The 492,688-nt window shown below is 45.2% G+C and overlaps 8 protein-coding genes and 3 long non-coding RNA genes across 16 annotated transcripts; 8 read left to right on the top strand and 3 right to left on the bottom strand.

Annotated features, from left to right (window-relative positions):
- Window positions 1-8,477: 8,477 nt before the first annotated feature.
- Window positions 8,478-144,417, top strand: ROR1 (receptor tyrosine kinase like orphan receptor 1). Its single transcript, XM_079314063.1, has 9 exons — window positions 8,478-8,713; window positions 101,813-101,884; window positions 113,188-113,475; window positions 115,243-115,273; window positions 132,687-132,814; window positions 134,031-134,348; window positions 135,268-135,513; window positions 138,459-138,670; window positions 141,441-144,417. Exons 1-9 carry the CDS (start codon window positions 8,611-8,613, stop codon window positions 142,863-142,865), a joined length of 2,823 nt encoding a protein of 940 aa, XP_079170189.1. The 5' UTR covers window positions 8,478-8,610; the 3' UTR covers window positions 142,866-144,417.
- On the top strand, window positions 38,636-39,703 carry LOC306805711. Its single transcript, XR_013775274.1, has 2 exons — window positions 38,636-38,995; window positions 39,127-39,703. It is a non-coding gene; the product is annotated as an uncharacterized lncRNA (long non-coding RNA).
- A 35,913-nt stretch (window positions 144,418-180,330) lies between the features above and the next one.
- On the top strand, window positions 180,331-267,215 carry CACHD1 (cache domain containing 1; the record flags this gene model as incomplete). The annotated part of the gene is made up of 27 exons (XM_079314444.1): window positions 180,331-180,537; window positions 209,057-209,119; window positions 216,752-216,900; window positions 225,988-226,094; window positions 233,578-233,704; window positions 235,725-235,869; window positions 237,942-238,158; window positions 241,735-241,884; window positions 242,878-243,111; window positions 245,409-245,558; window positions 246,046-246,169; window positions 246,634-246,751; window positions 247,523-247,691; window positions 250,748-250,890; window positions 252,585-252,766; window positions 253,963-254,073; window positions 256,675-256,797; window positions 258,640-258,739; window positions 258,837-258,953; window positions 260,099-260,259; window positions 260,802-260,888; window positions 261,052-261,168; window positions 261,742-261,893; window positions 262,692-262,853; window positions 263,748-263,825; window positions 264,585-264,686; window positions 266,977-267,215. Exons 1-27 carry the CDS (start codon window positions 180,337-180,339, stop codon window positions 267,213-267,215), a joined length of 3,828 nt encoding a protein of 1,275 aa, XP_079170570.1. The 5' UTR covers window positions 180,331-180,336.
- A 95-nt stretch (window positions 267,216-267,310) lies between these two features.
- LOC306806077 lies at window positions 267,311-269,447 on the bottom strand. The gene is made up of 3 exons (XR_013775381.1): window positions 267,957-269,447; window positions 267,396-267,430; window positions 267,311-267,363 (listed from the first exon to the last, which is right to left on the bottom strand). It is a non-coding gene; the product is annotated as an uncharacterized lncRNA (long non-coding RNA).
- Window positions 269,448-276,779: 7,332 nt separating this feature from the next.
- On the top strand, window positions 276,780-303,062 carry RAVER2 (ribonucleoprotein, PTB binding 2; the record flags this gene model as incomplete). The annotated part of the gene is made up of 14 exons (XM_079314049.1): window positions 276,780-277,086; window positions 284,741-284,807; window positions 285,672-286,141; window positions 288,811-289,002; window positions 290,392-290,518; window positions 291,370-291,452; window positions 293,927-294,031; window positions 294,256-294,367; window positions 295,535-295,737; window positions 297,945-298,056; window positions 298,387-298,532; window positions 299,494-299,583; window positions 300,113-300,235; window positions 302,946-303,062. Exons 1-14 carry the CDS (start codon window positions 276,931-276,933, stop codon window positions 303,060-303,062), a joined length of 2,103 nt encoding a protein of 700 aa, XP_079170175.1. The 5' UTR covers window positions 276,780-276,930.
- A 1,363-nt stretch (window positions 303,063-304,425) lies between these two features.
- Window positions 304,426-369,812, bottom strand: JAK1 (Janus kinase 1). Of its 2 annotated transcripts, XM_079314446.1 has the most exons (26): window positions 369,722-369,812; window positions 368,581-368,872; window positions 331,992-332,068; window positions 331,014-331,212; window positions 329,793-329,916; window positions 325,149-325,299; window positions 323,733-323,896; window positions 323,318-323,651; window positions 321,900-322,073; window positions 318,106-318,263; window positions 317,410-317,533; window positions 316,100-316,286; window positions 314,597-314,703; window positions 313,584-313,730; window positions 313,321-313,408; window positions 311,854-311,981; window positions 311,550-311,685; window positions 311,103-311,254; window positions 310,253-310,403; window positions 309,877-309,971; window positions 309,236-309,428; window positions 308,894-309,018; window positions 308,349-308,521; window positions 307,932-308,049; window positions 307,599-307,709; window positions 304,426-305,667 (listed from the first exon to the last, which is right to left on the bottom strand). In XM_079314446.1, exons 3-26 carry the CDS (start codon window positions 331,995-331,997, stop codon window positions 305,566-305,568), a joined length of 3,447 nt encoding a protein of 1,148 aa, XP_079170572.1. In that variant the 5' UTR covers window positions 331,998-332,068; window positions 368,581-368,872; window positions 369,722-369,812; the 3' UTR covers window positions 304,426-305,565. The 2 variants fall into 2 exon arrangements, with proteins under 2 accessions (XP_079170572.1, XP_079170571.1); XM_079314445.1 differs by lacking the exons at window positions 368,581-368,872; window positions 369,722-369,812 and adding an exon at window positions 356,079-356,257.
- Window positions 369,813-370,947: 1,135 nt separating this feature from the next.
- On the top strand, window positions 370,948-382,692 carry AK4 (adenylate kinase 4). The gene is made up of 5 exons (XM_079314472.1): window positions 370,948-371,366; window positions 377,655-377,774; window positions 378,894-379,066; window positions 379,302-379,420; window positions 380,198-382,692. Exons 1-5 carry the CDS (start codon window positions 371,222-371,224, stop codon window positions 380,310-380,312), a joined length of 672 nt encoding a protein of 223 aa, XP_079170598.1. The 5' UTR covers window positions 370,948-371,221; the 3' UTR covers window positions 380,313-382,692.
- LOC306806078 lies at window positions 382,644-412,610 on the bottom strand. Of its 2 annotated transcripts, XR_013775382.1 has the most exons (4): window positions 412,493-412,610; window positions 394,871-394,995; window positions 385,489-385,594; window positions 382,644-382,773 (listed from the first exon to the last, which is right to left on the bottom strand). It is a non-coding gene; the product is annotated as an uncharacterized lncRNA (long non-coding RNA). The 2 variants fall into 2 exon arrangements; XR_013775383.1 differs by lacking the exon at window positions 382,644-382,773 and having other exon boundaries at window positions 385,346-385,594.
- Window positions 384,487-429,134, top strand: DNAJC6 (DnaJ heat shock protein family (Hsp40) member C6; the record flags this gene model as incomplete). 4 transcript variants are annotated; one of them, XM_079314451.1, is made up of 20 exons in its annotated part: window positions 384,516-384,638; window positions 394,298-394,421; window positions 405,781-405,931; window positions 406,946-406,995; window positions 407,083-407,231; window positions 410,531-410,653; window positions 412,524-412,657; window positions 413,654-413,848; window positions 414,856-414,973; window positions 415,695-415,774; window positions 415,938-416,131; window positions 416,218-416,298; window positions 416,879-417,295; window positions 420,480-420,632; window positions 421,369-421,437; window positions 422,049-422,183; window positions 423,957-424,211; window positions 424,692-424,837; window positions 425,812-425,988; window positions 426,856-429,134. In XM_079314451.1, the coding sequence occupies 19 exons, from the start codon at window positions 394,409-394,411 to the stop codon at window positions 426,955-426,957; spliced, it is 2,742 nt and encodes a 913-aa protein (XP_079170577.1). In that variant the 3' UTR covers window positions 426,958-429,134. The 4 variants fall into 4 exon arrangements, with proteins under 4 accessions (XP_079170575.1, XP_079170577.1, XP_079170576.1 ...); XM_079314450.1 differs by lacking the exon at window positions 384,516-384,638 and adding an exon at window positions 385,191-385,323; XM_079314449.1 differs by lacking the exon at window positions 394,298-394,421 and having other exon boundaries at window positions 384,487-384,638.
- Window positions 429,135-430,105: 971 nt separating this feature from the next.
- LEPROT (leptin receptor overlapping transcript) lies at window positions 430,106-433,154 on the top strand. The gene is made up of 4 exons (XM_079314477.1): window positions 430,106-430,211; window positions 430,385-430,460; window positions 431,181-431,367; window positions 432,522-433,154. Exons 1-4 carry the CDS (start codon window positions 430,196-430,198, stop codon window positions 432,636-432,638), a joined length of 396 nt encoding a protein of 131 aa, XP_079170603.1. The 5' UTR covers window positions 430,106-430,195; the 3' UTR covers window positions 432,639-433,154.
- An 11,875-nt stretch (window positions 433,155-445,029) lies between these two features.
- Window positions 445,030-476,492, top strand: LEPR (leptin receptor). Its single transcript, XM_079314447.1, has 19 exons — window positions 445,030-445,123; window positions 448,300-448,354; window positions 450,388-450,672; window positions 451,714-451,831; window positions 457,406-457,611; window positions 459,910-460,055; window positions 461,647-461,791; window positions 464,133-464,429; window positions 464,696-464,810; window positions 467,325-467,524; window positions 468,966-469,120; window positions 469,952-470,111; window positions 470,193-470,275; window positions 470,837-471,053; window positions 471,726-471,908; window positions 472,410-472,505; window positions 472,884-472,986; window positions 473,558-473,633; window positions 474,659-476,492. Exons 2-19 carry the CDS (start codon window positions 448,315-448,317, stop codon window positions 475,364-475,366), a joined length of 3,333 nt encoding a protein of 1,110 aa, XP_079170573.1. The 5' UTR covers window positions 445,030-445,123; window positions 448,300-448,314; the 3' UTR covers window positions 475,367-476,492.
- Window positions 476,493-492,688: the final 16,196 nt, after the last annotated feature.

Here is a 492,688-nt window from a genome sequence, read left to right as displayed (position 1 = left end):
CTTCCATCAGCACTGGGGCAGCAGCGCAGGGGGCTTTGCCTTCTCCTGCTGGCTGCAAAGCGCATCTGCAGGTAAAAAACCAAAAAACAGACGCTACAAATCCATCCTGTGCCAGTGCAGCCCCAAGATTAAAGTGTCAGAATGCTCTGTAATTACAGTCAGACTCAAAGAAGATGCTTTATGAGGGCATTAATCAGCTGCTCAGCTCCTACAAAAGGAAATAATGTGATTTTTAAACAGTGCTGGGGTTTAATTTGGCTCAGCAGCAGTTTAGAGGTGTTCCTCCCTTTGCAAGAAGCTCCAGCTGTTTGAGAGTTTGACCACTTGGATGAAAGAGGAAAAAATACATCTATATAAATTTAAATGTCCTGCCTAGTTTCAGCTACCTACAACAAGCACAGCCTTTTCCAAAGCAAAGTGACATCCTCAGTAATGTGCAGCTTAGGCTGATGAAGTTAATTAGTATGTAGGTGTTATTAAAATAGCTAAATGGGACTTTACTGAAATGCTAAAATGCATTTGGCCCAGTTCAGTGCCCTTTTCAGGAGTACCTGAGCTCCCTCCAGTTACAAGAGGTCAGAGCTTCCCCCACCCTTTTACTAGTTTTTAGCTTTCAGTGTTCTCCTGATTGAATGGTTGCTATTGTGAAAATTCGATATTTAGGTTGTATGGAGAGGAGAGAAATTGAATATAAAATGAAGCAATTAATTTTTAAATTTATTGCCAAGCAAGAGCATGTGTTAATTAGTGTCTCACTCCCAGCAGTGAGAAATATGAGTTAAATGATTAAACCTCAGCTTGTCCACTTGCATGGCACAGCCATGACCATGTGCATCTTCAAAAGATCTACTCCTGTGGGACTCAGCTCCCTCAAAACAATATTTAAAATGTCCTTCAAAGCCAAGTTGTCTTTGTTTTGACACCATTTTTTCCCCTTTAATAATGATTCCCATTATTTTAAGTCTCTGTAGAGTGGTGGACAAACACAGAAGGAGCTGATGCCAAATCCAGGGAGGATGGAGATGACACAGGGAGGCTCAGGATGCATTTCCTTTGAATTTTCTTAACAGCAAGAAACTTTGCTAAGAGTTATTTGATGGAATTTATGCTGGGACACCCTGGAAAAAGTTCTCTAATATTTATGCATTCAAAGCTCTGTAGATTTTTCACTTCAATTTGCTCTACAGAAAGTGATCTAAATGTAAAGAATGTTTCAATCAGCATCTTTTAGCATAAATGATACACTGGAAACATTACAAACCATGAAGTGTTCAGTTACATCCCAGGGTCCCATGGCTTTTATTCCTCATACAATGAAATGGATGAGGCCTGAGAGGTAAAGGGTAAATTATGGATATGTATTCAGCTTTTTGAGAAGCCTGAGGAGCTGTCAGGCCCTGCAGCCCCTGTGCCATGAAAGGCTTGTCAGCACGTGTTCCCTGAGCAGTGGGAGCCTGAGGAGCTGAGCAGAGTGGCAGCAGCTGAAAGGCTGCAGAAGAATAGAAGGAGCAGGGCTCTATAAACCCACTCTAACTCCTGTTTGTTCCTTTGCACTGCAAAACCACTCCAAAACAGAGGCCAACTGTTAACAGAGGCAAAGCCAACTTCATCTTTTGCAGGCTGACAAATGGTCATGTAAGTTACCAAATAACCCAAGACCTCGGGATTAAACTTCTCCAATTGTTTTCACATGATGCAACTTTAAATCTTTCTTTTGAACAGTATTAAATTTCCTTTCATTCCCATAAACTTCAGAAAAAGTTGACTGCTCTCACATTTCAGACTGTGACCCAGCTAACTTGCACTTTTCCCCTCTGCTAGTCTGGAGAACAGAATAATGAAATTCAGACAACAGTGACCAAATGTTGTTCCGTAGAACTTTCCTTTTACAAAACAGATGAATACTCCTGGGCTCCAAAACACTGCAGGGAAGAAAACTTTCAAACCTTGTGGAAATAAAATAGTAAGCCTGTGCAGTGACTTCATCTCCTTTATCAGATCAGAGCCATTTTCACTGGAACTGAAATGGATTTTTAAAAAGCCAGCTCTAAATGGAGGAAAAGAAGTAAAATATCCCATTGAAGCCATTATTGAAATACTACTTTATTTAAAAACCCCACACCCACTTAGCTGAGAGAAAGCTTAATTTCAGAGAGCTTTAGAGGGAGAAAATGTCTTCATCATCCTCAGAATTGACATAATTCTTTGTTGCAGATAGAAGTGAGCTTTCATAAGGGAGGAAAATAAACATTTTCGTGTTTGTGATTCACAAGGAGATAAGCAGCTGCACTGTGTGCTATGACTGGGACAAAGGGCCATAGAGAGGGACCAGGAACACCCCTGGGGCAGGAATTTGTCCCTGGAGGTGCTGAGCCCTCAGGGACACCCCAGCAGGTCGGTGCCCTCAGCATCCTGCCAGACAAACCCTGTATTGACACAAGGAATCCCCACTGTGCTGCAGCTCTGCTGCTGCTGGCAGTGGGATGGCAGTCACTTAAACCCACTGCAAATTCAGCCACCAGAGTCAAAATGAAAGGAGCCAAAATATATAAATCCAGGTTTATGGGGGAACTAAACCAAACATTGGCCATGAAGATTTAGTGCAGCTCAGTTGTTCTGAGTGAGTGGGGGACCTCAGCTCATGTTGGGGCACATCTCTGGTTTAGTGCTGTGCTAAACTCCTGCTGATAGCAATAAAAGTTTTACATGCAAAATGAGTGGAAAATAGGAGATGTTAGATAGGACAGTACAAGTCTATAAAGCTGATACCTAAACCCTGCTGGCAGGGCTTTGCCTGCCCCCTGATAACTTCCATGCAAATTCCACCTGTGGATCCCCAGTGTTTGTCTTAATTGGAAGCCTTAAAGGTGAATTGAAATGTTGTTGGAACAAAAACTTGTTTAAGACACCAAATCCCTGTGTAGACTTGCAAATAAATAAATGGTAAAGACTGACTAGAGGCCTTCTTATGAACTTGTCAAACCACCAGCCCTGGAATCTCTTTTTCTGCTGGAAAAATTGTGATGTTCTCCTTCCTCTTATGATTGAAGTGTTTTACTGCCTCACATGCCTGGCCACAAAAATGAGAATGTTTAGGAAGGAGATGCAATCTCCTTGTTCATCCTGAAGATGATGATCCTTCCTGGCAGGAAGGGCTGCAAGTGGTAGGAAGTGATATGGGGTGTAATATGGGCTCAGTTTTCCAAACTATCACCCTAATAAGCTTCTCTCTGAATCAGACTCTTTGAGGATTGGGTTGGTTGATTCCTTTTGGAAGAAGCAAACAAACTCTGCATAAATTACCTGAGATGTTTTCAAAAGGACAACTTGGTCATGTCCAAACTGAGCTGTAAATCCACATCCTTATTTTCCAGACTCCCTTCTGGAGCTAATGACAAAGACATAAAATAATTGTAATTTCCTTTAAGGATAACTCCAAAGCTCAGCACCTGAAGTGTGAATGCCCAGCCTGGGGGAGTGTTTGGAATTGTTGCTGTCACAAACCTCCCACTGACTGCACCACATCTGCTCCTGAAATGAACAATTCCAAAGTGCTCAGCACAATGGATGTCAAATGTGATGAAAGGCTGGGGTGCCAGTTCAAAAAATAAAGTCATAACAACAACAAAAATGATGTGTAATAAGTGTGCCAGTATTTGCATATGTTATTAATTAGTTGCTGGTGTTTGTGTCCCATTGTCACCCTCCTTTTCTCATTTCATTATATGGAAGTATGTATTTCAAGGATGTAAAGAACAGAGTCCTCCTGAGATATAAATATATGTATATTTATTTATACATATAAAATTCCAGTGTAATCCACACATGAAAGAATTGTGGTCTATTTCAAGGCTTTTCCTTTCATCTCTTCTGTAGTTTTCTGCCAATTTTCAAAGTGCTCCCAGACCAGAGAGTGAAGGAAAGGATCTGAGCAAGGCTGACCTGCAGCTCCTGATGCTCCCTGTGTCATTCCCCTGTTCCCTGAGCCCACAGTGCTCCCTGCCACATCCCCTGTGGCTGCTGAGCCTCAAAGCAAAGCAAAAACCCCACCTGAGACAGAGCTCTTGCAAAGACTGGCAAATGCAGCTCCTCCTCATTGGCCTGACCTGCTGCCTTCAGGATAAAACTATTTATTCTCATATCTCCCATCCCTTTTAAAGAAATATATTATTTATGCTGTACTTGTTCCTGAAACTTCACCGGAAAATAAAGCTGGCATCAAGTGGACAATGTTTTCAAATGAGTTAGACAGAATTCCTTTTCTAAAGAACTCAGTGTAAATTATGTCTAAATCTTCCACCTTAAAGACAACAGCAATTGTTGTTTTCCACCTTACAATTAAAAATCCATGGTGAAATCAGATTCACACTGGTTCTTTCCATGGATGCCCAAGTTCTGGGAATCCAGGGAAGTTCTACCCTCACTTCCAGCTTCTACTCTGGGAGCCTGAACACGCTGGTGTAATTCCAGTTGAATTTCAAGGGGGCAAAGCCTGATTGATATGGCCTCAAATAGTGGAATCAAAAATCTGGTATAGATTAATAGGAATATTAGTGAAAGCTGGAAAGGAAAACAAGGATTCTTTTCTAATGTGACATGATACTTAAGAACACATACTGTCAGTAACTACAAATGTGTAATGTTTCTCTTTTATTTTGTTGTACTTCTGACATGACTCTCTTACAATGCTTTGCTTATCATCCTCTTGTGAGGTTTATTGTACTTACAAATCATTGCCAGACAGCTTCTTTGCTGTCTTTTCATTAAAAGGAAAAAAAAAAAAAAAGAAAAAAAGAATAAGAAAGTTTTGTGGATAATACATTTTCCCTGCGGGAACTAATTCCACAAAGATATTGACTACAAGCCTGCCGTTGTTTTAAAATATGTGGCCATGTATCAAATGGTTGATTCTTCTCCCCAGAGTCACCTTCTGAAGCTTTGTGTGTGCACTTCATCTCCCTGAGACCACAGAGGAGAAACTCCAGTTTGTCCTCCCGAGCCAGTGCTTACCCCTACCTGGAATTCTTTTTGCCATCAGAGCACTCTGGATACTCTGTGCTATCCATACTGGGCTCTTTAATGCTGTGTCCACTCCAGTTCCTTTGTTAAATGTATTTTTAGCCCTTCCACTGTGGGATGACAGACTGCAGCCCGTTAAAGCAGGGAGAGTATTTGTATTGATTCCCAAATGCTGCAGATTGAGAGCAGATGTACCACGTATTCCCCAAACGTATGTTTTAACTTTCATTTATGTGCAGTGCTGAGCAGCCTGCGAGCCAGGAAGTGATTTATATCTGCTAATTGCATGCACTTTGGTAGATTTGCAGCTAAAAATAAGTGGTTTGTTTTTTAATTATAAATGATTTATCCTCTCACGCTGCATGGAGCTAAAACTTCGAAGCTAAATGAGAACTTGGAGAATCTGCATTTAGTTTCTACATCTGCCACAGACGTTTTTTTGTATCTTTAGTGGGTTATCCCTGTGCCCAGCTCAGAGGAATCTGGATCTCGTGGACATCTTACTCCAGAGAGATGAAGGGAACACTCCTGTGCTGCAGCTGAAGAGGTGTAGCAGCAGCTGCTGCCAAAAGCAGTGGTTCAGTGGAGAAGGGTCCCCCTCACCTTTGCTGGATCCAGCACTGGCAGCTGTGGGGAATGGGACCCAGCTGCTGGAACGTGGCTCCCCTGCTCTCTCACCAGAGAACTCACTGAATGGACTTGCCTGGGTGAACACAAGGAAACACAGGAGGTGCTTTCCTGCTGTTAGATCAGTCAGAAACAACCTGAAATGTCACTGCAGAGGGTCAGGGCAGGCAAGCCTGGGCTGGTGCAGCAGCGCTGCAGTCCCAGCTGGCACAGCCCCGGTATTCAGGTATTCCTGTCCCAGGAGAGGTGTCAGGCCCCTGAGGGCACTCAGTGCTCTTCATAAACCTCACCTTGCCTGGGGCTCTCTTTGAGCTCAGCCCTGGCCCCCTCAGAGTCAGGATCCCTGTGCCTGCCTGTGGACCCTCCTGATACACAGATTGACTTCCCTGCTTCCCCTCATCCCTGTCTGATCCCTGTTCACCTCATCCCTGTCTGATCCCTGTTCACCTCATCCCTGTCTGATCCCTGTTCACCTCAGTCCTGTCTGATCCCTGTTCCCCTCAGTCCTGTCCCATCCCTGTTCCCCTCAGCCCTGTCTGATCCCTGTTCCCTTCAGCCCTGTCCCATCCCTGTTCCCCTCATCCCTGTCTGATCCCTGTTCCCCTCAGTCCTGTCCCATCCCTGCTTCCCTTCATCCCTGTCCCATCCCTGTTCCCCTCATCCCTGTCCCATCCCTGTTCCCCTCAGCCCTGTCCCATCCCTGTTCCCCTCAGTCCTGTCCCATCCCTGTTCCCCTCAGCCCTGTCTGATCCCTGTTCACCTCATCCCTGTCTGATCCCTGTTCACCTCATCCCTGTCTGATCCCTGTTCACCTCATCCCTGTCCCATCCCTGCTTCCCCTCAGCCCTGTCTGATCCCTGTTCCCCTCAGCCCTGTCTGATCCCTGTTCCCCTCAGCCCTGTCCCATCCCTGTTCCCCTCAGACCTGTCCCATCCCTGTTCCCCTCATCCCTGTCCCATCCCTGTTCCCCTCAGCCCTGTCTGATCCCTGTTCCCCTCAGCTGTCTCATCCCTACAGATCTGCTGTGTCACAATTCCTAGAATGTCTGGTGTTGCTGGGATGGCTCCTGAGGAATGGCCCCTGAGCTCTTGTTGATTCTCAGCCTGACCACCATGAACTCACCTGATGGTCTTGGCTGGAGCTGGGCCTGCTTTGCTCACCTGGATTAGGGATGGTGCTAAAGCAGCAGAAACTCACTCAGGTCCCAGCAGCTGACAGTCCCTCCATGTGTCACAGCAGATCCCAAACCACAGCAGGCTTGGCTCGCCTTGTCCATTTCACCCATGTTTGTTTATCTGTCAGTTTTCCCAAGGAGGAGGAGGATAATCTCTTGTCCTTTTCCTGGCTGCTGGGAGCAGGTACAAGTGCGTGTTTGTATGTGTGAGGAGAAGGTGGTTCCAGACCTCAATCTCCTTCCCTAACACGCTGCCAGATGTTTATCTGGGTTTCTTCCTCCTCTTGAAACGCTATTAGTGTCTGACAAGAAATACAAGACTCATATGGCAGAAGAAAAGCCTAAGGGATCTGATCTAGCAGGAAGTGAGGAGGAAATTCCTTTAATCTTGTCCTTGTTTCCACTCTGTTTATGAGCTTTTTATTAAACGGTTGCTAACTTTTGAAATCCTAAACCTAATCTAAACATCCCAGGAATGTGATCATTCTCCTGGATGGAAAGTAGTTATCACTCCTAGGAGCTTCAGCCAGCTTTGGTAGTGTCCTCCAACTCCAGCAAAAATGTTATCCACGGTTGGCAGGAGGGAACTCCAAACCTCCTGCCCAAAATCTCAGTTTCTAATCTGGGAGAGGGAAAAGCATTTTTGGGATCTGGGCAGGTGGGGATTGATCACAGGTTGGACTTGATGGTCATGGAGTTCTTTTCCAAGCTCAACACGTCTGTGATTCTGTAAAGTGTGCCCCTCCAAGTGCAGGAATCCCACAGACTGCGGCCACTGGATGCAGGGCACAGCCTCGGGAAGTGATGGAAACCTTTCCAGCGTGGATGACCAAGCACTGAAATTGTCCAGAGAAGAGTGTGGAGTGTCTCTCACTGGAGATATTCCCTCTGGAGACAATCCCATGCCATGTGCTAGGGGGTGTTGGAGAATGGAGGCTGGACCAGATCAACCGCAGCGCTCCCTTCCAACTAATTCTGTGACTCTGTGCTCACAGGCTGGACCCGATAATCCCAGCAGGTGATTCTGTGAAAAGGAATCACGCAGGGAATTCCTGTGCCTCGGGCAGGGAAGGCGACATTCCCGCACCGCTGCCCTCACAGCCCAGGGATGGCGATATCCCCGCACCGCTGCCCTCACAGCCCAGGGATGGCGATATCCCCGCACCGCTGCCCTCACAGCCCAGGGAAGGAGATCTCCCCGCACCGCTGCCCTCACAGCCCAGGGATGGAGATCTCCCCGCACCGCTGCCCTCACAGCTCAGGGATGGAGATCTCCCCGCACCGCTGCCCTCACAGCTCAGGGATGGCGACATTCCCGCACCGCTGCCCTCACAGCTCAGGGATGGAGATCTCCCCGCACCGCTGCCCTCACAGCTCAGGGATGGAGATCTCCCCGCACCGCTGCCCTCACAGCTCAGGGATGGCGATATCCCCGCACCGCTGCCCTCACAGCCCAGGGAAGGAGATCTCCCCGCACCGCTGCCCTCACAGCTCAGGGAAGGAGATCTCCCCGCACCGCTGCCCTCACAGCTCCGCCGGACCCGCCGCGAGCAGCTCTGAGGGCGCTCGGCTCCTCCGCGGGGCGACAAAATGGCGGCGGCGGGTGGCGGCGGCCGCGCGGGGGCGCTGCGGGGCCGGGCACGGTGACAGCGGCAGCGCTGAGGGCTGAGCGCTGAGGGCGGCGGTCCCGGCCCCGCTCCCTCCCCGCCTTCCCCGCCCGCCCGCCGGCACAGCGCGGGACGGAGCAGCGGCGGCCCCGCGGTGGATGCGGGAGCAGCGCCGGCTCAGGAATGCAGCAGCCGGGCGGCGCGGACGGGAGCCTCCCGCTGCTGCTGCCGCTGCTGCTGCTGCTGCGCGCGGGCAGCCGAGCCGAGCCCGGGGACGCCACGCAAGGTAAGGGGGACGCGGCGGTCCGGCCGGCGTGAGGGGAGCCGGGCCGGGGCCAGGGGAGCCCGGCTGCCCCCGCGCCGCCTCCCGCGAGCCAGCTCGGCGGGTTATGGTCGGTGTGTGTTTAATTGCTTGGTTGAAAAGCTCTTTCCAAGTGTTGGGGTCGGGAAGGATTTCCAGAGTAACCATTCGCAGCGGTCCCGCTTTGCGGTCCGTGATTGATGGTGCCCGAGGTGTGCTGTCGCTCGTCCCTCGGATCCGGCTCTCAGGGATCCCACCCTCCTTGTGTCCCTCAAAAATGTTTGTTTGTTTAGCTATTTATTTATTTGCAACAAAAAGGAAGCGTCTCCGTTTTGCTTGTAGCGAGTGGTGTTTATCCCGCGATCCTTCTGCTTTATTGAGGTTCTGATTCCAGGCTTTTTTTGCGAGGGATTTATGTGTAAAACACAGCGCATAAAGGGACCTTGGAGTTGGGATAGCTGGAATTGGGCAAGGGCTGATTCCTCCAGGCCAAGTCAGTAAAAAGTGAGCAGTGTTTTTTGGACGGCTGTATGAGAATTTCACCGAGAGTTGGATGTTCGGCTCCTCCGGAGTGTTTTGTGCTGGTACTTCAGTCACAACCCACCTCTGAGGAGTGCTGGTTGATCATATGTATTTAATATATGTGATAATCTCTATTTAATCTTTAAAGACGTGGGAAAAAAAAAGCGAACGCTGAAGAGAGTAATTGATGAAAAAGCCAAAATTTAACCCAAACTGTAAATACTCTGATAAAAATGTGTTTGTAGCTAACTGTTGTCACATCCCAGTGCCGGGGTTTCTGTCCCAGGAGTCTCGTGGTGCAGATTCAATCGCTGCATGAGTTCTAGCTTGGGGTCGGAAATCTTCGTGACATCTCAATGGGAAAATTTTCAAAAGTTGTTTTCTACCGTCTCCAGGGAATGCTGTGTATGCTTAACAAATAGTTGTGTTTTTTAAAGGGGCAAAAAAAAAGCGATTTCCCCCTTGTTTTTTCACGTAATTTCAAAGCTTTAGGACAACACTGTTTATGTTTCAAAGAGCCTGGAGGAGAAAAATAAAACCCCATTAACATAAAGCAACTGACCACATTGGGTCTGAAACTGACCTCTTCTTATTTCCTGTGCATTCTGCTGGGGAGTACCAAGCAGAGTATGAATTCACCTTTATGTGAATATATTAATATAACCATTATTATACATTATGTATTAATGAAACAAGTACAGTACAGGTCATGTACTACAAGTTACACCAACAGGAGTATCAGCTCAAAATAAAAAAGTGGTTTTTAATAGTGAGAACAATAATTCACTGGAATGATTCCATCACCCAGGGATGTGGTGGAATCCCCATGGCTGGAGGTTTCCAGGATGAGACTGGATAATCTGAGCCAGGTTCCCTTTGCCACAAAAGGCTGGACCAGGTGATCCTTCCATTCCCTTCCAGCCTGGATTGTGATCTGTGATTATGTACACTTACTCTCCCCAGTGAAGTATTTCCTGTATTTTAAATAATATCTTTGGCAAATGCTTACAGCATGGATTCATGGGCAGATCAAGTGATTTATTTATTTTTTATAGAAATACATCTATCACAGTTCTAAGTTTTCCCCCAAACTAGGTTTTGGGAAAGAATAAGGGAACCTGAACATCCAACACCAATTAAAAAAAAAACAAGCAAAGGAACAAAAAAGTGTTACAGATTTCTTTAAGGTGACTGTAGTGATTGGGTAAATTGAATTTGCTCTATCAGAAACCCAGCCCAGACCTTCAGCCCTTTAACCCTGACATTTTCAGAAAGAGAATGTGGACCCTGTCTCCTGCTGCTGCCTTTTTGTCCATGACCTTTCCTCGTAGGGAGCAAAACAACCCCAAAAGCTTTTTACATTTTTTTACCTTCATTCTTTTAACTTGTGCTCACGGGCTGCCCCGAGTGTCCCCAAATAAAAGCACAAGGTGAATTTCGATTTAAGGAACAGCAACTCTCCAGCTTGGATACTTTTTTGCAGTATGTGTCTCTGACATTCCCAGTTCAGCTACATTATTGCTCTTCCAGATGATGTAACTTTGTGAGGAGTCGCAAGGAAAGAAGTGTGAATAACAGAAAAACATTTTAAAAGCGTGGAGTAAACCCACAGTTCTCTAGATTGTATTTTAGATTACAGGGGTACTGCTGATTTCCTTGCAAATTGTGAGATAAAGTTGCACAGCTCTTGATTAGTCCCTGTGGTTAATTGTTTCATCTCTGGGTCACAGGCTGCTGCTTCAGCCACTATCCAGGAATGAGTTTAAAAACAAACAAAATGCTTTTGTTGCCTTAAGCCTCTAAGAGGATGAGGGTAGATGTCACTGTTTGAGGTTGTAGCCTTGTATTTCTTGACAAAAGTGGCTTGAAGTAGAAGCAAATTATCTTCAGGACATCGTTTCTTTGTTTCTGTAATTAACTTTTACTGAAGCTGCTGTGTTAATTACGACCTCGCCGGGATTTAAAGTGTTGCAAATGAGAGGTAGGCAGGGGAGTATTTTAAAGCTTGTGGATGGATTCAAGTAGGCAAAGAGAGGAGGAAAAAAAGAGTTTCCCTGAGGTGTGACACTGGATCCTGCTCTTTGGAAACAGATGTAGAAATCCAGCAGTCTGCTGGGACTCCAAAGAGCACCTCGGAGTTGAAAACTCTTTTTAAAAAAATCTCTAACTAAATGCAGCTGCTTTACACACAGCGATTGTCTTGCAAGCCAGAAACGTGTAGAGAGAGTTAACTCAGACAAAAGAAAAAGTGTAAACCTTTCCTTCCCCAAGCCCTGGGAAAAGAAATAAAACAAAAACCAAAACCTCTCAGTCATCCTCAACTGCGAACTGGATGTTCACACGGTTGGTTGTGTGAAATGTTTTGTCTCAAGAAGTGTTTTTTTGGAGTCTGTTTGTGGTGTTTCCTGCTGTCTCACCTTGCCCTGGGTGTCCCGGGGATGCTGCTGCTGCTCCCAGGGGAAAATTGGGAAAATTGCTGCTCCCAGGGGAAATTGGCACAGCTGGAGAGTCTGACAGCCGGGCCAGAGGTGGAGGTGTGGCAGCGATCACCCAGCCTGCCTTCCGACACTCCTCCCCATAGAAACGCTTCGCAAATCCAGTGCTTTTACTGTCTTTGATCCGGGTTTCTGCTTTTAAAAATTAGCAAACCCCGTGTCTGGAAATGGACTCTCTAAAGTTGTGCTCGCAGAAATTCTGAGTTGGATAATGAAATGGCTTTGCAGGGCTTTTCTTGTTTCTTTTTCATTGTAATCAAGGAGATATTGAGAGTCAATGAATCTGCACATTTATAAATGGAGCAGCAGTGAAATGAGTAAATAAGAGCAGCTGTCAATGATTCTTTGTAAATAACAACAAAACGCTGGTGCTTGCTGAAGGATGCTGCTGGGGGTGGTGACTGCAGTTTTACATCCTTTATGATGAAGAGCTTTAAAATTCCTGAAATTCTACATTTGGTGTAAAGTTTCATTTGGTCAGGTGCTGCAGAGGAAGTTACAATTTTTTTTTTCTGTCTGTTTACAAGCAGAGTCACTGCTGTCCTTGCCAGGAGTGTGGCATGTGAGAGGCTTGGACATGTTTAATGTCATTTAATTGGGCTGGAACAACAGGGTAGCCAGGGGGGGCTCTGAATTTTGCCAAGGTGGAAAAACAGAACAATTTCAGCTTAAATATATATTACTAGTGTGTGATGTAATGATAAAGCTCTAAATATTACTATTATTTAATAGTAAAGTTCTTTGAAGTCCCCCAGGGAATATAATGTAAAATAAAAGAACTTGCCTATATTTGGACTCTAATGCAATGCAATATTGAAAATGGTGTTGTGCCAAAGTCAGGCAGCTTGGGGAAAAGAAGTAGCTTGAGAAAGGAACCCTTTAGTGAGGAAAGCAATAACCCAGGCTCCTCAGGCTGTTCCATGCCAGCATCCTGGCGTGAGGCAGATTGCTTTCCAGGATCTCCTCCTGAAGTGAGACAGTGCCACTGTTTCCAAGTAAATCTGCAGGGCTGCAGATGAAAGGAAGGGCCTGGTGGCTTGTGGAAAGATCCCATGGTCTGTGTTGGTGGGATGGACACAGATTTGGGGGATGATTGTCAGGTAGGATTCCTGAAAATGGTGCAGGGTGGTCACCAACAGGAGCAGGAGGCACAGCTCTGCCATGGAGGAGGGACTGGCAGGGATAAATAAATGGGCTGTGTGCACAGAGCTGCTCTTTCTCTGGTGTTTCTCAGCAGGTCATTACATGGAATTCACACCCAAGGAGAGCAGGAGAAAGCTCAGGTCAAGGCTGCTTTGAGTCTGTGGAGATTTTGTGTTTGATACCCTGTTCTAACCAACCCTTTGGAGAGCTGTGTGGAGTCTGGTGGATCAGAGGGTAAAGGATAACAAAAGATGCTCTTGCAGGGCATGTCCTGGGTCACTGGTGCTGGTGGGGGCTGGAATGGGCCAATTTGGGGGAGCTGGTCCAGGCCTGGCTTAACCCACCTGGGCCCTGCTGAGGTTTTCTGATCTCTTTGCTATTGGCACCAGTGACTCTGGGAAATGGCTGAGGCTGAGTCAGGGGAGGTGTAGGTTGGATATCTAGAAAGAGGTTCTTCCCCCAGAGGATGTTTAGACACTACACAGGTTCCTCAGGGAATGCCAGAGCTCCAGGAGGGTTTAGACAGGGCTCTCAGGAACAGGGTGGGATTGTTGGGGTGTCTGTGCAGGACCAGCAGTTACCCTGCATGATCCTTTGGGGTCCCTTCAGCTCAGGATTCTCTGATTCTGTGATGTCACATTGGAGACAGGGATCTTGGGTGTATTTATGGTGCCCTGGGAATGTTGAAGGTGAAGAAAATCTGTCAGAGAAAGGTTAAAAAAAATAACAAATAAGGCAAGTCCCCATGTGCACAGGCAGCCACTGTCCCCAGGAGCTGGAGCAGAAGTGCTGCGAACTTTGTGCAGATGTTCCATGGTCTCTACAAGCCCTGCTGATACTCTGGCTGTGCTTTCACTCACTCAGATATTTGGAACCAGCTTTAAGTTAGGACTTTGCCATCCCAATATGCACTGGGAAAGTTTCACAACTGGGTGAATTCTTGAGAAAAGTTCGTGCAGGCTTCGTGGGGGAAGCCTGCATTTTATTAAAAGCTTTTTTTTCAAGCTGCTCAGGTCAAATGCTGAAACTGATACAGCACAAGGGCTTCCTGTGACCTTCTGCTCCTTCCCTCCCAGGGCTGTCCCTGGTGTCCCCCTGTCCCATTCCCAGATGCTCTGTCTGCCTGCAGCACAGCCTTGAACATCTGTGCAGGCAGAGGCAGGAAGGAGCTGCAGTGGAGGAGCTGGGAGCAGGAGCACAGCAGCAGGCCATGGGAAATAGAGAGATCAGAGATAAGCCAGGGAAAAAGGCTCAGCAGCTTTGTCAGCTCCTCACACATCCCCTCAGAGACTGGGGATGGAGCAGGGGATGCTTTTCCTGCCCTGGGAACTCCAGGCTGGCTCTGGAGGGACGTGCACTTCCACAGTCACAGTGTCACTCTGCTCCTCTGCAGAGCTGCTCTGGTGGCCCCATCCCCCTGAAGATGCTCAGCTGAGCTTTAAAGGATGGAGGGGGTAATGTCCATGGTGTGGCTGGTCCATAGAGAGCACCATGGCTACTCCTGCACAGCAAGAACATGAGCTGGAGAAAAAGGCTTTGGGATCTGAGTGGCTTTAATTTCAAAATCCATGAGGGCCTTTAGCTCTTTCCACACCCACTCCTGTGGAACATTTAATGTGTTTTAATGAGGGGGTTTGACCTCTCTGAATTCAGTTTCAGTTGTTCTGTCCTCACAGATAAGTGTGACTGAACACACAGAGCTCTCCAGAAGACAGAAGCTTGGTCAGACAATAAAAAAATAAAATCAGTGTTAGAACTAAGATTTTATCTGGTTTTCCTCAGGTGAGGTCCCCTTTGCAAAACCACATTCAACCTTTCTCCTCATGGAGAGGAATCATCCTGCTGTACAGGGATTGTCTCACCTGTGACACCTTGGTGGAGTTAATGTGTATCTGAGCCCTGTGCAGGCTGCATTTCATTTACAGCATTGCCTCTCCCAGTTTTTCCTCTAAGGGGTCAGTTATCATGGGTGAGCATCTCTTCTCCAAAATTAACTTGGCTTCAAATGAAAGGAAGTGTCTTTATAATTGTTTTGTTTACTCTGAAGTACTTGATGTGCTGTATAAGTAACAAGCATTCTGTGCGTTTTCATTTTAAATTCTTTTTTGTATATGTTAATTATTCATTCCATATGTTTGGATTTTTCTTTATAAAACACATTATCTCTCAGTGAATTTAATGAAAATCTGTAGCATCTCTTTTTTCTCCAGAACGTGCTGAGAGGAGAGAGCAGCACGTTGAGCTCTGCTTTCAGTGAGTTTCACCTACAGTGACAAGAGGTCATTTAATTCCCAGCTGATTGTCAGGAAGATGGATTTATATCATTAAATGCTTTCAGGAGGCCAAGGAGGAGCTCGTGGTGGACCTTTGCTTCTGCCTGCTGGCATCTCTGAGGCTGAGACATCCCATGCTCACCAGAGGATGTTTCTGAATTGAGGGCCCCTGACTTTTACATTCACTTTTCTTGGCAGCCTGACAGAGCCCAAGTCTGGCAACCTTTGTAAGTGAGATGCAACAAGCCTCACTTATTTCAGCTATTGCTCTGTCACTGTGTTTTTAATTTACTGTAATTCAATAACTGACACAATGCTGGAGTAAATAAATGGGCTGTGAACATTCTCATAGACCTTGGGCATCCAGCTCAGGGCAAGATTTAGCTTTTAATTAACACTGTCCATGAGATTTATTGTTAAAATTGCATCCTTTTAAATAAGTCAATCTGAAGTTGATTAAGAGATGAATAATTGAAACCTGGTGTGGGATAACAGAATGCATTCTAGTGGAGCACCATTGGAGCTCCAGACCCCTTTTCTCCTGAGTTTTGGGTCATTCTCTTAAGCTGGATATTCCCATTATCTTTTCTGTGCAGGTTTTGTTGCTCTGTGTTGAACAAAAACAAGTGTTCTTCAGTATATTAAGAACAGTAGCATTTTGCCTCTTTATAAACTGCATTCTTAGTACAGCAAAGAGTTTTAGAAAGCACATCCTGGTAAAAACCCTTAAAGGGTTTTTGCTCCTTTCAGCCTCCTCTGCTACAGAAATTCTCCAAAAAGAGGCCCAGCAAGGGAAGAAGCTGTAAAGGCATCCTCTCACTGTAGGGGAATCTTATTAGCAAAATTATATTTCATCAGGGATTAAAAGAAAATACTGACCTGATTTTCTTGTGTTATATAGGGAGAGATGATATCTGATTTGTCCTTTTCTTTTTGCGAGCCTGTTTGTAGGATGTAATTTATGTTCTTGCATTCCCTGTTTGTGGTTGATCTTTTTTTAAATCCTAATGAGTATTTCTGACTCTATGTAGGGACCCCTGAGCAGCAGTAAAATGTTCACAAACTTGAGAGTATTTGATGTGCAGAAGTTGGACAATTTTCTCTTAAAATCTGTGGTCTCCTACTTTTCCCAGCAGCAAATATGGTCCTGATATGAGGAGCTGTGTGACCAACCCCTCTCATTTCAGGCTGAAAACCTCCAGGGAATGTCAACATCAATATTTTGGTGGTTGAGCTGTTCAGGGTGAGACAAATTAGGTTGGGCATGAAGTGAACTGGGCCATTCCTTCCTTCCTGAACTGGTTTCACTGGGGAGCCACATTTGGCACTGATCACACTTGTGGCTCTGCTTTCAACATTTCTGCAGGTCCTTCATGGTTCTGGGGAAATTCTTTAATCTGTCTTGAAAACTTCAGAAGTTGAGAGTTGGTACTGGGGGAAAGAGGAAAAGGTGGTGTCAGTGTTGATAGCAGGTACAGTGAATTTTGAGGGAATCCATTCAATAAAGGGGAGACCACCTGCAAACTGGCAGCTTTTCCTTGCATTGGTTGGTAACAATATGTCATGGTGGAGGTGACTCCTGTAAGCAGGGCACCTTTACATGGATTTTTGGGAATCAGAACATTTAAAGTTGCTCTGTTGTCATTTATGGGGTGTGTTCAGTTCTCTCATCCTAGAGAGAAGGCTCAGCCCTGCTCAGTTCTCTCATCCAAGGCCATGCTGAAGTCTCTGGGCTTGGAGCTCTGAAGCACTGGGTGAATTTTTTGGTCTCTCATATTTATTGTGGAGTACCTCTGGTACATCCAACTTTAAAAATCCACACTTAGCTCTAAGAGCAATCCTCTTTTTCACAAAGTTTTGCCAGAATGCAGCACCAAAGTCTTAGCTGGAGTTTTCTCTGCCAATAAATGTGTGAAGCTGTGGCCTCAGGCATCCCAGCCCATCCAGCAGGGTCACAGCAGGGACAGCAATGCTGGCACTGCCTTTGCTTTGGGAAAAATCAGAGTTCAGGCTCCTGCACAGGTTTGTACATCAGGTGTTGTTTATTTGGTTGTCAGCTCTACAGAAATCCCCTACCCAAAGCCTGTAATTGTCGGATGCTCTGTTATCCTATTCCCCCTGCCAGTTATTATCTCCTGAGATTATCAAGGGTAACTTCACCTGGACTAATTGTAATAACTGACAAGGCCTGAGGGGAAGAATTCTGTCTCAGCAGTGCAAGGAGGGATTAGGTGTGTGTATATCCCATGGAATTTGTGAGAGGTGTCTGTGTACAGATCTGTCAGGAGAACTGTAAAATCATTTGAAATGTTGCAAGGGATGGATGTGTGGTGATAGGAGGCTCAACTTTCTTCAGCTTTTGTTGCATTATCCCACTGAAGTGAATTTTATAGGCTTTTTTTCTGTCCTTGCCTGTGTAAGCTGGTGTCAGGCTCTTTGAGAAGGCACTTATGTTCTTGAAGGATTATTGTGCTAATTTAGCTTTCATTTCATCAGGTATCAAGGCTTGATATTATCCTGCTGTTTGTTGCTCTGTTCTTGCTGGGAATTACTGACACCAGAGATGTTGGGGATTACACTGAAGATGACTGAGGTGCAGCAGGGAAATACCTTTTGATCTCTCCTTGCTTTGCTGTCTTAAAGATCCTACAAGATCCTGAAGATCCTGGTTATGGCTCAGTCACTCAGCAGTGCTGATTAAGACAGTCAATCTGAGCAGCAGAGCCTGACAGATTTTCTGCCAGAATCCTGAAGAGGATGCATGTAATGAATCTTTTACTAACTTCAGTGGGCAGTTGCTTTCAGCCAGCTGAAATATTTCCTGTGTAAAGGAAGAAAGACCTTCCATGTGAAAGTCACCATGTGCCAACCCTGGTGTGGGATATTGTGGCCTTAAAAGAACCCCAAAGAATGAACTCAGCCCTGCTAATGATGGTACTTGTTACCAGCACACAAAGAAAGTACACTGAAAATGTATTTTGATATTTTCCTTATTTCAGACTCAAATCCACCTTTTTTTTTTTTTTATTTTTTTAAACCCTAGAAAATGCTTCTGCTGCTTTGTTTCCAGACACACTTCATCCAGCAGTGAACAAATGTAGGGTGTCCTGGAATATTTTATCCTGAAAACCAAGGAAGGGCAGTTCCTCTGATGGACTTTCTTGGACTCAAAATAAAAAGAAATAGGAGAAATATTTTGTTTTGCTGTGTATACTATAACTCCTGAGTGCTCCCCAACATCTCTGCTATCCAAATGGACCCTGCTACCACCAGGATGGTTTTTATCCTGTGGGATTTTGCCCTGGGCTTGTTCCAGTGCCCCTTTCCCAGAGGGAAGGGAATGTGTGAAACTTGAATACTTGGGATTTAATCTTGAAGCAGGATCCAGTGTTGCCTTTGCTTCCTGCAGCAAATGCCCCGGGACAGGGATGGTTTTGATCTGTGTGTGATGTGGGGCTGGCTCAGCTTGCAGGGATGAAAGACAAGTGTCACTTCCAGTGCTGGCTGTCCTGCCATGGCTGGCCCAGGCAAGGACAAAGCCAGGCCTTTGCAGACAGGAAAAAAAAAAGCTGCTCAAGGGGGAGATTGGGTTTCTCCAAACAAAATATTATCCAAAAATATTCACGGGGTTCAAACGAGCCAAATGCAAATGGTTGCACTTTTTGTTCCAATGTTCTCATGCTCTCTCCCAACCTTAATGATAATTTTTCCTCCAAAAATGTGCACAAAAGGCATCTCATTTATCTACCAATAAATAATACAGAATTCAGTTAAATCCTAATGAAAAGACACACTTTCTGTGAAAAATACTTCTCAGACTGAACGCGGGATTTGAAATAATTTCCAAATTTTAGCTCCATTTGTGTATCAGGAGAACATTTGCAGTACTTGGTGAAAGCTGTTGCAACTTGAGACAGTATTTGTTCTTGGAACCTGTATTTAATAATTTCTTGTGCAGTTCAAGGAGAGCAATAGTTCTCTGAGCAAGAACTTTTCACATTTTGGAAGAATATAAAGATAAAAAAGGAAATGTTTAATGCTGTGTATTTAAATTTTGACTGGGAAGCAACTCCTGTTCCAGGCTCTTACGTGGCTTTTTTGGCTTTGTTACTTTTCTCCTCACTGCACAGAGTTGTGAAATGAGTGATTTTTGTATATGTAGAGAAAGGATTTTATAATCTTCAGCATTTTTCCATTTTGCCTGAATCTATCAAACATTTGTTCAGATGAAGTGAAAGAGGAGGCAGCTTCAAGTGTTTCTTTCCTGTTGCACAGAGCTTGATCCTTTCTGGAGTTCTGCAGAATTTCCCAGTCTGAGCCAAACTAGGAAACATTTTAGATACTTTGTGCTCATTCATCTCTGACTTTTGGGATTTGGGTGGTTTATTTTGGACATCAGCCCAGGTGAAAATGTGCTGGAAAAAGGGGTGCACCTGGCAGGGGAGGGTCTGGCAGCCCTTTTCTGGCCTGCACCAACACCTTCTGCCCTGGGCCAGTTTTAATCCAACTTATTTCTGGGGGTTCCATCTCATTTCTGCATACTGGGATGTCTGGAGATGCAGGAGGTGAGCACAAAGACTAAATATTTGGAAATTCACTTTTGGTGCCTTCTGGCCAGGGTGGATTTTTTATTATTTTTTGTTATTTTCTAGTGTTTTAATGCCAAACTTGCCCTCTGAGGGACTGAGCTGCTGGAGTTTTGGGGGTAAACCATTGTGCACTGAGCTTTGGGCTTGGCTGTGTGTTTGGGGGAAGGCTTGCTCAGAAATGCTGGCAGGTTTGAAGGCTCCATCCCACAAAAAAAAAAGCAGCTGCTTTTCCACTCCCATTCCTGGGAGGAGCAGAGCACTCTGGGGTCTGTGCCTTTGAGCTGCATCATTTCTATGGACAACTCAAGGTCCTGGGGGTTGTTTGGGTTTCAGTGGATTTTTGTGCCAGCCAGTAACTGCTTCCATGTTTTCTATTAACATCCCTTTCATTTTGGGAATGTGCTTGGCTTAATTGGATCTTTAAAGCCACAGGAGGATATTTTAACCAAACCTTTTCTTCCCTTGCACTCAAGTAAATTCAGAATAAATGCATCCTGTACCTGATACTGGTAATGAATTGCTAAAGAGTCTGTGATAAATGCTCCACCACATACTTTGCATGCATTTTATTTTTTAAAAATCCTGTTTAAATGCATTTTTTGTACACATGGAACAGTTTGAGGTTTACCTGAAGCCCCTGATGTGCTGTTAGAGATGTGCTGTAGTTCAGCCCTTACATGCACATGATGAGCAGCAGAGAAACACAAGCCATGAAGTTCCTGCAGCAGTGCCAGCTCCTCAGTTGGTTTGTGTTTATTAACAGATGCTTCTTCTTTAATCTGGGGAGAGATTGGTGCATTCTCCACAGAGGGGCTGCTTTACCAAGAGATGCAATCAATTTGTTTCCAAGCACAGACATGTCTGGGCTAATACAACACAGGCACACCAATAACAATGCAGTTTTTAATGCTTTCTTTTTATTTTCTATTTTTTACTGACTGAGGTTATTAAAAAAAAGTCAGTCTGTACCACTTTAATTTTCAGAGCAGAAGGTACTGGGGAGCAGGATTACAGATGTTCACATGCCTAGAGCCTGTAGGGGAATTAATAAATGAAAAATCTGCAATATTATTTGCCATGGCAGCTACAATGATTGACTTGTTTTTTCTTTCAGAAACTTTGTTTATATTAGAAGCTTTATATCTCAAATAAAATTAGTTTTATGTGAATGGGAACTACGCTGGTGATGATTTAGTTTAGAAAATAATGTCAACACCTCGAAGGATTTCTGGTCTTTGATTTTTCCAGTGTCCAATGGAAGCCTTGGATAGGGGCTGAACAATGTCTGGTTCTGACTTCTGTTGCAGCACACAGAGAAGTGTCTTGACAGCTTCCAAACCAATAATATCTTACTTATGTTTCAATATATGAATAACAGCCCAGGCTTTCTAGAGATTATCTTGCTGTACTGCAGTCCTGTAACATGCTGCAGCCAGATGAATGGAAAGCCTTCAGCCTTTGGAAGAGCAGGAATATATCTCTTTTATAAATGTGTGTTGTAGCAGGGATGTGCACAGACATTGTTCCACTCAGCCACACTTGTGTTCTTTTAATTAAGAGGTGCAGTTAGCAGAGCACATGATACTCCTTCCTCCTGGAGCTGTTTCTTTCCTCTTTTCTAATCTCTGCTCCCCAGTGTGGTTTTTCTTCTTCACGGTCCTTGGGAGTCTTGTTTTTTCAAAGGGATCCCCTGCTGACTATTCCAAGGTCTGTTTAAGCAGTTTCTTCAGCTCTCATTTAAAAGAAGTTGTTCCCTTTGGCTGCAATCATTGCTCTGCTGTCTGTTGGTGTCTTTGGGGTGGCAGAGATGGGGAAGAGGCCAAAGAGCTGCTGGTGCTTCCCTGTCCATGTGCTGTGGTGATGCCTCATCCAGCTGGGTTGTCCTTGGGATCCCTGGGCTGTGACAGTGAGGCACGGGGACACTGGTGGGAGGCACTTCTGGGCAAACTGGTGCTGCAAAAGCTGGAAAAGGGCACTGCTGCTGATGCCTCTGGTGCTTCCCAGCAGGCAAATCCCGTGCCAGGGTCTGCTGTTTGTCAGCCACAGCAAGAAGTGAGAGCTCCTCCTGCTGATCTTCCTCCCCAGGCAGTGGCTGTGGGGAGGGAAAACACCTCAGGCTGTTACCTCCTCCTCAGGGCTGGTCTGTTCCCCCTTTCCTATCAACTCCCTTGGCCTTTTTTACTTCTTTTGCCAGCAAATAGTGCTAATTTATTCTTGTCTTGAGGAAATCTTTGAAAGCAGCAAGTCCCCTTTGCCTTTAATATCTGCTGGTTCCTAGATGGCTGTGGTGGCAGAATCTCAGCTCCAATTGGGGACATCTGTGTTTGTTCAAGGAACAACAGGGGATGCAGAGGATGGGAAAGAGATGAAGTTTGCTGAGGCACCAGGAACTGGCAGGATAACTTAAAGAAAGTGTTAAATAACAATCACTGCTCAAGGCCCCAGTCCAGCAGAGCACTTACCCATAGGTTGGAAGTGTAAACAGTGCAGTTGATTTAAGCTGGGCCCAGCTCTGTGTTTAACCTTAGGTCCTGCCTGAGTGCCTTCCTGGAGCCTCGCCTAAGGGAGTGAGACTTGGCCTTGTGTTCCATTTCCAGGAGGGACACTTGAAAGGGAGACCTGGCTGCTGCTGAGTGCTGTGCTGGGGCAGCCAAGAGCCTTTGTAGGGCTCTAGCCCTGCTTTTCCTGCCACTTGAACACGTGCTGCTTTTGCCTCTGCTTCTTTTCCTGCTCCCACGACTTCTGCAGAATGGGAATCTGAAAGATGCAGATGGTTCACTGCATGCCAGGGCAGTGGTGTCACTGCTGGCCTTTTCCAAGGGCCTCAGCCCAGCTTGTGTGTGGGAAGAGCAGGAAGGGAAGGAAAAATAACAGCAGTGATATAGATCTACTTTACTGGCACTAATAATGCCCAATTCTTAGTTTTACCTACATACACTAGAGGTGAGACTTGAAAATACAAATGTAGATAATCTATTTTTGTGACTCTTTAGTCCATTTTAGAAGAGTTACTTAAGGAAATGAGATTTTCCAAGCATTTCTGTCCATATGAGTTTGATTAGTGGGAGGAACTTTCTTAGTAGGTTGATGCCACAAACTTTTGCAAGTTGTCTTTACTCCAGAGGGCTGAGGGCTGGCTCCAGGGGAATCTGCCCTTCAGGGAATGATTCTGCTGCTGGTTTGCCACGGAGCTGCAACAATCCAACTGAAGCTGGATAATAATGTTTACCCACCTGTGTAATACAAATTCAGATCCTTGAATGAAAGGCCCTACTGTGCAGAAATACAAGGTAGCACTATAGGGGGAAGGGGGGCATTCTGTACCTGCAATTTCAGACTATTTATGGTGAATGCAAGGAAGGTTTCATCAATGAAAAGGTGAGGTGTGGCTGCTTTCCACTCATGCAAATAAATAATATTAAAGAACAACACTACAGTCATCAGTATCTTAGCATTGGCAATAATGTGAAGGATGATTTTCCTTTAAGTGTGGAAATTTTCCTGCTGATGTTCCTGTTGAATATTCATATTATTGGATACACATATTGAATATTCTGCCTGCCTCTTCCTCTCCTGGATTGTGTGTCCATGTGATTTCTGATTAAATGTCAACAGCAGGGAGATGAAGGGGAGGTGCCAGAGGAAAAAGGTTTCAACAACTGGATGATGAAGAGGAGTGAAGATGAGAGTCAAATTTGCTAATCAATAATGTTTCCAGAATAGAATATTTATTGTGTGTTGTACCTGTGGGGTCTGGACAAGGTTTGTGGCACAGTCCAGGCTGTACAAAGTCCTGGGAAGGAGCAGGCTCCTGTCTCTGGTGTAGATCTCAGTGGTGGTGATGGCACTGGTGAAACTCCAGGAATTTGCCTCTCCCTTCAATATACATCCAAAAAAGATGGAGAGAAACTTTTAACAAGGAGATTTAGTGACAGGACAAAAGGAATGGCTTCAAATTGAAGGAGAGGAGATTTGGGTTGATATTAAGAATAAATTCTTGGTGATCTAGAAAATGATGAAATAATCAGAGCCTCTGTTAATCTTCAGCCATGGGGGATGTGTGTGTGTGCAGCACTCACTAAAGGGCCAGAATTGTTCCTCAGGGCAGGAAATACACCTGACAGAGCTCTGATTTGGAGACCTGTGTAAAACACCTTTCCACAAGGCTTTGTTTCACATTGGCTTGGCTGAATCTTCTGACAAATTTTCCTCCAGTTTTACATGCACAAACTGTGGCGTTGTTTTGGAAAATGCAAGCCTGACCACTGTAAATGGGTTTATATTTCCAACAGGGCAGTTATTTAATTTCCTGTTGGAAGTCTGCAAATGTTGGCACTGTTCACTCTCTGGCAGGGAGCCAGAGGAGAGCACGGTATCATTAACTACAACCCAGTGGAGATTTCTTTTGGTTTCATCCAAACTTATAAGACTGGGCTATAACAAAATACAATTTTTGATTGAACTTCATAAAGCAGGCAGGGAGATCAGGGAAAAGGGGGTGACAGGATGTTGTCTGGGGTGAGAACAGCTTTTTGTCCTTCCTTGCCTACACTTGGGCTGGACTAATCCTTGTTTTGCTGCAGATTTAATCTTGCTGTGCAGTTTTTCACTAAAGCAGCTGAGAATAAGGCTGAGGGCTAATCCTGGAATTGGTTTTTTGGGTCCAAAGCCCTTCCCTGTGCAGTTTTCCTCCTTGGGATCCATGGCACAGCCCCTGTGGTAGTGACAGTGACATGGCTGAAAGTCCTGAAGCCACCCAGGTGCATTCCCCGAGGATCCCTCAGCATCCAGAGGCCTGAGCTGTCTGCAAAATGCCATCTCTAGAGGCAGCCACTTGGAAAGCAAAGTCCTGTAAACAAAAAAGGTATTTTTGTTCAGAGTTTGTTTTAAATACCCCGACTTAAGTCAGCAGAAATGAATCAGGCTGGTTTGCTGTGAAGACACATCATTTATTTTGGGTGTCTGGCACAGGCTCTCTGTACTTGATGATGCTTTTTATTATTTTTTTGAGACCCTTTCCCCACGTGGACCTTCTGGTGCCCCATTTCTGCTTCCCAGCTCTGTCCTGGAATTCTCCATTGCAGTGTGGTTTGAGTGGGGACAAACTCTTAAATCTCCAGCTCAAGGGAGCCAACTTCATTTTCTTCCATGAATTTTTCACTTTTGAAAGAAGCTATTTGTGGAAAACAAATCATCAAATGATGTGGGAGGATCTTCATCACTTGGGAGCTTTTAAATCAGGGCTGACTTGGGAACAATGTGCTCACAGCCACAGTGGGATGTGTGCAGAACCACTGGATAAAGGGAATTGTGGCATGTGTCATGCAGGGGATCAGATTTAGGATTATTGTGGTCTCTCCTAAATCTGCCATAAAGCAGCACTTGAGTGTAATCTGTTTGGATTTCCTTGAGTGTAATCTGTTTGGAGCAGCTGCTTTTTCTCAGGGATATGGGGATGGAAGAGGAGCTGGAGAAACAAATTCTATATTAGAGTTAATATTTGCACTCCCTTTGCCTGGCTTAGGAGGAACAGGGGTAAGAAGAGCTGGATGATGGAAAGCAGAAAAAGGATAAAAAGCAGGTTTTGACCACCTGTCATCCTTTGGTGTTGTTTCTTGAATGATATTCTTGGGCCTGGGCAGCTTAGGCCATTGATATGTGTTGAACCAGAATGGGAAGTACCCAAATAAATTTTGTGTGTCAGAATATTAAGTTGGTTTTTACCCTGAGTCCTGAGAAACATGAAGTGCAGCTAAAGGAAAAGGCACTTAAACCCAAAACATGTAAAAAATGATGTGCCCAGACTGATGCACTGCCAAGATGTACTTTCAGATTTTTGTGATAACTTATTTAATAAGATCTGGAGGTTTTCTTTTCATTCATTTTTAAACAGATGAATGCACTTATCTGTATTTACATCATCTCCAGGCAACCCAGAGTTTTCTTTCCATATGCTCATGGAGCTCACAGCAGTAATAAGTGCAGAGGGACAGGAGACCCTCTGGTCCTTTACAGTTTCTTCTGGGTGTTAAATTTCATGCAGAAAATATGGTTCTTATTGCAGCTTGGCAGGCAGCAGAAAAAAGCAAATCTTCTCAATGTTCCCTCAAGAAGAAATACTGTGCACTCTGTTTTTATTTCTCTGTGATAGTATCCAGGAGTTGCTGATTTTTTTTTAATAGTTGTTTTGATCAAGGATGATCAGAACTGTTTACAAACAATTTTTGAATTTTTCACTGTGGTTTGCTGTGTATTTTTTATTTTTCCTTTTAGATGCTTGTAGAGGAGCACAGTTAAATCTTGTATGAGATCCCCAAAAAAACACCCCATAACAGGTCTGGGAATAAAAACTGGGGATCTGTTCTTACACATGCCTCTTTTACCAAAATTCCAAGATCAAAGCATTTTTATTTATTTCTTTATTGGGACCTATCTAGATGTGCCATATGGAGCCATTCCACATAAATAAATCCTTATTCTTGAGCCCAAACTCCACCACTGCCTCCTATCCATGTCCTTCCCAATCCTGCAAAAACCTCCTGCCATTCCCAGCAGCCCAGGTTGGTGGATTTGGGGAGAGCAGTGGGATGTTGACAAGAAGAAATCATTATCAGTTTGGTTTTGGAGGTGGTAATTATTTCAAAACTTGTCATCTTCATCATATAAATTTTGTGGCATTTCTTGAAATTGCCCAATGTGGGGTTGAAATGCTCTTTTCTCAACTATAAAATGACAAAGTGCTCATAAATTTGCTATTGTGACTTTGGGAAGTATTTTAATGAACAACTTTGAATGATGGAGTTCAAATTCCTTAGGAAATAACAATGATATAAAAATCCTGTGATTTGTTGGACTAAAGTTCATATCTTATGGGAAGCAAATATGAAGAGAGAAAGTATTTAAGGGACTCTATAGTTACTTAAGGAGAACATTATTATACTTTTGATTTGGGAATGCTGAGTGTGAATAAAAAAGAGAGAGGCCCTGGATAGGAAAGTATTGTAAATCTGTGAATGAAATTGCCAGAGACCAGTACAAAAATTTAGGATAAACACAGCAACAAAGTCAGAAAAGCTGAGGCACAGAATGGGATTGAAGCAGGAGAAAATGCTGACTTGTGACTCAGTGCACAGGAAATGTTCTGGAGAATGAAAGCAAAGGCTGAAATCTTTAATGCTTTTTTTTTTGCACTGCTTTTGACCCTGCCCTGAAAAACCCAGCAGACACCAGGAATGCGAAGACATCAGCACTGCAATCTCAGCCTAGAATGAGAAAAAACTGTTAGGGAATACTTGGAAAAAATTAAATGTTTTAGGATTTCTCCTGTCAGTTCTTCAACCTCTGAGGAAGTTGCTCATCCTGGGTCAGGCTGAAGAGTGAGAGACCCTGTGTGCTGATGGGGGGGAAGCCTAAAAAATTGGGAATGAAGCAAAAAAATGAGTGTGAGGATTTCAACATCAATCTGCTGAGCAGCAGATAAAGTATTTGCAAGCAGCTGGGAGATAACAAGGAGATAAATAGGGAGCTAAAATGGTTTTGTCAGGGGCAAATCCTGTCACACCCACCTCCTTTCCCCTCAGAGCAGCTTATCAACCCTGGAGGGGACACTGGGGCTCAGTGAAACTCTGTAAAGGCAGGACTGGAAACATTTCCATGCAGGGAAAACAATATCTGGAAAGCCTTGGGCCTGGTGGTTTGGTTCTTCTGGGAACAAACTGGGAATGGGAGCAGCAGTTGTGCTGGAGGGAGGGATGGGACACAAATTAAAAGAAGAAATATGGTGATGGAATTAGTGGAAGGGATGAAAGTCCTGTGTAAATGACAGGACAGGAGCTGCTGGGGTTGCAGCTCTTTGGAAGGATTGGGGAGCTGTCCTGGAAGGGGAAGGGAGCCCAGCCAACAGAGCTGCAGTGTGAGGGGAAGGCAGAAGTTGTGTTTGGCTGTGCAGCAGCAGGGCACAAGAAGTCTCTGTCCCTCTGCTCAGCGTGGGACAGAGCTCAGCAGCAGGAAAAGAGCCTTGGAAGTGGCTCTGGAGAGAGGCAGGGACCAGCTGGAGAACTGCAAGAGAGGAAAAAACTCTCATTGAGAAGGATGGATGAGCTCTGGATGCATCACCAAAAAGGAGGAAAAAGGAAAAAAAAAGGATATATTGTGAGTTGTTTGGTTGTATCACCAAAAAGGAGCAAAAAGCAAAAAAAATATGGTATGTTGTGAGTTGTTTCTACATCAGCTGTTACAAGGATGAAGAGAACAGTTTATTCCCAATGGCAGTGATTGCTAAGACAAAAGATATTTGACTTAATTTAAAGCAGAATAGGCTTAATTTAGATATGAGAGAGAAAACTTGCCAGGGTGAGGAGAATCAAGCCTTTCATAGCCTTGGGAGGCTGTGAGGGCTGTGTTTTAACAAGAAATTAGATTTCCATCTGCCAGGACAGTTTGGGAGGGGCATGGCCAGAGGACTCTGCCCCATCTCTTTTACCCTGGGTATCTGGGTGACTCTAAAGGGATCCTAGAGAAACCAAAGCTTCCATTTAGTCTCTGTGGATATTTCCCTCACCTGTTTATTACAGATACACTCCTCAATTAAAGCAATAATGGTATCATACCTGAGTTTTTTCCCCTATCAGGCCTGATAGAGTATAAAATGCTTTTTGATATGAGCACTCACAGACAACAAACATGATTCAGACCTAAACTGTATTCCACAATCCTGGAACCTCCTCCTGTGCTCCTGGGAATTCCCATAAAAAAGGGAGTTCCTGCAGAGCACATCCCTGCTGCTGTGGGTGGCATTCATTCACCTGTGGTGTTTCTCTCAAAACCTATTTGTTTTTGCTCCTAGCAAAGTACATTTCTAGTTCTGTCCAAGGAGATGACAAATATATCTACTTTATGAATCACATGAGTCACTAGAGAACAGCAGAACATCAAACACTCTGCAAGGATTGAGCATGTCAGAATCTCCTGAATGTTTTTGCTGTATCTGTGTAACAGCCTTTGATTCACTTCTGCCTTCCCAAGTAGTTCAAGTCTGCCAAGAAGCCTCATCACTCCTCACCAGCCCACAGAGCTGAATAGACTTGGGTTCACTGTCGTTCTGAGTTAATGCATCAGTGATGAGCCCAGTCCAAGGGCAGAAAAAAATCTGTTTTCCAGGGTTGTGTGAGCCATTAAGAGGGGTAGCTCTGCTGGGACTAGTTTAGATGTAAGTTAAATACCAGATAGGAGGGGTTGTCTGTACTGAAAAATAAGTAGTCTGTTGTTCTACAGAAAACAGAGGCCTGTTTCTCTCTGGACATGTGTCTAACTCACAATTTGGGCCCCAAAGGATGTGTCTGTTGAAAAGAGAAGGCAGAGATTGCCAAGAAAAAAAGGCATGCCCTGCTCAAATAACGAGTATTACTTTCCCCTTTCTCCTTCCTCCTTCCCCCCAAAATACACAGAGACACATACAGCCCACCCCCTTTTTAATACTCAATTTTTTATTCAAATGGGCTGACCTGTAATCTCAGGAGCCTGAGACTCTGTTTAGCTTTTCCTCCTTCCATTACAAACCCCAGTTATTTTTTTGTTTTATTTTGTTTTGTTTTGTTTTTCTCCAATAATCTCCATCTGACATCACCCTGTTTATGAAATTTGCTGCTGTTCTGGAAATATCAAACTCAGCCTCTTAATATTTATTAATCAGACTTTAGGTAAGGAGGTTTGTGTCCTGTGTAATGGTGTCAGTCAGTTGTGCCAGAATCCTGCTGTTTTCCAGGATGCAGAATGCCTGAATTTTATAAATTGTGGAATCCTTCTAATGCTGCTCCAGGGAACTTGGGGTCACCTATTCCAACCTCTGCCTGTTTTCCCTTCTCTATGGTTCTGTCACAAAGGAAGGAAAAGGGGTTTAGGCAGCAATAAATGGATATTTGTTGGTAAAAGCATCCCCTAAACCTGATTTTTGCTATTTGGCTGAAAGGAACATGGAGATGAAGTGACACAGGAGCAGCAAGGTCAGGAGCTGTCACTGCACTGCCCTGGGAGCACATCTCCAATATCCTGCAAAAGTTTTCAACAAATTGGGCTGAAGCCCTGGAGGAAAAAGTCCAAAATCAATTCTGTGGTTTTTATTTTGTGGAAATGAAGACCTGTTGGAGTGAAGGGGATGATGTTTTATGCACACCTTGGTGCTACCAGCAGGGACAGCCAATGCAGACAAGGAAACCTCAGCTGAATTCCAGAGTTTCCTAGGAGTAAAATCTCTGTGCAAGGGAGGTTATTGAACCACAGTGCTGGAGATGTTTGAGTTGGACAGGGCAGAGCTAAGGGGGATTTTATTCCTGGCAGTGAGTCCTGCCTGGCACTGCCTTGGATGCACAGGTTGGTCCAGCCCTTGGGAGTCAATGGGATCCTTTGAGCTCCTGGATCAGCCTTTGCTGACTGAAGATGCCTCTGCTGTTTCTGGGATCAGGTTTGAACCTGGGGCAGATTTCCAGGTTTCCTCAGCTGGAGGAGGAATGAGTGATAGCACCAAATTTGCTGTCACTGTAGAATAATCTGAGTCTGCTGCCTTATCTGTTATATTTTATAATATATGGATAATAAACATTCCCCTTTTGACATGGGAATGTGTCTCTTTCCCTCTGGAGTATTCATAAACATATTTTTGACATGCATCTATTTCCTCAATACTGAAATGACAAGATTTGTCTGTGTTTTTTTGTTTCTCTGCTTAGTGCAAAGTCCCTGTAAGGAGAGCCTTGGTGGTCTGGAAAGAACCCCAAATATAGATTTGGTCGATAATGTGTAATGTAAATAAAATTAGTAGCATGTGCTTGCCTGTTTGTTTGTTTGTTTTACTAAGGGGAAAAGGTCTGCAGGAACATAATGCACACCAAACCCAGGCACAGGGAGGAACTGAGGGGCATCCTTAGGTTTGTTACCTCAGACTGTGGAGCTGCTCTTGGGCTTCACATTCCAGAGCAATAAAGAGCTGTATTTTTAGTCTCCCAGATTTAAATAACACAGTGTGATCCCCTGATATTGCTCAGTCTCTGTGGGAAAGAGCTGTGGCATATTGTGTTTTTCCTCCCTCATTTCCCTGCCATCTGTAGTTAATAGAGGAAGAGTGGGTGGGATGCTTGTGCCTGGAAGCAGCCAGCACACTGAGGGAAGTTTCAGGCCCTTTGGCTTTTCCAGTGCCCACATCTTAGCAAATCAGCTGCTTAAACAATGGAGCAAGTTCCTCCTGGATCCATGAATTCCTTCTGCTGGCATGTGGCACCTCCTGCCACTTGGTTTCTTGGCATAAAATTCTGGTCCTTAGGTAGTTAAAGCTCTTAATAGTCAGCTTTTGTTGGAGCTTATATAACTTCTTGGTATTACAGCTCTCTTTTATTTTTTTTTTCCATTAAGAAAAAATTAGTTAAATCTATAAAACCATATTTGTGTTCCTAGAATTGTTTGGGGAAAATAGCAACTAATTTTTTTTTTCTTTTGGTTCTGTTGGTTTCTTTGTCATCCTCTGAGCTTTGGCACCATTGACACTTTCCTACTTCTTTCTGTGGTAAGTGGGAAGAGATTTTTCAGTCCTTGCACAGCACGGGGCAGCTGCACAGAAAAGGAGACAGCCTGGACCCTTCTTCTTTCTGCCTTGCCCAAAATCCACAGGGCACATTTGTGGCCACCCTTTTGGATCCTCTGCTGAACATGAATTCTTTCCCACAGTTAAGCATTTCTAAATGTGTTGGGTTTTTTGTTTTTTGGTTTTTTTTCCCATTGGAAAGACACACTTGGGTATTAAACATGTGTTTGGAGTGTTGTCTTCACTGAGGAGAGAAGGTTTTAGCTGGGCACAGCAGACTCATTTCAGATCTTCCTGGGGCTCTGTGTGCACCCCCCTGGCTGGACTAGGGAAGCCAAAAGCTCTGCAGCTCTGAGCACTGGGCTGCCATGGTTTTACTGGAATGAGCCAAGGGAGGGCCAGTTCAGAGTTTCAGCACAGTTCAGGGCAGGTCTCTCTCTGTGCAGGTTTGATTGCTGACACCACAACAAGGGATGAAGTTTAGTATCCATCCATTTTATTAAATATTGCTGCTGAGCTGAACTTCACAGCACTGAGCAGTGGTTGCCACACTGATTTTTGGCTAAACCACCATTTTCTCCTATTTTCTGCTCCTCATAGTCCTCACTGTAAATACCCCAAAACCTTATGATCCTTGACATCATTTTCCTTATTATATTCCTCCTTAGGCAGGCAAAAAGTGCTATTCCCACTGCACAGCTGGGGAATGGATCCCTGGAGAGTGAAAAAACTCTGTGTAGGTGAAATGACTGTGTAGGCTGACACCTTGAACTCAGCAATGAGCAGAGGTTTTCCAGCTTGGGGAGTGCTGGATGAAGGAAAGGTTTTGCCTCCTGGTGAAATTTCTTCCTTCTGCTCTCCCCTTACTCCAAACTCTGCAAGGTCCAAAGAGCTCAATCCTATTCCCTTCCAGGGTGGTTCAAACTCTTGTTAGGAAATCCTCATTCACTTGCTTAGTTATTGCCTTATTTACCCTTAATAAATGTGATTTTAGTTGCAAACCTTGAATTTACAGCAACATTATTATTTGAAGTACTTTCAGCATGTACCTGCCCCAATACTGTTGTTAAAGTGCCAGCTTTGTGATTCAGCTTTTAAAGCTGACATGGCAAAAAATGTTGTTAGACCTGAGTTGGTGTTTATCAAATAATTTACCATGGGATGTGCTTGAAGCAGTTTTTTCATGTATTTTGGGTGGACTGTCCCTGTTTTGAGCACTTTGTGCTTTACATGCCTTGTTCTGCAATGAATTTTTCCAAGTTTTGCCAGCAGAGTGGAAATCCAGGTTGTGTTTTTATGCCAAAACTCCCACACTTTGTCCCTGTAACTGCACTGATAATGTCCTTTATCCAGATTCCATTTCAGAATGAATGATTCAGAAGATTCAGATTTCAGAAGCTGCAGATTAGCCCAGATTTTTGAATGATTGGCCTGTCCATATTGCAGAGTTTGGAATTTAGGTTTGGGAAGTTGTGTTTCTTCCTGGCACTGCTACTTGGGGACTTCCTGAGCAGCATGAACAGGGTTAATTCCAACCCTGCTGGAAGAGTCTCCAGGCTGGTGCTGAGGGAATTGACCTGCCCTGGCTGGAACAGCAGGGAATTAATAGAAGTTTTCTGCTCTATTCAGAGCAGGGGAGTGAAGCAGCTGAACTTCCCACCAAACTCTGTTTTCTATTGTACTTTTGATGCCAGATTTCTGTAGTGCTGGGCTCCAAAAGACAAATACCCTTCCAATTCCAACTATCTTGCATTTAGGCTTTAAAAATTCAAATAATCTGTAACAATACCAGTTTTATTTAAACAAGGTTGGGGGGAAGGAGCTTTGCAGCTTGCAACTAAGAACATTCAATATGTTTCAGAATAAGGTGTGTAAATAAATAGGGCACACTTATTCTTGTGTTACTCTTGTGCTGAGATAATCTGATCTTGACTTTTCTTGAGAGGTGAAGTTTTGATTGGGATGAATCATTTATCTCTCTCTTTAAAGCACCTCTGGTATTGTGGCTCTGTGCAAACAGCAAAGGCAGAGGAGCTGATTTCTGCTGTCAGCTTCTTGATGCTGCTGCTGTTCACTTTGAATATTTCACATTAACCTCCCAATAAAAAACAAATATTTGACTTTATATTAATGAAGTCCCATGCTCATTGTCCTATGTGGTGTTTCCCCTATTTTTTTTTTTTTTTCTCAGTAACTCTTTGCTTCTGAACATTTTTTTTTTTAAACAAAAGTACCCAAAGAAATCTGCTGTAGATTTTACACAGAGATGAAGATGAATTGTATAGATATTGGTAATACACTTGCTTAACTTTATACATGGCAAGAATTTTGCAGATCTGTGCCTGGATACAGAGCAGTGTGTGCAGCATGGAGGCTCAGGAGCAGGACAAGGAGACAGTCACTGCAGAAACCTGGATTGCATCTGGATCTGGGAATAACTCTTGACCCAGCCCAGACAAGTGATTGACACAATGAAGGGGGAGATCTGAGCTCAAATGCTTGGCAGGAACAAAACTGCCTTGTGCTGACTTTCTGTGATCCCTCAGCTGGAGTCTTTTGGAAAACCATAAGGATGGAGACCCTCTGTTGAAAGACTGTCTGGTAAGATATTGTTGAAAAGAGGCAGGGGAAGACAGTTTGTGAAGAATTTAGAGCCCTGTTCATCTACTCACCCCATTGAAGAAAGCAGCTGAAGCAGAAAGTCCCCAAAGGGTTAAGTGGAGGCAGGTGTTCAGTGGACATGATAAACTCTATCCCTTTGAGCTCTGCAGAAATATCCCATTTCTGCTGGGGGATGGAGAGAGCAATGGCTCTGTGCACCTCTTTATACCTAAATACTTTCTGAGGGCTGATTAAGTTTCCCTATTACCTGTTGTAAATATGCTCATTTGAAAAGAAAAAGAAGAAAGAAAAGAAAAAGCTCTCTCTTGAGGGCTGAGTGCTTACTGATTAGAGGGTGGGGATAGTCTTTTTAGTGTAAGGAGAAGTTAATTTGTTGGATAGCAGTGACCTTACATCCAGGACAAGCCTGTGTCCCTTCCACATGACACTATCAGAACACTGATTTGTGTGTGTTTGAATGCACTTCAACAGAAGGGCTTATTTTAGGCTGCAGAAAGTTTATCTTCAAGTAAGCATGATAAAAAATTATCTTTTTTTTTTTTTTTTTTCCCTCTAGAAAAGCTCAGAGCTTTTCTCCTGGAACAAGCTGCAGGATCTGTGCTACCTCACCCATCTGGGCTGCATTCCCTCCTTCTGTCTTGATTTTACATCCAACCTGGTTTTCTTTGTCTCCTTGTTCTCCTGCCTCTTTTCCAGGCATGGAAAGCTGAGGGAGCTGAATTCAGGTTTCTCCCCTGTCCTCCTCTGCCCACGTGTGTCTGAGGTTTATGACAAGTTTGCCACATGGCATCTGTGGAAATCTTGGTGAGGTTAATGGGATGTCAGGAGAAATATTAAAAATCCTGATTTATACTGGGACATCTGGCAAATCTTATTTCCACAACCTCTTTTGGTCTCTAGGTGAATCCTGGAAAAGCTTAAAACTTCCTAGGATCTGCTCTGTTCCCCTGCTCACAGCAGATATTTGGGTACCCAAATTTTGGTCTGAACTTCTTTGGACTTCATATGGCATGACATATTATTCTGTTTTCCTCTCCTGCATTTTTAGGGCTGGTGGCATTTAGCTTTCCTTTCTTATAGCAGGCCTGATAAAAAGAAGCAGAACATTTTAAACATTAAAAAAAAAAAAAAAAAGGGAAGGACTGACTGGCTCATTTTTTAAAAACTGGTTTTCTTTTTGTGTGTAATTTATATAAATTTGAAATATTACTGCACATGTTAACATGAAGGAAAGATCCCAGGAATTTTTCATTTACCAGAATGAATTAGAATTTATCAAAAGCTCCTGACATCTCCAGACAAGCACGATGCCTCCTTTGTGTTTGAGCCTCCTGCTGGCTCCTGGCCACGGGGCTGTGAAGGATCGTTTTCACCCGAGGCCTCTTGTACTTGCAGGAAATCAATCTTGTGTGATACAGAATTTCTGAGTGTCTGAGGCTTGTCCATCCTCAAAACTTCCAACTCATTCTCTTCCTTTCAGGGCTTTGGCTTGGAGGCAAAGGCTGAGCTCTCTCTCCCCTTATCCAAGAAAAATGAACAAGCCTTGTAAAGATGCTTTCTCCTCTCCCTGTCTATTGAGCAGGAGGATTGTGACTTCTCCCTGCAGTGGGGAAGATGTGGGTGGCCCTGGGCAGAGATGAGGCTGCAGAACAATGGGACCATTGTTGGGGCTGCTCGGGGAGGGAGCAGAGTGTGGCTCTAACGTGGTGGTTCTGTTGCTGGTGGGCTTTTTGTCTTGTAATTACAGCACTTGGAGCTGCAGTTTTGCCCCTGGCTGCTGCTGATCAGCGATGGCCATGGGATGGTGCTGAGCTCACTGTCCCTCCTCACTTGCTAGGGCAGGAATGGGGCAGAGAGGATGCAGGAACAGCAAATGTGTTTGCCTGGGAATGGCTTGGAGGTTTAAATGCTGTCTGGGTTGTGATTGAAATGGAGCAACAGCAGCAAAAATCACTGTGTGAGTGGCTGCTCCTTGTACTGGTGTCCCAGTGACCAGGGCACTCATTCACCTCAGGGGCTGGAGCACAGATTCCAAAGGATTTGCAGAGTGGATTGGCTCAGGCCTCTGGCTATGCCCTTTCCTCTCTTTTTAAAAATTACAACATGTTTAACTTGGGGAATGCTTTAATTTCTTGTGATTTCTAGTTGTGATGTTTCTGTGCTGTTGTTTGTTATGTTCTCTGCTCAGGGTGGGATTTTTGGGGTGCCCAGTGCAGGGGCAGGAGCTGGACTCTGATCCTGATGGGTCCCTTCCAGCTCAGCCTGTTCTCTGATAAGACACCTCACCAAATACCCCCATGGTGGAAGCTTTTACGTTTTTTTGTTGGAAAATCTGCACCTTGTTCTGTTTCCCCACAGCTGCCCTTTTGTAAAAAAAACTGCACTTCCTTACTGTTAAAAAGAGCAAATAAAAGCCGTTTTTGCTGGCTCACATGGAATTCTACTTTCTAAATCTGTTTGAAACACGTGAATCTGGACTGGTACTCACCCAGTGCAGAGCTGGAAGTCCATGAGAGGGGAGATCTGGATGCCCCTGACTGAGCACAGTGCCCAGGTATCCAGCAGCTCTGAGATTTCTCTCCCAAAATCTGCTCAGTGCTGAGTTTCTGGGGTGTTGGAGCAAGCTGCTTTTAGATTAAATTAAGTATTTTTAAATAGTTGCAATTAGATCAAGAAATACCCATGTAATTTTGATTCAGGTAGGTCTCAAAAAGATTAGGATTCTTTTCTCCACGTTTGTCCTGTGCATTTTTTTTTTGTTGGATCTGCTGACCATGTCTGTGGGGTAAATGTGTCATTTCTCTGCTTGGAGTGGGAAATCACTCAGCTGCAGCCTCATTTCTCTGCCTGCTCACTGAAGTGATCCTCCAAATTGTGCAGCAGAATTTGTGTCATAACATCTTCCCACCACAGCTTTTTCCTCTGCTGTTTATTTTCCAGAAGAAAGCAGTGGATATTTTGGATAACCCAACAAGAACATGAACATCAGCATTGATTTTCTTTTTCCTTGCCGTGCTTGTGTCAGGGAAGTTGGGCAAGATGTCACAGCCCTGGAATCTGTTCTTTTCTTGTTCCATGGCCTGACTGCAGTGCTGGTGTCAGAGCAGCAAATCCAGGGCTGGCCTGGTGAGGTTGCAGTTTTTAAAGCCTTCTGCAAACAGAAATTGAATCCCCTGCAGCCTCTGAGTGGTGGCTGAGCATTGGCCTCTTCTCTCCACAGCAGAAGCTGAGCAAGGACTTGGCCAAACAACAAAATCTGGGCAACAAAAGAAATTCTTGTGAGCAGCAGCTGCAGGGGCAGTGCCCAGAGCAGGCACAGGGCAGGATTCCCCAGCAAGCCCAGCTCTGGCACTCCCAGTGTCAGGCATAGATCATCATTAGTCTCACTCCAGCAGCCTTTGGATTTGCTTCCTTTATTTGCTGCCTGAAAGCTGCCAGTGGCTGCAGCAACTGCTGAGAATAAATCTGATTTTCCCCCAGTGAGTGCCCTGGCCAAAGCCCTGTGCAGCTCTTGCAGGGAGCAGGAGGGGCTGTGCTCCCTGCCCAGCTCTGGGATGAGCCACATTCCAAACATGATTTCCCAGTGATAAGATCTGGGAAGCTACTGGGACAGTCCTTGTTTGTTACTTGATTCATAACTCAATTTATCCCCAGGAGCTCTTTGAGCTGATCTGTTCTGTCAGGAGCACAGGGCTGTGGAAAGAATATAGAATTCAAATTGCTTTCCATAAAAATCAAGCCATGTGCTTCTTCAGGGATTTTCCCAGTACTTTTTCCAAAGGATATGAACTGTTAATTTCTAAGGGATAGCAAAGCTGTAGCTCCCTGCATGTCTATATGAAGGTGCAGATAAATGATATTAAATTAGATTATATTAAATGTCACACGCTGTGGCTTTTGCTGACGTTGTGTCAATGGGAAAGAAATAATCTGAAAGAATTTTAAAGCATTTTAAAATGGTGCTTCCAGTGAAAGGAATGACATTGTTTTGAATATTTTACCTTAATATTGCTACAAATAGTACTGAAGTACTACTGGTAGTGCTACCCTATGGTAGCAGGTGCTTTTTCTAATTTTTTTTCAATTAAGTAAATTTAAGAATTATGAAATCCACAGAATGATTTGGACATGCCTCTCTTTCTCAGCATAAATTAATCTGATGCTTTCAGATATGGAATTTTTCCTTACTTTATTCACACTGAGTTTTCAATGTCTAATGATGTGATTTTGTTCTATCAATTTGCTGTTTCAGATGCTTCTATTTAATTATTAACCATTACCTCAGGTTTGCTTGGAGGCTGTTTGTGTCAATAAGCATAACCCAATGCAGAGCTGATATTAATTACAGATAAAAGCTGTGTAACACACAGAGCAGTCACAAAATCTGAATTTGTTATGTTCAGCTGCATGGGGTTTTCCTCACTCAGAAGTTGTTTCTTTTCATTTATTTATAGAGAAAGGAAGATGGCTAAAGTCAGTTAATGCCCAACTTTTATGTTCAGGTTGAGTGACTTGCTGGAGATATTTTAAAGGGAATATTAAATATTGAGGGGATTTTTGATGCCAGAAAAATACCTCTTTATTGGAAAATAAGACATCATGGGAGGGAATGCTTCTGGATTTTTTAATAATTTGCACAATGGTGCAGAAATCATTGTTTAGGTTTCCTTTGAGGCCAGACAGTGGTGAGATCTTATTACTGATGGCAAAGAGGTATTTTCCTAAAAATAAACCAGATGAATCCCTGCTTTTGTGTTGCCTTTGAAAAGAGCTGTGCAATAGAAATGTCAAGGTCATGGTTTCCATTAATGTAATTTAGAGGTGTAGAGAGGATAAACTCAAATGTTGTGTTACTTGTATGCTTGTCTTTGCCATGCAGGAGACATTTCAGCTCAGCTGGAAGTTTCTGGCTAAAAGTTTCTTTTTTCTTCTCTCTGATGTTTTGAAAGTGATGATGTTCATTGTTGTGAACTGGGTGATCACTTGCTGCCCTGATCCTGCTTTCAGAGCCAGGAATCTCACAGTCATCAGCTTGGCTGAATTTCTTTAAGGTACAGGAGAGAAAAATTTGGAGGTGGTAGAAGATTTTTAAAAACATATTTCTGCTTTTTGTTGTTGGGATTTTTTTGTTGCCTTTCAAATATTTCTGGGTTTAAACCAAGAGTTAATAATCTGTGCACAGCTGGCAGTTCTGGGCCTTGGAGCACAAATTTCCTTCAGGAAGGATTGGCAGAACTCAGCTTTTCATCATGAGCAGCAGAGTGGTTGGAATAACTCAAGCTGAGCTCCTGGATGGGCTCATCCTGAATTTCCCTGCCACTGAATCCCAGCAGGAGCCTCTTAGGAATGTGCAATCCTGAGCTCAGTCTGACTGAAACATTTAAATGGTTTTTCCTGCATTTGTGGGAGTCTCTTGGGCACAACAATTGAATAAATATTTGACCTACCTTGGGGGGGTTTATTGTAGCTTAGACTGTCTTAACTCTGGGACTCAGGAGAGGCCAATCCAACAAGCTGATGATATTTTTAATTTAACCTTTTGAATTTCTATTGATGTGCTGAATGAAGCCAGCCTGAGTGGCTGCTCACCTCCTCCCTGGGCAGATCCCTTAATTGGGGTCAGTTCTGGATAGTTACAATTTATGATCTGCTGCTTGTGTTCATGAATGCTTTGGGAATGTGCTCTTTTCTTGCTCTGAGTTTGTCCAGATGTATCAATATTTTGGTTTGGATGATATAAAATAAATGGTGGAGATTAACTGCCTACGACATTGTCTTTTAACAATGAAGTAGAGCCATTTTTCACCTCGAGAGATGTCTTTAAAACAAATATTGAGGTTTGCAGAATGGTTAGAGCACCAGATTTCCAGCAGCCTTTGCTGCTCTGATAAAGGATTCAGGTCGTGTAAAGTGTGGAAAGATGGGAAGGATCTCCCCAGCTCTTGTTGGCCATGGGAGATGAGCTGGGAGCCAGTTTGGGGAGTTTGGTGCTGAAATCAGAAAAGCCACAATTTCATTTTAATTTCCTTAGCTGATCCAGGGAACAGGTCCGGCCCCCTGGAGCCACCTCCTGTCCTGCGGTTTGTGAATTCCCGGTGCAAAGCCAGGAGGTGTCAATGGGAACGGAGAGCCCATTTCCCCTTGGTGCCTCGGTCCTTGGCAGAGGTGTGAGCAGCGCCGCACACACCGCTGGGCTGGGAAAGGGCTGAAATCCCCTCGGGGGGACTCTGCGACAATGGCAGACACCCGGATCCACATGGGACAATTCCCTGGGGGGAATTCTGAGCCAGGAAAGCCCCAGAGTGTCCCTGCCCAGCTGGCCCAGGGGATGGATGGCTGGGACACCCACCTGGGAAACAGGATCCTCCCGAGCTCAGGTCATTCATTTCAGCATTGATGGAAGAGATCCTACAGGGATACAATGAACCTATTGTAGCAGATTTGGGGTGAAAAGGGGAAAGGGGTTCACTGGGGGACTGCAGGAGCCGTGGGCTTCCAGATCCATTCATTTAAAGTGATCCCAAGCAGGTAGGAAGGTTTTCTGAAGGAGGCTGGATTCCAGAGGGGATGTTTGACACAGCCTGGCTGGCGATCCTGGCCACGAGGTGATGTGGGTGTGACCCCAGCCAAATGCCCTACACTGGCTACTTGAGGGCTGGAAACACTTGGATTTTTCAAAGACAGAGCTGTTTCCACAGGATTAGGCCTTTGATATTTCTCAGTTGTTCTGTTTTTCCAAGCTTTGAGCGTGTAATACCTGCAGAGCCAATGTGGGAGCAATAAACCAGGAAACACTGCCTAGGGAACAACTCAGTTCCTTGGAATATTGCATGTTGTGCAGTTCCAGTAGGATGGAGGGAGTCCAAACTCTCACCCTGTCTCTCCTCTAATAATCAAAACTGATAAATAAACTCCTAAACTAGAGGGCAAAAAGGAGTTTTTGTTAAGAAATGTCTGTATCTTGCTCTGAACTCTGAGCTAGAAAAGGAATTTTTTCTAAAATTCAGTTTTACCTCTTTTATTACCTACACCTTTGGTGTTTTCCAATCTGTTGCTGGCAATGCAGTGTCTAAACCAGGAATATTTTATTACTTATTTAAAGAAAGTGTTGCTTGAGTTACTAAAGGTATGGCTGCAGTGAGAAGTTGTGCATTTCATTTGAAGCTGGTTACTTTAAAAATATTTGTCTAAGCTTTCATTTGGCTTCTCACTTATTCTATAGAAGTGACAGTAGTTTAATTGGAAACCCCAGTTTGTATTTATGGAAAGTTTTCACATGCTGTCTTTTCTGAAAGCTGAAGAATCCAAGAAGGAACACAATGTTTCCCACAAACTATACATCTCCACAATTCCACAGGCCCTCAGCAGCTGGATTAAAAAGGTTTTTAATCCAAGTTATGTGTTTAATTAGGGAAGGGAGCCTTGGCAGATCTTCTGACTTACAGTTCATTTTAAAGTCTTCCTGAAAGAAAAAAAAAAAAGAAAAAAAAAAGAAAAAAAATCGATTCAATTCAGTTTAATTGTCATAAATAAATTAAGAACTTGGTTTTTTCCACTTTGCAAAGCTATCTGCTGTGGCTCCTCCTGATGGATTGCAATCCAAATGAGACACGTGGGGCTGGAATTTGGGGCAGGAATTTGGGACTGGGATCTGGGACTGGGATTTTGGGGCTGGGATCTGGGGCTGGGATTTGGGGCTGGGATTTTGGGGCAGGAATTTGGGACTGGGATCTGGGGCTGGGATTTTGGGGCTGGGATTTGGGACTGGGATCTGGGGCTGGGATTTGAGGCTGGGATTTGGGGCTGGGATTTTGGGGCTGGGATTTGGGACTGGGGCTGGGATTTGGGACTGGGATCTGGGGCTGGGATTTGGGGCTGGGATTTGGGGCTGGGATTTGGGGCTAGGATTTGGGGCTAGGATTTGGGGCTGGAATTTGGGGCTGGAATTTGGGGCTGGGGCTGGGATTTTGGGCTGGGATTTAGGACTGGGATTTGGGACTGGGATTTGGGGCTGGAATTTGAGGCTGGAATTTGGGGCTGGAATTTGGGGCTGGGGCTGGGATTTTGGGCTGGGATTTAGGACTGGGATTTGGGACTGGAATCTGGCACAGTTCTCAGTAGCTCCCAATGCTCCCCAACCCAAACCTTGTCCCCTCCCCACCCTCCCCTGAGACACTGCCCAGCCCCCAGAGTGGGATCCTGCTCCCAAAATCCCCATCCCTCTGCAGAGGAGGGAAGGCAAAGCCCATCAGGAGATTCCCTCTCTGCCCTTCCCCAATCAGTTTGGGGCACAGAAATAATTCCCTTTGTGTGGGGGAGAGGATCAGTGTGACAAGATCAAACTGAGTGGCTTTAAACCACAACAATTTAATGCAAGACTACAAATTGCCCACCAGCTCCTTCTGCTAAGTTGAAGCTCTTGGTAACAAATCTGAGACAAATGGAGAGGAGAGAAGCTGCTCTGAGAGAATTGCTTCAAGCTGGCTGAAATGTTTGTCTTCAGGAGGAAACACAGAGGATTTGAGCTCCAGGGTTGTTACATGGCAGACTGGACTTAGAAATATCTGTATTTTTTTATCTATCTCCTAGCAGCCTTCATTCCCAGGATGCAGGGCTGGAAACAGCTAAGGATGGATGATTCTTTTTTTTTTTTTTTTAATTAAAATAGGAAATTCCCAGGACTTGTAGCCATAATTATTAACTTTTAAGCTGCCTTGCTGTCTCCTTCTCACCCTCAAGAAACCAAAATGTTGAGCTGGTGGAACTGAGTGGATGTGCAGAGAAATCCTTCATGTCTGGCCTGGATTCTGAGTAAATTTGGTGTGGATCTTGTGGGCTGGGGCAATGCTGGAAGCCATTAAAGGGCTGAACAAAAAGCTCCATTCAAGGCCTATCTCCTTCCTGCTGGGCTAATCCAAGTATCCAAAATTCAAAAATATGGGCTATGAGGCTGTGGCTGCCACAGAGCAGAACTTCTAAAGGTGTCCAGAACATCCACTCACTTGAAAATGTTACTTCAGTGGTGGAGGATTAATTTGAAAAATGCAGCAAAGCAGCCCAATATAACATACCCATATATATCCAATTAAATCAAATTGAGCACTTTTAATAAAGTGGAGTTGCAAGCTGGGAAAAATTTTCTCTTGTCACTCAAAGTTAGGCCAGGAAAACATTTTTCTTTTGCCTGGAAATAGCTGTATTTATTATATCTGACCTGCTCAATGTTGCTGGTTTTACTTAAGAACTAGAAAGCAACAAATGCTTTTCATCCCTTGATGCCTTTTTTTTTTTTTTTTTTTTTTGGTTTTTTTTTTTTGTAGCATGAAATTGTTTTCCCAAGAAAAAAAAACAAGGTAGAAATGGTTTCCAAAACACAGCCCAGAATAATCAGTCTTAAAAAAAAAAATTTAAAAAAAAGAATAAAAACCAAGCTGGTTAATCCTAATTGTTTGAATCTATTCTAAATTATTTACTTTCTGCCCAGCAGCTTGTTCTCATTTTTAAGCTTTGAAAACAGCTTTAGTTGGGATTTAATTTGCAGTAGTTCCTTCCTCCAAGGTGAAAATGCAGAGGGGATTCCTGAGTGCTCAGAAAAAAACCAGAAAATCTAAACTGGTTCAACTTCCACTGGGGTTTTCCTGGATTTTAGTTGTTTCCTAATGGAAAATGTCTGGACAGCAAGTGAGCCCCTGAAGTCCAGCCTGGGCTGGATTTACTTTCAGGAAATATTTTGGCCATATTTTAGTTAAATACAGAATTTTTGGGGGCTGTGCTGTACTGGATTTGCAGCTCCACTGGGCTGATCATCTCCAGCCATTCCCTGGATTCATTGATATTTATTATTATTATTATTATTTATTTATATTATTTATTTGTATTGTTTTATTATTGATCACATGAATATAATTTCTTGTTCTTGATTTCTATTATTTCTCTTCCATTTTGTTTTAACCATCTCCCATTGGCCTCTGGACTGTGCAGCTGGGCTGGGTGGGAAGCAGATTTTTCTCTCCTAAATGTGGGAAATATTTTTGGGATTTTTTTTTTTTTTTGGGCATGACACTTGGCAAACTTGTATTCTGTCAAAATCTTTATTTGCTACTTCTGTGACAGCAGAGTCAGAGGGAAGATTCCAATTCTAATTTAATCCCAGGAATTTTTAAGTTGAAAATTATAATGATTAATTTCCAAACTCTAGGCTAAAAATCTGAATGCTTTAATTGACAATTATAATAAATGAACAACACAATAATTGTGATAATTCAGTGTGTGACTGCAGGGAATCATTTTTCCCTTGGGATGAGCAGCACAATTTCTAGAACGTGACCCAGTCACTGGGTACTTTGTATGTGAACTGTGGTAATTGATTTAAATTGATTTTCTCCTTGTAATTCTTGGTTTTGCCAGTGTTTGCTTTGATAGGGCTACATTTGCTGCAGGTGTTAATTAGTGAATTTTTATGGCCTCCAGTACTCAGCACCTGGCTCCTCTATTTCTGCACAGCACACAGAATATTTTGGCAATTTTTGTTATTTTCAGGGTAGTGCTGAGGCAATGCTGAGGTTTGTGTTAGTTTTTACTCCCATCCATTGCAGAAATAATGAAAAAACAGGCACAGAAAGCACCATCCAGCTTAAGGGAAAGGTGGTTTTAATTTCTCAACAAGTTAATAATTGATTGCTTTGCTTGTGGCTGCAGGACTGAGATTGGAATGTGATGTAAAGATTCACCTGAGTGCCCAGAGAGAGCTGAGCTCTGCAACCCTGCCTGCCTTTAAACTCCAGCCCAGGCTCAGCAAAAATGGGCTTAAAGTGGAGCTCTGCTAATCCAGGGCTCAAACAAATTTCCAGATTTTGCTTCTCAAGGGATTCCAGGATTGCTCCATGCTTTTTCCATTTGGAAAGAAATATGTGTTTTCCTTGCTGGTTCTGGCCTCAGCTTTGATCATTTATCCATTTTAAATCCATAATGTGACTGGAAATCACAGAATCATGGCAAGGTTTGGATTGGAGGGGGCTGGAAAGCTCATCCAGTCCCACCCCCTGCCATGGGACACTTCCACTGTCCAGGATGCTCCAAGCCTGTCCAGCCTGGCTTTGGACACTTCCAGAGATCTCTGGAATTCCATCCCAGCCCCTCTGCAGCCTCCCAGCCAGGAATTCCTTCCCCATATCCCATCTAAATCCATTTTCTCTCAGCTCACAGCCATTCCCTGTGTCTGTCCCCCCATCCCTTGTCCCCAGCCCCTCTCCAGCTCTCCTGCAGCCCCTCCAGGCCCTGCCAGGGGCTCTGAGCTCTCCCTGGATCCTTCTCCTCTCCAGGTGAACATTCCCAGCCTGAGCCAAACAGAGATTCCAGCAAACAACAGAAAAATTGGTATTTTCCTATTGAAAATACAGACACTCCACCTTGCAGCACTGGAATGAAGTGTGACCTCACAAGCTGAGCCTGGCCCAAAATCTGTTGGGTCAGCATGAGGCTGGTACTGAATTTCAGTGGCTTTTGATCACAAACACTCCATTTATCAGGTGCTGCTCTCTTTGTCTCCTGTGAGATTCCCAGAGGATTCCCTTTGGAATTCTGTGCCACAGTCACGTGCAGGGGCAGCTCTGGCATAATGGAGAAGCTCCAGTGGAAATGTGGCTGCACTCTGGGCAAAAAGGGAAAAAAATTCCTGTGCTTTCACTGCCAGAGCTGCTGCTGTGCTGTCTTACTGCAAAATGAATAAAGGAAAGCTTGAGCTGTTGGTTGGGAAGTGAGGGAATTCTTATTAATGGATTTTGTGTCTTGTTTCAGGGTAACTTCCTCTAATTCTATTGAAAGTTTAAAAAAAAATTTAAATATCTTAAAATCTATTTATTCCTGGAAATAATAATAATATCATCTTCTTTTGGAGTGTTCAGGGAAGAGCTGCAATGTGGGGGTGTCATAAAGGTCAGGTGTGAGCTGGATGTCTATTAATATAAGGATCACATAGTATATAAATATTTTTTTTTTAAATATTAAAATATATAATATATGTCTATAAGTAACTCTTCCTGCAGAACTCCTCATGAGGAGGGATCCACAGGAGCTGTGTTGGCACACAAGGGAAAAGGCATTTTCCTCTTTCCAAGCTGGCAGCCTTTAGTCACTCACTTCAAAGGGAAAACCAAGTTTTTATTCCTGTATCCCAGTGCCTTTCATCCCTCTTGCTAATCCATAGGTTTGGGAGACTTATCCCATGGCTGAACCACAGAAACTGGGATATCATCTAGAAAAATGTAAAGGGTGGGGTGGTGAGAAACCCAGCAAAAGAAGAACTTGAAGGGCACAGTGCTTTAGGAGGATCTGATTTTATGACAAAGCTTTTTCTTATTTTGATTGAAGAGTGGAGATGGAAAACATCAGGGAAACTTCCTTTGCTGCAGATAACAGAGCCTTTGATCCCAGCTGTGCCTAGAGTTCAGCCCAGAGGGGTGAGGGACAAGGGAATGAATTCCTCACCCTTTTGGGGGGTCAGAAGATGGGCAGGAGCAGTTCCTGGCAGGGAGCAGCCCCCTCCTCACTCACCTTGTGCCTCATTTTGTGTCCAGACCCTGACAAGGTTTTCCTCCTTTCTGCTGCTTCCTCAGAGGGGTTTTCCCGAGGTTTTCTCAGGTTTTGTGGTTTTTTATTTGTTCTGCATCACTGTTTTTTGCACTGGGTTAGTTTTGTGGATGTTGGGCTCCATTTCCCTGAGTTTAGAACTCCCTCCTTGCTTTTGGAATAACCTCAAGTGGCTGAGCCCTGGTTCCTGCTCAGAACCACCCAAGTCACTCACTCTGCTGTTAATTTGCTTTTTCCACAAAGTCCTGAACCTCCCCAGCTGCTCCCAGTGCTGTGTCACCTTCAGGGAATCTCCAGCAACATTCCCAGGGGCACTCTGAGTTCTCCTGGAGGTCTCTGCCCTGATCTGACCTGTGTCACCTCCTCTGACCCAAGCACATCACAGCCTCAGGTGCTCCTATTGCAGAACACCTGTGCCATGCTTTGGGTTTCCTACTGGAAAAACAAAAAAACCAAAAAAACACTTGGCTGCTTTTTCCCCACTCTAATTCCATCTAAGCACCATATTTTCATCATTTCAGAGGTAATAATTGGAATTTATTTCAGGGTAGCAATCAGGATTTAATAAAGATTCACATGACAGAATTTATTGCCTCATCTTCCAGTATTTTTGGGATATTTTTGTAAGTCATGAGTGCTTAGAGAGGCACAAGACTTGTGTCTGTGTAAGGTCATGGCATGTTTTATCCTTGTTCCAACTTGTCAGGAAACTCAGGATTTTAAAACCTGCTTGGAAGTTGTTCTTGTTGTTCTTACCTCTTAATGTTTGCTGGCCAGTGGGAGATGATTATACCTAATAAAATATATTTTATATACATATATATATGGATGCAAGGCATAATTGCAAGGCATTATTAACTTTGACACCTTCTTTATAGTTCCACCAGCTTTTACCCTGTATTAAACCAAGTTAAACTGATGAGCAATATTTGGAAAATTTATTATTAAAGGTCTGTGATTTGCATCTCTTACATATTCAATGTCTTCAAAGATTTTTGAAGAATAAACATAAAATCACAGAGCAACTGAGGCTGAATCCCAGACTGGTTTGGGGTGGAATTTCCACCCAGGTACAATTTTCCCTATCCCAGGCTGCTCCAATCCCTGTCCAGCCTGGCCTTGGACACTTCCAGGGATGAGGATTCACTTTTGGATGCTCATAAGTTGAACACTTTCAGTCTTTGAGCTAAAATCCATTTGCTGGGTGACAATACTTGAGGTTAATAATAATTCCTGAACCCTTGGTACCCCAGAGCAAACCTTCTGGATGCCTCCCATGTTCCACTTGGAGCCCATATTGTCCCTAATCAGATTTCCATAATGCAGCTTTTTCTCCTGACAATGCATCAGGGAGAAAAGGCAGCTCCCCAGTGATTAAATGTCACTTATTCTGTGCTCTTTATTCAGCTCTTCCCCTTGCTGACAAAAGGTGCTTTCTCTGAATGCAGAGCAGCAAGCTGAGCTGGTAAAATACTGTAAATTCCTCATGCCTGGCAGATAAACTTGCCTGAAGCATTACATTCAGAGAAAACATCTACTTCTTTATTAAAAACAAAGTTTGGTAGGAAATGATACATTTTAAAGTGTTTTTTGGCCATTTTTCCTTTCAAGTTTGTAATTTTGGTTCTAAATTTTAATGAAGTACTGAAAACTATTTGGAAGCATTTCCATTTTTGCAGATTCCACATGGGAAGAAAAGCATTTCCTGCCCAGTTATGATTTAAACCTGCACTTCCCCAGTTCCCAGAGCTCATGTACCACTGTAGTCCCTGTTCCCTGAGGATTTCCCCAAAGAATTAAATGGATTTAATGAGGCATTTGCAAGCACAGGGATGTTTGCATTTTGTCCTGTGCACTCTTGGAACAGGAATTTTGGTGCATTTCAGGTGTATTTGGAAACTCTGCTGCTGTGATTTCCTTAGAGAGCTGTGGTTGGAGATAATATCAATATCTGTAATTAAAGACTTGCTGGGGAGCAAAGGGCACCCAGAAATTTCATCTCAGGCACAACTGGGCTGTGCCTGCCCACCCCCTGTTCCAGGTAGGGATTTATCTCCTCCTGTTCACAAAGGATGTGACAATTTTTCCTTCAGCCCTCATGTGCTTTTCATTCTGCTGTTCTCATGGTATCCTGGGATTTTTAGCAGGGAGAATTTAGTTTCCAACACTCTGTCAGCCTTGTGACCATAAATAATCCAGAGTGGAGCAGGGAATTGCATTTTCCTGGGAGCACTGAGTGCCTTTGCACTGGGCATCCACCCCCAACACTGCCTTTGGTGTTTGAGTGATTCCTATTTCCAGTTTATTTTAAGAAGTTGCAAACGGGCAACTTTTGCAATGGTTTGTTATTGTTAGTTAAGTTGATTCAGTATTTAGACTTTTGCATTTGTGCTTTCAAGGGACTGCAAATTAAAACCAGTTTGAGTGAGGAATGTGTGCTCACTGCAGCTTTGGAACATGTATGGAATCCCAAGTTTATGGCTTTGAAAGCACTTGCCCTCTTTCAAATGTTTCTAATAAGATAGAGGGTGGTGATTTACACCTCTGGAGATATTGAGCTGCTCTCCAAGAATGTTGTTTGGCTCCTAAAGAAAGCAAGCATTGGTGGGCCTGATTTTGGGGAAGGAGAAAAAAAAAAAAAAAAAAAGAAAAGCTGCTGTGGTTTCATTGAGATTTAAGCATTAAGAGAATTTAAGTTTAACACTTTGCCTGCACACAACGGTGCATTTGGGATCTGGGAGTGTCTGGAGAGGGCACAGGAGGCAGAGCCCTCACATGACCCCTAATGCTGCTGCTCCAAAGTTTCTGCTGCTGCTCCAAAGCTTCTGCTGCTCCAAAGTTCTCCTCCTGTTCCAAAGCTTCTCCTCTGCTCCAAAGCTTCTCCTCCTGCTCCAAAGCTTCTCCTTCTCCAAAGTTCTCCTCCTGATCCAAAGCTTCTCCTCTGCTCCAAAGCTTCTGCTGCTGCTCCAAAGCTTCTCTTTCTCCAAAGCTTCTCCTGTTCCAAAGCTTCTCCTCCAAAGCTTCTCCTCCTGCTCCAAAGCTTCTCCTTCTCCAAAGTTCTCCTCCTGATCCAAACCTTCTGCTGCTGCTCCAAAGCTTCTGCTGCTGCTCCAAAGCTTCTCTTGCTCCAAAGCTTCTCCTGTTCCAAAGCTTCTCCTCCAAAGCTTCTCCTCCTGCTCCAAAGCTTCTCCTCCTGTTCCAAAGCTTCTGCTGCTGCTCCAAAGCTTCTGCTGCTGCTCCAAAGCTTCTCCTGCTCCAAAACTGCTGCTGCTCCAAAGCTTCTTCTCCTGTTCCAAAGCCTCTCCTCCTGCTCCAAATCTTCTCCTCCAAAGCTTCTCCTCCTTCTCCAAAGCTTCTCCTCCTTCTCCAAAGCTTCTCCTGCTGCTCCAGAGCTCAGAGCAATCCCCAGCAGCTCCCAGACCTTTGGGAACACTGATCTGGGATTTTTTTAAAGTTGTTTCTCTCTTTAATGTAAGCCAGGGTGTGGAGCTCTGAAGTGCTCAAGGGTGTGTTTCAGCCTCACTGTAAAAATGAAGCCTGAGTAGGAAAAGGAAAAGGAGAGAGGGAGCAGGATGAAATCTCACTCACTGGAAGAGCAAAAAGTATTTTGAAAGAGCTTCTAGGGGTAAGGAACAGTGTCTTGGGGATCTGGGTGATGTTTCAAACACATGGTGATGTTTTAACCTTTTAATTAAGGTGTTTTTTTCTGAAATGAGATGGAGAATTGTGATCTTTGCACATGCCCTTGTCTGAGCCCATCCCTCTGGGCCAGCCCTGCTCCTGCCCAGCTCCCCCTGGCTCTCGTTAGAGGTTATTGAATTACATGTGCAGATCCTGAGCTGAGCTGCAAATGATGTGTTCCCATTTTCCTGTTCATCAGACTGGAAGAGGGGAGGGGAGGGGAGGCCAGAGGAGGTTCAGGTCTGTCCTGGTGAGTGTGGTTCAAGTTTTAATCAGTGTGGTATTTCCTCTTCCTGGGGCCACAGGAACACCTGTGTTTTTCTTGTAGTATTCCAAGGGACAGTTGATGGGTCCTGTCCTTTGAAGGGAATCTTGTTAAAGCCCATCTGCATCCATTGGCTTCAAAGGATGTGCACATCCTCTGGCTGATAATTTAAAACAAAAGCAGGGTGAGATCTCTTGATGGAGCTGTAGGGCTCCAGTTAAACTGCTTTAACAGAGCATCCATCTGGAGAGGAGACCTCAGGGCTCATCTGAAAGCTTTATGGGATGCAGTTATAAAGCTACTTCAGGGCTACTTTCTTGTTTTGAAGTTTTGTTTCATTTCAAAGGACAAACTATTTTTAATTTCATTCTTTGTTTCATACAAACCTGTGTTAGCTGCAAAACTACATCTGCTGTTTTCTCTGCTGGATCCTTTTCCATTTCTGAGAGCTCCAGTGGGAATTGCTGGAGTATCCCAACACCCTTGGGCAGGGTTCAGCAGCACAGGCAGTGCTGTGTCCACATCCTGGGAGCAGCTCCATGGGGCACAAAGGCAGGCAGGGAATCTCTGTAATCCCCAGAAGTGGGAGCTGCTGGCTCCTGCTCTCCCCCATGGATTAAGTTGTTTGTGTTTTTAAAGGATTGAAGTGTGAGTTGTGCTGATTTCCACCGAGGGAGGGCTGGAGCCTTGCAGAGCTGTGGGGTCGTTGGGGGCTGCAGGGGAAGCCAGAGCTGTGAAATTCCCTGCAAAGGGAACAGGGCCCTCACTTGGGGTGCAGAGCTGGGGCTCCTTCTGACACTCACAGCCCTGGGAATGAGCCTTCCAAGCTCTGGGCTGCCTTTTAATCTGCCAGCTGGGCTGAAGGGGAGCCAGGAACAGGGAGTCTCAGGAGCCAGGGCTCCAAAGTGTCTGGCTGAGCCAGGGCTGCAGCTCCGGATGGGGAGCCAGAGCCCTGCTTCCCAAAGCCCTGGGATCAGCCCTGCAGGGGCCATCTCAGACCTGGAGGCTCTCAGGAGCAGAAGGGCAAATCCCAGGGACCCCAAATCCCAGTGGTAATCCCAAATCCCAGGGACCCCAAATCCCAGTGGTGACCCCAAATCCCAGCTCCTCCAAATCCCAGCTCCTCCAAATCCCAGCTCTTCCAAATCCCAGGGACCCCAAATCCCAGTGGTGACCCCAAATCCCAGCTCCCCCAAATCCCAGCTCCCCCAAATCCCAGTGGTGACCCCAAATCCCAGCTCTTCCAAATCCCAGCTCCTCCAAATCCCAGTTACCCCAAATCCCAGCTCCCTCAAATCCCAGTGGTGACCCCAAATGCCAGCTCCCCCAAATGCCAGCTCCCCCAAATGCCAGCTCCCCCAAATCCCAGTGGTGACCCCAAATGCCAGCTGCCCCAAATGCCAGCTCCCCCAAATGCCAGCTCCCCTCACAGTGCTGTTGCTGGGGATTGGAGGCAGCAGGGAGGGTCTGCAGCAAATGTGTCAGTGCTGAACCCTCTCCAGGTGATGTTTGGATTGTGCAGCTTTGGCATTCTCCAGTGGAAACTCACTCTCTGAAAGAATTTCTGGTCAGCATTTCTAAAATCCAAGGATTTTTTTCCTTTTCAAACAAATTAATTCTGTTGATTAAAGCCTTGCTTTGGTAGCAGTTTAATCACCTGGGGTTTTTTTTCTTCCTTTGTGCTGTTGTTGCTGTTTGTTTTTTGGGATTTCTGGTTGGCTTTTTTTAGCAAATGTTCAGGAGGGTTTTAAATACATCTCTCCTACAACAAAGAATAAATCCCCTACAATCTGGGGAAAACCTGCTTCCCACAACAGTCAGGACAAATTTCAGAGAAATTACTTTAATAGGAATAGAATTTAATCACATCATCAAATTTCATGTAATGGAATTTAATCCTTTAAAATGTGATACAGAATGTGCATCCTCACTTGGAAGGTGTGTTGGCAGCACTGCTTGTCACCACCTGTCATTAGATCAAGAAATTGCACCTGAAGTGGGGAGAGCAAAACAAAACCAACCCCAAAACCAAAGAAACCCCAAGGAGCCAGGGCAAACAACCACCTTTGCAAACCTCTGTAAACTCTTATTCCAAGAGCTCCTGATTGTTTGCAGTTGTTGGATAAACACATTGCACAACAGCTGCACTGTTAGCAAAACACACAGACACATCCTTGCAGCATTTCTTGGAGCTGCTCATACCACAGGGGTGCTCACATCTTCCCAGCCAGTGCAGGAGTTGGGAAACTCCTGACACAGAATGTGTGTGCTCGTTTTTGGGACAGGCAGACTTCCCAAAGCTGCAGAGTTCCTTCCCCAGTGCCAGCATTCTGATCCTGCCTGTTTTTCTTCGTGTGTGGTTGTTGTGTCCTGAACAGCCCATCTCACATGTTCTCCTTTTCTCTTTTCCTGTCATGCTCTTCTAGTCCCCATCCTGATTTTTGCCTCCTCATAACCAAGCTCTAATTCCAACTTGTGCCCACCATAGAAGTTGGTGATTCTTCATGAAAATTATTGGTGCAGCCTCAGTTCTGGCCCTATGAAAGAAACTTTTTATTCCTCACAGTTCCTAAGAACCCTTTGCCTGCCCCAGGTAGGTAGGAATGTTTGCTGGATTTCTCTAAGTTTCTGTCCTCTGTGCTTTTTCCATTTTGGCACTCGTGGAGAACATGGAAAGGAGAAGGGAAATGGGATGTAGCAACCAAACAACTGGGAATCATCCCTGTGGGCAGGGAGATGAACAGGAAAATGGGTGTATCAGGGAACTGATATTAGACTGTGGAACAAGGGAAGTAAAGGGTTCTGGAAAGACCTCTGGAATTCTCTGCACAGCTGTGGTTTCTCATTCTGGAGCCCACCACAGATCTGGCCAGGCTCCTTGGTGAGGCTGCAGGTTGGGCTTGTTCAGTCAAGCCAAGGGAACGTTCCTGCTCTGTGAGTTTATCCTCAGAAACACCAGGAAGGCAGGGAGTGCAACTGAGGCACTCAGCAATGCTGATGCAAAGTTAAATTTGTCTAAACTGGCCATCAGTAGCTTTGAGTTGATGTTTTCCAAGTGGAAGAGCTCTGAGGCACTGGGATAGCTTTCCAGCAGGAGAAGTTTGGGCAAGAACCTTAATTAGCTCGATGATGGCACCGGTTCAGTTCATCAGCAGAGCCTGCAACGAGCAGACTGTGCTGAGCCATCCTCCAGCCTTCCCTCCTCCAGAGGTTATCCTGGCACATTCCAGCCTTCCACAGCATCCTGTCCATCCCTGCTGCCAGCAGCCCACCCATTCCCCAGCTCCTCAGTGAAAGGACATTCTGTGGGCTGATTCACGGCTGTGTTTTCCCTCGTTGCTCCTTTGTGCAATCCATGCTCATCCGAGCCAGCAGCTTCCCGTCAGAAGGTTTGCCAACAGCAATTGTGATCTTAATATTTCATGCCAGCTTCATCTCGCTGTCCTTGCAGGATAAATGAGGCTTATGTGCACTCCAGAGTGCAGCTTGCCTTTTGTGAGGCCACAGTTAATTGCAATTAAACAGTCAGCCTTTGTAAAATTAATATTATTGTTGCTGTGCTCTGCGTGTGCTGACACTTGGGGAATGGCTGACAAGTGTCAGGCAAATGCAAGTGTGGCCCTTTGCTCACTGGGATTTTTTTATGTATTTTAATCACCTGTTTGCCTTGGCAAAAAATGTATATTTTAGATATTCAAATCAGTGGGAAAATAAACTGGTAACTTTGTTTAAGGATAATCTGACATCTGTTCCTTTCTTCTTTTCTGTTCAGCTTCCTTCATTATGCTTTTCCAGAGCTCTCTTTGTTCTCAAATATGGTAATTCTTGGCTTCTTTATACAATACACCTAAAGTGTGGATGGTAAAGAGTTTTTGTAGAATTTAAAGTTGCTCTTATTATACCCAATCTCAATTCTACCACCACTTGAATGTGTACAAACAGAGTTTATGGACACATCTGATGAGACAGGGTCAACATCTGAGGGGACTTCCAGCAGCAGCTGGTTCTCCCCAGGCACCTCTCCCAGCATCTGTTGTTGTTGCTGTGTGGACCCAACTGATATTGGGGTAAAATCACAGAATTCTGGGATGGTTTGGGTTGAAAGGGACCTTAAAGCCCATCCAGTCCCACCCCAGGGGCAGCTTCCACCATCCCAGGCTGATCCAAGCCCCGTCCAACCCAGCCTTGGACACTTTCAGGAATGGGGAAATCCACAAACCTTGACCCCTAAAGGGCTTTCATATCCCTCTGAATTCCCCTCCTATCATTCCCCAAAGTTGGAAACCAGCCTTCCTTAGGAAGAAAAGGCAGGAACAGGGCTCTGAGTGCAGCCCTGGCCAGGCTGGGGTCACGGATGTGGGGCTGAAGGAGCAGGGAGGGCTCTTTGCCCAGCCTGGAGGCAGCAAGGATTTCAGTTCCTAATGCTCCACAAGCACACGTTTCTTTCAGAATTTCAGAGAGAAGAAAAACTGTGTTTGGAGTAAGGAATGCAATTCCCTCTCCCCGCAGAGATATTTATTCAGAAGCTGGAGCGGGTCCAGTCCCGGCGCTGAGCCCTGAGCCAGCACATGTTCCTCACCCTGCAGGTGCAGGGGGAGAGCGACTTTGGGCCCGAGCCCCCGTGAAATATGACTTTTACCTCCATGTTTGACATTTTCTTGCTCTTTTATAAGGAGTGATGGAAATGTGCGTTTTTCCTCCTTTCACAAGCGCGGCTCCTCGCTCGTTAAAGGCGCTGCATTGACCAGCCTGGAGCGCTGTGTTTACCCCCGGGGTAAGCGCAGCCTGCAAAAGCTTCCTTGGGGTGCTGCCTAAGCTCAGCCTTGCCCTGGGCAGGAATTCATCCATTCCCATCCCTGCTCCAGCTTTTCCATCCCGGCTCTGCTGGGAGGAGTCAGTCCCGGTGCCGCTGTTGCTCCTTTAAGAAATTTTTTGGATTTAAACAGACCACCCCAAAGCTGCCTCCGGAGCAGGAGGCAGAGCAACCTCATCATCTTCCCTCTCCCTTTGTACACACAAAACTGAGCGCAGCTTTGATGGACCCCAGGTGAAAATTCCGAGCTTGCCATGAAAAATAAGGAGCAGGAAAGGATGACTAAATGAGCACATCCAAGGAGAAAACCTCAAACTGACGCCTCGTTTTCCTCCTCTGCTCTTAATCACTGCTGGATTTGTCCTCCTCAATTAGGGAATGTCTGAATTTTTGGGTTATAATAAATAGGGGCTTTGCATTAAGTGAGCTCTGGGCTACACATCCCAGTAAAAGTGAAGGGTTAAGTGCAAAGATCTTTGCACTTCTCTCATTTTTCCAGCTAGAAAAAAAAGAAAAAAAAAATCAGACAATTTAACTTTGGAGAAATATATGACATAAACCTACTAGGTTGTCTCCAAATCTGGTTTGTAATGATTGTCCAACTTCCAAGAGGAGAGGTAGACAAACACTCCAATCCAACAAATCACTGAAGGATATAAATTCATGTGTAACATTGATACTGCTGACCTCAAAAACAGAACTTGCCAGCTAATCTTGCTGTAGACAACATTTTCATTACTGCCCTATCCTGTATCCCATTTTTATAAAATATTACTATTTCTGTGGAGAAATAAACTACAGTAAAGTCTCTTGTGATGAAACTGGCAGCAGTGAGATCATAGCATGATAAATAGCAGATTCCTTGAGCACAGATTGAGATAAAGTAATGCTAGAAATGATAAATTTTGGAGGTTTGGAATGAAGAGAGGGATGGCTGTGTGCTTTTTACACTCCATTTTTTTGGGATCACCCACTCTGCTGTGGGTCTCTGATTCCCTCAGTCCTACAATCCTCCTGGGAAAGGGACAACTGGGCTGGAAAAACAGATTTTCCCCACATTATCTTGGGCATTAAATGCTCTTGGGGAGAAGATTTGTGCCAATGGGATCCAGTTGAAGAGGAATCCAGGAGGATAATTTGCTTTTGAGAAAGGGTTAAAACATCAAAACTTCTACTTGAAGATGTAGAAAATGGTGAAATGTGGAGATGGTCTTCAGAATGGCTCAGGCTTTTAATACTGGGCAGAGCCTTGTGTTATTGGGGCAGGAATTCTCAGATAAAACTTCCAGATGTGAGTTCTGCTTTAAGGCTTGGCCAGAACCAACATTAAACAACCTCAAGTGCAAGTCTATTTTTAATTTTTTTTTATATCATCTTAATAGGTGGTGTTACTAATGTAGTTTTTAATTTCATGTCAGAGTAGAGATAAAACCCCTCTGGATAAGGATCACTGGAAAGTGCTGAGTTTGGTGGATTTTAGCTGTGTCACACTGGGAAAAGGGAAAAGCAATCAAGTGGGAGAGGGCTGGAACACTTCAGGGTTGTTACAGGTCCCATCTGGTGAGAAATCACTTTTTTGCCAATTTTCAGGAGATAATTTCACTCCATGTCTGTCACCACATCATCCAGTGTGGAGCCAGCACAGAGAATGTGAGATGGGAATTTAACTGCTGAATTCAGCAGGATGTGCAAATTACCTTTCATACACTTCCATTGAAATGTGGTTTTTTTTTTTTTTTTAATTGAAGGTAAATATTACTCACTTTCAAGAGACCTTTGGGTAACTGCTTGGGAAAAATGTATTTCTTTGTCTGGTTTTTGTAAGTTCATCTTTCATTGCTGGTTCATTCCCCTGAGAGCTCCCATGGAATAATGACACAGGCATTTCTTTTCTGTCACACCTGCTTGGTTTGCCTTTTTCTTCTACTTCAAATCCCTCAAATTCACCAAAACATTCACCACAGAAACTGCTCATGTTGCTGCTTATCAAGGAACAAGGAGGGTTGTCCTTTTAATTAGAAACCATAATAATTTCTGCTCTAAACCCCCCATTTTTTTTTTTAATTTTATTTTCATGCCAGTTTCCAGGGATAACATCCAGCAGTGTGGGATTGGGATGGCACCAGTGCTGCTTTCAGGAATTAATTAATTAGTACACATGAAGTTTAATTCTGGGTACAACTGTATCAGTTATTAAATCCAATTGGGAGGAATTCCCAGTAATCCCTGCTGGTACATCATGTCCTGGTAACTCTTGGTTTTTATGGGGTGATGCACAGAGATGCAACTCAATCCCACTCAGGATGTTCAATCCAAGTTGGATTCCCAAGGATGGGGCAATCCAGGGATTTTTCCAACAAACTTCAATTCATTCCAATGGCAAAATTCCTTGATCTGTCTTTCTTCACTCACCTTCTTTTACTGTGTTAGGATATTTAGCTTTAGTCATGCTATAATATTAAAGGTAAAAAAAAGCAAGAATGTGAATTTGAAGTTACAAAAATGGGATTTTTCCATTTCTCAATCTGTAGGGAAGCAGAACATCTACAATTTCTGCTCCCACCTGCTTTGTTTTATATCACCCATGGAATAAAATGCAGCATCAGTGTTTCCTGCTCTGCCCCAGCTTTAATTCTGAACCAGTTTGGCACCAATTCCCTCAGTGCAACTCTCCCAGCTGCACAAACTGTCCTGCCACTTCCTAGGGAACCTCAGGGTCAGATTTTGGACAAAAATGTCCAACAGAAAAACGAGAATTTTCTTTATAAAGCACCCAGCAACTGATGTGAGAAAGGAGGGTGTTTCCAGCTTCTCATACTTGCCTGGTAACTTCATTCAGGTTTGTTTTCTGCAAGTTTTAAACTCCACTTTTATGTTTTATCACTATGAGCTTCTTTCTTGGTCCTTCCTGTTCTTCCCAATCCATTTTTGGAGATAATTATTGGGAATTCTGCACTTGGAACAAGCTCACTAGGGAGGAAAGGAGTTCTTGGAGCACTGAACAGTCTGAGTCTTTGCATATTGATAATTCCTGCTCTGATTATATTTTAGATACCCTTTCCTTCATTATTATTCAGTTAAAAGATGTTGGAAACCAATGGCAAAATCAGAGTATCTGACTGATTTTTATACTTGTAAACCAGTTATTTCCCAGTTCTTTGCTGGTGGATGAATCCTTTTAATTTCTGGGGCAGGCTGTGATTTTAGCAGGGCCTTTGGAGCTGGGAGATCTTTGCTCCCTGGAGTCTGTTTAGGTACATTCTGACCTTTCCAAGAATTCCACAGGGCTCCTCTGCAGCTTTGCCCTGAAGTGCAAATCCATATGTTTAGGGGAGGGAAAGCAATCAACAGGTTGTACCCTTAATCTTAAATCCCATATCTGGGCCCAGACATTTTTATTGCACTGCTTCACTCTGTGTGTTCCTCTCCTACCAAGTGAGAATTTAAAAGCTTGATACAAAGGTGTGGGGTTTTTTTGTTTTTTTTTTTTTTTTTTAAGCTTGTTGATTGATATTTATTCCAGATGTAGGTTGGGCTTTATTTATTTATTTCATACCTTTCATAACTGAGAATCAGCACCCAGTTGGCTCTGCTGGGAGGGCTGAAACACATTTCAGTGGCAGTGGATGACAAGTGAAAGTGCCATTCCAGGCACAGATGCTCTCCAGCTTTTATTTACAATTATTTTATTTATTTTTTAAAATTATCCTGATGGTTCCTCTCTATTCCACCAACTGCAGCACTGTAGGAGCTATTTAGTGTCTAAAGAAAATACAGGATTTTCTCCAGCCAGGGATTTGGCTGTCTCTGAGGGAGAAGTGCCCTCTCTGTCCCTACTCAGAGTATTAGATCTTACAACTGATGGAAAGCAGTGGCATAAGCTGATTAATGGCAGGGCTCACCAGAGTTGACATTTGGGGTTACATTTTTTGAAAGACACTTCTGAAATTGAGCCTCTAATGTTATTTTACAGCCCGTTTTTTTTTTTTTTTTTTTATGCTTTGAAATTCCTCTAGCAATACAGAATGTTATTTTTCCTTTTTTATCAAATTTTAAGGGTATTTCAGCAATTAAACTTGGTGTGCTTCAGCCAAAAAACATAAGTGCAGTCAGCTTCTTTGGCTTGTTGGATAACAGTGCTTCCTGTGTTAGCAACAGAGTAAATATTGCTTTGTTTGGCACCTTGTGAAAAGAAAATTTCAGATGAAGATGGGAAAAATCTGCAAGTTTGGGACAGCATTTGACATGGAAGTGGGTGGTGAGCAGAAATTGTTGTGGTGCTGCTAAATTTAGCAGAGCAGTTGGTGAGAATCTGTCATGTGCTTCCAAATGGATCCTGGAAGAGAAATCCCAGATTAATTGTTAACCCTGGACTTGCAGATTTGTTGTTTATGATCAGAAAAAAAGGAAAAATGTGAGTAGAACCCACTTGTGCATGGGGAGCTCAAAAAAATTGTGTTTTTTCAGGAAAGGTTTTCCAGGCAGTTACTTTTGGATAACTTGTTGTGGGAAAACAACACGAGGCTGAGCTGTTCTCCTTGGTGCTGCCACATGACATTCCTGCTTTCCAGCAAACTTTGCATCAGGATTTGGGACCCTGAGTCCCAACAGCCAGACAGATGCTGGATTTAAAACTCCCAAAATACTCACCAGTGGGACAGACTGCAACTAGTTGCCTTTAGAACAACCCCTAACCCAGGTTTGCAATGGAGAATTTTGAATGTTAAATGCAATATGAGGAGATCCCTGCTCCTGCAGCTGGGCCAGCAGGGATTTTCCAGGTTAGGGCAGCCTGGGAAGGAGCCAGCTCCAAAGAGTCACTGCCTGGCCCTGTGTGCCTCACACTGAGAGGGAACAGCCCAGCAAGAGGAATAATCAATCAATCAATCAATCAATCAATCAATCAATCAATCAATCAATCCCTGGCTCCTCTCTCTGGACACCCAGCTCATCCTTTTTTTCCTTATCACAATTTTTCCATGAAGAAGATGCAGCAAAACTTCTTTGAAGCCCAGCTGAGCTTGGATCCAAATAATTCAAGGGCACAGCTGATCCATGCCCAACAAGGCAGAAACTCTACCTCTTTCTTTTCCAGCATTTTCCATGGAATCACATTCACTTAATCATGGTTTAAAATGTCAAGGTGTAAGAAAGGTTGAGCTTGTTGGAGCTGAACAAAACCACTGCAGAAATGGAGCTGGATTTTTTCATAGCTCCCCTGCTTGTTCACAGGGCTGCAGAATCAATTCCAGCTGCAGCACCGCCTCTGCAATTCCACAATTTTTTCCCTTTTTTGCATCCTCACGGGCAGGGAGAGGTTTGCTGTCACAGGGATGGAGGCAAGGTCAGGCAGGAAGGGAAGGTAAAGCCCATTCCTGGGGAATCCATGGCACAGTTTGAGCTCTGGAATTCTCTGGAGTCCTGCAGCAGTGCTCTAACACAGCATTTAATGTGGATTCCAAAGAGAATTTCCATGACTTGGTGTGTGCTCGTTAGCATGGTGCTTAGCTATAAATTCTGATCTCATTTCAAAGGCTCCATTTTATGTGGAACTCTTAAAAAGCCCCTGAATAATATTTTAAAAAGCTTTAAAATATTATTATTTTTAATCATCATGTTTCCATGCTATGCTCTGTAGGAATTATTGAGGATTTCACTCTATGTTTAAGAGTTAAAGGAAGTGTCCAGGTGAGCTTTCCAGAGGAATCACACCTTGGAGAAGCTGCCATGGGATTTTGGCAAGTGGCTGTTGAGTCTGAGCTGTCAGTGAGTCCCAATTCCTGTGGATGACTGATGACACATCTAAAGTGATTTTGAGGTTCTCTCAATTCCACATTTCCCTGTCCCAGCCCCACGTGGCACTGAGCATTTCCTTTGGGAAATGGAGCTGCCTTTCATCTTCCAGCCTTCCTGGGGAAAACTGAGGATCTTAATGGAGTAATACTTAACCAAGCTGAGCTGCTGCAACTTGTGCTTTTAATCTATCAGGGATAAAAATGGACTGAGCAGTTTCCCAGAATCAAACTTCATTAAAGAAAAAAAAAATAGTTTAGCTGTCTAGAAAACAACATGTGTATGTTGTTATATTAATATATATAGACTGTTATATAGAACATAAAAATATGGTACTTCAGTGCTTCACTGGGTATATGGACATTTATATCCCTGCTTTAATGGGATTTCAGCAGAAGGGATCATGAGTTCTACCTTAGAAATCCCACAAACAGAAGGGTTTAAGGATGAATTTGATATTTCCTGATCTATTTGGTGCTATAATGTCAAATTCAAAGGTGTCACATGTAGCATTTCAGGTAGAAATTCTGATTAATTGTCAGTGAGTCAGCAGAGAATGGCTTCCAGTGCTGTCCACAAATTAAACAGTTTACTCTTGTGAGTTTGTTTTACTTATTTATTTTTAATGTTGGTATTATTTGTAAGGTCAGGGCACAGTGAGAGCTTCCCTGAGGTTCTGTCCCCAGCACTGAGGGCAGGCAGAGCTCTGCACAACTCTCCATAAACAAACTGTCAGGACTGTTTGGATAAGAGCTGGGGAAGGACAATAATGAACCAAATGTACAAGACAGTTTGAAAAGCCAAGTTTTCCCAGACTGTTTATTTTTAACAGAATTCCACCACTAGAAGGTGCTTTTATTTGTGATGCAAATAAACACCATGAGTGTGCAGGTCTTCAGCCACTGCAGAGCCTTGGGAGTTGAGTTATTTGCAAAATATAATGAAACATTGGATATTCCTTCAGAAAAAATCCTGTCTGGCACAGGAGAAAATGATTTTTCCAGTCTCTGATTTAAAAGGTAAATGAAGTCTGTGAGTTTATTCCTGTGATTTCTTTGGGAAGTGCAGGCAAATCCAAGGCTGTGCAGGTGAAAAGGGGATGTGGCAGCACAAGGACATTGGCTGGGGCTGCAGCTGCCCCTTTCCCAAGGAGCAAAATCCCCTCCTAGATCAGGGGTTGCCAGGTCTGGCTTTTATCATTTTCCTGCCCAGACTAAATAAAAAGAAATCCCAGCTTAATGCCATGTTCATCAAACAAAGCAGTGAGGAGTTTGCTGGGTTGTTGGAGCCAGCCTTTCCCTTGTGCCAAATCCCAAAATCCTGCTGCTCTCAGGAGCCTCTCAGGGCACATCCCAGTGGTGCTGGCAATGCCCAGGGTGCCCTGAGCACATTTAGGCTCCCCTAAATCAGCAGAGCTGCTCTGGGGATCATCTCCAGAGGATCTGGTGGATCTCCACCCTTTGCTCAGTGGGGTTTGGGGTAAGGGCTGCTCCTGGAGCTGTCTGCATTCCTTGAATCCCTATTCTCTTTTCTCAGCTTATTTTTAAAAACACACTAAGTAAAACAATATTAATAAATGCCATCACAGAATTGTTAAGGTTGGAAAAGCCCTTTAAGGTCATCAAGTCCAACCATGAACCAGCAGCACCACCATGGTTAGCATTAAACTGTGGCCCCAGTTCCACATCCACAGGGATTTTAAATGACTCCATCACTGCCCTGGGCAGCTGTGCCAGGGCTGGACAGTCCTTTCCATGAAGAAATTTTCCCAAATATCAATTTAAGTCTCCTCTGGTGTGACTTGAGGCTGTTTCCTCTCCTTCTGTCCCTGTTCCCAGATCCCAAATTCCCCCAGTGTCCCCTCCTGGCAGGGAGTTGTGCAGAGCAGAAATTCCCCCTGAGCCTCCTTTTCTCCAGCCTGAGCCCCTTCCCATCCCCTCAGGGATTCTCCAGCCCCTTCCCAGCTCCTCAGGGATTCTCCAGCCCCTTCCCAGCCCCTCAGGGATTCTCCAGCTCCTTCCCAGCCCCTCAGGGATTCTCCAGCCCCTTCCCAGCCCCTCAGGGATTCTCCAGCTCCTTCCCAGCCCCTCAGGGATTCTCCAGCCCCTTCCCAGCTCCTCAGGGATTCTCCAGCCCCTTCCCAGCCCCTCAGGGATTCTCCAGCCCCTTCCCAGCTCCTCAGGGATTCTCCAGCTCCTTCCCAGCTCCTCAGGGATTCTCCAGCTCCTTCCCATCTCCCTCAGCCTCTCCTGGGGCTCCAGACTCTCCCCTGGCTGTGGCTCAGGTGCCATCACACAAATCCCAGTGATGAATCCCAGTGTTCCTCAAGTGCTGAATTTCCTGTCCCCACTCAACCCCAGCACAGGACATTCCTATATGGGCAGACTGTGCCAGGACAAGGCAATGGAAGAGAACAGGCTTAGATGGGATATTGGCAGAAATTCCTGGCTGGGAGGGTGAAGAGACCATGGAATAGAATTCCCAGAGCAGCTGTGGCTGCCCCTGGATCCCTGGCAGTGTCCCAGGCCAGGCTGGCAGCCAGTGGAAGGTCCCTCCATGACAGGGGTGGGTTGGGTGAGTTTTAAGGTCCCTTCCAAACCATTCTGTGACCCCAGGACTCTCTCCCTCTTCCCTCCATCCCTGTTCAATCCCTGTGGTGGCTCAGCTAAAGGATGCTGCACTGGGATGCAGCTACAATAACAAATCACTTGTGGAGTTTGAGGTTTGGATCTCAACTTGGATCCCTCATCTTGTTCTTTGAGCAAAGCACACAGCTGAGAGCTGGCATCTGGCAGCTTTTTTTGAGATGTGAAGCACTGAGGGTGGAACCAATGGAAAATGTAAAAATAATTTTTAAAACGCTGGAAAAAAGGATTCATTTTGACTCAGAGTATTTTATTAGAGAAAACCAAACCATCTTGCTGGGTTCTGCCTGTTTTAAGTTTTCAATTGTATTCAGCAATTTGAAATGAAAGGTCATTTCAGCTGAAATAATGACTCTTCCCTGAAGCCATCTAAAAAGGATTCACAATGGTATGAAGCTTTTGTTTTTACATAAACAATTCATTAAGATCAACATGAACCTGCAAAAAAAAAAAAAAAAGTGCCATCAATCAACATGTGTTTTTATTAAAAAAAAAAAAAAAAAATCCTGTTCAAACCAAACCAAGAGATGTGGGTTGATTATTTTGCACCAGCCCAGATTTATGGTTGGCTGTAAATCAGTTTCCCCCTCCCAAGTTGTAAAGCAGTGATAAAGCTGCTCTTGTTGAAATTCTGGGTTTAGAGAGCAAAGCTGGAGAGGGAGGGTGTCCTGCAGGAGGAGAGGGGCCAGCCTGGGGCTTGTGCCTCCCCTGGGTGACAGCAGAGATCACCCATCCCAAAGAGGATTTTTACAGGTTTTCAGCTTTATTGAATGAAAACAATCCAAACTGTGAGAAATGTGGGCTCTTCTGAGTCACTGCCTGAATTCATGAGTAACCCTTGGAGGTTGTTTTTGCAAGGCTGAAGGAGCAGGATCTGCTCTGCTCTGTCTGATGTCTGGGAGGGCTTGGAGGCCTTTCCCCCCTCTCAGCCCATCTGCTCCCTGGATGGGCTGCTCTGGGAGTGGGCTGCTCTTTGAAGTTTGTTTGGAGTCCTGTCTAGACTCCCAAAAAATTCCTTCCTCCTCAGCTTTGCTTTCCTATTAAGCAAAATGAAAAGTTTTTAAAAGCGTTGCCTTTGAAAAAGGTCATTTCTCTTGCCAGTCCTGACTAAACTTCTGTGAAAGACAAAAGAAATTCAAGTGGTGGCCCCTGAGCTGCTTTTCCCCTCCTGCTTTAATAAACCCACCCTGAAGGACTTTCTCTGCAGGGTGAATTAAAATCCCTATACCTGCTCTGGTTGAGTTGCATATCCAAGTCAGCAAGATGCCAAAGAAACACCAAATTGGAGAGTTTGGCTTGGTTTGGTTTCAGATAATGCTCATGGTTAATCATACCCACAGATACTGCAGGAAGAGACGTTTTATTGCTTTAAAATGGGCATGGAAACATGCTCTGTGTTATTTCTCATTGTTCCATTTCTTAATATTTGTTCACAGAGCCAAAGATATTTGTTGGTTTGTTTTTTTTTTTTTAATCATAATGACCTGGAGAATTCAGAGTGAACTGCAGGATTGTTTTATATCTCCTGTTTTATATCTCCTGTTGATCTTCCTCTGAATGTTTTTTAGCTTTTATATGCAGTCATTACTTCCTGGAGGTTGATGCTTCTGGTGTTTATTTGAGATTTATGCTTAATCTTCTTTTCAAAGAATCCTAAAAAATTATGAATACTTTTCATTCAACCCAGTGTTCATTCCTAGGTAAAATCTGTGGAGCTGCCCCACACTTGTGACAGTGCCCATCTTCTTTTAAAGGAGGTTTTATTAACAAACTCTGCACGTTCTACACTGACAGAATCTCAGGAACCATGGGAACTGTTCTGTAGCTTTTTATCAGACTGATCCAGATATTCCCAGAAGTTTGTGGTTTTTTGGAGCAGAAATCATAGTAAAATTTTGAAGCTCATTCTGTTTTATATCTATGAAAAAAAAAAAGCTGTGAACTTTTCCTGACCCTTCACATGGACTGTGCTTGAAGCTGGCACAAATTTCATCTCATAACTCTCAGAAGGGACTAAAATATCTTGATTTTTTTCCCCCTTTCCCTTCTTCTCCCCAGTCAAAACTTGTCAGAGCTCCAAGGACAATGTTGCTCCAGTGGAACAGAGGTTTAGGATGGAAGGTCCTGGCAGCCTAAAGCACGAGCAAGAGCAGTAGATCAGGGGAATTTTTGTGTCTAAAAGGCAGCAAAGGAACTGATTTTCATCAGAACATCCACAAGTGTGTGGTCACCTGAATTATTTGGAGACAACAAGTTTGGCTGTGGAAATCTGAGCACAGAATCCCAGAGTTATTTAAAGTTGGAGAAGCCCTCCAGGATCACCGAGCTGTGCCTGGTCCCCACCTTGTCCCCAGAGCTCTGAGCGTTCCTCAGACACCTCCAGGGATGGGGACTCCACCCCTGGGTGCTCCTGTCCTGCCTGAAAGGAGAATGGAGCTCACACCGTGCAGAGTGGGGAACCTTCCCAAATATTTCACACCTGACCTCCCTCCCCTTCCTGGGAATAAATCCTTACTTCAGCGTTTTCCAAACTTCCCTTCCAATTAAACTAATTTTATTTTCCCCACTTGACTTCTTATCTTTCCTCCAGCTCTCACAGACTTCCCAACTGGCCAAATCCGACTTTCCATTGGATTTGGGAGGTCAGAACCAACCCAAGGTGACTTTTCCTTCTGGTGGCTGACTCAGTAATTGGGGAGTTTGGCAGCTGGGGCTGGATTTGCCAAGGAGAAGCAGCAGAAGTTGGGGGTTTTTTTTTTGGGAAGGTGTTTTCAGGGCCAAGGAGAAGCAGCAGAAGTTGGGTTTTTTTGGGAAGGTGTTTTCAGGGCTGGGTGGGGCATGCAGAGCCCTGGCCAAGCATGGGAGGAGGAGTTTGGCTGCAGGGAAATCGGGATGTGCTCCCAAACTGGGATCCCAGCACAGCTCAGGGAGTGCAGAGCTGTCACCCCGGCAGCAGCAATTCCCATTCCTGCCTCCCCTGTTTGGGATTTCCTCTGCTGGAACCCCCTGTGTGTGCAGGGGGAAGCACCTGGGTCATCCTCTGTGCCAAAACCCTGAATGTCCTCAGGGACCTGCTGGGCTGGGCTCACTCCTGCTTGAGAAACTCCTTTTAGTGCTGAAAGATGTGTGGAAAAAGGGAACCTGGCAAAACCACAACAGAGCAGCCCAAGGGGAAAAAAAGGGTAGGATAAATCCCCACACCTAAGGATAAATAGTCACACTTTATTTTTACAAAATATGACCATTTAGAGTGTGTCTCCATCTGGAAAAAAATTCAAAAAGTGACTTTATGAGAAAAAAAATGATGCATTTTAGATTGTTTTGTAAATAAATTATATAGGTTTGTAGTCTATCTTTTTAAACCAGTCTGGCTGGTTTTAACTTGTAAAAAAATAAATGTACAACTATAATAGGTTTGTAGTTAAAACAACTGACTTATGTCTTGCTTGATATTCCAGATATCCTGCCACACTGCCAGGGCTCACTCGCTGAAAGGGAGTTTTAGAGATCCTTTCAGCTGAAAAGGTTTTCTACTGGAAGAGAGCTGTGAAATGGGGATGACACCTCCTGCATGAGCACACATCCCAAATCTGTGGTTGTGAGTGTGCCTGTGCCAGGGACTGTGCAGGGTCTGACCCCAAAAACAAACCCTGCTGCTGCTTTGGGAGGGTTAAGAAGTGACAGCGAGAGTGTTACACTGCTCAGGGACCTGTCTGTCACCCCAGCCTGGTCCTGTCTAACCTGTGCACCTTGATCCTGGAGAAAAAGAGGCTCAGGGGGCCCTTGTGGCTCTGCACAACTCCCTGACAGGAGGGGACAGCCGGGGGGGAGACAGGGAACAGGGACAGGACAAGAGGAAATGGCCCCAGGTTGTGTCAGGGGACAGTCAGGCTGGAATTTCTCCATGGAAAGGGAGCTCAGGCACTGGAAGTGCCCAGGGAGGGTTGGGGTGCCCACCCCTGGAGGTGTCCCAGGAATTCCTGGAGGTGGCACTGAGTGCTCTGGGCTGGGGACAAGGTGGGCACCAGGCACAGCTGGGACTGGATGATCTCGGAGGGTTTTTCCAACAGCAATCACTTCCTGATTCTGTGATTCTGTAATAAATGTGCAGAGAAGGCAGAAATCATGGGAAAATTCAGGAGAGGTCACCTCCCCATGCCTCTGTCAGGGCTGGCCTCAGAGGGGTCTCACCTGCAGCTGCTCCAGCCTCTGCACCCCAATTCCGTGCTCAGCCAGCCCTGTTCATCTGCCCAGGAAAAATTGACCTTTGGGATTCAGTGCTGACCACAGGGACTCCTCTCATTCCTCATGCAAACACTGCTGACCTGGGGAAGGGTCTCGATTTTCCTGCGCCTCTCTGGTGCATCTGCAAACCTGCTAATGACCCTTCATTCCCTTTTTTTGTACCGCCCATCAAGCTGCAAGCTTAGGAATTGTCTGTTAATGTGTTTCGACAGTGGCTAGGGCTTCGGCAGCGATCCTCAGGTACAGACTGATCCGAAGTGACAGCAACAAAGACAAAAAAAAGTTGTGCAAATATTTCGGAGATGAGCTGAAAATGCCCTGAGTTGTTCAGTGTCAAATACTTCAACTGCGTGTTCTGAACAGACCAAGCTGCTCCTGCTGCAGACATCAGAAATATTTTCCTTTTTTTTTTTTTTTTTTTTTTTTAAATATGGCAGAGCTTTTATGAAGCTTCATCTCATCATTATTAGGAGTGTTAATCCTTCTTATTTCCCCTTTCTAAGGAAAATGCGTTGGAAGGCGGTGTTGAGGCAAGAGGGGGAAAGATGCAGTCAGCCTCAGGTTATTGGGAATACAATGGTATGGAAGTGGTTTTCCTTTATATAGGGAACTGCTAATTGGGTGTTAGGGGCTGCTAACTTTATAGTCTTGTAAAACTGCACGGACTGGGGCTGACACTTGTGTAAAGCCTCCAGGGGAAAAGCCAACTTTTCCTGTCACTCCACGGAAAAATTGGGAAACCAAGGGGAAGAGCAGTTTGTGCTTCAGGAATTCACTGTTCTGTAATTCAAAAGCAAGATTTCAGATATCCTCGTGGTGTTTGCAAATTAATTGTAAATATTCGTTCTGAAAACAGCAGAACAAATTCCCATTCACATGGTTTTCAGAGAGTCAGGAAGGGAAAATACATCTATGAGTTGGTGCCAGCAGAACCCAGGCAGGGGAGCAGCCCAGAATTTGTATCTTGGGCACAAAAATGGGCAAATATAATTTTTGTCAGTATTTTGTTCACACAGAGGTGGAGAGAGTCTGTTGTTTTAAACACAGAGCACTCAGTTTGTACTTTAAACACAAAGAACTCTTTCCTTGCCTTAATAACAGGAATGACAGTGAACAGGTCTTGAGGATTTTCAGAAATCAAATCTTTCTGAGAAAAAAAAAAAAAAAAGAAAAGAAAAAAGAAAAGAAAAGAAAGGAAAGGAAAGCATCATTACCTTAACTTTTAAGATGTGTTAAGAGTGAATAAATCTGAGTATTGGGCCTTGAGGGACTGCAGTGCTGGGCTTGTGCAGGTGCACTCAGTAGTAAAGGCAATAAAACACCCAAATGCTCAGTGCTCTTGATTTATTCAGATCAATTACTGAGTTCTCCTGTATGGAAACTGCAGCAGCAGAGATGTCCCCTCTCCTTGGAAATGATGGAATGGGACAGATCCTGAAGGCTCAGGATGGTGAGGTTAGGGATAAACCAGCTCCAGGTTTCTTTTATTCTGGAATGGACCAGAATAAAATGAAAGTGTCAGTTTTGTAAATAGAGTATTGTTGTTAGAGGTGTGGAGTGCTTCCCTCCCACTCTGCTCCCTGGACACTGGAGGGGCCATGGTCAGCAGTGGTTTGGGATGGTGATTTATGGCCTTGAGCTGCCACAGCCACGTGTCTGTGCTCAGAAAGAGAGAAAATGGCAGCAGAAAGTGGGTGGGAGGTGACAAGTGTCCTTGTGGGACAAATATCTGTCTGTCCCTTTGCATTTGAGAAATGAGTATCAACTCATTGATGGTGGAAAAAAGCATTTTGTACATTTGGGGGAAAACCCCAAAGCTGTGATGTTTCTGGGCACTGCAAATCCTTGATTCTGGGCAGGGATAACCCCCACTCTGCAGCTGTGGAGATATGATGATATTGTATTTAATATCATATCACCAGCAGATATTATATTTATCAGGGTGTGTCCTTCCAGCACCTGACATCTGCCTGCCAGGTGTGCACCCCTGACTGGAACAGAGCAGGAGAGGCAGGGCCAGCCTGGACACCAAGACATGAACTGACATCCTTGTTCCCAGCAAAATTCCCTCTGGCAGGGGAAAGAGGGGTGAGGCTTCCAAAAAAATGTGCTTTTCCTCTGAATAGCCAAGATCTGCAAGGATTCAGATGAGGATTAGGATGAGCAGAGCCCTGGCTGGCTCTGCAGGGGCCATGCAGAGCTCCCAAAATCCCTCTGCAGCTGGAGGAAGCTGTGTCCCCATCACTCGTGCAGGGAGCAGCAATGCTCCCATCCCTGGGAGCTCCTGCAGCAGTGGCACTGCCTGGCTGTGTGCCAGCTGCCTGGGAGCAGGGAGGGGTAAACCCCAGCATTATTCTCAGTCAGGGAAGGAAATGAGTGATTAAGTGTACATGGGACTCACCAATGTCCAACTTATTATCAGTGCTGGCATTCCAGCTATGCACAGCACATGGATCAGGCAGAGGGAAAGTATTTCCTGATAGCTGCCTCTGCCTTTCTTCTGGCCTGATGCAGAGATAAGGCTCTGCCCTGATGGATCTGTGGTGGGAGATACTGAGATTGATTAGGTCTATTACTGAGGGAATAGGTCAGATCCTCACAGTACAAAGCTCAACTTCAACTTTGATAGCTCTCAGGCTGTGCTTTTATGTTTTTTTTATATCTACAAAGAGATGTTGGAACTCCTTGAGAAAAATCTGCTTGTATGGAGGAAAAAAACCCAGCACTGATGCTTTGCCTACAAATCTTCTTGGCTTTTGTAATGACATTAAGTCTGTGCTTGAATGTCAACTAAACCACCAAGGTGATGGGCATCTCACACAGACATTCTCTTTAATGCTGGATGACATCTTCCCTCTCTATTTTTATGTAGTTCAAACATTAAACAGAGTTTAAATTATTTAAATACATCTATCTATATCTATATTTTATATATATATGTCTATATATATCTATCTGTATCTATCTATATATCTATATCTATATCTATATCTATATATATCTATATCTAGTTGTAATTTAAAGGTTATTTCTGCTGCTCACTTTTAAAACTGATTTCAGTGAAGTTTGTGCCACACACCAGCAGAATTCACAGCTCCAAGCACAGGTTTGAATCCTCCAGTGCAAAACCCCTTCCAGCCCTGTCCAGGTGTGTCTGGTTGTACTTTTATAGATTTTCCAATCCAGAATCAAAGTGTTGAAGTTCTTTGTGGTTCCTCAGGACACAGCCTGTGGTGCCAATAGGAATGGCTGTCCCTGGTGCAACTCTCTGGCTTCATCTCCTAAAATTTGAAACCACTGTCAGGATTGACAGGAGCCTTTACTTGGATTTTTGGATGGATAGTTTTTAACAACTCATCAGCAAACCCTATTTGTAGTACAGAGGGAGCCTGTGAGGAATCAGGAATTCAGGAATCCTGTTGCTCTCACATCTGTCCACATAAAAGTTTGATGGAGAGAATCCAAGGAAGTAGCAACAAGGTTTGGAACCCACAGCTTTAAAAATATGGATTGAGTGATGGGAAATGTCTTCTGTGGACCAGCATGGCTGGAAACAAGGAAAATTACCTTCCCACTGAGAATAATTCACTGCTATGCTCTTCCTATAACATTGTGGAATATGAGGGAGAGGTCTCTGCTGTCCCTGAAGAGTCCCAAGGGATTTGGGCCATTTCTGGTGGATGGGGTTGGCATGGGGCTGCTAACACAGTGCTTTGGAGCAGTCACACCTCTAGCTGCAGTTCCCTTTGGAATACCTGTTCTGGCAACCTGGGAACACCTCCAGAGCTCCCCTTGGCACCCTTTGGTCTTTTGTGGTTTTGTTTGCTTTGCATCTCACGTGCCTGTTTGTTTCCCAGAGATGTGGAGTTGTTTATCTGGATCATCAGGGAATATCCAATCTGTTGACATGTAAATACAGCAGCTGTTATTTGTAGAGCTTTTGTGGTTGCTGATCTACAAATTATTCCCAGGTTGTTATCTTTGCTATTGTATTGCACTGCTCCATGTTGTAAAGTACATTTATGTGGTTTTAATGTGACCTGGATATCAAAAAAAAAGCAGGAGTGAATTGTAATCAGATGGTTCCTGGGATAGTGGAAGGTGTTCCTGCACATGGAAGGAGATGATCTTTAAAATCCCTTTAAAAGCCAAAGCATCCTGGGATTCTGTGATGCAAATGAACCCAGCTGATGACATCTCTGACACAAGGTGCTACCTGGGAAGGTGATTTTTGGGAATATGTTCATCCTTCTGCTGCGTAGGAGTGTTTGGGGAGCTGAACCCAAATCCTCAAGCCCAACTCACAGAATCTTCTGGAGTGCTGGCTGTGGCTCCACCTGCCTTCTGCAGGGAGATGTTTGGGAACAGGAAATCACTCTGAAGAACTGATGACCAGAATAGCCACATTTTGGTGTCCAGCAGCCATCTCTGAAAACATGGAAGCATTTGGAGCCCTGGAGTCTCAGCTGAGGTTGGGCATCACTTTTCAGCACTGCACAGCAAAGCCCCAAGTGCTGAATTGCACTGCTGGAGCCAAGTTTTGCTTGTTTGGAGTTTTTCCTCCCCATCCATTATCTTTACCCCAGAGAGGTGACTCACCAGGTGAGAGCTGCTGATGTGGATCAGCTTTGTGGGCCAGGCTCACTGCCCTGGCCTTTCCAGGCTGCAGCATCCCGGGATGGCTTCACCCTGCAGCCTCAAGCACCACGTTGTTACAACATGTTAAATTGCTTTAAACACCAGCAACCTCCCCATCAAGCTTGGGGTTGATCATTGCCATATTTGTAAAAGGAAAGCTGAAGACATTTTCTTGGCAGGGCCCAAACTCCACCACACAAACCCCGTAACGTGATCCGGGGCTGGAGGAGATTTTAGGACTTGTAGGGAAATGAACCCTGGGAGCCCCAGAGTGGGGATGCTGCTGTGCAGGAGGCTGAAAACCTCAGGGATGCAAGGACTTTTAAAGCAGCAATTCCACTTTGTTGAATTCTGTTTAGGCAGTTTTACTTCTAAGACCTTCCAGGTTCATTCTGGTTATTTCAGAGCCATGTGTGACACCCCCCAGATAACACAAGTGGCTCCTGTTTATTTTTGCTCTTAAAGTCTGCATTTCAAGAGAGCCTGGAGGTGTGCATTTGTTTTTATTAACACTTGGCATGGCCCAAAATGCACAGTCTTTATCAAGACAGGGTGGCTGAGGTGGTTTCTGCATTTGCTTTCCATCCATCCCTCACAGATCCTGCAAAGGGAGAGCTCCAGCTGGCTCAGGAAACTGTAAAAGAAAAGTTCTGAGGTGAATACACCAGATTATTGTACTCAAAAACCTCAAATCTCATTTGTCAGCTAAACAGCATTAGAATTAAAATACAAAAAATAGTGAAAGATAAATATTTCAACAATATCACTCCACTGAGGAGACTTTTCAAACCCCTGTGTTACTGAACACCACCACCACGTATTTATAATAAAATGTGGATTTAAACAATGCCTTCAGTCATTCAATGAGGAGCTTCTGGAATCCCATTGTTCCATGAAAGCCATGCCTTTATTTTGTAGGTAACTCTCAAGTTTCAAAGCTATTAAATGTTATTATTGAGCCACCTCTCCTGTCCCCCTGCCCTTCTCTCAGCAAGCCTGAGCCACCCCACAGCCCCTCTTGATTAGACTCTGTTGAGAAATGAGCAGGTGAATGAGCTTTTTGTGCTCTTGGCCACTGGGATTTGGGAAACCAGGAATGAAGGTTTCTATTGCCCCAGTGGGTTTTTAACTCTCTGAATTCCTGGCTCAGGACAAGGTGGGTTCAGCACACCCTTTGTGTTTGCCTCTGCATGGAAAGCTCTTTTCTGCTCCTGGGAGTTCTGTAGGAATCCTTCTGGCCACTTCAGCAGGAGAGTTTTGCATTCCAACCTTTCAATATTTTTTCCCCTCCTGAAACACTTCACATTTTAACATCCTGTATTTCTGCTGTCTTTTGGTGAGTTGCCAGGCCTTGATTTGGGAATTGGATTAGCAGGTAGGTGATCAGCACAGTACACCAAAATTACCAAGTTAAATTCTGGAGGAAGGAAGGAAAAAGGAGATTATATTGCAATCTTACTAATGCCTTTAGACATGCTCAAAAGAGAGACATGACCTATAAATAAACATGAGCTAATAGATTCCCATCATGCTGTCATGCTTGGGGGTGATACTATACTATAAATAAATGTCAACTATAAATAAATAATAGATATAAACAATAAACAAGCCCAAAGAACAGCTGGAGCCATGTCAGGGGAGGCTCAGGTTGGATTTTGGGAAAGGTTTTCCCTCAGAGGGTGCTGGGCACAGCCCTGAGGCTGCCAGAGCTCCAGGAGCATTTGGGCACTGCTCCCAGGGATGCCCAGGCTGGGATTTTGGGGAGTCCTGGGCAGGGCCAGAAGTTGGACTGGATGATCCTTGTGGATCCCTTCCAACTCATGATATTCTCTAATTCTACATGTCAAATATCCTAAAATTTGCTGAGAAAACATATTTTTCCTGTTTTTCCTTAAATTCACCCTGAAGACTTCCCAAATCCGTCTGGAAGATCTGAGAAACTCCTTTGAATGAAAGAAATTAATAAAATAAACCCCCCAAATCAAGACCTGTCCATCAGCCTCAAGGCCACACAGTTTTCCAGCACTCCAAGGACTTGGAGAGTGGGAGGGGATTTACAGGGATGTGTTACTTCACAATATATTTGTAATTATTATTATGATTTACCCTTTGCTAATGGTTACCACACAATGTCATTTCTGATGCCACGTTCTCTCCATGCTCAGCTCTGTAGGAAATGCTGATTCCCTTGAAGTGGGTGGTGTTGGATACGAAAGGGAAAAACCAAGGGGAGAGAGGAACTGTTTTAATGTAGTGCAAGGCAGAAACTGAGAAATGGAAAACACAAAGCAAGAGTCAGGAATGAAAAATCCTCATTCCAGGATTTGGTAACCTCGAGGATTAACTATAAAATTAAGTAATGGGAACTCTGTGCTTGGTTTAGCAGCAGCAACATGGAATAAACTTTTCAGAGTGCAGGAGGAAATAATTTTGCATAGGGAAGAGGCAGGAGTAGATGGAAATCTTGCTGATTTCCCAACAGAAGAGGAGAAAGTGAGACACTCAGACTGGTTCACTGAAGTTTCAACATGATTTCACTCCGTGCTTGTTGCCAGGTTAACCAGCAATTGTTGATTAAACAAACTGAAAAGCATTCTTCTGGCCAGGTCTGACCATGTCACCATTCCGGGGCTTTTTATAAGGTGTTAAATGAGATTCTGACATCCTTGGGCTGATGTGAGCCTCAGAGACCCCGAGGGTCTGACCTGCCTCACTGGGACTGCCAGGACAGCAAGCTCACACATTTTGGAAACTTTCTGATAATTCAAAAAGCACTCAGCCCAAATAATTAATCTGTCTGTCTGTCTCTTCCCCCTCCCCAAGATTCGAAGAGAAGGGAGCCAAGGAAAAATTTATTAGAGCACAGCATGCTCGTTCCTTTTTCTAATGTTAACTAGGAGTGTTGGGTTCAGTCAAAATCCAGAGTTAAATGGAGAGGGATTTAACCTCTTACTTGCCAGCAGTGAAGGATGAACACAATGCCTGTGCCAGGCACAGCTGATTTGTTGGGTTTTGTTGGTTTTAGGTGGAGTGGCTTCAGCCAGAACCATTCAAAAGCATTTGAGTTGAACTCTTTAGGCAGCAAAAACCAATCTTGGGGTCAAACTGTGGAGCAGGGGCTGCAGATCAAAGGCTGGTTTGAAGCCTTGCTCCAATCAAAAGTCAGCAGCTCCAGCCCAGCTCCTGCAAGGGCAGCACTCAGGGAATGGGGCAGGGGCTCTGGAACAGCATCTGCATTGTAGGGAAATGCAGCCAGCATCCATCTCCACGTGCTTTGATCCCAGAGTTTGGTCATTACCATCCTCAGGCACAGATGGACAGAGGGACATCTTCCAGCATTCCTCCCTTTGCTGGTAGACAGGAGTGCTCAAGCATCTCTGACCTGTAAAAATCTGTAAATACAGGAACAGAGGAGCTGTCACATGGAGGTTTGTGCTCCCCCTGATCTGCACAGGCTGATAGACAACATTGGAATTAATGGGGTCTAAAAAATAGCCCAAACCCCTCCATGTGCTCTCCAGGAAATCCTTGGCACCTGCAGGTATCAGTGATAAGGACACCAGGGTGGCCTCCTTTGGAGCCAGCATCCCCCAGCCCTTGCTGGGCTCCAGCTGCAGCCAGGGAATCACCAGGGCACACTGCTCTTCCCTTCTGGCCAGCTTTAACCATTCCCTCCCCCAGGAATTGTCCAGCTCGAGCAATGTGAAACAGAGCCCAGTGTGAGCCATGAGCTGCCTTTCCTAGGGATTTATTCCTTATGGCATCCACTGCAGCCTCAAGTGGAAAGCCCTTTTCACATCACATTAAAAAGCACTTTTTGTCTCTGTGGAGACTCTGGGGTGGTTGTCAGGGCTGAGCTCACAGTTCTGTCACAGCACGTGGAGGATTTCTCTCCTTTATCCACCCATTTGTATCAGCAGGCAGGAATTTCCTCATAAAACCCTTCTGCTCCTTGGGGAGTACAGAGCTAATCCAGAAGGGGTTAAATAGGGCTGGGATGCTGCAGAGGGGCAAAAATTAATTGTTCAGCCTCCATCCTCTCTGTGTGCTTTCCTCAGCTGCACCCAGGACAAGTTCTCTTCTCTCTCTTCTCTTCTCTTCTCTTCTCTTCTCTTCTCTTCTCTTCTCTTCTCTTCTCTTCTCTTCTCTTCTCTTCTCTTCTCTTCTCTTCTCTTCTCTTCTCTTCTCTTCTCTTCTCTTCTCTTCTCTTCTCTTCTCTTCTCTTCTCTTCTCCCTTTCCCTCTCAGATTTCCTGGGCTTTGCTGGCTCAGCCTTCATCATCTCCTCATTAAATTCCCAAACAAATGACTTTGTGTGTTCCCATCTCTCTCCCCTCATGCGTGGAGGGAGCTGCCCGTGTTCCAGAAATCCTCCCGACAGAACGAGCCTTGTTATCAGTGGGGTGGGGAGGGCTGAGCCACACTGATCCCACTGTTCCCGAATTCCCAAATTCCTGCTGAACCCTCCCCGGTTTGACAGGGCAGAGCTGCAGGGGATGGGGCGGATTTGCTCATCCTGGGGTGCTCCTGGAGGGCAGCGAGCACAGGGGATGAGTGGGGTGGGTCCCATTAATCCGGATAAAAAGGGGATTTAAGTCAGGTGATAAAGGAGCATTCAGCGTTCAAGGCGCTTCTTGGGGAAGTGGATCCAACCCTGCAGCTGAGTTTTCACAAGAAATCAGAAGCATTCACTTTTAACTGATTGAATCAACAAGATATTTAAAGAAATACACAAATATTTTAAGAAGCTACCCAGGAGTATGAACATCCAGCAAGACTGACTTCTCCAAACCCAAATCAAAACATTTCCCTGTGCAAAAGGGGCAAATTGTTCTCAATTGTTCTGATTTGTCCTTCTTGTTGCCTAGACTCCCTCAGCACTATATCCCTAAAATCCAGCATTTTGGAGCAGCCAGAGGAAGCAGCTGCAGGATAATTTTCACAATCCAGGAAACAAGTTCAAATAGTCCCGATATTTTTCAGTCAATGTCAGGATAAATTTATTGGCGAGTTGAACTTAAATTATGATAGATTCATTCCATACCTTTTGTTTCTCTTCCTGTGCTGTGTGCTTTTACTTTCCTGGAGGTATTAAATAGCTACATAAATCCTGGTAATCCTTCATTCATGGGATTTAAGGGGAAAAAAAAAAATATCCAGGAAAAAGGCTGTCAGGAGAATGGACAGTTATTTCCAAAGTGTGTGCTGCCAAAAAGCTCATTGTTGGAGTGTTAGAATGGCTTCTGTCACAAAAGGGAATTAGCTCAAGGAGGTGGTTTCTTGTAACAACTTTTGCTAAACTGTTTGACCACTTGATTCAGTCTCACAGCAAATCTTTATTTATTTATTTTAATATTTTTTTTTTTTTTTAAGATGGAAAAATAAGCATCCTCCTTAGTTCAAGAGGATTTTTTTCTCCCCTAAATATGAATTATTGTGCTGCTGGTGTGGGCAGCCTGGAAATCTCTTTTAGGGTGGGGATGAATTGCCTCACAAATTTTAGGGATTGTTGGCTGTTAAGAAAACGGTGCTGCTCCTTTTTCTGCAAGTCTTGCATGTGGCTGGGGACCCTGCAAATCTGGGAAGAACCTGGAATAATGAGGAATCACTGAGAGGGTGGAATTCCTGAGGATGCATCAATTAAACAAATCTCGGTAATTACAGAATGCCCATCGTGCACTTTAGGAGCTGAAAATCTCGGACTGGTTTGGGTTGGATGGAATTTAAAGCACATCCAGTTCCAATCCCAGCACCTTCCACTGTCCCAGGCTGCTCCAAGACACAGATTCTCTGGGAATTCCATCCCAGCTCCTCCCACCTTCACAGGGAGCAGTTCCTCCCCAATATCCCCTTTAACCCTCCTACTCAGTACCTTCACATTGCAGCCCAATTCATTAAAAATGTGATTTTTAGTTTAATCTGAATTATTTCTACTTTTACAGTTTTTCCCCACCCAGGTTTGTATCCCAAAGTTCAGCAATTTAGTAACAAGTCCTTTATTTCTGTAATTATTCTTCAAGAGTGCAGAGAAATTGGAGCCTGGTATTAAATTGAATTTTAAAAAGTTCCAGACAGTGCTTGAAAAGCCTGACCTATCATCTAAAGCTGAGCTAAGCTGTCCTTTTCCTTCTCTGGGACAATCTCAGTTCAAATAGATGCTATAAATAAATTATAGCTCAAAGCACTATAAAGTGTAAAATAATTCTTCTCATCTTCATCCTCTGCTCTGCACATTTAAGGATAAGATTTATTACTACCCAGGTTTTTCTGTGAATAAATCTTCATTTCCTAGAATGTTTGTTGGGTGTAACTCTTCAAAGCTCATGTATGAAATGTGAAGCAAGCCATGAATATAATCCCAAAACCAGTTTAGTGGAGGAGCTCAGAGCTGGAGCAATCCTGATCCAAAGCTAATCCATGGAAAAGCTCTGATGCCTTCAATGCATTTTGGATCTTGGCCCACAGTTCTGGCTTCCCACCTTGTTCCCAGCTGCTGAAGTGCCTTAAAAGAGGCTAAAAATACATCAAATAATTGTGGGACATTATTTTTTGTGTGTGTAAGAAACTGTTTTAGTTGCCCTGTTGGGCTGTGGGTGGTCCATGGCTGTCCCTGCTGCTCCCATGGGCTGTGCTTAGGGAAACTGGGAACCTCTGGAGTGGAAACTTCCCAGTTAGCAGCTGAGTTTGGAAGAGGAACTGGAAGAGAAAAATGAATAGTGAGTTTTGTGCTGCTGGGGATGTCTAAGGGATGGTGTGGAAAAGAAACAAAAAAAGTGTTTTATTCTGAAAATGTTCTTTTTTGAGGAGAGAAGGCACCTTGAGGAGGTGGGAATGTGGGCAGGTGTGATGGACTGAACACATCTGGGTGTGGGATGTCCCTGAGCTCTCTCATCCCCCATCCTTCCCTCCAGGGCTATTTCTCTTCCTGAATAATGAAATAGGGAGTGACACAAAGAATTTATTTCTCCCTCCTCGAATAAAAGATGTCAATGGAGTTTGAAAAATATGGATTTCAATTTCAAGGAATAAATTATTTATCTGTTGTCCTGAGGAGCTGTGGGTGCCCCTGGATCCCTGGAAGTGTCCAGGGCCAGGCTGGAAGGGGCTTGGGGCACCCTGGGACAGTGGAAGGGTTGGAACAGGATTATCTTTTAAGGTCTTTCCCAACCCAAATCAATCTGTGATTCTCCATTCTGTGGAATCAACAGAGAATTCTCTGAATTCAGCAGAACTTGGTAAGACTTCAAATTCTCTCCTGTTTTTGGGAAAGGTGCTCTTGGAGGGCTCAGCTCAGGAGGACTGAAGGGTGGGCACTGCTTTGAGATCCATGATTTTGCCTGATCACTGCTCCATCCATTCCCCTTCCTGGGGTTTCTTTATCCAGATCCTGGATTCTTTTAGGAGGGATGAATCCCTTTCAGTGCTCCCTCAGGCAGGCAATTCTGGTGGCAGATCACCAGGGATATTTTCTCCAGCCCTGTCTCAGGAAATGCTTGACAAAATGCAGCTGTAGCAGCTCCCAGCTCACAACATTTCTGAATGATTTCAGCCATGTATCAGAACAAAACCCAAAGATTTGGGATAACTCTGAGCTCTGGGAAAAGTTTGATTCTGCTCTAAACTTGAGCACTGGTGCTTTACTCTCTGGAATAAAAGCCATGCCCATGAGCATCTGTGAACTCTGCACAAGTTCAAAAAGCAGAACCAGACCCACACTTTGTGGCTTCAGCCCATCTTTCATTCATTAATTTCTAAAGTATTTTATGGCCTTGGTTATCTGGCTGCTTCCTGATGCCTTTAACAGCTTCCTCAGAGCAAGTGAAGGTAATAAATTTACAATCCCCATTCTTAGGGAAGCCTTAAGCAGAGTCACTTTCTTTAAAATAAAATTTAAAAAGGAGGGTGGGGGTTCATCGTTTGATCTCTGGATGTCTGGCAGCTGGTAAGGAAACAATGCAAGTAATGACTGTGACTGATGAAACAGAGAGGAAGAAAATCTGATAATTGGGCATGCAGGGAAATGTATGAAGTGGAAGATGCTGGGTCAGTGACTGGAGCTGGGCTTAGCAAGAATATTCCCTGCAGCATTCCCAGCTCGGGCCCTGGTGGCAGCACAACTTGTTAATCATCACACCATCAGCCTGGCCAGAGTGCAGCTCCATAACTCAGCCTTTTGTGTTGCTGTGGATGCTATCGAGGCATTCCTGGAACAGCCATTTCCTCCTCGACCTCCATGGAAACAGCCATAAAACAATTCTGAAAATGTCAGGAGAAACTGCATCTAATGGTGCAGCTTTGGCCAAAGAAAACATACTTCAGTTTTGAAGCTTTCCCACCAAAACACTGAAATCTTAAAGCTACTAATAGGCTGTGCATCAGTGCCTGAGCACTTCAGCGTGACATTTAATGAAATGTAATTCATATCCCAGCCCTGCTGAAGTCACAGCAGTCACTGAGGGACGCTGGAAACTTTCCAGGAGAGATCACACAAAGAGGGAAGGGTGAGGAGGAGGAGGAGGCAGAGAGGGACCAGCTGGATCCAGCGTGCCACCAACATCACAGGAAGGGTGTCAAAGGCTTCAAACCACCCCACACTCTGTGAATGCCCTGGGAAAGAGCAGGTTGGTAAATGTGAAAAATGTAAAATGCAAATGGTAGATGTAAAAAAAGCACATTTTGCAAGAAGGAAAATGTGACATCTCGGAGAGAGCCCGTGCTGGGCTGCCCATGAGGTTCATTCCTAGAATTTGGATTTTTTTTCTGATGCTGCTTCTTGGCAGCAGGGAAAAGGAGAAGATTCTTCATTATTTAAGTTGCCTCTTGCAAAGCAGGTCTCTGGATGGCACAATTCAAAGCTCCAGGTGAACAGGAGAAACTCATTTTTTGGCACAGGACAATTCTGTGCCTTGGAGTGTCCACAGTTCCTCACCCAATGAGGAGCCATAGGCAAGGGTTTGACAACCTGGGAATGCTACATGTGCCACAGAAATCCCAGTGAGAGCAAGATCATGGAATCATGGAATGGTTTGGGTTGGAAGGGACCTTAAACATCATCCCAGGGACACCTTCCACTAGCCCAGGCTGCTCCAAACCCCATCCAACCCAACCCTGGGCACTGCCAGGGATGGAATCACTCCCTGATGAAGCAGAAGATCTTCCAGACCTCTCCTTTCCCTCCTCCACTGAGGGCACCCACCATAAAGAACCTCCCCAAGGCCTTTTTTCCATCACCAAAGTCCCTTTTGATGCTCTTTCCCCCTAAATCAAACTCTGAGGGACACTCAGATCAATGAACCACATTTCAATGGAAGGAGAAACTTGGAATGGTTTGAGCTTTTCCATCCTTGGAACTCCTTAGAAATACTCAGAGGGTCAAAGGTTTTAAATAACTTTAGTAAAGTTAAGTTAAGTTGAGTTGAGACTTAAGTTTGTGATGAGATACTCAGCTGTAAGAGGGTCCATATTAAAAAGGGACTAGAACCACAAAAACCCAAAGAAATGCCAAGAACACCAGATGATCCCTAGTTCCTGAGCTTGAAAGGAAGAATTTTTGGAAATCCCTGTCCATTTTTATCTGTTTTATGAGCATCCCACAGTGTATTTGTTAGGTGAATGGAGCATGTTAATTGAAAATCCATGGATCTTCTCTGCTGTGACACACACAGTTCACAACTCTCTTCTGAAATGCTTCATATTTATAAATATGAGTTATTTCTAGGTTCTTGTTTATGTAAAAAAATATTGATTATAGGAGAACTTCAGACAGTTTGTCCCAGAAGTTCCTGTTTAAATTCCTTTTCCATTAACAACACAAATACCGCTTTTCCCTTTTTTTTTTTTTTTTTTTTTTTTTTTTGAGAAAGAGACCATGAATAACTAAAGCTTTTTTTTTTTTCACCATTTAATTAATACATCACCACCTTGAAAAGGCTCAAACTTTCCTTAAGGTGCATCAGCAAAAGCAGACAAAACATCCTGGAGTTATTTTTCCAGAGGATGGTTGGGATTGGTGTTGCAGTAAATCTCAAATGCCAGTGCAGCCCTGCTTATCCTCCTTCTCAAGGGAAGCCAGCTTGGAAACTTGGAAACCTTTTTGCTGGACAGCCCTTGCTCCAGCTGCTCCTTCCCCAAGCTTTGAAGGGAGGGATTATCAGAATGTGGACAGTGAATTTTTTTGCCTGGAAAAGCTGAGCTGGGACAGAGACTGGGCAGAGCAAAAGGAATAAAATAGGAATTTATTGAAAGGATTCACCTTGGGCAGTGCAAGAGCCTGGCCAGGGCTGCACCCAAATCTAATCCAGGATGGATCCTGCTTATCATTTTTACACTTTTATAAGTTTTGGTTCATATTGGGGTCAATTATCCAAGCACAGCCCCAGGCTATGAAGTCTCAGCCCCTGGTTTGCCCCTTCCCTTCACTGCTGTTTAATTGTCCTTGATTCTCCAGCTGGGAAGGAATTGTTTTGTCACTCCCCTGTGAAGAGAACTCACTAACACCCAATATGAACTTTCAGAGCAGAGATTCTGAAAAATATAAAAGTCAAGGCATCAAATTAATGGAATGATGGCACCAGCAAAAACAGCATCTTGGGCAGAAAAACAGCTTGGAAAAACTGAAGGGAAACAGCCCCATCCTGGAGCACAGAGCAGAAAAGTTCTTGGATTAAAAGAGGCTCCAAATAAAACCACAACTCTTAAAATGGGAAAAAGTGGGAGAAGTTTGATGTGAGGCCCCTCAGGATGTTGCTTTGGCTCATCCTTGGTAATTCTCCACAGGCCCTCTGGGACTTACTCCACAAATTCTGCAATTCTTTTCCTGCTCCTATCCTTTCATCAAGATGTTCAAATTTACAGGCTCATCAATTTTCCAATATGATTCCATCACTTCTATTTCTGCCACCCCAGCAAACAACCAGCAAAGTCCTTGGAATTGCACCACTCTCCAATTTATAATTAGAAATATTTTAATTGCTGTCTCTCATGGAGAGGAAGATAACTTATCTCTCCTAAAAATAAACAAATCCAAATGGAAAGAATTCATTCATAATTAAATCATTCTCTCCAGAAAACCTACAAGCAAGATGGATGATAGAAGGGAGAGATAAGAGGATTAGAAATATAATTTTAGAATTGTCTTAAGGGGGAAGTTTACACCCACAGGAGTTAAATGATACCCAGATCAGTTACAGAGAATTAGCTCAGCTCAGCCCCAATTAAACAAAGATATTAGCAGACTAAAACCAGAAAAATAAAATGATAGGCAGCTTCTTTCAAAGCTGTGGTGTGTTTCAAAGAGCAGAAAGGCTTGAGAAAGGAGAAATGAAATATTTGAGAAACTCAGCAGGTTTTAAAGTGGAGTTTAAGTATTATCTGAATAGGTTAATGTAGAATTTTTTAATCATCTCCACACATTGTAGAACAGGGCATGAAACTGGGTATTAAAATAAAATACTCCAGGTTGGAAAGTTGAAGATGATCTGGAGCAGCCAGGAACTGAATGAACTTGGGACAAATGCAGGAATCCACACAAGAGCCACTGAAAAACTGGGATGTGGGAGCTGGTTCTAATCAAGGAGAGGCACTTTTCCTAAAGAGAGGCACTTTTCCCAAAGAGAGGCACTTCCAACCTCACTTTTCCCAAGGAAAGGCACTCCCATGCCATTGATGGACTCAAACTTCAAGAGCAGCAGGATGACATTTTGCTGTTTGGATTTTCCACCAGCCCCTGCACAATACAATATTTTGTTTCAGATGGCTGAATTTTTTTTTTTTTTTTTTCCTTTTTCTCTGGGGCTTTCTTAAATATTGACATTAATCTGCTCAGTTGGAAGCAACCCAAGCTTCTGTATTTCTTATCCTCCCCCATCATCTGCACTTCAGATCTGTTTACCAAAAGGCCTGGATTGCATTCCCATAAATCCTGGGATTCAGCTTTGCTGTGATATTAATTTATTGGTGCATTTTCAACATCAATTACTCTCTATCTCAACAGACATAATTCTCTCTTCAAAGCACAGAGGAAACTCTGCAGCTCTTGGCTTTCCTCGTGCACTCCCTTCCCTCTTGGAGGAATGTGGGTCTGAAAGCAGCAGAGGCATCCCTGGGAAGGGATGTGCCCCCTGCTCCTGGGGTATTTTGGGTTTCCTGATGTTTTGCTGGAATGCTGGTGCAGAAGTTGACAGCAAACCCACATTTGTGTTTGTAGGAAGGAGCTTGGAATTGTGAATTTGAGCTCAAATTGAGCTTGGAAGCTCAAACATCTAAATGGGAGAGGAGACAGCAAAAACTTTCAAAATACCAAGATTTTAAACCAATTTTAAGTTGAAGGGAGACCATCAACTCTTTTTCTTTATTCTTTTAAACCCTCCCAGCAGGAATAAATACCTACAGATGTGCACATCTGCATTCCAACCAGGCATTGCCCATTAGAGGAAAACCATTCCAAGTCTTCTTCAAATGAAAAATGCCAAAAGACAATTCATGGAAAAAAAAAAAAAAATCTTCATCCCAGATCTATTCTCTGTGTCCTAATGCTGCAGGAAAAAGTAATGGGAGGGAAAAACTGCTTTAGTGAAAAAGAGTTAAGTGCCTTCATTTTCTTCCTTCCATTGGAATGTAAGTGGGGCCTTGGAAATGAAAAATAACTTTTTTTTTTTTAGTGACCTGTTTCAGACTGGAAGTGCTGCTGCAGTTTAAGAAATGCCTGTCAGCCCATCCCTGATGCAGAGAGGGGAAAATGAGAAGCACATGGGGCTTTGATCCCAAATGTGACACAGTTTTCCCCTCATCCCCTGCCCTTGGAGGTGCTCAGGGTCAGAGCTTTGCATCCTGTGCTTTCCCATCTGCTGGAAAAGTGGCAGCACTTCCCTGCAACTATTGGCCAGAATTAATTAAATTTGAATAAGAATGATAATTATTGCCCAGTGTTTTTTCACTCAACACCTCAGAATTTTTCAGTTCTTGGTTGTGCAATCAGAAAGTCCCAATTTTCCATTTTTTTTCCTAAAAATCCAAATCCCTTCCTCTCATGGGGAGTGAGACCTGCAAGGTCTGTGAGGGGATTTGAGAGGCAGAAAACCCCTAAAACTTTTCTCACTTTTTTTTTCCCCCCAGTTGCCCAATCAGCCCAACCAGAGCTGGATCCCATGAAATGATGGAAAATTCTTATTTTCAGCTCACCACCCCTTTGAGATTTATTCCTGTGCAGCTGGAATTCCAGCCTCCCTTTTAGTCTAATTTTCCCCTAATTTCCCCCTTATTCCTACATATATTTTCTCCCTATTTCTGTATATTCTATTTCTAGATCTCTTTCTCTATCACTCATTTAAATTCCCCTATTTTGTCCAACAGTTATTCTTTAGTAGGTTATTAATTCCAGTGGAAAGGGAGTGATTTTTCTGCAGTCACTTTCCATTGGGATACCTTTCCATCTTGCCCCACTAAACTGCAGCACAGATGTTAAGCACATTTCACTGTGCAGTCAGCTTGTGCATATTTTTAACATAACTTGTCTTGAAAATATTTATTCAAGCCAAGACAACAGAAAATTAGAGTAATTTGATTGCTCAGGCTTAAGGAATAGATTACTACTGTTCCAGATGTAAGGAACAACAGACTACTTGCTCTCTCCAGGCTGAAAAAAAAAAAAAAAAAGTCCCTTTGGCTCCTGATTCCAACCATATTTGCTATTATGTTCTCAGTAAATCTTTTAAAAATTGAACACTTCAACTAAATCTTTGTTTTTGTTTAGATCTGCAGTTATCACTCCAATTTTGGACTTGTGTTAATTTGGTTTTCCTCCTCTCTCTGTGTGACTTACCTGCAGTTACCATTTTTATGCTGATTATTTGTATCACTCACTGTGTTTCTGAACGTGCAGAAATGTGAATAGGAAAGCAAGATGGAAACACTGCTTTCCCTTCCCAGGATTTATATTTATTTTTTGCAGAGCTTGTGGTAGTGAGTGGTTGTACAATCAGATACCAGACCTGGGGCTGTGGAAGGATATTTTAAGGTGAATTTCTGTTCATGTGAGAGCTGCTGACACAAAACCAGGGTCACAACTCCTCAACACGGATATTTTGCTGAAATTACCATTTTGCTGTGGGTGTCATCTCCATTTCCCCCTAAATACCATTTTCCTTTATGTCTGGGGGTATTTGCCATTTTTATCACTCTCAAAGACAGAAAGTCAATAATTAATAAGGAATTAAGGTGGAAGGTCACATGTTGTTAAAGAAAGGATCATTCTCAGACTGTCTCTGGTGCTCCCTCCAAACTCTGTGCTGATCCCTTCTCCATAGGCTGCTCTGTTTATTTGGAAGATTATTTTTCAAGGATTAATTTTCTCTCTTTTTTTTTTTTTTTTTTTTCCTGACTTTTTTTAACAAAAAAAAGTCTGTGTAGGGTTTTCCAGAGCCTGCACCATGCAACTTAAAGCATTTTTCACTCCAGATCCCCCCTTTCTGTGCCACCAGCTGACTCTGCTCCAGCAGTGCATGGAAAAGAGACAGAAAAACCTTTGCTCCAGTGTCTGCTTTTACTTGAGGAATTTTCTCATTTAAAGGGAGGATGAGCACGAGGAAATACCCAATAATTGCTCTTGTACAACAATAATTGTTCTTTTACAGCAGCTCCCTGGGTTTAAATTATTTCCTTAAATGTTCTTTTCTGTATTCTGGTAAAGAATGCCAGATATTTCTGCAGTAATGGCAGATTTTTCTCCTGTCAGAGCTGAGTGAAGGGGTCAGTGAAGTAAATCCCCAATTCTGCTCCTTTTTGGACAAACCCTGGCTCTCCCTTAGCCTGGCTATAACCATGGGCATCCTTGGGATCCATACTTAAAGCCAGGTTTAGTGAAGAGCAGCCCTTGAAATCACAATCTGAGGCAATGAAAGCAGAATCTATAAATTGATAAATGAATTTGGGCTGCTGCAAGTCTGGTTGAGTTATCTGAAGGGAGAGCTCCTTTGTTCCTGTCCCTCCACATCCACCTTTTGAGGAATACAGATGTTTGTGTATAAAATGTCACTAGGGTCTGTTTCTTGCTGAAATCCCAGCACCTTGTGTCATTTTTCACACAATAACCAGGATGGAGCAGCAAGGGAACTCGAGCCTCACTGCTAAATGTGAACTGACAGCCCAGTGAAAACAAAAGTCTTAATTTTCCTCATTTGTCTGCTTTGCACCCAGCCAGAAACTGCTCTGAGTGCTCTTATTAGATGTGCAGGAGAAACCCTGGGATTCTAAAATTGCTGAGTACACAGGAGTGGTGCCAGGCTGTCCTTGCCCTGTGCCAAAGCAAATCCTGCAGCTGAGCAATCCTTGGTGCTTGTGAGAGCTGCAACCTGTGCTGGGGCTCAGCTGCTTGCAGGAGCTCACCAACTCTGCACTTTATCAAGGTGCCACCAGCAAACTTCATGGCCTTGGATTGAATTTCATTTAATTTCATTCCATTTAATTCCATTGCATTTAATTCCATTCCATTCTCCACAATGGCAATGTGGGGATCAGCCCCTGGGTGCTGCTGGAGTTTTGCTGTCCTGGTTCTTTTGTGTCTCAGATCACAGCAGGAGGTTCTTGATGTGCCAAATTCTCCAAAAAAAAAAAAAAAAAATTCCCAACCAAGCATCAGGTAAAATCGTGGTTCTTGCCCACACCACCAGCCCAGATCACTCCAAATTCCAGCAATCCTGGCCTTGTTTTATGCCCCAGGCTGCCAAACTCCAGTCCATAAAGCTCAGTGAGGTGGCTCTGGTGGCTGCCCAGCCCCTCTCCTGAGCTGTGTAAATAAACATTCCATTTAATTAAATCCTGGAGCCTGCTGAAGTGGCCTGCAGCAGATGAAAGGGGCTGCAGCCTGTCAGCCTGTGATGCCTTGGAAGGGCTTTCAAACATTTCTCTGCCTTTCTTTGCTTTTACTCTGCTGCCTTTATTTTCCTTGCTTGTAGCTTGTAGAGCAGTGGTGAGCTAATAGCTTTGTAAGGCACTTCTCCTGCACTTGAGCAGCTCTCAGCAGTGCTCAGCATTTCCTAATTCAGTGGCAGCTTTTCTGGAGCCCAAGTGCCTCTTGAAAAACCACACTGCTTTCCCTGGAGCTCTGTTTGACTCTTCACAAAATAAAGGCAGCAGCATCACTAGTGCTAATTGAAACAGTCCCAATTCCAGCACATTCCTCCATGTCTGTCTGATCCCAGTGCCACCAGACACTCCTTTCCATGGGCTGCACTCAGGGCAGGGGCCACACAAATATTAATTTGTTGTTAAGAGTTAATTGCTAAGGAGAAATCCCTGCTCAAATCAAACGTGTCCCTGGGAAAATTCCTCTTTTCTTTTGCTGTCTGTTGGTTTTTCTCCAAGTTTAATCACTCAGGGCAGGGAATCTCCTGGCCTCTCTCCAGCCTGGCTCTTTCCCATCACAGTGACACTTGGGACCACTGGGACTTCCTTCTGAACCCAGTACATGAGAAGCCAATCCCACCACACTGCTCTCTGCTGACTTCCAAGGGTTCTGAAGGATTTTTGTAGCTATTTATTTGAAATGTAAACCCACCTGCACTGTTTTTCATAAATACAAGCTGAGGTTGCCAGGATTCCTGTGTCTGCAGCTCAGTGTTTATCCATTGGAGCTGTGGTCAGGTTTTCTGGGTCTGGCACAAAGTCAGGGATAGTGGCACTCAGGGATAATGGCACTGAAAGCTTGGGGCATTCCTGGGTTTGTGTTCTGTGTTGTTCAGAGCTCCCCTGAGCACAGGGGGAGCCCTCCCAGAGCTGGGAAGAAGCACATGGACAGGGACAGGAACTCCAGGGGGAGAGCTGGTGGCTCTGCACCCAGGGCTGGCAAGGTGGCCCTGGCCCCAGCAGGTCACCTGTGCTCATCTCTGGAGGCTGGCCAGGAAAAGAAATCAGCTTTTTGTTCTGAGGAGCCAGCAGGGTCCTTGAGGTGCTGCTCTAGTGTGGAAATGTGAGTAGAGGGTGTTTCTTTTCCTCTGCCACAGTTAAAGAGCTTCAGATACAGGGAGAGCCTTGCAAGGGGCAGGTGGAGCTGGAAAATTTCCAGGTGCCTCATCCCATTCCCCACTTCCCATTGCTGGGAGGTAAGAATTCACCTTTGAGCTGACACAAAATGGGCAGGATATCTCTGATTCAATTTCTCAAAGTTTGTTTAAACACAGTAAAATGTTCAGAGGAGTTTGTGTTCTTCCTTGGAAGGTGAAACTGGGAAGGGCAGTGTCCAGGGCTCACAGGAGACTGGTTTGGCTGTCAGCTCATGTCACTCATTTCCAGATTGGTCTCTTGGATTCACACACCCCACTGCAAAAATGACTCCTCATTTACATCCCTGTGCTCAGCTTTGCATTAGTATAAATCTGCCCAAGTATGTTTAATAATTAATTCCATCCTAGAAGGGTGTAACAGAGATTCTGATCATTGTTGACAATAAATAACAATTACATTTACTGCTTTGGAAATGACACTGAAGGTGACTATAACTCCAGGCTGACAATGTCTTTGGAGGGCTCAGGTAGATTGGTGCAATAACTCCCTTTTTTAAAAAATAATTTTAGCTTGATGTGCTGTGGACCATCCCAGCGGGCCTGGATGTAGCAGGAATATTTGATCCCTGTATCCAGAATATTCCTCCCTGTGGAATCCAGTCCTGCTTTAATCACATCTTTTTGTGAATGTGGCTCCTGTTCCTTTGGCACAAATTGAGAATATTTCTGACAGATTGTGGACTTCTCATCCCTGGAAGCATCCAAAGGCAAGTTGGAACAACCTGGGATAGTGGAAAATGTCCCTGCCCATGGCAGGGAGTGAAAAAAATCAGAGAATCCCAAAGAGATTTGGGTTAAAAGGGACTTTAAAGTTCATCCTGTTCCACCCCCTGCCATGGCACACCTTATGCCTCTCTTATGCCTCTCCTGAGTCTTTAATAGCTAATTTTTTAAAAGATTACTGTAATGCTCCAATCTGCTGTCCCTGGCTTTATATAAACACTGTGGATAACAGCAGCACACAAACCCCCTGTCAGAGTTAATTAATTTGGGAATTTGGGTGAGAAAATACACAACTTGGCAGTTCTGTGCTTCAGAAGGATTAAAGGCATGCACAAACCTGAAACAGCATCCAAAATCATTAACTGATTTTCTAAGTATCTCAGTAAAATCTGGATTAAGTTCAAATATTCCTTGAACATCCATGTGTTAAAGAGTGGAAAGATTTTAGTCTTTTAATGCCACAGGGGAAGGAGTTTGGTTACTTCAGCACTTTAATTTAAATTAAACAGGTGTTAGATGGTGATATTTGACCAGAATCTTGAACGTGATAAGGGAGTTGCCAGAATAAAAAATGCATATTTCCAACATATTTCCCCTATCACTGATGGAGTGTTTAAACTTTGTGCAATCAGTGCTCTGTATCTCCCAGGCAGGAATCCTCCCCAAAATCCTCCCTCAAGAGATCAGAATTGCACTTGGGGAAGGTCTCTCTCCATCCTTCACCCATCAGGATTTTCTGTTTTGGTAAAATGGGGTCTTGCACATGGTGGTGAATGGGGCAAAGCAGAGGCTGAAGCTGCTGGGAATGAACTTTAGGAAACTGGAAAAGCAGCAGAAAAATCTGCTTGACCACAAAGAGAGGTTTGGGAATTTGTTACAGATGAGTGGAGAAAAGCTGGAGGAGCAGGCTGTAAATATTCCCTATGAAATGGGGGAGAATTCTCTGGGCCATTCCACCATCCCCATTTCCCAGTGTCATGTTTGCTCTGGAAGCTGTGCTTTCCTTGCCCTGTAAATAATCCCTACAGAATCTTCCTGGATGCTCCCAGTTCCGAGGGATGGGAATGAAGCAGCAGTGAAATTGAGCTCTGAAATGAGTGTGTGAGCATTTGATCTCAGCACCATCCCTAGGCCAGGCTTATTTTGGTAGCCACTCACTCTGATCACCTGCTGAGTTTGAGATTGCTGCTCTCCTTGGGGCTGGAGAACAGGGATGGGGAGCAGCCACTCAAATCCCTGAAACTGCTGTGGGTTTTGATCCTGGGAGAAAACAGGGGATCCCTGGAATTTCCTAATCCCTGGCACTGCTGGGGGTTTTGCTCCTCATGGGGAGAATGGGGTCCTTAGAGGTTCCTAAACCATGGCACTGGGCTTTGAGTTCCTGGGGGAGAGAACTGAGGATCCCTGGAATTTCCTAATCTCTTGCACTGCTCTGTTTTTTGCTCATGGGGAAAGAACAGGGGATCCCTTAGAACTCCACAAACTCAGGCACTGCTGTGGGTTTTGCTCCTGGGGGAGAACAGGGGATCCCTGGAATTTCCTAATCCCTGGCACTGCTGTGGGTTTTGCTCCTGGGGGAGAACAGGGGATCCCTGGAATTTCCTAATCCCTGGCAGTGCTGTAGGATTTGCTCCTCAGGGAGAGAATGGGGTGCCCTGAACTCCACAAACCCTGGCACCGCTCTGGGCTTTGCCCCTGGAGAAGGAACTGGGGTCCCCTGGAAGTTCCTCTGGATGTGCTCAGCCTGTTTATTTGGATTGCCTTTCCTTCCAGAGGGAGCCCATATCCATTTCCAGCCTAACGAGTTCCTTAAAGCACGGCAGTCGCCACGGCTTTGAAACCTAATCCCTGTGGCTCTGCAGTAGCACCACACCAAACGCCGAGCTTCTTGTTTGTTGAGCTAATAAAAAAATCATCAGTGGTTTATCCTTCCGTGAGGCTTCCCCGGCTGCTGGGGGAATTCGGGCTGGAGGAGCCGGCTCTGCCCTGCTCCCGGTGATCTCCCATTCTACAGGTTATTAACTTTTAGAGGCTGTGGGCTGGGGTTTTGTGGCAAAGCCATTACGGGGTCACCAAACCCACAGATTGCTGGGTGTAATTAAGGTGAAGGCTCGCCACGTCTTAATTGTGTTTTTTTAGAAGAGGTTCTTTTGTACCGGTGGAAACAGCCCTGGCTGAGCTTTGGGAAGTGCAGGATTGCTGTATAATGTCAGGTTAGGATATTGATTTGGTGGCTGTATTTAGGTTGCCAGTGCTGAGCTCTGCATGCCCAGGATGGGATGGGATTCCCTGGAATATCCTTGGAATATCCTTGGAATATCCTTGGAAATCATGGGGAGTACAAGACCATGCTCCAGCCACTGAGGAAACTTAAGATTCCCCCGAAAGCAGCAGTGAAAATAAATTTGGTTAAGTGTGGATTTAATTTTTCTTGATGTCTTTGAATCCAGAATCCTGCTGAACCTTGGATTTAGGAAACTTTCTTACAGCAAACAAGTTGTAACTGTGGCTGAATCAATTAACTCCTTCCATCAATGACAGGATTGAAAAGAAACCTCTGAAGCATTGATGTAAATCTTTTGTGCAGACTCATTACCTGCAGAATTGCTTTTGTTGGCTGCCTGGGTGAGAAGTGCCAGGAGGGCAGGACAAGGGGCAGGACAAGGACAGGCTGTGCTGTGATTGAAACCCAACCCAGAGCCAGGAGAAGAGTTCAATCTTCACCTCCCAGAGCCCCTGCCCTCTCTGGAGGCTGCTAATAAACACAAATTAGCTGGAGAGCCTTGGTTTGGTGTTGATCTCTGGGGGATGAGGGTCAAGATCCTGCCACTGCTTCACCTGAGCTGGGCCCAGCTCTCCACACACACATGGAGCAGCTCTTACAAGTGGCATCTGCTCGACTTGAAGCCAAATTTAAGAAAACAGACTTTTAGCAGAAGAAGTGAAGTTTTAAATCCACCTTCTTGTATCAGGCCTGTGTGGGTTTTAGGGTGTAAGCTCCTCCTGAACAATCAATGTAGCTCAGTCCCAGCTTGGCCAAAGCATCCAGCTCTGGCATCAGTTAAATATTTACATTCCCCCCTTTTTATATAAATTGTGCTCTATTAGCATAGGTTTCACAGTGTGGCCTTGTGTTCCAGCCTCTGGCTGCAGTTGGCAGTTTGTGCATTAATCATGTAAAATCCGAGGCATGAGGCTGCAGCCATCAAACAGGCAGCATTTACTGCTCCATCATGGGCAGCCAATAAGTCATGGGGCAAGGCTGCCCCATTCCACGAGGATCTGCAGGGAAAGGGAGAGTGTTTGCAGCAGGGACACTTCTGTGTGTTTAAGGAGTAATTGTTCCAGGCCCTCCCATTAATTCATCAGCTGACACGGGCCCGTTTTTCGTCGCCGCAACAAAAATAATTATCGGGCTCGAAAAAAGCAGGGGTGGATTTGCACATGGCAGCCTTCTGCTGGAGTTTTCTTCCCAGGTTATAAGGGTTTAATTGTGGCTTGCTGGTCTCCTTGTCCTCTGCAGTCAGCTGTGGCCCCCGGGCGCTGAGGTGCGAGGAGTTACGGCGTGCTGCGATTTATGGGCGATGTAAATGATTTCTTGTTTGCCCTCCCTGGGCTTGGCTGCCTTTGCCTTCTTTCCAGCCTTTGTGGTGGATTTAGTGCAGTGGCACTGATGGAAGCCAGGGACAGGTCAGCAGGTGCAGCTCAAAGCCCCATCCAGCCACTCCATCCTCCATCTGCAGACACGTCTGTGCAGAGCTCCTCCTGCCTGGGGAGGGAAATAAACGGGAACCTGTGCCAGGAGAGGGGCAGGACCCCCAAATTCCTCATGCATGGCATTGATGCCTTCAGGAAAGCAAATTCCATGAGTAAATGTGGGCTGTGGAGTCACAGGGATGTGAAGGCAAGGGAGGCTCTGGAGGGATCTCAGAACTTCTCAGGTTCTGAAACTTTTGGGAGGGAACGTTCATCTCACACAATCCAGGTGTTGCTGTGCCACAGTGTCACCTCCCAATGTTCCTCTCATCCCTCCCTGGACTCTTCCTCACCATTCCTGAAGAATCTTCACTTAATTGTGCCCCAGGACATCCTTCTCCATTCCCTCACGATATTCCAATGGGTTTTTGTGACTCCTCTGTTTCTTGTCACATCCACTCCTGGACCAGCCTCCTCCAGTCATTCCTTCCTGCTTTTCTCAGCTTTCTTCTCTTGCAGTCATCCCATTTCCACTTTCTCTTCTCTCTTTCTGCCAGTCTGAGATACCCAGAAGGGCTCAGAGCATGGGAAAAAATATCCAGCTAGGTTTGGAGAGATGGGAAATTTTCATTTATTATACAAATTCCCAGCCTTTGCAAGTTTGCCTGACTTGCAGCATTACAACTACCAAGGATCCACCAGGCTCTGGATCCATATCCATGAAAAGATCTTTTTTATGGGCAGGAAAACACCGTGTTCCTCCAATATCTTCCCTCCACACCCCTCATATTTCAGACTGTGCAGAAGACAAATAATAATTCTTACAAAAACTGGGAGATGCTGTGAGTTTGAGCAGTGCAGGATCATTCCTGGTCCATCTGAGCAGTGCCATCCCAGGAATTTGATGCTCCAGGTCTGCTTGAAGTGCCTTGAGGAGCCACGGTGGCCACATCCCTGCAGCTCAGAAGCACAAAGGCTGGACTGTGAGCTGAGAAATGCTGGCCCTCGGCCAAGTGGCCATTTCTTTTCTCCATTCCCTGTCATTAAAGCTGTGGCTTGCTCCAGGGCTCGGTGTTTTGCTCTTCTTAAGTGGAACTGTTAACGACCCAATTTGGAGTAATGCAGAGTGCACTCAGATTCCACAGTGACTTCTAAATCCATCTCACAGTAATGATAATCTGTAATTAATAGCTGCAATCAAAAGGACTTGTAGGGCGGTAATTAGAAATTTAGGATTAAGGTATTAGCATATAAAATGGGCCTCTTAAAAACCTCTTCTTCCTGAGAGATGGCTCCCATCTCGCGGAAGAAAACAATTTTTAACTGATACGACCTTAGCCAAAGATCAAGTTACTAAAAATACTGACTTGAGGAAGGCACCAGGCTGCTGCCAAAACATCTAAAGGTATTTGAAGAGTTTGCAGAGACTCGGATGTAGCAATCACGTCATTTTCTGATGACTTTGAGATTCAAGAACATGTCTTAAGAATTATGGTTTTGAGGAGTTTTAATCTCCCCAGCAGCCTTTTGGGGTGGGTTTTATTGCAATCCCCAGTGACTGCCCCCCTCTGGGCCAAAAGCTGGTGTATCCTCATGGGACAGAGCAGATCTGCAGCAAAAGGGAGGGCAGAGGGGTCAGGTGCATGAAGCACTTTTGGCTCCCTGCCCTGAAACCATAAATAGGGATTATTCCTGATGGTGCATCCTAAATGGGTAAATCTTTGCCTTTATCTCCAGCCCTGAAGATTTAGAAAGACTCCCAGGCAGAGAGGACCTGCTGATGAAAATCCAGTAGCAGTGGTGAGGTGCTCTGATAGATGGAAGGGATGGGATATAAATGAAGTTCCTAACAATTTCCAGTCCTGCACTAAATGAAATCAGCGCCCTACACGTCTCCCTTTTGAAGCTGGAAATTAATGTCTCGTGTATTTGAAATCCACAGAGCCTGAATTGTTCAGTGGTGTTGAAAATTTCCCTGTCTAATGCCAATTATTAACCTGCCCAGGGCTATCAATAATGATAACACTGCAGATTAAGAACAGGTAAATGTGCAGGAGTTTTACATTTTAAGGGCTAGAATAAAATTAACCATTTGATGGTTATTAACACTCCACAACTTCATCTCTGCCTTGGCTGCGTGGAGCAGCCTGGAGAACTCCAGAGGGTCCTTGGCCAGCAGAAAATGCAGTTTAGACATGGTGATGACAGTTTGGAACTCTGGAGAAATCATTTAAATCCTGTGGGGAGTGGCTGAGGAGCTGGAAAAGGGCTCAGGCTGGAGAAAATGAGGCTCAGAGGGACCTTGTGACTCTGCACAACTCCCAGGGACAGGATGGGGAACAGGGACAGGATGGGAATGGCCTCAAGCTGTGCCAGGGGAGGGTCAGGTTGATATAGGAAAGAATTTCTCTATGGGAAGGGTGGTCAGGATTGGAAGAACTGCCCAGGGAGGTTTGGAGTCCCCATCCCTGGAGATGCCCAAGGAATTCTTGGGTGTGGCACTCAGTTCTCTGGGCTGGGCACAAGGTGAGCATTGGGCACTAGGATGATCCTCCAAGGCATTTCCAGCCTCTGGGATTCTGGGATTCTCTGATTTTATAACAAACTTCTGTCCTCTGGATCTGCCCAAGCAAGGTTTTGGCAGAACCAGCTTTCTCTTTTCTTTTCCAGCCATGGAATAACCAGGTGGAGCACAAGTGACTGGGGAAATGCCATCATGCAGCATTTCACCCTCCTCACCAGGGACAGCTTTATAAGGTCTGGGACAGATTTTATTGTGTATAACTGGAGGCTCTTATCCTCCAAAATACCCAGAATAGCAGCTTCACCTGAGCATGGAAGGTGGAGGCATCTTGCAGGAATATATTTTTAACATGGACTGTTTTTTTAAATAATCCATGGAAGGTTTGTCCTGTGGGATGAGGATCAGTATCCACAGGGTTTGGCCTGTGGTGTCACATACTCTCTGTTTTTACTTTAAAAACAGAAATGCTCAACAATTCCCCATCTTCTTGCACTTTTCCCTCACTCAACTGATCAAAGTATTCACATTTCCCACCTCCTTTGGAAAGAGGAGAATTCTAATGCAGGCAGAGAGGTACTGATGGCCTGAAAATCCTTCCACATACTAAAGGTATAAGCAAAATTTGAGATAAAAGATAGAAATTTCAGGATGGTGCCAGCTTTCAAACAGACAAGAAAATTAGTAAATAATGTGTTGTATCCATTACATACTGTCTAAATTTCCTTCAGCAGCTCCAGGGTGGGCTGTGGAGAGGCTGGAAAGTGGCTGATTGCAAAATGGAATATCTGGGGAGATCAGATGGAAACGTGTGGGGAGCTCACAAAGCATCAGTGGAACAGAGAATGCAAAAGGCAGAAAAGGAAGATGAGGGAGATAGAAATGAGAGGAAAAACAGCCAGGAGGCAGATGTGTGGGAAGATCCTGGAAGGGATCAGTCAGGTAGGAACCAGACAGAGGGAAAGATGAAGTGTTGGTCTGGAATGTGCAGAAAAGCAGAAAATACTGAGCACTTAGGATAATTAGCTTTTCTCTAAGTCTGTATAACTTTATCTGCCATTCCTGTTTTCCTGAAGTTCTGTCCAAGTGGGAGAGCTGAGGAGTTTGTTTGCTGGAGATTTCATTCCCCTTTTTAAAGGGGATGTTGGTGTTCCTGGTAGATCTGCAGCTCTAAAATGTTCCTGGGTGATTTGGCCAAAAAGACCTGAGCCTGAATCCCCTGTGAAGTTGTCCTGGCCTGACCCTGCTGCCAGTGTGGGATAACTCCCCGTTGGTGTCTGCAGTCATGTCTTGCCTAATCTTGTTTTTAATGTCTGGGGAAATTGGGCTTTTATCACTTCCTAAGGCAAATTCCTTCTCAGGATAACAAAGCTCACTTGGGGAAGGATTTCTGCTCAGATCCAGGGACAGGCTTGCAAATGAAAAACTTTCTCTTATGTGAAACATGAATTCTGAACAGTTCATCTTATTTTTCAGAGTTCTAACTCCTTCTCAAACACCTAAGGAGTTCTTCTTGCTGTTTTGGGCATCCCACATTGCAATCACATTCATTTTCTACCAGAAATAATGAAATTATTCCTGATTATATAAATTATTGTGGAAATTTGGTATAGCTATAGGATATAGAATGAGCCCAAGGATGCCCAAGAAGAAGACACTGAATTTTTTGTTTGCATGTTTTAACAGGACTCATTTTGCACTTTGAAAAGGGGGTCCATGCCAGGCCCTGCTTCCACTGGGTGTGTTCCACTTTGCATCCCTGCATCCCTCCTGCTCTGCAGCCTGGCAAGCAGGATATCCTCAGTTCTAGACTCATTTTGCTCTCTCCTTTTTTCTGTACAACAGATTTACTCCCCATTAAAATTTTCAGTTATTTCTGGGCTTGATGTCATCTCAGTTATCTTCTTTTTATTTGACTTACAGTCTCTAGTTCATCTTACAAATGCAGGTACAGCTTTTTGTAAACCTTACTGAAGTTTATTTAATCACAGAGGCTTTACAAGGCCTGACCTGTGAAATTCACTCCACACTTGTGCAATGTGGTGATAAAATCTGATCTTGGCCAACTCCTCCGTGGGAAGTGTGTTTGAACACACTTTACTTGGCTTTTCACAGCCTGTTGTGACTTCTCATTAACTCAAACCCAATGTTTCTTAATAGGTTGGAACAGATAATTATCTTGCCAGTGTTAAGAAGAGTCATCATTCATCTGGAATGATTCCATGGATAAATACAACCTAAAGGGGATAATGGCTCTGTCTGCTGGTCACATTTCTCAGGCTGACTCTTCTTCCAAACAAATCTGATTGTTCAAGTTCAAGCTGGGCATTAAGGAAGTTTTAAGAAGTAAAAAATTAGTTTTTAAACTCCACATTCAAAGTTCAGCTGCGATATTGCCAGGACAAGAAGAAATGACCTCAAGCTGTGCCAGGGAAGGGTCAGATTGGATATTAGGAGGAATTTCCTCATGGAAATTCCATGGAATTCCAGGCCTTGGAAGGGGCTGCTGTCCCCATCCCTGGAGGTGTCAGGGCTGGAGGGAAGGTTGGGATCAGGCACAGCTTGGAATTGATGATCTTGGGGGGCTTTTCCAACCTCACTAATTCTGTGATCTTGTATTAGGCAGATTTTTTTCATCCTGTTTTGAAGAGGTGGCAGCAGATGGGCAAGTCTGTTCCAGTGCCCCAAATGCTGTGAGCAAATCCCTGACTCATCCCTTCCCAGGGCTGGCTGGGAACTCACCTGGAATTGTGCCAGAGCTTTTCCAAGGGGAGGTGGCACCACTCTCACTTTCATGCTCAGCAATCCTGAGTCATCTCAGGTAGAAATGGAATTCAGGGATGACACCTGGGCCTTTTTTTCTGGGATGTTTTATTTTCCTGCGTTGGGGTGGTTTGTTCCTTCAGGGTGTAGCTGCTCTGTGAGTTCCCTTCAATCAAATAAAGTATTTACTATGGGCACAGAGGTGCTTTGCCCTTCTTTGGAACTTGAATTGAGGAATATCAGCAAATCACCAACATGCAGAACTTCCACAAATAGGAAAATTTGGTCTTCTGATGTGGTTTCTCCTGTAATTGAGCTGATGGGTTCCTGCTCTGAGATTCATGGCCATGTTTTCAAAGCCTGGTTAAGAAAACACCAATATGAACTCTGTATTTTTAAATAACAGAATACTGCAAGTGGTCATATTGTTGTCAGTTGTGGGGTTTGAAATAACCATTTCTGCATGTGGTCACAGTGCTGTTAGTGCTTTCTGTTTAATTTTGGTTAATGTGTGTTACCTGCTGGCAGAATACAGTTGTTTTGTGGGCTCTTCATAATAAAATATTTCCAGGTGAGCCAAAGCAGTTGCAGAAAACCCACTGTGGAGTGTCAGAGTGTGACTGAGGGAACCATTGTCCCAAACCATTGTGGGTTTGAGCTGTGCCTGTGGACACAGGGATGAACCAGTTTGGTCCCAGCAGGAGCAACATCACTCAGATCCCAATCTTGGAAGGGTTTTAGCACAGGAATTGTCCCGTTTCTTGGATGGGAGAGCTGGGAGGGTGAGGAGGGAAAGGGAACCAGGCATCCCAACCTCACCCAGCAGCTCCTGGGCAGAGTTTGGACACTGGTCATTTGTCACCTATCCCCCATGATAGCAATATTAGCACTGGATCTGCTTTTCTGTCCTTAAACCCTGCAAGTTTAAGCCACGTGGTCCCAAAAATTTGGGTTAGAGAAGGGTTATGTGGGTTGGACAAGCTCAGCTTAACTAAAAGCAGGAATGAGAAGGGATGGACTCAGTGGGCCAAAATCTCAGCTGGTGCCACCTCTGGCTGTGCCACCTCCCTGTGCCCAGGGCCTGTCCCCAGCTGTGGGCTCTGCCCTGGCCAGGATGTGCTCCCAGGGCAGCTCCAATGCCTCCAGATTCCCTGATTGTCCTGGGAATCCTTGGCACAGACCTGGATAAGCAGGGCTGCCAGCTGGGCTTTTAAGCCAGGCTTTATTCCTAGGGAGGGCATTGGCTGTGTCTGAGCCAGGTGGGTTTGTGGGCACCTTTGTGAGTGTTCACAGTTCCTGGTCATTTTTTAATGAAACAGAAGAGTTGCCAACACATCAAATAAAGAACATCTTTGCATGTCCCATGTTTTATGAGTGAAATCAGGGAATAAACCAACTCCCAGCATCCCAACCCTGCCTTCCCTGAGCACCCCTGGGATCAGCCAGCCCTGGGAGTCCCTCCAGGCTGCAGGACTGGCCTGTGGATGTTCATTTCCAGTCAGTTTTTGCAGGACTGGCACCCTGAGCACCGTTTGATTTTATTTCACATCCCCTCTCCCACACTCAGTGCTGTCCAGCCCTTCTCTCCTGCTGCTCCAGGTCAGGTTTCTCAGGGCTGGGTGGACACAGGGAATGAGGAGCTGCAGTGTTTTCCCATGCCATGGAATGTGTGTGCACACCCCTCCTTCCCACCCTCCCACAACCCTCCTAAAGCTCATATAAAATCTATTTATCCCTGGAGGATGACTCCAAAACCCTCCCTGGTGTCTGAGCAGCCTCCCAGGCTGCAGGTGGATCTGCTGTTACAGTAAATCCTGGATGCTGGATGAAGTTTGGATACAGGGAATGTTCTGCTGTGACCTAGAGCTGAGGCAGGACATTCTGGCTTAACACCTGTGATTTGCTGTCTAAAATATCAGTACAGACTTAAATCTCCATTCAGCTTTTTCTTAAAGTGTAAAGAATTCTCCCAGCAATGAGCAGCTGCTGCTGGGGTTCAGATCACTCCTTCCAGCTCTGTTTTTATACAAGAAGCCCTGTTAACTTCAGTGTGCAAACCACATCCCTTCTTGAGCACATTAATTCAAATATCTTGTAAATATTAATAGATAACACATTCAGCAGCACTCTCTACCACCACAGAGTCATTCTACCTCTCTAAAACCCATGGGGAGATTTTAGGGTGGGTCAAGTCCATCCCAAAGATTAATTAATCTTTGTTGCTTAATTAGCAGGATGCCTCTCAGTGAACAGCATTGCAAAACAAACTCCAGCTCTGGCTCTCTGCCTTTCCCCCCTTGGCTGCTTCTGCTGCCCAGATGGCTCAGCCTGCCAGCACAGAGCATCAAATCATTTTATTCCTGTGACAGCAACTTGATTCCTGGTGATATAGAATCCATATATTAACAGCATCTCTTGTTTTTTCTCTTTTCCCCTTCCAGGAGTGAATTCCTCAGTTGTTGCTGATTTCATGCCCACGTCGTCATGGAACATCTCAAGTGAGTTAGATAAAGGTAAGCAGGCAGAAAAAAAACCTCCAAAACCACCTGAAATCAGATTTTAAAATCTCCATTTTTCTTGACTTTACCAAAGCAGCAAACAAAGGGGGTGAGGGAGTATTCAAGATAAACCTAATTTGCCTCAGGATCCTTTGATATTTAATTCCATGTGGTTCTGTGATTTCTGGAGATTGCTGTGTTCATTTCTTATACCAGGAAAATGTTCCACATGGCAAAAATATTTCAAGGTGTTCTGTCACGTGTTTTTTTTCTGGTGGATCTTGGGATTTGAACTCCAAATTCACAAGCATCAGACATTCAGTTTGCCCTGATGTGTTTTATTGCAAAATTTTGAGGCTTTAATAATACAAAATACATTTGCAGGTGGTAATTAGGTGTAATTTGGAGCTCTCCAAAGGGTATATATTGTAAAAAAAAAATAAGAAAAATATATATTTATAATTCTCCTTCATTTTGTAAATTAAACACTGCTAATTTAAGCAAATTGCTGAGATTCCCTCATTGCAAAGCAGTGGCTGCAGCTCCTGAGTCAAACTTGTGCATCTCTGAGGATGCTCTTAGGTACCCTCACTGTGCAATTTATCAACCTCTTTTCATTTCCAACCATTTACTGTTGAGATGGAAATTTCCCAAAGTGGAATTTAGCCCCAGATGGTTTTCCCAACTGTTTTTGTTAATGTTTTTTTGAACATGTGTTCATAATGTTTGATGTTTATGCATAAATATGTTTTCTGTGCTTAAGGATGAGGAGAATATGTAATTCTGGGTACTTTAGGTTGGTTCTTTCACATCTGCCTTCCCAGCAGGGAAGGAACAGGACTTGTGATCCAGGGCACAGTGGAGAAGATGAAAGTCAAAGGGCTGGTGCTTGCTGGTGGGAAAGGGAGAAAAGTTTGTGGTCATTCAGCAGAGAATTCCCAAATCCCAGCAAATTGCTGAGGGTGCTGACAGAATGGATTTGTTATCCCTCTGCAGGGATTCATCACGGCAGGTCAGGGCTGTGCTCATCCCAAAGCTGGGCAGAAGTGGAGGTGATGCTTCCCCCAGGCAAGATCATGGAATCCCAGAGTGGTTTGGGTTGGAAGGGACCCTAAAGTCCATCCAGTGCCACCCCAAGGACACATTCCACTGTCCCAGGTGCTCCAATGTCCAGCCTGGCCCTGGGCACTGCTGGGATCCAGGGACAGCCACAGCTGCTCTGGGCACCCGTGCCCACCCTCCCAGGGAAGGATTTCTTCCTGATGTCCCATTTAACCTGCTCTCCTTCCACATTTCTTCCTTGGTTTTTCAGAAAGCAAGAAATAATTAAGTGGCCTAGAAAATAAAAGTCCAAAAAGCCACAAATCCATTCCAAAGCTCAGAAATGTCAGAGAAAGGAAAACTTTGATTTGCAGAGCCCAAGCAGAGCTGCCACTCTGTGACTGAACCATGTCCCACCTTTCCTCCATGGCACCTGCTCCTGAGCTGGGGATATTGTCAGGAACAGGTAAAAAATGAAGTTGCCTGTTCCTAATCCATCAGGAATGTGGCAATTAGCAGCTCTTGGGCTGAATCCCGCATTCCTGGGGGATTACCCGGCCCCTTTGCTGGAGCTGATTAGCATTTCCAGCGCTGGCAGCTCCCACACCTGAGCACGGATTTACATCGGGGATTAAAAGGAGTTTGTGCCCGAAAAGCTTCGTCAGAGGGGCGGCTCCTGCCGGCAAAGACACGCAGGTTTTGTCTTGTCCCAGGCACCAACTGAGGCTTTCATGTGGGAGCTGCTGCTTCTCCTCAAAGCCTTGGAAACTCCACCTTGGATCCAGCCAAGCACACGCTGAGCGTGCTGTGGAAACCTCAGAGCAGAAAACCCATTTCTTTTTGCATCTCAAGGACTCAAACATCCACTTGTATTCCAGGAGGTCACGCCGGGCGTCCCAGTAAAAACTCATTTTAAAGCCTGTTAAATTCACCACATGAAAGTGGCTCCCAACCAGATTGCCCCATTAAATCCCTGCCCTGCTCTAAGTGGCTCCAACTCTACCTGCTGCCTTTTGGAAATGAGCATCTCCTCCTCCAGTGTGTGCCCTGTGTTGGGGAAGGAGGAACAGCTTGAGAATAATATTCTGCATTTTGAAATAATGACTTAATTTGGTGCTTTCCCTCGCTGGGTGAGTTCTGCAGTGATTATCTTACAACTGAGCCCTATTCAGGTTTCAATTTCTATTAAATAAGCTAAATCGACAGCATTAAACAGTTGCCTGTTTATTCTTTTTAGCAGGAAATGAATTTAAAAGAGACGCAGCCACCCGTGAAGAGCTGTTGAAAGCAACGATTGATGGGAGGGAGGAGGTGGTTTCTCACCAAAACCTTAAAAAAACAAACAAACTGAGCATAGAAAATAAAAAAATAATCACTTGTAAAACAGGGGAGATTTAGCTATGAGCATTTCTCTCTCTTTCCCTACTGGCAAACCATGGTGTGCAGAGGGAAAGCCACGAGGGAGAAAGAGAAATGAAAATATGATCCTGTAAATATTTAATTCTATAAGGAGAAATGAGTGAAGTTGGAGGGGAAAAAGGGGGCTCTGGTGGTGGGAAAAGCTCCATTCCAGAGGGTGGAAGCATGTGAAGCTTTTCATTCCCAAGTTTTTGGTTGAGATTCTCTTTGGCTGGGGGAGCCTGGAGCAGCCCCTGGCTGGGGATGGGGGTTCATTTATCCAAGGGCTGGGAAAAGCCTCATCCATGAGAGCTCCTCCACAGCTCCCTGGCACAGGGATTTCTGCTTGGATTTCTCCTTCCCTGCCTGCCCCCTCCCCTCACACACAGCTCTTGCTTCAGCTCTTTGGGAAAGTTCCCATTTCCCATCTTTTCCTCCTTTAGGAAGGTGAAGAGCCCTCCATTCAGCTGCTCCTCTCCCACAAAGCAGATGAGGGAAGGAGAGGCTTTTCCTTCTTCCTTCCATCCATATCAGTTTATTTACAAAGAAACAGGCCTGAATTGGAATGAGAGCCTCTTTACATCTGCTACACTGCAGGAATTGTTTGGGATCCCTTCATCCCATGGCAAAGATAATATTGGAGTCTTTGCCAGGAGACTCAGCTTTGGAACATTGTTTTCACTGTGAGCAGGATTCAGCTCCAGTGACTGTTCATTCTGCAAGGCTGGTAAGAGAATGATGCAGCTTCCCTGGAATGGGTCCTCCCAGTGTCCCCAGTTCCACCTCCAGAGGCACAGGGATGTGTCCTGGCTGTGGCTGAGCTGAGCTCAGGGCACTGGGGCAGGGCTGCAGCTCATTTCTTTTGCTGCTTCCTCCTCCCAGGATCTCTTCCTTTGGTCCTTCAGCTCCCAAAAAAAAACCATTACTGTGAGTTTTTGCCTATTTTCCTTTTCCTTTCATGGTCTTTCAGCTCTGGCAAACAAGTATAAAGCCTTGGAGCTTGAGAACCATTTCCATTTCCAGACATCCAGGATCCCAAGGCCAGGAGTTTGGGAATTATTTCCATTTCCAGACATCCAGGATCCCAAGGTCAGGAGTTTGGGAACCATTTCCATTTCCAGACATCCACAATCCCAAGGTCTGGCTTTGAGCTCTCCACAGCCTCTGTGGGGCCCAGCACTTCCCAGTCCCACTGTGCTCCCTGGAACAAACATTCCCTGGAGAGCTTGGCAGCAGGAGCCAGGATTTTACAGCTGAAGATTCAGCTGGGATTTATCCTTAGCACTCAGCATCTCAAGGGTCACCTCCAGCATCCCTCCCCTGGGAGGGAAAATGAGCACAAAATGACTGTGGAGGGTCCAAAGGGGTGGGAGAAGTGCAGTGTTTGTGTGTCCTGAACTCCCTGGAGATCCTGGAGTGGGCAGAACAACAGCTCCAGCACAGCAGGAGGAAAATGCAGACACTGGAAGGTCAGCAGGACATCCAGGGGTGTGCAGGAACATCCAGGGGTGCAGGAACATCCAGGAGTGTGCAGGAACATCCAGGGGTCTGCAGAACTTCCAGGGGTGTGCAGGAACATCCAGGGGTGTGCAGGACATCCAGGGGTGTGCAGGAACATCCAGGGGTGCAGGAACATCCAGGAGTGTGCAGGAACATCCAGGGGTGCAGGAACATCCAGGGGTGTGCAGGAACATCCAGGGTGTGCAGGAACATCCAGGAGTGTGCAGGAACATCCAGGGGTGTGCAGAACATCCAGGGGTCTGCAGAACTTCCAGGGGTGTGCAGGAACATCCAGGGGTGCAGGAACATCCAGGGTGTGCAGGACACCCAGGGGTGCAGCCAGGCTGCTCATGGAGCCCTTGGCTCACCCTCACTGACAAATCCAGGCTGAATCTGCCACCTTGGCTTGTCCTTCCAGGCAGGGAAAGGAGCTGGCTGGGAGCTCCTAGAGGGAAAACCTCAGTGATCCCCCATAAACAACAAAAACATCACCAAATGTGGGGAGAACCAGGTGGATGGAGACCTCCTGCCTTTGGCCCCAGTCCTTCAGAGATTCCAGATTCTCTTTGAAATCACTGGATGTGAATTTGATACGTGTGCTGAAAGGGGAAGAATTACAGCTTTCACATTCATGCACAATTTACCTTTTTATTTTCCTTTATTGTCTGGGGGATATGGGGTAAATCAGGCTCCCCTGATGGGGCTCAGGGTTCTGATTCCATTTGTGGGGTCCTGTTAGTAGCAGGGCAGTAAATTACTGCTACTTTGTTTGAAAATTTTTTTAGCCACAGTACATTAGCTCCTTTTGTTTGCTTTTCCACTGACGGAGTGCACGTTTTTATTTGAGAATTTGTGTTTCTTGAATGTCTCATTTATAAATAATACAGGGTGTGAAATTCAAAGGTCACAGAATGCAGCCTGAAAATGAAACCACCCTGAGTAACTTTGGGCTTTCATGGCAAAAATCTTCCACAAAAAGCTTCACTTACATTGGATTTTTTATATAATCTGAGTGTGTGCAGTGAATATTGACCATTATACATAAGGTAACTATATATAATAACCTTTTCCTGGCTCATCCAGCTATCTTTGTTTATTTGAAAGATTGATAGATCAGAGGGTCAAGGGACGTGTTTTATTGTAGATTTCTGTTCCAAATTTCCTGACATTTTTGGTTGAAAAAAAAAAAAAATAGACCTTTAAAAGGCACAGAAAGGGCTAATAAGAACCAGATCCTAAAGTGATGCTATGTCAAAATGTCAGAAATAACAGCTTTTCTTTGACTCCACAGCATTAATCTTGAGGCACATACCTTTCCATACACCCTCCTCTTAATGCTGGAGTTTTTCTTTGTGGCTCTTTACTGCAGAGCAGCTTCTAAAGTGACAACAAAATCCCTTGATGGTTTTCAGTAGTTGGCTTTATAGCTGGATGTGGACATTTGTTTACCTATTCCAAATCACTTTTTTTTTTTTGGTGATAAAGTTTTGAGGTTTCCTACTTGGGCTATAAAACTGGTTCCTGAGTAAAGAAAAGCTTAATTTCCCCTCCAAGTGACCTCTGAGACATCTGTCCTTAAACCTCAGAGTTGTCTGATGAAAGGAGGGGCAGAAGCAAGTCCCAAATGCATTCAGGAGTTCCTGGAGGGCAGTGAGTTGTCCAGTTCCCATCCAAAAGCAGTGGGATCCAGGTTCCAGATAATTTTTTGGAAGTCCACTTTTCCTCCACGAGCCCAGTGCTGTCTCTCAGCTGCCAATTATCAGAATGTAAAAATTAATCCTGATAGTCCCAGTGAGAGTGGAGATCTGAAAATCCATCAGGCCTGGAGCTGTGCCCTGTCTGGCTGAGCTCAGTGAGGTGTCCTGAACCCTCTGGATGGGGTCTGGGAAGGGAAAGCCCAGGACAGAACTTCCATGTGCATCCCAAATTATCTCCTGCACATCCCTGGGAAACCCATTGGGAGTAAATTGGGCAAGCTAAGGCAGCAGAAGTTTTCTTTTGTCCCAAGAGAGCAGACACTGGATATTTCCACATGATTGTCTGGACTTCTTTAACCCTGACATTCTTCAAGAGTGGCCAGATCATGACTTGCAGCATCTCTTCCCTCCCACTGTCATTCCTCTTGTTTATTCATTTAAAATGAGTGAAATTCCAGGTGGGAGTTTTCCTTTTACCCCTTTTAATAACAAGGTCTGGTGATCAGACCCACAGGGAATTGTCTTTCTCTGTGAGTCCTGGGCACATCCAGCAATCCATGGTGAATCCTCTTCCCAAGGGATGTGTGTGGCCACACTTCCATCAGAAATCCTGGTGTCCTCCTTGCCATGGAGCAGCCAGCAAACCCCCCCAGCACCCTCAGTCTGGGTGGGCTCTGTGTTGCTGACCTTCTCCAAATTCCATAGGGAAATTCCCAGGGCACTGAGCTCAGTGGATTTTTGTGACTATGGAGCCCATCCAGGTGTGGCACTCATGGATAATCCAGGGCTCTGAATTAATGAAAATGCAGCTTTCCCTGAGACACTTTTGGGCATTTTTCCAGTGCAGTGATGAAGAACCTGCCAAACCTTTCAGTTCACAAACAGAATTCCATGATCAACCTGGCCTAGTGGAAGCTGAACATTGAGGTCCCTCCCAACCCAAACCATTCCAGGATTCCATAAATGCAATAAGCACTGGAATATTGGTGTCTCAGTGCCTTGCTCCAGCCAGTCAGGTCCTGCTTTCTGTGCTGCTGTGCAGGTTTGAATCTTCAAATCCAGAATTAAACAGCTTCTCCAGGCCAGCAGCTGGAAAAGGTGTCCCCACAGCTGCTTGAGGAAAGGTCTGGAGATGTTTGCAGAGATCTGTGTTGTTCCCCACCTGCAATGGAAGGAACTTGGCTCAGCAGCCTCTCCTGTGCACCTGGATTAAAGCTGGTTTAGGCTTGAGCAAAGACTTTAATTTTAGCTTTGCTTTGAATATTCCAAAAGATCAGAAGGGCAGAAAGAGAAGGATAAATGAAACAACAACTCTTCTCAGAAAATGACCCTTCCAGGGTCTAATCCTGCATCCCCATCGTGCTTTAAACACCTTGTGAAATCAGAAACATGCAGCACACACAGTGCTGGGGGAAAGGTCTCCCTGTGGCCAGCAAAACCCTCCTGCAGGCCAGGAGGGTGTTTGAGCTCTAAGATGTGTCTTTGGTAATTTAAGATAGAGTAACCATGTGCTCCCAGAGCAGATTAACATTCCTTGGCCAGCCAGGGTGAGCTTTTATTTTGAAAGCCACCTGGGTTCCACTTTAAAGGAGCAGAATAGGGGAGGATTTATTAGGACTGGGCAGGCTCCTATTTAACAATGTCAAGGCAGAGCTGTGGAAACACAGACACTTCTCTTTTTTGGAGACACACAACACTCTGCATTTGGTCCTTGCACAGCTGTTGCTGTTCTGTAACATCTAACCAGCACAAAGTTTGGCCATGAAGGATACCTAATATTTGGGTTTTTATATGCAGTGTCTCCAATTTATGCACTCAGAATCATGAGGATGACTTATGATGTGTTGTGTTTGCCTTGGCAATGGCTCAAACCCAGAAATATATTTCAGGCTTGGCTTTCCAGATATTATCTCAAGTCATTTAAAAGTTCATTATAGGGCACCCGCTAGTGCTGCTCTAGTAAAGGGGCTGTCAGCATTTTTCAAGGGTTTATAACTCAGCCATTAAAAAAAAAACTCTCTGTGGGCTGAAACTTGGCATTCAGGGTCTAGGCCCAGCAGTAAATTGTTTTTACAAATTAAAAAAAAATCAGTTTGACTATTATTAAATTATAGGTGGGCTAAATTTTATTTAGAACTCTTTCAGGCTATTCTCCTGTACTCCTGTAAATTAAAACGTTTCCCAAATGTTTTTATTGAGTGCTACTCTAAAATATGGACAGGCTTTTGTTCAGTGCTTGAAATCCTGAGATTTAACTTAAAATGCAATAACAGTGCTTATCCCAGCATAGCACTTTTCACCTTCAAAGTGCTTTATGAGCATTATCTCATTAATGTACATAGCAGCCTCCCCATGATGTAAGAGGGATTATTATCCTCACTTTATGGCTGCAGACATCGAGCCAAAAGGTTTAAGGCTGTTTTTGAAAGGCCTTAGTTGCACAAATCCCATGTGAGCTTTGATTGGCTTTGGGTGTCTACTTCCCTTTGGCTCTTCTAAAAATCACAACTGAGCTGATTCACCCAAAGCTGCTCCGAGCCAGGATTAAACTCAGACTTTCCAAAGGCCAGTGCCACCAGACTGGATCATTCCCAGTACACCAAAACCATCCTTGTTTAAAAGAAATTGTTCTGTAGGTCAGAGGGAGCCAAATCCATCTGGAGAGCTCCTGGATGGCAGGAGAGGCTCAGATGAATTATGGTGAAATGCTTTGGATTGGAAGGGACATTAATGCTCACCCCATTCCACCCCTCCCAAGGATAAATCCACTGTCCCAGGCTGCTCCAGCCTGGCCTTGGGCACTTTCAGGGATCCAGGGGCAGCCACAGCTTCTCTGGGCACCCTGTGCCAGGAGCTCCCCATTCTCACAGGGAGGAATTTCTCTTTGATGGGCTTTGGGAGGTGAGAGACACAATAAAAATACAACTGGGCTGCTCTCCACACCAGGCAAGGGCAGCAATGGATGAGTTTGGTGCATGCCAGGGAAGGGGTGCTCATCCTTTTGCAAGGTTTTTGGGGAGTTCATTTTCAATTCCAAAACTGCTTTGTCTGTGAGAAACATCTCCCAGAGCCCCCAACAGCTTCAGACCCACCCTGTTTAAATCTCATCTCGTGTAAGCTGCTTGATCTGGTTTATGATTTGGTTGCTAAATTGATGGATTTGAGCACTAATTTAGGGTGAATTGAGCAGATTAATTTGTTTTAGTGCTTCTGCAGTAGCTCATGTAGGAAGGTGGAGAACAATGAGAGGAGTCAGCAGCTCCTGAGGCCACTTGAGTTGGCACTTACAGAGAAGTTGCAGCCACACTTTTCCTCTCACTTATGATTTCTACTGACACTTCAGAATCCTTTTCCAGCCTTTGGAAACCTGCCCTACATCCTCCCTCCTTTATTTGCCTCTGCTGTATTCCTCAGGACCTTTAAAACCTTCTGTTCACTGTGCTGTGTGCCAGCCAGCCCATCCCAGAGCTGCTTCTCTCCCTCTTGGGCTGGAGATGTCTGAAACAGCCTCGGGAACATTATCAGGAATTATATAAATGGCTGTGGTGCAGAAATGTTACATTGAGTAATTAACTGTGGTTCTCCAGTCCCAAGCTATTAGTGGGGCTTTATTAAACCCAGATTGTGCAGGGAGCCCAGGAATCCATGAGCTGGCTGCAGCTCTGCTTCCCAGAGAGGGTGTTGGGATGGCAGGGCAGAAACATTCCCTGGGATGGAGCTTGGAGAAATGGCCCTGTGGAGCTGAGGGGGCTGCCCTCTCAATCCCATCCACACATTTCCTAAATAAAGGGACCCATGGGAGTGGAGGAGCAGCTGTGTTTTCACAGAATCATGGAATATTCAGCTTGGAAAAGAGCTCCAAGATCACCAAGTCCAGCACCACCATCATTAAACCATGTCCCAAGTGCCACATCCATATTTTTTAAACAGTTGTAGGGATGGTGACTCCACCACTGCTCTCTTCAGCCTGTTTCAATGCTTTACAACTCTTGCCACAAAATTTTTATCCCTGATACCCCATCTAAACCTCCTCTGGTGCAATTTGAGGCTGTCCCCTCTCATCCTGTCCCTTGTTCCCTGAGAGAAGCACAGGTTCACACCTGCACATTAGAACTGAATGGAAAAAATGCACGTGGAAAAAAAAAAGGTATCTGTGGGCAGGACCTCAGTGCCAAATGTTTGTCCCAAATGGCTCCTGGGACCAGGTGAGGACAGGGACGCCTTGTTCAAAGTGCTGTGCAAACACAGGCTAAGTGGTGTGCTAAACAGATTAAAAACAAAGGCAAGAGATACTGCTCTCCACAAAGAATAATGAAGGGAGGAGCTGGGCAAGCCAAGATTACAGGCAATAATTAGGGAAGTGGCTTACTTAGGCAGGTTGGGTAGCTGAGCTGGTTTGGAACATGCTGGAGGGTTTTTTCACACTTTTAGGAAGGTTTTGTGCTGGAGGTAACTGCACATGGATTTGACAGTGATGGAGCACAAGCAGCACAGCAGCAGTTTGGGGATTCCCCATCCCTGGAAGTGTCCGAGGCCAGGCTGGGCAGGGCTTGGAGACACCTGGGATAGTGGAAGGTGTCCCTGCCCATGGCAGGGGATGGAGCTGGATGAACTCCAAGGTCCCTTCCAATCCAAATAATTCTGTGATTTCAAGTTCACTGTCTGATTCTGGCTTTTCTTGACCTCCCGGTTTGGCTCTGAGAGTTCAGGAGCCAGATCCAGTTGGAATTTCTCATTCCTTGGCCACCCTGCTGGGACAGCCAGCAGCTGATGATGGCTCTGAGCACTAATGGCCACTGTTAGGTTTGAACTCTGACATGGAGATGAAAACCTGAGGGTTCCATTTCCCATCCCCAATCCATCTCCCCCCCTGCCTTTAAAGGATTTAATGAAATGGTGAATACAGTGAACTGGGAATGGGCCTCTTGTGGAGGATGCCCTGTGAAACAGCCCCTGACAGAAGGCAGTGCTCAGGAATGGATTAGGAGAGATTCATCTTTGCAATTTTAATTTAATTTGATTTTTCAGTAATGAGACTTATTTCAGATTGTAGGTAATCTTCAGTGCTCATAGCCATGGAAATGCTGAGTGAGAATAAAGTCTCCTCTCCCAGATATGATCCTTATTCCTCATCTCTGCAGCTGATGCTTACAAAATCATGGATAACACACTATCTGCTCTGCCTGTGAGTCACTAAAAGAGACAGGAGACAGGATCACAGAATCCTGGAATGGTTTGGGTTGGAAGAGACCTTAAATCTCATCCCATCCCACCCCCTGCCATGGACAGGGACACCTCCCACTGCCCCAGGCTGCTCCCAGCCCCAGTGTCCAACCTGGCCTTGGGCACTGCCAGGGATCCAGGGGCTCCCTCAGCTTCTCTGGGTAACAGGATTGTCACTTCTGAATGATTCCTTTCATATATTCCTATATTTGGTGGATTCTGGCATGAGCAGAGGCAGGTCAGCAACAATAAGAACAACTGGAGCGCTGAGATGCTTTTCATGTTTATTGATTAGGAAAAAGAAAAGAGCAAAGAGCAGCATTGTTTTTTGTGAAAAAGAAGCCAAATAGGAGATGTTGAAACAGCAGAGGGAAGCCTGATACCCACCTGTGTGTCCCTTCCAAGGACAAGCAGCACATTCCTTGCTCTCAAACCATTCTTTCCTCCCCCCAACCCCAGATTATTTCCTGACGCTGGACGAACCCATGAACAACATCACCACCACCCTGGGCCAGACAGCAGAGCTGCACTGCAAAGTGTCTGGGAACCCTCCTCCCACAGTCAGGTGGCTGAAGAACGACGCCCCAGTGGTGCAGGAGCCACGCAGGATCTCCTTCCGAGCCACCCCCTACGGCTCCCGCCTGCGCATCCGCAACCTGGACACCACCGACACCGGCTACTTCCAGTGCGTGGCCACCAACGGCAGGAGGAGCGTCTCCACCACCGGGGTGCTCTTTGTCAAGTTTGGTGAGTTGTCTCCTCCTGAGCTCTTCCAGCTCTTGCTCAGGAAAAAATGTTTATCCAGGGGAAAGCGGCGCTGGCGGAGCAGAGCGCGCGTTGGAGAAAAATGACGGGAAAAAACACCAGCAAGGCAATCTGTTGCTTGGTGCAGAAAAGAGCAGTTTATTGAAAGGAACTGTTGTCTTAAATAAGGCAATTTGTGCAAAATAAAATGCAGAGATCATTGGTTAGAGAAGGAGACGCCTCTTCCCCCTGGGTTTCTCAGGGACCTTGCAGGTGTTTGTCTCTGTTATGATTCTTTGTCTTATGTTTACAATAAAGAAGAAACCTCTAGTTTGGGAAAAATCCTAGCTGAGGTTGAGAGAGTTTCATGGCCTGAGAAAAATACTTAGAACTTGAGGAAAAGGCCTAGCTAAAATGTGCCTAGCCCTTCAGCAGTGTCCACAGCCATGGAACTGTTCAGGTTGGAAACGCCAAATTTGTCACATTTATTGTTGAAGGTTATTTTTTAAAGTTGTTTGTTAAAGTTTTTTGTTAAACCCAGATTGTGCAGGCAGCCCAGGAATCCATGAGCTGGCTCCAGCTCTGCTTCCCAGAGAGGGTGTTGGGATGGCAGGGCAGAAACATTCCCTGGGATGGAGCTTGGAGAAATGGCCCTGTGGAGCTGAGGGGCTGGGGCACCCTGAGAGATGTCAGACCCTGCTGGGTGTCCTGCAGGGCTGGCATCTCTGCCCTCTCAACCCCATCCACACATTTCCTAAATAAAGGGACCCATGGGAGTGGAGGAGCAGCTGTGTTTTCACAGAATCATGGAATATTCAGCTTGGAAAAGAGCTCCAAGATCATCAAGTCCAGCACCACCATCATTAAACCATGTCCCAAGTGCCACATCCATGTGTTTCAAACAGTTGTAGGGATGGTGACTCCACCACAGCCTTGGGCAGACTGGTCCAACACTTTTGGAGGAGAAATTTTCCCAATATCCAATCTCAACCTCCCCTGGAGCAGCTTGAAGCTGTTTCCTCTCCTCCTGTCCCTGTTCCCTGGGAGCAGAGCCAGAAGGGCCCCCCTGAGCCTCCTGTTCTCCAGGCTGAGCCCCCATTAATGTGGTACCTGGGTAGATTCAGACCTGAGGAGAAAAACTCCTTTATTCTGAGTGACCTCTGTGTCTGGTGAGTGAGAAATTTCAGCTGGCACTGCAGGCTGAGGGCCTGAAATGAGACATATATATACCTGTCAGGGAAAATAAGCACTCATTCTTCCAAGTTTATATTGAGATAACTGCCTTCAAAGCTGATCTTAGCACTCAGAAGATTCCAAACAAGAAACAGGTTTTGTGTGTCTTCTCCTCCTCCATGGTCAGGGGGAAATAATTCACTGAGATGAAGATATTTGCAACAGTCCTGGTTAATCCTCTTTGGAACTGGACAAATAACACACAGGGGATGATGGATGTGATGAGTTTAATCTTTTTTTTTTTTATCCTAAATCTCCCTTGTTTTCTGATTTTGATAGCAAATTGATTATTAGATGTTCTAGGCAGTTTCAAGAGGAGGGTGAGTTGCTCACCTGTTTATTGTCCTCGTGTCATGTTCTGCAGCCAATTCAGGCTTGTCTTTGGTGCTGAGGGGCTGTCACTCCTCTGTCCAACCCCATAAACCACAGCCAACACCACAGACTGGTGCTTTTATCTTTTAAAAGGTTTTCAAAAAGCTTCCTGCTTGCTACCTCACTGTAACTCATCCTGCTGTTTTTCTTCTGTCACTTTTCCAGGTCCCCCGCCAACAGCAAGCCCAGGATCCTCGTAAGTCCTTTCATGTCTCTTCTGTGGCTTCATTAATCTTGCATTTCAGCAGTCAGAAGTTCATTTGTCATTCAGTGTGACAGGAGCACTTTTACATCCTGCTTTTTAAGTCAGAGAGGATGGTAATTTATTATAACTGAGTTATCTGTCTCGCAGTTGTATTTTCATGTTATCGTGTCAACTCCTATTTCTTACCCCAGACTTCTTAATTTCCATTATTATTACCTTTAGATCTTCTGGTGCCTTCAGTCTGTGAAGTGCTTTCAGTGCACCTACAGGTACTTCATCCATGTCACAGCCCAGTCTGGAAAATATTTATCACTACAAGCAGATTTTACTACCCAGGGGCTTCTTGCTGATTTTAAGGGTCGTAAACTGTGTCTGTGTGTCTGTACCTGAATTAATAAACTGTCTGAAACCTGAGGATTTAGAGACTGAGTAGGTGGGTGGGAGCAGAGGCTGTTTGTAGCACAGCTCTCTGTGTCCTGGAGCTCAGGTTTGGCTCCTGCTGCAGGGTCTGAGCATTTCCCACCCTGGATTTTGGCAGTGGAGATTCTGTCTTGAGCATTTTTTGAGAATATTCACTTCTATCTCTAATGTCAAAATATGTGATCAAACCTGCTCCCTTTTGCTGTTCCTCACTGTTCTCAAGTGTGATCTCCAGCTGTCCTGAGCTTTGGAATCAGTTTTGTGGTGCTGTGTCCACCTGGTTCACACCTCACATTGTGTAAAAATACTGAAAATCCACCTCTCCTGCTGAGGAGAGGGAAACACAGAACCAACTAATCCAGAAAATGAATCCATTAATGCAATTAATGCAATGACAAGGGATGCAAAAACCTGGGGATGTGAATGTTGCTGGCTCCTTGTGGAAGATCTTCCATGAATTACTGCAGAGGATATAAAAGAGGAGAAGCATCTGACCACAAAAGGATGTTGTAGGATGCCCTCTAATGGAATAGCCTAAAATGTGGTTTTATCTTCCCTTGTGAAGGTGCCTGATGTGGGATCCTGGGGTTTGTTTTGGAAGGGGAGCTCCTTGCTGGGATTTCAGCTCTGTTGGGTGATTGTGGGGATCTGGGGGGGAAGTTTCTGGTGCTGTGGGGTTTGGGGGCTGTCGGGCTCTCCAGCACTGTGGGGACTTAATGAATGAGGTGAGAAAATGGGGATTTTGTGCTGCTCCCACCTTGTTTGGGGTTTCTGAAATATGTGGGGTTACACAACACATCCTTGGAGGTCAGAACCCAAGGGGGAGCAGTGTGAGCACAGAGAGCTGGAATTTCACTGTCTAGGCACTCAGGATTGCCTCACTTTTGGAAACAAAATACATTTGGGAACTTTTTTCCCATTTTTTCTTTCTGGCAGGGTTTTGGTGGGGTTTTTTTCCCACTTAGGAAAAAAAAAAAAAAAAAAGGACCACAACTTTGGCAGCCAAAATACACACAGAGGATGTGAAAAGGTGAAAAGGTGAAAAAGTGAAAAGAAAAGGAGTTCTGCCTTATAGTTTTGTGACCAAAAAAAGATGTTTCATCCAGTTGCATTCTGTGAAATGCAGGAGGGAAATTACCTCAAAGTCTGGTTCTTTGTGTTTGCTGTTCCTTCCATGCAAAGAATATTCTGGGGATTGGATTGTGTGACTCACTCAGTGCAGCCTTCTCCTTGTACTTGTTGAAAAATGAATTTTTAGCTATAAAATTCATTTTTCTGCTCTTCTTTCCTCTGGAGACCAAGCCCATCTGTGCCAGTTTTGAAGCTCCAGGGTGAGAGATGAAGCACCTGGTTGATCTCCCTCATCATCCTCCCTCTGGGGAAACACTTTCCTTGGGAATAGTCTGGAAGTTGGGTCATAAAATTCAGAACCAAACTGATGGCAAGTTCCTGGGTCTGCTTTTCCCTTGTCTGTGTCAGTCACCCATGAGTGGAAAGTTCTGTTCATTTACAGATTTCATTTGAGGATTATGTTTTTACAAATATCCACACACTCAGCACTTTTCCTTCCATAATTTATAGGTGCAGAGCTGAGCCCTGATGTGATGGCAGGAAAACAGAAGTGTGAATGGCAATGTTGAATGATGATTTCTGTGAAAGGAGACAGGCAGGGATAGATAACACAATAATTCATGTGTGTTATTTTTGCTGCTGCTGAACAAGCTGTAAAACCCTGGAATCACCTTCCATGATCTTCTCTGACTCAGCTGGGAGAAGCTTCTTTTGTTAAAAAAACAAAACAAAACAAAACAACAAACAAGCCCTACTCATGCTTTGTGAATAAATCATTATTTTATCTGTGGGTGCTCCAGCAGCTCAGGGGATGTGGGGAGGGTGTGAATGCTGATGTTTGACATCTGGATGTGTCCCCAGGAGGCAGCTCCAGGCTCTGCAGCTGCTGGAATAGTTTCCAAAATGTGGATGGTGCCAAGGGCAGCTCCAGAGCAGGAAAAGGCCACCCTCAGCTGAAGCATCTCCTTCTCTTACCCATGAATTTGTGAATTCAAACACAAATTGGGTTGATTGAATAATTTTGGGGAGATCATTTTGATGGCTCACTCATGTATTATTGCTGTGTGTCTGTGCATTGTGCACACAAATGTATCACAGAATCCCAGAAGGGCTTGGGTTCACCTAAGATCACCTAATTCCAATGGACACCTTCCACTAAATCAGGAATTTTCACATTGCTTCTCAAAATATCCCCAAAACCCAGATTTTTAACATTATTTTTCAAGTTGCTGTGCTCCACATCCCTTTGAAACTCACTTTTTATCCATCATCCATGGCAAGGTTGGTCCCTTAAGGACCCAGAAATGTGTGTCTGCACCCCAGGAGTGGCTGCAGAGATCAGAACCAGAACAGAACGAGGTCAGAGCACAGCAGATTCCTGGAGATGAGAGAATTTCATGTAACAATAGAGAAGCTTTGGCCTGGAAATGGTTCTGTGCCCAATTTTTCATTCTTTTTGTCTCACTCTCCATTGTTCCCATTACCTGGAGCCTTGGCCTTGTGCTTATCCCAAACTTTTCCCACTGCAGCAGAAATCCTGGGCACAAATCACTGAAATTTGAGGTGGTGGAGCAAGAACTTCCACAAGACCTGTAGTGAGAACAAAAAGGAAAATGCCACTTTATGTGGGCTGGTGTAAAAATGAGCTGGAAAAACCCTGCTGGAGTGGAACCCAGTGGGAAGAATGCAGAAAATGCTCTGTATTTGTTATTTATTGTGCTGTGAGCATGTTCTGAAGGGCTTTAACCTGGATGTGTATGGCAGGGACATATTCCCAATGCAAAATGCACATGCTGGTGCCAATAGTCCTCTGGAACAGTCCTTTTGTTCTTCATGGAGCCTCTTCTATATATAAATCTCCTAAATATGGCATTGTTTTGTTCTTTATTTAACCACTGGGAACAAGGAGAGGGGAAAAGAGGAGACAAGAGGGCTGTAATTTTAAGGAGCATCTGATTCATAAAATGAAATGGGGTTTGTGATTCCCAGAAATAGCTTGCAAGGCTTGTGAAACCACAAACCCCCCTGGATTTTCCCATCTCTTTCAGTGATTGAGATTCTTTTTTTAATTTTTTTTTTTTTTTCTTTCAGTTAAACACATCTGGGTTTTTCAGTAAAACAGATCTTTTGTACAGTGGCTCTGTGTGCCAGCATGGTTCCTGCAGCAAGAAAATGTGTAAGCACTGGCCAGCATCCAGGTGAGGCTTGGCCAACTGTGTGTGTGTGATTGTGGATTTCAAAGAGGAGCACAGAGACTTTTTTGGCCAGAGAAGGTAAAATTTAGAGAAGAAAAATGCCAATGAAGAGGCCAGAATAGATTCAGAGCTGCAGCAGCATCCTGAGAGTGACACCCCTGCACCCTGAGTGCCAGGTTTGACTCTGGAATCTTGGAATTCCAGCCTGGCCCACACTTTGTGGCTGGCACAGAAACTCCCTCCTGCTGTTCAAGGATGGAAATTTGGAATGAGAACTGGACACAATTCCCAGGTGTGGGATCTTTTACAGTCCCACTGTGTGCTGGTGCAGCAGCTCCTTCCTACAGCCTGTGGGATCTGAGGCACAGCCCTGAAGTGGGATATTCCATACAGAGGCCAATATAAATATATTTTTTGGGGAAAAAAAAAAAAAAAAAAAAGCCTCACGTGGTACAAGGTTGATGCTGACACAAACCATGTCACATCCTGCTGCATGACTTCATCCCAGGGAAAATAATCCTCAGTTAGCAGGGGCTCAGGCAGGTTATCTGAGTGGGAATGTTCCCAGGAGAGCTGCCCTTGTCCTCTCCACGGGCTCTTTGATCTGCTGCACCCTTATCTCTCCTGCCACTGTCTCACCTTTTCTCTGCATTGTCCTGCTCTGGCACTGGGCACAATGAAGTGTCTGCTGAGGGTGCACAGGGATTTATTTTTATTTTTTTTTCTTGGATTTTCCTGAGCGAGCAAAAAGAGCTGGAAACTTGTGGGTGAATGTGATGCAGAATTTAGGAAGCCCCAGCTCTGTCTTGCATGAAGTGAATTGGCCACAGAGGCTGTTCCAGGGTGGTTTATCAACCTCAGGGTACTTAGGTAGCTAAATATACACTTTATCTGGGAAGCCCAGGGTCCTTTGCCTCTTTAGCTCCCCTTATCTCCAGACATGTGGGGAGCTGAGCCAAAGCAGGACTGAAGGTGTGTTTGAGGAGCCTGAGCTGCAGCTGCTGCACCTGGTCTGGGGGATCAGCCCAAACTATTGCAGAATGGCCTGAAACAGAAAACAGAATGGAATCACAGGCTGGGGTGGAAAAAACCTTAAAGTTCACCCAGTGCCATGGCAGGGACCCCTTCCACCATCCCAGGCTGCTCTAAACCCCGTCCTTGGCACTTCCAGGGAGCCAGGGGCACCCACAGCTCCTCTGGGCACCCTGTGCCAGGGCATCCCCACCCTCCAGCCAGGAATTCCTTCCCAAAATCCAAATGTTGCTGTCTGCTGTGGCCCTGCATCACCTGCCAGTTTTCATGTGAGCAGTGCTGCAAACAGCCACAGCCTTTTGCCATGAAGTGGCTCAAATTGTTTTTTGTTATGCTGTGACAAGCCTACAGAATAGAAATTGGCCTGGAGTTTGGTGAAAGATTGACCTTAGAAAGTGCTTCTGACTTTTAAAAGGGTGTCTGATAACAATTCCTGCAGATTTCAGCTGAAGTGTTCCCTTATCTGTGGGCAGTGCAAACACAAACCCCTCCTGCCCACACGTGGCAGGGGGAAAAGCCCAGCCCAGCCTGGAGACAGAGCTGAATTATCTGAAAACAAATTAATTACAGAGGTGTCAATATTTTTTTAAGCAGGGAGGGAGAAGGGAGTGAAGTGCTTTAGGACCTGGGCATGGGGAGCACAAAGGAAAGACAATGTGCTGGGTTTTCCTTCTGTGCAGCATCACCCAGAGCAGCTTCAGATGGGAACAAATATTTGGGGTGGAAATGGCCCTTGAGGAACACTTCAGCCAGGATTTGGGGAGTTTGGGATTGAAATTTCCATCAGACTTTCAGTATTTCATCAGTGTTCCCTGGCCTGGCATGTGGGATTTGTGGCCAGTTCCTGGAGACTGAGGGAGTTGAGAGTGAGGATAACACTGAAAGAGGCATTTATGCTGCCATCTTATCTTTATTGCCTTTATTTATGTATCAATGACTTTATTTATTTTCATACTTACATATATAGCAAGACCTTATTGCCTTTTTTAACCCTAGATCCAGGAAATTCTCAAATCCCTCCCAAGGTCCTGGTTCATTGGGCTCAATGATTTTTCCTAAACTTTATAAATTTATAAATGATTCCAAGGGGACTGATAAGTAAAGTACAGATATAGGACGAATTTTCCTTTCTCTAATTGAATATCTCAGTTATCAGTCTTTCTACAACATAAAGAAATCCTGTGATGACATAATTTGACCCTGAGTTCCAGACTCTCTGCCTGTTTTCCTGATTTATTTAAATAGCAGCAAAGTGAAGATCATTTTGAAGTTTTTGACAACAGAAAAGCAGAAAAATAAATCAGGAAAGGCTGGAAAGTTGCATGACTTCTGCTGATCATTTCCTCCAGGCCGTTGTATTTGTGGAGATATTCTTCAACTGTTGTAAAAAATAATAAATATCATTAAGCCCAGTTGGCAGTCTGGGTCTGCCTAATAATAAACCCAGCCTTGTGAGTTAAACCAAACAGTCAAACCTGCCAAATATTGTTCCCATTAATGCCTTAATGTCACCCAGAGGCCTTTTTCCCTTTTTCCCACTGCTGTCCCTGCAGAAATTGTCTGGCTTGGAGTTCATCCCCCCAGGACAGGGGACCTGTGCTCCTAAACTCCACTTTAAGTCTGCAGCTAAATCTGCTTGGAAACAAAACTATTGGATTTGATTAAAGATTCTGAGCTTCCAAACTTTGCTTTCATTGCCAGAGGCCATCAGGCATTTGTCTCAGAAAATAAAAATAAAAATTGCACAGCCCCTAAGCCAGCAGAGAGCAGGGAGATGCTGGCTGTGCTTCAGAGCAGAGGCATAATCTGCTTTTCCCATATTTCATGTGGTCATTCCAGGTAACAGCTCCTTTGAAGCCAACCCCAAAATCCCTGGTGGAGCTGCTAAAAGCTTGCAGCAGCACTTTGGACCAAACCAAAGTTTTTGTGAAGCATTTCCAGCGTTCAGGAGGTGCTGTTTGCTCTTTAAGACAGTTTTAATCAAAAAATTCTCCTTTAGCTCTAATCAGAAGGACATTTTAAGTGGTTTTAGAGGGATTTCTTTGAGCCTGGAGGCCGTGAGGAAAGATCTGACAATATTGCAGTGACAATGGATTTCAGCCATCCTGGCCTGGCTCAGGTTTCAGTCCTGGCTCAGCAAAGCCTGGCTTTGGAAGGACTTGGCCTGGATGTGTGTTGTGAGCTCAGAGAGGACAAATCAAAACTGATGTTTTAGAGAGTCTCTAATTCGTATGAGAGTAAACCTGATTTTTGTCATGCTTGAGGCAACACAGGAAAATCACTGATCTGTTGTTTTATTTTTGTGTAAATCCAACCCAGTTCCTTCTTCAGCAGCCTTTCACTGCAGTGTTGATAAAATAGAGGTGGGAAGTTGTTATTTTTGGGGACAAGGATTGTATTTTACAGTGGAAAATACACCTCAGCCCCAGGCTTTGGGAGCTTTCTGTTCTGTTTTGGGGGTTTGCTGATCTACCTTAAGCAGTTAAAAATTAAAATACAGCAAAAAGTTAAATTCTTTGAAAACAAGGTCCCTGATTTCCCTGCTGTGGTGGGTTCAGAGTCTCTCCAAGGAGTCAGTGCTGCAAGAGAACACATAATTTGGGTTTCTCTGCCTCTGTTGCCCAATGTTTTACTCCTGGGGAAGGGTGGAAGGGGCTGTAGGTGGAGGAGGGAAGAAGGGAAATAATTCTGCAACCTGTGTGTAAAATGGTTTCTGGCTGTCATGAGTTCAACATAACTGAGTCAGAAAACTGACAAATGAAATTGTGATTTAATTATGACTTTCTGAAAGAGAAAATGGAACGTGTCCCACATGGAACAAGTGGGTTTCCAAGTCCTTGTTTGACTTCAGACCCTGCAGGGTTTGGTGGCTGAATGCTGCTCCAGAACTTTCCTGGGCCTTGGGAGTGGCTGGGTGGAAAGGTGGGATAAAGAACAAATCACAGATTTCTGAACCCACTTGTAATATCTGAGGTCACCTCCAAGGTGCAGGAGGTTCCCCTGTGCCATAAGGCTTTTAATTAGGAGGGAAATTCAATTTAAAGGCCTCTAATGTTTCTGTGGTCACAGTAAAATCTCTCACACGAGCCAGCAGTAAAATCTCAGTGGGCAAATCTCAACCTCTGTCTCATTTTGTTCTTTTACTTCAGTGCCCACCTGCTGCTGATATTCCTTAACCAAATCTTTTCTGCTCTTTTTGTTTTGTGGTGATGGGGAACCAAGGAAAGGAGGGATCTGCTGAGGTTCCTCAGATCCAAAGCTCAGCTCTGGGCACAGCTTCAAGCAGGTTTTTGGTTTATCTGCCAGTGGGCTGGAAAATGAATGAAGATGAAACATTTTAAACATTGCAGTAGTGAAAGCTCCAGTTGCTCGTGGCAGGAATTATTCAAGAGAACAAGAAGTAGGAATAATAAGAATAATTCCAGCCTTGCAAGCACGGGGCCCTGGCAGAAGGAGAGGCAGTGTCTGTGGCTCTGTGGGATGGATTTGTTTCCTGTCCTTGGCATTCTTTCACCCACATGAAAAGCCAGCTCTGCCTGCCTGTAAATCCCTTTTTTCCGTGGGCAGTTTGGGATTCTCCTCCCCTTCAGCCAGACTCAGGGCTGAGCTTTGGCTTTTTTGCCTGGTGAGACATCCAGAGCTGGGTGCTTGAACCAGTGTTGGTGCAAGGGTTTATTCAGCCTAGTAAAATCATTAAAAATGGGAATAAATCTATGGTGACCTGAGGGGCCTTTGTGACTTCAGCAGGGTGTAAAACCTTGGGAATGAGTTTTCCTACAGGGATAACATCACTGCTCAGCCAGCCTGTAGTTACTGCTCACTCCTTTAGCTCCACCACCAGTGCAAGGGAGAAGATTATAAGGTGTTACATTATTTATCCTGATAATTAAAACCACTCCTGACGTTCCAGCTCTGGCTGCTCAAAGCAATAACCCCAGGCCACCTCAAATACTGTAAAAGGAGTTAATCATCCATTTCTGAGTGTGTCAAGTTTATTGATCTTGTTAACAGGAAAACATGTGTGGTTACCTGGGTGAGGAAGGAAAGCACTTATCATCTGAGCTGCTGTTTGGGTGCTGTTATTGGTGCCTGAGCCAGCCTGGAGCAGTGCTCAGCAAAAATGAATCACAGACCTTACCCTGCCACAGCTCTCCAGCCAAATTTCTCCTGTCGGCGAATTGACTTTCAACAAATAAATTTTCTCTCCCTCCTGATTTTGCTGCAGATGAATGGACACATTCTTTTGCCCTAAGAGCACTTTGCAAGCCAGTTCCCTTTCAAGGCTCACAGCTGGTTTAGAGATCTGGAGGGGCTGAAGTGAGAAGGGACCATTGCAGCCCCCACTGCTGTAGAGCTTCTCCCTCTGGGTATGGCTCAGCTCTGATTTTCAATTAACTGGGGCACATCTTTGAGGAGAAAAATGTGTCATGTTGATTTTACGTGTCTTTAACCTCTGAAGATGCTCGTGCATGGGGTCAGATGCCCCTTTAGGATCCTAAATGTTCCACCACTCTTTCCTTCACAGCCCAGCCCTTGGCTCTGCCAAAGTGACACTGAGACGTGTCTTCTCCATAAACTCCTGGGACCTGTCCCCAGCTCTGTCACCACCCCAAATCCTGGCCTGTTTGGGCTTCATTCCAGCCATTCCACTGTTCTGGCTTGGGTGCTGAATTTGGGGGCATTTGGGTTTTCCCAGGATGTGTGTGAGTAGGGACAGCACACAATGTCCTGCAGAGATCATGGGGAAGTTTCTTCTACAGTTCTGGGATGGAAATTGTCTCAACCTGCCTGTGTTTAAAAGATTTGGCTTTAGCAATTCCTCTCTAATGTCTTCTTTAGCTGCTTTTGGAACAGAAACTGTTTTATTGCATTTCAATGATAAATAAATGCCTTTAACCCTGCATTATTGGTGACAGTTCCACCATTTCCATCCTGTGACAAACAAATATGAATTACAGCAGAAACTCTTCATCTTGGACTTGAAAGCATCATGAAGCCTCTTTTGCACTGTTGACAAGATTTTGGAAATCTTGTCTGATTTTTGCTCCTCATGGTAATTTTTCAGCATTTATTTAAAATTTGGTGGTGTCAGTTTTTCCTCCACAACAGGTACCAATTAGCCCAGGAGTATCAGATGAGGATTTACCTTTCCAGGAGTGTTCCCATCTTTTGGAGACTGGAAAAGAGCAAGAAATAATAAGAGAAAATATTATTCCAGCAGTGCTAGATGTGAGGGAAGGCTCTGGGGAGTTTTGCTTTGCACTGGGAGCAGTTTGGGGATGATTCAGGGTCCAGGCTCAGCTCTGTGGGATAAACCAGGGAACTCCCTGGGATTCAACTGGGTTGTTTTTTTTTTTTCCATGTATAACACAGATTGTTACTCCATCCTTGGCACTGCAGACAAAACAGCCAATCGTGGTCTTGCCAAAATAAAGTTCCTTGGCTGGATCAAAGGAGCAGCAGGGTAGGAATATCAGGGTTTCTTTGATTTTCAACCCTAAATGGCTCTGCTGCCTGGATGGGGGTGTGCCTGCCTTTTAAATGATGTTTGGCTTAATCCTCGAATTTTTATGCAGTTGCAAAATCCATGTTTTATATTACAAGAGCACAATAAGAGTGAGTATTGATCTGAGAATTTCACCTAGTCCAAGATAAAACCCAGCTTTCAAATTTGATCCAGTGCAACTGCTGGGGTGTGCCAGAACAGATGTTTTTAAAACAAGGTTCTAGAAACAAGTCTGTTATCTTAAACAATATTTTTCTAGTGGGAGAATGCATTAATATCAGCCCTATCATACATTGGAGCTTATCAATATACCAATTAATTTCAGATTTGCAGCTGAATTGTTGGTGGCACAGGTAGGAAGTCTGGCAGACAGGCTTTAATTTGCATCAAAGCACCCCAATAATCATGTGAAAAATGCCTTAAAAAACTGTGATCCATTCCCAGTGGCACATTAACATAATTCCTTCTAATGCAAACCTCGAGGGGATTCGTGTTCTCAATTGCTGGCACGCTGGAATAATAAAATAAAACGACATAAAGCATTTGGGATTCTTTAATGTGTTGGGAAATATCAATAAATTCCATGTCCTAAAACTTAGGTCCAGAAAAATTTGCGTATTTGCAGCCACTCGAATTTAAAACGTGCTGGTTGTGGGGAATGAAAAGTGGATTTTTCACCTTGAATACCAATTATTGGCTGTTAAAAGGCTGTGAAGGGACAAAATTTTACATCTTTTCTACAGACTGGGCTTTTCCTTGAGTTGCTCAGAAAAACAATTTAAACTTGTAGAGTTTCAAACTGGTTGGACTTAAAAAATTAGATGTTTCAAAAAAAAAAAGAAAAAAAAAAATTTAGAATTTATTTTAAAATTATTTTAATGCTGCTGCCAGAAAACAGAATGGAAGGTGTGTTGGAACATATTCTATTTTTTGGGGCTAACATGAGGAAGGGGCAGTGACTGGCTGGGTTTTTTTTTCCTAGAAACTGAATTTTTGGGAGGGATTTGTCCCATTTTTGAGTAGAAACCTGCCATTTTTTCACAATTCTTTCCTCAAAACTGGATTTTCATAATTTAGCGCTGGGCATCCTTCTCAAGGCTGACCAAAATGTGAATAATTGGGGTCTAAATTCTGAATATTCCAACCCTCCCTCATGCAATATGAGTGCTTTGGGTGGTTCCTGGAGTGTGGCTGCTTCTCTCAGGTCTGTGCAGCCCCCGGAGAGGGAGAAAATGTTTTTAAGGAAAACAAACAGATTCTGTCTGTGCCTTATCCCATTTCCATGAGGGCACAGAGGGACAGCTCTGCCTTTCCACCGGAGCCGATTTTCCCCGGTGTTTGTTGTTTTAAGGAGGAGTTTCCTTATCTCCAGGAGGATCTTTTCCAGTTTGGTATCCCTGGGGATGCCCTTTCAAGCCCTGGCAATTCCCAGCTGAGGAATTTCTGGGGCTGGGATTTATGGTGGAGCTGCAGTTTTTTTGTGAGCTTCCAAATGTTTTCACAGTTATTGTGAGGCTTGAGCAAGTAATTCAGCGAGGCCAAAATTGGGTTTGGATTCACCCCCAGCTCAGGTTTGTGATGCTCCCAAACCCAACAACCCCAAACTGCTGAGGAAAGCTCTGAGTTCCCACCTGGGCTCAGCTCCTGGGAAGATTCTTGAGGAAAATCTGCCTTTTCTCGAAGTTTCTTTAAATTTCTTCAATTTTCTGGAGTTTCTTAGAGCCAGAGGATTGTTTAGCTTGGAAAAGCCATGTGAGATCAAATCCAACCACCCCCAAGGCCACCACTGCCCATGTCCCCAAGTGCCACATCCACAGGGATTTTGAATCCCTGCAGGGATGGGGATTCCACCCTGGCCCCAGTTCCAGTGCCTGATCACCCTTTCCATAAAAAAAAAAATCCCAATATCCAAATTAAACCTCTCCTGGCACAACTTGAAGCTGTTTCCTCTCCTCCTGTTCTCTGGGAGACTGATCCCCCCTGCCTGCCCCCTCCTATCAAGGAGATCTTTTTATCTGTGAAATAAAGAGAAATAAACCAGCCAAATTTGGTAACTTGGAGCTTGCTGTTATTTCTGTACCAACAGTGGACTCCCTTTATTGATGGGTGCAAATTTCTGGTCAAATAATAGCTTAAACAAGCTAAACTTATAGGTATTATTTTTAATTAACTTGTGCTGAGGCATGTGTTTCACTTTTAATTCAAGTGTCAGGTTTGTGAAGTCTGTTTCTCATCATGCTTAAGGTTAAAATATTAGGTCACCAGAAGAAAGAACTATTTGAGGCACAGAAGACAAATTAAATGTGGGGAGGAAGGAGAAGGGAGGGAGGAGCAGAAATAAAGCTGTAACTCCAGAAAATAAGGGAAAGCAGGAAAGAGTTAGGGAGAGATAAAATGATCTGAAAGTCTTTTTGTGACTCTGAAGCTGAATCTCAGGGCTGATTTATTGATTTTTTGATCAATATTTAGTTTTTATTTGTGGCCCTAATGTGGTCTCAGCCTGGTCTGGGCTCTCTGGTGCCATCCCACTGCAAATCCATTCAACCAGCATCCCAAACCCACAAGAATTTTGGATTTTTTATCCATATCTGGATTGGAGGCATCGTGACAAAGCAGTCATTAGTGAATGGTGAGGTAATGACTAAGTAAAGCAATTCCTTAGGTAGATCTTTTTTAGTTTTTGGTATTTTTTTAGTCACTAGAATGGTTTGGGTTGGGGAGGACATTAAAGATCATCTTATTCCAGAAGCAGGGACACCTTCCACTATCCCAGGTTGTACTATTATTATTATTTTTCAGAGGTGCTATGGGACTCTATAATGATGTCAAAGCACAGCATAAATATTTTTTTCCTTTCTGCCTCTGCTTTCCCACTCCATCCCTGGCTGCCCTGTGCCTTTAAAGGGGTGTGAAACTGCAGCAGTTTTTATTCCCCAGATATTTTCTCTAAATTACTCAGTGACGTGGAAGTCTGGGCAGTTCTCTCCTTTTTGCAAAGTGAAAAGCAGAAATTTGCTGAAATATTATCATGAAACAGAGCCAACGTGTTCCCATTTTCCAAACAAGGCACAAGTAACTGGGCTTTACTCTTTGGAAAGTATGAGAGAATTTTATTCATCTGTTTGCTTTAAGGGAGATCTGCCAAGTCAAAACCTTTTCATTTCATCCTGTGTGAAGCTGGAACACAAGGAGGGAACAAAATATAATTTATTTAACGATGTACAAATAATTTATACAGAGAAGGGGCACTGGGTGTACGTAACCATAAAAATAATTGTAATTAATGGTAAGACTGGAGCCTCACATCAGGAGCAGCTGAGATAAAGAGATGGAATCAGAGAATGGCCTGGGCTGGAAGGGATTTTAAAGAAGTTTTGGCTGTGGACACCCTTCAAAGCTGTTCCTCCTCAGGGTTTTCTGTGAACTTTGAGCAATCAGAGACACCTGAGCACGGTGTGAATGAATCCTTGGTGCTATTATTGCACCAAGCCAGAGGTGTTGTCACAGGGGGATCCAAAAGCAATGGGCAAGCTCCAAAATAAACATCCAGGCTGGAAACATAGAGTGAAACAGAAAACAGAGAGGAAACCAAATCTGAAAAGAAATAATCTCCAAGCCCTATGGTGCTACATCATCTGCTGGGCATTAAAATCCAGCACCTTGTGCTGTGCAGCTCCCGTGCCTTTGTGGGGTGAGGCAGTGCAAGCAGCAGGGATCAGCTATGGGGCAGCCCCCAGACCCCAAATCCTGTGCCGTGCTTGGGAATTGTTCCTGCCGTCCCTGTTTGCTGCTGTCCCTGCTTCCACCTGCTGGCTGCTGTCCTCCCCACCGAGCCAGAATTTGCACAAATCATTAAAATCCATCCACAATCAGAAACGCCTCCAGGCTTGGACTGACTTCCAGTTCGTTAGGACCTAATAATGAGGATTTAAGCTGGTCTGTAAATGTTAACACACTAATTGCTGGATCAGGTCTAATTTCCATCCTGCTGGAGCTAAAAGGGCCTTTCCTTGTGCGGGATCAGGATCAAGAAGCAGAAACATCTGAGCAGGGATGCGGTGATTCCTTGCACAGAGCAGGTGAGGGATGCCAAGCACGGGCTGTGGGAAAGGAATGCGGGCTCAGCCTTGATCCCAAGAAACCGAGAGCTCTGTTTAAAGCCAAAACCTGATAATAGCTGTGTTTAAAGCCAAAACCTGATAGGTGTGTTTAAAACCAAAAACCGATGGCTGTGTTTAAAGCCAAAAACTGATAGGTGGTGTGTTTAAAACCAAAAAACCGATTGCTGTGTTTAAAGCCAAAAACTGATAGGTGTGTTTAAAGCCAAACCTGATAATAGCAGTGTTTAAAGCCAAAAACTGATCGGTGCGTTTAAAATCAAAAAGCGATCGCTGTGTTTAAAACAAAAAAGCGACTGCTGTGTTGAAAGCCAAAACCCGATGCTGTGTTTAAAGCCAAACCTGGAAATAGCTGTTTTTAAAGCCAAAGCGCTGCCAGGGGGCAGCAGGAGGTGGGGAATGAGTTCAAGCTGCGGGAACCCTTTGTGGGTTCCGTGTCGGGCTCCGGCTCTGGGTTTGGATGGTTTGTTTTTGGATGAATGTCTGGAAAGCAAAAGATGGTCACCTCCGTGGGAAGGGGTTTGGGAGAGCTGTGGCTGCTCCCAAAAACTGCTCAGGGAGCTGCTTTTCAATAGAGGAACCTCGCAGCCCTTTTCTTGTCCCCATCGCCCCCGGAGCGGAGTCCAGGGGACCACGGAGACTCGGGGTCCCTCTGTCACACCCGGTGCTCCTGTTCCTTTCTTTGTTTTACCTTTCTGCTCCATTATGCAGCTGATTTCCAAAACAATCCTAAGTAGTTCCTGCTCCTCACGAGCTACTAATCTGGAGTTTTCCCAGTGTGAATTCCCTGGATGCAGCCCCAGGGCAGAGCTGGTGACATCCTGGCCTTTCTTTTTACCCTAATATTCTCCTCCTGAGATTATCTGCCAAATCCCGCTGTTCAGGGATTTCCAGGTGTCCCTGCTCACTGTCACTCCTTGCTGCGGGTCCTTCCCTCCAAACGGGAGCCTCCGTGTTGTCCCTGAGTTAAATTCCACGATAAATTCAGCCTGGACAAAAGGAGGCTCAGGGGGGACCCGTGACAGGAGGGGACAGCAGGGGGGATTTGGGATCTGGGACAGGAGAGGGAGCAGCTCAGCCTGAGCCAGGGGAGTCAGGGTGGATATTTTGGGAATTTGTTTCATAGCAAGGGTGGTCAGATGTTGGCACAGTGGATGTGGCACTTGGGGATGTGGTCAGTGATGGCCTTGGCAGTGCTGGGGAATGGTTGGACTCGGTCTTAGTGGCCTTTTCCAACCTTAAGGATTCTATGATCCTATAATTACATTGAAAAAAAATCAGTTAATTAATAATGTCCTATCCGGGCATTTAATGATGAGAAGATGAACTCCAGAACCTGCAGTCGCTATTGGGGTTTTTCAGCTCAGGTTTCAGTTTTGCTCTTCGAGAACAAAGCGAATAAAAATATTTTCACCAGAGCTGAGTCCCTGCAGGAACCCCAGGATGTGGTTGTGTGTCCCTGCTGCATCTCAGGTGTCTTTCTGAAGCACCTCAACCTTCTCTCGGGCTATTAATGATGAGTTTAATTGGCGGCTAAAACTTTTGCAACCCAGCTTCCAACGTGCTTGGGAATATCTTGGGACCATCATCCAGTGGGAGCTGGACCCTTTCCATGGATTTCCCGGTGCTGAGATGGCCGTGGGGGAGTTTTCCATCTCTCCCACCCCCTCGCTTCCCACTCATCAATTCCTGCGCTTAATCCCCGGGGTTTGGCTTCTCCCTGTGAGCGCTGCGGGATCCCGGGACGCTGCTCCGGGAGCCCGGGGGATGGATGGGATGCCCTGCAAGGCGATCCCAGCGCTTCTTCCCACTAATCCCATTAACCGGGGCTGGCCGGGGCACTGGGAGCGGCCGCTGCCCCTGTCAGGCAGCGCACAAAGAACGGGAGACTTCAAAGAGCCCCCGTGGAATTTGCATTTCCAAGAGCTCACAGCCAAGGTCTTGAGGAGGGGATGAAAGTGGCTTTTGTTAAACTTAATGGCAGAGTTGATTAAAAAAAGCTCTGATTTTTTCCCTTATTAAGGAGTACTGTGATTGCACTGTTGGGTTTTCTGCATCTGGGGGAGGGAGAATTGAGCACACAAAGGGAAGAACCTGCTCCCTACCCGGCTGTCATCATCCCTAGGGATATTCCAGTATCGTTTATCCGAATTTGAGAGCCACGGAGGAGCTGGCTGGGCTGGGCAGGAATAACAAAGAAAATATCAGCAAATTTTCATTAATTACCTCCTTTTGCTGGGACCTCAAGCAGAGCCGAAGTGTCTGTCCAGAAAATTCATCCCAAAAATCTCAGTGCAAAATATAAAATATCTCTGAGTGGATCCTCAAAGGAAGGAGTTGGAAGTGCTGATTCATGAAGTTGGGATTTCAGGGATCATGTACTAAAACCCCTCTTCAAAACCCCACTAAAACCCCCTGTTTGGTGATGATTATTCAAAATACCCAGTGTCTGCCTGAGTCTTCAGTAATTTCCTTTCTTTACTTTGTTTGAAAAGCATTGGCAAATAATTTCCCATCTGGATTTCTGGATTAAATGTCTCCTATATTGCCTAAAAGAAAGCACCTAATGAAAGAAATGTGTCTGTTGAACTCCTGTCTCAGTTTTGGTTCTGTTTTAGCACTAAATGTTACCACACAGGGAAGCCTGAGCAAACATTTCCTATTTCCAGGGTATGGGTGCTGGCAGAAGTTGGATTTTCTATATACACTTTAAATTCTGCTTGCATGACTCTTTCTGCTGTGTTTATCAATATTAAGCACAAGCTTGGTTCAAAAATAGAAAACTACGTGTTAGCTGCTTTAAATAAACATCAATCCTATTTTTCCAGGCAGTTTCTATTTCTCTTCTAATCAAGGCTGGGTGTATTTCTGAGCACTCATTTCATACAACATCAATGTGTAATTTGGCTAAGCTGAAATGCCATTTTTTTTTTTTTTACCAGGCAGATGAAGGGGGTTTATTTAAACAAACAAATATTCAAGATCTTGTTGAGTAGAAGGAAGAAATTCTTATTGTTTTTAGTATTTTACAATCACAATTTCATGTTTCTGGCTGATTTCAGGGATGAGTATGAGGAGGATGGGTTTTGCCAGCCTTACAGGGGCATTGCCTGTGCCCGCTTCATTGGGAACAGAACCATCTACATGGAGTCCTTGCACATGCAGGGGGAGATAGAAAATCAGATTACAGGTGGGTAAAAACTCCTTGGCTGCTTCCCCACTGAGCTGTCTGCTCCCAAAAAGCTGCTGGAGTTTTATAAACAGCAATATTATTTTGCTTTGGTCTTTATTCCCTCTTGCCATGAGCTCGTCTGGGTGTTTCTGCTTCTCCAGCTCATCCCAAAACACCCAAAAAAAAAAGAATTTTCAAGAGAAGGGGCTGTGTGTTTGCAGCTTCTGGGAGACTCAGTGCTGCTGCTACCCCAGCAGGTTCTCAAAGCAAAGGGGGACCAGTTTTGTTGATTTTAGGTGGCTGGAATAATTTAGGTGCTGGGAAAAGCTGCAGAAATAATGCAGCAGGTAGTGGTTTTCCTTTGGATTTAGGGGAGAACCAGTTGTCATTATTTTTGTGGGATGTGCTAATGGGATTGCTGAATTCAGATATCATAGATATCATGATATTCTCTATTTTTCATATAAATTAACTTGGCCTGATTCTAGCCCTGGTAATCATCTCTATATTGAGATTTTTTTTTTTCTTGCTGTCAGAATATCCCAAATTTCTCTATTCCCTTTAACTCCAAACTCTGCCAACATTGCAAAAAAAAACCAAACAAACTTAATTTCCCCAAGAAAGGCAATGTGCAGCCACCATTTCACAATATTCCAGCAATCAGTTTGCAAAGTTATTTGGGATTGTATAAAAATTGTCACCTTCACGAAGGAACCAGCGCAGGAATTTGGGGTTTACCCACTGAGCTTCCAAACATTGCATGAATTTGTAAATTATTCTAAGTTATTTGGGAGGGAAAAGGAAATAATAAAAAGGAATAATTTGAGGAATAATTTAAGGAATAATTAAAGGAATAATTAAAGGAATAATTAAAGGAATAATTTAAGGAATTATTTAAGGAATAATTTAAGGAATAATTAAAGGAATAATTTAAAGAATAATTAAAGGAATAATCTAAGGAATAATTTAAGGAATAATTTAAAGAATAATTTAAGGAATAATTTAAGGAATATTTAAAGGAATAATTGTGTTTGGGGGTTGGATAATGAGCTTAGCCTTAATCCCATGTTGAAAACCTGATGCATTTTCCTTGTCAGCGCAATCAGCACCGTTAATAACTTCCAGTGTAATCAGTGCAGAGCACTCCAGCTGCAGTGCCAAGGGAGGGTTTTAGAGGGAAGGCAGCAGCACAGGGAGAGCATTCCCAGGTGAAACCCTGGCGTGTTCCTTGCAGCTGCCTTCACCATGATCGGCACCTCCAGCCACCTGTCGGACAAGTGCTCGCAGTTCGCCATCCCCTCGCTGTGCCACTACGCCTTCCCCTACTGCGACGAGGCCTCGGCCGCCCCCAAGCCCCGGGACCTGTGCCGGGACGAGTGCGAGATCCTGGAGAACGTGCTGTGCCAGACCGAGTACATCTTCGCCAGGTCCAACCCCATGATCCTGATGAGGCTGAAGCTGCCCAACTGCGAGGATCTGCCCCAGCCCGACAGCCCCGAGGCGGCCAGCTGCATCCGCATCGGGATCCCCATGGCTGATCCCATCAACAAAAGTGAGTGGGAGGTGTCTGGCACCGCTTGATCAGTGGTTTGTTTCGGTGTTTTTTGTTTTCACTCAGAGCCAGGATGAACAAATACATGATGGAAATGGGTTTTCTTGTGTTTGGGATGTTGTTTATTAAAACTCATCAGAACGTACAGAGTGTTCAGGAGCACTTCCAGCAACCTGCTAGAAGTGAGGAAAATGGTGAAAGATTCAGCTGCTACGAGGTGTCTTTTGTGCTCAAAATATCAGTTTTTGTCTTGGTAGGAAAGGCTTGGCTCCTCCCCCTGGCTGGAGCATCTCCCAGTGGGATGATGTAATTTTATCAGTCATGCACTGGGACTCACTGGCCATGAACAGGAGATATCTCCTGGAGGGAGGATGGGCTGTGGGAAGATAAAGATGATTGCCCAGCTGGTTTAAAGATGGCCCATTAGCAGATAATGTGTGCCAGGAGATCAGGGTCACTGCCACACCCAGTTTTAAACAATGGCCCATTAACAGGAGATATCTCCCACAGGGATAAGGGTCACTGCCACACCCAGTCTTTAACAATGGCCCATTAGCAGGAGATATCTCATACAGGGATAAGAATCACTGCCACACCCAGTATTTAACAATGGCCCATTAGTGGGAGATATCTCCTGGAGGGAGGATGGGCTGTGGAAAGATAAATATGATTGCCCCACCTAGTTTAACAGCTGGCCCATTAACAGGAGATATCTCCCATGGGGACAAGGATCACTGCCCCACCTGGTTTAACAGCTGGTGATAGAATACAGACTTTTGGTCACATCCTGTATTGCAACTTAAGACAATTTCCCAATGGTGAGATGGCCATGGAGGAGGAGATTTCCATCTCTCCCATCCCTCTTTCCCACTCCCTCACCTTCACACCCAGTGAATTTGGCTTCTGGCTGTCTCTGCAGATCACAGGTGCTACAACAGCACGGGCGTGGATTACCGGGGCACGGTGAGCGTGACGCGCTCGGGGCGGCAGTGCCAGCCCTGGAACTCACAGTACCCCCACACCCACACCTTCACTGCTGCCAGGTACCCCGAGCTCAACGGGGGCCACTCCTACTGCAGGAACCCTGGAAACCAGAAGGATGCTCCGTGGTGCTTCACCTTGGATGAGAACTTCAAGTCGGAGCTGTGCGATGTCCCGGCCTGTGGTAATGCCTGGCACGGTTTGGGTTGGAGTTTGGGGGCAAAAAGGGGGAGGGTTTGGTGCACAAAGTGTCTTTGGTGAGTTCCTGGGGAGGGTTTGGTGCAAAAGTGTCATTGGTGAGTCCCTGGGGACAGAGCTGTAGGAAAGGCTGGCTGGCCTTGATCCAAGGACACCTTGCTGCCCCTGCAGTGACAAAATGGTGCCATGGAAATCATTTGCTGGGGAATGGCTGTGCACTGCCAGCTCCAGGTTGTTGTTGCCTAGGGCAAATTAAATCATAGAAATATGGAATTGTTTAGGTTGGAAAAACCTCCAAGGTCATCGGGTCCAACCAACTCAGCACTGCCAAGGCCACCACTGCCCCCCCTCCCCAAGTGCCATATCCAAACAGCTTTTAAATTTCTTTTAAAATCCCTTTTTAGACCCCACCACTGCTGTGCCAGGGCTGGACAACCCTTTCAGTGGAGAAATTTTCCCTGATGTCCAATCTAAACATCCCCTGGTGTAACTTGAAGCTGTTCCCTCTCCTCCTGTCCCTGTTCCCAGATCCCAAATCCCCCCAGTGTCCCCTCCTGGCAGGGAGTTGTGCAGAGCCAGAAATTCCCCCTGAGCCTCCTTTTCTCCAGCCTGAGCCCCTTCCCAGCCCCTCAGGGATTCTCCAGCCCCTTCCCAGCCCCTCAGGGATTCTCCAGCCCCTTCCCAGCTCCCTCCCCTTCCCTGGACACCCTCCAGCCCCTCCATGGCATTCTCCCTGTGGGGGCCCCAAAAATAGGGAGAGGGTTTGAGATGCAATGATAAAGCCCAGATATCTGCCTTCCCCCTGATCTACCCTTTCAGTAAGAACATAATTTAGATCCCATTTTGGCATCGATTCCCATCTTTCCATTAATTGAAAAAGACTTTGGAGCAGGCTCAGAACATGTCTCACTGCAGGAATGTTCATAACCATAACCAGAAAAAATTTAATTTGGTCCTGGCTATGGAGCAGGAACATCAAAGGTATCTCATTTCCAAGGGGAAAGGTAAATGTTTCTGTGACAACTTGTAGGCAACATCAAATTTTGTGTGAAACTTTGAATTTCCATAACATTTCTGGGTGCATTTCTGGCATGTCCATGCAAATAGCATTTTTTTTTTTCCTTTGGCCTATTATCAATATTGTTACTTCTACATGCAGATAAAACCATTGAGACCCATTTGTTCAGGTCCTCCATTCCCTTCACCCCAGGTCTCTGAAAAGCAGAATAAAATGAGATCTGAATCTCCCTTTTTGTTCATTTTGCAAACTCAAAATGCAGCCAGGGCAGTTCTGTGAACACAAACCTCAATTCCATTTTAGAGGACCTTTAGAGGCAATGCCACCTCTATTTTTGAAACAAGGCCTGGGCTGTGCTGGCAGTGCTGGTTTAAGAGTTGAACTTGCTGATCCCTGAGGCCTTTTCCAGCCTCAATAATTCCATTATTTTCCCCACACTTTTCAAACCCTGTATCTCTTCTGCTGTTATTTCAACAGAAATAACAAAAAACTGTCCTGGAGGTTTTTGTGCCAGTCCCCTCTAGATGGACTCTGAGATGCCAGGCCTGGCTCAGCTTTTGATTTTGGGATACCATCTCTCTTTTGGAGCCAAACTCTCTGATTTTCAAGTTTTGCTTTATAATAACTGAGATGGGCTGGCTGGGCTGGAGAATTCCTGACAAATGTTTTAATTGCTAAAACCTCTCTCTGCTGCCTTAAATGGTGCTCCTTGTTCTGTGGCTTTATTATTCTAAATACAAACAGAGCTGGATCAGGTGAGCAGTAATTGAATTGTTAAGTGCTAATCTGCATATTAAAACCAGAATACATTGTGGGACTTGCATTCTGCTGGTTTTGCACTGGCTGAAAGAGCCATTTCAGGCCCATTTTAATCAGTATTGTGCATTCTGCCTCACCAGGACATGCCTAGATGGGAAATGGATTTAATTAGGGTGGCTCCCAAGAAGCCCATTAACCTAATTAGGCTTCAGGGCTGGGGCTGCTACTTAAAAAGAATAATAATTGCTTTTGACTGGAATAGCTCAGGTGATGAACTGGTGCCCAGGTCTCCCTCTGCCTCGTGCTGCTGCTTTCTTTTCCTTTCTTCAACTGTATCTCACAAGCTGGGAGAGATTTGTTTGATCAAAGTTTGTCAACCTGATGGTGGGGAGATGTGAAACACGGGGTAATTCGAGCATGAGGCTTAGCAAAGCCAAGCCTAAGAAGGTTGGGAAGGGCAGTGTGTGAATCCCTGCTCCTCTGGGAACAGAGAAAACGTCCTGGGGATGGTACTTAGTCCTCTCCCATTTCCCAAAAGCTGTAGGAATATTTGGGTTACCTCTCCCCTTAATTAAAAGCCAGATGGCACAAATTAACCTGAGAGGAACTATCAGAGAGGAGCGTGGGGAGAGCAGAGCACAGCCTGAAAGAGGAGAGGGGTTATGCAAAGTGACATCCAGAACCATTTGAACTTTGCCTCTGTCACAATTTGAGTCCAGCCCAAGCTTCAGATCAAGTTCACGTTTAATGAAGTGCATAAAAGAGATCTGTGTGGGCCGCTAAGCACTTGTACAAATCCAGCCTGGAAAACACAGACAAACAAACTGGAGTGACCCTGCAGGGATAATAAAACCTGCCGGTTCTCCCGGACTGCCGAAGGAGCCTCAGGCATTCCCGATTCCCTTGGAAACAGCCGCGGCTCCGGAGTTCCCCTGCAGTGAGCGAGTTAATCCGGCTGTGATCCCACCCTAAACCCTGGGAATGCTCCTGGGGAATGGCTGGGGGGATCTGTCCTTGTCCCTGTGCCCGGGCCAAAATAAAAATGATGTTTTATTCTTTTTAACCCTTCCAGCTGACCCAGGGATGTGTTTGACTCTCTTAATTCCTTTGTTGAGTGCTTGTTTTTTTTTGGTTTTTTTTTTTTTCTGAACCAGATTACAAGGATTCCAAGGAAAAGAACAAAATGGAAATCCTGTACATCCTGGTGCCAAGCGTCACCATCCCCCTGGCCATAGCCTTGCTCTTTTTTTTCATCTGCATCTGTCGCAACAACCAGAAATCCTCGTCCCCCCCAGTGCAGAGGCAGCCGAAACACGTCCGGGGGCAGAACGTGGAGATGTCCATGCTCAACGCCTACAAACCAAAGGTGAATTCCAATTTCTGCCCCCACACTCACTGTCCCCACAGGCAGGGAGGGAAATGCTTCAAACAACCCAGCACTGTAATGTTCAGGTGGTTTCCAGCCTGTGATTTGTGTGGTTTTTGATGTGAGGGGTTTCTCAGCAGCTTGTGCTGGATCAAGGGGGTAATGCCTGTGTCTCTGGAGAAATAATGGAGTTTTTGTGTGATAAAATAAGAGAGCCCTTCCTGAGCATCTCTGAAACACCTCATTTAAGTGGGAGAGTAATGCAGGTAAAGATGTGATTCAGCATTTCCTCAGGAGAGCTTTTCATGGCTCTGCTCAGTTCATCTGTCACCTTTCACTCAGCTAAAATCACCTTTGGAAGGATTTGTTCCTTGGCTTTTCAGGCTTACCCATTGCCTCAGTTAAAAGCAGAAATGACCAAAACAGCCCCAAAACTCTGCCTGCAGCACAGCTCCTGCTGCTGGTGTTTGCCTTCACCACAGCCCCAGGAATTTAAAAAATCATTTTGATTCAGGTGTGATCAGCCTGATTCTCTGGTGGGATGTGCAAAACTGGCTGTGTCACCCAGGGCAGGGCTGGAAGTGCCTCCCACCACCCACAGGCACAGGAATTCCCTGGAAAAACATTTCCCTTATGTTTTACACCATGACAAAGCTCTTGATCCTTCCAGCTCAGGATATTTTATGGTTCTTCAAGAACTTGATGGGCTTTGTTCATTTGGAATTTGGTGGGTTTTGTTGTTTTGAAACATTTTAGAGTGAAAAGCTGTATCTCAATCCCAAGCAGACTGGCCTGGTGAATTTATCTTCATTTTGCTTGGAAATTCCCAATTCCAGCTTTCCTGTACAGCTTGGAGTCATTTTATCTCAAAATATTGGTAGCAGTACCAAAAAAAAAAAAAAAAAATTCTTAAAGTCAGTGTCCAAACTGCATCTTGCATCCAACCTCCTGGAATATTTTGTTAATTTGGAATTGCTTCTTGCTCCCTGTTCTGCTGGAAATTTGGGATTCAATCCTGGCTAAACTGAAGATAATGGGAATGTCAGCATCCTTTTACTGAGGATGCAATTCCCACTTTTCCTGCTGGCACACACAGCACAGGAAAGGAGAAAATCCTGGAAATGTTTGGAAATATTGACCACTCTCTTTCCTTTCAATTTACAAGTCATGTGCTGCAAGAATATTTTAATTTTATTTATGCTAATTCAGGATTTCCCCACTGGGAAAACCAGCTCTCCCTGTCTCCAGTGTTTTGATTGCCTTTCAAACAATATTTTCAAGGAAAGGAAATGGAATCTTATTTTTAAAATTGATGTCAGCTTTGGGTGAAAACACATTTAAGCTTCAAGCTCCCACCGAGGCAGTTGTTTGCTTGGATAAATAGGAATGTTAGCATTTCCTCCAGTTTTAAGGGATTTTAATTGCCTTCAAAAATATAATAAATTAAGGACATCTTGTCCTGGAGCTGAAGAAGAGGTGGAAGGGGTGGGTTTCCCTCTCCCTTTCCCCTGACCTGCTGCCTCTTGTGTATTTTACACTTCCCTACATTTTGGACACCCGTGTGTGACAAATACTTGTCAAACAAAAGCTGAGCAGATTTACAACTGCTTCACTCCAAATGAGCCCTTCCTGCCAAAACTTTATGACTTCATTTTCTTCCCCCAGTTTTCCACTCTGTTGGTTCAAACAGACAGACCCAGGCTCAGGTCAGACAGAGGTCATTTCACTTTCATTACTAAAATATAATTTACAATATGCCAGACCTAAACAAGTTTTAGCCTAAAGGATTTGGGTAATATAAACCATCTGTTCCTCAACAATATAGCTAATTTCCTGCCATCACTGTGCAGTCTACTGGGCTGTCTGCTTAAATGGCATCATTATTATTATTATTATTATTATTATTATTATTATTATTATTATTAATGCAGTGTTTGTCTAAAAGTTGTAAGTGATCAATACAATTAGAATTAATTCCTGCTAAAACAGCTTTTTTCCCATGATTATTTGGAATGTCAGGTTTTTTTCCCACATTGCCACTGGGAAGCTGGCCTTGCATGGTTTCAGGAATGCAAATGGGAATGTTTACACTAATTTACAGAACCTAGATCCCAAACTCATTAACCTTAAATTACTACCTGTGGATTTACTGAGGGCCCTAAACGAGTGGGTTTGGGTGTTACAAGCACAAGTGGAAGTTGGGAATAATCCAGGTTCTTTATGGCCCAGGAGTGAATATCTGCACACCAAAGGTCAATAAATGTTTAAAAGGTTTGCCTTTCTCCTTTGAGAAACTCCCTGTCAGAGTTTCAGGGTGGAACAGAACTAGTGGGAACAGAAACAGGCTCCGCTGTACCTGGAAGGGTTAACAGCCAATTCAAAGAGAATTGGCTACAAGGACATGGCTTTTAAAACAAAATCATTTTTTTCCTGCTAAAACTCCAAGGTCTGGCCCAAAAAAAAACACTTCATGGACGTCTTAGAGCACGGGAATTGCCTCAATTCCTGAAATTAGTCACATTCAATCAGAAGTACAGGAATGCCCAAGGCCAAATGCTGGGATGCTGATGGTTCCTGCATGTGTTTGGATCCAATACTTGTATCTGGGGAGGATGGAAGGGAATTCTTTCCGTTGTGTTTGGATCCTGTGCACCAGGGGGGTCACTGTGTCCATCTCCTTGACTCCCACTCATCCTGCACCAAGAGATTTCCCTGCAAAGGTGCAGAGAGTGTTTTCAGTGCTGACATGTGGCTGGTGTCCCTCCCGCAGAGCAAAGCCAAGGAGCTGCCCCTGTCGGCCGTGCGCTTCATGGAGGAGCTGGGGGAATGCGCTTTTGGCAAGATCTACAAGGGCCACCTCTACCTGCCGGGCATGGACCACGCCCAGCTCGTGGCCATCAAGACCCTCAAGGACTTCAACAACCCTCAGCAGTGGGCGGAATTCCAGCAGGAAGCGTCGCTGCTGGCGGAGCTGCAGCACCCCAACATCGTGTGCCTGCTGGGCGCGGTGAGCCAGGAGCAGCCCGTGTGCCTGCTCTTCGAGTACACCAACCAGGGCGACCTGCACGAGTTCCTGGTGATGCGCTCGCCCCACTCGGACGTGGGCTGCAGCAGCGACGAGGACGGCACGGTGAAATCCAGCCTGGACCACGGGGATTTCCTGCACATCGCCGTGCAGATCGCCGCCGGCATGGAGTACCTGGCCGGGCGCTTCTTCGTGCACAAGGACCTGGCGGCCCGCAACATCCTGATCGGGGAGCAGCTCCACGTGAAGATCTCGGACCTGGGGCTCTCCAGGGAGATCTACTCGGCCGATTACTACAGGGTGCAGAACAAGTCGCTGCTGCCCATCCGCTGGATGCCCCCCGAGGCCATCGTGTACGGCAAGTTCTCCTCCGACTCCGACATCTGGTCCTTCGGGGTGGTGCTGTGGGAGATATTCAGCTTCGGCCTCCAGCCCTACTACGGGTTCAGCAACCAGGAGGTGATCGAGATGATCCGCAAGCGGCAGCTGCTGCCGTGCTCCGAGGACTGTCCCCCCAGGATGTACGGGCTGATGACGGAGTGCTGGCACGACCTGCCGTCCCGCCGGCCGCGCTTCAAGGAGATCCACGCCCGCCTGCGCTCCTGGGAGGGCCTGTCCAGCCACACCAGCTCCACCACCCCGTCGGGCGGCAACGCCACCACGCAGACCACCTCGCTGAGCGCCAGCCCCGTCAGCAACCTCAGCAACCCCCGCTACCCCAACTACATGTTCCCCGCTCCGGCCATCCCCCAGGGCCAGCTGGCGGGGTTCATGGGGCCGCCGCTGGCGCAGAACCAGCGCTACATCCCCATCAACGGCTTCCCCATCCCGCCGGGCTACGCCGCCTTCCCCGCGCCCCACTTCGCCCCGCAGGGCCCCCCCAGGGTCATCCAGCACTGTCCCCCTCCCAAGAGCCGCTCGCCCAGCAGCGCCAGCGGCTCCACCAGCACGGGCCATGTCACCAGCCTGCCCTCGTCCGGCTCCAACCAGGAGGCCAACATCCCGCTGCTGTCCCACATGGCCATCCCCAGCCACCCCGCGGGCATGGGCGTGCCCGTGTTTGCCAGTAAAACTCAAAAACCCTACAAGGTGGACTCCAAGCAGTCCTCCCTGCTGGGGGACTCCAGCGTGCACGGACCCAACGACTCGGTGATTTCCGCGGAGTTGTAGAAACGCGAGGCCTTTGTAAATAGGACTCTTCGGAAGGGGGAGGAAGGATTTTTTTTTTTTTTTTTTTTTTTCTATTCAAATATTTTATTAAAGATCCTTTTCTGGTTGTTGTTGTTGTTGTTGTTGGACAGATGTTGCAGCAAAAGTGTCTTCTGTGAAGTTTCACTGCAGGCACAACCAGACAGATCCTCCTGGTGGGAATCCTCAGCCTTGGCCACGTTCCTCCAAGTGCCACCGACCATTCAAAGAGGGGAAGAGGGAATTTGAGGGTTTTTTTAAAATAAAAACATTTTATCCGACGTTTTTTCACAGCTTTTTAAACCTCCGGCGTGGTTTAAATCACAGGAACTTTTTTTTTTTTTTTTTTTTAATACTGAAAACCATATTTTAATATTTGTCTCTTTTTTTAGGAGATGCAAAGATTCGGAGATCTGGGTGTGCAATTTCAGTGCCAATAGGGAAAATATTTGTAAATGTTGCAGTCGAGGATTGTGTTTCAAATATATGATCTGAGAGCTGAATCAATTACTTCAGGTGGGATTTTGGTCTTTGGTTTAGCTGAGAATCTGAGCTCAGATTCAGACCAAAAAATGTCATTTTATGTGGCAGCACAAATGCTGGAGTTATCAGCTTGCAGTCTACAAACCTCATCTGCTGCTGGCTGCTAAGGACAGCTGGAGTTCTTAAGGAATTGCCTTAAAGGAAATGAAATTAAAGGGCTTTAATTTCAGAACCTGAATCAGCTTCTTCAAAGATAACATTTCATGAATTTTCTATCCTTTTGTTGCTATGCAACTGTGTAATGGAGAAAGCACCAAACCACAATTTTATATATGACAATCAGTTTTCCCAGGAATATTTATTGTGTCATTTCAGTGACTCTGACTCCAGTGACCCTGGAAAAAGGGAGACTCTCATTCCATCAGGCAGCAAATCCATCCATAGCAATTGTGTCCAATAATGTGAATTAGTGCTGATTTTCCACTTAGAAATGCACCATTTGTGTCATTAAAAAATCCATTCAGGTAGAACCAATCGAGATTCTTCATTTGAAACCACTTTAATGAGTTACACACGTGCTGTGTACGGTACATTTTCCACAGACTCTTTTTTTTTTTTTTGTACTGAATAATATTTTTATTGTCCACAAAAAACAATCTTTTTGCTCGGTCGACAATGTTGTATAATAGGACTTTATTTTTATCTTTTTGCACAAAAAGTGTGATGATGTTTTTTGTACAGCAGAAGTGAAAATACATCTCTGCATTTTATATCTTGGGCTGTTTCTTTTGATTTTTACCCTGATGTAGATGTTCCTGAAATATATTATGGTGATACTCAGCCACTACCTTATACAAATATCTTTCTTTGTTTTCACTGCATGCATTTAATCACTGTATTACTTGATGATTGAGTTGTTAATTACGGGCATTTCAATTAGGCAAGCATGAAAAAAAAAAATAATGTAACGACAAAGGCTATTTTATAATTGAGATATGTGCATTTTTTGTATTTCACGTGCCAGAGATGATATTAAACACTGATTATTTTATGCTGCTGTTTATTAAAACATTGTTTTACCACGAGCACATGGGCATTTCCTCCATCCTGAAGGACCTGGAAGGATTTCCCTCCTCTGACTCCCAGTTTCCAGGGGAGCTGAGCTGGTATCAGCCAAGCATCCTTTAATCAGGAATTAGGAATAACCTAATCCTTAAGGAGCAGCAGTGGGATCATAAAATAATCCCTCCCACACTTTGTGGTTTTATGTTCAAACCACTCATGTGGCTCAGTTTGAGGGCTTTTGCTTTATTTCAAATCTGGGTCCTTGAGGTTAAAATATTTTTAGGTATGAACCAGCTCTGAGCAAGACACCTGGAGAGCCTTGGGAAGAGCTCCCTCCCAGCAGGGAAATTGGGAATTGTGGGGCTGAAATCACAGTCTGGCTCACACCTGATGCAAAGGGAGGTAACAGAGAGAGGCAGGAGCTCCTCAGGGAGAGATGAGAGGGAAAAACCTGGAGAAGCTGGTGAGGTAATGTGGAAAAGAAATGCTGCCAGAAATTAAGGAATTGCTCCTCAGGTGGGATGAAAGGTGGTTTTGTGGCAAACAAAGGGAGAGGGAACATTCCAGATGCTAAATCACCATCCCTTCCTTCTTCAAGGAGAGAGCACAGCCAAGCTGGAAATGCAACAGTGTTGGCTGGATGGAGAAACTCTGGAGAATTGGGAATAAAACTCTGGATAAACAGCATTTACTGAGCCTTCAGCTGCACATTCTCATCCCCTCCAGGCTGGCTGTGTTGCTGTAAGAGAAAACAAGTATTTGCTGATTTAAAGACCACTGAGGCAGAGCCTGAAATGGGGATTTGGATCCTTTTTTTCCCCACAGAGGAGTGACTGGGCTGGAATTCTGCATTCTCTGGATTGAGAGGAAGAGCTCAGAGCTGCCTGTGCAGAGATGGGGGCTGGGAAGCTCTGAACTCACCAGGATATTCAGGAATTTATTATTCCTGTATTTATTCAGGAATGGTCAGGAGGGGATCTGTGCCTGGCCTTGCAGGAGCAGGGATTTCCAGGAAGGCTTGGAAATCCTGAATTCCATTTCCTTGTGCTGTGATCTGTGCTCCCCAGGAGAGCCCTGGAGCATCCCCCCAGCCCTGCCAGGAGAGCACTCCCAGCAGGAATTCCTGCTGGATCCAAGGCTCTGCAGTGTGTGCTCACCTCCCACATCCCCTGGCTCTTGCTCCTGCACATCCAGCAGGAGGAATTTGCCTTTTTGGGCAGGATTCAGCCTCCTTGGGGTGTCTGAATTGCAGAGTTTCTCCTCCAAACGGGGTTGAGCATCCGAAGGAGGTGGTTGGGTTTGAGAGGGACCTTCAATCCCACCCCATTCCATGGGCAGGGACAATTCCAGTGTCCCAGGCTGCTCCAGGGCATTTTCAGGGATCCAGGGGCAGCCACAGCCAATCTGGGAATCCTGTTCCACCCTCACAGGGAACAACAATTCCTTCCCAATTTCCCTTTGATGGTGCAGCCCAAGCTCCCAGGTGGTTCTGGTGTGGGCACAGAGGTTTTAAAGCAGAGCCAGCAAAAGCAGACATTTGAGCACAGCTGCTCTAAAGAACATTTTTGTACAAAAACCACAATATTTTTATGAAACCACTAGGTTAAAAAAAAAAAAAGTCAATTTTTCATTTGCAGAAAAACATGACAGCATCTTTCTTGTGTGGTACAATATTTTAACCAGTGCTTTTTATGAATTCATGGTTCTGTGGTCAGGGGGTGGAAGGAGCAACTGGTTCTGCTGCAGAACATCCATGATAAAAAAAGGAAAATCCCCTTTCCATGGGCCTGGAGCCTCTCAAAGATGTGATGTCTGTGGAATCCAAGCAGGAATTTTTATCTTGCTGTGGGCTATCTTTTACAGGAGGAGAGAGAATATTGCCCCTGAGTTGGTCACTCTCCAGCCCATCACATTTCTGCCTGTTTGATCTCCCTAGATTAGAGCCCAGCCCATTGCAGGACAGTTTATATTGCTGAGGTAATAGAAACTTATTAAAAACAGAGAGAGACACAATATTGGGGCTGCACATCAAAAGCTCTTAAAGACAAAGGAGGGAAAATTGACTCGAAACTGGAATTATTGGAAGCATCTGTGGTGTCTTTTATTTCCCATTTAGCAGTGCAACACATTTGGGAATGGTGTTGGGCTGGGTCTGGGCCTTCATTTGCTGAGTTTTACCCTAAACCCTGTGGGGTTTTCTGCCCCTGCAGAGGGAACAGCAGCTCTTGCTAAATTAATTTTGACCTTGAGACACAAAGGCAGATTCTGCAGTGCTGTAACCCTCAGCTGTGTGGAGAATTTGGGTTATTTTAATGGAATTTAAAAGCAGGAATCTCTGTTAGGTTTATAAGGAACACGTGGGTTCATAAGCCACGAGCAGAATCTGCATCTGTTGGGAATATCTGTGTAAATCCAAAAGGGTTTGTTGGGTATTTCCAGAGTTTCTCAAAAATCCAATCACATTCTGGAGCAGCCAGGATAATGATGCTTCCCAATGCCCCTAGTGGGTGATGGGGCCATCCAAGCTGTGAAATTTGGATTCCCAGCACAGCTGAGGGTGGCTCAGCCCTGGCTCCAGGTGCTTGGAGCCACTGGGGAATGGCAAAAAATCCCATCCCTGGAAAAAATCCCCTTCTCTGGGAGCTGAGCTGCCTGTGCTCACAAATCCTGCAGCTGGGATGGGGCAATTCCAGCACAAAGAGGGGCAGAGGAGCCCTGGGAGGAGGATGTGGGGTGGGGAAAGACCCACCTGCCCCATCTGTGCTGGGATCCAGAACCTGCTGAGCTCCTCTCCCAGGAGAGGGGGGATTCTGCCCCTCTGCCCCCTCAGGTGAGACCCACCTGCAGAGCTGCCCCAGCCCTGGGAACAGCATCAGCAGCACCTGGAGAGAGCCCAGAGGAGACTGTGGGGCTGCTGCAGGGCTGGAACCCTCTGGAGCCAGGCTGGGAGAGCTGGAGAAGGATCCAGGGAGAGCTCAGAGCCCCTGGCAGGGCCTGGAGGGGCTGCAGGAGAGCTGGAGAGGGGCTGGGGACAAGGGATGGGGGACAGGCACAGGGAATGGCTTTAATGCCGAATTCCAGGTTCCTGCTGGAATGAGCATCCCACAGACTCATATCTAAACCTTTGCTGCTCCACCTCTGCCCTCAATCTGCTTTTGGGCAGCTCTTCTGCCTTGGGAAACACCTGAGCCAAGGCAGGAAGGATATTGCTGGGCTAGGAGGGGAAGGAACTGGGATCACTGGATTTTTAATGTGACTCCACTCAGTGGTGCTGCCCTGCCCTGTGAAATTGGTCATTCCCTCTTCTCCCAGCTGCCTGTGGAGCTGCCCCAGTCCAGGAGCTCACAGGAGGAGTTCAGGCTGCTCAGAGAGCAGCAGGTCCCAGTGGGAGCAGGAAAAGCCCTGTGGGATGCTGAGTGTGTGGAACCACCCTCCCCCCAGCTGGGAAACTGTGTGTGTGTGCCAGAGTTTGAGGGGTCAGATCCAGGGAAACCAACTGGGGAGTGCAGGATAAATAAAAATAAAAATGGTCTGGACACTAAATTATGGTACAGCAGGAATCAATGGCAGAAATTGGATAATTATTTTAGAATAAGGTCAAGTAAGTCATAAGCTGAAAGAGGGGTATTTTCCCCAAATGCAGGATGAGATATTGGATAAAAGCTAATTTTAACTTGTGTTGGGCAAAGTTATCTTCTGCTGACAAAATCTCTGCCTTCCCCAGCAGCCAAGCCATGGGATTGCACAAGGAGCCACAAATCCAACATTTCCCAACTTCCCAATCCCTGAGAGCTCAGCAGAAACTCTGCTCCTTTCCAGCACTGCTGTGTGGGCAAGTCCTCAGGGACATCATTGATGTCTTAATTTCCTTATCCCAGCCCTGAGAAGGCCCAGATGGGGCAGGAGCAGCCCTGGGGGCTCTGATCCTACAGCAGCTGCTCAGGGCTGGGTCATTCTCCAGGTGCTGCTGCACCTGGCAGGGATTTGGGGAGCTCCTGCCTTGCTCCCCCTGTTTTCCCTGCTGCTCTGAAGGCTCTGGGGTTTATTCCCTGCTCTGCAGCTCCTAAAATTGTCCCTGTTCCAAGCAGCCCTGGAAGGTGGCAGGAATGCAGGCACTGGGAGCATCCAGGTGCTGGGCTGATCCTGCAGGGATTCCAAACACTTGGGTTAGCAGGAGGGGGAAGCTCCTCACCAGGGAGGAGAGGCCAGATTGGGCAAATTGGCAAAAAAATCAGGGAATTCCTGAGGCTGGAAAAGCCCTCCAGGATCACTGAGTGCAGATGCTGCCCAATGTCCCCAAGTGCCACATCCACAGGGACTGGGATTCCTTTTCCATGAAGGAATTTTCCCAAATATCCAACTGAGTCCAGGCTGAGCTGTTCCCTCTCCTCCTGTCCCTGTTCTCAAATCCCCCCAGTGTCCCCTCCTGGCAGGGGTTTGTGCAGGGCCAGAAATTCCCCCTGAGCCTCCTTTGCTCCAACCTGAGCTGGAACTTCAGAGAGGAATTTGTGAATTCCTGAAAAATCAGAGGAGAGGACAATGGGACAGGAAAGAACCATGGGAATGAAAAATCCCGGGAATAACAAATCCTAGGAATGAAAAATCCTGGGAATAACAAATCCTGGGTGGTGCTGCTGTGTCTCCCTCCAGGATAAGAACCATGGGACACCTTCCAGGTAGGATTTGCTCCATGTTTCTGTTCATTTTATCAGGGAATTTGTCATCAGCATTTGCTGAAATACAAACAGGGAACTGCAGAGCTGCTGTTCCAAGCTGGCCAGGAAATGCCCAAAATCTTGGATAAAGTGAGACATGTTAACAGTTCCTGCCAGGGGAGGTTTATTCTGCATAGAAAAATTGGAATTTATCTGGGGAACCAGGCAAACAACCCAGAGACAAAGTTTGAATTGTTTAAAAACACAAGATATGTTGTTTAAAAACACAAGATATGCGTGGCAAACAACCCCTGGTCCTTTAGTGCTTGGTGACAAAGCTGCTTTATCTCAGATCCCCACAGGGCTGGGTGTTTTCCCCTCATGCCAAGGATCAGTTTGGGAATCCAAGGATTGACTTCCTCACAGCTCTGAGAAACAGGAAAAAAAAAAGAATATTTCACTCATGATCAGGTGAGGAAACAGATGGAGATTTGTGCCATTGAAAACATGAAGATTTATTTTCTACAGTGGCTGTGAATGTGAAAATCCAAATTCCTGAGCTGGGATGAGCAGGATCTGGGATGTTGAGGAATCATTTCTGTTCCCTCCTGCATCCTGGGCTGGAGCTGTGGCCAGGACAAATCCCCAGAGCCAGGGAAGGGTTTTTTATTCTGCCACGTGGGTCTCTGCTATTCCCTGTCCTCTCCTTTTGTTGGGTTTGGGGTTTTTTAGGACAAATTAATTTGGATTTTTCTTTTCTTGGAGCACCCCCAGCCTTTCTTCCTGTCCTCATTCCCACCACATGGAATGATCCTCTCCCCTCCTGAGGATATCCCCCCATGTCTACAGGATTTTCCCAACAGCTTCATTTTAATGATGACTAAAACAAATTGTGGAGCCTTGTGTCACTCCTGGCTCTTTCCTGGGAGTTAGAACAGAACGAGGGGAAATTAAAGGAGTGAGAAAATCGTGGCCAGATCCAAGTGAAGAGTTGCAGTGATTATTGTGGGCAGAGAGCAGCCAGTGCAGCACTTTGGAGTTGTGTAATTGCACTAATTAAGAATGAAATCAGGGCTTTGTAGGGCCTTGGGTGTTCTGGTTTCTCTTGGGGATGATTTCAAATACATTGGCAGAAAATGCAGCAAATAGGCAGAGCAGAAAGGGGGGAAAAAAACCAACAAAACTTTATTTAGGGAAATAGTTTTGCTGTGTGCTTGAAAGAATCTGCACCCAGAAGGTAAGAGTGTCTCTTTTAAAAATTCTTATTTATTAATATTTTTAAATTATTTAAAATATTTTTAAGAAATAAAATCAACACATTCGTATTTCATAAATCAATGATAAGAATTATTCAGACTTCCCAAAATATTCTAAAACCTGCTGAACTTGTAAATTTGAACATTGAGTGAATTGTAATGAACAAGAAGTTGAGTTTGGAGTCCAAAGCCAGGTTGGAAAGGGTTTGGAGCATCCTGGGATCATGGAAATTGTCTCTGCTTAGGGATTTAAAGTCCCTCCCAACCCAGCATTTTATGATTTTCTGAGAAAATTCAGTAATTTACCCAAGAGCTGTGACTCTGCCTTGGCCTGCAGAGAATATTTTTAAGGTTCATGTTTCCTGCAACTTTTATTTTTGCAGTGGGGGAGGACAGTCCCTGGGTTTTGGGTTGTCCTGTGCCAGGAGAATTTCCTCCTGAGTGACCAAGCACAGCTCCAGGATTGGTTTGTACCAGTGGGATCTGAGCAGAAATCCTTTCCAAGACCCTGTTCCACTGCAGGACCCCCTGGGATTGCCCAGGGGACAAACCCCATCAAATTCCTGCTCCTGCCATTTCAGAAAACCCAGCCCAACTCCAGGAGCTTTGGAGCAAAGGCAGCAATGATTTTCTTTTCTCTGCTAGTGAATATTCCCAATTATTTCATTTCCTATGGAGGTTTTTGGCAGGCAGTTCCCTCCCCAGCCCCTGCCAGCAGCTCTGGCTCCTAAATGAAACAAGTTCTTGGCCTGGCAGGAGCAGCAAATTTGTCATGGTTGGGCCTGGTGATATTTTCATTTGCCCCAATCAATGACATTTATTTCAGGCAATCCATATTCCATGGGCATTTGTAAAATTAATGATCAGCCCAGGGAAAGCAGGGAATTCTCTCAGAGGAAAACAAACCCCTGGGTCATTTTTGTGGTGCATTTCATTTTGTGTGTGTGGCATCACTGTGGAAATGTTCTTGAAATTAATTTTCAAATGAAGAAACAGAGTCAGATTCCTTGTCCTGGTCCAGCTGCCTTTGGTTCCCTCTGGAATTTTGGCAGTCCTTGGCCTGCTGACAATTTTCTTAAGGACAAGAAGTTCTCAGCTCTGGAAATCCAAGAGCAGTGGATTCCTAACCCAGGCTATTTCCAGACTCAGCAAAGGGGATGTGGTTGGACACTGAGATAAAAACCTGACCCCTGCTGGGGTTAAATTCCAATTCCCACTGGTGGAATCAGGATTCCAGTGCAGGATTTTTGCTCAGGGAGAGAATCAGATTCCTTGCAAACCCCAAATATCTCAATTTTGTCCTCCAAGTCTGGTTGGTCTGCTGTGTTTTTGATGCCCAGGTGCAATTTCCAGAGGTTTCATCCCAAATTCCAAGTGTGGAAGGGAAGGAAATGGAAGGTCTGTGATGGAATTGTTTCCTTTCATGGGCACAGCTTCCAATTTTGCTGGAAGCAAAAGGCCTCTGGCAAAGAGCTTTTGCCATTTTGCAGGGCAGGGATGACAAGGCAGATTGGAAGGAATCAAAGGGACCAAAATGTTGATCAGGGAGCTCAGGAGATGACATTTGTTCTTCCTTTCCTTGTGCCTTCCTGAAGGATGGGACAGCAAGGGGATCCCAGGGATTCCAGAACTCAGCCAGGGGCTGATTAAAAAAAAAAAAAAAAAAAATAGAGCTGGCCCAAAATGTTTTGATTTCAGTTTAATCTTCCCCCAGCCCAGGATTTTTATGGGGAGGGATGAGGAGGAGGCAGGGCAGAGCTCTGGCTGTCCCTGTGCAGGTGAATCCTGTGGGATTTGGGTTTGTGGTGGGCTCAGCAAAGGGAAAATCCTGAATTTTCCTCCTTCCCATAAAAACCTCCTGCTGAAGAAATGTTCTGGGTTCTGTTCCAGGAGTGTTCTCAGGTGGGGTTGAGGAAGGGGGGCTGATCCAGGTGGGGTGAGATGATCCAGGATGGCTCCTGTCAGGAAGGAGAATCCCAAAATCCCAGGTGGGTTGGGAGGATCTTAAATCCCCCCATCCCCAGGGACACCCCCACTGTGCCATTGCCCCAGCCTGGCCTTGGCCACTGCAGGGACCAGCAAATCTGGGAATTCCAGCCCAGCCAGGGGAGCAATTCCTTCCCAAAATCCCACCTCAATCCCACCTCTTCCACTTTAAAACCATCCCCCATTTCCTGTCACTCTCTGTCTGTATAAAAACATCTCCCCCCTTTTTAAATTCCCTTTCCAAGACTGGAAGGAGCTCTGAGGTCTCACTGGAATTTTTCCTTCCCCAGGGTTTTCCAGCCTGGAGAAATTCTCAGCAGCAGCCCAGGCAGGGCTCCTTTATTTCAATTTTTTTGTTGTTTTTCTGGTGTCTGATCCCTCAGTTCCCAGCAGGATCAGGGGGAGCTGGGCAGGGATGGGAATGTGTGGATAAATCCAGGAGGGATGTGGGGTCAGGCTGGAGCTGGGAATTGCTCCACCCCAGGCTGAGCTTCCCTTCCTCTGGTTTTTAAAAAGTGACACAGGAATGGAGCAAATCCAAGGCAGGATCCAGGTGGGATGGGATGAACCACAAAGGAATCAAGGTGTAACAGATTTTTTTTTAATCTATTCCCAATGTTTGTGCAGTCACCTCCAAACCCAGGGAAAAAAAAAAACTCCTGCAAAAACACCAAATGGGTCTCACAAAACTCGACCTCATGGCAAAAAAATGCCTTCCCTTGGCTCTGCTTGGCCTCATGAATGATTTTAAACAGAATTTTATTTTCCTTGGGGGAGGAGGGAAGGGCAGAATATTAAAATAATCTTTGCAGTAATGAACAGACAGAGCGAGTCCTTGTGGAAATCCTTCCCATTGGACTTGGGGAGATTTTTGCAATCTTTTCTTTCTGCCACTTTCCAGCCTTTAATAATGTTAATATTTAAATTATTCAGAGGTTTAGATCACCTTCATTGCTGTCTTTAGTGGAAGTTACACAAGAGTCTGTGTTAACCAATAAATTCTGTAGTGGCTGAAACTCCTCCCTCCAGCTGAGGATAAAAGTGATAAAATTCTTAAATTTTACTCCTGAATTCTGCTGTGGCTTAGCAAGTGTGGAAAAAAAATCAGAAAATTTGCAAGGGGGGCTGGAGTTTCCCTCCTCCTTTTTTTCTAACCCTCTGGAACTGTTAAAAAATCCCCTTTTCCCTTCAGATCCCGTTTGTTTTCAGCATCAGTTGGGCAGGAAGGGACGATTTCATTCAGGTGAAATTCAGGATATTTTTTTCCCCTCTCTTGAGAAGAGCAGAGAGTTAATTTCCCTTTAACAGAACCCCTTTGGTGATTATTTCACGGTTCATCCTTTGGGATTCCCTTCTTGTGCCCTGGACCTGCCTCCCCTGGCAGGGATTATTTTCTTTCCCCCCCTCAATTAATAAGAATCAGAGAGGGAATTGTGACTTTTCTCAGTTTTGGGAGGGAGCTGGGGATGGAGCATCTCGGTGCCACCTGGTGGCAGCAGATCCTGGATTTTGGGAGGTTTTTGGGAGGTTTTTGGGAGATCCCTCCTCGCCTTTGACCTGCTGGGGGATCAAAGGCAGGTCCGGGCACTCTGCAGGCTCAAACACGGAGTTACCTCGTAGTTTTATTTTTATTTTTTGGTGTCGTTTTTGTTGCCTCAATTACAAACAGCTCCCAAAACTCGCCGGGCTGTTCCAAGCTGGGAATTCCTGGCAGGGGATGAGAGAGCAGAGAGGCCAAAAATCTGCTGACACAACAGAAATCTTCATTTCAGGGCTGCAGGGGGGCAATGTTTGCACTCCAGAAAGGAAAGGAGCTCCCTAAATCCCATTTCTGCCGTGACAGAGGTTTGGGATCCAGCTTGGTTTGGTGCAATTTTGTGTCACTGAGAGAGCTGTGCCCCTCTGGAGCTTCCACGTCTTCACTCATTACTTTGTTTTTAATTAGTGCCAGCATCCAGGGATGAGGGATTTGTCCAGTTTGCTGCACATTTTTCTCAGGATTTGTTGAAGGGATGCTGGTGAAACCCAGGGAAATGGGGATGTGCCAGGAATTATCACCTGGAGAACTTCCAGAGTGGGAATTTGGGGGGGTGATGGTGAGAGACAGAAATGGGAATGAAAAACAGAATTTCAGAGTTCCTTGGAAGGGGCAGGATAAGGGGCATGATTCCCGGTGCCAGAGGGAAGGGTTGGGTGGGATATTGAGAAGGAATTCCTGGCAGAGAATAGGGAAGGAATAGAATTCCCAAAGAATTGGCTGCCCAAAGCCAGGCTGGAATTTTCCTTTTCCCTTTGGAATCTCTCAGCATCACCGGGATCGCCCCCCTGACCCCAGCGGGGTTTGGGAAGAGCAGCCGGGCGGGATTCCTGGTTTTGGGGAGCTTAATTTGGGTTTTTGCGGAGCTTTATTTGGGTTTTTGTCGCATGTTCGAGGCTCTTTTGCCATCTCGTGGCTGCCGAGGGAAGAGGCGGCCGGGGATGGATTTCCGATTTTCCTTTGGGAAATTAAAATTTTGCTAATGAAACATCGAAACCACAGCGGCACCTTTAGGAACTGGTCCGGTCCGCTGGAAAAATTAATATTTCAGGAAGCAGGAAGATAAAAAAAAACCCCTCAAAACCCCCAAGGGTCTGGAATTCCAGAATGGTTTGGGTTGGGAGGGACCTCAAGTGCCACCTCCCATTGGGTTACCCCAATTCCAATCCGGATTTGGGATTTCCAGCAGGAGCAATTACATAAAATTCCCTGGAAGAAGAGTCTGCTAGATGGATTTTTTTTTTTTTTTTTTTTTTTTTTTTTCTTATTCAGGAGGGTAAATGTGAACAATTAATGATTTTTTTTGCAGTGAGGACTGGCCTGCTCCAACCCAGGCTCTACATCTTGGTTTGGCTGGGGTTGGTAACTTGATTTTTTTTCCTAATAACCAAAAGAAATCAGGATCAGCTAAAAAATGTAGAAGCTTTACATAAATAGAAGTGATTTAAATGGAAGAATTGGGTGACAATGAGAATGATTTTGTCAATACCTTAAGGAGGAGATTGGAACTAAATGATCTTTGAGGTCCTTACTGAGATCTCCCCAACCCCTTGAGCTGTTATATCCATAATATATAATATATAATATATAATATATAATATATAATATATAATATATAATATATAATATATAATATATAATATTTCATAACCTGAAGCATTTCAGCCACATGTGAAAAACATAAATTTCCAAAGCCCTTTCTTTCCCCTCACTTTAGTACACAAAGCAAGAGTTTAGTGGTTTGGAGCATTGTGATTTTCTGACATTCAAGGCCCATGACATCACTAACTGGCTGCAAATTAGTCAGAAACCCCATTTAAAAATAACCCCCTTTTCTCAATAGGTCTGGGCATTGTTTGGATTGAGCATCTGGGCTCCATTACCCGAAAAAAAACCAAATTACAGCCCTGTTCACACAGCAGAAAGGAGCAAGGGGGGCTGCTGACAGAGCTGTTAATGTTGGAGCTGCTGGCAGGGAGATTTCATCCTCCTGAAGTGTCAGAGCTCTGGAGAGGAGCTTGATTTGGGGCAGGTTAAAAAGCAGCTCCAGAGAGGAATTTGGGAGAAGAGTTCAGATTGGAGGCAGAGCTGTGAGGGAGATGAAAAATGGAATTTATTGCATTATTCTGCAGCTTGTTATACAAATATTTCCCTATTTATAGCCCAAGTGAAGCTGTGTGCTCCCAGCAGATGCAGTTTCATGGATTGGGACAAATTTGGGGCTGCATTTAAAATGAAAAAGATGGTTTGGTTTAGTCAAGGATCATCCTGTCCCTTTTTTCCTGGTTTCCTTCAGTCACTGCTGATCTTCCTGGTTTCAAACCATCACTGGGATGTGCCTGAGATCCTCTTGGGAAGGCAAACACCCAGTGGAGATCACTGTTGCACAGTTTCTGAAGCGAGGCAGGAGCCTCAGAATTTACCAATAAATTCACTTCCCTGAGGAAATTCCCACATTAGCCTTAGGAATACTGGAGGAGCTGTTACATTTTGTGTTTTCTCATCTCTGCTGGGCTGGATTGGGCAGGAGCAGGGGATGAGCTGCAGCCTGAGCTGGACACCTGGAAAAGGGAATGACCAGAGCAGGAGGCAGCTCTGAGCAGGGCTGGGCTCTGCAGGAGGGGAGGAATCCTGGGGTGGGATCTCCAGGAAGAGCCCCCAGCCAGGAATGCCAACAGTCCGTGGCTTTAATCCTTCCTGTGGGAATTAATCCCTGCAGCTTTTCCAGGGGAAATCCAGCTCCAGGGTTTCTGCCTGTGCAGGGGATGGGACACGGAGCTGAGGTGTAAATTCCACCTCTTTGTGAGCTCTTATCTGTGCCCTTTGCTCTGGGGAACCTGCCCCGCCCTGTCCCTGCCCTGGGAAGGGACGCCCTGTCCCCATTCAGGGACACCAGCAACACCCGGGGAAACCTCCCGGTGCAGCTCCCTCTGCACCTGCTCCGCTTTAGTGCTGGGAATCCAGGAGAGAGCTGGAACCTCTCCAGGGGCTGCAGGTGCCACCAGGGCTGCCCAAGGAAGAGAGAATTCCAACGTCTCCTTCCTTCCCTTTCTTTCTCCTCCCTTCTCCTTCCTTTTCCTTCCTTCTCCCTCTTTCTCCTCCCTCTCCTCTAGATGTCCCTGTGGCCCTGCCTGGGACACACAAACTGCTCCCAGCAGGAGGGAGAGAGGGATGGATGGATGGATGATGGATGGATGGATGGATGGATGGATGGATGGATGGATGGATGGATGGATGGATGGATGGATGGATAATGGATGGATGGATGGATGGATGGATGGATGGATGGATGGATGGATGGATGGATGGAGGGATGGATGGATGGATGGTTGGATGGATGGATGGATGGATGGATGATGGATGGATGATGGATGGATGGAGGGATGGATGGATGGATGGATGGATGGATGGATGGATGGATGGATGGATGGATGATGGATGGATGGATGGATGATGGATGGATGATGATGGATGGAAGATGGATGAATGATGGATGGATGGATAATGGATGATGGATGGAGGGATGGATGGATGGATGGATGGATGATGGATGGATGGATGATGGATGGATGGATGATGGATGGATGGATGGATGGATGGATGGATGATGGATGGATGGATGATGGATGGATGGATGGATGGATGGAAGATGGATGGAGGGATGGATGGATGATGGATGATGGATGGATGATGGATGGATGGATGATGGATGGATGGATGATGGATGGATGGATGGATGGATGGATGGATGGATGGATGGATGGATGGATGGATGGATGGATGGATGGAGTGTTCAGTTCTGCTTTCAACACTCTGTGGAATGAGAGAATCCCGGGATTGTTTAGCTGGGAAAAGACCTTTAGGACCATCAGGTCCCCAGCACAGCCAAGGCCACCACTGCCCCTTGTCCCCAAGTGCCACATCCACAGGGATTTTAAACCCCTCTGGGGATGGGGACTCCACCCCTGCCTTGAGCAGCTGTGCCAGGGCTGGAAAACCTTTCCATGACCAAATTTTCCCTAAAATCCTGTTCAAGCCCTGCTTAAATCTCCCCCTACAAAATCTCCTGTGCTTTTCAGCAGGACATACATAGTGTCACCTGAGAAGAAACCAAATCAACAGAGGCATTTCCATTGAAAGACAGATTGGGAACAGTTCAGAGTTAATGAAGTGAAGACTCGTTCACAGGGACACAAGGCATCCCAAGTTTGCTACTCCTGGGAGCAGCCTCTGCTGTGTAACTCATTCAGAGATATTTATTTGCTCTTTTTCACATCCCTGCTTTTCCCTGGCCAGGAGCTCAGGTGATTTCAAAGCCATCCAGGGGTGGCTGCCAGGCTCTTTTCCCACCTGGGCTATCCCGGGGCTCCGCATCCCTCCGGGAGGGGGATCAAAGGCACCCAGCCAGCAGGGCTGGGAGATCCCTTTTATCTCGGGCACACCGTAAAATATGTTAATGATTCCGAGCATCCAAGGACAGAAAGACATCGCTTGAAAGGGAGATGAGAGAAGGCAGGAGTTTTATGAGGGCTGTTTGCAGAGTGGAGGAAATCAAACAAATCTTTGAACACAAGAAAGAGGTGTGAAGCAATTCTTAATGAGATTGGTGCCCAAGGCAAAGTGCCTTCTCTGGCTCTTTTGTGTTTGGTTTTCTCTTTTTCCCTTTTTTAAATTTTTTTTTAAATTTAATTTAAATAAAAAAATAAAATACCCCAAAGGTTGGAAGGTTTGCCCTGAAGTGGAGCCCGGGCTGGGAGGGCTCTGCCAGCACCACTGAGTGAAGGCAGAGCAGTTCTGTCTCAGCTTGGAATCTCCTGTGGCTCTGAGAAAACCAGGAATTCTCCTTGGATGCTCCACAGGGCACCTTATAAAGCTCCAGAATTTGGGGCATGACAGAGAAGCAGTTTGATGATTTGCTTTGTTTTCCTGAGAATAATTCCCTATTCCATGACAGTAACAATTTGCTGATGTTCTCTATGGCACCTGAATTAGTGTTTTAGGCTCCCAGCCAGCCCAGGTGTGTCTTCCTCAGGTGTGTCCCCTCTGCAGGGGATGCTCTGAGCCTTTAAATCTGGCCAGCTCAGCAGCTCTGAGCAGAGGATGCTGAAGCATTTTCCTCTGCAGAGAATCTGTTCATGAAAGTACTTTTTTTTTTTTTTTTTTTTTTTTTTGGTGTGCTAGGTGAGTACCACTTTTTTTTTTATCTGTATTTAACCAGGAGATAATGTTGCTTTTCTAGTGTATTTAGGTGCAGTATTTGGACAACCACACACTTCTTGTGGAGGAGGAAATTAAGTATTTAAATATTTTAATTTTTTTTTTTTTTTTTGCTGTGTGGTGATACTGACACAGGCAAACCCAGATGCTGCCTCGTGGTAGATATTTTTAAATTAATTTATGTAGTAATAACTGGAGCCTAAATCCCAAATCCCATCCCAGGGACACTTTCCCAATCCCCATCCAGCCTGGCCTTGGACAATTCCAGGGATCCAGGAGCAGCCACAGCTCTGGGAATTCCATCCCTGGGGCAGTTTAAATAAATATCCCTGTTTTGATGGAGTTTGCCGTGGCTGCCTGGGAATCTTGATTAAAGGCAGAGCTGCCACTCCCTGTCCTGCAGCAGGAATTTGGGAGCAATCAGGAGAATTCCCTGGTTTCCATCTGGATGGGACCAAAGGAAACTCTTTGTCTTGGTCCATCACTGCTCAGATCCCCCTGATTTATCCAGCCCCCCTTGCAGACCTGGGAGCATTTTGTGTCTGGTGAAAAAGTTAAAATCTGGGAAAACGCCATTCATCTTAGCCCAGCTAACACTGGGTTTAACCAGGCTGGTTATAAAGCCACACTTGGAGAAATCTATGCCAAATTTTATATATTTTGCTGTGGTTTAGCTATTCATTAATAAAAATAGGGATCTAATTTATTTTATTAAAAATATTTAAAGTAATTAAATTAATACATCAAATTAAATTAGCTCATAAAAGGAGTTTAAAATTATCAGTGCTGGCAGGGGAGTAGCTGTGACTCAGCTGTTACTGGTTACAACCTGGATTTCTGCAAAGCAAACTGACTTTTGTGGGTTTTCTCACTTGCAAATCAAAGTTTCTTGTGATTAATAACCAATGTATTTCACATAATATATAATATCAAATTATTTTGACTATTTATATATAGCAACTAATGTAAAGGTAATTATGCAAATAGTTGGATCAAGTCAGGGTTAGCAGTTTCAGCTTTCTGTTTTTAGCCTTTACCCAAGAGCAGCTATTTTAATTTCATTATCAATTTTCAAAGTTTCCCTCTCTGATCCATTTGCTGTTCCTGGATGGATCTGTGTGCCTGGGAAATGAAGGATATTTTTGATTTTTCTTTGCCAAAGAAATACAGAAATCACCCTTTGGTGAAGCCCCTCGTGCACTTGGGGGTGAATTATTCCTTCAGATGGAGACACCAAAACCCCACCAGGAATATCTGAGGGCAGCTGGATGATGCTGGAACTTTGTCCAGGAATTCCTGCTGGCATTGTCTGTGTGAGGGATATTAAAGAAAAAAATATCTGAAATGAAAAACTCTGATGATGCCTCTTGTCTGGGAAGGAGTTTAAACAGCTCATTCCAGGCTGAATATGTAATTTGGCATTAAAATCTCATAACAGGATTAGCCCATCACTCACAGACCCTGCAAGAATCATTTTCAAGGCAGTTATTTATGTGGAGAAGCCAAGACACTTGTGCTTTTTACAGGCAGATAATGGGGGCTGGAGAATGATTGATGCCAAATGGAAACAATTCCTCATAATTGCATGAAGTGCTTAATATTCCATCTCCACCCCGAGAACAGGAAACTGTCTGGCTTTCAATCTCTGCTTAATTTGTAATAATCAGAGACTGAATCTATCATGTGGAGCCTTTTCCCCTGGGATTTTCCTTCCCAAGCTTTGCTGTCAGCAGCCTGGTTTCCTCTCCTCACCTCGTGTGCCTCTAACCAGCCAGGAGTCATGCACTTCATTCAGCTGATTCAGGGAAGAAAATCCTGAATAAAATCCATATACTCCGATTTCCAGCAGATCAAGAATTCCTGGATATTCCACTTGCATCCCAGGAGAGGGAAACACTTTGTGCTGCAAGATGGGAATCCAGCAGGGCAGACTCAGAGTCTCTGCCAGGGGGATTTTTGGGGGTTTTTGGGGAGCAGGAGAGGGTGACAGGGAGCACAAACTGCCTGGGGTGTCTCCAGCTCTACAGGCACAACCTCCCCAAAATCACTGGGGATTTCTGCATCCAGCATTGCTGGCAGAGGAATTCCCCTAGGAATTGGTTTAGGTTACAGTGGCATGTTCATTTTCTGAAGCTTTAAGGATCTTGGCTTGGGCACTGACTGAAATCCCACAAACTTTAATTTAGTGGGATGGCCTGAAATGGGGACTGTGCCCCTGACACCAACCAGCTTCCCCAACATTATAATTTCAACCTGAAATGCTGCCAGACAGGGCAGGGAGCTGATTTTGGAGGCTTCAGGAATGAAAATAGAAATATCAGAGCTGGAAATGCACAGGTTGGGCTCTTCCTAAGGGGGGGAAAAAAAACCCCACAGGCTGGCAGTGATGTCTGTGAATCGATCCTGATTTTCACAAGTGGAGGGGGAAAGCAAAAAAATAAAGATTCTCTCAATGAGATGTGAAAATTCCAAGCCCTGGGAGCTCTGCAGATGCTGAAACAAACCTGCTCTGACCCCGGGCTGCACATGTGGGATATCCCAGGTAAAACCATGGATGTTTATTCCAAGCAGAATGGAATTTTGGATTTTCTTTTTTTCCAAATCTGGACAAATCCTTGGATGTTTTGTGAGAACCCAAATCCCTCCCAGCTTGCAGAGAGGGGCTGACTCCCTGCCCAAGGAGGATTAAAGGGTTAAAGAGGGCAGCAGAGGAGCAGGGCTGCTTTGGGGTGGAAAAGTTCAGGGCAAGGTCTGAGCAAACAAGGAATCCTTTGTTCCCTTCGGGCCCCAGCAGGGCAGGTCGGGCTGCTCCCCTGTCCCCCAGCACCTGGGGATTATCCTGATGGGGTGATGATGATCCAAGCACAGGAGTTGTGTTTTTTCCCTTTCACAGCTGCTGATAACATCCTGATCATTGGGAAGTCAAATAAACCAGCCACAGACACTGAGGAGGTTTTTTTCCTTTTTTTTTTTTTTTTTTTTTTTTTTTTTTTTTTTCTTTTTTTTTTTTTTTTTTTTTTTTTCTTTTCTTTTTTGTGGAGTCTGGTAGGAAAAAAAAGTCAAGCCTCTGCTACACCTCGATTTTTCTAGGTTGCAGAAACACAACCTGAAATCCTAAAGGTCCTTCCTGGATATCCATAGGAAAAGGCAGACAGAGGAAATGTACTTGGCCACAGTCAGAGAAGAGATTTGGATTTATCAGTGAGTTCTCTGAGCCCAAAGATACCAAAAATGTCTGTATTATTTATAATCCCCGTGGAGTCGAGCTAGGTTGAGAAATATTCTCCTGTCATCTTTTGATTCCTCCCCAGGAAAACACTTCCCAGAGCCTTAAGCAGATTTTTGAGGATGACAGCCAGCTGCAACCCAGGAGTCACTGCTAATTTTGAAATGCTGCTTGATTTTAGGGAATATCTGCAGGAGCTGTTCAAAATCCAGGAAACAAACCAGCACTGCAGCCCCCTGCCCTGTGGCTTCCTGGAACTTTCTCCAGGTTATTCCAGAGCCCAGCAGAGGAGCAGGATGTGTTTTATGTTGGATTGCAAAGGAATTAGCAGAACTGGAATCAGCAAAACTGGATTCAGCAAAGGCAGATGTGTCAGGGAAAAGAGCTGCAGCTGAATAATCTCCATTACTGGTTTTGCACCCCTTGCAATCCCATTTGCAGGAATCTGGGAGGATCTTTCCCTCCAAGCACAGAAATGCTGGAAGAGGATGGTTTGAGGAATAAAACCCCAAGGGATCTTGCAGCTCCTTTTATTCCTGAGCTCCTCCCCAGGGCCAGGCCAGTGATGGATCTGCAATATTGATTCCCTGGGACTTGGGGCCTCATTTGTAAAGCCTGGATCAGTAGGAATAAGTCAGGATTAATCAGAACCTGCCCCTTTTCACTCTGCTGCTGTGCTGGTGACTTTTCCAGCCTGCAGATCCATCTGCTAACCCCATTTCCAAAGGCAGCCCTGCAAGGCTGTCCCTGCAAGGGGAGAGGCAGGATTCCAGCTGTTGTCAGCAGGCCACAGCTGTGATGAATGGAAATTTAACTTCTCCCAGATGTTCTGCCATTCTCCCCCATCTCCTGCCCTCCCCATCCATCAGCTCTTCCATCCTGCTGCAGGGGGAGGTGGTGCCCCTGGCCAGGAGAGTCCTGGCTCTCCATAATGGATGTTGACAGGGAAAAGGAGCAGCAAAGGGGGAGATCCAGCCCTCAGCCATGGCCAGAGCTGGAATTTTAATGGATCAAAGGCAGCCAGACAGCCCCTGCACCAGGGGGAGCATCTGGAAGAAATAATAATCAGAGGTTGAGGGGGCTGCTTGGCATCTTCTGAGCAGGTTGGAGCAGTGGAGGGATGGGGAAATTGTTCTTTAATTTTGGGTTGTTCTTGGAGGTTTTATGGCAGAAACTCACTGGCCAGAGGTTCCCAAATCACTTGGGAAGCTGCTGTGGGGCTCAGCTCCTGTGAGGGGGTAATAGGAAAGCTTGGAATGGGAGTCAATCCTGTTATTTGTTGATTTATGTTTTTCCATAACACGTGCAGAAGCAGTTGCTACAACAAAGGGCTGTATTTATAAATTATGAAAATTGGATTATACAGGCATGCACATGTAGCTGCTCATGTAATACATCAGGTTTGGATTAATGGATTATGGGATATCACAGGGCAGCATGTCTGTGTGTATTTCTAGGAAGGAATTCCTGGCTGAGGGTGGGGAGGCCCTGGCACAGGGTGCCCAGAGCAGCTGAGGTGCCCCTGGATCCCTGGCAGTGCCCAGGGCTGGGAGCAGCCTGGGGTGTGTGACAGGGACAGGACTGGGGAGGGAATGGCTGGAGCTGTGTCAGGAGGGGTTTAAGTTGGATTTTGGGAAAGGTTTTTCCTCCAGAGGGTGCTGGGCACTGCCCAGATCCCCAGGGAATGGTCCCAGGCTGCCAGAGCAGCTCCAGGAGCTCCAGCACAGGGATGCCTAGGGTGGGAATGTTGGGGAATGTGCAGGATCCATGATCCTGGTGGATCCCTTCCCACTCAGTTCATCCTGAGATCCTCAAAGCATTCCCTGAGCCCCCCTGGTGTTTCCAGGTGCTGCTGTCCTACCCCAGCAGAGCCTGTCTGGGCACAGCTCTGTGTCCTGGGAGGGGTTGGATCCCTCAGAGGGATCTGCCCCACCTCAGAGCTGGGATCCTGGGCTGGAGCCATCCCCATCCCCTGGAGCCATCCCAATCCCCTGGATCAATCCCCATTCCCATTTCCTGGATCAATCCCCATTCCCATGCCCTGGAGCAATCCCCATTCTCATTTTCTGGATCAATCCCCATTCCCATTGCCATCCCCTGGAGCAATCCCCATTCCCATTTCCTGGAGCAATCCCCGTTCCCATTTTCTGGATCAATCCCCATTCCCATGCCCTGGATCAATCCCCATTCCCATCTCCGGGATCAATCCCCATTCCCATCTCCGGGATCAATCTCCATTCCCATGCCCTGGGTCAATCCCCATTCCCATCTCCAGGATCAATCCCCATTCCCATCTCCAGGATCAATCCCCATTCCCATTTCCTGGATCAATCCCCATTCCCATGCCCTGGAGCAATCCCCATTCCCATTTTCTGGATCAATCCCCATTCCCATTTCCTGGATTAATCCCCATTCCCATCTCCTGGATCAATCCTGTTCCCCACAGGCAATCCTGGCTGCTCCCTGCTCAGCCCCATCCCCTCTCCCCGAGTGCAGCCAAACATCTGAGGGCTCTGTGCTGTGTTTCTTCCTCGCAGCTTTTTTGCAGATGCTCCCGACCCAAATGTGAGCTCGATTATTTTTGTCACAGTTGTGATTCATCACCCTGTGCTGTTTTCCTGCCCAGCAGAACTCCTCTGGAGCAGCAAAGCCCCTCAGCTGCACATCTGCCAGCAGACAGAGGAGCTCCACTTCTCCCCCCTAACAAAAAACCGAATGCTCAGTGAGTTCTGACCCTCTGTGGGCTCCCAAATATTCCTGTTGTTACGGTCTGTGTTGGAGGCTGGGTTGAAATGCCAGCTCAAAGTGTCACTGAAGTGCCACACAAGTGGCATGGAAAGAGCTGCCAAACCCTTTGTGGGTGTAGAGGTGATTCCTTTTAGCCCAGTTTAATTGCAGCTTGACTGGGTGTATCTACTTGGATAAATAATCACCATTTTAATGGGTGAAAAAATGACCTGAAACATCCCAATGTGTTGCCTGGGCTGTTTTAGAGGAGCAAGAATTGGCTGGACAAGCTCAGGTTGTTTCCAGGAATTCCACATCCCTTTCCTGCCTGTTCTGAGCTCCTCAACCACATCCCAGCTTTTCCCCATTTTTTCCCCCCATTTTTTCCCCCCCTTTTTTCCCCCCTTTTTTCCCCCCTTTTTTCCCCCCTTTTTTCCCCCCTTTTTTCCCCCCTTTTTTCCCCCCTTTTTTCCCCCCTTTTTTCCCCCCTTTTTTCCCCCCTTTTTTCCCCCCTTTTTCCCCCCCTTTTTTCCCCCCTTTTTTCCCCCCTTTTTTCCCCCTTTTTTCCCCCTTTTTTCCCCCTTTTTTTCCCCTTTTTTCCCCACATCCTTGGGACAGGACATGACACCCACATGCTCTGGAAGATTTAATATTTGACGACTGGGGGAAAAAAAAAACCCAAAATGTAATTGGATTTAAATAGGGATAAGGGGGAAAAACATGAATATTCAAACCATGGGGAAGAAACAGGTTGAGAGTTTGTTTTTAAGATTTTTGAGGAATAATTTGGAGCAAAGCCAAGAAAAGGCAGCAGTGAGGAAATGCTGGGCCTGGGGTGGGGACAGGAGGGTTCTGTGTGGGTCCCACAGGTGATGCCAGTGACAGCCCAGGGACATCAGCTTGGGAAAATGACATGTGGAGAGCAGGTGGAATTCACTGGATGGGGTTTAGAGGATTTTTGGGGTATGGGGTTTTTTTGCTTCACTTGGTAGAGGCAATTCATAAATGTATTTTCCAGTGAAAATTAGATTTTTTATACTATTTTATACTTCTACTAGATTGCTAGTACATGCAACTCAGCAAAAGCTTTTTACCCATTTTTAATTCTTAATCTTAAAAGCAAAATCAAAAAATTTGCTTTGAATTTCAATTGAAATGGGCAGGTTTTATTATGGAGACATGTCCTGGAAATGATTTCTTCTCCATGTCCATGCTTGTGTTTTGTTCTCCATCCCACACTGGTGAATTTTAGGGAGGAGACTCTGAGGTATCTGACTATAATCATCTTGTATTTTCTAAATATCTGACAGAAATCCTTCATGCTGTGAATTCAACTGATTTCTTCTGATTTTATTCTTCCTGGACATGGATTTATGCAGAATAACCTGTGAGGATTTTTACTGCTTTGCACACAGCAAATCCAACACTTCCCAGCTTTCCTCATCCACCTCATTTCAAAAATCAATTTAATTTTTATATCTCAGAACCTGGAAATTTTCCTTTGGGCAAAAGTTTGCACATCAGGAGCAGCCCAGCAGAGGGGGTGCAGATCATTTTCTATTTGGGTTAAGGGATGATTTGCATCGAAATGCAAATTTAATTTGCATTAATGAAAATTAATTGCTTGGGGTTTTTTGTTTGTTTGGGGTTTTTTTGTTTGGTTTTTATTTTTTTTTTTCCTATACACCTCCAAATTTTCACTTTCTAAACGAATGCTGGAGCTTTGCACATCCCCAGTGGCTGCTGCCACCCTTGTGAGTGTTGATTGAGGTTTTTGCCCTGCTGATGCTGGGAAAGAGAGGAGCATTCAGGGTTTGCATCTCCAGCAAAGGAAATTTTTGAAAATTTCCATTTTCAGAAGGTGGATTTCTCCTTGCTGTTGGTAATGATGCCTGGAATGGGAATTTCAAGTTTTCTGTCAATTAGCAACAACATTTTGCACTTTCAGGGTGTCTCATCACACAATCTAAGATATTTTAACAACATTCAGGAATTGCTGGTGGCAGCACAGCTGGCAGGGAAGTGAGGGATAAACCATTGCTGGTGAGCAGCAGGGAACAGGAGGAACAAAAATTCCTGATGCTGGAGCTGAGATCTCTGTGGGATTGTCCAATTTTTGACCCTCCTTGTGGATTCCCAGCTGGGAAAACCCCTCCAGACCTTTGCTGGTGGATTTAGGGACAAACTCTGAATATTGTGGAGTCTGTGTGGCTCCTGCTCAGCACCCACAGCTGCCTTGGCTCTGCAGGGCAATCTCCTAAAGGAGGAGCAGCCCCAGCTGACAAAACCCCAAATGAGCATCTGCACCAATATTCCCTTTCCATCTGCACCAATATTCCCTTTCCATCTGCACCAATATTCCTTCTCCATCTGCACCAATATTCCCTTTCCATCTGCACCAATATTCCCTTTCCATCTGCACCAATATTCCATTTCCATCTGCACCAATATTCCTTCTCCATCTGCATCAATATTCCCTCTCCATCTGCACCAATATTCCTTCTCCATCTGCACCAATATTCCCTTTCCATCTGCACCAATATTCCTTTTCCATCTGCACCAATATTCCCTTCTCCATCTGCACCAATATTCCCTTCTCCATCTGCACCAATATTCCCTTCTCCATCTGCACCAATATTCCTTCTCCATCTGCACCAATATTCCATTTCCATCTGCACCAATATTCCTGGCTGCCCCTGATTTCCTCCAGATGGGCCTCAATACTTTCCTACCTTCCTTCTTTTGGTCTTTTTTTGATTTTTATCTTTTATTTCCATCCAAACAATTTCTCCTTCTCCTGCCAAGCTCTGCATTGTACCACATTCCTCTCTCCTGCAGACACAATATCCTCCTTGACCCAGCCTGGCATTTTTCCACCTGCCCTGTTGTGTCTGTTCCTCCCAAAAAATTCTTCTTGCAGCCCCAGAGGGATGTGATATCCTGTTGTCCATCATCCCAGCTCTATAAAACATCCTCTGGATATCACAGGGACAAATTCCCCTTCCCTAAACCCTTCCAGCTGGATTTGGGAATGTCACCCCACTTTGGGGATGTTTTTGGGAAGGATCCCTTGCAAGTGAATCATCTGTTTGCATGGCTGATTCCTGTGCCAAAAAGCACATTTTCAATTTCTAAATTGTTGCTGCTGAGCAAGTCAGGGCAGTGTTTAATTGTGTGGCTGCACCTCTGTCTCTCTTGACTAAAGCAAAAATTATTTCAATATTTGTGCCAGTTTGTATTTTCTCATCTTTAATGATTAGGAAAAAACCTCACATTTATGAAGGCTCTTTTGAGCATTTCTTCTTTTTTTTTTTTTTCCAAAGTCTTTTCTTTTGGGGTAAAACTAGGGATAACCTGCTCATTTAAGGGTGAAAAATATTCTTCTATAGAAGAAAAATGTTAGCTTGTGCAAAGTAAACATATTTTAAATAACTGTGTGAAAAAGAATAGTTTAAGTGCTTATCTCTATCTTAAGGATTTGCCAAAGAGATATCAAATTTATTTTACATTGGCCAAATGTAGATATACATACACATTTATTTATGTATTTATTTATTTATTTTACATTAGCCAAATTATACCACTGATATTTTAATAAATCCACCAAAAAAAAATTAAAAAAAGAAATTGCTCTAATCCTAAGTTCAAGCTAATTTGACTCACAAGTCAAGGCTGATGGAAGCAAATCACAACTCTGGGGTAATTTAATTTAATTTAGAATAATTTTAATGTTAGTGCAAAGGTGTCTTGGAGTAGTTAATCTGACTGAGGAGTTTTCTGAGATCAGTGATGTGCAAGGAAGGAAACCCTGACCCTATTTTTGATATATATATAAATATGAATGAGTTTGCACTGGTATAATTTGGCCAACATAAAATAAATCTGATATTTCTGTGGCAAATCCTTAAGATAGAGGTAAGAACTTAAATTATGCTTTTCCATACAATTATTTAAAATTTAGAAAACAACTTTTTTTAAAATTTTTTTTTGCCTGGGATCATTGGGTCTGCTGAGAATTAAGAGAAATATTTTCCCTTTGCTGCCTGAGCACCTTTGGCTCGAGGTTCTGTTTTACCAGCTGCTCTTCCCACAAGAGAAATGCAATCTCAATTTGCTTAATTGCTGAATAATTGATAAGAAAAATGAAAGAATGAATGTCTTGATGGACCCAGGCCCAAGGAGGAAGGCCAGGCTGTGACCTTGGCATTGCTCTGATGGATCTGAGGCTGGGCTGGTTTTTCCACACCTTCATTTGTCATTCCTACTGGAAAAGCAACCCAAGGCTCTGCTGGGAGATCTTTTCATTGCTGCTGCTCAAAAAAAAAAGGGAATTTTCCTTGCAAGCCATTTGTCTCTGCCTTGTTTGTGCCAGCAGGAGGGAGGGAGGCAGATTGGAGAGGGACACTGGTGATAAAATATTCGAATAAAAGCAGAATTCCCCAACCCTGGAGTGCCAGGGCAGCAAAATGAGCATTCTGCTTTTCCCTGGTTTTAAATCCCATTTCTAATGGGGCTGGTGGGTGCAGACAGGCTCTGCAGTGTGGATGGGAGTTGCATTGATGGTGTATCAGGAATGTTCTTTCCACCACACAATTAATACTCATTTCTTTGATGAATCATTAGCAGCCAATTTGCAGGAGACTTTGGGGCAAGTCCCCACCAGTTCTCCACTGCAGGAACATTTATTTGCTGAGTTGTTTGGGTTTTTTTGGTAGGCCCTGGACACTGCCCAAAGGCAGCAATCCTTTTTTTTTTTTTGTTTTGATTGGGATAAAAATCATCTCCAGGAAGGGATGGGGAGCTCTGTGTTATTCAGCTCGCTGTTCACAGCAGGAAATCAGGTAATTTTCAGGTGGGGAATTGAGACAAACTCGTGTCCATTCTGGATTTCCTGGTGGCCACACTCTGCAAATCAACCCTCTGGGTTGGAAAATGTGGAATTTTATCACTGGGATTGACAGGATCCTCCCATGGCTCAGGACATGCTGAGCCTACATAGAATTGTAGACAATGAAAAGACATGGAAAACCTTCAGTTCAGTCAATTATTAATTAAGGATTCCTTAAGAAGGCTCAGTTTTGTCCTCAATGCAATGGAGAACCTTTGCATTTTCATCAGTTTTCTTTTTTTCCAACCTCCATGATGAATAACTAGGAAAATAATGAATGACTGGGATGAATAACTGGGAAAAAAAAAAAAAAGTTCTATTTCTTTACCACATCCACCTGTTTGTTAGCTGGTGGAGCAGAAATCTGTGATAAGAATCAGGAGGCAGAGCCAAACTGATAAATTCTGTGATCTTGATGATGGAAAAAGAAAAGCAGCTGGGATTTTTCTCTCTTTGTTTCTTTAATTAAGTCTAGACTGTATGTGTTGTGCTGCTCCAAAATAATCTGGAAATATTTACCAAACTGCATTCTGATTATGATGTCAATCATCAAGTGGAAAGAATGAGCAGAGTTCCTAAAATTTATTCTCACCAGCTCTTGAAAAAAAAAGAATTTACATCCCAAACTCCAGAGAAGGGATGGGGGTGAGGAGATTTCACTTTTTGCCCTTTTGGCTTTCTGTTTAAAATCCAGAACATTAATTTCATCCTTCCAAAGGATTCCTCCAGCAAACCTCAAGGAGTGCAGGAAAAAAAGCAGCTGCAAAGTTTTGTGGTCTCTGGTCTGAGATTTGAGTCTTTGTGGTTTTTACACAATTTCAGTTTATTCCTATAGGTTTTCCTTAAACTCTATCTTTAATAAAAAATCACTGTAAATGAGCTGCTTAATTAGGAGGTAGGCCAAGAAATTTAGAATTTACAATTCTAGTTGAATACAGATGTAAAAAACACTTTCTCCTACAGCTGGATTTTTTTTTCCAGTTCAGGGATATTTATTTGATGAGTCAAAAAATGTTAAGTCTAAAGTGAGTCTTATCTCATATTTTCCATCAGACTGGAAAATCTCTTTCATTTACCTTTTACCATGACAAAAATCACTGATTCAGGTGCATCCCAGCCTTTCCATTGGCAGATTTTGCTGTTCTGGGGAATAAAATTCACCATTTTCTTTAAAAGTGGCCCTGATTCCATTGAGTTTGCAGCACTGGCACAGGGTGGTTTAGAGGCATAACACAGAACTAAAAGTTTGCAGGGAGAATTTAAACTAAGAAAAGTAGGTGTCACAAATAGACACACAGTGATGAAATTATAGGGAATAATTTTTAAAGTGTTTAAATGAAAAGGATGCAAAAATTCAGCAAAAGCTGTCACAAAACAAAAGAGCACTGTGGTCTTAAAAATAATGGCAAAAAAAGACAAATAAATTGATTTTTAAAAAAAATTTGAATACTTTTTTATAGCCTGGTTCACTCTGATAGCATCCCCCAGAATAAGGCAAATCCTATATTTGCACTCAGATCCTGCAAAGATAGAGATATTAATTTTTTTTTTGGGTTAATAAGCATTTTTTTTCCTTTTATTTACTTCTGCAGGTCCTAATGAGTGATGAAATTCCAAACCATAGAGCTGGATATATGGAAAAGGTAACTACCTGCAGATTGTGTCATTCAAACATTTCTTTAGGTGCACATTAGGCATCCTTAAAAAGGTCATAAAAGAAAATTTCCCTTCTTGGCTGCCTAATTTCAGAGCCATAACCAGCTCAAGGTGTTCCTGAGGCTCTGCTCTGGATCCTGTTGCTAAAGGAATTCCAGATGTGCTGGATGGGGAGGGTGTGATGGCAGCACAGAACAGGAAAAAAAAAGGATTTTGGCCCTTGGGTTTTTTTTGGATTACATTTGAGGGGATGTTGAATGGGAAATGCAGAGGAGGGAAGAAGAGCTGGGGGTCCAGGTTTGGAAATTTGGCTGCTGGCTCTTGGGGAGATGATTGTTGGAGCCCTGGTCACTGGGAATTTTAGACCCCCTAAAAACACTGCATTTGACCTGAGGACATGGAGAATTCCAAAATTGAGTGGTAGAACTGGGATCATGGTGTGTTGTTTAAATAAAAGCAATATCACATGGAAAAATCAGAATTTAAGGTTTTAGGATATGATTATATATACAAAGCAAGATGGAGGTTTTAGGGAGGAGGTTTGTCCTTCATGAGTTTGAGTTTTATTTTGTAATTGGATGGGAAAATTCACATTGTGAGCCACAGGTGGTTCATTATTTAGCTATAAGTAAAAATAATTTAGGTGGTATTTCTTAATTGGACAGCTTATCCTTGAAAGGCTTTGTAGAGAGAAGGAAACATCTCCATTTTTAGTTTGTTAGCTTGAAGTGCTGTAGAACTCACTGTAACATAGATAAGAATTAACAGACATCAGAAATCCAAGAAATACACAGAATTAACCCTGAGCATGGCAGAAAAAGAAGATAAAAGGTGCTGGATGAGGAGGGGAGCTGCAGCCTGCCATAACCCCAGGAAGGGTTTCCCAGAATAGCAGGAGATGGAGGCAGAGGGAGGCAGAGGAGGGGCAGGGCAGCTCATCCTCAGGCTGGTGGAACCTGTCCGACCACACCGAGCTCCTGGCAGCTCTTCCCAAGCTCTGTTTGTGTGCTGCAGCTGGGAGATGGGAATCCCAAATTCCCAGGGAGGGACAAGGAGCTGCCAGCCCTTCCCAAGGACTCCTCAAGCCATATCAGGAGTTATTGCCTGTCCCCAGCAGCCAGGCTCTGGGTGACAGTGATATTTATTTATAGCAGCAATATCGTGATTCAAGTGGCTGCTCAGCAAACAGGGACATGGGGGTGAGGGACCCCAAGGAATTCCCAGGACAGCTGGGATGGATCCAGTTTCCCAGGAGAGGGAAGGGTGGCTCTCACGTCCTCCCTGTCACCACCAATGCCTCCATCCAGGCTGTGCTGTGGTGACAGTGACAGTGACACTCCTGGTGCCCCCCATGCCCTTAGAAGGTTGTCACTGCTCTGTGTCACATCCTCCCCCAGCCAAGGAAAGGATAATTCCACCTCACCCCAAACCCTGAGCACAGGACAGCATGGACAAGGACACCACACCTCATCCAAATCATAAAAATGAAGCTGTTCCTATTTCCAGCATAAAAAAAAAAAAAAATAAAAAACAGTGCCATTAATTCCACAGCATCAACACAAAGATAAAAGCAGAGATGCAGCAGGAAGATAAAGAGATTAGAGTATCAGAATTATTACAAATCTTGCCCCTAGCAGTGCCTGTTCCCAAGGCTGCCTGCCATTTCCCAATGATAAGATCCAGGTTTGTAGGCTGGGTAGTGTTTCTTTTTCCCCTATTTGTGCTGGAAAGCTCCAAGCTATTTTTCACTTCAGGCTCCAAGATATTTGTGCTGAAAGGTTCAGCCATTTCTCCATCTGAGGTTACAGACAACAAAAAAACAAAGCTGTTTTGTTGGGAAAAGAGAGAAGCTGAGATTGGTTAAGTTTTGCCACACTGGCCAAGAATGTGTCCTTTGAAACACCTGTGAAAATCCAAATTTAGCCAAATTATGAGTCTCTGGAAAACTATTGCTCATATATAATCAGAGCTCATGTGTGGTTCCTGAGCATCTGCTGCTGAGGGAAATGTGCCCTGACAGTGCAGGGTACAAAATGACACTGAAATTGAAAACAAGTTTCAAAAGAGGGGGAAAAAAAAGAAAAAAAAGATGAGCATTTAATTCTATTTTTAGAAACATTTCTCAAATTATACTAAAATTTTAAAAGTGCAAGTAACCAGTGTTTTGATTTGAGCAATAATCTCACTGACAGCATCTTCCTAATCATGTTTGCATTTTCCAGTACCTGTTTTTTAGGTATTTTTTGTAAGTACCCATTATGCCTCTGAATGAGAAAAACCATGGAAGAATGAAGAGATCAAGAAATTGGAACTGGAAATTTGTATCCTTTGTTTCTCAGCATGGGCCTGTGCTTTCACCCACAACCAAGGAAAAATGTTTAATAATCTATGTGATCTTGATTCAGCACAGAACCAGGGGGGTTCAAAAAATTCCTTCAGCTTGTTTCAAGTGGAGTTTTCTTCTCCTCCAAAATTTTTTGGGGTCATTCCTGGTGAACCTTGTCAGTCTCTAACAGAATTCCCACTAAACTGAGGGCTGTGCTGCTAAAAGGGCCACTCCAGGTATTTTATGGAAAAAAAAAGAGCTGAGGGAAGCTCCCCAGCCTGGAGCTGGGATGAGATGGAATCCCAATTTGGGGAAGAGGCTGCAGCAGCCTCTCCTGCAGCCTGGGAAAGGCAAAAGCTCAGGAAAGACAAAAGCAGGAGCAGGATAAGCACTGATATGTGCCAGTGAGCTGCTCACAGCCAAGCAGGCTCTCTCTCTGCTAATTATGGATTAGAGAAAGTTGATGGCTTGGAAATTGCCAGGACTGCTGGACAAGTGGTTAAAAAATGGTATCTGCTTTTCTGGTCATTATAATCCCAAACTGCTGAGCTGCATCTTTGGTGTTTGTGATTATATCATTGTGCCATCCTATGGTTCTTTTTCCCTGTACCATGAATTTTTGCTTTAATACCATGGTTAAAGTGTTTCTTTGTCTAGAAAGAGATGTTCTTGTGCCCAACAGGTAAGAAAATACCTGGAAATTCCTTCCTGGAATAGCAGAAAATCTCCAAATTTTCTGGCTTTGAATTCCACTTTCTCTCTCTGGGACCTGCAGGAGCAGCAAACCAAAACCCTCAGGACCTTTCCAGCATCCACCCCAACCTTTTCACCTTCCTCCCTCTTCCTCATGGCCTCTGCTTCTCCCTGTATTTAACAACTCCTTAAACATTTCAGCCCTGCAAGAGTCTGAAGCCTCTGAGTTTGTTTTCTCCCTTCCATCATCCCTGGGATATTTAGGATAAAATCCAGTGTAAGATCAGAGTGTAAGATCAGTGATTCTGTGCTGCAGCCCTGCTGCTCACATCAGGTTTCCCCAGTCCTGAGCTGTGCAGCTGGGCACAATGCTCACTTTGAAATCCCACACCACACACGTGATGGCTTTCATTAAATATATTAAATATATTATCTGGTGATGATGGTGCTGTGGAAAGAATGCTCTCACAGGCAAACTTGCTGCAGAGGGAGGAGACCAAGGAGTTTTTTTCCATTTTCATTGCTGGTTGTAATCTGCAGGGGGATGACTGATTAAGTGGGCAGATGTTGCTCCAGGAGATAAAACTTGGATTTTTGACTTTTAAAGTTCCTAGCACATGATACTTGTGCAAACCTAAAAGCAGTTATACAGGAATTAATGAAATATGTCCAATATGTTGTTTCTGATGTATAGCACAGTTTGTTTTCCACATAGGAGAAAACAAGGTTTAGAGGAGCATTTTCCACATGCATGAATTGAAAAATTCCCCCTTAAATCCAAGAATTAGAGCTGCTACCCTTGGCTTAACCCAGTGTGCAACTTGTAACCCTCAGTGAGCAAAAATCAGCTTACTGGGGAAGCAAGAATTGCAGCCAAAACTAACACAAAACTGTAACTTCCAGAGGAAATATTTAGAGGCATAATGAGAGGGGTGGGAAACCAAACACAAAAATCAACATGGGGAAACGAAGCCCTCAGACTTGGCCCATGTGCTGATGGCCACAATCAAATTAAGGCAAATTGAAAAGGGGTCAGATGAGAAAATAAAATAAAATAAAATAAAATAAAGCACATGAACGGGGAGATGATACAGGGCAAGAATTGCAGCAAAGCAAAAAGTAGTAGTCTCATGCAAACTTTCATTTTCTCTATTTTTATTCTGGATTCATACCAAAGGATTAAATTTAGCCTTTGCTTTGAGGTTAGAGATGAGATCCACATAGAGTTCCTCAGCTCCTTTCTTGGTGAGGGCCTGGGAGTTGCTCCATCCCTGTGAGGGTTTTTGGATGTGCACTTTGCACTCAGCCAGTCAGGGAAAGGCCAGGGACTGGGAGGAGGATTGGGCAGCAACCATGAGGCTTCCAAACTATTTTATTTTTTCAAACTATGTTGTTATTCCAAACTATTTTATTATTCCAAACTATTTTGTTATTCCAAATTATTTTATTATTCCAAACTACCTTGTAACTACCTAGTAACTACCTAATAACCTTCTGGGGTGTATATTGTGCTGCTTGCAGGCTTGAAGATGGGTATTATAAAATAAGTGCCACTTTTAAGGGGATTTTCCAATGGTCAGACCACATTTTTTTAACATGTGGTGCTCCCAGTTTGCTGGGAGAGTACAGGGACGTGCCAGGGAGTGAAGGAAGCACTGGGGAGAGAAGAGACCTCTGCATCCATGTGGGCATTTACAGTTACACCCCAGTTTTCAGGACAGAAATGAAATATTTATCTGCAGAGCAACTGGAGAAGAGAGATCAGTAACAGCCTGATCCCTGCTGAGGGATGCACCATTAATAAGCCAGGTTGAGTCATTCCCTACAGGAATAGTGTTTTTCTCCAGGCCATTGCTATTCCAGAGCCATCCCACTTGCTCTGTTTCCTGAGTGACCCTCTTGGCATCTGCCTGTGCTGCTGTCAGAGCGAGTTCAGTCCCTCCATGGGGCTGGGATTTATATCTGACACGTGTCCCTCCTCTTCCCAGACCCCAGCACTGACTCCAGCTCTCTTTCCATGCTCTCTAAAAGAAAAAGGGATGTTTTTCAGGCATGGCATCACTTTTGCAGATTTGAGTGGCTGCATTTTTGATGCTTCCAGCAGAGCAGAGCCTTCAGCTCTTCATCCTACAAGTCCTTTCTCTCTCCAGCCTGCAGCAGCACACACTCCAATTTTGGGATGCCACAAGCCAAGCAAGGGTGATCCTCCTCCTCTCCGGGGTTTATTCCAAAGCCAAATAACAGGATGAGAAGAAATGGCTTCATGTTGTACCAGGGGAGGTTAGAATAGGCAGCAGGAGAAATTTCTTCATGGGTAAGGCTTGGCTGAGGCAGTGGTGGAGTCACCATCTCTGGAAGTGTCCAAAAACACCTGGGTGTGGCACTGGAGAACATGATTTAATGGTGAACGTGGAGGTGGTGCTGGATTTGGTGATCTTAGAGGTTTTCCCAACCTGAACAATTCCCTGGACACAGATTTAATCCACAGCCCTGAAGGACCAGGTTTGAGGAGATGACAAACATCAGATTATCCAAATTGGCAGCTTTAACTCGCATCCAAAGATCACAGAGCCTGAATTTTGGGATCTTTTCTTTATCTCTTTTCATCTTGGCATTTTGGAGGGGGATTTTTCCCCTCTTTCCTTCAACATTTTGTCAGGAGACGCTGACCGAGCATGAGCCCAACTGATTTAGAAACAGCCCAGTGGTGGATGCCTGGGTTGGAATTCCTGATTCCCACATCCTGGAACAACAACTCCTGGTGCTGGAGGCTGGATTGCAGCTCCAGGGAGGCAGGAAACACATGGGAACTCCAGGAGGAGCCTGGGTTTGCCTCCAGGGCCCTGCAGTCAATGAGTTTTACATGAAAATGTGAAAGCTGCTCAGTCGGCTCCAGCAGCATCCCTGTGCTTTGGAAACCAAAGGACAATTGCCTGGTTCATTTCCTGGGGTTAGTTTATTAAAAAAAAAAAGTCTATTTGTAGTGTTAACCTTGTCATGGGGTGCAGGAATGGGATGACTTGGAAATCCTTGGAGCTTCAAAAGCAGCTGGGTACTGACTGAGCTCTGGCTGTGACCTTGATTTGAGAATGAATTATGTAACAAGGTTCAGATAGGAAGTTTTCAAGCATGCAGCTATATTAGAAATGAAATAAAATTTTTTAGAAGTGTGGTTAACCAGGAGATCAAAGAACCACTCTGCATCTCATGATAATTTAAAACCTTTGTGTCCTACACTGGTGAATCTAATAAAATAAAGTAAAATATAATATGAAAATGACCACTGCTAAGCATGACTTTGGCTGAATTTTGCCTCTCACTTGGGCCCAGGGAAGATTTTCCAACAGAAGTCCTGAAGCTTCAGCATGAAGGAAAGAAAAAATCCTTGAATTTCAGGTAGCAAATGCTGCTTCAGCAATGGAAATCCAAGGTAACAATTAGAGAAGCTTTGGGAGGTGTCCTTTGGGTTTGGATTGCTTTGGCTAAAACAGTATTTTCAGAAACATTGACTAAAATGTAGAAATAGAAATTATATTAGGCTCATAAATCACCCAAATGAACAAAAGCCAAGGATAAGCTGATGCAGTTTTTTCATAGGAAGAATTATATGTTTCATTTATTAAAATCAAATGAGAGTTTTGCTGATGTCCCTCAGAGATGCCAGCAGATGCTGCTGGGAGGAGCAAGGTCTGACCCAGCTCCCATCCTTGACAAAGTGGGATGAGGAATTGCTGTGGGCACCAGCAGCTGGGAAAAGTCAAAACCTCAACCAATAAAGCAGATAAAAAACACATTTCTAGGAAATAGGATATGATTATAGTAAATAATATGTTGTATGAATGCTTGGATGAATTGTTAACTCCTGGAATTTACTGTTCTGGTAAAAATGTAACTGTGGATGTGGGTTGTTGAAGCTATTGTGTATCTACAGGACAGATTTATTAATTATCTACACCTGCACAATTATAAAGTGTTAATTAATGAAGAGCAAATCTGGAGGGTGTGTGTTTTGTGTGGGGCTGGTGTTTGGCTTCTTGAGCTTGTTGATGGCTGGGCAGCACCTGCAGGTGTTGCACAATGGAAATTTGGCTTTCACTCTCAAAATTTATTCCTTGTTTTGAGTTTTCCTAATGCAACCTGGTGCTGTGTCTTGTTTCCTGATGGTCAGGAGGGAAGGTGTAAGGAAGATCAGGACAAATGTGGAATCACCACCACTGGAAGTGTTCAAAAGGAGTGTGGAAGTGGCAGCTGGGGACATGGATCAGTGGTTCTGAGTTGGATTTGATGATCTTGGAGGTCTTTTCTAATTTACTTATTCTGTGATTACAGGATTTCAATAGATGCCCTGGATGCAGGGCTTGTGCACATGGCATTGTGAAAAACGAGCTTCACTTTCCTGGTGGATTTTAAAAGATACAATAAGAGACTTTAAATAAAGCAAAAGGTTATATCAGCCATTCACCCAAGATCACCTCTTAAATTCATCAGTTGCATATTCATAGACCTATCATACATTTCCCAACTCTTCTACAATTTTCCATATGCTAATAACTGTTTTACATGGTCACTCCAGTCTTCCTTGTTAAAGCATGTGTGTTTCTTGGCTGTGATTTTAATTTATTTTTCTTATTAGCCTTAATTTGGGCTGTGGTCTTCAATTTCTACAGACAGTTAGTGCTGGTAGCTGGTGTATCAATAGCAGGTATCTTCACTGGGTGTTACCAAACCAAGGTAATTAATTTACTACAGATACTTTATCAGCTTATGTTACACCTAAAGAAAACTGCACCTTAAAAACAATTTCAACACCACACATAGGGTATACACCCCAGTATTTATGAAAAGCCAATCATGATATGTATTTATAACAGCATCAACACAGCTTTTTACAAGGGCATAGTGATAGGACAAGGGGGAATGTCTTTAAATGAAGGGGATTTTAGATTAGAAAACAGGAATAAATGGTGAGGGTGGGGAGGACCTGGCACAGATTAACAGAGACGCTGCGGCTGTCACATCCCTGGCAGTGCCCAAAGCCAGGCTGGACAGGGCTTGGAGCAACCTGGGATGCTGGAAATTGTCTCTGCCCACGGCACAGGATGGATTTTAAGACCCTTCAAGCCATGGATTCTTGGATTTCCTGCCCCAAAGTGGGTGTTTCTGCAGGAATCTCATCTCGCCTCGGCCGCGCTGCTCTTCCAGCCCGGGCTGGGCTCGTCCCTTCCATCCGCCATCCATTCATTTGTTTATTGCCCGTGTCACTTGCACAAACATTTCCTGCAGGCTCGCCCCTCCTCACGGACGGCTTGGTGCTCGGGGTTGCGAAAGGATACCTTATAAACAAAATAAATAAAATAAAAGGGAATGGGGGGAGGGGGGGAGCAAAAAGTTTTCAAATAGTTAAAAGAGGTTTTTTAAAAAAATAAAAGGAGGCAGAGCGGCGACTCCGCGGGCTCCGGGGGCACGGCGGCCTCCGGGGCGGGGCTGGCGCGGGGGGCCCGGCCCGGCCCCCGCCCGCAGCCCCAGACGCCTCCCCCTGCCCGCGGCGCCTCCGCTCGGCCCCGCCGCTCCCGCTCCTCCTCCGCGCCGCACTTTGCGTCTCTCCGTGTGCTCTGCGGGGCCCGCGGAGCGCCGAGAGCGCGGGGCAGCGGCCGCCGCCGTGCCCTGCATGGCGGGCGGCCCGCGGCGCTGAGGGGCCGGCGCTGAGGGGCCGGCGCTGCCCGCGGCGCTCCCCCAGCATGGCGCGGGGCGGCGGGCGGCTGCAGCCCCGAGCCGCCGCTGCCCGGAGGGGCCGGGGGCCGCTCGGCCTCCTGTGCCTGGCGCTGCTGGGCGCGCTGGGCGCCGCCGAGGCGGAGTTCTCCATCCTGGACGAGGCGCAAGTGCTGGCCAGCCAGATGAGGAAACTCGCCACCGAGGAGCTGAGGGTCGTCACCATGCAGGTACGGCCCGGCCCGGCCCGAGCCTCGCCTGGTTTTCCCTCCTTCCTTCGCTCCCTCCCTCCCTCCTCCACACGCTCTTCCCGATTCCTGCCTTGCCCTTTCTCTCTCCCTTCCTTTCTTCCTTTATTCCCTCTCCCTCCGTCGGTTCTTTTCTTCTTCGCAAACTTTCCCTACCCCCTGCGCGAGCTTCTCCCGGCTCCGTTCAGCCCCCGTTCCCTCAACCCTGATTCTTTCAATCCCTGCTCTACTCAGCCCCGGCTTCTCTCAGTCCCTGTTCCCTTCATCTCCAGCTTCTCCCGGCTCCGCTCAGCCCCGGTCCTCTCCGGCCCGGCTCTCATAGCCCCGATTCTCTCTGGTCTCGGTTCTCCCCGAGCTCCGGTTCTCCCCCGGCCCCGCTCCCTCATCCCCGGTTCTCCCCCGGCCCCGCTCCCTCATCCCCGGTTCTCCCCCGGCCCCGCTCCCTCAGCCCCGGTTCTCTCCCGGCCCCGCTCCCTCAGCCCCTGTTCTCTCCCGGCCCCGCTCCCTCAGCCCCGGTTCTCCCCGAGCCCCGGTTCTCCCCCGGCCCCGCTCCCTCAGCCCCGGTTCTCCCCCGGCCCCGCTCCCTCAGCCCCGGTTCTCTCCAGCCCCGCTTCCCCGCAGTGCGAGGAAGGCGAGCGGGGCCGTAGCGGCGGGGCATGGTCAGTTTCTGGTTTATTTGCAATGCACGGTCAGTTTCTGGTTTATTTGCAATGCACGGTCAGTTTCTGGTTTATTTGCAATGCACACAATAGGAGTAGCCAGAAGCGGCTCTGGCAGTGTTGCAGGGTCCGAGCCCGGCGCGGGGCTGAGCCCGCCGTGCCCCGGGCGGCTCCGGGCTCGGTGCTGAGCATCCCGCGGGCAGGAGCTGCGGGGCGATCGCTGCTTTCCCAGCTCCAGAGCGCGGCCGGAGGAGTTTATTCAGTGCTGGGTTGGCGGCGGGGCTCGGGGGAAGGTTGATCTCCTTGCCGGCAGTTCTGGGCTGCTGTGGGGCTCGCAGGGAGCGCTGGTACCTGCGGAACCGCCCGCGGCTGCCGGCCCTCAACGGGAGGGGGAAAAGTGAAATCGGATCCCAGGCGGCTTTCAGGGGAAGGTATGGTCAGTAGCAAATGCAGTTTTAAAAGCCTCCCAGATTGAAAAGGAGACACTTTCATAGGATCAGCGGGGGTCTCTACCCAAATGGCCTTTTATCTTCTCTAAACTGGCTGTATTCTCTCACCTCTGGATCATCATTGTGCCGGGCCGCCTCCTAGGGCTCGTTTTGTCCGGGCAAACACTGAGCTGTCTCTTGTCCTTGATGCTAAGGAGACACGGATTTAAATGACTTCACTTAACAAGGTGCATTATTGATGTACTGAATTCAAGGAAGTCCCTTTTTTTTTCCCCTTCTGCCGTGCATACGCATGTATGTATTTCCCCTCAAAAGACAGAAGCATAATCCTTTGCTTTGGTGGAGTCTCTGTTAATGCAAATTAAGTTAGTATAATTGCATTGCTAAATCCGTTTGTGGCGTAAAAAAAAAATAAATTATAATGCGATCACCTCAACGTGTGTTGTATTTGAAAAAGCAGCTCATAAAAATATACATTGTCACAGGAATTAACTGCAGGATGAGCCAGGTTTTCTTTCCAAGAATTGTATACCAATGATCCGAGCTCGGGAACAGTCTGGATGCCAGTGCATGGAGATGCAAATAATGTTAAAATTCTGTTTACTATTAGTTGGATATTTAAGGCCTTGAAGTAATTTAATGTGGTGAAACTGGTAGTTAAACTGAAACCCTTTTCATACTGAGCTCTATTTTTATATGCTTCATATTTTCAACTCCCATCACGCTAATGCCCAGTCTGTCCCTTGCTCCCCTTTGGAACATTGTTACAGCTGTTTAAGATTAAAAACCGGTGGGAACAAACCTCCCCTGATTTTAGAAGCTTTTTTTGCTGACTTCCTACAGTAGAACAAAAAAATGTTATGACATGTGTCACTGCAGCCCCTGCTTCTCACTTGGTTTTGGGGCTGAAATTTCCAAAGCCTGCTCAGGCAGGGCTGGGTGTAGCTGGCACAGAATTCCCCTTTTTCTCTGCTTGGTGAGCACCTGGTGCCAGGTGAGGGCTGCCAGCACAGTGGGGATGCTTGGGCTGAAGACAGAAAAGATTTTGTGGGATTTTGCAAGGAGAGTGAGAGCACTTCTGTGCTTTAAGTGATACAAATCCAAGGTATTGTCCTGGTTTGGAGGGTGCCAGTCCCCAAACCAGGACTAGTGAGGGGAAGCTGTGGTAGCAGCAGGAAGGGTTCATTCCCAGCCATCAGTGAGCTGTGCTTTTATTCCCCTTCACAAAGCAGAGAGGAGGAAGTGGCAGGATTTAATGCTTCCCTTGCGTGCTCTCCCCATGCTCTGCTCCTTGCCAGCTGTGGCTCCCACATCTGCACATCCTGCTGACAGGCAGGAGGTGGTGTCAGCACAGGGCTCTGCAGGAAGGGTCTGTCTGAGCTGGAGGTGGGGAGCAAGCATCCAATGAGTGCAGGAGCAGGTGGGAATGCCTCAGCAGAGTGAAGGTGAGGGGTTGGTTGGGTGTGTTTTGAGTCTGGGAAAAGAGAAAAGTGTATACAGAGCCTCCATGAGTGCAGGAAGGCAGGATGAGGTGGAGTCTCCAGAGCAGGCACCAGAGGAGCAAGTGGAGGGGGTAAGAGGAGAAGCACTGGATTTGTGAGCCTGACATGCCTGTGAGATGGGAAGGGAGTAATGATTGGGGGAGCTATGAGATATGAAATAAATCTGGGAGTGCTGATGGTGCTGTAAATGAGCTCCTTCTCTGTGTGGTGACTCCTGGTCCCTTCTACCTGTGCTTCATGGTGCAGCAGCAGTGAGGACTGAGTTATTTATGTTATTTTGTGTTGAGAGGAGTGAGATGCAGCTGGAAGAGGCTGAAGCTACAGGCAGACTGAGGATGGGAGAGGTTTCTGGTGGCAGCCCCAGCCTGACACTTGGTTTAGGCACTGCCACCACAGTTTTCTATTTGCAGACTTGCATGAGGGCAGTGTCTGACTGTTACCTTTGGGGAGAGCTTTGTTTCCTCGCCCATGCAAGTGCTCTGGTTTCATTTATAATTTTTTTCCTTGAATGGCACTGCCTAGAGCAGCTGAGGATCATGTAGTGTAGGTGACAACTTGTGAGTTGCATCATTTGTTGAATGTGTTGAACAGCAGCTTAAGGGTTTCTTATTTGAATTTCCAATTAGAATATGTTTGTGCCATACCAAGGATTCCCTTAGTGAGAACACGTGCTGGGCTCTGCAGTGTGTGGGGGTTCCTGGATATCTGCTGCTGTGTTATTTCTCCAGGAGTGGTTAAATATTGAAAGTTCATCAGTTGTCTGATTTTCTCTGTTGCTCTGATTAATTATTGTTCCCCTTCTGTTTGACAGTTCTGCCAAACCCCTTGTTAATGATGTTGCTGTGTCTTAATATTCTGTGTCTTCCCTTTCACATACTGGGGTGTGGGTGATGTGTACATACACATCTTTACAGGGATTTTTGCCCTGAGCAGCAGAGGTGATCTGTTGAGATTTCCAGAAACAGCCTCACCACAATCCCTTCCCTCTCCCTCCTGTAGGACTGGAGAAGGATTGTGGCTTGTGCTTTATCACAGTCACCTGTAACTGTTCTCTTGTTTTTTCAGCAGCCAGAGCACATTAACAGCATCCCTGTCATGGCAGGGAACACTTCTGGCAGCAGCTGCATCCTTGGGAGGCAGTGTGCAGTCCCAGCTCTGTATTCCCTGCCATTCCTCAGCAAACTGCATCCTAAATATCCCATGGCCAGGGGGAAATGCCTGAATATCCCATGGCCAGGGGGAAATGCCTGAATATCCCATGGCCAGGGGGAAATGCCTGAATATCCCATGGCCAGGGGGAAATCCCTGAATATCCCATGGCCAGGGGGAAATCCCTGAATATCCCATGGCCAGGGGGAAATCCCTGAATATCCCATGGCCAGGGGGAAATCCCTAAATATCCCATGGCCAGGGGGAAATGCCTGAATATCCCATGGCCAGGGGGAAATCCCTGAATATCCCATGGCCAGGGGGAAATGCCTAAATATCCCATGGCCAGGGGGAAATCCCTAAATATCTCATGGCCAGGGGGAAATCCCTAAATATCCCATGGCACCACTGGCCAAGGGCTGAAGCTCAGTCAATGAGTACTTGTGTGACAGTCCTGTAATAGATTCTCCTGAGCACAGCTGACACTCAGCACTAATTCAAAGTTAAAAGCCATTTTTTACTAAAATTAGAACTAAATTGGTGGTTGTGGCATGTCCTGATCTGTGGGTGGGGTTTCACCATGGCTCTTACCTGGCTCATCTGATCCCAGCTTCTCTGGCCTGGCTGAAATTACAGGGTGGCTTGTTGGTTGAAACAACTGAAATTCTTTAGTTGGGAGGTGAAGGCAGGAAAAGAATAAATCAGAACTTTTGTGAGTGGTTGGTTTGGTTTTGGCAAGGTTTAAACCTCTAAATCTGCTCTGGGTGAAGAATATTTTTTCATAGTGTGGGGCAAGGTAACATTTCCATCTCCAAAACAGGGATGTAATACTTACAGCCAGAGTTGAAAGGAATAAGAGAAATGCTTTGAAGATGAAAAGCATGAAATGCCTCTCTAATTCTCAAAATGCATGTTGATGTTTCCAGCCAGACAGTAACAAAAGTTGTAGGCCCAGAGGGATTTGGATATTTGTGAAGGCAGCTCTGCCATCTTAATCCTGAGCTCTGCTCTGAGAAGGAAACTCAGCCCTTCCTCATTGTCTGTTACTCATCTTGGGGGCTGGAATTAAAAAATTGCATTTTGAATCTGAAAGAAAAAAAAAAAAAAGCAGTTTGCTGGTCACTTTTTTAATAGTTTATTTTTGATATGAATGCTGTGCAAACAATAATATATGAACACATCAGGTGATGCAGTGATGTGTAAAATAACAGCTTTGCACAGGCTTCTCCTGGTTGATTGGTGAGCATGTTATTTCTTTATTTATCTTCCTAATAGCTTGTCTGGCCATATGTTTTTCAAGAAGAACAGATTGTGCTCAGACAAGCACAGCACAAGAGATGGAGACACGTCCAGGGGTTTATATGGGCTGAAAAATCCACTTTCTTTGAGGATTTTTGAGTGATGGCAAAGAGTTGGAATCACCACAACTGTCCATTTATTCAATCCTTTTGAAAATGAGCACTGACAGAATGCAGCATTATTTATTTTTTTCTAATGAGATTGTCTTCTGGCTGCTGGATTTACTACTTAGAAGAGATAAATCCCATTTTGAGCTGTCCTGCAGACCAATTTAAATGCCAGAATGGTGGTTGTCTGTCTCTGAAATCAGAGGTTTCACACGTTTCTCTATTTCTTTTGATGGATCTTTATAAATATATTTGTGGTGAGTGTGTGCAAGTGGTGTAAAACCCCAGGTCCTCCAGCTCTGAAACCTGGACCTTTTGCACCCTCAGCACAAAAATCTGCCTCCTTTTTTTTTTTTTGTTTTGCCTATTATTTTCAGCTTGTGAACCTGAAATACAAAAAAAAAAAAAAAAAAAAAAAAAAAAAAAACAAAAAAGAAAAGAAAAAAAAGATAAGGAAGGCTGTTAAGTGTTTGCTTGTACCTTTTTGGGTTATTTTAATATTATTTGGCAGTAGTGTGTGCTGTAGTAATTATTACAGAGTAGAAACCAGTGGATAAAACCTCATCTGTTTTCCATGATTATGCCTTAGTTTGAGCCCAGCTACAGCAGCTTTATTCGAGGCTCTCTGGCAGCCCAAATTTTTTATCCTTTCCCACACACATTCCTTCTTTTTTTTTTTTTTTTTTTTTTTTTTTTCCCTAACATGAAACATTTCCAAAAGGCAACGAGAGGTGCTGGTGGAAGGGCAGAGCAAATCTGAATTTTTAATTAGGCTTTGAGTCTCTTCAAAGGGTGGGGGTGTCCTTAGTGATGTGGCATCAGCCAAGGCTGACATTCCACTTCAAACACTGGGAATGCAGCTGGCCCTGCCTGATAAAAGTTGGGATGTGGAGCAGCAAGGTGGGCTGGCAGATAATGAGGATCCTGCAGTCCCTGGGACAGCAGAAATTCAAATATCCTGGGAAGGGATTGGGAATCTCAGCTGTGCCAGGGCTGATAACACAAGGAGGGTTCACAAGGAAATAAACTCGTTTTTTTCTTGGAGTTGTTGGTGCCTGAGAAGCTGCTCTGCTGCCATAGCCTGGCCAGGCACTGGGGAGAAAAAAACCTAATTTTTTGTTGTCAAAAATTGCAAGAAATTCTCTTCTTTCACAGAGGCAAGATGTGTTTGAATTGGAAAAAAAAAAAAAAAAAGAAGTTTTCTTGTCTGTGTGTGTTTTTCAGTTATTCTGTTCTGCCTGTGTATTAAAAGGGAGAAACAAGAATAAATACATTTTTTATGTTTGTCAATTTTTGGGGAGAAATTGACCAAAAGTGCTCGGGGCTTTGTCAGTCCAGTGCCCTTCTGTGTGAGCTGCCCAGCTCTAAGGAAATTTTGTTTATTCCTGTTGTCAGGGCACTTCATGGATGGAACTGGGGTTTGGGGCTACCTGAGCCTGGAAATGGCAACACTTAATGGATCAGGAACTTCACTGAGGGTTGGATAATGGCCCAGGAATGATTTCTTTAATGCCATTGAATAGGAAAATGCTATTTTTTTTGCTTTTTTAATTTTTTTTTCTGTGGATGAATAATATAACTTAATAATTGCAATTTTAGTGATTTATCTAATGCATCAATCTTTGTTTTGTATGTCAAAAAATTTTGCTGAGGTTTTGGTTAATAGCTCTTGTATTGTAGGTTTAATGCAGAATAAAGTGTAAAAATGTAGAGAGCCTGCATTCCTCAATCATCATTTTCCTGTATTCTTGTTGTTCTTCAATACCATGCAGTGTTAATAAAATCTGAAAGGATATCCTTGTGTTCTCTTTTCCATGGAAAACAGAGGATAAAAACATCAGTGCTTATGCAATGTCTGTTGTGGAAATTTTCCTTTTCTGATATAAAACATAAGCCAAGTTATTGCTTGAATCTTGTGCTCTGCATGTTCTTCCCTGTGCAGAAATCTGGATGAAATTATGTGTCTGCTTCAGCAGGGAAAATGTGATCTGACTTTTGAAACAATCCTGGTGCCACAAATGAGGAACACTCATTCCCAATCCCAGGACAAGTGTTAATGGAGTCACTTTATCAGCTGCCTCCATGGAGAGTCTCCCAAGTGATGCTGCAAAAGTATATTTGCACAATTACAGTAATTAGTACAAGCAAACTATTACATCTCCCTTTAGCAGCTCCCCAGCAGCTGATAAAAACAGATTTTTGTGGCACTGTTTTCTCTGAGCTCATGGATTTAAACAGCTTGGACTGTGTGATTTGAACCCCCTTCTACCTTTTGGCTAAAAAACTGTAATTTTCCTTTCAGCATGTCTGCAGGACTGTCTAGCCAGTGCTCCCTGTCCAGTTTTGACTTTATTTTGCACATATCCCTGTGATGCTGGAGGAATTTCTGGCTATACTTAGAATTGTCACAGGTGGGAATGAGGCCAGGGGAAAAAAACCAACTTTAAAATAGACACATCTGGAAGTTGCCATAAAAGTTTCTAGGAGGTGGAATGCCTTAAGCAGGATTTCTGGTGTGTTCACCCTGGCAGGGTTATTTTTGTGCTGTTTTTGGGGAGTTCACAGCACATTGCATGTGGAGATAAGCTCAGCTTGGCAGAGGGGAGTGGTGGCAGCACAGCAAAGGGCCAAGGTGCTCCCATGACATCCCTGGCCCTGCTCAGTCCCTGCTTCTCTCCCTTTCAGCAAAACAAGAATTAAAAACATTTCCTTTTGGGCTGTGCTTTCACCTCAGGACTCATATCAGACCAAACCTGGGGAGGTGTTTGTGGTGAGGGCTGGGGGAGAGGGGCAGAACCCCAGAAATAGCTCTGGTGGGAGCCTGTTTGCCTGGAGCAGGCTCTGAGCCAAGGCTGGGAATGCCACAGGGAGAGCCTGGAGAACCTTTGATTTGTTGCAGGGAAAATGGGATTTAACAGTGAAAATCTGAGCTGACTTTTGAAACAATCAAAAGATGGGATTGCTCCAGTGTGGGTAACTCAGCTCCTGGTGCTTCCCAAACCCTGGAAACTGGGATCCCCATCCTCAGCAGAGAAAATGGGATTTAACAGTGAAAATCTGAGCTGACTTTTGAAACAATCAAAAGATGGGATTGCTCCAGTGTGGGTAACTCAGCTCCTGGTGCTTCCCAAACCCTGGAAACTGGGCTCCCCATCCTCAGCAGCAACTGGTTGTGTTTCTCTTGAACTGGAAGAGAAAAATGAAAGGTGTGAGGCTTTTTTGGCTGCTGAGGTGCTGGATGTGCTGGAAACCAGGAGATTTTTTTAGGAATACCCTTCAATGGACTGCTTGGTGTGCCTACAGAATTGTGCATTTTGTGGGAGCAGAAGTAAATTTTCCAAAAAGTAAGTTTTGCTTTCAGTGGTTGCCTGTCCATTGCAAACCAGCACAGGGGCAGCTGCTGATGGGTACAGAAGGAACTCACATCCAGGATATTTTTATTATTTTGTTCATGGTCAGTGAATGAGCAGATTGTTTTTCCTCTTTACTCCAATATTGAAATCATGCAGCATTTCTGACTTTTGCTAAAGACTATTGGGAGAATAAGAAAGAAGCAGGATCTCCCATCATTGCAAGGAGTATGAAATGAGGAGGAAAAGCCATTTCCAATCCATGGATCTTATATTGCAGTTCTTATTTTGTTACAGGAAGCTGAATTTGTTAAATAAAAAACAAACAAAGAAAAAAAAAAAAAAACAATGGCCATTTTTTTTCCTCTCTTCTTTTTTTCCAGTTGGCAACAGTCTGGTCAAGCCCTCAAGGACAGGTGTATTCCAGAGGGGCCAAACTAACATTTTGGAGGCAGGATTTTTGTGTGGTATGGAAGACATTGAAGGATAAAAATAGAAGTGATTTTAATTTGAGGTTAATACACTTAGCAGTTTTAACAATGAAAGGATATTTAATATAAATAAGCTACAGCTGTAGGTAGTTCAACTTCCTTGGGCACATTGTTTGCCCAAGGAATTGTCTGGAATATGAATTTCAGAATTATTTTCATTCCTTTTGCCAGTGGCTCTGCAGGACTGCCAGGTGTGATGTGGGATTTATTCCTTTGGTCTGTTTTTGGGAGAGTTCAGCTGCTTTTCATAGGGAAAACTGCACATTCTGGAGCAGGCAGGAGTGAGCACTGAGGATGCTTGTTTGTCACATTTGTGGTCAGGCAGCTGGTTTGAAACTGTAAATTTCAATCTTTGATTTGTGTGATTAAAATTAGAAAATCTTATTCCTGGCTACACAGTCTCTTGTGTCTTCCTTGAAGGAGGTTCTGTTGAAAAAAATGGAAGAAGGTTCATATTCACATGGATTGCAGGAGGAGGATGGAAATTGTGGATTTCTGAGAGTTTGTCAGCTTTAGATGGAGGTGGAGGTTGCAAATCCAAATCTAATGGCACTGAGTAGCCAAGCTTCTCTTGTCTGCTCATTAGTGCAATTGGGGAAAACAAGAAATCTTAATTTTAATTTTTTCTTTTTGACTGAAGTGAAACTATAATTATAAATTACCATATTCTGGCTCTTCCTTTTGAATTCTGCTGCTGTTCCATTTTACAATCCCTAGATCATTCCAGCAGCTGCTTTGATGGATGTGCTTGATGGTCTTGAAGTTGTTAAATTCAGTTCACTGATGATCCAGCTGTTCTTGGCAGAGGGGAACCTCTGCTGTGCTGAGCTCACCACTGGGAACACAGGATTTTATTCCAAAAGTTGTGTTTGGTTTCTGAAATTTTAAATGCTGACATACTGATGATGCTGTATTTCCATGAAAACTACTGGCTGCAAAGCCAGAATTAAAGCAACCCCAACATAGCCATGATAGGAGATAACTTGTTTAATAGAAAATAGAAATGACCAGTTGTTTATTTTAATTTGGTGTGAAATTCAAGCTCATGAATTTTAAAATATCGATTCACTGTGATGTCACATAAATAGTATTTTGACTCCCCCTTCATATTTATGTATTTATTCAGCAAGTGGTTGGCTGAAAGTCTAGAAATACATTTTTTTTTTAAAAAAAAGTATATTCTGGTAATTACAACCTCAGACTTTGAAACGCTGCTTTTTCCTACCTTTCCAAGAATAGAAACTCAGCCTCCAAAAATAACTGAATCCCAACATCCATTGCCATGATTTTCAGTGCTTGGGATGGTGGATTTCTCCTCGAGGAGCAAAGGTGCAGCAGCTATTTTGGGAAGAAGTGGAGTGGAGATGAAATCAATGCAGAGCTGCTCTGGGAAGGCTCCTTGGAAATGTCAGAGCTGCTTGGTGTGTGTCATCTGCAGGGCTTCACAGAGCCTGGAAAATCAGGATAAAGGAGAGGAAAAACAAGCAGCTCAAAAGGGATAGCAGTGATTAAAATATGTAGTGAAGGAGGTGTTAATTTGGGATTCTTTGGAATTGCACAGAAAGCTGTTCCTGGTGCATCCAGGTGCTCACTGTGTGGGTCAGGCTCGTTCCAAGCTCTCCTCTGGATTTATTAACTCACATCTTCCTGCAGCTTTGATACAAAAAATGTCCCTTCTTGTCCAAGGCCTTTGATGCCAAGCCCTGGCTCCTTGGGAAGCACAGGGGATCCTGTGGAGTGTGTTCATCCATCTCCTGTGCAGGGGGAGGGAGAGCAGGGCTGCATTTCTGCTGCCTTCCCGTGTCACTCCTGGCCTCTGTTGGCTTCTTTTCTGCCATTTTTGCCATTCCCTGTTGTCTCCTGCTTCCCAGTGCCCCTGGGGTGCTGGAGGTCACCTCCCAGCCCTTGGCCTCACCCTGCACAGCTGAGGTGGCAGCTCTGGTGTGGCAGGGACCTCTCCAGTAGAATTCCAACAGGGAATAAAAAACAGGAATTTTGTACTTGATGGAAAATAACCATAAGGGGCTTTTGATGTGAGCATGGAGTGATGGGAGAAGGAGGAAAGTGGAAACCTTGCTATAGCAAAGCTGTGGTTTGCACAGGCTGGAATGCAAAGCTGGCCCAAAGCCACACCCACACTGGGGAGGATTCTCAACTTCTGCCTTTGATAATGTACAAAGAAAAAAGATTATTTTAAAAAAAATTTTTAAAACTTTTTTTTCCTTTGGTGGACAGAAGATAACTTCCTTTCTCACAAAGCTGGCAGGAGTCTATACCAACCTTAGTTACTCAGAATCTCAGGAGATGCTGAGCCCCTTCAGGAAAAGGAAAGGGAGGCAAAATATGGATAAAAGTGACTGTTCACTGCTTTGGTGTTGATAGGAGCAGGAGTGGCAGCTCACAGTTCATCCTGATCCATGGTGTAACAGCAAGATCTGATCTGTTATTTCTGTTATTTTTTTAATTTATTAACTTTCTGTTTCCAATCTGCCAGAGCAGCAATTGCAGTGTCTTCAGAGCATCACATTGTGTGCAGGATCACTGTCAGGGCTGAATCCTCTTTTCCATGCTTTCCTGAACAGTGTGATGTGCCTGAGTGTCACCAAATAAAGCAATGAGAGCTTTAAAACATAAAAAAATCCACGTTCTGAGTGTTATCAGAGGACTGTGCAGCATTCCCAGCTCCTCATTTCAAATCCCACTTTTCCAGTGATAGACTTAAAAATCTTATTGTGCAGTTGAGTTAGTGACTGAGCCTTCACTTTATAATCACTTTATAAAGCACATGCACATTAGCAGGACGTGTTTAATGGACACAGGGCCCAGATGAAAGGGCTCTTTGTGGCAGGAGCCTTTTGTGCCTTCCTGGATCCCTCAGCAATTCCTGTCGAGCTTCCCAAGTCTGCCTGACACGGGGGGGGGGGGCTGAGGAAAAGCCCTGGTGGCTTTCAGCTTGAGTGGAGAATAATGGGGAGCAGGATGGGAGTGGGGGAGGGCTCTGAGCTCTGCAGTTCCTGCTGCCCCAGCTGGGGCTTTGCATTCCCAATGACCTTCCCTGGAATCACAGTGGGATTGTGGCCACACCTGGGGACAGCTCTGCTCAATCCCTTTATTCCCCAGCTTTGTCTGGAGTGGCCACTTACCACAACAGCATTGGATTTATTTATCATTTTGGTATTTAATATTTTTTTAACTGAGATTTGATGTTGTCTTTCATCTTCTCTTTAATTTCTCGGCTACATTTTGTTTCATGTCTGTGACTCTTACAAAACCTTTTTCTAACACTACCTTTCATCCTCAAAAAAATAAGGCTGCAAGGTCATGGATATATTCAGCATGACCTGGCAATAATCTTCATGAGAACAAAAACTTAGTGGACACATATTTAACTTTCCATTAATAAAAAGACACTTTAGACAAAAAAAGTCCTGGTTTGTCTGATGAAGATGTCTTCTTTTGTGCTGTTGCTGATTCACGTGGTGTTTTGTGGGATCTCAAGCAGAGTGAGTTTCAGCTCCTGCAAAAACTTTGGGAAATCTGTTCCAGTCTGGAAATTGCTGAGTAAAAATGAAGTGAGGGAAGATTGCTAATTAACAAAACCAAACTGTGAGGGTGGGAAACATTCACAAGAAATGCACATATTTAATTGAATTAGGAGATGGATAGGTGTGATTGGAGTAGAGTTTCTGGTTTGGTGAGATCCCAGAATTGTTAAGGGTGGAAAAACTCTCCAGGAGTATCAAGTCCAGGCTGTGCCTGCTCCCCACTTTGCCCCCAGCCCAGAGCACTCAGTGCCACCTCCAGGAATTCCTGGGACACCTCCAGGGATGGGCTCTCCAACCCTCCCAGGACCATTCCAAGCCCTGACCATCCTTTCCATGGAGAAATTCCTTCTGATGTCCCACCTGAGGGTCAGTGTGCAGACACTGCTCGTGAGTTCCCAAGAGAACATCCTGGTAAGGGAGGTCCAGGGGCTGCTTGGTGGCTGCAGGTGTGTGTGGATACCAGCAGTGCCTGTGGGGAGCATCACCTGCTCCTTGCTCCTGTCTCCATCTCCTCCACGTGTTTGCCCTCTGTTTTCCACACTGGAAACTCCATTCTGCAAGAGAGAACCAAAGTTCTTGTGTCTGGAGTTGAGCATCTGCAGCTTCTCCAAGGGCAGAGCTGGTGGCTGTGTCTGGCTGAGGACCAAACCAAGGGCTGGGCTGCACCCAGGTGCCCTCAGAGGGAATTCAGTAGGAAAATGCTGCCAGGGGAGCAGGAACAGGGTGAAAGGCAGAGGGCTGGGCTCTGTTCCTGTGGCACATGAAAACACTTCTTGTCTCAGGATCAGCCAAGGTGTTTGCATTGATGTCATTGCTGAGGGAGAGTTCTTCTGAATCATTGCAAGAAGCTTTAGGAGATGAGGCACTCAAACATCTGAAGAAGCTGCAGGTGAAGCACTTGGTGCTTTTTGCCAAGTGGATTTGTGGCATTTTCTGTATAAACCAAATGAGGTCCTTCCCAGGTGTGCTCATAAATGGGTGTGTGTCAGCTATTCCTCAATATTCTCTCACCCGAGAAAAGCTCTCACAGCAGGCAGATCTGTGATTTTCATTCACTTAACTCTGTGTTTAAAAACTCTGTTATCTGGGATGTGTGTAAATCTGTGGTATTTTTTTTCTCCCTCTCTTTTCCATCAAAATAGGAGAAAATCTGGCAAAAGGCTGAGGTTTTCTTAATATTTTTATATTTTTAATTAATTATATTTGTAACTCATCTTAAGGCTAAAAACTCCCTGGTTCATGAACTTTCCCTTTTTTTTTCTTTTAGTTTTCAATCCTTAGCTCATTAGCTAGAATCTCCTCTATAATCATCTCTAATTGCCTATCCCACTTGCTCAGTGAAATATTTAGACAAACACTCTGTGGTAGTACTGTGAGCTGGGCTTTTAATTTCAAATTCTTCATTAATTTCACTGCGTGTTTGCTGCAAGTTTTGTGTTCTGCACATCTTCATTTTTTTTTTATGGGTGTTGAACATTGAATTGAAACCAGGCTCTTCTTTGTCAGATGATGGTTTCTCATGAAAAATAATAAAATTTTCCTTTTCACACAGCTACTGCTTTGCAAGCTGGGATAACAAATACTCTTTTTTTTTTTTTTTTTTTTTTTTTTTTTTTTTTTAAATCAGCAAAAAACCCTTCTATTATTATTTCTATTTTATTTTTGGTGACTGAAAAACTGCAACAGGAAATGACCCCAGCCACAGTTTCCATGACACCCTCTCACTTGAATCCAGTTTTCAAGCAGATGAAAGGCCCAAGCAGCCTTTTGATAGTGAGCAGCTAATTGGGTGCCTGATAGAGGCAGGTTTTTCTCTGGGAAAAATAAAAAAGAAAGGAGCCAAGAAGTGGAACAGCTGTGTTTTGGTACATGTGTGTAATCCCAGATAAAACTCTCCAAGGACAAGGAAAATTAAGAATCTTTAAAAACCTAAATGTGGCTGAGTTTTTTTTTGGGGGGGTGGTTCATATTTAGAATAAAAATCTGCTGGAATGAATGTGGTGATAAATGAGGGAGTTGTAAAATCTGAGATGTGGTGCTGGGTTTTGTTTCTGTCTGGGCAAGAAAATGACAGTTTGGTTTTTCTTTTGTGTTTTTCCTTTGCTCAGTACATTTCTACCCCCAAAAAATGAATGGTTGGAGGCTGTTTTCAGCTCTTCTGCTCTCAGATGAGCTCTGTGGCTGTGGCTCCTCTACCACTGTGTGCTAAAAATGGAGAAGAAGGTAGAAATTTATCTTTCTGGTGGAGAAATTCTGAGTTTTCTGGTGGTTGTTAACATCCATGTAACCCCTGTGCTGAACAACAATTGTGCAAGGCATGGCAAAGGGGATAATTAATTAAAATAGAGGGAAATGAAATCACAGATTATTCTGAGTTGGAAGAGGATCATGGAGTCAGCTCTGAAATGAGTGGCTGATGCAAAGATCAAACCTTGGTGTAGCATTTTTTTGTAAATGGATTGAATCTCAGGATTTTGATTGGAGGGATAAATCCTGATGGAATCGAGTTTTGGAATGAGCTGTGACTGCTCAGGGTGCAGTTTTTTGAGTCAGGTGGGAGATGTTTGCTCCTGCTGCAGCACCTTTGTGTCACAGGGCTTTGCCTGATGTGTTTCTTGTCACTCTGTGTGGGATCCCTTGGATTTCCTGGGAAGTTTGGAATTCCTGGACAGGAAAGTTGTAGGAACAATCTGAGATGGGAACCTCGTGTGCTTTCCATGTCCCTGTGAGCCCTGAAAGTGTTTCCAGCTCATCAGTGCTATTTCCAAAAATTGTTTTCTCCTCCTGAAGTTTTCCATGCAGAATATTTATTCTTCTTACTTCAAACTAAATGAAATAATCTGGATTTTATCTCCTGAGTAATGGTGCAACCTGGTCTGGTGGAAGCTGTCCCTGCCCCACGGGATCCCATGAATATCAAAGAAAACTTGTTTTTTTTTTTAATGCAGGGGTGTAAAATTAATGTAAAATGAGTCTTCAGAACAGGTGGAACAACTGATTAATAGAAGGGTTTGTGTTAAATGCAGCTTTTAAAAACCAATATCTGTGTTTTCATTAGGGCTCTGTCATCAGTTGAATCTTGCAGGGTGGGTGGTGGTGTTTTGTGTGGATTTATTTTGGTTTTGTCTTCCAAGGCAGTTTTAATGCTTGATCAGGATATGCCAAGCACTAAAAACAAAACTAATTTTACAACTTGTAAACTTAAAATGGCATTGACATTGTACAAACCACTTGTCTCATTGTGTCCCCTCTCTCCACAAGGAACACATCAAAATTAAGTCTGGAACCTTCTTTCCCCCAGTTTCTTCTACACTTTTTGGAGTTTTTAGCTTCATTGTGGAAGTCTCCTGCTCTTTTTTGATTAATTCAATGAGAGGATCCAATCACTTTAATAGAAATAGTAGCTTGTGGTTAATAATGGTGAAAATTGGATGCAAATACGTGAAAAAATATCCAATTAACATAAGCAAAATTAGTGATTTCTGTGTTTATCAATCAGAATGTGCTCCTAACTGTCCTAAAGTCCATTTATTAATCCCTGACTCGGTGTTTGGGGAGGATTTGGTTGGCATTCCACAGTTTTTAGATTGTTTCAGGACTCATAACTCTGACCATGTGGAGCAGAGTAAACCCAAACACTCCGTGGGATAATTTATATTTCCATCAGATAATGCTCAGAAACGTTCTGTGGATGAGAGTGGGAGAACCTGGGAGGGAGCCAAGTCCTGCAGAGCCAGGAAATGTGGAAAAAACTGGGAATTGGTTACTTGGGATTTAGTGATATTGTTACAATGGTCACATTGTTAATTTTACTTTAAATGTTACCAAAATTCTTACACAGTAAGATACAGGTAGCTGCTTCATATTGTTACTTATTCTTCATTCATTTGCAGGTGAGAAACAGGAGCACAACCCCTAATTTATATATATAATCCTGATTTCATGTGTTATGAGACACTGGAGAAAGGATTTGCCTCTGAGAGTTTTCATCACTTTTGCTTCATAAGAAATTCAATATTCTTTCAGTTTGTTCTGAGCCTGAAATTCAGATCCTTCCTTCATTTTCATCCTCTGTGTTTGAGGATGGACATCACTTCTTGGAATGTTTGGAACTTTTCTATTTCCTGATGCTTTTGATTTTGTAGCCTTGTGTTTGTGTCCTTGTTAGGAGTGAAAACCAGGATAAAAGTGCAGCTGGGGAGGTGAGAGGAGCTTTGAGCTGCTCCAGTGCAAAAACTACATTGTGAAAACACACATGGAGTCTGGAAATTAAAATACAGATTCCATGCTGGAGCAGAGACCTAAGTTAATTCCTGGGTATCAGTAGTTTATTAAAGTTGAAATTTATTCATTAATTTGTGAAGATAAATTATCACTATCAGCATAATGAAAAATTTTCAGCCCATTAATTTTTTTTTTTTTTTCCTTCCTCCATTTCCTGACAATCAAATGCTGCTGCCAGTGCAGGAGTAACTGTGAGACAACAGGAATATTCATTCCCTGAGTAGCATTAATCCACTTCCATTCCCCATTCAAAGCACTGTTAATGCCTTTATTTCTCCTTGGAGCCTGAACTCACTAATCCTGATCCCAAAGTGGATTATGGTGTCGTTCAGACAGATGTGCAACACTCAGATAATTGCACAGAAAGGCAAAAGAAAGGGAATTTCTTTAGTTGCTGAGCTGGAGGTGGTCTCCAACCAGCCTTAAATCCTTAATTCAATTTCAGGTTTGCCACTCAGTCCTGTTGGCCTCGTGCTCTGGATGATTTCTAATTGGAAAACTGCTTGGGCTGATCCATATTTTATGTGCATTGAAGCATCCTCAGGAATTAAAAATGAATGGATGGTAGGAAATGTTGAAATATTATGAAACATCTAATTTCAAGTGCAAATATCTGCCTAGGGATCCTTGATTATCTTTAATGAAGATGACACTACCCATGATCAGCACAAGTGCTTCTCAAATAAGGGAGTTCATAGAAGGAAATCACAGCAGAGATTTGTTTGGAGTAAATGAGCAGCTTTTTCTCCAGAGATTCCAAAATATTTTATTTAGACAAAGTTAAACATGACTGGAGATTAAAAAAGAGGTCAAGTCATCCTCTCCTGTTTTGAAAGAGAAATTGGTTTGTGTTCATTTACCAGGAGCAATGAATTTGCTTCTTAGTTTGTAAATATTTTGTGAAAAAGCAGCTCGTGAGAATATTTATAGAGGGAGTGAAAAATAATAATTGCCTCTGTCACTGCTTGAATTGTAACACTGTGTGTGCACTTGAGGCCTTTTTGATCTTTTTAATAGGTACAACCCAACTGGCAATGACATCACATCAGGAAAGGAATTAATGCTGCCACTGTCAACTTCCTGAATTGGGATTTTTTTTCTGAAAAGCTGCTTCCCTCCAGTTTAAATCCCTTTTTTACAGTAGAAATCTGTTCCCACATTCTGTTGTCTGCCCTGTCCTCGTGATGTTGTGCTCTGTTGGCCAGAAATCACAAGGCTGTGTGGATGGGCAGGGTCCCAGGACTGTGCTTACAGATTTGTAGCAAGATCAGGTGTGATTTAGGCAGCAAAACACAAATCTGATATCAATTTGAGATATTAATTCCATCCTCCACAGCTGGGATTGTGCAGTTCTGGACTTGGAAGTTTGCATTGAGGAGGTAAAAACAACTCAGAACAGAGGAAAAAACAAATCTTCCAAAAGAGCCCAGGCTGTTCCCAAACATCCTGTTTGGTGGTTTCTTTTTCCTCTTTTCTCTTTGCTCTGCAGCCTTTTTGCATTGTGATTTTTGGGATTTCTCTCCCATGTTTTCCTCTATGATCAATAACAATTATAAAAAGCCCCAAATGGGCAGTTTTTTTCCAAGCAGAGCTGAAGCTGCAGTAGTGCATTTCTCCCTTGAAATCTTGAGGATAACCAGTGGGAAATCAGGGATATCCCAGCAGAACTCTCCTGCACTGACTCCAGGGATCTGTGGCTTGAATTTGTGGGAATCTGGAGCCAAGAGCATCCCTGGCATTGAAATAACTGCAAAAAACTCCTCCCCTGGCTAAGGAGGAGATGCCTGAGAGGAAACTGAAAAAATCCTTCATGGTAACCTGCAGGTGAAATTCCTGTAGGGAGATTTTTTGGGGGGCAGTTCTTACAAATGTCAGCTGCTAATCTGAGTCTAATTTCAGACAGAAATCCTTCAGGGTTGTTAATCACAGCTCCTCAGAAGAGCACATTGTGATTTTTAAATTGCAGTTGAGTCTTGCTGCTTAGTGTTTGAAAGGTAAATAGATTTAGAATCATTTCAGCACAGCTCGTTTTTAGAGGGCTGGGATCATTATTTAGGATAAACCATATTTGAATAAACCCTCTCCATCCCTGCTGTGCTGGGACCATCCCATCCTCTGGGACCCAGACCTGGATCTCCCACCCTTGGCTGGTTTGGGAAACAATGAGGGTTCAGAAATCAAATAAAATCCCAACATCTGATGGTTTTTTGCTCCCAAGGGATGGATGTAGGAATTCCTGTGGGATATCTTGGCAGGAGTGCTGCAGAGTTCTGCTCTCTGCAGCTCCTTCCCTCATTAAATCTGCAGCTTTCTCTCCCTTTTCTGGGTTAGAATCCACTCTGTGCTTGATTAACACTGGAGGTTTTGTTTGAGTTTTGGTTGTTGGTTGTTTTTTGTTTTTTTTTTACTCCTCCCTCTTTCATGTAAATGATGTCTTGCTATTTTACTTGCTTTTTCCCTTTTTTAATTAGAAGAAGAAATGCTTGCATTCATGCACAAATTGCTTTGAAGTGCTGTAAGAATTCAATTCATGAGCTTCCTCCAGTCTCAATCTTTAATTTTTTTTTTTTTTTTTTGCAAACTGATAACATCTAATGGCTGTGCTCTTTCCAGGAGATTACATTTGTTTTCTGTGGGCTGCTCTGCCTCCTCCTGTGTCCTGAGATAACGAGTTCAACACGAGGGAGAAGTTCAGCAGCAGCTGCCAGAAACATTCCCAAAGTTTTGGTTCTTGTGCTGGGCCACAAAAAAACAAGGGAAGAACAGTCCTAGGGACTGTGGGGACCTCTGGGTGCTGTGGGACAGCTCAGCTCCTTGAAAAAGTGCTTGAGCACTTTCTCCCAGGGATTACCTTCTTTGCTTTATTTACTCGGGAATTATTTGTTACTTTGCACCTGTATGTTGTTTTTTGGGCTGCAGGATGCAGTCTGTCAGTGTTTAGGGTGTTGGTGGTGATGGATTTAGATTTTTTTTTTTCTTTTCTATTTTCCATATATCTGTAATCCTGCAGTCCTTTAATATATTAACTCTAAACTCCATGTACAGTTTTAGCTGCTGCTTCCCCATTTTGCTCAGACACAACAATTCCTTTCCAAGGGAATCAAGGACTCCTCACTGTCTCAGCTCTGAGAAATGTGAATAAAAGTGAGTTGGGGGCAGCAAATTTGGGGTAAATGATTTCATGACCTGAAGGTGGAATTGGGAAATTAACCCCCAATATGCACATTGGCCAAACTTATAAAAGTGTGAAAACTTGTGACCCATTGAGGGGTTTTGTCTGCCCAAAATGTACCTGAAGGATCTTCAGTAAACAGAAACACTTTTTATTTTCTTGATTCTCTCTGACCTCTGTTTTTAGGTAAATCCCAAAAAGGCACCAGTGCTTCCAGGTGGAATTCTGGCCTATGGAATACCAAGCTGTCAGATCCATCACTGTGCTCAATGTCTGAGTTCATTCCAGCCCTGGTTTGGGGGCAGAGGGGGAAATCCCCATTTCCAGCACTGGTGGATGAGTAATTCTCTTTTCATTAGCACTGGAGTGTGGCAAAATGGTGTTTCCTGCCTCTCACAGAGCCTCCCAGGGGATTTCAAACCCTGAGGTCAGATGAGTGCAGCTTAAAGGGGCTCTGCTCTGCTTCTGGAAGTGTTTGGTGGCTGATCCCCCCTTTTAAAGGTGGGGTCACAGCCCTGGCACTGGCCTTGTGTCCCCAGGGAGCTGCAGAACAGCTGAGGTGGGACAGGAGCTGCTCAGTCCTGCTTGGCCAGGGCTCCTCTCACTTTGGAATGGAACAGCTATTTCACACCCAGGGAGTGATTAATGTCATTAATGCAAAGTGTGGATCTTCTTGAGTTACTTTTTAAAGTTCAAGGGAGGGATTCCACCTAAGAATTTAAAATTGCACAGATTTGCACCCTCTCCTTTCTGCTCAGGAGAGGAAGGAAGGGGGTTATATGAAATATAAATAATACACAAATCATCATATAAAAATGATGCAGATGAGGTATTTCAACAGGTGACCTTAGAACTTCTGTACTTATTAATTCAACTAATAGTATAAATGAGAGCAACCTTGGAGTTTTTATTGCAGACACTGACTCACAGGAAGGTGATTATATCCTGCCAGTCTTTTTCAGGTTACTACTCATCCATTATTTATCTCTAGACAATAATGTGGGTGTTTTGGTGCAAGCTCCTGCACATGGACTGCAGTTTGTGTTAAAACTTTAATCATGAGTGTCTCTCCAAGTGCAGGCCCTGGGAGACAGCTCCTGTCCCAGAGAGGTTGTAGGGAAGATTTTTGGGGTATTTATCCTGTTCCTGCTGAAAGATCCTGAAAAATGACACTCTTGGACATTTAAAGCAAACATTTCTGTAATTAGGTTGCCATCAGCCCATTCATTTCATGCACAGAAGTTCAGCACTGTGATTTATGATCTTGAAATCCCTGGATTTAAGGTTGTCTGCTTGGGTATTGTTTTCTTCTGATTCAAGTAAAGTTCCTGTGCTGCAGAATTTCTCCAAGTAAAACCCATCAGCCTCTGCCTTAATTATGAAAAACTGATCAGGAAACAATCCCCTTTCTTGGTGTGTCTGTCCCTTTGTGCTTTGGGATTTTTTCTTGACTTTACTGCAAAAATCCTGGCTGGAATGTTTTTCTGCAAACTGCTGTACATTGAATTCATGAGCAAATTGGACAAGCACAGTAATTACACTAAAGTGGTATCAACCCCTTCTGGCTCTAGGATTACAGCTATTTACAAGTCTTGGGCTGCTGCTTAAATTTTTCCCAATTTTTAGTCATTTTGACATGAGTTTGAAAGCAAACCAGAAGACTGAAACCCAGACATCTCCCAATAGAATGAAGGCTCTGGTCAATTTTGCTCCTTTTAAATGCTCAATTTTAGGTTCTCTTTAAAGAAGAAGGGCAAACAAAATGCAGAAAAGTGAAAACAGTTCACTAATCAAAATATTCTCAACCTGAAAAAAACCCATAGAAATATTGGAAGTTTTACATCCTAGAGGCTGGAATGAGGGGTAAGTGTAGGGAGAAGAAATCCAATGCCATTGAGAAGCCCATCTGCTTTGTGTTTTAAAAAAACAAGCATGACTTTCTTTTTTTCTGCCATGCACATTGTCAGGAGAATAACCTTAGTCAAGTTACACTGGCTAAATGAATAATCTCTTGAACATGTGGAACTCATTTTCTTGGGGTATTTTCCCCTCTCACTCTTTTTCCCTTCCTCTTCTCTGGTCCCTTGAAGAAGAAGACAAATTAACCTGCTGGTTCCTGATTGCATTTTTTGGCACTTACTCTGCTTTCCAGAGTTTTCTCTCCTTGCAAATATCTGGATTTTTCCAAATTTATAAAAGTTGTGCTCTGTTTTGCTCCTTTCCAGTGTTCCCCATCTCCACTGTGAGGCCTGAAATGATCCAATGGCATTTTACCTCCCACATTTGATATATAAATATTAACTGAGATGCTTTTGGCCATTAAAATTAAGATCAAATTTCAATCCCAGTTCTCCTGTGTTGCCTGGTGTATATTCCAGTGCTGCAGGAATGTGATGGGCACCTGGTGGAAGCTTGAGTCTTAAATAGGGACCTGATGAGCAATCTTCATTAAAAAAAAATGAGAAGGGAAATATTTTCCCACTTAAAACCTTAAAATATTGGGCAATATGTGCACCCAAAAGATGTATTATGAGCCTACAATGTTAATTGGGTCTCACATAATTCTATTAATTAGTATTCTGTTTTCTGCTGGTTATTGATTTCTCAGTTCTCATGCTAATTAATCCACATTTTTGAGGTTTTTTTTCCAAACAGGGAATTTCCAGCACGTGCTGATTGTCTTTGTTAGGCTCTTCTTTACCTTCTGCTTTCTGCAGCATTTCCTTGGAGGGATATAAAATCTGCATTTTTGGTGTCCAGTTTTCAGCCTCATTGAAGCTCACAGGGGTTAGTTCAGCAAAACTTCAAATTTCAGCCATTTTCCAACCAAACTCTAATAATATCAGTCTGAGAAGAAAGGTAGCTGTGTGCTGGCTAAAAATGGAAATCACACTGCTTATGATTAATTAAAACAACTTATTAAAAAAGTGAATTAGAGGCATTAATTAGAAAAATGAATTAGGAAAGTTCCAATTTCCAAGAGCCTGTGAAGGTACTGAGTAAGCTGAGCTCAGCATCACTTTTCTCTCTGATTCAGGTGTCTGTGGCTGCTCCACAAATAATGTAATGAGAAAGAGCATTAATTAGTTAAATCCCCTCTGAAAACATCCCTTTTTTTTCCAAACCCACAGGAGGAGAAAGGCATTTGTGGGGTGGTGTTGGGATATTCCTTTCAGATCCCACTGGATTTGCCTTTCCCTGTGTTCTCCTCCAATTCTCTTCAGCTTCTTCCATGTCTTACTGGAAATTTTTGGAGGAAAACACAGAGCATGTCCCTGATCTCCTGGGAAGGCTCTATTTAATGTTCCTTGGTTTTAGAAAATGGTAACAAAACAGAACACGAGATGGCTTCAGTCACTGCAAAAACAAACTGCAGGCAGAGCCACAGGTTTCCCTGAAAACAGCCTCACTGGGGGAGTTCCACCAGAAAAAGGATTTGTTGGGTATTTGTTTGCTCACCACTTTTATAAACATTAACCTTTCAAGTAGGAACCAGACCCTGGTTAGGGGCTGCTTGAAGTTTAAAAAGTATCACAGCCCTGCTGAGCTAATTCTGCCTGTGTTTTACACACCTACATTTTATTATTCTGTATAACTTCTTAAATATTACTGATTTTTACTCAAATATGACAGGTAACAGCAGCCCATGCCCTAAACCTGCTGAAAGATGGGTGGTTTTTTTTTTTTTCTTTTTAAAATAGCTTGTATGGTGAAGCAGCTTCAATATATTTACAGCTCAGTGACTATTTTACTAATCCTCTGTTTGTTTTCCTTCATTCTCTTTGTCTCAAAAAATGTTATTTTTGTTGTCAGGGAGATGGATTTGTGCCTTGTCTGGCAAATAAAGTGATGTGCAAATGGTTGAGTGCTCTGCAGAGCAGTGCTTGTGTTTGGTTGGGGACCTTGGAGATTTGGGGGTGGTGGCTTCTTCTGTTTGTTTTGATGCTGTGCTGACAGACTGGGGCTTTTGGAAGTGTTTTTCTCACTGCAGTGCATTTTAATCTTGAGGAACTGAGGGAAAGAACCAGTTAATATTTTACTTTTTATGCTGTGCTTGGTTTGGAGTCTTCTCCCAGATTTAAAACTGAGTTGCCTTCAGTTTCAGATCAATAAAAGTCTCTCAAGTGGATTTTTTGGGACACCACAAAGCTAAACTCGAGCTTATCTCTGGCTTGGTGGGAAACCTGACTCCATCCTACCCTGAGATGAGCTTTGGGTGCTGGGCCCATCCATCACTGTCTGACCCCACCTGTGCCACCCATGGGATGCTGGTGGCCCAAATCTTCCCTGTCCCAGCCCCCTGCTCCTGAATCCTCCCCTTATTTCCTGATCTCTCTCTCTTATCAAAGACAGAGCCTTATTCAGAGCTTTGTGCTCAGCCCTTGGCAGCAGCACTGAGCCTAAACCTGAGCAGAGAGCTACAGGCAAGTGCTGTTGCTGTCCAATGTCTGAATAACTCCAAAAGAGTCTTTAGAAAAATTATTAAATCTTTGAAATGGTAGAATTAGAGAATGGTCAGAGTTGGAAGGGACCTTTAACATCATCAAATTCAGCTTGATGGTTCCCCATTGGAACCATTGAACCACATCTCCCAGCTCCAGGTCTAGAAAACCTCCAGGGATGGGGGCTCCACACCTCCCTGAGCAACCTATTCCAGTGCCTGACCCCAAAAATAGTGAAAAAAAAAAAAAAATTCTAGTATCTAACCTTAATCTCCTGTCCCAGTTTAAGGCCATTTCCACTTGTCCTCTTGCTATTGTGGAAAGTGTCAGGATAAATTAAAATCTCCAACACTTTTTTTGTCTTTAGTATTGAAAAGTAGACAGTGTTTCAATCACAATGATGGGATAGCTCCACCTGGATGTAAAAATAAAGGAGGTTTTCCCAGTTCATTTCTTCATATAAGGGGAAATGAAGGAAAATTAAATAAGATGACATTGGAGGGCTTGAGGACAATGTGTGATGGTGGGGATGGAGATATTCCTGTCTGCTGGAGGAACAGCTCAAGGGAAAAGGCTGAACCAAGAGAAGGGCTGGATGCTGATCCCAAGGAAAAGTTGGATATTGATCCCAGAGGAAATGTTGTATATTGATCCCAAGAAAAGGCTGGGGGCTGATCCCAAGGAAATGTTGGATATTGATCCCAAGGAAATGTTGGATATTGATCCCAAGGAAAGGCTGGGGCTGATCCCCAGGAAATGTTGGATATTGATCCCAAGGGAAGGCTGGGGCTGATCCCAAGGGAAGGCTGGGGCTGATCCCCAGGAAATGTTGGATATTGATCCCAAGGGAAGGCTGGGGCTGATCCCAAGGGAAGGCTGGGGCTGATCCCCAGGAAATGTTGGATATTGATCCCAAGGGAAGGCTGGGGCTGATCCCCAGGAAATGTTGGATATTGATCCCAAGGAAAGGCTGGGGCTGATCCCAAGGAAATGTTGGATATTGATCCCAAGGAAAGGCTGGGGCTGATCCCCAGGAAATGTTGGATATTGATCCCAAGGGAAGGCTGGGGCTGATCCCCAGGAAATGTTGGATATTGATCCCAAGGCTGGGGCTGATCCCATGGAAATGTTGGATATTGATCCCAAGGAAAGGCTGGGGCTGATCCCAAGGAAAGGCTGGGGGCTGATCCCAAGGAAATGTTGGATATTGGTCCCAAGGAAAGGCTGGGGCTGATCCCAAGGAAATGTTGGATATTGATCCCAAGGAAATGTTGGATATTGGTCCCAAGGGAAGGCTGGGGCTGATCCCAAGGAAATGTTGGATATTGATCCCAAGGGAAGGCTGGGGCTGATCCCAAGGGAAGGCTGGGGCTGATCCCCAGGAAATGTTGGATATTGATCCCAAGGGAAGGCTGGGGCTGATCCCAAGGGAAGGCTGGGGCTGATCCCATGGAAATGTTGGATATTGATCCCAAGGAAATGTTGGATATTGATCCCAAGGAAAGGCTGGGGCTGATCCCAAGGAAATGTTGGATATTGATCCCAAGGAAAGGCTGGGGCTGATCCCAAGGAAATGTTGGATATTGATCCCAAGGAAATGTTGGATATTTATCCCAAGGGAAGGCTGGGGCTGAACCCAAGGAAATGTTGGATATTGATCCCAAGGAAATGTTGGATATTGATCCCAAGGGAAGGCTGGGGCTGATCCAGCACTGCCTCCCCACGTGGGAGGGCGAGTGCTGATGGGCTCTGGCAACAATTCCGGGCAAGCATCTCATGAAAGACGTGTGGGGTTGTTGTGAGAGCAGCTGAGCCTGCTGCCATCTGCTCCCCAGAGCCAATTCAACAAGAGGGGTGGGAGGAATGAAGTGCAGATGCTAATGGGCTGTGTAAACTGCAGGGCAAGTTCTCCTAAATATTTAGACTCTTCCTGAGGTTGTGTGTGGGGCTGATTTTCTCTCCCGTGAAATTCCCTCAATTTCATTTGAGGTTGCCACTTTGCTCTGATTTTCTGCTTGAAGTTAAGGCACTTTTAAGTCAGTGAAATTAGCTTAAAGATGGTTTTTTTGTTTTATTTCCTGGGGTGGAATTGTGCCCAGGAATGTTTGAGTAGGGAGCAGATATCCTGAGTAGGGACTGGATCCAGGCAGGGGCTGAGCAGTTCATGTGTAGCCTCAGGGTTGGATTCTCAATCCTTACTCAATTTTTACTCATTACTGTTGGTTTACTCATTATTTGTGCTTAGTTTGACTGAGAAATTCCTGCTCCCTCCTCTCTGCCATGCACAGTGCTTTTAATTAAAACAGCAGAATATACCAGAGCATTTTAAAGATATCAGTTAATTCCAAATCAAGCAAAAATAGGTTAAAAGCCAAGCCAAATAAATTCCTGACTCTTACATAACCGTGGATGATGTTCTCTGGCATTATTTTGCAAGTTCATAAATGGGCTGCATGTGCAAAGGGTGGAAGAAGGGTCAGCTTTGTGTTAGGGACAGAAAGCTCCATTCTCAGGAGCTGACAGTCGATTTCCTCCACATTCCTTTTGATGTCTGCACACTAAATGCTGCGTGGACAGAAAAATTCAATTCATTTAAAACATTTTGCATCAAAATGACATGCTTTAATGTATTTCCTTCTGATGTTTAAGTTATCTTTTCATCTCATGAGAGAGGGGAAAAAAAAAAGCCAACGTGTTTGTAGTTAAAGTATCCAAGCAGAACTTTAAACAAAGGTCTTGATGAAGAGGAAGTCTCTATGTACAGGCAGCTTTTAAAAGTAGATACCTTTATTTTTTTTTTTTTTCTCTTCCCTCCCCTGCCCCCCTTCTTGCCTCTCTTTGCCTTGTAAGCCAAGGAGATTTATTGCTGCCCTTCCAAATGCTTCTTCAGAATGGAGAGTTCACATTTTTGAAATTCCTCAAGTCCTCAGGAGGGAGAGGGATAAGGGGAAGTGATGATGGCGAGCACACCAAAGGATTTTCCAGGCTGGTTTTGCCAGTCCTGGCTGCCTGGAACTGTGCTGGGGAGGGAATCAGCTGAACCTGCATCAAAAAAAAAACTCTGGGCTGTGAACTCCAAGAGTTGTCAGGGAGATGAATTTGGATGAAATTGAGACTTTTTAGTAATTGCAGTTGTTATTGCTGATAACACAATCCAGGGTGTTTAGGAATTCCTGTCCTTTGCCAGATGCAGTGTCAGTGATAGAAGTGGGATCCATTCCCTCAGTGAAATCCCAGAGCAGCCTCAATAACCCCATTTATTGCTGTTACAGCTGTTGGGAGCACTTATTGCTGTTAAGAGAGCAAAGGAATATTTTAGGGATTTTGTTCATTTCCCACTGTCCCCAGGGGGAAGGTTGCCCTTAGAAGTGAGAAATCTTGTAAGAGAAGTTTAGGTGATCAGGCAGACTTTTAGGAATGCTGTTGGTGTAACCCCAAATCTTTCCAATTTTATTTTTCAGTCTGGCAGCAGAGTATAACAAGGTGTTGGGTGTTTTTCCTTCTGTCTGTGACCAGGGATGGCAGCATGACTGTCACCTGTCCCCCTGGGAACTGAGCTTCCCACAGGAGGACACAGATCTCACTTCTATCTTCTGATACACCTTTTTTTTTTTTTTTTTTTTTTTTCCCTTTTTATGAGGTTGATCTGGCTGTGTTCAAATTTTCTCTTTTCCACATATTAAATTTGTCTAAATTTGGCTCCCAGCCTCTCATGTTTTAGTTGGAAACATGTACTGTTAAAAGCAGTTATATTGGGTTGAATGTTTAGCAAAATAAGGGTCATAGTTTGCACATGGAACTATTTTTAGCACCTTATGTCAGTTTGGTAAATAAACAGTTGTTTGGAAAAAAACCCTGTTATGTCTTTGCTTTCCAAATCAGCCTCTCCATGCAGATCCCACTCACATGATTCCCCTTGGGAATCTTGGCACTGGGAGACCCCAGGTCCTTCTCTGACCCCATTTCCTCACCCATCCACTTTTTGGAGCTGCTCTCCTGTGACATTTGTGACAAAAAAGCCTCTCACAGATATTTTCTGCTTTTTCTTGCAGAGGATATTCAACTCCTTCGTGTACACAGAGAAAATATCAAATGGAGAAAGTGAAGTTCAACAGGTGAGTCCAAAACCTTCCCCACCTCCACTGGCACTGTGAGCTGAGGGAATTCTTTCTGTCTGGATCTGTGGCTCCTTTCTAACCTCAGTGCAATGGGATAGAAATGGGGATGGGCTGCATGTGCTGATGGTGCTTTTGGGAATTTTGCATTGCCATGAAAAGCTTTTCCATCTGCTTGGTGTGGGGCTGTCCCTTGGAAACAGAAGGGTTCTCATGAAGCAGCTCCCATTAATTGTCAGGCTTTCATGTTGGAAGTGTCTCTTTTTCAATCTCAAATTCAAAGTAAACCCATTAATATTATTATGATGTGGAAATGGTGTTTTATGGAAATATGGGACAGCTACAGCCTGGTGCATCACAGGTGTGGTTGAAGGGTGCTTGTAATTTTGTGGGGTTTTACAGGAACACATTTCAACATTCAACTCTTCAATTTAAAATTGAGATAATACATGGGCAGTTTGCATTTTAATACATGTGCGTGTTTTAAAAATTAATTTTGGATCAGTTTTCAAACAGATCAAATAGATCATGTTTTATTCTTTCAGAAGTTAAAGTACCAAGTTAAAGTACTCAGGGATTCTCCAGCCCCTTCCCAGCTCCCTCAGCCTTTCCTGGTTGTCCAAACCCTTCTCAGCCTTTTGGAGGCTTTGGCTTCCCTGTAGGCATGTCCAGGTGGCTGCTTGTAAGCAGAGGGACTGTGGGAGTGTAATTGTCACCTGATTTTAACAATTTAAATCCCAAACCATCCCCACACCCCTCAGGATGGCTTCTCTGGCTCTGTGCTGTGTAGGGCAGCATTTCCAGGAGTGTTTCTGGGTGGTCTGTGCACCACAGAAGGGCCATGTGGGCTGGATCAGATGGATCAGATGGCTTTTGAAAGGCAAAAGTGTTTTTGGGAAACCAAGAAACTGGATTAAAACTTCTTTGAAGTCCTGACTATGGATTCTCCACTGAGGAAAAGACAGTTCTTGTTTCCAGAGCAGATGTCTGTGTTCATCCCAAGTGGATTTAAAGAGCTGTCCAAACACTGGAGGTGGGGTGATGCATTTGGAGCTGTCAGGGGAGCAGACTGGGCTCTGCTAAAGTGTAATTACTGTGGTTAAAAGCTCTACAGTGAAGTGGATGGAAGAATAATTGAGCACTTCTGGTTCATTAATAACCAGATCTTTTAGCCCTAATGAATCCCCAGCAACAGAACCTGAATTTTATAAGAGTAGGAACATTGAATGGGATCATCTTGAGCAAAGGCAAACAAATGTAAGCAAATGAAATCCCCTGCCAGAGAAATCTCATTTCTGCTTTGGTCATTCATTAACATTTTTGTAGCAACTGATATCCAAAGGCAATTAATGACAGTTTTATGTCAGGATTATTTTTTTTTTTTTGGCAGAGGACTGAATTGTTGTGGGGGTGGTGGGTTTTTTATACCAAACCATGTAAATAATGACTCTCAGTTTATTGAAAAAGTGAAACATTCCAGCTGTTGGCCTTCAGGTCTGACTGTTCAATACCTTTGGCTTTCTTTGTGCCACACAAGGAGCAGCTTTAGCTCTCAGCACTGAACTGGTTACACTTTTAAGGTCTGCAGTTATAGAATTACTGTTGTACCTGACAGACAAAACCTTTTCTGCTTTGAATAGGTTATTAAAAATGGGATGGCAATGGCCAAAAACAACTTGGATCCCTTCCCTGGGAGTTATTTAAGTATCAGAGAACTCTCATATGATATGAGAATGCAGTGGTGTGAGTTAGTGATGTAAATAAAGTGGGAGAGGAGGAGTTTTATGAGGGGAAAATCAACATTAGCTGATTTCAAGGAAGTCAGTGTGTGTTCAAGTGTCCTGCCAGACATCTGCTTTCTGTGATGTGGAGAGAGGGGGTCTGGGCTCTATGGAGGAGAGAGGGTGAAATGATCTCCAGCAGGAGGAGATTTACCAGCTTTGAGGAGAAAAGGCTTGAAAAGCTCAGACCTTATTGCTGTTGAGTTGGAGTTTTAGTTTGGTTGGTTTTGGACTGGGCAAAGAGGTCTTTGGGGAGGAAATAGATCTGAAGTGTGCTGAAAAAATTACATTTAGCTGTCAAGCACATCATGTTCCCTGGCTGTGAAAAATGGCTTGTTCACACACACATTAATGAATTGTGAGCCTCACAATAAAAGGCAATTATTGTGTGTTTAATGTACTTCCAGAATGATTCAGGAGTCATGACCCTCTCTCTAGGTTTTGCTGTGCATCCTGTTGAACATCTTCCTTGGAATAACTCTTGGGAAGCTTTGCCAGAGGTACTGGCCAGTAGAAAACCTCAAATGAGTGCTGGTTTCCGTGACAAAATGCACATTGGGAAGTGGTTTCCTGCATCCTGGTTGCAATAATGGAATATATTTTCAGTGGCATCCAGAGAAGCAGGAACTGGGACTTCCCACAAGGGAGAATGGACTTAAGTTGAAGGAGGGGAAGTTTACATGGGATTTTAGGGAGAAATTCTTCCAGGTGAGGGTGGGGAGGCCACAGGCTGCCCCTGGATCCCTGGAAGTGTCCAAGGCCAGGCTGGAGCAGCCCTGCTCATGATGGTGTGGAACAAAATGTTCCTTAAGGTCCCTCCCTACCCAAAGCATTCCAGGGTTCCATGAAGGGTTAGAATCCATTCAAACAGAGGTGTGGGGTGGAGCTGGAGCTGATTCTGTGATCCCTCCTTGGGCCATGTCCCTGCTGACCTCTGTCTCTTCAAGGTTGATATAAAACCAGTGGTTTTTTCAAGAGCCACATAGATGAAAAATAAACAACATGAAAAGTTTGCTAGATTAGGAATCTGTGGATGCACAGTTGGGATGGAGCAGCAGGATGGATGCCTGGTGGGTTTTGGAGAGAGGTGCTTTTTTCCAGATTTTTCTGGTTTACAGAGGGAATTTAAACCTCAAAATTCTAATTCAACTCTTCATGTGTAAGCAATCCTTTCCAAGGAACTTGACAGTGTTAAATCCCTGACTGCCAGTCCATCCTGGCATCCCTGCCTGTCAACTCCACTGATGCATATTTTATATACAGGCTTGGAAACATGAAAAATACCTTGGCTTTCAAGCTACAGCCAGAAATAAAACCTCACCTTGGAGCTCTGCTTTCCCTCAGAGCTCCCTGCAAAGGGAAGACTTCAGAGCTGTGGAGCTTTGAGGGGGAAGAAGCTTTAAAAGAAAAGCTCAAGGGAACAATGCAAATGAGGGAAACGTCTCTGGGAAAATTAGAGGAGCTCAGTGATGTTGTGATGAAAGGTTGTCAGTGGAGATGGTGACAATTGAAGTGCAGTACCCAGGGGTGCTGCAGTAATAGAAACAGGTGTTCCAGTCCAACCTGTCTGCAAACCCAAGGGTTTTGGCTGTGTGTCAGCTGCCAGAGGAAATCCAGGGAAAGCAAGGCTAATGGCTGCATTGTTCACAGAGCACTCACTGCTTATTGTTCTGTTTATTAAAATCAAGGGGAAAACACAGAAAGCTGAACAATGCCCACAGAGGATTCCCCTTGCTGTTGTTTCTGAGATGAGGCAAAGAGCACTTTGTGTAGGATAATAATAATTTGTGTCAATCTCAAGGTATCCAGATTTATTTCAGTCTCCATTGAAATGGGTGAATTGAAGCATTTCTGTGGGAGCAGGAAATGTCTGTCACACTTGATACCCACCCAGGTGTGAGACACCCCTGTCCCTTTTCTGTGCCTGATTGAGGGCACAATTTTCCATTTTGCCTTAAAAATGCTTCACAATTATGTAGGCATGGTTTCATAGTTCAGTGTTCTGTCCTTTCATTATTTGTTATCTCTCTCTCTACTTTGGAGGTTTTGTAACCAGTGTGGGTCTGGCATCCATCAGCATCCAGCAGCTCTTCAGCTGCAGGCAGGTTAAAAAAAGCAGGGTATGTGTTGGATAAAAACTTCAGGTTTTTATTTAGAAAGAGGAGAAGGTGATTTAAGCCTGCAGCTTTTACTGTGACAGGTTCCAGCAGAGAGTGCATCACCCTGCAAAGGGAAAAGTTTGGGAGGGAGGTGAAGCCAAACTATAGAAGAAAAGTTTGTTTTGTTAGGCTTCATTTGAGTGATACTTCTCAATTTGATGAATTAGAATATTGAATTCTCAGTTAAATTATCATAGTTTATTCATTTGAAGAAATTTTCAACAGAAAATTATTTTTGGATCGTCTTGCCCTTGGTGGCTTTATTGAGTTTGCTGGTTTTGAAGTGATTTGGATCACTTGTGTTGTGAGCATTTTCTTGTTCTCAGAGGGCAATATTTTTAGATTTCTTTAGATTAGACAAAGTCAGTTCTTGCAGCCACGGGCAGGGAATGGTGTCTGGAGCTCTGGGAGGTTTCAGATCCCTCCTTGCTGACACGCACTTGACTCCCTGCCCCGACCGAGGCGCTGGATCCCATTTCAGAAAAATAACAGGATGACTTTGAGCCATTCAGAGGTTTTTTCCATTGGAGACACAGTTTGGGAACAAAGCATTTGCTTTTTGTCAGCTTCTGAAGTACAGGATCATCTGAAAAACAGATTTGTCAGATCTTTAGACTCGGCACAGCAGGGTGAAATTCAAAGGCTGTGGGGTGCTTTTATCGTTCAACCTAGAAGGTGAAAACTCATCAACACCGACCCTCAGCTTGAACAGCATTCATTTATCAGAGAGCAGCTCTGATTCCAAAGCACAGCCTTTTGTTCTGGGGCCCTGTGATGGTTTTGTGACTGCTAATGATGCTCAGCAAACTCCAGCTCTCTCCCCTCTTCCTGATTTCAGGTAGGGAAACCATGAGAGAAATCTCAGATTCAAATATCTGGTTTACCTTGACATTTTGTTTGCCCAGAATGAGAGGAAAACTTTGTACCCACCAAATCTAAGTGCTTTGATTTAGGAAACTTGGCCTGTGTTTGTTCAAGACCCTCCAGGAGAATCCACTTCTGAAGAGCACATTTGAAGGGTCCAGCCAGACAAAAAGAAAGTTTACTGAAAACCAGAAAAGGATCTCCCCAACAGCTTATTATCTTAACAACTGGGAGCAATTTAACAGTGCTGGATGTCTAACATGGAGGAGGCCATTAGCAGTCCTCTGGTGCCTTGGCAATAAATCATTCCACAGAACTAATTAGGTGTAATTCTGCAAGTCATTTGAGCAGGGTCCTATTAAACCTGTGCTCCTTGGAGACCTGTCACAGCATTCCCTGGGAACAATGGAGGCAGAGCAGTGCTGTGATCAGCAAGGCTCCTTCCCCACAGAACCGAGGAAATCATGACAAAGTGGCCTGTTGGGAAGAGTTAGGAGAGACATTTGTTAGTGCAGGGGATCTGGAAAATCCAGGGCTGGTTCCCAGCACACAGTTCAGCAGCATTGGTAAATCATCCCTGTAGGGTTTGGGGTGTGCAGGCAGCAGGAGAGAGGAGTGCTGTGGGTTGAGGGGCTGGTTCAGCTCTGGAGAAGTTTGCAGAAATGCAGAACAGTATTTCTGATTATTCAACACCTCTGTCTATCGCTTAGAGATGATTCTTTCATTTGGGATGTGTCTGGCTGATTATTAAATATAGAATTGGGATGCAGAATATGCAGAGCAAAAAAACCAAAAAAAGCCAGATCCATTTCATCAATTCCTCCCTTTGATGAAAGACCAGGAAATGTTCCTTGTAAAACCTGATGCCTCCTGGTAACTGTGTTTGCTGTCACATTTGCTGCAGGAGCAGCACAGATTTCTCCTTGGCACTCATTATCCAGGCTGGTTGTGAAGTGCCTGATGAAGGGACACAAAGAGCTCTGATGTGACAGCACAGTCCCTCCAGCAGCCTGGAGTGTGTCCCAGCCCTGGGATGTGTCCCAGCCCTTCCCAGGGCCTGGAATCTCCCTGGCATGGAGAGGCCAGAGCAGCCCTCAGATCATACCAGCCTGGAAGTATTTTCTGACAAAAAAACCCCATTTATTTTACTTCTGTTTTAAATTTTTTTTCAGAAGTATTTAAAAAGAAGGGTTGAAGTAACCAATTTGTTATTTCCAAATTGAGGCACCCTCATTATTTTTAATGGTCTGAGAATTGCATGGGAGGGGCCTCAACCTGTTTGTTTTCACTTTGTGAAAGGAGCAAAACTGGCTCTTAAAAATCACAGTGTAACCTCTAAACCTTGTCCTGATTTATCAGGAGTCCCTTCCTTAGAGGCACCTCTGACAACAAAAGGCTTCAGGAGGAATTTCACCAGTGTGAGACTTTTGTCATTATTTTCTTGCTGCTGTATTATAACATCAATTAGAGGTTTTTTCAGTTTGTATTGAAGCTGTGGATTGTGAGTAAGCACAGTGAGCTTTAGATCCATGAGGAAAATTATTGCACTTTTTTGGTTTGTTTGTTTGTTTGTTTGTTTGTTTTGCTAGAGTTGGGATTAAAGGCTTGAGAAGACTATTTCTTGTTTGGATTCAGATGTGTATTAATTCTTATTTACATTACAGTGAGCTCTACAGCACTTCTAGCTAGCAAACAAAAAATGGTGATGTATCTTACTTTCTACAAGACTTTTTTAGGGCCAATTAAGAAATGACACCTAAACTATTTTTACTTTTAACCTCATAACTAATCACCCATGACCTGCAATGCAGATTTTCTATCCAATTATAAAAATACCACCCAGACCCATGAGGAAGAAGGTGAAGAAGGACAAACCTCTGCCCTAAAACTTTCATCTTGCCTTCTATATATTGCTATATTCTAAAATATCTAATTCCAAGTTTTCCACCCTGTGATATTATACACTTCTATTCAAACTACACACCCATAATCCCAGTTCTATCATTGAATTTTGGAAGCTTTCTCCATGGTTTCAGTTCAAATGCAGTGTTCTCCTTGGGGTCAGTGCCTGACAGCACATTAAGTACAAAATTCCCAGTTTCCAGGGTTCCCACAGAAAATCACCCAGGCAATGCTCAGCCTGTGGAGCCTGCCAGGAAAGCAGCAGAAAACACAGCAGAAAAGCAACATCTGGCATGGCTTATTTGCCCCAATCTCCATGAAATAAGTGATGAAATATTTCTGCACAGACCCACCTGATGAAGAGGCTGCTGAGGAGCAGAGGAAGATCATGGCAATGTTTGGGGTTCTTTGGGTTCCTTGGATCCTGAGGTTGCTCCCATCAGCAGGAGATTTGCTGCTGGCTCTTTGCTCCTGGAGCAGCAGGAGCTCTGTGTAGCTGAAGGCATCTCTAGCACCATAATTTGGGATTTCCTGGAATGTCCATGTGTAGAACTTCAATAAATTGACTTGTGGCCTGGTTTATTCTCCATCACATCCTTGTCAGGACTTGGAGCAAGCACCTCAATGTCACATCCAGCTGTCAGTTCTCAGTGAAAGGGAAGTTTATTTAATGGAAATCACACTTTTCACACGTGCAGAACTCAGCTGAAGCACCCATTGCTGGATGGTAAATGTGTTTTATTTTCTTGTGTAGTCTCCTTGCTGCAGCCAGTGTTAATGACTTGACTTCTTGCTTAAGCCACAAAAAATAACACAATGAGCAAATCAGAAAACAATTGTCTTTAACACAGGTTTTAATTGCTTGTTAAGGAATAGTGTAGTACCAACAAACTGATTTTAAACTTCCTTATGATATTTTTTTTCAGTTGGCAAAAAAAATCCGTGAGAAATTCAACCGCTACTTGGACGTGGTGAATCGGAACAAGCAGGTAGTGGAAGCTTCATACACTGCTCACCTCACCTCCCCCCTGACTGCCATCCAGGACTGCTGCACCATCCCACCCTCCATGATGGAGTGAGTATGCCATGCTGGGATTCCTCATGCTGGCAAGAAAATGAGGGTTTCTTTGTGAAATAACTTGATTTTTCTGCTCCTTTGGATAAAAACGGAGAAAGCACAACTCCAGAGGTGCCTCTTATCTTGTCCTCATCTTTTTTTACATTTCTGCCACAGCAGAGTTGAATGATGGGCTGTAAACAAGAGCTGGGAATCAGCTGGAAGCAATAAAAGGAAGAAAGTTTGTTCATGGTGTTGAGTACAAAAAGAGTCTGTCTAGGTCCAAGGCACCATTTTTGCACTGAGACACTGCTTGCCCTCAATAACTCTCCTCAGGCTGGTCATGGGACCTTTTTGTCTCCTTTGAAGTGACCAAAATCACAAGTTGGTCAGGCCATCACATGCTAGCAGCACTGTGTTCCACTTTAATCAGGTTGACATGCTGCTGTTTGATGACAAGGGTTTAAGGAAATCGAGTTCATTGCTTGGAAACTGGATTTGTTCATGTTCAGTTTGGTTTGGTTTTAAATGCAGGATTTTTGAGTAGTAAATCCAGGCAGTTGGTTGTCTTTTATCATTTCTGTTATAATTTCTTTAATAATTTCTGTTATAATTTCTTTAATAATTTCTATTGTGCTGCATATTTGCAGGAATTTCTTTGGTTTTTCTCACTGTAGAAATGTGTGATAGAAGCTCTGATTTTTCCAATAAAAGAGGAGTAATTTTCTTGCAATGCTGAACATAGTAAACACTTACTTCCATGTGGGCTTGAAAAGAACAAGAGTAACTTTTATATTTGTTCAAACCTTAATTACAGACTGATTTTTACTGCTTATATCTCAGTCTGATTTAAAAACATTTGAGAGGGAGGAAGGTAATTTGGGTCATCAGGTGGCTCCAAGGGCACAGGTTTGGAAGTCTCTGTGCAGTTCCTGCTGTACAAGGTGCTTGTGGAAAATGCTGTGAAAAATCCAGGCTGTTGGCAGTGTGGACTAAAGGGTCAGGAATTCTTTGAGGATAAAAACCTTTCTGCCCTCTTGATCACAAAATCCATGCAGGAATCCCCAGGCAGCAAGGACTGAGGGGAAGGAGAAATGAGATTTATCACCCCCTTGTCAGTGTGGCCTCATTTCTCATTTAAAAGAGAAATCTGCTTTTACTCTGGAAACTTCAGTGAATTCCTTTTCACTTTGTCCTCCAAAATTACATGGCTTGGAAGTCCTTTAGAAATTTTTTTACCTGTGGTGACCTTGCAAAAGGATCATTCCCAGGAAGTGGTTTAAACAGAAACAGCCTTTAGAGCAAAGCAGAAGGGTGAATTTGCTGTTTGCTCAACTCCTCATTCAGGCTCTACAATGAGATTCTCATTATTCAGTTACTTGGATCAATAATTGAATGGGAGATCAGTTTATCAGCTGCAGGATGTTCTGGACCTTTGCAAGACCTGGGTGAGGCTTATGTGACCAATGGGACCCAGTGCTGTCTGTAGGAAGTCATCTGAAAGACAAAAAAAGAATGTAAAAATATATTTTGTTGGAAACTTCCAGGTTTTCTCCATGCTTTGTTAATTGTCTGATTTCTCTAAATGCTTCTGCCATCATTTCAGTTTTTCTCCCCTTTCTGCTTCTCCCATCTGCTGCTCTTCCTTTCTTTTCCCTTCCCTGTGGCATCACCTTTCTGGGAGATTCCCCATTTAGTTAAAATATCAGGAAAGAAGCTGAGTCACCTGGATATTGTGATTGTCTTTTGAATTCTTCCATGTTTAATTTGTGAACTAATTGGGCCTGCACTTGCAGGAAGTTAAATTGGATGTGATACTGCTGATAACAGTTTATCCTGGTGTTCAAAATGTTTCACATTGCTGTTAAATCAACAATAATTATAATTTTTTTAGTTAAAGTATTTATTTACTGCTGCTGCAGAAGAGGTCACCTGGAAAAAGACCCAGTATGTGAAAATTGCTTTTTCCATGAGATCCTTTGCCTTAGATTGTGCCTTGGGCATGGCTGAGTCCTCAGGGCTGTGCTTTTCCTTCCAGAGGGTTGTGAAATGTTTGTGTTACAACCCTTAAACTCTGTGTGTTCTTTATCTGGCTGTTTCCTCTTTATTGGAGTAAACATTTGGGGCAAGAACACTGCCAGAAGTGCATTATCTTCAGGGTAGTTTTAGATAATTTGGAGGTTTTGCCTCTTACTGTCCAACTTATTGACATTGAGTTGGGAATGGAGTTTGGATTGGTTTGGGGAAAATTAACTTTGGATGGATGAACTATTCTGTAGGGAAAGGATTTTAAAATTATTTATTTATTTATTTAAATTTATTTTTTACATAGATTGCTGAGTTTACTTTGTATTTATTGTTACCATTAACAAAATTATCCATATGTATTTCTCCTGAAAATCCAAGCATTGGTTTGTCATTTTGCTTGGGATAAATTGAGATTTCCACACCTAGTGACTATAAATAAATGATAGAAAACAGGACCTAACAAAGCAGAAACTGGGTTAGAAAATGAGCCTGGCATTTAAATTGGCTGTTTAATGAGCAGTGAGATATGACAGGGAAACCAATATTTATTTTATTATGTTGGCTCTTGCAGTGAAGAACCCAAATGAGTGAGTTCCATGGGATTCCAGTCTGGATTAAAATTCCCAGCCTGACCGTGCTTTTGGTTGCTGTTTTGTACCCCAAATATTCTGGTTTCACTGGTGTGAGACCAGGCAGGGTTGTGCAATGGAACCACCTTGGTTTGGAAAGCAGTGAAAATAAATAAATTGGAATATGCAAACCCAGCTGGATGAGGCAGCACAGTTGGTGGCTATCGTGTGGTTTTGGCAAGGCCTTAATTCAACAAATATTTCCTGATAAAATTACTCTCAGCTGCTTTAAGGCTCTGAATGTGCTTGGGCACAGGGAAATAGTCCAATATGCCCAAATCCACATGCAGGGGCTGCTGGGGAGGGTTGAGGGGTTGGATTTTGCTGATCCTTGCTCCAGATATCTCTGTTGGCATTTTCAGCTCTAGCTCATCAACATTTGGGAATGACACAGGGGCAGAGCTCCCAAAAGGTTGGGGTGGAAATTGGTGCCTGCCCAACCCTCCAGGGGGACCTGGGACCAGCTCCTTTCCCTGGAGCACTTGGGAAGAGGCTGCTCCAAGCAGATTGAATAAGGATAAAGTGCTCCAGGCTCTTGGCAAACTGATGGGAGATAAGGAAAATGGATGTCAAGTGAGATGCATCTTCTAATCCTGGAAGAAATCCCTGCTGGAAAAACAAACCTTTGTGCTCCTTACCAGCACAGGCTGCTGGATAAGCCATGAGGAATGGATTTCATGCTCCAGACATTCCCTATCATGATGGAATTGGGTGGTGATTGACCAGACAATGTCTTAATTCAAGTGTCTTTCTCCTGAAGAGGATAAATACCTTTGTGTACAAGTTGGAGTCTCCTGGTTTTCATGCCTGAAATCTCTCAGCAGGTTTTGAGGAAATCTTGGATCTGGAATGGGCTGATGGAGCAGCAAGAATAAACAGAATTTATTTCTCAAAAGTCCTGAGTACCTGCAGGGAACTTCAGGGATATGTGTCATTTGTGAGAAGTGTCTTAGAAGGGATTTAATAAATGAGTTTTGGGAAGCAGCTTTGGAAGCATTAGGAGGTTGACTTTGGAGTGATGACTGGAATAACTTTATTCATAGAGATGTTGCTGGTCTGGGTGGCAACAGGCAGATAAGGAGGTGGTTTATATTGAATATTGGCAGATGAAAGGAAATCAAACTCCTTCCACTCTAAGAATAAGTTGGATATGTGGGCAATGTTTCAGGATTCGTTTTCTGCCCATACACAAAATGCCTTTTTGTGGAGAAGTTGTGGCTGATGCTTTCTTGAGACAAGAAGTGGATTTCTGTAGTTCCAGGAAGTTGGTTGTGTTTGGTTTCTCAACACAGCAATGGCTGCAGTAGGATCACCTTCCAGGAAAAAAAAAATAAATTATTCAGATGCATCTGTGAGGAAATGCAGCTGCTCCTGCAGCTTTCCCAACAAAAACCAGATGATGCTTTTAAAGGAAGACAAAAACTTCCCTGAGCTAATCCTGATCCCCCTCTCTGCCCAGCTTTAAGACCCATCACTGATGTTCCTCAGCATTTCATGTCCTGGGTGTGGGAGGGAGGGAAATGCAGTTTCCTTGGGATGTGAGCAGGGAGAGGCTTCTGCTGGAATCACCCCCCTTCTGCCCTGGGGCCCACAGATGAATTTCACTGCTGGGTTTTCATGGGAAGTTGCCCCAGGTCTCCAAAATCCATCTGTTCAGGGCACTGGCATTCATTAATGCTCCCACTCTGGCTGCCTTGCAAGGCAGCTGGAAATCTGTTTTTGCTCTTTATTTAACTATGCTGATAAGAGCTTAGGGAATGCATTTATCCAAATTTGTGGAAGGAGCTGGAATGGAGAAATATTTGTTGGTAAAACACCCTACTTGGCAGTGGTGCATTGCAAACATTAATGGAGCTGTTTGAATAAGGGAGTTTACAAACCTCTATTTGAAAATCATTTACTCCCTAACTGTGATACTGCCTTCAGAAGTGGTCTGGTTTTTGCTTTTTTTTTTTTTTTTTTTTTTTTTTTTTTTTTTTTTTTTTTTTTTTCTTTTTTTAAACAGATGGTTAAATATTTGCTAATGCAGTTCAATTTTATCACAGCTCTTTCTGTGTTTATCTTTCCTCTCTGGAGCAGTTAAGTGGGAGATAACTGGAATCCCATTCAGTGCCTTGAGTTGCTGCAATATCTGAAGGGCTGCACTTCCAGAGAAGGAGTGGGGAGCCACAATAAATGAAATTTAAGATGTATTTTTTTGCTGTTCTGACAGAGTTTCAGGCTGCAGTGAAACCCAGGAGATGTAGGGACTGTGCACAGTCCTGACCTTGGCAGCTTTTGTCCATGAAGTGCAGCAGGTATTTAGGAAATTTCTCCCCTGTGCTCTTGTTTTTATTTCTAATGTGGCCAAATTCCCCATGAAAAAATGGGGTTTGGAATAGAAATTCCACATGAAAAAAGTGAGGTTGGGAATAGTTTGTATTCCTGGGTTGGATCCTCTTCCAATAGTACATTCTCTTTATATCTGAGAGCAGCTATACTTGGATTTTTCAAGAATCCTTGAAATAATGGGAACAACTTTGGGCCTTGTCAGAAGAAATTGTGTAACTGAACCATCAGTAGCTGTTTTGTTGGGGTTTTTTTTAATTTATTCATGAAGACATTGTTTTCCAGCATTTTGTTTAGATGCAGTAGGAACCCTGTATTTAAGCATTTATGTAAAATATGAGTTAAAATCTTGCCTTGCAATCAAACAAACAAGGCCTAGTTGGGAATTTCAAAGGAAACTCTGAATTTTGAGTGAACTTATATAATTTCATTTGCATATTAATGTCAGCTCGAATCCCTACAAACACAGAGAAAAAGAAAAAAAACGAGAATTAAAACAATATGAAACCCTGAGCAGCTGCTCAAGTGCCATTTTTATCCTCATTTCCCCCTTAAACTCCAAACACACAAAAGAAGTTGATTTACACTGAGCAAAATCCAATTGGGGCTCACTCCAGCCCTGTTTTGATGTCAGATTCAAAGCTCCTGCAAATTCATTTTATCTCCTCCTCTCGCCCATCTCCCCCTGGTAAATCCTGTTGAAGGAGAATAAAAATGAGCGTGGTCTGATGGGAATTGGGTGTGTGAAGTTCAAAGCAGTTTGCACATCAGAGGCAGAGTCAATCAGGGGGAGCTGTGGGGAGGCAGGAGCTCCATCAAAGTGGGACTCACTCCCTTGGGATGCAGCTCCATCCCTTCTTCATTAAAAAAAAAAACATCCAGCAGGAGCAGAGGGGGATGGGATTCATTCAGCCAGCTTTAAATCTGTAAAAAAAACCCCTCAAAATTATATCTTGGTGTGAGGTTTTTAATGAGGGTTCTGGGTTTTGTGTGTGTTGTCAACTGGAAGGTTTGGGGTGAAATCTCAAAGGGAAGTTTTTGTTGCTGGGCTCCTGGTAAAAGTGGGAGACTGAAAATCAAGGGTGGCAATGGTGAAAACTAAGGGAGATAGTGGTAAGAATTTAGGGAGACACAGGTAAAAATGGAAAGAAACATAAGTTTGTGCTGAGGGAGACACAGGTAAGAATTTAGGAAGATACTGGTAAAAAAATTTAAAAAATTAAGAGAGTGAGAGGCAAGAATTGAGGAATACACTAGTAAAAATTGAGGGAGACAATGGTAAAAAATTTTTAAAAATTAAGAGAGACACTGGTAAGAATTGAGGAAGACACTGGTAAAAATTAAAAGGAGACTCAGGTCAATACTGAGAGAGACACAGGTAAGAATGTAGGAAGACACTGGTAAAAAAATTTAAAAAATTGAAAGAGAGAGAGGCAAGAATTGAGGAATACACTGGTAAGAATACTGGTAAAAAAATTTTAAAATTAAGAGAGACACTGGTAAGAATTGAGGAAGACACTGGTAAAAATTAAAGGAGACTCAGGTTAATACTGAGAGAGACACAGGGAAGAATTTAGGAAGACACTGGTAAAAAAATTAAGGGAGATACTGCTGAAAATTTAGGGAGGCACTGGTAAAAATTAAGGGATACAGGTAAAAAAATTCAAAAGATTTAGAGAGAGGTAAGAATTCAGGAAGACACTGGTAAAAAAATTTAAAAAATTAAGAGAGACAGAGGCAAGAATTGAGGAAGACACTGGTAAAAATTAAAGGAGATAGTGGTAAGAATTCAGGGAGACACAGGTAAAAATTACAGAAAACTCAGGTTAAAACTGAGGGAGACACAGATAAGAATTTAGAAAGACACAGGTTAAAAATAAGGGAAATTTGAGTTAATACTGAGGGAGACACAGGTAAGAATTTTAGAAGACACTGATAAAAATTAAGGGAGATGCTGGTGAAAATTTAGGGAGACATTGATAAAAATTAAGGGACACAGGTTAAAAATTTGAAAAAAATTAAGAGAGTGGTAAGAATTAAGGGAGACACTGGTAAAAATTAAAGGTAAAAATTATCTCCTCTGTGCAGAGAAAATAAGTTGATCAATGCTTGTCTTCAAATATTAAAATACAAATTTTTTTGGTGTTCTGACTTCTTCCAAAGTGAGTGATGGGAAAGTCTGTTCAGTTTGAAACTTAAGTAGAAAATCTGTGAGACTTTAATGGGGAAGATGTTCAAATATATTAATAATACATTCTGAATTAAACTTAGAAGGGAAATTCTGCAATGTCATTAAAACAATGACAAATGTTGCAATGTGGATTTGCCACAGAGCTGCTGGTCCTGCCTTTCAGCTGTGATGGGAGCTGCTCTCTTCTCCAGCCCTTGTGCCATGGAACCAAAACCACTCCTCTCCAAGGAGAAAAGTCAATTTTAGGGCAAACAAAGAGATTTGAGGCAGACATCCCTCCTAGCTCAAGGCTGCCAGGTCTGGTCTTTAATTTATAGGATTTAAAACAATTCTTCATCTTTTATTTATAATTTTTTCCCCATTAACTGTGTTTCCTTTTTGCTGTAAGAAGGAGGGATGGGATTGAGCTGCAGGATTTTTTTTTTATTCCCTTCTTCAGCTCTGCTGCAGATTATTTAGGCATCTATAAATTCATCTTCCTGGTGGGTAACTACCAGTGGCTTCCTGAGAAGAGCTGAGGAATTGGATGATTTTTGGAGCATGTTGAAACATTTTTAATGCAATAAATGAATAATGTTGGTTGCTAACAAAGCATCCTGTTGCCATCCCTTATAGATTTTGATGGGAGCTCTGGGATAATTCATTCACATCCTGAAAAGTCATTATTTTTTCACTGTGGGGTTGTTCTTTAGCCTTGCTCAGAAATATTTCTTTAGGATGGAGATGTTTCATGTGCAGTTTTTTGGGTTTGCCCCAAGACAAACATGATTTCTGTGGAACCATCAAATCTTGGGCTGGGGATTCTTCAGCCAGCAAGAAATCAACACCAGTTTTGCTCTTTTGGAAAAAGCTGTGATTTTGTGAAGTGGTTCCATTTGAAGGGTGATAGGAAAGTTTTAAGGTCCCTTCCAACCCTACTTTGATTCCATAATCATCTTTTCATGTGTCTTTTTCTTACTTTTCCAGATTTGATAGGAATTTCAATACCAATGTCTTATTATTAATAGTTATTTACACTGAAACATTAAAAAGTTGTGTTTCCATTGTAAATGTAGATTTAATAAATAATGTTTGATTGCTGATCCTCTTGTTGTCCTTCCATATTGGATGGGAATTTCAGCTCTGTGTCATTATAAATAATTATTTACATTGAAACATTAAAAAGTTGTGTTTCCATGGTAAATGCAGGTTTAATAATTTAATAAGTAATGTTTGATTGCTGATCTTCTTGTCTTTTCAGATTTGCTGGGAATTTCAGCTCTGTGTTATTAAAAATAATTATTTACATTGAAACATTAAAAAGTTGTGTTTCCATTGTAAATATAGGTTTAATAAATAATGTTTGATTGCTGATCTTGTCTTTCCAGATTTGCTGGGAATTTCAACACTAATTTTATTAATAGTTATTTACACTGAAACATTAAAAAGTTGTGTTTCCATTGTAAATGCAGATTTAATAAATAATGTTTGATTGCTGATCCTGCTGTTGTCCTTCCATATTGGCTGGGAATTTCAGCTCTGTTACTATTATAAATAAATAATTAGATAAGTAAATTATTATAAATAATTATTTACACTGAAACATTAAAAAGCTGTGTTTCCATGGTCAGTGTAGGTCTAATAAATAATGTTTGATTGCTGATCCTCTTGTTGTCCTTCCATATTGGATGGGAATTTCAGCTCTTTGTTATTATAAATAATTATTTACATTGAAACATTAAAAAGTTGTGTTTCCATGGTAAATGTAGATTTAATAAATATTGTTTGATTGCTGATCCTCTTGTTGTTTTCCAGATTTGATGGGAATTTCAACAGCAATCTCTTACTATTAATAGTTATTTACACTGAAATACTAAAAAGCTGTGTTTCCATTGTAAATGTAGATTTAATAAATATTGTTTGATTGCTGATCCTCTTGTTGTTTTCCAGATTTGATGGGAATTTCAACACCAACGTTTCCAGAACCATCAGCTGTGACAGACTCTCCACCACTGTCAACAGCAGAGCCTTCAACCCTGGACGTGACTTAAATTCTGGTGAGCAGCACAGTTCTACTTTGGGGGTTTTTTTCCTTCTGTTGTAGGTTTTTTTTCCCATTAGACTCAAACATTTCCTTGGCACAGAGAATTTGCATTGATTGCCATAGCAACAAGCTTTTATTTCTCCTTGCAAGTGTCACAGTGCTCTTAATTTGAGATTTCATGATTGAAAGCTGATACCTAAAGTAATGCCCTTAGTCTAGGTACTTTATAAAAATGTCATGAAGATTTTATTCCAGCCTACCATGGATAATTTTGTTGTGGTTTCTGCACTTTTTGTTTCTTCATTTTAATTTTTTTTCCCCCAAGATTTCCTCCTTCCTAAGCCTGTCTGCTTTGGCATCAGCAGTGTCAGCTGCTGCAGGGGCCACACAGGGAACTTTCTCTGATCTTCTCAGCTGAGTTCAGCTCATGTGAGGCTGCCTGTGCAGTGATAGCAAAAACGACCAAATCTGAGGGCATCTTAAAATATTTCCTTTCTTTGTCCTGTCAGGGCATTTTCCCAACACATTTAAGGACTTAGAAATCTGCTTAGAACCAAAATACACACGACTTACCTCTGAAAAATTCAGCTTTTGGGCCTCTGGTGCAGCAAGGTTTTCTTCTCTTTTTTGCATCCTAATCAGTGTGGATTAATACAGGGATTTCAGTTGGGTTTAGACAGACTTTGGTCCAGCTGTTCCATCTGACTTTTAAACTTTTTATGGTGCTCAGTGTTGTGAATTAGAGAACATTGATAGAATTTGGTTGTGGGTTTCATTTTGGGGAGGTGTTTGTTCATTCTTTTAGGGTATAATGAAGACTTGGGATTTATTATATTTTATTTTAATTTTCAGAGGTCTTTTAGAATAAAATGCTGATTAATTTTATTAACTTGACTGATAAAGTGGCAACCCTGCTGTTCCACCCTCACTATCTTGCAACAAATAGAGGGAAAGAACCTCACATTTTTATAAACTCCTTTACTGTTTCTCTTCTTATACCTTTGCTTTCTGGACTCCTAATGAAATATAAAAATGAGCAATCCCCATAGATTCTTTTCCATCCCATCCATTGTGTCCCACATCTTGGATGCAGGTGCTGGCCAGGCTGATTTCCTGACATGCCATGATTTGTGTGGTGTTTTCCATCCTGAAGCCAGGAACTCTTTGTTCACTCACTGTGATTTGCTGGGCTTTGTTTTACTCATCTCTTTATTAAAAAAAAAAAAAAACAACAAACCCAAACAACTCATTAAAATGGTGTTTAAATCATATGCAGTTGTTAATTAATCAGAATAATTTTTGAAGGCAAGTTTAGAGTCACTGTTGTAAGAGCAAAGCACAGAATTAGTCACTCCATGGATTTTAATTAAATTAAATAAAAATCTTTTTCTGCTGCAGAAGTTGGAAGTTAAATAAGTATTCGAGAAATATTCCTTGCTTTTGAGTGATGAAAAGCAAATAAATTGCAGTTTCTTGTAAACACAATTGAAATTTCTGGTTTGAATTCACAGAGAAGTGAAGTGAGTGGGTGGTCAGGGTTCCTGCTGTCCTGTGAGGCTCAAGTGCCTCCTCTTCCTTTGCCTCTGGCTTGAGAGATTCCTGATGAAAGGAGAACCTTCAAAACATGGCATTGGCAGGAAAGGGCAGCAGGGGAGGAGAGGGAATTGAGGCAGAGTAAGAACAGGGATTTATTGACAGCAAACTCTCCTCTGGCTCTTCTGGTACAGAAACAGCCTTGGGGGGAGGTTCTGATCAGGGAGGAAATGTCTGGAAGAGAGGAATGGGGTGGAAAGAGTGCATTGAGGCAGGAAAATAGGATGGAAATGGTTAATTTGAGAAACAAAAGTTGCTACTGAGTGCACATCTAGTGAAGAGAGAGAAGGTTTGTGTAGGTGAGGTCCAAGGAAATCCTTGGTGCTTGTGTTTGGGAGTCTGGGAGATGCATCAGGGGTGGGGATGGGTTGGAAGGACCTGGCAGCCCATCCAGTCCCACCCTGCCCTGGCAGGGACAGCTCCACTGTCCCAGGGATGGAGAGGCTGGCAGAGTTAAAGGAATAAAGCAGGGAATTATTAAAAACCTTCCAAGGATTCACCTGGGGCACTGCAAGAGCCTGGCTGTGACTCCATCCAAAATGGACCCAAGTCAGGAATTTCCACATTTTTATCAGTTTTGGTCCATTCCCACATTGGGGTTCATTGTCCAGTCCCAGCTCCAGGCTCTGCAGTCCCACCCTCCCAGATTCTCTCCTCATTCTCTCTGTTTGCACTTTTTGGGGCTGGAGCTGCAGCGTGTCCTTGGTTCTGGGGCTGGAACAGGATTGTTTGTGTGCCTGAGCTGGGAGGAGAACTTGTAACACTTTGTATGAAAATCAGAGTTACATATTAACACAGTACAGAATCTAAAAAACATGAAAGTTAAAACTGAAGGCACCAGCAGGGTGCTCCAAGCCCTGTCCACCTGGCCTTGGACACTTCAGGGGTGACACAGCCCCAGCTGTGACTGGTGCCAGTTCCACCTTCCCATCTCAGCCACATGAGCTCCACCAGCTCAGCCCCAGCACCAGGGGGGCTTCCAGTGACCCCTGGGGACACTCAGGAGGGTCAGCAGGGCACTGCTGCAGTGGGGCTGGACACAGCCCTTGGCCAGAGCAGAGTGGGACTGCAGGAACACTGTGGGACAAACTGGGGCTGGGAAGTCTTGGGGGTGTTGTGTTGGCTGGGACCTCCTGTGCCAGAAAATCCCAAAGGAGTTGGGACAAGAATGGCCTTGGGATAGGGAGAGAAGGGGAAGCAGTTTTGGTTAGAGATGGAGTGCTCTCAGTGCCCAGCATCCCCCCAGCTGGGGAGGTGCTGTCACCTTAGAAATGGGGTTGGAAAGTGCTGATTTGTGTATTTGTGTTTTAAAACTCTTGAATTGAACTTTCTGTGGGACCACTTACCTTTGAGGCTACACTCAGGGAGAGGCCTTGGTGTGCACAGGAGCCAATTCTCAATAAATGGATCAAAACCACCTCTGCAAGAAGACAGTGATCAAATACAAAAAAAAAAAAATCCCCTAATCCCATAATTTCCTTCCTTCTCTCCTAAGTGTCCTCACACAGAGCTGGGGATGAATATTTGTTACACTTTGGGTTTAGGCTCTGCCTCTGCCTCACTTATTTTTATGCTTTAAAAACTGTGGGTACATCTGTGTGTTCTCATCATTGTCTTCCTGAATGAGTTTTTCATTTCATTCTGAACAAAAAAAGCAAAATTCCCATGAGCATTCCCCCTTTTTCCCACTTGAGTTCTGCAGTTTAAATAAATCCTGCCTATAAAAAGCTCCTGGCAAAACATAAATTTCAGCTCTGCTCTGCTCGACCTCGAGCTCAGCTCTGGAAATGTTAATTTTGGCCCAGAGTAGAAAGTGGGATTGGAGTGCTGAAGTTGGAGGTGTTGGAAGGGAACAGAATTTGCACCACAAGCTCTGGCAAAGCCTCAGGAGCAGAGCCTGGGAGAGCCCTCAGGGACAGCAACCCCAAATTCCACCCTGAGCAGGGTGTTAAGAAGGGTGATGGAGCTCATGAAGCTTTCAAATCAGTTTTTTTTTTTCCCCGGTATTATTGGATTTTTTAAAAAATAAACATTAATTATAAGGGAGGGAGAAAGAAATAGATGTGTCTCTTCTCAGCTTTAAAAAAATAGCACTTCTGCCACTGTTTTTTCTTGATATTAGGTGGCTTTTTAAAATGTTTTTGAATGTCTTGAAAAGATTTTGTTTTATCTTGGTTGGAGTTTTGCATCTGGATTGCTTTTAGCCATTACTACAAAATAGATAAGGAGAAAGTCTTTATTCTCCAGATGGAGACACAGCTTTGGGCAGTTAGATGAAGAGATCTGTCCTCACCACTCTGAATAGTCCTTTATTTATTAAATCTTCCCCAGAGCCTGTGCATTATGTTATCAGATTCCTTTGGAGGTTTTTTTTTTGCCTTTTGAATAAACAGAGAACCAGTAAATCTTTCTCCTTCTCATCCTTCCAAGTGCTGAAATGTCTGCTCCAAGTCAGGCAGCTTTGGCAGAGTGCTGTTCCCCAGAAACAGGCAGAGGTGCCACCAAATTGCCCAATAAATTTTGTCAGTTTTATTCGAGGTGTTGATCATTTAAAATCTTAGAAACATAAAATAGCTGAAGTTGGAAGGGATCATCGAGTCCAGAATGTGGAATGTTCCTTAAATCTCTGTATTTTAAACTGAGTTAAAATGGTTGGGAGTTATTTGAGCAGAAGAGTTAATTCCCTTCCTTCCAAATCCTTTTAGTGGAGGAATCTCCTCCCATTCCTTAAAATAAAAGGTTTCTTTGCTTTTTTTCCCTTCAGAGTCCCAAGGATTGAGCAGGGCTCTGTCCTGGCTCCTGCCACCAGCAGAATATTAATTGTGGCTGAGCTGCAGAGCTTTTATTCCTGATGCCAGCACAGGAGCTGGAATTGGGTTTGACTTGGAAAATCCTGGATCAGATCTGTCTGGAGAGCTAGAGGATGTCTTCACTCGTACAATAAACACATTTCTTTGTGCTGTTTCTTCACCAGGAGGGTTTTTAATGGAGGGACTTGTCAGCAGAGAGCTGAAAATTAAACTTTGCTGGTTTTTGTGGGATGAGATCTGAGGTCAGCAGCCCAGCAAATGTAATGCTAAAGAGGAGGGCTGTAAGAAACCCTTTTATAAGCAGCAATTATGTTCAGTAGTTCCTTTTTTTTTCCCCTGACTGTTTGTGCTGTTCTTTGAAGATTAATTAGTTAATGATTTGGCTGTGCTTTGAAGATGTAAAGTGGTATCTAGAAGTGCTAAGTGTTATCATCTCCCATTCCCTTTGAAGTTTTATAAACTCTATCACACAGGGCTTTCCTCCTAAAAGTCCTTTTTGCCTTGTGAGATATTTATAATTAGAGAGAATGATCATTTCAAATGCTGTCCTGTTAATGCTTCCCAACTTTTCCAGTCTGCAGCAGGATTTGGGGTCGGATATTGCTGTAGGGGAAGTGCAGGGAACTGAGGTTTTGGGATGGGACATTGGCCACTTTTATTCCCAGTCTGTGTCTGGAATTAAGGAATCAGCTTTTCATTGGGGTCTTTTGATGGAATAACCTGTCCAGGATTTTCCTGGGAGGAGGAGGAGGTGGGAATAAGCTACAGGGACTGCAGGAAAGTTTGGGGTAAGTGAGGTTTAGGTTAAAAAAAAAAAAATCATCTATTGTGTGTCCTGGCAAAAAGCAAGAATTGAGGAAATATCTGCAGGGCATTCTTACAAGCTTGAGTGGATGGAAAATAAGAATGTGTTTAAAAAGTCTGGATTTTTCAGCCATGGCTTATCTGCAGGGAGATTGTCTGCTGTGGTCATAGGAAAAAGAAAAAATGGGGGGAAAAGCAGAGTTAGGATAAAATTGGTGGTCCCTGGGGAGGCTGTTATTGAACTAACACTCACTGGAAGAAACATGAGCACAACTGTGTGAAAAGGAAGAACAGCAGAGCTTGAGTTTCAAAACCAATTGTTTTATGGGGAAAATGAACACTTTTAAATCCACATATTCTCATGGGGAAATAAATACAGCTCATGGCCTCGCAGGAATGAGAAGTTTATCTTTAATATAGCAAGGATTAAAAAAAGCCAAAGCCTTTAAATTATAAACTCCTTTATTGCTGTAATGTTGTTGGTAAAATGAGACTTATTATTATGAGATTTATTTCATCCAGACTTTAGCTGAGCGTTCACATGTCGACTTTGAAATTACATTTTTCAAATTCTGTAACTCAAAACAAAAACTGCAACACCAGAAATTCAGCCTCTTTCTACAAAACAACCTCACCCCCAGAATGATGAAATCCTGGTGGCCGGGCATGAAAAGAAGAATTTAAATGTTTTACAGTCTTATGGCTCTTCTGCCTGCAGGAGAAAGCAGCAGTTCAGAGAAAAACTTGATTTTGTGGAGAGGAATGATGATTTTCTGACTGTCCTTGGTCCATCAAAAGTGAATTGTTCTCATGAGAAGCTGCATTTTTGCTCAGAACTCAGCAGCCCCAGGCCAGGATCCCAGTGGGATTTGTAGGCACTGTGGGAAGTGTAAAACACTGTGGCAAAGAGGAGTGGGGAAAGGGCAGGACAGTGGTTTTTGCAAGGTAATTACCCTGAGCTGGATGTGGAGAGAACATCGTGGCCACAGCCAGTCTGGGAAACTTGAGTAAGTGCTAAAGTGTGAGGATGTGGAACCCAGACTCTCCTCAGAGTGGCTGTTTGGGTGTAGAGTGTCTGGCTGAGGTTTGAACGTGCCCTGCAGTCCTTTCCAACCCAAATATTGGCATTTTTGATGATGGAGGGGATGCAGGAGATGAGCCTGGCCTATTTTCAGTGCCAGTCCTGAGGGAATGCTGAAGGGAAATGCTGAGCAAAAGGTGAAGCACTGGAAATCAGAGCCCCCCTCTGCCACTTCTCTGAGTTCTGCAGTCAAACAACATGAAAGGAGAAATGGCAAAGAAATATTTTCTTGTTTTCATGCTTTTTAAGCTGGTGTGATCTACTTTATTTGCTAGGTAAAAACTAAAGATTTCAAATATCCAGATTTTATTTTCAGTCTGCTGCAAGCAGAGGGGATGTTCTGCCCTGAGTGGAAAATAATCCTGTTTTTGCTGTGGTGCTGAGGGGGTTTGTGCCTCCCATGCTTATGATTTCCCATTCCTTCTCTCTCCTGGGAGCATTTTCCTTTTGTTTTAAAGGACTTAGAGCTGCCTGAGATCAGTGGAGTGGCAAAGTTGTGGATGAACATCAATCCTTAGTTTCTCCAGGCTGGAGGGAGAGTAGACAAAGTCCATGGGGTATTCCCACTGCACTATGAGGCAGAAATCCCATTGTCTTTGGGATCTGTTCCTTCTTCATTTCCATAGGATCTGTTCCTCCCCATTGTCCATAGGATCTGTTTCTTCCCAATGTCCTTGGGATCTGTTCTTTTCCCAATACCAATGGGATCTGTTCCCTTCACTGACAATAGGTTGGTTATGAAGCTGTGAGCACCAAAACTGTTTAATATTTTGGAGTTATTCCAGCAAAAAGAACAGGAGTTTTTAACATGAAGGCTTTTCCCTTTATTGAAAGGATGTTGACAGTGTATTTATTATTCCATGGAGATGTAGGGGTGTATATATTTTATAATAATTGCCTTAATCTCTTCCTTCCTCACTCTGGCCTTGCCTTCCCGGGACCTGGGTGTACTTCAGAGGTTCAGGAACTGTCATCACGTATTAAACAAAATCTGTCAAATCCACTGTTGAGTTTCCAAAAAACTTGAACTGTTTACAAATCAGTGAAGTTTTACCAGTGAGTTTTACCCATGCTCAGCAGAGCAATTTGTGTTTCATGTTGGGCCCTGGTTGTTCTTCTCCAAACACCATGAGAGTCCCTGAGTAACAAAACCTCTGAGTCTGGGCTGCCTTTCTAACTCTTCTTCATTTTCTCTTCCCACCCTGCAGTCCTTGCTGATAACCTGAAGTCCAACCCAGGAATTAAGTGGCAATATTTCAGCTCAGAAGAAGGGATTTTCACCGTGTTCCCAGCCCACAAGTTCCGCTGCAAAGGCAGCTACGAGCACCGCAGCAGGTAAGGTTTGCCTCCTTCCAACTTCCTGGGAAAAGCATTCATGTTGGATTCCTCAGGCCCTGATTTCATTCAGGCTTGTCCTTTGCCAAGCTGCCAACATTCATGAGTAACTTCTAATGGAGTCCCTTGGGTTTTTTTAGGGCTGTTTTTTAAAGCAGCACTTTCCACTTCTAAGAAACGGAACTAAAATTCCAAACAGGTTCCTCACCTCTCCCAAATTAAATCAGCTGTAAACAGAAGTGACTTGGAAGTCACAGGTCAGCCTGTAGGCAAAATCTGACTTATATTTGACTCATACTTGACCTGTGTTAATAAAGCAGTGAACACATTCTGCTGATTTGGTAGGTGCATCACTTTGGGGAGGGAGGGGAAGGATGAGACACTGGGAAGGGCACATAGGTAGGAGCATTTTTCCCCAGGTTCATGGATAGGAGGGAAACAGCAGTGAGAATTACCTTCCTCTAAAATAAGAAGGTAAAAATAAATCATCAGCTGGTGGCAGGGTTTCCTGCACAGGGATTTCTGTTCTCTGGACATGAAACCAAGAATTTGAGGTCCAGTATTTTTGCCTAGTTTTTCTGTCAGTACTGTGGGATTGATGAAGGCTCAAGGGAAGGAAGGTGCAGTGGCTTTAATATCTCTGGTCACACATTAATTACTGTACCAGTTAATCAGTCTGTGCAGGGGAAGCAGCAGCACATCCAGGAGCCTTCTGTGGACACTAAGGAAGGTTTGATTTTCTGTCAGGGTTGAGCAATCAAAAGTTCACTGATGGTATCTTCAGTGTGTCATCAAAGCACAAAGTTCTGAGCTTGACTGAGGTTTCTGGGGCCTTGGAAAGGTGTGGTATGAGGAGGTGAGAGCTGGGGTGCCCCAGTGCTGCTCAGAACTTCAACATTAAAACCATCAGTGCTTTCATCCAGATCACTCAGTCTGGGTCATAGTTCCTCCATGGCTAAAGAAGGGGTATCTTTTTGTTAATATTGGCTTCAGAGGATATTTTGGGTGAATTAATTAGTTAATGCTTCAGTGCTTTGAAGATCAAAGGCCCTGTTTCAGTTGCAGGTATTAATCCAGGGTAGAGCTGGAGGCTGTTTTGCAGTTAAGAACTGATTTGTGCCAGTTGTTTACTGCAGTGCCTTGTCTCAAATCTTCTGCATGTCCTTTCCTCTTAATAAGATTTCTGTGTCTGCCTTTGATATAATAAGATTCAGATCCCAAAATTCTCACTTGACTGTAACTAGTTTTGTGTCAGAACTAAAGAGGAAAGAAAAATTTGCCATTTTATTTTAATCCTTGCTCCATGCTGAGGAACTTCCTGATTTATTTCAGGTTGAACCCTTGGCATGAGAGCTTGTGAACTCTCACACATCTCAGTATTGAGCTGGATCTGAAAACACTTCCATGGAAACAAGGTTTTTATTGTTAGCACAGACACATGGCAGCCCTGGGAGTCCTCACTGGTGTTACTCCCTTTGGGATGTAAGACTGGGCAGATCCAAGGAGCATGACCTGGTTAGAGTCATCCCAGGACACCCTGCCTTGGCCAGGAGCCTTCTTACAGCACCCCAGACACCCTGGGCTGATTGACTCCCTGCAGCTGCACAGGTTTTTACTTGTCATGGCCCCAGCACATCCCCATTATTGCACTCAGTTCACCTGTGGGTGCAGTTCCCAGAGCCAGGATTTACCAGGAGGCATTTCTTGCTTCATTCAAACCTTGCTGTGAACTGCAGAGATCCCAAACACTGCTGCTGTGTAAGCAACAGGGTTTATTCCTGAAAGCTCCTGCTGTGACAGAGAGAGAAGAACCTGGTTTAGGTAAAAAAAACTCAAAAAGTGAGAGGCACTTTTGCATATTCAGATTCTCAGCTGGCTTTTCCTGCTACAAATTTCCATAAAGGAAAAAAAAAATCCTGCTATAATCCATTATTCCTTCCAGGTTGTTTGAATGGCTGCCTGTTTCCATTTGTGAGCATTTCCAGGGGTTGGTGATGTGCTTTGGGTTTTCCCTCCTCAGGCCCGTCTACGTCTCGACCGTCCGCCCTCAGTCCAAGCACATCGTGGTGATCGTGGACCACGGGGCCTCAGTCACAGACACACAGCTGCAGATTGCCAAGGATGCTGCCCAGGTCATCCTCAGCTCCATAGATGAGCATGACAAGGTGAGTTTTCTCCAGGCAAGGAGCAGCTTTCCCTGGGTTTTGGTTCTCTCCCAAGGTGGTGTTTCAGTCTGTGCACTCCAGAGGGTTTGGGAGCTGCCCCAATGATGACAGAGGCTTGAGCTCACCCTGCTTTTTCTCACTTTTCTGCTGCAGGGGAAACATTTAGGAATCTGCAGGCTGGGGAAAAAGTGAAATCCCACTGACCTAAGGCAAAATATTCTACTTGAGCAATCTTTAAAGGCTCCTCCATCACAGCAGATATTTGTGATGGTTTTCAGATTTTTCAGAAGAACCATTCTCCAAACATGTTCCTCCTCACATCCTAGACTACTTTGAGCAACTCATTTCACCTCTGAGCTTCTGTTTTTGTCTAGTGAAAGTGGAAATTATTTATTCTCCTGCAGTACTGTTGTAAGCTGAAGCATAATTAGTGTTTGGAAGATTCACAGATAATTATGGTACCAGCAAAGGGCTGAGGAATCTGGATTTGATTTCTTGCTCTGTCATTCATTTAACAGTGAGAAAGTCTCTTAGCCTGTAATATTTTTTCAGTACAGACAACCAGGGACCCATAAGATGCTTCTTTAAGAAGTCTCCAGTTTGGTCTTTACTTTTAAGAACTCTACTGGTGAGACTTTGATCAGTCCCTCTGCTTGGGTTTTCTTTTGTGAGTAGGAATAGTTTCAGTTAAATCAAGTTGAAGAAAACTGATGATAATCTTTGCCTTAAGTCTTCTCATGAATAATATGGGAAAACCACTAGTAACTTGAAGCTTTTAGAGAGATTTAATATGGTAAAGTAATTTTACAGCTCAGCAGGATTAATAACACTTTAAGTATCAGAAGGGTTTGTGTTAATACAGAGAATACATTTAGAACACATATTCCTTGGTCAGTAGCTCAGTGGTTCCAGAACCTGTTACACAGCTATCTAATTACTGCTTAATGCTGTGGCTGTCTTGCCTCAGTCATGCTCCCTGATGAAGTTTGTCACTCAATTAATGAGCCTGGTATGTTAAATGTCATTAAGGCACAGTGGTAACACTTGCATTAATTTATTTACAGGAAAAGCTGGTGTCAGAGTCACCTTGATTTGACTGAAATGTTAAAACAGTAAAATGCTTTGCTGGGAGCAGTCTTTAGAGGGCTTGTTTCTTTTTTTAAAATTTCTCTGTGCACTCCACTTTTCTCTGGGCTCTCCAGGCTTTCCTGAAAATGCTCTGCTGATTTCCCTACCAGCTCTCCCTGGCCCACTCAGGCTCTGCCTAGAGCAGTGAAGGAACAGAGTAAAGCTGACTGCTGAGAAACAAACACCAAAATCTCTTTTCCTCGAACTCCCCATGATCCTGCTGAAATCTGACAGATATATGCCTCAAGCATTTCTTTTCCAACAATCCAGTTTCAAATCCACAGAATCTCTCCAGTTGGCTTTTCCCTGTGTTGTGTTTCTGAGAGTGTGAAGTTCCTTCCAGGGGAGTTGATCCCAAGGAATCTCCTCAATTGGTTTCTCACTGTGTTGAGTGTCTGGGAGTGTAAAGTTCCTTCCAGAGCAGGTGATCCCATGGAATCTTCCCAGTTGGCTTTTCCCTGTGTTTTGTGTTTGGGAGTGTGAAGTTCCCTGCAGGTGAGTTGATCCCAGGGAATCTCTCCAGTTGTTTTTCCCTGTGTTTTGTGAGTGTGATGTTCCCTGCAGGTGAGTTGATCCCAGGGAATCTCTCCAGTTGTTTCTCCCTGTGTTTTGTGAGTGTGAAGTTCCCTGCAGGTGAGTTGATCCCAGGGAATCTCTCCAGTTGTTTCTCCCTGTGTTTTGTGAGTGTGAAGTTCCCTGCAGGTGAGTTGATCCCAGGGAATCTCTCCAGTTGTTTCTCCCTGTGTTTTGTGAGTGTGAAGTTCCCTGCAGGTGAGTTGATCCCAGGGAATCTCTCCAGTTGTTTTTCCCTGTGTTTTGTGAGTGTGAAGTTCCCTGCAGATGAGTTGATCCCAGGGAATCTCTCCAGTTGTTTTTCCCTGTGTTTTGTGAGTGTGAAGTTCCCTGCAGGTGAGTTGATCCCAGGGAATCTCTCCCCCCTGCAGATCTCGGTGCTGACGGTGGCGGATGCAGTACGGACCTGCTCCCTGGACCAGTGCTACAAAACCTTCCTGTCCCCTGCCACCAGTGAGACCAAGAGGAAGATGTCCACCTTTGTCAGCAGCATCAAGGCATCTGACAGCTCCACACAGCATGCCCTGGGTTTCCAGAAAGCTTTCCAGCTGCTCCGGAACACCAACAACGGCACCAGGCTCCAAGGAAGTAAGGCAGCCTCTCCTGCAGGCCTGGTGATTTCAGGGCCTTGCCTGTGTTTTCTGATCTCACATTCTCACTTTGGCAGAAGCCAAGGGAGTGGAGTGTGTTGAATGTTAACAAAAATGTGCTCTGTCCCCTGTTTTTATTTTAAGGAGCATTTCCTTGAGCTGCAGTGCGTGTGAGGGAGTGTTGGATGTGTCCATTCCCTTCTCATTTGTGTCACTTGCTGCCTTGCCTTTCTGTTGGACTGAAAGAGGAAAATGATCTGTGTCATAGCTGAGTTATTTCCCCAGTCTGAATGGGGCATGGGGCCTTTCCAGGAAAATTGCAGCTTCTGCAGGTTCATTCAATAATTGCTGGTACATTTGCATATGGATGATGTGCCTTACTGGAATCCTGGGGAAGTGGCCCTTGCTTCCCAAGGAAATGGGTTTTTGAGAATACCAGTTATGGGTGATATTTTATGGAACACAAAGCTGTCCTGGCTAAATTTTCCTTCATCTCAGAATACCCTCCCTGAACTGTGTACTCATTATCTTTTATCCTTCCCAAGATTGGGGCTTTTTTGTAATGAGGATATGATGAAAGACATGGAAAAGATGGATGTGAAATTGAGTGGCAGATTTGCTTGCCAGGAAGCTGTGGAAGGCAAATCCAGTGCTCTGAGTGTTCCTTGAATTTGAGTAACACTGGCAGTGCCACAGCAGGGTGGAGGGAACAGCCCATCCCCATCAGGATACTCAGATTATTTAACACAATTCCCACAGCCTGGCCCTGTGCCTGCTGCAGTCAGAGCAGATCCTTCAGTGTCCCAAAGGGCATCAGCTCAGAGGCTGTGCAGAGGCAGAGAGGGAGGAAAAGTCCAGGAATTGAAGTGCTTTGGAAAGAATGAGGAAATGGCCTCACATTCCATGTGACTTTCCTTGGGTTTATGGAATGCTGCTTTTGCTACCCCAGGTTCAGCCAATTCCTGAGCTTCAGGCCACTGGCACAGGGAGACTTTGTGTGACTGGACAAAGGATGAGGTTGGCAAGGGCCAAATAGTGACAGGGGAGCAACTCCAGCAAATGCAGAATAAAGAATGCAGTGCTGCTGCAGCTGGCTGGGTGAGATGAATTTGTCATCAGAAGTTATTCCAAGAACATCTTGGAGCATCCTCCTGCATATTACCATTCCTGGAAGTGTCCAGGGACAGCTTGGACAGGGCTTGGAGCAGCCTGGGGTAGTGGGAGTGTCCCTGCCCATGGCAGGGGTGGGATGAGATGAGCTTTAAGGTCCCTCCCAACCCAAATCATCCCAGGATTCTATGATTTTATGTTTGGCATTGTTTTATATCAGGATTAGAAGTTTTGGCATATTCATACTTCACTAGCTTTTATATCAAAGCACAGAAAGTTGAAGTGCAAATGCTTTGGATTTAGATTTTCTCTACATGTGGGTGATTGTGAAGATCTGACATGTTTATAACAAATTTCAGAATTCCTGGGGTGAGACACAATAGGTTTGAGAAGAGGATGTTTATAAAACATGTCTCATTTTCTTGTAAATAATCTTTTCATTTTTTAAAAAAGAAAAACAAACCCACCAAAAAAAAAAAAAAGAAATCCATCATTTCACTGTTAATTTTCTAACATCCTGTTCACAGAGAACAATGTGTGGGTGTGTCAGGGAAGCTGTTGAGATACAACCTCAATCCCAAATTCACACTGGCAAAGCCAGAAGGGAACTGCTGGTGTGAGATGGGAGAACTGTGCTGTTAAACACATCTGGATTTTCTGCTTCAGTTCCTGCACTCCTGCTCAGCAGATCCTCATCTCAAGGGGTGACAAATTCTCCAAGAGCTGCTTGCTCTGGTCCTTCATGCAGGTTTAGGACTGGCTCTTGTTACTCCATTTAGGCTGCAGCACCATGCCTGGCTGCAGATAAAACATCTCTACTGTAGCCTAGGAAACACAGCAACAATTTTCCTTCAACTCCACCCTAAGCTGCTTTAATACCTGCCTTTGCTTTTTTCCCTACTCTTAGACCTTACAAAAAAACTAAGGTAGAAATTCCCCCAATTTAACAGCACCTCCTGTTTGTGTCAAAATCTGGTTCTGGCTGGAATTGTGGTGAAGTCATGAGGACAAAATGTGCCAGTCAAAGCATTTATATTTAATATACCAGTACAGCAAATCAATGATAAACACAAACCACTCTCAATACTGAGATAAATGTGATGGAACAGCTTGGGGAGTAAGCACAGGGCTGTGAATTGTGTTCAAAGGCTTTGGGGCAGGACTTTGGCCAGGAACATCCTGAGCCTGAAAAAGGTGTTCCAGGGAAAGTGTGAGGGGCCAGGTCACCTTGCCAAGCTTTCTGCTGTGCCCTGCTCCATGGGGGAGAACACAGGGCCAGGAGATGCAAAGTGCAGGGTTTTCCCTTGTGGAGCCTTTTCCATGGAATTGGAGCACCTGCTCTGTTGGGTTTTGCCCTTTTCTGATCCAGAGATGGGGCAGCTGAGAGGCATTTTAAAAAACTTTTATTCTATATTCAGTCTCATATGAGAAGATGAAGAGTGAGACAATACAGATGTAATGATTGATGCCATCACAATCAGAAGCCAACTATTTCCTAATTACCACACATTATGAGCTATTCTTGGCTTATCAGCTTTTGACATCATTCTGTAAAATGCCTTAAAGCAAATAATCTAAAATCACCCCTCATGAATTCTACTACAAGGCATCTTTCATTGTTCTCTTTCTCCAAAGTATCTATTCTGATTTGCAAGGCCATCCTTTGAAAATTTTTCTAGCTCCATGTCTCTCTCAACAATATCTGTCCTATTCCATGGCATTTCTAAGTCAGCATTTTTTATCTCCAAGTGTGCATACAGATGCAGACTGTGTGAGCCTTCTGTCAGGCCCTGAGAACTCTACAAATCCATTTTCCATCCTGCTCCAGGTGCTGGATCTGTGTGCTCCTGCCTGGAGGCAGCCAAACTCCAAATCCCGGGGAGGAGAAGGATCCAGGGAGACCTTAGTGCCTAAAAGGGTCCAGGAGAGCTGAGAGGGACTGGGGACAAGGGATGGAAGGACAGGACACAGGGAATGGCATCCCACTGCCAGAGGGCAGGGATGGATGAGATTTTGGGAATTAATTGTTCCCTGTGAGGGTGGGGAGGCCCTGGAATAGAATTCCCAGAGAATTGGCTGCTCCTGGATCCCTGGCAGTGTCCAAGGCCAGATTGGACACTGGGGCTGGGAGCAGCCTGGGGTAGTGGAAGGGGGTGGGACTGGATGGGGTTTAAGGACCTTTCCAGCCCAAACCATTCCATGACTCCCAATCCAGAAGGTGCCTGTGGGATTTGCTCAGGCCCCAGAGCTCCTGGGTGGTCAATAGGCACCAAACCAAACAGAAGCCAAGAGTGAAACTTGAACACCAAGGGCTGGAATCCACATGGCTGCAGTGTGTTCATCACCTGGAGATGCTGTGGATCCCTGGATGAAGCTGCTGTCAGCAGATTTCAGGGCTCCCAGCACAAGGCTCACCCAAATTCAAAACCTGATGCACTTTGTGCTGTGTGTGATTGTGTTTTAGATACTGACATGGTCATCATTTATCTCTCGGCTGGGATCACATCAAAAGATTCCTCAGAAGATGATAAAAAAGCCACTCTTCGTGTCATCAATGAAGAAAACAGCTTCCTCAATAACTCAGTGATGATCCTCACTTATGCCCTCATGAATGGTGAGAGATGCTTGTGGTTCCCAGGCCATAAAATTCCCTTTCCTGGCACAGCACAGCTGTTTTATTAAGCTCGTTCAGGGGTAATTCCAGGCCTTACTGGGAGCAGTTTGTTCATGGATTGTGGCACATTTGATCCAGAAGCTGCATCCAGATGTTGTTACTTTATAAACAGTTATAAACACTGTGCCACTCTATCCCAGTGCAGCTGCAGGGATAGAAAATATTGTGGTCTGGATTGTCCAGACTGAGTTAAATTTGTTAATTGTTGCAATGCAAACTTTCCTGGGGGCTTCCAGGAGCAGCAGCCTGGGACTGAGTGTGATTTCATCAGCCAGGGAGGGTGAATGGGAGATCAAACCAGGTCAGAAATGCTTTGATAACCTGGGAACCAACCTGAGAGTGAAGTTAAACATGAAGATCACCCACACATTTTCCAAAAAATGCATTTTCAGCATGAAGGCAGCTTGTTGTATTACTGAAAATTGCCAAGGAAATCAATGCTTCACCTAATCTATGATTTGGCTGTAAATTTTAATACTCATTTGGGGCTGGGGCATGCAAAAGGTTTTGATTTGTGCTCAGGGCTTGAGCCTGGGACTTGGGTGAAGTGTGAGACTGGAATGATTCAGCTGGAGAACAAAGGCTGTTATCTCCCAGGGAGGAGGATTGGCTCCTGTCCTGCCTGTGGGCAAGCCAGGGAGAACAAAGAGCTGTCCTGTGGATTGATGGGGCACACAACTCTTTGTTCCAAGGGCTTTGTTTAAAGTGGGGATGTGAACAGCACGGCAAGTTTTTTGCATCGTGCAACACTAGGAGAGAGACAATCTCATTAAATTTGGAGTTGGGTAATTAATGTTCCTCGAACAAGAACACAGAATTTTCAGTCCTGCAATACAGAGTATGCACCATTCCTTTGGAGCAGGATACAGCAGCCTGGGTGGAAATGAAGCTCATTTTGCCTGTTTGTTTGTGTTCTGTCCCCTGCCGTGGCAGAGGGGGTGACAGGGCTGAAGGAACTGGCTTTCCTGCGGGACCTGGCCGAGCAGAACTCGGCCAAGTACGGCGTGCCCGAGCGCAGCGCCCTGCCCGTCACCAAGGGCAGCATGATGGTGCTCAACCAGCTCAGCAACCTGGAGACCACCGTGGGCAGGTTCTACACAAACCTGCCCAACAGGATGATCGACGAGGCCGTGTTCAGCCTGCCCTTCTCCGACGAGATGGGGGATGGTGAGTGCCCCCCTGGGAAAACACCACAGATCGGCCTCTCTGCTTCCTGTCCCCAAAAACTCTGAAACCCTACTAGGGTTTGGATACTCTGAAATCCTACTAGGGTTTGGGTACTCTGAAATCCTACTAGGGCCTTGATACTCTGAAATCCTACTAGGGTTTGGATACTCTGAAATCCTACTAGGGTTTGGGTACTCTGAAATCCTACTAGGGCCTTGATACTCTGAAATCCTACTAGGGTTTGGGTACTCTGAAATCCTACTAGGGTTTGGGCACTCTGAAATCCTACAAGGGTTTGGGTACTCTGAAATCCTACTAGGGCCTTGATACTCTGAAATCCTACTAGGGTTTGGATACTCTGAAATCTTACAAGTATTTGGATACTCTGAAATCCTACAAGGGCCTGGATACTCTGAAATCTTACAAGGGTTTGGATACTCTGAAATCCTACTAGGGCCTTGATACTCTGAAATCCTACTAGGGTTTGGGTACTCTGAAATCCTACTAGGGCCTCAATACTCTGAAATCCTACTAGGGTTTGGGTACTCTGAAATCCTACTAGGGTTTGGGCACTCTGAAATCCTACTAGGGTTTGGGTACTCTGTAATCCTACAAGGGTCTGGATACTCTGAAATCCTAGGGTTTGGATACTCTATAATCCTACAGGGGTTTGGATACCCTGAAATCCTACTGGGGTTTGGGTACTCTGAAATCCTACTAGGGTTTGGATACTCTGAAATCCTACTAAGGTTTGGATACTCTGAAATCCTACTAGGGTCTGGATACTCTGAAATCCTAGGGTTTGGATACTCTGTAATCCTACAGGGGTTTGGATACTCTGAAATCCTACTAGGGTTTGGGTACTCTGAAATCCTACTAGGGTTTGGATACTCTGAAATCCTACAAGGTTTTGGCTTTAGGTGTTTCCAAGCCTTTCTGTCTTGCAAAATGTTTTTCCAAGCATTTTTTTCTGCAGGAGGTTTAGTTGGGAAACAAAGACATTGAGTTAACAAATTTACTTTGGGTTTTTGTCTGTAACATTTTCATCTGCAGATTTTGTTATGAAAAAAGTGGTAACAGGACATGGAGTCAAGAGATTTAGTTTGAATTTTTGTCCATAGCTTTTTCATTTGCAGAAGGTTTAGTTGGGAAATAAAGACATGGAGTCAAGAGATTTAGTTTGGGGTTTTGTCTGTAGCATTATCATCTGCAGAAGGTGTAAATGGGAAAAAAGTGGTAACAAGACATGGAGTTGACAGATTTAGTTTGGATTCTTGGGGTAAAATCTGTTCCTGTGTATGGGTACCTGCACAACAGCCATGAATTTATTTGTGGAGATAAATGGAGGGAAATTGGTTGGAATGGCATCCATGTCAGGCCTGTGTAAGAGCAGCCTTGCAAATGGCACAAGGAGGGGTTGTTAATTATTGTTAATTATTGTCCCAAGCTGGCCACCCTCAGCCCTTCTTTGGCTTCAGCACACCTGGACTCTTCTGAGACACAAACTGAATTTGAAGCTGTTCCTGAGCAAATCTGATGCTGAGCTTTTGCTTCTTCCTACATTCCCTCCCCCAGTGATTAAACTCTGTTAATTGCTCTCTCCCAAAGTCATATCCAATGGAAAATGTGAGCAACAAAGGGTTGGGAATGGTGCAATGGAGAGGTTTATCTTACATGGATTTCAGAGTGTACTGAAGGGCTTGTACATGCAAATGAATTTTATATTGAGGTGAGGGAAAAGCTGCTGAGTTCCCAAACAGTGGTGGAGAAAACAGGAGTAAGAAGGTGTTGCAGAGTCTCACCTCAGGGATGGGATAAATCCCAAATCCAAATACTGGGATTTTGAGCAGAGATTTAATATTCTGATTATGAATTAGATGAGCAACAGCTCATCCCAACTGTTGCTTTACAAGGACAAAGTAATTTCCTTCCTCTTCCATCCTATTTTTTAATGGCTTTAAATTCTGTTAAAGGAAGAAAATACTCTGTTGGCTTTTCACACAAATTTATTTTTTATTTGTAAGGAATCTGCTTGGAAACTGACAACCTCCCAAACATGGTGTGTGTTCTAATAAATTGATTAATATCCTTCAAGTCACTATCAGAAACACAAATTAACTAATTAGGGAGAGTGGCTGACAACAGAAACCCTGCTGAGCTTCCCTGGCCATATTGCAGCCTGGAATAGATACAAAATTTAATTGTGTAACATCTCAAAATGCTCTGTTTCCTCTCAAAATAATTAACCAGCTGATATTTCTGATGGGTTTTTTTTTTGGTGTTTCTCTCCCTCCAAGGCCTGATAATGACTGTCAGTAAACCCTGTTACTTTGGGAACCTGCTGCTGGGAATTGTTGGAGTAGATGTCAATCTTGCCTACATCTTAGAAGATGTCACCTATTACCAGGACTCCTTGGGATCCTACACCTTCCTCATTGATAACAAAGGTAATTTTGACTCACATCATCTCCTCTAGTCCCACGGAGCTCATGAACCACCAGTTCTGAATTCTCAGGTCTCTAAGCAATGAATGATCATATTTGTTAAAAGTTTAATTATGTGTTGTAGGTTAGTTTTGCCTGAATGTTACTGGAGATTTTAGGTTGATTCATGACTTGAAACTTCTATCCTGGAGTTCTGATTTGGAAAAACTTGCTGGGGGGATTTCCTGCACCTGTGACATCCAAAGTTTTCTGGGAAAGAAGGAAAACTGGTGTTAATGTGTGTGTCCAGCTCTTTTCCTCTGCTCCAGCTGGTTTTATTGCTGAATTTTTCAAGCTGCTTTTCATTTGCAACCCCTTTGATGACAAGATTGTTTGGTCGCTGCCATCTTTGCCAAAATTATATATAATTATTGTATATTCCTTTTTCCCTCTCAAATCTCTATGCTAGGCTGAGTTGTGTAACATTTGGGGCTGTGTGTTTGTTTTTTAGGATACACTCTGATGCATCCCTCCCTGACCAGGCCCTACCTGCTGTCTGAGCCTCCTCTGCACACTGACATCATCCACTACGAGAACATTCCCAAATTCGAGCTGGTGCGCCAGAACATCCTCAGGTAAGGGAGGGGATGCAGCTCCCAAATGAGCAGCACTGGGAGAAATTCCAGAGGAATTTTAACAGAGTATTAGGTAAAATTCCTTTTTCAAAATATTTGGATTATTGAATGATTTTTTTTTTTCCCCCCCATTAATAATTCTGGTTTGATTTTTCCTCCAACTTGTTTCAATTGTCCTTTGTTATGCAGGAATATTCCTTCTAATCTCTCTCTTCCCTGTCAGGAAGATTTCTCACTATTTGGTCTGGGTTTTTCTTTATGCTTTGCCTAATCTGAGAATTTTGAAGCTCAAAATGTGGGGGTACACAAATGCATTTTCAGCACACACACACACACACTTCCCTTCACCAAGCACAAATAACAGTTAATTCCTTCATAATACACAATAGAAGGATATTGCTGCAAGTCCTAACAGTTTTGCTCAGTGTTTAATAAACTGCTGGATGTTTTATCTGCCACTGCAGCATTCCCTTGGGCAGCCAGATCATCACAGTTCCTGTGAACTCCTCACTGTCCTGGCACGTCAACAAGCTGAGGGAGATTGGGAAAGAAGCCTACAATGTCAGCTATGCCTGGAAAATGGTAAGGAAAACAACTCTGGGATGGCACAGAGGGAATTCAGGGCTCTCTTACTGCCCTTCCTTCAGTTTGGGAATATCTGATCACTCATCTCAACCCAGGGATTAAAATGGAATCTGAGGTTAAATATCATCCAGGTGAATTCACTGATGCCAGCAATAATTGGTTGCTTTGTGTCAACAAACTCAAGAAGGTACTTGTGGATCATTTCACAGTATTGAGTTAAATCCGACCTAAAGGATTAAGCTGAGCAGTTTTAAGAGATTAAATCTGTCATTGTTTAACAGAAATTCACACAGGAAGGTATCTGGAGCTGATTTTGTAAGATTGTAGTGCTGCTTTTAATAGCAAACTCCAGGGTTTGCTGATCTGGTGCAATTTAGAGTCCTTAAAATATCCAAACCAGTAAAACATGTGGCACATGCAGCACACAGTTAAGAGTGGAAATAATAAAATCTTTCATTTGAGAGTGAGTTTGTCTGTACTCTCCGTAAAAGTAACACCAGTGTGTGTCCAGCAACTGGAAACCTGCAGCCTCTCCTGTGTTAATGACAGAAGATATCCATGAAACAGTGTTAGAATTAGAGATCATTCTAATTGAGCAACAAAGTGAAAATTTTGTTTGGTTTTCAGGGGAAAAAAGAGGACAGTATTTTTATTTTCTGTGTTAACTGTGGAAAAGTGTTTTTTGTAGAACTCAGTGGTTGCAACACACAGAAATTCTGTTCATCCCCCACATTTTGGTTCTGTTTGGTGACTGGTGGTGTTTTGCAGGTGCAGGACACGTCCTTCATCCTGTGTGTGGTGGTGATCCAGCCAGAAATTCCTGTGAAGCAGCTGAAGAACCTCAACACTGTCCCCAGCAGCAAACTGCTGTACCACAGGCTGGACCTGCTGGGCCAGCCCAACGCCTGCCTGCACTTCAAGCAGCTGGCCACACTGGGTGAGGGCTTCTGCCAGCCTGTGCTGGCCACCCCAGGGACACAGGGGCACCCAGCCTGGCAAAAACCTCCAGGCTGTGCCCAATCCCCACCTTGTCCCCAGCCCAGAGCACTGAGTGCCACCTCCAGGGATGGGCACTTCCAGTGTCTGACCTCTCTTTCCAGAAAGAAATTTCTGCTGATGTCCTGGCACAGTCACACCTCCTGTAGAGTGTGGCAGCACAAAGTAAAGCTCTCCTCATAAAACATGGGAAATACTCTTCTCTTGAACAGAAGGTTTTGTTTCCAAGGCTGATTTTCTGATCAGCTTTTGCCTTCTCACCACCTCAGTGCTGAGCTGTTCCACAGAATGACAGCAGAGCCTGAGCTGGATCCCACAGGGGTCAGTGAAGGGCCCATCCAGGGATTGAATCCATAACTTTGTCACCATCAGCACTGGGGTTTAACCAACAAATTCACTCCTTGCAGGATGGATGAGTGGGGCTGCTCATCAAAGCAGGAGGTGAATGCCCTGGAGTCCAGCAGGGTCCCTGACAGTGCAGTGGGAGAGTAGAGGGGTCTCACCAAGCTTAAACCAAATCCTCTCCTGGCTCTAAAGCACCTCCCTGAGCAGTAACAGGGTAGGATGAAGTCCCAGCCAGTTGTGCAGGGCTCTGCTGCTCTTTTGCTTTGGATTCATGGAAGTTTTTCACTACCAGAAGCACTGAGTACCTGCAGAGTCAGAAGTTAGGCCTGTTGGGGAGAATGAGAACTTCAGTGCTCTGATGGTTTCCAGACCCTCCTCACCTGCTTCAAAATTCCCAGGTTTTGATGGGCTAAAGTGCTTCTGCTCTTCCTGAGTGATTCCAAACATTGCTGGGGAAAAGGGAGAATCTCCATGGCAGTTCCAGTGTCTGAGAAGGGTGGAGAGCTTCAAACCCAGAAACATCCCAAGAACAGAGGGGTTTTACATGAACATCCTACACTGCAAAGTGTCATGCTTAGGTATAATCTTGGGAGGTCCCTAAAATCTGAACTGTAAGAAATTCTGAATTAAATACTTCTGCTTGTGGTAGGGTTTGAAGGTCTCATGCTGGATTGTGGCACAGCTGTGAGATTTTTTCTTAGCTCTTTGTATCCCTGCAAAATAACTCACTGAGCTCAGACTGGAGGAGGGACCTGACAGACCTGTGGAAATTGCTTTGCCAGTTGTTTAAAACATTGTTGTTTTTTTTTTACTTTAATGTGCCTAAACTTGATTATCTTATATCCAGAAAGATTTAAATGGGGAATATCCCAAAAATGCAATACTGAGCTGCAAGTGGAAAAATTTCACACAAAGCAAGATCAAAATATTTGCTCTGGGAAGCAGATGAAGGACTGGAGTAGAGGTTTGGAAGTGGGGACTGCAGCACACATGTGGGGATGTGTTTGAGAGGAATGTGACTAAAAGCAGAACACTTCACGTACTGCACTGCAGTTTTTCCTCTGGAGTCCACTCCACACTGAGAATTTGTGGGTCACATCCTCAGAAAAGAACTTCTTTACCCTCAGCCCTGCATCATCATAATTATTTCTCTTTTTTTGAAAAGGAAAAGCTGTCAGATTTTGCATGATGAGAGTTTGCTTTTGAGTTTGTTCAGAAAATCACTCCAGACAGCTGCACTTTTATGGGGGAGCTCCTCTTCTGCACTTGAGATTCTCCAGATGTTCATTCTCTGGAACTGAAAATGCTCATTTTCGTCTGGGATATCTAACCTAAACATGGATACTTAGTTTCTTCTTTAGCCCATCATATTTTCTTAAGGGAAAACAGTTTCTCTAATCTCCCAAAAAGTAGCAATTCAGGAACAGGGGCATTGTCCTGGTTTGAAGGACAGGTGTCTGTTAATAAAGGCAGAAGCTTCTCTTTTAAATGGAGAATGTAAACCCTTTTCCTCCAAAATATTATTATAATTTTGAAATTAGGGGGCTCTCAGGCAAAGATATGGGAATTAGGAATAATATTTCTTTACTAGGAAAATTGAAAGAGAAATACAGAATTACACAGAACAATCCCAAACCCTGCCAGAGTCAGAATCCAAGCTGGCACAGTCAGTCAGTCAGGGTGGTGGCACAGTCCCATTCCATGGTGCTGCATCCTCCTGCAGGGGCAGATGTGGCTCAGCTGGAGCAGTGCTCCTGGAGAAGGTCCAGGGATGATGTGGAAGGGTCTGGCTTTCCTCTGGAATCCAGTGCAAAGAAGGTGCCTTGGTGTCCAAAATCTCAGTTTTTCTCTGGGTAGGAAAGGTTTGGCTCCTCCCCTGGCTGGAGCATCTCCCAGTGGGATGATGGAATTTTCTCAGCCATGCACTGGGACTCACTGGCCATGAACAGGAGATATCTCCTGGAGGGAGGATGGGCTGTGGGAAGATAGAGATGATTGCCCAGCTGATTTAAAGATGGCCCATTAGCAGATAATGTGTGCCAGGAGATCAGGGTCACTGCCACACCCAGTTTGAAACATTGGCCCATTAACAGGAGATATCTCCCACAGGGGTAAGGGTGACTGCCACACCCAGTTTTTAACAATGGCCCATTAACAGGAGATATCTCCCACAGTGATAAGAATCACTGCCACACCCAGTTTGTAACAATGGCCCATTAACAGGTGATACCTCCTGGATGAAGGTGGGTCATAGGAAAGATAAAGATGATTGCCCAGCTGGTTTAAAGATGGCCCATTAGCAGATAATGTGTGTCAGGAGATCAGGGTCACTGCCACACCAAGTTTTAAACAATGGCCCATTAACAGGAGATATCACTGTGGGAAGTAAGGATCACTGCCACACCCAGTTTTTAACAATGGCCCATGAACAGGAGATATCTCCTGGAGGGAGGATGGGCTGTGGACAGATAAAGATGATTGCCCAGCTGGTTTAACAGCTGGCCCATTAACAGGAGATATCTCCCATGGAGCTAAGGGTCACTGCCCCACCTGGTTTAACAGCTGGTGATAGAATACAAACTTTTGGTCACATCCTGTATTGCAACCTAAGACCAGCTGGCCATGCTGACATTGCTGCTGTGGTGTTTGCAGAGAGCCCCACAGTGATGCTGTCTGCAGGCAGCTTCTCCTCCCCCTACGAGCACCTGAGCCAGCCCGAGACCAAGCGGATGGTGGAGCACTACACAGCTTACCTGAGCGACAACACGCGGCTCATCGCCAACCCCGGCCTCAAGGTGAGCCCAGCACACCCAGGGCTCCTGCAGGACCCCCACAACCCCAACACTTTCACTATTGGGTGCTATTTTTACAAAAATACGTATTTTATATATTGGGAAGTGGCTTATTTTTCTTTTTGATGGGGTCGGGACTAAAGGTGCAAGATGTAAACTTGGATGTTTATTAGTTTTTGTTTCCATTGCAGTCTCACAAACTGGGAATTCTACAGCACTTCAGGCTAACAAATTTAAAATAGAGCCGTATTTCTTTTTATGCAAGGCTGTTTAAGGATAAACTGGCCAATTAAGAAGTGCCATTTAAGTTATTTTTACTTTTAACCTTATAACTAACCACCTGTGGCTCTCAGTGTGGATTTTTTTATTCAATTACACAGTTACACAATTATTTATATTTTATTCATTTACATTTATTCAATTATGTATTTATATTTTATTCAATTACTACTCAAACCTATTAAGAAGAAGGTGAAGTAGAAGGACTAACCCTCACCTTAAAACCTCCATCTGCTTTATACACATTACTATAAACCCTTAAACTTTTACGTTTTTCACTATGTGATATTACACTTTTATTTAATCTACCCACTTATTATTTTAGTTTTATTATTCAATTTTGGAAGCTTTTTCCATGGTCTCAGGTTAAATGCAGTGTTTTTCTGGAGGTCAGTGCCTGTCAGCACAGAAAATCTAAAATGTTTAGTGACCAGGATTCCAACAGGGAGGGACCTTAAAGCCCATCTCATCCCACCCCTGCCATGGCCAGGACACCTTCCACTATCCCAGGGTGCTCCTGGTGCCTTTGGATTTTAACTTTTCTATTTTCCATTTATTGGTGATCCTGCATTTCTTTAGTGTTTAAATTCCATGTACAGTTTTAGCTGCTGCTTGCCCATTTTGGTCAGACACAACAATTCTTCTCCAAGGGAATCAAGGACTCCTCACTGTCTCAGGTCCTGAGAAATGTAAATAAAAGTGGGTTTTTTGGGGGAGCAGACTTGGGGTAAATGACTTTATTTCTTGAAGCTGTAATTAGGAGATTCACCCCCAATGTGCAAATGGACCAAACTTATAAAAGTGTGAAAACTCATGACCCATTGTGCATTTTGGGAGGCTTTGTCTGCCCAAAATGTACCTGAAGGCTCTTCAATAAATAGAAACACTTTTTATTCTCTTAATTCTGCCTGGGCTGTGTTTTTAGGTAAGCCACTCAATAAAGGCATCACTCCAGCCTGGCCTTGGACATTTCCAGGGATCCAGGGGCAGCCACAGCTTCTCTGAGCAACCTCATCCTCCCAGCCAGGAATTCCTTCCCAACATCTGATCTAAGACTAGAGAGAGGAGAGGAGGGCAGAATTTTGTCAAGACAACACTAGAAAAATTAAATTCTTAGCAAAAACACCTTTGTGTTCTTAGGCATACAAATGAGAAATCTCTTATTTTCTGTGCAAGCAGCACATTATTTATATTTACTCCAAGTTTAAAAAAAACCCAAAAAACCAAAACAACACCACAAACTAAAAAAGCCACAGAAATACCACCACCAACATCTCATGCTAATAATCTGCTTGGAATGTCTGGTGTGAGAAGCCTTGAACCAAGTAATTGAGCCGAGCTGATCCCCGATGGAAGCTTTTATTATCTCCCCATGCAAGTGCTGCAGGAACCCTGCCAGCTCTGCCTTTGTTTTGCAGTTCTCTGTCAGGAATGAAGTGATGGCAACCAGTCATGGCACGGATGAATGGATGACCCAGATGGAGATCAGTGGCCTCAACAGTTACATTGTCAGGCGTTACATAGCAACTCCCAACGGGGTGCTGCGCATCTACCCCGGCTCCCTCATGGACAAAGCATTTGATCCCACCAGGAGACAATGGTCAGTTTTTAGGGTCCCTTCAGCCAAGCTTTGAATCATCTCCCAGGGCAAGAAGGGAATTTTTTTTTTTTTTTTTTTTTTTTTTTTTTTTTTTTTTTTTTTTTTGGTAGAGTTGATTTGCGTAGTTGTTTTTAAAATTTGCTTTAAAATGTTTTCGTCGTGGGGAGGAAAAACTCAGAGTTTAAACGCAGGCAGTTTAAATATTTATTGGTTCCCATTTCTCTTTTTAGTTGGTGTTTCATAGCCCAGCTATGGCAGATGGAGACATAAATATTCAGAAAATGAGCATCCCCTTCAGGGATTAGCTAATTCAGGAGTGTTTGAGCTCCTTGGGCCCTTTTGGGTTGTTCTTGTTTGTTTACTCTGAGTTTCCTCACTGCTTTCAAGGAGGGATTAATTAATCAGCAGCATGATTTGGGCAGAGAGCTGGGGCCACTGCAGAGGGTGTGCTCCAAAGGCTGGGGTGTGTGCAAGGAGCCAGCCAGGTGCTGCCACCCTGGGGAAGGCACAGACCCCAACCCTGTGGCTCTGCAGCTGCCCCATGTTTTCCCTGGAATTTGCAGTGTTATGGGAAGAAGGTGCAAGTAAAACTCTGGGAATAAAGCAGGAATGGGTTAAGCTGCTCATGGATTGCTGCTCTGGGTAGGGAGAAGCAAAGTGATCACTTTTTCTTACAGGAAAGTGTTTGCTAAAGTTTTATCAGCTTTCCTGTGACAGTTTTATCCACTGTCCTATGACTGTGGCTTATTTTATGCTGATGGAAGTTTTAAGAGGTTGTAATTTATAATCCCTGTCTGATATTTCTGAGCTTTCTTGCCTCAGTTCTGTCTTTTCTCCTCAGTTTGCAATGTAATCATTTTGCCAGGGTTTGCTTCCAGTTTGAGACTCTGCTGGCACCAAGTCCTGCCTTGCTCTGGGGGAAAATGTCTGAAATTACATTAAATGTGTTCTGTGCAGAGTTAAACTGAGCTTTTCTAATGCAGCTGGATGTACTGGGGAAGCATTTATTGGGCCAGTCTGGGTTAGTTTCGAGTCCCAATTGTGTTCAGGTACTTGTTTGATATTAAAAACCAATAATTTGGTACCTGTTGTTCACAGTGTGCAGAATTCAGTGTTATTCTGGGAAAATCAAGGCTTCTGTCTTGAAGTTGCAGACTTTGGCATTAATTCTGAGCATTTCTTTTGGCTTCTCTCAGGTACCTGCATGCAGTGGCCAATCCAGGACTAATCACCTTTACTGGGCCCTACCTGGACGTGGGAGGGGCTGGATATGTGGTGACCATCAGCCACACTGTCCATTCCTCCAGGTGAGGGGCTCAGGAGCTTTGGGGCAGGCCAGAAGACTCAGAATGTTCAGAGCTGGTTGACTCTGTGCGCTCAAGAGCTGAAAACCAAGGCTTGTTTTAAAGTGCTGCTGGTGAAATGTCATCTGACCTTGTGGAAATGGGGCATTGAAACCCTGGGAGAAATCCATTTTATAGGAATATAGGAATTCTGTGGCTTTACTGGTAGAGGAGTAGTAACAGCATATTAAAAAAAAAAGGTTGGATGGTGGGAAAGTGCTCCTGGATGAACATGATGTGGGATGTCCAAGGAATTGGGAGGAAGGATTGTTCTCTGAGGCAGTTTGGGAAGTGTTCCCTCTCTGCTGGAAGTTAAATCCTTCTCCATCAGAACTGCCAGGCCCCACATTTCCTGAAGTTCCCCACACCTCCACTTGTGGGGTTTTAAGGAGCAGGGAGGTGTTTGGAAGGGAACTGGAAGCTGATCCAAGGCCAGGCCACAAAGGGGCTTGAGGACAGAGCTGCCCTTCCTCCAGAGATTGGGGAGCTCCTCTCCTGGGCTGCTGAAATCCAGCACTTCTGGGCTTCCAGGAGGAGAAAGATCTTGAGGCAAAGCCTGGGAATGTCCAGGAGCCCTTCCAGGATTGCTGGGAACAGTTTGGAGTTGGACTGGATGATCCCTGTGGGTCCCTTCCAGCTCAGGACGTTCCATGATTCTATGAAATGATTTTTTCCTGGAGGACCAGACTATTCCAGCTCCCTCCTGGCCAGGCCCCAGCCTGAATGAGGCCAGGATTTGGGATGCAGGATGTTTAAAGGAGCCCAGTTTATAAAACATGCACCAAACCTTGCTGTCACAAGCTCTCCCAAATTCCCAAAATAGCAGTTACCTGTCCTGGTTTTCACATGGAGTCTCCTCCAGGCTCCCTGCCCAGCAGCCCACCAGTACAAAGGAAACTTCCAGTGCTGGGCTGGGACACAGGTGTCCCAAAGCCAGCAGGGAGCAGGATGTGGCTCCTCACCCTTCCCCTGTGTGGGATTTCCCACCCCAGCCCCTCTGCTCTGTGTTTTGCAGGAGCATTTTCAGCCCCAGCCCCTGCGTGGTGTTTTTCCCAGAGGAGTAACAAGCACTTCTGTAAGGAGAGAAGTGCAATTCATCAGAATTCTGATTTTTATCTAGCAGGGGATGGTTTACTCAGCTCTAAGAACTTAAAGCTCCTGTGGGTTATTAGAACATGATTAAAGAACAGTTAAACAAAGTTTGGCAGATGTGAGTGTGATTCCTGGGTAAATATGACCTCTGAAGCTCATAGTCACATGTAGTTATAATCCCCAAAGAGGCCTGAGCTCAAAATCCAGAGGGGTGGGGAGGAATCTGTGGAGTTAACAGGAATTCTGGCATGAAGGACTGCTGGGAGGGTTTAAATACCCACATCAGGGCAGCCAGAGCTGACACCTCTCATTCCCATTTTATGTATATCTTATTTCTTTTTATGGAGGCTGGGAAGAGAAGATTTCTGCCTGATGTGGTTTAATGCAGTTGGCATCAGCAAAGCAGGAGGATTTAATGCTTGGAAATGAAGCTAAAATATTTACAACATTCTAATGGCTTTATGTCTGTTAGGACACAGCAGAACTTCAGAGCTTGGTGCCTGTCATGTCACACATGAAATGTGTCTGTGCTGCTTCACTGCCATCCTTCCATCCCCCCTCCAGGAAATGTGAACAATAAATTAAATGCAGGTTTTAAAAACTTCCTATTTATCTGTCTACAAATGAGATTTGACTGCATCTCCTCTGCACCTCTTTGAAAAGCAAACAAACCTCAGCCCAGTAAACAGAGCTGGGTTTCCATGGAGCAGGGGTGGCCAGAGCTCTGTTTGTGCAGTCCAGCTGTGCCTTGCAGCAGATTTTTTTTTTTTTTTTTTAATAAACATTTTTATTCCTGCCTTCAGAGATAAAATAAAGGAGAAAAGTGAATTTTGAAGAGCAGCAAGTCAGAGGTGTAAGGTCCATGTGGGTGCAACCCACACCCTTGAGCTCTGATCCTTTTGTATCCTGCAGGGGTAGAGGGGACAGGTCTGGCTGTGCCCTCACACTGTACTGGGAGCAAACTGGGAGAACTGGGGTGTTAGGAATGGAGGAAGGACAAAATGCAGCCTCAGGCTGCTGCACACCACCACATCACAGGATTCTTTTCAGAACTCACCTTAAGAAATGTTATTTTCTTCTAATTTTCTGCCTGCCATTCATAATCACTCCCACACTTCAGAGTTGTAGGGATTTAGCTCAAAGTCTTCATACTCATTCCTCCTGCTGGGGGCTGAGCAGAGGAGAGGTGCAGGTAACTCCTTCCAGCTGAGGGGGATTGGAAAATACAGGGGGCTGCATCTTCTGTTTGTTTGTGTGGATGGGGAATGTTTAATCCTAATTTCTGTGGCTCAGGATTAAATGTCTGTAAGTGGTGGGGGTGTGTGTAGGGTGGGATCCACTCCTGGGCTGTCTCCTGTGCTGGCTGTACAAGACTGAAATAGGAATTATTAATAGTATTAGTATTCCAGCCCTGAATAATAATATTTTAAAATTATTTATAATATTTCTGATTTTCCTTTCCCCTCACTGCAGTGCTCAGATGTCCTCAGGACACTCTGTGGCTGTGATGGGCATCGACTTCACCCTCAGATATTTCTACAAAGTCCTCATGGACCTGCTGCCAGTTTGTAACCAAGATGGGGGGAACAAAATCAGGTAAAAGCTGCTGCTGCCAGGCACAAAATAAATTTTTTTTTTTTTTTTAACCAGATGATCCAGAGGTCATTTCCAACTTCATTTCTCCAAGGATTCTGTTTCTTTCAGTGTGTGTTCTCTGATTTCCAGTAGAACTTGTGCTTGTCCTTCTCATAAAGATTATGTGGATGTTTTTGTTATTCCAGATCAAACTGCCATCAGCTAAATAAACAATCTGCAGGATTACAAAAGCAGAAGATAACAGATTTGATTTGATTTTTTGGGTTATATTTAGACTTCTTTGAAATTCTGGGTAAAACAAACATTCCTTATTAAATGAACACACTTCCCAGTTCTTCTGTTTGTTTTAATTTTTACCTATTTAGTTCCTGTGAGCATGTAAGAATGATACAAGATCTCAGTTATTTTAACTCTAATTATTCAAATACACTTTGGGGATGTTTTTCTCAGAAATCCATAGCACAGCCTAGGCAGAAGAAATCTGACTTCATCTGGAGTATCCAGTTGCAGTCAGACCCCTGGGTATCCTAATTGTTCCTCTTTTGAAAAATCCTGTGGGGGTGGGATAAATTCTGGTGTGATCTGGAGTAATTTGATAACGTGGTTTGGGCATTGCTGTTGATTCCTTGTTTGTTTTTAAACCTTAAATTTGGGAAGGGAAGTGGTTTTCTGTCATCCTCCCTGTTCTTTTCTGGTTTGGGTATTTTTCTATATATTTTATGGCACATAAAATAAAAAAACAAATCAGGATTTCTGGTTTGGCATCACTCCCTCCCAGTAAAAAACTGCTGCTGATCAGCAAGGTCAGATGCTTTAATCTGTTCCTGCATTCCCCAAATGAGGAATTTTGAAGATATTGTTTAGTGTTGCACCATTCTGATGTAGAAATTTAACCCAATGTTTCCAGTCTTGCTATAAATGCAAGTATTTGGGGTTTTTAGTGTACCTCTCCTAAGGATTTTAGGAAGAAGAGCAGGAAAAGGAGGAAACACCCCATCCCTATGTGTATTTCTAATGGAAACCCCCCAAAAATTCAAGTTTTCCTGCCTCCTTTGTACCCCTAAAAAGCACAGAAGCTTCCCCTGCTCTCTGCTCCCCCCGTGGGTACCTGACACATCCCATGGGAATCCCTTTGAAACTGCTCCAGCCCCAGATTCCTGCTGTGCCAGGGCTGGGGCTGCCACCCTGCTGAGCTTTTGGGGACATCAAGTGGGGTTTTAACCTCTCCCTGTCCCCTCTGTGGCCACTGAGTCCCTGATGTCGGTGCCACCCCAGCCAGGGCTCCTGTCTGTGGCCATGGAAACGGGAGAGGGGAAAAAGGGATGGATTGAAGTGCCTGGATTCTGGGCTGGGACACAGATCCAACGTGGGAACAGCTGAAAAGGGAGGGGGAGGCTTGGGAAGGCTGGGAGTGCAACAGGAGTGATTTATCCCCCACTAAAATTGAGTTCTGAAGGGGGAGGGCATTAAAGGAGAGTGTGAAATCTCTCTTTAATTAGTCACACAGTAAATTAATAAACCATTAAAGCTTTCCAAGTTCATTAGGCTCTGTTCATTCCTGGCTCTTCCCCAATCAGACAATGCACTGATGGCTTTTCCTTTCTGGTTTTAATCAGCTCTGTTTTCAACTCCTTGATGGCCCCAGCTCTCTGGAGCAGTAACAGATGGAAAAGCTTCAGGGAAATACCCAACACGTTCTTTAAGGACATTTTGCAGGGAATTTGTTCCACGGCCCTGTTAAATGGAAACCTTTAAAAGCCTTTTAGGGCCATGTTTTATTTCCCCCTGTTCCCCTGAAGCCCAGGGAGGTCTAACAGAGGCTCTTGCTGTGTTTTGGGGCAGGTGCTTCATCATGGAGGACAGGGGGTACCTGGTGGCACATCCCACCCTCATCGACCCCAAGGGCCACGCTCCCGTGGAGCAGCAGCACATCACACACAAGGTCTGCCTGCCTCCCCTTGCCTCTTCCATGGCTCCCATTCCTCAGCTGCTGTTTGGGTCTCATTCCAAAGGCATCAAATCCTGCCTTTCCCCTTTAGGAGCCTCTGGTAGCAAATGACATCCTGAACCACCCCAACTTTGTGAAGAAAAACCTCTGCAACAGCTTCAGCGACAGGACCGTGCAGCGCTTCTACAAGTTCAACACCAGCTTGGTGGTGAGCCTGCTTTTCTGTCTGATTTTGCTTTTGGGTGTGCTTTGGTTGGGTTGGTTTCTTCTGGTGGAAACACAAGTTTGTGCCAGGCTCAGCAGCCAGGGCTGGGAGCCAGCCTTCCCTGGGGATTGGCCTCTGTTTGCCTGCTCCAGGCACAAACCAGGCTGTGAAACAGAGTTATGGATGGGAGCCCTGGCCAGGTGTGGCTGCTGTCTGCAGGGTCTCAGCCAGCATCAGGGCAAGAAGGGCAGTTTGCTGTCACTGGGTGAGGATTTTCCAGCTGTAGCTGGGATGTGTTGCTTTGGATCTGAGCTGACCTCTGACCCCAGCTCTGACCAGTGTCACATCCTCCTGTGAGGTCTTTAATAACTTATCTGTAAGCGTCCAGATAAATCCATTTATGGTGAGCATTCCCAGGATGTCATTTGTGAGTCCTGCACACTCTGTGCTCTCCATGGATCCTGTGTGAGCTTCCTCTTGTGAGGAGTCTGAACCAGGAGCTGTCATCCCTCACAGATCCATCCTGGCAAAGTCCCTCCACAATGATTTCAAAGCTGTTACACTGTGGGAGAAGATTTGAAAATATTTGCAAATCATGTCAGAATACATCAATTTTTGTCAGGTTGGCTTAAACATTTTCCCCACACTTGAAATGCCAAGTGGGATGTGTGGTATTGGGAAGGAAATTGTGTAGGATGGAGCAGAAACTTGTAAAAAGGCATCAGGAAGGAGTCTGCAGGAGCTGGGCAGTGCTGTGGTGGTTCTTTTTAAGGCTCAGGGAGTTTCCAGCACGTGGTGGTGGCTCCCATCAGAGCCCTGGGGAGGTCACTGGGGGCTGGCACAGTGGGGACAGGTCAGTGAGCACTGGGAAGGAGTGAAATGTCACCTCTGCTGCCACATCTCACCTTTACAAGCTAAGCCAATTCCATCTTCAGCAAAATCTTTTCACCCCAGAAGTATCTGGAAAGCAAAACTCACCCACCCCTTAATCAGCCTCTGTTTTGTGAGGGTGGCAAACCCATGAGGTTTGTGAGAGGAGCCACCACCACCTCCAGTAGCTGTGGCAGAATTCATGTCCCCACAGCTCTGTGGGATCCTTTGGGGAGGGAAGAGCCTTCAGCTGACACTGCCACCTTGTTTTTGCCCAGGGTGACCTGACCAACCTGGTGCATGGCAGCCACTGCTCCAAGTACAGGCTGACGAGGATCCCGGGCACCAACGCCTTCGTGGGCATCGTCAACGAGACCTGCGACTCGCTGGCCTTCTGTGCCTGCAGCATGGTGGACAGGCTGTGCCTCAACTGCCACAGGTGACTGGGACACCTGCCCTCTCCCCTCTCTGAGGTGTGGGAGCAAGAGTTCAGCAGTCAATGCACTGCAGAATCAGGGAGGAGAGTTGCTGTGCCTGTGCTGCTTGTGAGAGGTGCAGGGGCTTGGGGTGTCTCTGCCAGGTTGTCAGAGGGTTTAACCCAGGGGAGTTGGGGAGGTGATGATGGGAGACACTGAGAGATTCAGTGGCTCAAGAGCAGTTACCTGTGAGTGATCCCCTTTCTTCTGGCACAGAAATTCCCATGATTTTACATGGATTGAGGGTTTTTCATTGAGGGATCCAGGAGGTTTTGCCCACACCATCCTGAGGTGTTCATGGCACGGCCAGAAGGGATCCTTAAACCCAAATCTGAGGGACTGCCTGATTTTGGAATTCTAGGGGTGGGTCACCCTCAGTCCTGGTGCAGGACAGAACAATCCTTGGACAGCTTTTTCCATGGGAACTGCTGCTCCAGAGCTGCACACAGTGGGGTTAAAACCCCAGTGGTGTCTGATGGGTATTGCCATGTTCTCTGCACTGCAGGATGGAACAGAACGAGTGTGAGTGTCCCTGTGAGTGCCCACTGGAGGTGAACGAGTGCACTGGGAACCTGACCAATGCTGAGAGCAGGTGAGAGCCAGGACACTGCAGGACAAATTCCCTGTTTGTCCTGCTGACATCCAACAGGCAGAATTTTCAGTACACTTAAGCAGATGCAATAGGTAAAGATTATTTTAACTGCCTGTGCTTTGAGTGCTCTTGTGACACAGGGCTTTTCTTTGCTCCCCTGCAGGAATCCCAGCTGTGAGGTGCATCAGGAGCCAATGACTTTCACAGCCATTGATCCCAGCCTGCAGGATGCACTCCCACAGTGCATCAACACCCAGTGCAACCAGAGGACAGAGAGTGGGTAAGGAGACCTCCCCACCCCTGGAAATATTCTCTTGTGGAAATAACCCAATGCAAATAGCTCTAAAGAAAAAAAAATACAGGGGGAAAAAGCATGATGCCAGAATGAGATTCTGCTCCTGGCATTGAGGGCTCAGTTTTGCTTGTTATGAGCAGTCTCCAGGGACCTGAGATGGGTAAAACACACCATGCTCTGCCCAGACTGCCCAAATCCCTTCTGCCCAAAGGCTGCAGAGAAAGGCTGGAACTGCAGCCAGACTTGACCACACTGAGAAATGTCTTACTGGAGGAGTTACAAGTGGGATTCTCCTTTGCTCAGGCTGAGTGGTGCAGGAAAATACCAAAGCAGACAGGGTTGGAAAAAGGAATCCTGGAAGTGCAGCTTCCCTCTGTAACTATCCTTGTGGTTCTTGAGCACTTCCATGGGATTTTTTCTGGCTAAACTCACGTACTTGAGGGTTTACAGATGCTTTTGGCCTCCCTCTGTCTCATGGCTCTACACCAGACTGAGCTTTGCAAAGGAGAGGTGTTCAGCTGGAAATTAACTGTGTCTCACTTGGGTGTTCCTATGCAGGGATTGCTTTGGAGTGCTGGACTGTGAGTGGTGCATGGTGGACAGTGATGGGAAGACCCACCTGGACAAGTCCTACTGTGCCCCTCAGAAGGAATGCTTTGGTGGCATTGTGGGAGCCAAGAGTCCCTATGTGGATGACCTGGGAGCAATAGGTAACTCAAAACAGTAACTCTGCCTTTCTCAGCAGCTGCTGCCTCCAGCTTTTGTGTTCCAGAACATGCACATAATACTTACCTCTTAGCCCAGTGCTAAATCACCATAAAGAGTGGGAAGTGGTTTTCTGTTATCCTCCCAGTTCTTTTCTGGTTTGGGTAGTTTTCTATATATTTTATGGCACATAAAAATAAAAACAAATCAGGATTTTTGGTTTGGCATTGCTCCCTCCCAGTAAAATACTGCTGCTGATCAGCAAGATCAGATACTGAGACATTAAAGGCAGCAAAGACATGGTGAATATCACTTCTTGGAAAATCCTGATGTGGAGCTGAGTGTAACTCAGCATTCCTGTCTTTAAGACAGGAATTCCTATCTTTAAGATGCACTCTCTATGAATTCCTTTTCTTATTCCAAATGAGCAGAGTCAAGCACCCAGAAATCCTTGCACAGCTTCTCCATGTTCCTTATTGCTGGTTTAACCCTTCCTGCACCAATTTCCTATTCCAAGTGAGCACAGTCAAACACCCAGAAATCCTTGCAGGGCTTCTCTGAGTTCCTTCTCCTATTCCAAGTGAGCACAGACAAACACCAAGAAGTCCCTGAAGAGTTTCTCCATGTTCCATATTGCTGATTTAACCCTTCCTGCACCAAATTCCTTCTCCTGTTCCAAGTGAGCACAGACAAACACCCAGAAATCCCCGCAGAGTTTCTCCATGTTCCGTGTTGTCAGTTTAACCCTTCCTGCAGATCATTTACAATGTCCTTCTCCCTCTGCTTTGTCCCTTTTGCTTTAGGAGATGAGGTGATCACCCTGAACATGATCAAGAGTGCCCCCGTGGGCCCCGTGGCTGGAGGCATCATGGGCTGCATCATGGTGCTGGTGCTGGCCGTGTACGCGTACCGGCACCAGATCCACCGGCGCAGCCACCAGCACATGTCCCCTCTGGCAGCACAGGGTGAGCTCAGCAGGGGGAACAAGCCCAGCAGCACAGCAGAACCCAAGGGAAGCAGTCCCAAAGCTCTCCCCCTGGATTGTTGTTGCAGTGTTTCCCTGGTTTTAGTGGCTGTGTCTTGCTGCCCTCTCCTGGGTACAGGCAGAGCTGCTGCTGCTGCTCTCCAAGGAGCCTGCCCAGACCCAAAGGCAGATAAGCTGAGCTTTGCCAGAGCTCAGACACTAATCCCAGCTTTCTGCAGCTCAGCCCAGCAGATCCCTCACGTGTTTATTTTGTGCAGCTGCTGGGAGTGGCACACTTTTCACCCCATTTTGTCTTGGGTTTGGTATGTGTCTTTTTTCACTTGTGTTTCCTGGTTCTGGTCTATGTGATGTTCATGGAGTGTCAGTGCACAGAGAGATGAAACCACTGAAATCTGAGAGGCAAAATTGTGCTGGGAGAAGGGATACTGGTTCAAAGATAAAGATCCAGAGGTGAGAACACCTCCCTGGAAGTGTTCCAAGCCAGGCTGGACAGAGCTTGGAGCAGCCTGGGATAGTGGGAGGTGTCCCTGCCTGTGGCAAGGGGTGCAACAAGATGGGCCTTTAAGGCCCTTTCCAACCCAAACCATTCTGGGAATTTAAGTGTGATAAGAGCTAATTACCTCTATATTTGATCATCCCCCAGCTCTGTTGTAAATCAGTTCCTTCAGAATTTTAAAGTCAGTCCCCTTCAGGGGGAGGTGGGATGAGTCATTTTCCTGCTATCCCAGCCCCATCCATGTGGAAAGAGGAGCACCCCCAGCTCAGACCAGTAACACAAAGTGCTTCCACTCTTGTTACTGGGTGGCAGCTGGCAGTAAGATGATGCAGAACTTTCCTCTCAACAGTTGTATTTTCTGTTTGTAACTCTGTGTAGAAATGTCAGTACGAATGTCCAACCTGGAGAACGACAGGGACGAGAGGGATGATGACAGCCATGAAGACAGAGGAATCAGTAAGTACCAAAAAAACTGGAAAAACTGTGAGATTAAATCAGCCCATTGTTTTTAACACCCTGGATTTGAATATGTGAGGAAGCCCTGTGCTGATCAGCAGTGGAAAATGACAGAGCAGTGTTTTCATTCAAACATCCTTTAGTCTCATGCTGAAAAATGACATTTTTCATTTTTAAAAGATAATTCTCCATTAGGAGTGGAGTTTTGTCCCTTACAACTTCTTGTCATGAGTACTTCCAGAAACAGCTCTGATCAGCTTAAAAATTGCCACTGTGACAGCACAGGATATGGAAAACTCTTCCTCTCTTTTGGCCTTAGAAAGCAGAAGCCAGGTCTGGCAAGTATGGTCAGCAAACATGGCAGTAAATCTCTTTTGCATTGATTTGGGGTGTCTGCAGTTCTTTGGTATCTAATAAAAATAAATAAAAATGGCACTTTGCATGATCCTGTGAGCTGGTGCACCCAAACTCCAGGGGACCTCCAGTGTCAGGCTGGATCCCTGGCTCTGGGCCCTCATTAAAACAATACTCAAGATTTGAAGCTGTGTTAACACACAAAGATGGAAAAATAAGCAGATGATGGCTTGGATGTCCTTCAGTGGGAGGCAGCTGCCGTTGCTGCCGTGGATCCTCACACTGGCACGGCCCAGGTGAGGGCTGTGGCAGGATGTGCCTGTCCCCATGGAAGGCCCAGCTGTGTGTGGGGAGCAGTGGGGTGTGGGGCTGTTCCTGCTGTGTGTGACTCTGTGTCTGTGGCAGTCAGCAACACGCGCTTCATCGCGGCCGTGATCGAGCGCCACGCGCACAGCCCCGAGCGCCGGCGCCGCTACTGGGGCCGCTCGGGCACCGAGAGCGACCACGGTGAGTGCGGGGCTGCTGCCTCTCTGGGCTGGGGGTCATCTACCTTCCTGAGCCCCTGGGCTGGGTCATTCACCTTCCTGAGCCCCTGGGCTGGGTCATTCACCTTCCTGAGCCCCTGGGCTGGGGGTCATCTACCTTCCTGTGCCCCTGGGCTGGGGGTCATTTTCCTTCAGGAGTCCTGGTCCTTGTTCCCTTTGGCATTGGGGGGATCATCTTCCTTCCTGAGCCTCTTTGGGCTCCCTCTGGGGCTGGGGGCTCATTTTCCTTCAGGACGAGTCCTGGGCTTTGTTCCCTTTGGGAATTAGGGGCTTATGTTCCCTCAAGAGTGAGTCATGGGCTTTGCTCCCTGTGGGAACTGGAGTCTCATTTATCCTTGCAGATAAACCAGCCAGAACCAAAGGCAGACCTTGCTCCTTCTTGCTTTGCTGTTGGACAGTTCTGACTTGGTTTGTTTGAGGGGAGCTCTGCTACCTGGGACAGGGACAGGACCCAGAGAATGGCTGGAGATCAGGAAAAGTTCTTCCCCCTGAGGAACTGGAGTGGCAGGACAAGGGAGATGGCTTCACACTGAAAGGGAGTAGGATTAGATTAGAGTTAGGAAGGAATTGTTCCTTGGCAGGATGAGCAGGCCCTGGCAGCTGTGGCTGCCCCTGGATCCCTGGCAGTGCCCAAGGGCAGGTTGGATGGGGTTTGGAGCACCCTGGGAGAGGGGAAGGTGTCCCTGCCATGGCAGAGGTGGGATGGGATCATCTTTAATGTCCCTTCCAACCCAAACCATTCTGGGGTTCTGTGATCTTCAGCACCTTTAAGCAAATGCTGGGCACCATTAGGCTCAGGGGGTTGGGATGTGTCTCCCCTGCCCTGAGACTAAATCTCCTTAAATCTGGAAAGCTGCTAGAAGGGTGTAATGCTGTTGACTCATGAGGAGGCTTAATTTATTAGGAAATGAAGAGGAGGAGGGCTAGACAAGGCAGTCTGCAAGCTGTCAGCTCTGCAAGGCTGGGACCTTCCAGCAGACCTGGCCCAGCACTGAGGCTCTGGTTGCACTAATGGAATTGGGACAGGAAACCCAAAGGCCAAAGCCTTGGAACGTGGATGAACAGATGTCTCCTAGACAATCTTGCTCTAGGAGGAATTACCCTGGATTTGGGGTGAGATTACCTGTGCTGAGGCAGATTTGCCAGATTAATGCTCCCTTTGCTCCTTTTCTTGCAGTCCCAGCAAATCCTCCCCATCCTTTAGTCATCCTGGGTTAGCAGGGGAGCTGTCTACCTCCATCTGGAATGTGCCCTGCTATTTTTAGTTTCTGTAATTCCATCTTCTTCAAAGGGCTGCCCAGGCTCCTTCCCCAGTTCCTCCATGCCAGCTCCAAGCCATGACTCAGAGCATGGGAAATGGGAGCCATGCAGCTTTGGGGACTCAGCTGCTATTTTTACCCTTTTAGGTGTCTCCAGCTGAAAACCTGACCAAGATGCTCAGGAGCAGCAATGCTTCCTTAGCCTTTAGCCCTTGTTTTTTGAGAAGGATTTATTGCCAGTTAAAGCAAGATCTTTTTCCTTTTAAATTTCATTTGGTTTTGCATTTGTAAACGCTGAGGGGGAGTTGTTTGCCCTGCAGCCTGGTCTGAGTGGGAACAGCTGGTTTGGATAAATCTGGGTGATATTTTAACAGATTTTTTGGGGGTGGTATCTTTATGTTTTGGTTTGAAATCTGTGCCAGCAATTCTGTTGTTCCAAACTGTTGAACACGTGGGTGCTGTTACTGTTTGGGATGGCACAAGCCACAGGTCTCCAAAGCTTTGAAACAAAGGTGATGGCAGGGAAAGGGATCCAGTATGGACTTAGAGGAGAGGATGAGTTTGTTGGGTTTTTGTTCTGTTAATTAAGATAATTGTTTTATTCCCTCTCTAAGCACTCTGTGATTCCATGAAGGTGCCCAGCCAGCCCTTGGAATCTTGAGTGGCAGGGAAAAGGATCTGTTATAGGCTTAGAGGAGAGAATGAGTTTCTTGGAGTTTGTTCTGTTGATTAAGGCAATTGTTTTACACCCTCTCTAAGTAGTCTGTGATTCCAGGAAGGTGCCCAGCCAGCCCTGGAAATTCTGAGTGGCAGGGGAAGGGATCCATTATAGACTTAGAGGAGAGGATGAGTTTGTTGGGGTTAGTTCTAGTACAAAACCAGATTTGCACCCTCTCTAAGCACCCTGTGTGGATTCCAGAGGGGTGCCCAGCCAGCCCGGGGAGCTGTGAGCATGCAGCCTTTCTGCTCCTCACTGCTGCTGTGTATTGCCAGGCTACAGCACCATGAGCCCTCAGGAGGACAGCGAGAACCCCCCCTGCAATAACGACCCCCTCTCGGCCGGGGTGGACGTGGGGACCCACGAGGAGGAGCTGGAGCTGGACACGCCCCCGCAGACGGCGGCGCTGCTGAGCCACAAATTCCAGCACTACCGGCTGCACCACCCCGCCCTGCCGCACAGCCACCACCTGCAGGCGGCTGTCACCGTGCACAGCGTGGATGCTGAGTGCTGAGGCGGCGCGGCCACCGCCGGGCTGGGACAGGGGACAGCACGGCCACCGCCGGGCTGGGACTGGGGACAGCACGGCCACCTGCAGGCTGGGACAGGGGACAGCACAGCCATCACCTGCAGGCTGGGACTGGGGACAGCACAGCCACCTCCTGCAGGCTGGGACTGGGGACAGCACGGCCACCGCCGGGCTGGGACTGGGAACAGCACAGCCACCTCCTGCAGGCTGGGACTGGGGACAGCACAGCCATCACCTGGCTGGGACACTGGGGACAGCACGGCCACCTGCAGGCTGGGACTGGGGACAGCACGGCCACCTCCTGCAGGCTGGGACAGGGGACAGCACGGCCACCGCCGGGCTGGGACAGGGGACAGCATGGCCATCACCTGCAGGCTGGGACAGGGGACAGCACAGCCACCGCCTGGCTGGGACTGGGGACAGCATGGCCATCACCTGCAGGCTGGGACAGGGGACAGCACAGCCACCGCCTGGCTGGGACTGGGGACAGCACAGCCACCTGCAGGCTGGGACTGGGGACAGCACAGCCATCACCTGGCTGGGACTGGGGACAGCACGGCCACCTGCAGGCTGGGACTGGGGACAGCACAGCCATCACCTGGCTGGGACACTGGGGACAGCACAGCCACCACCTGCAGGCTGGGACAGCCACCTCCTGCAGGCTGGGACAGTGGGGACACCACAGTCACCTCCTGGCTGTGACAGTGGGGACAGCACGGCCACCACTAGCAGGCTGTGGCACTGTGCACTGAGGACACCACAGATGCCACTCCAGAGCCACGGGGGCTGTGCTGCTCCCCAGGGACAGCCTCACAGGCTTCCCCACCAAACTGAGGCATCAGAACTTTGCATTTTTACAAGTGTAAGGTTGGCTCTGGCCTGGAAACGTGCTTGATGAATGGACCTGCCAAAACATGGAGACAGATGGAGCAGGAGGCACGTTAGACCTCCAGGAACAGGGATGGGAGTTTATCCAGCAGCTGGAGTTTGTTGTGCTGAGCCAAGAGCAGAGAGAGAGCTTAAAGAGCCAGAGATGATTTGGTTTCCTTAACTGGAAGAGCAGGAATCTGCAGCTGGAGAGCCCAGAAGTGGCAGGCAGGGCAGGGGAGGCTGCTGCCTTCTCTGCAGGTGGAGAGATCCCTGCGCCCACATGTGCGGGACCTGGGACAATGCATCTCAAGATTTTTAAGTAAAGGATTATTTTTCTACTATTTATTGAACTTGAAACTTTGGGGGGAGGGAGGGGAGAAAACCTATTTGGGATTCTCAACGAGTACCACGTGCATTCTGTGCTGGGGAAGGGACTCTTCCCAGGAAAACAGCTGTTCTTAGGAGCTGACCTTCATCATGCCCCACTCTGCAAAGGGAAAATGAAGAAGCCCTCTCTGCCTCCGTGTTTACATTGGGATTGCTTTCTTTTCCACACTTGCTTCCTGTAAATATTACAGCCTGATTTCTATTCCAGTATTGTCTTCCTATTTGCAGAGGAGAAATCTTGTACTCTCTTACTAAAATTTGGAGAATTCTGCCCAGAAACTTCTCCATCTCTTCGCTCATCCTTAAAGGATTCCTGTGTGGAAGTAATAAAGAATTTCTTTAGCATTAGTTGCCAGATAATCCCAGATGGAATCTGTGCCATTCTTCTGTTTCCTTAGACCACAAGTAGGGATAAACCAGTGTTTTGTAAAACTTGGGTTACTGTGGAAGAAACCTTGAAACCATAATGAGAAGCTGCTGCTGTTTGTCTGGAATTTTAACCTTGCTTGGTAATTCAAACAAAGATTAATCAATGTCTGCAACACAGGGCATCATAATTATCAATTAGTTTTCAATCACAGTGTTGTATTTTAGATTCACATTTTGTGATTACAATGATATCAAGCTGTTCTTGCACTGTGCATATGATAAACATTCATTTATATGTAGGGTTTTTTTAAAAAATCACTTGTTTTAATTAATATGGTACTTAATACTGTATTATGTAAAAAAATTGGTTCTTAAACAGTACAGTAAAATAACTATGTGTGATACCAGGATACCCCTTTATACTATGTATAAATTTAAAATCTCTAGTGAAATAAACTGTATATAAGTATAGATTGTGGAGAAGTGGCTGCACTGAAATAATTCTGCCTCATTTTCCTTCTCAGGCTGAACAGGACTGAAATTTCTCTCCAGTTCCTCCAGGTTTATCAACAACCTTGAGAATATAAATGACAGCATTGATGGAAGTTCTAAAGCCTTTTTTTAGCTGCTTGGTCATTATTTGGGAAAGGACCATTTCTGGAAGTGGTCAGCCACTGCTTAGAGTCACCAAAGCAAATAATGGAAGGGTTTTATTTTCCTGATCCTCTCCTGAAACCTCAGTGGCTCTGGATTTGCTGTTGTGTTGTGTTTGTGCAGGATTTGGTGGAGGCTTTTTGCTGAGCAGGCAGTGCAGAATCCCCTGAGCCTCTGCTTTGTGCTCTCAGAGCTCTGCAGCTGATGCCCTGGCCATCAACCAGGCTGGGATTCATTTCCAGTTTGGAATCCAAAGTCATGCTGGTGCTTGGATACCGTGGGCCAAAGCATTTTTGATAAAATGTATCAGAAATGCCATTAATAGCCAGGTACATTGGAAAAAATCATGGTGTTCATTACTTGCACTCTAATATTACTTCAGGAGAGGTTTTTTGGTGGTTCCTCATTGTCCCTGCCAGCAGAAGGTGCTTGCAGGGTTCTCTTGCAGCTCTGTCAGGAACACAGGAGCTTCCAGAACCTCTTGGAAGTCCAACAAAAAAACCCCTTTTGCTTTTGCCTTAAAAGCTTTTCAAGAGTTTCTCCTCTGCTGCTTCATCTCTTTTCTTCTGGGACACAGGAATTGTTCTTGCTTTCAGGGGTCTGCACAGCCCTGCTTAACCTGAAGTGATGGGATGAGCCAGAGCTCCTGCTGGTAAAAAGTAATTTCAGGGAAAACTCTGATTTCCAGCTTCCAGTGCTGACACTGACCTTGTCCCAGCAGGAATAAATGGGATGCTGGGAAAGATAGCACTGCTGATAATGGATGTGATTGGGGTTTATATGGAGCTGCATGAGAGCTCTTCATTTTTATTGCCTGAGTTTCCATGGCCTTCCCTCCCCAGCATTATTTTACTGTGTTGACTGAGGAGCAAGATCATAAAAGGAGCAGTTAAACCCTGGATCCTCCTTCCCTAGAACTGATAAGACTTTATGGCCATTAATTTTCCACTTATTTTATATTCCCAACATAGTTGTGTTAATTTCCTGTAGGTTTTCTTTCATTCTCCCAACAAAAAAGTGTTCCTTTTAAAATGGAAAGTGAGCATTGCCTTTAGTTTGTGTTCATGAATGTAAAATTGACTCAATGCTTGGGGTATTTGAGATCTGCCAAGTGTATGGATTTTCCTATATCCAAGGAACTGTGGAGAAGCATTTCTATGGGCAGAACATATTGATTGAAAATGCATTAAGATTTTTTTTTATTTATTTATGCTATTGCCTGGCTAAGAAGTGTGATTTGCAAAGCCTGGTATAATTTACCCCTGAACATTTTATAAGGCCACTGAAGCCATGAAATATTATCTTTATCCTTGCCCTTGGCAAGGGCAGGGAAGGGAGGATGGATGGGAATTCAGGAGATGTTCACATGCAGCAGGACTTGTGACTATAACTGGGCAAAGGGAGATCTCTCAAAGGCTTTATTCTGTCAAGTGACCCAGAAATGGGCAGGAGGACAGAAAGTGGATTTGTCAGAGGAGAAACTATGGGAGTAAGCTGGCAGCAAATATGGAAAAGGAGAAAAAACTAGGATGCAAAAGTCCTGGATCTGAGAGAGTGCAGGTAATCCAAAAGGCTCTTGGCGAGTTCCAAGATGAATTTGCAGCGTTCCCAGCTCTTGGCTGCCCCTTTCAGTTTGTAAAAGAGATTCCCAGCTATGGCTGGGATTTTCAAAGGAGCCTGCACTGGGCTGTCAGTGATGTTTGGAATATTAATTCCTGCAGCAGTTAACTCAGGAACCATTGGATTGTTTTGCTGTACAAACCTCCCCCCTCTGCCAGGGAGCCTCAGTGGGGAGAAGGAACATCAGTGCCATGGGATATTTCATATTCCTGCCTGGCAGCCAGGGGCTGATGAGAGGTGATGATTTTGTGCTTTGTGCTCTGAGCTGAGCACAGAAGGACCTTGGCCCAGAAGGGCTGGTGTTCCTGGAGCCAAGGCTGCAGTGGAATTTGGACACTGCAGCCCAAGAGTGAAGTTCTCCAAGCCCTGCCTCGTTAGTGAGGTGCCAGACAGGGCTGGGGTGAGTGCCAGCCCTTGCTCAGAGGCACTGCTGGTTCCTCCTGGGGAGAAGATCCATGGGATTGCTGATATCCCTTTGGAACAGCCACACTGGGAGCAAGAGTGGGAATGGGATGGCAGAGCCAGAACGTGTCTTGGATCTGGGGGTTTTCTTCAGCTCAGAGTGGCCTCTTCTCAATCCTGTGGAAAAAGTGATCCCTGGGTTGTTTCCATGCCATGGGAAGGAGCAGTCCTGGTTTGCTGGAGGTTTTTGGAGCTGGCACTGGAAAATCCACCAGTTCAGCACTGCCTGAGCAAGTGCCCTGTGCTGGGATTGCCTCTCCTGGGACAAGAGCAGTGCCAGCAGCAAAGGGAACCTGCTGGCACAGGGCAGAAGGAATCCTTCCACCCAGCCTCACCTGGCTCTGGGACAGCTCCATGGATAAAGGGAACAGCCTCCAAACTGCCAAGTCAGCACTTCTCACTTTGCAGGAAGGTCCTGACAAAACTGGTGCTCTTTCCTTAAATCCAGCTGAACCATCAGACTGCCAAGGATTTCCAGTTTGGAAATGGATTTTTCCAATTTTAAATCTCTTCCATTGCACTGAAGTAATGCAATTGGGCTGGCAGCAGCAACAGGAACCTGGGAATGCAGTCAGAGAGTTTTTAATTTCCTTCCTTGCACTTCTCCAGCATTCTGACACTTCCACAGAATTGCTCCCAATATCCATTCTCTTGGCATAATTCATGCAAATCACATGCAGGATTAAAGGCTGAGTAATTAACATGATCTAATTGCTGCTAAATAATAACAACAACCTCCTTAATAATGGGTTTATTTCTGTTGCAGCTGGACTAAGGAAATCTCCATAAACAAGGCAAAAACCTCAGCCAGGGAACCTGGAAAAAAACAGGAAGGGAGTGGATTTTTTTCACTCTGAACATGGAGGAATCAGGCACAGCACGTTGGGTGACAGTTCCTATGGAAACCTTTTATAACTGAACAGCAGAACATTTGAAAGCATCACAAATTTTTTGGGAATGTTCCTCTTGCATTGCCTCCTTCAGGCCAGTTTTCCATATTGAACAAGTTTTTTTTCCATGTGTGACAAGTTTTTAAGGACAAAATATTGTGTGGGGGTGCTGGAAATTCCAGGCTCTGCTGGCAGAGAGAAATCATGGACTGGTTTATCTTCTCCAAACAAATTTCTGGTCCCATGCCTGCTCCCTCCCAGTCCATCCCTCAGTTAATTTCCTCTAGGTTTATAATTAGCCAGACCCAAGGAGCAGGAATGGAGATGTATGGATTTACCCTATAGAATGCTTTCACCCCCAGCATTATGATTTCCCTGTTTTTTGGTGGTAAATGATTTTGTAATTGTCACTATCAGTTTGCAGGTAATTGGAAATTGGTGCTTTTTAGGCAATTTGAGACTGAATTATTTGGAATTCCCATTTGCAGCACATTCATGGGCTGGCCAATAAAAACACTCCTGGTAGGAATGTGGGGCTGGACCTGTTTTTGCCAGGAATCCAAGGAACATTTGGATGTTTTTTAATACTAAAATTGCCAAAAATGGACTTGGTGCCAATAACTAATGACTAAATTTGAAGCTGAATGAGGAAAAATAAAGCCTGTGTGGGAAGAATGGGGATTTAAAGCAGGGAGGGCATTGATTCAGGAGAAAATGTTGCAGAGGTTCCCCTATGATTATCTGAGCCATTTATGGAGAATTATATTTGTTTCATCTCATTTTCCCTTGTTCTCTGTTATTATTCAAGAACTTGGCTTTGCTTTGTAGTGTTTATTTTAATGTTTATTCTTTTTTTTTTTTTTTTTTTTTGCTGCTTTTAAACACAACCACAGAGGTCTGCTAATGATGCATGGGGCAACAAAGGTTTGAAATTCTGCTGCAGAGACCACAGGTCCCAAAATAGCCCATTACAGCAGAGCCCAGTCATGATTTCCTTGCAGGAGTTACTCACTTTATAAATTACAGCTCTGAACTCTCCCACCTTTTTACTATTTATTTGCAGGCCACTGAGTTAAAGAGTGGAAGCAAGGAGAAGCTTCCCAGAGTTAGGAGCAGCAAATTCACAGCCAGCAGCTTCCACTTCAGATGTTTGGCAGGCATGTGAACAAATGAAACAAAAACAAATGTTTTTGTGCCTGGATGGAAGAATTGCAGTAAAGAAACATCCCAAGTTTGGGCATGTCGTGGAATGGTGCACTGAGAATGCCAAAATTATTGGAATTTGTAGGGGAAGAAAAGGATAAGGGAATTTCTTTTGGCACCTCTGGTGTATTTTGGATGCAGGGTGTGTTGTGAGGTGAGCTGGGTGATCATCACCAAAATAATTATTGGTGTTGAAAATGAAATCTGCATCTCTGGGATTCCAAATCTCAGTGTCTTAATGCAACAGAGGTTGCAGCTGGAGCAGGAGCAGTGGGAACAGCAGGGACCAAAGGGAATGTTTGTGCTGCTGCCATGAAATGTTGGTGGTATCCCATCATTTTTATGGAATATGCAGCAGCTGATGGCTTCCATGTCCCCCTGCAGAAAACATTTAATTGTTTAATTTCTCTTTCATTAAGCCATCACTTACCTAAAGGTACATTCCCAGTACCTCAAACAGCTGGGAATATCAGGTGAGTCTTGTATGCAACAGGTGTCCTCAGTCTTGGCTTTCACTTTATGTGCACAGATCTGAATTTGTTTGTACTTTTGGATGTAGAATCCCAGAAAATCCCAAAATCCTGGACTGGTTTGGGTTGGGAGGGACCTTAAATCCCATTTAATTCCACTCCTGCCATGGGCAGGGACAGTTTCCACCAGCCCAACCTGGAGAGTTAATGCCTGACTGCACCTGTAATTGCAAAAGAATGGTTGGAATTACAATTCTAATTCACAGTCATTCCATAGATTTATAAAATATATATGGCAGGTATGAATTCAAAGCTGCAGAAGCACAGGGAAATTAATCTTTATCTTTTTAGGAGAGCCACAAATGCAACTGCTGGGGTTGGGTACACTGCACTTAATTAGCAAGGAATTTCATGAACTAAATTAAATTATTACAAGGTGCTTTATCAGTGTGACAGCATCAGGGCAGCAGCACAATTGAAGTTACACTGGATTATTCTATTTTTTAATAATGCTTTTTGCTTCTGCAGCAATATTTCAACCACATGAAATTGTTTCAGGAAATGAGAAACTGCTCAGATCAAAGAAACATGGAAGGGTTTGGTTTGGAAGCTCCAGAAAAGGAGTCAAAGTCATAAAAATATTTTATGGAATATAATGATCAACAGGAGGAAATTTCTGAAGGAAATACCTGCATGTCTTGGCTCAGCAAGAACAGGTTTTGGGGGTTTTTTTGGGAGGCTGAAATCACCTGGACATGAACACTGGGAGGAAAAGATGAATACTCTGACCTGCAAGAAAAAAAAATTTAAATATCTATCCCTAACCAAGAAAAGAATGTATATTTCTCTGATATTTTATATTTTCTCTGAATATATTCCTATTTTCTAGAGTTTCTCTGGAACTATTTACTGCAGGCATTTTATTTGTGCCATTAATATCAAACTATTAATTTCTGAATTCTTTCAATTTGGATGACTTTCATTCAGGGACACCTTCAGCCCATCAAAAAAAGACCAAAAAAAAGGCAAATTTTGAGTTGGTAATTGCTGTGGGTAGAATTAATGAGCACTGGTTAGAGGTGAAGCAGTGTCCACCTTCCAACTGGAAAATTAATGGTAAAATTAATTACTCTGCTTGAATTCCTTCATTAGCATCACTAAATTTTATGATGTTTGAGCAGGTCCATAATTTCTGCTGTAATAACTTGATCTGGTGATAATTTTTGAGGAGATATTACATGTTTCAATATTCTAGGAGAAAAGTGTTCCTTTTTCATGATCCCAGAATTATTTACACCCCATAATTTATGAACCCTTCACATCTCTCATTTCCAATGATTTTATTTATTAAAAATAATTCAAATATTGAAAAAGAAGGAGCATTTTGAGGGAAAAATAGGGAAAAGGAAGCCCTTGAACAGCAGCTTGCCCACTGTCAATTTTTAAATAATAAACCAATAATCCCTTTGATTACTGTAGTTTTAAAATAAATTTTAGAAGTCATGAAAGTCCAAGATACTTTGTATTCTTAACTTGTTTTGGTTTGGGCTAAAGCAATTGTTAAATTTATTTGGTAGAGTTTTTTAATCTGTAACTGATAATTAAAATGGCACCTTGAATTTAGCTAAGAATTATCCATCAGAATTAGATTTTCTTGATAAGAATTGTCTCATACACCCAATTTAATTCCAAATATTCTTTCAGTTTCCTTTTTAAGACTCTTTATGTTTCAGGACTGGATTCTCTTTTGCCTGTCCTTTGTGGTTGGCCTCGTGTCTAAAAATGGCTACAAATATTTCAATTATTCTTCACTCATTTATAGCAATGATGACAACGTTCAGAGCTAAATTTACTGTGTTGTAAATGACATTGCAAGGAACTATGCTAGAGGAAAAATGGAATTTTCTTTAATTTATTTTTTTAAGTGGGTGCTGACTGAGTGAAATGGTTTTTTATGGAAGAGATTTCATGAAAAGGGAGATTTATTTTATAGTGATTCCATGGAATATTGTGATTCTGTTGTGATGCTGGGCTGCTTTGTGCCTGTCCCCTGTGTCACCCAGGTGCTGTTTTCCCCATTTTCATGGATTTTAATTAGTTTGCCACATTCCTGATGAGGAATAAAATTGGGATAAGATCTCTGGGCCACTGTGCCTGCTGATCTCCAGTGGAGTTCTTGGGTTCACCTGGGTTATAGGTTGGACTTGATCATCTCAGAGGTCTTTTCCAGCCAGATTTCTTCTGTGGGATCTGTTTATTTTGCTGCTGTTTTGTATTTCAGTGTCTCCAGGTGGATCTGGAGCCAGGGAAAGTGGCAGTGATGGGGATTTTTAATGATTCCTGCAGGGTGAGGAACAGGGACCATCAGGATGGATCCTGGAGCGATTCCCCTCACAAGAGAGTCCCAGCTCTCCTTCAGAACACTCAAATCCTTCCCAAAATGTTCCAGGCCCGTCTGGACACAGTCCTGTGCCGTGTTCTCTGGGATGACCCTGGAGCAGATGCCGGCTCTGTGTTCCGTTCCAGCCTGATGCTGTGAAATCGCCGCTGCGCTCCCGCTCATCCGCACAGCCGCTGCAGCTCCGTTACGGGCAGCGCCCAGCCCGGCCCGCTGTCCCGCTGTCCCGCATCCCCGCGGGCTCGGCGGGCCGGGGTCCCGGGGCCGTGAGGGGCCGTGAGGGGCCGGGGCTCCCTCAGCTCCCCCCGGGCGGGGCAGGGCAGGGCGGGGGCGGCCCCAGCGCCGCGCTCCCCCCGCGCTCCCCGGCGCGCTGCAAGATGGCGGCGGGAGCCGAGCGCGGCGCGGCGCTGCCCGCGGAGCCGCCGCCGCTGAGCGCCGAGGAGGTGGCGAGGAGACTGGCGAGCACTCGCCGCGAGCTGGGCAACCGCCGCAAGATCCTGCTGCGGAACCTGCCGGCCGAGAGCAGCAGCCAGGTACGGCCGCCGGCGCTGCCCGCAGCCCGCCCGGCGGCGTGGCGCGCTCCCGCCCGCGCCTCAGGCGGGGGCCGGCAGCGGGGAGGGAGGCGCGGGGCAGCCCCGGGTCCCCCGCGGGGCTCGGCGGCCGCGGAGCGCTGCCCTCGCCCGGAGCCGGCTGTGCGGGGCGGCTTTGTTACCTGCGGAGAGCGGCTCCGGCTCGCCCGTCCGCGCCCTCACCGGGGCCACGGCGGGCTGGGCGGGCAGCGCTGCCGGGGGTCGTGAGGGAGCGAGGCGGCGGCTCGGTGAGGGCGGCGGGTAACGGGAGCACCTGTGTGCGCACAGGTAGGGCACTGCAGCACAGCCGCTTTCCCTGCGAAATCGGGGCGAAACAGCTTCCAGACTGGCTTTTTAATTATTATTATTATTATTGTGAGGTGAGCCAGACGTAGAGAGGGAAAGCGGTTTTCCGCAGTCTGACGGTGGTTTAGGAAAATTCCGCTCAAATTGCTGCTGTTGGTAGGAGATGATCGCTGAACTCTTCAACCGAGTGCCGTGACTCAGATGCTGAGGTGATTTAGCTGCACAGTCACTTCACCAGCTCCAAACGCACAACTTGATGCACGAGTATTTAACAAAAAAAAAAAAAAAAAAGTAACTGCGGCTTTTGTTCTGCTCTGCTCCTCGCCTGCCTTCCCCCCCTCTCTACAGCACAGGTGGTTTCACTACCTGCGGGTAAGAGCAGCACGTGCAGACTCTCAATTTCGGCGGAAAAAGGCGCTATTCATGCCCGAGAGGCTCGCAGTAACCCGAGCCGCAGCGCCCAGCCGGCCGCTGCCCTTGTGCCGGTTTTGTTCTGGCCAGGAACAAAACCTGCCGGTGTGTCCGGCCCTGCTCGGGGCTGGGGCTGGCAGCTCGGCCGGGCAGCTTCGGCCACCTCGCTGGCAAACCCGCGGCTGCTAACCTTGGTGTCGCGGGCGAGTGGCGGCGTTGACAGAAAGGGCTTTGCTGGTGTGTCAGCAGATGCTGATGGCCAGGACGCTCTGACACTCCAGCTCTGTCCCCTGTGCCGCTGCAGGCCTTTCAGTAATTCCCAGGTGGGAATTCACCTTTCAAACCGCTGGGAAATACCAGCGTTAAGGTCAGCTTTGGAAGCCGCGGAGTTTTCTGGAAGTTTGCTTTTTTTATTTTGATGGCTTAAAAGCAGCACTTAAAAGCCTTTTTCACCTATGTATGAGGTTCTAATGTTGCCCCGAACACCTTGTGCAGATCCTAAATGCACGTTACAAATTGTCATTTTAGTTTTTAGCTTTGATGAGCTGCTGCTGGTGGTAATAAAGGCGGAAGAATTGTGCTGTAGAGATAAAGTTTCTGTCCTGGAGCAGTTTTGGAAAGAAGTGTGTTTGTGGTCAGGCATGTTAAGTCTACCTGTGTATTTGGCTGTCATACAATTCCAAAATTACTGTAAAATTTAACATTTTTTGTTGTCAGCTAACAACACCCGTGGTAAACACGGGTTTGTCTTCTGTTTTCTCCTTGCAGTAATTGGTGAGCCAAGTAAAATCAGTTAAACTGTTTCTGACCTGGCCAGTTTTATACACTGTCAAGAGGCAGATGAACATCACTGAAATGCAGCCAAGTCTCCCAGAATAGGTTTTCATAAATGTAACTATTCATCTCTGAGCATTGGGGTGTTGGCTTTGCTGCCATTTGTTGTTAAGTGAAGAGTGAGGCCAAGATTTACCAAAATAGTTTTGAAGTGAAAATAACTGCTCTGCTGATGGAGAGATTGGTGGAGATACTCAGTTTTGTCAGAAAAGTAGAAAAAAATCTTTTTTTTTTCAATATGAAGTTACATAACGAATATAATTCCTCTGCCAGTTGTAGCTACATATTAACTTTATTATTGTACTTGTAATCTTCAATTACCTTTGGAGCCCCACCTGTGTTAAACTAAATTAAAAAAATAAATTACTCTTGAGGCCACAGAAGAAATGTCTCTTGAGGTTTCTGAACCAGAAACAGATTTGCAGTTGTAGAAACCAAACAGAGCTCAACCTACAGATCAGTGTTTCTTCAGGCAATTCTCTCACCACAGCCATGGAGAATGGATTTTTTTGGTGGCAAATCTGTGGTAAACAATTTACATCTTCACTGTTCTTGAAGGCAGAGTCTCTGTTTGCTGTTCACAAAGTTGGTTGGTGTTGAACTTTTCCAGAGCTGCCTGGTAGTTCCCCAAATTCATCTTCATGAGATTCCTCCAGCACAATATAAAAATGTGGTGTGATAATGGCCTGGAAATGGCCACAGGCTGTTGCTGACATCTTCAAATCTTCACTGTGGCAGTGACTTAAAAGCAGAATTCAGAATGAGGGTGCAGCAGCATCACCACAGGTTTCCCTGGAGCTTCACCTGGAGGTTTCTCCAGGAGCTTCCCTGGGATGTGTGGGATCCTAAAACTGTTCTCAGTGCTCTGAGCAGAGGGAGGGAAGGAAATACCACCTTCCTCTCCTTTTCTGCTGAAGAGATGCCAAGAACTTCAGGATGACCAGCATGGAAGTGAGGTTGTACCTCACTAAAAAGGAAGTTTTATTTTGAGTTTGTATTGTTTTACCCCAGCCAGCAAATCAACACCACACAGCCACTTGTTCACTTCTTCATTGCTCTGGTGCTGAGGAGAATCAGGGCAAAAGTAAAGCTTGGAGTTATAAAGTCAAAACAGCACTGAACCAGTGAGACCACAATTAATTCTGTCACATCCCAAACCAGGAAAATGGTAATTGCCATTTAAATTTTACTATTTAAATTTTTTCTGTATGTGCCCTATTAGATTAGAATAATTGATTGTGGTTTCCTCCAGTTTGGTTTTTTTTTTCACTCTTAGTGGCTCCTTATTTATGGCTGATGAACTTCCACAGGGGCAGTGGCTCATCACTGGGACTCTGGTATGAAATACCAGTTCCTATCCCATGCAGTTCCTGCTGGGAAGATTAGACCTTGGGTTATTTATGGTTTTTTTGCTCATCATTACTGAGATTTCTGGCCAGATCTCCAGTGTTCTGTGCTGGGATCAGCTGCCCAGCAAGGGCTCTTGGCTTTTTGCTTCCCCTCTTTGCAGAGAAGATGCTGTGGAAGATGCACTTGCTCCCAACCATTTTTGGGTTGATTATCCCTAAATGCCACCATGTCACATTTCTCCAGAGTAAATCTCTACTTTAATGTAGGGCTGGTTAATTATTTTAACACCCCGTGGTTCTCCAGGGGTGGGACAGAATCCAGAGGGCAATGAAACACTGAGGTGTTGACACAAACCTGGTGCAGTCCACCTGGGACAGGGATTTATTTTGGAACCTGAAGGAATGAAACCCATTCAGTTTTTTTTCTGCTGTCTGTTCTGATCAAAAGCCAAATCACTGCTTAGCATGGTGCTGTTTCTGGTGGGGTTGTAACATTTTTTTTTTCCTTTTTTTTTTCCTTTCTTCCTGGATTAGCCATCGTTTTTCCTTGTTGGATGGAAAGCCTCTAATGAGGTGTGATGATTTGAGGAAGTGCTCTCTCCAATCTGTTGGATGCCAGACCTTTAAGCAGAAGGGCCTTTGTGTTTTCATTTCTCCTCTGTCACACTGCCTGAACATGAAAGGCACATTGTGGAGAGGGAGCAGCTCTCATGCCTTAAGATGGACATTTGAAAATTTTCTTTGTTACTTTTCTTTTGCTTTGAGCTCTCCCAAGTTACCTCTTTCTATGTCTTTTCCCTCTTTCATTTAGCTCTCCCACCACCCACTATACCAAGGATGGAATTAATTTCCAGTCCCATAAAGATCCTCTTACCAACAACACTCCCAAAAGCCTCTGGAAGATCAGAGAAAAAAGTTTTTCATTCCACTGAGAAATTGTTGTTTTCCTGTCTTCACATTTTCTTACTGAAGATCTTTGAGGGGCTCTGATCTTACAAAAGTGAGAATCAATTCCCAAACACAAAGGTTTGCCCCAAAATCAGTTTATGGCCTGAATGACAGGCTTGAATGCATTTCCTGGTTTGGGATTGTGGCCATGAAGGGGGAATGATCTGGGCAGGAGCTTTGGGATCCCCTCAGTGCTGCTGTTCCTGGGACCTGAATCCTCCAGCTTTGCCCCTCTGGGAGCTTCCTTCAGCTCAGCACTGAAAACCCCTTGGAAATTGGGAAAAAAGGGGTGTGCTGAGCTCAGACTGCCTGCAGTGCTGCTTCTTAGGGGGATTTATCCAGCAATTAATGAAATATTGAGGCTCTCCTACCCCTCTGGTCAGGAGATGGTTAAACTTGCACTTTGCATCAGTCCTTTTGTTTTTTAATTAACCCCCTTGTTGGGGCTGAGTGCTGCACTTGCACCCCAACAGAGCTTTGGGTTTTCCCATTAGTAACATATTATTTAAATTGTGTCAATATTGTCTTGTTTATTACTTGCTGTTTGTTTAAAATCTGCAGTGTGTCATGTCATGAACTCAAATATTTAGCAGTCTAAAAAGTGAATCAAATGAACACCTCATTATATCATTTTGTAAATGTAATTTTTTTTTTTTTCTGAGTGGTTCTCTTTTTCCTGTCCTGCCAGCACAAATGGAACAAAGCCTTTTTCAGCTGTGAGATGATTTAAAACTTCTTGGTTAGCCAAGTAACTACTTTAAACTTAATTGATTCCCATTTCAAGGATATTCCTGTGAGGTTTAGGCCTTCAGCTGCTCAGTGAGAGCCAAGTTATAGACCAGGCTTGGAGAGTGTTTATATTGGAGACTTCCCTAAAGCTCACTGCAGAAATCTGGCCAGGCACCCTTAGAATTGTTAAATATTCAGTTGCCAGAATAACACAATTATTACATTTAATATCAAGTCTAGTTTTACATCTAGAGAGAGCACAGTGCTTGAGTTTGATGTGCTCTAGGCTTTATATACATTATTCTATATATTTTATATATTGCTCCAGGTGAGTACTGAGAATTCCTTGGCTATTTTTTCCCTTGCACTGTGAGAGCCTGTGTAGGAAAAGCTGCTTTTAGTAGAAATAAACCAGTGAGCTTTACTAATTTGATAAATTTGCCTGTGGATGAGTCCCTTTCTCATTAGTGTTTAAAACAATGCAGGTACTAAACACAAAGATCCTCTCTAAGGAATTCTCTCTGTCTCAGAGGTGCAAGTCTCAGAGATAATTGATAATAAGTGCTGGAAACTCAGTTGCCAGTTTTTCTACCCAAGATGGGACAGGGCAAGAATTGAAGTATTACAAGACCACATTTACAGTAGAAAATAATATATAAAGAATGATTTTTTTTCTTAAACTCCCTTGATTATATTTGATTTTGGGTTTTTTTGCTAATTTTCACGTATTACTGATTATTTCCTAGTTAAAATTTTAATTTTTTGCTGATGACAAGATTATCTGCTGTTAAAGCTTCAAGGGACTGTAGAGTAGCTATAATTTATTGCTTTTATTTCTTTCCAAGAGCACAAAATCCTGGAATGGTTTGGGTTGGAAGGGACCAGACAGAACTGCTTAATATTTTTGTTATCAAAATCTGCTTTGTCCAATGTTTGACACTCTTACCTCCAGCATGCTGGTAAATTTTCCTGTTTATAGGATGTTTAATAGGATGAGGTTACATTCCCTACAAGAGAGCAGGATCTCACTCTGGACCTGTCTTGGCTGAGCTCTTCCCTTTGCTTTCCCTGACACTTCTCTGCACGTGGGGAGTGCAACTGGGACCAGCATCACAATGGGAGCTCTGTTCCTTCTTTTCCAGCAGACCTGAGTGCTGGGAGATGTTAGAGGTGAAGTTTAGAGAAGTGGCTGGCTTAAAGCAGAGAGCTCTCAGTGCAACACACAGATATTTACAGCTGTTTAACTGAGAGGAATACACATTTCCCTGCAGTTGGCAGGGAGTGTTTGATCTTTGTAAACCCTCCCAAACAGTGTTTATGTGAGAAATGCTTTCACTGAAACTCTGCACAGCCCCAGCTCCACAGGTGAAGGGCTTTGCCTCAAAAGCACAAGAACCAGAACCTTCCTGCAAGAATCTTTGGCACAAACCTGAGAAGCTGGTGTTAAAATTTCTATTCTTTAATCAGACTTTATTTTAAATCTCCCATATATTCTCCTCAGTTTTTATATGGGATCTCCTAATTATCCCCCAAAGAGTTGTTCAGTAGGGGTTGTTTTTGCTCTCAGAGTTTCAGGCAGTTGTTGGGAAATCATGTGGAATCATCTGATACACAGATGACTTTCAAAAGAGTGTTCAGAGCTGTTTGAAATCCTATTTCCTGCTCCCTAATCATCATATAAAACTTCCAGTGTCACTCTTGTAAAATAATACAGGAAATCAGAAGGACAAATATGTCCCTATTTTTCTGAGTGGGACAGAACCAATTTTTTGGAGTGCTCAGTGGCACAGCACAACTGATCTGCCAAAACTTTACAGAAAGTGTCTTCTGAGTCTCTCACACCTGAAAAAGAACAATCTAATTCTTGTTTGACAGGTGTCCACACTCAAATCCCCCACCTGGCTTGAATTTTGGCCATACCTTGCATTTCAGAAACCCCATCCTTATCACACCTTATTTGAGGACATGTGCTGGCTGGAGAAATGCTGCCATATTTTATTAATGCAGTATTTGACAGCTGTTAAATAGTGAAACCAGAGATTGGTGCTCTCTTGACTAAAAGGTGTGCACCTGATACCCCTCACAGAGAACCCAATTAACCTTTAGGCTCCATATATTGAATTACCAAACTGGCAGCTACACTCAGCAATTAAACTTTCAGACAAAGCTGTCTGATTATTTTGCTTGCAGAAATCATCTTGCACTCTTGTGTATGGGATTTATCCAGCTCAAATAATGTAAATATCCAGGTTATTACTTCTGGGTTTTTTTTGTTGGGATGGTGGGTGTTCATCTCTGCTTTCTCACCACTGAACTGGCAATAATTTGTGGGTTTTTGGGGCATGTGCACCTTGGGGTTTTTTTGGGAATAGCTGTAGCAAACTCCTTTTAGACTTGCTCTTACCCATCTCTCCTCTCTCCCCATTAATTAGTGGGAGCAAATAACACTCTTGGGATTGATTCTATGTTGAGCAGCTGTGTAGTAATTGATAGAGGATACTTTCCAGGGGGTACTCTGGCCACAATTATCTGCTGGGTGAAAGAATATCCATTATTAAGAGTGAAAATCTATTAAAGTGAACTTGAGCAGGAAACTAAAGCAACTGCTGGGTTTTGGGGGCAGTGTTGTGCCCTCAGTACATTTGGTGATGGGATGCTGCCAGTGCTCCTTGTCCATGTGGTATTTTAGCTATGCCAGTTGTACTTCAGAGAAATGGAGAGGGTTTTGCTATTTAATGAGCTGTGATGTTATTTGTCTTTATCAAAAGACAGTTCCAGGACACCCTTTTGTGTTTATGTGACCCCAGAGAATGAAAAGTAAATTAATCAAATTCAGCAAGCCAGTTTTATATGTGAGATAAAAACATTGCTGCAGCAGTGTAACCAACTCCTTTAAAAACAAATATTTGATGGTGTTTCTATGGTGAAATCCTCTGTTTGTTGGGAAAGTTTTTGGTTTTGTTTGAAATGAGGATGGATTTGTACCCTTGCTTGGTTTGGTGGCTTATTTATGTGATGTCACTTGTACTTTTCCCTTGCAGGAAATCCACGACTTGTTTAAAGATTATGAAATCAAATACTGTTATGTGGACAGGAATAAAAGAACAGGTGAGAATTTAAAACTTTCATCTGTTTCAATTCTGTGAGGAACATCATGTGCTGTGTGTGACATCATGGACTCTCACAGCTTGTCTGGTGTCCCTCAGTGCCTTTATTGTCACCTTCTACTGATGTCAGTGAAAGCTGGAATTTTTCTGATGTTGATCAGAAGTTTTTTGGTCCCCTCTGGTCTCTCCTCAGTGAGTATCCCTTTGGGACAAACCTGACCTCAGCTGCCTGAATTCCTTTGGAAAATGGTCCTGAGGCCTCTCTTGGGACAAACCTGAGAGGAAACCTGCCCAGCTCCTGATGCATTTGCAGTTTGCTCACATCAGGACACACTTCTGCCTGTGAGGGTCACCCAGCACTGTTGGAGGCTGTGGAATCTCCATCCCTTGGGATCCTGGGAACCCCCCTGGTGACTCTGTGTGAGGAGCAGGTTGGACAAGAGGCCCTCAGGAGGTCCCTGCCACCCTCATCCAGTTTGGAATTGTGTGAAATGCTTTATGGACTGAAAACCCTAAAAAGACCTGTTAGCCCCAGAATGAGAACTTGTGGATGTTGTCATCAGAGAGTGTGATGTGTTGACATCAGTGGAATATTAATTTAGTAAATAATAGTCTGCTGATAGAATATTTAATTTTGTTCCCCAGATACAAAATCTGGTCGGGTTCCAAGTAATGAAGTTGTGTGCATCACAACAGAGTCACTTGAGTTAATTGCTGATGATGTTCAGTTGCTAATCCCAGAATTTAGACATGATATACAATACATATGGTAGATCTATTCATCTGTTGTCTCTCTGGGGTGCACCTGCAGCTCTCACTATGGTTTCAGGGCAGGATGGGTGATGTCCCCACTCCTCTCTTGCAGCTTTTGTCACCCTGTTGAACGGGGAGCAGGCCCAGAGCGCCATCAGGAAGTTCCACCAGCACTCCCTGCGTGGCAAGGAGATCTCAGTGCAGCTGCAGCCCACAGATGCTCTGCTGTGCATCACCAACCTGCCCCTTTCCCTCAGCCTCCAGGAGTTTGAGGAGCTGGTGCGTGCCTATGGCAATGTGGAGAGGTGTTTCCTGGTGTACAGCGAGCTGACCGGCCACTCCAAGGGCTACGGCTTCGTGGAGTACATGAAGAAGGACTCTGCTGCCAAGGCCAGGCTGGAGCTGCTGGGCAAGCAGCTGGAGGACAGCACTCTGTTTGCACAGTGGATGGATGTCAACCAGCTGACCACAAACCTCATTCACTCCAAGTGCCTTTGTGTGGAGAAATTACAAAAGGACTGTGCTGATTCCAAGGAGCTGATCCAGGCTTTCTCCCTCAAGTACAAACCTGTGTTCTGCCAGGTACGTTGGGTTTCTGTCTTTTGGAAAACCAAGGTTGGCATTGCCTCACCTCACTTCACTCTTGCTGTCTTCCATTTCTGTTTCTCCTATTTATTTTCCTATTTATTTTTGTTTTCCTAATGTTTTGTGCATCTTCTGGGTGGTGGGAGTAGTGCTCTGAGTGTGCAGTGCTTGCTCCGTGGTGTCTGGGAATTCTGCAGGACACCACTCCAGTGAAATGCCAGCAAAATGTTTGTAACACATCCCCTTTTGTCATTTACTGAGAATAATTTGCATTTTGAGGGCTTTTAAAGTAAACATTGCTGAAGGTTTTATTGCTCAAAGAAAGCCAGAGTGTATGAATGCAAGTGCAACAGTTCAGATGATGCAACATACATCATATAATTAATATATTCATATTAAATATGTTCTCCCCTAACTGAGGAAGATGCAGGTTTGGGTTCTTGGGCATTTCCAGGGATACAAGTGACACAAATTTTGGAAATCTGGGAAGCACAAAAGAGATGGATCTTTGCCTTTGTAGTGCAGAAATTCTCATCTTTGTGGTTTGTGAGATGAGACCACAAATAAATGTGGCACAGATAAATCATCATAAACAGGCAGTGGAAGGAAATCTTTATTTGTAGTCACACAGATTGCAGCTGCAGGCTTGGTGGTTTTTTGTTGTTGGTTTTTTTTTTCCCCTTAAGTCTCTTGGAAGTCTGCTCAGGGATCAGCCCAGGGATGAGCACCCAGAGATCCCCAGCATGAGGAGCAGAAGGTCCAGCAGGATCTGCAGCCTGACCCCCTGCAGGCCCTCACACCCTCCTTAGTGCTCTGTTCCAGCCCCAGCAACTTGGAGTTGGCCAAAAGAAATCCTCAGACTTGGCTTGATCCAAACACACCAGGAGATGAATAAACTGCAATGAGCTCTTCCCAGAAAATGCCCATTCCTGGATATTTCCATCTGCAGCCTGGGAATGTGTCTGGCTTCAGCCTCATCTTACTGATGCCTAAATTAAGGAGCTTTTACTCCCCATTATTTTCTTCTTTAAGAAGGAATTAAATGCTGTACTCAAGTCTGCTGCTCAATCTTTGTTTAATTAGCTCAACAGATTGATCCTTTTAAGTCTTTTCCTTCAGGGATTTTTTTTCCCAGCTGTCAAATAATCTAGGGGTTGTTATCAGCTCCCCCAACGATTTTTCACCATCCTTTAAAAATTCTGAACTTCAAAGAATAACAGAATTCTTGGGGAAAGATGGGTTGCACTGGCAGAGCTCTGCTGTGCAGTTAGAGGAACTCAAAAATTGGCTTTTTACCTTTTAAAATCATAATAAATCTTAGGTCACACTTTCATCAAGTAGGTACAATCATTTGCCCAAAATTCTTACCTGAACTCATGAAATAAACTCTGGGTTATTTCTTCTTATTCCAAAGTTACAATTTTCTAAAAAATCATTTTGGTTTCTCCTCTATTCTGACAGAAATGTTCTGTCAGGAGGAGCTGAAGCTGAATACTCACACATGGATATTAGGAAAAATGTGGTTTGTCCTTTGTTTCAACAAAATGGACCAGAAAACCCTCATTCTTTTCTTCTGTCAGCTTTAAATTGTCACTAAATGTCTCCACCCTTCTCTGGATAGGAATAAAGAGCTTTTTTTCTCTACCTGTTTACTTGGGAAGTTAAAAATTCCTGAATCCTTTGGAAGAATTTTGGTGGCTGCACTTGGGACATGTTAAAGGAGTTTTTAGCTGTTTAATTGTAACTGAAATTAAAATACAGGTGTTCCATAGCTTCAAACCTTTCTTTTCACAAGTACTCCAGGTCTTTGCCAGTGCTCCTAAGCTGGTATCAAAATAAAATACAAATATAAAATGTATTTATATATGAAATATGTGTTCTCCAGATGCCAGGCTGTAACAATGCCTGTAAAGATCTGACCACCCTGTTTTTGTTCCAAATCTTTGACATTTATATTTCAGTTGTCAGAGGAAGTTTTTTTATTTCAGTTGTCAGAGGAAGTTTATGGGGTGAGGTTGTTTTTATCCAGTGCAATCTGGAGGAGGTTTAGTCTCTTCCACACCAGAGCTGCTATCAGTTTATCATTCCCACTCATTTAGGGACTGGAGATTTTTGCCTAAGCTTCGTCCCTCCCTTCTCACCCTGTTTTTTTTGTTAGATTTAAATCTGCTCATTCTCTCTCAAAGTCTGCACACAAAGGGCAGAGCAGTGTTTGCCACGTAAGCCCTTTTCCAGTCTGCTTGATTGATCAGTCTGGCATCTTCTCTTGGCATCCCCCACAAGCGCAGCCTTCAGAGGCTCCCAAAAGGCAGCAGATACCGGGGGAATTTGCACTGTTGCACGTTTCAGCAGCTGCCATGCACCCTGATGAACGACACTGATGATTGCAGGCTGAGCAAAATGACAAATAACGAGTTTATCATTCCGAATAAAAGTGGTTGTAGCATCCGGCTGGATTTACACTTGCATTTCATGGCTGAGGCTCTCCATGAGCTGAGATGGAAGCGATGGCAGAAGGAAGGAGCAGATCACCAGGAGTGCCGCACCGTGCTCTGGCGGGGGGGGGGCAATACCACCCTTGTGCCGTGGCAGCTGTGCAAGGGGCAGTGCAGTACTGCAGGCAGCTGCAGCAGTGCCCTGCTCCATGCAGCGCTGCCCTGTTGCAGTTTGCCCAGGACGAGGAGGGCGGCTGCGGGGACTTTGCGGTGCTGGAGTACGAGAGCGCGGAGCAGGCGGAGAGCGTGCGCGCGGCCATGCGCGGCCGCAGCCTGCGCGGCAGGAGGCTGCGCGTGTCCTTCTGTGCCCCCGGCGCCCCGGGCAGGAGCACCCTGGCAGCTCTGATAGCAGCACAGAGGATGGTGAGTGCCTTCTGCAGCCTGTGCTGCCACGCTCCCCTTTGAATGCCTGAGAGATGAGGTGTTTATTCATCTTATCTGTGTTAGGTGAGTGCTGCAGCACTTCTGCCTAACGACCTGAAAATGATCTTTTAAGGCATAACTATCCAATTAAGAGTTAACACCTACATTATTTTTACTTTTGATCAATAATCAAACACCTGTGACCCACCACTATTCAATCACAAAAGCACCACCCACACCCATGAAAAATAAGGTGAAGAAGAAAGAAACCTCTCCCCTAAAACCTCCATTTTGCTCTCTATATATTGCTATGTTCCAAAACCCTAAATTCTAAATTTTTCACCCTGTGGTATTACTTCTATTTGAACTACCCACCCGTGATCTGATTCTATCACTCAATTTTGGAAGCCTTCTCCAAGGCCTTAGGTCAATGCAATATTTTTTGGGGGTCAGTGCCTGTCACACAGAAAGTTCCAAACTCCCAATTTCCAGGATTCCAACAGGTGAGATCCCTGGAAACCTCTTTGGGATGATCCCCCTGAGCTGGGATTTTGCTGAGCCAGGCTTGGGAAGCATTTGGGATTTATCAAAGCCAGGCTGGACAAGGCTTGGAGCAGCCTGGGACAGTGGAAGATTCCCTGCTCATGATAAAGGATGGAGCTAGATGGATTTTAACCAACCCAAACCATTCTGGAACTCCAGATCATCAGCCCAGTTCAGGCTCCTTCCTAGGCAAATATGGGCAGGAAGAAAATAAAATATATCCATAAAATAACACAAAGTGCACCCACATAGCTGTGGGATTTTAGTAAATGTAATCTCCTGTAAGAGGAATCATTCCAGCTCCAAACAAAAGTGACTGGCAATGAGTCATTGGATGAGCTAAAACTTGGTTTAAAACAGAGATGCAAGAATTTGTCAGCTTTAAGATAAATTTCAAGGCAGGAGAAATAGGTTCATTTCATGCTCGAGCTAGAAGAAAGCTTTTTACACCCACATGTCTTATCAAATTATTTCCTAGAAAATTGGATGTGATCAGTGTTACATGGAGAGGCAGAAAAGTTCCCTCTCTTCAGCCAGCTCAGACCTCATCTCTGGAAAAGAGATGAGAAGTCTGTTACAAGATATGGTGCTCATGGCAACATTTCTTATTCTCCTGTACTGATAACTCTGGGTTTAAGGGAAAAAAAAAAAAAAAGAAATGTGCTTGAAATTTTGTTGGAATCGTTTGTTAGGTGTTTCATTTGAGGAGAAAAAAAACAGAAGACAGGGAAGGAAATGTTTTGGTTTTTTTCTGTGTGAGATAAAATGTGTACATTGGAGTTTGAGGGATTTAAATGCAGTCATTGTTTTCTCCTGCTTCTAACACTTTTTATCTCTTCATTGGAGATGAGGAACAATAGGAAAGGTTTGCTTCCAGAGCCAAATCCAGTGCAGATCATGAAAAGTTTTAATAATCCAGCAATGCTGCAGATGCTGCTGCAGCCCCAGCTGCGTGGCCACGCTGTCAAACCTGGTAAGCTGTTGTAAAATAATGCAGAGTGAAACCCTCTTCTTTGTGCTGCAAGGCTTTTGCAAAATACTTAAGTAGAAATAATGTTTGGAATCTGTGCAGACACTGTTTCAGTGTGTTTGTGCAGATAATTTCATATTTTATGAAAGCAGAAGGAAGAGTTGCTTTGCTACACTTTTGTGTTTGGGTAAAATTCAGTGTTCCTACAAATATCCTTGTATTGAAATGGGTTTTGAATGAAATGTCTTCTGTAAGATTTTGCTAAACTTAAATCTGATTTTAGATCTGGATTTTGCAGCCTGAGTATTTCTGCTGTTGCCAATGTAAATCTTTATTCTTTTGGCTGCTGCCACAGGCGTGCAGAGTATTTATTACAGCATCAGCCAGAAACATTTCTGTGTTCTAATTAGGATGTGAATTAACATAAACGCTAATTAATCACATTTCAAATGGTGAAAATGCTCAGAACCAGGTGATGAGGAGATCAAATGGAAGAGAACTGAGAGTGTGCTGACAAAAAAAAAACAAACCCTAGAAATGGGGTGTGAAGTGACCAGGGCAGAAACTCTTGAGCTAAATCTGAATTTAAAGCACTTGAGATAAAGCTGAGCCTGGAATCAGAGTGAGACTCTCAGGTTTGGAAGTCCCTGGAGGACTTTTGACCCTCTCACATTCTGATAATTGAACATCAAAAGGTTTCATAGTCTCTCCCAACCTAAACCAGTCTGTCATTCCCTTCTGCACCTTTGCACACTTGAAAATTTCCTGGAAAGCAAATTAAAAAATACAGGATAATTCTAAACTTACCTAATATGTGAAATACATGATTTATTTTGTGTGTGTTTCTTAAACAGTTCTTGGAGCATCTGCAGGTTTACCTCACCTCATCAATTCAGCAGTTGGGCCTCCTTTTTTGCAGCTGAATAAAGTTCATCAGGTATGTGACCAAAAAAACTCATCAAAGGGTACTTGGGGACATCTTAACGTTGGAGATCCTGAAATTTTAATGAATTACAGCTAAAATTCAGTGTTCTTGTCAGAGCTCTAATGAGTTGGGGGAGCAGGCAGTGCTAACTATCCAAAATGGAATTATTTTATCTCAATTTTTGATTTAAAACTTGCCAATGCAGACAAAACTTGTCATTAATGGCAGGAAAAAAAACCCAAACTCTTTAAATGAGCTGGCACATCCCTTGTAGAGACTTTATCTGAGTCCAACCACCAAATTCAGCACCCTGAACTTCATTTTCAAACTTGCAGGGACCCAAATGTGCCATAAAAAAATGGTGATTTGCAGATGTTAATTCTTCCTTACAAACCCCTCAAGGTTCTCCTGCAATTCCAGGTGGGCACCAGAATTCCTGAGAGACAATGGGCAGGATCTTTGGGATGAGTTTGGGCCAGGAATTGAGAAGGAAAAAATGCACCCACAGCCAAAATCTGAGCTGAGCAGCTCTCAGGGATTTCTCCAGCTCTGCCAGGAACAAAAAATTGAATTTAATATTCATGGTAGGGATTTACACAAATACCTACAAGGGGCTGGAGTAGATCAATTGGCCTTATTATTTCTGATATTTCAGAAATTTCCATTTAAAAAAAAAATCCCCCTTCAGCATCAATGATTTCTGCAGTTCTTTTGGCAAACACAGACTTAAAGATCTTTAAAAAGACCCAGTAAAATACAGAAATATTCCTTATTTAAGTATATTGAGCTTTTCTATTTTTTCTCAAAAAACTGGTGGATGAATATATTAATTTTGAATAAATGCTGCTTAATTTTGGCCCATATATTAAAAAAAAAAAAAAAAAAAAAGATTCTTTGGTTTTGTTTTTAAATTTAAATGCCATTTTCAGTTGGTCTGTTTAAATTCCTGCTGCTGTCTCTTCAGCCTGTGCTTCCTTGGAAGGCAGTGGGAATGTTTGGTGCTCACAGCTGGAGCCAGAGATGTTTTCCACAATTAACAGAGAGATTGATGATGATCCAAAGGTTTTTCCAGTGGTTTTTGCCTTGGGAGAATTGCAACCAAACAACTCCATGTTTTCTCTGTCTGAGACTTAAAAGTCTCATTTAATGAGCCCCAAACATGAATTTTAGAAGGATATGATGATCCAAATTTCTCCTATAATTCACATTTTGATTTATTTTGAGGTGTTCTCTAAAGCCAGAGAAGCAGCTCAGTGTTTTATTTTTATTGTTTTGAAATTCAGTGTTGTCACTGAAACACCTCCCCAGTCATGCTGATTTTGCTCCCTGCATGTCTTGGGTTTCTATTTTATATTCAGGGCTTTGTAAAGTAACAGAATGAGAATAAATATTTTAAAATAATTATTTTAAAAGGATTCAACAGAGAGTATTTGAAGGTTATTCACCCAGTAATTTTTCAAATTGAGGTAGCCTGATTTTCAACTTGTTTCCCTTAATTGCTCTTAGTTATAAATTATCCTGTGGCAAAATAATGCATTTTCAGCTTTCTCAGGGATATTTTCCTCAGTCATCCACCAATTTATTAAATCTTGATTAATCCAGAGCCTTTCCTCTGAGGATTCTGACCAAACTGATTTTTCTATTTTTTTTATTTCTGAAAGTTTTGCAACTGAACCACTTTGCTTTGTGGCTGGAGCCAAGTTTAGAAGGAGCAGCCCTTGGCACTGGTGACAATAACCAGCCCTGGAAATCACAGAGACAATTAAAACAGATGCATAACTAATCTAGATATGGCACATCTTTGTTTGGAAAAGCACATTTCTGAGGCCAGAAGATCATATTTTAATTTTCTCTAGGCAATTTAACCCTGCCACCCAGAGACACAGCCTAGGCTTGGAAATATTTGGAAGGTGTTTTGCAGTCTTCATCCCCTGGGTTTGCTGATAAAAAAATAATAAAGAAAGGTGCACTTGGCATGCTCACAGTGTCCTGTATATTTATTTTTGTACAACAAGCTATAGAACAACCTATGTTTTACTGGCAGATGATGCTGCCAGACACTTCCAGGCCTGTAGCATAAATCATGATGTCTTTTAAAGTTTATTTTAAGCCTCAGTGCTGGCCAGAGCTCATAATGTTGGACATACCAGTGGCAGAGTCTGAAGGTGCCCCAAAGTTATTAATTCAGTGGCTCAGTTCTGGTGGCAAACTGATGCAGAATATTTTGAATGAGCAATGTGAATATTTTATAGACTTGCCAATCTGCAGGCACTGTGATTTGGAGTAGGATTTCATGGAGATTGTTGTGGGGGGAAACATATCTGGATATTTCTCTGCAGCAAAATCAGTTCTGTGGAGGAAATCATTATTTTCCTTTGCTGTCTTAACTCAGAATCTTTAATTTCTTCAAGTATTATGTGAAAATGTTTTAAGCCTGCTCTGTTCTCCAGACCTGCCAGCTAACCCTTGTTTTAACCCTTTCTCAGAACTCAATTCTGGGGAGCACCTCCAGCCTGCTGCTGCAGAGCCCTGCTCACCTGCCCCTGCCCCAGCAGCAGCTCCTGAAGATGGAAAACATGCAGGCAAACAGTGTAAGGCCATCCCTGCACCTCTGACTCTCTCTGAACACTCTTATAGTTCCTAAAATAAATAAATGTTATCACCAGCTGCCCATGATCTTGAAGTTCCCACCCAACCCATTCATGGTCTGTGATCATTGAGCAGCTCAGTGGAGCTGAAAAAGTTAAAAGTTCTAAAAAGTAGCTGTGAGCAGATTATTTTAATCATTTACACAGTTTTCTCTTCTTCCTTTTAGAAACCAGGTTTGCTGGGAGAGCCTCCAACAATGCTGCTGCAGACAGTGCTGGGCATAGGGGTGATGCCAGCAGTGAGCTCAGGCCTGGCAGCTCGAGGAGAAGCTCTCAAGTGTAAATGACATTTTTAATTCATCCCTGATCAGCAGAAATGCCCAGCTTCACTTTATGCACCTGACTTTCTCCCTGTGTAGCAAAAGCAGGCTGGTAAATGCTCTGCTGGCTCAGTCACTGCCTTTTTTTTTTTTTTTGTACACTTGGAATATGCTTTTATCTAGGGGTGACATTTTGTGGGGTTTTTCAAAGCAGGTAAATGTGAGTTGCTTAAGAGGCACCACAAATTTGCCTTCAGATTTGCTCTTTGCCTTCAAATTTGCTCTTTGCCTTCATTTTATTATGAAATGATTTTTAACAACCAGTCTGTGACAGGTGTCAATTTGGAATGCAAATTTCTGTGCCACTGATGCCCTCAATATTTATGAGGAAAGATCAGTTGGGTACTGGGGGTGACACCTGGAGAGGAGAAGGATCCAGGGAGAGCTCAGAGCCCCTGGCAGGGCCTGAAGGGGCTGCAGGAGAGCTGGAGAGGGGCTGGGGACAAGGGATGGGGGGACAGGACACAGGGATAATCTGGAAAAGAGTAGATTTAGATGGGATATTGGGAAGGAATTCCTGGCTGGGAGAGTGGGGAAGCTCTGGGATAGAATTCCCAGATTTGCTGTGGCTGCCCCTGGATCCCTGGCAGTGGCCAAGGCCAGGCTGGAGCACCTGGGATGGTGGGAATGGATGATCCTTAAGGTCTCTCCCAACCCATTCCAGGATTTTTTTGTTCTTGTTTCCTCCACTGCTCCCTGTGTTCTGCAACCCTGGCCATGCTCTGAGTCATGGCAGTAACCAGGAGCAAGGAAAAAGTGTCCAGGGGAGGGCAGAAAGCTCCTCTGAATATCCAAATTTTCATTTTGGAGAACACTTTCCATCACTTCAGTTAAAGGAATTCTTCCCAATGCCAGTTGAGGTGGGGTTTCCCCCTGTGTTCCCATCCAGCATCCTCCAGGATGTTGTTGCCAGGTTTTTTTGAAAATGACAGGAAGCACTAAGCAAGTTATCACAGGGAATGTTTAGAAAAGTCAGAGTTTTATTGAATCAGCTTGACATGGAGCTGTTTGCCTGTGGGATGGGACGGTGAAGCCGGTGTTTGTTGTGGCTGTCCCCGTTATCCGCGCGTGTAGCCGCGCTCTGAGCGCCATTAACAGCGGTGTCTCCGTTTCCTGCCGCCCGCAGCGTGTCCCGCGGCTCCCCTGGCGCCGGGGATGGGCGTGCTGCCGTTCCTGCCGAGCCAGCCGAGCCAGCCGCTGCTGGGACCGCCCGTTCCGGGGCCCGCCGCCGCTGCGGACAAAGGCGAGGCGCTGCCGGGGGCTCAGCCCTTCCCCGCGGCGCTGCGGGCCGCCAAGGCAGCGGGCCAGGGCTGCGACTCGGGCCTGGGGGTAAGAGACGGCACGGCCGCCCGCCTGCGCGGAGCTCTGCTCCCTGCACCGCTCTGTGCTCCCTGCTCCCTGCACCGCTCTGTGCTCCCTGCTCACCTGCACTGCTCTGTGCTCTCTGCTCCCTGCACCGCTCTGTGCTCTCTGCTCACCTGCACCGCTCTGTCCTCTCTGCTCCCTGCACTGCTCTGCTCTCTGCTCACCTGCACCGCTCTGTCCTCTCTGCTCCCTGCACCGCTCTGTGCTCTCTGCTCACCTGCACCGCTCTGTCCTCCCTGCTCCCTGCACCGCTCTGTGCTCTCTGCTCCCTGCACCGCTCTGTCCTCCCTGCTCCCTGCACTGCTCTGTCCTCCCTGCTCACCTGCACTGCTCTGTCCTCCCTGCTCCCTGCACTGCTCTGTCCTCTCTGCTCCCTGCACTGCTCTGTGCTCTCTGCTCCCTGCACCGCTCTGTCCTCCCTGCTCCCTGCACTGCTCTGTCCTCCCTGCTCACCTGCACTGCTCTGTCCTCTCTGCTCCCTGCACCGCTCTGTCCTCTCTGCTCCCTGCACTGCTCTGTGCTCTCTGCTCCCTGCACTGCTCTGTCCTCCCTGCTCACCTGCACTGCTCTGTCCTCTCTGCTCACCTGCACTGCTCTGTCCTCCCTGCTCCCTGCACTGCTCTGTCCTCCCTGCTCCCTGCACCGCTCTGTGCTCTCTGCTCCCTGCACCGCTCTGTCCTCTCTGCTCACCTGCACTGCTCTGTCCTCCCTGCTCACCTGCACTGCTCTGTCCTCTCTGCTCACCTGCACTGCTCTGTCCTCTCTGCTCACCTGCACTGCTCTGTCCTCCCTGCTCACCTGCACTGCTCTGTCCTCTCTGCTCACCTGCACCGCTCTGTCCTCCCTGCTCCCTGCACCGCTCTGTCCTCATTGCTTTCACTCTTCTTTCTCTCTCCTTGCTTTCACTCATCTTTCTCTCCTTGCTTTCACTCTTCTCTCTCTCCTCTCTCTTCTGTCTCTCTTCTCTGTCTCTTCTTTCTCTCTCTTCTTTCTTCCTCTCTTCTCCTCTCTTCTCTCTCTTTTCTCTCTCTTTCTTCTTTCTCCTTTCTTTCTCCTTTCCTCTCATCTCTCTTCTCTCTTCTTTTTTCTTCTCTCCTTCTTCTCCTCTGCTTCTTCTCTGCTTCTTCTCTGCTTCTCTCCTTCTCCCTCCTTCTCCCTCCTTCTCCCTCCTCTCTCCTTCTCTCTCCTTCTCTCTCCTTCTCTCTTTCTCTCCTCCTTCCTTCTCTTTTCTCCTCTTTATTTGACCCATGCCTGCATGTCCTCTGTACAATTTGCTCCATCCCAGGAGCATCCTGGAGCCATGCTGAGGTCACTGCAGTTGTGGATGGTGGGAGAGAACAATGCTGCTCCTTGGTGGTCCAGCTGAATGAACAAAGGCAGCTTGTCTTTTTTCTTTTTTCCCCAGTGGTTTTGCCTCACAGTGTTTGATGATGAAATTTATCTCTGGGGCAGTGTCTCTTTTAAAGGCCAAAAATTGAACTTGGGGTTGAATTTTATGACTATTCAGGAGCAGTTCTGGTGGTGGGGGGAACCTTTGGGTTACCAGGTGCTTATTTGTGTGTGTATATATAAATTTTCCACTTTTAATTATCAGTATTGTAAAATATATTTATTGCCTTGAAGGTGAGATGTGAGAGGATGATGGGATTTAAATGGTCTCATTCTTTCAGATTTTTTTGCTGCCCTTAACAAAATTTACCTTTTTTAAATCTACATCAATGCATTTTTGGGGAAACATGCTTAATTCATGATTTCCCTAACACTTGGCCTTTATTTCCTTGTGTCTCCAAGTGAGAAGAGTTGATTTTTTTCTTGGCCATGTACTTAATGTTCACTCCCTGCATCTGGAATTGCTCGAGTGATTATTATTCTTTCACTTGCATGTTAAAGGGATTTTTTGTTTGTTTGTTTTGTAATATCCTTTAGGAACTTGCAGTCTGAAGAGAAACATTCTTACAAAAACTGTTTGGAAGAAAAAAAATCCAGATTGCTGAAATAAAATGGAACTTTGGAAGGATTGACTTCAAAAGTTTCATTTTATTTCAAAAATTGCATTTCAAGGGATGTATTTCATAGAACTAAGCTTTTTCCAAGACCTTGCTGGACCACTTAACCTTATTTCTGATCAATGTGATATGAATTTAATGCAAACTGCCCTGTCCATTTTTCAGACTCCCTTGAAAAAACAAACTTCTCTGCTTGGGGAACCCCCAAAAGAAATTCGGCTGAGCACCAACCCCTACTTGAATTTGGCAAGTGTTTTGCCTGGTATCTGTCTGCCAGGTAAGCAAATATTTCATGAATGTCATTGCAAATTTCCACAGCCAGAGATGGCAAATATTTATCCTGTTTGCTTGGTAAATCCAGTGACCATTTGTCCTCAAGGAAATCATGTCATGTATCTTAAAATTACCAAGTAATTGAACAGGGTTACATTTTCAGAGGCTCACAAACTTCTAGAAGCCTTTCAATTATTGTTAGCACTGATTAATTTGAGGCACAGCCTAATGTGAAAAAGCAAATTTTAATTTTAATCTTGAAACAGAACCTAATTAGTGTGCTTTTTTATGAGCCAGGTGTTTATTCAAGCTCTGTTCTTTGTGCTCCCAGCAGCAATTGCCAGCAAAGCCTCCAGTCCTCCACAGCAGAGCAGCCTTCCCAACAATGTCATGGATGCTGCTGTGTCTCAGGGAACTGCATCACAACATGCAATGGAAAATTATTTCAGTTATTCCCAGCAGCCTGGGGAATACCCACAGGTAGGAATTGCACAGCTTGGTGTCCCCTGGGATTCTCCCAGAGCTGTTCCTTGTTTCCTCTGGGTGTTCCTCACTTCATCTCTGTCAGTGTTCAGAGCAGGTTTAGCACTAAGAGCATTCCCTGAAAGCACAACAATGATAAATTGCTTCTTGAGAGCCTGAGCTCCAGGCACTCACTGAAAATGACTTCTCAGCACCTCTGCCTTGGCTTTTGTCTGCCTTCAAAACCAGGGGGGGTTCTCTTTGCCTTCCCCAGAAGTTTTTAAGCCTTGAACTTTGGCTGGATCCCAGAGGAGAGCTCTGCCTCCCAGTTCCTGCCCAGCCTGGGGGCTGCTTGGCAGCTGCTTGCAGTGCACAGGATGTGCTCCCCATCTGCCCCACACTGGGGAGGAGCATTCCCAGAGTTTCATTACCCATCCTGAGTGTGTTCAGATGAAATCTGAGAGCTGCCTCCTCCCCAGCTGCCAGTGGGGACACACAGACTCTCCTGGGCTGCTGCAGGGACTCTGAGCCCTGAGCTGCTGGAGTCAGGGGGCTCCTGAGGGTGGGGAGGGTTTGGACTGGGAGGCTCCAAGCCTGGCCACAGGGTAACTGCACAGAGCTGGGAGCTTTGCCAGGAGCCAGACACCTCCTGGATCACATCTGGTGCCTAAAGGGGCTCCAGGAGAGCTGAATTTGGGACAAGGGATGGAGGCACAGGGATGGGATATTGGGAAGGGTGGGGGTGCACAGAGAAGCTGTGGCTGGCTCTGGATCCATGGAGGTGTTCCCATACCAGGAACTGTCCCTGCCTCACTGCCAGGCCAGAAGTGCCTCCTGTGTGTTTTAAGCACTTACCATAATTTTGGATTTTTCATTGGAACTTCACCAGTGGTGCTAAAGGTGTTCTGATGCTGCTTGGAGAGCTCTGGGTTGTAAGAGCTGTAGGCAGACATGGGAGAGGATTTCTGCTCCTCTGTAGGAGGCTGCCCAGCACTGGTACCAGCACTATGCTCAGGCACATCCCTCTACCCAGGCCAGAGGGGGTGCCTTGGAAAATGGAGCCTCTGAGGTGAGAAATAATTGCATTTTCTTGCTGTCTCCACTGGCTGTTGCTCCCATCAGCTTTTGGACACCTGCTTTGTGTGTTGGCACAGGAATGAGGGGCTGGAGAGTGTGGGGTGAGGGCACTGCATGGGCACTGCTGCAGGGCAGCCCTGCACCCCTGGAGTCACACCCAAAATATCCCTCTCTAAAATCCCACCATCCAAAATCACCTGGAAAACTCAGGAGTGGATTAAAATATTCCCACCAGGATTCAGCACTTCATTAATGGCATTTCCCAGCATGGAAGGGCTGTTTCTTGCTCAAACTGAGGCCTTTGTGACCAAGGAGAAAGACACTTTTTAAATTAATTACACAAATTAAACCATCATCCAAATCCCACATTTTGCTCCAGGAATTGCTGCACACCTGAGCTGCTGTGAATTTAATACTCAGGTATTTCCACACCTGCTGGGAGCTCATCACCATAGCAAAAAAAAAGAAAAAATTATTAAACTTTTCTTCCTTCTACTTCATTGATCCCATTCTGGATTCAGGAATCTCCAGGTGGATCTTTGCCAGACTACAGCAGCTGCCTGCAGGTGGTGCCTGCCCTTTTGAGTGGAGCCCAGGGATCCCAGCTGGGCTTGCAGCCTCCTCCAGCAAATCCCTCCAAGCAGGTGAGGGGAGGGGAGAGCAGTGGTGCAGCCCCCCCTTCCCTTCTGCTGCTGCCCCTGCTGGAGCTTTGCTCTGCATCCCTCCTCCTCACAAACCCCAGCAATGTGAGAGGAGCTTGGGCCAGCTCCAGAGCCCTGGGGATCCAAAACCCACAGGCAGAGCTGGGATGGGGTTTGGGGAGCTTCTTGGAGAGGTGTGAGTGTGCCAAAATGCCTGGAAGGAGGCAGATAAAGCAGGAAGAGAGGAGGTTCACACTGGGTTTAAATTTGCCTGATTTGCAGATGGTTTGCACTGGGATAAAATCTCTGAAGGGGAGAGAGCAGCTGAAAATTTCCTGGAAAGCAAATTAAAAAACACAGGATAAATCTAAAGACTTTTACCTGCCTGATTAGGAAAATACACATTTTTTTTTGGTGTGTGTATTTCTAAAATAATTCTTGGAGCATCTGCAGGTTTACCTGGTCTTGGGCAGCATCCAGATTACCAACACTGGATCCTGGAGGATAAAATAGTTTTATTTGGAATTCCAGCAGGTGTCAGCTGCAGCCTTCTTCAGGCACACTCAGTGAGCAAAGCTTCCTGTGCTGCTGCTCCAGTGGACACTGAGTTTTCATCAATAAATGGAAACATTTCCAAATGCTGTGGAAACAGTGAGGGCCAGTTCATGGAGTCTGGTTAGGATTTAGAACTGCTGAGGAATTCCTGTCCCTGTGCTGTAGGTAAATCCTGTGGGTTCAGTTCTGCCATCAGACTGGACATAAAATTCCTTTTTCTTTTCTTTTTTTTTTTTTTTTTTTTTTTTTGAGATTTTGGAAGCTGTGCATTCCTTTTAACTCAGCAATTGCTGACTCCTGGGTACAGCTGGCTGTGACATGGTTTGGGGTTAAAAAAAAGCCTGGCCATGGGGTTGGGACATGAAAAAATGGAGTTTTCATATTCCCAACAGCTCTGACACAGCTGGAAATGATGGGATGGCAGCAGAAGGAGAGAGCTCAGAGTGTCCTTTGTGCCTGTCCCTCATGTGAATCCTGATTTTTGGGGCTTTTTTTAATCCTGCTGCTTCAGAGGCTCAGGAGGAGCAGGGTTGGGGGTTTGTGTGAAGCATCAGTGAGGCAGAACCTGGTGCAGGGACACAGGACAACTGCAGGAGAACTTAAAGTCTTTCCTTGTTAGTTTTTAATTTTTTAAATTTTATATATTTACATATATATGTACACAAACAACAGGGATTGTTGGAGCAGTTGTTTGGAAACTTTTTTTCATTATAATTGTTAACTTTATTTTATAGAGTTAAGCACAGGAGATGGAAACAGTTTTAGCTGCTAATAACAGCAGACAAAAGGGGTTTTTTGTTACAAAGTCTTTTAACAACTTTTTAGTATGTATAGTATAATATTAAAATAGCATAGTATAATATTAAAGTATAGTATAATAGTATAATATTAAAAGTATATAGTATATAGTGTAGTATAATTATAGTATAATAGTATAATATTAAAAGCTAACAAGCATTTGCTCAGGCCAATTAATAAATCTTGCTTTGAATAATGCTTATTTGTAATAACTTAAAACAATGGATAAAGCTTCATTATTAAGCTTACATATTTTTACTATTTTAACATATTTTCTTGAGTCTTATCTTTACATAGTTTATTCCCTTATTGTCCTTGTATTTTTAGTATTTTTGCATTTTTCTATTTTGAGATTTGCTTTCACACAGCTTTTTGAAAGTCCTGTACCTTTTCCATTTCCCACATTTCCTCAAGCAATGTTGTGTTTCTGATGAAGGTGAACCCAGGGAGTACCTTGGTAGCAGGATTTCAGTGCAAGTGAAGGATATTTCAGAGCAGCTCAGGGCTGTGTCAGAGTGAGGCATCAGAGCTGAAATTGCCATTAAAGAAATTGCATTAAGGACCCCTCTGGCACAGCTGGAAAATTCATCTTCTACCCTTGGAAAATTCATCTTCTACCCCTGGAAAATTCATCTTCTACCCTTGGAAAATTCATCTTCCACTCCCTGGAAAATTCATCTTCCACCCCTGGCTTGCTGTGGGAGCTGGGCAGGGCTGGACCCTTCATCTGTGCAGAGGAATGAGAGCAAGGCCATCATCCCTCTGGATTTTATCCAGTGCTGTGCATGGGCTCAGGCACCACAAATGTGCTGGGCACTGATCCTTTTACCTTTTTTAGGGAAAGGGCACAAACCCAGCACCTCAGGGTGGTGGTTTTGGCAGAATTTCACTGGGAATTGCCAGCCTGGAGCTCTGTTCATTGGCAGGGGTGGTATTAGTTTTTATCTTTATTTTTCTTCTTTGGTCAGAGTGAGGATTAATGCAAGGGAGATGGAATTTTGTGTTCAGTTGTTTATTCATTCTTATCTATGTTACAGTGAGTGCCACAGCACTTCTGGCTAACAACCTAAAACTGAAGACAGGGAGCTGAATTTCCTTGTTACAAGGTGTTTACTATCCAATTAAGAACTAACACCTGAATTATTTTTACTTTTACCCCAATCCCCAAACACCTCAGTGCAGCATTTTCTACCCAATTAAAAACTCCCCAAAGCCAGGAAGAAGAAGAAGAACCCAATTTCACAGGTGCTATGACCCGTTTCTAGTTGCAGCCGCGGTTTGGAGTCGGGAGCGCGGGCAGCCCGCAGGTCCCGGCGGGGCGGGGTGGCGGCTGCGGTGTCACCGCTGTGTGTCCCCGCAGGTGGCCCCGAAGCGCAGCTCCTCCTTCCTGGTGCCGTCCCCCGAGCCCGGCCCCGCCGAGCTCCCGCTGCCCGCGCCTTTCTCCGAGTCCTCGCTGAAGAAGAAGCGCGTGTACTGACCCAGCGCCTCGGCATTTATTGCTGCCTTAACTGCGCACACCGAACGCCCCAGAGCGGCCCGGGGACACCGGGCTGTGACAAAGGTGTGGCTGCTCCCGCCTGGAGAGGAGGGGACAGCGCTGGCTTTGTCACCGGAGGGACAGAGCGCACCTGGGGAGCTGGGGCAGCTCCTGAAAGCAATAAAAACCCAGAGGAAAGAAAGCTGATCCTTTCTCCAGTCCTCAGCCTGAGGAAGTTAAAAGAGGAAGTCTTGCTAGTAATTATTTTGTATTTTTTAACTCCAAACGTGGAGGGTTGGTTTTTTTTTCCCCAATTTTCCTTTTTCCAGGGTTAAGAGCTCTGCATTTACAGCCTTTCAATTTTTAATATTTCTTCTTAATCCTGGAACGGAGTGATACCCAAAGGATCCCCAGAGCCTCGGTGATGTTCTCAATGAATGCCTGTCCAAAGGGAGATGCTGTCCTGAGCTGCCTTGGAATATTCCCTGGGATTTGGAGAGCTGATCCTTGGACAGTGGAATAACTTGGTTTTTAGGCTGAGAACCCACAGCTTTTCCATGGAGGAAATCATTCCCAGTGTGAGGCAGCACCACCCTTCCACAGCTGTGGGACAGCTCTTCCTGGGCTGCCCAAACTCTTTCCCACTTTTGAGTGTATTTTCCTTTTTTTTTTTTTTTAAGATTTTTTGTATTGTTAGCTTTTTATCAGCTCTGGCTCTAGTTGTATCTTCTGCCATCAGCCCTTGGAGCTGGAGATCAGCAATCCTTCCTTTTGCCATCAGTGACAGGTAAATGAGGAGCCAGCCCTCATCCCAAGGCTTTGGAATTCTAATTCCAATTCCTGCTGCAAATCCACTTGGATTGAGTTCACCGAGGCCAGGAGCCACCTCCTCCTCCCTTTTCTTTGCTAGAAAACACTGAAGCCATTTTTCAATACTGTTTTGTTTTTTTTTTTTTTAATTAAAAGTCTTAACTTTTGCCTTTCAAGCTTTGGGATGTGACCAGGATTCACATTTTCAAAGCTTAAAAAAATCCCAATCAAAATCCCTCTTCCCTCAGCTGCTGGAACTGCTCCACAAACAGGAGCCAGGAGCTTTTCTGGGATTCTGCCTGTATGTATTGATAAATTCACTTGTAATATTTTGTTTCAACTGTTTGTATATGCAACTTTCTCAACTTGTTACACTTTTCAATGAAAATAAACTGTTGGTACTTATTTCATGTGGATTTTTGTAGGAGGAAAACAGTCCTGGACTCCTGATAAGGTAGGAAAAGGTTTTGAATTTCAATTTTGAAGGTTTCCATTTCTATGGAAATTGCATTTTAAAAACTCTGTTTAATTTATGATTAAAAAGGGAGGCACATGGAGAAAAAAAAATTCTTTATTAGACTTGTTTGTATAAAGAGTAACAAAGTGCTTACAGATTAAATTCAGCTTCCTACCTGACATACAGAAACAATAACACTGTAAAAATAAATCTGACCTCCTTGGAGCTCATAATTACCATTTTATATATATTTATATATATATATAGACCTCTTTTTATTATTGCCAAACCTTGAGGATCTTTTCAGAGCATTTCCCAACTCCAGGTGTGGTAAGAAAAATGATGGCAGCAGAAGGTTCCAGTTAAACCACTCATGGGCTGAGTGAAAATGTTCTTTAAATAATTTGTTGGAGGAGTTTCCATTCCCCAGGACACCCCTGGGTGCTCAGACCTTTTTTTTTTTTTTCCTTTTGGATAATCCCCTCCAGACTCTGGGCATGGCCTGGGTTCTTTCCCATCTCCATGAATTCCTTCCCTGCACATCCCTCAGCACCAGGGATGCTCACTCACCCCCTCCAGGGCTGCACCCAGTCTGGGAGCTCCAGGGGGAACAGTGTGGGAGTGGAGTTGAAAAAAAACTAATTATTTATCTCAAAATTGGGATTCTCACTGAAATGCACAACTGTGCCCACCCCTCCATGCTGCTGGGGGTGGTATTTTGAACACTTTTGAAAAATACCTGTAAGAGCTCAGGACTGGGGCCTGGTGGGTTATAAAGAGCTGAAAAATTTACCCCCCCTATATTTTTATAGGTTTTCTTTCTTACAAAGATTTAAGTGCATGTGAAGGATATTTTGTCAGCTGACTTCAAAATTATTAATTGAGTCCTCTTACATCCACTGGCTGAGGTTTGAGCTGAGAAATGCAGTGGATTTTCCCAGCTCACAACATCCATCAGGGCAATTCCAATTGTGGCACAACCAGAATCAGAGCAGGATAAAACTGCCCTGCAAGAACAGCAGCAAAGGGAGCTGGAGCTCATTTTGCCCAAACCTTTTCAATTCTTTTAATCCAACTCTTCAATCTGTTGGCAAAAGAATCCTTTAGAACCACATCAGCCCAGCCAGAGTACAAATTACAGGAGTAAAAACAAACAACAACAACAAAAAAAAGGGAATAGCCTTGGGCATACATAGTTTGCTGGGCATTTAAAGTCCTTACAAGATAAAAAATTAATTACATTTTACTCATGATAGTTTCAAATCCTTGGATCAGGTTGTGGAAGGTGGTGCGTTCGTCGTGTTTGTAGATCCAGCACTTCCTCATCAGCTGATCCACCTGCAGCAGGAACAGGGATTTCTTTAGGGAAGGAAACATTTCTCTGGGTTCCCAGTAAACACAGAGGAGCAGAGTCCCTGAATGAACAGAAACACCTCAGGAGCTGGGCAGGGACCTGAGCAGGGGGTTCCTCAGTTCAGGTTTGAACCAACAGCTCTTCCACCTGGGGAGCTGCACCCCAGGAACTGCCAGGATCTGAGGGATTCATTCCCCAGGAATGGTCATGGTGGTTCAGCAGGTCCCTGTGAAGGGACCACGGACTTGGGAATGTCAATGTCAAAAAACATCTTAAAACAACCCTTGGAAAGGTTTTGCTCACAGGCTCCTGAAGGGTTTCTTACCTGAGTGGTCAGGCCTGTGGAACCAGGGGAGTGTGACCCCTCTGGGGCTGAATCAGTGTCCAGGCAGGGATGGACAGACAGACAGACAGACAGATATATACACTGCTTCCTTCTTCCCTCATCCATCCATCATCCATCCATCATCCATCCATCCATCCATCATCCATCATCCATCATCCATCCATCCATCATCCATCCCTCATCCATCATCCATCCATCATCCATCCATCCATCCATCATCCATCCATCATCCATCCATCCATCCATCCATCCATCCATCCATCCATCATCCATCCATCCATCCATCCATCCATCCATCCATCCATCATCATCCATCATCCATCCATCATGCATCCATCATCCATCATCCATCCATCCATCAATCACATCCATCCATCATCCATCATCATCCATCATCCCTCCATTCATCCATCATCCATCCATCCATCCATCATCCTCCATCCATCCATCATCCCTCCATCATCCATCCATCCATCCATAATCCATCCATCCATCATCCATCCATCCATCATCCAATCCATCCATCCATCATCCATCCATCCATCCATCCATCCAATCATCCATCCATACTCCATCCATCATATCCATCCATCCATCATCCATCCATCATCCATCATCCATCCCTCATCATCCATCACCATTCCATCCATCATCCATCATCCATCCATCAATCCATCCATCCATCCATCCATCCATCCATCCATCCATCATCCATCCATCCATCATCATCCATCATCCATCATCCATCCATCCATCATCCATCCATCATCCATCCATCCATCCATCCATCATCCATCATCATCCATCATCCATCCATCATCCATCCATCCATCATCCATCCATCCATCATCCATCATCCATCCATCCATCCATCATCCATCCATCATCATCCATCATCCATCATCCATCATCCATCCATCCATCATCCATCCATCATCATCCATCCATCCATCCATCCATCATCCATCCATCATCCATCATCCATCCATCCATCATCCATCCATCCATCCATCCATCATCCATCCATCATCCATCCATCCATCATCCATCCATCCATCATCCATCCATCCATCCATCCATCCATCCATCATCCATCCATCATCCATCCATCATCCATCCATCCATCATCCATCCATCCATCATCCATCCATCCATCCATCCATCCATCATCCATCCATCATCATCCATCCATCCATCCATCCATCATCCATCCATCCATCCATCCATCCATCCATCCATCCATCCATCCATCCATCCATCCATCCATCATCCATCCATCCATCATCCATCCATCATCCATCCATCCATCCATCATCCATCCATCCATCATCCATCCATCATCCATCCATCCATCATCCATCATCCATCCATCCATCCATCCATCATCCATCCATCCATCATCCATCATCCACCCATCATGCATCCATCCATCCATCATCCATCCATCCATCCATCATCCATCCATCATCCATCCATCCATCCATCCATCATCCATCCATCATCCATCCATCATCCATCCATCATCCATCCATCCATCATCCATCCATCCATCCCTCCTCCCTCCCTCACCTCCTCAGGACAGGTGGGTGGCCGTGGCAGTCTCTTGTCATCCTGCAGGACCCTCACGAGCCGTGCCACCGTCATCTGTCCCTGAGTGGGGCCGATCATCTTCAGGAACTCCTGTGGGGACAGCAGGATCAGTGGGAACCCCTCACCCCACTGCAAGGACAGCCAGATAAACCTGCAGCAGGTGCCCCCCGTGGAAGGGGTGGAATGAGATGAGCATTAAGGTCCCCACCCCAAATGATCCCACGATTCTCTGATCCCTCTCCTTGTTGCCAAAAATAAGAATAGCTTTGTTTGGAAGGAGCTCTGGCAGCCATTTATGTCCCAGCCACTTACTGCCATGGGGCTGGAATCAGAGTCACAGTAGGTGAGGAGCTCGTAGAGCGTCACCCCGAAGGACCAGACGTCCGAGGCGATGTAGAACTTGCTCTGCAGCAAACACTCCGGGGCGTACCTGGGGACACAGGGGACAGTGTCACACCCAGGCACCCCAGCCCTGCTCACACACTGCCACAGCAGCTCAGCAGCCACAGGAATGGAGAGGAATAAATGAATGTTCCACAGCAAGGAGAAAACCAAGGAGACCAAACCCAGAACGGTGGGAAATGGATCATTAGATGCAGGAAGAAATAAGCAGCACAAGAGGTGAGCCCAGTCCACCAGGTGCCTGTCCCTGCCCTCAGGCTCTCTCTTCACTGAGGCTCCTAAAGCAGGAGGGCCCTGGGCTGAGCAGGGCCCTGTCCTCAGCCCTACCAGAAGACGGGGCTGTCGCGGTCGTCCTTGACCGTGTAATACTCCTTGTCTGTCTCGATGGCCTTGGTCAGCCCAAAGTCCCCAATCTTCACCCTGTTCTCACTCTCCACCAGCACATTCCTCGCTGCCAGGTCACGGTGCACGTACTGACAGGAGCCCAGGTAGTCCATGCCCTAAGAGAGGAGAAAAGAAACCTTTCATTTATTTCCCTTTCTCTGCAGTCACTGCTTCACATGGCCTGACCACTCATTTCCATCCCTTTATAATTCACCTTGCTCCTTTCCTCTTGCCAACACATTCCAAGTGCTGCCCCCCCTCCTGATCCTGCAAATCCTCCCACAGGAACAACTTGGCACAGCAAAATTTGGAACTTGGAACTTCCTCATTATTCCCCTGCTGATCTTTGTGCCAGTAGCACCCAAAGCGTGGGAGAGATTGCTTTAGGATTCTGATCCTTGGGATAAAGCAGGAGAATGGGTTTGTTGCTGATGTTTTCCATCCCCCCTCACCCTGCTGGAGGAGCTGCAGGCTCAGGCCCAGCTCACCTTGCAGATCTGAACTGCATATCTGAGCAGCTGCTTGAGGTTGATCTTGTTCTTGTTCCGTGGGAGATATTCCTTCAGGCTCCCAGAGGGAAGGAATTCCATGATGAGTTTAATCCCACTTCCTCCTAAAAAACACAGCATGTTTAATTTGCAGACCCTTCTCACATTGTGAACACCAACAGCTTTTGTACAAGCCCAGAGCACCAGCAGCATTTTAAACATCCCATGGTTCATTCCCATCATCCATCCCTGAGCCAACCCACAGGAAAACCTGCTCCAGGCAGGACATTGATGAATTCTAAATGAAAACCCATGTCCTTTTTAATATTCTGCAAGATTTACCATCTTCTGTGCAAATGCCTTTGTATTTGACAATGTTGTCATGATAAAGATTCCTCAGGATTTCAATTTCCTTCTTGAGGTCAGCAATGTGATTCCCTCCACTCTCTGGCTTCAGGGATTTCACTGCCACCTGCTCCCCGGTGTTGTCACCTTCTGGGTCATATCTGCACAGTTCCACCTTGCCAAAGTGGCCCTGGGTGGGAGAGAAAGGAGCATCCTTGAGGACAAGGCTCTGACAGGGACAGCCAGGCACTGAATTGGGTGTTGATGTCACACACACAGGCTGTGGGGACAGCCAGGCACTGGTTTGGGTGTTGATGTCACCCTGCTCAGGCTGTGGGGACAGCCAGGCACTGATTTGAGTGTTGTTGTCACCTTGCTCAGGCTGTGGGGACAGCCAGGCACTGATTTGGGTGTTAATGTCACCCTGCTCAGGCTGTGGGGACAGCCAGACACTGATTTGGGTGTTGATGTCACACACACAGGCTGTGGGGACACCCAGACACTGGTTTGGGTGTTGATGTCACCCTGCTCAGGCTGTGGGGACAGCCAGGCACTGGTTTGGGTGTTGATGTCACCCTGCTCAGGCTGTGGGGACAGCAGGAGCTCTGGCTGTGCTCTGGGGGTGACATTCCTCTTACCTCCCCCAAATCCCGGATTCTTTTCAGGAACCTCTTCTCAAAGAGGGTGGGATCCACCTCGGTGACAGGTTTCTTCTCTGAGACAATATCAGGATCTGGGAGGGGAAAGGTCCCAGCTGAGATTGCTGCAGGTTCTGACACTCCAAGGCTTCCCTGCTCCATCCCCACTGTCACCTCCTCCCCCTCAGATCCCACCTGACATTCCCCTTCTGACAGGGAATTCACCCACTCTGCATCTGCACCCAAATTCCTCTTGGTGAACTTCCCACCCTGGAGCAGCTCCCATGGGGTTGGAACCAGATGCTCTCCATGTCCCTCCCAAGCCATCCCAGCCCAGATTCTGTGATCCCTCCCTCCAGGTGTCCCCTGGCCTTACTCTGCTCCTCCAGTTTGTTGATGTCCCTCATGATGGCCCTGAAGAAGGGTCTCTGGTGGGGGTCATAGTTCATGCACTGCTTCATCAGATCTGCCAGCTCCTTGCAGGAAGGTGTGGCCAGCACAAAGTGCCCCTCATAGAACCTCTCCTTCTGTGGGAACAAACAAACCCCAGGAATTTTAACTTCCACCACTCACTTCTGAGCTGGGACAATGGCTGGACTCAGGATCTCTCAGATCTTTTCTAACCTGAGCAATTCTGTGATTCTACATCAGAGGATGTGACCATTAAATCCTTAATTCAGTGTGAGGTTTGCCAAGGAAATCCCCCTTTTCAGCTGGAACTTGGGACTTTAGAGTACAGAATTCCTCATGTGCTGGAGGAACCACTTAACACCCCTGAAGTGTTTAAAAAGTATTTCCACTTTCAGGAATCATTTCCTGCCAGGTGTTCTCCAGTTATTTGTACACCAGGAAATGTTTGCCAAGGACACCCTGAGAGGTCCCAGCTCCAGGACAGGGCTGGGATGGACATTCCCAACCCTTCAGGGCAGGAAGGGCACAAGAGGGACTCCAATTCTTTATATTCTTATACTGGGAGACCCTCTGCAATCAATCCAAAAGAAACAAGAGATCTTTGGGAGAATCTCACTCAGCTTCTAACTGGACACAGGGGTTAGAAAGGCTGGGAGAACTGGGATTGTCCAGTATGGAGCAAAAAAGGCTCCAGGGAGAGCTCAGAGCCCCTGGCAGGGCCTGAAGGGGCTTCAGGAGAGCTGGAGAGGGGCTGGGGACAAGGGGAAAACTGAGGGGCTCAGGAGGATGGACCCAAGTTTGTGTAACAATTTTACCTCTGCTAAGGTCTTGTCTTTGAGTGGGGTTTCTCCATTATAGCAGATTTCCCACAGGGTTGTACCAAAACTCCACTTGTCTGCAGCAATGCTGAGGTTTTTGGAATCCTCAACACACTCAGGTGCAATCCAGGGGATCCTCTCAACACGCTCTGGGATAAAACACAGCAGGGAGTGAACACCACAGGAGGGAAAACAGCTTTGAACTGAATTATTGTCTGAAATAAACTGGAGCTGCAGAATGTGCCCAGTTTCTTGATTCCCAAATTCCTGCTTTCAGGAGGATGTGCCTGCAGCTTTCAATCCACTAACAGATTCCTTCTGCCTCATCTCACTGGACACATCTTGTAGGAGAAATGAATGTTCTGGACACCCCCAGACCCTTTCATAAGCTGATTCCTCCTGTTGCAGAGCCAGTTCTGCAATAAATGCCATTTCTGGACATACCTTGCCTGGACAGCACAGTGATGGGGATCCCTGGGTCACTCAGCTTTATGAAAGGCCCATACTCAGTATCAATGCCCTCCCTGGCCAGCAGGATGTTCTTGGTGCACACATTCCCATGCACCAAATCCTTGTCCTCCTACAGAAAAGCAGGGAAAGAACAGTGAGAGGGAGGCTCTGTGAATTCTCCAGGAACACCACAGGGCAGCTATAAAATATTCCAAACTGAAATCCTAAATTACACCTGGGAAGGAATTGGAGGAAAAGGAGGAAAGAGGGAGTATTAAAATGCCAATGTGTCTCTTACCAGGTAGCTCAGGGCACTTGCAAGTTGTTTGGCCACTTTGAATTTCCATGGGGTTGTGAGAAGTTCACTTTTCTTATGCATGAACAGATCCAGAGGCCCACATTCAACAAACTCTTCAACCATGATATCTGCAAAGGCAGGTGCAGAAAGTCAATTCTTTGGAGTCATTTCATTTGTGTTGCCACCTCCCAGCCCAGATGGCTGGGAAATGTTTTTATTTATATAACAAAGTTTATTTCAGTGCTCAGAGCCCAGATTAAAAGGCTGAGGGGATTCATGTGGCAAATGAATATTAATGCACATAACAGAAAAATAATAGAAAATTATAAGCATATTATTTTATAGAAATAATAGAAAAAAATAAGCAACAGGCTGCTGTGCTCCCCTGGGCTCTTTTACCAAAATTCCTTTAGCATGGCTCTGTTTAACATTCTCATGTAACTCAAATTCCTTTCCTGAGTCTGCAAGAGCTAAGGCTGGGGCATTAATCAATTTGTCTTTTAATTTTCTAAAGCTTTGCTCTCCTTCTGATGTCCACACCAAACATTAGGATTGTCTTGGGTTAAAAAGTAATAAAAAGATATTGCATACATACCCCATACCCCATACCCCATATCCCACACCCCATATCCCATACCCCACACCCCATATCCCATATCCCATACCCCACACCCAACATCCCATACCCCATATCCCATACCCCATACCCCATATCCCATACCCCATACCCCTGTCCCCCCCTGTCCCCATATCCCACACCCCATACACCATACCCCACACCCCACATCCCATATCCCATACCCCACACCCCATACCCCATATCCCATACCCCACACCCCACCCCCATTATCCCATATCCCCACACCCCACATCCCCATACCCCATATCCATACCCCACATCCCATAACCCAAACCCCATATCATACCCACATCCCATACCCCATACCCCATATCCCATACCCCATATCCCATACCCCATATCCCATATCCCATACCCCATACCCCATATCCCATACCCCATACCCCATACCCCATATCCCATACCCCACACCCCATATCCCATACCCCATACCCCATATCCCATACCCCATATCCCATACCCCATATCCCATACCCCATATCCCATACCCCATATCCCATACCCCACACCCCATATCCCATACCCCATACCCCATATCCCATACCCCATACCCCATATCCCATACCCCACACCCCACACCCCATACCCCATACCCCATACCCCACACCCCATATCCCATACCCCACACCCCATACCCCACACCCCACACCCCATACCCCATACCCCATACCCCATATCCCATACCCCACACCCCATATCCCATACCCCACACCCCATATCCCATACCCCATATCCCATACCCCACACCCCATATCCCATACCCCATACCCCACACCCCATGTCCCTGTCCCCCCTGTCCCCCCTGTCCCCCCTGTCCCCAGACTCACTCTCCACGTCCCTGACGCAGACCCCGTGCAGCAGCACCATGTGTTTGTGGGACACCTGTCTCATCATGCTGGCTGTCTCAAAGAAAGCCTGGGCAAGGGAGAGAAATCCCATCAGGGCTCATTCCATCATCCCAGCCCCCAAATCCTGGCTTAACCCCCCCAGGCCAGAGGGGAGGGATGAGCCCTGTCCCATTCAGCATCTCCCCACCCCCAGCCCCTTTTTAAAAAACAAGTTCCCCATGAGACAAAAGGGAAAGACTTGCCAAGGAAATGTCCCTGTGGCTGGGGTCCAGCACTTTGAGCAGCACTCTGATCTCCTTCTCATTCTGGTACCCTTCATTCTCATCATCCTTGAGGCTCAGCATCCCTGAGTAAATTTGGGTTCTGGTGCCCCTTCCCAGGTGCTCTCCCTGAGACACAGCAGCAAAACAAACAAGATTTACACAAATATTGATTGCAATCTGCACTTTTTTTCTGTCTCTGGCTGATCTGGTTAGAGTTTAAATTACTGAGAATCAATGACAGGGAGTTGCTTTTGCTTCAGTGAGCTCTGAGCATCTTCCCCACGTGAATTCCTTGGATATTCCACCTCCACATCATCCAGCAGGTTCCCTGGGATTGAACATTCCCAGACTAAACAAATGAATAAACAACAGTTGGGGCTCCTATTCACAAACTGCTGCTGAGGTGATCTTTAATGTGTCTCCAGAAGTGAGAGGAAGCAATATTTCACTGCAAGGCTTTGTTTGGGAAGCAGTTTCCTCCAAAATAACATCCTGCCTTGGGATATTTGTGCAGGATGCTGAGTGCAAACACACCAACCCAGACCCTGCTGCAGTGATGCAGCTAAAAACCCCCAATATCTTTTTATTTCCCACAAGAAGCCAAATGCACAATTCAAGAGCTCTTTTAGCAACATTAAATCTGATTTAAGTGTATTCAAGTCCCTGTTGAAGTTTATTAGTATGGCCTGAATAACAACTACAAACATGAGGAAATTGGAAAATTTGGGGAGGTTTAAACACAGAATTCTGACTGCTCAGAGCTTTTGAATACTTTTTTTTTTTACTGTAGAATATTAAACCTCTGCCTCTCACAGATTTAATATCCTACAGTATTCTATGCCAGGCTTTAAAAAATCCACCCACAACAAACCAACTCTGCAAGACTCCCAAAAAATGACCTTCAAACCTCTCTTATGCATTAGAAAAGTTAAATATCAATTTCATTTGCAGTGCAGGGACCAGTCCTGGTGCCAGGGCAGCTCAGCACCCACCTGCACAATCTCCTCCTTACGGATCCTGTGGAAGCTCAGCTGCCCCATGGGATAAACTGGCTGCCACTCCTGGGCCTTCTTGGTTGCCACCAGCAAATTGGAGATTTCTGCAAGGCAGAGGGAGAAAATATCCTTGGAGGTTTTCAAAAAAACTGCACTCTCCCTTCCCAGTAGCAACATGAATTAAAATGCCCCCAAAAAATGGAGGAAAAAAGAAATTTGGACTTGACTTGTGCTCCTCGTTCAACAGAGGAATCACTAAACCAGTTTCATGTTTGTATTTTAAATGCAGAGTTATTATCAGCCAGATCAGGGTGATATTGAGCAACTCAACAGAGTTTTCTGCACAAAGATTGGAAGAAAAAATATCTGTATTGTACATGGAATAAAATGGAAACAAATATCCCAGCAGGGCTCGTTTCCTCTTCACCTCCTTCCAAATGCCCTCTGCTCTGGGAGATCTCCCAGGGCTCTGGAATTCTGCTGGGGAATGAGCACAAGGAACAGACTCAAAAATCCAATGTTTCCTCCCCACTGCTGCAGAAGTTTTGCACACATCCAGAAGTTTTACACTTCTTTCTTTTTTTCTGTTTTTCTTTTTTTAATTCTGCCTTCCAGGCTTTATTTCTTGGGGGAGGATGGGCTGGGATGTGTGTGGCCATCTGCTGTGAGCAGAACCTGGGCACTGGGGCTAAATCCTCATCTGGGATTCTGGAATCATCAGGAATAACCACACCCTGCCAAACTGCTTCAGTCCTGCATCCCCTGAACTTCTTTGTGAATATCTGATTAAATATTCAAAAAGGAAAAAACCCACCAGGGAAGAGACAGAGGGGAAACATGCACAGAATCCTGCTGGAACTAAAGCTGCAGTGGGCAATCAACTCCCTGAGCCTTTTTATTTTATTTTACTCCAAATCCAGCCATCAAAATGAAACCAAAATGTCAAATGTGCAAAGTGCCCCTGCTCCAGACCATTCTTTGTGCAGAGTGTGAGAGGCTCAGGGGCTCTCCCAAAGCCTCAGAGCAGCAGGTGATTGATGTGGCTCAGTTATTCCCCTGCTTCTAACAGGAAACCATTATCAGCTCAGCACAATCACCCCACTGTGCTTCCTCTCTCACACAAAATTCAACTGCAAGACACTCAGAGTTCATAGCAAGCAGCTCCAGACAGTGCAGCCATCACCCAACAACTGCCCCATTGTCCCTCACATGGCACCTCCCAGATGATTTCCAGGCTCTTCAGGACATCACTGGCACCAAAACCCCTCCCTGTGCCTGGTGCAGATGAGTTATCCAGCACCAGCTCACACTGACAGCAAACACAGCAGCTCCCAAACTTCTTCTTTCCCCTCCTCAAACCTGCCCACAGCAGCTTTTGCTTCTGACAAAACTCCTCCTCCCCAGAGAAGGAAAAAGCTTTAAACCTCTTTTAATTTTTTAAAGAGCTTCACACCAGGATACAGCATTAAAAATACACTAAAAATTCCTGGAGTTTGGTACCTCTGGGTCTGGGCTGGCAGCACCTCTTCAGGGTGAAGCTGATGTTGTCTGTCCTCAGGATTTGTCCCTTCAGGTGATCCATGAGCTCTTTCAAGGATGCAAAGGATTTGTTGGAGCCATGAAGGAAATATCCCCCCTTCTTCACCTCGATCTGGAAGTTCTTGTAGGGGCCTGAGTTATTCATCACCTGGTGTTGGAGGGAAAAGAGAGCAAAAAGAATTGTTTATAAAGCCACCAAAGCTTCCCTAAACCTTGGCACCAGCTCATCCTCTGCTCCTGGGCCAGGAGTCTCTAATCAAACTGCAACAAAGCAGAAAAAAACCCTAAAATTCCTGGGATTTTCACTCTCAGGAAGGCTCAAATACAAGAGCAGCAACATAAAGATGCAATCACCCAACAAACCCAAATTATGGCTTTCTTTTCTTCTTTTTTTTTTTTTTTTTGCAGACCCTGAGAATAAGCAGCTTTGCCTCTTCTGGAAGAATTTTCTCTTCCTTTGGTTAAGAATTGCAGAATCTGGAGTAGGATTTCAAAATCTCAACTTAAAAATAGCAAAGCTCCTTTTCCCACCCTGTTGGACAAGATTTCAGGCTGCTGCTGAGATCCTCCAGTTTCACTCAGAGGGGCTGGGGAAGGGTTGAACTTCTGAACTTCCCCATCTCAAGAGCTCTCAGGGTCTCCCCTCTGCAGCTTTAGGTCACCTCTCCCTTCCCTCTTTGCCAAGACAAAATTCCCTTCTTGTTTCACTGTTAAAAGAGACAGCTGATCATCTATTTTTTTTTAAATACCTACAGGACATAAACCCAGTATCAAATATCCCTTCCTGACTCATCACTGATTCCATGACCATTTTTTCCTAAGAGAAGGATTTATGTTATCATCATCATCATCATCACTATTATTGTTAATTCTTTATTATTATTCTTGTGTGAACACTTTAAATATTCTCCCAAACCACCAACTCAGCTGCAGGCTTCCAGCTGAGGCCAGTGTGGGAATAAAATCCAACAAGGGAATTAAATCCCTGCCCAAAAAGGCTCCAGGGAAATTGAACCATGCTCAAGGCAAGGTGAAGTGACAAAATCTCTGTGTCATGAGTTTAAATTCTTCATTTTTATCACATTCCTGCACAGTTTGACTGGGAGGAATGGAGCTGTTCTGGAGCTAATTAATCCCATTTGGAGAGACAGCACAAAGGGCTGGGGGCAAAAATATCCAAACAATTTCTTTCCCAGAGATCAGGGTGAGTTCCTAAGGATAAAAGCACATCCCCAGGATTGCAGGGAGCAGATTCCTGCAGCTGATTTTACCTCTGAGCCTTCCAGACATGTCACAGTCATCAGGATGTGGTTGAAGTTGGTGCAGCTCCACCTCAGCACGTACATTCCCACCTCATTCCCCTCCTGCCTCAGCTTGTTGATGGCATATTCCGTGCTGCAAGGGGAGGCACAGTGAGCAAAACCAACAGGGCAGCATCCAAACATCGATTTTTGGGATGGAATAGGAGAGTAAAGCTCTATTTGGGGTGTAACAGCAATTTAGAGATATTAGTGTTGTTGTTAAAATAGGATTTGAGGGTGCATTGCTCACATTGGGCTGCACAGAGCAAGGGAAGGATTTATGAAAGGGAATTCTGCATCCAACACTGTGAGGGAACTCCTGGATTTCTGCAGCTTAAACAGGGAGGGAAAAGCCACACAGAGAATTCCTTTGGGTGTTTAAAAACCCAAGGCTTTGTTCATCCATCCAAGGACTCCTGGGGTCAGTGCAGAGACAATTCCACTCTCCACCTAAAATATTCCCATGGAGAAAACTCCTGGAACATTCCTTTAGTGCAGAAACACTAAGGAGACAAACACCAATTTTTTTTCCTTTAATAAAATTTTTTTTTTCCAACCCTTTGGTAACCACCACCCACCCCAAGCCCGCATTTCCTCAGCAGCCTCACTAGGAAAAGAATTAACAACAAAAACCCCAAAACCCTTCAAAATGCAGAAGTGACTGACCAGATGGGCCCGTGGCAGCCGTTCTGGATGTTGTGCTGGATGAGGGGAGGAGCCACATCAGTGCACAGGTAATGGTGAGCATCTGCTGTCAGCCTGAAGTAGCCATCGACCAGAGAGGTGAAGGAGAGTGCCTCGGCGTGGGAGGCCAGCCTCAGCTCCTGCAAACACAGCCAGGGCAGCTGAGATGGAACAGCCCTGGAATGGGGCAGGAACAGCCCTGGAATGGGGCAGGAACAGCCCTGGAATGGGGCAGGAACAGCCCTGAATGGGGCAGGAACAGCCCTGGGATGGGGCAGGAACAGCCCTGGAATGGGGCAGGAACAGCCCTGGAATGGGGCAGGAACAGCCCTGCCATGGGGCAGGAACAGCCCTGGAATGGGGCAGGAACAGCCCTGGAATGGGGCAGGAACAGCCCTGGAATGGGGCAGGAACAGCCCTGCCATGGGGCAGGAACAGCCCTGCAATGGGGGCAGGAACAGCCCTGCAATGGGGCAGGAACAGCCCTGGAATGGGGGCAGGAACAGCCCTGCAATGGGGCAGGAACAGCCCTGCAATGGGGCAGGAACAGCCCTGGAATGGGGCAGGAACAGCCCTGCCATGGGGCAGGAACAGCACTGGAATGGGGCAGGAACAGCCCTGGAATGGGGCAGGAACAGCCCTGGAATGGGGCAGGAACAGCTCTGGAATGGGGGCAGGAACAGCCCTGGAATGGGGCAGGAACAGCTCTGGAATGGGGCAGGAACAGCCCTGCAATGGGGCAGGAACAGCCCTGCAATGGGGCAGGAACAGCCCTGGAATGGGGCAAGAACAGCCCTGGAATGGGGCAGGAACAGCTCTGGAATGGGGCAGGAACAGCCCTGGGATGGGGCAGGAACAGCCCTGCCATGGGGCAGGAACAGCCCTGAATGGGGCAGGAACTGCCCTGGAATGGGGCAGGAACAGCCCTGCAATGGGGCAGGAACTGCCCTGGAATGGGGCAGGAACAGCCCTGCAATGGGGCAGGAACAGCTCTGGAATGGGGCAGGAACAGCCCTGGAATGGGGCAGGAACAACCCTGGAATGGGGCAGGAACAGCCCTGGAATGGGGCAGGAACAGCCCTGGAATGGGGCAAGAACAGCCCTGCAATGGGGCAGGAACAGCTCTGGAATGGGGCAGGAACAGCCCTGGAATGGGGCAGGAACAGCTCTGGAATGGGGGCAGGAACAGCTCTGGAATGGGGCAGGAACAGCCCTGCAATGGGGCAGGAACAGCCCTGCCATGGGGGCAGGAACAGCTCTGGAATGGGGCAGGAACAGCCCTGCAATGGGGCAGGAACAGCTCTGGAATGGGGCAGGAACAGCCCTGCAATGGGGCAGGAACTGCCCTGGAATGGGGCAGGAACAGCCCTGAATGGGGCTGGAACAGCCCTGGAATGGGGCAGGAACAGCCCTGGAATGGGGCAGGAACAGCCCTGAATGGGGCAGGAACAGCCCTGGAATGGGGCAAGAACAGCCCTGGAATGGGGCAGGAACAGCCCTGGAATGGGGCAGGAACAGCTCTGGAATGGGGCAAGAACAGCCCTGAATGGGGCAGGAACAGCCCTGGAATGGGGCAGGAACAGCCCTGGAATGGGGCAGGAACAGCCCTGGAATGGGGCAGGAACAGCCCTGGGATGGGGCAGGAACAGCTCTGGAATGGGGCAGGAACAGCTCTGGAATGGGGCAGGAACAGCTCTGGAATGGGGCAGGAACAGCCCTGAATGGGGCAGGAACAGCCCTGGGATGGGGCAGGAACAGCTCTGGAATGGGGCAAGAACAGCCCTGGAATGGGGCAAGAACAGCCCTGCAATGGGGGCAGGAACAGCTCTGGAATGGGGCAGGAACAGCCCTGGAATGGGGCAGGAACAGCCCTGCAATGGGGGCAGGAACAGCTCTGGAATGGGGCAGGAACAGCCCTGCAATGGGGGCAGGAACAGCCCTGGAATGGGGCAAGAACAGCCCTGCAATGGGGGCAGGAACAGCCCTGCAATGGGGGCAGGAACAGCCCTGGAATGGGGCAGGAACAGCTCTGGAATGGGGCAGGAACAGCCCTGGAATGGGGCAGGAACAGCCCTGGAATGGGGCAGGAACAGCCCTGAATGGGGCTGGAACAGCCCTGGAATGGGGCAGGAACAGCCCTGCCATGGGGCAGGAACAGCCCTGGAATGGGGCAGGAACAGCTCTGGAATGGGGCAGGAACAGCTCTGGAATGGGGCAGGAACAGCCCTGAATGGGGCAGGAACAGCCCTGCCATGGGGCAGGAACAGCCCTGGAATGGGGCAGGAACAGCCCTGGAATGGGGCAGGAACAGCTCTGGAATGGGGGCAGGAACAGCTCTGGAATGGGGCAGGAACAGCCCTGGAATGGGGCAGGAACAGCTCTGGAATGGGGCAGGAACAGCCCTGCCATGGGGCAGGAACAGCCCTGGAATGGGGCAGGAACAGCCCTGCCATGGGGCAGGAACAGCCCTGCCATGGGGCAGGAACAGCTCTGGAATGGGGGCAGGAACAGCCCTGCAATGGGGCAGGAACAGCCCTGGAATGGGGACAGGAACAGCCCTGCAATGGGGCAGGAACAGCCCTGGAATGGGGCAGGAACAGCTCTGGAATGAGGCAGGAACAGCCCTGCAATGGGGCAGGAACAGCCCTGGAATGGGGCAGGAACAGCTCTGGAATGGGGCAGGAACAGCCCTGCAATGGGGCAGGAACAGCTCTGGAATGGGGCAGGAACAGCCCTGGAATGGGGCAGGAACAGCCCTGGAATGGGGCAGGAACAGCTCTGGAATGGGGCAGGAACAGCCCTGGAATGGGGCAGGAACAGCCCTGGAATGGGGCAGGAACAGCCCTGGAATGGGGCAGGAACAGCCCTGGAATTTGGGGACAGCAGCAGGAATATCCAACCTCTCCTGGCTGCAGGATGTTGGTTTTTAGAGACCATTCCCTGCCCTGTCCTGGCTGGACTCTCCAGCATCACAAATTCTGTAATTCCTGATAGAATTTCTGACAGAAAATTCTGTGCCAGTGTGAACACAACTTTCACCACCATTTTTGCTGTGCCCAGTGCCAAGGTTTTATAAAATCAGGCTTTGCTCTGGTGAATTAAAGAAAATTTAAAGAAAAATTTAAAGAAAAAAAAATCATAGAAAGGAAAGCAGTGAGCACAACAAAATATTTTGATAGAGAAAAAATCAGCCTGCACCTGTAAAAACCAAGAAATCTGTCCCATGGGAATCAGTGAATAAAATATGTAAAGTATCCAGGAATAGAGAGGTTTGATGGACAGTAAAATGTCATTTACTAACCAATTAATTAGTGGCAAGAAAGTTATGAAAGTTATTGAAAATTGTATAAAAATGGGCTGTAACATTAAAAATTGGCTTTTCTGCATGAAGAAACTGAATTCTGTCTGCTTGTTACTGCAACAAAGGGCAGCACATTTTGTGTTATTTATTATTTACACTCCAAATGTCACCTCCTGCCCATGAAAGGAAATATTAATATAATAATTTAAATAACCCTATTTCATATTTATCAGTTAATAATTTAATAATTGTTTTCATACTTAGCAATTAATTCAATAATTAGTTACTATTCAATTATAACCATTTAGTTCTTAGAATAATTATTTAATTATCTAATAAATGGGTAATTTTTATGAGCAAAATAAGAATATTCATTCATTCCAGGCAGGGAATTAAAGCCATTCTCCAGAGAAGTTAAAGTGACAAATTCTGAGTTTAAATTGTTTTGTTTTCCCACTTTCCTGCCCATTCTCACCATCCTTTTGTTGTCCTGTTTGTTGATGCTGACTGTGCATTCCTTGATGACAATGTGGGTGATTTCAGGGAAATAGGAGAAATTGTTCCATGTCTCCCGAAGTTTGTGTTTTTCTTCCTCCTTTTTGGTTTTGCCATCAGATTTTTTCTTCTTTTCTTTCTCTGTCTGTACAGGCTGTAAATGTATTTGGGATAAAAGTTTCAGTTAAAAGATGTTTAGCAGAGGGTTTTTAGTCTAAATCAAAAATTTACTAGAGAATAGTAATAGAAATTAATTATCAATTAGAATTATGTCATAGAATTAAAATATAAATTATAAAAATAGTATCAATTATGGAATAATAATAGAAAATATAGGATATAATAATTGGATAATGTATAATGTACTCTATACCAAAAATGCACTCCAGAATAGTAATATAAATTATTTGCTAGTTAGAATTATGTCATAGAATTATAATATAAAGTATAAAATTAATATAAATTATAGAACAATAAGACAAAATATAGAATATCATGTATACTGTATAATGTACATTTACTCTATACCAAAAATTCATTCTAGAATAGTAATATAAATTAATTACACATTAGTTAGAATTATGCCACAGAATTATAATGTAAAAAGTATAAAATAAATATAAATTATAGAATAATAATAGAAAATGGAATATAATGTATTCTAGTACATTTACTCTATACCAAAAATTCATTCCAGAATAGTAATATAAATTAATTATTAGTTAGAATTATGCCACAGAATTATAATATAAATTATAAAATAAATATAAATTATAGAATAATAATAGAAAATATGGAATATAATGTATTCTAGTACATTTACTATAAACAAAAAAACTATTCTACAATAATTGTATAAATTAATTATTAATTACAATAGAACCATAATATTAACTATACAATTAATAGAACATATAGAATAATAATAGTAAATACAGAATATAATGTATTCTAGTACATTTACTATAAACTAGTATATTTACTATATAAACCATAAAAAACTATTCTACAATAATTCTAGAAATTAATTATTAATTGCAATAGAACCATAATATGAATTATACAATTAATAGAACATATAAAATAATAATAGTAAATATAGAATATAATGTATTCTAAAACACAGAATAAATCTATTTAATTCTGGAATGTTTTCATTTTCCTTCCCAAAGAGCTTTTCCAGTGCCCATTCCTGGAATTTTTCAGAACAAAAATCTGAGCCTGGTCTGATCTCAAAGCTAAGCCTAAAAAGAGAGTTGGGCTGGAATTACCTGAGCTCCTTCCAACCTGAATAATCCTGTAATCCTATAAAAATCCCTCCAACACACAACCATCTTTTATTAGCAGTTCCACCCCAAAAAAAACCCCTTAAATTCCCATTTATTAAAAATTACTCACACTTGGCTTCAGCCTCCACTGAATCCCGTTGTTTCCTGTCACCATCACCTCATACCTCTCATTGTCTCCACAATTCAATTTATTGATCTCATTCTCAGCAGAAATCAGCAAAAAGGAAGTCTCAAAAATCTCTGCCCCATAATATTTGGTCAGGATCTCCATGGTGGATAAATATTTAACCTTCAGGTCCCTGGGGGAGACGCTGTTGTTGCAGATGGTTTTGTTGTTGAACTCCTTGAGGAAATGCTTGAAGACGTTATTGATCCGGATCCTGGTCAGGAAATTCCTCTGCCTGATGGTTCTGTTCAGGCTCTCAGGGATGTAATGCTTGTAACTGGGAGGGAAAACAAGGAGATTCAAGTGGGAGAAGTGGGAGAAGTGGCAGAGCAGCAGGGCCAGGGTGATGGCAGCTCACCTGATGTCCTTGGGGAGCTCAGGCAGTTTCATGTTTTTCCTGATGGCGTCGTGGGAGATGGCCAGGACAGCCATGCCCAGGCACTCGTTCTCAATCTCGTGCACCTCCTGCTCACTCCTGGGCTCACGGATGGGAGCCAGCCCCTTCACCAGGTCATACTGGCCCTGAGGAACAAAAACACCCAGTTGGGATCTGGGGATTCCCAGAGTTTGGATCTGAGCCAGGGAGTCATCCCAGGATCCTTGGGCAAAGATGGAAACTCCTCCCGTTCTTTTATATATCAGCCCAAAAATTCACTTTTTAAAATGACCTATAGAAATCCCCAATTTATCCATTTGGTCATTCCCATAGTTTGTACCTGAGCCAGGGATTCATCACAGGATCCTTGGGCAAAGATGGAAACTCCTCCCGTTCTTTTATATATCAGCCCAAAAATTCACTTTTTAAAATGAACTACAGAAATCCCCAATTTATCCATTTGGTCATGGAGAATCAGGAATTCATCCCAGGATCCTTGGGTAAGGAGAAGCTGGAAGCTCCTCCTCTTCTTTTATACATCAAAAATGTATTTTTTTAAAATGAACTACAGAAACCCCAATTTATCCATTTGGTCATTCCCAGAGTCAGGAATTCATCCCAAGACCTTTGGGCAAGGAGAAGCTGGAAGCTCCTCCCCTTCTTTTACACATCAGCCCACCAAAAATTCACTTTTTAATGAACTACAGAAATCACCACTCCTGCCTCCTTTTAACACCTTCAGTATTTATTTTCTGGTCCTCAAAACCAACTGTGTTATCTCTGCCCTTCCCATGCAAAGCCTCCATGAATTTCATGGATTTATCTCTAAGTGAATCTTGCTCTGGGACAGCCTGGAAAGTATTTGGTTATCAAACAGCATTTAATTTGCTCTTCATCAACCTGAATTTTCCCCTTTTTTTTTTTTTTGTTTTTTTGGTGAAACCTGACAGCTTCTAGTTTAAAAAATCCTTTGGAAGGCACATGAAGAGAGCAGAACTGCAGTGAGCTTATCAATCTTTATAATCATGGGGTTATCAGTAAATGCTCATCAATCTTTTAGCACCACCCAGTAAAAAACCTCATTAAAAGGACCCAGCCCTGCAGATCTCCCTCTGCTCTCCAGCCCCAGCTCTGTGGAAATGTCCCACAAAACATGACTGACATTATAAACACAAATAATTCACTTTAGAAGAAAATATCTATAAAAATAAAACTCTTTTTGGACTGGGAGAGTTTCACCTCCTACATGTAGCAAATTCTCTCCACCAGGCAGCAGCACCAACAAAACCCTTTCAGTGCTAACAGGGCACATCATGTGCATTTTAAGAGCTTAAAAAGAGGTTTTAAAAGCAGAATGCCAGAGTTTTTATGGAATAGAGCACCAGAGAGAATTCCAACCTGTGCAAAGATGTATTCCAGGGAATTGGCATCCAGGATTGGGGTTCCCTCTGGGGTCAGTTTCTTGTCATAAGCCTTGGCTTTCCTTGGGGAGTGTCTCCACACCGAGGGCTCGCTCTCGCTGGTCCCGTGCCAGTTGGTGAAATAGTATCTGGCCAAAAAAAAAACAAACAGAAACTTTAAAACCTTTTGGGGAAAGCCTTCATCTCCAAAAGATCATTTGGGCTTTGAAAAGTAAAGCAGTTAAAAGGAAAAATCAAGCTTAAGCTTGAGTGGTCTGACAGTCCAAGCATATTCCTGGGGGGAAATGATCAAATTATTTTGTGTTATTAGATTATTTTTTGTTAGAGAGATGGAGCACCTCTCCTGTGAGGAAAGGGAGAATTGGGAATGTTCACCTGGAGAGGAGAAGGATCCAGGGAGAGCTCAGAGCCCCTGGCAGGGCCTGGAGGGGCTGCAGGAGAGCTGGAGAGGGGCTGGGGACAAGGGATGGGGGAACACACAGGGAATGGATCCCCAGAGGGCAGGGATGGATGGGACATTGGGATAGTGGGATTTTGGGATGGTGGGATTTTGGGATAGTGGGATTTTGGGATAGTGGGATAGTGGGATTTTGGGATAGTGGGATTCCTGGCTGGGCTGGATTTGCCAGAGCAGCTGTGGCTGCCCCTGGATCCCTGGCAGTGCCCAAGGCCAGGCTGGACATTGGGGTTTGGAGCACCCTGGGACAGTGGGAGGGGTCCCAGGGGTGGGATGGGATTTAAGGTCCCTCCCAGTCCAAACCAGTTTGGCACTGACATTTCTAAAGCAGTGTCAAGGCTGGAATGTCTCAGCCTCAGTGCAGAGTCAGGCTCTTCAGCAAAATAAAATTAATACTTTGAGTTCAGCTCTTCTTAGGCAGGAACTCCAACCCAAAACTGCCAAAAACTCCTGACAAAAACCAGGAGAAACTCAAGAACTCCTTGGGCTGAAGCCTGAAGAGCAGAGCAAAGCAAATCCCCCTGAAATCCAAAGGAAATGACTTTGCTTCCCACTTCTCCTGCAGAAGAGGAGTCAGAATTAATAACTCCAATTCTTTTGTTATTTCCTGGAAATAATTATGGACAAGGTATTGTGTATTGTTTGGGATTGAGAGGAGAATTTGCTCCTTTTCCTAATTAACTGCTCTGATTAAGACAACACTGAGGAGTTACAAAAACAACTGGAGCCCCATTGTTTGAGGGATGAGTAAATAAAGGAGAATCTTTTCCTTGGAAAGCTCCAGTGATTTGTGTGAGTGGTTTTTGGTATTTCACTTGCACAACACAGGAACAGGGGCATGAATTTCCTCATTCCCAATTCCTGGGAAGGGAATTGTGCCCCTGAGCTCCAGCAGCAGGACCCAGCCCTCACCCAGAGCATCTGCAGGAGCTGGGAAGGGAATTTGGGATAGCCTGGGAAGGGGAATTTGGGATCACCTGGGAAAGGGAATTTGGGATCATCTGGGAAAGGGAATTTGGGATCATCTGGGGAGGGGAATTTGGGATCATCTGGGAATAGGAATTTGGGATCATCTGGGAAAGGGAATTTGGGATCACCTGGGAAGGAGAATTTGGGATCACCTGGGAAGGAGAATTTGGGATCATCTGGGAATGGGAATTTGGGAACACCTGGGAAAGGGGAATTTGGGATCTCCTGGGAAGGAAAATTTGGGATCCTCTGGGAAGGGGGATTTGGGAACATCTGGGAATGGGAATTTGGGATCACCTGGGGAGGGGAATTTGGGATAACCTGGGGAGGGGAATTTGGGATCACCTGGGAAGGAAAATTTGGGATCCTCTGGGAAGGGGGATTTGGGAACATCTGGGAAGGGGAATTTGGGATCACCTGGGAAGGGAATTTGGGATCACCTGGGAAGGTGGATTTAAATCCCAACCTGGCCAGGGAGTGCTGGAAATGCTGGCAGTGCCCTGCTGTCCTCACTCACTTCCCTTTTTCCAGAGCCCCCACGAAATTGAGTTATCCCAAAATGGGCTGGGAGGGATCTGGAAGGATCATCTGCTTCCAAAATCCCTCCAGAAGGGAACTGGATCCCTTTTCCTCACCAAAAAACAAACCCAGCTATGGAAGAGTTAAATTCTCCTCCTCTGTGAGCCAGTGACACCAGGATATTACAAAATCCTGGGGTTTCTCTGGTTGGAGCCTTTTTTTTTTTTAATTTTTTTTTTTTTAAAAGAACTTGAGGCAAGTGTGAAAAACACAGGGAGCAATGAAGTTTCTGTGAAAATTCCTTTTAAAACATGAGCAGAAGTGCAGCAGCATCTGGCACTGATTTAGGGTAGAGGAGGAAAAGTTCACACAGAAAACAAAAAACTCTCAGCAGTGGGAGAAAAGTCAAAGCCCTAAAAACATTTCAAGCCAATCATACCATTCATTTTAGAGATATCATTAAAAAGGACAAGACTAAAACCTACCAATGTAATCAAAAATACAAATTATTTCATTTCTGAAAGATCATGTACAGTTAATCCATTGTAATACAGTTAATCTATTAAAAAAGCCCAAATAATTTTCCTTTTTCCTGAGGAATTCTGCCTCTGGCAGAGCTCAGAACAAACCAAATTCATTTAGGGACCAGTTTCACAACCCAAAACCCACAATAGAAATAAATGAAATAAAGCAAAACACCACCAGGACATGAATGTGTTCCTGGGAAAATGGGAATCTTTGGATTTTAGTGCTTAACTCTCTGAAATTCATCTGAAATTATTTCATATATTTTTTTTTTTGGCCCAAAATTTGTTAATTTTCATTCATGGAATATAAGGGACAAAAGAGATTTTAATGCCAAACTTTAAATCCCAACTTTAAAGCTGAAAAGAATAATAAAATAATAAATAAAAAATTTTTTTAAAAATTTAAAAATAAATAAACCACCAGAACTGTTAATTATGGGGTTTTCCACAGCTCCATTCTACAAAATGGTACAACAGAAAAAAAAAAAGCAGAAAATAAAGCTCAGCATAAATTAATTTTGTTCATCATTATTTTCAGGAAATAACAGAAGAATTGGAGTCATTAATTATTTTAAATCACCTTCCTGGCTTATGAACAGCCAAAAAAATTTTTTAAGAGGGAAAAAAAATGTTTAGAAAATTTTGAGGAAGGTGCTTCCCATCACTCACCCAGAGCAGAAACACAAACACCAAACATAACAAAAAGAATTGAAACTTCTTCATTCATTAAATTAAATTAAAAAGTTAATTATTAAAAATTAATTATATTTAGAAATTCTTAATTTTTTAGAAGTTCTTAAGAATTAAAAGTGTTAAATCCCCACAATTACACTTTAAATATCACCTTGTTTTTTTGAGAAAAACAGAGAATTTCAGGCTCAGGGGAAATTGCCCAGGTTCACATCACAGCAGAAATTTTTATTATTCAGGGTATTGTTACTGGCTGATCTCAGGGCACCCAGTGCTCTGTAAAAACCTTTTAGAACCCTCAATTCTGTTTTTATTTTATTTTATTTTATTTTATTTTATTTTATTTTATTTTATTTTATTTTATTTTATTTTATTTTATTTTATCTGCCCAATCTCATCCCAGCTGGGTAAATCTGAGATCAGCCAGGGTTAAGGCATTAATAACTCTAATTAAAGAAAAAAAAAAGAAAATACTCCAGCATCCTCCTCCAAAACCAGGAATTATCACAACTTGAAAATCAAAATCAATCATTTTTCCTTGCAGCAGTTCATCCAAAAATAACAATGGATAGAAGAAAAGTGATCCTAATAATGATGATAATGATAATAATAATAATGGTATTATAGCAATGAAACAAAAGAATAGTAATAGTGATGATAATAGTAATAATAATAGTAATAATAATAAAAACAATAATACCAATAATAATAAAACTAATAATAAAAATAAATAAAATAATAGTAACAATAACAACCATAATAATAATAATGATGATAATGATAATAATGGTAATAATAGTAATAATAATGGTATTATAACAATGAAACTAAATAATAATATTAATAGTAATGATAATAGTAATAATAATCAAAACAATAATAATACCAATAATAAAATCTAATAAATAAATAAAATAATAATAACCACCACAACAACAACTATTATTATTATTATTATTATTATTATCATTATCATTATTATTATTAAAATAAAAAACAGCAACTGCAATAATAATAATAATAATAATAATAATAATAATAATAATAATAATAATAATAAATGATGATGCTGTCCTGGTTCCTGGTTTGATTTTTCCATGTTTTCCCACAGATCCCTTGCAGTGCTGGAGAATTCCAAAAGCAAGAACCTGCTGCCTTTTCCTCTGAAAAGCAAAATTCCCTCTGATTTCAGTGGGAACTGCAACACTTCAGATGGAAATTCATCCATGACACAAACCCCCAATGGTTTGGAGCCAATTTTCCAATTAACTCTGACCTTGTTCACTCCCATCTTTATAAAAACAACTTCTGGTGATTTTTTCAATTTATTTTTAAGATGCAAAAGAAATCAGGAGATATTTGAAGTTCCTCTAAGCTGCTGCTGCTGCTTTTGCTTTCCTGCATTTTCAGGGAGCTCTGGAAGGAATAAATCTGATTTTTCCAGGTGTTTTTCTCTTACCTCATGCGATAATGGAGCCTGAAGGATGATTTTTCCTCCACCTTGAAAACCTGGTTTGGTGCATACCAGAGTTTTTTGTTCTCATCATAAAGAGCAAAGAGGTTGTGGCACAGAGGGGACACAGCTGGCACAAAAAACACACAAAGGGATGAATCACTCCAGTGCACACCCACACCCCAAAACACAAATGAATAAAGCAAATATTGGATCATGAAAAGAATTTGATACTGGGATTAACCTGGAACAAATATTAGGGAGGAAAGGTTGAGGTGGAGTTGTCACCTTGGTTCAACCCATGGGGTTTGGGGTGGATTAAACAAGTATTTCTGGTGTTAAAATGATCCTCAAATCCTCATTTTGCTTCAAGGAAAATACTTAAAATCCTCATTTTGTCCAGATCACAGAAATGGGAGTTTTACCAAACTCCCAGCTTTGTTCTCAGCTTTATTTCATTAATAAATTCAGCCCCCAGGAGGTGAAATGAGGTTTGAGCAAACAAGCAGAAAGTTTTGCTCATTCCACAGAGGAGCCAGGAACAGACTTTGGTATCACTTGGGTGTCAGTGATCTGCTTTAATTCTGCATTTATTCCATCCCAGATCTGCTTTAACTCTGCATTTACTCCATCCCAGATCTGTGCTGTGCTCACAGATCTGCTGCAATTCCCTGCTCAGTTCTGGGCTCACAGCCCCAAAGGAGCAGTTCCTGCACACCCCCACAAACAGCTGGCTCCTAAACACCCCTCCCTCCTTTAAATCTCTTCAAAAACAGCATCAGCACTCGTTGGATGATTTATTTAATTTCACCCATTCCCATGAAGAAGAGCAAGCAGAAAAATGAGCTGAAGGGGATGACAGGAACCCAGGTGATGTGGGCAAAGAAAAATTCCTGCCCAGTTCCCCTATGTAGCATTTGGTGTCCCATGGGGAAAGAACCTCAGAAGTGTAAATATAAAATCCCACTGGGTTGTGGGATCAAACAGAGATGAAATCCACTTTTTTGCTTTTTTTTTCCTTGTGGAATTACAGGTATTTGCTGAACCCCAGCCCAAAGGGAACAGCACAGCACAACCCCTGCCACGTGAGGGATGCACACGAGGTCAGAGCAGCTTTGTGGGGATTTATTGGGATTTATTGGGATTGACTGGGATAGGGTGGCTGCTGCTGTGACTGAGGGTGCCTCACTGTGGGTGCAGAGAGGTGAAATAAAGCCCAATACTCACAACACCTCTGGGCAGCCTCAATGCACAGCTCCTCCGAGGTGAACTCGCCGCTGGGGTGGCAGATGGGGGCTTTGTCCTGCAGGTAGAACAGGATCTCCAGCCCCTGGTGCTGAGCCTCCAGGTTGAGCTCATTCTTCTTTGTGCTCCTCATTTTTGCACAGAAAGCCATGGCTTTGCAATCCTCTTTCACGTTGAGATACTGGGAGTGGAGGGGGAAGAGGAGAATTGGAATTATCAGGATGTGAATCCATCACTGAGGGGCCAGGAGAGCAATCCTCCAAACTCTCAGGTGGGGATTTATTCCAAACCAACGAGGTGAAAAGGGGGAAAAAAAGAAATGTCAGTGATAATTCTGATTCTGAACTCTGCTCTCTTCTCTTGTGGTGGCTCCACAGCTTTTCTGAAGGGTTTCTCTTCTCAAAGCACAAAAAAAACCTTTCACATCCTGCAGCACCTAACTGGCTGGAAAACAACACTTGAGCCTGAGTGATTTACACAATTCATTTGATGTTTCCTTTTTTTTAAAAGTTGGCTTCTATTTTTACAGCCCCTTAACTGCAAAATATTTCTCATTATTTTCTCCCCTCTCACCCTTTGTGTTTGAAACTGCTGATGCTTTATGAGTCATGATGCATTTTATAAGATTTATTGGCATTTATTTTTTGTTGCTGCTCTGTCTCTCCAGGAGGAAAGGGGAGCACTGAGTAGATTTAATGCAAGAGCTTTTAAATTGCCAAGGATGCACAACAGGGCAGCTCTGACTCAAAAAGAAAATTCCATTTTATACCCAGTGCTTAAATAGAAAGAGCAGAAACTTATTTGAGTTATTTTGGGTTCTTTGTTCCATGTTTTTTTTCTAAGCTTCAGCTCAAAAAAAAAAAAAACCAACAAAAGTCCAAACCACCAGTTTTATATTTTATGAAATTAATGCTCCCACCAAAAAAACAAATTAAAAATGAACCCCCAAAGCCAACACACCTGCATTTATGTGCCTGTGGGATCCTCTACACAACTGAAATGGCTCTTCACTCTCCCCAGGACAAGCTTCACTCTGACTGGAAAAAAAAGAAATAAAGGAAAATTAAACATTTTTAGGAATGGTTCAGTACAGTTGGAGGCACAAATGCAATGGTCAGGCTGAGGCTTAGTCTGGGAAAAGTCAGAGCCACAAAACTTCCCTGGTGTTGGGAACAGCCCAGCAAATGTGATCCTATCCCAGAAAAAAAATATATATTTAAAATATAAATTATATTGAAAAAAAAAATTATATTGAAAAAAATTGCACTGAAGAGCCTGGCACCCATTCTCAATTAAATTCCATTTCCCTGCCATCTCTGCCACTTGAATGCTAAATTTGAGTCTCCAGACACATTTCCTTGGCAGTAAAATGATGAAGAAGAAATTGAGATTGTGATTTTTGGGATATGCAGACATGGCAGGAATTATTTCTGCACAGCACCATAAAACTGAAATGCAAAAGGTGAAATATATGAACTTGAATCTCATTAAAACCACCCCCTTTTAAATGACATATAACACAAGCTCAAACTATTTTAATGCCTGTGTGGGCCTAATGTTAAAAAGATTGTGCAGATGTTTTAAAATATGAGGGGGGAAAAATAAAACCACAGCTTTTTACAGATTCATAAATCAAATTCTTGTTTTTCAACAGAGCTACTTTGCTTTGGTTAAAAGCTCCTACTCTGGGTTTTAGTCACAACAATTCCCAGAATCCTAAAAACCTTTTAGTGCTGTTTCATTTACAAAACCTTCTGGGGATGGAACAAACAACATCCAATCCCTGTGATTTCCTAATGCCTTTCCCAGACATTCTCATTGTTTGAAAAATGCTTCTGCACCTTCCAAAAAGTCTCTTTTTGAGCCAAACAAATTCCTGCTGTGTCTGAGCATCCTCCACCAGCCCTGCACACTCAAGTGCTGCATCTGGGAAATGGGAAGGGGATTTTTATCCTTTGCCTCAGAGCCTCACAAATTATTATTTGTGCATTTTTCTGGTCTCTTCTCTCCTTCAAGGATGTAACAACATTTGGGGTTTTTTTCAGGAATATTTGAATTTCTCTTCATTTCTGTTTTTCTCTTTGTGATGCACCCTACAAAATATTTTTGGGAGTGGAGGATCCCTTTGGTTGAAATTCCACTTCCCTCAAGCAAAGTTATTTAAAATCCAGAGATACACCCATGGCTGGTCAAGGGAAGACAGGTGAGATTTCTTTTTGGTTTTTTTTTCTCTACACACAGACAGAGTCCTCAAAAACTCCTGGTAATAGAAAGAATTATGAAATTGGGGAAGTTTAAAGATGAGCTGTTAAAAATCAGTTTGGCTTTCAACTATTAAGATATTTGGGAGAGAATAATATTTGATAAAAATTTGATAAAAATTTGATAAAATTTGATTTAAAAGTTCCTGGCTATGATTTGCTACATTTGCAACCCAGCAGCTCCAGCATTTTTAAGGAAAAAAAACAAATGTACAACAGCATCTGTTAAAGAACCCCTTTAGACTTGTGAATGCCTCAAAAACTAAGAAAAAGCAGCTGCAGAAATTAAATATTTTTGAAACTCTGTGCAAATCTTCTTTGAACCAGAAGGATTCTGCTCCACCAACACCACACTTGACCAAAAACCTGGATCCTGGAAGCCAAATGCAAAGATGGAAGGTCCTGGCAGGGCAAAAGTCCCTAAAATACAAATACAGGGAAATCCCAGATAAAACCTGAACAACCAAAACTCACTTTGAAGCACCATCTGCAAATTCTTCCTCTTTTTTACCCTCTCAGCCAATTTAGTTTCAGGTTTCCTAACCTCTTAGAGACTCACTGAAAATTTAGATATATGAGCACATATTTATTTTCTGCAGCATTCTCCCACCAAACGTCCATTTTATTTGTTTTAATTATCCATTATTGTGTTTATTTCATGTTTTTATTCACAGTGAGCTCATCACAGGCTGTTTACCCCAAACCAGAATTAGTAATTTCCCTTGGGTTTTACTGTGGAATTTCTGCTGTGCCATGACTGATCCACACTATAAAATTCTGTTTTCAAACAGGGGCCAGGAGGGCACAGAATGGAAATTTTCACCCAAAGTGGCTGAAGGAGAGCAAAGCTCTAAGAAGTGAGAATCAGGCAGTTTCAGTGGCATGCTAATATTAACAGATGGGAAATATTTCCATTTTTAGCCCCCCCAGCTCTGAGATGTACCACCCTGAGCTGACCCTGCTCCTTTCCAAGGCACTTTCAGCCACTTCTCTGAATTTCATGACGTGTCAACCACCAGTTTCTCAGAGAGTTGGGTGGTAATTTGCCATCTTCATTGCATTGTGATTTTTTAATAATTTAATAATTTTTTATTTCATTTCATTTGCCATCTTTGTTGTTCTGCCTCTAAGGCAGATGCAGGAGCACACAAACACAAAATCACTTTTTTTTTTCTGTATTACCTGCTCTTTCCAGATTGATTTTCTTTTGGATAAAGACCAGGCTACTCTAATAATTTTTTTTTTTATAGTCTGGTTTGGGTTGGAAATGACCTTTAAAGGTCACAGCCCCTCTGCAATGAGCAGGAGCATCTTCAGCTGAGTTTTATAAATTCATGCTTAATTCTCTTTATCAACAATTTCTGGTACAACAACATTAAATGATAAAATTTGGGGGTTTACAATTGTTATATCCTTATATATTCAACCCCAAGCACTTCTCTGCTAAACCAGGAAAAACTTCCTTGGAGGGAAAGGAACCATGGAAACTTTCCAACAACAAGCTGATTTTTTCTGTAATCAGTTTTTCCCCACAATTAAAAACCAGTTTTATTGCTCAGACTGGGGCATTCCAGCCTGAAAGTGATTTACAATTTGTTTTTATTCCTGCCTTAATGATCTTTTTCCTTCCTTGATGTTCTCCTGTGTCAGCCCTGCTGGGGATGGAAATGGGATGGGAATTCTGTGGAAAGGAGCCAGAACCTTCCCAGCAGAGCAGCAAAAATCCAGGAACTGAGCCCAGGAGGCTCCTGAGGGGCATTGCAGAAATGTGGAAAAATTTCCAGGAAAATCATCCTGGCACAGAGCTCAGGGTTTGGTGAAGGATATGGCAAAGAGATGTTCCAGAAAAAAAAATAAATTTAATTTTAGAAAGTTTTAATTTTTTTTTTTTTTTTTAATTTTTCGTGTTAACAAATGCTGATTTAAAAAAAAAATATATATATTGGTTTTGATTAAAGGTTGTAAAAAAAGTTTTGAAAATTAAATAGTAAAATTTAAATTGTAAGTGTGGAGTTTAAATAAAAGTGTGTAATATTACATAATAAAAAAAACTTAAAATTGAAAGTTTTTCAGGTATATTTGAATCTCACTTCATTTCTCTCAGTGGGAACAGCTCTTTGTGATGCATCCTCCAAAATGTTTTTTGGGAGTGCAGGATGGCTTTTCTTGAGATTCCACTCCCCCAAGCAAAGGCTTTTCCTGGTTATTTAAAATCCTGACCTTATTTAATAATAATAATAATAATAATAATAATAATAATAATAATAATAATAATAATAATAATAATTATTATTATTATTATTATTATTATTATTATTATTATTATTATTATTATTATTAAATACAAAATTTGTGGTTAAATTTTTTTTTCTTTTCTAAATTTAAATTATACTTTTGTAATGAAATAAAAGAATTTGTATTATGAATTATAAGTAATTAGTTAAGTTAAAAATAAAAAGAATTTAAATCTTTTTTTAAATTAAGCTATAAAAATAACCATCTCTATTTTCAACTTATTAACTAAAAATACTATAAAACTCACTATAACATAAATAAAAATTAGTAAACATCTAAGTCCAGATAACAAATACCATCTCTGGTACATTCAATTCCATTTACATTCAATCACCTTATTCATTTAACAGAATTTATTTAATCCACAGGCAGAAGGGATGATCCCACATGTGCCATCCTGGCACCTGCACCCCTGGAAAATTCCTGAGATAATTCAAAGTTTTTGTGCCTCAGTGCTGCAAAACAAGCCAAATAACCACTGGATAATTCCTGAGATAATTCAAAGTTTTTGTGCCTCAATGCTGCAAAACAAGCCCAACAACCACTGGATAATTCCTGAGATAATTCAAAGTTTTTGTGCCTCAGTGCTGCAAAACAAGCCAAATAACCACTGGATAATTCCTGAGATAATTCAAAGTTTTTGTGCCTCAGTGCTGCAAAACAAGCCAAATAACCACTGGATAATTCCTGAGATAATTCAAAGTTTTTGTGCCTCAATGCTGCTGCATCTCCATGACCCCCTGGTTCTCCTCCTCAAGGGAATCCCACATTTCCCAGATTTTTGGGGAAGAGCAAGCATGGATTAATGACAGCAGCAGCCAGATTTCTGAGAGTGCCTGAGATCTTTATAAGAAACAAACCCAACCAAGCAAAGCCAGGCAGGGGAGGAACATTCTCAATGTTCTTTCTGCAGCTGGGCAGAGGAGAAATGAAATGAGCTGCAGATTCAGCAGGGAATCAGTGCCCAGCTCTGCACATCCCACCCGGGGAGAGCTCCTCCAAATCCCAGCAGATGTGTCCAGATGTTCCTCCACATCCCACCCTGGGAGAGCTCCTCCAAAGCCCAGCAGATGTGTCCAGATGTTCTCCCACATCCCACCCTGGGAGAGCTCCTCCAAAGCCCAGCAGATGTGTCCAGATGTTCTCCCACATCCCACCCTGGGAGAGCTCCTCCAAAGCCCAGCAGATGTGTCCAGATGTTCTCCCACATCCCACCCTGAGAGCTGGGAGCAGCTCCTCCAAAGCCCAGCAGATGTGTCCAGATGTTCCTCCACATCCCACCCTGGGAGGGCTCCTCCAAAGCCCAGCAGATGTGTCCAGATGTTCCTCCACATCCCACCCTGAGAGAGCTCCTCCAAAGCCAGCAGATGTGTCCAGATGTTCCTCCACATCCCACCCTGGGAGAGCTCCTCCAAAGCCCAGCAGATGTGTCCAGATGTTCCTCCACATCCCACCCTGAGAGAGGTGGGAGCAGCTCCTCCAAAGCCCAGCAGATGTGTCCAGATGTTCCTCCACATCCCACCCTGGGAGAGCTCCTCCAAAGCCCAGCAGATGTGTCCAGATGTTCCTCCACATCCCACCCTGGGAGAGCTCCTCCAAATCCCAGCAGATGTGTCCAGATGTTCCTCCACATCCCACCCTGAGAGAGCTCCTCCAAAGCCCAGCAGATGTGTCCAGATGTTCCTCCACATCCCACCCTGAGAGGGCTCCTCCAAAGCCCAGCAGATGTGTCCAGATGTTCCTCCACATCCCACCCTGAGAGAGGTGGGAGCAGCTCCTCCAAAGCCCAGCAGATGTGTCCAGATGTTCCTCCTGACCATGATGACACAGAGACTCCAGCCCAGCTCTCTGCAGCCCTTCTGTGCTGGGCAGAACTAACTGGGAGCAAAACTCCTCACCCCCTACAAAAACCCCACCACAAAAACAGATTTGGGGTTGGAATATAATCTGATAATATAAATATAATCTGATAGAGAGGGATCAAGCAACAGGGGAAAATTGCTTTTGAACAGCAAAAATTCCTTTCAAACAGAGGAACAGAATTTCTTTGGAACAGAGGAGCAACAAAACTCCTTTAGGACAGAGGAGGAATAAAATTTGTTTAGAATAAAGGAGGAACAAATTTCCTTTAGGACAGATGAGAAATAAAATTCCTTTAGGAAGAGGAGCAGCAAAATTCCTTTAAGACAGGGGAAGAACAAAATTCCTTCAGGAAGAGGAGCAGCAAAATTCTTTTAGGACAGAGGAGGAACAAAATTTTTTTTAGGACAGAGGAGCAGGAAAATTGCAGAACAAACTGAAATAGTGGCACCTCTTACACTCGAGCTGCTTTCAGAAGAAATGTCACTCAGCATTTAGATTCCCTCCAAAAGCCCCACAGATGTTCTGACAACATCCCCTGTGAGAAGGGCAGAGCACCTGAACCCCCAGATCTGCCAGTCATGTGCTTCCTGTGGTGGCTTTGCACTTCAGTAAGACTTTTTTGATGGTTTACCTTTTTTTTTTTTTTTTTTTGGGTTTTTTAGGTATTTTTTTCTTTTTTTTAATGTGGTGAGAAGACATTGTTAAAGTTCACTCTGAAGGGTTCACAGTTTAAAACGAGGCTCAAAAACAAAACTTCACCAGTTTTGTTCACCTGTTAAGAGCAAACCACCAACAAAAATATCCCCTAGCCAAGAAACATTCCTGCTATAAGAGTTGAAAACCACAAAATTTCACAGTAAACTTAATATTTACTATTGACATCAAGAGAAAATTGATCTCCAAAACTCCTCTCTGCTCCTCTTTTATGAAGTTAAAATCCTGCTCTAATGCTAGAAGTTCTGTATTTAGTCACAAAGGTGCACAAGTCAGGCTCAATGGAAAGTGGATAATTTGGATTTTTCCAACCCAAAAAATTCCCAGGTGCAGTTATTGAGCTTCACTGGTTTGGTGTGCATTAAAAAAAAAATGTTTTCACTTTAGCAAAGTGGGAACAGAGTGAGCAGCTCAAGCACTTCATGGTAAAAAATGGACCAAGGAAGAACCAAATGTCAAATTTTAATATAAGTGGGAAATGCAGTTATTTATTGCCCATCAGCTGGGATAAACACACACAGCAATTTTTTTTATTATTATTATTATTATAAACTAATCACCAGGGAACACCTGTATTCATAGCTGGCTGTAAAGACATTTTCCCCCCTTAGCCAGAGGAAATGGGACAATCAATGGACTTGTCTGAAGCAAAATGAGGTTTGCAAGTTCTGAGAAGGGATCTCACATCTGCTCTCAGCTCATCTCTCCAAACTGCAGGTTCAAATCTGGGGGAGTGAACTCTGCCCCAGAAAATGCTTTGGTTTCCTTGCAACTACTTTTCTATTTTCAGGCTTTAATGAATCCTCATATTGCCTACTCTAAATTCAAAAAGAGGAGCTGAGCCCCAAACACCACCTGGGAAATGACAAAGAAATGATGTGGTTCAAATCTCCCCCTAAATTCTTTTTCTCTGATCCCAACTACAACAAAAATCAGGGAAAAACCACTTTTAATTTCTCCCAGCTGAAAACTCTTTTTTTTCCCCAAAAATCAAACACAAGGAAACTGGCAGAAAACACTTGAAGCAGAAGAAAGCAACCAGTGAGAGCCAAAGGAAACCTTTAGAAAGTTGTCTGAGTAAACAACTGGAGCTCTGCCAAAAGCCAGGATTTGGTGGCCCAAAGCAGAGCTCTGCCTCCTCTGGGATGCTGAGGACACTTTTCCCCAGGTTCCCCAGGGATTTTGCTGCCAGCTGTGCACTTGGAGCTTTTTGCCCAGCAGAGGAACACCCTGTGTTTGTGTGTTGTCAGTTTTATCTCCCTGTGTTTGAGCTCTGCCACCAGAGCAGGAAGGAACCTGTAAATCCAGTCCTGTCCTCCAGCACCACCCCTAACAAACTTCACTGCTTCCAGACACCTTACACAGTATTGCAGATTTTTTTTTTTTTCTACCAATCGTTTTCAGCCATGAATTTTCAATGGCCAGTTTAACTGTGGGTGTTCTGGAGGAGCTGCTAAAATTCAGAGTTTGCTGGTGTGAGTCTCCTGTCGACCAGGAGTTGTAGCCCAGCATCATCCTGGCAAGCAACCCAAATATTTACCCTCCATTCACTCAATCTCTTGGACAAATACACCCACTATTTTTAACTAACTGGCTAAATAGGAGTAAATTTGACATGTTTGCATCTGAGAATTGTGTCAACAGTGGTTCAAAGGTGAGGAGATATATGAGTGGCTTCAGTGTACAGTGATGAGCAGTGGGACTTTGTTTTCCTTTCCTTAGGGAATCCTGCTGGGTTATGGATTAGAAAATGTGTCCTGCAGCTTGCTCAATTCTGCTGTCACTGAGGGTTTGGTGCCACAATGCCCAAAGGTGCCAGCCCAGACTCTGCCACACTTCACACCTGGCACAGATCTCACCCCAACAGCAGCTCCAGCCTGGCACCAACAACCTTCCTGCCCTAGAAAGCCTCACACCTCTCCCAGGTCAACAATCCAAATAAACTCTTTTATACAGTTCTGCTAGGGCTGAATCAACTTGTGTTTATTTACAGTTCACTCACATTTTTAGAAATCATTTGCTTGTAGCAAATTAGAAATTTAGAAAGCGTTTCTGCAGTGGCTGCCTGGTAAATCCAGGTGGTGTTTAACTCCAAATTCATCATCCTGTGAGTCTTATACTATGCAGAAAAACTGGAAAAATAAAAAAACCAAACAAAAAAACTTTGAACATATACTCTATATTTAAGGATTCAAAGTCAAAAATGATGAGAGGAATGTCAACTTCTACCTTTCAAGGAGTCTATCTGCACTCCCAGCACTGTCTGTGTATTATAAAAACTGACAGCAGCTCCATTTCTTGCTTTGGCCAACAGCAGCTTCATCAAAATTTACAGCCAGTTAATTTTTCAGTCCAGCTATGATTTGATTTCAGCTCTCCAGATGCCCCAAGCAGCAGACACATCCCAGCTGCAGCTCTGCCTCCCTCTCCCAAGAGCAGCTTTGGATGCAGCATCATTTCCCTGCTGCTGGAGAGATCTTTGGGTTCTGCTCTCCCAGGATCTGGGCCACAAAATCCATGGGGCAGCCTCTGCTCCCACGAGCTGATAACAGGAGTTGTCTCAGCCCCACAGCTCATTTATCCCCATCCTAAGAGATGCCTAAAAAAGGCTGACAGAGTTAAAGGAAAAAGCAGGGATTTATTAAAAACCTTCCAAGGATTCACCTGGGGCACTGCAAGAGCCTGGCTGTGACTCCATCCAAAATGGACCCAAGTCAGGAATTTCCACATTTTTATCAGTTTTAGTCCATTTCTATATTGGGTTCATTGTCCAGTCCCAGCTCCAGGCTCTGCAGTCCCACCCTCCCAGATTCTCTCCTCATTCTCTCTGTTTGCACTTTTTGGGGCTGGAGCTGCAGCGTGTCCTTGGTTCTGGGGCTGGAACAGGATTGTTTGTGTGCCTGAGCTGGGAGGAGAACTTGTAACAATTTGTATGAAAATCAGAGTTACACACAGATAGAGTGCAGAATCTGGAAATTATGAAAGCTCAAACTTAAGGCATCAACTCAACATCTGCTCTGCAGAGCTGTGACCCCACTCACCCTTCCCAGCTCTGGTGCCAACACTAAACTGAAGGAATTTGGTTGTACAGCAGGGAATGTCTGAAAAGAAAAAGAAAACTGCAAAATTCCCAACTCCCAGCTACAATCCCTAACAGCAAATCCACGAGCCACTCTTGCACCTTCTCTGGTGCCAGGCCAAGCCTCCCTCAGCAGCAGTAAACAGGAAGCCAGCACTGAACTCAGGGACACAAAGACACCCCAAGGAACCTGCTCAGCTTCCTCCTGCTGAGCCACAGCTGGAACAGCTGGAAACAGGAGAGCAGCTCAGCCTGGCAAGCACAGAGCCAGGGCTGGGTGAGTGGGCACTGCAAACAAAACTTGGGACCTGTTTATTCCATCGTGGCTAAAACCTTGGGATGTTTTATTCAGATATTAAATCACAGCCTTTTGGAGATAAAATTCCCCCTGGTGAGGTCAAAAAACATCTCCAGGTAGTACCAAGCTGCTCCTGCTGAGTTTAGAGTCCAATTTATCTCTGTATGTCCAGAGGCAATCCTGTGAGCACCACACTGCAGCAAGTGTAAGAATTATACCCACCTTAAAGCTGAAAAAAAAAGTCCTTAAAAGCTCAGAAAAGAAAAAACCAAGACTAAAGCCATCACTCCTAATCAATTAAAGGAGCTGCTGCCATGGAAAGTGGCTTTAAGAGCTTACTACAGCTCTTAACTACCTTTCCTGTAAAGAGCTTAGTACAGTAAATGTGAGTAAGCAAATATTAAAAATAGCTAAACTGGGCCACTCTTGTTCAATGGCTCCTTGCACTGACTCAGATGGGGGTGAGTCATCCCAAAACTCATCCCAAATCCCTCTGGCCCTCTCTGCCTTCCCAGCCTGGCTCTGCCAGCTCCTGCTCCACACCCTGGCCACTCTCAGGAGCTCCAGGACAGAGGGGTCACGCAAACAAAAAATTCATCAGCATTTTGTCCTCCTTCTTTTTCAAGGATCATTTTGGAAAAGATCATTCATGAGTTGATGTTACTGAAATCTAATATTAAAAAGGACTTGAAATTAGGGGTTGTCATGCTAAAATCACTCTCCAAAAGTTTAACAGGCAACTCCCAAACAGAAAATAATTTCTTACCCTCTCCTCCTTAACTGTAGCCATGCTGAGCTACTGAGTTGCCCTCCAAAATACTGAATTACTGAGTTACCCCTTAAAACATTGAATTACTGAGTTACCCCCTAAGACACTGAATTACTGAGTTGCCCTCTAAAATACTGAATTACTGAGTTGCCTTCTAAGATCACCCCCATAAATCCCATTGTTGTGATCACAACCTTCTGAATGTAGAACCTCTGCCCTTTGTTGTTTGAACCCCACAAAAATCAGAAAAACCCCTCTTTGTCTTATTTACAGGAACTGGTGGTCACATTCAGGGAATTTCCACAGAATTTAATTCGTAATTTTTAGACTTTGACTGTACATTCACCATGGAAACAGAAGAGAACAGAAAAACCTTTAAAATAATCTTCATGACAGATGTAAAGGTTAATCAAGATTAATTATGCTAATCAGGTATCAGTAATACATAGACTATATATATATTAGAGGTGGTAATATGTGATCCTGTATATTTTATATACACAAGCAAGTTTCCAGAATTATTTGTGCTTTAAAATCATATAAACAAAATCTTTGCCAGGGCTGCAGTGATATTGACTCAATAATTAAATAATAAATAACTAAATTGTGATGTTCATGCCTTAAAAGAGATCCTAAAGAAATGACAAAGGGAAGAAAAAAAGAGAAGCCAGTGGTAGCAAAGCACAGAGTTAATGCTGCAATCATATAATTAATCCTTACATAAATCCTTCAGAAGTTATGCCAAGTTTTTATTGCATCTTCTTCTCTCACTGCCAAAACAACAGTTTCTTCTGGGGTTGAGTGGCTTTTTTTTTTGGGCATCAAGGGGAAAAAAACACAAGAGGAAAAATCCCAAAATCATAAGGAAGAAAACTTCATATCTTATGGAAGTTGCTGATATTTTACTTGCACTACTCTATTAGGTAACCATGAATGAATTATTAATTTTTTCTCTCCATTAAATTGTGCCAGTCATTAAAAAATACCATTTTCTGATTTATTTTTTTCCCCCAGAAAAAGCACAACATCACCAATTTGGGTGAAGTTTTCACCTTAACTCAGAAAAAAGAGAAGACAGATAAACATTAAGCCCAGACTAACTAAATTATAAACTATTAAATTTTTCTCTGTCCAAAATGAACAAAACCCAGCAGCAATGAAGTCCCAGCTCAAACTGTCAAGTCAGAAAAACAGGAACTGGGGTTTTGTATTTCCCCTTTTGAACTTGATACCAGAACTAGCAGCACATTTTGTGCCTCAGAGACCATGAGACATTTTCTGATTTTTTTTTTTTTTTTTTTTTTGGAGGGGGGAGGGTAAATTTAGAATTCATTATTTGTTGTAAAAATTTGGTTTTATTTTTAACTGAGCTGTGAGTGTAGCTTCACACTCCTCCCACTTTGGATTTTTTTTTTATATTCTTACAATTGAGAAAATAGAGGAGTGAACACAGCTGGAAAAAAAAGGGTTCCAAGGGAAATTTGTGAAAAGGAAATAAAAAAATCAGAGGAGAGAGACAAGTTTGAGAAACTTTAAATTAAAAATCTCCCCCTTTTTTATCCACTGTGATGGAACTGGCTGGTTTACAGCCACAATTCTAAAACCTGGATTTTCTACCTAAAATCTATGGAAAAAAGAATTTTTATGAAGCATCTGGACATTTCCTGCTTGGCTCCAGAGCTGCAGCCAATTTACAAATAATTCTGGGTAAATAACTATTTAACAGCACTTCTACAAATTCCACTGTAAAGCACATGGAGAAAATAATGAGAAATAAATAATGAGAAATAAAAGCAGAAGGTGCCCTGTGCATGCTGAGAACTGAGGACATCACAGCCCTTATCTGGCTAAAAATTGAATAAACCAAAGTCTTTGCCAGAATTGCAGTGATATTGTCCCAATAATTAAATAATAAATAAATTGTGATGCTATGCCTTAAAAAAGATCATAAAGAAATGGCAGAGAGAGGCTTTCAGCTCTAAATTCTCTTCTCCACAAAGAACTTGCCTTTTTTTCTGGCCTTAAAAACAACTCAAAAATTGAATTGCAGGAATTTGAACAACAAAACCTCCAATTTCATCTTGTTGTTGGTTCATCCCTTAGAAAAAGCAGCAATCCCACATCAGGCATTTCTATAATTCACAGAAACCTCTGGATTTTTGGGAGGTTCAGAAACCACTGTCCTGTCACTGTAATTACCAGAGGGTTCTTATCTCATGAGAACTGTCTCCAAATGCATCAGCTTAAAAAAAAATATATATATAAAAAAATCATAATCTTGAATAGATTCAGAATTCAAAGAACTGAGAGAATATTTCAGCACACATTAAATAAATATTAGGGACATGAAGCAGATCTCTGTGTTGAAAGGTAAATCAGAGACTTCAGACAAAACTCATAGAAATCAGTTCTAGGAAAAAAAATAATAAAATCTGTAATTCCTGCAGTAACTTGGATGTATCAACCCTCCAGCACATTTCTTAAGGAATTGGAGAATTACCACATGCACCCCACAGAGGGTAAATATCTGATTTTCAAATCAAAATATTGCCCTGGGTGTCACAACCTGGAAATCTGGCCACAGCCAGGCTGCATTTCTGCTATTTATGTCACAAAGTCAGATTGGTTCATTTCTCAAATGGAAATTCACATAAATTATATTTAGCCAGCAATAAAAAAGCCAACATTTATTTTTATGTATGTGGCTTTTGTGCATACACACTGGTTATCTTTATATAAAATATTATTTGCAATGAAAAACCACCTGCTGCATCTCTGTACACAATTCCAGGCACATCTTTCCATGTAAAGAGAAAAAAGGAGTAATTTTCCTCATTTTTACAGGGAAATAAACTCAACAAATCCCTCAGTGCTTGTCCCAGTCTGGGGTTCCTCCTCTGCCCCGAGATCACCCCAGAGGGACACGAAGGTGGTTCAAAACCTGGTTTTCCCCGAAGCCGCCGAAGAGAGACTGCCGGAGACGGTTTTCTCTTTTTCCAAGGACAGTTTATTATTTCTTATCTCTGGGACACTTTGCCTGGCCAGCAGCGGTCTGCTCAGCCTGGCATCCATGGTGGAATCCCCCTGGTCAAGGCAGGGCTTATCTTATATAGTTAGTACTACGTATTACATGTTTACAAAATTTTCCCAATACAATACAATTTTATTAAATGGTCCAGCCCTGACCCCAACCAATCCAAGAGTGCCAACGTGTCACCCAACATGGATGACATGGAGAAGAAGGAGGAAAAGGTGTCCACCCCCCAAATTCTCCATCTTGGCCACGTGTCCCTTATCATAAACATTCAAGAAAACCTATTTATCTACGTTCTAACATTCTAATTTACACTCTACTCATCATTATTTTCTGTGTCTCTTCTCTCAATGTGGGCAGATTCTCCCAAGGAGCCAAATCCAGCCCCTGCAGCTCCTGGGCAGCACTCAGGGGTCTCTGAGGGGTCTGCCAGGGGGGTTTTTGCACCCCCAAAGGAGCCAGGGAAAAACCATGGACTCCCACATCTCCCCCCTCTGTTTGCAGCAAAAAGACCTCCTTCACGGTTTTGTCCAGAGTCCTTTTCACAGCTTTGTTCAAGGCGTGCCGAGTGCATGGGATGATGCATGGCAAAGCAATGAGAATAGTAACAAGCTCCACTAATATATAAAAACCTACTTTCAAAATTTCTTTTTACAAAGGTAAAAGATCAAAAAGGTCAAACAGACCATCCAGGCACAATAACTGTGCTAGAACTCGGAAGGATGGTTTGTTTGAGACTACAATATAATTGCTATATACATTCTAATTCGGAGTAATATCCATTGTTTGGTTCTTTTTCACCCCTAAAACATCACATACAATTCCAAAATCCATTGTTGAACCAAAAATTTCTAATTTTTTTGGTTTGAAAACAGCCACAGGGAGAAATTGAACCCACACATGCCATCCATTCACAGGAGTTGTCACAACTCACATCACCCATGAAGGGATGCCCTCCGGAATGGACCATTCTTTCACTGTCAATCCCACCAGACATGTTGAAAACGGCTTTTTTGCCTGGAATGCCAGTCTATTTTTGTTCCCCTTCAGTGCTCACTGTACAATTCATCCCTGCTGAAAATCTGATATTTTAGTGGAACAAGACAAACTTTCTCATGAGGAAATTCACCTGAATTTACATAAAAAAAAAAAACCATAATCCTGTTCTACAAAATCACCAGGAAGAGAATTCAATTCCTAAGAGAGACAGAAATTTGCATGGAACTATTTCCTCATCAATCAGAGCCAGGAAAATAAATCACATTTAGAACACTTGCTCTGTACATTTTTATTTTTATTTGATTTATTAAGTGTTAAACACTCCAGAAATACCATCCCACTTGTTATTTCTGTCTCAAGAAATCCAGAGCTAATGGATTGTGAGCAGAAGTCACTGAAATCAGGGCAAAGGATTTTTTTGAGGCTGTTTTAAACTGTGTTTTTTGCCAGTTTTTATCACATGCTTGGCCTGGAATGAGGGAATGGTTTGGATTGGGCACCTTCCCCAAATGAAAAATGTCCCTGGAAAAGCCACCCTGCCATTTCAGCTGGGAATGATGAAAGTTTAATTGAGAATTCCACAAGACAAAGCCACAATTTTAAAATCTTGTGAATTCTTTGCTGTTCTACTGTAACACAAGAGCAAATTGATGGGGCAAGGGAAGAGAATTCCAGATATTTCAGAAACAGCCATTCCTTGCTAGTTATCAATAGGAGTGAAAAGACACATTTATTCTGGCAATAAATCTAATTATAAGTTAAAAATGGATGTCTGAGGTGTCACTTGTATTAAAAACTATTTATTACTAAAGTGCTACATGAAAGATGTTCCTGCCTCTTCATGAGAGGACTGGTGTGCAAATATTTATTTTCTTAAGCATAAGAGGACATTTTGTCTTATTAAAAATGATGAAATTACAATTTTTCCCTTCCTAAAGCCAAAGCCTTTGACTTAGAACAAGACCACAGCTACAAAATGAAAGAGGGAAAAACACAATTACTGCATAATTAATTGGCCTGACCCTCCCATTATTCATGCTCACAGTTAAAAACCCACCCTGGTTTATATTTTTATATTTTCCAGCTCCAGGAAATAATCAGGATCAAATGCAAATGGAAGGAGGAAGGCAAACCTGAGCTGGAAAGTGAGAAAATGATGTGAAGCTCAGCAGGAAAACTCCAAGCAGAGCCAAGTTCTCAACACAATTCTGAGTCACCAGTTCTGCTGAAGAGCACCCATCACCCTGGGCTCCTCCACAGCAGCCAGGTCAAATTCCCAAAAAGGAATTTTTCCTTCCTATCCCCATTTTCATGCTCATCTCTGACTCTGGATGAGGCTGAAACAAATGGGGGAAAAGGGAATTATTCCATTTTAGCCCATTTTATAATGGGATGCTGATGGAGCAGAGTCCTTGCTCTCTACAGAGCCATGGTCTAAACCCTTAAAAGTCAGATTCTAAAATAAATCCTAAAAAAATAAACTCTGTTAGCACAGAGATATAATATATAAAGCTGCTTCTTAAGCCTTTGGTTGGGCCTTAACAAATTAAACATTTCTCTTTCAGGCTGTGCCTTCCCAATGAGTACAGACATGTAGAAAAGTTTTATAGGACCATAAATGTGTATTTGTTCAAAAGATAAGGATCATTCTGTCAGTTTTCCCTGCTAATTAACCACACCCAACTTTCCCTGTCTCTGGAACTGAGCAACACCAGCTTTTAAGAAATAATTATCTTGAAATGGAAAGCTGTTCATCTCCACTGATTTTGAAAACTTGGAATCCATATTAAACAGATTTTTTTTTTAAGGATAACTTGATGATTAAAACATCCCCTAAAAACATTTCTAAAATTGCTGTGGCTGTGAGCAGATGCAGAGACTGGTGAAGGTGTCCCTGCTTTATTGGTGGTTATCAGAGTTTATTGCTCAGAAAAAGGGAATTGTGCCACCAGCAGAGCAGGGATGGGACATGTGCAGTGCTCATGTGCACATCTGCCAGCTGGCCTGGCCCTAAATGCACAACTACTGCAGATTAAAGAGATTCCAAACTCTGAGCTGAAATAGGCAGCAAATCTTCTTTTCCCTGGTTTTGGCTGGAAAATGTTGTGGTTTTAACAAAAACCTTTGCAATATCAGCAAAATTATCAGGAAGAGTGGTTTGCATCCCAGCTGTGTTTCAAAGGCTGAACTCGCCACAGAGCTTGGAGAAATGCAGTTTTTTATGTAATAATTTCAGTGATGGGCAGCAATTTGTGTGTGTTATTTTACAGAATTCAGGGGCCAAAAGGGAATCAGCAGTGTGCACACAAACAAGCACAGCAATTTCACTGCTAATTAAACTTCATCAAGCACTTAAGTAACAAGGACACAGCAGACCAAACAAGTCCTGAGGAATTTGCTCATCAGACAAAGCACAAAATAAAATCAAGGAGGGGTTGTCAAGAGGTGAAGGATACAGATTTATAGGCTGGCAGCTCCTGCCTTGGTCATATAAAATTAATATTTCAAGTACAGAGAGAAAGGAAAGTTCTATAGGGATGGGAAATGATGCACAGACAGCACCAGCCCCTGGCTCTGGTGCAGGTGTGGGGAGAATTCTGTGAACAGTTCTAGGCACTATTATTCTGTAAAAAATTATTCTGTGAACAATTCTGTGCACAATTACTCTGTGAACAATTATTCTGTGCACAATTCTGTGAACAATTATTTTGTACACAGTTACTCTGTGAACAATTCTGTGAACAATTATTCTGTGAACAATTCTGTCAACAATTGTTCTGTGCACAATTATTTTGTGAACAATTCTGTAAACAATTATTCTGTGAACAATTCTGTAAACAATTATTCTGTGAACAATTCTGTCAACAATTGTTCTGTGCACAATTATTCTGCACACAATTATTCTGTGCACAATTCTGTGAACAATTCTTCTGTAAACAATTCTGTAAACAATTATTCTGTGCACAATTCCTCTGTACACAGTAATTCTGTGAACAATTCTGTACACAATTATGCTGTGACCAATTCTGTACACAATTATTCTGTGCCTGATGGAGCTCAACTGCTCCATCTCAACTCATCTTGATGTTCTCCACCCAGGATCTTCCCAAATTCTCCCAGAGCTGAGGAGAAACCACAGCCCCAAGGATGCCCCTCCAGCCTCCAAACACACCACCAGCCAAGGAAAATACCCATTTCTTTCTCCACTTAATTCAACAGCAAACTGCAGAGAACAGGGTGTGATTAAAGCTGGAGGTAGCACACCTGAATTTCGAGGTAAACATGCCAACAAAGGATGAGGAGTTAATCACACACCGGGTTAATCTGATCAGCAGCTCAGCTTTAGGTGCTTTAAGGCTGTGCTGGCACAGAGCACTCAGGATTTCAAAGTGCTTTTTTCTAAGCCCAGCCTGTTTGCTGATGTATCTCACTTGTCTATCTGGAGCCTGGCTGAGTTGTCAGTCACATGTGCAGGAAGCTGTAAGGAGTGTAAAACCCACAGGATTTTTTTTTAACTTGCAGAAGATTGCTGTTGTGTGGTGAAAATGCAGCTTTAAGCCAGTCCCTGTATGGCCTCTCACTTACCCTGTGGGGCTTTGACATCCAAATCAACCCCACTACTACAAGAAAGTTCTTCAAGGTCATGAATTTCTCCTAAAGCAATTGTTGGTGTAGAATAACAAGTTGATTTTTTTTTTCCTACGAGGTAAAACAAAAGCTTCCAAGGGAGAATTCCACTTGGGAAAGCTCAATTTGCATCTCCATGGGGTTTGTTCTGTATCATCAGTTAACAACCTCTGTGCACAAGTTTCCTTGGCAATGAATTGTCATGATCCTACCAAAAATCAGAGATCACAGAGGTTCCTTGTCTCTGATCAAGAATTTTTGACTATTCCTTGTCTTTGGAGCCTAGAGTTATTAAGGGACTTCTACAAATCAATAGCCAAGTGAAATAAAAGACATTTAAGCCAAGCCCTGAGGTTTCTAATAGAAAAGTTAGAAGGTTGTAACTCCATTTCAGAAGCACCTGGTGCCCATTACAACCTGCAGAGCCCAAAGAGACTTTTCCATCAGGAGCACTGGAAGGTGGCAAGTGCTCAATCTGGGAATTGCAGCTGTTATTCCATTACCAAAATCAAATGCACCTTTCAGCTTGAGTATTAAAGGACAAGAAAGCAGGGTAGAAGAAAAAAAAAATAGAATATAATATAAATGCAATACAAATCAAGAGCAGGAAAGAGCAAAGAGGCAAACAGTGAATTTGTAATTATTATTTTTTTTCCAGAGGGAGGGTAATTCCTGCAGCACACAGTGACAGAGGGTGACAACAGGCAGACACCAAGGTGTGATAAACACAGCTCAGGCTCCCTGACCTCTGGTCCTTTATGAACTTTTAAACTCTCAGCCCCAGCAATTTCAAAATTATCAGTGCCTGTTTTGCTGTACTTGGAGGAAAAGTGAAATCCAGAAGTGTCCAGGAAGTGAAAGGTTATTTCTTGTGCATCCTCAGTAAACATGAAAACATCACACAGAGTGACCTGCAAATGCCACCCTCCAGCTGCTTTGGGTGCAGAGCCCCAGCACTGAGGGTGAGGCTTTTTTCCCCTTTTTTTCCATGCAGGAGGCCACCAGCTTGAGAGGAGAGGTGAGAGTTTGATATCCTGGAGACAAGAAAAACAACCCATGCAAAATAGATTTAAATACTAAAGACTGAGCCTAATGCAGCACTTAAGATGGTATCTTTAATACTTTTTTTTTTTTCCTTAAATATCTTATGCTCTACAACTAATTTATCTTCCTGAAAAGAAAAAAGAAATCAAACAGAACAACCCACACAAATAAAAAAAAAGCATGCTTTGCATTTGTTATCATACTTCAGTAAAATCCAGGGGCGAGCAGAGCCAGGTATTTATGGATGGCAAACACCAGGAAGTCATTTAGACTGTCCAAGTGCCAAGGTTTTTAAGGTTTGTTTGGTTTAATGTGGATCTCTGTGCTGCTGGTGGCTCAAAATGAACATAAAAGTTACCTTTGCCAAATTAATTTCCTGAAAATCTGAGTCCATACACAAACAAATTGTGTTCCCTCTCCTCCCTCCTGTCCCAGTCATGGATTGAGCATTGTCTGCTCCATTTTCCTCATCTAAAAAAATAAAATAAAATTAAATTAAATTAAAAAAAAAAAAAAAGTGGAAGGTTTAGATCTGTCCTTTTCCTGACAAACAAGGTGTTAAGGGTTTTTCCCACATTTCCTAAGTTGAACAACAATTTTTTCCTGTTCCAAATGACATTAGTCAATATTAGCTCAGTGCCAGCTTCCAGCCAGGAAAATGAAGTGCTTTCAAAGACCTGGAGTGAAAGAACAATAAACTCATTTTGAGAGGATATGCACCACATTGAAGGGTTATTGTTAAGAGTACCACTAATACAATTCAATATTTCAATATCCTGCTAAACTCCAGCTGAGCCCCCTGATGAGCAAGACAAATTCCACTCAGTCTTGGAATAGCTGGAAGAGACAGGAAGCACTCAAGGAAGTCTAAACAGCACTTGGAGTCCAAAACTGCTAAAAATTTGAATTATATTTATATTCTGGGGCCTTAACAAGCCAAAGCCCCTCTCAGATCCATTCTATAAACAAGGGAGGAATGTGCAAATTCCAGGTTTCTCCTGGAAGGAGGAAAAGCAGTTGTCAGATTTTGTGTTCAAAGAGGAATTATGCCTTTGGGAACTGGGGCCAAACTCTTGACTCAGAGTAAATCCCACATGCTTCAAAATTCAGAGAATACTGCATTGAACACTGGATTAACTCCCTTTATTAGCAGAGCCTCCCTTATGCAGCAGGGCTGCTTCAAAGGAGCAGCAGTAAAATCCATCCTAAAGCAAAGCTACCAGATAAATGGATTTATGACAGCTGAGTTTCCCAGAGCCAATCCCCTTGTAAAGGCTCCTTCTTGCTATTTCCAGAGAAGTGTTTGCAACCAGATCCAACATTTCCAACCAAACCACTTCAATGTGACAATTTTTCCTTCTCTCTGCTTATTCCCACCTTACTCTGCAGGTTGGTTCCTCCTCAGAAAAAAACTCATTTTTTATCTCAGATAAAAACCCTCCACAGTTGAGGATAATGCATAAACCCTCTGCTTTTCCCTCAATTTCCAGTTCTTTTCCTTTATTTCCTAGATTATCTTTTACATTCCAAAGTGAGGGAGAAGGAAATCTAGAATAAATTAAACAGAATCATTTTATGTGCCAGCAGTTTTAAGGCATAATCACAATCACATCAATACCAAGGTTATCAAACCTCCCCCACTGTGTAAAAGGGAATATTGATATGCAGACTAATTGCTCCAGACTTTACTTTTCCATGTCCAGACTGCTCTCCCAGTTTCCTGTAACTCAATTTTTCTCTCAGTTATGCAATTTATGTTACATTTATATAACTAGTTCAAGGAAAAAAAAAAAAAACAAAACCAAGAATGACTCCAGCTAGCAAACCTGTTTGCAGTTTTTAAAACCCCTTCAGCATGAAAGGAAATGGTCAGGGCACGTTCCTTAAAAATCCACCTGTCTGCAACAAGCCAGGACATTAAAACCACTCAATTGTATTTCCTCCTCTCCACTTTCAGTCAAGAGAAACTGCAGCCATTTTGCCCAAGAAAACCATCAGCAACTTCTTCTTCCAGTAGTTTTCAGCTTTTTGGAAGGATCTAAAACAAACCCTGGATGGGAGCCCCAAAGTGCTGCTAAATAAATCAAGTGAGAGAACAACCCCCTTCATCTGCCACTTCACATCCTGCATAGAAACTACAGCAAGACATGGAAGTGGCAATTCAGCTGCCAAAACCCCAAAATGCTGATTTTTAAAAATTTTTTTAAGGCTCCATTTTCCTTCTTGATGAAGTTCAAGCATTTCTTTCTCACCCTGCCAGCAAAACTGAGCAGTATCAGCCATGAAAAGCTTTATTGCAGGCAGGCTTTCAGCATTAACTGCTTGAATTATGTGCTTGAACTGTAAAAGCCATTTTCTATCAATTTAGCAAGTGTTTGCCATCACCAATACCTGAAACCTAATTGCATTTTAAGTGCTTTAAAGATCTGGAGCAACTCTGAATGTGTTTACAGGAAAAATGCCTGAATTGCAAACTGCTAGCCAGGCTGAAAAAAAAAAAAAAAAAAAAAAAAAAAAAAAAAAAAAAACCAACGTGAATATTGCCAGTTTTTCACCCAGAAGAAAACATTTTATCATTTTTAATTGCTGTTGGACACGAGACAAATCAGGAACCGAGCCCCAGCTCGGTGTTCTCTCCATAATCTGGCTTCTCAAGCTCCTTTCTGGGTCAGAAATTCTCACAACAACCCTTTTCACACCTCGATAAAAGCAGACTTAAGGGTTTGCTTTTAAGTGTGAAAGCTTTGGCCTCTCCAAACAATGCAAACACCTTCCTCTTTATGGAATCAGAGCAGCTCTTTCTGCTGCAATTCACACCCAACACAAGGATTATCTGTCTGGCTGCTGGATTTTGAAGCTCCCTTCCTCATTTTGAGCCTCTTCCTCATGCCAGATCAGGCATTAGAAAGTGTCAAGGCACCCAAGGTCAGTCCTGTTGAAGAAAAAGATGTTTCACCTCCAAATCCAGGGAGCAGGGGGAGGTAGGTGGTGGGAAAGAGGTGAAGCTGTCAGGATGTTACCTGTGAAAACAGATTTTTTTTTTCCCCTCCACATAAAAAGGGAAGCTGATTTCTTTGAATTCTGTCTTTATTTGCAAGACTAAACCACTACAGAAATGTCATTCTAAACTTCCTGAATTTATACCACTTGTAAGAGCCCTGCCTTACTTGCAGCCACGAAGAGGTAAAGCAAAATTAAACTAACTGGAAATTGCAGACTCTGTTTGACCAAGGGAAAAACGAGTTTAAAAGGAATATTGATTTTACCCCCGAGTGACTGTTCAGGTGCACTTCACCTTTTTGCTTTGCAGCTGATACAGGTTGGTTTTTCAAAGCTTTTGCATTAAATATTCCTGAAAAAATCACTGAACAGACAATTACAACATACAGATATAGTTCAATATTTACAGAAGTTACCTCTCAAAAAAGGGGCCACTTTGCAATTAATTCTGAGCTCGCTGTGCAGTGCACAACCTTCCAGGAGTTCACAAACTTCAAAATTGTTTTGTGTTTATATTCTTGTGCAAGTTTAAACCCATTCACTTTGGCTTTTTACAAGCTGTTCACATCACCTTTCCCAAAGGCCAGAGATACACTGTGACACCGGGCTTTGGGACAGCATGCAGATACTGTGACACTTGGATAAATAACATATTTAACAACTGAATCACTAGAAATGTACTGACAAAACTATTTGTAGCATCTGCCGGGGATGACAAACTTTGAACGTCTCAAGCCTGGCGGGTTTGTTGGCACAGGCAGAGCAGCAGCTCCTGAGCTGGGCCTGCATTTCAAAGCACCTGTCTCAGTATCACCTAACACAGACCTAGATCAAGGTGCAACTTCCTGTGTGTTTTAAAAACAAGTGCCAGGAGGAAATGCCTCCCAGTCCCCTTATAAGGGCAAAACTGAACTTAATACAGAGCTCCAGGAGCTGAATAAAGCAGTACCAAAGTACATCCACTCCACTCGGAAATAAACCTCCAGGGAATCTTCCCCAGGCAAAGCTGGGTTCACTGGAGTTTAGTTGAAACACTGACACGGCTTGGGATTAGTTCCATCTGCCTCTCACAATAAAAGAATCACAAATTTAAAAAAAAAAAAAATTCCCAAGTTTTCTCGCACTGTGCACTCTAGACACGCCTCAAAATATGATTTTCCATTGCTAATCCCTTGGACAGACACTGCATCCTCCTAAGCACAGGGTCGGTGTGTTTGAGCAGGGCTGGATCCATCCTCTCCTGCCACACTGAGCCACTGCTGAGTTGTCTTTCTACCCTCAACCCACATTATTAGCAGCAGGCTCGATGTGCTTCAGACTTGTCCAGGTTCTCCTCTAGGTAGATTTTTAAAATCCCAATTCAACACGATTATAGAATCCCAGATGGGTTTGGAAGATCGATTTAGTTCTGATTCCCTGCCCATTACCCAACACAGAGCAGAATTATGTTTTAGGCATCAGCAGGAGGTGCACAGCCAGCACACCCTGCCCGTCAGGTTCCCTGCCCTGCATCCCCCGCGTCCTTGGGGCCATGGACACCCAGCCACAGGTGAGCTGCCACGGCTGCCACCTGCCTCCCGTGGGGAAGGGGTGAACCATGTCCCCAAGTGTCCCTGTGCCTTAGAGAACAGCTCTGTGCCACACCGACAGCCGGACACCATCGACAGCCCCGAGCCCGTCGCTTGCACGGGAGCGGAAGGCAGCGGGACCTGCCCGGCACAGGGAGCTCACCCACGGGCTCCGGGGCATTTTTAACTCCTCCAAACCCACCGGCGGCCCGAACCGCAGCTGTTCCACTGCCGTTCCTCCTGCCGCCGGCCGGGGGCCGAAACGCGGCTCTGACAGCCCCGGGTAAGGGGCAGCTCCATCCGCACCCTCTCGGACGGAGGGGACACGGCGGTTCCGCAGCCCTCGGCTCAGGGCACCGAGCAGGCTCCGCACCGGGGCACCGGCCCCTCCCGGCTCAGGGCAGGTTCCGCACCGGGCCTCACGCCGCCCCCGCGGAGCCTCCCCGGCCCAGGCGCCCGCCCGGCCCGCACCGCCCTCCCCGGCTCCCTCACTCACCGCTGCCGTGGTGCCCGGCGGGGCGGCGCGGCCCCGCGGGGCGGCCCGGGGCGCTCGGTGCGGGCTGCCGGGCGGTGCGGGGGCGGCGCGGAGGCGGCAGAGCCCGGCCGGGAGCGGCACGGTCGGGCCGGGCCGCGGCGCTCGGCGGCGTTCGGCGCAGAACGGAGGGCGGCGGTCCCGGCGCGGCTCAGGCCGCAGCGGAGCATGCGCGGGCCGCGCGCCCGGGCCCGCCCCGGGGAGGCGCCTGCGCCCGGCTGAGGCACCGAGCGGAACCGAACCGGCCCGGCTGTGGGAACGGCCCTTCAACCCAGCCGGGATGGATTCTGTGCTCGCCCCTGGCACCGAGCGGAACCGAACCGGCCCGGCTGTGGGAACGGCCCTTCAACCCAGCCGGGATGGATTCTGTGCTCGCCCCTGGCACCGAGCGGAACCGAACCGGCCCGGCTGTGGGAACGGCCCTTCAACCCAGCCGGGATGGATTCTGTGCTCGCCCCTGGCACCGAGCGGGACCGAACCGGCCCTTCCAGCCCAGCCCGGTGCCGAGGCTGCCGCTGTCACATCCGCAGATGCCGCAGTTTGTCACGGTGCGGTTTGAATTAGAGAATTAGGGAATCGCAGAGTCTCTGAGATTGAGGAGCATCGAGTCCAAGCAGTCACCCAGCCCAGAGCACCAAGTGCCTGGACACCTCCAGGGATGGGCACTCCGAACCTCCCTGGCAGCCCCTTCCAGGCACAAATTCCTCCAAACTAAACCAACCTTGGCACAGTTTAGGACCATCTCCTCTTGTCCTATTGCTGGTTACAGAATAAACCGAACCCCACCTGGCTGTAACCTCCTGTCGGGTGTGTTTGCATCATCTTTTACAAACCCCCAATCCCATTTCCATTCTCACAGCGATGTGAACGAGCCAGTGTAAACAAGTCTCTGAAATGAGACGCTCACAATCCTCCCGTCTGCACAGAAAAGAAACCGGTTTCTTCACTGTGGTTTCAAACTCTTGTCAAAGTCACAGGAAGCGGCACAAGTGGAAGTAAAGCGAGTAAGAAAATGATTCAGTTCAATGAAATCATTCGCCCCTGCTTCCCACACAGCACACGTAGCTGGCATTTTCTTCTGACAGAAGAGTAAATCTGCTGCTGCCTTTTGGGGGAACTGTCCTAAAAGATGAATAGGTCATTAAAAACCCCATGCTGATAAAAGTTTCCCCTCCATGTAACTCAGACTAAGCACACTGACATCATTTTATCAAGGTTTTCTGGCGTGTGGCAGCACCAGGTGTGAAAGGCCCCTCACTGTTGTGTTTACACAGCACTGCCCTTGCTGTGCCCCAGCAATCCCGAGTTTTTACTCTTTTCTCCAGCAAATGGATCTGGGAGCAGCTGGGAGTCAGGTGCTGATGGTCTGGGAGTGCACATGTCCAGCTGGTTGTAATTTATCAACTAGAGAAATAATCCTTGACTCCATTTTCCCCTCATTCAAGAGGAATAAACCCAGCCCTTCTCCACCTGTTTTCACAGCTGGCAGGGAAGCAGCAGGGTTTGGATGATTTTGCAGAATTGGGATGATTTTGCACCATGTTAACCTTTTTGCTGGGTCTGGATTAACCATGCACTGTGGGAAAGCACTGGAGCCTCACCCTGCTTCCATCCCTTGGGTAATCTCAGGATTAGAAAAGAGCCTGAGCCTGGAAGAAGAAAGGTTAAACAGTGCAAATATGGAAGAGTTTGGATTGGAAGGGACATTAAAAATCCCCAAAATTTCACACCCTGCCACTTTCCACTACCCCAGGGTGCTCCAAGCCCCTCCAATCTGGCTTTGGATGTTTCCAGGGATCCAGGAGCAGCCACAGCTGCTCTGGGTACCACTGGAACCCTCACCTCCCTCACAGGGAAGGATTTTCCCCTAACATCTAAATATGTGTGGATGCTCCCAGGCCTGACCTCTTCTTGTTCACTTTTCCCCACATTTTATCTGCAGGAGCTGCTTTCAACAATTCTCTTTCCTTGTCACCAGCCCTTTCCATGGCTTTGCCTTGATGGGGATAAAATCAGTTTTCCTGGTGCATTTTCATGCTGCAAACCACACCAGATCTGCATTACTTATGCCTCACAGGCAGGACTCGTTTCTCAGCACAGCAAGTGATGCTGCAAAGGTCCTGAAATCCTGGAGCTGCTCAGCCCAGCTGAGATTGTGACCAAGGATTGCATAAGGGGCTTAGCCTGGGGCTGCTCGTGCAGGAGAGCAGCTTTACCTCTCCTCCATCTAAATCCAGCCCAGAGCCCAGGAATGACCCAGGCTCCCAAAGGCCACGTCCTTCAGCCACAGTTAAATCCTCACACCTCACTTAAAAACAAACAAACAAGCAATCAAACAACAAAAAACAAACAAACAAACAAAAACAACCAGGGGCTGAGCTGCTCTGGCACTTGGATTTCACTGAAATCATGTGTTCAGTCTTCCCTCTCCTACATGAGCTCTTGCCTTCTTTTCCTTAGTTTTGGAACACTGCTGATTTCTGCTGGTTGTTCTGTGACATAAAACTGGGATGAAATCAATGTGCTTCTAAAAATTCCTCCAAGAACTATGTTAATAACAGGGGGAGATTTCCATCCTATACTCAAAACTGTCTGTGTTTACCACAACATTCCAGCCTATGGGAAGGGTGTAATTTTGTATTAAAACTCTTAAAGTAGTTTTCCCTAAGGAATTAATCATCTGTATTTGTGGCTGACTTTGTTTCTTGCTTAGAAAGAGTAGAGGTTTGCAAAGAGCTGCAGAGAAGTAAACAAATAAAAATGAATAAATCTTTTTTTTTTTTCCCCTCTAAGTACTGTACTGGGTGCAGTGCCACATCTGAAGAATTATTTTGTATCTTACATCCTTCTTTATTTTTCAAGTTCCAGGATGCACTGATAATCTCCACCAAAAAAATAAAAGGCAAAATACAGAAGATGAGATCTGTCTTGGTATTTGTGATTTAAAAATCAAACTAAATTCCAACAAATTCCCTCTTGTAGTCTTCTTTAAAGAAGGGATAGGGATGGATGCATGGATTATCCCTTACTTGTCCACTCTGCAGTTTGAATTCAAGCTTCACCTTTCCCTCTGAAATGGGATATTTCCACTGTACTTTAAACAGTTTAAATGTTTTAAAAGTTTTTTTTTTCCCCCTTGTATTTCAAGGTACAGTGAGGGGCATACAGTAAAGTGCTTTAAATCACTGATGGCATCAGCTTGGGATTGACAGAACTTTTATATAAAGGTGATTTAACACTCTCTAAGTGGTTCCAGCTTGTCATTGATTTGTTCCTGGCAGTAACCCTGGGGTTCTCTGGTTCTCCTCACTCCCATCAGCAAAATTCAGGAGGATGCAATGAAGTCAGAGGCACTGGGAGATGAGTAAAAGGAGATGTAAAATTCCTTAACCTGTGGTAGGATTTGAAATCATTCTGAGAACAGCTCAGTGCCCTCAGTGCACTTCTGCAGAGTGCTGTTGAAATTAGAAACGATTCTGTGAATGATATTTTTGGTTCTCTCTGTGCTGGAAGATGGGGAGCAGCCAGGAGGAACAGGAGGAAGGGTCACCCAGCCAAACCTTCCCTGGGTACCCCTGCACCCCATCCCCAGAGCCCGTGAGCCCCTGGCTGCTCGTGGGCAGAATAAATAGACACCCAAGTGCACAAGTTCTTTACATCTGATCTGTTGCTGAATTTATCTTCAGCTTCCTGTGCTCACGGAACACGCGTGAAACCCCCGCAGCTGACACGCTTTTCAGAGGGCTCTGCTTGGAAAAGCAAGTGAGAGAATTTATTTTGAGACACGGGGAAGGTGTGAATTGCTTCCCAGTAATTAACTACTCCTAAAGATGGTGCTCAACCCATTTTTTTTTTTTTTTTAAAGCAAATAATCTAACTTTGGGGAATGAGAGCTACTTCATGTCGGTAGTCCAAAGGCACTTGGCAAAAAAGCAGATTAGATTTGGAGCAGCGCTGGTTCCGAGGGTGCCCCAGGCGGCTGCAGGGGGATTTCCTGGGCAGGGCTGGAAGAGCTGCCAGAGCCGTGGGTGGGAGGTGGAACAGGAGGCAATTCCCGGCTTTCCTGGCCGGGGGGATGGAGCTCACTCTGTTCCAAGCTGGGGAGTGTGGAGATGCTGCTCAGCCCTGTTCATGTTGCTGCTTGCCTTCATTGTCTGCTTCTTGCCATCTTTCTGGTTCTTCATTGTTCTTACAGCAAACCAAACCAACGGTTTTGTTTTCATTTTCTCCCCAGATTTTTATGCTGAAAAATATCCCTCCTGTGCCTTGCTGGGAAGCAGAAACTGGGTTTGTGTAGAGCTCTAGAGCAGCTGCAAAGCAGGAAGATGGTGATGGTGACCAGCTCTAAACCCCACTGGTGGTTCTCATTCCACCAGCACGATTTTTATTGTGCTTCAAGCAGATGACTAAAATACATCAAGACAAATCAATACTGCCCAGAAGCTCAAATGCATTTTCTTGAGCTCATCCACTTCCCAGCACAGCCTTTTCCAGAAGGATGAGCTTGGAGCTGGCACAGCTCACAGGTACCCACTTGCTGCCTGGCTGCCTGCCAGCCACACCACTGGAGTTAGACAAAGCTCCTGCTCCTGGCCTGACTCCAATCCATGGATATTTATGGATATATATGGATATATATTTTTTTCTGGGACAGATATATATATATATCCCAGAGAAAGCTGTATGTGCAACAGCTGGGCTTTATAAGGGCAAGTTTAGCACTTACTGGAGCTGGGGTGTGCTGGTGGGGAGGCACAAAGCAAAGCAGTGACCTCAACCAGAGCAATAATTGAATATTTTTGGATGGGAAATGCCACATTTGTCACTAAAATGATATAATATTGATCATGTCCCTCTCTGTCCACACAGCCCAGAGCTTTGTTTACATGGCCAGGGCATTTCTCAGGCCATGCCCAGCACTGTCCAGGTTCCCTGTCCCATTCAGGGGGACACATGTGACACAGAGCACGTAGCATTTCTGAAATCTTTAATGCTTGCACAAATTCAAGAGCTCACTCTGCTGCTGCTCTTTTCCTCATGTGCACTTCTGGAAATTACAATTCCTCACTCTGATTTATAAAGCAGCATTTGGAGGTGGGGTTTATTATATTCCCCCTCCCTCTGTCATAATGAGAATGGGAATTAAGGTTGTGTTTCCAGGAAAGGTGTTGTTCACAATGGCACAGAGAGCTCAGAAATCCAGGCAGGATGGCAAACAAGCTCCAAATCTGGAGGAAAGTCAAGTTTTTTCCCATTAAGGATGAGCTGAGTGCCTCAGTTCAGTTGTGCTGGTTAAATGGAATCAGGACCACATGGCTGCTGTGGGAAGGGAAAAAAGAGTCAGGGATCTTAGAGAAATGTGATGTTCTGGCTGGTTTCTGTCACCCTGGGTCACCACATTAAGAGGAGAATTGCCACAGTGCATTTGAATATGAGTTTCAAACCTATTGAGAACACCCAGACTGCAACACAAGATCTGGTGGAGAGAGCTGATGTCACCATTCCAGTCCATGAAACCTATGGAGGTGAGCAGCAGTGTAGGAATTTTCTCTCATCTCTCTGTTTTCCTCATTTCCTCTCATATTTCAGGCAGTTATTTTAAAAGGCTGTGACACTTCCTTTAACCTAGCTGAGTTCAAGTGGTGAAGAAGTAAGAAGTCCACAGCCTAAGAAGGAACTAAACAGACCCTGCACCTCTAATAATTGCCAGATAAAGCTGGCATGAGTTTTCCTTTCATGGAGCTGCAAACACAACTGCAGAAGCTTGGCACAGCTACATCCAAGATGAATTAGGCTTCATTAGCAATAAAGCCCTGGAAGTTTTCATTTCCAGAGTCCCCTGGATAGATTTCAAACCAGGATGCAGCAAGGCTTTGGATGCTGGAGATGTTCTGCACAGGGAGGAGATTTTGCTCAAGCAACCATGTGACTTTTTTATCACTCTGGGAATGTGAGCCACGTCTTTGAGGAAACTGCTCACACAAGGAACACACCAAATCAGGCACATCCTCGTGGACTTTCTCACGTTGTCTCTGTGATTTGTGTCCATCTCATCCAGCACAGCCTGTGCTTCCATGGGAGAGGGATTGACTCCTCCTCTGGAAGAACCACTTCTGCTCAAACACTGACACCTTTTTGTGTGTTATCTTAAAGCCATGCTGTCTTTATTTAAAGAAAGCACGAGGTGAAGCTCCCATCATGGAAAACAGCTCTCCCTGAACCAATTAAAGCACTGATGCTCACTGACCTCCCCTGCTCCTCTCCCAGCTCTTTCTCCAGAGCTCTTTGCCACCAGCAGACCAAACCTGCCTGTGCTGGTGCTGCCATTGTGTGTGCAGCCCTCAGCTCATGGCCTTGAACTCTCCACCAGGCTGAGCCCCAGGCTGGTCCCAGCAGCAGGGATGAGAGCCAAGGATGGGGTCATGGCTGCAGGGATGGGGCCCACTGCTCCCCTCTCCATGCACCAACACCTCCACCAGGAACCATTTGCTCTCTGCCAGACTTGTTTCTAGGCAGGAGGAATCTGAGGCTTGTGCAAATGTTTAAACACACGTCTCTCCTGAATTATTCAGTGTACTGTGCCTGCTCCTGGAGCTCATTCAAAGGGAGGGCAGTCGATAGAGCTCTGACATTCGCCGTGGAGAGGAGGTGGCAGAGGGAGCACTGACAACCCCCTGCCCTCTCCACCCCTCCTGCCCCACAGGCTCTGGCTCTGGGCTCCCCTGTCACTGCTGTCCAGCACCAAATCTGAGCAAATTTACCTTAATTTAAGGTGGCACAGACCTGGGGACTGCTGTGTGCTGAGCTATGGATGAGGCTGCAGTGCCTGACTTAAGAAGATCCAAGGAAAAACCTCAGCAGCCTCATCTTTTGCTCCATTTTCTGCTCTGGTTGAAAGAGGCTTTTTCCAGTGGCAGAGGCACATCCCTGTGCTGCACAAAGCCCAAAGTGCAGCTCTCAGCCTCTTGAAGTCAAATGAGAACTTGAGATTTGAATTCTGATTTCACTCATGAACTGAAGCACAGCTGGGAGCCAAAGCACTTTGGAGTATAGGGGGTCTTTCCTCTGGTTCCACCACTCCCAGAAAAATAATATTTGCCCAACATCAAGGAAAGACCTTGCATAAGAGTTTATTAATCCACACGTGGGTCTGTGCACCTCTCCTGCTCCTGTGAAATGTTATAAAGAGCAAATGATGAACCAAATTGTGCAATCTTGGCATTGTCATCTGCCCAAATACAGAAATTACAGCAGAAACTTTGACACTGCACCACACTGGAACACTCAGCTCCTGCTGAGTACTTTTGTCCCTGATCAGCCATTAAACAAAGTCACAGTTTCCCTTGGTGAATCAAACTAATGACAAAATGCAGGGTTTACATATAATCCAACAACTCAGCAAGCAGCTGCTTCTAAACTGTGAGATCCAGGCAGAAATATGGAGAAAGGAGAAGGGATCATGTCACCCTCTGTACACACACTGCTCCTGGGAACTGCTTTTCCCATTTCCAGGGAAAAACAGGACAGTGCAGACAGACTTCAGCAGAGTGCATTCCACATTGTCCAACACACTCACACTGAGGAATTAATCAGATATAAACCCAAGCTGCTTTCTGGTACATCTAATATTTGCTTGGGGACATTGCAAGTAGGCAATTTGGTTTGCAAAGATGTTTAATCACGAAGATCTGGGTTAAAGTTCAAGTTCAAGTGTCTGCACTAAGCTGGAGAAGATCTGAATGAGCAGCAATTAAAACAGTCTGACTCATATGGGGCACTGCTGGACTTTGAAATGGCTGAGTGCCTGCAGCTTTGTTAGGAAGGATTCTTCTTGTTTTAATCCAACAGCAACAGAAGGTACATTTGGGGAGGGAAAAAATGGCATTTTGGGGAAAGACAACATCTTCCCCTGTTGCAAGGTCTGCAGACAATAGATATCAAGGCTGCAGACAATGGATGCCTTGAATCCTGCTGCTGTCAGAAGGGCCAGGCTGCTCTGAGCAGCAGCTCCCACCCTCACAAGGCTGAGCTGAGCTGAGCTGGGAGGCAGGAGCAGAGCAGCTGCTCAGCCTGCAGCCTCACAGCCCCGAGGAGACATCACAGCAGCAGAACTGCTGCTCTCCTCATGCAGAACGTGGGTGGGGAGGCGGCAGCAGCACAGTCCAGATGGGAAAAGGGACTTTCCTGATGCAAGAGCCTGAGAACTGCTGGGTAAGAACAGACCCATCTGGAACAGCAGCTGAGAAACTGCCTTGCCTTGGGATCAATCCCAGAAATCCCAGACAGCTTTATCAGAGAGGAGGGACTTTGTTTCTCAGGCTCTACCACTGCATGCAGGGTGTTTATGTCTTTCTTTAACGTGCTGGTGGCAGGAAGTGCTCCACTGGCAAAAGAGACTCTGAGAGCTGCATTGTTCATGTGCAGAATATTTGGACAGCAAACCCACCAGTCTGTCCCATTCCCATATCAGTAGGAGGCTACAGGAAAAGGAGATGGACTCTTTGTCCACTGTGCTGAGAGGGAGATAAATTGCAGTTAGTGTGCCTGCAGAGGTGCTGTTGTGAGGCACAGCCAGTGCTCCAGTTCCTGTCCCGTGCCAGAACTCGAGGCTGTGCTTGTTGTGACAGGAAATGAGAGGCACAAGTCACTGGGCTGGGCTCTGTGCCCTGCTCAGCAGTCCCAAACGAGTGTCCCACCCACATCCCCAAAAACGGCACGGGCTGGTCATTAACCTCAAACCTGAGCCATGGCTTGGCAGGTGAGCAACTGAATTCCTCAGATCCAATCCATAACAAACCTTGAACCTGATCTGAGCACTTATCTTGTTTCCTGTGGGCAGGAAAAGAACTTGATGGTTTCTATAAGGAGTCAGCACCTGGAGCTGGCCCTGGGGCAGCACCACAAGGACCTGGCTGGATGCACCTGCCTTTGGCCAGGGAAGAGGGATGCACATTCCCTGAGCATCTATTAGATCCAAAAATAGGTAAAAAGAGAGCCCATGCTCCCCCAGCTCCCCCTCTCTCCCATCCATCCCAGAATGGGAAGGAGGAGCACAGCAGTGCTGCTGTTGGACAGCCAGTGGAGGACCACTGCTCCTTTTTGGGATGAGCACATTCCTGCCTGATCAAGAGGTGCCTGGAATCTCTGGAAATAGGAAGTTGAGGGTTGACTCTGCTCAGATTTTAGTCCAGAATTTAAGCTCCTGGTAGCAGGATGTCTTTTTTTTATTATTTGCAGTTTCGGGTGAGGCACAGCCCTCCTCCAGAAGCAGCCTCGAGCCTCTGTCACAGCACCAGTAAGAATTTCCCCCCTTTAAGTGACGCAGGCTGGCAAAATGTTCCATCATAGCTGCACAGCCCCGACCCTGCTGGGCTGGCCCCAAAAACTTCCAGTGAGCAGCAGGGAAATGAAAAACCATCTCGAGGCTAATCCCTGTCCTCATCCCCGAGCAGCAGGAAAGCACAGGGCAAAGCCCTGCTGGACATGAATTATCCAGCCCAGAAAGAATTTCTAAACGCCGCGGGGTCAATGACCACTCAGTACATAGTGACCTCTGGAAGTGCCACAGCAGCCTGGGCAGCCCGAATGCCACAGCTCCTGGGGGAATCGGGGAAACAGGCACGGCACGGACATTTCTGCGGGTTATTTGATGTAAAACCTTTGGGATCTGACACTCCCAGCACAGGCCGGCCCGCGGGGCCCCTCTGCTGTCGTGTGCCAGCACTGCAGAGTTAGCTCGCACAGCTCTCTGAAAACAGCCTCCTTTCCAGCGATTTGTGTAAAAATGACCCAGGAAATTCAGTCTTCCACTCATAGAGCACAGAAATCCCGAGGAAACCCTGCAAGGGGCTGTCCCCGACCCACCAGTAACTCACTGCCTGAAAGAATCCATTTCCCACCACTTATTTCGATTTAGAGACCTCTGAGTTACAGTAGACAGTCAGCCATGGTATCCTTAACAAAGAAAAAAAATTAAAGAGTATCTTAAAAAGGCTTCATATTTTTTCTCCCTGTTGCTACAGAATAATTTGTTCTGTTACCAAGTATCCCCCACTGAGGGGCCTCTCTGTTATTTAATATCCACCAGGCTGCTTCGGGAACCATTTCTGAACGCCTCCAAAGCACAGCAGTTCTGGAAGCCCCTCCCAAGACGAACCAGCCAATAATGAGGCAAAGCGTGGAAGATTTTATTGAAACCAACGCGACTTTTGTGCCAAGGGTTCCAGGTGAAGCGGGGACACTCCAGCGGCGCGGGGTGGCTCTGGTGGCCCCAGGATGCCATGAAGCTCAGATGGCTGCCATCCTTCAGTTATCACAGTACTGTACCTTTACAAGAGACAGCATCAGCACTGTGATAACTGAGCCAGGGCAGCCTGGCAGTCATTGGCCCCTCCGTGGCACCGCCGAGTCCTCGGTGTCCTCTTCCCTCAGTGTCCCCAAAACCTCACCTCACCCCACAGGTGAAAGCCTCAGGAGCTTTAACACAAGTGGCTTTGCAGCTGAGGTTCACTCCAGCAATTATCCACGTAATTAGTGTTGTCTTAATGACCACGGGTGGCTCCTGCAGTGCAGCTCTGAAAGGTTTTAAGCGGCACCTTCTGGGCAAATCCACCCACGCTGGATTTGATGGAGACAGAGTGACCAACCCTCCTCCACGGGGGCAGCCCTTCCTCCCCCTTAAATCCAGGCAGCAGCACTTGGCTCCTGCTGCTGCTGGTGTTGGGTGGCAGGGAGCAGTGGGGACAGTGGCAGGCAGCCAGGAAAGCTGCTGGAGCCACTCTGGGACAGAGGGATCACCGGGGCACGGCCCCCAGGGCAGCACTGGCACCGTGCCCGGAGCCTGGCAGCCTCCTGCTGCCTGATTCTCCAGGAGCTGGGATTTTCCAGCCCATCCCACACCTGCACTGGGCTGCTCTGGAGTTTGGCACAGCTGTTCCTTGCTGTGCCCCCCGAAGGGAGCAGCTCCCAGTGCCAGCTGTGCTCACAGGGACTGCAGCTGCAGGAAGCAAAGAGGGGCCTCGAGGTGCCTCAGTTGGCATTTTCAGGTCATCAGATCCACATAAAAACATTGGAAATGCACAATCCCACTAATTAGTTACAAGCTTTCATCAACATATATTTACTCTCCCCTGTGTTTTTTTTTTCTTCCTTAAAAACAGGCACTGCTGAAAAGATCATGGAATTATTTATCCATCCCCTACTTTGTTATGCATTTCTACAACTTTATTCTCTCTTGTTTTTTTTTTTCCCTAAAACCAGGCATTCCTGAAAACATCACCAAATTATTTCTACAACCCCTATGTTGCCTGAGGGAATGGATATATCGAGTTCTGAAACGAGTTTAAAAAAACACAACGGTTTTACACTGCCAAAGTTAATGTGTTACTAAGTTTCCAATAAAAGTCCATTTATGATCTTGATACACTCCAGCAGCACAAGAAGCTTCCACCAGGAAGAAGCAGAAACTCCAAAAATTGTTTTTTTTTTAACACTCTAAATAACTCACCTGGCAAAGAGAAGGTGCTGAGATGTTCCAGAGGCTGTTTTTAAGAGAGAAACACAATGAAAATGTTGCCTTACAAGTTTGCAACTCCAGAGGGCAATGGAGAGGCAAACATGGAATATTGGAGGAGCAGAACGCAGGGGAAAAAAAAAAATCCACTTGTACATTTTCAAACAAACTCCAAACATACATTACATAAAAAGGGGACAGTCAACAGATTATGCAATGCTGACGTCAGGCAACACAGATGACTTCAGCACACATCCCCAAATTTGCAGATTTGCCACAGTTTGGGGATTAATCATTAAGGAATTGACTGTTGCTAGGAAAGCACAACAAAAACTTGCTAAAAATATGAATGGATTCTGTCCATGCTAGGCTGGGTTTTGAAAAGGAAAAGAGCTGTGTGAGCCCTTGGCTCTCACTCTGAGGTGTTTTCACAGCACTATTGGTATTCCAGGTGAGGAATCCTACTGATTTCAGTGGAATGGCTCAAGTGTGGGATTGGGAATTCCACATTTCACAGGCTGAGGTGATGAGAGAAGAATCACTGTTTTGCAATTCAAGCACACTTTGATCACTCTATCAGGATTTTACTCTTGCTCCAGCAGTTACTTATCACTGCATTAAAGGGAGAGAGTGAACTAATCCTCCTCAGCACCCTCTGGAGGATCCAGCTTTTCCCCCAATACAAATACAGTTGGGTGTCCTGCATCTCTCACACACATACACTGATTTTTGCTTTGCTTCAGCCAGACTAAAGCTACACAGACCTGATGCAGAAAGCTCAAGTAGGTTATCCATTTATCTGGAAAAAAGCACCTTTTTCATAGCAAAGCCCACACTGGTTTTGGAGTCCAGCACACATTTTTGTTCTTGTTATTACTAAGGCCCTGCAAATTTCCATACACTTTTTTTTTTTTTTAAATCCTTTACTTTCCAGTGTTTGCTGCCAGTTCTCACCTTTGAAACCTGTTTAAGTTGGCCCGGTTGTTTTTTAAACTCCAGTTCTACCTCCTGCCCATTTGGGGCTGGTGATGTTTTTGCAGTTGTTCCATAGGAACCAAAATTCCTTTGGCTTCCCAGCGATGGGATGGGGCCGTTCCCTGCCCACAGCCCCGGGCTCGTCCCTCCCCAGCCCTACACACGGTGGATCTTCCAGCGCTGCCAGCTGCTCTCACCCCGCAGGGCTGTGAGGGGAACAAACCTCATTGCCATCCTGCCCAGCGCGGATGGAGCACAAATCGCGGCGAGCCTGGAGAGAAAAGAAAACAAACATCTGGTTACGGGGATGGAGCGGGCGCGGGCCGGGCTGTGAGGGGCGGCGGAGTCGGAACCAGGGGCAGGAGCCGAGCAGGGAACCCGGCAGAGAGCCGGGCAGGAATCGGGCAGGGAACCGGGCAGGGAACCGGGCAGGAGCCGGACAGGAACCGGGCAGGGAGCCGGACGGGAGCCGGGCAGGGAACCGGGCAGGGAACCGGGCAGGAGCCGGACAGGAACCGGACAGGGAGCCGGGCGGGAGCCGGGCAGGGAACCGGGCGGGAGCCGGGCAGGAACCGGGCAGGGAACCGGGAGGGAATCGGGCAGGGAACCGGGCAGGAGCCGGGCAGGGAACCGGACAGGGAACCGGGCAGGAGCCGGACAGGAACCGGGCAGGGAACCGGGCAGGGAACCGGGCAGGAGCCGGGCAGGGAACCGGGCGGGAGCCGGGCAGGGAACCGGGCAGGAATCGGGCAGGGAACCGGGCGGGAATTGGGCAGGAGCCGGGCAGGGAACCCGGCAGGAACCGGGCCGCCGCCTCCGCCAACTTCGCTGCCCGCGGTTACCTGGAACGGGGGCGGGGGAAAACCGAGCAGCAGCCGCGAACGGGACGGGATGTGACGGGACGGGGACCCCCCAAGCCCGCGGAGCGCCCCCCGCCCCGCTCGCCCCTCAGCAGCGCCGCGACCCGCCCAGGGCAGGGGGGGCGGCGGCCCCGCCCGCGAACCCCTCGAAAATGCGAGTGCGCCACGGAGCAGCGCCGCGCCCGGCGCCGCCGGCCCCGCGCCCCCCGCCGCCGGCCGCCCACCCCGCGGTGCCCGGGGCCGCGGCGGGCCCGACCCACCTGCGGGCGCGGCGGGGCCGGGGCGCGACATGACGCAGCACGGGCGGGCGGGCGGCGTGAGCGCCGCCATCTTGCCGTGTTTATGGCAGCGCCGCGCGCCCACGTGACCCGCGCCCGCTTCCGGGGGCGGCGCGGGGGCGCGCGCGGGCGGGGAGGGGGAGGGAGGGAGCGGCGCGCGGCCCCGAGCGCGGGCACGGCGGCACCCGCGGGGGCGCGCAGCGGGCACGGGCACCGGCACAGGGCTGCACCCGGCGGGACAGCGCGGGGAGTGACACACACCGAGTGACACGCGGTGACAGCCAGAGAGTGACACACACAGTGACACACACATAGTGACATACACGGAGCGACACACACAGAGACACACAGCGACACAGTGGCACACACACAGAGTGACACACACACAGTGGCACACACACAGAGTGACACACACACAGTGACACACACACACACAAGGAATGCCACTCATGGAGCCACGCACGCAGAGGGAGTCACACACAGACACACAGCAAGTGACACGAACACACACAGTGACAGACACAACGAATGACACGAACACACAGTGACACGAACACACAGTGACACGAATACACAGTGACACAGACACCCCCGGCAGTGTCACCAGCGCTGAGCAGCCCCTGGGCACGGCGGGCTGTGCGGTGCCAGGCTGCTCACAGGCTGTGTCTGTGTGTGCGTGCTGCCTGTGCATGCACAGGTTGTACCTCCCGGATTGTGTTTTTCCAGATGTATGTCCACAGGTTGTACTTCCCCGAGCTGTGCATTTCCAGCTGTATATCCACAGGTTGTACCTCTCGGGCTGTGCTTTTCCAGCTGTATATCCACAGGTTGTACTTCCCCGAGCTGTGCATTTCCAGCTGCGCACGCACAGGTTGTACCTCCCGGGCTGTGCTTTTCCAGCTGTATATCCACAGGTTGTACCTCTCAGGTTGTGCTTTTCCAGCTGTATATCCACAGGTTGTACCTCCCGGGCTGTGCTTTTCCAGCTGTGCATCCATGCACAGCCTGCACGCCCCCGGCCGCGTTTCCCGGCTGTTGGCAGGCGGGGCAGCCCCGGGCTGTGGTGTGGCGCTGCCCGCCCGGGTGGTCGCGGTCCCCCGCGGGTCCCCCCCGGCTCCCGGCGGGCACGGCCGTGCCGGGCGTGCGGGACGTGCCCCGGGAGCCGCTCCCATGGGAGGCGCGGCTCGGGCGAGCCGGGATGCGCCAAAACGGGACGTGCCAAACCGGGATGTGCCGGAGCGGGATGCACCGAACCGGGATGCACCGAACCGGCATGTGCGGAACCGCGGGAGCCCCGTCGGGCCGGGGGATGCGCGGGCGGCTCCGGGACTACAAATCCCAGGGTGCCGCGGCCCGAGGGGGCGGGCGGGGGGAGCGGCCGCGGGGTCCCCCCGCCCTGCTGATGTGTCCGGGCGCTGCGGGGGGAGCGGCCGGGGCTGACGCGTGTCCTGCCCCGCAGCGCTCCGGCGCCGGCAGCCGGCCATGGCCTCCAAGCTGCTGCGAGCCGTGGTGCTCGGTCCGCCCGGCTCGGGAAAGGGCACGGTGTGCGAGAGGATCGCCCGCAGCTTCGGGCTGCAGCACCTCTCCAGCGGGCAGTTCCTGCGGGAGAGCCTCGGCAGCGGCGGCGGTGAGTGCCCGCGGGGCCGCCCCGTCGGGACCGGCACCGGGAGCGGGGGAACCCTGCCCGCGAATCACCGCTGGGCATGGGACGGGCTGGGCATGAGCACCGGGTAGGGATGCGGATGGAGATGGGGCTGCGATGGAGGCGGGCGTGGATGGGGATCCGTCTCCACAGGTTGTTTTCTTCCCGTGGATTTGGCACAGCTCATTCATCGCCTGCTCCCTCCAGCCGGAGCTCACGGAGCCGCTCGGGAGAAGCGGGATCTGATCCGTGGGGTGCCGTGGATGTGTGCTGATCCCCGTGCTGGGTGATCAGGCAGGAGAGGGCGATGTGAAAAGCCCAGCTGGCCGCGCACCGGGGGGACCGGCCGGCGCTGTCCGGGGGCTCGGGGCGTGTGCTGTTGTTAATAACTCCATCCTGCCCCTGTGGTGTCCGAGCATGGATGGCAGATGGCTGGAATGCTGCGGCATTCCCAGGCGGCAGGGATGGATTGGGAACGAGCGTTTATCCAGAGGGAAAACCTGCCGGGAATACCGTCGGGAACATCGCTGCGGGTCACCGGCTGCTCTGGTCGGGTCCCAGAAGCGGGGAGTGCGGGAGATGGGTGTCAGCACCCACCTCGCACAGCCACCCCTGGAGACCCGGGTTTTTTGTTTTTTTCCCAAAGCCCTCATACCCCCGGGAGCTGGGATGTGCTGTGCCCGTGTCCCTTGGCCGGTCCGAGGGGCTCCTGCTCCAGGCGAGGCTCGGGAGCGGCCGTGCTGAGCCCCAGCTCTGCTGCATTGGGCAATCCCGGCGCGTTTCTTTCCCAACACTTCCTTCTCTCCTCTGCTAATGTGTGAAAGACCGACCCTGGGGGGAAGCTGACTCACCGGGCAGGGGAACGGTGAAACCGTGTCCGTGCAAAACAAGCCCAGAGGATTTTGAAGTGATTTCTATTCTAGTAGCATGGCAAAAACAGGGAGGAAAACTAGGGAGGGTAATGTTTTGGAGAGGTGCATGGTCCGACAAGGGCGTTGCACACAGCTCTGCGCTGGTCACTCATGTAAAAATATCCAGATTTCCTTTTGTAAACAAAGAGGACAATAATATTTCCTTTAGAGGGAGGCTCAAAATTTGGAAAATCACGATGAGGGCTTTGGCTGAAGGACAGAAAGTTGGGCTGAAAAGCAAGCAGAGGTGCAGCGTGTGGAGAGGGGCAGCACAGCGAGAGTCGGGAGCTGCCACAGCCGAGCTCTGAACTCAGACTGTCCCAAACTTCACATTCCAGTTCATGCTCTTGCCACAGAACTCCTCTGGAGAAGCAAGAAGAGTTAACTGAAGGTGCCTTGGGTGCATTCAGAAGGAAACAACAGGGAGAAAAGCAGGGAAAATTACTCAGAAGGAAACCAGCCGTGGTTTGGTTCATCTGGCATATTCAGGTCCCACCTTTGACTCAGCCTCTGGAAGAGCTCTCAGTGAGCTCCAGTTATTTGGGTGTTTGGGTTTTTTTTTTGGTTTTTTTTTTTTTTTTTTTTGATATTTGCTTTGGACAAGCTGTTACATGACTGTGCTGCCATGTGCCAGCTCTGGGGGAAACGAGGTGGAAGCAGCTCCTCTTCATCAGCTGCGTCACCAGCTTTGTGCTTTAGGGGAGCTGGGGCTCTGCAGAACCAACAGAGTCATTACAGACTCATCATCCCAAAGGCAACTCTGAATCCTGCTGTGTTTTTACAGGGATCTTGGCCTGATGTACCAGAGCTCCAGGGATTTTCTGCTGGCCACTGCCAGGCATGAAGTGGCCGTGGCTGAGGGTTCAGACTCAGGGGCACAGGGGGCTCCTGCTGCTGGAGGAAAGCTGAGTTCCCAGCATGGAGAGCATTCCAGGCCACTGCTGGAGCTGGCAGGGGCAGTCTCAGGGGACAAAGACTCACTTTGCAGCAGGTGAAGCAGCTGAATGCACGGCTGCTGCTGAAGGGCCTTGAGCTGTGCTCCAGCAGCCCCCGAGTACATCCCCCCAGCTTAATTGGTGTCTCTCAGCAAGTGGCTGCTCTGCTGTAGGAAAAGGCCTTTGGAACATCATGGAAAACTTGCAGGCTGTGCTTGGGTGCCAGACAGGGGTGCTGGAGGGTGGTGAACCATTTCCTTGGCCAGCACTTGCCCCGAACCCAGGTGGTTGTTTCTGGTGTTGGCAGCACCCCCAGGTCTTAGCAGGACTCCACAGCTCATTTCCCAAACAACTGAACTGCTTGTCCTGGCTTTGGCTGAGGGTCTGTGGGTCTTGTGTCTGTCCCACTGCTCCCTCTCAGGGGCTCTGTTGGAGCCAGAAGTGGCTCCTGTCCCCTCCTCATGACTGATTTCCTCTGTGAGCATCCACCAAAGTGTGCACAAAACAAAATTCCCTGGGGGATGTGGGCTGTGCACGGCCCCACAGCCCTTCTCCACACCTTTCCCACAGACTGTGGTCTTTGCTGGCCACATTGGCCTGGTTGGTGGCAAAGCTGAGCCCAGGGATGCAGCCTGCCAGTCCTCTGCTTTTCCATAGGGTCCCTCTGTATTCCTGGGAGTGGAAGCATGTTCTGACCTCAGGGATCACTCTCAGTCCTGACCCCACCATCTGTCCAGCCTGAATTTGGGGCCACATCAGGCTCCTGCTCCCTAAAATGACATCCTGATGCTGAGGGCAGGGTGGATGCAGCACCTGTGTCAGGAAAAGGTCCCAAAACTGAGATGACTCTGTTGTGCCACCGCTCTGGTGTTGCATTGGTGCCCCACTCACTCCCACGGTTTCTCCTCTCTGTTAGCTCCAGATTGTGTTGCTGTAGCCTAAATAATAGGAAAAAAATCTTGGAAAATGTTTTGGATAGGGAGAAAAAATCTGGGGTTGTGCTGCAGGCTCTGAAGGCTGCTCAGAGCTGTGTTTGGGAACAGCTTCTCCTCCAGCCTGTCCTGCCTGGCCCTGGGTGGCTGCTGGGGCTGGGACAGGTCCCTGGGGGCTGGGACACATCCCCTGGGGCTGGGACAGTCCCTCGGGGCTGGGACAGTCCCTCGGGGCTGGGACACATGCCCTGGGGCTGGGACAGTCCCTTGGGGCTGGCTCTGTGCTGCTGTGATAAGGAGGGGCAGATCAAGGTCGCGTGGGGGAAGCCACAGAGGAGTCCCGTGAGTTTCAGGGCAGATTAAAGCCACGGTCATCAGATTAATGGGATTAAAGCAGGAGTTGAAAGGCTGGGTTTGAGCCCAGCACACTACAAAGCCCTTTGCTACTTGGAGTAACTGTAGAGCAAAGCCTGCACCCCCTCTGTCACCCTGCACAGCAATGGGGTTTTGGTGCTGTAGGGTGAGCCCCTTGTGGGGGGACCAGGATTTCCCTCCCTGCTCAGGAAGGACTCCCCAAACCCTGCTCCCCTTTGGAATGAGGCCAGGGAGGGCAGAACCAGGGAGGTTTTACATGGGGCAGACAGGGCTGGGAAGGGGCTAGCAAATGTTAAATTTGGAGTTTAGACTTCTTGGAAGAAACCCCAGGGGCTGGGGGATTGGGGGGATGCTCTCCAGCACATCCTGGAGGTTGGGGGTCTGGAGAGCTCTGCAGGTCCTTCCTGCAAACCCATGGCCATTGCTCCTTGGAGAGAGGAGATGTGGCAGTGCTTTGGAGGAGGGAGAGGCTCCAGGAGCTTCACACATGGAGGGAACAGAGGAGCAGCAGGAACTGTCTGTGACAGAGCCATGGAGAGCTGGACAGAGCTGTCCATCTGTCCTGGGGCGTGGGAAAGCTGCAGCCTCGGGCCAGCAGGGCCCTGCTGTGTTCCCAGCCTGTTCCCAGCCCCAGCTGTAGCTCGAGGTATTTCTGGCTGCAGCTCCAGGCCTGGCTCCAGCAGCCCTGCTGAGCCACAGCTGGTCCCTGTGATGGCCATCAGTCCTCAGGTGACAACCAGACTTTGTGTGGCCTCTCCCAGCTCCTGGGGTGGCCTTACCTCCTTGGGGTGACAGCTGCACCTGGTGTGGCAGCTCCTGGTCTCTTGGATGTCCATCCCTCCTTGGGTGATAGCCAGACCTTGCCCAGCATCTCCTGGTCCCCTGGATGTCCATCCCTCCTTGTAGTGACAGCTGGATTTCATGTGGCATCTCCTGGTCCCCTGGATGACCATTTCTCCTTGGGGTGACAGCCAGATTTGTGTGACAGTTCCTGGGATCTCCATTCCTCCTTGGGGTGACACCAGACCTTGTGTGGCAGCTCCTGGTCCCCTGAATGTCAATCCCTGCTCAGGTGACACCAGACCTTGTGTGGCAGTTCCTGGGATGTCCATCCCTGCCCAGGTGACCCTAGACCTTGTGTGGCAGTTCTTGGGATGTCCATCCCTGCTCAGGTGACACAGCCCTTGTGTGACATCTCCCGGGATCTCCATCCCTGCTCAGGTCCCCGGGATGTCCATCCCTGCTCAGGTGACACAGACCGTGTGTGCCAGCTCCTGGGATGTCCATCCCTGCCCAGGTGACACAGCCCTTGCCCAGCAGCCCCAGTTCGGGTCTCCAGTCCTTTCCCGGAGCAGCCCAGCCCTGCCAGCGAGGCACTCCCTCCCTGTGAGCTCTGGCACTGAGCACACCACGTCAATAAACACAAAAAGCTACAAAAGCGCTGTTTTTACAATATCCATGCCCTCGGGGCTCCGTGCTGTTTGCACAATCCGCGGGCTGTTTTTTCCATCCCCGTCCCGCTTTCCCAGGCGGTGCTGACGTCTGGGCAGTGACAAAGAAGCTGTCATTGAGAAAAGGTGTTTTCTGCTGGAATCCTGCCGGGATGGAGGCGGTGGGATGCGATCCCGGTGACTCAGCCCCGTGAGTCAGCGCTGCCCCGCTCCCAGGCAGGTTGGAGGGATGCTGGATTCCAACATTCTGCACTTCTGGCCCTGCTCCAAGGAGAGAGAGGCTGGTCCTTTCTTCTGGTGTCATGAGAAGGACTCGTCACACACAGCAGGGAAAAAATCTGTGCATTTTCCAGGCAGATTCTGTGGATTCTGGATTAAACCTGGGAGCCTGGCTGGGCTGGGAGCCCCACCTGCCTCACTTCCCAGGCAGACCCATCCCCATGCTCCCAGGGGACGTGCTCAGGTTGGTTCTTCCCTTAAATCAGAATAAATTCTCTCCAAGAATTGTTCATCTTGCAAAACCCCCTCCTGCAGCTGAGGAACTCCTGCCCAGTCAGGTGCAGGTGCTGCCCACGTTGACATCTCAGCCTGGAGAGCTGGAGCTGCCCCCAAATGCAGGATCCTGGGGATTATTTTTAGAGAGGCCTCACATTTTTGGAGAGGGCTGAAATGTGCTGTCCTCACCAGAAAGGGTGCAGAAAATAGATCAGGGAATTGTTCATTTCTGGTGACACGTGCTATTTCAGCTGCTGTGGGAAGACAGCAGAAGATGTGTCCTGGTCCAAGAGGAAAGGGGCTGGAGCTCTCCTGGGGCAGGAGCAGGACTTGTCACACACAGGGACAAAGAATATTTGCATTTTCCAAACGTTTTCTTTGTGTTTCTGTGGGGCTGAAAGAAAACCACAGCAAACATCAATCATGGAATGGTTTGGGTTGGAAAGGACCTTAAATCCCACCCAGTTCTACCCCAATCCCAGGCTGCTCCAGCCTGGCCTTGGGCACTGCCAGGGATCCAGGGGCAGCCACAGCTTCTCTGGAATTTCCATCCCAGCTCCTCATCACCCTCCAGGGAACAATTACTTCCCAAAATCCCACCCAGCCCTCCCCTCTGGCAGTGGGAGCCATTCCCTGTGTCCTGTCCCCTCATCCCAGTCCCTCTCCAGCTTTAGAAGCAGCTGAAGCTGAGGGATGTGGGAGATCCAGGCAGGACCCCAGGAATGTGCACAATTACCACAGTTATGTTCTCAAGGACGTGATCTTGGGAATAATTTTCTTATCTGAGCTTAAGTGGAGACTTCAGTGAAATCTTTCAGCCCTGGGGAGGGGAAGCAGGCTCAGGAGTTTGGGACAGTCCTTACCTCGACCACACCAGAGCCATCTCTTGACCAAAGGAGCACAGCCAGGGCTTCTCTCTCCATCAGCTGAGGGCTTGGCTGAGCCCCAGCACATTCCTGCTCTCAGGTATCTCAGGAATTCCCATTCCTGCAGCCCCAAAGGACCAGTGTGGCTTTTCCATCACCAGCAGAGCAACGCTGCCAAAACCCTCCCAGACAGAGCAGGCCAGGCAGGATTTGAGGGGGTGTGATATTTTTAAGTAGAAACGTCGTGATTTTTGAATTATTTTTTTTCCATCTATCACTTTTGGGTTTTTCCTTCGTGCCTTGAGCAGAAGCTGGAGTGCTGGCACAGCAGTACCTGGAGAGAGGGCTCCTGGTGCCCGACCACGTCATCACGCGCGTGATGGTGACGGAGCTGGAGAAGCGGCGGGAGCAGCACTGGCTGCTCGATGGTGAGAGCAGGGGCAAGTCCCAGCCCCACTCTGCAACACCCCTTTGTTCCTAATGGTTCCAGTCCTAGAAGAGAGAAAAGCCAGGAGGTGCCTTTGCTGGAGAGGCAGGAGCTGCTGGCCTCGGCATGTGCACGTCCAGCTGAGCCCTTGGCTGGGAAGGGAAGGGCAGGGAGAGGAGCTGGGTGTTCACAGAGCACAGCAGGGCTGGGGACATGCCAGGAAAAACTTCTTCCCTCCTTCACATGAATGTGAAGCAGCTCCTCAATCCCAGCCTGAAAGAACCTGAGGTGGAAGGAGGGAGATGCTGAGGGCAAACAGCCCTGGGGGCCCTGGCCATGGCTGGAATGAGAATCAAAGAATCCCAGAGTGGTTTGGGTTGGGTGAGACCTTAAAGCTCATCCAGGTCCACTCCTGCCATGGGCAGGGACACCTCCCACCAGCCCAGGGTGCTTCCAGCTGGCCTTGGACACTTCCAGGGATGTGTCCAGCTGCTCTGGGCACCTTGTGCCAGGGCCTGCCCACCCTCCCAGGGAACAATTCCATCCCAAAATCCCACCCATCCCTGCTCTCTGGCAGTGGGAATCCATGCCCTGTGTCCTGCCCCTCCATCCCAAGTAAAAGATTTTTCTCCATCTTCCTTGTGGGCTCCCTTCAGGTCATTAAACTCCCTTCCTCTCCAAAGCATCTGGGATTCTGGAAATCTGCTCCAGCTGTTCACTGGCTCTCCAAGGAGGACAGGACTGTTCTACTGCAGTATCCTTGATGCCCTCCACACAAACCAGCACTTTGTCCACTCTGTGCCCAGCACTCTGTTCCCTTCACCTTTTCCCATGTCATTCCAGCATTTACCCCTGTTCTGCCATTGCCTGTGTCCTCCTGCCTGCCCCCAGTCCCCGTGCAAGGACAGCAGTGACAAACCTGAGTCCTGGGTGTCACATTTCTGGAGCTGCTGCTGCAGGAGCTATTTTTTCTGGGAGCCATATGGTGGTGTCTGCCTTTCACACCGCTTGTGCTGCAGCAGGGCTGGGCTGCAGCTCCAGAGCTGCCTGATGGATGAGTCTGGCTCCATCCCTGCTGCTTCCCAGCTCTCATTCCCATTTCTGTGCTGCTGCTGCCCAGGTTTCCCTCGGACCCTGGGCCAGGCCAAGGCTCTGGATGGGATCTGTGAGCTGGACCTGGTGATCAGCCTGAACATCCCCTTTGAGACGCTGAAGGATCGCCTGAGCGCCCGCTGGGTGCACCCTGCCAGTGGCAGGGTCTACAACATGGACTTCAACCCTCCCCACACACAGGTAAGAGCCCCTGGAGCTGCCTGGCAGGGCTGAGAGAATGAAAACTTTCCTTCTGTGAGTTTTTGGAAGCCCTTGCCCTGCAGGAGCTGGGATGCTGAAGAAGAGCTGGGGAAGAGATGCGGGATGGAAGAGCTGAGCACCGGGAGGAATTGTGCTGGATGTTCATGAGGAAAGCAGCATTTATGGGGACAGGGTGGGGTTAGTGATGTCCCTGTGTGGCTTTGTGTCCCCCCAGGGTGTGGATGACCTGACAGGAGAGCCCCTGGTGCAGAGGGAGGACGACAAGCCCGAGGCAGTGGCTGCGAGGCTCAGGAAGTACAAAGATGCTGCCAAGCCTGTGATAGAGCTCTACAAGTGAGTTGGGCACAAGCAGAAACCACAGCAGGGCTGCCAGAGCAGCCCCCTGGCTGCTTGTGCCATCCCCACTTCCCAAAGAGCCCTGGCAGGCTTTTGGGGCCAAGCCTTGAGCCTGGACAGAACCTCCTGTGGAGGAAGTAAAATAATCCAAAGAAATTCCCATCTCCTGCTCATCCTGTGGGCTCATCAGATGGGAGGAGTATTTTGGCCTAGATCCAGGGTGGGACATGCCATGAAAAATCCATCCAGGGCCTTGAGGGGTTTGGGGGAAGCACAGGGAGGTTGGCAAGAGAGCAGGAGAAGGGAGAGACCCAGTGCTGGTTCCAATGGATCTGCTGGGGATCCAGGGCTTGTTCCCCTTGTGGGACTGTTGTTCCCTGAAATTGTGGGACTGTTGTTCCCTGGGGCTGTGGGACTGTTGTTCCCTGGAATTGTGGGACTGTTGTTCCCTGGCCAGTTTGGGAATGATGGATTGCTGCAGGGTGGCAAATCCACTGCTCAGAAGGAGTAGAAACCCAGGAGTGTTTTTAAGGGGCCAGAATTGTTCTTGTAGGAGAAGTGGGAGAATCACAGAATCCCAAAACGGTTTGGGGTGAAAAGGACCTTAAAGCCCATCCCATTCCATCCCCTGCCATGGGCAGGGACACCTCCACTATCCCAGGGTGCTCCAAGCCCTGTCCCAGCTGCCTTGGGATGGGCTAGTCCTGACTTCTCCCACCTTTTGTCACTTCTCCCACCTTTTTTCACTTTTCCCACTTTTTTTTTTTTTTCCAGGAGCAGAGGAATCCTTTATTCCTTCTCTGGCACAGAGACCAACAAGATCTGGCCCTATGTGTACACCCTGCTGTCCAGCAGGATCCCACCCATCCTCTCAGATGAGGAGCACTAAAGAGCTCTAAAGGACCAGGATTCCATCCCATCATGGATTTGGCTCCCAGTGCAGTGCCAGGGCTGTGCTGGGGTTGGGTGATCATGAGCTGGGTGATGTTGGTGGGTACCAGTCACAGCCAGGATCAGATCTTGGTTTGGAAGGTCAAGCCTGCTGGAATAAGGGTTTTTTCCCTCTTTTGGGGCTATGGAGTTTTCCTGCCCGTGGTCCATCCCAGCTTGGTGATGCTGCCCAGGGCATTGGTCACTCCAGGTTTACACAGCTTTGCCATGGTGTCCTTGCCATCCCTTCCCAGCCCCAGTCCCTGGCTGAGCCCACATGTGCCATCCTGTTGCTCCACAGGACTGTTTACTGCTGAGGACTCTCTAGGCTGAGGTTTGGGGGCTTTTTTTTTCCTATAAATTATTTTCTATTAAATGTATTTCTCAGAGAAATAAAGCCCTAGAAAGCAACACTTAGCCCAGTGGGAATTTTGGGTGGAAAATGTGTGTACTACAAAGCTGAGAGGTGTGGGGCTCACATTTCCAGCATTAACACACAAAAAAGAGGCAAAACATTGGAGGTGAAAAACTCCCTGTGCCCTTTCCACAGGGAGAGCTGAATTCCCTGTTAGAAAAAGCTGCTGTGCAGGTTTTATGGAATCTGTGAGACTGAGCAGGATCTGGGCTGGGGGTGAGTTGCACTCCTTTGTGCTTTCCTGGTTTATAGCTTTTAATTCTACAAGATAGAGACGTTTTAAGAGTTTCTCCCCAAGATTTATCTCCACATGTGCTTCAGTTTTGGGGAGAATTCAGCTCATTCCATCTTCTGTGCTGCCTTTGTCCCCAAGGTCCCCTGGCCTGGGGGTCCCTTCAGCTGTTCCTGCTGCATTCCCCAGAGAAGTGACTCCCTCCCCATGAAATCCCAGAGATCTTTCCTTCCTTGGGATGCACCCAGGGCCATGCCCAGGTGCTTTCCCATGATTTACAGCATCCTTGGATGGTGTTGGGGCTGGGCTTTTCTCAACTGGAACTACTGTCACCCTCTTTTTGTAGGATGCAGGACCCAAACAATGGGGACAATTCTTGTCTCCTCGAGTTGCCTTATTTTATAAACTATATATTTAAGGAAAAAAAAGCAAGATGTGTATTTGTAAAGGTTTAAAAAACCCAAACAAACAAAAAAAAAAAAAAAAAAAAAGTGCTGAATTTTAGCATCACCTTTTGGGAATTGTGCATGGAGCTGCTGGATCCACAGGGAATGCTGCTTCTGCCAGGGGCTCACAGGAACCTGGCACTGCCTGGCACCTCTTGGATTAATCACAGCAGCCTGGGCACTTTTCTGCTGCTGGATGTGCCTGGGTTTATTTTTCCTTGGAGAGCTGCCCACAGCAGGCAAAGGGAATTTTTTAGGGATTTTTTCCATGTGTAAGACTTCAGCACCTTCCTGGGTTTATTTATCCCAGCTGAGCATCCTCGTGCTGAACAAGGATCCCCTAAAATTTGTTTCATCCTGGCAGCTCCATCCTGGTGCTGTCCCCAGTGGAACCAGAGCAGGGTCACTGCCCACATCCCCCCTGCTCATCCCTGCCTGGGGGAGAGGCCAAAGGGCTCCCACCCTGCTCCAGGTGGGAATTTTCCAGGTGGGAACAAAGGGAATGTCAGGTCTCAGTGCTGTCCTTTCCATGCCCTCGTGCTGGGAGGGAGCAAATCTTCCAGCCAGCAATGAAAGCCTATTTCAGAAAGATGTGGGATTTTCCCATGACCCTGGGATGAAGGTCTGGGCTGGTTTTAGACACAAATCCAGAAATAGCCAAAACCTGTGTGCTACTTTCTTTGCAACAGCTTTGGGCAGGAGGAGAGGAGATTTTAGGGGGGTTTTAGGCTATAAAAGCAGCTGAGTGCCAGGCAGAGGAGCTGATCCCTGCTTTGCCTTGTCCTGTCCTTGTGTCCTGTCCTTCATTCCTGCAAAATTCCTCCTGAAGAGAGAATTCCTTGCAGCCCAGCACAGGACAGGTCTGCAGTTGCCTTTTCCAGGCTTTGAGCCCTACAATAGTTGTTGAAATCCCGTGGCTGTGCATGCACCCAGCCCTCGGGATGGATTTTTCCACCAGACCTGTTGCATTTTCCAAGACCAAATTCCAGCAGGGATGGGGCCCTGTCCCTCGCTGTGTCCCTGCCCTGCTCCCCTTTGGTATTTTACTGTGAATCCCAAACCTTTTGTAAAGCCACAGCCAATTTTGTACTGACCCGAGATACTGTGTGGAGGGAGGAGCCCTCTCCCCCCTGGAATGTCACGCCGAGTTTTCTTCCCGGAGTTTTCTTCCCGGAGTTTCTTCCCGGTGAATCGCTGCAACTGTGTTACTGCTCTCGAGATGTAAATAAAGATTTTCTCCTGCTGATCCCTTTGCTGGCAGAGTCTGTGTGGGTTGTGCCTCGCCGAGGCAGCAGGGCAGTGTTGACCTGGAGTTTCTTTGTAGGAGCTGAGGAGGAGGAGGAGAGGGGAAGAAGAATGTGGAGAATCCCTCAGGGTTTGGGTTGGGACACAGCACAGCTCTTTGAGACCTTTATCTGATATAATCCAAAATATTGGTTAAAAAGCCAGTTTGGATGCAGCCATTTGCTCCTGCCCTCCCAGAACCCCAGAACTCCAGAATTCCAGAATCTCAGAACCCCAGAACCCCAGAATCCCAGAATCTCAGAATCCCAGAACCCCAGAATATCAGAATCCCAGAATCCCAGAATCTCAGAATCCCAGAATCCCAGAATCCCAAAATCCCAGAACCCCAGAATATCAGAATCCCAGAATCCCAGAATCTCAGAATCCCATAACCCCAGAATCCCATAACCCCAGAATCCCAGAATCTCAGAACTCCAGAATCTCAGAACCCCAGACTGGTTTGGGTTTGCTTTGGAAGGATCCTTAAAGCCCACCTCAATCCACCCCTCCTGCACATAAAAGGATTTTAATTTCCTTTTTAACTTGTCCCGGGGAGCATCAGGACAGGGAGGCTCAGGCCGTGCCCTGTGCCCCGGGTAATCCATCAGGTGTGCTTGGAATTGGGAATTCAGCTCCTGCAGAGCCTCCTCCCAGTGCCACCAGCTCCCGAAAAGCAGCTCGGGGTGGGCAGAGCCTCAGGATGATCGGGACAGTGGAAAAGAAGGTGATAAACAGGGAAGCTGCTGCCGGGGAGGTGGGAAAGAGCCCCAGCTGGCAGGGGGGATGTCGCGATTTAGGGTCGTGACTATGCGGAGTAGGAGGAGGGATGTGCGGGCAGCTCCGGGGGCAGGCGCTGAGAAATGCAAGGAGGAAAAATATCAGCGTAAGCTGGAATATGAACTCAGTCTGAAAACAAAAGTTGGGAGGTCAAAAAGCAGAGGAATATGAGCACAAGTCCAGCTGGGATCAAAGCCCTGGCACCCCTCGAGTGCCACCGGGGGAGCTGCGAGGGCACAGGGGACACGGCCCCACCCTCCAGCCCGGGCTGGGACGGAGAGCAAAAGGAAACGGCCTCGAATCGCACCAGGCTTGGATATTTGGGAAAAATTCTTCATGGAAAGGGTACTGCAGCCCTGGCACAGCTGGATGAGTCCCAGTCCCTGGAGGGATTTAAAATCCCCGTGGATGTGGCACTTGGGGACACGGGGCACTGGTGGCCTTGGCAGTGCTGGGAATGGTTGGACTCGATGGTCTTTTCCAGCTCAAATGATTCCATGATTCCAAATATTTGTTTGCAGCATCACTTAAGTGTTTGTCTGCCTGGTACCCAGGGAAGTGGTCCAGGTGTGTCTGGATCAGCCCCATTCCCGGGGCTCCAACGAGTCACATCCCTGCTGAGTCCATCCAGCAGCATTCAGGTCCAAAAAAAAAAAAAAAAAAAAAAAAAAAAAAAAAAAAAAAAAAAAAAAAAAAAAAAAAAAAGGAAAAGAAAAAAAAAAAAAAAAAAGGGGGGGGGGGGAAGAAAGAAAAAGAAAAAATAAAAAAGAAAGAAAAAGGAAAAATATAAAGGAAAAGGAGAAAAACAACCCATAAAAAACCACCCAGTCAAGGGAAAGAAAAAAAAAATAATCAAGGAAACAAAAAAACCCCCAAAATCCCTGCTGAGGTTTGCGCTGCAGACTCCAGATCCCACTCCAGGCCACATTTTAGACGGTGTGATATGTCTGCCTCCATCCCCATCCTTCCCTGAGTCTCTGTAATCCCAAAAATAACCCGGGAGCGGCTCGCAGGCAGCAGCGGCCCCGCCGCCCATGCCGGGCGGAGAAGCGGCGAGCGGGACACGGGTGCGCTCGCCACCGCTGCCCGCAGCCCCCGGCAGCCGCAGGATGCTCGGGCCCCGGCAGACAGGTAAGGAAAAGCTTCCCGGAGCTCATGGAAAAGAGGAGAGAAAATTGGGGGGGGTGTTGTTTACGGCCCGTTTGTGCTGAGTAATTGGGGATGAATTGTGCTCGCATCTCGGGATTAGGAGGATTCTCTGCTTTCCGTGGTTATGTAATAGGGTTGAGGGAAGGGATGGCACCCAAAAACTCGGCTGGGCAGGGAAGGTGAGGAGCTGGGATTTGGGAATGTGCACCTGGGCATGGAGTGTTGGATAACCTCGAGAGGAGCACGGAAACCTCTTCCTGCACCCCAAAATTGGGGGTTTTGCCTTTAGGGCTGCCTGGGTGTATCGAATGAGAAGAAGGGGATTTTCCGGCTTAAAATAATAAGTGTATCTTGTCCGTGGCCGGAGCTGGACCTGCTGCAGGAGGGGGATTGGCGGAGATGTCAGCACACGAACGCTGCCATCCAATGCTGATCCCAGCCTTTCCCTGCCAATCCAGCGGGAAGCTGACCTTCAACCCCCCCTCTCTGCTATGCCGAGGCAAACACAGGGCTGCATTCCCTTTAAAAATCCTATTCGGGGCCAAAAAAAGAGCTGAAGCCCGTAGGTAAATGCAGACATCGCTGCCTGGGCTCCGGCGCTGCTGAGGCAGCTCCCGGCGGGCGCTCCGGGAGGGGACGGAGCTGCCGGGGCTCCCCACGGCTCCAGGTAGGTGTTTATCCCCCACAAACAGCCCATAATTCCCGTCTGGCTGCTGTATTTGTGCCTGTCATTATCATAGCCTTGTTTTGGATACTGCCAGGGAGAGGAGGAGGAGGAAGGAGGAGAGGGAGAACGGGAAGGAGGAGAGGGGGAGGAATGTTTTGGGCAAACCCGCAGGTCTGCAAACTCGCCACTTTATCCTCCCTCCGCAGCTGGACCAGGGCCTCCATCTTCTGCTTTCCCTCCAGCCGTGGATTTCTCTTAGTCATAGCCTTCCCTGAGGGGAGAGAGAGAGAGAAAAAAAATAAAAATAAATCCTATAAAAGCAGCGTTCGGAGCGATCCCGGCGGCACAGGCGGCGTGACGGCAACACCGGGACCTCTAAATTTAGCCAGCCGTGCCAGAGCCGCCTTGCTCGCCATCCCGGGAACGCTCCCGGCCCAGGGATGCAGATTTTGGGGTGGCTGCAGCCCTTAAGGAGGCACCGGGTTTGTCCTTGAGCCCGGTTCCTGCCGGCAGCCGGAGCGCCAGTGTTGAATTGCTGACCCAACTAATCCCGGCTGCAGCCTAAGCCCGGCACCCCCCGCCCTGCAGCCGCAGTTTTGGGGCAGGATCTGCTCCAATCCCTCCTGCTTTGCTGGGAAAAGATGGCTGGGAAAAGGGGATGGGGAAAAGGAATTGATGTAGGATGGAGAGGTTGGGAGGCAGAGGTGTCAGAGGGTTTTGGGATGGGAATTGGGATTCGGGATGTTGGGGTTGTGTTTTAGCACAGCCAGCTCTCCTCGGGAATTGTCAGCACAAGAGGGATGTGGCAAAGGATGCAGCTCAAACATCTGGATTTAAAGGGGTGGCTGATCCTCTCCCAGAATCCCAAAATCATCCAGGTGGGAAAAGCCCCGAGATCATTGAATCCAACCATTAATCCAGCTCTGCCAGAGCTCCAGGGATGTGGGGATGCTCCAGAGATGCTGGAAACCACTGGAGCTACCCATGGAATGCCAGCTCCCAGATTTTTGGGAACACAGCCTGGAAATTGCAGAATTCTGTGGATGTAGCAGGCAGAGATGCTGTTAATTCCCATAAAAATTGGATTATAGATGCTCCTACAGGGGTGCATAAAGCAGCTGTGGGAAACTCTCAGATTAAAATGCTATAAATAGGAGTTTATAATTTATATGAAATTATAAATAATTAATGGTTTCCACTAATATTTCTATGATGTTAATTTTTTAGAAGAGGTTTAGTATTTTATTACAATTTTAGATATTATTATACTAAACTAGAGCTCTTACAGTCCCAAAAGTGGATGAGGCCCTGTCTGACAAACAACATATGGACTTTTTTCTCTTGAATAACTCTTTATCTTCAGCAGCCAGAAGTAACAAGGATGGGAATTGGTATCATTTAGATCCCTGAATTCAGGCTGGAAAAGGGAGAGATGGAGAAATTGGGAATGCAGAGCAAAATCAGCCAGGGAGACAGACCAAGGGCAGGATTTGCTCCAAATCCTCTGAAATGGGATTTTTGCCATGCAGGAAAATTTGATTTATCCCTTTCTCCAGACCATGATTGGAAGCAAAAAAGAAATCATCCTAAAAACCATTTGAATTCCTTTTCCAAGTAAGAGTTTTCATGGAAAGCTTTGCAGGAAGAGCAATTTGCTGTGGGCCAGCAGAGGTTTCTCTGCTGCCTGTGAAGGGTGGGGTGCACCTCCCATTCCCTCTTGGCATTCCTTTCCCACCCTGCCAGCTTTGGGAAGGTTTTTAATCCCCACAGAGCTCCAGGCTGGGAGCACAGAGTGAATTATTGCAGAGCCACGTGGTTCAGAGCTGAGTCAGCACTCTCTGTGTCCAAGGAGAGTTTTCCATGGATTTGTGCCATCCCAGGAGAACATTCCCAGCTGGATCCCACCCCAGGCAGTGCTGGAGGGGCTTTGTTACCTGTCCTGGTGGAAATGGACACCAGAGAAGGGAGAGGGACAATCCCAGCCTGCTGTCCCCAGGATGTCCCCAAGCTGCTGGCTCCTGCACTGCTGGATTTTTCATCCAAAGCCATGGAATTCTGGAATGGTTTGGGTTGGGAAGGGCTTAAAGCCCATCCAGTGCCACCTTCCAGGGACACCTCCCACTGTCCCAGGCTGCTCCAGGGATCCAGGGACAGCCAGAGCTGCTCTGGACAATCTGCTCCAGTTGAAATTTATTCCCACACCAAACTGGGTGTCTGTCCCTTGTGCAATGTCCCAAACCTCAGAGCACCATGTCCAGGATCTGGGAGAGAGCACAAGCAGCCCTGTTGGAGGAACCCTTTGGAAATGATGATTATTTCTAAACCCAAACCCAAACTGCCTCACTCAGGGGTGATGCAGGGCCTGCAAGTCACCACAAGCTGAGATAAATACAATTTAAAAATATTTTATATCAGCCAGAGTAACAAAGCTTTAATATATAATTTTCCTGTTAGTTTTAGGTGAAAGCTTAAATTCTGGAAGAAGTTAGAACCATATTAATGGGATTTTGTTGTTTCTGGCCAACTTTCCTGTGCTACCAGACCCTTCTGTACCCCCCTGCCCTGGGCCTCTCTTAAATATCCCCCCAGGATAATCCATCCCAGTGAGGTTTGGAGTGAGAACACATGATTCTCCTTCAGGAAACCCTCACCCTGAAGTGAAGGGATGGCAGCTCCCAGCTGGGATTTCCCCTGTTTTCATGGAAAAGCTGATTTCCCTGAGGGGTCCTTGGTCAGAGCTACCTGAGAGCCACAACCTGCCCATTCCCATGGAGTTCTCTGCTGCTGGAGCCTGACCTGAGCTCAGCAGCTGCAGCTGATGCAACCCCACCATGACACTTGGTTGTATAATTTTCCTCCCTGTTTTCCCCACCAGCCATTTTCCAGTGCAGACAACATCCAGTGCCCAGATTTTCCTCAGGATTTAACCACTTTTAACTAACAGTGAATGGGAAATGATGAATGAACAGCAGATAGGCCACAAAATATCTGATTTTTACCAAAATGCCTGATGGTGAATGGCTGTGCAGCCTCTGATTTTCCAGCATTTTGCAGGCTGGGGACTTCCTGAGCCAGCATTTCCTATTTAATGGCCTCTTGTAGATCCACTCCCCATCCCTTTCTCCTCTTTCTTTGTGAACCATGGACATTTTTAGCAGCTACAACAGCCCTTGGCAAGCAGCTCCACAGTACAGCATTGCTGAGGAGCCAGGCAAATCCTTGAACACTCCAAAACTGAGTTCTGGGCTGGGATGAGTAAATTGTGGATCATCCCTGACAGCTTTTTTAACAAGACTGAAAGGCAAGAAATAAAAGATGTGCTGACACAGCAGTGTAGTTGATGGGTGTGCTCTCACAAGGAGGAAAGGATGGGGAGAACAGATATTGAAAGTTGAATATTTGTCACATCCTAAGTGTCCATCCTCAGAGGGAGCACTCCAGCTGCCAGGCAGGCTCTGAGAATTGGGCTGGGCTTCAGTGCAGCAAAGGCTCAAGGCTTCTCTGCTGCAGGTTAAATCGAGTTTAACATTTAAACCCAGCCCAAACCACCTCAGAACCCCCTCTGCTTTTTGTTAGAGGTGAACAAGACAGGCGGGGCCAGTCTGGAAGTTCCTGAATGTGGAGGGGGTTAAGAAGGGGCTGGATCATGTGTTGCCCCTCTCTCCACCTGGATCCCCACAAACCATCCCAGTTTTTCCCTGGAACATCCCATGCCAGCCTGGGAATGTGCTTTGCAGCCTGAGGAGCCACCACTCAGGGGCAGGCTGGGACAGACACAGCTCCTTGTTCCAGGCAGGGACAGACACATCACTCCCTCCTCCAGAGGAGGGAACCACATGGCCACCCCTGACTCCAGGCCAAACCCCACTTTCTTACCCCAGCACAAGTCTGGAAACTGCTTTGAGCTGGAGTTCCTGGCTCTGGACCCACATCCTGGGGTTGTTCTGCTGCCACAGTCCGGAGCAGCACAGGGGATGGATGATGGATGGATGGATGATGGATGGATGATGGATGGATGATGGATGGATGATGGATGGATGATGGATGATGGATGGATGATGGATGGATTATGGATGGATGATGGATGGATGATGGATGAATGGATGGATGATGGATGATGGATGGATGGATGATGGATGGATGATGGATGGATGGATGATGGATGGATGGATGGATGGATGGATGGATGATGGATGGATGGATGGATGGATGGATGGATGGATGGATGGATGGATGATGGATGGATGATGGATGGATGATGGATGGATGGATGGATGGATGGATGATGGATGGATGATGGATGGATGATGGATGGATGATGGATGGATGATGGATGAATGGATGGATGATGGATGATGGATGGATGGATGATGGATGGATGATGGATGGATGATGGATGGATGGATGATGGATGGATGGATGGATGGATGGATGGATGATGGATGGATGGATGGATGGATGGATGGATGGATGGATGGATGGATGGATGGATGATGGATGGATGATGGATGGATGGATGATGGATGGATGGATGGATGGATGGATGGATGGATGGATGGATGATGGATGGATGGATGATGATGGATGGATGGATGGATGGATGGATGGATGGATGGATGGATGATGGATGGATGATGGATGGATGGATGGATGGATGATGGATGGATGGATGATGGATGGATGATGGATGGATGATGGATGGATGATGGATGGATGATGGATGATGGATGGATGGATGGATGGATGATGGATGGATGGATGATGGATGGATGGATGGATGATGGATGGATGGATGGATGGATGATGGATGATGGATGATGGATGGATGGATGGATGGATGGATGATGGATGGATGGATGATGAATGATGGATGGATGGATGATGATGGATGATGGATGGATGATGGATGGATGATGGATGGATGGATGGATGGATGGATGATGGATGGATGATGGATGGATGGATGGATGGATGATGGGATGATGGGATGGATGGATGATGGATGGATGATGGATGGATGATGGATGGATGATGGAGGGATGCTCCTGTCCCTGCCCAAGGAGTGAATCAGCTCAGCTGGGAGGGCAGGAAAGGTGATCCCTGCCCTGCAGTCCCTGCTGGGAGCTGGCCCTGCCCTGGGACATGAACTTAGAGCTCCCTCCCAGCCCAAACCATCCCAAAATCCTGTGATTTTGTGGCTTGGCCACAGCTCTGTGCAGGGCGAGTTCAGCATTCCCAGGGGAGAAATTCAGAACAAATGTTTGGTATGAGGAGTTTTAAAGGTGTTGCTGCAGGTTTTACATTAATTTTCAAGCTCTATTTGCAATTCTAGCAACACTCCCCAGTTTAATTATGCTCCTGAAGAATTCAGGGTGTAATATTTCACCTGAGCTGTTCAGCTGCTGGGAGGAGGGGTGCAGAAAATGGAATTGCACCTCAGGACAGTTGGGGCTTGATTACAGCTGCAAAAAGAGACTTTACCCAGGAGAGGCTGCAACCCAGACAGAGAAAAACAGCCAGAGGTTGGCAAATCAATTTTTTCCAAGGTCAGGAATGGGGAGAGTTTGTATCTCCTGAGGCTGGAGCAACACAAAATCCTCCTTAGCTTGTCCTTAACAGCTCCACAGCCCTCATGGTCCCTGCCAGCCCTGCCCTCACTCAAATGTGTCACCAGCCACTGCCCAATAAATGAATATTTCTGAGGGGTTCATTCCCTACCTCTTCCTTTTCACTTTTAAAAGTCACGTGCAATTCAAAGTTATTTGATTTTGGTTGGGGTTTTTTTTTGTTGTCATAGCATTTTTTATACTGTAGGTCAAAAAACAGAGAAACCACATGGCCCTGCTTCAGCCCAACTTACAGGGATAAGGGAGGGAGAGAGGAATATTATTTCATATTGTTTTTCAGCTAAACTCCCCACTGGATGAGTGCAGCTTCACCTGAACCCCACAGGATTCCTTAATCCCATCTCCTTGGGTTTGTTTGGACTTTGAGGTTGTTTCCTTCTCCCTCTGCCCCAAGATCCCCTGGAGTGGCTGCTCTGTCCCTTTGTGCTTTGCAGAATCCCCTTTTTCCAGGCTGGAGCTTCAGGCTGGGGTGGTGATTCCTCTGTAATCCCCCAAAACCTCAGACAAGGAAAGGAATTAATAACAGATTCAACAAGGAGGATTTTTTTTTTCTCAAAAAAGAAAAAAAAAAAAAAAAAAAAAAGAAAATTAAAAAAAAAAAAAAAAAAAAAGCTGAAGCAGACACACCTTGGCTGCTCACAGTGAGGAAGTGGCTGCTGGATTGAGGATATGGAATTTTGAGGGGGTTGAGGCTCTGCAGGGTTTGTGTGGTGCCAGGTTCCTCCAGAGCAGGAGGGTTTGAGCATTCCTGGAAATGTCACAGAGCCTCCACGTGTCTCCTCCACCTGTTTGGATGTGTTTGGGCTTTACCTGAGCAAGCAAAACTTGTGAAAATTCATCTCCACCCACAAAAATTTCCCATCTTTGTCCCACAGCACAGGAATTGTTTTATCCTAGATTGACCAGGAGATGTGATCCTTAGTAAAGATCATGGAATGCTGGGGTGGTTTGGGCTGGAAAGGACCTTCAAAACCATCCTGTTCCAACTCTCTGCATTGGCAGGAACATCTCCTACCAGTCCTGGTGCTCAGAATACACAAAATGGCTCAGGAAATGTGTTTATTTTAAATTTCATTAACCTGCTGCTGGTGGGTGCCAAGAGGGAGGGGCCCATCCCTGCTGGCCAGTGTTGAAATCCATGAATTGCTCCACACAGACCAAAGTGTGGAGGGGGTAGAAAACACAACCCCAACCTTGAGTTCAAGCTGTCCCTGCTGCTGACAGGGAGCTGTTCATGTCAGGTCAGTTCATTTTGGGTTTGCTGCTTGTAAATCTGCTGGGGTTTTTCTGGGGAAATTCTGGGTCACAGATGTACCTTGTCTGTTCCATGCCATGGAGTCTCAGGGGTTACATAAACAACAGCACATGACAAGGTATGGCTGGACCAGATGTCTGCTGCCCCAGAGTGCTCAGCAGGAAATTTCAGCCAGGTGCCAGAGATATTGCAAGGCCTGGGTGTTGCTACACAAGTGAATCAGAGAATCCCAGAATTATTTGGGTTGGGAGGGACCTTGAAGTTCATCCAGTGCCACCCCTTGGCATGGCAGGGACACCTTCCCCCATCCCAGGTGGCTCCAAGCCCTGTCCAGCCTGGCCTTGCTTATTGATGCCATTGCTTTAGAAATCTGTTTCTAAACAAATTCTGGGCTATTTTTTGAGCAGAGAACTTTCATTTCTGCAAGAGATCAAAGGCATGCTAGGGCTTCCTTTAGATTTCCTTAAATTACAAAGAAATCCACTTAGAAGAGTTTAATAGTGCTCATTTCCTTTGGAGCATCCCTTGGTTCCTCTGTTCTATGCAAAATGAAATTATGATGTCCAAGCCCTGGCTGAAAACTGCATCTGAGCAAGGCACAGCTCATCACTTGTTCAGGGCCACACTCTGGCTTGGTCCAGACTCTGTTTTCATGGGAACAGCTAAAAATAGATGGGTGACAACAACAAAAATGGCTTTAGCAGTCGGTGGCACTGCCGGGAGCCCGAGGCAGCAGTGGCACAAGCCGGGTTTGGGATGCTGGAGCATCATCCCGGCAGGATCCAGCCGCTGCATCCCTCTGGCTCCCCGCCCACACCCAGCTGCCTGTGCACCGGCCCAGCGATGCTCTTTAGGAATTTGGGGGCTCGGTGGAGAAGCGCTGTGCCATCCCTCCTCCTGCCGGCTGCAGAGGCGGTGACCTTGGCAGGAACGCACATTTCCGTGCGGTGACACCGAGATCGCGGTGACACCCAGCGCAGCCACCCCCGGAGCGGGATGAGCGGGGATGGCAGGGATGGCAGGGATGAGGGGGATGGCAGGGATGGCAGGGATAGCAGGGATGGCAGGGATAGCAGGGTGTCAGGGATAGCAGGGATGGCAGGGATGGCAGGGATAGCAGGGTGTCAGGGATAGCAGGGATGGCAGGGATGGCAGGGATAGCAGGGTGTCAGGGATAGCAGGGGTGTCAGGGATGGCAGGGGTGGCAGGGATGGCAGGGGTGGCAGGGGTGTCAGGGATAGCAGGCATGGCAGGGATAGCAGGGTGGCAGGGGTGTCAGGGGTGTCAGGGGTGGCAGGGGTGGCAGGGATGGCAGGGGTGGCAGGGGTGGCAGGGGTGGCAGGGTGTCAGGGATAGCAGGGGTGGCAGGGATGGCAGGGATAGCAGGGATGGCAGGGATAGCAGGGTGGCAGGGATAGCAGGGATGGCAGGGATAGCAGGGTGGCAGGGATAGCAGGGATGGCAGGGATAGCAGGGGTGTCAGGGATAGCAGGCATGGCAGGGATAGCAGGGTGGCAGGGGTGTCAGGGGTGTCAGGGGTGGCAGGGGTGGCAGGGATGGCAGGGGTGGCAGGGGTGGCAGGGGTGGCAGGGTGTCAGGGATAGCAGGGGTGGCAGGGGTGGCAGGGGTGGCAGGGGTGGCAGGGATGGCAGGGGTGGCAGGGGTGGCAGGGATGGCAGGGGTGTCAGGGGTGGCAGGGGTGGCAGGGGTGGCAGGGGTGTCAGGGATGGCAGGGATGGCAGGGATAGCAGGGGTGGCAGGGTTGGCAGCCCGGCCAGGGAAATGCCACCAGCCGTTTCGTGCCGGCGCTGGGGCGCGATGCTCCAGCCGGGCGCCGCGTCCTCCCCGCCCGCTTCCGGCGGCTGCGGGGGGGCGGCCACGCTGCCGGCCCGCCCTTCCCCTCCCCTCGGGGCGGCCGCAGCGCTCCGCGCCCTCCCTGCCTCCACCCATCCCTCCATCCCTCACCCCTCCATCCCTCCATCCCTGCATCCGTCCCTCCCCGCATCCATCCCGCTGTCCGCCCGGCTCGCCCATGAGCCTGCTCGGCAGCTACCGGAAAAAGGCGGGCGGTGACGGCTATGAATCCCTGCAGCTGGTGGGCAGCGGCGCTGAGCGCGGCGCGGCGGCGGGGCCGGCGCGGAGCCCCGGCCGGCAGCAGCAGCAGCAGCAGCAGCAGCCGCAGCCCCGCGCAGACGGCAGCACCATGGACAGCTCAGGTAGGGCTGGCGACCGCGCGGGAGGCTCGGTGGCCACCGGGGGAGCGGCGGCCCTTTGTCCCCGCAGGCTGCTGGGTGCTGGCTCTGTGCTCGCCCCGCTCCATGCCTGGAGCGCTCCGGGAGCTTTGCCTCCCGTGGAATGAATTGTTAGAATTGTCTTGAGGGTTTTTTTGTTTTTTTTTTTTTTTTTGTTTTTGTTGTTGGTGTTTCTCCCCTCCCTCTCCTCTAAAAGGCACTCATCAAAGTGAGTTGGATTAATTCTGATGGATGATGAGCTGCGTGCACCATTTTTTTTTTTTTTTTTTAATCAGGGAGTAAGGGACCAGATGGTCTTTATGGCTGGTAATGGGATAGAGAGCTCTTCACCTCAAAGGTTCAAATTTGCCTGGATAACCAGGGATGGAGCGTGGCCAGGCTGTGAAGGGATCCCTCTGGCTCTGGTTCCTTACCTTGCCCATCTCCGGGAGCATCCACAGCCTTTGCAGGGAACTTCTGGAGCTCAGGCTGGTGCAGGGAAACACCCTGGCTCTTCGGGAGGGACCAGGGTTATGTCCAAGGTTCTAGCAGGGTGGTCCTGCAGCACAGAATCACAGAATCATGGAATGGTTTGGGTTGGAAAGGACCTTAAAGCTCATCCCATTCCAAAGCTCTGCCATGGGCAGGGACACCTCCCACTATCCCAGGCTGCTCCAACCTGGCCTTGGACACTTCCAGGGATGCAGGGGCAGCCTCAGCTTCTCTGGGCATCCTGTGCCAGGGTCTCCCCATCCTCACAGAGAACAATTCCTTCTGTAAACCTGACCTAAATTTCCCCTATTGCAGTTTGAACCCTTTACTCCATCACTGTAATTCCCAATGAAAACACCTGCACTGTTCCATGAAAGACAGGGCTGGGTCAGAGCCCTCAAGCATCTTTTATTAACCTGGTAACCTCTTTTTGAAGGAAAAAAAAAACAAACCTTAATGAGCCATGGCTGGGCTGGGGCAGGGAGAGCTCTAGCCTTGATTCTTTCCCTCCATTTTCTCTAACAAGAGCCATAAAATCCCAGAATAGTTTGGGTTGGAGGGACCTTAAAACTCATCCAGTGCCACCCTGCCATGGGCAGGGACACCTCCCACTGTCCCAGGCTGCTCCAGCCCTGTCCAACCTCCCTGAACACTTTCAGTCATCTTTTCCTCTCCCCCTCTGCCATATGAATTTGCTTCCAAGCCTTCTTTTAGGCTGGTGTTTGTTTTTCTATAACTTTGTTTTTTTTTTTTTTACTCCCGAACTTCAGAAACATCTCTGAATTTGCTGCTCCAACATCTCTGCTGCAATTGCTCATAATCACAGGCTGTGCCAGCAGCTCCTTACTCACAGTGTGCTGCTGTGTTGGAGTGATTTGGGCTCTCCCAGCTGCTGGGATGGTGAGATGCTGCAGGCAGGTTAATATCTATCATCAAGGCCATTATCTGGATGAATTTCCTGCAGGGCAGGGAGCAGAGGCATTGCTGCTGTGGCTCCCAGGTGTGGGCACGTGCTGGGACTCCTCTCCAGCCTCATCCTGGGCTGGGATTTCTATGCAGCTCAATTTGGTTTTGCTGAGCAAAAAAAAATTTCAGCCAGACAATGCCTTTATTTACAGGTTTTCTGCAATATTCAGCCATTTCCACTCTGCAGCTCCTCTGATTCCAGCCCAGAGCATTAAATTGTATTAATGGCCTCTACCAGTTTCCAGGAGGTTCTTCCCAAACACATGGGCTGGATCAAGGGCTGGCTCTGGGATTTGGGAGATGATTTTTAAGGAATTTGTCTCAGCCAGAGTATTCTTCTTTCAGTACACTGCCTCAATTTTACAGGTGCTCTGAACAGCACACCTGGCACTCGAGCAGCAAAAACCTCAGGTCTTAATGTGGCCCTTGAATTCTATTTATAGGATTTATATTTTAAAATAACCTCTCTATTTAATAAGGGCTGTTTGGTGGTTGTTTCAAAACAAAATGTAAAATTTTTCTGTGTTGAGTGTGATGTTCTGTTCCAAACCTGAACTCCACACTTGTATCTTTCTTGTTCATCTGAGCACAACACAGGCTGATAAATTCCTAATTTCTCCCAGCTCAGTGCAAAGCAATTTTTCTTTGCCAGCTATGAAATTACAACAGCTTAAGAACCAAATCCACCCCTCAGGTGTGCTTGTGATTCTGAGTGATTTGGTAATTGAAGTTGTTCCTGAGTTGGGGGACATGATTTATCTTTCACACAGGCTGCAGATGGATAATTGGGGACAAGGATTAGGGAGCAGTGTAAGACACAGACAGGAAAACAAGGTGGTTGGGATTTGGGCTTAATAGGAGCAAGGAGAAAACCACCACCCACCTTCTGTGCATGTTTTTTTTTAATAGAGAAAATATTCTTATTATAAATAGTCTAAACTCCTTCCAATGATGCCAAAGAAACTCCCAAAGTGGGCAGTGGTTGGGAATAATTCAGTTGGGAAAAGAGATTTGAATTCCTCAGGAAGGAGAAGGGTAAAATCCATCTCAGGGAAAAGAATGTGCTGCTGGGTTTTGGTGGGACAGGAGATTTCTTGTCTGTGAAATTCAGTGTCAGAGCCTGAAGGTGAAATCCTTGAGGTGCCCTGGCCATAGCCAAGCTCGTTGGACCTTCCCAGATGTCTGCCTGCCCCTGGGTTGTTTTTTTTGTTTTTTCCCTGATTTAAATGATGGTTTCCTGTGGAGCAGAACAGTCTGGGTGGACAACCCAGTGTCACCAGTGATGGGGTGATTGCTGAACAGACAATCATGGAATTATTAATGCTGGAAAAATTCTCTCAGGACATCGAGTCCAGCCATGCCCAGCACTGCCAAGGCCACCACTTCCCCATGTCCCCAAGTGTCACATCCACAGGGATTTAAAATCCCTCCAGGCATGGGGACTCCTGCCAGGGTTGGAAAACCCTTTCTGGGAAGAAAATTTCTCAAATATCCACCCTGAGCCTGCCCTGCCCAGCCTGAGCTGTTCCCTCTCCTCCTGTCCCTGTTCCCAGATCCCAGATCCCAAATCCCCCCAGTGTCCCCTCCTGGCAGGGAGTTGTGCAGAGCCTGAAATTTCCCCTGAGCCTCCTTTTCTCCAGCCTGAGCCCCTTCCCAGCCCCTCAGGGATTCTCCAGCCCCTTCCCAGCCCCTCAGCGATTCTCCAGCCCCTTCCCCAGCTCTGAACCTGCTCCAGCCCCTCCAGTTCTTGTCCTGGGGAGCCCAAAGTTTCCCCCAGCACTGGGGACTGGGGCAGGCACTGCCCTGCTCCTGCTGCCACATCTCATTTCCAGTGAGGTTCAAAAGCTGAACAATCAAACCTTTCTTTTCTTTCCCCTCATATTGGATTTCCTCTGCACCTGGGCACAGGAAAATGCCCTTTGCTCCATGGAATGTTTGTATGGGGGTTACTAGTGAGCAATTCCACATTTGTGGATTTGTGCTGAATGCAAAGCACTGGCAATTCTGGGGCAAATTGCTGCTGGTTTCACTAATGGGGCTGTGTTTGCTGTCACCAGCTCCCATGAGCTGAGGAACTGGGCTCCTGTTTGTTTTTTCTATTAATTTCCTTAGATGAATGCAAAGTATTAGATCTTCAAGCATCCTCTCTTAATGCAGATTTGCAGCCTCATAAACACCTTCTTGCAAGGCAAAGAATCAGTGCTTGCAGCTTTGCTCAAATTCCCAAGTGCTTCTGATTATTGGCTTAATATTTTCTTTTTTGGACTGGTGTTGCTCAGTGTGAAAAAAGAAGCAAAAGCCAGGAAGCAGAAGCACAGGGTTGCTGCTGGAAGGCAGGAGCTGTCACAGAGGGGCTCCAAGGGGATCTCTGAGGCTGTTCCTGAATAGAATCCTGGAATGCTTTGGGTTGGAAGGATCATCCAGTGCCATCCCTGCCATGGCAGAGACACTTCCACTGTCCCAGGCTGCTCCAAACCCCTCCAGGCTGGCCTTGGGCACTGCAGGGATCCAGGGGCAGCCACAGCAAATCTGGGAATTCTATTCCTCCCCACCCTCCCAGACAGGAATTCCTGCCCAATATCCCATCCCTGCCCTCTGGGGATCCATTCCCTGTGCCTGTCCCCCCACCCCTTGTCCCCAGCCCCTCTCCAGCTCTCCTGCAGCCCCTCCAGGCCCTGCCAGGGGCTCTGAGCTCTGCCTGGATCCTTCTCCAGCTCTCCCAGCCTGGCTCCAGAGGGTTCCAGCCCTGCAGCAGCCCCAGGGCTCCTCTGGACCATCCCAAGCACAGGGATGGGAGATTTGTGTCCTGGGAGATTCAGTGGGATGATGCAGGATCCCAGAGGGGTCTCTGTGCTCCTGTTAACCAGTTCCTCCTGCAGATGGGCTGGGCTTGGGATGGAGGTTTGGGAATGGTGCCAAGAGAGACCTGAGCTGAACCTCTCAGGACACAAAACACCCCCAGCTCCAAACCAGATTCCCAGAAGAGCATCCACACAGAGCTGCTTCTGTCTCCTCATTTTTAAGGTGCTGCAAGTGCTCACAAGATGAGAAGCAGGCAGTGAAGGAGCTGATTTATTTGGGTTTTTGCTGTGGCATTCAATTCTGCTTTCTTAGCAGCTGGCTGAGCATTGAAAGAAGAGGTTCTAGGAAATAAGATGGAAAAGTAACAGCAAGGATAGTTGTTATGAAAGGAAAAAAAAAAACTTTCTGTGCTATTATAATCTAGTTTATAATCTAGATAAGAGATCTAATCTAGATCTAATCTGGTGTTTATAATCCAGATAAGAGAGAAAGGAGTTTTTCAACAGTTGGGGCATCGACTTTGTGCTCTGTGCTTGCTCAGGCAGAGTAACCACCAAAGAAAAGCACCAGAAAGAAACTGCAAGTGCTGAAATTGAGATTTCTTGAGCTGTTTGACACTTGCAAACATCATGTCTTGTGCTCTGGTGATTCCTTTTCACTGAGTCAGAAGAGAGACATCTCCATGTCACTGGCATGGGGACAAAGGCCTGGCCTGACAATGTTGTCTTGTGTTCCCATTTTCAAACAGGGAGGTTGGGTTTAATGACTCCTTTGTTTGCTTGGTGTGTTTTGGACCCTTGAATGGTTTGGTGTTGGCAGGAGTCTTGTCTTTTTTTTGGTTGTTTTGACAGGGAGGAGAAGCAGAGAGAATGTCCATCAAGTTCAAAGCCACATTTCCCCCTCTGTGCTGGTGGCTCAGCTTGCAGGATGAGTTTTGTGAGAGGAAATTTGTAATAAATTAAACAAATCTGGTGGTGATTCTCCCACTCCCCTGTCAATATTAATATTCTGCTAAAAAACAGAGTGAAACCCCCCTCTCTGTGAAAATCCTCCAGGTTTTTGGTGCAAGCTGCATTCCTCAGTTTCCATTTCTCAAGCAAGAGCAGAAATACCTGAATTCTTTAATTTTCCATGAAGTTTACATTCAAGCAGCCTCAAAAGAACCTTTGGATAAAAGGGATTCTGGAATTTGATGCCAGCAAAGCACAAAAAGAGCTTCTTGAGCTTCCCCACCCCAAAGTTTGCTGCCAGAGGAGGGCAGGGACCTGTGTTGCCCAACAGAAGCACAGAATTTTGGAATTGCTCAGGTTGGAAAAGCCCCCCCCCAGACCATCCAGTCCAACATTCCTCACATCCCCAAGTGCCACATCCATGTGGCTTTTAAATCTTTCCAGGGATGTCTCCTGTCTGGACAACACTTTTGGGGGAGAAACTTTCCCAAAATCCAACCTAAACCCTTTTTATGAGGAATTTTCCATCTCTTCCAGGCAAAAATCTGGGGAAAAAATTTTCAGTGAATTGCTGGAAAGCTGCAGTAAAAAACCACCCAAACAAAAACCTCAGAAGAAAAAACTCCTTGCTCAGCTGAATAAATTATTGAAGATACCTTGATGCTGGGGATGTCTCTGTGCCTCATGATTGTCTGCTTAGGAGAGAAATATTCTGGCTTTACCCTTTGGATGAGGGCCAGGAGAAGGGGGAATATTCTGAATATTCCAGAGGGAAGGGATAGATGGGATTTTGGGCAGGAATTATTCCCAGGGAGGGTGGGGAGGCTCTGGAATAGAATTCCCAGAGAAGCTGTGGCTGCCCCTGGATCACTGGGAGTGTCCCAGGATGGGGCTTGGGGCAGCCTGGGACAGTGGAAGTGTCAGATGAGTGAAATCTGGGCTTGGGGGTCCCAGAACTGATTTTATTAAATGAGCAGAGCCTCCTGCAGGGCTGATCTGCACATGGTTTGCTGCTTATTTTCATGGATAACACTTTAAGGTATCTGTGCTCAGCCTCATAGGGAAGGAACCTAACTCTACCAGGAATCTGGGACAGTGGAGGAGGAGGGGACAGATGGGACTGGTAGGAAAAAATTAGGTAAAAATAATCAGTGTTTAGGGTTTATGTAGTTTGAGGAACTTTCCCAGTAATTTCTGCAGGTTTTCCCTGTGAATTCCCCTTTATCACTGTTTCAGTTGCCTCTGCTGGGGCTGATTTCTCTCCCAAACCACCATTAAAAAGTTGATGTAATTCTGACACTTGGGCTGTGTCTCACTCAAGACAGGATGCCAGTGCCTATAGCAGCATCAATCCTTCAGTCCTGCCTTAAACGTGGTAAAGCTCAGCTGTCCAGATGAAAAATATGTGCTGGAAGGAAGGTTTGGGTTTCAGGATGGGATTTTGTGCCCTTAAGACATAATTAGAAGCAGAGAATGAGATTATTTAGGTTGGGGAGGGGTTTTAAAGCCCATTTCACCATCTCAGGCTGCTCCAAGCCCAGCTGGCAGATGAAGATTATTGATTATCAGATTATTGATTATCACTGGGAACAGAAATTTGCTTTTAGGAGCTCCTGGACAGGGAAGGTGAAATCCCTCTTTGCAGCCCTCTGGAAGATGGGATGTGGGGAGCTGTGCATTCTCTGCTCTGCCTGGGTAGAGCACCCAACCCCTCTCCATCCATGATTAACCCTTTCAAGGATGCTCCAACCCTGTTGTTGCAGGAATTGCTGCTCCAGGGCTGCTGCTCCTGCCCTGCAGACCCTTCCATGGCAGCAGAGAGCTGCTGGAGCTGTTCAGCCTGGCTCTGCTGGCTGCTGGGGGGGAGAGAGGCACAAAAAGCAGCTTTTTTTTTTTTTTTTTTTTTTTTCGCTGAGTGTTCTTTAAAAACAATCCAGGCTTTGTTGGTGAAGCCACAACAACAGCAGCATGACTTCTTTTAGTGCAGTGAACTTTAAAAGGGCCATTTCTGCCCAGGCACAGGGCAGCCTCCACCTTTATCTTAGGGGGTAAAACAAGCAAAAATCCCTTATTTTCCCCCAAAAATACTTTGTGGGGAGGAAAAGGCTGCAACAAGAAGATAAAATCATCTAGAAATGGGGAATTTGGGACACAAACATAGGAACAAACAGATTTTTTTCCCATTGTAGTGACATTGGAAGAGAATTCAGAGGGGATTTAAAATTCCCAAACATCTTTTCTTTTTGGAAGGTGGAAGATGAAGATTTGATGCTTTTGTACATGGAATGAGGAGCTGGAATGAGATGGTCTTTCAGATCCCAAACCATTCTGTGATTCCATGATGAGGAACAGGGAATATTTAGATCCTTCCTCACTCCACCCCTAACAAAAGCACAGGCAGCAGCTCCCTGAGCAAAAGAAAGTCTCCACCTTTATCTTAGAGGGTAAAACAAGCAAAAATCCCTTCTTTTCCCCCAAAAATACTTTATGGGGAGGAAAAGGCTGCAACAAGAAGATAAAATCATCTAGAAATGGGGAATTTGGGACATAAACACAGGAACAAAGAATTGTAGTGCCAGGCTCATGTGGTACCATTGGAAGAGAATTCAGAGGGGATTTAAAACTCCCAAACCTCTTTTCTTTTTGGAAGGTGGGAGATGAAGATTTGATGCTTTTGTACATGGAATGGGGAGCTGGAATGAGATGGTCTTTCAGATCCCAAACCATGATGAGGAACAGAGAATATTTAGATCCTTCCTCACTCCACCTTTAACAAAAGCACAGGCAGCAGCTCCCTGAGGAAAAAAAAAAATACCAAGCCCCCCTCATTTGGCATTGAAGATGCTGTTACACAAAATCTGGGCAGACTGAGGGAAACCTGCTTCCTTTCCTCTGGTTTCATGTCTGCTTTTTGTCTGCCCTTTCCAGGCAAAAAGGGTCTGTTCACTCCTGCTAAGCAGCCTGGGAAAGGCAGCACTTCTCTGCTGAGCCTCGATTTTCAGGCATCTTCCTTTCACCTCCCCTCTCTCAGGCTCAGAGTTGCTTCATCAGCATAAAAATCCAGACTGACAATCTTAAATGCCTTTTAAATGTCAGCTGCTCTCTCCCTGGGCTCTCTGGAGGGATTCAGCCCCTGTGGTTGGGAGGGTTTCTGGATGGTCTGGGGAAGCTGCTCAGGGACAGATTTTGCAGGGAAAGCTTGGTCTAAATGTCTTTGTTTCTGAGAATAAGCACAAACACTGCTGGGACAGCAGGAGGGGTATTTCCCTTCAGGATTTGTGGCTTCTTGCCCTGTGGAGGAATGAGTTTCCTGGCCTGGCTAATTCAGACATTGATGGTTTTGCCACCCTCCTGTACTGACACATCCCTCTGAGCTGCCCTGGATCACTGTTCTCTTCCAAAGCTCTCTCTGCCTTGGGAGGAGAAGTTCTCCTGCACATCCTTCTCCTGATCCTCTGTCAAATTAGCACTTAAGTGCTTTAATTAAGATTTCCACACTCTCCAGCTCCCACCCTGCTCAACACCAGGCTGGTGCTGTCAGCAGGGGCTCCTCCAGCTGAAATCTCAGTGCTGGGGGTGGCCCATGGCAGGAGTGCTCCTGTTTCAGTTTTGGAAGGAGGTGCAGCAGGTTGTGGCTGGATTTGGTATTTCCTTATCTCTGAAGGGTGGTTTTAGTCAGCTGGGGCTTGGTGTCTTCTCCCAGGTAACAGTGACAGAACCAGAGGATACAGATTTGAGCTGCACCAAGGGAAATTGAGGTTGGATATTAGGAAAAAAATTTTTTATGGAAAGAGTGATCAAGTGCTGGAATTGTCTGCCCAGGGAGGGGGTGGAGTCACCATCCCTGGATGTGTTTGAAAAAAGATGGGATGTCAAACTGGGAGCCATGGGTTAGTTGAGGTGTTGGGCTGGGTGGGAACTGATGATCTTGGAGGTCTCTCCCAACCTGGTGATCCTGTGATCCTGTGATCCTGTGATCCTGTGATTCTGGGATTCTGGAATTCTGAGATTCTGGGATTCTGAGATTCTGGGATTCTGAGATTCTGGGATTCTGTGATTCTGGGATTCTGGGATTCAGGGATTCTGTCATTCTGTGATTTTGTGATTCTGTGATTTTGTGATCCTGGAATTCTGTGATTCTGTGACCCTGGGATCCTGTGATCCTGGAATTCTGTGATTCTGTGATTCTGGGATCCTGTGATTCTGGGATTCTGTGATTCTGGGATTCAGGGATTCTGGGATTCTGAGATTCAGGGATTCTGGGATTCTGGGATTCTGTGATTCTGTGATTCTGGGATTCAGGGATTCTGTCATTCTGTGATTCTGTGATCCTGTGATCCTGTGATTTGGGATCCTGGGATTCTCTGATCCTGTGATCCTGTGGTTCTGTGATCAATGACTGCTGGAGGTTTATTCTGAACACAGAATGGTCCAACCTGGCCTGGGACACTTCCAGGGATCCAGGGGCCACAGATTCTCTGGGAATTCTATTCCAGGCCCTCCCCACCCTCCCAGGGAACAATTCCTTCCCCAAATCCCATCCATCCCTGCCCTCTGGCAGTGGAAGCTGTTTCTTCCTCAGCCATCCTTCCTGATTCTCTGCTTTAGGGAACACAGGAAACCTGCAATTGATTCCTACTGCTTCTCTTAGAAACACAGTCAAAGTCTCATTCTATTTCTCCTCTTCTTTCCATTTTTAAATCTTCAGATTGATTTCTAAAGATTTTAAGTTTTCCATACTCTCAGAGCCCTTCTGTTGCTCTCCTACAGCATTTCCAGCTGTAAGAATTTGCCCAGTGCTGTTGAACTTCTGATCCTTTGCCCCTTTTCCCTGTTCCAAGCTGCCACTTTTCTGCCTTCCTTTCCTTTAAAGGCTGACCTGCTGAACTAAAAGTCCCTTTTGAACATTTCCTCCTTCCACCCCTGGCTCTTCCAGCACAGAATAACATGAAAACAAACTTTTTGAGGGGAGATCAAACACTGATTCCATGCTTGGAAACCAACAAGCTTCTTTGATTTTTTTTCCTTTTTTTTTTTTTTTTTTTTTTTTTTTTTTTTTTTTTTTTTTTTTTTTTAAACCATACTCACAGGAAGTTTGGCAAAAAAATATTCCTGTGCCTCAAGGAGGCATCTTCTGTTCTAAGAGTGTAGAGGAGAGGTAGCCTCTAATTTTACCAGTCTAGGACCTGGATCAGGTGCTTGTGGATCACAGTAGCATCACCTTCCCAACAGAATCTCCAGTTTCAAGATTTATGGATAGCTCACCATGGCTGAGGCTGCCTGAGAGCAGGGGTGGGGGTTCATTTGCAGTTCAATTATCATTTTATCATGGAATTGTAGAACAGTTTGGGTTGGGCAGCCTTCAGTCAGCTGGGAGGGCTGCCCTGAAGGGGCCCCTGTGAGGGATGTCCAGGGGTAGGGACATCTCTCCTTTTCTCACTCCTGAGGTTGGTTGTGAGAAGAAAATCAGCCAGGTTGGGCTGGGTTGGAGGTGAATGAGCTTAGAACCATGGAATGGCTTCGGCTGGACCTTAAACATCACAGAATCCCAGAATTAATTAGGTTGGAAAAGCCCTTCCAGGCCATTGAGTCCAAGCTGTGCCCAATCCCCACCTTGTCACTCAGGAATTCCTGGGACACCTCCAGGGATGGGGATCCAACCCTCCCTGGGCAGCTCCAGTGCCTGAGCTCCCTTTCCATGGGGAAATTCCTGCTGGTGTTCCCAGATCCCAAATCCCCCCAGTGTCCCCTCCTGGCAGGGAGTTGTGCAGAGCCAGAAATTCCTCCTGAGCCTCCTTTTCTCCAGCCTGAGCCCCTTCCCAGCCCCTCAGGGATTCTCCAGCCCCTTCCCAGCTCCTCAGGGATTCTCCAGCCCCTTCCCAGCCCCTCAGGGATTCTCCAGCCCCTTCCCATCTCCTCAGGGATTCTCCAGCCCCTCTCCCAGCCCTTTTCCCTTCCCTGGACACACTCCAGCCCTCTCCTCACTGTGCTGAGACTGAACCTTGAACCTTCACAGAGCCCACCCCTCATCCCTGCAAATCCCATCTCTGAGGATGAAACCCACTTTTCCTGCTGGCTGGAAGCCTCCCAGGGATGTGTTTGGTTGTTGTGATTTTGGTTTTGCTGTGCTGCAGGTGCCTCTTCTCCAGACATGGAGTCCAGCTATGGGGGAGGCCTGCTGGACATGGTGAAGGGAGGAGCAGGGAGGCTCTTCAGCAACCTCAAGGACAACCTGAAGGACACCCTCAAGGACACCTCCTCCAAGGTCATGCAGTCTGTTGCCAGGTACAGTGCACCTGAAGCAGGAAAAGCCAGGAGCTGCATGGAAGAGCCCAAAGGAGGGATGGGGGGACTCCAGGTGGCTCTTTAAATGCTGTTTATTGTGTCTAAATGATACAGCAATGTATTTATTATTATATAATATTTATATATTATTATGTTTATATTTATCTAAGTTTTATATATGATTATATTATGTATTTATTACTTAGCAATATATACATTATTATATTATTTATTTACTATTTATTTATTATTATTTAAAATGCTGTTTGTTCTCTCCAGAGGATACAGCAATTCACAGGGTGTGGGTGACAGAGCCCAGGGTGGGTTTGTCTGAAGCCACTCCAGTTCTGGTTAAAATGCATTATTTACTTTTCTTTTAATACCTAACAACCCATCAATACTTTCACTATTACCTATAGCCTATCATAACTATTAACATCCCCATATCCATGTTCCTATTCTCCAATCACAAAAAGTCACAGTTTAAGATAGAAGTTATATTTATTATATTTTTTATTTATTTATTTATTTATTTATTTATTTATTTATTTATTTATTTATTTTTTCTATTTTATTTATATATATATTTTATTATGCATCTCTTTGCTGTGCTTGCTGCTCCCATCCCTAAATGCACCTTGGAATGGAAGAAAGGCTGAGGTGACTTTGCTTTGGGGGCTCTCCTGGTGTCATCCCAGCTCCAAGGGATAGGGGGCTTCAAGAAATTAAGAAAATTAAAAGCAAGACCCCAGAGGGTCTGAGGGATTTGCAAAGTGCAAACTTCTGGAGATTTCCCCTGGAAACTGGCACTAAAAATTAATGACAGAAGGGAAAAGGGACTTTTCTTGCAGGTTTTGCATCCAGTTAATTGCATGTGGAGAGGGGGAGGCTGGGTCACTGTCTGCATCTTAAAGATTCATTTTAAGACAATTTTTCCTTGAGTGATAAATATATTTTTTCTGGGAAAACACCCCTAATGTGCTGCTAAATTCTGTCTCCTGCTTTACCTCTTAGTTACACCAAGGGAGAGCTGGATATTTCCTACATTACCTCAAGGATCATAGGTAAGCCCTGCAGAAATCCAACCTGCAAAACCCAAACCCCACAATCCCAGCATTGCCACTCACCCTGGCCTCTCCCTGCTTTGCCAGTGATGTCTTTTCCTGCTGAGGGAGTGGAGTTGGGCTTCAGGAACCACATTGAGGATGTCAGGACATTCCTGGACTCCAGGCACCCCGACCACTACACCGTGTTCAACTTGTCACCCAAATATTATCGCAGTGCCAAGTTCCACAACAGGGTGAGTGCCTCAGGGAAAGGGGCAGCAGCTCCTCTTGCTGACACAATTTGAGGTGATGGAGGAGCTAGAATTGTTTTTAAGCTGTTGAAGTGGGTTTGGGAATTGGAGCTGGGAGCAGAGGGATGATAGAGTTGGAAATTTTGGGGTAATGTTCATGTGAGGAGCCTGGCAGAGTGAAAGGCATTGCACAGAGTGGAGAGAAATGAAGAATGAAGCAGAGTTTTACAGCTGCTCCTGCAGAGTGTTGGAAAGAATAAAATGAAAAAATTACCAATAGAAGAAGGGAGATGATTTTCCTGCAGTTGGGCTTTAATCAAGCAGCAAAGCACGGGGTGGAAATGGGATCTGAGGGGCATTTTGGCTCTTGTGGCTTTAAAAAGCCACCTGCACTGCCTGGCCCAGTTTCCCTCTCTAAAACCAGAGCAGCATCAGGGAGCACTGAGAGGCTCTGCTTCATTAATGGCTTTTAGAGGAAATCTCTTTGAAATGCTGAAATGCAAGATTAGATTTAATCTTTCTGAAAAATTCCTGTTCTTTCCCTTTCCCACAAGTGGTTTTTTTATTTTAATTTTGAACTTTTTGGTGCCTTCAAACCAAAAGGCAGCTGCAGTTGCCAGGGTTAATCCTCAGTCAGGGTAAATGAATCTAATCTAAGCCTAATTTAGTTTTAATTTGAGGTGTAGCTGAATCTATCTTCAGTAATTCTGGTCACCAGAAACCACTCACTGACACTTGAAGCAAATTTCTCTGTGGCCATCAGTAACCAGACTTCAAATGGGAGTAAATGAACAGGGAAGACTAATTAAGAGATATTAAGAGCTTTGAATCTTCAGTTTTGATTGATTTTGGTGCATCACTGATGCTGTTTGTGGGTGGAGAAAAATTTATCTACTTCTGAAAGCCCAGCATTAAAGATCTATTGCTTTGTGAGCTGTCCATAACTCCTGAATCCCTGGAATTATCTCCCACCCTACCCAACACCTCAACAAGGGACTTTTAATGTCACTCTCAAAGGACAGCTCAGTGCTTGGGAACCATTGCTTTGACTCACACAGGAAGAAAATATAATTTTCTTTAAATAAAATGTTATGTTTTCAGTTTATGGGGTGGGAAGTCCTGATTCCAGGTATTTTTTATGAGGAAGAAATGTGAACAACACAATACATGAAATAATTACCAGGCTGAGCTTTATATATCTTGCAAAAAATACTAAAGGGCTCTCAAGGAGCTGAAATCCCAGTGAATTTTCTGCTGGGAGAGGATGCCAGCTGTGAGATACACTCTTGTTCTTTGACAGGAAAAGCTTTTGAATTCCTGCTTTCTTTAAAACTTTCTGCTCCAAGACCAAAGGAGGTCAGTGTGCTGTGTGGTGGCACAGGAGGAGGTGCAGTCATGTCCTGCTGGGCCATTTTCAGGAGTGGCTGAGTGGCCCCAGTGCCCAGGAGAGGGGGCTGGGAGGGTGGTCAGGCACTGGGAAAGGTTTTGGCTGCCCCAAATCTGGAAGTGTCCAAGGCCAGAGCTGGGCTAGTGGAAGGTGGCAAGGTGAACAATTTTAATGTCCCTTCCACCCCAGTGTGTGACTCTGAGCAGAGACCTGCCTGTGCTCTGCTGTCCCCTCTGTGTCCCCAGAGCAGTTCCAAACACAGAACTGCAACCTAACACTAAACAAACCCAAACTTCAGAGCCCCTCATGGGTCACACTCCTGGCAATTGCTAAAATCAAACAAGTGCTGAGTGCTTATTCCCAGAGCTGGAGAATTGCAGTTGCTTTTCCCCAAGGTTGTCTGTGCTGAGTGCTGGTGAGGTTCTGTTTGGTAGAAACACCAAGCACACATTTGATTTCCTAATTGCAAACCATCAGGCAGATGTGTAATTAGAGGCAATGTAAATATGTAATTATGGATTGGTGGAAAATGTGTATTATTTACTAGAGAAGTGATAATGGCTTTTCCAGATGCTTGGCAGGGAGGTGTGCTCAGAAAATTGTCAGTGGAAAGGTCACTGCAGGAATTCTAAGAAGGAAAATCAAGGATGTACAAGAGAAGGAATGAAACAAACTCTGGAGACAGGAGAAGGTGGAGAGGGTAAACAGGGAATGCTCACTCCCTGCTCTCCAAACTTGGAGCACTCTTTCATTTCTTCAGTGGCTTCTACAACACAAAGCCACATCTGCTCACAGCAGGATATGCTGGAGACCAAAACTTTCACAGATCTACAAAGCAATCAGACAAATATCTAATTTGCAGTGAGACAAAATTGGAGTTTTCCAGCTTGGCCTGCCCTGCATCCCATGGGAGCCTTTGGGATCCCTGTGGGACACGACACAGCCTGGCAGGGCTCTGGCTGGAATCTGCTTCTGCTCCAAGATGTTCTGCAGGTGTCAGGCAGAGCCTTAAGTGCAAGTTTTAGAAAACCTGGAGCATTTCCTTCCTCTGAGAGATGAAACAGTTCTGGGGATCATGTGGCTGTTTAAGAACATCTGGGCAAATCATCTCCTTCCTTCCCTGTTCCCATTCCCATTAAGCAGCAGCCAAATATCAGCTGGGAGAGAGAGAGAACCAATTCCTCAGCTGAGGACAAGCCTCAGGACATTTCTCCTTCAAATTTCTTCTGGCCAGAAATGCCTTTTTAAAAAAGGAAATTTCAATTAAAACCAGATGAAAGGGAGATGTCTGTTGAGGGCTATTTGATGTGCTGCTCAGGATTGCAAGGACACTGAGGAATAGGAACCAGACATCCTTTAGGATTTGTGGGGTTTCAGCTCTGAGCAGCCATTCATTTTTCTGGCTCATACATTAACATACTTACTCAGAAAGGATTTTTTTTTCTTTTTTTTTTCAACAGATTTTTCCCTTTCATCAGTTTAGTATTTGTCACATAGGGCTTGGAAATCTGTGCCACAGAAGGAGTCAGAACAACAGATGCTCAGTGCCCTGTGCAAATCAGAGCAGTTTTTGGGGACACGTTGTACAAAGGCTTTAGAATTCAATGTGAGCCTTCTAAAAGAACCCATCCAGATAATCTGATGTGAAATGTAAATTTTGAAAAATGTGAAGTCAGGAACAACACATCAGCCTGATGTTACTTCATTGAGGAAGCTTTTTTGTCTGCCTCCCCCTAACTCCTGGGAGGCACGGCACAGATTTACACACGGGGAGGGGAGGAGGAGGTTTCCAGCACATAACTCTGGGTGTAAAGGACTAGCAGGTTTCTGGGCAGGGAGAATTTGTAGAGCAGGGTTTGTTTAGTGCTGCTACAAATGTACAAATCAGTTTTTGTGGCTGGTGCCACCCCTGCAGGTGTCTGAGTGCAGCTGGCCCGTGCGGCAGGCGCCCAGCCTGCACAACCTCTACGCTGTCTGCAAGAACATGCACAACTGGCTGCAGCAGAACCCCAAAAACGTCTGTGTCATCCACTGCATGGTGAGTGCACCCCACTGCAGCCTGCCCAGCCTCTGCAGTGCCAGGGCACACTGCTGATGGAGTGTCTGGAGTCTGTGTGCCAGCATGGGGACAATGCCTGAAAGAGGGACGAGGTGAGATTGACCCAGGGGAAGGCACATCATCACCCAAAGCTCAGCTGGAAGAGAATCACTGAATCAGAAGCAGATCAAAATCATTCTCTAGGAGAAAGGTTTGAATTTCTCCTAAGTGTTGTCAGCTTGCTGTGACTTGCTCTGTGCCCAGAGCAGCTGTGGCTGTCCCTGGATCCCTGGAAGTGCCCCAGGCCAGGCTGGATGGGGCTGGGAACAGCCTGGGACAGTGGAAGGTCCCAGATGGGGACTGGATTGGGTTTAAGGTTCCTCCCAACACAAACCATTCTGTGATTCTGTGATTTGCATTTCAGTCTAAGTAGTCACAGGAGAAAATGCAGCCTTTAGACTGAAAGGGGCTGGAAATTGGGTAGAAAACAACAGATCAGGGAATTCTGTAGAAGTGTGAAATGGAGATTTTGAAGTCTCTTGCCATCAGGAGTGGCTGAAGGAGCCCAGCTGCCTCTGCTCTGGGAAATCCCACAGGGATTATCCAGCACTGGACACTGCTGGGCTGTGTGAGTGTGGTGTGATCCTGGATCACTCCTCATTCACTCCATCCAGCCTCTCACACTGACAGCAGTGCCCAAAAGCAGAGTTCTGCTTTGCTGCTGGAGCCCAAATTAATCCAGGAGGCTGTCAGGCCTGATCAGCAGAACCTGGGAGGAATGGAGGAAATGACTGATCCCAAATTGCACAGAGCTCCCATGTGAGCCTGGCATTTCTGCCTTGCACAGCACAGCCAGCAGCTCCAGGACATAAATTCCCTTCAAATAGAGAGAAGGATGCACTTGATGCCTCCAGTCCTGGAAATTCAACTCAAAAATCCAATTCTTCTCCTGTCCTTTGAGCAATGGATATCAGGATAATGTGATAAAGGACAGGGAGTCCTTTCCAACACTTTCTAACAAGGCTGCAGAAACCCACTTAGTTTATATGAACCTGAGAGATCTTGTCAGAAACAACTGGCAGGGGCTAAACTTGAAAAAAAGCAAACAGCCAGTTCATGCCAGCAGGTTCTTGGGTCAGAAAATCCTACAGAAAATGGCTAGAATGTCTAAAAGGTGCCTGAAAAAAACCAATTGCAAGGAGCAAAAGTGGTGAGGCCTTGAGGAGCTGTGGATTCCCCATCCCTGGAAGAGCTCAAAGGGCTTTGGAGCAACTTGGATAGTGAGAGGTTACCCAGGGCACTGGGAATACATTGATTTTCTCCTGCTCTCCCTGTATTTTTGATCTATCAATGTGACTTAACAAACTCTCCCCCATAATCACCTTTAAAAAAGCCCCATCAGGAGCAATCTGTAAGCTCAGAGCTGTGAAGGTGTTTGGTTGAGGGAGCCTGGATTTTTTGTTGGTTTATCCTTTTCTAGGATGAATTTCTATTAGAGGACTGCCTGCAGCTGTAGGATGGCTGCACTCTGACCCCTGTGGTCCCTTCCAGGGCTATGTTTGAAATAATTATAAAATAACAGCTGGGGAGCAGCCATGAAACACCAACATTTGCAACCAAAATGTTCTTGTGGGATTTCCAAACAAGTGTAAACCACCCTCAGCTTTGGCTGCTCCCTGGATTTTATCTTTGCTTTGATTGTTCACTGAAGTCCTGAGTGTTGAACTCAAAATTCCTCATCATCTCGTGGTCTCAGCCCTAGTCTTTCTGGATAAATTATATTTTGTGATTCCAGGAGGAGTGGAGAGGTGAAATGTAAAGGATTTTTCTGATACTCACAGCTCTTCCTCTCTGCCCCTCTCATTGCCAGGATGGCCGTGCAGCCTCAGCAGTTCTGGTCAGTGCAATGTTCTGTTTCTGTCACCTCTTCTCTCATCCTGGCCCTGCTGTGCAGCTGCTGAACACAAAGAGACCTGGAATTGTACTGTGGCCATCTCACAGGAGGTACAGTATCCTGGCTCTGCACTGGCAGCTCCACTCTGGTGCTCAAAGCTGCCCAAAGACCTGTCAGGTGTGCTTTGCCTCAGTCCAGATCCCAGAGTTCCTCAGAGATGAGGAGGGATCAGGTGCTGGAAGAGCTTGCCCAGAGCAGCTGTGGGATTTCTTTCCTTGGAGATCCTCAGTGGGGTATCACATCCAGAGCAAAATCAATTCTGACAGAGCTGTGAAGCTGCTCCTGCTCTGAGCAGATCTTCAAACCTGAATTATTCCATTATTTGAGATTTGAGAGACTGGGATTAGATAATTGCTAAAGGTCCTTCCAACCTGAATTATTCCATTATTTGAGATGTCTCTGCTCATTGCAGAGGGTGGGATTAGACAACTGCTAAAGGTCCTTCTAACCTGAATTATTCCATTATTTTGAGATTTCTCTGCTCACTGCAGGGACTGGGATTAGACAACTGCTAATAATTATTCCATTATTTGAGATGTCTCTGCTCACTGCAGAGGGTGGGGTTAGATGTTAAATGTCCTTTCAACCCAAATTATTCCATTATTTGAGATTTCTCTGCTCACTGCAGAGGGTAGGATTAGATAACTGCTAAAGATCCTTCCAACCTGAATTATTCCGTTTTTGAGATTTGAGACTGGGATTAGACAACTGCTAAAGGTCCTTCTAACCTCAAATTATTCCATTATTTGAGATTTCTCTGCTCACTGCAGAGGGTGGGATTAGATAACTGCTAAAGGTCCTTCCAACCCAACCATGCCATCCTGAGCCTGTGGTTAACAGAGCCTTGGTGAATCCCTCTCCTGTGCCAGCTGCATCCTCCCAGAAATAGAGCTGGAAGTTCAGTTCTGTGCCAGCTGCAGGGATGTTGGAGCACGTGGAAACTCCATTCCTGGGCCTCTCAAAGAACCACCACTGGATTTCCAGGTGGATTTTGAGTATGAAATGAGACAAATGGAGATTCCAGCCCTGGTTTTCTCTGCCTGCAGGTACATAGGATACATCTGTGACCTAATAGCAGACAAGCCTGTCATCCCCCACTGCAAACCTCTGACCATCAAGTCGGTGACCCTCAGCCCCGTGCCCTGCTTCAACAAGCAGCGCAACGGCTGCCGGCCCTTCTGCGACATCCTCAGCGGGGAGACCAGGATCCTCAGCACCTCCCAGGACTATGAGAGGATGAAGTGAGTTCTGTCCCCTCCCTGCCTTCCTCAGGGGCTGCAGGCAGCCACTCTCACTTTGGGGATAGCTCAGCTGCACTCACTGCCTGGCTGCTGGTAAATGAGGATGATCGCTGGGAGTTAGAGCCTGGGGTTGAAATGAATGGGCAGAGGGAGTGTGGGGTTGGCAGGAGTGGGATAAGTGCACAGACACCAGGGTCTGAGGAGTGGGATAAGTGCACAGGAACCAGGGTGTGAGGAGTGGGATAAGTGCACAGACACCAGGGTCTGAGGAGTGGGATAAGTGCACAGGAACCAGGGTGTGAGGAGTGGGATAAGTGCACAGGATCAGGGTCTGAGGAGTGGGATAAGTGCACAGACACCAGGGTCTGAGGAGTGGGATAAGTGCACAGACACCAGGGTCTGAGGAGTGGGATAAGTGCACAGACACCAGGGTCTGAGGAGTGGGATAAGTGCACAGGAACCAGGGTGTGAGGAGTGGGATAAGTGCACAGGATCAGGGTCTGAGGAGTGGGATAAGTGCACAGACACCAGGGTCTGAGGAGTGGGATAAGTGCACAGACACCAGGGTGTGAGATTTTCAGGAGTAGGGTAACTGCATAGACATCAGGGTCTGAGGTTTTCAACAATGGGATAACTGCACAGATACCAGATTTGAGGTTTTTAGGAATGGGATAACTGCACAGAAACCAGGATCTGAGGTTTTCAGCAATGGCATAACTGCACAGACATCAGGGTCTGAGGTTTTCAGCAATGGGATAACTGCACAGAAATCAGGATCTGAGGTTTTCAGCAGTGGGATAACTGCACAGACACCAGGATCTGAGGCTGGCAGGAAGCAGGATACCTCCCTAGAGCTCACCCAGTGCTCTGTTGGTTCCCCCTGTGGAACATTTTAATTTTAAGCAAGCAGAACACTGCCTGCTCCTCCTTGCTTGGCCTGAAGGAGGTGAGAGCTTTGATGTGGCAGGAGGGAGCTGAACCCTGGCTTTCCTCCTCTTCCCCTCAAGAGAATACCGTGTGCAGGAAGGGAAGGTGCTGATCCCCCTGGGAGCCACTGTCCATGGAGATGTTGTTGTCTCTGTCTACCACATGAGATCCACCATTGGGGGACGCCTCCAAGCCAAGGTAGGAGCTGGTTTCACTTCTCTTTGGAGGCATGAGGGGAAAGAAGAGCTGCCTAAACAGGGAATCTCCAGCATTTCCCTGAGTGTGTATTTGAAACTGGAATAGTCACCTTGCAGAGTGAGTATTTTGCTCCTCTCCACTCATTATCAGTGCCCTTTGTAGATGACATTTCTCTGTGGCTTCTCCTCCAAGTGAAATGGTTTTATATTTTTTGGGGTATGAACCTGTTGTTCCAATGTATTTAGTAGGAATAGCTTCATTTCATTGCAAAACTGATAAGCAGATCCCAGAAATAAAGAGAAGCAGGGAGAGAAGGCCTATTCCACAATTCAATCAAAATTCACCTCAAAATTCACCCAAATTCACCAATTCACCTCAAAATTATCCTCAAATTATCCTCAAAACAGACAAAATTCACCCAAAAGTCATCTCAAAATTATCCCCAAAACAGCCAAATTCATCCAAAACTCACCTGAAAAATTTTCCTGAAGGTTTCCTGCTCTACAGAGGCTGCAGCAGCAGGGTTGAAAGCCGATGGAAATATTTGGAATATTGAGAAGGAATTATTACCTGTAGAACAAGCAGAATAAATTCAGTTATGTAGCAGCTAAGTTTAGGGTAGACTTAACTAATTCCTCTATTTAAGCCCTTGTTCAGTCTGATTCTCTCTGCTTTTTTTTTTTTTTTTTTTTTTTTTTTTTTTTTTTTTTTTTTTTTTCAGATGACCAACACACAAATATTCCAAATTCAATTTCATACTGGATTCATAGCCCTGGGAACAACCACTCTCAAATTCACCAAGTGAGTGTTTGAAGCTGAACATTAATCAAACCTGTTGCATAAAAGCCTGATGAAGGCTGAGGGAGAACAGTCACAGATGAAATATGAAAAGCCTGAATATACTTTTTATAGCTTTCCAGAAATATTCTTCCCTTTTAACCTGGATCACTCTCGTCCCATTTAGGCCTGAGCTGGATGCCTGTGATTCTCCAGACAAATATCCTCAGCTCTTTCATGTTATACTGGACATAGAAATCCAGTCTGCAGACAGACAAACTGAATTAACTCCCCCATGGGAGAACTTCACAACAAAAGACATCAACCCCTCCATTCTCTTCTCCTCCCACCAGGAGCACCAGGACACTCTTGCTTTGGCAGGTAAGGGCTGCATGGATTTATTCCCTTTCCAAGATTCCTTCATGCTGGGTTTTGTTTAATTCCCTCTCTGGTGCTCTGTGCTGCAGGTAGAGGTGCCACAGATTCCCCCCAGGATAACATCAGGAATGTTGGGCAGAGTGCATTCTTCTCCTCTCTCAGCTGGCAAGGTAGGCAAGGATTGATCTTCAGAGCCAGATCTGCTCCAAAGAACACAAAGAATTCCTGTTCCCCTGCCTGGAGCACAGGGTGGGGCTGAGGGATCCCACTGTAGCAGGGCTTTGCCCTTAGAGCTGATCACACCCTGATGGCACAATGGAGTGGGAATTCCTTTCCACAACATCCTCCTCAAACTGTGCTCTGTGGGACCATCATTGACACAGTTCTAGGGGGAACCTTCACACAAGGCCTCCTTTGTGTTAAAACTTGAAATAAATAATTAAATTATTAAGAGAAAAAGTAGATTTTGGCAAAGGAATCATGGGATTATTTAGGTTGGAAAAGATCTTTAAGGTCATCGAGTCCAACCATTCCCAAGGCCACCATTGACCATGGATGGGGATCTCAGCTGTGCCAGGGCTGCAAAACCCTTTTGGGGAAGAAATTTGCCAACTTTTATTTGCAAAAGCAAAATTATTTTAGCCAAATGCTGCTGTGCTATTCTCTGTTCTGCTTGTGAGCTGATTTGTACGGGACCTTTGTGATGACCAAACTAACAGCTGCCTAATTTTATTTTCAATCATCATTTAGATCAGAAATCTGACAAAAGTAGCTCTCACCCCACCTCAGAGGATCGAGCAGCGTTGGTGCATGAGGAAAGCGAACAGTCAGATGACGAACTCTTGTCCCTTTCCAGTCAGCACAGTAATGCCAGCGGTGACAAGCCCCACGGGACACCCAAACACAGCAAAAAGCAGCAAGAGCCTCCAGCAGCACCTCCCCCCGAGGACGTGGACCTGCTGGGCCTGGACGGCAGCCCCATGAGCAAGAGCTTTCCCCCGCAGGGCAGCGCCGCCCCCTCTAACTCTGATCTGCTGAGCGATCTGTTCGGGGCGGCGCCGGGCGCTGCCGCCGCTGCCGAGGAGCCTTTCCCCGCGGCGGGGCCCGGCTCCGCGCACTCCACCCCGCGGCGCTCCGCGGCGCCGCCCTCGCCCAGGGCAGCGGAAGGTAACGGGCCTGGGCCGGACGGGCTGGGCTTGGGGCAGCCCCTGGGGGTCTGCTCGTGCTGGGGGATCCCAAGGGACAGCCAGCTCTACTGCACTGCACTGCACTGCACTGCACTGCACTGTACTGTACTGCACTGCACTGTACTGCACTGCACTGCACTGCACTGCACTGCACTGTACTGCATGTACTGCACTGCACTGTACTGCACTGCACTGCACTGTACTGCACTGCACTGCACTGCACTGCACTGCACTGTACTGTACTGCACTGCACTGCACTGCACTGCACTGCACTGCACTGCACTGCACTGTACTGCATGTACTGCACTGCACTGTACTGCACTGCACTGCACTGTACTGCACTGCACTGCACTGCACTGTACTGCACTGTACTGCACTGTACTGTACTGCACTGTACTGCACTGCACTGCACTGTACTGCACTGTACTGCACTGTACTGCACTGTACTGCACTGCACTGCACTGCACTGCACTGTACTGCACTGCACTGCACTACACTGTACTGCACTGCACTGTACTGCACTGCACTGCACTGCACTGCACTGCACTGCACTGCACTGTACTGTAGTGCACTGTACTGCACTGTACTGTACTGCACTGTACTGTACTGCACTGCACTACACTGTACTGCACTGCACTGTACTGTACTGTACTGCACTGTACTGTACTGCACTGTACTGTACTGCACTGTACTGCACTGCACTGCACTGCACTGTACTGCACTGTACTGCACTGCACTGTACTGTACTGCATGTACTGCACTGTACTGCACTGTACTGCACTGCACTGCACTGTACTGCACTGCACTGTACTGCACTGCACTGCACTGTACTGTACTGTACTGCACTGTACGGCACTGCACTGTACTGCACTGCACTGCACTGCACTGTACTGCACTGCACTGCACTGCACTGCACTGCACTGCACTGCACTGCACTGCACTGCACTGTACTGTACTGTACTGTACTGCACTGTACGGCACTGCACTGTACTGCACTGTACTGCACTGTACTGCACTGCACTGTACTGCACTGCACTGCACTGCACTGCACTGTACTGTACTGCACTGCACTGTACTGCACTGTACTGTACTGTACTGCACTGCACTGTACTGTACTGTACTGCACTGCACTGCACTGCACTGTACTGTACTGTACTGCACTGCACTGCACTGCACTGTACTGCACTGTACTGTACTGCACTGCACTGCACTGCACTGCACTGCACTGTACTGTACTGCACTGCACTGCACTGTACTGTACTGTACTGCACTGTACGGCACTGCACTGTACTGCACTGTACTGCACTGCACTGTACTGCACTGCACTGCACTGCACTGCACTGCACTGCACTGTACTGCACTGTACTGCACTGTACTGTACTATACTGCACTGCACTGTACTGTACTGCACTGCACTGTACTGCACTGTACTCCACTCTACTCTACTCTACTCTACTCTACTCTACTCTACTCTACTCTACTCTACTCTACTCTACCTTATTCTATTCTATTCTAATCTATTCTATTCTATTCTATTCTATTCTATTCTATTCTATTCTATTCTATTCTATTCTATTCTATTCTATTCTATTCCACTCTCCTCTACTCTATTCTACTCTACTCCCCTTTACTCTACTCTACTCTACTCTACTCTACTCTACTCTACTCTACTCTACTCTACTCTACTCTACTCTATCCTACTCTACTCTATTCTACTCCACTCTACCCTATTCTACTCTATTCTATTCTATTCTATTCTATTCTATTCTATTCTATTCTATTCTATTCTATTCTATTCTATTCTATTCTATTCTATTCTATTCTATTCTATTCTACTCTTCCCCACTCTACTCTACTCTACTCTACTCTACTCTACTCTACTCTACTCTACTCTACTCTACTCTACTCTACTCTATTCTATTCTATTCTATTCTATTCTACTCTACTCTATTCTATTCTACTCTACTCTACTCTACTCTACTCTTCTCTACTCTACTCCACTCTATTTTACTCTGCTCTACTCTACTCTACATTATTCTACTCTACTCTAAGCTGTAAAGCAGTCCCTACTGGAGGCTCCTCACACCAACAACTGGAGATCCTCAGTTTTGCCCTCATTATGTGTCCAATAGTGCACATGAGTTTCTAAAAAAATCCTCTGGGGGTTGAGGTAGACTTACAGCACTATGAGTTGAGTTTCTCTTAACTTTGGGAGTTTGGAGCTGTGAGAGTGATGCTGGACTAGGAAATACAGAATTTCTGTTTCTTCCAAGACCAGCCTCCAAGAGTGGTTGGATAAATATTTAAGAGAGGGATCTTTTGAAGGATAAAGCAGAGTAAGTGCAAAGAGAAAGAGAAAAATCCAAGTTTTAGTGGAATAAATTGGTCACCTGTACCTGGAGAAGGTTTCTCTTGCTGTTGTAGGCTCAGTCTGAGAGCTCTCACCCAGGGGAGGTTTAGCAAACACATCACACAAGAGGAGCAGCAACAGATCAGGAAAAGATTGAAGGATTTATGAGCTCTGCAGAGCCAGAATCACACAGCTCAATTGTCCCAAGCCAGGACAATAAGGATAAGAGCTTGGGAAATGAGTGAGGAGTAGTGACTGAGCAACATAAGCAGTGAGTAGCATCATTTCAACAGGGCAGAGCTTCTAGGGATTGCACCTTTCAGGATGCTTTTAACCTTAAAATTGTTGACAAGGATCTGAGTGACTTCACAGGAATTTCTTTTGGTTGAGTTTGTTGGGCTTTTACATGAAAGAGAGAAAACTGAACATGGACAACATGGATAACCTTTGCCAGCCTGAAATCATCTTGAGAGGAATGGCAGGAATTGCATGAGGGCAGAGCTCCAGACTGTCTTCCACCCTGCACTGACAGTCAAAACTGTATCTGAAGTGCCTGAATACTTTAATACTCACTCTGCCTAAATTCAGCCTCTCTCACGAAATAAGAGATGGGGTCAGTTTGTTGCCATGACCAAGTTGTGGGGCTCTTTAGGTGCCCAAAATTTGGGATATTGATGCTCTCCAGTTGCTCCCCCACAGTCTGAGGCTGTCTCCCATTTGCTACCTGCAGGTATCAGCTTTCCTCTCCCCTCAGCATTTCCTTATCCTGAAGCACATTCCTGGTGCAAATATTTTCTCAAATATATTTTCACAGCCACTGCCTTTGATCCATTTGGAAGCAGCCCCAAGCAAACTGGTCCAGACCTTCTGGGCTCCTTCCTTGGCTCATCAGCTGGCCCTGGGGATCCTTTCCTTCAAGCCACAAGAAGCCCTTCCCCAACTGTGCACAGTGATCCCTTTCACATGGGTAAGAAAGGGGAGGCTCTGCCAGGGTGTTTAAATAAATGTCAAATGTTGCATTGAAATAGAAATGGAACCATTAAGTACAAACTGATGCTTCCCATAAATGATTCTAAACCACAGAAACCCCAGGAAACAGGAAAGAGCTTTTTCTCTCTGGACATGAAGAATATTCAGCATCTGAAGTGTGGTAGGATGAGCTGAGTTTTGCTCAGGTCTCAGACTTAATTAATAGGCTATTTATATAAATAAAAAAGAGGCCATGGAGAATGTCTGCCCATATATTCCTGTGGTTATGAGGTCTCCATTAATTGCACTAAATACAGCCATATTTAGAGAAAACATACATCCTTTGGTGATTTTAGTTGAAGGCACCAACTTTCTTTAGCTCCTGTGCTAACCCTAACCAAATTCACAGCTGAATTTGACTGAAGAGAAGGAATTATCTTGTATTTATTTAAAAGTTCCCTCATTTCCTCCTTCTCAGCCCAAAATTTAATGTGTAACCTTGTCTGAAGCACATTCAGTCATGGATTTGTTTGTGCCTGATCATCTAACACAGGATTTCCCTGGAAAGTGGGAAGGGATCTTAAAGATCCAGTTCCAGTCCCCTGCCATGGGCAGGGCCACCTCCCACCTGGGGTTTTTAGACTTTGCAGAGTCCCAGTGGCTCCTGGTGGGCACTGGGCTGTGCTGGTTTTGCTGGAATGCTTTGAGATACTGATACCAATCATTCTTTTCAGCTTCAAGCACTCCAACTGTTTCCATCCAACCAGATGTTTCCAGTGGTTGGGACTGGCCCAATAAAGCAGGTATGTGTCATAAAATTCAGGGTGGTTAGCAAAAAAAAAAACCCCAAACTTTAAGGAGCTCTGAGAGGGGAGAGGTAGAGGGAAAATGCTGCCAGTGACTGCAAAGAATAGATTCCCTCTAAAGATTTCCATATTTAAAAAATTAAAAATAAAAATATTTTCATATTTCAAGATACTGGGTGTGTTTCCTCAAGAGCCCAGAGCAGGGGAGGTGAGGTGAGGCTTCCAGAGTTTGTTTCATTCCATGAAGAGTCCTGGGAAAAACCTGGGAAGTGCTGTGCATTCCCAGGATGCCAATGAATGATTGCACGACTCTTTCTAATCTTGGGAGAGTGTGTCTGGCTTCCCAAAGTTGTTTCCTGAAGGCTTCTAGTTCTTAAAATATATCCATGTGTCACAACTCCTCTGGCAGAGCAGACAGGCTGGGAACACTCCTGCTGCTGGCTCCTAATTGGGAGTGGGAGTGCCACAAGTCTGAGGCTGCTCAGGAGCCTGACAATGGTACACTCAATTTTAACAGCAGTCTTCTAATATGTGGGTAAGAGCTGCACTCATCAAACACGAGGAAAAATGATTTTTTTTTTTAATTTATATTTTTTTTTCTTTTTAAGGTGGTTTAGGAATGGGAAGTAGGTCTGCTGCCACCAGTCCTACAGGATCCCTCCACAGCACTCCCACTCATCAGGCTAAACCCCAAACACTGGATCCATTTGCTGATCTGGGAAGTCTTGGAGCGAGTTTAGCAGGTTTGTAACCCTTATTTTTAAAAAAGGGAAAAGAATAAATTACCAGGATTATTTTAGAGAAATAGGCTGAGCAGCCTGGTGTGTGCAGGGCCTCTCAACCCACCTGCATGCCAGTGCTGCTGCCAGGCTTTCCCTGCTGCCTGGTTCTCTGTAAACTCTCACAAATCCATGCTTTTCCTGATCCCCAGTCAAAAAATGTGCTGGCAACGTGCAGGGAGCTCAGCAGGCTCCATGGATTGCACAGCACAACCCCTGATCAGTCCAAACATGCTCTGCCTGAGGATGCTCTGTGTCCAAGTGCTGCTGCAGGGGGAGAATCTGGCTCTGCTTCTTGAGGAACTGCTTCCTTCTAGACTTGACTCATTTTTCTGCTTTGTGAGAAAAGCAGTGGAATTGATCTGCCTCTAATTTGCAGTATTATTTAAAGGTGGGGTATTTGCAAGGCTACAAAGCTTTTATGTCACAAAACAATCAGCAAACCCTCAACTCCAATGCTTAAAAGGCAGTTCTGAGAAATTACTGAAGTTTTCCCTAAAGGCCAGCATTGTCTGAGTGTGATCAAGAGATTTGTCCTGCCTTTGTTGCTGCCCTCAGCTCTCCGGTGGTGTTTGTTTTCCCCTTTGCGTCAGCCCCAGCATGGCTCTGGAGTCAGGTTTCCCAGTTCCCTCTGCTGGATTTCAGGCTGCTCTGCAGGAGCAAAATAAAAAGGCTGCCAAGCCCCACGTCAGAGCCACCGAGGTCCTTCTAAAACATGCATTCTGTAGGAGAGTGGTGGGGTTTCAAAACAAATGGCTTGGCATGCCCAGGGGATTTAAGCACATTTTTGTCTGTCGTGACTAAATCGAAAGCACTTCATCCAGTTTCCATGACACATTTGCAAGCTGGGAGCTGAGCGTGGATGTCAGTGTGAAATATAAAATATTGACACTGGGTACCTCCCACAAACACAACCAGAGCCAGAGGAGCATCCCCTAAAGCAGTGAGGTGCTGGGACCCATCTCTGAGGATGGTTTTAATCAGCACAGAGTGAGGAGACACCATTTTAACACCAGCACTGGGTGTTGGCACTGGCACAGGCTGCCCAGAGAGCTCCCTCATCCCTGGAGGTGCTCAAGGCCAGCCTGGATGGGGCTCTGAGCAACCTGGAACTGGAATGGGACTTTAAGGTCTCTCCCAACTTTAATCGTTCTGTCATTGTGTGTTGCCACCATCCACACAGAGCTGTAGCTTTCCAAGGAATTTCCAATTCTTCAAACCCTCAAAGCCAGGCACTGCCCTGTAAACAACTCACAGAGCAACCTCGGGTCAAAAAAATTGGTGGCAGAGCTGGAAAAGGAAGCCTGGGGGATGAGAAATGGATTTGTAGAGAGTTTTCAGGGCTTGACAGAAGGCTTACACAGTATGTATTTATATGTCAACCTGGAGATAAGAAATGTTGATTTAGAAATGGTTTGGAATAGGAAAGATATTGTTGAGAGAGAAATGGAGCTAGAAAAAAACGTTTTAAAGGTGGCTTTGAAAATAAGACTAGATACTTTGGGGAAATAGAACGATGAAAAATGTATTTTAACAGAACTCACGAGGGGTGGTTGTGATGGTGCGAATTAAAACATCTGTATTGTCTCACCATCCGTACAAGACCGGAATGAAAACGGAATAAAAGCTCTTTAAAACGCCTCCGGCTTACCCCATCTCCGGGTGATAAAACCCAAGCCGGGGGGGATTTGGCGGGCCGGATTCCCTGTTTGAATGCCCTCCCGTGGCTCTCCGCAGGTGGCCCCTCGTTCGCCAGCAAGCCCACCACGCCGACGGGCATGGGCGGGGGGTTCCCCCCGTCCCCGCAGAAGCCGCCGCCGCAGCCCATGGGTGGCAGCGGGTGGCAGCAGGGCTCGGGCTACGGCTGGCAGGGGACACAGGCCAAAGGCCAGCCCGGCGTGGCCCACGCCTCCCCCCAGAACAAGCCCAACTACAACGTGAGCTTCTCGCAGGGAGCGCCGGCGGAGCGGGGCAAGGCAGCCGCCAGTGTCGGTAAGAGCCCTGGGCAGCCGCAGGGGGGGTCCCTCGGGATCTCCCTTTGGTCAGGGCTAAGCAAGTCACTCGTGGATTTTTTGGTGTTTTGTCCTGTCCTACATGTCAAACTGTGTTATTTAGGAAGTCCTGTATTCCAAATGAGCTTCCAGAATAATCCTGGAGGTGTGCAAGGGCAGGTTGGAAGGGGGTTGGAGCATCCTGGGATAGTGGAAGGTGGATAAACCTTCCAACAGAAACCATTCTGGGACTCTATAACAATAACAACTTTAAAGTATTTTTAAGTTTCTAAACATCAAGTTTAAGTTTCAAGTATTTTTAGATTTAAAAACATCAAGTAACGTTTTTCATGAGAACTGCATGTTCATTAGCACTGGGACATTGTTAATGTGATTAACCAAAGGATGTTTCTTATGTAGAAAGCCAGTGTTGAATGCACTCCTGATATGGCAATAATTTCAAATCTTCTCATTTTTCAAGATTCCAAGCCAAAAGTGTCTGCAGATTTTGAAGATTTATTATCTGGTCAAGGGTTTAATGCTCACAAGGACAAGAAGGGCCCGAAAACAATAGCTGAGATGAGAAAAGAAGAAATGGCAAAGGAGATGGACCCTGAAAAACTAAAAGTAAGCAAAATTCTTGGTGATGTTCTCCCTGTCATGCAATGTCCTCAACAGATTTAAAACTCCAAGGTTACATTTCTGTCCCCAACCAGGCCACATCAACAATGGCTCAGTGTCACTGTCTGGGCTGCTGCTCTTCCCCAGCACTCCAGCCCTGATTACAGGCACAGCTAATTGAGCTAATCCTCTGCCTCATTAATCCTGCCTGCTTTGGAATTCTCTCATCTCTCCTCAATAAATTGCCAAAGTGCAGATCTCTTATGAAAGGGAAGGGAATTCAGCCTGTCCTGCTCTGTATGACCACAAACTGGAATGGCAGGAGAGAGAACTCAAAGGAAAAGCTGCAGCAAAAGCCAAGCTCTATAAAACAGATTGATCCTCCCAAAATTTCCTGGTTTTAACCTTGTGGAAAGGTTTTAACCTTTGGGAAGTGACAGCAGCCACACTGAGCACCACCATCAGCCACAACAGCTGGGCAGGGGTCAGGCCATGGAGTGGGCAGGAGTTTTCCCATTTTTATCCCCACAAAAGCTGTGGAGTCACTGAAGCTCCCAGCTGATTTGGCCTTCCCAATATAATCTCTTTGCTCTGATGCATTTTTTATTTCATTGGGACAGCTCAGCCTGGAACTGTAAAATCTACTTAGGCTTTGGTTTTCACATTTACATTTTAGCTTGGCTGAGCTTAATTTAGGTGTGCAATTAACCTTGCTAAAGAAGCAGGCAGTTAATACTTAATTTGTCTTTTGACTATTCCATCAAGCATTACTAAGTGTTTTTAGCAGGGATGTTGCTCAGAGTCTGTCTTAACTTTCAAGCAGTGATACAAAAATTAATGACAATTAGACAAAGGTTTTCTGAAGAAATGGAAATGCAAAGAAATTTAAGATGCTTCTTGGGGTCACAGCTATTCAAATGAAGAAACTCTGTCCTGGTGGAATATCTAATGTGGGACATAACTTACCCTCCTTTCTGCAGGTGCTGGAGTGGATTGAAGGGAAGGAGAGGAATATCAGGGCACTGCTGTCCACCATGCACACAGTGCTGTGGGCAGGGGAGACCAAGTGGAAGCCTGTGAGTATGGCAGACCTGGTGACTCCAGAGCAGGTGAAGAAGGTGTACAGGAGGGCTGTGCTCGTCGTTCACCCCGACAAGGTGAGGCTGGGCTGCTCCACCTCCTGGGGAGGTTAGGAAGTGTTGGATGGGTGCTGGATTCATTGCTGCAAATGTGGAAATGGGAGATCAAGATTTGTGCTGGTTTCTGAAAGTTGAGAACTCTAAACTCATCCCTGGAAGTGTTCAAGGCCAGGTTGGAACAACCTGGGATAGTGGAAGGTGTCCCTGCCCGTGGGGCCATTTAATCTTTAAGGTCCCTTCCAACCCAAACCAGTCAGGGGTTTTGTGAAACCACTCCCAGCCCCAAGATTTGCCTGGAACCTGCTGCTTCAAGCAGCAGAAATTCAGAGCTTTTGTCACCCTCACTTTGACTCTCAGTCATTCTGCTGCTGGACAACAGTTCCTGCTAAAATCAAACCAAAGCTCCTACAACAGAACCATCAGGTTGTTTGATTGCCCAGCTCGTGGCTCGTGCTGCTGACCAGGGAGCAAGGACTCCAGCTGGGACACCCCATGGGGAGGAGGAAGCTTCCACTTGGAGGCCTTGGGAGGATGTGGGCTGCCTGAGGCTTGCAGGGATTCTGATTTCATCCAGGAGCTGTGTCAGGTGGCAGCTCTTCCCCTTCCATGCAGGTGCAATTCCTCTCCCAAAGCCAAGGTTATATTTATTTTTAGAAGGTTACATTTATTATGCCCATGGGACAGTGTTTTATCCCACCCTGGGGGTTGTCAGCTCTGAGGAGCAGCAATGCCAAGAGATTCTTAAGCAATTTCCAGAGTAGCTTATTTTTGTCAAGGAAAAAAATGAAAATTCATGGAACTGCTTGGGAATCTGCACATGTGCCAGCTGTTGTGGTTGGGTTTGGGAACTCTGACATCTCTCTTTCCCCTCTGTTTCTATTCCAGGCTACTGGGCAGCCATATGAACAATATGCAAAGATGATATTTATGGAGCTAAACGATGCCTGGTCAGAATTTGAAAACCAAGGACAAAAACCCTTGTATTAGGTACTTTCTCAGCCTCCACTCCAGACCCATGCTAGTGCTTATATAGTCTCTTGTCACAAATGTCACAGATCAACCAAACTCTGGCTGGAAATTCAGAAGTTTCAGAAAACTAAGAGCCTAATACTTATCATGAAGAGCACGAGAAAGGTTTCCTAACACTTGTCTGCAGAATTCTGAGCTCAGAGGAACTGTGGTCACCTGGCTCACCTTACCAGAGCCATAGGGTTGCAGCTTCTGGTAACTTTTCTATTTTATTTTGGATTCCAGTGGGACAAGAGAGAACACATACTGGAAAAAGGTGGAATTGGTGTGTCTCCAACAAAGTGTAGCTGGTGAATTTCCTACTTTTTTTTTTTTTTTTTTTTTTTTTTTTTTTTTTTTTTTTTTTTTTTTTTGGTGAGGTGTGATATGGCAACACTTCAGTTGAGTTCAACAGCTGCTGGTGAGGCCCAGACTTTGATGTACATTTGTTTTTTTCTCTGGGTTTGGATGGAATTATCCAATTGAAGTGCTCAGCTGTGGTTTAGGCACACTCCTAACAGTCACCATTTGCTGCTTAATGACTCATCTAGTGTAGTCTGGCTGAATAAAGCCAAAACTGAATCCTGGGCTGGGTGGGTGTGGCAGCTGCCTGCTGCTTTTGCATTAATGCTGTGCTTCAGTGCAGGGAAATGTGCAGGCAGAATTCCTCAGCACCTGCTTTGGAAAGCAAGCAATGAGTCCTTGATCCTTGAATCCAACTCTCTTGTTGGTTTGACAAGTAGCAGTTTTGGGGGGCAGGGTGAATTCACCTTGTCCAAGTGGGGAATGAGAACTTGCTGCACTTCCCGTGGTTCTCATCAGCAGCCTGAAAGCATCAAAGAGATACCAACAACTTCAAATTCTGCTGGAGAGGTTTAGAAACTTCCCAGATTCTAGGCAACACTTCCCCTCCTGAGGATTCAGAACTTTTCCCAGCCCACTTGTATCACCTTTATGCCTTTATCAGCTCCAGAGCACTTGGCCAAGGCTCTTGGCAGGCTGAAACCTCTTGCAACTTCATTTTTCAGATCATGGTGCACGAGCTGTCACACAGACATCCACAGACCAGGTCTGATTTCTGAGGTCACTCCCGTGCAAATTGATTATCTTCTAAGTTTCTATTGGACCAAAGCAATAACAACACAAGGAAATCTCTCTGTTGCTGAAGCTGAAAGCAGCTTTCCTAGGTCAAAAGTTGAAATTCAAACTCCACCCCAAATTCTGGCATTCTTTTGCAGAGTAACTAAAGCTAGCAGTTTATTTACCAACACCTATCTGCATTTGAGGGATACTCAGAAGATGGGCAGGAAATAATCTGTATTTACTGCCTCAGGAACAGGTTGCCATCAGATGTGAGTCTTTAAGGCTGGTGGTTTTTCAAGACAATCCACTACTTGTTGCATTTACATTTTCAAGTGGCAAAGCTATAACTGCAAAGACAGTGTGTCAAAGTACATGGCTTTCTGTATGAAACATCCTTTTGTTGTACTGGTCCATTATTTACTGCCATTAACTGAAAATGTGAAACCAACACATAGGTCTCCTTTTATATAAAAGACCTTAAGATAATAGTAACAAACTGGATGTTATTTATTAATGTTTTGATCCAGTATGTGCTTGTCTTATTTAAAGAGATAACTGGAATGTGAATCATGTTCCTGTGATTTGTTGGTTTATTGTTTCTCATTCACATTTGTAGATATTGTGACCTATGCCTATATAATAAAAAAGGATCTCATTACTATAATGTACTTTTTTTAATGATGAGAACCTCATTAGCTTTGTATCGAGTTTGTCACAGCACATAATTCTGGATACACATCCATTCACAAAATACAAATCCATCATTAAACTTTACCAAAAAAAAAAAAAAAACAACCCACCAAACCCCTTTACCCCACTTAAGCTTTGGTTACTTCCATCCCTAATGTTTTTATGGATGCATGAAAGTATTAGGATGTATGTATATCCAAATAGTTAACTAAAAAAAAAAAAAACCAACCCATTCTTGTCATATCTGGTAGTGACAGAGGTTATCAATGTTCAGGTTTACTGTTTGACTAAATTATTGTAATTTTTGTAAATAAGGTATATACTCGATGAAATTGTGACTGGTCTAAAACATTTGTATATACATTAAAAAGCTCAAATTAACATATTCAGGTATCTTTTGTGCTTGTGACCACGAGGTTCAAATCTTACATTCTGTGTGAGGGGTGGTGAGCCCTGGCTGGGTCAGGTTTGTCATTATCCACAGGTGCTTTTCACAAATTATTTGGGAATTATTAAAATTTAACATTGCAGTTCTTAGGCTACTGCCTTCAGAGACCCACAGCCAAACAAGTCAGCAAACCCAAATTTAAAAAAAAATTTTGGGAAGTATTTAGCCTGTTTTAATAAGCCTTATGGGTCAATATAATTTTAGATAATGAAAAATGGCAAAAATATGGATTGGGGAATGTATAAAGAGAGGAGTTGAGGAGGGAGGTATCTGAAGAAAAGCTCCCTGGGGAGGATTATTGAAAAGGTTGTGCAAAACCTCTCTCTGAAAAGCTTTTCTTGGGACAAAAATGCTGGTATGGGGTCAAAAAGGTTGGTTTTGGGGGAAAAATGCTGGTTTTGGGGCAAAAAGGCCATAGCTGACTGAATAAGGCTGTTCTTGGGTCAAAAGGCTTCTGTGGAAGCAACAAAGCATCACCTCAAAAATCCAAGGCTTGAAAAAAAATAGCTATTAAAAAAAAACCCACACTGTACCGTTTTTAGTGTGGATTAGCAGGAGGGTGGAGGATGCAGGTGCTGAGGTGGCCCCGCCCGAGGCAAAAGGGCGCCTGGATCCATTTTTGGGGCGAAATCAGAGATTTTTCAGGAACTCACAAAACGGCAGCGCCTGAGGGGCGGGAGCTCTTTAAATCCTGTTGATGGATCCAGATCGAGGCTGCGCCCAAATACACGTTTGTTACACCCAGATATGAATTTAATGAACGCACTGATACATTCGGTACGGTCATACAGAGGTTATACATGAAAATAAACCCGTTTGTTTGTGAGGGTTATGTGGGTTAAGCCCCGCCCCGGGGCCGTCCCCTCAGGGCGGAGGGTGGGGCGGAAAAAGCCCCTCCCTGGCCCCGCCCTTCCTTTTAAAGGCTCGGTCACGTGACGCGGCGAGAAGAGGCGGGGCCAGAGGGCGGAAGTCGCGCGGCGCCAAGGGAGCCCGGACATGGCGGGCGTGAAAGGTACCGGGGGCTCCCCGTGAGGGAGCGCGGCCCGGGCAGCGCCTCAGCGCGGGGGGAGGCGGCCGGGCACGGCGGGGAGGGCTGCCCGGCACCGGGGGAGGCGGTAGCCGGTGCTCGCTGAGGGATGCCCGGTGCGGCAGCCCCGCCTCACCGCCCGCGCTGTGCCTTTGCAGCTCTCGTGGCGCTGTCGTTCAGCGGAGCCATCGGGCTGACGTTCCTCATGCTGGGCTGCGCCCTGGAGTACTACGGGTGAGCAGGGCCGGCGCCCTCCGCTAAGCTTGGCCTGTTTAAAATCCATTAATTCATTTTCTCTCATCGAACGCTCCTCCTGCAGCCCCTCCCCGCTCCCAGGCGCCTGGCACGTGGCATTTTGTTGTGATTAAACATCCCTTCCTTTGCGTTTCCATTAAAATAAAGAGTGCAAACAGCGCTCTGCTGCCTCAGGAAAAGCGGTGCCACCTTGCTAAAGTGACGTTTATAAGCTCACGCAAGCATTTTCCTTAATTTCCTGGGTTTTTTGAACAATCCTCCTCCAGGTTTCCTTGTGGGATGTCCCCACCCATGGCCGGGCTGGAGCTGGATCAGCTTTGGGTTCCCTCCAGCCCAAACTCTTCTGGAATCCCGTGATTTCCGTGTCGGTAACACTTTAAAAACCCCGAGGAGGTTCGAGAGAGCTCTGACACAGAGATGAGAGCAAGGTGTTCCTGCTTTATCTCTGGGATTTGGGAAAACTGCTCCAGTGCATTTCCTGCTCCCTCCGTGGCCAGGGCTGAATCAGCAAAATCAGTCAAAAATAAATTAAAACTTGCTCGTGTGAGAGGGTGGATGTTCTGGGGGCTGGAATTGCCCCATTTTGGGTGGAATCCTCTGCATCAAACCAAAAGTAGGATTAGGGGTATTGCACCAACTCCCTGATGGAAATATCTATTTGAACTGATGAACATTTGTTTTTTTTTTTTCCCCTCCCAGTGTGTACTGGCCGCTGTTTGTGTTGATATTTTACTTCATCTGCCCCATTCCCCACTTCATTGCCAAGAGGGTGGGTGATGACAGCGATGCAGCCAGCAGTGCCTGCAGGGAGCTGGCTTATTTCTTCACCACGGGGATTGTTGTCTCTGCCTTTGGATTCCCCATCATCCTTGCACGGGTGGAAGCAGTAAGTCCTTGGCATTTTAATTCTCAGGCATCATTTCCTGGAGATCATCTCCCATCCTGCTTTTATTTCATGATGGTGCTGTCTGCTGGTGAAAATAATCCAATGAAATTTGCTCTTTCATTTCATGATGGTGCTGTCTGTGTGTGAAAATAATCCAATGAAATTTGCCTTTTTGATCTGAAAAAAAAGCCCCACAAAGCTCTTCACATGACTGAAAAGTTTTTAGCTTTGTTTTGGTCCAATACAAGATAAAATCTCCTTCTCCACCTCATGCCTCTGTGTCTCATGACCCTTTGCATCATTTCTTTCTCTTGCTTCCTTTTTTTCTCTCATAGAATGTCTGAATTCTCCATTTAGGATGCTGCAGATTTGGGGAGTGTTAGGAGTTAAAAAACCAATTTTCCAGAGCTGCCCTTGTGGTTCTCAAAGCATTTCCCAAACTTTATTCCCTCAAAACCTGAGGAAACTCCAAATTCTTTCCTCTTTTCTTTCTGAACTGCTCTCCAGTGGTGAAATTTTGGTCACATTTGTGTCCCAACCACCCAACAATGTTTTACTGAGTCCTGTTGTTTTTCCCCTTCACATTGATGTACTTGCTCTGAATTTATTGGCAATAAATCCCTCTAATATTTTTATTTTGGATTTGTGGCCTGGCAGCAGCAGAATGACCACAAGAGGGAACTCTCAGTCATGTATTTTAAGAGTAAATGTTGCTTATTTAAGTAAATTATTTGTGCAGCTCATGAATAAAAACCTGTTTACTCTCAAATCCACATTTTCTATGCCTGTTACTTATTTAAAAGGAGATTTTTGATTTTGTTGCATGGCAATGAAAGGAGATCACTAATTTCACCAGATTTCTCTCTAATTTAGGTGTGTTTTAATGATTTGTAAGGCAAGTCATCATTTTCTTCTAAATCCTAGCAATAGCTTGGCTGAAGTGTTTATTAGTGATACAAGTGGCTGCTAATTGAATAATTAGTCACACAAATTGAATTATTTATTGTTTACCTGTTCTGCTTTTAGCATCTTCCTGTAGTATTTTGATTTTTTTTTTTTTTTTTTAGTATTTTAGCTGATCTAATGCCTAGAAATAACTGCCCTGAGCATTTTTTCCAAGAACTGCTTTGATTGTTCCATTTCTTGCATTTCAGATCAAATGGGGAGCCTGTGGCCTGGTGCTGGCTGGCAATGCAGTCATTTTCCTTACTATTTTAGGCTTTTTCCTTGTGTTTGGCAGAGGAGATGACTTTAGCTGGGAGCAGTGGTAGGAGCTCACTGTGGTGCTGGTAATTCTGAATATTTTACAGCTTTTTGCTCCCTCTTCTGTGTGTATGTATAGATATTATAATGTGTGTGTTGTCCACGTGGTTTTACATTTTCACTGCATCATTTGCTTTTTTTAATGCACTTCAGCCAAAGGGACAGTGCTGACAGTTGGCTTGAAGTAGTCACTAAAATCTGGAATTATTGTGAATTTATCCATGAAGAAGTTTACAAAACAGGAGCAGGTTTATCCATTTTTCACTATGTTTGCATTAATTTTTGGTTTAATTGCATTGAGCCATTCCTGTTGGGTTTTTAACCATATAATATAAAAATTCTCCTAATGGGGATTGTTCAGCTTGATCAATCTTTCTGCTTTAATTAGGGTGAGTTTGTATTTCATTAATTGTAATTTGAGGAAAATTGTGATTTTTCTTAATGACATAAAGCCAAATATAAGTGATGAAAATAATGAAAGCAAAAGAAAATAACCCTGGTTAAAAACCCTTCCATTTATTTTTGTTTCAAGATCATTTTCTCCCCACCAAGTTATTTTCTGTCCCTATTCAATTTAAAAATGGTGGCTATATTTGGGGAATAATATATTTTAATGGATCTTAAGGCTGACATGACTTCTGTGGAGGTTCACAAAAGGAGAAACTACCCTCAGGACAGTTAAAATCACAATTTAATGTCCAACTCTGTATTTTTATGGGTGTGAACTGCAGGGAATTGAGTGTTCTCCTGGGTAGGATTTCTAATTTTCTCCTTGCTTTTAAAACAAACTTCAACTCCTGGGTTTTTTTTGTCTGGAAAAAGGTTGTTTTTACATTAAAACACTATATTTTTAAACAGCATTATCCTAGGAAACATTCACATAATCACACTTAAGGAAAATAGAATTTTTATTACTTTATTACTTTAATAATGGGAATGCTCAGTAATTAATGAACTGAACACTCTGAAATGGGGACAGAAATCATTTTGTGCTCCCCAGTTGTGGGATGTGGAATGGAAAATGAGGTTTCAGGAAGGTTAATTCCATGTTTTCCAATGGAAATTTCAGAAGGAACACTTGAAACTGTATTTTATATTTGAGGGGTTCCAGGTTGTCTCCTGCTAACAGAGGAATTAACATTAATTTTACTGACAGATTTTTTTTCTGAATGTTAATGCTCCATCCAATAGCAGGATGAACTTACAAAAATCCTGGGAATAACAAATTATCTGAGTGTCTTCCTGCTTTTGATGAGATCTGTTAAAACTGGGGAGATCACTTATTTTAATGATAAACCAAAAGTTTCAGATGAAACAACATTTCCATGTTTAAATCCTGCTTTGATTTTAAAGAAAATGCCTTTTTTTTCTCTGTACAGTGACATTTTTTCACTCAATAATGAAGTAAAACAGTGAAATAAAACCCAGGCAGTGCCATTCTAACAATTCCATTTTACTCCTCTTGGATTGGGGTTGGATTTTGGAAATATTTTATTCCATTTATGTACCAAAGGCTGCAATAGAAATCTACAAAACTACTCAATTAGTGATGGAGTTTTGGGGAGGAAAACCAGCTGAGATTGAATTTTTCCTTAAAATAAATCATTCTTTGTGGGACAGGAGCAGTGAACAAGGACAATCTGAAGTGATAAGGAGGATCAGAAAATGCTGTTTTAAATTGCTTTTTGCCAATTTTTTCCCTTGTACTGTGTGTCCCCTTTGGGCTGTGGTTGGTGGGTACCTCATGGGTGTTAAGAGGAGAAGGTCAATGCTTTTTTATTGTTATTTTTATTATTATTATTATTATTTGGAAGTAGCTCTGTGCACTAATCCCTAATGTGAATTTCATGCTGTTTTCCCATGGATTTTACATTTAATGTTTAAGATTGTGTTAAAATTATGGAGATCTCCCTTAACCTCTGTAAAGCAAATTGTACTTTGTTATCAAATATGGTAAAAAATAATATTTCAGTGAGGTTTTTTTTCTCCAGAGCTTCACTCCCACTAAGCTCTGATGGTCTGTACTGGGAGTTCTGTCCCATCCCTCCAGTGGGAATTTCCTGTGCTTTATCTGGAATGGTTTTCCCATGTGGAAGGGAATACTGTGTATCCAAAGTGCCTTAATTTTCACAAAATGCTGTTTTTTTTGAATGCACCTACATGGCAACATCAGTGCTCCAGAATCAGCTGGAAATCTGAATTTTCCAAAGGTTCCTTGTCAACTAATCCTGTTTCCTGCCATTGGGAATGTAGTGCAGCTTTTGTACCTTTTGTAAAAAACCAATTTTTATCTCATGTAATTGCCATTTCCTTGAGATCATGAAGTATTAAAACATGGACATTCAAACATATTCTACTTTTCTTTCCAAGTTGCCTACTAAAACTGACTTTTGGAACTGTCTAATAAACATATCTGATGCTTAAAGATTTGTCTGTCTTAAATTTCAAGAGGTGACAACAGACAGGTGTGAGAGGGAAGGTAAAACACATCCAGTGCTGCTTTCCTGTGATGGTGGAATGGAAAATTCCAGGAGCCATGGAAGTGGAATTAATGTAGATTGTGTTGGAAAGGTAAAGGGTCATCAGTTGTTTCTTGTGTAAGGTTTTTAACAGCATTCCATAAAAAAGATGGGGTGTGAGGTAGTGCACATCCCTTTCTTCCAAAAAACAAAAATCTGTCAGCAGGGCAGGGATGCAGGGAGCATCAGAGCTCTCCTTCTCTTCCAGGTCACTTCTGGTATTAAGGTGATGAAAAAATTAAATGGGGAATTCAGATCTCCCCAGAGCTTGGAGAAATGGAATTATTGACTCCCCCACCATCAGGAGGAGTGTGTGGTGTCTCTTTGGAAGAGCTGGAGCTTCATTTTCACAGCAGTTCAAGCCTTTGGGGAAGGTGAGTGGGTCAGAGAGCTGCTGGCTGTGCACAGGGATTTTGGGAATGCTCTTCACCTTTGGCAGAGTCACCTCAGCTCTGCCTTTGATCTGAGTTCTCTGTTTTAACCTCCTGCTGGATTTGGGGGTGCTGTTTGTGTGGGGTGACTTTGGTTTCCTATCCCTCCCACCCTTATTTCAGATTATTTTCTTTGGTTATTCCCTCACATCCACTGAGCTGGATTAAGAAACCAGCACAGGGTTGCTGGTGACAATCTGGCACTGGTTTTTTGGGTTCTTCAATCCTCCCAGAAGCTGGTGACCTTCCTGAGCAGTTGGGAAACTTCCTAAAACCTTTCATATCCCATAAATGAGTGTAAGTTTGTTAACTCGGGGGTGATACCCAACAAAATGTCCTGGTAAGAAACATTTCAAATTGTTGAAGTTGCACTGATGGGAAGCCCCAAAAGGAGCTCTGTCCATCCCTAAGGCAGCAGGAGCTCAGATCCTCCCAGTTTGATTGTTCCTGGCCTCTGATAAAGGATGGACAGACTCTCATTAAGCTGGACACTCAGCAGGTGCTAATGAGCCATTGATTTAAGTGGCCCCTGCACACACCATTTCCTACTGCAGGGTTTTCCAGGGAAAAGCTGATCAAATGGATGAGGAAGCATTGGCTGCTGGATTGGGATCAAATTTTAAAAATCAGCTCGAGACATTTTCTTCAAAGGCCTGTTCTGTATTTGTCTTGTTTTATTGGTTTGCTTTTTGCCCTTTATTTTGAGGTTTGGTGCAGCTGTTTCTGGGTTATATTAAAAATGGGTTACAGGTGTTTATTCCCCATGAGCAGTGCTTATTTATTTTTTTTAAATGGAATTATTACTTCCTATAGACTAGTTCTAGATTGTAACAAATATTCTGGATATTTATTTTTCTAATGGGCTGATCCCTCTCCTACCCCTTGTCTGCCTGTGAGTTCCACACCTAGAATTCCTTGTGTGGGAGATCCTGCAGGGGAGACCACAGGGATGATAAAAACATCCCTCTTTTCCCTCAGAAAATTCTTAAGGAACAGGTAAAAGATTGTTTTCAAAGTGAGACTCAACCCATGGCTTTCTTTAATACAGTAATTTAGATGCAGTGAACACAACTGTGCAAAATGACACGTAATATTAGTAATAAATGCACATCATGTTAATAATAAAGATGCATTGTACATGATAATGAGCTTTGTTTTTGCAGTTTTGCATTCAGGGAAGACTTCTGTGAAATGATTTTAAGACAAATTTCAAATCAGCCCAGGTGTTGGGATATGAACCCCTAATATTTTTTAGCACTTTGCCTGCCCACAGCCTAACTGGTGGAAATTCCCTGGTGGAAAATGCCTGTGTTACATTGTTATATATTTTTAATTGCATGTTTTCTTGGGGAATGCTGAGAAAATTAATTGCTCACTGTTGTGGAGCAGAAATGCTATTCAGGCTGGAGTTTTATATTGTTTGAAACCCTTAAAAGGAGAATATTTCTGAGGTACAAACAGCAATGCTGGTGTCTCTGGTGGGTCCAGGGGATCATTTCTGGTTATCAATACTTTTAAATTTTGATTTATCACTGCTTGGAGCTCCATTCTCCAATACCTTGACTGTGCTGCTTTCCTTTCCTTGGTCCATGAATGAATGGCAGATGCTGCTTGGGTGTTTTTGGTTTTTTGAGGATTTGGGGACAAGTTAAAGGTGTTTAAAGTGCCTTTGGAAGCAAAACTTGGAATAAGAGGATTGAGGGTGACATTTGCATGTTTGATATGAGGTTGTGATTTTGCTGCTCTGCAATTTCCCAGTATAACCCTGTGTGTGGCTGGGTTTTTATCACCAAATAAATGATTGCAGGGAGACATTCAGATGTTTTCAACAGCTCCAGGATGATAAAACCATTTCCCATATAAAAAAATCCCAAAAGAAAACTGTGCTCTGTTTAATTGGAACCGATTAAGAAATGCAGAATATTTCTCCTGCATACAGAAATAAATTTTATTTTTAAAATCAGATTATAGAAACTAATAAAATTTAGCCACTCCTGAGTATGCTGGTTTTTCTTCCCATTCCTTTAAAGATTGCATTCCTAACAAATATTTTGCTGTTTAATTAAAATCTCCAGCAGAAAATAAATCAGTTTTCATGGATCTCTTAACAGCCAGCCAGTCATGAGAAACAATTTCCCAATGCCCAACCTTTGTCTGGGGGTCTCAGAAGTGAGGAATGTGGAAAGTTAATTAGGATTCAGGCAATATCCTCAATTAAAATTGGGATTATTTGCCTCCCTTTGGAGACCTGAAGATAATCACAGGTATCTCTGTTTCTCTGTTCTTTTGCAGGAGTTGATTTGTCACATTTGGAAGGTTTTTAATGCCAGAACTATTTTTATGAAATACAAAACCCCTCGTCACTGTTACTAATTTTTGTTTGATGTTTTGAGATGGTTTCTCAAGCTTTGTGGGCTGGGAGGTATTTTTAAAGTGTGGCCTTTGGTTTGGTGTGAAAAATGGCCCAATTAATTTCATTTTAGTCTCATCTTTTTGCTGATGCAGTGATGCTTCTGACAGGTGATGAAGTCACAGTGAGTGACAGCACTGCTCCCTTTCCCTTCAGTGATGGGAAGAATGAAACCAGAAATAAAGTCAATTTGGGGGATCATTTCCACAAAACCCCAAACTTTTGGATTCTTTGCAGAATTTTAAGTAAATCAAAGGGCAAAAGCAATTTTCTTCCACCTGTTTGTCTGACACTGAAGTGTTTTTATTGCCCACAACCCTTCAGTTTTGTGTGAAGTGCTCCAAGTTCCTGCAGTAATTGTATTTTCTGCTCTGTAATGGGCAGGTAATGAGGTAAACTCATTTTAAGGGTCAGTCAACAGCTGATTTCCTGTAGCATTTTAGTAATCTCATTAAATGAATAGTAGCTAACTTTTAAATGGCAGTAATAGATCATTCCTTAGGGCTGTGTTTTTATTTGGAGACTGAATGTGGCAGCAGGATTTAGGCTGGTTTGGTCCCATTTAAACCTCAAAACTCCTGGCCCAAAATGAAACCTTTTGAAATTAGCATTATTAATCAAGTTTAACAGTCAGTTTTGTCCCTGATAAACCCATGTACAAAGAAATTGGAGTGGTGATGTGGAGGGAAGGAGCTGATGCTGAGCTGGGATGATTCAGGGGTGCTCAGATATCCTGCAGCCAGCTCCAGGATGGAATTGAATAAATAAATTAAAGCAATGTGACCTTTCTGAAGGGAAAACCTGTCTGCACTGAATAATCAAATCAGATTTGGGAATGGCTGTCCCAGGCACTGCTGCTCCCATTTTTTTTTTTTTCTACCAAAATCAGGGAATGGCTGTCCCAAGCAGTTCTGCTCCTTTTTTTCCCAAACAATCTGGGAATGGCTGTCCCAGGCAATTCTGCTCCCATTTTTCTGTCAAAAATCTGGGAATGGCTGTCCCAGGCAGTGCTGCTCCCATTTTTTTCTGCCAGAAAATGGGAATGGCTGTCCCAGGCAGTGCTGCTCCCATTTTTCTGTCAAAAATCTGGGAATGGCTGTCCCAGGCAATTCTGCTCCCATTTTTTTCTGCCAGAAAATGGGAATGGCTGTCCCAGGTAATACTGCTCCCATTTTTTTCTGCCAGAAAATGGGAATGGCTGTCCCAGGTAATACTGCTCCCATTTTTCTGTCAAAAATCTGGGAATGATTTTCCCAGGCAATGCTGCTCCCATTTTTCTGTCAAAAATCTGGGAATGATTTTCCCATGTAGTACTGCTCCCATTTTTATTTTTATTTTTTTCCTAAATAAAAAGGGAACAACTTCAGAGCCCAGCATCCAAGTGTTCCCACCATCCCATAAATCCCTGCCAGTTCCTCTCAGAGATTTGACCCTTTTTTGGTGGGACTCTGTGTCCTTGACCCTTTTCCTGCTGTCACAATTCCAGAATCATCCCTTCACCTCCTCTGTGCCAGCACTATCTGGACACATCATTCCCACCCCAGAAGGATCCATCTGCTTCTTGTTCTTGCCTCTTCCCATATCTTCCCTTCCTAGCCCAGTTTTTCCTGTTTTCTCACCACACACTCAAGATTTTTTCCCCCTCATGCAATTCCTTCTCATTATTATCTAGAAAATAAGCAGAAAGTCAATGTTTCAGCAGATGGATCCAGCCATTCCACACTCCAGTTAAACTGGGATGAAATTCTGTCAGGGTTTGGATACTGAAACCCAAATCTTCCAAGGATTTACCCAAAAATTTACCCCAAACCCTGTGCTTAGTAAAAGTTAAAAACTGGACAGCACTTCTGTTGATGTTTAGGTGAAATAATCTGATTTTTGAGAATAATGCAGCTGAAAGGAGCCATGAAGGATGTGAATTTGTCTCTTATTTAGAAATGTTTTTCCCCCTCCCTTTTGGGATAAAAGATGTGTGATGTCCTTTATTTAGAAATGTTTTTTTCTCTTTTGGGATGGTGGGATAAGGTAGGTGGGGAAGGATCCTTGTAACTATTTTCAAACTTCCCCAACTCTAATGAAAAAATGATGGCATTTTTTAAAAAAACAACTTTAAGGCTCTTTCCTAGCCTTCCATGATTTTCAGTTACTGTGGGCATGAGTGGATGAGATTTCTATTTCATGTGGGATGAAACTCATCACTGAGATACAAACATTTAAGTAAAATCCTCCCTCCATAACCAAAACCACAAAAGTGGCCTCAATCTGGATTAAACCACCCATCTGATATTTTTTCCTGAGTCTATGACTATCACAAACTGAATTTTGGACAGATTAAAAAACACTTAAATTGATAAAAACCCTAGAATTTTATATTTTATTTTATTTTAATGAAGGCATTTATTCAAAATACCTTTTCTGCAGCATTTCTCTCTCAGCTCAGTGCTGTGAATTCCTGGTCTTTGTGAGAGATCCCACTTGAGAACCCAGATTGGTGCCAGCTTTTCTCAAGTGCTGCTGGAAATAGATTCCCATCACCACCCCCTGAAGGGAAAAAGTCGTGGTGTTTACAGAGCTGGAGCTGAGTGTGTCATCCTGGCAGGGGCTGTGGGGATAACAGACCAAACAATGCTCTGGGATCTGAAGAAAATCCTGCTTATTTTATGGTTGTGATATCAGCAAAGCTGGCTTTGCATGGTTTGGGTTGTTCCACATCCCATCCATGCATGTTTGCACTAAAATCTGATTTGAAATGAGGCACATCAGGAAGAAAAATAGCAGGAAAATCAAGTCAAGTTATTGGAGAGGCTCAAAAGTTCCTTCACTCTTCCCATTATCCTCTTTATTTTTATCTCTTTTTTTATCTGTTATCTCTTTATTATTATACTCTTTATTTTCCAGCTGCTAATTCCAGCTAAGGACATGCACAACTAAAAGACTTTTTAGGGGGATTGAGAGCTCTGGGTGGTTTCATTTCCTCATCCAAAGAGGGTTTTTTTTACACATTTTGCTGTGTAAATATTCTGGTGCTGTTGAGTAAAAGCAGAGTTGGACCAGAAAAACCTCATGGAAGAGTAGAAAAGCAAAATTTGTCTCATTAGATGGAATTGTAGAGTGGAATGGTTTGGCTTGGAAAGGACCTTAAAGCCCATCTCATTCCATGGCAGGGACATTCCAATTATCCCAGGTTGCTCCAAGAGTCCAGGCTGGCCTTGGACAATTCCAGCATGGATTTCCTCACACTATAATTCCCTTTTTGTGCAATCCTTGTTCTCCCTGGCACCAGGAGTGCTGTTCCCACACTCAGGGCTTAGTCACTGCAAAGCCAACCAGCTCAAATATATCATTTCCAAGCTGAGAGGGAAAATACTCAGAAAAAAAGGAAATTATTTATTAGCAAACAGGTCTGCCATGTAAAATATCAGTGTGAAGCACAAAGGTGAGCAGAGCAGATTGGTTTTCTGCACCTCAGAGGCAGCATGAGCACAACCTCTGATGCAAATGTTACTATAGTAACAGTGGTTTTATTTAAAAGCCCATTAAATAGACATATCAAACACATCCAGCCTGTCAAAATGAAAAAACTGCACAGCCTGCTGCTTCAAGGACCACTGTTTTGTTTTTTTTTTTCCTGCCAAACTTGTCTATTTTGCTGCAATTTCCCCCTTGGAAGCACTCAGGATCCTCTTCTTGCCAAATGGCAGCGTGGCACTTGGGAAATAAGCTGCACTAATGGTGACAGCACTAATTACCTGACACCTCTCATGCCATGTGAAGGCTTCAAAAGGGATGGAAACTCCTGCTAGATCATTCCCTTCTTCCTCCCTCAAAAGCTTTTTCTTAACAGAGCTTAACTATTAAAAGAATAAATATGTTGTGGAATATTATCTATTCCACTGTTTCAGCTGAACTTGCCTTGGCAAGCCAAGGGTGTTTGGTGCCTCTTGCTTTTCCTCCTTTTTTTCCCTCTTCTCTCTCCATGAGCAGCTCTGCCCCTCCTGGCCCAGTGTCAGTTCTGCCTCTCAAACCCTGCTTTGATGAGAAAATAATTATGGATTTGCATAAATTAAGAGTTATATCTTGAGAGTATCAATGAGTTTATGGATTTTGTGCTCATGTTTTTTAATTTTGGAAACTTCCCTGTGCTTGCTGTGCTGAAAACTCCTGGGGTTCTTTGCCTAAAAGATGAATAGGGAGAAGGGATGGAGGGACAGAAAAAGAGGGAATGGCTTCACATTGAAAGTTGGTTGGATTGGATATTGGGCAGAAATTCCTGGCTGGGAGGGTGGGGAGCCCTGGAAGAGAATTCCCAGAGCAGCTGTGGCTGCCCCTGGATCCCTGGCAGTGCCAAGGCCAGGCTGGAACACCTGGGACAGAGGAAAGTGTCCCTGCATGGCAGGGGTGGCACTGGAGGGGATTTAAAATCCTTCCAACCCAAAGCCAGCCTGGCATCTCTGATCCTCCTCAGATCATCTATATGGATGTAAAACCAGGCAGCAGATTATGGACTCAGGAAAGCTGAACAGGGGATTAGGAATTTTTTATTTCTCAGAGATCAGGGAATTATTATGATCTGCCACACAGAGGCTCTGTGACTTTATCCAGTATAATTGGTGGAAGGAATTGCTTTAATGTCACATTTTTAAAGTAAATAAACCCTCAAGGCTGAAATTCTGTTCTGTGTTTCTAGCTCACACTTAGATTAAAATGTGCACATAGGTCACTGAAATCTCATGTGCTTTGCAAAAACCACTTGGGGCTTGGTATTTTATGATATTTTGTTGTTTTTCAACATGAAACTTGTTGAAAGGCTTCTGGCCCTCTGTTATTTTTATAATGCTTTGAGGGAGAAAACCGGAGGTGAAACAGAGGCTGAGAGAGAAAAAAAAAAACATTTCCTTGTTTGTATTTATAATAAAAGCCTCTCCAAAAGTTGTTCTAATTCCATAAAAGGGGGAGCCCTGAGCAGAGGGGATGCTGTGCTGAGGCTGGAGCACATCCTGGATGCTGGATTTCCATATCCTAGTGAATAAAACACAGAGAAACTGAAAAGTGGCACATGGGGAGGTGAAAGAAAACTCTGTCAAATGTTTGTCTCAAGATATTATAAATAAAAGGATTTTCTAGTGGCAGCTTTTGACAGCTTTTGCTTATGCTGTGAAAGTCTGGGATGTGAAAGCTTCAGTGGCTTCCTAACCTCAGACATGAGTTGTGTTTAGTCAGATTTCCCACACTGCCATATTAGAATCAGGAAATATTTTAAAAATAGAATTTATCAATTAAGAGAGGGTTATTTTCATAAGGAGCGAAAGTGGCTGATGCTGCTTTGAGGAAATGAGTTGTGAATTACAGAAAGTCAATAAATAAATTAAAGCCAATCAGTGGGTTTGCTCATGGGAGAAGTGTTTACACCACCCAAAAGATTGTTCCAGTCTGGTTACTTGAGAAGAGCTTGCAATAGGGAAACAAAAATATTTGTCTTCACACTCATGAAGCAGAGATAGTGAGTTTGCATTTCTTCTAAAATAATATTGCTGAAGAGAAAAACTATTGTATAAAATCCTCAGCTGGAACTTTCCAGTCTCTGGTTCACTGGTTCTAAATTTTTGCTGCCTTGTGCAAAAGGATGAGCACAAGCAAAATTAAAGGTCCATCTTTGCTAGCAGGGCTCAGTCCTTGCTTGAAACTCCTTGAAATAATTTTTAAGTGTTGTTTTTTTAATTGCAAGTTCCTGTTAAATACATGGTATTGCTTTACCTCTGTCAGCTCCTCAAACGCTGAAGTGCAAAAGGGTCAAAAATGTGATTTAGTCCATTACTTGTGGAGTAAAAGGCAATTTATATCAACTACCAGCAGGTAATGGATATGGGCATTATAGCACAACCAGGTCTTGAGATATTTGAATTAATTAACGTCATTAATAGGCGCCAGGCCAGGCTGGATGAACCTTGGACAACCTTGTGGAAAGTGGCAAAGGTGGAATGAGATGGACTTGAACTCTTCCAAGGTTCTCCCTCCTGCTGTGTCTGTAGGAATTTTAGCTTCCTGCTCCCTGGTTATTTTTTCTGCTCCTGGTCAACATTGGTGTTTTTGTGCCAAGGAGGAGATTCTGATGGAACAGAGCAAATCCCAAATTCCCCCAGTGTCCCCTCCTGGCAGGGAGTTGTGCAGAGCCAGAAATTCCCCCTGAGCCTCCTTTTCTCCAGCCTGAGCCCCTTCCCAGCCCCTCAGGGATTCTCCAGCCCCTTCCCATCCCCTCAGGGATTCTCCAGCCCCTTCCCAGCCCCTCAGGGATTCTCCAGCCCCTTCCCATCTCCTCAGGGATTCTCCAGCCCCTTCCCAGCCCCTCAGGGATTCTCCAGCCCCTTCCCAGCTCCTTTTCTCGATCCCGGTGAGAATCCCGGTGTTCCAAACCCTTTCCCGCTATCTCGTGTGAGGATCCCGGTAAATCCAAACCCTTTCCCGCTCTCCCGTGTGAGGGGCCGGGGCGGGCGGGGCGCTGGGCCGGGGCGGGGCGGTGGAAGGGCCGGGGCTGAGGGGAACCGGGAGAAACTGAGGAGAACCGGGAGAAACTGTGGAGAACCGGGCTGGGGACGGAGGGATCGGGGCTGAGAGGAGCCGGGGGAGGCTGAGGGGAGCCGGGCTGAGGGCTCAGGGCTGAGGGGAGCCGGGCTCAGGGGAGCCGGGCTCAGGGGCTCAGGGGAGCCGGGCTGAGGGCTCAGGGGCTCAGGGGAGCCGGGCTGAGGGCTGAGGGGAGCCGGGCTCAGGGGCTCAGGGGAGCCGGGCTCAGGGGCTCAGGGGAGCCGGGCTGAGGGCTCAGGGGCTCAGGGGAGCCGGGCTGAGGGCTCAGGGGCTCAGGGGAGCCGGGCTCAGGGGAGCCGGGCTGAGGGCTCAGGGGCTCAGGGGAGCCGGGCTGAGGGCTCAGGGGCTCAGGGGAGCCGGGCTCAGGGGAGCCGGGCTGAGGGGCTGAGGGGAGCCGGGCTCAGGGCTCAGGGGAGCCGGGCTGAGGGCTCAGGGGCTCAGGGCTCGGAGCTGAGGGAAGCAGAGCTGAGGGGAGCGCCCAGCCGGGGTTCGCCATCCGAACAACACCGCGGCAGCATCGCTTCAGCCGCCGGCCAGAAAACAAGGGGAAGCAGGTTGGTGAATTTACTTTTTATCCCCTTTTTTATCCGCTTTCCCCCCGCGCTTAATTTCCTGAGCCATCCCCCTGAGCACAGCCCGCGGCCGGTCCCACATCCCGCTCACAGATCTAGCAGAATCAGCCCTTTCTCTCCTTATTTCCCTGAGATCTAAAAGAAAAATAAATCTCGGTGAATGTGCCCTGTGAGTCCCCGATGCTGCGGGAGCTGTGATAGAAGAGAACTTGGGAAAGTGAATGAGTGGACAGCATTTATAAACGGAGTTTATAATGAACATAGGAGAGCCCCTAACTTCCAATAAAGTGCCCATAAAGTGAATATTGAAGTGCCAAAGAATCGCAGGAGCTCTGTAAGGAAGGACAGACCCACAGCAGGAATGAGGAGCAGTTTCACTACAAACAAGAGAAATTCCACCATCTGCAGAAACCCTGAAGAGTTTGGGACATTTTGCTGTCGAGTCTTGGGGGAGAGTTGGATTTGTAGCTGTGCTTCTGCCCAACTTGCCTTTATTAAAGCTTTAATATCAGCAAAATTATTCAGTGTGGGTTATACTCATTTCTATTTTGTGTGTGCCACTTACTCAGAACTCTTTATTAAGAATGATTTTTAATATGCTCAGTGGAAAACCCTTGGAACCCTTAAAGAGCAGGTCAAAAGATGCTGTGCATAGGCATTATTGCTAAAACATTTTTATGCTTTCTAGAGATTTTTAAGATTTAAAACAAGCTGTAATTCAAAGTCAGGGATGGTTTTCCATGCCCAGTGCAGGTAATTGTGGGTCCTGCTCATTTCAGATTGTGCTGATCCTGTTTCCCATGTTGATAAGCCAGGGAATTCTGTGATTTCTCACCTGTAAATAAAAATGATCTTATTTCATTGCTTTCCTCCTTATCTGTCATAATCCCAACTTTTCTTACTGAGCTATTCTGTGATTCTGTGGTTGAAATGGAGAGGAATATAGTATTTATATAAGAATTCAGAAATTTCTTGTACACAGCAGCAGCCAGTGGTTCCAGAATAATTTAAGATATATTTGTTCAAAAAGACCCCAATTCCTTCCTTTTGAATGGACACTTCCCCAGCCACAAATAAACCAATTTGTCCTGGCTGTGTTAATTAATTCTCTCCAGGTCACAGCTTACAAGTTTTAATGTAAGTCTTTATTTAACTTCCCTGTAAATGTTCCTGTAAAATTTGTGTTCTTTCTTACAATGGAGTAAAGAATTCTGGCAAGTTCACTCTTCTCACTGGAAAAGATTTTTGGGAATCCCATCTGCTCCAGCAGTGCATTTATCCATCCCTGGGATTTATCTGTAGCTCTCTCTTTTCACCCAATTCTAAGTTTACCCAGGGAAGGCTGAACTTTGGACAGAAAAGAAGCTGATTTTGTGGCCATGCAGCTTGCAGGGTTTTTGCTCATGCACAGCACAGGGTTTGGTCAGGAATGGTTTTGGATCCAGGACTGGAAAAACACCTCAGTGAAACCAGCCTAGGTGGATGTGACAGGAGATTCCAAGCTGGGCTGAAAAGTGGTTTTGCCTTCTGCTTCAAATATTAAATCAGTGCTGACATCAGTCTCTGACTGCTCTATTTGACAATTTTATCTCAGAATCCCAAATTATTAAGTCCAACATCAGGTCCACCCATGTGCCCAGCCCAGAGCCCTGAGTGCCACCTCCAGGAGTTCCTTGGACACCTCCAGGTTTGGGCACTCCCAACCTCCCTGGGCAGCCCCTGCCAATCCTGGCCACCCTTTCCAGGGACAAATTCTCCTTTTTTTTCCCCCTTCCCCTTCATCAGGAAATTTTAAAGCCTTTATCTTCATTAAACTACATATAAATTATAATTTCCCTTCCCTGTGGGGTTCTGGGGCTCTGAGGTTGTTTCCTTCTCAGTGTAAATGGGTATTTCATGGGGAAATCCCTAACACTCAGGACCTATGAATAACTTCATAAATTTTAGAAATGGATGTCCAGTTTTCTTGGAAGTAATCTCTGCATTTTTTTGCTGTGAAGTGGCTGAAAGAGAATTTTTGTTGCACCTGTAAAAGAACAACATGTGCTGTTTCCCATTAAACCATTTAATAGCCTGAATAATGTACATTTATGTCGAATAAACTCTTTTAAAAGGTACTTTTTACTTCTGAAATTAGGGAAAATCTAAGTAATTTCAATTATTTGGAAAAAAATCCTACCTGTATCTTTGTGAAACATTCTGATAGCTCCACAATTCCTCTGGCCCTCAGGGCTCTCTGGCAGGAATAAACTAATGGAAAAGGGAAAGGTGAGGTGGTCACCTACCAACTGTGCTGAGAGCCAAATTGTCCCCTGAAATAGGGGCTGGGAAAATCCAAGATTCCCTCTTTAATTGCTGAAAATGGAGCTGAAAAAGCACCTGGAGGATGGGGGAGCAAAGTGGCTGGAATTGATTGATCCTGCAGAGCACAGTGCTGCAGAAATTCACTTTTTGTGGGAGAGCAGGCAGGGAGACAAGGCTCTGGAATATAGAAATTCATGGAATATAGAAATAAATGGATTTTCCAGGACATGCAGCCCCTAACTGCAAGGTCAGTGCATTACATAACCTTGGCACTGCCTCTTTTGGCTCCAGGGATGTTCTCAAGGAAATTCTTCTCAGAAATATTTCAGGAATGGGAACCTTTGGAGGGATTCCCTAACTGGAATTTCTCACCCTGGCATTTGCTGTGGATTTTACTCAGCACTCAGTTCTTGACTACAACAGCAGCCAAACTCTGCTCTGTGGAGCTTAGAGTATGAAAATATATTTAGATTTTAGCAAAATGTATGTAACTATTGGATGAAAACAAAAAAGAAAGAAAGTATCTGAAATGGAGGAACAGTAACAAAATGTTGCTGTAAAGTTTAGTGAAGTCTTCACTGTTGAAATGGAATTTACTGTGTGTGCTGCACTTGGAAAATTCTGATTTTTTTTTCTCTCTTTCTGGCCCATTCTTCCTTTCCTGGTGTAGGGAGAAGTGTCTCCCCATCCCAAAATATTGGAATGAGATGATTTTTAAGTTTCTTCTCAAACCATTCTGGTTTTCCATGATTCTGCTTACAAAGGTGTGAGCATCAAAAGAACTGAAATACACCAAAATGAAATAATAGACTGATAATTAGAAGCCCTGCATTCACTTTCTGTGTGTTTTTCAGGTCAAACAAAACAAGATGTGTTGGCAAATCATCCCAACCACATTTGTGCTGATGGGTAAGTCACTTAAGAAACATCCCAAAAACCAGTTTGGGATAACTTTTCAAATCAAGAAACATCAGTAAAAAATATGTGTTGAGTCAGCACACACCCAAATGAGATAAAAATTTGTGGGGAGTTGGTTTTGTTGCCCTAAAGTGCAAGGAAAAGCCCTGAGCTGCCAAAGGCTGCTCAGCTCTCTCCAAATGCTGCATGAATTCACTGGGAAATGCCTCTGGCAGTATTGGCACCTGCTCTGCAAGGACAGCTGGCATTTGCCTTTCTTTTTTTAAATTTTTTAAAAAAAATTTTATATTAAAATAAGGATTGTTTCAAGGGTTTTGGTGGTGGTGCTTAGGGAGAAAGCAAACCCTGCAATCCAGTGGAGTTCTTTTGAAAGTTTGTGTCATCTTTACAAAATATGAATCAAAAAGATGAACAAATCATTAGATTTAGGTACATTTGCATGCATAAACACCTTTTTATCTTGTCTGTATGTATTTTATCCATTCAGTATCAAATACTGCATTGTTGAAACTCTTTTAAATACCTTTTGTCATCTGAACACATTGAGTAGCTTTAATTGGAAAAGCTGGATGCTACAGGGAGTTTCCTGGGATTTCAGAGCAGTTTGTCACCCTCTGATGGCCCTGCTCCCCCCAGGGACAGAACTGCAGCTCAGACCTTCCTCTGGCTCATTTGAACTTCATTTTTTTCCATTTTTGAAGAAAGGGGCTGAGCATGTTCTTGACTTTAAAAGATTTAATTAATCCCTTGAGATGAGCTGTGATACACGAGGGGGAAGTTCCTCAGAAAAAGAGATGAGCTGGGACTGTGTTGGTTCTCTGTCCTGCTCTGGGTCACTTTTTTGTCCCTTTTTTAATCATGAATTATGCCCTAAGAAGTTTTTTGCTCCACTCCTCCTGCTGGAGGCCTAATGAAACAGGGATTTCCAGAGGCACAAACTCTGTTTAGTGGGAGAGGAGGGAAGAGCAGAACCCTGCAGGAATCTGGCAGCACCAAATCTGTGTGGGGAGAAAGCAAAACCCTCTGCAGAGTAACACTCTGTATCTTCTGGTTTTAACAGCTTTTTAAAGAGCTCTCATTTCATATTTTGATATTATTAACTCATGTTAAATAATAACTCATGTTATTATTTAACTCTGTGCTAGAGAATTAGGAATTTCTATTAATCAAACAGTGCCAGACATATTCTGGTATTTCTTATTTTGGCTGTTGCAAGGCATAGAGCATCAATTAATTTCTATTTGATGAACTGCTTAAAATTTCTGCCCTTCCTGAGCAAAATGCAAAGTGCACCAAAGCCCCTGTGCCTTGCTGCAAGTAGAGCTTTAATCTTTAAATTCCCAGAGTTTTACAGGAAGTTGTTTCCTGCTCATTCTCCTCTGAACCATTGTGAGCACAATTCAAGCCATGACATCAACAAATGTGCTCAGAGTGGTTTTATTTTAAGTCTGATAGAAAAAAAAAAAATCATTTTCCAGCCTCTCACTTCCCAGATAATGCCCTGGGGTTGTGCAGTTGCACCCACAGTAATATTGTCCTTTTTTTTCTTTAAGAGTTACAGTGGGACTATGTTTTAGATTTAATACAGGATTATGTTTTTATTGAAATGGAGCTGTTTTAAAAGAGCTGGGAGGGATCTGTTCCAGCACTGCTTGGGAAGATGAGACTCATTCCCAGTTTAGGATTCACTGTAGTCTTGGTTAATAAAAGCAAATTTCTCCCAAAGAGATGCTTTGCCTACAATCTTGGCCTTGCCTTTTTTCCCCAGAGATTGAGAAAACAGAAGTTTGGGTGCAGTGAGATTGGGGTGAAAGGTTGGGATTGTCACCTGTTGCACCATTCACAGAGGATATTTGTAGTAATTTTGTCATTACCTGTTTTTATTAATTTGTCTTTTCCCCTGGGAACAACCTGATTTTTACCTAATGAATGGATTTCTGTATCACATCAACCACTCCCTTATAATTGTTCAAAAAGATGAAATTTCCCTTTTATTTCCAATACTTTTCCCTTTATATTTGCAGATTTCCTTCAGATGGCAGCTGCCCATTGCATGGTCCATCCAGTTCCTCCCAGGAATTTCACACTGCCCTGTGTGCTGCTGAATGAGACCTTTTTGAGCCCTTTCTCTGCTGGCAGCTGGAGGAGAGAACTTGGAGCATCCAAAATCAAACCTTTACTGAATGAAGAAAATTTTCTGTGCTGCCTTTGGAGTGCCAGCAGCATTGATTGTTCTTTGTACAAAACAAGCATGCAGGCAAGGAAGTTTATTCCTTCAGAAATAAATCTCCCTGCTCCTCAGCAAATAGGTGGGTTTAGCTCTCAAAGGCACAAGGAGTTAATTCTTCCAAAAATATTTAGGTTTTTTTGTTGTTTGGGAGGAGAGGGTGGCTTGGATTAATGGGGATTCACTTTTATCTTGGGCAGGCAACACAGTGTGGCAAAATCCTTCCTGAGGGTGGTAAAATCCTTCCTCAGAGAGGTAAAAATCCTTTTTTAATGTGGTAAAATCCTTCTTCTGTAGTAAAATCTTTCCTCAGTGTGGCAAAATCCTTCCTCAAGATGGTAAAATCCTTTCTCAATATGGTAAAATCCTTTCTCAATATGGTAAAATACTTCCTGAGAATGTGGTGGAAGATGGAGGAATTGTACAGCACAGGTTCAAAAGGGAAAAAAAAAGTTGGCAGTTATTCCAGGGGAATTGTGAATAAAATATGGAATACTGCATAAGAGGACATAAACCCAGATCTTCAAAGGAGTTTAGACACTGTGAGGAATATTTGAAATATTTTTGGTGGATGAGGGTTTTAAACTCCATCAGCAGGCAGGGGAGATGGAGAGCAAATGGCATCATTTTTACATGAATGATGAGGCTTTAAATAATAAATATGCAGTAAATATCTGTACATGGAATAGAATTTTTTTTCCCCCAAGATTTTTTTCCTCCTCCTGTCTCTGAGGAACACAGAGCTGGCATTCTGCTGCCTGGAATCTCATTGACCTCAGTAAGGTAGAATTTCATTTCACAAATCTGCTGAGGCTGTGCCACTTCCCAGGACACAGCAACCACCATCAGCTGCATTTTTCTTCACCCTGAAACTTTATTTATCTAAATCCAGGTAAAAAATATTCCTTCTTTAGTCATGACACTGCAGAACCACATGGATTATGAGCCTTGGGTGGGTTTAAGGTGCCCAACTCAGATTATTCATCAATATTTTCCCCTTTGTGATGCAACCTCACTCTCAGGAATATCTGAGATTCCTTGTCCTCTCTTTGTGAGCTCTATCCAGATATTTTATTTTGTTTTAATGCAGTTCAGAAATGTGTGATCCCTTTCTTTTGTCCAGATTGGAGCTGGAACATGGAATGTTGGATTAGAGGCAAGTTGGACCTGTTGGTTTGTAACCTGCAGCTTTTGAGGCTGGACCTGAATGCTGACATGAAGGTGAATCTTTTCTACTCTGAGTAAGTACAGGCCCTGCTACATTTGTCTGGAAAACTGAAAGCATTTCCTAAAACATCACATTCCAGCTCCCAGCTTTAGCTTTGCAGATTTTACTTTGTCCTGTCTAAAAGGAATCCTGGAGAACATGGAAAGTTTGTGGTTTTTTGAATGAAAAATATTTGGAATGGAGAGTCCCCCTTCTCTGTCCTTCCCACATTTCTTAAAATATTTTGATTAAATCAGCATTAACTTCTTTGTTGTTAGAATTTCTTAATTTTAAAGTCTTTATTTGTTTTTGACCATGATATTGTCTCTCTTGAAGTACTTAACATCTCATTGTCACTGTGGTGAATATTCCCTGGAATGCTGAGAGATGGAATCATCCTGGTTGTGAGATGGGCAGATTATAAAAACATTGGTTCCATTGGTTACAAAAAGATCTGTTTGATTCCATGAAACCACCCTGCTTTTTTTCCTGGTTTATTGATAGGTTTGAAGGATTGCTGTAAACACCCAGATTTCATTTCCTTATAAAACAGGATAAACTGAAGTAGTTGAGTTAGCTGAACTTATAGGGGAGGATTTCCTGAGCAGCCAGATATCATTTGGCACAGATCATCCCTGTAGTCAGAGCACAAACCAAGAGTGTCATTTAGGAATAAATATGGATATTTAGCTGACACAATATTTTAATCCCATTTTGGAGAGGTGGGTTCCCATTTCCAGTGCTCCTCATGACTCTGATCCTGAAATACCATTCCATGGGTGTTTGTGGGGGAAGCAGCTCTGCCTTTGCTCTGCTCCATCCAGCTCAGCTGCACAGGGAAAGCTTTAGCAGTGATCCCAGAGCAGAAATCTCAATATTGCAGTTTTTTGGGATGCCAGCAGATTGGAGCCCCAGCTGGGCTGAGGAGGCTCCTGTGTTAGGAAGGGAATTCAGTGTGTGCCATGCAATTTAGGAGAGCAGGCCCTGTGGCCTCATCAGAGTCTCTATTTGATTCCTCATTGCTGCAAAGATGACAAACAAAGCAAAACCTTGGAGATCTCATTGCCCTCCCCACATTCCATATGAATCTTTTCCTTTTAGGATCCCTGTGTTCTGGGGAACAGCAAGCACAAGCATTTCAGCCTTTGGGAAGGTGACAGCTTTCCCTGTTGGCTCTCTGATACCTTAACATTTTATTCCTGTGCCAAAATACCTTGAAAACATTCCCAGTTTTAAAAATATGCATTCCTGGCATGTGTTTCTCCCTGGGAGTCTGGAGATCCAGCCAGGATTCTCACATGCAGGGCAATGCACAAAAATAATGATACAGGAGAATCTACAACAGAAAAGCTTGGGTCTCACAGCTTTTTTTTTTTTTTTTTCAGTATTAGAGAAGTCTCCTCTTTTTTACCACATCCACATTTTTCCTGCTTGGAAATCTTAGGAATGGGAATGTTCTGTTCTGCCCATGGCAGTGCTGTGTGAGAGGCTTAAGTGAGGTTGAGGATGAGGCTTTGGAAAAGTTATTCTAAAAGAATAGAATAGAAAAGATGTAAAAAGGTTATTCCAAAGCTTCATTAGACAAATTGGGTTGATTGTCTACCAAACATCTTTGCAGCTGCCTGATCCCAGGAATGCTGTAAAATCCATGGTTAATTCCATGAGCTGGAATCTTTCCCTTGGGGATGTTGGTGGGTGCTCCCAGTTTCATTTTGAGTTCTGATTATAATTTGTCCTTTGAGGTCATGAGGCTGCACTCATATTTTGACTTCTTTGAAGTTCCTGGGAGGCTCTCCTCCAGTTCTGGGACTAAATTCCCATTTTTTAAAGGATAAATCCTGCAATTTTTCTCAAGTGCCTCAGTTGTGCATTGAGCCTCTCCAGCCAGAGAAAATCAACCTCTCATTAGAGATTGATGAGCTCAGCAGATCTGCTGAGTTTAATGGGGCAGCTTCTTATAATAAGGGTTTTTCTAGAGCTACCATTGATCAAAACCACTGGGAAATATTTATGGAAAAATCCTGGAAGCCCCAGACAGCTTTTTTCCATCCATTCCCAATAAAGACAGTGCTTGGGAAGGATGTAGGAATAATGTGACAGCAGATTTCCACTGCTGACCCTATTTCACAGCCACCTGATTGGGATGGACCTTTCCTGAAAATTCAGGTAATTCTTCCTTAAATAAGTTTTACTTTTTTTCTTTTCAATTGCAAGAACAGGATTGAAATTCAGCCAGGACATTTTGCAGCATCTAATTGAAAGTCTCCAAATTCCCTATGGGGCCACAGATTAATTTAGCAGGAGAAGCATCACCTTCTGAAGGGGATTGAATATAAATATCAAACATTTAGGACTCCCTAAATGTTTCTTTTCTGAGGTTTTCCAAGGTGTTGGCTAAAAGAACTGTCTGTGACAGGATTTGGGTGGAGGAGCCACTGACCTCTCCTCAGCTTGTGAGGATTAATAAGTCAGGAGAGGAGGTCTTTAGCATTTTTCTTCCTTTACACTGCTTTTTTTTTAGTGCACAAGTTCATTTGGATGGTTAAAAATTGAAATAATTAATAAAAATGATGAGGGACTGGTGTGGTGGTAACCACTTTCCAGATAGTTCAGATCAAAGACATGGTTTGAAATAAAAACTACATTTTTATGGATTGATTGTGGCTTTTGGAGACCAATAAAATCTGTGAGCAACAGGAGAAGGCAGGGAAGCTTCAAAGAAAATTCTGCAAAGTCTTTGAAAGGAAATTCAGGAGAAAACAGTGGAGCCACATCTAGAAAAACAAAATTATTCCAAGTAATTTCAGAGCTCTGTGTCTGCCAGATACCATCAGCATAATTCCTGTGTCCTAAAGTCTGTGAGTCCTGGTGAGAATTGTTTTAGGAATGTCAGGATTGACTGTCTGGAGCATTAATAAATGGAAACCACACCTTGGTATGGACCTGGCTGGGGTTGTTCCTGCAGAGCCCAGGGGCTGGGAGGGCAGTGCTGCTGCAATTCTGTGTTTTTGCAGCCTCAGAGTATCCAAATCCTGAGGTGGATGCAGAATGATCAGTGAGGGATGAGGGGAGTGGGGCTGGGATAATGCAGGATTGGGACTGGGATAATGCAGGATTGGGACTGGGATGGTGCAGGATTGGGACTGGGATGGTGCAGGATTGGGACTGGGATGGTGCAGGATTGGGACTGGGATGGTGCAGGAGTGGGGCTGGGATGATGCAGGACTGGGATGATGCAGGAGTGGGGCTGGGATGATGCAGGATTGGGACTGGGATGGTGCAGGAGTGGGGCTGGGATGATGCAGGATTGGGACTGGGATGATGCAGGATTGGGACTGGGATGATGCAGGAGTGGGACTGGGATGATGCAGAAGTGGGGCTGGGATGATGCAGGAGTGGGGCTGGGATGATGCAGGATTGGGACTGGGATGATGCAGGAGTGGGACTGGGATGATGCAGGAGTGGGGCTGGGATGATGCAGGATTGGGACTGGGATGATGCAGGATTGGGACTGGGATGATGCAGGAGTGGGACTGGGATGGTGCAGGAGTGGGACTGGGATGGTGCAGGATTGGGGCTGGGATGATGCAGGAGTGGGACTGGGATGATGCAGGATTGGGGCTGGGATAATGCAGGAGTGGGACTGGGATAATGCAGGAGTAGGGCTGGGATGATGCAGGATTGGGGCTGGGATGATGCAGGACTGGGATGATGCAGGAGTGGGACTGGGATGATGCAGGATTGGGATGATGCAGGGCTGGGATGATCCAGGAGTGGGACTGGGATGATCCAGGAGTGGGATGATGCAGGATTGGGACTGGGATAATGCAGGAGTAGGGCTGGGATGATGCAGGATTGGGGCTGGGATGATGCAGGACTGGGATGATGCAGGATTGGGACTGGGATGATGCAGGATTGGGATGATGCAGGGCTGGGATGATGCAGGAGTGGGACTGGGATGATATGGGATTGGGACTGGGATGATGCAGGATTGGGACTGGGATGATCCAGGAGTGGGGCTGGGATGATGCAGGATTGGGACTGGGATAATGCAGGATTGGGGCTGGGATGATGCAGGATTGGGGCTGGGATGATGCAGGATTGGGGCTGGGATGATGCAGGATTGGGACTGGGATAATGCAGGATTGGGACTGGGATGATGCAGGGCTGGGATAATGCAGGAGTAGGGCTGGGATGATGCAGGATTGGGGCTGGGATGATGCAGGACTGGGATGATGCAGGATTGGGACTGGGATGATGCAGGATTGGGACTGGGATGATGCAGGACTGGGATGATGCAGGATTGGGACTGGGATGATGCAGGGCTGGGATGATCCAGGAGTGGGACTGGGATGATGCAGGATTGGGAATGGGATGATGCAGGATTGGGGCTGGGATGATGCAGGATTGGGACTGGGATGATGCAGGATTGGGACTGGGATGATGCAGGATTGGGACTGGGATGATGCAGGGCTGGGATAATGCAGGAGTAGGGCTGGGATGATGCAGGATTGGGGCTGGGATGATGCAGGATTGGGACTGGGATGATGCAGGATTGGGACTGGGATGATGCAGGATTGGGACTGGGATGATCCAGGGCTGGGATGATCCAGGAGTGGGACTGGGATGATGCAGGATTGGGAATAGGATGATGCAGGATTGGGATGATGCAGGGCTGGGATGATCCAGGAGTGGGACTGGGATGATCCAGGAGTGGGATGATGCAGGATTGGGACTGGGATGGTGCAGAATTGGGACTGGGATGATGCAGCAGTGAGATGATCAGGGCTGGGATGATCCAGGAGCAGCTCCCTGCAGTCCCAGCCTGAGCTCTTCCCATTTTCCAGAATTCTCCTCAGTTCTTTGACCTTTTCCTCTCTAAGCAGGGCAGGATATGGAAATGGAAATGGAACTGGGGAATCATGCCCAGCTCCCTGTGCTCTGCTCTCAGATAAATGGTGCAGATAACAAATGGACTAAACCCAAAAAATAAAGCAGCAAATCTCATCCTTCCCTCTCCTCCAATGCAGAGATCTCTGCCCTCCCTGAATCTGAGTGCTCAGTGACTCCTGCCAGCTATAAAACCATTGGAAAAATGTACAGAAAGGCTTTTATTCCATGAATCTCCATCTCTTTCTCTGAATTAGTAAAACAAAACCTTTACTGGTCAGAAAGAATTCCAAAATCACTTCAGAACAATTCCAAACAGAAGCTTTTTCTTTCAATTTTTTTTCTTTTTCTTTTTTTTTTGGTAAGGATGAAATGTGTAAAGCAGGGAAGAGTCTGAGGTGATTGAACTGTCAGGGTTTGTCTTGGCTTTGCTGCTGGGAGAAATTTGGGATGGCAGGGAGCTGCCATGGGAAGGTAAAACAACATTGTGTGCCTAAAAAAATCTGGGAATTCTTGAATGGAATTGTGTTCATTACTTGAAAACCACTTAAAAAAGGAGAAGCAGCAAAGTTAAACCAATTGGTTACAACTATTATTTTCTTCATTAATTAACTTAATATTTTAATCAATAAACCATACCCAGATAGCCAAACCTCTTGAGATACAGTAAAAAAACCCAGAACTGTTTTGCTGCCCGGTTTGTTTTGTGCCCCTGCAGGTCAGAGCTGTCGCTGGGAGCTGCATCCACACGGTCAGTGCAGGGCACGGTGGGGGTGGCTCGGTGTGGCCGCGGGCTCCAGGCCAGCTGGGAGTGCCTGGTGCCCTCCCCCAGCCTCAACCACACCTACCTGCTGTGGCTGCAGCTGCTGGCAGCGACCACCGCCCTGGGCTCCCCCCTGCTGGCCCTGCAGCCCATGGACATAGGTGAGCGTGGCTGAGCCTGGCCATGGCCTGCCTTGCCTTTTGCCTTTTGTGTTCTGCACAATCTCTGCTGCTTGCTCTGCAACTCTGGAGCTTCATATTGGGTGTTAGTGAGTTCTCTTCACAGGGGAGTGACAAAACAATTCCTTCCCAGCTGGAGAATCAAGGACAATTAAACAGCAGTGAAGGGAAGGGGCAAACCAGGGGCTGAGACTTCATAGCCTGGGGCTGTGCTTGGATAATTGACCCCAATATGAACCAAAACTTAGAAAAGTGTAAAAATGATAAGCAGGATCCATCCTGGATTAGATTTGGGTGCAGCCCTGGCCAGGCTCTTGCACTGCCCAAGGTGAATCCTTTCAATAAATTCCTATTTTATTCCTTTTGCTCTGCCCAGTCTCTGTCCCAGCTCAGCCTTTCCAGGCAGCATCTCTGGCCACCCAGGTGGGACTGAGGGTGGAAAACATCCCAGGATGGTTCTGCTGGGAAAGGGGGCACAGACAGGGCAGGAAAAGCTCCCTAATCCCTGTCTGGGCTGCAGTGCAAACCACACTGAGCAGAGCCCAGGCACTCAATAAACTGGTTATTTCTCAGTTTTTCCTTTCTAATCAGGATCTCTCTCTGTACAAGTGGTGGAACTTGTTGCTGAGGACTTAAATTTAAACAGCTGTTCAAAGTTGCTTAGCAGAGAATCCCACCCATTTTCCCAAGCAGCTTTCTGATCCTGATTTTTTCTTCCTCACCCATGCAACCCCAAGCTGGAAAACATTCCTGTGAGTTTGATCAAGCTCCAGCTCTCCTGACATGATGAATTTGATATGTGTTGCTATCCAACGTGCCCAGTTATTGCAGATTTGGGCAGATTTCATAAAGGCAGGAGCTGTCAGCTGCAGGGAGAAAAAATTAAAATTTTATGAACATCTTATTAACTTAAAGGCTTAGGAATTTTATAAACTTCCTCCTAACTGTGTGCTCTGCAGATAGAACCAGTTCAAATCTCTGGGTGGGCTTGTTTGGGAGATGAGAGATGGCATTTTTCATTCTGCTGGTTTGAAATGATGCTGCAGGAAGAAATTAAAAATTCAGGCTGGAGTCTGCCAGTATTTAAAAATGACACAATGACTTAGCTCTGCTTAGTGAAGCATGTTTTAAAAATGCACAATATTAATATATGTTCTGCCAAGATTTAGCTCAATTAAAACTATTTTGAATGTAAAACTCTGAGTGCTTGTGCCATGTGGATTTTATTTGCTGATAGTGGAGCAGGTGGCATCACAAGCATCATTATCTGTGGGATCTGATTCAGGGAAATGTGATGGAAAAGCCACTGACTTTTGTTTGCCTCCTCCCTAATCACTCCCTGCTGGCCTTCATGAAGTTAATTGGTTTGAGATTATCTAGAAGCAGAAATTAAATAAAATCTGACTCAGTGTGGTGGATTTATATTGAAAAAAATAAGAAATTTTTGATATAAATAATGAAATAAAATCTGACTTGGTGTGGTGGATTTATACTGAAAATAATTAGAGATATTTGATAGAACTGAGTGACATTCCAGTAAGGCACTTAAATGGGACACCAGTGCAGATGGAATTTGAAGGGAACATTTGCCCACTGCCCAGGATTTTTGGGAATATTTTCCCTTCAGCTTCACAGTAGTTTGGAGCAGGGAAAAACTCAGCTGTGAAAGAGGAAAAAGCTGCCAAAATTTCAATACCAGGAAAAAGCAGGGCCTTGATTCCTTATCATTGCCCAGGGAATGGAATCCTGAGGATTTCCCATCCATTCCCCACCCCAGAGCTTTCTTCATGCACAGGGGAATATCCAAACTCCCCATTTTTACTTTTTCCTCACATAACTCTCCTGGAGACCTTTCACATCCATAACCCCTGTAGAAGGATGGAACATTTAGAAAATCCTTGTGTACACCATAAGGAACAAATTGATTTTCTCAGCATTCCCTTCCCTCTTTTCCTCATTCCCTCATTCCAGCAAGGCAGGTAAGCCAGGACTTGGCTCCTGGGAAGAGCTGTGGCCTGAGGGAAGAAATTCCTGCAGATTTCAGAGAAATGGGAGCTCAAACAGCATCTCTTGATAACAGCACCAGGGTGACTGTTCCAGGGGTTTACACAACATCACTGCCATGCAGCAGAGCAGCTTTTGAAAACTGAGTTTAAGAGAGCTGAGTTTAAGGGAGCTGAGTTTAAGGGAGCTGAGTTTAAGGGCTGAACTGTGGCTCAGTAACATGCAGCAGGCTGGGGCAGGGAGGTTGGGGTTAATTGGTGATTAATTTGTGTGCAGTGAAGCCTGAAGCCCCCGTGAAGCTGCACCTGGAGCTGGCTGAGAGGGGCCAGGTGAGGCTCTGCTGGTCCAGCCCTGCCCTGCTGCCCTTCCCTCTGCAGCACCAAGTGAGGATCTCTGCTCCTCCAGGCCATGGGGACAGCCAGGTGAGCATTCCCAAATCCATCTGAGCATTCCCTAATCCATCTGAGCATTCCCTAATCCCAGCTGAGCATTCCCAAATCCCTGCTGAGCATTCCCAAACCCCAGGTGAGCATTCCCAAACCCCTGCTGAGCATTCCCAAATCCCTGCTGAGCATTCCCAAACCCCTGCTGAGCATTCCCAAACCCCTGCTGAGCATTCCCAAATCCATCTGAGCATTCCCAAATCCCTGCTGAGCATTCCCAAATCCATCTGAGCATTCCCAAATCCATCTGAGCATTCCCAAATCCCTGCTGAGCATTCCCAAATCCAGCTGAGCATTCCCAAACCCCTGCTGAGCATTCCCAAATCCCTTCTGAGCATTCCCAAATCCCTGCTGAGCATTCCCAAACCCCTGCTGAGCATTCCCAAATCCCTTCTGAGCATTCCCAAATCCCTGCTGAGCATTCCCAAATCCAGCTGAGCATTCCCAAATCCCAGCTGAGCATTCCCAAATCCCATCTGAGCATTCCCAAATCCATCTGAGCATTCCCAAATCCCTGCTGAGCATTCCCAAATCCCAGCTGAGCATTCCCAAATCCCTGCTGAGCATTCCCAAATCCCTGCTGAGCATTCCCAAATCCCAGCTGAGCATTCCCAAATCCCAGCTGAGCATTCCCAAATCCCTGCTGAGCATTCCCAAACCCCTGCTGAGCATTCCCAAACCCCATCTGAGCATTCCCAAATCCCTGCATTGCCACCCCTCTCCTTGGCCTTGGATTGAGAATGTGGCTGCTCTGGTGGAGCTGGGCTCAGCTTGCTGCTTTTTCCTGATAAAGCTGGGTTTAACTTGCTGCTTTTTCCTGATAAAGCTGGGTTTAACTTGCTGCTTTTCCCTGGAAAAGCTGGGTTTAACTTGCTGCTTTTTCCTGATAAAGCTGGGTTTAACTTGCTGCTTTTTCCTGATAAAGCTGGGTTTAACTTGCTGCTTTTTCCTGATAAAGCTGGGTTTAACTTGCTGCTTTTCCCTGGAAAAGCTGGGTTTAACTTACTGCTTTTTCCTGGAAAAGCTGGGTTTTACATCTGTCCACCCTGAGAGAAGCCCCACCTCCTCCTGGCTCTCACAAATTAACTTCCATTTTTCTCCTTGGGTGAAATCCTGGTTTCTGTCAAGTCCAAACCCATTTTCTTTCAGCATTCTAGATGTTCCATAACTCATTTTTGTTTAATATTTATAAATTCATTAGAAATAGGGTGGGTTTTTTTCTGTTCCTACCATGCAAGTGGCTCTGGAATAACAAGCAGCTGTTAATTAGCAACCCATAATGAAACAACTCATTTTCCACAGAGTTATACTTCTGCCACTCTCAAATTGACAGTAAATTTAAAGAAGAAAGATATTTTATCCCAACTTGCTACCTAAAAATATTGTGTGGAATATGAGGATGTTATCTCCTGTCTCTTAAGGAGCAAATTGGTTTAGTCAGCACTCCCAAAAACTGAGTGTAAAGTGAAGGGGATTTAAGGAATTCTGACTCCATACCATTTATTGATGTTGTCTCTACCTCTTTTCCTGTTTCATTTTACAACCATAATGGGTTTGGATAATCCAACAGCTGCTTCAGGTGGCTCTGGAAAGCTCAGTGGCCATAGACAATGCCCTGCTGGACTCTCCATGCTCAGTGCAAGTGAGGAGCAGGAATCTCCATGGTCCAGGCTTCTGGAGTGACTGGAGCTCACCCTACAACCTCACTTTGGGAGGTAGGACCTGCAGGAGTTTGGAATAAAGCTGATTTTCTATTACTTTTGTTTTTCTTTTTTTTTTCCCTCTTTTGCCAGAGTTAGGATTAATGCACAAGAGATGGAATTTCATGTTCAGACTCAGTTGTTTATTAATTCTGATCTGTTTCAATGAGTGCCACAGCACTTCAAGCTAACAAGCTCAAAATGGTGAAATGGTGATGGATCTCACTTGTTACAAGATCTTTGAAACCTAAACTGTCCAATGAAGAACTAACACCTGAATTATTTTTACTCTTGATCAATAACCAAACACCTGTGACCTGCAGTGCAGCATTTTCTATCCAATTACAAAAAAATCCACCTAGACTGGTGAAGAAGAAAGAACCCTCTGCCCTAAAACTTTCATCTTGTCCCATACCTATTACTATATTCTAAAACCCCAAATTCCAAGTTTTCCACCCTGTGATATTACACACTTCTATTCAAACCACACACTTGTGATCCTAATTCAATTTTTGGAGCTTTCTCCAAGTCCTCAGGTCAAAAGCACAGAAAGTTCCAAACTCCCACTTTCCAGGGTTCCAACAATTTTCCAGTTGGTTTTGTGGATTTGGTGTTGAAGATGAAAATCCCCTGGAAGCTTTTCCTGCCTGCCTTTGGTGAGGCTCAGCTCCTCCCCTGTGCCAGGCTGGCATTAGGAATTCTGCAGAGCACCTCTGTGGCTGTCACTGCCTCTGCAGCACCTGCTCACACCTACAAAAAATCTCTTTTTCTTCAGAGCTTCCCCACCTTTCCTCAGAGCTTTTCCAGCTGGCAGCACTGAACCTCTCCTCAATTTTCTCCTGATGTTTTTTTTCTCACTTCTGGTTTTGGTTTTCTAGCTGATCTAAAGGCCCAGAGCAAAATCCAATGTACTTTTTATTCAGTCCAGCCTGGTTTGTAATGCTGAGCCCTGTGCAAATTTCTGATTATTTTGTTGTGTTTTTCCATGCTCTGCTCAGAATTCCCTGGGAATATTTTGCTTTTTGCTGCCACAGGAATTCTCTGAACTCTTGTGTTTTTTCTTGGCCTTTATGTAGGCACCTGCACCAAAGACAGAACTGAATCTTGGAAAAAAAGAGCTTTTTTTTTTTGTTTTCCCTAATAAAACATTAAACAACAGATCCTAAATCTGCCTTACTGCCTGAGAAAGGGGAATTTGGGGGAAATCCTAAAAATCTCTGCCTGGTTCCTCAGTGGGGGAAGCAAACCTGATCCTTAAAGGATTCAATGCTGGTTTTGGGGTGTTCTTTGCAAACAGCTCCTTTCTGTATCTCCCCTCAATCCCTGAGTGATGGGAGCTGAGTTTAAACCTCTTGAAATCCTGGAAAAATTCAGTGTTTGAGCCTGGATTGAACCTCTGCTCCAATGCAGTGAAAACCAAATTTTGGGGACTTGAATCTCCTGCTGACTTCAGGAGAAGGAGGAGCAGCAGCTCCTGGAAATATGGATTAATTTTATTTTGTCCCCCTTGTGCTGCTGCACCCTCCAGGGATTTTCTGATCAGTTCATTCAGATTTGCCTGGGGAATATTAAAGATTATTTGAATCAGAGTTTAAAACTTCAGGTGTGGAGAGAGACAATCCAAGACTCATTTCTGTTCTTGGTCATAGTGATTAAAAAGTAGGAAAATTAGAAATACAAATGGATAAAGATTAATAATAATAAATAATTTTATATTGATAAATGCTTTTATATTTTTCTGGTCCAATTTCTAGTCTCAGTGGATTTTTTTTCTCTTTTTTTCCTTCTGTGTAGCCTGGGGATATTAAAGATTATTTGAATCAGAATTTAGAAACTTCAGGTATGGAGTGAGACTGTCCAAGGCTCATTTCTGCTCCTGTTTGTAGTGATTAAGAATGTTAGAAATACAAATGGATAATAATGATAATAAAAACCAACCCTATTATTTTATTTTCCATTGACAAACTTTTTATATTTTTTAGTTCTTTTTTCAATTTCATTGGATTTTGTCTCTCTTTTTCCTTTTTTTCTAGCCTGGGGATATTAAAAATTATTTAAATCAGAATTGAGAAACTTTAGGATTGGAGTGAGACAGTTCAAGGCTCATTTCTGAATCTGTAGTAATAACTTTTAATAATAATAATAATAGTAGTAGTAATAATAATAATAGCACTTTAACTTAATAATTTTTAACGCTTTAATAATGATATCTTAGAAGTTTTTATTGTTGTAATTATTTTATTATTTTTATTTTTTTATTAGTATTTTATTGACAAATTATTCTAATATTTTTTTTGGTTCACTTTCAAACCTCAATGAATTTTTTCCCCCTTTTTTCTCCCCTCTTTTTATACAGCTCAGGTCCTTTATTTCCCTACCAAAACCCTGACCAGTGCTGGCTCCACCATTTCATTTCTGTGCATCTACAGAAACAGAAGTGAGCCTGTAGAGGCCAAGGAGGTGGTTTGGTGGCTGAATTTAGCAGAGGAAATCCCAGCCAGCCAATATTCCCTTGTGAACAGTCGTGTCAGCAAAGTGACTCTTGTCAACCTGACAGCAGCCCAGCCTAGAGGCAGCTTCTTGTCTCATGCTTTGTACTGCTGTCACCAAAGCAGGGAATGCCACCAGAGATATGCAGAATTCTATGTAGTAGGTAAGATCCAGAGGGTTCCATTCTCCTTTTGGGGCATGCTGCTGGTAGGGATGGAATATTTCCATTTAAAATCTATTTATTCCCTTTTTTTTTTTGCTTTTTTAGCTTTTTTTTCCCCCTTTTTTCCACTTCTTATTTTTTTTTTATTATTTTTTAAAGATTTTTTCTTCTGTTTCTTTTATTTTATTTTTGCTTTTGTTATTTTTGTTGTTGTTGTAGCAACCCTTGTGTCTTATTAATTAAGCTTTTACCTGTCTTTGAATTAGACATGGATTTTAATATCTCCTGTGAGACTGATGGATATTTGACTAAAATGACTTGCAGGTGGTCTGCAAACCCAACCACCTTGCTGCTGGGGAGTTTGCAGTTAAGATATTACAGGTATGGATGGATTTTAATTCTCTCCTTATGTTTGGAAAGCATTCCTCAAAATATTATTGGAATATATTATAATTATATACATTATACATAGAATTATATAATATTATAATGTGAGAATGCAGCAGGAGAGCAGAACTCAGAGCACTGCTCAACTCATGACTGAAATGAATGTGCTGTCTTTATAATTTTATAATTATATATATAATATAAAATTTTATAATTATATGTAATTTATATACTATAATATGTTATAGTTATATTTATAATTTTTATATTATATATAATGTATTTAAATATATATTTATAGTAATAATAATTATATAATAGATGAATATATTATCAAATATTCTGGAGAAATGTAATTACAGAATTAACAGATTCTTTATTCTGTGTGCAGGTAGGGAATCAGACATACCTGAGTATGTAATATATTATTATTATTATTATTATTATTATTATTATTATTATTATTATTATTATTATTATTATTATTATTATTATTATTATTATTATTATTATTATTTCTAAGGTTTTTCAGTTTTTTTCAACCTGTTTGGGAGCCAGTTCTCTTCCAGGAGATTTCTTGGATCAGTTAAAAACTTGTTCCAGTTGCTGCTGTCTCCAAGCTGGAAGGAAATAAGGGAAAATCCCATTCCCAGTGGGAATTCCTGTTCTTGGAGCCTCTCAGATCCTGGCAGCTGAATTTCTGCTCTGAGTCTGAGTTGGGACTTGAGACCTCCTGAGGTCTCCACTCAGTCTTTGATTTTTCTATAATTCTGATCTTTATTTTTCTATGTACCCACCAGTAAAAAAGAGAGGATGAAACAAATTCATTTCAAAGTGGAAAATAATTTTGCTTAGAGATCCAAATCTTAGCTGGTGAAGGGAATATTGCCCAGAATCCCAAAATCCCAGACTGGTTTGGGGTGGGAGGGACCTCAAAGCTCATCCCATCCCACCCCTGTATATTGAGCTTGAGGTTTTCCTAGAACCACCCAGACAGACAGACAGACAGACAACTCTTCCTGAGGCAAAGAATCCAAAATTTCACTGCTCTGCTGGGCTGCAGGTGCAGAAATTTTGGCAAACAGCTCCCATCACTTTGAGCCTGATCCTTTGGAAAGCCAGCCTGGATTCTCTGGGGAGGTTTTGAGTGATCCTGGTGCCCAGGTGAATATTTCCAGGGGTTTTCTGGGCTACAGGAATAACTGCAATGCTGCAAAGTTCAAGTGGAGGCTTTTTGGGGCAGGATTAATGCCTGGCTGAGGGCTGAGGCAGCTTTTGTTTAATTTGCCTTCACAAATATGAATATAATGAGTGCACTGCTGGGCAGGGAGCTGGGAATAAACCCCATGCTGCTCATCATGGCTTTTATTCCCACTTTCTCACTTTTAGCTAAAAATGTGATTTTCTAGTAGGAGGTGATAATGTGGAGATTTGTTCATGTTCCTGCTAGCTCAGACAGTGACATTACCACTGCCTGCAAATCCTTCCCAGATGCTGCTGATCCTTGTTTTTGTTCTGATTTTTGTGGTTATGTGTTCAGAGAAAGATCTGAAAGAGGAGAATGCAATGAAATTCCCTTTTGGAGCTGGAGAGCAGCACTGCTGTGCTGTGGGTGATGCTCTGCCTGTGGGGTTTTGTTTGGTTTGGGTTGTTTCTACATCTTCCTCTGCAGGCAGTGCTGCCAGGAGAAACAGCTGCAAAGGGATCATCCTGTGGGAGCAGGGAATGCTCCAATCCCAAACTCCACAGCAGCAGGCACTGCTCTCAATCTGGGCACAGGAACAGGAAATTCAGTGTAACTCTGGTGCTTCAGCTGAGGAATCACACCCCCTCTGGCCCCTCTCCTCACATGTCTGAGAAAGCTGAAAAATTCCCACTCCAGGAATTTATCCAGTTCCATTTCATCCAGAACCCAGGGCTCCTCTCTTCTGTGCTAAGTGGACATGGGATTTTTAATCCAGAGTTGATGTTTTTATGGGATTTCCATCTCCTGGAGACCTCACTGAGTCTCTGTGGCAGCTTCACCCTGGTTGCCAGCTGGGATTTTGGAAGTCATTCCTGACTGGAGTCAATTCTTGGCAGACTTGCCTTGCTGTGTTTATTGCCAGTCCCTAAAATCCCACAACTGATGAGGATTTGGAGCTGTCTTCTCTTGCTGTACCTGTTGCTTTTGGTTGTTTGTCCTGCTTTTTGCAGAGCCAAAGCTTTGAGGAGTGAAATGTTTTTATCCATTCAGTGCAGATTCAGGTTCAAGATCCAAATAAATCCCAGCACTGAAATGTTTGGTTCCATTCAGTGCAGATTCAGGTTCAAGATCCAAATAAATCCTCAAAATCCCAGCACTGAAATGTTTTTATCCATTCAGTTCAGATTCAGGTTTGAGACCCAAATAAATCCTCAAAATCCCAGGATGTTTCCAGTGCCACCATTCCTTTATTCTCTCCAGATTTACACTTGCAATGCATCAACTGAATGTGGTTTGGGGTTTTGTTTTTTTCCTCTTTTAAGGAGCCAAATTTATTGCTCTGATTTTCCAAGCCTGTCTCCAGACTCAGAGGTGAAAGAATGCCATTTGCAGAGGAATTATTCCTATGAGTGCACATTCCAGCCCATTTTCCTTTTATCTGGATATACCCTGTGGATAGAGTTTAAACATTTCCTGGGAACTCTGGAATCCTCCCCAACCTGTGTCATTCCAGCAGATGTGGGTAGGTCAAAATCCATCATCTCTTTTCTCTTGTGCCCCTGGATTTTAAATGGGCAAGAATTTTTCTACAGGTTTGAAATAAAAATATAAAAGTTTTGATACTAGTTTTTTAAAAAATGGATTTAATGTTATTTCCATACAGGAGCAGATTTTAAATGAAACATCCACTTCTACCTGTTATTCCCTCTACAGAAAATGCAAGTGTTATATTGCAAAATGAAGCTCATTTTTAAGGTTTTGCTTATTTCATTGTTCAGACTTGTTTGTCTTAAATTAATTAAGTTTATACTCCAGTACAATGTATTATTTACACACTGATAAATTCATTTAAAATCATGGAGACTCTCCTTGCTCTTCCATGCTGATGCAAAGTTTTGTGACACACAAAGCACTAAAATTTGGATAAAAACAAGAGGCAGGAGCAGTATTTGAGTGTTTTAAATACTCCAAAATGTGCAAATCACCTTTTCTGCTCTGTGAGAGAGTTCACTGGGTATTTTTTGGACACAAATGTGAACGTGGGTGAGAGCAAGCAAGAGAGCTGGACCCCAGAGGTGCCACATGAAATAAATCTGAGTTATATAATGATGAAATAAATTACAGTTATATAGTTATGAAATAAATTCTAGTTATATAACTATAAAATACATTTATTATGTGGTGAAAATGGATGGAATGATTTATCTTGGATGCAGGGTGCTCTGTATTGTAGTAAAGCAAAACAAACCCGTTCCAGCACCATCCAAAATGAAGAAATTATTTTTTTTTGTTGTTGTTGTTTTCTCCTCATTCACATCTGATTATCCAAAATAAGTTTATTTCAATTAGCCTTGATTAGCAAACAAGAGTTTTGGGAGGTTTCTGTTTCTGCAGAAACTGAATTTGGGGGGAATTTCCAATTAATAAAATAAAACCATTTCCATGAATCACTGCACAGTGGCTGCCCCCAGCCTTTACAGGAGCTGCTGCTTTTGGACCCCATGGCAATAATGGAATCATGGAATTGCTGAGGTTGGAAAAGCCCTGGAGACCATGAAGTCCAACCAAGGCCAGCACTGACCATGTCCCCAAGTGCCACATCCACAGGGAATTTAAACCCCCCCAGGGATGGGGAACCAGCACTGGGCAGCTGTTCCAATGCCTGACCACCCTTTCCATGGAGACATTTTCCCAAATACCCAACTTAACCCTTAACATTTATTGCCAGGCTCTGTCTTTTGCTCTTTATGCCAGGGCAGGTAGCAAGTGCCAGCACAGAATAATCTGTTGTGCTTTAAATAAAAATGAAATCCCTGCAAACTGTGTTTACAGTCCTGGCTGCCTTGGAGCAGCAGAGCTCTGTGACCCACCCCCTCAGACAAGGAAAAGCCATCCACCATTTGATTGCATGGCCAATGCCAGTGCAGGCATTGCAGTCAATTTTGAATTTTTCCATTTTCCAGTGAAGCCTCTCCCCCCTTCTGAGGTGAGAGCAGAGCTCAGCAGGAATTCCTGGGGGCTGCTGAATGTCAGCTGGAGCAAGCCTGCCTTTGCCAACAGGGATCTGACGTTCCAGATCCGCTGGAGCTCGGCCAGCAGGGAGGATGTTCCATGGCAGGTACCTGTGGGAACAGCCTGGGAGTTTGGAACTTCTGTGCTGCCTCACCCTGACCCCAGGGCAACACTGCTGGTGACCTGGGGCCTTGGAGAAGGCTTCAGATTTGAGTGATGGAGTTAAAATCACGGGTGTGTAGTTGGAATAGAGGGTGTAACACATGGTGAAGGGTTTGGAGTTTAGGGTTTTAGAATATGGTAATGGGTATGGGACAAGATGGAGGTTCTTGGGCACTGTCTCCTTCCTTTCTTGGTCCTTCTCCTTCCTAGTTTCAGGGAGTAATTTTTGGCTGGACAGCCAGTGCTGCACTGTGGGTCACAGGGATTTGGTTATTGGGTCAGAAATATCAATAATATAGCTGTTAATTCTTTACTGGACTGTTTGGCTTTAAGAGACCTTGTATCCAGCTCAATTCAGCTCCATTTTGCTCACTTTTAGCTGGTGGCTGTAAGTGCAGAACTCCCTGTACTTTAGATAAGATTTAACAAACAACCAAGCCTGAATGAGAAATTTGGCTCCTTCATGTTTTTAATTCTGACTCTGAGTGAAGGCAGAAGAAAATGAAGACAAGGCACTAATTAAGTGCTGCAGGTGACCCCTTACAGGTTCTGTCTGCTCCATCTGGGCTGGAGCAGGGATCATTGCACTGCTGTCCTGGGGTGGTGAGCTGGTTTTGATGGCATTGATCCACAGAGGAAATCCCAGCCAAAAGGAATATTCCAATATTCCTCACAATCCCACTTCCCCACTGCATTCATTCTCAGGAAAATTGACTCTGAGAGCTGCCTGAACATCCCTTTGTTCTCACTCTGAGCTTTTTGCCTTCTCTCCCAGCTTTATGAAGTGCCCAGCCCTGCAGGCAGCTGGGCAGAGATAGAAGTGGAGCAGCTTTGTGTGGAATACGTGGTGCAGGTGCGCTGCAGGGAGTTGGATGGGTCTGGAAAATGGAGTGACTGGAGCAGAGCAGCCCAAACCCTGGTTCAGGATATCAGAGGTCTGTGCTTCCAGGGACACCCTGAGGGTGGCACTTGCCACGCTCAGGTGTCACTGTCCTTCCCAAATTGTTGTTTTGCAGCTCCCTTGCAAGGCCCAGAATTTTGGAGGATCATTTCTGAGGATCCAGTAAGGAAGCAGAGGAATGTGACACTCCTGTGGAAGGTGGGAGCAGCTTTGATCCTAAAACCAGGGGGAATTGCCAAAGGGGAGTGTGACAGGCACATGAGGCTTGTGGGATTTGGGATTTGCCTTTTTCTGTGTCCCTGACAATTGCTTGGCTCATCCTATAGAGGCAAGAGGTGAATCCTGGTGGGAATCCTGGGATAAAATGGGAGATGGTTTTGCCTTCTTTGCCTTAAAATGTTAATGCAGGACAAGAAAAACTTCCTCAGTGCTTGCTCCTGTTTGCTCATGTGCTGCTCTGGGGTTTGAACCCTGAAAAATGTGTAAAACAGGGAGTTGCTGTGGGAATCTGAAAGTTTGGCTTTCCTTGTCCTTCACTTCCCTTTGCTGGGAAGAGAGGGAATAAGAGGCAGCTCTCAGAGAGGGAAATGAAGCCTTTAAAAGGACTCCAGCCCTTGGCTACAAAACCAGGAGCCAGAATATCCTCACTGGGTCCTGTTTCCTTAAAACTGGAGCTGCCCAAACAACCTTTGCTCTGGGAATCATGGGGTGGGGAAGGAGTTCAGAAATTAACACCCATTAATTAATGAATTGCTGCAGCCCCTGCTGGAGAATCACTCACTGTGCAGTGTGAGCAGGTACATCATAAAGCACCAGACCCCAGGAAACACCTCCTGGGAGGAATCTGTGGATCATGGCACCAGCTGGACTTTCCCATGGGTTGAGCCAACCCACACTGTCACCATTTTAGCCATGAATTCAGTTGGGATTTCTGCAATTAATTCTAATTTAACTCTATCCCAGCAAATGAGCACAGGTAAGAGCAGCAATGAGTGGGATGTGGGGAATCCTGGTGATGTTCATGGGGAAAGATTTCTTTGGGATAAAATTCCCTCTGTTAGAATAAGGAGTGTTTTATGGGGATACATTTAAAAAAACCCTGAGATTTCCATCATGAAAACCCTGTGATTTTTTGGGTTGGGAAAAAAGTTGTCATTGGGCTGTCTTCACTAATAAAATATAAAATAATTAATGAAAGCAAAATAAAATCCTGCTAGAGAACTGATCTTTCATGTCTTTTGATTTGGGAACACCCAACATTCTTGCTGGGGAATGTTTTGTTGTTTCCAAAATGAGATGTGGTTGTGTTTTGGGCTGCCAGGGTACAGAGTCCTCAGATTTCCTGAGCAGCAATTCTGGATTTGGCTGCACTCTGGTTAATTTATTCTCCAGAATTCAGGAGTTTTCAATTTTTTGTTAAGGATAATCAAGAAATTGCAGGTGAGTATTGGGATATTTGATGCCTGTGAGAAACTTGATCTGTTGAGTGCTTGGGAGTGGTTTAGTGTAACCCAAATTTTGGTGGCTTGAAGAAAAAATCTCTCTGTTGATGTGGGTTTATTCTACAAAAGGTAATTGAAGTGGTGAAGTGGTGAAACTTCAGCAGTTGATGGGATGTGGATCCCAGGTGATTTCCCTGTTTTCCCAGTGGATGCTGTGCAATCCCTGAGTGCTTACCTGGTGAACAGCACCTGTGTGGTTGTGGTTTGGACTCTCTCCCCCCAAATCTCTGGGATAAAATCCTTTGTGATTGAGTGGAAGAACCTGAACAAAGGGGAGCAGATGAAGTGGCTGACAATTCCTCCAAATCTTAGGAAATATTTTATTTATGGTGAGTGTGTGCTTGAAAATAGAATTCATGCTGTTAATTGGTGTGGAACAGAAAATATGGGATTTCTGAGCTCTGAGCCCCTTTTCCCCTTCCCTGTTTCTAATCACTTTTATTGACCAATAAACCAATTTTGATGCTCATTAGAGGATTGCCTGTTGCATTAATAACCAGTTTAAGCTCTGGAGTGAGTTCATTTTGTGGCAATACAATAAAATTAGTTCTGGAATATTGAACACACCAGCTAATTATTCAAATTAATAGCTGCATTTCCTTTGCATTTTGACTTTACTCCTAGAAATTATCACAGTAGCTCCATAATGAGCTCATTCCATGACAGAATAATGCTGGATTAATAGTTGGAATCTTGGGATTTTGAAGTAGGGATCTATAAAAGAGGGATCCATTATTGCCTTCCCTGGGCTGCTCTGAGCTCTGATCTGTGGAGGGAGTTGTTTAAAAATGGATAACAGTGGATTCCAAAGGCTGATTTCCCCTTTCCAGATCACTTTATCCTGATAGAGAAGTACCAGTTCAGCCTGTACCCTGTGTTTGCTGGAGGAGTTGGCAAAGCCAGAGCCACGGATCACTTTGCCAAAGGTGACTGACAGGATCTTTCCCCCTGTGTTTTATGAAGTAAAAATGACCTTTAAGTGCAAAATCTCTGTCTTACCTGGGAAAAAAAAAAGTAGTAATAAAGTCACTGTAATGTACGTACAAACACTGAACAGGCTTCAGCTTTAATTTGAAAACTCTCTGTGGGCTGAGCTGAGTGAGGGATTAAACTCCTATTTTAAATAATTCCTCTTTGTCTGTTTATTCCCAAGGGAAAGGTTTGTCCATGTGCAATAAAACTGTTGCCCAAGTTAATTTCCCCATCTGAACTGTTATTTCTACTATTTGCTATTTCCCTCTTGCCAACTGTTTGCTCCCAGACAATCATTTTGCTGCATTAATGCTGAACTCCTTTATTTCCAGGAGGATTTGAAACTGGGAATAGTGGCAGCCTCCACCTGGTTCTGCCAATTGTTTTCTCCACCTCAGTTCTGCTGCTGGGAGCAGTGCTGGTTTCACACCAAAGGTACCTCCCTTGTTCCTTGTTCCCCCAAATTCCAGGTGCTGCAGCTGCTCTGGGGCCACTCTGCTGAACTGGTGTCACACAGTCCCAAACTGGTTTGGGCTGGGAGGGAGCTCCAGCCCCATCCAGGGCCACCCCAGGGACCCTTCCCTGCCCCAGGCTGCTCCAATTCCCAATGTCCAGCCTGGTCTGATCCAGCCAGGGATCCAGGGGCACTGGGAATTCTCTTCCAGGGCCTCCCCACCCTCCAGGAATTCCTTCCCAATATCCCATCTCAATCCCCACTTTTCCAGCTTATAGCCATTCCCTGTGTCCTGTCCCTCCATCCCTTGTCCCAAATCCCTCTCCAGCTCTCCTGGAGCTCCTGTGGGTTGTGGCCATTCATCACAAACTGTGCCCTTTATATTTTCCTGCCACCTGGAGTGTCCCTTCTTTCTGTTTTGGATTAAATTTGGGTCATTTTTCATCTCTCCCATGATTATTTCATGGCCATAGAGCTGTGGATAAATGAAATGGCAGAGATCCCTTCCCTGCACAGTGCAGCACCAGCTCCAGCATTTCCCTGACATTTCAGGATGAAGAAGCTGCTCTGGGAGGATGTTCCCAACCCCAAGAACTGCTCGTGGGCACAGGGAGTGAATTTCCAGCAGGTTTGTATTTCCCTGGGGCTGCTGCTTCCTCCACTCAGGGCTGTGGCTCCAGCTCTGTCTCCAGTGGAAATCCAGCCCTGTTCACCCCTCTGGCTCCATCCAGAGGTTCCCATTTCCCAGACCTCTGGAATATGCATTGGATGTGATAAATATTTGCTATTTAATAGGTGACAGATGGTGACCTTTGCCAAAAACATCCCTGGCCTTGGCTGGGAGGGGTTTGATCTGTGTTTGCTGAGGTGTCCATGGAGAGGGAAGGGATGCAAGCATCTCCATGAGGGAGAAACCACATGCATGAGGAGAAAAAAGTGGGGTTTTTCTCTGTTTCAAAGCTCCCTGTTCATTTTGATGTGGGAAGTTGATGAATTTGTGTGGGAAAAATCCCAAATTCAGGACCCAGGTGTCAGCAACAGTGAGTCTGGACTGAGTAGAACCCAAGAGTTTTACTCTTTGCTCCAATTTCCCACTACTCTGAGTATTTTGATATTTTCCTCATTATTTTGGCAGCTTCCCTGCTGTAAAAGATGGTTTGTTAAACCACAAAAACCCTGGGTTTATCTGTTTTCTCATGAATTCTTTAGGAAATACAAGGGAATTTTGCTCTGGAGCTCTCATGCTGCTGTCAGTTCATCCTGGGGGATAATTTACCTGTGCATTTATTGGGGAGCAGTAAATCCTGCTTTTCTCCCAAACAGAGTTTCACTCAGTTCAAACATGCAGCTGCTACTCAGGTGGGAATGCTCCAAAAATCCTCTGGAAAGGCTGAATTTGACCTGGCTGATCCAATCCTAGCAGGGGCAATTCCTTCAGCTGATGTGACAATGATTAAATCTGTTGAGGAAATGTTGTCCTAGAGGATTTTTAACTATAAATTATTTAAAAAAATCATGTGTGAACTCAATGTGGCAGAATTCCAGACTCCTGGGAATAACCTTTGGTGTTAGATGCTGTGATCCTTAAAACCTGGAAAGTGAAATAAAGCTGTTCCATAATAAATGAGCACTAAAATCCCTCTTTTCTTCCAGCCTGAAACTCTGGAGCATCTCTTTGCCAAGCACCCCGAGCCAATGTCATGTGAGCCACTCCTGGAGGCAGAGCTGGTGCTGCAAGACCTCAGCATCACCAAATGCTCAGCAAAAGAAGAGCCAGAGGATTTTTTAGGGATTGATCCCACATTTCCAACCCCCCAGGACTCAGAATGTGACTCAGAAGGCAGAGCTCAGAGTGAGCTCAGATATGCCACAGTCATCAGCAATTCCCAGCCTGGCCTCTGCCCAGGGACAACAAACCCAAGGGGCTCTTTGGATGGCTGCTTCCTAGGGGAACATTCTGGGGGGTTAGGGCCCTTCCCCAGTGCTGCTTGGGAAGTTGGGGGTGCATTCCTGGTGTTCCCTGGCTGCCAGCCCAGCAGGGCTCTGTCCCTGCTTTCCTCAGAGGGATTCTCAGAGCCTTTGGATGGAGCTCTGCCAGGCAGTGCTGACAGGAGCCTGTATTACCTGGGGGTGACAGCCCTGGAAAAGGGACAGAGGGACATTTTCCTGGCAAAAAGCTCCAGGGGGATGTGTCAGCTCCAAAGCACAGATCTGCTGACAGAGGGGGTGCTTCTCCAGCACCTCCCAGCAAATGTCAAGGAGTTGATCCAAAGCAGCCTCAAGCCCAGAGCCACCGTTCCCTACGTCCCACAGTTCCAGGGGGCTGCAGCCAAAGGGCAGCAGGCCACGGACAAAAAGTGACAGGATCACCCCAAATTCCACATTGCTCAAGTTTTTCCAGGTCTTGATGCATTCCCCTGTTTCCCCTCTCTTGATTTATTCAGCTTGTTCTGGTTTTAGGCTTCACCTGGAGCACCCAAGGGTGAGAGAGCTGATCCAAGGCCTGGAATATTTCTGTGTTATTTCCTTGGGAATGATTCCTGACATGGATGTGGTTGGAAGGAATGGATCAAGGAGTGAAAAGCAGGAAGAGGATCCAAATTCCTGTGTCTCCATTAATTGGATAAATGATGTATTTAAAGTAAAGTATCCACATTTCGTTGTTGAACACAAGATTGCAAATGGTGCAGTTTTACACTGACACCTTTTCCCAAGCTCTTTCCTAGGATTCCATGGGAGAAAAGACAGGAATTGGATCCTGCATTTTTGGTTTTGGGGGTCAGAACTGCCTGTATGGCCTTGGAGAAGTCACTTTGCCTCTACAACCCTGCCAGGAAGCCTCAGGTGGGAGGAAATCGGGTCTGGATTTTCTGGGAGAAGCAGGAAAACAAACCCACTTGCATTTGCAAGCCAAAGCTATTTTTTATTTGTTTTTATTTCATAGTTCACAAGTATTTTTCTACACCTGCCTTTTCAGAGGACTATTTTGAGGAGTGAAGGAGGATGAATTCATTGTGTATTCCAAAGAATACATTTCTGTCAAACTTCAGACTGACAAAACCAAAAGGGCAAAACTGATGTTAAAAACCAAAGCAAGGGTGAATTTAAACCCAGCTTAATACTAAACCCCACTGCTGGTTTTTCTGAAGCTGCTGACCTGCCTCTTATGGGGCTCTTTGATTGAGGATGACACAGATCTGAAGTTCTGGTTTCCAAAATATTTGGGTGAGGAATTAAAACCTGTTTTGTGTTAGGAACCAAAATTTGTCATTGAGATTGGAGAAAAACCTGCAGGATCCTGTGGCATTCCAGGCTAAAGCTAGGATGGCTGCTGGGTTCAGGATTCCCTTCCTGCTGTTGGGAAGGGGCAGGAGAGCCCAGTTCTCTGGAGAATGAAATGATCCTTTCATGGAAGTGTCCAGAAAAATGATTTGGTTGTGTTTGAAAAGCATCTTTCTCCAGAAATAAAAAGCTGATGTTGATTTTAGCCTGTCCCAGTAATTCCATATGAACAGGGGGAACTTAACCATGGGAGTGATCAGGTGAGAGGCCAGAGTGGGATTTCCTGGGAACATGGGAAAATTCAGGAATGAGGAGATGTGCAGGAGGTCTCTCCTCAATGGACACTGGCAGATTCCCAGGTTTCACCTGCTTTGGGAGCCCAGCCTGGCCTCCCAGTGCCATCCCATGGTTTTCCTAATGGCCAGAGCAGGTGGTGCTCCTCAGAAAAACCAATGGATTTCCTCTGCAAAAATCCTGCAGGAAACAGAGAAAATCGGAGCTGCTTCAACAAAAAGAGAAATTTGGGCTGTGATCAGTGCAGGGGTTGGATCTGTTCCTGCCCACATCTGCAATCCCAGTGTTCTGAGGATGCTGCAAATCCAGCTCCTGACCCACAGCACGGGCCAGGCCACAGCTCCACAAATAATTCCTGGAGCTGGCATTTCCATCCTGAGGGGAGGGACACCCGATCCTGCTCCTCACCTCTCCGTGCTCCCGCAGAAAGCCAAAATCTGCATATCCTGAATGCTCCATCTGCTGCCTCTGGCTCGGGTTACAGCTCCGGCCGCTCCCTCGGGCAGCAGCTGCCTCGGGGAGGGAGAACTGGGAGCTGGGGAAATTTGGGAACTGGGGCCAGTTATTTTCCATCATTATTTTTCTCCTCAGCTGAGCCTTTCCCAGGACGTGAGGGATCGCTGTGTTTGCAGCCACGGGAGCAAAATCTCCTTGGTTTATTCCTGGCTGACATTGCTGGGAATGTGCAGTGCCTGGGGGTTTGGAAGGTAAGGAAGTTTGTCAGAACCACAGGATGAACTTGTAAGGGACACAGGTGTCAACCTGGGAGGGCTGGAAGGGGCTTTGTTCCAGGAAAAACCCTGGAATTTTTGTCCTTGAAAATGTCTGGAGCAGGGAATTTGTGCTTGCTGCCTCTCCCAGCCTCCAGTCCCTTGGCAGGAGAGCTGGGAAAGGAACCAGGAACAGGGAGAAAGCAGGGAACAGGGTCATGGCATGGGGGAAAAATGGGTTTAAAGTGGTGATCAGCACCCCCAGCTCTGCTCTGAGGGGTCTCTCCACTCCTGGCACACCCAAAGGGATTCACTCCTCCGGGGAGGAAAACCTATGGGATTGCATTTGGGAGCAGCCCCAGGAGTGACCCTGCACAGTTTCTGTTTCCTTCTCAGGGAAAATGTTCCTGTGCCACAAAATCCCGTGCCAGTTCCCAGGGAATCTGGGAATTGTGCAGAGAAATGGGATTTTTTGGCCGTGGCCTCACACTCACCAGGAAAGGTTTTCTCAGTTTGAAACAAGCAATTTTAGGAACCGTGTGCAGCTTCTGAAGTACAAATTGAGATCCTGCAGGTTCATTCTGAGGAGCATTCAGGAGTGCAGCTCTTTTATGTAAGAAAATGAATCAAATGTATCATTTTCCCTTTTCCATGTCATTTGCAGCTACAGTTAAATTCCCCACTCCTTTTTTTTTTTTTTTTTTTTAATCTGGAATTGATGTTTGAAGCAGCAAAAGCTTCCCTTGCCAGGAATTTGGAGCTTGATCATCTTTAAGGTCCCTTCCAGCCCAGGCCATTCCATGATTCCCTGGTTTAAATGCACAACAGGGATCAGTACATCCTTCAAATCCTTACCCAGGCCATGATTTTGTCATGGATATTCCAGATTTGTGTTCCCTGTTGGAGAAAATGAAATTAAAATGCAGATTTCTGGTGGGAATTTCTTTTTTTTTTTTTTTTTTTTTTTTTTTTTTTTTACTCAGAGTCAGGATTGAATGCTTGAGAGATGGATTTTTTGTTTGGACTTGGTTGTTGGTTAAATCTCATCTAAAGTACAGAGAGTTCTAAAACACTTCTAGTTAACAAGTTAAAATTGAGAAAATGGAGGTGGATTTAGCTAGTTACAAGGTCTTTAAAAGGATAACTATTTAATTAAAAACTACCATTTATATTATTTATATTTTTGACCCAATAACTGAACACTTGTGGGATAACTGACCCACACTGTGGGATTTTCTATCTAACTACAAACTGTTATTTGAAATCATGAAGAAGAAGGAAGAAGAAGGAGGGAAGTGACAATGCCCAAGAACATCCATCTTGTCCCATACCCATTACTAAATTTTAAAACCCCAAGTTCCAAACCCTTGTTTGGAATTACACACTTCTATTCCAACTACACAGGGATGAGTGACAAACACAAACCTATCCAGTGCTACTTCCCCAGAGCTTTCCCAGCAAAGAAGGCAATTTCCATATGGATCCAGCACCTGGCAAAGGAGAAGGAGCAGCCTGGGCTGGGGGAAGGTGTCCTGAGCCTTGGGTGGGATGAGATGGGCTTTAATCTCCATCCAAAACCAAACCATGGTGGGATTTTAGAATTCTGTGAATTTGTGAATGGGGTTTTATAATTCTGTGAATGGATGTGATGGGAAAGCCAAGGAACAGCTCTGTTAGATCTCCCAAATCCATCCAGGATGCACAGGTGGGCAGCAGACCCAGCTCAGGCTGCAAAGGAGCACTCAAACCTCATCTTGAGCTTCCAACAAGGATTAAAGATCTGGCAGGGAAAGAATTGTTTGGTCTTGTGCCTGCTGAATGTCAGGAGCTCATCAGAGACCAGCTGCTGTTTGCAGGAACAGCTTGGAATCCCTCTGCTCCAGCTGGGTGGCCAGGAGAACTCCTGGATCATCAGAGCTCCAGCTGGATCATCAGAAAACTCAGCTGGATCACCAGAAAGCTCACCTGGATTATCAGAACTGCAGCTGGATCATCAGAAAACTCAGCTGGATTATCAGAACTGCAGCTGGATCAATCAGTAAAACTGCAGCTGGATCATCAGGAGAACTGCAGCTGGATGGTGAGGAGATCAGCAGCTGGGAGAGCACCACCTCTCTCCTCAGCACAGGGACCAGCAGGGACAGAGATGGACTCAGCCCTGCTCCCCATTTCATCCCCCACACCCTGGGAACAGCTCCTGCCTGGAGCAGAGATGGCTCCAGAGATTCCTTCCAACAGCTTCAGATGAAGTGGAGGATGTTTGGTTTCTTTTTGTTTTCAGTTGACAGCATTTTGAATGTGCTCTGAAAGTAAAAAAAAATTGTTTTGGGCTGGAGAATCCCTGAGGGGCTGGGAAGGGGCTGAAGAATCCCTGAGGAGATGGGAAGGGGCTGGAGAATCCCTGAGGGACTGGGAAGGGGCTGGAGAATCCCTGAGGGGCTGGGAAGGGGCTGGAGAATCCCTGAGGGGCTGGGAAGGGGCTCAGGCTGGAGAAAAGGAGGCTCAGGGGGAATTTCTGGCTCTGCACAACTCCCTGCCAGGAGGGGACACTGGGGGGATTTGGGATCTGGGAACAGGGACAGGGACAGGAGCAGAAAAGGGCTTCAAGTTACTCCAGGGAAGGTTCAGTTTGGATATCATGGAAAATTTCTTCATGGAAAGGTTGTCCAGCCCTGGCACAGCTGCCCAGGGCAGGGGTGGAGTCCCCATGCCTGGAGGGGTTTAAAAAGTGGATGTGGCACTTGGGGATATGGGGCAGTGGTGGCCTTGGCAGTGCTGGGAAATAATTGGACTTGATGGTCTCAGAGGGCTTTTCCAAGATTAATGATTCCAGGATTCTGTGGTTTTATAACTGTGGGAGCCTTTTTCTCTTTTCCCCCTCAGCTGGATGTGGAAATAGATGTTGGAGCAGGAGCCCTGCCCTCATCCCTGTGAGGACTCCAGTGCAATTCCCTGTCTGGAGCTGGAGTAATTGCTCTGAACCCCTGGAGCTCTGTGGCCTCTCTGGCTGAAATAGGAAAGGTAAAACTGCACAAATGGAAATTCAGGAGGTCTGAAGATTATTTTCCTGCAAGCCCTGCTTTGTGTCACCTGCCCAGACTGTTTCAGTGGTGACAGCACCCAGAAATAGAAGCCAGGATTGCCAGGCTAAAACACAGAAAGGTTTCTTGTTGGTTTAAAAATCTGCTCTGTTTGTTTTGGGGTTTTTTGTTGTTGCTGTTTTTGTTTGTTTGTTTGTGGGATTTTTTTTGGGTTTTTTTAGGCAAAAAGACAGTGAAACCTTGCCTGCCAATTTGAGATCCTTTTTCCCACTCAAAAAAACCCAATCCTAGGATTAGGAGCTAAAATCTCTATGGCCACTGCTTTGGTGTGGCTTTAGGGAGCTGATATTAATTAAAACTGAGCTCTTCACAGTGAGGAAAATCCCTTCCCTGGCACTCCCCAGACTCTCCCTGTGAGGGTGGGCAGGCCCTGGCACAGATTTCCCATCCCTGGAAGTGTCCAAGGCCAGGCTGCAGCAACCTGGGATAGTGGAAGGTGTCCCTGCCAGGGAGGGGGAACTGGATAATCCCTGAGGTTCCTCCCAACCCAAAGCATCCCAGCATCCTATTCCATAAGGAATTCAAGCTTTAATGTCAGGACTTCTTATATCTGTTTATGTGTTATTTGTGTTTATTTAGACAAAATTTTAGCTGCTTCCTTCATCAAATCCAAGGACTTTCCAGCCTTGGCTGTTTTGCAGGATGAATAATCTTCTCAGTGGCTATTTTTTCCCCAGAATTCATCAACTTTCAGACACAAATCCTCCTCCAGTTGGACAAACTGGGCTGGGGACAAGCTGTGGGTTCAGGGCTGGCAGCAGAGAGGAGAATATTCCCCAGCAGCTCTCAGGCCTGACCCACAGCTCCTCCTGCACCCTGCCAGGGATTGGGATGCTCCCAAAGAACTGGGTGGGATGAGTCAGCTCCGTGTCTGCCAGGCTGGTGTGAGGGGGAGGAAGAGGAGTGAGGAGCTTGTGCTGATCCAGGGAAGCTGCAGCACAGGAGAAAAGTGACAGAAGCTTCTTCCTTTCTCAATTCCTTGCCTGGAAAATCCAACTTTTCCTCTCCTTTCTGCTAAACCAACACCTGATCCCTTGGTGGCACCTCTGGGGCTGCCAGGAAAGCTGAGGCAGTGGGAACATTCAGCTTTTCCAAAGCAGGGACAACATAATCCTAATCCACCTTCCTGCTGGTATTTTTTCTGTTCTGCTCCATGTGTTTTTCCAGAGCATCCAGCACTTCCCAGCTCTGTCAGGGATGATGCCCATGGCTAAGGATTGGAGCCCATCCTCCCTCCTAAAGCCCAGGCTACAGAGAAAACTGGGAATCTGAGATCTCAGCCTCACACCCCAGGAAGTGCTGCAACGTTCCTTGCTATTGCCTTCAACCAAAATATTTGGGTTTCCAGGTTTGTTTCAGGAGAAATCATCCATGGAATTACCCTCATTGTTTTGGGACTATGACAAATCCTGATTCCCATCTCCTGCACCTGCCTGCTGCTTTATGGATGAGAAATTCCAGTGGTTCCATTCTAGTCCTGGCATTGCTCCAGAGAAATGTCTGCCTTTAAAACCTGCCCAGCATTTTCAAAGTGATAAAAAGCTTCAGTGGCTCCAGAAGCTCCTGCCCTTTTCCTAGGAAAGCTGGTTGGTCTCTTTTAGGGAAGCCACCCCTGCTGGAGGGGAGCTGGTTTATCCATTTCCATGCAGGATTTGGGAATCCACAGCAGCCTCCTCAGCATCTCCTGAGAGGGAAAAACCTCATCAACGCCTCCCAAAGGGATTTTTGGAGGGGGAGGAAGCACATCCTTCACTGCACAGCTGCTGCTGCACACACTTCTCCCAAATAAATCCCTAATAAAGCTCCAGGAAGCAAAGGAGGGATGGAATGGCTGCCCTGCACTTCTTCCCTCCTTGCTCAGCTTCTCTCTCCCTCTCCATGTCAAAACCAACAATTCTACTCCTGGTATGAAATGGGCAGGAGAATTTCCATTGCCTGATCCCAGCATCTGTTATATCCCATTTAATTTCCATTTACTTCCTTCCCATGAGCTTCTTCAGCTCCTTCAGCTGGAAGGACAGAGAAGGGAGCACAAACATTCATTAATTCTGCCCAATTAATTAATTAATTCACGGATCTCTTACAGTATCCAGAGGATTTGTTTCCTTTCCCTGTTTCCATCCTGTCCTGGTAATCTCCCAACAATCCTCCCTCAGTTCTCACCTGAATCCCTTTTCCAGGCACCAAGATCTTTATGGAAGAGGAGAGAAAATGACAAAGACATTTGGGTTTGATGAGCTGAGGGCACAGAGGGGAAAAAATCCTGTGGGGAGTCCCTGGCTGGCTTTGCTTGGTGTGGGCAGCACCAAGGATCTCCTGATCCTCCCTGAAAAGAGATTTTGGAGGGGGGAGGGCACCAACTCCAGAGTAAACCCAGAAAATTGTGGAAAATACCCCCAAAAAGGTCTCAGTGGAGGTTCTGAGGCTGCCTTGGGGGTGAGGAGGGCTCAGGAACCAGGACCCCCTTTCTCTATATCAGCCATTCTCATTCCAAACACATTTCCTGCTGCTCCCTTCCTGTTCTAATGGGAAATGGATCCTTTGACAGGACCTCACTGAATCCATTTATCCTGTTCTGTTCCAGCTCTCCTGTCACATTTATCACTCAAGGATCTGAGTGCATTCAGCACAACCACAGACATCTGCCAGCTTATTTTTTTTTCCTCTCAGTCTCCTCAGGAGAAAAAAATGAAATGAGTGCAACAGTTTTCCTATTTTAGGAAGTTGGACTTTTCCCCCAGCCTCTCTCCCACAAACATTGCTTTAGTTTTTTTCTAGTAGAGAAAACAAATCCTCACAGGATCCACATGGTCAGGTTTGATCCTTTTTTACTTTCCAGAAACAAAGCTGGACCACCCCTCCTCTGGCCAGCTCTAGGGAAGGGGTCAGGAATATCAGGAATACTCTTCCTTTCTCCAGGCAGCTTTTTGGCTGGAGGATTTGGAATGTGGGAATCTTGCACCCCAGTGGGACAGAAATGGTCACAAGTCACAGGGAAACGAGGAAAAGCATCACCTGGACTGGTGGGAGTCAACAATGAATCCCAAAAATCTTCCTGAGTTACTGCCTGAAGTGATCCCTGTGCATCATCTCTGTGGGGTTGGCACTTTAAAAAATCATGGAATGGGTTGGGAGGGACCTTAAACCTATTTAATTCCAAACTCTGGGACCCTGCCAGGGATCCAGGGGCAGCCTCAGCTGCTTCCCTACCCTCCCAGGGAACAATTCCTGCCCCAATCCCGCCAGCCCTGCCCTCTGGAAGCCATTCCCTGTGTCCTGGCACTCCAGAACTCTGGAGTGTTCACCCCCAAATGTTCATCCCCTGCCTGCTTTTGGGACCTTGCCGGGGAGGAGCAAGGAGACAGGGATGTTCCCTTTCAGCATCACCCCGGGGATTCCTGTGAGGAAATGAGGAAAGCTGCGGGATCCCAAGGGAAAGGTTGGGAAGGAGAGAAGGCGCGTCCCTCCCGGCAGTGGAGGGAGCTGTCCAATCCCTGATTGCCAGGGAATTCCTCCTTCCCCTTCTGGCAGAAGCTCCTGGAGGTGCCTTGGGCCAGCTTCCCTCTGGACTCTCCCAGGAATGGGGGATTTGGCCAGGAAGAGAAGCTGGATAACCAGGAATCTCCAGGATTCCACAGAATCACAGAGCGGTTTGGGTTGGAAAGGACCTAAAGGTGATGTGAAACATGATCTCGTGTGTGCCTGCTGCGTGTCTGGGAGCTGTGGGAAGGACAAAGGCAGTGAGTGCACAGGGCTGGGCACGGGGAAGTGACCTTTTCCCGAGGATCTCAGCAGGATTTATGGATATGGAATCCTTTGGGATGGTCAGAGCTTCTCAATAGTGAAAAATAGTGAGTGGCATTGGGTGACTGCAGCAGGGCAGGGAGGGCTGCAGCTCTGAGGATTCACTTTGGTGTGGATCAGGAGTGCTCAGGGCCTCTGGAATCCCAGGGTGGGAATGACTTCTTGGAGCTGGCTTGGCAGGCTCAGAGGCAGACAAGAGCGACAGGAGCCCATGATCCCATGGCAGCAGGAGCTCTGAGGGGTCCCTTCCCTTCACCCTGCTGCTCTCAGCATTGTCCCAGCATCCCAGCTCCCAGGAGGATGTCAGGGAGGAGAGGAGGAACCCTGCTGCTCTTCCCAGCCTCTGGAATTGCATCTGGACTCTGAATCCCTCCCTGCATCAGGATTGCTGATCTCTCCTGTTGTCAGGGAGTTGAAAAGCTTGGATGTGCTGCCTGAAGGCTGGGAATGACCAAGAGCAGGATTTGAATTTCCCTGGCCTTGTCATCTAGAAGAGCAGAGTTCCTTTCAGCCATTTGGCAATTCTGGATCCTGCCCTAATTTGTGTTATTCAGTGCTTACAGATAAGAGACAACTCCTAAATATTCCAAAGATTAGCCTAAACACAGGGTTTACACTAGAATCCAGGGGAGGATTGCAGAAGTGACTTCTCTGTGAAGTTTCACAGAGTTTAACAAGTTTAACACATTTGCACACCAAACCCTGGATCAGATTCCTCACACATGATCTGTGTCCAAGGCAGCAGAGAGGGACAAAAATTCACCTTGGTTCTCCTCACTGCAGCCCAAATTTGTTGAAATTTGATTGATAATTACTTTTACATTTTAAAAGAAACTCCTCTATGTTATATCAATCTCCCCATTAATTATTAACTCTTAATTTTACTGAGCTGGACAGACAATCTTTTCTCCTCTGTATGACTACGTGGCACAAAACTTTCATTCAATATTGTTCTTTTATTGCATAAAGAATGGTTTATCAAGATCTGCCGTGGTCTGGCCTGTGGGTCTGTGGGATATTGGGCCATGGGATGGGACTTGAGCAAGAATCCCAACACAGCAGCCTTCTGTTCACTTTTCAGAGGCTGCAGTCATGAATCCCTGGAAAAAACCAAGGGGCTGTGTGTCATCCACAAAGAACCAGTTTGACTCTTGATTTAAAAGGTTTTATAATGAATGGATTTTATTTTTCCCTGCTGGACTCTGAGGTTTTGGGGAACTGGGTGAGTTCTTTAAGTCTTTTAAATGCCATTCCTCAGCCCTGAAGACCAGAAAATTCCTCTTTTACCACGTGAACCAAGTCTTCATGTTATTACTCCAGAAACTCAGCCTTTGATGAGGACATCAAACACCCAAAGATCTCGTGTTTAGGATGAAACAGAAGTGACAACCCATATAAAGAGAATTACCTTTTATCAGCTGGATGTTTGGGGTGCTGTGACCAGCAGTTCCCACAGGTGTGACATGAGATATTAAATATTTGAGGCGAGCAGCTCTTGTTTGCAGGGGCCTCACCTTCCTCACAGGAGAGAATTCCTGCCCAAAATCCCACCCCAGCCTGGCCCAGCTGTACCTGCTGCATCTCCTGGCTGTGGAGTGTCCTCTGCTCCAGGCACCATTCCCTAGGCAGACTTCCCAAACCATCACCTGTCTCCCGCTCTGCCCCTATGGACGCAATGATATCGATAAATCTGTGTTTGATCCCTTGGCACCCCAGGCCGGGACCGGGCTGGAAGCGCCGGGGGAGGGACGGACGGAGCGGGGCGGGACGGACGGAGCCGGGAGGGGAGAGCGGAGCCGAGCGCGGAGGGAAGGGAAGGAAGGAGCGGAGAGGGAGAGGCGCAGAGGCAGAGCGAGGGAAGGAGAGGGAGAGGAAGGCACGGAGAGGAGAGGGAGCGGAGGGAAGGCAGGCGAGGAGCCGAGCCGAGCCGAGCCGGCGGCGCTCCCCGCGGGGCCGGCCCGCTCCTCCGCAGCGCCGGGCAAGCGCGGGGCCGCTCCGCCGCCAGCGCCGGGGCCATGGAGCGCTGAGGGGCCGCGGGAGCCTGCGGGGAGCCTGAGGGGAAGCGGAGGAGAAGCTGCGGGAGCTTGAGGAGAAGCTGCGGGGAGCCCCTGGAGCCGCCGCCGGAGGTAAGCGCTGGCCGCCCGTGGGGCCGCGGCCATCGCCGGGCTGAGGCCGGGGCTGAGGCGGCACCGGGCTCTGAGGGGATCCTGCCCTGAGGGGATCCCGGTGGGTCCCGGTCTCTTCTCCGTGCCAGGGCTGAGGTGGCACCGGGCTGTGAGGGGAACCTTACCCGGCTCTGAGGGGATCCCGGTCCCTTCTCCGTACCTGGGGCTGAGATGGCACCGGGCTGTGAGGGGACCCTGCCCTGAGGGGATCCCGGTGTGTCCCGGTCCCTGCTCCGTGCCCGGGGCCATGGAGCCCCAGTTAAGTTTTGTCGTGGGGAATCACATGGCCTTAAGAGATAAAAAAAACCCCAACAAACAAGGGTTGGTTTAAAAAATTACTTTGTTTCCGCGCTCGCTGCACCTTCTAGGTATTCTATGTATATGTTTATTTCCCTTCTATTTCTCCCTGTATTCTCGCTGCCTCGAATTCCTGTTGGAATCGCGCATTTTCTCCCGGCCGCGTTGAGCTGCCGTGTGGCAGCGCCGTGTTCCACCGAGCCGCATTCCCGGGATTTGGGATTGATTTGGGATTGATTTGGGATTGATTTGGGATTGATTTGGGATTTGCTCCTTGCCAGCAGCGCGGGATGGGGGCTGCCCTGCCGCCTTCCCCTTCCCGCAGATCCCAAAAACCTCCCGGCAGCCGCAGCCCGGGTGGGATGAGCGCTCCCGGGGCTCCGCTGCCGGAGACATTTATTTCCTCTGCATCATTTCCCTGCCATGTGCTTTGAGTCACTTTGTTTTTCCTCAGCCTCCTTTTCCCACTTCGGAGCCTGGTGGGAGTTGCGAGTTCAGGGAGGGTCTGCGAGTTATTCCCTCGGTGTGGCTCCACGAAAAGGAGCTTTTTCCCCTCCTCAGGTAGAGGTTGATGAATTATAAATCAGTTCTAGGTAGGAATGAGGTGTTTGCTGTGATCTCTGGGGCTGGGAGAGTGCTGAGTTGTTTTGTGTGATGCTCAGCATCTGTTGCTACAGGAAACATCCCAAGAGATCCTCGACTAAAGAGAGAATTCCTAGTAGATGTCTCTTGTATGAGACCCTTCCCAGCACAATCCACACAATGCCTTTTATTTTTTGCCTCTGCAATCCTGGTGTCCATAAGAAGCAGCAGTGAATAAGCTGAATAATTGCATTTTCAGGTCATAAATCCAGTGGAACAGGGAACTTTTTTAAGCCACTCTGAGAGAGATGCTCATTTCTAGTGTCCCTCATTATCAGCTCCAGACAGGGAGCTGCTGGTTAAAAAGGTTATGAACAGATCTGTGATCTATAAATCATCTGGCATAAAAGCTTGTTAGCAAAACAAGTGCTTTTCCAGGCACATTATTCATGGGAATTCTCTGTTTCTCTTGTCATCTCATCTATTTTAATGTTTCCTTGTGCCTGCTCAGATGTTCCAGGTACAGCTGGATCCTACTCTTTTCTCCTTTTTGGACATTTTAGATTCCAGGAAATAATTTTTAGTGCAATGCTTTAATATGAAGCTGAAGCAAAGGACAATATTGAGCAGTTTAAGCTGTTTTTTCCAAAAACACATTCAGTTTTTTTTTTTTTCTCCACCACTTCTGTATTTACTTTCCCAGCTCTTCCCACATCACATGGAAACCTCTCCTTATTCAGCATTCAAATCCTGATTTATCCATCAGGAAGCTTAACCCAGATTAGCTGAGTAATCATCTCTGGGAACACAAGGGTCCTTTAAAAAGTCATTCCAATCAAATCCCTGGAATTTCCATATTTGAAATGGATAACCATGGATAGAGCTGGGAAATCCTGCCTAAAATGGCTGGTTTTAATTGGAATGCTTTGTTTTATCCAAACATCCTTTCCTTGGGATGATCCACGTGGAGCTGTCCCTGGTAAATGTGGGAAGTTTAAAACATTTGGGGAAAAATAGTGACAAAACAGTGCTTGGAAACACCTTTATTCCTTTAAATTAAGTGCCTGTCTTTCCAATTTTCAATCTTTATGTGGTTCCCTCAGCAGAGAAAATTGGATAATTGTGGCAGTGGGATAAATACAGCCTTGGCAGATGGAAAAAAAAAACCCCAAACAACATTGGAAAGTGTAAAACAAATAATGAGGTGAAAAAACTCCCTTAAACTTGATGTCTGTTGCAAACAGATGAGAGGATATTTATATGAAATATTGCTTTGAAGGAAAAGAATTTTAACCTGATGTTATTACTCATGCTCTGGGTTTTTTTTTGTTTTTTTTTTTCCCTCTCAGTTTAGAGAATGAAAATAATTTGTCAGCTTCACTTTGGGCTCCTTGCTGCTGCAGTGTTTTGGTTTCAGGCAATGCAGGGGGATGCTGGAGCTGGGGTAGGTGAATTTCAGCTGAATTTCTTTAATTATGAAAACAGCTCTCAGCTTCAAGCTTGTTTTACAAAAAAAAAAAGAACAAATTGATACCATCCTGTTGCTGCTAAAACATCAGGGAGAGCCAGGCTGTGCTTACATCTGAGTGTTCCATTCATCTCTTCATATCCCAAATAATTCAAGGATTTATCCATTATTCAGGTTGGAATCTTAGAAAGAGTTCAATGAATGGTACAGAGAAAGTAAATTAAGAACTTTCCTCTTGGTTATGCAGAATAATTGAAAAATCCAAGCCTTTGAATTTAATTTTTAACTTAATTTCTCATTAGATGTCTAATTAGACCAAGGGCCCATTTGCCAGAGTGTTCTTGAAGCACTAAACTTGGCAAAATAATTCCTGTTAATCACAGAAATCTCCAGAAGTCTGGGAAACTTTGCAAAGGGAAAAAGACAAAAATTTTTTTAGAGAACAATAAAGAAAAGATAAAATGGTTTATCCTTTGTATTTTCAAGCAATCTGAGAGATAAGAGGGAAATTCCTGGGAGAGCAAATTCTTTATTCCATGGAATAAATTCCTCCTGTGGAATTCCTGTACTTGGTGCTGCAGCATCTGGCACTGCTGGCAGTGATGAGAAAATAGATTAGAGCATGGGGCTGGATTAAATCCCTGCTTATTCAGGTGCTTAAAAATGTCATTTTGTGCACCCTGAGTTCAGCTTTTCCTCATGTTTGGCCACTTAAGGATACGCTTTGATTATAAATAACTCAGGGGAGGAAAATCCAGAAAACTCCCCTTTTTTTTTTGGGTCTTTGTTTCTCCCTTTTCTGTCTGTCCATGTGGGGGTTTTGTGTGTGGATTGTGGGATTTTTTTTCCTTTCCTGAATTTCTCTATTCTCTGAAAGCCAAGCTGAGAGGGGCTGTGGATATTTTTACCAGTGGGAATGAAGTGGAACCAAGGCAGATTCAGGGCCTGGGAGAAGTTAAGGACAATCTTGGTGGTGCTGCAAATATAAATTGGGAATTGGGACAGTGTGAAGCAAAGATATTGCATAGAGATTTTACAGAGCAAAATTAGAGAAGAAAATTGCTCATTTGGGGTAAAATTATAAAACTTGGTACCTTCAGGGCTGAAATTATGGTCTTTGAACTGTGGGGCTGGAGCCAAGTGGGCAGAATCCCTTTGGGGTGGAGATGAGCTGGAGCTCAGCCCCAGTTTCCATTAAACCTGCTGGGATCCCCCCTCAGCTTTTCCTGCTGGTTCCCAAGGAATATCACAGCATTGTCCTGTGAAGTCAGGAGTGAGGAAATGCCAGTGTTTCAGGGGGTAAATGAGAATTATTTCTGCCCCCTTTGTTTCTCAGGGTGTCTGGAGGAGGATGGAAAACCTCCCCAGTGCTCTGCTCCCATGGCTGCAGACTGCAGTGGCATTTTGGAGGAATGTTTGGAATATTTTTGCAGACAGCTGTTGAGAAGGTTCCCCTGAGCTGTTAAAGAGTTAACTCAGCCTCGTTTGCTCTGTAATTAATTTGCTGGGGGATAATACCCCACGAGTGACCTGATTTTGGTGGCAGCAGCTGCTGGTGCTGGCAGGGCTTTGCCTGGGAGCAGGGGGACCCCAGTGAACACACAAACCCTGCTCCAGGTGCTGCTCCCTTCCTTGTCCAAACCTTCCCAGCTGCAGCAAGTAGGACAGGGATTGTTGGCAATAAAAGGATGGTTTTTTTCAATGAAAAGATGTTTTTTTTTCACTGTTTGAGGCAGATTTTGTGGAACAACGGGCAGAGCTCGCTGTGCTACAAATGAAAGTAGAGGAGGAGAGAAGAGGGGAAAGAGGTCAGCTAAAATAGAGCCAGGGAAACAATCCAACCTTGGAGACTCCAGAGAGCCAGGGAAGCACAGCAGAATAAACTGATGCCAGGGGGGTTTATAAACCAGAGAATTCACCTGAACTCTCCTAAATCCAGAGGGAATTTCCACCTGCTGTAGGGACAGCAATCCCTGGGTGTTGTTGGCACAGGGAGGCTGAGTGGAGCTGCCAGAGGATTTGCTCCTTGGGGTTCTTTTGGATGTTGTGCTTTTATTTCAGTGGTTCTGAACCTGGAAACAAGAAGTTGATCCTTTGCTTGAGTAAATAACCACCAGATTTTCAGTTTTGTTTCTGCCTGGGCTCCTCTGTGAGCTCAGGTGCCTCTGGCACATCCAAGGAATTGTGTTTCTCCTGGGAGCTAAGGCACACAAAGGCACTGCCTGGAGCTTTGAAAGAATCTGAGACTTGTTGGACTTTTCTCACTGATGTGCAAGAATCAGTTTTAGTGCCTAAAATCTGAAATGTAAAGAAAAAAAGGGAGAAATTTCCCCTGGTGGAAGAAAACCTTCTCTAACCTTTGTTGTTGCTAAACAAAGCTCAGCTTCTGAGTCACTCCCATGGATCTGGATTGAATATTTGCTGCCTGCAGGATGGGCATCCAGGGTAAATCCCTCCTGAGCTTTGGGGAAGGATTAGCACTGGGCTCAGATGGAAAAATAAATTCTCACCATTGATTTTTGTCCCATTCATGCTTTTGTAATTCAGCAGTTGCTTGAGGAAGCCACAGGAATAAACAGCACAGAAAATCTAGAGATTTAGGGATTAAATAAAAAAATAAAAATTTTTGGGATAAATTTTAGAGATTTAAAATCTAGGGATTGCTAGAGCTCTTGGGAAATGTAGGGGATAAATCTGGAGCTCCTTGCACCAGGGACATTTCCAAGGATGCTCATGAACAGTGGGAGCAGGAACTTTGGGAAGAGAGGAATCCAAAAGGTGAATCCTTGGGAATCACTGAAAGCAGCAGCTCAAGTGAGAAGCTAAAAATGATCCAGGAGCACAAGAACTCCAGAGGAGGAAATCAGAGTGAGACACATGGGAACCTTGATGGGACCTTGATGGGACCTTGATGGGAACCTTGATGGAACCTTGATGGAAACCTTGATGGGAACCTTGATGGGACCTTGATGGGAACATTCATGGGAACCTTGATGGGAACATTCATGGGAACCTTGATGGGAACCTTGATGGGAACATTCATGGGAACCTTGATGGGACCTTGATGGGAACATTCATGGGAACCTTGATGGGAACCTTGATGGGACCTTGATGGGAACCTTGATGGGAACATTCATGGGAACCTTGATGGGAACCTTGATGGGAACATTCATGGGAACCTTGATGGAACCTTGATGGGACCTTGATGGGAACCTTGATGGGAACCTTGATGGAACCTTGATGGGACCTTGATGGGAACATTCATGGGAACCTTGATGGGAACATTCATGGGAACCTTGATGGGAACCTTGATGGGACCTTGATGGGAACCTTGATGGAACCTTGATGGAACCTTGATGGGAACATTCATGGGAACCTTGATGGGAACCTTGATGGGAACCTTGATGGGAACCTTGATGGAACCTTGATGGGAACATTCATGGGAACCTTGATGGGAACCTAGATGGGAACCTTGATGGGACCTTGATGGGAACATTCATGGGAACCTTGATGGGAACCTTGATGGGACCTTGATGGGACCTTGATGGGAACCTTGATGGGACCCTTGATGGGACCTTGATGGAAACCTTCATGGCTTATTAAACCTCCATGGCTCATTAATCATCCCAAAGAATTGTTGGGATTCTTTTCCCACTGCTTCTTCCCAGGCTGGGAGAAGGGAATATTTCTCATTTCCTTTTGTGTGCTTTTTTCTTTCCCTTCTTTCTTTCCTCTACATTTAATTCTGCATTTCCTTTCTGGAATTCATCCCAAAATTCCTACCCCAAGCCCCTTTGCTAATGAATCCATGGAATCTCTGCTTGTATTTTCATTGTTTGATTTTTTTTTTTTCTGTGTGTGTGTCCAGCTCTGGGTCTGTGTTTTCCCTATTTTCCTTATTCCTGCAGGAGCCACAGCAATATTATGGGGTTTTTTTCCCAGCTGCTTGTGGGTCACTGATGAATCAATACTATTAAAAA

The sequence above is a fragment of the Erithacus rubecula genome (assembly GCF_903797595.1).
Source record: "Erithacus rubecula genome assembly, chromosome: 10".
NCBI classification, from domain to species: Eukaryota; Metazoa; Chordata; class Aves; order Passeriformes; family Muscicapidae; genus Erithacus; species Erithacus rubecula.
Note: the sequence above shows the minus strand (reverse complement) of the source record. Positions and strands in the feature narration are given on the sequence as shown.

Bases quoted from the DNA above. Each gene is read 5' to 3' on its own strand.
- ROR1 (XM_079314063.1), top strand. From the start codon at position 8,611: ATGCAGCAGCCGGGCGGCGCGGACGGGAGCCTCCCGCTGCTGCTGCCG. The intron at 113,476-115,242 runs GTGAGTTGTCTC...TCACTTTTCCAG, and splicing joins GGTGCTCTTTGTCAAGTTTG to GTCCCCCGCCAACAGCAAGC. The intron at 138,671-141,440 runs GTGAATTCCAAT...TCCCTCCCGCAG, and splicing joins TCAACGCCTACAAACCAAAG to AGCAAAGCCAAGGAGCTGCC.
- JAK1 (XM_079314446.1), bottom strand. The intron at 314,704-316,099 runs GTACCAAACTCC...TCTGCCTTGCAG, and splicing joins CTGCCAGCCCAGACCCAGAG to AAATCTCCAATTTGCTGGTG. The intron at 310,404-311,102 runs GTAAAATTGTTA...TTGTTCCCACAG, and splicing joins AAGACAAGACCTTAGCAGAG to AAGGAGAGGTTCTATGAGGG.
- AK4 (XM_079314472.1), top strand. From the start codon at position 371,222: ATGGCCTCCAAGCTGCTGCGAGCCGTGGTGCTCGGTCCGCCCGGCTCG. The intron at 377,775-378,893 runs GTGAGAGCAGGG...GCTGCTGCCCAG, and splicing joins GCAGCACTGGCTGCTCGATG to GTTTCCCTCGGACCCTGGGC. The intron at 379,421-380,197 runs GTGAGTTGGGCA...TTTTTTTTCCAG, and splicing joins CCTGTGATAGAGCTCTACAA to GAGCAGAGGAATCCTTTATT.
- LEPROT (XM_079314477.1), top strand. The intron at 430,461-431,180 runs GTGAGCAGGGCC...TTCCCCTCCCAG, and splicing joins TGCGCCCTGGAGTACTACGG to TGTGTACTGGCCGCTGTTTG. The intron at 431,368-432,521 runs GTAAGTCCTTGG...CTTGCATTTCAG, and splicing joins TCCTTGCACGGGTGGAAGCA to ATCAAATGGGGAGCCTGTGG.
- LEPR (XM_079314447.1), top strand. From the start codon at position 448,315: ATGTGTTGGCAAATCATCCCAACCACATTTGTGCTGATGG. The intron at 451,832-457,405 runs GTAAGTACAGGC...GTGCCCCTGCAG, and splicing joins GTGAATCTTTTCTACTCTGA to GTCAGAGCTGTCGCTGGGAG. The intron at 467,525-468,965 runs GTAGGTCAAAAT...TCCATTTTCCAG, and splicing joins TGTCATTCCAGCAGATGTGG to TGAAGCCTCTCCCCCCTTCT.